We start from the raw sequence: 544,006 nt of genomic DNA on the forward strand, positions 1-544,006 counted from the left end.
ACATAGTAAGGTGTCAGAATCCAGAGCTGGCATCAGGTAACCTGTTGGCCCAAATGTCAGAATCAGAAAGGTGTAAAAGGTCAGTAAGATTGACCTCTCCTCTCATCCAGGTCAGTAAAAGCAGGAGGACACTTGAGCAGCTTTAGAAGTTTTTACACCTAGGTGATTGTTCGCTGTTGCTTTTTACCAGTTTCCTCTGCCTAATTCCTGTTCATTGACTGCACACTTCCTTAGTACTGACAGGACTGGTATTCCTCTGGGGCCCTTGAAAAATAATCTCCAAGGGAAGAGCGAGGTGCATTCCTTAATTTTGTTTTTCTCTTGATATACGCATACAGTGTCCCATGTGTGAATATTGGTAAAACCTGATTTTAAAAGGCAAGTAACTCATCTTCATCTGGAAGAGTGGTGAAAGAAAAATAAATGTGTAGGTAGACACTGGCTTTCTTAGCATTGCAAGCACTGCTATTATCCTAGTTAATTACCTATCACGCTTTTAAGCTGAATATTTTGGAGTAAATGAAAATGAAAGTCCAGAATCTCTGTTGTGCATACCCATCAGATAGGTAGCTTCTCAAAATTTATCTGCTGCCTTACAGTTTGACTGTAACCTCACTCTGAGATGTAATTACAAATTTCATGCAGATATTTCACAGGAATTTCTTAGATTATCCATATATGTTGTGAAATGTCTCTTCCCGTAATCCTTTCTAAAAAAAGAAAACCTAACTTACCTGTAATAACATTTATTCCTTCCTTATAGCTTCTACACTTGACTATTGATTACTGCATTATTGAAAGCTGCTTTATTCCTTAAGTCAGTTTCTCACAAGCTGCCTTCTGCAGATAAATAAATACAATCTGTAACATAAGGCATAACTCAGCACAACAGGACCACCTTGTGCTCTTCAGTACCAGCCAAGCTTTGATGTACTGGAGGCTCAGTATGTGACAGATGCAGGACTAACAGGTGAGAGATGGCGTTTCTCTCTTCTCTTGTGATGCAAAAACATCTTCCTTGTTAAAGAGCTGTGCGTGGGTTTGGTTAGGCTGAGGAGTGAGCTGCTTGTGGGAATGCTGCACACCAAGTTTTGTCTAGTATCTGTACTGGTTTGGGAAGGTTATTCCAATACACATTTTAACCACATTATGTGGCTGTGCTCTGAAACTGTGTCAGAATCTTCATCTTTCATTTCATGTGTCTGCATGCTTGGAATTATATCTGCCAATTTCTAGGAGTGTTTTACTGTTCATGGTAGTTACAAATAGCCAAATGCTCTTGCACCCATCTTCAGCAGAACTCTGTTTTATCTTCTCATTACAGAGACAACTACATGCAATTCTCCTTTTAATGTGAGGGACTTGTAGAGAGGCAGTGAGGGAGTTTATGGCAGGGCAAGGTTTCCTTTCCAGGCCAAAGTCCCTTCAATTAGCAAAGCAAATGCAGCTGTTTGGCGTCACTCAAACACAAACATGGAATTCCCACTGCACTTCATGCTCTTCCAGAAGCAGAAAAACACCTTAAAGGGGCAGTATTTTAAAGCAGATTGAATCTGTTTATCTTTTGTGTAAGATTAAATTAAGAGTAAGGGCAGAACCCAGCAAAATAAAGATCCAAACACGCAGTTGGAAAACTAAAAAGCAAAGTAACTTTATACAAGTCAAGCTTTTTGGAAAACTTACATTAGTTAACCATGTTTGGGGGAAAAAAAAATACTTAATGAGCTTGAAAATGTCACCTTGAAAGAAAAATTAATTATTCTGGAATTGGAGTAACTTGTTGAACATGGTCTTTTCTGAACATGATCTCTTCTATAATGATTTATAATTTTACAAAGATTCAAAGTAAACCATTGTCACACCACTTGACAATGCATCTAGTTCCATTCACCACGAAGGTTAATGCTGTCCATCTATCATAAAACTGTTCAATATCACTCTTAGCAGTTAATAGAAATGGAACAAGATTCTATTATATAAAAAACATGCTGGAAGTGCCTACTTAGATAAGTTAAAAGACCAGGTTTACACCCCATCCAGTTAAAAATAAGTAAGTAAAATCAAGCCTTCTTTCTTTACCTCTTCACCACTTTCTCATTTCATCTGCTGAAATTCAAGGGGGTTGTTTTTTATTCTTTTAACCACAAGCTGGTATGTCCAGGACAAAGAGAAGACTCATTAATGCTGCTGTAATGCAAACTACACGAATGCTACTTGAAAAATACTGTGCTACAAAATAATTAAGTGAACACTGAGGTAGTACAAACTCATAAAGTCCTGTAGGAATATTCTCAAAGCTTTTTCTTGTATGTCTTTTCTCATCTAAATTATATTCTCTGATTCTATGTTTATAGAAGCTTTCTAAATTCAAAAGTTGAAAGAAATCAGCCTTAGAAAGCATTGTAAAAAGATTTTAAGGTGCACGGTGAAGTGCTCAGCTGTTGAATAAATAGTGAAGTAGAACTCACACAGAAGATAAGTATTAAAAACTGTTTCAGTCAGATTATTATGAAAAACAAATTTCACAAACTTAGTCTCAGTGATGAATTGCATGTTCAATGAATAGTAGATTATGTTAGTATCTTTCCATAATTTCTGCTTTGTCCTTTGTTCAGTGAAAGTTTTTTTGTTGAGACAGGAAGAGCTTTGGGATTGTTGATCTTCAGGTTTATTTTTAGAGAAGAAACACTAGCTTAAATACTCTAAAGGTCAGCTGGTCTTCCATATACACACCAATAGCAGAAATTATAGTCCTCTACACCTTTATAGTGCCTACTGCTCATGGCAAAATGTCTCCTTAAGAGTATGTTAGTACATGAAAAATTGGGTTTTTTTCACTTGTACAAATTATGTTTCAAGTCCTTATGGCTGGGATAAAAGCCTGAAAATGTGATGGCTTTAAGTGACCTAGCAAATAAAACATTTAAAGAACCCTTCTGTAATTCTAATAGTCTCAGGAATTTTTAGAACTTGCATTCTGGCAATGTTCTCAGTGTTCAGAGGCAGCTGTATTTACTGTGCTGGAGAAGCAAAAGCAGTCATAAAACCAGCAAAAAAACCCCAGCACCCAACTGTAAGCAAGGGTACAAAACAAAGCCAGGTTTTGTTCACTGATTTAAACAACTAAAAGGGCTCTTGAAAATCAGTGATCCAAACTTGCCTTTCCTCTGCTGACAGAAACATACAGCAGCTCTTTGTTTCACTATCATTACTCAACATCTGCCCTGGTACAAGAATGTCTCCTCCAGCTTGCACGAGGGGAAGAAGGGAGACTTTTACTTCAAACCGCGGCACTCCAACCTCAACTTCTGTGCTTTGCTGCCTGCAAGTTGAGGTTGTCCCCTCCTGATCTGAAGGGACCTGCAGAAGGACACAAAAAGCCAGGTGTAACTCAGACCCTGCAGCCCCAGAAAAGCCACCCCCCAGCGGTGTGACACAAAAATGCCGAGGCTGCACCGAGGCTGTACCAGTGGCAGATCACACCACGGTACTGTGTGTCTGTACATGTGTGCCCCTGGAAAAGCAGCCTTGTTACTCACACAGCACACTTCTTGCCTTCCTGTATTTCTGCATTTTCTCTCTGTGTACAAGCACAGGTGATTCCTTTCATTGCTGCTAATAACAAAAATGGTGATTTACCCTCACCAGAAGTGACAGTGCATTCAACTTCTGGTGTCTCTGCAGCACTCAGTATGTTGCACACTTGTGGCAAACTTGTATCTAATAAAAGCTTCTTTTTATCTATTTTTCCCCCACTTTAAAGGTACAAATTGAGGTTCACTGTAGTTAATGTTAACTGTAGTTGAAGTTGGTAAAGAGGTCTTCTTTAATGCTGTGCAAGTACTCACGTTAAGGTACAGCCCAACAGAAATACAAATGGGAGTTACTGGAATGTTAAACTGCATGTGCTCTGTGCTTGAGTGATTTTTTTAATCCATTTTTCTTCCTCCCTTCCCAACATCTAAAAAATATCTAGAAATAAAGCAGAAAACACACTTCAGTGCTCACTTAAAACAATTTCTTTCTGTGCTTTTCACTATCTTTTTCATCACAATTTTCTACCTAATCTTTGAATAAAGGATCACATGAGATGATGACCTCTTCTTTGACCATATAATGCAGAGCTGTCCAGTCTATCAGACTGAGCCAAACATTAGCCATCCACTTTATCATTCTTAAGCGTAATACTTTCTGCTAATACAGCTGGATCTTTCTTGTTTAGTACTGTAGAGGTAGTAGGAATTTCAATAGCAGCACTGTCCTGTTGGCTTGTTTTACTGGATGCAGAAGAAGGTGGCTGAGATGGTGTCACAAGAAAAAGCGGAGTCCTTTTCAGCTTTACTACACGGTTGTTCACAGGCTTCTTACTCTGTGCAGCTTGGAATGTCATTTGGCTCATTGTCCCATTGCCAGCACTCTGCCTTCCATAGACAGCCTGGGAATTGCTGGGCACTGATGTGCATGTTGTGGATGTGGTTTCAGAAGCTTCTTTGTGGAGCATCAAACTTTGACTATGGGGTTGTTTAGGAATTGCTGCAGAATATGAAGCATTGCAAGCAGCTACCTTTAATGAAGATGAATTCTTGACTTTTATGTGGGTACTTGTTGAGGGACCTGAGAATCTAATTGGCTTGGGACCCACTTTACATGGTAAACAGCCCTCCTCTTCAGTATAGTCGATTAATCGTCTGTAAAACAAAGAACTTCAATTTTAAAAATGAACTGTATACCTAAATTATTATTTTTATAACATTATTACAAAACAGACCATCTGCAACAGCCATATACAATTAGGTTTAAATGATACTGTAACAAGCATAAATTACGGTTCCCAACACTTCATGACTACAATCAGGGTTGCCTTTTGTGAATAGAACTATCAATCTCTTCTCCCTCTCTAAGATGACACATTAAAAACCGTAGCAGCGAGGTGGCTGTCGGCTGGCTCAGGTACCGGTGCAATGGCACCTGCAAAAGGCTGCTTTTAGGCAATGTATTGAGAACGGAGGTATAATCAAAACTATTGCCATAAAACTGCAGAGAGGAAGTTCTAGAAATTCCTTCTAAAAAGAAGATATCTTATAGCAGTGAAAATCAGTTAACCTTTTAAAGTTTTCACCTAAATTTCTGGTTTAGCAGTCCATTCAACTAATACTGCTCACTAGTTTTTGAAGTTACTCCTTGGCAGGCTGCTGAGATTTCTCAGCAGCCTAAAAAAAAATGTAATTTGTTTCTAGCAAGTTCAGTTGTGCAATTAAGCTCAGACATTTTATTAAAATGTAAATTAAAAAACCAGAAAGCTCAACGTGCATAGATACTTAAAGAACCTGAAATTATAGAGGGGTAAAAAACCAGACTGCACTGTATCTGTGCTTAAATTTAAGCCATTTATGCAAATCAGCATACCTTTTATAAACTGGAGGCATATGATGCAAACTGCCTCTCAGAGGGCGTTCTTCCAGAGTCCAACATTCAATCAGCTCCTGAGGCACTCTCCAGTAGCTGACACCTACATTTCAAAGCAATATTGTACAGATAAGCTGAGACAACACAGCCATGCATGTTTACACCTGACTAAATACATGAATACATGTATTTTATTATGCAGAATTTCAGCTCTGAACCTGCTGACATGAGCACTGCTTACAGCCAGCATGCTGCTTCATTCGTGTTAACTCGTGTCTCCTCTCTGAACATCCTGTAAAACATTTTCCCCCCTAAACAGACACTACTATTGTACAATGTTATGAATGAAAGTTTATCCAGAGTTTTTATTATACTTAATTGGTAAATATTTTTCTTATTTTTATGTTAAAAAGTAGTAACACTGAAATAAAAAATTATTACCTCTCCCTTCCCAGGCATTGAAAGCATCCATCATCTTTTTCAGCTCAGCTACTGAGTAATAGCTCCAGATGTATTGGATGTTATTTCCAGCTTCTCTAGAAACATTGTTTTAAATGTAACAGTTATGTGATTAGTTAGCTAAGTCCTTAAAAATGCACCACTGGTGAAATATATCATTCTTTTTACCAAATCCTAACTATAAGGACTTAGCAGTAAATGTTTTATAATGCAGAAAGGAAAATGTTACTCTGATTTTGGTTTTATTCAAATAAGAGGTGGTAACCCTCCTGTGAATGCCTATTGCCAAAAATGGATATTCGTGAAAGAATAGATGTTCATAGAAGAATAATTACAGAATTAATTATGTAAAACCTATTTTTCTAGAATACACAGTAGGAGAACCGATACCTGATATATTATGTTTCTAAATACTCTTGGAATAAATATTAATGTTCCCAGCCTAAATTTAGGAAGATATGCATCCTAATTATAAAGATGGTGAAGTATCAAGAGCTTTATCTTAATCAAAAAATGCACAGTGAAGTTCACTTCTGACACTGCACTGTGAGAGTGACAAAGACCAACTGCTTTCAGCTGTAAGTACAGGTCTACCAATAACTTCCAATTACTGCCATGTAAATACATTAATAGTGTAGTACAGCTGTACAGGTTCTTTAAAGAATTAAAACCATTTCCTTTCATCTTTGGTTCTCAGTGTTCAGCTATCTGAGAAGACAACACAAAAGAACTGCATGAATCACAACCAACTTTGCAAATATTTCTGGGGGGTTTTCTGTAAGGGGATTTATTCACTGTATTTAGTGTAAATATTAGTAAATTTTAATTGTTGAGACATTTTAAAAATAGTAAGTCAAACAGAGTAAGAACTTACAATAACAGCATGCTAAACCACCTTGTGTATACTCTCAAATTCTGAACGTCCAGGCTTAGTTTTTCTCTTATTTGTTTAATGTGACCATTCTATTATCCAGCTGGAAAGATTCCTTCCACAGATTTATAGTACAATAATGCTGCATTATGCTACATATCATAATAATCAGGCATAATTATAATATGTATTTATTCTCACTTCACAGTGCTTTCATCTGTGACAGTCACCTTACCTTTTGTACATGCTTTTACTATGAATTTTCATTCCTAGCACCTTATTAATTGCATCAGTCCCATCAGCTCTTGTGGCATACACACCAATAATTTTACTTTCACAGCTTGCTCCGGAAGTGTTGAGATAGTGCAGGACCCAAACTGTAGGCTTGGTACAAACTAAATTGTAAGAATCACAGAAATCCAACAAAGCCTGGAAAAAACATAAAACATATAGAATACTAATAAGAATGCAGTATTTTCAGTTGAATGAGCTTTCATAATTAAGTTTTCTTAACTGTACCAGTGAGCTCTTTTACGTAAATCAAGGAGGCAGTTTTTCTAGAATAATGTCTGCAGTTATTTTTTATCTGATGTTACCAGAGAATGTTGTGAAACTAAGAGGTTCACAGAAAGGCAACAGAAATAGTTAAAGGCAAGGCAACTCCTTAACATGCAGAGAAACTGAAAGGCCTGGAATTGTTTTACACCTTTCAAAAGGAAAAGAGGAAGAGAGAGTGTGAAATACAGAGAAAAGTAACTTGCTAAGAGAACACAGATGACTGTCAGGAATAACACAGCCAGACCTGGTAAGACAAGTTAATTTCCTACTAGTTAATTAGAATTAGATTTTAAGCTACAATACTCTAAAACCTGAGGATTTTAAATAATACACTAATTTTCTTTTCTCCTTTCTCATTCTAAAAAAACCAGTCAAGTACATTTTGTCATTACAAGTTTTAGGATGAATTTGTAAAACTGAAAAAGAAACCCCAACCCAAACACCTTGAAGGGATCAAATCTAATTTCAAATAAAATTTGAAGCCAGATAGGAAACTAAATGTCCTTCCTACTACACAAGTTCTACAGCAAATTTGCATGTATAACACTCAAACTGTTGCTGTATTGCAATGATGGTAAAAACTGGTGACCTTAACTATACTGACTGCATTACCAACTCCAGGATTTGTTAACATAAAACTCTGGATTTACTCATGATTTAGTGTGGTCACTATAAACTGCTAACTTGGACATTCTATAGCTTTAGTGTTTGGTGCTAATGAATGGCATGGGTTAGAAAGTTCAGCATTAAAAATGTTAAGAAATGTCAAGACCTTTTTAAGCTCTATATTGGACCTTGAAGAATATGTCTCCATTTCATTGGCCAAATGATCAGACAGACTGTATGGATAAGGGATTCCAAAATAATCTGCTTCCTCCTGCAGTGCAGTTCGAACTTGTTCATCTCCAGGAATCTGAACTTCTCCATGAAGATAATCCAAAAGATATTTAAAGAGGTTTCCATCTCGATCAATTTGACATGCTCCTGAAAACATAAAATATTGTTTCCAGCAAGTGAAAACAAACATATCACATTCTACCAAATCATCAAACAGAGCCTTTTGTATAAAACTTCTGTACTGGTTTTACTTAGTAGGAATATACTGTCTTTACTCTTTTAATATTGTATTTTGTTTCCCTGGGATATTTGTTATTTGAAGATACAGTTCCTAGTGCAGTAAACATTTATTTGCATTTCAGTGAAATCACTAATCTACATAGGACCATAGCAACATACAACCTCAGCTGTGCTGTAATCTGCTTAAAATGCTAAAATCTAATTCTAGACGCATTTCTAATTCTAACTGCAGGTGCAGCTTTACTCACTATTGCAGGGATCTTTTCAATTTTGCTTCTAGACCATTTAAAAGTGTTAAAATTAGCATCAGTTCCAGTACACATCTAGTCAAACCTTCCCTGAATATTGCTCAATTTCTACTGTATTTGTTTCTTTTTCTCCCCTTTGCTTGAAGGGCTCAACCAACCAAACCATACTGTCTGTACAACAGGCTGTTCACTGCAACTGTGAAAGATGGTAGCAAAGTCCTGCTCTGTTATGCAAAGTCCATATGTTAAACATTTTAGGTATTTTAAACAGTCTAATGTGTGCAACAAGGCATTACTATTCTTCATCCATTGTGTCTTTTAACTGGACCTACTTTGGCAGGATTTCTAAGGCACAAACAAGTGTGAAATTTGACCCATGAATAGTTTTATTCGAACTTTTATATCAAGCCATGGTGGTGAAAAATGCAATCTTTACTGGGTAATGAAGTATTCTGAAACAAAGTATTCTGACCCAATTCTCCTTATGCAATGAACAGAGGGAATGAGATGCCTCTGGATAATATAAAGGTTCACAAACAGGATCCAAGATGAATGCCACATACTCTGCCAACTTCATTTTATCTATTTTCATATTCTCACTGAAGAAGTACATTCTAAAACCCCAGTTTGGATTGGAACAAGGCGGGGTAAGCACTGTATAAATGTGTGTGTTTGCAAGCATGAGTAGCCTTGTGGAATTCAGATGAACTACCTGTATGTATAAAGTCATGCATGCAGAATTGTTTTACATCCTGGAATTAGAAGCCAACAGATGCTCAGCAGACTGGGAAAAGAGATCTACTATAAAATGCATGAATATATATAAAAGCATGTATTTGCCAGAGAGTTCTGTGATCAGAATGTGATATTTACAGCTTCAACATATTTACCCGACTCATCCACTTTTAGAGGAAAGCGTCCACTAAACATGGAAGCCAGCATGGAATCCTTAAAGCGGCACAGAGACTCGCGCCTGGCTGTGTATAAGCAGCCTCGTACACTCAGTCGTAGGATATCCTGGACATCTTCAACCTTGCCCTCTTCCATTGCATCTGCCACTGATGATGTTCATTACGAGCTACTGGAACCTAAAACAGAAACAAACAGAAGTCAAACTACTGCCAGCTACAGACTTAACATATCACATACAAGACCTAAGCAATAGTTCAGCTCCAGCATGTCTGTAACAGGAAACTGCTTTGAAAACAGTTCTGGAGACATAATAGTGCAAATAGCCAAATATTCTGCACCTTTACTGTAAAAAACTATGGCATTTTCCTTTGCTAGGAAACACAAAGCTTACCCTTTCGAGACAAATGGGCGCAGAGTTACATGGTCAGGGTGTGCGACCAGAGCTCTGGAAGGAAACCCTGGGTAATCCTGAGTACAGTTCACAGCACTAAAAATGCAGCTATTTTTGTACGAATGACAACGTGGCTTCTTTAAAAATCGATTTTTAATTAAGGCTGCTTTAACTTCCTGGGCCGCTCGCTCGCTCGCTCCCTCCCTCGGGGCGCTGCTCCGCAAAGAGCGCTCAGCGCAGCGCGCCCTCCCTCCCTCCGGAGCAGCCGGGGCAGCGCTGAGGGCCCGCCCGGGCGGGTGCCCCGCGGCCGCCCCGCGTTACCTGCGCGCCGCTGCCTCAGCGGCCGGGCCGCCCCGCGGGCCGCGCTCCGCAAAATGGCGGCGGGGAGGGCCGGGCCGAGCGGGGACAGCAGAGGGGCAGCCCGTGTGCCCCGGCCGCGCCATCCCCACCCCGAGGTCCCTGCCCCGGGCCAGGCGAGCGCAGGGGCCCCGGGGCTCGGCTGCCGCTGCTCCCCGGCGCTGCCCGCAAGGGCTGCCTCAGGCACGGCTGTGGTGCCTGCGCCCTCCGAAGTGTGGCTGACCCGCCTGCAGTCGGCTGCTCTGTAAGGCACAAACCGCGCTGATATTTTTGTTTGTTTATTTACAAGTATGGGTTTATTCAGAGTGGGTTTGAGTCTGTTGCTGTTTCTATAGTCTCAGTAGTCAGAATCATAGAATGATTTGGGTTGGAACGGGACCTTGAAGATCATCTACTTCCGACCCCCTGCCTTGAATACTGAGGGGGCATCCACAGCTTCTTTGGGCAACTTGTTCCAGTGCCTCACCACCTCCACAGTAGAGATTTTTTTTTTTCCCCCCTCATAACTAATCTAAACCTGTTCTCTTTCAATTTGAACTCATTTCCTCTTGTCCTGGCACTACATGCTCTTGTAAATACTCTAGGACCATCTTTCCTATAAGTTCCTGTAAGGTAGTGGAAGGCTGCAATTAGGTCACCCTGGAACCTTCTCTTTTCCAGACTGAACAATCCCAATTCTCTCAGCCTTCCCTCAAAGAAGAGGTGTTCCATCCCTCGACTTGGTGGCCTCCTCTGGATGCACTCCACCAGGTCCCTGTCCTTCCTGTGCTGGGGCCCCCAGAGCTGGATGCAGTGTGCCAGGTGGGATTGCAGAGCAGACGGGCAGAATCCCCTGCTCTGCTGCCCACAGGGCTTTGGATGCAGCCCAGGACACATCTGGCTTTCTGGGCTGCAACTGCACATTGCTGGGTCATGTCCAGCCTCTCCTCCACCAGTTCCCCCCAGGTCCTCAGCAGGACTGCTCTGGATCTGAGAGCAGCTTGAGCTGACTCCTGACGTGGTGGTGCTGGTAGATGAAGTTCTCTTCCAACCTTGATGATTCTGTCATTCTGTGGTTCTGTAATGCAGGCAAGATGCCTCACCCTTAGTCATGTCAAAAAGACATACAGAAAGTGTCCTGTTAAATTCCTTATGTCTGACATAGAGTTGTGTAGTCATCAAAATGCAAGTGTAAACAACAGAAAGGTAAAGAAAATAAGTTCTCGTTATGCTGTTGTCTCAGCCTCGTTACGCAGAGTTTACGTGCATGAAAAATATTTCTAAAATGCAGCTGCATTTTCTAAAAAAAAAAAAATTACAACATTATCTCTAGTTCCCACTTAATTCTCCTTTATTTGCTTACAATGTTTGGTTTTTTGCCATAACATACAGTAAGAAACTATCCTTGTGGATACAACTGCCAAATAACTAGGAGTTGTGTGCAAAAGTTAACAGCGCCAAACTCTGGATTTCTGCAGGCTTTCTGGAAGCTCTTTTACGAGCTGGTTATATGTTTAGAATATATAATATGCAATATATTATATAAAATATGTAATATTTGATCCATCATATTTACTATATAATGAGATAACTATATCTAAAATGTCAACAGTATTTTAATTGCTACCTCAAGTCCAGTAAAAATCCACTTACTTAACTGTACGCTGCACATATAACAAATGTGCCTATATTGTATTTAAATAGTTTACTCAGTTATATCTGCAATTCCTATTGATTTTCATCTTGTATCATCCTAATTTTTTAGTCATGATTTCCTTTTGGCGGTGTTTTGTCACCAATTTAAGGTATTTAAAACTTCAGCCAGTGAAGTTCAACCACTTCACTTTCTACAGGGTCAAATCAAACAATGTCTAACTCAGAGCAGCTTGTGCTTGCTTTATTCTGGTCTGTTACTACACTTTTATTTTTGAGAATACCTAAATATTCATAGGCTACAGTGTTTTCAGTTAATATTTAGGACAATAAACTTTTAATTCAGATTTCCCTTCAGTCAAGTGAAAAACATTAAAGGCAAGAGCCATATAAATCACATAAATCATCATCTGGTCCTAGTAGGGCGATAATAAATTCTCTTTGAAATTGTGTAACTTTGAGTGATCACTTACTACTTAAAACTCACTTCTTTTTATCTTAATGCAAATTTGCATTAGAATGGCAGTTCAAGCCATTTAGTAAAGCCATAAAGTAAACGTGTTTCATTTTTCTTGGCATCTAATCATGCTCCAGTTGCAGCAAAGAGAGGGAATGGCATGCCAAGCACCATGGCTCTCCTGTGCTCCCTGGACAGTTCTCGGCCAAGAGTGTACCCAGAGGCCAGGTCTCTGATGTTTAATGTCTAATGAATTAACACAAGTTACATGTGACTGAATGCAATACAGGCTGATAATTCATGGATGTTGGATTTACTGTAAAACAAGTGAAAATAAGTATAACAGATTGTTTTCGGGGAATAATGGTATCTAGTTTAACTGTATCTTTTGTAAGGATATGTTTTCCCTTACTCACTGGGAATTGTTCATGCATAGCAATTGCAACTTAAATGTGGCCATTGTTGTCAAATGTTACAGTGTAAGTGCAAACTCCAGCCTTTCTCACTCTAAAACATTCACTTAATGAAGCTGCAGCTTTCCATGCTTCTTTTCACCTTTAAGCTTACTAATTTCAGTCAAATTTGACAGAGAGGCAAGAGGCATTAAGAAATGGATTTTTCATGAAGCTTGTGCAAGAAGGGCTGTGATTAGAGGAAGATTGGTTCTTAATACTGTAATTTCAGGAAAAGCTGTAGCATGAGCTTGGGTCCTGTTGGACATCAGAAAATCCACAGAGGGAGAAGCTGTTCTACATAATCCACGCACCAGAAGTGCTTTAGTCATAGCTCACACTTTATTAGGCCCTACAGGATTAATTCCTCAACCAAGATTCTTCTCAGACAGAATATGTAGGTATCTAGTAAGGTACAAATTCAGTTCCCACATGATTAGAGCTTTCACAAGAGTCTGTGTGTTTTTCCCTCACTACCTTTCATTTCTATTCAGTTTAAAGACCAGTCATATGATCCCAAGTGACTGAAACCCATAATTCTGCTCTTAATATACATTTAAGATATATAGGCTGTGAAAGTTGGCAGTGCTTTAAGTTCTTCCCCACTTTGAGTAGCTGGCAATTAACTGCAGATTTTTACATGTGAAGTGTTACAGTGTGGGAGTTCCTGAGTGAAGTGTGAAGGAAAGTATGACCATGGGTGGAAATGCAATACTTCTCATTTTGTTTTAAATTTATTGCCTGCAGTAGTGACATAAACACTAAATGGAAGCAAATCAGTGATTGCCTCTTCAAGACTTGAGACCATTGTGGAATTGGAGGAAATGAAAGCACGTTGTTGTATCTGGAGGAAAACACTGCTTTGTGGAAAGGAGAAGGAGGTAAGTTTTATTTGATTGGTTTTCTATTTTTAAAGTTATGTAAGGTTATTTGCTCTTTTATTTGGCCAGAGTTTATAGTGGCTACAATCACTTCCAAGTTTCCTTGTAAGGGAAAATGTACCAAAAATATATGACGTGCTGGATCAAAGCTGTATTTTAAGGGTTTTGCATAGAAGCATAGGGTTTTGCAGCTTCAGGGCCACACTGAGAACTCTGTCATACATCATTCACTATAAAAGGTAGAAGAGAGAGACTCTCCAGATGCTCTTTAGAGCAGATTGTGAAATTAGTACATTCATGAAGATCCATTGTCACATAATGCTACTGATATTTCATGTGTGATTCCTTTGACTTACTTTATAGCATATTGTAATGTTAGCACACAGCAAGGCAAGGTTTTTGTGACAATTAATACATTACAGAAACTGATGCTGTTTTTTATTTCAACCTTCTGCATCTCTGTAAATCTTCAAATAAAACATTAACTCTGCTTACTCCAAAATTACCAATTCCTGGATCAAATTTTGCAATTAATGTCCACGTGAGCTAATGGTATAACTGGGCACACATTGCCAGTGAAAGAGAATGTATGTGAAGAGAGTGTTAAAGAGCTTTTGGACTTAGAAGAGATCTTGGGGAAAAGCATTTAATTAGACTAAAACACTTCCATGCAACTCAAACTCCTAATAATACCTGAACCACATTAAAAGTGGGCTTGCTCAAATTCTGTTGTCAGAGAATTCCTGCCCTTGCAAGTCTGTAGATATGCAGGTAGCATATAATCTACTAGGCTGTAAATTTATCACTGTTGTCTTCCTAACTGCCCTGATGCCTGTCTATTTTGTTTGTTATTCCATGTATTAGTAATAGCTCAAAATCAGCCAGAAAGAAATGTAACTTGCCATTGAGAAGGAATTACATGTTTTTCTCCCTTAAACCTAAAGGAAATCTTTGAACTGAAAGCCAAACACCTTAAACTCTTCCTATAAATCTCTGACAGCTAAGTGGAGTATCTGGAGTTTTCTACTCCCTTCCTCACAGGGCACTGAGATCGATGCTAAGCGTTCATACTCTTAATATCTATTTTTCTTAAACTTACTTGTATGTCATTAATGGTTGGTATTTAAAATGGTTTTCAAAGATACATAGCTGAGAAGTTATAGACAGCCCACTCCTTTTTAAAACACGCAGAGATGTCACCAAAGAGCCGGAACCGTGAATTAGCCGTTAATGATTTACGCATATCCCACTTCTGAAACGTCCGTGACCGAATGCAAGAGCACAGGTGAACTGTTTTAACATGGGAGATTCTGCATGTATGTGGCCTCTACAGCGCCTTTCCCGCGGCTGTGGCTGTCCACAGGGGCCGGGATTGCACGGAGCCGTCCCGGCGGGGCTGTGCGCGTTCCCTGCGGAAGGCGCAGCTCCCGGGCAGCGTGAGGCGCGCTCCGCTCCCGGGCTCCCGCGCTCCCGCACGCGCCCTCGGGCCCCGGGCTGGGCTCGCGGCGCCGAGGCCGCCGGCGCGCGCGCGGCCGTTGGCTCTGAGGGCTCCGAGGGCGGGCGGGGCCTCGCCGGGGCCTCGCCGGGAGCCCGCCCTCCCTCCCGCACCGGTGCTGGCCGGCCGGTCTCTCCCTCTCTCTCTTTCGGGTTAACTTTACAGCGTTTGTAATGCGGTTTATTTAAATGTGTCGGCTTTAAATCTGTCCTGACAAAGAGCAAGCTGGTCTGGTGGTATTGTGAAGTGATAGAACTTTGGGGTTTTCCCCTTTTGTGTCTAAACTTGGATAGTTAACTGGAATAGACAGGTTAAAAAAATCTGTGATCCTTTCAGGTTTCATGGTTTACTAGTTAAGTATTTTGCCTCTCTGTGTTAATGTCTCAATGTGTTAATTCATTAATCTGTTTTAATTGACTGAACAAAGGTAAAGACCAAAGCAATGTCTTCAACTTCAGACACAGAAATCCTCATAAGACATAATAAATTCAATTTTAACAAGTGTCAAGAAGATCATTTATTTATTTGGACGTTCCCCTTGACAGTGTACAGGTTCATTTTGAGGATGGATAAAGGCACAACTGTGAAATCATCATCTACCATGTTCACCTCAAATGCTGCTAGAGGACATGTAAAGAAGAGGGATGGAACATTACAAGCTGCAAAATGGAATGCTTCTTTAGCTTCTAAAATCAAAACTAAATTAATAAGTAAGTCCTGTTAAAATTGAGGCCGTGTACTGTACTTAGAATGTACAGCTTCAAAAGGAATAGTAATTGTATTTAACATGATTTGCTGAAATTCTGCCTGTTAAAAACGTTCTGTAACATAAGTGTAGGTAGGTTTTCATTAGGACAGTGGAAGATATATGTTCATATATTTAAAGCTTTTTTCTTTATGTTGGCAAAACTCACATTTATTATCAGAATCTTTGAATGTTTTAATTTGTAGAATTTATATTTTTTTCTTAAATTTGTAAACATTTTTCTGCTTGTGAAACTATCCATTTTTAAATGTTTTCTTCTTAAAATAATCTTATTTTTAAAAATCCAGACTAGAGCAGAATCTATGCATGAAATAAGCTTGAAACAGACAGAGTAGTCATCAGAATGACAGCCACATAAACAGTTTTATATTGGAAAGGGTTAGGCTTTGCTGCTGTTGCACCAGAACCTACAGAAATGTTGTCATACAGTGATAGTTCACACAGGGAATTAAAGCTGTTGAAAATAACATTTTGTCTCCTTTAGATAACTCATCTATGTTTAAAGTATCTTTACAACAAAATAACAAAGCATTAGCTGTGGCTTTGAGTGTTGAAAAAGAAAATTCTCGCAAGCTAAAGAATGAGAAGATTTTTCTTCAGAAGGAAGTAGAAAAACTCCAGCTTCATAATATCTCACTTCGTCAAAAACTAACCTGTTTGGTATGCTGTAAATAATATCATTTAAACTTAGACCAGCTAAACTAAGCTTTTAACTTTTTTTGAAACTTAATATTACTTCTTAAAGTGGTGGTTTAAAACACGTCTCAGATTTGTGAAGTTGTAACACCTGACAGCATAGTATTTACATTTTATTTTTCTTTCATAGCTTTTTTTGAACTATTTTGTCTATCAGCGTGTGTATCTATAGCTATTTTAGTCCCAGGTTCACCTTTATATTTATAGCTATTTAGAAGCGTTTGTGCTCAATTAAATCTAAAAAAAAATTGCAGTATAGATTCACCTTTTATATCTTGTCTCTTCTTACAGCAGAAGCCACTTAAAATACATTTTTTCTATTATATGCAGAATAAAACTCTTATTGGAATCGATGCATTTTTGAATGAAAACCTCTTAACTGCAATAGAAATAAGCAGTCCTTCTGAGGTAAGATGTTTTTTGAGCTTTACCGTATTGAACTCATCTTCCTAGGTAAGATTTTCAAAGCATCAAATTGAGTGCAATGTTAAAATAATATTTGAGTTGTAAAACATTTACCCCAATTCCTTAAAACTTCAGGTTAAACCAGTATAGTAAAATAGATTGAATTTTACTGTACTGAAAATTTAGGATTTAATCTGGTTTCCAAAGTATCTAAAAGTTAAATATCAGTTAGTCCGAAAGAAGAATCATGTGGTTAAAAAGAAAAGCTTAGTACTTCAGTATGTAGTGAGCAAGCTACCTGCCTCCCTTGCTTTGTGCTACAATAAATATGTTACATCTGGAAACTTAACCAGAAAACTTAGTCCTTGTGTCATGGAAAAAATACAATTAATTTTAAAAAAAGGCAAATACTGTGTTGTCTGTTCTAAACTGTTGGTTAGTGTTGCTCTGTGCTTCTGTATGTATAATGCAGTTTGCATGAGTTATAGCTACATATAGAAAGCTTGTATATTCCTTTGGGATCCAAGTAGCTTATGGATTTTGATGAACTTAGTTACAAAATATTTTGCTTTAAAATTACTGTATGTGTTTGCATATCATGTGCCTTCCATCAGTGCATGTATTTTTTTCCCATTGTTTTTTTGTGGGTTTTCTTTTCCCTGTGGATATTTCCAATACTTAAAACATAAGAGAATATTTAATTATTTGTACTTCCCTGCTGTTCTTCTTTTGAAAGCATCTTCAGAGTTCCTTTCCTCTGTCAGCTGGCCCAAGTAGCCCTACTGGTGATGAGTTCAGGAGTGCATGTCAGTCAGCTCGGTAGGTGGTTGTAACAAATGCCAAAGGTGGTTGGTGTCTGTGGCCTTCTCTTACAGCTAATCTTTGTATATTGTCCTAGGTATTTTTGAGAACAATTTCCTGTCCAATTCAGAAATTACTTGTTTGCAACTTGGAATTTATAGAGAGAGTGGTAGACAAAACTTGCATTTGAATAACTTGCTGATTGTTTCATGTGATCTCATCAGCCCAAAGCAGGGTTCTGTATCATCAAAAACACATTTCCCCCAAGACAGAACCTGATATCATACTCGAGTTCTTGTTTTCTGCTATTATACATTATTAAGGGAACATTTTAAACAATTGAATGTCATGATAGAAAATATAATAAATACCTTCACAGTAAAATTTCCTCTTTTCAGATCTGTAGAATTGCCAGCAAAGCTTCCTTTCATTGCAACAGCTAATGCAAAACAGCAAGGCAGCCCTTCTCAGGGTGAAACATCAAGTTCTTATAAGTGTACCACTAATTTGACAGAGGAAATGCATTCAGATCAAGTCAAGTTTGCATCATCCTTGCCTTCTGGTACAAATAATCAAAATTTAATTGAAACAGAAACAATGGTTGACAAGAATAGATTTTTGAAAGGTATGGTGTATTTCTATATAAGTGATTTATTTTTCCAGCTCTCTGAGAATTAGTATTTACTAATTCATTACATTATGTGCAATAGAGAAGGTATAGTAAGATTCCTAAACTGTAATAAACTAATGAGAAATAAATGTTCACCCATAAGTATAGGTGTCCTGACAATCATTTATGGAATGTTGTTCACTGAAATTACATAGCTAAGATAACCAAATAATAGCTGAAGTAGTTATAGAAAAATAGTTTTATTTATGTCCAACTTCAAAAGCCCAACTTCAGTAAATTATGAAATTAGCTTCAGTTTACTAAATTTTTAAGGACCAACCATAGAATGTGTGTATTCAGCTAAAAAAAAAAAAAAGTGTATAATTTTCCACACTTCTTGTTCAACTTTCAGTAGTTTTATGCAGATAACTACATTCTATTCTTTTTTCCCCCAAGCTGCTGAAATTTTTCTCTTTGCAGAAACTCAACTGCATGCAGAATTAAGTTGCAATAGTGCCTTTGTGACTCATGGAAAAAATACACAATCCTTAGAACAGGCTGAGGAGGCCACAGAACAATATCCTGGTTATTCGTTGCCATCCTGTGAACATGGGACTGAAAGAAAGAAAAATGCAGTACTTTGTAAGTCAAAACCTCAACCTAATATAAAAGATTTTGATAAAAAACATAGGTCATTGAATCTGCCTCATCGTGATATCAACAGTAGCAGCAACGCCAATGATACAAATTTGCAGGAGGGTTCAAGTGACTTGTCTCGCATTATTCCTTCACCTCTTAAATTTAGCAATGAAAGTCAGACAGATTTTAACAAGCTGCTTTTTACTGACAAGATGAAGCCTGAAGAAACTGTATATGATGCTGAGATGGAATTGACTGCCAGTGATGCAAGTGAACTACTCACAGTTACAGCAAAAGGCAATTATAATTTTCACAAAAATAAAATTAGTAATGCCAATTCTGACCAAATATTAGCAAATTTCAGAAAAGTAAAATATTCTAAGAAGAATAAAGAAAAAATTAAAAGCAAGACTGAAGTCCATTCAAATTTACATGAAAAAGAAAGGTACACTAGGGCTGACAATAGTGAAACTTCAGAAACTACTGATTCACAAATTCAGCTCTTCCAAAGTCAGACAGAACAGCTACCTACAGGAAATTCTGTAGAGAAACAGAGTAAAACAAGTAAAGCTAAAGATGCTAGGAGGACATACCAGGTTAATGTAATGAGTCCAAGAAAACAAGAGACAAATAAAGGAACTTTCTCAGAAATGTTTGGAGAAGTGGAAAGCAGAATACAAAAAACAGACTCAAGCTCATCTGTTAACAAGATCCCACCAGAAGCTTATTGTGCTGAAAATTTACCATTCCAAGATAACATTTCTGATGTATTGCCTTTCCAGGAGGACTTTCTAAATACAAATGAGAAAGATAGTAAATCAACAATAAACAGGAAAACTTCTCAAAACCCTTCCAAAGCAAACACAGCAAAATCCTGTAGAGAGGAAAATGGCCGGTATGGAGAATATATTTCAAAAAAATCTCAAACAGTGATAAACCAATGTGACAGCAGCAAGATAAAACAAGACCAGAAGAATATTATAAAGAGAAAAAACAACAAAAAAAGTAGTTACAGACAAGGTAGAGAAACTGAAAATGACAGCCCTCATAAAGTTAGTCAGAAAGTAGACCAAAAGAGCAGCCATTTTTCACCAGGCAGATTAAAACGTACATTGGCAAAGGCCAGCCGGAAAGCATGCATAATACCAAAGGAAAATCTTACCTGGTTCTCAGTTTGTAAAAATGAAGAATTAAAAAATAAGGATTCATTGCCTGTAGAGGCTGGAAAGAAAGAAACTGAAACTCAGCAAATGCAAGTAGCTTTAGTTACTCAGAATGGTGCAGCTCTGAATACACCACAAGCTAAAGAACAAGTTGATGATGATGCTAACAGGTTAAAGAAGGTAGATTCCTCAGCGGTGGCAAGTAAAGACCTCCACAGTAGTAGTTCTCCTGATCAGCAGGTAAAGCAGAAGCAGAGGTTTAATTCTGATATTACTGAGACCAGACGAGAAAGGGGGGGTCAGAATATTTTGGATGACCAGGAGGTGCCTCATGAAATTACTTCCTTTGTGAGTAAGTTGAAGCCTGTGATTGATGTTGAATATTGTAAGAATATGCCATTAAAGGTTGATAATGTTTCCCAGGAAGATCTGTCTGGTGTGGAGCTCCCAGCTCTTGTTAACCACAATGCTTCCATCAACTTCTCTGTACTGAAAAGCTCTGAAATCCATGGGCAAAGTGATTATAATGAAGCACTGGATGCTGAAAAAGCAGAACAAAATATGGATCATATTTATAAACAGAGTAACAAAAATACTCTGACACCTTGTCCTGGTAAGTGTATGGGCTAGAAAAAGCAAGGCATTTTGAATTAGGTGGTGCCTGAAATAGTGGTAACGTGTCTTCTCTTAATTCTATCCTCTCATTGCTTGTTTAGAGCAGATAAAACCGGAGTGCAAAAAGGTAAGAATGAAAATCACCAAAATCTTCCATATCATGTATCAGTCACAATATCTTTTTAAACTGTGGTAACTAATATCCATGTTACTTTTCAATATATCTCAAGATGATACTTAGTCGGGCAGATGTAAGTAGTCTACATTCTTGAGAAGCAATTTTAGTTAAAACATGTATTCCTTTTTTGAAGAATGTAATGGAATTCAGAAAGTTGGGGATTGAAAGATAAAATAGCGTGAGCTTTTATACAAGGAAAACAAGAGGACTACACTGTTCCCTTCTTAAATGGAAAATATTGCTGGACCTAAAGATTTCATTTTTGTTTCTTTAGAAACACTGCAATTAACAGGAATTCTGATTTCTAAAAAAAGTATGTTGAGTAGGCTTTTCTATAAGCTGCCCATGTGCAAAGTTTGATGTAATCTCTTTTTAAGTAAGATACATTAAGAAAATAATTCAACTTTATGTAGTCCAGAAGATAGCTTTAGAGTCTTCTATAATAAATGCAATTATTATAATGCAATGTAATGGAGTTAATGGAATATATAACTAACACAGCTATACAAGAGTTTAAATATACTTTTAGAACATAGCTTTGAAATTTCATAGCATTGGGGATCTATTTTGTAAACATACTTGTTCTCAACAAGTTCCTGTTTATTTCATAGTCTCTGAGAAAGCCCCAACACCTAAACAGTATCCTAGCTCAAATTAATAGTTTGAATCCCAGACTATTAAGCTAATACTGCCTTGATTACTAGGACACAATGGCCAAAAAAAATCTCCTATTTTACATGAGCACTGAATAGGAACACTGGCAGAATGAGACCACTGTGTTAGGTATCAGTCTTTGTAATTTTCAGTTGCATCTTGTCATCTTCATTTCCTTCTTTGGAAAGTGGAAAAAGGATCCCATAATTTTAGTAGCTTTAATGGTCAATTAGTAAGGCCTTGTGATCAGCATTATCAAACACTGCTGACAAAAAGCAAGGTAATTATTTGATGTTCATCCATTTAAGCATGGTTCCAAAAGCAGTTTTCATCCTAGATCCAAATCCAGATCTTGAATTGAAAGATTGCTATGCTCATTTTTTACACATAGGCCTAAAAAGAAGGCATAAAGCTGGAAAATGCAGAACAAAAGAACTCTTGTACAGCTTGACTCTTCAGATCATACATGTGTGTTCCCCCGCTGCGTTCAAGGCTGTGAGCGGTGTGCAGTGTTACTTTTATAAATGCAGTAAGGGAGTCTTGAGCAGTCAGCTGCAAACTGCAATGCTCACGGGGCTTTCTGAAATGTCCCATGAGCCAAGGCAGAGCTCAAACAGCTCCAAGTTTGTATAGGATGAATGATGCTCTAGAGGCATTTTCTTTGATCATCTATCCCATTTTGTGTTGAGTATCTTTAGTGTTGGAGCAGTAACCAAAGTACCTGAATTAAGAAATTCATATTAAAAATAATTATTGAAGTTTACTTAATGATTCAGGAAATATTGAAAATGAGGCATATAAACTACTGCATTTACAGGGAGAAAAGCTTTCCAAGATCTGACAAATACTAGTATACAATTTCACACTTCTGTACCTAAATCCCACCAAACTTTAGAAGACTCAGCAGCACCATTGAGACGAGGCAGACCCACTGTTTGCTACAAGGAACCCAATCTACACAGGTAGATGAAAATTGGGGCTTTTGTTCTTGTCTTTTGCTTATGTAACTAACCCCAGTAAAGATTGTTTATTAAACCCCCAAATAAACAGTTGAACTGTCACAAATCTCTTTTGCAAAGATACTTTAGTGTTGATACAAAGCTTTTACAGTTAGTGTGGCAGGATTTCCAAGTGCCAAAGTAAGAAAACTAGTATTCAGATTCTAAAATATAGTTTGTACTCATAGAGAATAATAGTGAATCTTAATGATATAAACCCCTTTAGAAATGAATAAATATAAATGTTATACTTAAAGGTAAATTATACCATAATAATGTCCTTGTAATCTTGTCAAATGGAAAGGAAATTTATGTACTAATATTACATAATTCAGTACTTTTGCTTTAACTAGCGGTATGTAATATAAGAAATCATTTAAGATATATTAATTTGATAATTAGTTATATTAGATATTTTATTATTAACTTGCCTCTTAGTATTCTTAGCAAATTTAGTGGTGCAGGATTTTATAGGTTATTAAAAGACAAGACATAAATTGTGTAATAACTTAAAATTTAAAAGAGGGTTTTAAAGCCAAATTTCCATTAAGAAAATTAATATATTTGCAGTTACATGAATAGATCTAAATACAAATGGACCTTTCATTACTTCTGAAAATATTCTGTGAGTTTTTGCCAGAAAGCTGGTTGAGTTTTTTTGTTTGGTTTGGATTTTTTTTAAAGTATAATATTAATTTAAGGAACAGTTACACTGTGTTGAGTGTGTGTTAGTAGAATGTGTATTCATGAGGTAAAGACAGTAGCAAGGCTACCATGTAATAGTGTTGAGAGTGAAAGGATTATAACAACTTACTTTATGACAAAGGTATAAAAAGAGTCTTTTTTTTTCTGGCAATACTGTGGCAGGAGAAAGAGATAAATGCCCAAACCAAAAAAAAAAAAATTAGAGCACTATTCTCATACAACCTCAAAATATTTTTTTACTTCTGTACGTAAGCTAAAAATTGAAGCAGTGAGACTGAGGAAAAGTAGGAGCTAAAACTAATGTAGGAAGTGTCTTCACTTTACCACTGGCAATTCAGAAATATTTATGCCAGATAGCTTGTAAAAAAATTGGAAAGGGATTAGTCACACTTTTATTTTACTAATTGACTTATATGCTAAAATGCTCTAGTATTATATATCAACACATTGACACTCTTTTACCCCAAAATGATAAGGTTCTGTATTTCTGAGAGATGGTAACTAATATCAGAAAATGTATTGAAGTCAGTCAAGATTTTAGATGATTGTCTCCTATTTATATTTTAGTTAGAATTATACTGTCCTGAATGGGTGCTGCTAAGTGTTTTGTTTAAATAAGTTTTGAATTTCGTTTTATAGGAATATCACATCCTAATATGATAGAGGTCAAATAAAAAGACTAATATTTCTAGTATTATTTTGGAAAGCAGTAGTTATCTATGTCTTGCTTTTTCAGACATACTTATTTTCCATAGATTTAATTTCTTTAGTGTATCAAGCTTTCATTAATACTATTTACCATTTGATGTTATGGTTACATTACTATAATTGCAGAGGTGTTTGATGATATTCATATGTGATGTCTTTTATTTCTTTCCTTTATAGCAAATTAAGGCGTGGGGATCGATTTACAGATACACAATTTCTGCATTCCCCAGTCTACAAAGTAAAAAATAAAGGAAGTTTTAAAAGCAAATCAAAATTTAATTGAAGAACAGAGAGTTGCCTTTATGAACAATACTTCTAAAATGGGTACAATTGTTTATGTATATATATAAATGTTTAGCAACATAGAGTGTTTGTTGTTCTTTGATCAGTAAAGGTCTTCCACAGCAAAATTTTCTGGAGAAGAACCTGTATAAACGGGGCACAGAATACTTTACTGAGGAAGGCATGTGCAGGTTAGGCTCACTAGTGTTTTGCATTTCTGGTCAGTAATTTATAATCTGTTCAAATGGTTTGGAGCACGTCTTAAATTGTTAGAAAAGCATATGTTTTAACGAGAAATAAAAATAAACCAGCTATGGGAATTGTACTGTGAGTTTTTCATATTTATTTTGAGTGGAACTGTTTCTCAGTACTGATTGGAACAGACACACACATCCCAAATTTTTATGGATTTGTTGAAATAGATGGAGATAGTCCCTCTTTTTTTGATAGTTGACTTTTGGATTCAACAGAATCACATTGAGATTTGAATAAGGAAGTATCATTGAGGAATAATGGAGAGAAGTCTAAAGTCCATGGTATGTGCCAGAGGCAGCAAGGAGGAAAAAAGCACTGCAATAGGAATTCAGTAGTAAATAGGATCCAGACAAAGCAACACCTTGAGTTTCCAACTGAGAGTGCCAGTGTGACGAGTAATAAAATCACATCATACCAGTCAGCTTTCAAGTTTTTGTACTGCTTCCCCTCTGCGTTCCATAGTGTGATGTCAGCTGACAGTTTTCTGGCATTATCGGATTTGTAGATGCTGCCAGGTGCAGGCGGTAGCTCACTATACACAACTTCTGCACATTACACTGGGTAAGGATCAGGTTAATTTTGCAACAGAGAGCCATTTTTAATGAGATAGAAATAAATTAACTTATTTTGGTTATAGATGGTGGTTCTTCATGCATATTCAGTAGATGTTACTAGTTTACACAGGCTTAAAGACTGATCAGTCACATTAATGGAAGAAAAATCTATGAGGAATTACCAGAAACACCATTTCTGGCACAAGATGTTCTTGAATTGCAAGTTTTTGAAGGCTGGAAGATGATTCTGGTGAAGCCTTACTATGCCTTTGACCAATTTTTATACATTTTCCAAGGACATTGCCTATTGAAACTTTGAGACCAGTTCTTGGGTTAGCTTGACCTTTTGTCTGATACAGTATGTCTCTTTTTAAGAGGTACAACTGATACTCTTAAATTTATAATATATTCTTTAAAAACATATTCTTAAAATAGAGTATCTTCTTTAAAAATTATTATGTATTCCTAAAAACATTCTTAAAAATGTGCTGCTTGTACTTCATTGTAGAATTCCATTGTAAGCTGAGAAGCTGATGGAGAAAATAGTCCTTGAACACATGTTAAAGACAAGAAGGTGGTTGGGAGTAGCTGGCATTGATTTACAAACAGAAATCAGACTTTATGAACCTGATAGTCTTCTACAACTAGTTTGGTGGGTGAGGGTAGAGCAGTAGATGTTTATCTCAGTTGTAGTATGGCTTTTTACATTGTCTCTGATTCCACAGTCAAGCTGACAAAGTATGGTTTTGTTAAGTGCACAGTGAGGTGAGTTGAAAACCTGGAGGGTTGTGATTGGTGCCAAATGGTCCAGATGGAGGCAAAACATTAGAGCTCCTTAGGGTTTCGTACTGCTGCCAGGAGTGTTTAACACATTCACTAACAACCTGTATGAGACAGTGCACCCTACACTAATTTCCAGTTGATACAAAACTGGAAGGAGTGGTTGAAATACAAAATGGTTCTGTCACCATTCAGAGGGATCTGGACAGGCTGGAGAAACGTGCTGAGAGGAATCTCAAGAAGTTCAGCAAGAGGAACCTACATCCTTCTCCTGTGAGTTGCCAGAATTTCAGCTGCGTATTTTGACAGAAAAGTGAATCATACATATCAAAATACACTCCTGGATGTAGCTTTCAGGTGTGTCCATTCTAAATGTAAGTATTGAACTATAACCATAAACACTAAGAGGCATAAATGTATTATTTACAAATACTTAAGTAATACCACAACTATTTTCTGCTGTGGTTATTTTATTATGGTCTGTAGCCCTAAGGCAGCTTCCTCAAGATCCTGTAGGACATTCCATGTATGAATTTAGAGCTGAATATATCACTGGTGAGAAAGTGTACAAAGAGAACCTTTATTCCCTAAACAGAGAGTTGTCTAGCTGTGGTTACCAGTTCCAGAGATCATGTAAAGATTGTAAATATACACCAGTAAGTAGAGCAAGGTGTTTTCGTATAGAACCTTGCAGTACAAATAGAGTATTCAATCAGTATGAAAATTCTTCCAATAAAAAACCCAGGCAATGTGATCTGCATTACAAAGCAGAGCTGTTAAAATTATGTGCGAAGTTTCAGCAGACAGACATTTTTCTTTCTGAAACATGCTGTGTATGTCACCCCATTAGCAAGACAATTATGAAGAGGTGCAAAAATGGTTGGGAAGATATATTCTATCCTTATTCAGTGTTATTTTTTAAAAAGACTTACACATAGAAATTATTATGCATTTTTCCTTGGTTTTTATTACCAAGTTTGTAATTAATTAATTTTATTTTTAATTGAAATGTTCTTGCTAGCTTCCACTATTTATCAACATCACCAGCTGTGTCATTAGAAAGAAATACCCGTTAAAACTTGTGTTCCCAGTGCTGGCACTGCAGCAGCAAAACACAATGGTTTTTTAAATGGTTTCTCTCTACTGCCTGCAGTTTGAAAGCTAGAAACAGAAGTACATGCTTTATCTTCCCTGAAAATAAACAATCTCTTTGGGGATAGGCTTAATTATTTTTTCACTGAAGGTGCTGTTGTTCCACACAGCCTCAGGTGTCACCAGCTAGACTGCTAGGGTGTTCCAAATTCAAGCATGTAATTTTCAATAAAAGTAAAAGGCCTCGGGCTTTATGCCTTCATTTCTTCCATTCCTTGTAGTATAGATATATTTCAAAGTAAAAAAGGATAAAGAAAATGGCCTGAAGATGCACAGAAGTTATTTTAAGTAACTCTAAAATAATATTATTGCTACTGCCCGTCTTTCCTTGTTTTCTCCATCCTTTCTCTTGTTGCTCAAATTGATGTTCAATAATAGAATACAGAGAAAATTTACTTTGTTATTTCCTAGTGTCAGAAAAAATAACCCACAAACACCAGAGGTTTATGTCCAAAAAGGAGACAGAGGAGTCCTGTAGCTTTATTCGAATAAAGGGAGAGGTCATGGGCATTTCGCATGGGGTCTCTCAAATTGTTAGGAGGATGCAGCCTCCTTTTTATCCTAATTTCCTGGCCGCGTTTTCCTCTCTCTTTCCCCATTGGCTGAGGTACTTGAGAGGTACAGACTTCCTGAATCGCTTAATACAAACCCCCTTTCTAATGTGTACCACCCCCCATTTTTTCCTTGTGTCTCTGTTCTTTTTCTCTAAATTCAGGGATTAGCACAGTCTTGAGTGAGTAACAGTCTGTGTCAATTTAGTGGAATTCCTATGGAATTTATGGTTCCTCCCATTGCTTCTTTCACCTCTCAGTATCTGGCTTTATCTACCATCAGGCCCACAGTTTGTTTGTAAAGACACCTCCTTCTCATTCCTTTCACTAGGTTGCATTTCTTTTAATTGTTACACAAAATGATCACATAAAAGCAGCATAAACAATGTTGCATTGTCTTTGAACCTTCACTAAATGTACTTGTTTTCCCAGGTCATTTGAAATATTAGAAGCTCTTTTCAGGAAAATGAGGTAAAAGCAGCTCCTGATTTTTGACATAAAATAAATTTGTAGCCATCACCAAGAATTAGGATAATTTTGCTGAGGATAAGGTAATTTGAACTTCTTTTTATAGTTTCAAAGGTGCTTTTTCTCATGTTTACGCAATCTAATTTCTTCTCCTTTTCTTTGCTTTTAATAGTTTACACCTATAAAGATTTTTGAAATTTTGTAGGAAATTAATTCCATATATTTTGATTATACGGAAAGAGGAAAATATTTGTTTCTATAAACCCTTGCCCGCACAAGTAGCCCTTACAAATGGTTATGATACCTGGACCTTACTGCTGATTATTTTGTGAATGCAAATATAACCAAAAATCCCATTGGTCTCATGATCACTACATTACTGGATTTTATTTCAGTATAAAATTACTCTTGAAGATTTTGTTATAGGAACCTGACAACAGGAACACCTATGTCCTTTGAGAAAATGTGAGGTATGGCTTAGCTTTTGAACACTTAAAAGGCTTTTAACACTTTAAAAGGCTGCAGTAAATAAATATTTGTAGTCAGATCGAGCTATTGAGATCAATGGCCGTGTTCCCCCTTGGGTCGGGTTGTGCCGGCGGGGCGCGGGAACCCCCCCGAGCGGCCCCGCTCTCCCCGCCCGCCCCGCTGCGCCGCGGCCCCGCCCCGCATGACGAAGGCTTCCCTGCTGCTTCCGGTGCTGGGGCTGCGAACGATGCCTCTGCCAGGGGCCGCGGCGGCTGCGGAGCTCATTTTCTATGTGAATGGGAGGAAGGTAAGTATAGCCCGGAGAAAGAGGGGCTGCTGTGCCAGAAGGAACCGTGAAGGGCACAGATTTGGCTTCCTCAGACTTATTCATGGGAGTGAAACTGAATCCTCACACAAACCTCCAGAAGAACAGGCATGGTTGCTTCCCATTTTGGCTAGTTCTGCTGTGTTTGGAAGAAAAAACGAGTCAAAGTGAAACACACTTTCAGCTGGGTATCAAACTTGGCTGGTAAGCAAACCACTTTTTTCATTTGGATGCGTCTTTGATGGTGTCAGGTTTTCAGAGGCACAACTGAAAGCAGGACTCCGGTGCCCAGATTTGGACTATTGACCATAAAGATAATATTGCAAGGCCTGGTTGTTGATCCAAAGCAACTGTACAGAACTAGCTGATTCTAAGGGATGGAATAAGAAATACTGTACTCGATCAAGAATGTGTGTATTTCTGTTGCTCTCTGTTGTCATTTTTTTACAGCTCATGAAAGTTACTATAAATAAAACTAGAAAATAAATTGCTACTGCTGATAGCCTTACAGGTTCCTCCAGTGTTTATTCCAGTATGTCAGAGTGCCAGGGAGACTTTAAAATCTGCAAATCATTACTTAGTTCATTATGCTGTCTCTAAAGTTCTGCTGCATTTTTCTTTCTAATGTGGCTGAAGGTCAGTTCCCTCAGTATAACATTTCACTGAGCAGCAGTTATTTTTAGTACTTGCAAGGTACTTTTAGTACTAACACTTCTTTTCTGGAAACGTATCTGTCTGAAAAGGGATTTCCAGAAGGAGCCCAAACTCTCCTGCAGTGTTTGGCAATTAGTGTAGTTCTATGAGAGGGAGCCAGAGAAGGATTCTCCTCTGGCTTTTGTGGGAGTGTAGCCTGTGCCCTGAATTTTGAAAGGCCTTGGTTTCTTACTTAAAGCTTGTTTTTACTTTCTTACTGTAGGTAATAGAGAAAAATGCTGATCCTGAACAAATGCTCTTATCTTATCTGCGAAAGAGGCGTATCCTTTTCTTGTCTATTCCCTAAAGTCACTCGTGAAAGCCTTATTCAAGCAAAATTTCCGTAAGTTTTAATTCAAGGCTTAATTACCAGATTAAGGAAGTTGTGATTCCTTTAAGATAAATCAACCATACTAAATGATGTCTCTTTCTTAATCCAAATATTCTTCAACTGAGCTGCTGTACTTTTAGCCTAGTTTCTTAACACACAAAGTTATGCCATCAGGCACAATGAGTATGTGTCCGTGTTCCTCCCCTTCTACCTCATGGTCAGTATACAAAAAGCTTGACAGAATAGAAGTCTCCAAGTTCTGTAATAGTCTCTCTCCTGGTAAAGGGGAGATCGTGTGATGAGAACCTGAAGCTGATGGAATTTTGAGGAGCACAAAGGCATCTTCCTTTTGGTGGCTTTGGAACATTAAATTAGCTGGTTGTTGATTCACAGCTTCAGGTTGAACTCTGTTCCAGATTCACAGAAATGAGCACTTCTCTCAGAAGTGTGATCTTTCAGATGAGATGCAAGGCAAATATCCTGACTATAAATGGGCCTTCTGGGAGAAACTGGGATATTGATTTTAGTGTTCCCCTGGAATTTCAGATATACAGCTGGTTTGCCCATTACACATTTCTTCTTTTCATATTTTCGCTTGGAAAACTATTTTTCACTTCCCTTTTCTGTCCCAACTTACTCCTCTTCCAAAATAAGCCATAATCAAGTTTTCTGTTGAGAAGATGATTTTGGTCATGTCATTCCTGAGCTTCAATCTTGCTTTCACTGAAAATTTTGTTCCAATAAAAAATTCCAATAAAATATAGAAAGGAGTCTGATACATATGCTATGATACAAAACTGATTCTATGTTCCTTAGAGGTTTAGGAAAAAAGGTGGTCTCAAGCCTTTGAGCAGAATAAAGACCAGAATGGAACTGCGTAATTATTTTCCCTAATGACAGCATTTTCAGTCCATCTTACAGGAACTAAGTATGGCTGTGGAGGAGGTGGCTGTGGTGCCTGCACAGTGATGATATCAACTTATGAGCCAGCTTCCAAGAAGATACGGTATCCTTAACTGAATATTTTGAAAACCACAGAGAATTTTATGATTGTAGATACCATTTCCAGATATGAAACTTTAAAAACAGAGTTGTAGAACTTGTACGTAATAGTAAAAGAATCTAGAGGAAGGGTCAGTGTAATCCAAGAAGAGAATGCTATTAAAATTACTTTGGTTCAGCTATATTGTAAATTTGCTGAACTATCATACTCAAATGCTTGATTTACTTATATATACTGACAGCCCCTGCAAGGAGGTTTTAGGAGGCATTAATATAAGACCCTTTGGCATGACCACTGGAATGTGGCTCCTCCCTGCAGCTCTGTATGGTAGTTTAACTCCAGCTGGTAACTGAGGACCAGGTAGCTGCTTGCTCACTCCCCCTAGCTGGATGGGGAGAGAAACAGAAGAGCAAAAGAGAAAACTCATGGTTTGAGAAAAGACGTTTTAATAGATAAAGCAAAAGCTGGTTGTAGAAACAAAGCAAAGTAGGTAATTTACTCACTACTTCCCATCGTCAGGCAGGTGACCAGCCACCACCAGGACAGCAGGACACCATCATCTGTAATGGTTATTTGGGAAGGCAAACACAATCACTCCAAACCTTTCACCCTTTCTTCTTCTTCTCTTGGCTCTATATGCTGTACATGATTCCATATGGTATGGAATATGACTTTGGTCATTTTGGGTCAGCTGTCCCAGCTGTGTCCCCTCCCAGTTTCTTGTGTCACTCAGCCTCCTCCTTGGTAAGCTGTGTAAGCCCTTCTCTGCAGTAACTAAACATCCCTGTATTATCAGCAGTTTCCAGCACAAATCCAAAACACAGCCTTCCACTGGCTACTGTGAAGAAAATGAGCTCTATCCCAGCCAAAACCAGCATACTGTCATATCATTGGTGGGAAGGTAGGGTAGGCAGAAGTTTGAGACTTACCAGCCCTTTAATACTGAACTCCATCCCTTTCACCCTACCCACAAAAAGAAATATTTTGAAACTCAAAATCCAAGTTTCATTAAGCTAAAAATTGGAATAAATTGCTTTTAAGTTGAGAAAACTCCAATCAAATTGTTAAGTGGTTACATGCCATTGTGCACTGAAGCGTTTATTAGGTGGGGGGAAAAAGCGTTCCAGTCGTCCTTTTGTACAGTTGCATTACATTGGAATGCAACACAAATGAAAATGTTTAAAGGTAATGAAAGAGCTGAAATTAAAGCAGATGGACTCTTGAAAAGAAACATTTCAACTCTATTAAAAAAACCAAATAATTTTATAAAAATTATTAAATGCTTTGAAGAATTTTCGTTTTGGGGTGTTGTTCCTATTTAGTATGATATTTATTTTACATCAGAATTTGGATCAGAAGTTTGATTATAAACTTGAAGCAATAATTCTTTACTTCCTTCCTACACCAATCTTCCCTTCCCTACCTTCCTCCTCCAAAATACAGTTGACAGATTGCTTGTGGGCAAGAGAGACAAGAGGGCAATTAGAAAAGACTGAACTATTAAGGAAGATGTAAATTCTGTGGAACTGTCCTCATAGATATGTTTTTATACCGGGGACAAGAGACATAGCTAGAAAGTGATCCCTTCTCATTCCAAATGTTGATAGTGGCTGCTTTGTAAGTATGAGCTATGTCTTGGTTGACTGAAAAATAATATTCACACTTGTTTATTAAAATAATATTAATGTTCTTTTTTTTCCTTTGTGTTCCAAAGACACTATTCAGCCAATGCATGTTTGCTTCCCATTTGCTCCTTGTATGGTGCAGCAGTGACTACAGTGGAAGGTGTTGGAAGTACAAAAACCAGGATTCATCCAGTTCAGGTGAGAGTACAGTATCACCATATAAAAGGATTTCTGATTTCTTTTTTGTATGGGATGGCTTTAGTGACAGTGCTTTTAGGGCATGGGAATTTCTTAAGATGGTTGCTTTCCCTGCTAAATGACAACAGAGGACAACATTGGTTTCTGGTGGTTGATTAATCAAGGCTGATGACATATGGCTCATAATGGATCTTACTTTAATATTGACAGTCTGATCAAGTAGTTGGTATGTAAGGATTGTTGGAGTGAGTCAGGCTTTGCTCTGTTTGGGTTAATGGCATATCTTGGACAATGTCTCTGGCTCATGTTTTAGTATAAATGCAAAAAGACAGAAGTCCACTGAAGGTTAATTAGCTTCTTTAGTAAGATGTGCCTGAACATCACGCCCAAAATAATTATTCTCATTTGATATTGCTTAAAGTGTTTTATTCAAAATTCTGATTTACTATGAAGGCAAACTTTTTGTATGGCATCTCCCATTTAAGAGAGCATTTATTAGAATGGAGGTGAGTGCTGGAAGGAGTGCTGTTTGTGGTATTTCATTTCAGGAAAGACTTGCCAAGTGCCATGGCTCCCAGTGCGGTTTCTGCACGCCTGGAATGGTGATGTCCATATACACTTTGCTAAGAAACTACCCAGAACCAACTTCGGAGCAGATGATTGCAGCTCTGGCTGGTAAATATTGCCACTTGTTAGTTTGCAGGTGTGAAGCATTTCTTCAGGTGCTTTGTGTATGTGAGTGCCTGTCTGTGTGAGTACACGTGCCTGCATGCATGGATGATGTACTCTTACAAATTGTGCTTCTCAGCTTCTGCTGCTGGATGCAGACTTTGTATTCCCTGTCATTCTTTTCTCCTGGAAAATGAGACATGGAGCTGTGGATTTTTTCAGGTGTTCAAAACATCCCCATACATGTCTTTTGAAGTGCTTTAAATCAGATGAGCAAAAATGATGTCCTCTTGGAGAAGGACCTGCATCTGAGCATCTCCAAGGTCCCTTTATATCTGGAGCTGGGAATGTCATAAGCCTCACAGGGCAGCCCCTTTGCAGTAGGATTAAAACAGACAAGGCAGAGAGATGCAGACTATCTTCAGTAAGGGAAAGTGTGAACATTTATTGTACGTAAAATAGCCTTCTGTCATCTGTTGTGCTCTAGAGTCACAGTGGAGCCAAAGACATTTCCTGTTGCTGTGTGGTGAACTTAGAGGTGTAATGTTAACTTCTTTCACCTCTAGAAAAAAGTCAGGGGGAAAGAGAACAACATCTTGAGTGGGTGAAGAATATTGTACAATCTCTTATTGTCCTGCATACTGAGCTGTAGCCAGCATTCACTCTAGTGCAGATCTAAAGTATTTCATACTCCCCTTGAAACAAGCATGTTTTTTGTCAGGAGCTGCGGGGTTGTAAGTCTTGTGACACTGTTCTTTTTTTGTGTTTCTGAGAGCTAACAGTTCTCCTTGAGCTTCAAAAACACAAGACTCACATAAAGACATGACATTCTAAAGCCACGTGCTTTAGAGCAAAGCCTTTTCTGACTGATTTCCTTTCTTCAGGGAACTTGTGCCGCTGTACTGGATATAGGCCAATCCTGGATGCCTGTAAAACCTTCTGTAAGGTAAGAAGTAGTGGCAATAGGATTACTAGATTGGGCCTATCAATGTATGTGCATGTACAAGCCATCAAGATTTTCATTAAGATCATCACTTCCCTCTGTTAAGAGATGTAGTTCTGAGTAAATGGCCTAACCCATTACAAAAATTGATTAACACAAATGAACATGGTGTCTAGCCTGGATTATGAAGACTAATCTGAAGTAACTCCATGTGGTTTACTGTGGGTTAGTACTGGCATGAATAAAAGCAGAATTTCAGTCCAGGTTCTTAGTAATTTGTCATGCAATGCAATGTGTCAGAAACCTACAGAGAAGAAACGGGAGTGAACAGTTGGTAGAGGAAGCAATACAGACCATCTACATCTGCTTTCACAATGTCAGCTGAATTCCACATAGTAAGAATTATTTTGTATTAAGGATTTCAACATCTGATGTTTTAATTTTTTTTTTTTTAATATCACTTCTTTAACACTTAATCCTTCTAATTCAGCTTGTTCTTAAGCTTCATCTAGAACTTTATTGAAATACAGAGTCACTCTTATCAGATTTAACTCACTGCCATTCTGGGCAGTATTTCACTAATGGGATATTCCTATTTTAGGAATCCATTTGTTGTCAAAGGAAAGCGAATGGAAAGTGTTGCTTGGATCAGGAAGGTGATTTGTTTGACAACAAAGAAGAGAAGGTAAAGTTTTAAGTATATTACCTACCCTGCTTCAATATAAAACTTAGAGAATGAATATTGCATATATTATTTGAAAAATAAGACATTTTATTATTCCTCACAAGAAATTTGGAAATATTTTGAAAACTGGAGGATTCTATATGTATATTTTTATGAGAAGGCAGTGCCTATCAGATAGTTGGTATAAGGCAGTTTGGATCTCCAGAGCTGAGATTTGAACAGCTCTTCAGGTTCAGTAATATTAGTAGTCTCAGATCTACCCATACAGTGAGAACTACAATGTGCAAGACATTCAGGCATATGTGAAATTTGCTTAAATCGATGATCAGTGTCTAAGTACTGATCTCTTAGGAAAACTGCTGACTTGAGTCTGAAGAATTGATATGCCCTTAAAAATTAGAGCCATGATTGTGATTTTATGTGAAACATCTTGTCCATACAAGTATTTCACTTTGTTCTCAATTTTCTTTCAATAGTATCTGATCTGCTTCTTTGGGTTTTGAGTACTCTAGGTTGGCATGAAACTACTTTGTTATAGTAGAACTACAGGAAGCCTGTACTTAGTCCTTCAGTTGCTTGCTTCTCAACTGTCATTTGTGTTAGCAGTAAAATTCAAGAAAATGTTATTGAACATTTCTTTCACCTCAGCACCTCCAAATGATGCATGGTGATTTAATAACAAATCCAAAGGATAATGAAATGGCTAATTTTTTACTGACTTCACTGGGAGTCTCCTGGTTTGGTTTTGCTTTTGCTTTTGTTGTTGTTTTATGAAATTAATGATGAGAGAAAACTCTTGCCCTTTGCATGTCTTCTTTTTAAGGTCTCCACTAGCCTGTTTTCGACAGATGAATTCCAGCCCTTAGATCCCACCCAGGAGCTTATATTCCCTCCAGAACTAATGGTAATTAATGGTAACTTTTACTACTTATAGACTATTCTTAAGATCTGTTCAGAATTAATTCTTAAGTCCAGCTTAGCAGTAATTCATCAGAAAAAATGTCAAAATATTTTAATGTCCAACCATTATTATACTTCTTTTTGGTTTTTTGTCCAGTAAGCTTTTTGAATATTCACATACAAAAAAAAAATCATATTGGGAAAATGAAGGTGCAGATCTTGGTGTTAGAGAAGATGAAGAAGCAACCTAAACTGGGTTTTCAGTCCAGGAGCTGAAGATACATATACTTTACAGTAAACTGAATGGCAAACACTATTTAACATTGGAAAACAATTTTGTGGCTTAACAGTTTTGTTAGTCTTTTCTGAGATAGCCACCCAGATCAGGGAGTGTTTAGCCCCAGTGATTAAGGAATGTCAAAGATATAAATAGCTGGAATGGAAAGTGTTAGGCATCCCTAATTATTGGCAGTAGTATTTGCCCTAGAAAAACTGAAAGCTGTTTGTTTTACTTTATTGTCAGTGTAGAGATTCAAAGCCAAATTCTCTGTAGTTAGCTGACTGCTTCTGGAGAAATGTTGATAACTGTAGGATGGGAGTTCTTGACTGTGTGTTTGTACCAGCACTGGTTCACAAGCTGTCTCCAAGAGATCAGTGAACAGTGCTGGAACAGCCAGAGACACTTCAGTGCATGCATAATCTAGAAAGGGATGCTGCTGTCAGTGTCATTGGTGACCTCCAAGCAAGCTAAGTGGGCAACACCTCCCTAAGTATTTTTATCACTTTTCTAACAGTTTTAGCAATTGCTATTCCTACATCTTTTGCTTGGGGACTATTTCTTATCAATCTTGTTTATTACCCCATTGGAATTACTTGAAGACATTTCACCCACACAATCTAGAATTTCACCACTGTGCAAAGATCCAGCATAGTATTTCTGTCCCATTTTTGTCCAGTTTTGAAGGATTATGTAGAACTGCTGTTGAGAACATTTTTGACTTTCAGTCTAGTGTCTATTAGACCTCACACCTGTCTATATATCTAAATATTTAAATCTGCCATGTTTCTCCATCAGAGAATGGCAGAAAATCAACCAAAAAGAACTCTGCTTTTTCGTGGGAAGCGAGTGACATGGATTTCTCCTGTAAGCTTGGATGAGCTACTGGATCTGAAAGCTGCCCATCCTGAAGCACCTCTTGTGGTTGGGAACACCAGTGTGGGTATGTATGTGATCAGAATGGCTCCTGTTGCTGTATTTCCAGTGTGCATGAGAGGAGTGGGGCTACACTTGTTATTCTTTTTGCATCTTCATCCTTAAGCTTACATTCCACTATGTGGGAGTCATCATTATGGAAAAACCTTTTGTCTAAGTCTATTCTTATGTTGTAGGACCTGAGATGAAATTTAGAGGTGTGTTCCATCCAGTTCTTATTGCTCCCGCAAGGATCCCAGATCTGAATGTGCTGAAATACACAGATGATGGTTAGTAGACTTTACTTTATTCAGAAATAGGAGATTTCGTTGCAGTAAGGAATGCTGCACCATTCCATAGCACTGAAGGTGTGAAATGCTGTGCAACTCATTCCTAAGCATGCTTGGTTCTTTCCCAGGTCAAGGGGGCTGTTGCCAACATTCCAGTGCAGGATGGCTTTGTCTTCGCAATGCAGTGCAGAGCTGACCAGCAATATTAACTTGGGCCTTAGTGCAAGGGTGATTATTCTGGTAATACTGGTTCTGGTGCCAAGTCATGCAGTATGTGCTTTCTGATTGCTGTGCTGGGCTCTGCAGGTTAGCCGAGAGAGACCCATACAGAACCACAGTGAGAGTTAGCCTGTGGCATGCTGTTTACATTAGAAAAAGGCTGTGATTAAACTGGCATTGCTAATATGCATTGACTAATCTTGTTCTCAATCATAACAGCATTAATTATAATAGGTTAAAATTTTGTACCTCAACTTACTTGTTTATAAGCATGGAGGTTTTTTTAGTTAAAATTAGACCCAGGCTTTGGGTTTTAAATAAATTCTGGTGGATTAGAAATACAACTAGAAATAGATTTCAACTTACTATAATAGTCTAAATTAATTGAATAAAAATTACCTTGTACAAGTTTACAGCCAAAGTTTTAAGGAAAGTCATATCTGATGAAATTACTTCCTATATGCCTGAAGCCACTTTTTTAAAATGGTGAACTGTGTTTGATAGTTCTGTCATTGCATTTAGAATACGTATTTTATTTCAGATCGGTCATCCAGTTCTATTCAAAAACTAGTTTTTCCTTAGCTGAAAAGTAGCTAGAAATTGAAAAGAAGCTGGGAGAATGGTTACTGCTTTATTAAAGTGTGTAAATAAAACCTACATATGCAAAGGTGAGACTTACTAGTTCAAAAACAAGAGATATGCAGTTCAGTTTGCTAGCCAGAAATAACATTTCCTCTCCTTAATCAGATTTAAATGCAAAGCATGTTTTGATTAAATTTTGCTTTTAAATACAAAAAATTTAACATTGCTTTGCTTGATTAAAATTAATTAAATTTATATATATTTTCATTTATATTTTTTATTGAATCCCAGTATTCACTGAAAACATACATCTATTATGCAAATAATTATTTTGAATAGAAAGGAACTGTGTACCATTTAAAAGAAAATTAGAAGTATAATCTTACAAAAAAAAATCTTTAATAAATGCATACAAGTTGTCTTTCTAGTGGGAAAAACAATACTATCTTCATTGTTAGGACCGTTAGGGGTTTTGTTGCCAATGCTACCTACCCACACCTTAGAAGAATACCTAAAAGGTACATATGCAAAGCTAGATCAAATTACAGTGAAAATCGTGCTTAAAAATAGGAAGAGTCTGTTGAAAGCATTTTGAAGCTGACTCGCCTTTGTGTGAAACGTCTCCTAAACGTTTACTCAGTCAAAGCAAGATGCAAGGGAAAGAGTTGGGATTGCAAGGTGCAGCTGGAAGCAGAGAAAGGATTTCCCTTTATGCAGAAGAGGTGAGGTATTAGTTCATTCTCATCATTTCTAGAGATTTCACCCTCAGTCTCCTGAAATGAAAGGTTCCAGTTCCTTTAAAATGCAAAGGCCCCTTTCCTTTTATCTGCCTGTAGCCCACGTGAGCTGTCCTAGTCTACAGTCTGAACACACTTTAAAACCCAGGCAGTGAAGCGATGCACACATTACACTTCCATCATCTTTTGGTTACAGGATTAACTCTGGGAGCTGCCTGCAGCCTCTCTCTAGTGAAAGACACCTTGACAAATGCAATTGTGGAGTTCCCTGAAGAGAAGACAAGGGTTTTCCATGCTGTCTTGCAGCAATTAAGAACTCTAGGAGGAGAACAGATAAGAAATGTTGCTGTATGTTGTGAATGACTTGCAATTAAAATTTGAAAAAATTGTAATAAATGTGAAATTGATCCTGACTACATGCAAAACTTGCATTTTAAGTTTTGATTTTGCCATGAATTTTCTATCAATACCTCTTTTTTGAGCTTTCAATATGTATAAATGTACATATATTCTGCATGTCTTATTGTCACTTAACATAAAAATATGAAGGTTATAGAGAAAGGTAACATAAATTACTTTCTTTTTTTCCAAGTCATTTGGCGGAAACATCATAAGTAGAAAATCAACCTCAGACTTGAATCCTGTTCTGGCAGCCAGCAACTGCATGCTCAATCTGGCTTCAAGAGGTAGGATGAAATAGCCTGTCTCTGTACCATAAATGAAGTTTTAAGTGTTTAAAGGACTCATGGAGGTTTAGGTTCCTTGCAGAATTTTGTCATCTTCTCTTCTGAAAAATTTAACTTTCATAACATATATCGTAGAACAACAAGTATGGTCACTTTTAGAATAAAATATCAGAAGGAAAAAGCAATAGCATTTCTTTCTTTCTGGACTCCTGGAAATGTTCAGAATCTCAGGGGAAAAGCAAACAAAGAAAAGAAGAAATAAACCCAAAACCTAAACAACAAAAACCCCACCCCCTAATAATTTTTTACTTTTGCAGCATTTCTTTGCCACTCTGTTTGCTTCCTCATTTTTTATGTTTTAGAATGAAAGGTAGTAAAGACAGCAGCTGCAGGGATTTGGAACAGATTGACAGGAGTGAGGGTGGAAAATCATGGCAGTGTCGAAAGGGAGGATTACAGAATGGGGATTGACCTCTGGGTACTTTTTTAGGAATCTGGTATTATGATGTTATGGAAGATGGAGCAACTATTTGAATTTATAGAACATATCACTGATAAGTTTTTATGGACACTGTAGTGGTTATTTACTCAGGAAGGCAGCAGGTATTTCTTGCCAACTAAAATACTATTGATATGTGTTAATTGCACAATTGTATGGAATTTTCTGGATTTGGGATTTTTTTTTTTAGGACAAAAGCGACAGATTCCTGTGAGTGATATTTTTGCAGATGGAGTTGATAACAATACCATTACACCGGAAGAGATCTTAGTCTCTATCCATATTCCCCATTCTAGGAAGGTAAGTTGTTAGTTTGTTTAGATTTGCTTTAAGCAGAGTTAAAGACTATGAAATAAAGAGCAGAAGGGGGCATAATCCATCTGTTTAAACTAGCAGTGTTACTGCTAGCTTTCTGAATTCCTTATGTTTATTCATTTCAGTGCCATACTGTCTCTCACTTTCAGCCAAAAAACACAACTCAGCAGGTAGCTGGCGATGCTATATAAAGAGTAAAATTTAGACAACGGTTTGTCCTAAAATGGTGAGGGCAATAGCAATTGTCTAGATCCCCTACAGAAAGGGGTCTTGGACAAGCTGCCATAGTGCTTACCAAAGCAGGCTGTTCACCTGTGATATGGCTGGCATCAAGTAGGTAAAGCACTGTTGTCTCTTGAGGATTTTTCTTTAAAATGGGATAAGATTGGATGTGTGTGTGGCAGTTCCATAAATGTTGTTGAACTGAATGATAGTCTTTAACTGATACTGGGTTTGCAAGAGTGGATAGGGGATCTTCTAAGAGAATTATGGGTCCTGTTATCTGAATACTGAAGTTTGGCAATACTTTGAAGCCTCTAAACTTATGGCCTTGTTATAAATACAACTCCACTCCACAAGATCCCTGTCTTCCAGCTATTTACCATGAAAAATCTAGGTCATCTGAACTGTATAGGTGATGGAGGATTGGGTATGAGTTGCTAGAAAATCAAAGATGGTAAAGCTACTGAAAGGTCAAGAGAAGAATGTGCATGGTCTTGAATGCTCAGGAAATTGAATTTGTGCTTTTCATTTTTTGTTCTCTTGCTTCACATAGTGCAATAACAAGTTCCGCTTTCAGATACTTACATGTCTGCACTTCATCTTGCTCAGGGGGAGTATGTCTCTGCATTTCGACAAGCACCAAGACGGGAAAATGCTCTTCCAATAACCAATGCTGGGATGAGAGTCCTTTTTGAAGAAGGTACAGACATTATAAAGGATCTAAGCATTTTCTATGGAGGTGCTGTCTCGACAACAGTCTGCGCAAAACAAACCTGTTGGACACTTATTGGAAGGTAAAATTTCTCTGTCTTGTCTGTGTCTCTGAGTAAATGGACTTTGAAAGCTTTGGTTCATGTTCCTTGGGACATGAAAATGCAGAAGGATTTCATTTGCCTGACTGATGCCTTGTATGTTCAAGTGAATGATCAAGCCTTAATGATGACTTTTCAGGATTGTTACATTTTGGAGTTTGCACACGAACTCCAGTGTGAATTATGCAGAGAGATAAGACAGATGAGCTGTGAGATAGGTGGATGAGGTACACATCAGTCAGTTGTGCACCTAAATCCAAATATTGGTAAATTACGCTGTATCTTTGTACATTTGATAATCCCCTCATATCAGTGTTCGTGAGTCTTTCAGCTTGTGTCTAAAAGCTACACAGTTTGAGAAGTTCAGATGTGCCCAATAAAGTTAGAAGCACAAAGTCAAGTCTTCACTTTTTCAATACCTCTTCATCTACAAGGTCCCAGTAATCTCAAGAACTAGTCCCCGATTTTCCCTCCCAGTTTGCAGCACCTTTCCAAGCTTTGGAGGAAAAAAATTGCAAATAATTCAAGCAGCATAAAAACAGCACTAAACAAAGCCCCACTGGCCTGTTTTGCCATTTAATATGCAACTGTTTCATTAGTTGAAGTGCTCATTATTTTTTGATCCCTTACATGATTAAATTTAGTCTAACAGACTAATGTTTTGATATCTAGGGCTGTGTAACTACAGAGAATTAACAGTGTTGAGATACTTGAAGAAGACAGCCCTTTCAGGAAATGTAACAACTAATTAGATCCCTTGAAAGTATCTACATTTTGCATCTATATCTTCTTTTCTTCAAATGTAGGATACTTTCTGTAATATGGTGAGAATCTGTAAGACAGCTAAAGCAGCTTTAAAGCTGTAATAGGGTTTGTTTAATTATTAATTTGTTTATTTTAAAAATGCTGGCATAGCACTTAATTCCATTTACTTACAGGAGCTCAGTTCTGTGAGCAGCATTGATCCACATCATTTTAAAAATTGTAGACATTAATAGAATCAATATTTTGGCTTCACTGTGAGCAGGATTATGCCTGTGGTCCATGGTACACATATATTACTGCAATTTGTATTTACTTTTTTATTAGTCCTGGTCTGATTGTATCTATTATTCTTCCTAACAGACACTGGAATGAAAAAATGTTGGATGAAGCATGCAGACTAGTTCTTAAAGAAATTGCTCTTCCAGGTTCAGCTGGAGGTGAAAATATAGACTATAAGAAAACTTTGATGGTCAGTTTCTTCTACAGATTTTTCCTGGAAGTATCGCAGTCATTGAAGACAATGGTAAATTAGTTCATAGAATCATAAAATCACAGAACATACTGAGTTAGAAGAGACCCATCAGGATCATTGAGTCCCACTCCTGGCCCTGCACAGAACACCGCAGGAGTCCCACCATGTGACTGATAACATTTTCCAAAGCTTTTTGAACTCAGGCTAGGGGCTGTGACCACTTTCTGGGGAGCCTGTTCCAGTGCTCAAACACTTTCTTGGCAAAAAATCTCATCCTGATATACAATCTAAAGCTCTCCCCACTTGGCTTCGTGCCATCTTCTCGAGTCCTGTCACTGGTCAGCAGAGTGAAGAGCTTGGTACCTTCCCCTCCACTTTCTCTGGTGAGGATCTTGAAGACCTCAGTGAGGTCTCTCTTGAGTCTCCTCCGCACTGAGCAAACCAAGCATTCCCCATGTGTGTTCTTGTGCAAACAAATAAAAGGGGTGTTCTTGCTTTCTGTTAGTGCTTGCAATGTGTACAGTGTGCTAAATCGTTGTCTTTGGTGTTCAGAGCTATACAATAACTTAAGTGTTTAACTCCTGAAGAGATTGATAGAGAGATGCCCATTTAAATTTTAGATGCTCAGATATCTTTACCTTGGACATTAGGCTTTAAAAGACATTTGAGAAATACTAATACAACAACATATCAGTACCGAGCTCTCAGGCCCAAGGAAAATATACAAGAGATCTTTATCTGTCTGTAGTTCAAAACAGAAATAGATTAAATAGAAATAAAGGCTTTGGAAAACAACTGTAGATGTTAAACCAACACTCCTTTTATGAGCTGTTGACTGGGAGATGAGGACACTAAAATTTCGCTTGCCAAGACATTCTAGGTGTAAGTTACTTTTCTTTTTGTCTTAAATATATTCTTACAGAGAAAAATATCCCTTATATGTTTTTCTTCTGTGTTACCTTGAGCTCTTTCCTCTAAATTGCCATTACTAGGTAATTGACTATTACCAGGAGTGATTCTGGGCCCATTTTGATCTGACCTCAAAACAAAGCTCCTCTGCCTATCCCTACTTTACATTGCTTACTTTAAAAAGCATATTTGTTGAATCCAATATATTTTAAAATATTATTTAATGAAATCTAAAACCTCTACATTGTTTTCAAATTGTTATTTTAGAGCCTTTCCAGTTTGAGTCTGGAAAGACTTCCCTGTATAAAGACTTTGTATTTGATTTTGGTTGTTGGCTTTTTTAATTGGAACATTCAAAATGTGAGTTTTAGTAGTAATTCGCTTCCTTTTCAGGATCCTTGCCACTATCCTGGCATACCTATGGAATACAGAAGTGTCCTACAAGATTTCAAAACCAGAATGCCCCAAAGTATCCAAATGTACCAGGCAAGTGATTTCATTCTGACATTGTTTTGTGCTTCATAAGAATTGGTAAAAAGTCACGGTTCAAGCATGAGACTTGGTGTGAAGGTCAGGTACAGATTTTCCTAAAGGACTGGAAGCAAGAGGCTTTTAGTGGTTGTTTTTAATTGTATCTCAGTTGGAGAATTCTTGTTTGTAAAATAAGATTCTTGGGATACTCACTTTTTCTAGACAGTTCTTTAAAGATAAATATGCTAAGCAAACTCCATTGTCAGACTGCTTAAAATTGGTATATTTCAGTGTGCAACCCAATTAGAGAGAAATTAGATGAAAACAAAAAACACTGAAAATCCGATATATATATAAATATACTATAGTATAGCTACAATATTCTTGTCTCGAGATCTCAGAGGGCTCTTAGGTCTTACTGTAGATTTAGGAATTAAGATGGAGTGTGATGGCTGTCTGCTCAAGTTAACACGAGCAGGTTGTCCTAAATCAACAGTAGAGAGCAGCAAAGGACACATTTGGTATTTTCTGAGCTCACCGTATAAATAGATTATGGTGGAAACACCCACAAGGATTTTTGATATTTTGACGCCCTCAATACACAAGTCAAAATATCCAGCTTTTGAAAACCTAAAGAAAAATTCAAATGAAATATAGGTAAATTTTTTTTTTTTGAATTTTTGGATATTCCCTAGAATAACACTTTACCTTTAAGTACTTTAAATTTGTTCAAGTTGTTATCTTCAGTTTCCTTCAGAGTTATTATTATTCTTATTAAAAAAAAAAAAAAAAAAGACTGCAGGCAATAAGAGGGGCCAGGATCAAGGAGACTATTTCTTTGTGACTTTTCCCCAATTTATTCCCCATCTGTAATAAAGTGACTGAACAACAGGTATTGAAACAATTTGTTACTCAGATCAATTGGCGCTGAGCAATAGAAATTTAGAAACCCAGAAAATCTGAGTTTTTCTGCTTTAAATTTCTATCTAGATTTTGTAAGACTGTGTTTTTTGTCTGCACTCCTTCATTTGGACATTATTAAGCTTTTAAAATTAAGAGGAAAAAGTGAATGTGTATCCTGAAATCCAAACACCTTGTCATTCTGCTGTGGAAAAGTTGAACTGGTTTGGCTGAGACATCCATTTGAGGAACTTTAGGCAGTCGAGTGAAGAGTGTTTGTTCTTGACTTTGTGCCAATAGCAGACGGTGTACCAGAAAGTGCAGGAGGTAGGAGTGTGTAGCCAGAACACCTGTGTGCTGGAAGCTTTAGGAGTAAAAACATTTTAAGTTGTAGGCTATTAACTAATTCTAAATGTAGAAAAGGGAAAAGTTAGCATGAATACTGACCCAAAAATTGGAAAGGTGTTCTGGAAGTTGGTAACATTAGTTGATATGGCAGATTTAACTGGAAACACTGAATTAATTTTCAAAAAACTTAGCAAAGTAAGATTAATAAGACACTAAATTCATACATGGGTGCAAAGAAATAATTGGGCAGAAAATATTTAGACAACATTTTCTCACTGATTTACATTGATCAGTTGCAATCTTTCAGTGAGGAAGACAAATCCTAGAAAGGATTGCAAATAGCTCACAATACACTACCAGACGCTGATAACATTCAGAGCAGAATCTTGTGAGAATAATTTGGAAAATTATCAAAGCTTCATGACACCATTCAGTAAGGGAGGAAACTGTCCTTCTGAAAAAGTGCTGGGTTTGTCACTTTGATATAAATAGTTAAGAAAAAAAATCCAAGTAAACAAACCCGTGCGGTGCTCTCAGAAGGGTACATAAGAGAAGAAAAGCGGAAAGAAATCCCCAGGAGCAGCAGTCACATCCTGCAGCCACATCTCTTTCAATGTTGAACCACAAGATGATAGTATGAGCAGTTGTTTGGTCATCAGATTTTCTGATTGCTGTAAGAATAACAGGACTGTTCTTTTTTTAACTGTTTGAGGGTGCTGGGTGTGTGTTTTTGCCTGTACAGGACATAGAGCCGAGTCAGTCTCCCCAGGACCCTGTCGGACGGCCCATTATGCACCAGTCTGGGCTAAAGCACGCCACTGGTGAAGCAGTCTACATTGATGACCTTCCTTCTGTGGATGGGGAGCTTTTCCTGGCTGCCGTCACTAGCTCCAGAGCTCATGCTAAGATTATGTAAGTGTTCACAGTGGACCTGAAGAAAGTGTTATCATGAATTGCTGCCTCAGATTTTTAGAGAGACTAATGAGTCACGTGTACAGAACAGCATGCCTGATACCTGCAGGCAAATCCATGCTGGTAGCAGTATTGGTGCACTAGTAGAAGGGTTTGTTAGGATTTAAGTGTCTCACCCCATTTTACTGTACTAGTAAGAGTGAACTGTTTCTGGTCCATAAGCCAGCCCAGAGCTAGCCTAGCTACCTCTACAAAGCGCTTAGCTGTGCAGTGCAAGCAGACTTTGAAATTCAGTGTTACCAACACTGCTTTGAAGCCTCACCTCTATGATGAAAGAAGAAAATTGTTCAAAATGTAGGAAATAGTGTTGCAACATTGCAGCAACAAGGTGGCAAAGCTCATACCAGGCTTACAGGAGAGAAGGGGGAAGAAGAGGATTTTATTTTGCAAGAAAACTGTTTTCACATATGCTTTTATTCTGCCAAGATACACCTATTCTAGCAGTTTGTTCAACATTTAGGCACCAAGACATATTCAAGTGATCTAGTTGTGATTAATTGTCATGACAGACAGGACTGGGGCTTCTAACTACAGAGTCCTTGTCATATTTCCTGGCTTATTCTTAGGTCAGTGCTGGGTTTGGCAGCCCTCTTTTTGGTACCACCACAGAACTGGCATCACCCCCATCTCTGTGAGTCAGTAGGATCTATTCAGTCTCATTTGTCTTCTGATCTCAGTGTCCAGAGAAGATGCCTGTACATGTGCTGGGATCTGATGACCTGCTGAACTAGATGCTATCAAAATATGCCATTCCTGTAGACCTTCTGCTGTTCCTTCTGATCCTTCTACACCTAGGCATTTCCATTCCTTCTCCATTTATACTGATCTTGTCATTTCTGTTATATCTCTCTACATGAATCCTCCACCTGAAGGTGCATATTTGCATCTTTAGGTGTATGTGTAGGATGTGAGGTCTCAGAAAGTTGCAGTTGTAGTATCATGATAGTGCACTGATCTTTATTAAACCGGTGCAGTTCAGGCAATCTAATGAGCCAATGATTGTTGTATCTAAAGTATCTCCTAGAAATGAAGCAGATTAGTAGAATCTTAATTTGTCTTTTACCTGCACTTCTTCACATGCCAGAGACAGAAAGAACAGGTGTGTAAGCCTATGAGCAGATCTCAGTAGTACAAGAAATATACTTCTGTGTTGAAACCCCTTCCTCTGTGAACACTTTGTAAAACTAATGAATTACACTTCTCTCTTCTCATATCCCAATCAGATCTGTAGATACCTCAGAGGCTCTAAAAGCAGCAGGTGTGTTCGATGTCATAACAGCTCATGATGTGCCAGCTGCAAATGAGTTTTATTTTTCTGATGATCCAGAGATTATATTTGCGAGAAACAAGGTATAACTACAATCTTTTTACAACTGATTTTCTTAATTTTAACTGTTTTTTACTCCAGCCTTCCGTTCTCCCACTATCCATTTCTGAATACAGTATTTTCCTTGATTCTTTAGTTACAGTGGTATTTTTGTAATTTGTTAGCTTCATGGATGATCTAAAAATACAAAAATCCTAAGTCAAAGAAGACTTTTGAACAGGAAACATAAGTAGTGTTTATGTAAAAAGAAGAATACCAACAGCCCGTACGGGAATTGTTTGAATCCACCATACCATTATGTGATGTGTGTTTTACAGGTGATTTGTGTGGGTCAGATTGTCTGTGCTGTGGTTGCAGATTCAGATGTTCATGCCAAACAAGCAGCTGCAAAAGTGAAGATAGAGTATGAAATGCTGGAACCAGTAATTTTAACAATTGAGGTACTAATAATTTCTTCTGCCTTTTAATTTTTTTACTGATTTAATTAATGGAAGCAGCAGTTCACACTCTTTAGTTGCTTTTTAAATAGGATTTTTAAAGAAAACAATATGAATATGAATATGAGCATCCAATTAACCAGTCTGAGTATCTCCCTGTAAATAAATTTTTAACCTTTTCTCTAATTTTGACCACTTTTGATAGACAGGCAACAGTTTCAAAAGTATGCAGGTGTCACAAGTTTTACAATAATAAACATTAGAATGCAAAAAAAAAAAGAACTCTCCTAATGTTCCCAGTGAGGAAAAGGCAATGAGCATGCTGATTTCTAATTTTTTGGTAGCTACCAGCTGGTCAGTCAGCATGTGTATACTGGCTAACAGTCAGCTCCTGATTATCTCTAGCATTTTTATCTGTTGTCTAGCTTGAAAGCTAGGCTGGAGACATAGAAATTGTTGAGGGAATATGAAGGAAAGGTGTTAGGATGTACAACATTTTAGAAATGTAATGTGGGAGTCCCAGGGAATATGGATTTATCCTGGATTAAAGAGAGTAGAAGTAAGGAAAAAAGGACACACTTGGCAAGGAGCCAACATTAGTTCTGGTAGTCAATTCAGAACTTGTTTTAATAATGTGTGTGTGGTCTAATGGAACAATCTTTCTGATAGAAAAATAGAAGTAGTCTCTTCTTAAAGTCTGGCAAATTTTGTTAACATTTCATTAGAATTGAAATTTATTTCTTACTAGAAATAAAGCAAATGCTACTTTATTAATTAGATTCCACCTTTACTTAGTCCTTGTCATTTCTTCCCCTCTTAATGGCAGCGCTCTTTGGATGATGTGGTTGCATTCTTACTCTGTGGTGTCTTGGTCAGTTCTGGATGTATGACAGGGAAGAGCAGGTTGAATAAACTGCATGCATTTCCTTCAGAAACTGCAATCATCAGTTACACAAGATACATCAGGAAAGAATTGCTGGAATTAAATAAACAAACTCAACAGTGACAATAAAGTGATGAAGTACAGTTGTTCATTGACTTTGGTAGCTGGTGATTCCAATCTCTGAAGACAGTGGTGTTGGTCCTGAGACTAAAATGCTGCAACAAGCTGGGAATCTTAAAAATACTTTAAAACTCCTATTTCTCTTTTTCTCCGTTGCAGGAAGCTATAAAGCACAACTCGTTCTTTGAGCCAAAAAGAAAATTAGAACAAGGAAATGTTGATGAGGCATTTGAAACTGTTGATAATATAATTGAAGGTAAACTGCAGAATACATTTGATGAAAAATTTTTGGTTGTCAGTATTTGGCTTTGGCTGTCTGCTCTTCCAGTCCCAGTTCCACCTTTTTTCCGTATAGTCATTAGGTATGAGAAAACTCTTGGGCACTTGGAAGACAACATGACTAAATTTAGTGTATTGTTGTTCTGCTACTACATTCAAGCTTTTTGCATCATCTGTTCTTGAAAAAAGTTACAGAATAATTAGGTTGGAAGGGTGTCTTCTAGTCCAACCTCCTGCTTAAAGCAGGTCTGGTTAGAGCAGGTTATTAAGGGCCATGTCCCATCATGGTTTTAGTGTCTCCAGATATGGAGATTATGCAACATCTATAGGCACCTGTTCCAGTGTTTCACAGCTTTCATGCTGATTTTGATTTTTCTTCTATCTAGCTGGAATTTCTTGTGTTCATTGCCGCCTCTTATCCTTCCACTGTACACCTCTGAGAACAGTCTGGCTTGCTCTTGTCTACACCCTTCCATTAGGTAGTTGTAGACAACAATAAGATCTCTTCTTAAACCTTTTCTTCTTTTGGGTGAATAAATGTAGTTCTCTCAACCTCTTGTCATGCATCCTGTGGTTCAGCTCCCTGATGATCTTGGTGGCCCTCTTCTTCACCTGGTCCAGTATGTGCATGCTTTGTTTAACTTATCTATGTTTTACTTATTGTTGTCACCACTTGTGGGCAATATTGTTCTACTCTTAATCCAGTTCTGGTGATGCAACTGGAATAAGACCGATTTAATATTACAAGGATTTTAATTTGTATTTTTATTTTAGGTGTTGCTCTTTCACACAAGGAGTATAGAGGATTTGATACTGATTGCCATAATTTAAATTATGATGGGTTGTTAGTTCTTCTCTGGTTTGTTTCTTCTGTCCTTTTCCCTCAGTAACACTTACGTCTTTCTCTTTGGGTCAGGGGAGATTTGCATTGGGGGACAGAAACACTTTTACATGGAGTCTCAGAGTATGCTTGCTGTTCCAAAAGGAGAGGATAAAGAAATGGATATGTATGTGTCAACACAGCATCCAGCAATTATTCAGGTAATGCAGAGCATTCTCGGAGAAAGTGTTTGGACTTGTGACAATAGAGCTTTTAAAATTTGGTTTACAAATCTGTATGAACAGAAGCCATAGAAAGATGAAATTGCCCATCTGGATTGTCCAGTAACAGCTACTTTGTAGTACTGCTGTGTTCTGATAAACACTGAGCACTACACTGTCAAGATAAAGCTCTTCTTTCCCTTTGAACAAAGTACTTCATACTCCACTACTGTAGGCATGAAAAACTCCCTGTGGAGTGCTGAAGTTCCTCCATCTTTGTTAGCTTTCCATTGGACTGAGGATCAATCTGTTCCCTACAGAATCAGAACCCACTGAGGATCTGACCAAGTCTTAACTAGCTGTAGGTGAGAGTGCTACTCCATGCAGCAGTCTCATAATCATAATCCTAGACTGGTTTGGGTTTCAAGGGACCTTTAAAGACTATTTAATTCAACACCCTTGCCATGGTGTTATCTTTCCCTGGACCAAATTTCTCAAAGTCCCATCCAATGTGGCCATGAACACTCTCAGTGGTGGGGTGTCCACAGCTTGTCTGGGCAATCTGTTCCCTTGGCTCACCACTCTTACTGTAAAAAAAATGCTTTCTGATGTCCATTCTAAACCTGCCCTGTTTTACTTTAAAACCGTGGCCCCTTGTCCTGTCAATACAAACTTCGCTAAAAGTCTTGCTCTGTTTCTTGTAAACCCCCTTTATATTTGAAAGGCCACAGTAAAGTCTCCCTGGAGCTGTCTTCTCCTGGCTGAACAACTCCAAGTTTCTCAGTCTTTCTTCAGAGTAGAGGTGTTCTAGCCTTCTGATCATTTTCATGATGGTAAATGACAAAGCAAAGCTGCCATAGCTTGTGGCCTACATAGCAATAGCTCTAATGCATGAAACTGATGGTATTTCAGACTCAACACTGGCATTTTCAATGTTCATTGAGTATTCAAAGCCCAGTTCAGCTCCCTTTATCATTTCCATTATTATTATATTGCCAATAGCCAAGTAGCACGAACTTTGTGTTTGAGAATATGATTTGAAGCAAAAACATTCCTGACACTAGCAAGACCTTAGATTATTAAAAAAGTTTCATTTTAAATAAAAATAAAATGTATTATCTTAGTAATAAAAATAGTAGAAATTGTATACTAATCCATTTTTATTATACCTGAAGCTTCTTACTGTTTAGTTAATATAATCCAAAGGTATTATTTTTCACGTTGGCCAATGGCCCTTTCACGGTCTGCATGGTAAAGATTTTAAATGTGAGTGCTGCTGAGAGTTTGTTGTTATTCTTTCTTTGCTTTTTAACCTAGGGTAAAGGAAAAACTGTATTCATCTGATAGAAGAATAGAAACATCTATGGAACCCTCTTCTAGAAAAGTTTTCTATTTCAGAACCTAACTTTTAGGCTTAGTTTGAGTTGGCATAACATACTGACAATTGTTTTACAGGAGATAGTAGCTGCGAGTTTAGGTGTTCCAGCCAACAGGATCATGTGCCATGTTAAACGAGTTGGTGGAGCTTTTGGTGGGAAAATCCTGAAAACTGGCTTACTGGCATCAGTTGCTGCAGTGGCAGCACACAAGTAAGTGCAGTATGTGTGTGTTGGGATAGGAAAAGAGAATGAGGCAAACAAGTTTTCCATTTTGTCTAAAATGCTTTCTCCTTTCCCAAAGCTGCTAGTCAAAAAGTCATACAATCCTGACTTCACGTTTTGTGAGACTGTTTGCTGCATTTCTTTGCTTTGTTGAACTACTTATATTAAGCAGCTCTAGCCTCAACTAAATTAATGGACTGCAAGAAGTTGGTATTAGTATAAGCCAGAAACACTCAACAGGACCAGTCCCTAATTACTAAGACTTTGTATTGTACATACATTAAAGCACAGCATTAACCATCCAGATGTGAACTTCACTGACACAGCAGGATGCAGAAGGAAGGGTTCATGAGTGGAACTGCTTTTAAGAACAAGCAGTTCTAGTTCAGTCCTCAACGTCTTTCAGTCAAAATTAGCTTAAATCTGTGAGGTATTATGCTTTTTCTAATACTGCTTGAATTAGTCTAAGAACATTAATACGTAAAGCTCCATCCCCCATATTCCAGATTTGGCAGGGCAATATTGGCAATTAGCTGTCAGGGCATACTAAAGTCCTTTAAAAGTGTAACTGATTTGCTACAGAACTCACATCAGGCTATGTCCTGTCAGCCAAAATGGTCTTGTCATCTGAGGAGTTAGCTCAATATGTTTATATTGCTTCTACTGTCACTGTTATAAAAATGGTTCTTGATTTTTTTTGGCCACATTATCTGTGTTTTTTATTAACCAGTAATGCTAAAAATAATATTTCTTTTATGGTTTAAACTATCTTTTTTTATTCGTAGGACCTTATTTTACACCTTATGCCCATTTTTCTAAAGTAGTTATTTTAAATTGTATATGCATCTCTAGACTAATTTTCATATTTTATTGTTATTTGTATTTTGGTTTTATTACAAGGTTCTCTATTTCAGTATGATTCTGAATAGCTAAGAGGTAATGAACACTTAACACTGAAATAGTTTCTTCAGGAGTAGTTTGCACTGAGTTATCTTGTTGGCTTTCACAAGATGAAATGAAAATTCTTACATGATTGTAAATGTGAGAAATATGAACTCTGGTTATAGGTTTAAGCATATATTCAAGCTTATTAAAGTTAAGTTTAATCTAAATGCATGTTTGTATGCATGGCTGTATCTGGTTACATGATGAATAACCATAGCCATCTTATTCATAACATTCCTTATTTTAATTGCAATTTGACTTTTCTTTTTTGGATTTAGAACTGGCAGAGCAGTCCGTTTTATTCTGAGCCGAGAGGATGATATGGTAATCATTGGTGGCCGACATCCTTTTATTGCTAAATATAAAGTGAGTGCCACTAGAATTCAGTGAAAAAATACCCACCTATATTCTGTGAATAAGTATTTCAATGTTACTGGTTAATGTGTTCTATTAATGAAAATTAGTATAATCAATTCAATTTTAAACCAAAACTACACGCCAGGAAACCAAGAGAAAGTTGCTGTACAGCCCCTTTGTCTGCTTCATCTACCTCTGTCTCTTCAGGGTTTTATTTAATTTTTTTTCTAGTTCCTTCATGTCCTTTTCCTTTTATAGCTCTTTCTGTCTTTCTTTCTTAGAACAGGAGCTAACCTATATCAGACTTCTTCTGCAGAACTTTATTTTAAACTCTCCATATGGTTAGATTCACACAAAGAAGCAGCTAATTTTTCACAGAAACAGTGTCATGCAGAAAACTCGCCCTATGGAGGAAATGAATCTCTTCCCTGCCCATGCACTGTCATCAGTCATAATTATTCATTAGGATAATTTCTGCCTTCTTTTCCTTCTCTACTTGTCATATTAATTATGTATGCCAGCCACCATAATGGGGTTTAAATCCAATTTTCTGCTGAATCAATAAACTGAAAGATTTCTCTTTAAAAGTACCTTTTGTTAATAGCACTACAGCTCAAGCTGGATGCCTTCAAAGACAGACCCTGAACAACAGGATTCCTGGGCAATTATAGCCTTACAATCTAAGTTCCCCATCCCTGACAGTTCAGACCAAGAGTAATATTAAGGGTCTGGAGTCTTCACGTTCTTCATGGGTTTCTTTCATTGTCTGAAGCTGGGCCATTTCTTTTCTTATATCTAAGTGTGCTGCATCTGCTAGAGATTGTAGCTTCTTTATCTTTCAGCTTGAACTGGCTCTGAGGCCTTCTTTTACTTGACTAGGTTACAGTTCAACATACCTTGGTGAAAGTTCACAGCTTGCAGCCTAAGGCTGCAGCAAATTTATCTGCTAATACTAAGCAAGTTGCATGACATACTACCTAGGTAAAGTAAGAGAGGTTTTATAAGATGCTTCCCTAAAGCTAAAATGAGCTGTAGCTCATGTTGAGAATTCAGGAACTGTTAGTGATAACAGGTGAAAAGAGGGATGTGAGATAAAGATAACATTTCTTCATTAATAAACACAAATGTCATATTCCATCTGCCAGACACTATTCTTACTATTAAAGTGGGATTTGATTTTATCTACAATAAACTTTCCTAGGTGACACACTTCTCAGCCATCTCAGGCAATATAGAGGAAGCCACTGCTTCTTCCTTTCCCAGTGGGCTGATGTTGCTTATTATATGCTGTACCTATACAGATCACAGATGCCAGGTGGGAAAGCCCATATCTTAGAAACATACTTTCTTTCTCTCTTGCCTTTCTATAGTTTCAGTGAATGCTGGCCAGAAATTAATAGTGCAGTATTACCCTGAATGTATGGGTTATGTTAGTTTTCAAAATATAAAAGCACTTAAGAAACAAATGAATGCCAAATTCTAAATAACATACTGTTGTAACCTTCTAGGTTGGCTTCATGAATGATGGTAAGATCAGAGCTGTGGATGCCAAATATTATATTAATGGAGGATGTACCCCTGATGAATCTGTCCTGGTAAGGATTTTATACTGACAAATCTTATAATATGGAGGAATCATTAGCTGGAAAATTATGAAGGTCAAATTCCTTTGCCTATATATTATTAAACATATAGACTTTTGATACAGGGATTATGGGTTGTTGGAAGAATCTGCCCTGAGTAGGTTATCGTTTCCATATTCAATTTAGTGAAGCATGTTACTACTTTTTTATATTACCCTACACATTCCCTTCATGAATGTTTTCTCAGGCTTATTTTTCTGTTATGAACATCTCAACTAACAATGTATTCCTTTTAAAATATGTAGTACCTGCATTTGTCCCTGCCTAAAGCTTTATGTCCTCAGGGCTGGGAAGACATTTCTTAGCCTTCAGAAAATTCATAGTTATAGTTATCCTGTTGCTGTCCCTATACATTTCTGTACTGGGTCAGTATTTATTGTGCTGTATACCTCAGTTCCTCACTTACAGGTCTGCAAAGTATAAAATGTTTCTTGCTTTGATATCATCACTAGATATTTGTGTTTGTACACGCTATTCTAGCTGTAACTGAAATGTTTGCTGTACTACCCCTCATCTGCTTATCATTGCCCCACCTATGAGTATTTTCTGCATCCTGAAATCTGTCAGTGTAACTGCCCATGGTACTGCTGCCTAACCTGGTTCTGAAAAATAGCCTAGGTTAGAAGAAAACCCATTATTAGAAGCATGTACATTAATGCAGATCATGTAAGAACTGTCTTAAGATGAAGTTCTACAATGATACAGTGAAGCTGGTGGGCCTAGCACGAATGACGGAGGCTTAAATTTGTCATTCTGAGAAATCTACTTAACACTGAAGAGAGACAGTGACCTCTTTTGATTAGGCATCAAAACTTTTTTTTAATTATATTTTTATTTTGATACTGACTCCTAGAGCCTAATTTGAGGTCTCTAGTACAGGATTTTCCTCTTCATGTGGTTTTGTGTTTGTCATTGTAAATTTCTAAATTAAAAACTTAAGGACAAGAAGACATTGTAGACTGCAGTACATATGCTTTCTGGTGGAACTAAACTTTAAGTGTGGACTTCCATAGGATGTGATAGTTCAGAATGCTTTCATCAGTTCCTTCCATAGCTACTGTTGCTTTAAATCTAATCTGCCTATTTTTAGTTTTGTGTGGCTTTTGGTATTGAAGTAGGAGCAAAATCAGTCATAAAATGACACATTTGCTACATCCTCAACTACTGATAACATTCAAGTACAAGTAACATCAGCTGTGTTCTGTATAAAAAAAAGCCCCTGGAAATTAATATATTGCATGAGAAATGTATTAATAAAGTCTCTATGTGTGCATGAGTTCTTACAACCAGTGATTGCCAGAAAGCAAATTTTAAAGCTAATTGTCTCAAGTTAAGGTCTTTCATATAAGAGATGTGGAAGATTTAAATGTCAATTTGAAGGAAGCACTGTTCTGACATTAAACAAGATCTGTTTATCCCCTACTTCAGGTAGCAGAAGTGTCCTTATTAAAAATGGACAATGCATACAAGATTCCCAACTTGAGATGCTGGGCTTGTGTCTGCAAAACAAACTTGCCATCAAACATAGCATTCCGAGGCTTTGGCTTTCCTCAGTCAGGACTGGTGACAGAAACTTGGATAACAGACGTTGCAGATAAAACTGGTTTATCGCCAGAAAAGGTGACTAAATGCAGGCCTATTCTCTCCTGAAATGAAGTCTATGGAACTGGAAAGTTAAAAACCTTTAGATTAGTTTAATTTTTTGAACAATTCTTTTCTAAGTCAAACATAATTTGAGCTGAAATTCGTATTTTTTTAAATCAATGTCTGGTTGTTGAATGAATAGCATGGTCTTACAAATTGGTAACTGTTCAAAAAACATACAGTGATCTTCTTGTCATCTATTAGTCCTCCCAGATGGTCAGTTTGCCTTTAACAGGATTGTGTGATAACTGTAATTTCATTTTTTTCAGATTAAGGAAATAAATATGTATAAGAAGAATGAGCAAACACACTTCAAACAAAAACTTGATCCACAGAATTTAATACGGTGTTGGAATGAATGTATGGAGAAATCTGCATACTACAGTAGGAGAACAACTATCAATGAATTTAACAAAGAAAATTACTGGAAGAAAAGAGGTATTGCCATTGTACCAATGAAATTTCCATTTGGACTAGGTACACCTTACCTTTCTCAGGTGAGATTCATTAAAGAATAAGTGAGCTAAGCATTTTATCCATAGAAGATTACAGTCACTTTATCTTAGGATACAAAACAAATATGTTATCTTTCAACTCCTGGAAAATGATCATCCTCCTGATGGTTGTTCCCTGAAGAGGCTGTACTAGCTTGTAGCTCTCTTCAAGCTGAGATCAAAGTTGTTTGGTTTTCAGGACTCAGGCAGCTTGGACCCTGCCTACCTAAAGGCTAGTCCTATTTGTTGTGGTGCAGTGTTGGAATAGGTGAGTTGAACACATTTACAAAAAGTTTTTGAAGGCTGATAGAGAAATGTTCATTGTATAAGTTGTCCAGTCCAGAAATAGTTCTGACCCTCCTCTTTCTGATGATGAGGGTACTATGGAATGCTGCTCTTAAAGACTTAACCCTTTGATGCCATCAAAGGCGAAGGTTAAGGAAGGAAAAAAGCACAGTAGTATTTTTGGTCCTTGTATTTTTTTTAACATAGGTGTCTAATTCTTCTGAAACAGACAGCATTCTATCAACTGAAAATTAATTAATTGACTGACTTATGTCATATCAAACTGGCTGTCTCTGCTCAGCATTAAAGTCACAGGGTCTTTGTAGTCTACAGCTACTTCTAGCTGAGTCTAGGAAGAAAATTTCATTCAGAGATTCAACTCATGCAACTGAGAAACCTCCGGGACTCTCACATGTCAGTGAGAGAGAAAATGGAGCTTGCAGCAAATTGCGCTTACAGCCACTACTGAGGGGTGTCCTCCAGCTTCTTTTGGAACCACTGAGATACAGTTGCCAGGTGTAGGTTTATTTCAGGATCTAGTAACAGAAAAAGCAGACCACCAAGGATTTGTATCTTTTTCTTTTGAAGTTCATTATAGAGGAAGAGCAGCAAGTAGCATTTCATATTTTGCCTTATATTCCTAAGCATTAAACAGATAAACTGAAATATACTTAAACACTTTGTCTTTTTTTAATTCCATTCATCACCACATACAACACATTCCTCACTAGTCTGATCTTGACTTTGTTTTTCTTTTTTAGGCTGCTGCACTGGTTCATATTTATACTGATGGGTCTGTGCTTCTGACACATGGTGGAATTGAAATGGGGCAGGGTATTCATACAAAAATGATCCAGGTAAAAAATGATCTAAATAAATATTGCCATGTGCTTTATCTTTCCTGCAGATAAACAGTGTAAGGGTTTTCTTTTTGGTTAGTTAGTGTACCAGCAGGACAGTTTCTTTATCAACATAGCCACTACTTCTTTGCATTGATAGAATTAGAAAGCAAAGGTACCTTCATTAAGAGACATAGAGGCAGAAAGAAGGAAAAAACTGACTGGTTTTTGTTCTTCCAATAGCATGTGAAGAGGCTTATTAGAAATAAGATTTTGAGGGGCTAATCCCATAAAACCCATAGTGAAAAAGGCAGACACTATTCACACAGAATCACCAGGTTGGAAGAGACCTTCAAGATCACCGAGTCCAAGCCATGCCCTAACACCAGCTCAACTAAACCATGGCACTGAGTGCCACATCCAATCTTTTTTCAAACACATCCAGGGATGGTGACTCCACCAGCTCCCCAGGCAGATGATTCCGGAACTTTATCACTCATTCAGTAAAAAACTTTTTCCTAACATCCAACCTAAATTTCCCTTGGCGCAGCTTAAGACTGTCATGATGATAACATTATGATCATATTTGGTTAATGGATAGTTCTGAGACAGATCTGTGAAAGTATTTATCAAGTCAGTGAAAGTTTGGGACGTGGGCTTGTATAATTTGCTCTAAGTCTTTCAGGGTATAAGCAGGAAAATCAGGAATGAGTGTTGGAGTTCAGGTCTCAATCCAGTATTTGAGTACAGCTGGAACATTGTCCTTCTTTTCTGTTTCTTTGTTCTAACAACTTGGACACAATGATATCAGCTGGAGATTGGAAGAGAACTGGCTTAAACTTTTATCTTTCCTGGTATTCCTGACTTCTAGCAAATACTGGGGAGTTGTTGGAGTGTTTAGATTGTTTCTAAAACAAAGAATATGTTGTTCTTCCTGAAACAGGTTGCTAGTCGGGAATTGAACATCCCCATGTCATGTATTCACTTCTGTGAAACGAGCACAACAACTGTTCCCAATGCATGTGCCTCGGTGGGATCTGCAGGGACAGATGTCAATGGCATGGCTGTGAAGGTAAAGAGTAGTATTTAGCTGAAAAAAACCCCCGATCCCTTGAGGTATATGTTTGCCAAACTTTAGGTACTAGTGATCCCATAAAAATCAAGTTTGGGATTACCAATACTGCTGGAGGTGGCCAAGAAGAAACATGACGACAGTTTCTCAATAACGGTGCTTATGAGTTTTCAGAATATGATCTGGACTTTCCCAAAAAGGCTTACACTTTCCAAAATCTTTCTTTCATCTAACAAGCTAACTAGTCCCATACAAGTCTTGCACCCTTGTTCATGTTTGAAATCTACTGATTCATACAGATTCCAGCCCTTGTAACTTAACCATTTTGAAGTTTTATGTGTATGTGGTTAATATGACACTTCCTGCAATACCTTTTCAAACTAAGATGACAGTAAAGCATATACTAATTAAGTAGTAACTAGAACATAACTTGAATAGTAGCAAATGTATCTGTGTTAATTTTGTGGTATATTCTCCTGGCTTCTCACCAGGATGCTTGCCAAACTCTTCTGAAACGCCTGCAGCCCATCATCAAGAAGAACCCAACAGGGACCTGGAATGATTGGGTAAGACCTGTGAATCCTACGGAATGTGTTTGAGTGCTGGCAGAAACTGTGATATATGTATTGTAGTCTATAAATCTGCTCAGCCTAATAATCCTAAAGTTAAAAACTGTAGAAACAGGCTATTTCACAAACAGATGAAATGCAGAATAGTCAAGAGATGGTTCTTGGCCAGGCACAAATGATTATGTGGAAGATAACAACTAGATTTATTGCTAGTACAGTATTTAAATATTGCCAGTGCAATATCCAAGTAACAAATCTATCATCTGTTACAACGGATTATAGTAAGATCAGGTTATGGTCCCTCCTGTTGAGGAGGGAGATCCCCTGGCTTTCTAAACTTTTCAGTGGAGTCTAGGTGCAGCTAGGTCTACTTAGTCTCAGATGTGGTCCACAGCCTATGTCTAAAGGGCTATGATATGTTGTGGTGTAACCCCAGCCAGCCACCAAGCACCACACAACTGCTCACTCATTCCCCCACCAGCAGAATCAGGGAAAGAGTCAGAAGAGTGAAAGCTAGAAAACTTGTGAGTTGAATTAAATGGGTAAAGCAAAAGCCATACACACAACCAAAGCAAAGCAAATAATTCTTTCAATCTTTCCCATGGGCTGGCAGGTGTTCAGCCATCTCCAGGAGAGCAGGGCATCATCACACGTATTGGTTACTTGGGAAGACAAACACCAGCACTTCAAATGTCTCCCTGTTCCTCCCTCTTCCCCCTACTTTCTATACTGAACATGATGCCATATGGTATGGGATATCCGTTTGGTCAGCTGGGGTCAGTTGTCCCATCTGTGTCTCCTCCCAAATTCCCATGCACCTCCAGCCTCCTCACCAGTGGGGCAATCAAAAAAAGCAGAAAAGGCCTTGTCTCTGGGTAAACCCTTCTTAGGAATAAAAAAAACACACTAATCCAAAACACCTAATCTCCTCTACTAGGTACAAAATTAATTTGGATGATTCAGACACACCAAAAGTATTATCAGAAATGGCGGACCAAAGAAAGAATGTTAACATATGTAGAGAAGTAATTTTATATCTTACAAAGTCAGTAAAACCAACCAAAAACGCCACAAAAACTTTTTGACTTGTAAACGGAGTAAATCTAACATGAGAATCACTCAAAGGGAATAGATTTGGTACCTCCTACTGTCACTTTTATGACCGGCAGAACTTACAAAGAGCATTTCTCTTGAAAAATGTCATCTTTGTGCAAATAGGTCATGCAGATCTTTTATGTCAGTGTGCTGGTTTGACCTTGTCTGGACTCTAGGTGCCCAACAAGCTGCTCTATCAGTCCCCTTCCTCAGTGAGATAGAGGAAGAAAATAAGATGGAAAAGCCCTGACGAGTCAGTGGGTAAAGATAAAGGCAGTTTATCAAAGAAAAAGCCAAAGGTTGCACAGGCACATGGTCACATGACCCAATATAATCAGTGACTTATCAACCAGATCTGTTTAGCTGACAAGGAGGGACCCATTTCTATTGAACTTGATCAGAGAAATTGAGCAGGGCCCTTTCTGACTATGGCATTACCAGCAATAAAGATTCAGCGAGAACACCACTGTTGACAAGTCTATTCCTTCTAGTATTGCCAAAAGAATTCAGATTGTTCATGCAAAGGGGGTTTAGTTCTGAAGTCTTAGGCACCATGTGCAGCTAAACATGCTTAACTCAGCTTGTCTTCCTTTCTTTACAAGTTTTACAGTTTGGGGTTTTTAAGTAAATATGTGTGGGTAAGTATATATATGTAAATAAAGTAAATATACCTATGCTGTGTTCCTTCCTGACTCCTTCCTTGGCTTACCACAAGCACTGCTATATTTTACAGATTAAAGAAGCATTTAAACAGAGTGTGAGTCTTTCAGCTACTGGCTATTTTAGGTAATATATTTTTGTTCCTTAAAAATGCATAAATTAGACCAGGACTGATTTCTGAAGATAACTAATGCTGTAAATAGAAGATCCTGTCAAATAGGTCTTTCTAATAGCTCATTTTATGTTTTAAATAATTAGGTGATATATGAAGGGTTGGAAGCATAAAGTTTTGGTGTTAATTTATGTCTAGCCCTCTGTGGACTCTCTAGAAATTATTAATAGAACATTTTGCCATCTTTGCTCCATGATTTGACATTTAGCAAACCAGAAAGCATCAAGAAAGTGACTGCTGCCTATAACAGTCATGTGCAAAGTGGGATATAGGTTTTTAACTGGAGACTGTATTGCTATAAGCTATAAATATTGTTCCCACTGCTCTCAGAGTAGTCTCTTGGTCCTTTTTCTTTGAATTCTTTCACAGTGTTTATAAAGAACCAGAAATGAAAAATTTCTGTGCTATAACTCAGGTGGGATTCAAAGCAAAGCTTTTCTCTTAGCCTGCTGTGCCTTATCTTTTCTCTCCTTCTGCTGGTGGTTCTTACTTATTAATAGCAACTTTTCAGGTCTCTGGGCAGTCTGGAGTAAGTTGAAAGGGCACTTGGGAAGCCCATACTTTTTTAAAGCACCGAAAAATGTCCAAATAAAATGTCCCTTCCTGCTGTTAAGCCTGTTCAAGTATATCTTCTGCTTATGCAGCCCTTTAGGAATGTTAGTATCACCAAAGTAATGAACAACAGTGCTATCGACATTTAACGGTGTCCAAAACCGTCTGCAGATCCCTGAGCCTCAGATCCTGTATTGATCTAGTTCTTATCCAGTCATATTCTCTACTTCCAGGAATCTCAAAGGCAGCTGAGGTAAATGGATTATGAGAAGTTGAGTAGATGGATTTTGTGTATCCCTTTTTCAGTGCATGGTTCTATACTATAATTGCTTTGTGATAATTTTAAATATGCTCAACAAAGAGATTTCAGTCATACATTGTTGAAAATACAGCTTAGTCACATAGCTCCCATATTTGGAAGACACCACATTTCACTGTCCTCTCATGTCCTTGGTTTTACCCTATCAGTCCTGACTACTATGGTGTCCTCAGTTAGTCCCACTCCCTTCTAAGTAATTACACCTTTCTTTCAATATTCCAGTTGTAACCCTCTCACTCAATTCTGTACGCTGTTTCTGTAATTTTGACTTTTTCATTTATGTCTTGTAAATTATTTTTCATAGGTCCTGACAAGTTTTCCTCTATTTTTCTGAATTCCTATATGCGCTATTATCCCAGTAACCATTATCTTAAATGTTTATTCTGTATTTGGTTACTGTGCTTTTATTAGTATATTTCTAGGAGTGTGCTGGTTATAGACTCTCCTGAACTGAAATAGCTTGCTTGTCTGCTGTATTTTATATAAATACCAGATGCATCAAACCTAAACTACTAGGCTTTGTAGGCTTTCATGAAATTTTGAAGTTCTGAGCTGTTACTTAAGATTTCACTTAAGATTTTGTACTTAAGATTTTGCAAGCAGTTTCAAACTCTTTTGTGCTCATCTGCTTTGTTATAATGCAAACTGTCATCAGTTTTCTTCTTGCGGACTTTGTTTCTTCCATCAGAGGTTACAATGAATACATGGACTGGGAGAAAGGGGAAGGACAGCCATTCACATATTTTCTTTATGGAGCTGCTTGTTCAGAGGTTGAAATTAACTGTCTAACAGGAGATCACAAGGTAATAACTGAATGTCAGAGAAGTTTTGGAAATAATGTGAATGAGGCTTGCTCCAACAGTCATTCAGGTTTGCATTAATAAGTCACCTGTCTTCACATGATAATAAATATATCAACAATGTAGATACAAATTACAGGTGGAACAGAATGAAAGCTCTGGAATATTAATCAGTTTCTGACACATCTGTGTTGATGTCATATATGTTCACCTTTTGGGTTATGGCTGACATCTAACATGTTCTTTGCTTGTTCTGTCCCTGTTTGCCAGCAAACACCTTATAGTAATATTCAATTTCCAGGCTTTTGACGATCTGGACACCTAAATGCTACAGACTGGTGATCCTATGCCCTCTATCTGTACCTTTTTATGCCTCTATCTGTACTTTTATATGGGGATTTCCTTGAGCAATGGGAAAAATCTGGTAGGGCTGTCTCTGGCTAAACTTCTGTTAAAGTTTAGACAAGTCCATTTTGCTTGCGGTGAGATATTGGAAATTATTCTGAAACATGCAGAGGCCTCTATCTCAGTATTTCTTATTTCACTGAATACCAACTCTAACACATTATCTTCTAATGCTTTCAGTCCATCTCTCTGGGTGATATAAATCTGAATTTTATTAACAGAACCTCAGAACAGACATTGTTATGGACATCGGATGCAGCATAAATCCAGCTGTGGATATAGGACAGGTATGTGCCAAGAATTTTCTGCTGCCTTATTTCTATTACGCTATGGTCCTTATCCAAAATGAAGATTACCCCATTAATTCAGAAAACATTCATTTCTTACTAGATTATTAATCATATTAGAAGGTCTTTTGCCTATAGACTTGCTCCATTTGAATTAGTGTCTTATTAGAGCTTTATAGATTTCAAATAAGCTTGAATTTTGCCCATGGTGTCAACCTGTAGTACTTCCAGGATGTATGTATGCCTTCTATCTACTGGACTTCAATCCTGTTTGTGATCTACAGTCTCCAAGTTGTTTCACCTGCCTTCCCCACTTGATAGCAGGGAAACACCTTTATTCATTGCAGGCTGGTTCACAGATCTCATCACTTCATCATTCAAGTATCTGTCTTCTCAGGTATGAGAGAGAAGTGTGAAAGGTTTTCTGGTTACAGTTGCCCCAAAATGTTGAAGAATCACATTAGGCAAACAGAAGCATGTTAGGCCTCACATATATTAGACTAACAGCTAATGATACAAATGAGTTCTTGGTGAAGTTTTACTCAGTTAACCAAACATGAGTACATAAATGCTACTTCTTTTCTTATTTAAAGATTGAAGGTGCTTTTGTTCAAGGCATTGGACTGTACACAATGGAGGAGTTAAAGTATTCTTCAGAAGGAGTCCTCTATACTCGGGGTCCAGATCAGTATAAGATCCCTGCTGTTTGTGATATTCCAGAACAGTTTAGTGTTTCCCTACTGTCATCTTCTCAAAATCCTTATGCCATCTATGCATCCAAGGTAAGCAAATCATCATGGGGCCTAATTCTTAGATCTCAGGCCAAACAGAGAAATTACTCTGATATAAAACACATATAAGTTTTCAGTTCCTCTTCTTTTGCATTTCAATGAAGTGTCCAGTAAATTGTTTTATTTATGACATTAGGGAAGATAATAAGAAAGGACATAAAGCCAGCTACTGTGTCACTTTAATGGTTGGCAAGAAGTGATTTTAGAGTTTTGTTAACAGACCATACACAGAAGCTGCAAGATGAATTTAAAGCCATACTTCTAAATGTGGTGATAAACTGAAGGGTTAGACTAAAAATATTAACGTGATTGATGGAGAAATCATGATGTCAATCAGAGTGTGCAGCTTACTTGTGTGTACTGTGCAATATGAAATAGAACTGCATGTGTGTATCTATATGAGAGACTGGCTTTTTTCCATCTTTTTCAGGGGATAGGTGAGGCAGGACTTTTCTTGGGATGCTCTGTGTTCTTTGCTTTGAGAGATGCAGTAACTGGTGTGAGGAACGAAAGAGGACTGAAAAAGACCTTTGCACTGAACAGCCCTCTGACTGCTGAGCAAATACGGGCAAGCTGCGCTGATGCCTTTACTGAGATGGTAATAGAAGGTAGGGGAAGGGGCTGTTTGACTATAGCTGGGTAGGAGTGTTTACTGATTTTGGCACCCCTGAATAGTGGAGTGCCTAATGATGTCTCCAGTCAGTCATGCTTTATATACAGCTCCTTGTAATTGAAATGTCTGGTAACAGGTCTCATTTATACAAGTTATTTCGACAAATGTCGTTCAAACATTGTATTGGAATTTCCCTGGTTTCATATAATTTTTTTTCTTCGAAATTTACATAATTTTTACAACCCTCTCTTTCCCTGAACTCTCCTCCTTTCTTCTGTATGTCAAATCCCATAGAGGATTAAATAGCTCATCTTATTAACATGCAATGGATCAGCCTCTAAGCATCTTCAGTCCCCTTCCAGGTGCTTTGCCCCACTTGCTTGCTGGTACTGTCACTACATTCTGGTACTTCTTGCTATGCTCAGTACTCTTTGGGAGAAAAATAATTAACTCAGAGCTAATAAAAAGGGACAGAAGAAAAATAAACAAAGCAATACACTTTGTATAATGCTGATCCTTTATACTCTGTTTTCTGCAACTGTTCACTGTAGTCATGCTCCCACTGCTATTACAATTCTTTTTCTGGGTAAGTTTTTACTTAGTGAGGCAAGTTCCTTGCCAGCATATTAATCCATGCTGTGCTCTGAACCTCTGAGCCTCTGCTATGGAAACTTTGGAGCTCTCATTCATAGATTACTCCCATGGTATTTCTGTGATTGTGCTGAGGCACCATTGGCCCCTGAATCAATAGGTTTGTGGGCTTCCTCTCATTGCAGGAACTTGCAGGAGGTGAGGTCCACCAGTGCAGGGACCATGCTTCTCCATCCCTCTTTAGTCCTAATCCCAGTTATCACTGACTTGGAGGCACCTGATAAGGGCAGTATTGGGAGTTTGCCAGTCAAATGAAGTCACTGTTGTCATTTCTTGCTTATCTCTTAGATGGCAAGCAATGAAGCTCCTTCCTCCGCTCCTCGGGCCACATCTGTGTGAATGACAAACCATAGTGCACAAGACCGGAATGGAAAACTGATTTACTGCCCAAGACACACTAATCAACACACAGATAAATGTATTTTCTCTTTTTCCAAATAGAATCAGCTGCCGAAAATATGCACTTTACATCTTCCATCCTTATCTTCATTCTTCCTGTATACTCATTACAGTATTTTGCTTAAATGCCTGCATTTAGTTGCTAGAAATACATCTTCTGCATTTGAACCATCTGTTTTCAACAAGAAAGATCTGCTGAGCAGCATAGCTCAAATGCTCTGCACGAGATGGAAGTTAGGATGAAGTGTAAAGGTATGCTAGATAACTCTCTGCCACATATTACACTAAACAGCTTCATATGATAAATGATTTTGTAATGGCTTCAGCTAATTTTCTAATACAGTTTTGAGTCTTGCAGTGAAGTGTGAGTGCAGAGATCTTTGTCAAAGACTCAGAACCTTGTTCGTTGGATTCAGAACCTTTTTGATCAGAAGTGATGCTCTGACTTGTAGTAAAGCTGGTTTAGATTCTTCTGGCACAGGTATCTTTGTGTTGAAAGCATGGAAGAAACAAGAGTTATGATTCTCTTTTGCTATGCCAGGCAAGTTGCCATGGCTGGCCTAGATATATAGAATTTTATCTCCAAAGTTGACAGAGTTGTAATTGCCCCAGAAGCTTTCTTTATCTCATGGAGCAAGCCAGAAGCCTCTGAACGTAATGGGAAAACTGACATGGAGTTCAGTGTGCTTTGAATGGGAGAATGGATGAACCTGTCTCTGGAAAGGGTTCTTAAGCAATGCTTAATCTTGTGCTCAGCCATGCAAGTACAGTTAGGAACTTTCTCCCACTCTTGGCCACTGCTGAAATAAAGAAGATAGAAAAAAACATAATGAGATCTAAGATGATCTGTGAAGATCCATCATCTGATGCTGCTAATGTTCAATGGAATTAGACCACACCCAAGCAGCAGCAGCTGGAGAAAACAGGAAAACATAAAGCTGCACTGTATTCAATGGTAACAATAATTCTGGTGTTAATAAATTTCAAGTATGTATGTATTCGTAACCTAAGGTGAGACCAAGATATAACTTCAAAGTTATGAAAGCTTCAGTCACAATATTTAGCTTTCAGCATCAGAATCCACAATATTGAATTCACTGACAGCTTCAGCCTTTCCTCCTCATCGAGTGCAAAGACAAAATTTCAGTTCTGAATGTGCACGCACATAAATACACAAATCTCCATGGTATTTGTATTTGGGACTTTGATACGGGATACATCCTGGTGTAGAGAAAACTTCATGTTTTTGGTGAGTCTACAGAAGTTACCTAAATTAGCACCTGAAAATATGCATCAGGTTCTTTGGTAAGAAAACAGGAATGGGAAAATTGGTAGTTTATATGTTCAATGTGTGGTTTCAGTGAGTCTCTGCATCAGTTATTCCTTGCTAAGCATGGTGACTGTTCTTCCAGTTACTCATGAGTCACATTGCTCCAGCACTATGAAGACTGCCCTTTGTACTGGAAGTAAATGGCTTTAATTTGTTTGACATGTCAGCCTGCAGGCGCTATTATTCCACTGCTTCTCAGTGTTCCACAATATCCTCCTGTCGTCCTTTCATTTTATGAGCTGATACTGTATCTGTGACAGAAATCAGGTCAGTAACTTAAACAGCTTTTGCATTGGCTATTAAGAGATGAAATCTTTATTGTTTCAATTCGTCTTTCTGTGACCACTATGAGTCAGCGAAATGCAGTTGCTTAAACATAGGTGTCTAGACCATTTTAGATGTCTTAAGACAGCAGAGACATGGGACAGGAGAGCACAGGACTGGAAGATATGATATAGCAACTGGAGACCAGGCAGGTAACAGTAGTTGTAATCACTGGAAGTAGTACTGAAAGTGGGGCTTAGGTAGCTGAAGCCTTTTTGGTTTTACTTCATTTTCTTCACTTTCTTTGTATTAATTTGGCTTTTATATATTGTTAGAAGGTCAATAAATTAAATGTGAATGCTGCTGCCACAATTAGTTTTTCTGATTTGAAATATCTTCTTAGTTTCACTGTTTGGTGTTACAATCCCGTTATGAGAGATGCCCCTGCCCCACCTAAGGTGCAAACGAGACCCTATGCCAAAGTCAATAATCCCAGAGTCATTCTTCTGGAAGTACTACTTTTCTACAGTCCAAGTCTTGGGTATCCATGGGGCGTACATGCCATTCTCATAACTTGAGATAGCATGTGTATAAGCACTTGTTTCCTTTCCCATATTTTGTCACAGTGAGAATTTTTGTCCGGATGTTAACCAAACCCTTACCTCTGTTAGGTCTGGAATGAGCTCCTTCCTGCTGTGCCAACGGTGCTATCTCAGTTTCCATTATCTTAAGGGGACAATGTTTTGAGACAGGCAACTACATTCTTTAAGTCCTTACATATGGGTTTGTCAAGGACAGCTTGCAACCCCACATGTCAGTACACCCCTAAATATGTGTGAATTCTGGGATATACTGAAGCAGGGAGCCTACAGATCTACTGAACTGGGGGAAAGCTCTATCATCTCTTCTTGTCCTATGTACCTATGTACCTATGCACCAGCAAGAGTGCTGGTTCATTCCAAGCAAGTCAAATCTTGTAAAAATCTTGCCCAAACCTTGCAGGCAATGACATCTCCCCACCTGCAGCACTGAGGTGTTCACACTCCAAGGATTCATCATATTCTAGACCCGCACTTGGTTTTCTGCAGTGCAAATCTTGTCAGCTTCTCAGTCATTATTAACAAAGACTCCTCCCTGCCACTTTACAAGTGACTCTTTTGTGTAGTTGCCTCAGTAAATTCTATAAATGTAGCAAATACGGGTTGTTGGGGTTTTTTGGGTCTGAAGCATATTAAGCTGTCTGCTGGCTTTGAAGTGTTTGAAAAACTGCATGGAAGCTAGAAATATCAGCAGTTAACCATCCTGACAGATGATAATATGGCTACCTGCAATGTTATGAATGAAGTGTTCTTAGACTCTACAGGGAGGCGGATAAGCAGAAATGTTAGGCTCCAAAGGAACTGACATATTGGATGGCTATTGACACGTTCATGTGCACTGTAACTGCACAGTTACACCCAAACTGGAGATGGTTCAGAAGAACTCTATCTACTGATTTTCTTCATGAGAGAAATGTTTCTGTAGCAGTCCACCATCAGCAGGCCCATTCTGTGTGGTGAAATCTTAAATATCTAACATAAATACTAGGTTCTGGTTTGGAGGGTTAGCCTGTAAATTAGATATTGGACTGCCAAAATCAAGGATTTGGTCTGGTTCTTTCTGTTTTCAGGCCATTGAGCCTGCACTGTTGTACCTACAATGCATGAGGAATACTACAGTGGTTACTACTACTGCACTTGGCAGCACCCATTAAGGCTTTTGCCTACAGGGACCTAGTGACTGACATGACTCCAGTGCTTGTGTTGTGGTAGCTCTCAGGCATATGGTAGGGGATAACCACAAAACCAGAAGCATATCTCTGCTGAGAATCAGCTTCTTGCCTTCTAATGGGAGTGGCAGAAGATCAGGGACTGGCTACTTTGGCCTGCAAACCTTCACTCACTCTAAATGAAATACAGACAGTTTTACTCTAAAATTTAAAAATGGTAAATGAAACAAAAGACAGGTACATGCAATGGAGACTTTTGAAATATATATCCATAATTCTGCTTTAAAAAAAAATAAAGGCCAGCTGTAGTAAGGCATTTAAAGATTAATTTGTTTCCTGGACATGCATACAAAGAAATGGATGAGAATCTATAATCCCAAATCAGGATTTGGGACTTCTCTCTTTAAGAACACAGCATGTGTTGAGTGTGGTACCATGGGCATAGAACTGGCATGGCATAGAGACAACCAGAAGGAAATTTTAAATGTGTGTACAGTAGTAATGTTGATTTTGTTAAAACGTGGTCATTCTGCAGAAAGAAAAAAAATTATAGATAGTTCAGGTCAAGCTAAAATGAGAACTGGGACTCCATAGCTTTGCATTTGGCACCCTAAAGAAGGGGGTAATGTTGCATGTCCTTGGTTCTAGCTTCAGGCATGCCTGTGTATTCTAAATTCATCAGTTACTCCATAATATACAGATCTGGAAGTAAAAAGGATAAACAGACCTGGAATTTGTAGCTCAAACTCAGAAATCCCCCTTTACAGCTATCTCTTATGGTACAGGGTTAGAATTAGAGGAGCTCAATTTCTTTGCAGATTATTTCAAGTCATCAGAGAAGAGTTGAGGTAGGGAGTAGGAGGTGGTGCATTAGCATCTGAACATGCATTTATTGCTGAGAAATGGAAGACATTGCACTGGCTCATCCCCACGTGCTTATTTTTAGACTGAGCATCAAATTAAATTCTGCAGGACAAAGCAAACTCAGTCAACCTTTAGGAGCATACAGCATTTCATTAATTTCTCTTGATGCGTAAAGCTTTATTTCTCAGACTTTGATGCAAGAGCACGGCTTGCCCTCAACAATCAGATAAGTTTATCTTTTTTGTGAATGGCAGAAAGGTAAGTTATGAACAGAAAGGTAAGTTTATGAACAAAACATAGCTACACAATCCAGCACTGCATTTTCCCACAGTAGACATTGCACCCAATGTGGTTGCAACACATTTGTTATGACCAGTTTCAGGAAATACTGGAAGATCTTTCTTAAGGCTTGATGTATTTCAAGCAAATGTTTAAGAGTGATTAGTATGATATCCTCCTGTTGAGTAGTTTGTGAATAGATTTAACAGAAAAAAAGGTTAAAAAATCAATTTGGACATCTTGAATTTTTGAGTGCAACTCAACCTGTAAAGTGTCAAAACTCCTTGTCACCCTAGGAAAGAATCTCATCTGTTGAGAAAGACTTGCAGCTTAACCTGAATATGTGTATTCTTCCCCCACCCCCACTCAGTTTCTTTGCAGATCCTTTAAGGTCTTTGCAGTCCAGAACAATTCCCACCCATGGATCCAATACAGGAATTTATATCTCCTCCTGAACTAATGGTAGGCCTTACTGACATTTGTTATCTCCAGCATAACTGAGTTCCTACAGATGTTGAAAACCTGATTTTTATGTGAAACTGAAAGATCTATCCTTGGATAAATAGAAGATGCTAGTTTTAGTCAAACATAATGAGACAATTCAATGTGGATAATCGACATGTTGTCGTTATTACAAATACCCCACTTTTTCAAAAAAGAAATCATTTGCCTCTGCAAAACCAACTTTTCCCATAAGAGCTCCTTACTCAGGACCATTTCATTTTGGACCAGTTGGGTTTTTTTGTGGAATGTAGTATTTTCTTTGAAAGATCCCAGATGAACTTGTCCATCTTTTCTGTCTTATATTCTCTGTTGGATGGTTTCTTCCAGCTGGGACACAGACCCTAACAACCTGAGGATGGACTTACATACAGGTCCACAGGAAAGGCAAAGGACTTGAAGAGGAAAGAAGAGGGTTAGTTGCAGTAGTTATTGGAAATTCACAGAAGGACAGTTGAAAACTTGAACAGAGGGGGAGGAGGAGGAAAGACCCATGATCTGCAGACAGAAGCAAGAAAAGAGATCTGTGAAAATGGTAGTGCAGACCAGACTGAGTAGAATCCAAGGAGTCAGGTTCAGACTGTTTTTTTAATCCTCACTCATGTTTCAGCAGCTTCTTGCAAAATTCCTTGTTTGCATTCCTTTTGCAAATATTCGTGGGCAGTTCTTGCTGCTATTACACAACCACCTCACAAGCAAAAAAGTTCGTTTGAGTTCTGAAAATGCACGGCACAGTTCTTTGGTTTGTCATGATATCACAGAGTGCTATTTGCTGCAAGGCAGTTGGCTTTGCAAACATTTGTCAGAGAGCACAACTTTCTTATTTAATGATTGCCTCTCAGGGCAGAACATTCATAGTAAGGCATAAACTCCTTTATGAAACCATGAAAGGGGAAGTAAATCTGCCTTTCTGCTGGTTGTCCTGCCTTTGAGAGACTCATGCTTTAAGAATGCAAGTATTAAATTAATGTTTTACAAATCTTATACTTGGATTAAAGATCTCATCTAAACTGCTGCTGGCTGATAAAGCTGGTCAGGCAGACATCTGCTCTACATGTTCTACATGCTCTACAGACTGAGCTGCCAGGAGGAGTGAAGTGCTTCTCCAGCCTGCACAAGGTGTCCATACCAGCAAGATTATGACTGGTTCCACAGACACATAGGGGTTTTTTGTTTTTCAGGCATGTCTTTTACCTAGAAGGCCAGTCCATAGTTGGAAGAGTTCTCTGGCTTGTCCACTGCTCTGTTAATTGCATTGTCTGCAAAGACAGGCGTTTCTCAGGGATTGCTTTTGCATGAAACCATGATTTCACATGGCACTTGTCAAATGTGGAAAGAACATACATTATATTCTCAGAGGCAAAAAAAGGCTATATATATTGCCAAATGCAAAAGAAAGGAGGTGTCAGAAAAACACTTTAATTAAACAAAAATGTAAATACTGATCAACCATCCCAAGGAGACAAAACTTCTGGAAAGACAAATTTTTAAAACATTTTACATATTGTAGAAACGGGTCTGGGTCTAATATGGTAGATACATGACTCAGCAAATGGAGATTTAGTAATCCTCCCTAAGAGAACACACTTCTTGTATTCTGTCACATATGCAATGAGATTTTAGCATCCTGATTTCCCCCAAAGTCCAGTAACATTGCTTTACTGTTTACATTATATACAAAGGAAATCTTTCAAAACCATCAGAGTAGGAGAAAGAAACATAATATTAATCTTCTCCTACCATTTATTTAGTGTGTCTCTTACTAAGTCATTTAAATCATTCTCATTTCAGTTTCCTGAGCAGTAATATAATTATAATCTCAACACTATTCAGCACCAGAGGAACCTCAGATGAAAAGCCTCATTAACGACTCACTGTCTATCATGACAGTGTCCTACTGAGCAATATGGTGGCTCATACTGGCAGTAGTCAAATTTACCAAATCTTTGTCACTTCCATCAGAGAGAATGGCTAAAGAGCAGCAAAGAACAACTGTGATTTTCCACGGCAAGAGAACAACATGGATTTCTCCCCCTCGCCTGAAGAAGCTGAGGGAATGGCCATGCCTTTGAGGGGGAGGAAAGTAAACCTGGTTTCTGTCAACAGAGATGATATGAGAAAGGATTTCTGATGGGAACACTAGATTAAATCATATTTAAAAATACAAAGGTAGAACTTGAGTTAAGACTGAACAAAAAAAGTACCATTTCTAACAGGTCTTTTAATGGAATAAAATGGGGTTATGGTACAAATCCCTGTTACATATAAGAAGGGCAAGCTTAAAAATAACCTCATTGTTTGTTAAAGTCCTTAGGAAAACACATTGTAAGCAGAGGATCATCCTGGGACTCGAACCCAATCTCACCAGTTGGCACATCTGTCCTTTGGCATCAGAAGGTAAGCTTTGGTCCCCCTGCCAAATATCTTTGCAGATGGGCAGACCACTGCAACAGAGAATATGTCTATGGGTAGCAGTTTTCAAATTAAATACTACTGTGCATCTCCTAGATGACTTAGAATGGTACATTCAGGAGAATGGAAAACATCCTGGTCTTTGCTTGTCATTTTAACTCACAAAAAGTATTTGCCAGTAGAGAAACGCTGTCTTTCTGTTTCACAAGGCAAAAGGAAACAGCATGTAGCCATCTCGGGAAAGTGAGGTGGGTAGGAAGGCCTCCTTTCTACCCTCTGGTTATGTCACTCCATTTATCAAACAGGTTAGCTTTGTCTTGTAACTCCACCACTGTTTGCTTTTATTGCTTTTGCCTCTCACATTTTAAGAAACACTTTGGCTCATTCTCTAGGGCCATGCACCTAGAAACTTCTCATGAAGTCACTGGTACTTTTGTGGAGATGTGTGTGTGTGTATACATGTGCATCGTGTTTAAATAACGTTCCCAGGAATCAAGCCAAAGCAGGTCCCATCCTTGCAACACAGAATCTGTGAGGAGTTTGGAAAATCTTGGCAACAATTTCTGCAGTCTTTGAACTAAATATGTGCAGGGCTGATTCCCCATGTTATTGCAGTGCTTGATAGCTACTTAAAACTTACTGTGATTTCATGATTTAATGGTCTGAAGAGCTTTTGAGTAGAAATATGATAGCTGTATTTAAACCTAAATAACTGATTTTCTGACTAATAATAGCCTTTTTAGGACATATTTTTTCTAGAAAGTATAAAATACTCAGTCTTTTGTGTGTGATGAACAACTATAGCATTCATATAGGGAAATACACTACACTTAACATGTATCATAGATTAGCCTTTCCACTGGCCTTAATATATTCTTTTGCACAGATTCAACAAAATTTGAATCTGCAATGCAGAAGTGTTTCCTTCTTTCTTCGCATTCAATATCAGACTACATTTTTCTCCAACAGATGGTAAAGATTCTTTTAAATGATTGGTTCCTTGCTGGCTGTGAGCATGCAGACATAAATGCCAAGGGGGTCATTGTTTCTGGTTTCATCCCATACTCTATAAAGATAAGACTTCGATGCTTCAGAAGTTTCATTCCAGTTCCCATGTAGTTATTAGGAATATTTTCATTATTTCCAGTAGGCATTGAAATATGCAGGCTACTCCTGCTTGGAAGTAGTTAAGAAAATTCTGGCATCCCTCCATCACCTCTCCCACTTCTTCCAGCTGGACATCTACTTCTTTGGGCCTCTCACTGTTTTTCCCCCACTCTTAAATGTGCACTTGTGCCCCTTTCAGACACAGAAAATTAGGCTGCCTGAGTACTTGCAGGAAAAACGCCAAATTGTCACACAGTCTTCAGCAATAAGCTCATTTCTGACCTCTTCTAACAAACTAATTAGCGATTTACAATGAATAACCCTGAGTTGTGGTTGCAACTATTCAAAAAATAAGGTCCTAACTACTGTGACAAAAGGCGGCAGCTTGTGGCATTAGGAGGTTAGGGGCAAAGGAAACGTGTCCTCGTTCCTGTGCTCTTAGGTGTCCCTCTACTGGATATGAGGAGAGGGATGGGGCGGGTAGAGGAAGACCCAACTACAAACCAATGTGTTTGAAGTCAGTGAGGAAGTGACCACAGGAGCCTCTGCCAACCTTGACGTCAGAGGGTCAGTCCCCAGAGTAGCTGCCCACTGCAATGCAGCTCACTAAACATATGTGGCCTCATGCTGGATGAGTGCTTCTGCCCAAGAGAAGTTGGCTGGCTGTGACACGTTTCCCATGAAAAACAAAAGGATTCCCATGAGCTCAAAGCCTGCAAAAATGTGTTGTCGGCAGTAAAGGTGCTTCTGCTGCCCAGAAGTTTTGAACTGTAGTAGTGATTTGAGAAACAAACAGCCTGGGAGAGAAAATTCAGGAGAAACGTGTTAGTTCCTTCCACAAATTAGAAGAAAAAAGAAACCCCAACCTGCTTTGTCCAATGACAAGTTGTGCCACAGAGCTAAAGCTATCACAGAACGTATTTCAAAGTCTTGCCTTTCAAAGAGAGATGGTTGCACCCAAAAATAGCCAAGGTGGGGACAACAAAATGAACAAAATACAATAGTACTGCTGGCAATCAAAAGGTCACTTTGAAGAGCAGGAAGATTATCTACCAGCTGTCACATGAATAACATGTGAGTTTAAGCAGTCTCACCATGGGAAATTAACACCACTTTTTGGGGAGGCTGCTTCTGCCACTCACTTTCATGCTGAATTGCCTTTTTGATTAACTCTGCTGACAAAATGAAAAGGCACATGCATCTTTTTTTTCTTTGCAAGACTTGTCAACAGAAAGTGCAGATGAAAACCCGGCTGTCAGTTCTCCCTCTTGTCCCTGTCAGCTGCTGGCTTTTGGTTTCAGGTAGTTTGATGTGAACATTGCTTCAGTAAAGCAATGTAAATCCTGCTGAGAGGATTTTCCATCTCTGACAAGACATATTGTTCCACATGTAATCCTGATTTTTACATTTGTCACGAGTATTACATAGTAAAGATCTAACCTGCTAACCCCTACTTTAAAAGTTCTGTGGCTGTCTGAATCTGAAGTTTCTTTCTGGAGCTACAGAAAGAGCACTTCATAGCCTTTCTTCAGTAGACTCATCTGTGCCTGATTGAGAAAAATATTGCTGTTGTGTTTTCTTTAAAATATGTGGCTTTGCCTCCAGAACAAAATATTTCTGACGATAGAAAGGCCAGCTGCTTCTAGTGCCTCCCTCTGTAAATGCCATTACTGTAGCATAAAAATTTAAAGTCTCTGAGTGTGAAATTTTCCCAAAATCAGAGTCCTTATCACAGTGGAACTTCCATGTCCTGGAGAAGAAGCAGCATACTGGCCATATATATATACATACCAGAATCAGAGTGCTTTTCCAGCATTCTGAAATCATCAAGCTGCTGATAAAGGTAAAAATTTGGCATGTTTTCTTACATGTAGATAACCTCAAATCATGTCCCCTCTTAGTATAAGTTTCTAGGATTTATTTAGTCCTTCAAGAAAAAGAAAAAGTTTAACTGAAAATTTTGGCAATGGTAACACCTAAAGTACAAGAAATAACACATTTCAGTCAATTTCTGACATTGAGGGAATGTTTCCTTCTTTTTTTTCCCCATTAGGATGACTCTATTTCAGTCTTCAGACAGGCTGAATGACAGGAAAATGCTTTTTCCATGGTGAATTCTGGAATGCTAGTCCTCTTCCATCCAGGCACAGACACCATTGTAGAACTGAGTATTTTATTTTGCTCAATGACATTTATTGCAAGAAAGTCCTGTGAGACTTCCTTATAGGAAGGTACTGGATATTTTAACGTATTTAACTGAAATGTAGGAGTCATAGAGTAAAGCATGAGGTTTGCTGGACTTCACCAGTGCAGATCCCATCGTCGGCCTCTCACAATCTGTATTTGACCTGTCCTCTCTAACAATAGGTGATTTCTTGATATAACTTATGCTGATTCGCTTATTACTTCTCACATACTTCACCGTATCTTTAGCTTCCTGTTACTTAAAAAGAAGTGTGTATTCATGTTAGTCTTGGGGATTTTTACCAGGCATTGAAATCAGATGCTGAATGAAGCTTGTAGACTGATGATGGAGGAAATTTTTCTCCCTCCACCAGCTCTGGGTAGAAAAGAAGAATATAGAACTCTGCTTGTCAGCTTTCTTTTCAAATTTTATCTGTGTGAAAAACGAGGTTCACTCTCCTGTTAGAATTTAAAGAGTTTAATATAAAGACAATAAGAGACACATAAAATAAAGCAAAGGGATAACGGCCAGGTGCCTTGGCGCTCTGCCAAGAGCACCCCTGATGCCCGAGGTGAGTCCTTTTTATACCATTTTTACTGTCTGTTCTCTATTCATATTAAAACTTTTCCAGGAGCTGTTCTGCATGGCCACTGCTTGGTTCCGCCTTTTTAGAGCATGCGTAGTCTTCTGCCTTGCGGTTTTATTTCTTTTGATTCTTGGGGTTGTGCCCGCTAGGTAAGAGTCGATAGTAGAGTGGATCTCTCAATTCTCCAGACAGTCAGGGCTGATTGCAGCTTTGGGCCTCTTCGTCTCTCCAGGCAGAGCGGTGATAAGGGCTCTCGGACCCTCCTGGCCGCCCGTTCTCCGGGCGGAGCAGCCTTTGGGCCCTTTTGTTCTCTGGACAAAGTGTTGATTAGCAGCTCCTCGGGCCTCATCCTCTGCTCACTTGGAGGTTATCTTACTTGCTCACACTTGCTAACATTCTTGCTAAAACGAGAGAAAACTACATCCACACAGCAAAAAGCATTTCTAACATTATAGAATATCTACCTTAATACTTTGCGAGAAGCCAATACTATAATATATGTTTATAACATCTGGAACTGTTGTAATGAGTATTTTGCCCTTCTAACTTTTTATTCTTAAGCCTCTACTAATTGTCATGTGAAGCTGCTGAAACATTTGACACTGTGGGCAATCGTTTATATTTTTATAGGTTTCCTGGTATTTCAGGGTGCAGATGCACTCCTTGCCCTCAAGGTGTTGTGCAGATCAGGCTGTCCTGACACAGCTCGAACAGGGATGCAGCTTTCAGCAATGCAAGAGCTCAGCAGAATTTAGTTAAACTGCCCAGTGGGCCTCAGGACAAATAAATGAAATAACCTACTGCAGCATCTCTGTGACTGTTCAAGCCTGAAAGATCTATTTGCAAAGCTACAGTATGAAAAGGATAGGTGGTTGGCATGTGAAAAAGTTTGTTCAGTGGAAGACTTCAATTAAAAAATTTTCAAATTTCAGCATGAATTTTCACCCTTTTTTTTTGTTTTGTTTCAAAATTTAAAAACTTTTTAAAATCTAATTTTCTTCTTTTTTTTGCTGCTAGTTTGCCACTAAAAACTTTCAGCATCAGCCAAGAATTTGTTTTTTGTCCTGTAAGAGATTAAAAAGATGTTTTACAGCGTACTCTTTACTCAGTAAAAGCTCAAACAAAACATAAATGTTGGAAGATTTTCATGGTCCCTGATAATAGCCTGTTTCAAGTTAATGTGAACTATCAGCAGTTCAACAACAGAGAGCAGCAAAGATGTATTTTAATTAAGGAGGTATGAAATGCTTTCAGTTACAGGCTGACTTTGAAATTATAAGAGTGGATTGATGATGAAAATTTAAATAGCCAAAAAATGGATGAAACCATTTTTCAGTCTAGTCACCACTGGCCAGAATAGTTATTTACCTGTCTCTTTAGGAAGATGGGCAAGAAGGAATTAGAATGATTCCTGAATATATTCCTGACTGCAGGTGTGTTTTATCTGAAGTAAACAGTATGAAATATGATTGTTTGAAGCAGTGGTGATGCTGAAGTTTGCAAAGGTGTGGCTAGCGTCACTTTTTTGGGCTCAGCCACCTCAATTCTGTCAATCTCCTCCATATAGGTTCTGACCTCTGATGATTTTTTTCTGCTCTGCTTTTTACTGTTTCCGACTGTCCCCAATCAAATGTCATGTCACCCTTTAGTGGTTTCAGTTCTGATTCCTATTACTTCTGAACAAACGTGTTTCAGGGAACATTTCAGGAATAACCACCAGGCAAATATTGTCACACTCAAGGATGGCATAAAGTTAAGGGTAAAGCAGAGAATTTACAGAGCTAACTTTTATGCTGTGCTGACAGATTTCCCCCTCTTTAATGAAAATTGTACAAAAGCCAGTAGAAATGGGTAGAAAAAGTGTTACTGATGGAAAGAGGTTAAAAAAGGAAGAGGAACAGGAAAGTTGTATTTTCCCTCATAGAGTGATTCAGAAGAAGACATAATCCTGCTACAGCAGAAGAGATGTAACCTCCTAAAGAAGGAAAAAGCATGAGATGTTGAATTGATACTGATCGAATAATTTTCTCCTAATAAACACAGGTCTATAAATAAAGGAGGTGTAAGCCAGAGATTCAAAGAAATAAAAAATAATGAAAGGATTCTATGAAAATCTTTTTCTCTGCCTTGTATACATATATATAGTCAAATACAAATTTCCTTGCAGTTCATTTGAAACCCAGTTTATTTTTCCTATAATTATATACGTAACAGGTGAATTGCACATGGGAGGACAGAAACATTTTTACATGGAAAGAAATACGGTGCTTGTTATTCCAAGAGTGGAAGATAAAGAAATGGCCGTGTATGTGTCAACTCAGAATACACCAGATGTGCAGGTAAAACAAAGTATTAATGGTAGGTTCGATGCACATATGGGCCATTCATTAAGAATTGGACTCAATGATCCTTGTGGATCCTTCCAAATCACTTCCAAATCCAAATATTCCAAATATTCTGTCATACTTGCTTCTTACCTTTCTAAATAACCTTAAAGCTGAACTACATGACCAGGAGTTGCTTTCAGCCTTCTGTGCTTCTCTTGAAACTCCCTAATGGGGTTCCCAGTTCAGATTAATTTATCTGAATCCTTTTATGAAAATAAATGGCCTGACTGCCAATGATGAAGCTGAATGGAACAGCAGGTCTTGTGCTGTTAGTTTTATACAAGGCAGTACAGACACAAATGAGCAGTGTTACTGTGGGATGAACAAAGGGTATCTTGGATAGATAATATGACTGTAATCATCTTGTTGAGAAAACACTAATTCTGTCTTAGATACATTGGTCAAATCCTCCTAAACTTAGTGACAATCAGTACAATACTGGACAATCACTTTTTTACAGCAATGAGTGTCTTCTCCTTGAGAAAGTGTATTTCAGACAAGTTGCATTCCTTGTATGAATAGTGACATTGATGATGATGGGGTCAGAATCATGTATAAATAATGATAAATTAATATGGAAATAATAATAACATATGAATGGTATGAAGTTTTGTGGGGGGAAAAAAGTTAACAGATCCCAGTTAACTTCAAAGTTGGATTGTAGGCCTGTAGCAAACAACAGTTTCAAAGAATATATGTTAATTTCTACATGTTTAGTATTAGCTTTTGCAGTTCATTGGTGGCTTGCATTTTTTAAGCTTTTCTTTTTGTCAGCCTGACAAGTTAAACCTCTATTTACATCTTTGGAAGCACTGTCAGAGGAGGTATTTTCAAAATGCAATGTCAGTATTTTAGTTACACTGACTGTGTGCTGTAAACAATCCCTCGGTTCCATTTGGCTTGCTGTTTTAGTGCATGCTTTATCTCCAGCTGCAGATGAAACATGCAGTTCTATACAGGGATTATCATATCTGGCACCAGATAATTGAACGAGTTTACAGAGCTGTTTTTACATTTCCACCATTCTTTTAAAGACTAGACTGTGCTTTCACTGGCACCTATAGTTGTTGGAAATTTTTTTGTTTGTTTCTATAGCAACTCTGTTTTTCTGCCCTGGAGTCTTAAACCTGATACCTCTTAATATATTATTAGTCACAGACAACAGGCATTTTTTAATGTATTTTGGTAGGTAAAATTCTGGATGTTCACTTTAGCAGGAATTGGTGGCTTCAGCTTCAAACCTCCAGTCCAAAAAAAATACGTGTGGAAAAAAAAAAGTGAAACGTGTTGATGGAGCATTTGGTGGGAAGGTACTAAACCTTCACTCTTTGCTGTACTTGCAGCTGTAGCAGCCAACAAGTTAATTTAACTAAATCAAAGGAGTGATTAAACTAAAATAAATTAAAGATGACAAGACTAAATGAAAAAGGAACTTCAGTCCTGAACCCTCCTTGGGGGGTTATCCTGATGACATCATCTTTTTTATCTCTTTGGCAGTAGATCTTGGATAGAGGCTTGAAAATTCTCTGGCCTCTTGGCAAAGATATTCACTTAATGTCTGAAAGCCAGAACAAAGGCATGGAGGCAGTTTCCCTCTGGTCTGATCTGTATAATCCCAACAATTCAGGCCTCTCTGAGGCATGGTGGCATGAATTTCACTCCAGATATTCAGTGAAGATGGTTTTTATCCTAATACATATGTATGCTCACATCAGCCCTTTGTGCCACAGCTCTCCTTTACTTTGACTTCCTTGCCTTTCCCTGTCCTGTCCATTTTTCATGGAACTTGCATCTCCCCATTGAGAAGCTAAAGAGAAAACTACTGAAAAACTCATTTCCTCTAGTTTGTTACTGTTGCCAAAAAAAAAACCAAAAACACCCACCAGGAAGAACTTGCTGAATCAGCCCAAACTCAGGCATGGTAGGTTAATAAGAAACTAAAACATAAAATGGGCTGATTTATTGCCACCACTAGGAGTTTGGGCATGTACATGTAATGTCGTTTGCAATCTGCATCAATAGGCTGTAATAAAATGGGATTTTTCTAATGTTCCTTTTAGGACTGGGTGTCCACTCCATTTTGTCCTGAAAAGAAATATGGATGTGTTAATCACTGGTGGACAGCACCCTTTCTTTGGAAAATAAAGCGTGAGTGAGATGAGAGGCATTTTACCAGTTACTGGGTAATCGTTTCTTTTGAGGCAAATCAGCGTAATGTCATTGACTAACAAGACACAGCAGGAAACCAAACTCCTCCTCTTCTGAAATTCTAACCCATCACCAACTTTCTCCATTCCTAAGAGTACCCTGACAAATGCCATGAATCAAAACAAAAGCTATCATCCTACAGCCTATGCAATATCCAGAAAAAGCGGAACACTCCATCCCTTTTTTTACTTTGGAGTACTGCTAACATCCTAACTGCCCTATGTAATTCAAAATTGAGTATGAACCACTTCTCAGATACAAGTAGACAGCCCTGCAAGGTAATGCAAGATCCAACTTGTAGTAAACTGTTACTTTTGACTTTTAAAGCCTCACATTAAAAATAAGTAGGTAAACAATGCCAGCACTGAAATCAGCTTGGTAACTGGAGGTAGCAGGTGTATGAATTGAGCACCCTAAAACCCTCCAGGACAGGGTTTATGGTTCAATATGGTTTGGATAGAGAACTGAGGAGTTGGCTTTTCTGTGGACTCTTGGGCAGAGTTTGCCTGATGACTGTTCCTGGGAGAGTCTGCCTACATTTTTAATTTTGCTGAAGATATTTCTCACGAAGATACTGTTCAATTCTGGTTATGATTAGAATAGGTTTAGAACTGGTTTGGGAAAAGAAAGGAGGAAAGTTTCATTTTTGGTTAAATCTTGTATTAACCATAAGACAAGGAATGGGATTGCAATTGACATATGTCAATAAGCATATGTATTTCATATTCCTCTGGGTATCCATTGGCCTCTCTGAAAGTGCAATGCAGCACCAGCTCTGGCTGTTTTTCACATGCCGTATCTTCTCTCTCGCATACATGGAACAGGTAACCCACAACTAGTGGACTATGCCCTTTTATTGAAATTTCTTCCACAGTCACTAAAGTTATTTGGATAACCACCTCTGTGCTTTGCCTCTGCTTTCTTCAAAATGAGGATGGCAAGAAAATGCACCCTCACCCTTGCAGTTCTCTGTGTCTTTCCGGAGTAATGCCTTCAATCTGCTCTTCCTGTGTCTTGCACTTCCCTCACTACAAGGGTTGGCAGGACAGAGCAGTAGCCTGCTGGAGAGTACTTATTTTTGTAGGATGAGGCAGGAGCCAACTTCCCTCCCCACATCAGTCCCAGTCAACAATGATTACACAAGTGTTTCTTCAGAAAGCAGGGCAGGATGGGAATGATGACATTGTTTCCTGACAATAGCCACTTCACAGGTTTTCCATTACACTCAGTCCTTTGGAACTGTAAAAGTAGATACATCTGGAGTTGCTTAATACATTGTCACTTGGCCCAAATTTCTGCTTATTTATAAGTTAAAGAGGAAAAAAAAGGGACTAAAAAAATTAAAGTAGTAAAAAGCACAGGAGCAATTATGAAATTGATAAACAGCAAGGGTTTAGTTTACCAGCCATTTTCCCATCAATGCATATCCAGTCAGAATGCAAACTAAAAAAACACTTTGGGAGACTGGAAAATAGGAAACATCTAATGAAACTGTGACAAGGTCAATTAATTAAAGCTTTCAACTTAAAAGGCCCCATGGACCTGAGTTTGAACAAATCTATTGTGCTTTAGACTGAAAATTTCTCTATGAAAAGGGATACAAATTACATCAGGCAGACCTGCAGGCCCCTCTTTTCCAATAGTAGCCAGCTAGAGATCCCTGCCTGGAGGTTGGGGCTGGGAATTCTGCATCCATCCACTTCTGCTTCCTTCTGTGCAGGATATCCAGCAAAGTGTTTCTCAGTGATAGAACTTCTCATATTCATAGAAGTCATAACTAACATCAAGAACCTTCATGGGCTAAATGTTGTGTAAAAACTTGGTAACAACTTAGAATTTAAATAAAGATGAATTTGTTATCCAGTCATGAGGAGATGATGTACTATCTCCAGGAATGCACTCAGAACTGTAGGCTTTCTTTGCAAACATCATGGCCCCCATGATTCAGTGCAGTCTCATTAAACTGTATGGCATAGTGGAACTGTAATCTGAGCCTGAAAGGCTCAGAACTCACCTGTGCTATGGAGATATGAGCTTAATTACCTGTTCAATTACAAGAATGCCGCTGTTCACTACAGGCAAGTTGGTTGATTTCCCAATCTTTTATAACATGAGAGAATTGAGATATGTGTGTGCAATGACATTTGCAAGGCTGATAAGGAACATGCATTTGTGAATTACAGTAAGTTTTTTTTTCCCCTTAGCAAAGTGATTTTTAATATTTTATTTCAGGTTCCAAAAGACAAACCTGGAACCCGTAAGCCATGGGCTGTTGATATAGATTAGTACTGCTTTCCTAAGGATCAAACTAACAGATGACTCCTTCAGCCACTTGCTAACTGCAAGCATTCCTGCAAGAAAAAATGAGAACTGTAATACTTACACACACACACATATATATACCACACCATCTTTGTAGAGCACGATATAAGCACCAGTTCTCTTGTCCTGCCAAGTAAAAGACCTGTCATTTATGTGTTTCATGCTACACTGGAATAATTCTGGAGTTACCTCAAGAACTTCAAAGAATTTACATGCAATTTTGAACATATCTGCAATGAAGAGCAGATCAAAAATAGTACCATTTTGTCACTTCTACATCCAGTTTGAGAATCACAACTGTTGTTATCTATTTTTTCTGTTCTTCCAGCATATGAAAATCCCAAAGATCAGAACTAGAAACTGTACAAATTAGTGATGGGCAATGTATCAATATTTCAGTAGAACAGATTCTAAAAGTACATAATGCCAAGTATTTCTAGGCACTGATACATGAATACCACCCCAGTAACACACCAGTTTAGCTCTGCTTCCTGGCAGCCCACTTCACATCATCAGATCTCTTTGAATCACTGTCAATTCTGGCCTTTCTCACAGCTGGAATATAATCACTGCTATTCACCACCTTGTCATCACCACTCCTCCTCTGCTTTACCCACAGTTTTGCCCCTTCTTTCCAGCAAAATGGTGAAGCAGGACAAAGCTGATGCATTCATCTCTAGGTGAAGAGAGGGCACAAGGTGAGGGAGGTGTACTGGCAGTAGGAAGGGTTAAACAGCAGGACAGGTTCCCAGTACCAGCTTTGTTCCCAACAGAGGTGAGGTTGCCCGTAGCAACCATCAGCAGGTGTGCAGAGCAGATGTGCAGCAGGTGACCAAGAGGAAAAGGTGGAGGGGAGGGCCGAGAGGGGAAGCATGACAGTAGCAGTTCATCATAGGTGTGGCAGCTCCCAGTTTAACCCAGCTGTGCCAAACAACTGGCACTCTGACAGACATTGTTTTGGAAAGGAGGTTTTAAAGTGATCCAGTGGCAGCTGTATGAATTTTGATGGAGCATTTCCCCAGGAGGAGAAGAGACTGAAAAACAAGTGCAAAGGTATTTGAGAGGGAGAAAAGGAAATGGCTGAGCTGAGCCAGCATAGGTATACATACAAATCAATATTCAACTTTGATAGTTGATAGTTCAAAGCAACAAAATTAACAGTAAGAACACATTTAACATCACTCTGTACCCAAAACACTAGCATAACTAGTGTTATAAGAAATAACTAGTTATAAGAAATAACTCTGGAGATCCTCAACAGGTATTGCATTAGTTCAGATCCTGTGCTTAGTTACAAATTTATTTTCATTTATTTCAATGATGACAGTGCAGGCTTAAATTAGCATAGTAGAGAAGAGAGTGTGACCTACACAGATGCTCAAATAAGTCATATTTAATCTAAATCTGTAGATACAAAAATATCTTATTCCTTTACATCGGTAAAGTTTTCCTGTTCATTTCTCTTGTTAAAGTGTGAGAAACTACAGCTAACGGGAAAAGCTCAACTGCTAATAGGCTTTGCAGTTTTGTCATATCAAAGACTTCAGGGAGCTGACAATAGGAACTATTATTTCTTTGTGTTTCCTTTCCTTAAAATGTTATTTTATAATTTCTGATTTTTCTTCTTGGCTTTTTAATTAATTGTGATTTAGACAAATGCTCTCATTTTAGAATGAGCACCAAAGTAATCAGTGCCTTGGGTTTAGAATTAATGGGCAAGTATTTGCAAATATTAAGGTGAAAATGCTTCCTCTAAATGTGGTATTTTTGAAGTTAGTACTTTGGGGATTTCATTGCGCTGTTAACTGGAATCTGCAAAAACGTTTCTTGAATAAAACTTGTAAGGCACTGTCCTGCTCTTTTGTGACACTGGAATCTATTACCAGTAGTGTTTCAAGGAAGAAACAGTAACAAAAATGGTATGAGATGAAATCTGGCTCCTACCGACAATAACAAGGATCGCGTTTTCCACTCCTGCAGCCCAGTGATTTGCTCCATTCATACACCTGATAACTGGTCATTTCAAGACCCTTAGTCACGGGAACATTATACTTAAACCTAATGGAAATTTGCAGCTGCGTAAAGTCTAGAAGGAAGCTTGTGTTGTCTAGATTAGTTTGGTGGTTTGGCCTTTTGGTTCTGAGAGCAAAGAACTGAGCTGCAATTGCGTCTCCTGTTCTACAGCATTCTCCATGTTGTTCTCCAGTTCTGTGCTGCTGTGTGAGTTCGGCAGCCTATCTTTTTTACACAGTACTTAAAGGGCCTCCACTAACACAGTGGGTGTGTTTATGCTGTCTGCTAACAGACTACCCTACTTAGCCTGAAGGGCTGATGAGACCTGTTGTGGTGATTGCTAGCAAAAGAACCGGCGTTTTAACAGCAGTAGAGAAGGCCTGCACTTCCGGAGCTCAGGGACTTTGTTGCGTGACAGATGCATACAGCTTGTAACTGATAGTCCTGTCTGCACAGGCTGCAGTCCGTCAAGTGCTTATATGGTGATGTTACCACCAGGATCTGAAAGAAGAAATTATTACAACTGCAAGAGCAAATCTAGGGTCAAGTACCACACAGGTATGGTATTAAAGTTCGATGCACCGCAGGTCCTGGTGCTGCCCCCGGCGCTTCTTGTCTGCTGCGCTCCGTGGGCCACAGACCAGGCGAGGCGGGACGTGTCCCTGCGGTGCTGAGCGGGCTCCACCGCAGGGCCGGGGTGCGCGTGGGGCACCAGGCGCTGAGTCCCGGGCGCGATCACCCCCGGGTAGGGCTCGACGGGGCAGGCACCAGCAAGTCGGCAACACACGCGGCCCCGAGAGAGCCCGCCCCGTTTGCCGCCCCTTCCCTCCATCCTCTCGGGCGGGGCGGGGCGGAGGGCGGCCCTCCCTTCTTCCTCTGGCGTCGGTTCCGCTCGTAGAGCTCTCGCTGCTGCCGCTCCTCGCTGCCGTTCCTGCCCGTCTCCGCTCCGGGCCACTCGGGCGTTTTCTCTCTGCCTTAAAGTCGGTGAGGAGACGGGCGCGGGCGGGAGGCGGCCGGCTGCGACAGCCCGGTCCGTAAGGGCCGCACCGCGCTGCGCCGCGGTGGAGGCGGGGGAGGGCGGTGGTGTGCCCCTTCTTCCTCCCGCACACGGGCACCGGGAGCGCGGCAGCGTTGGCGGCAGCTGCGGCACCGCCAGCTCGGGCCGTGCGGCCTGGCCGAGGGGCGAGAGGGCCGGGCACGGGCACTGGCACCGTGCGGGCCCCGGCTCCGCCCTGCGGCCGCCTCCGCCCGGGGAGCCCGGTGCGTGCCGGGAGCCGGGCGGGGGCCGGCGCCGCCCGCAGCCGCCCAGCGCCGCGGGAGCGGGAGGGAGGAGCGGCGCGGCCCCTGCCCGCAGCGTCCTCACGGGTATCTCTGCTTCCTTGCAGGGTGTCTTTTATGAATAATCAAAAGCCGCAGAAGCCGACACTATCGGGCCAGCGTTTTAAAACCAGAAAAAGAGGTGAGTTACCGTGCCGTGCCCGCTGCCAAGACCGGCTGCCGGCGCTGTGCGTACGGTAAACGTCGGTTTCTGTCAGTAAACAAACCAGTGCCTTCATGCGCTCACCATAAACCTTTTACATGAAGCCCCACTAAGTGCAGAATCTTGAGGCTGACCCTGGGTGCTGCAATGTTCTCTGCACTAATAAATAATGTTTGGCAGTCAGAATTGTCATTGGACTTACTGTGATAACCTTGGCCTAAAAGATGGTCATTCTAGAACCGTCCTGAGTGTGTTTAGCCTGCAGGCAGAAGGATCTAGTACCCCAGAATTACAGGGAGCTCCAACGTTGTTGCCGGTTAATATGCACATCTAAGGAGCATCTAACAGAGTAAAAATTTCAGTCTTAGCCCCTGGATAAAAGTTACATTGTCCTCTTCTAAATTTTAAAAACTTGACAGAAAAACCCTACCAAAAAATCCTACAAACCCACCCACCCACACATCTCCTAGTCAACATCCAAAAAACCCCCAACGCATGGGATATGCAAAGGCCTGTCTCTACATGCACAGTTACTTCCATAAGAAGAGTTGGTGACTAAAGAGGTGGGATGAGTAACGTAATATTTTGGTGGAGCTTTTTTCCAGCAAAGAGGAAGTAGGGACAGCTCTTAGAGTTTCTGTTCAGTACAGTTTTACTTGTATACCAGCAGTGTTCCAGCTCTAACAGACAGCTTTAGGGATGCTGTACATGCAGAAGCACACTTTGATTTATAGAACCTGTTCGAATGTCAAAGCACCTTGAGAATCTCTTGTATGAGAGAGTTTGATGTGGGCTGTCCAGCAGGTGAAATGCCAGCAGTCATGGTTTTAGTCTCTTTTTAAGCACCTAACCGTAGTTCAGCTTTGAAGCAGCTCTTCTGAACAATATGCTGCGTGGATCTGTCCTGGAAAATAACTGATCCAGTATTTCCAGACTTGCACCAGCTGTTACTAATGTGTTGATACTTGCATTGATGCTTGGACACCAGTATGCCATACTAAGCTGCTAACAGAATTGGCTAAGCTGTTGTAGACAGCACTCAAAATAAGATCTGCAGTTGAGTTCTCTTATCTTTGGAAACTTTTCATCTCATGATTTCCATAATCTAAGGACAAATTGAGATGAGGAAAATTGAAGACCTCTTGTCTTTAAGACTTTCTGTTAGTTACATGGGTGGATTTGTTGCATGTTGACTATGCCCCCCCTGTAGTAAAAACAAGGCAATGATCAGCAGATGTGTCTCAGGTATGAAGAAGTGTGTGCTCTGCTTAACAACAGCAAAGGATGCTAAATAGATCTGCAGTTACAGTCCATTAACTTAGCTTGTATGTCTACATTTCCCCCTGGCACTTGAGGAAAAGTAATTGCCTCAAACTCACGTAACTCCAGGTTAAGAGGAAGGGATGGTCTTCATAGCCACAAAGCAAATTGCCAGGTGACTTGGATGTGATAATGGTATGCGGTTTGTCAGTCAGAATATTTCATCTGAAACAGAGAGAGGCCCAACAAGCTGAGATGAACCATGGATAATGGAGTCAGATGTACAAAATTGTAGGGACAATTGTATTAAGAATTGCCTTCCAGCATGAGCTAAATCTCTGGTTTTGGAGGGAAAGAGTGATCTAAGATGAGAATAGGGGTATAAGAATCAAACTGAGAAGTCAGGTAAGCTTTATTAGAGCCCAGTAATGATCATCACAAAGAACTCTTAATGGAAATCTTCTTTCAACACTTTTGCTTTACAGATGAAAAAGAGAGGTTTGACCCTACTCAGTTCCAGGACTGTATTATTCAAGGTTTAACTGAAACTGGCACTGACTTGGAGGCAGTAGCAAAGTTTCTTGATGCTTCTGGTGCAAAACTTGATTATCGCCGCTATGCAGAAACACTTTTTGACATCCTGGTGGCTGGTGGAATGCTGGGTGAGTCCCTTTGGTGTGTCTGCTGTCAGCTTCATTCACTTCATTCTGTGAAAGTGTTTTCTTTCAGTGTAAAAACTCTGCTAAAGAGCCCATTGAGAGTGTAGAACAGGGTTTAAGTTAATCTGTGGTAAACTACATGACCATCTTGGTGACTGAGCAGTTACTGTAGAAATACTCTGTATAACCTGCCTCAGTTTTACTTGAGTCTGTTTGCATTCCTCAAAGTGTAGATTGTAGAAACACTGCTTAGAAGAAAGTACTTTGGATTTTTGGGTGTGGAGGTTGTGGTTGGTTTTGTTTGTTTGGCTAGTCTTTGTTGGTTGGGTTTTTGGTTTTTTTTACCAGGAGTAGATCTTGACTCTGGTCAAGTTCACTTGTAATGATGAGAGATGGATGAATGCTTGTTTCAGGTGTGTGGTCTGTGTTAACAAGAACAGTAGTTACCCGGAAAGATTCTGACATGATCCTGTGCTTTTTGCATCCTGCCTTGTTATTTTGGAAAGGAAACTTTTTTACAGAAGAATCTGAAGCGCTCAGTCTTGGACGTGCTATTGCAAATGATTTGTTGTTGACAATAGTGAGGTCATGGGCTCTAGCAGACATCAGGGAGTGAGAAATGAGAGGGTGGTCAAGTCAGCAAAAACCACGGGGACTGAGGAAGTGAAATGTGATGACAGGAAGTGTTGTGAACTCATGTACACAATGAGGAACAGATGCTCACCAGCCAGGTAAGCACATACTGTAATTCTTAGCATATGTGGGTTTACATTCAAGAGTCTGAACCAGTGCATAGTGTGTTAGGAAGTGTTCCTTCTAGGAATGAGGCTGATGGGGAAGAGAAAAAGGCATTGCTGCATTAATGGTGATAGGGGGTGCTTTACTCAACTCCCTCCCTGTAACAGGTAGCTAAGAAGACCAGCTTTGATTTTCAGTCAGATGAGGCCAGAATAAAAACTGACATCCTGTTGCCTTACCAGCTTTTAATATTATTGCCATAAATATTAATCTCTGGTTTTAAAGTCATGTTTCTGACTAATACATAACAAAAGGATCTCCATTGTATGAGGATGGCATAGAAATCAATGAGGTGTTCTGGCACTGAAGCTGGTGACCTGACTGCACCTTCATTAGTGAAGCAGCCTAATTACTAAAGTTTCAAGCTCCTCTCTGGGGCACTGAATTTTGAATGTATGTCTCTACATGTTTCAGTCTACTGTTGTGACTCTGTCACAAAAAAGGCATGAAGCAGCACTATTGCAGCAGACACTAAAAAGACACTTGCTGGAATTAAGCAGCTTCAGTGGCTTCCTTTAAGGGAAGAGGAGCTCATATGGCCATGTTAACTTACTCATGTAAACAAGATGTTGCCAATCCCCTTAGCAGTAGGGTGCCAGAATATTTAAATGTTCAAATCTAAGCTCCTGATTTTAAAGTTCTGGTGCAGCAGTGGAACAGATGGAAATGCAGGGGTGTCTTCAGTGATCAGGTCATTCAGTTCATCATGAAAGGACAACATGTTGTATGCTATGGGTGTTGGAGTTCTGCTGTGGAGGCTGTTCAGTGCTTTCACTGGGAGTAACACTACTAATGCTGAAATCCTCTTCCAGCCCCAGGTGGGACCCTGGCAGACGACATGACACGCACAAACGTCTGTGTGTTTGCAGCACAGGAAGACCTAGAAACCATGCAAGCATTTGCTCAGGTTAGTTCTGAAATGAGGACAATTTAACTTAAAGCTGTTTAATGGCCAAAAAAATGTTTGTGTAGTTTTAAATATAGGTAAAAATAATGCACGGCTTTAAGAAGCAAACTGGAAGTGGTAGAGTAGAGGTGTTCCAAGCTGTGCTGTAAAGAGTTCAGACCTACTTCACTGAACTTAGTTTTTTAAAATTCTAATCAGATGATACTTCAGAGCAAAAGATAACGTACTCTATGTCTTTTTAGGTTTTTAACAAACTAATCAGGCGTTACAAGTACCTGGAGAAAGGCTTTGAAGATGAAGTCAAAAAGGTATGGAGTGGGTTTTTATCAGCAGATGAGTAAACCTTCACATTCTTCTAATTAATCACTTTGTAGAAGGGTTACATCATAAAACAGATTATTAAAATACAACCCTTGTAAGTTGTTAATAGAAGAATGGCTGGCTTGCATGACTGCTAGTGATTAGTGCTTCTGCTGGTTGAATAGCTTGATGAAACAAAATCGTTTAACGTGGAGGTACTGGCCAAAGTTTAGTGAGAGATGGTAGTTTTATGCAGCTCTTCTTACTTGTCCTGCAGTTGCTGCTGTTCCTGAAAGGGTTCTCAGAATCTGAGCGGAACAAACTGGCCATGCTGACGGGTATTCTGCTTGCCAACGGGACACTCAATGCATCAATTCTCAACAGTCTCTACAATGAGAACTTGGTTAAAGAAGGTGAGTGTCTCCCAACTCCTCCCTTAGGAAGGGGAGATAGAACCATGACAAGTAGGTGGAAATTGTGATGACAATACACCCTTGCAGCTCACAAGCTTCCTCTGGTGATAGATTGATTACAGGATTAGTAAAGGTAAATGTGATGCCCCACAACCTGGAAGATCTTGTTAAGAGTTAAGAAAATTAGTTTCTTGAGAAAGCTTGTGTGTAGGACTTCCTGCATGACACTGGGGGCTGCTGTGTTGGGGGCTCACTAGTGTTCCCAGCAAGACACTACTGTATTTTGGAGAGGGATCTTTCAGGATGCAAAAGGTGTGTCATGTCTTTAGGTTGCTTCCTAAATTGCAGCAAGAAGAGTTGAGTTTAGTACAGGGAAGAGTTGGTGCTGATGAATGGTAGGAAAAGTCCAGCATGCTGGAGGCCACAGTGTCCTTGGGCAGAGAGAGGTACTGCAGACTGTGCCGGGGTTCATTGGAAGCACAGCTGCTGCTCTGAATACACTCTGACAAACAAGGTACCCTGCACTCAGGCCTTATGATTCCCTGTGTTCTGAATTTCACTAGTAATAGACCTATTCCTATTGCACAGGTGTTTCTGCAGCTTTTGCAGTCAAGCTGTTCAAATCATGGATAAATGAGAAAGACATCAATGCAGTGGCTGTCAGTCTTCGCAAAGTAAACATGGACAACAGGCTCATGGTGAGTACCACTGGAACTACTCTGCTGCTACATAAGCCAGTTTAGTGAACAGCATTTGCCAGCAAAGTACTCAACACACATTTCTTTTACAAAAGAGTTGTAAACTTCATTTTCAGGAGCTCTTCCCAGCCAACAAACAAAGTGTTGAACACTTCTCCAAGTACTTCACTGAAGCAGGACTAAAAGAACTTTCTGAGTATGTTCGGAACCAGCAATCCATAGGAGCTCGGAAGGAGCTGCAGAAAGAACTGCAGGAGCAGATGTCACGGGGAGATCCATTCAAGGATGTAAGTGTTTGTAGACAAGGTGGAGGTGCTTTCTGTCTTTCTGTGCCTCTCTTTCATACTGAACTTAGCTCTCACCAGGAATTAAAATGAGGACTGGGAGGGTGGTTGGTATTAGCTTTGTGGTCTCTGTCGGTTTGGCCAAATTTAGAAATATATCCTCCAAGAGAAGGCAGGCTATAACCACCCCTCCCTCACCAGCTTCAGGAAAAAATACATTTTCTTCGAAGGAAATGTGAAGGAGATAAAAAGTATTTAACAAACACACGGGAAAAGGATAATAATGCTAAATAATAAAATCTCTCACTGTGGAGAAAAAACCTGGGAAGGCGTTCGAGTCCTCCCTTTGGTCTACTTGGAGCTGGGGCTTGGCCCAGGGCCAGGCCCTCTGTGCTCGGTGGAAAGTCCTCCCAATGTGTTCTGATATTGACACAGTCCAGCAGAAAAGAGAGAAAATCCAAAATTCCAGGGAAGGAAAAAAAGTTCAACTCTCAGTCTCTCTCCAGAGAAAAAGAAGCTGAACAACTGGCCAAAAGCTGACCTGGGAGCAGCAAGCCGGGTGCTTCCTCAGTCCCCTGCCACAGCTGAAAAAAGTCTCTATCTCTGTGTGACCTTGAACAAGCTGCACACTGCTTTGAAGAAGTTTTGCTTAGGGTTTCCTTCCCCCTCTCAGGCTCAGTTTAAAGGCATAGAAAGGTACAAAATTAATTCCTGGGCATAGGGCAGCGATATGGGATACACATCATTAAGTAACCCCAGGACATGGTCTTTCCTTAATGTCCTGAATCCTGCTGTATGATCAGGTTGGTTGTCATTCTGAAACCTTCTGGGTTGCCTTTAAAAGAGAAGTTTTAATTTAGCTTAGTGCCATATGTGACTGTTGTGCTGACTCTTACTCTGCCTGGCAGATCATCTTGTACGTGAAGGAGGAGATGAAGAAAAACAACATCTCAGAACAGACTGTGGTAGCCATAATCTGGTCAAGTGTAATGAGCACAGTGGAGTGGAACAAAAAGGAGGAGCTGGTAGCAGAGCAAGCCATTAAGCATTTGAAGGTATTGTAACTTCAGTATGGACTTCTGCACCCCTTGGGTAGGGCTTGGTTTTCCTTCTGTCTGCAGCTCCCTTTTAAGTGTTAAAGGCTACAACCCTGCTGGTGTAGAGACAGCATGAGATGGGGAATTCGCCCCCTTGTGAGGGGTATTGCAGGCCAAGGGCCTGAGGGAGAGGCAGTGACTGCTGCAGAGCTGCTTGGGGTGGGGCAGTGGTTGCAAATTTCTAAGCAGTGGCTGATGGAAACTGCAAAACCAGCTTTAGTCAGGTGCTAAATGTGAAGTGCTCTGTGTGTGCCAATTTGTTGTTTTTGTTACAGCAATACAGCCCTCTACTTGCTGCCTTCACCACCCAAGGTCAGTCAGAGCTGACTCTTCTGTTGAAGATTCAGGAGTATTGTTATGACAACATTCACTTCATGAAGGCCTTCCAGAAAATAGTGGTGCTCTTCTACAAAGGTAGCTTCTGTGCGGTTGTACTTTCAGGGGTTTCGAGTTTTTGGAGGGGTTGGTGTTGGTTGGTTGGTTGGGTTTTTTAAAGCTTCTGAAACAGAATGCTTCGGTTCTGATAAATTCTTCAGGGAAGATCAGTGCTACAACATTGCACTTCATGAGCTGAAGAATATTCTATCTTCTGTTTGTAAAAATGCAAAGGTGCATGTGGCTGGTCCTTGGCACATGGGGAAGTGCAAAACAAAGTTGCTGCCTGTCTACAGTAGATTGGCTTAAGAGTTGTAGAACAAAGATAAATTTATATTTTAAGTTCCATGATAGTGTATTCTTCTTAGTTCTCTTAACTTTGACTATGAGTAGCTGGAGATTGAGGCCACCAATGTGTTCTGGGCTGCTCTAGGCTCTTTTTAAATGTCTGATAAAAGGTGTCAGTGAAAACACAACTGTGCACCTGTGGAAACTTGTTAAACTGAAGATTATATTGTACTTGCAAAATTTAAAAAACACCTAAGCACTTCCTGTCGTGTACTTCAGACTTTAAAAGAATTTGCATCTGTTCTTAGCTGTTAACTGAACCTTTGCTTAGGGTGTACCATCTCAAATAACTCTGAAATACTCCAGACTGTTAGTGGGAGTGAGAGTGCAGATCCTAGATACGGCGCTGAGGAAACTCCCAGCATGAGGAACCATCCCAAATGCCTGGTTCTCAGAATTTCAAAACTGAAGGCACTCCTAGTGCAGGTCTGTCCAGCTGTAACCAGAGAAGGAGTATGTGATGCTGCTTCTAGGGGAGGAAGCAAAGGCTGCCAGTCAGGTTCTCAGCAGTTTGCTGTGTTAATATTGCTCTTGCTTATCTTTACAGCTGAGGTTCTGAGTGAAGAACCCATCCTCAAGTGGTATAAAGATGCACACCTTGCAAAAGGAAAGAGTGTTTTTCTGGAGCAGATGAAGAAGTTTGTGGAATGGCTCAAGAATGCTGAAGAAGGTAAGCAGCAGCTTAGCTCTGAAGTGGAGCTTGTTCATTCTGGGAACCCTAATGCAATAATGTTGTGTTTTGGAGTGGGGGGATGTTAACTGTCCCCCCTGAGACTGGTGTGCCCGCTCCCCTGGGTGCCGGTGAAATCCATGTGGAGCCAGTAGCAGCTGTTGTGTGGGATGCAGGGCAGCAGCTGAGCTCGGGGCTGGGGGCTGAGCCATGGGCAGGCTGCTGACGAGGTCTCTCTGTTGCAGAGTCGGAGTCTGAAGCTGAAGAGGGTGACTGACCTGTGAAACTCTGGCCTCAGTAAAGCAAACAGGAGCTGTAGATAAGTGTCATGTCTCATGTGTCTTTCTGATTCTTACATCCTACCTCCCTGTATCAAGCATGATATAAGGGCTCTCATGTCAATTTATTTTAACTGTTTTCTATAGTTATTGAAATACTGGATTTAGTTTTTAAAACCATGTTCAAGTAGTTTACAGGAGCTGTTAGATTTGACTCTTAACCTGCATTTGTCCTTTCAGTTACCTTCTACCTCCTGTATTTTCTACTGTAATAATGTAATTTAAGGCCTTCCACAGTGAAATCCACTTCATCTGTTGGGATTTCTGTCTGTATTGGAGTAGATGTGATATGGTGAATGAGACTTAGGGCAGTTCTGCTTGCAAATTAAACTGTAAAAAAGCCTCCCAAGTGAAGAGGCCATCGCTTGTGTGGCACTGCAGTCTGTACCACCAACTAGCCCCCATCATAGGTGGCTGTCCATGTCCCCAAGTACTTTGTCATCCCTTTACCAGTCTTCCAGCATAAAGCAATCCTCTATTCCAACTCCTGGGGAAGGTGGGTTTGCCCCACTGCTGGAAAGAAGCTGTTGTGGTGGCAGCAATTGGTACTGTGGTGAGACATGAAGAGTGACATCTCTGAGCCTGCTGGCTGTCACAGCTGGTGGCCCATGTTCCTGAGGGGCTGTCAGGTGGCCTTGCATCTCTGGGGGTGCCTTCCTTTCCCCTTTTCCTCATGGAAGTACAAGCAGTGCTGTTCCACATAGAGCTGCCCACCAGTTTTCTCAGGCCAGGTGCTGCTCCTGGCAGGGCTGGGGCAGGGAAGCAGCTGCTTTGTGCTGCTCTGTAAATGCACAGCTGCTGCAACCTAAGGCAGCCAAAACTCCACCCCTCCCCCTTGAAGTTTAGAGATTCTTTTATGCTGGCAGCTCACATGCTAAACCAAACAGCTTATCTGCTCCCTGAAACTTTAATTCCTAATGGAAATTCTCAGGACAGTTCAATTCAGAAAGATTGGGAAAGTCTATACTGTTGCAAGCTAACAGCATTAACTGAAATACTGGTAACCAGAGTACACCTACTAAAATAAATGAAAAAATTGGTCATCACAATGCAATCTGTTCAATACTACAGTGATCTTCCTTACTTTGTAACTTTTTTTTTTTAAAGCAAATAAAGGCCATCCTGACACTTAATGCCAAGGGCTGTCTCTGCTCCTTATCTGAAAAGAAAGTGACACTATAGGGTACAAAGCAGTGCACCGTCTTTTGCCTAACTCAACAACTGTTGAATAACATGTAATTAAAACAATTTCTTGCTGTTAGGGTGCTCTCTTCCACATTTAAAGTGCTCATGTCCCATGACTTTGAAAACCAGGTTCATCTGTATAATAAAGAAGTTTTATGTCAACATTTGGTAAATATCCAAGAAGTCATACTAAAACATAAGGCACTTACAACACAACCAAATCAGGAGTCAATGGTGTTTAAGTTCCTTTGGTCCCTGTGACTCAGCCTGCTTAGCTGCAGGAGCCTGTGCCCTCTTTCTGCCTTTCAATGGAGAGAAGAAAGGAAAGCACTATACCATAAGAGCAGTGCTTGTTTGGGACATACTCCAGCATCTTCTGAACCAGGTCAAAGAGATTCTTGTGGTCAGAATCCTGGCATGTCATGAATTCTTTCATGAAAATAAAAAAATGTTTGGTTGTTTATCTTAAATTACACTTAAAGTTTCTGTCCTCAAAGGCATTTTCCCTGTCACATCTTACCTTCAGTGGCTTATAGGGGGTTGATAAGTATCTGCCACCAGGATTTTATTCATCCCAATTGAGCTGTCCACAACAGAAAAATTTTCATTTCCTTAGCCAAACAGACTGTATGTGTTACTCAGACATTCTGTTTTGTCCCTGCAGTAGAAGTTTACCAACGTGTGTGTTCGTAGCTTGGGATCTGATCTGGGAATATTCCACAAGAGTGGCCAGCTTGTCAAAGACAGCAAAGGGATGACTGGCTCTTAAACCTAATCTGAAAATACTTAAATTACACTGTAGCAGTCCAGGTACATAAAAATATAATTACCTGCTTTTTAAAATCATGTGATATGGCAAAGACCCCCAGGGTCATTGCCATGGCTCTGAAGGGAAACCTAGAGAGACATTTTTGTTCATTGTTAGAGGAAGTTATTGAGAACTATTTTTCACCATACCCTGCAACCAATAATCGGTTTCAGATTAAGGAAAAAAGAGCTGTAGTACTCTGTTTCCTGAAGTTAGTGTGTACTAAGTTTTATCCCTTGAGGATTTTTCCCCTTGATGCTACTTTTTTTTTTTTTTTACTTTGCTGATGAATCTCAAGTTTCAGCAATACTGTCAAGATTACAAAGTTGAGGTATTTGAATTTGCTGATGGTGACAGATGAAGCTACATCTGTTACTAGCATGGCTTGTAAATTACAAATGTTAAGAGGGTGATCCTTCACACCAAGCTGCTGCCAAAATGTTGACTGAAGGCAATGTGTAGAAGTGTTGTGCTCGTACCCTTCCCTTGTGCCTACATCTCTCTTCAGTTTGGCAATGGAGAAAGGCAGCTGAAGTTCTTGCATGAATCACTCCCCTTAGTCCCTGCTTCTCCAGCATTTTCACTCACCTGAGGAGTATTACAGACACTGCATCATTGTAAGGTTCACAGCAACTTACAGGAAGTAGTGCTGCTCCAAGGCAGTATTCCATGAGAATACACTGTATGCTCCAAACATCTCATGGTTGTGACTATCCCAGTGTTGTGAAAGGATTCAGAAGGTTCTTGATACCAGACCCCAAAACAGTCCAAGAGCTCAAGGAAGAGAGCATTGCCCTGCTGCAGCGCAGCTCAACAGCGTGTGAAACCCCTCAAGTGAGAGGTCAGCCTAACAGGCTGCTACTGGCCATGGGTAACTGCAGGAGCTCTGTACTGGCCTGTGGGCTCCTGAGTGTCTAATACTCATCATCAAATACTGCACATCCAAAGCCCACAGCTTTCATCTCTGAAGGCAAAGGTGCTGAGCCCCAGGAGCTCAAAAACAATGCAAACATGTCCATGGTACTCAAACCACTCTAACATCTGGACACAGTGACTACAAAGGCAGGAACATGACATGATTTGCAACAGTTGCATTAATGCTGAGACACACACATCCCATACTACAGAAGGTGACACAGAAATCCTAAAGCCAAAACAAAGTACGGGTGGCTTTGTGTACTCACTTGCCAGGATCCAGTGCCTTTACATATTCCAGTACTAGGACTTCCTAAGCTGCTTTGGAGCAGCTGAGGTAATTTTTGATTGTATTTTCATAGCTACGTTTGCCTCTTCTGAAAAGATGGGATTGAACAGTGATTTTAGAAGAGTGATTAGACCAGCAACTACTTTTAACTAAGAATATTCACACATTGTTTATAGCAATGGCAACCTTTTTAGAAAAGGTGCTTTTTTAGTACATGCTGATAATATAATCAAGGTTCATCTATGCATAAAAAGACTAAAATTTCTAAAATATATCAATTATGAAAACATACTTTATACCTTATTATTGTTCTTAGAAATTAAAAGCCCCATCTACCTCCCCATGGTATTTATGTATGCTATTAAAAAAGCAAAGCAAACAAAAATAGAAGCTATTCCAGACTATTCTTGTTTAAACTGTAAATACCTACTTGAAGAACGGGACAACTCTCATCAAGGCACATTTACAGGGAAAAATAAACAAGAAATATATGCAAGTTCTACAGAAAGAAAATAACAATCCCCATCCCTAAACAAAAGAAAACATAGAAGTTTTCTAAAAGCCCTCTCAGATCTTAGGTTAGAAGAACTTTCTGTATTCGGTTTGTGTGGCCAGGTTTTGGTAGCTGGGGGGACTACAGGGTTGGCTTCTGAGAGATGCTGCCAGAAGTTTCCCCCATGTCCCACAGAGCCAATGCCAGCTGGCTCCAGGACAGAACCAGCTGTAGGACAGACCTGCCAGTGGCCAAGGCTGGCCAATCAGAGATGGTGTGAACACCTCTGTGATAAAATACTTAAGAAGCAAAAAAAGTTATGGCACAGATGTAATTGCACTCAGAGAAGAGTGAGAATATGAGGAAGAGAGGAACAGCTCTGCAGACACCAAGGTCAGTAGAGAAGGAGGGGCAGGTGTTCCACACACCAGAGCTGAGATTCCCCTGCAGCCCATGGGCAGCCCATGGTGAGGCAGCTGTGCCCCTGCAGCCCATGGAGGACCACAGGGATGCAGAGATCCACCTGCAGCCCATGGAGGACCACAGGGATGCAGAGATCCACCTACAGCCCATGGAAGACCACAGGGATGCAGAGATCCACCTGCAGCCCATGGAGGACCACAGGGATGCAGAGATCCACCTACAGCCCATGGAGGACCACAGGGATGCAGAGATCCACCTACAGCCCATGGAGGACCACAGGGATGCAGAGATCCACCTGCAGCCCATGGAGGACCACAGGGATGCAGAGATCCACCTACAGCCCATGGAGGACCACAGGGATGCAGAGATCCACCTACAGCCCATGGAGGACCACAGGGATGCAGAGATCCACCTACAGCCCATGGAGGACACCACACCGGAGCAGGTGGATGCCTGAAAGGCTGTGATTCCAGGGGAAGCCTGCAGGCAGGGACCTGTGGAGCTGTAAAGAGGAGCCCACACTGGAGCAGTTTCCTGGTAGACTTGTGATCCTGTGGGGAACCCATGCTGGAGCAGGCTGTGCCTGAAGGACTGCACCCCATGGAACAGGACCCGTGCTGGAGAAGTTCATGGAGAACTGTCTCCTGTGGGAGGGACCCCACGCTGGAGCCGGGAATGGACTCTTCTCCCTGAGCAGGGGCAGAAAAAACTTGTGATAAACTGAATGTACCTCCATTCCCTGTCTCCCTGCACCCCCTGGGAAGGAGGGAGGGATGGGAAGTGATGCCTTTAAGATTTTACTTTTCAGTATCCTGCTCTGATTTCAACGGGTAATAAATTCAGTTAATATCCCCAAGCTGAGTCTCTTGTGCCTGTGATGGTGTTGGCTGAGTGATCTCTCCCTGATCTCAATTCATGAACCATTTGTTACATTTTTTTCTCTCCAGTCCAACTGCAGAGGGCAGTGACAGAGTGGGTGTGGTTTGTTGGGCATCTGTCACCCAGCCAGGGTCAACCCACCACATCTATCTAAAAAATTAATGAAGTCTGAAAAATATTCCATGCATCTTGCACTCAGTACATCTCTGACAGATCAGATGACTCTCTGCATCATGCTCTGCATTCCTGCATCTTTTCCTTCAATGGATCTTCTGGAACAGCACCAAGATCCTGCAGCCAGTCAATAAACTCAAGTGAATTCAGGTCAGAAAAACAATTCATTCAGCAGGGAGATAGGCATCCTGATACACACCAGGCCACAAGCAGTCAGCAGGAGCAATTTCAGATTCAGTCCCTGGAAATTCACAGGGCACAGAGTTTATGTTACAGGAGAAAAACATGGCAAGGAACAGATTTTCAGAGGAGATACTCAAAGTAGGAAGGCAACAAAAAATTACAATTGTTTTTCTTTTAAAAGACTGGTTCACTGAATTTTACTTTATGATTTCAGGACCCCTATTTTTTTCTTAAAGCAAAAAGGTTTAATAATTATATATAGTTTTGTTTTTTTTTTTTAATAGCCTTGTGTCCAAATTAAAATATGCGTCTTAGGCAATCAAGATTAAGTAACTTGTATGAGTATTTGGCAAGAAGCTATTTTTTAAAAAATCATAAATAGCATATACATTTGCTTTACACTGTCTTGGCTTGAGATCTTAACTTACAACTCCAATCTTCAGGATTTTTAACAGTGTAACAAAAATCAGAAAACCCATCCTGCTAGTGGGACAACATCATCCATAATTCATATCTACAGATTTCTCATTGATATTTGAAAAAGTCAGTCTAGCATGACCCCCTTGCTATTTCAGTGATACTTAGTGAAAATCTAGTTTAAAAGCTTGTCTTCGGATTTCAGAGTAGGGGTTATTCAAATGCTTGTCATAATACAAATTTTGAAGGCATAAAAGTGATGCCTGTATTTCAAGTACTCCAAGAGATGGTTATTGTTCATTAATCTGCTCAAATATAGTCAGTGAACAAATAGCAGGACCATGTTCTGTGGTATCACAAGCATATGTACAAACTATACATTTTCACTAAAGGAAATGCAATCCTAGCAAAAAACTGTCAGCTACTAATAGGAGCCAAAGGAATAAACTTCTGTTATCCACAGAATTCCCCAGACCCAACACTCAATTACTACTGACAGATGAGAATCTACCTTCTTAAAATAAAAAAAAAAAAACCCCAAACCTAATTTAAATTGGTCCTATCACCTGTGGAGGTTTAGGGTGACATGTATTACAAAGTGTCTTCTATTTCCTTTTGCCACCAGCTGTCGCATTAGACCAGATCCCTGGCTACTATGATGCCCAGTGTCACATCATTCCTTGGACTTGTGACTGCAAACTTCAAAACTGTGTCTCTGACAACAGCCCCTTTCATTCACAGATTTGGTTTCTGAATCACTGCTACAAAAAACCAATCCAATAAATGTAATTAAAATCATTCCAGTGCCCCTGTGAAAGCAGGTTTTTGTTTTAAGCTGCAAGACATCTTTCTTGAAATACCTTCAACTCAAAAATTAATCCACTATCACATGACCTGATCAGAATAATTAAAATCTTAAAACATGCCTGCTGATACCAGAAGTCCAGAAGTTATTTACCTGCCAGGAGTTTCAGAAAGATGTTTGCAGCCCTTTTTTCCTGTCCACTTCAGAATGGTGTCCCATTCTTAACTTCGTTGCACCTTCTGCAAAGTGGTCTTTTATCCCTGTCAGGACCATTAGTTTGACTGGAATTCCCAAAGTGTAATAAAGGTATTTATTCTTTGAATTACATCCTACAGACAAACAATTTTCAAAGCCATTAATTATCAAATGTAAACTATAACGAAGATTGTATTTTTCCTCAATATTTCAATTTTTGGCTTTTTTCTCTGTTCTTTCTTCCATGTTATTTTTCAGTTCAAGAGCTTTTTTCAAATTAATTGCTTTTGATAGGGGAACTTAAACCTGTAACCTTCTCCTTAAAAAGACCTATCATGGCTTGGACACTGGACCCTCCTGCAAAGCTACTCAAGGCCCCCAGTGCTGCATATTCTAGGAAGAAAGGCTTCTGTGCGCTTAACAAGGGCAAATATTGCCCAGTGGGCTTTTTCAAGACTTCAGTGACGTTTTTCCATGGGAGACAATAAAACTCGGGTTATCTCCCAGTTAGTTTGCCCCAAGAGGAAAAGCGCACTCGCTGCCCACCCGTCTTTTATGCCCCTTTTCAACCCCAAGCCGACTGCAGCACCTCAGGCCGGAGGGCTGAGGGACGCCCCGGGCGGGCGGAGCGAGAGGGACGCGGGGCTGGGCCGCGAATCCCCGCCCCGGCGAAGGGCTCCGGCTCGGCCCGAGCACAGGCTCCGGGAAAGGCTCCGGGAAAGGCTCCGGGAGCGGCTCCGGGAGCGGCTCCAGCCCCGCAGAGCGGCCGGGGCCATTTTCTGCCCGCCCAAGAAGGCGCAGCAGAGAACATGGCGGCCTGAGGAGGGCAGAGGTTTGTGGCGGGGAGCGGGGGGACGGACTCCGATTGCGAAATGGTCAATTCTTACCCTGGTGACGAGGCTGTTAGGTGTCTGTGACTGCCTTGGACGTGGTTAGTGGTTCTCTGGAATCAGCTTACCTGATGTACAAGTTTGGCACTGTTCAAAGATCATGCGTCATTATTTTGTTCTTGCCCACTGCTCTCCATCTTAGACCAAGTCCAGGAAAACAGACATTTTAATACAATTTTGAAAAGGTTGTTTGTAATTTTGTCCCAATAGGATCACACTCCTTTCAATACACAGCATTAGATTAAAAAAAAAAAAAAAGAAAAAAGAAAAAAATCTAAATTTAATGTGTATCTTCCAGAGAGCAAAATACTTGGTACTGCTGTATTTGCACATATTCTATGAACAGCCTTCTTTTTGTGGAGGAAAAAAAAAAAGACCTGAAATTGTTGCAGTTCAGTGCAGTTTTAAATTACTAATTATTTACAGTTCCTTTGCACTGTAGGAAATTTCCCAGAATGTCCTTCCTCCTGCATGTCAGTAGTGTCAGTCAAGAGTGCTATTGCACACTTCAGTCTACTTGCTACTGCTGCTGGTTATAGGGAAGAGACAGAGCACAAAGCTAAAAGAATAAAATCCTTTACCTGACTGACTGAAGTATTACACTAAAATATATTGTCTGGAACAAGGGCTGGGAGCTTAAAGCAACAGCCCATGAAGAATTTAGAAACTGTCCCAGCAAGCCGGTATTGATTAGCTATGCTCATTAATGCCTCAGTAATCTGTACCTGGCATCTTTGCCTTTCTCTTGCAAATGAGTTCTCATTATTTTAAGAGGCCAAGTCCAAAATAGGATATAATGGTCTGAAGCAGACTGCAAGTCAGCTGGACCTTGGGCCTCCCAAGGATTACAAAGTGTACATAAAAGAATGGGCTTTGCTAAGGGGATGCCCACTGGGGCTGGGGGAAGAAGTCCAAAATGGCTCTCTTATCTGTTCAACATCATGTGACCACAGCCTTTTTGACAGTGCTCTTTGTTGTGTTTACCCCCTAGTCTTTGTGCAAAAAAATGAAGAAAAAGAAGTTACAATAAATCCATGTTACTTAATTTCAATCAACAGCTATGTAAGGACAGAAATACTCTTTCATACCAATAGTGCTATGCCAGAAGCAGAAGAAATTGCTCCCATCTACCTTTTGGGGAGGCTGAAGAGGTTATCATTCCAACACAGCAGTACAAGAGCAAGCACTCCTCTAAACATGTTCTTTAATCTTCTGGGAGGGAAATGTTTCATCTATTTATGAAACTGTTCTCACCTAAGGGAAAAAACTGCGTATCTTACTTTACTCTTCTGAGAAAACTGAGTAAGGAAAATTACAATTTACATGAGGAAGTTTCATAAAACTGGTAGCATGAAATTATAGCAAAGGACGTTTTTTTAACATAACATCACTCAGAAAGATAAAGCAAAAACCAAAGATTAGGGAAAAAGTTTAAGCTTTTTTTTTATTTTACAAGTATAAAAAACAGTGTTTAAAAATCAAACTCCTGGAAGATGCTCTGGAAAACCTGGCTTCTGAAGCATAAGACTTCTCTGTGACAAGTCCCAAACAACGTCACAACTCCTGAAAATTCTGCATTCAATGAGCAAAGATATGATCCAGCTGAAGTAACCCTTTTTGATGGCTCTTTAAACCCCATAATCTTGGAATTATCTGACCAGTCTGAAGAATGTGTTGAGGCATTATGTGGCTACAGAGCAAAAGGGTTGGCATGAATTGTAATGTCTTTAATGCGAACATCATTAAGAGGTCGGTAGGTTTTCTCATTCACAGGCAGCTTCTCCAGCTCATCCAGGGTCTCCAAGCCATCAATAACTCTGCAAGAAAAAGAGAAGTGCTGGAAATCGTCTTCTAATAATGATTTATATTTCACAATTAAGGTATCTCAAAACACTTTACAGTTAAGTACCACAGGGCAAGGACCTTGCAAGCAAATGATACAAAATAAGAAAATCAAAACATTTTATGTGGCAAATAATGTACTTTGAAACAAAGTATTATGCATCCATGACAGACTGTGAGAAAAAATACAAGCATCTGCACGTGCCCCAAAATACTCAGATCCCTCACACACTCTGACAGAGGCGTGCAGTTGGATCACTTACTTTCCAAACACCGTGTACTTCATGTCCAGGTGCGGCTGTTTGCCGTAAGTGATGAAGAACTGTGATCCATTGGTGTTGGGACCATTGTTTGCCATGGAAACCACCCCACGGACACTGTGCTGAACAAGAGGAAAAACCTCAGCATGAGTACACATCTGTGAAACCAGGACTAACCTGTGCAAAGCGCTCTATGACTTAGACCTCTTCATCAATACTATTATTAAGAACAAATCTAGGTTGCTAATATATTCTATCACAATCAGTAAGGAGCTCCTCAAAATGGCTCTTACAATGAAAAGTTACTTCTTTGCCTTCAGTGCATGAAAAACGCTGTCAGAAATTGTTTTTACTTCTGTTTTCAGTGATAAAAACCCTCAAACCTAACTTGCCAAGCACAGAAATGCCTGTTCCTAATTTAATAATAAGCTATTGTTCTCCAACCTGTAGAGAAAATTTAGACGAAAACATAAGTGCATATTGAGAGCACAGAAATACCTTTAGATATTCACTGAATTCATCTTCAAACTTCTTGCCCCAGATGCTGTTACCTCCTTTCCCAGTGCCTGACAAAGAAGCACCACAGTAGAGATTACTGGATTTTCAGACTGAAAAATCCAGAAATTATGTTCTGTTACAACACTTTACAACAAAGACCCTAAGCAGCCTGCAATTAGTTGAGGCAGGTTCTTGACCCTGCACAGAGAAGTAACTCTATATAAGGAACCTACTAAGTAGCAGAACAAAACATATCCTCAGATTAAGTTCTGTATGAGTACGAACAGACACAACTGAATCAGCTTTTCTCCCAAACAGCTGACACTGTCTGGGATATTTTCCCCGAATGCTTTAGAGGCAGCCTTTCAGGCAAAAACCACATAAAGCACAGTAGCAACTTCTTCTTAAACAGAACCATGTTGTGGTTTAGTGGAAACAGCTCGAAAAACTCAAGTATGTAGAATGCATGATTATTTAAAACCAGGGTAACACCTGCACTTCTGTAAACCCACCACAGAAAACTAATCTCATAATAAAAACCTCTTATCACCAATACAATAATTATTATATTTTTACTTGACTTACATTTTGGTTTTAATACCTGTAATTCCTTTTTATTTCCCTACATTTTATTTTTATGTACATTCTTTCTATAGAAAGACCCAGACAGAAGAATTTACCTAATGGATCCCCTGTCTGAACCATGAAGCCCTTTATATTTCGGTGAAATACGCATCCATTGTAGTAGTTACTAGCACAAAGAGCCAGGAAATTCTACAAAAATCAAACAAACCATATTAACAAACAACTGAAAAACAGTATTATCTTACTAAAATGACAGCATTGGCAAGACCAAGGCTTTAACCTCTGCTTTGCTTTGTGACCATGCGAATTCCACAGAGTATTGCCACAGAATAGTCATAAACAAATCATAGCTAATAAACTCCTTTGATAGTGTCACACACACAAAGAATAAAAAGCTTTCAGTGCAAGGTTGTCTGACTTGAACAAACAAGAAGCCTAAGACATGCTCTCTTCCCATTCAACAGTTTCATTTTGCACATGTAATTTTGTAATCAATAACTTAATGCCTCAGCTTTTTCATTAAAATAGATGAAATTTATTTCAATTTAAGTTTATTGAAAAAAGTCAAAACTGGGGCCCCTGACAAACTGAGAGTGAGTGAGTCTCACTCTTTTAAACTAAAATTCAGTCTGTGAGGGTATGAGTAACCCACGGAAAACACTAGGTGCTATATTTCCCCTTAAAGGCAAAGGACACTTTGGGAGATGCTGGGACTTCAAGAGAAGCATCCCTTAACTAAACCTTATCAAGTGAGAAACAGGCATCAAACTCTAGGCAGTATGACACAGTGCACAAGTTCCATGAGTGGAACAGACACTGCACCAGGTTAAAATGTTGGTATTCCATTACATGAAAAGGTGAATTGCAAAAGCCACTTCACCTCCTCCACAGTCTTCACTATTTCTACTGCTTTGTTTCATCACCAGGCACTCCTACTCCTGGTACTTGACTTACTTCACAGGTCTTTGGAGTACGCTCACAGAATAGTTCAATTTTAATATCTCCCACATCAGTATGCAGCGTGACAGCCTGAGCGAAAGACAGAAAATAACAATTAAATCAGCAATGAAATACCAACAGACTCTTCTATTTCCCAGTCCCACCCAGAAAATAAGCAAGTTTGCACTGCATATAACCATTGTTTTAGTATTTGGCCATAAGCAAGGCTACTGTCACAAACCGTCCACATTTCCAGTAAAATCACCAGAAAGCACTCAGTTTCACTTAGTTTCAGGACAAATCAAGTTTCCCATGGTAATGCAGTAGCTGTTTTACATTGTTACGCTCCAGAAATACATTATTCATTTGCAGACAGGACCTACTCAGTCATTTGAATGTAAAGGTGAAGAATCAAGGTTGTATCTATTTTGGATGATAGTGTGGTGCACACACCTCACTGCTTTACAACCAGAGGAGCAACTGATGCCTGCAGCCTTTTGAGTGGTAAGACTAGTTCTGAATGGCAGCATATATAATCTGCCTTCCCAGACAAGCAAATCTACAAATTAACTTACTTTTCTTCAGAATTGATAAATTGCCTTCATAAAATTTAAAATCAGCTACGCAGAGACCTAAGCAAATATATCTCTTCAGGCCAAATATATCACAGTGCTTCTATGGGAAGTGCTAAATGATACAAAAACAATTACTGTGGGGATAACTGTACAGAAAAACTAATAAAAATCAGCATCATGTTGATAGTGGCATACTTCTCCAAAAGTACACAAGTAAAGGAGACAGCTGCCCACAATGTCCATGAAGATGCTATAAAAGGTGTATGTACAGTTTAAGACATATATAGTCTTATCTCTATTTCTTGATTTGCTAAACTCTTAAAAGCCTGTAAGTGCAGAGGTTTACATATGCTGAAGCAGAGGTATGTTCTTGCAACTAGGCCAATGCTGCTGTGCCAAAAGAAACCAAACTAGATTAACAAATAGATGCCAAAGTAGCATTAAAATCCGGGACCTCTGAAGTGAAAGCATAATTCTATTTTAGACTGATGTAAATCAACCTCTTTTCCTTTTCACAGTATCTTTTTATGAGTTTGAAATTAAAACCCTAAACTTTTCATGACAAATTCCTCACAGCATCAGAGAAAGACGTGTAATCCTTTGAGATGCAGAGCAGCTATTTACCTTCCAAGAGATGACCATTTCAGAAAGAATATATAAAAAGTGCTTTCATTCTTACCATGTCTGCTTCTCAAAAAGCTGGGGTAGCCTCCTATACAGCAATTCCCTGCAAAGGTAATATATGAAATTTGTTGGGTTTTTTTTTCTGTGAACCCCATTTCTTTTTTATTCTAAAATATTTCTTGGTTACATGCTTTTATACCACACGGTTCTACAGTGCCATTCGAGTGACTCTATGGCTAAATTTTTGCATTAAGCAACTACACAGCATATAAAGAATGAAAAATAAATAGAAAAAGACCACTTAGAGAAAGGAGAAGAGGGCGAAAAACACCCTTTCCTAGGATGAAAATGTATACTAAGCAATCAGTTTTTCCAAATATTATGGCAGTTGGCAGAACAGTAGATGCCAGAAATTCACAGGTAAAAGCCACACCTAACAGAAGTGTGATTTGGAGCCAATACGTGACAGCTCTAAGTGGCTGCAATAGACAGGTACCTGCATCCAAGCACAGAATCCCACTTTTTTAATCTCCATAATACTTTCAAATAAAGCGTTTAGAACGACGGTAATAAAACCGCGGCTGCGTAGAAGTCAACAGATTTACGCGCTAATTTCTCCTCTATACACCCGCCCTCCCCGGTGAAGCGCCCGCCCCGTGTCCCCACTCAACCCAGCTGCCCCCCACCCACGGCAGCCGGAGCTACCGCTGCCTCCCTGCCCGCGGTACCGCCACCGGAATGCCGCGCACAGGACGGGTGCGCTCCGCCGCCCGGCTCCTCCACCGGCGAACCCTGCCCGGCGGCCCCGCCCGTCCGCGGCGCCCGGAGGATGCTTTAACCTGCCGGGGCTGATGCAGAACCGGCGCCCGCCGCCGCTGAAGCGGCTCTTCTCCCGCGGGCCTCGGCTCACTGCCGGGCTGCGGAAGGGCCGCCTCCGGCCCCGCTGAGCGCGGCGGAAGCGGTGGGGCCAAGCGCAGGTCCCGCCCCGCAGCGCCGGCCCTGCTCCGGCGGCAGGTGAGCGCGGTGGCGGCCCGGTCGTGCTCTGAGGTCGCCGGTGCCCGTCGCTGCCCGCCGCCGAGGAGCGAGCGCTTGTGCTGCCGGACTCTGCGGGTCGGATTTGCCGCGGGAAGGGGGATGAAGTTTGAGCTCGGCGCGCTTGGTGCAGGGCAGCGCGGGGCGGCGTGAACGGGGCGGGACCGCGGGAGCCCCGGGGCGGGGAAGGCGCCCGGTACCGGGTGGTGCCGGGGGTAGGCGGGCGCACTGAGCCGTCGGCGTGGCAGCATCTGCAGCCCGAGCGGCCGTGGCTGCTGTTTGGGCCGGCGGGTTCCCGAGGCTCACTGCGGCCTGTGTTTGCCCCGCACAGGTCCCCGCATGCTGCTGCCGGTCCCGCCGCTGCTCCGCCCGCCTGTCCACCGCGTCCGTGCCTTGGGCCTCCCGCCCGTTCGCGCTCTCATGAACCTCCGGGAGCTCGTGTCTGCCCTGAATGACTTCGCATCCCCCGCTCTGGCTGAAAGCTGGGATAATGTGGGGTTGCTGGTGGAACCAAGTCCTCCCCACACTGTGAAAACCCTTTTCCTCACTAACGACCTCACTGAGGAGGTGATGGAAGAGGCAGTGCAGAAGAAAGCAGACCTCGTTCTTTCTTACCACCCTCCTATATTCACACCACTCAAGCGAGTAACGTGGAAAACCTGGAAGGAACGGCTGGTGGTCCGAGCCCTGGAGAACAGAATCGGGATTTATTCTCCACATACGGCGTACGATGCCATACCTCACGGAGTTAATAACTGGCTAACAAAGGGACTCGGTGAGATTCTGTTAAGAAAAAGTTATTAAAGATGTATGCTATTTTAGGTGGGATTTTTCCTTATTTTCCTTTCTTACAGCTTTTACAGGTGTGATTTGAGGACTGTTTTTTATTTTTCCCAATATTTTTATAGTACTGTTGATGCCTTTTCCTGGTCTTAAAATCAAGAGTCATACACGGTTAGAAGGGGGAAAGGGATTTTACCTTGGTATTTATTTTAAGGATCCTTAGGTGCACACGTCCAGGTCATATGCACCAAAATGCACCCCGCAAAAATGCCCCCCCCAAAAGATCGGGTATAATATTGTAGGTGGTACTAATTAGCATATCTATCAAAGATTCCCCAATGAAAGGCTCAAGTGAGCCCCCCTCCCCAAGGAGCCTTCCCCTGGATGGTTCTATCTTGGTTTACAGAATGTGTTCTGGAGAGCACCTTGGGGTCTGGGGCACACTGATCCCTAACTATGAAGCTTCTAAAATGTTTAGTCTTTTAACTTGACAAACAAGTCCAAGAATGTAGACAAAAAGCACTAAGAATACAGAAGTTGTAAAAAAGGTATAACAGGGGTATAAAAGAAAAGGCAAAAAATCGTCATAGCATCACTGTAACCTTAAACACATTTTAGGAAATTTATCTTGGTGATGTATACCAGATACAAACACAAGAGGATATTTTCAGATGCATGACTCTACTATTGGATGTATCTGGAACTGGTGGATATTTGTCCACTGTGGTTGCAATGCTGAGACCACTGACTTTAAATCCCCACCTTTGATTTATGAAGTACAAGACCTCAATGTTCACAAAGGATTTAAGCTATGTGAAATTATTTTAGATTTTTATCCTGTACTGTGGCTCACAGATGTTGTCTTTTCCAGTCTGTCATACAAACCAGAAACCTCTTTCTGGTTTTGTACAATACTTAGGATAAAATTGATGGCATTAAGGATGGCAAATAATATATATCCATCAGCTTTGTTGGGCTTAAAATAGACTGTGTCTAATGGAGACAGGAGAACAAAAGTCCTCAGGTCTGTCAGGGAAAAAGGATTTGAGTGCAAAATTTGCATCTTTGTACCGCATCTCTTTAAGATATGTTCTAAATCAGTATTAGGATACTTTACCCTGCTTTATAACCCAGCAATCTTGCACTGTTTTCTCAGGTGCCTGTACTTCTGTCCCACTGCATCCATCGACTGCACCAAGCTCTCCAGCTGAAGGCACTCACCGGGTAGAATTCTGTGCAGATGCTGAGCATCTGGATGCAGTGCTGTTCAAAATCAAAGACATCCCAGAGATCTCTTGTCTCACTACTCTCCCAGCCAGGTATCTCTAACGTTGTATTCTTTCTGTTGTTTGAAACATTAAGTTGCTGTAATTGTATTTTACAGTTCTAATCATTTTGTTCCTCTGTGCACTGCTGCTGTATTTTTCAGCAATGAGAAACTTAAGGAATAATAGTCCCTTTCTGATCAATCTATGTCATGCTAAATGGTAATAGCGACTCAAGTCTAGCATCACATAGATGAGAGGTGTTAGAGTATAAACAGGAAATTTGATGAGGACAGTTGAGTTAAATGCCCATATTTGTTTCTTCCAAGACAGTGGACAAGTCTAGGCTATTACAGTGCTACCTTTTTTTCCTTTCTCAGTGGTAGAACAGCCACTGGGATAGAACGATAATAATTACAGTGCCGAAATTTTATCTAGTTATTTAACAAGCACCAAGCATGTCTTTCCTCAGGGTTGAAGGTGAGGAGCAAACACGAGTCAGTTTGAACTGCTCTCAGAAAGCACTGCTGGAGGTGGTGGCATTATTGTCCCAGAACAGCCTTCTTCATCACAAGACCGAGATTCTCTTGCTACAAAAGGTAACAAGATCACATACTATGTCCTGTCAATGAATTACTTGTGTGAGCTGAGTACCCTGAACAGCGAAATGCAGTAGTGAGTGGTATCCCAGCTTTCCAATCCTACCCCACTGCTCTGAAATACTGGCATATGGGGATTTGAAGCCACACATATTTTCCAAAGCAATGCAACTATCTATGTGGTCTGTACTAATTCTTAAATCAGTTCCAATAGGTGGCGTAGCTCGTATGTTACATTTGAGAACATCATACACATATTTTTTTGTAACTGTAAATTTACAAAATTTAAAAAAAAAAACTATTGTAAATTTTTTTCAGAGATGTTCCTGCATGCCCAATATATTCATCCTTCTGTGGTGTGAAAAGCAATGCAAGCATCTGGAGTCAGCTTTCTCACAGTAATTTTGATTTGTTTTCAGCCTCCTCTTCCCCATACTGGAATGGGACGCCTGTGCACCCTGAGCGAGCCAGCCTCCTTGTCAGACATAATCGAGCGTATCAAAGGCCACCTGCAGCTACCCCACGTCCGCGTAGCCGTGGGAACGGGCAGGACACTCGGTACATGGGCCTGCGAGCCAGACTGCCTGCTAGGACGGGCACTGCAGGAACACAGGGAGCATGAGTGTGTGCATTACACTGGGAAACTGTCTTCAGCAGGTTTACTTCCAAGTACTATGAAGCACTGTTAAGAAACAGCATCCTAGAATTTACAGTCATATGAAAAGAATCTCATCTGTATTTTTAATGGGATTCTCTATTATGCTGGTTGATGTGGTGAAGAAGGGACAGCACAAGTTGAATGAAAGATAGCCTTTTTTGTAATTTATATAATGACTAAGATTTTTTTTTCCTGCCCAGGATATCAGGCACAAAGGTGCACTGTTTGATTGTATGTTCCCTTTTGTGACTGAATGTTAAAATTCAGAGCACTTTAGGAGTAAGACACTTTATGGTATCCTTATGAACACATAACCATGGTTTTGATGAAAGATAAGGCAAAGAAGGGGAACTAGCTCAGACAATGGGGTCATTAGTAAGATGTGGAGTAAACATCCTCTTATCCCAACTACCTATCCTAATCTCCAAGGAGCACAGCTACTAGAATTTGTGAGAGCAAATTTGTTGAGAACTCTTTGTAACTTAGGAGGCAGAAGTCTTATCAGAAGCTGACAATTGCACTAAAAAATACCCAACTACTTCAAAGCCTCTACGGTGTGGCATTGAAGTGGTGTGACTCCACTTAAATCAACAGTAATTGCAAGGCAACATACTGTAAAACCTTAACAGGTTTTGAAAACTCCCTGTGTTGTGTGTCCCCTCTCCTTAGCGAATGTAATGTATATGAAGAATTAAAATTCATGTCACTGTCACATATATAGTAGCTTGGAATTAGCAATCATAGCAAATGGACAAATTTTTATTTGCATGGAGCAGCTTTCTGCTTGCATTAAGACTGGCCTTCTGAGAGTTGTTAAGTTAGGAACCAGTATATCTCAGAGGCAAAATGCTGCCTTAGTGGCATCATTAGTTGGGAAACGAGTGATGGTGGAACACAAGAGTCCTGGAAAGAGTAGCAGCCTATTAAAGGGTTTGGAAACCTAACTAGCACCTCACTAGGGGAAGGGTAGCCATTAGCCAGCCTCTCTGCTGGAGTTTTCTGCAAAGTTTCCTGCCCCTTGAAAAAAGTCTACCTGTCACAGAGGATTTCACTGTATTGTCAGAGATGTTACAGGCCCATGACTTTCAAACTGACAAATGTGTCTCTTCTTCCAACAAATTTACATTGACCCTAAAATCAAGGTAGTAGTTAACTGAAACAATTACTAGCAATACAGACATGAGGGCTGAACAAAGGGGAAGGAGTTTAACTGTGGCACCTTTTATCCTGCAGAATCACCAGTGAAGAAAGCTGCTCTGTGTGCTGGTTCTGGGAGCAGTGTCCTGAAGGGAACGGAAGCTGACCTCTATCTCACAGGTAGTAGATTGCTCATTATCTCATTATCTTTATAAAAATAGTCATTAGAGAAAAAAACAAACAAACAAACCTTAGCAAAAAACAAGAGGGTTGACTGGCTGTTGAAAGATTTGGCCAGAAAGAATTACCTGTTATTTATAATTGAGAATCAATCAGTTACTTATTGGAATGACAGACTAACATTGAAGTAGATATAACGTGGATCAAATGGCAGTGTGGCACAGTGAAAGATACTTGAATTAAAACATTGCTCTACAGCATTTATTTCAATACAAAATTAGTGTTGATGGCAGTGAGTTGTAACTTCCAGTGTGTTTCTCCTTTGGCAACATGTATGTTCTCCATTCCCTATAGAATTCCCTAATGGAAAACAGAATATAATATAGTCTACAGAACCTTCCAAAGAAACTCCATAGCATGTCTGACCAAAGGGACACTTAGTCCATTATTCTCTCTTCCAACAGTGGGATAGCTATTCCCTGTGGCTCAACAATGTGACGGCTGCCTTGCATTCTGTAGGAACCACTGCTCCTTCTCCCCCTTAAGTGTAGCCCTGCAGAGCTGACCCTCAGGCTTCCCTATTGCTTTCCTCCATCCTCTTCCAGACCATGATGAGCATTTTTATTTTCTGCCCAAATTGGCAGAATTTATGACTATTCAAAGATGGCAAGGAATTTCTGTCGTTTTGTCTCAGCTGTATACAGAGATACCAGCTGAAAGTCTTTAAAAGAACCCTGGAGCAGGAGTGTTCCACGTTCCTACTGAGCAGGTGGTGTTGCATTTCCGCTTACAGCCTATATTCCATTACATCGCTACAGCTTTTAGCTAAGATTCTCCATACATTGCAGAGACCTGGTTACCTGAACTGTACCATTAGTGATCTACATGACATTTCTTTCTCAAAATGGCAGGAGAGATGTCCCACCATGATGTGCTGGATGCAGTTGCCAATGGGATAAGTGTTATTCTGTGCGAGCACAGTAACACTGAGCGAGGCTTCTTGTCAGAGCTGCGTGACGCACTCGTGATCCACCTACAGAACAAAATCAACATCATTGTGTCTGAGAAAGACAGAGATCCTCTCCAGGTGGCATAGGGGGAAAAAAATTGGAGAGAGAAAATACAGTTAATTGTGGTATCTTGCACAGACATATCCACCTGCAGAGCTTAATGAAGGAGCTTAATGAAGGTCCAGTACAGAATGATTGTATTATATGGTCCCTCAAAGTTTGGGGTATATTTTGGTATGTTAGAAAAATAAATGTTTGTTTTGGAATACCAAAAGCTCATTTACTCAATTACTGGACTGCACTTGAATAAATTTACTGTTACTGCTTAATGTTATTAGATACATTTGATAACCATGATACTCAATGATTGGTTTGGGTAAAATATATAAAACCTGACTGGATTTAAACTTATGCATCAGTTCTACCCTACTGCAGCTATGTCAAATCATGTCAGTGCAAGTCACTGATATTTTACCTCATAAATTTCAGAAATAGTTAAGGAAAGGATGGAGAGCAACTGTTTGCATGAACAGTTTTACTAAGGCACCACTCAGATGCAAATAGAGAACAAAAAGCAAGTTGTTGGTGTGGATGCTAGCAAGGGCTAGCAGAGGAATGTTCCTGTGAAACTTTTCTTTCTCATAAGAAAGCAGTTAGAGAAATCCAGCTTCTCACAGCTTCTCCGTGAAAGCCTTCATTCTCATGCAAACTGGATGGACAACAGTTTGAGAGAATGTAAACCATTTCTACACCTGCAAGTTGTTGTGAGAACAGTGGAATTGTTTTCAGTCTTGTGAGAATAATATCTGGAAATGGGTGTCTTACTGCTCAACCTATCACCTTGGGAGGTGGTGAGTCAATAGGCCAGTCATGTAATTTCTCTTTTGTGAACCATGCTATAAAAGGTATGGGTGATTAAAGGAGGTCGCTTCGGCCATATCATCTGACCTGGACTTACGTCGTGATTTTGCCGTTCTCTGGGGGATAACAGCAACATCTGGTGACCAAGCGACGTGTACCGAAGACCACAAACCGGACTTTAGAAAGGTGCGTGCCACCCCCCCAACTCCGGCTGGCCTCCCTCTGGGGCCGCGCGGAACACAGACTGAGCCATGGAGCAGAAATCCTCTTGGAACTGCGCGGTATTTTCCACCTTCAAGTCTGTGATACTGACCGCAGGAGCTACCGTAGGAGGTGGCGAGCTCGCTGCGTTACTGGACTGGTTGCTTCTGCATGGATATTATGCGGAGACTGATAGTGACTTGACCTCGGAAGCTTGGAGACGGCTGGGAGACGCGGTACTCCGGGAATTCGCAGCCGGTAACGCCGAGGTGCCTGATTTATTACGCACCTGGGGGGTTTTACACGATATACTGCAGATATGGACAGAAAGACGGGATAGTGCAGCTAACTCAGGCTCTGACGAGTCTGAAGTTATGTGCTTTCCCAGCTCGGGGGAGGCGCCCCGAGTAGCGCGGGCGCCCCGAGTAGCGCGGGGTAGCATGGTAGAATCACTCCCGGTATCGCCTCGGAGGGAGACTAAGGGTTACCCCTGTCCTCGCAGATATGTTCTTTCGAGGGGTTGTTCACCGATAGCGTCCGCGGCTTCTCAGTCTGCCGCGGGGCCAGCGCTGTTGTCTCCGGCAGCGCAGCTCGCTGCACCCTTGTTACAGGGGCAGTCTGTATTCCCGACCGCGGGCGGGGTGTCTTGGCCCCCCGCGCCCACACGTTCAGGGTCTCAGGGCCCCCGTCCGGCTCCTGTGCGGCTCGGATATCCTACGGCTGTTATTTACGGCCGGGGACTCCGCAGCACAGTCGCGGCAGCGGCCGAGTTCCCCGATTCCTGTCTCTATGGGGGAACAAATCTTGGCAGCGCTGCAGGACATAAAATTGGAGCTCGCAGCACAGCCGGGGATTATAGCAGAGGCGGCTATTGCTGCGCTGGGGCGGGAGCCGGGGCAGATAGTCCCGGTGCCGATAGTCCCGGTGCCGGAACCGGGCGCGGCGCCAGCCATTCAGAGCGCACCGCCGCAGCCGGCAGCGCCTCCGAGAGCCCCGGCCGTACCGCCGGAACCGGCCGCGCCGCCAGAGCAGGGTGCGGGGCTGGCGGTCCCGGCGCCTGAGCCTGGCCGGCAGTCCGCGGCGTCCATGGCACTGGGCACCGCGTCTCCTGCGTCGGCGCGGGGGTCGGAGGCGTCCAGGGCACTGGCCATCGCCCCGCCTGCGCCTGGGCGGCAGCGGCCTCTGATTCGGCTGCAACGTTGCAGGCCCCACTGCCGCGGGCGGCGGCCCTTACTCCTCTCCCCGCCGCGCCGCCTGACGCTGCTTCAGCTTCCGCTGCTGTCCCAGCCGCGAATCCAGCCCTTGTAGTTACCCCGTCTACTGGCCCGGAGTTGCTGTGCCAGTCTCCAGAGGGTTTGGCTGATAACACCCCTGGATGACAAGATAAGCTCCGTTGCTATGGAGACGTCCGCTTCCCGGTGGGAGTCTGTGGCAGAGCGGCGCCGGCAGCGAGCGATGCAGCGAGTTCGCAGCTGTCCTTGTGCTTCTCCGGGCTGCGATGACACTCTCGGTCCCAGAAATCCGAGACGGGCTTGGGAAGAGATTAAAAGATGTGCCTTGCGAGACGGGGCTTGGGAGGTGCTGGAAAGACTTGGGATGCCTGCTGGGCAGACGGCACCTGAGCGATCTGCTGCCTTATCTGATGATAGTATGCAGGAAGATCAAAGAGATGCAACAATGAAGCCAGCTAGTGGCGACACAGGGTGCTGTCCAGGCTTTCCCAGTGCAGAAAGCTCCTCCTAACTCAGGCCAGGCTGACAAGCACGAGAGTATTGCTTGGGAGGTGGTCCAGGATTTGCAGAATAAAGTTGCTCAGTATGGATTAAGTTCCCCTCAAGTCATGCAGGTAATTAGAGTGCTGAATACTGATCTGCTTTCTCCATTTGATATTAAACATTTAGGTCAGGTTTTATTCCAGCCTATACAATATTCAGTTTTTGAAGCCAATGGGAGAAGGTTGGCTGAGAAGGCCGTAGCTGGGAATATGCAATTGCCTCAAACTGATCCCAGGCGTTTAGTTCCTGTGGATGGTTTTCTGGGGATCAATGAATTTTGGGACCCTGATGTTCAGGCTACCTGGCATCCCCAGATCCTGGAACAAATTCAGAAGGTTGGCATGGCAGCTTTGCTAGAAAGTTTGGATACAGCTGCTCCAAAGACGCGATATACGAAGGTATTTCAGGGGCCGAAAGAGAACTTTTTTCTTTTGTAGAAAGGCTTGCTGGAGCCTTAGAACAGCAAGTAGAGGATGACACCATGAGACAGATGTTGTGCAGGCAGCTGGCAAGAGATAATGTGAATGATGAATGCAGAAAGATCATGGATGCTTTGCCTGGAGAACCCATAGTAGCACAAATGGTTGATGCCTGTGCTAAGGTGGGATCTGGAGAATATAAATCTGCTCTAGCAGCAGTCCTGCGGCCTCCTCAAGTAAAGTCTGGTGGACTAAGAAAGAAACCTAAGGTTGAGGAAAAGCAGAAACAGGTTAAGAAGACAGGGAAGGAAAACAGGAGGATTGATCACTGCAAGCGATGCAGGAGGCCAGGTCATTCTTCAGACCACGTCTACCGACGTGGTTGATCCCTGGTACGCCAGGGAAAAAACTCGCTAAGGAGTGCATGGGGAAATTGCGCTCAGATACAAATGTTTCCCCAGGCTCCTCTGATGCAGGCATACTCAGCCAGCTTGCAGCCAGCACCCAGGGTTCAGCTGGGGTGGATGTACATACCGCAGCAACAGTCGTCTTAGACTCCACTCGGGTTTATAGGGTTCCCTTGGATGCACATGGAACCCTAGGGCAAGGCCTGAGTGCATTGCTCGTAGGTAGGTCTAGTACTACCGTTCAGGGGATCCATGTACACCCAGGAGTTAGAGATGCTGACTATACAGGTCAGATTTGTGCTATGGTTTCTACACCCTCCCCTCCTCTTACTATTCCTGAAAAGACCAGAATTGCTCAACTTGTGCCCTTTAAGTCATGTGTTCCTAGAGCAGAACAAAGTTGCAGAGATGGTGGCTTTGGATCCATGGGACCCATCTGCAGCCAAGCGCTGCAGATGACATGTACCCTGTGCCTGCCAAATGCCCAGCTGCCCGTGATCCAGCTCCGAGGTTTGATCGACACGGATGCTGATGTGACCATCATCTCCTTCTCTGTGTGGCCTGCCAGGTGGCCTCTGGCCCCTGTGGGGTCAGCCATCACAGGGTTGGGAGGAACCACAAAGAGCTATTTAAGTGAACACCCTGTGCTGGTGAAAAACGCAGAGGGGCAAGCAGCTCTGGTTCAGCCCTATGTCACTGCAGCTTCGCTTAACCTCTGGGGGTGGGATGTGTTGGCAGCCTGGGGGGTACGGATTGGGATGAATTTTTGATGGGGGCCGCTGTGCTGAAAGGCGCAGTGTATCTATGCTGCCTTTGCGGTGGCTAGTACACAAATCCATCTGGATTCCTCAGTGGCCCCTGAAAGAAGAGAAATTAGTTGCCCTTCGCCAGTTAGTCCAGGAACAATTAGGGGCATCTTGAGCCTTCTACTAGTCCCTGGAACACTCCTGGTTTTGTAATTAGGAAAAATCAGGGAAATGGAGGTTGTTGCAGGATCTCCGACAAGTCAATGCAGTGATGGAAAGTATGGGGTCATTGCAACCTGGCATTCCCTCACCCACCATGGTGGGAAATCCTGATCATTGATTTGAAGGATTGTTTTTTCACTATTCCTTTGCATCCTAATGACAAGCAAAAATTTGCTTTTACTGTGCCTGCAGTTAACAATGCTGAACCTGCAAAGAGGTATCAATGGAAGCTTCTACCTCAGGGCATGAAGAACAGCCCGACTATCTGCCAATGGTATGTCGCTCAGGCTTTGTCCGGAGTCCGTGAGCAGTTTCCTGAGGCATGCTGCTACCATTACATGGATGATATACTGGTGGCAGCAAATTCAAACAATCCTGTTATTTTGAATCATTTTCTCTCATTGCAGTCTGCAGGCGAGATGCACCTGCCTCGAGCGAAAGTCTGGGTACGGGACCTCCTCACTAAGAAGTGGGAAGGCCCACACGAGCTCATTGCTTGGGGTCGTGGGTATGCTTGCGTTTCCACAGATACTGGGGTACGATGGCTGCCTGCGAGCTGCGTTCTCCCTGACCTGTGGCACCAGAAGCAGAACAGGCAACCTCCAAGGCAACCCTCAAATGATGACCAGAATGCAGATCAACCACTGAATGATTCTTCAGATGATGACCAGGATGTTGACCCTCAGCCTGGTCCTTCTACAAGCAGAGACTGAATTTTAAGAGAGACTGAATTTTAAGTTTCTTGTGTTATGGAGTCAGAATGTTACGCAGAATACAGAGCCCTTAAGGCTATTCAGAATTAATGACTGGACGTATAGCTGGGTTCACTAGATGTATTTCTCATGGCATTGCTGAAGAATCCCTCTGCCTGCCTTAAATTAGTATCTGGTTTGGATTATGTTTGGTAACTGGCCATTACTAAACAGACCCCTTACGCTGTGTTTGTTCTCCTTGCTGCACGGGATCCCACAGAGGATTACAAACGTGACCTTTCGGTCCTTTTAAAACAAAAAAGGGGAATTGTGGATGCTAGCAAGGGCTAGCAGAGGAATGTTCCTGTGAAACTTTTCCTTCTCATAAGAAAGCAGTTAGAGAAATCCAGCTTCTCACAGCTTCTCCGTGAAAGCTTTCATTCTCATGCAAACTGGATGGACAACAGTTTAAGAGAATGTAAATCATTTCTACACCTGCAAGTTGTTTTGAGAACTGTGAAAATTATTTTCCTTCTCTAAGAATAATATCTGGAAATGGGTGTCTTACTGCTCAACCTATCACCTTGGGAGGTGGTGAGTCAATAGGCCAATCATGTAATTTCTCTTTTGTGAACCATGCTATAAAAGGTATGGGTGATTAAACAAGGTCACTTCGGCCATATCATCTGACCTGGACTTACGTCGTGATTTCGCCGGTCTCTTGGGGGTAACAGCGACAGTTGGTTCTAGTAATTCAACTGCATGATCTACCGCTAATGCACCTTTAAGGCTTTTCAATAGAGGGACTCTCAATTAAAAAAAGCTTTGGAAGGTTAAAACTCAATTCCTTAACAAAGCTGTAAATTCATGTGCCTTTGTTATTTTCTTTTAAAAACAGTTTCTGTAACTGTGTTTTTTAATTACAGGATTACTAAAACTGAACAAGTAGTATTTTCACCACTGAGTTTTATTTTCCAAGTTAGTTTTTTCTGTTGTGACTTTTTTTTAAGAAAAAAAAAATCTCACAGTATCATACCCTACCATCTCTGGATGACAAATATTTTATTAGAAATTTGGAAAGATCTTAGCACTATCCTTTTAAGTTAATAAAAGTTGCTCATCAAGCAATGTCTCTATCTAATAATTGCATGTCTTGTTCCACTTAAATGTAAGTGGAAAGAGATGACTGGTGGTATTATCTGAAGCTACCTAGGCTATATAAAGGTCATCATTCTTACCAATACCATGAATTCACCTCAGTATGCTGCGAATTGAGAAGTAATTTCTTCTTTCCCAAGTAAAGGACCTATATGAAGAATCAAGCTGCTGGTGGGGTAAGTAGATGCTCTGGGTTTCTAATACAAAAATCAGGCCATACATCCCTCTTGCTTCTGTCAGTGAGGAGCAGATGAGGTAACTATCACTCCATGGGAAGTTTTGGTTCTCTTCAAAAGCTATATACTGATATTAAAAGGCAGGCAAACAATTCTTGATTTTGGTATAAGAAACTATGTAAAATATTTCTACTAACTAGTTTGAAATCTTCTGTGCAGATATTTGACATAACAATGAAAATGAAGATTTTGCATAATTGCCACAAGGATCTCTATCTTCCTATAACATAAAAAGATTGTGGAAGACAAGACAAGCTAATGAAAATTAATAAAGTACTTTATTTGATTGATTTGAACTATTAAAACACTGAGCTGTAACACAGCTACCAAATATTAGACATACAGAGTCCCTTGAAGTCTGGCTGGCAGACTATGGATGATGGAACTATACAGCTTCCTCCCACATAACTGAGAAAAAAAAGAATTGAAGAAAATATGTCAAACTTCGGCAGTCTCCCAACCTCTAAGGGCTTAAAAAAAGGGAGAGCTTTTAAGTGGCATTTAAGGCCTCCTCCAGGATCAGTGGACACTCCTGATGTAAACAATACAAATATACAATCAAGCTTTAAAAAAATAAACAAAAGAGCTTCATAGCCCCTTCATATTCCTGGACTGCACCTTGAAAAGTAGCAGGCAATGACTTGAGTCCATCATAACTTTCATTATCTAAATCTTATAAAAGGATGTGGGTTTGGGGTAAGTCCTTCAATTTCATTGCCAGAACTTACTAAGTTACCCACAGCATCCCAAACCCACCAATATGCTCCTTTCCTCATGCAGTCAAGGCAGGTCTCATAGCATTATAAATCTTGTCTTCATACACTGGAAGCTAGTTTTGTCTAAATGGTAAAGGAGTACTGGATAGCACTCAGTTGAGAAAAGTTGCACCACTAGTACAAATTAAAGCTCTTGACCACCTTGTGATTTGCCCTTCCCAAGTAAATTGCTCCAATAAAACCCTCATGTCTGCTGAGGTAGAGGGCAGAAGGCACAGTCTCACTGAGTTTGTTTTTCTGGCTGTAAGGTTGGCTGCACAGACAGGAAGGAGGCGTTGTCTGAGCTAAGAGACAAAGCAGACAAATCCAACTAGAGTGCAAGAGAGGCCTTGCTTACAGAAGTCATCATTCCAAACTACCTGAAGTAGTTGAACAACGAGCAAGATTCATCAGAATTATTACTTATCAGTGCAGCAGCTGTGAGGCTGGAGACAGAGACCTGAGCATAGGCCCCTCTCCAGCAACCATTGAGAGCAATTGCTGTAGACACTGAGGACACAGAGATGTTACACATCTTCATCCTCTTTCTCTAGGAAGTCAGTCAAGGTACTGTCATCGACAGGAATTAGTAAGTATTCCACACCATCAGCTCCCTGAGAACAGACATGCAAAGACATTGTTAACACCAGTGTACAGTGCCAGGCAAGCCACTAGACAGCACTGCAATGCTAGCATTTATATGCAGTCTGGATGACATCTGGACAGCATTTGGAATTACTGAAAACCTCGAATATTTCACTGGAGCAACACTGGCAATGCACAAATACTGAGAAAAGTCATTGAGTGAGAAATCTTCTGCTGGGTTATGCTTGTCTGACACTACAAAGCTCCTCAACACAGTGTTCCCATATCTTGTACTGCTATACTGCTCCATTATCATGACAAGTCTGCATTCTTTCCTTACGGAAATACAGGTAATACTATTGGAAGCAGACTGGCAGGCTCCACAGTCTGCTACTTCTCACAGTCTTCAAGAAGAAGATATGTAGGCTGCTGAATAACCAAAGCACACTGTGTTTCTACAGCCCTCTATCCATGTAAAGGGTGTTGACAAATTGGAGGCATGGAAAGAGCTGCAATTACAGAATTTCAGCCCCTTGCTAGTTCCTAGGTGCTTAAAACAATACAGCCTCACTTAGTAGCAAGTAAGCATCTTTTTTACTTGAAGTGGCTGAACATCCAGAATTCTTCCCTGGACTCACCCGCTTGGTCCGGATGAGCTTGTGGTCCCTGAATTCTGTCAGCTGCGCCCTGAGTGTCAAGTCACTGTTCACAAGGAAAGCCTCCCGACACTGCTGGTAAAAGTCCTGGAAAGACAGCCCTGGAGACAGAAAAAGGGAGGAACAAGAAACTGAAGTAGTAAGATTGTCAGGTTTTTCCAGGTATAACACCACATATCATCCAACTGAAAGTCTTGCTTTGGCTTAGACCACAGTGGCTACAGTAACATCAGCTCGTGCAAGTATACAGCCAAAGTAATGCTTCAGTAATTAATGAAAAACAGCTGGAATTAACATTCCAGTCACCCTGCTGCCTAATGGAATTTTAACAGCACTTTAAATGCACTTCCTAAAATGGTTAATCTCTCTTAATTTCCAACTCCTCTATCTTGCTTTCTTTACCATTAAAATGTTATTTGTAACCACTGCAACACCTATACAGACAGTGACAGAATATTCCACATGTATCCTAGAAAGCAGGGGTACATCAGAAGTCATTTAGATAGCACCTTTAAGTGCAAGTTATGCAAATTCATAGTCTTCATTTTAATTTTTTTTTACTCCACAGCTCCCCAGGAATGGTCTCAGTCATGTCTAAGCATGTAAGAGGCAGTCCTTCAGGACCAGCCAGTCCATTGATTTCCTGTCTGAGTCAGACACAGTGCCACTAGAATGACACTGAGCCTCACTGAGCCAACTGTCCCAGCACTTCTGTTGCTGGAGATGTAACCTGTATACCAAAACTCAGGGATGCTGTGAACAGCAACACCCCAAACAGATGAGAAAAGGTGGGTACTTACCTGGATAAGACGGATTGTCCTTTTTCTCCAGCTGGTGCTGAGCAAGCAGTCTGAATATCCCCCTAAGAGAAAGGAGGAAAGGGGAAAATCAAAATAATAGTAATTAAAAAAACAACCCAAAATTCCCACCATTAGAAAATATTAACTAATTTTGCCTTATGCACAAAGACCTGGTTGTGAACCTCATCACTGGACAAGGTTTGCTACCCAAATGCCATTAAATTAAAGTAACCAATCAATTGGAACCCAGGTCCTACCATCTTCATCTCGAACACTCTTATCAGAAAACACAGATTGTAAGGACTGGGTCCTTGGCAAGTGCTACTGTAAAGTGTAAGAGTGTCTTACCTAGCATTGAGAGTGAGGCTATGCAGGACATGCATTAGGGAGCTCAAAGCCAAAGATCCAGACTGTTGTACTAAAAGTGAGTTCTCATAAGATGTTTCTTCCACATAAGGACTAAATGTGGTTGTTTCATACCAAAGCCAGTTATAAAGACTCAGCTTTGCCTGATCCCACACTAGACAGAGAAAAAAGAAAGAGCAGACAAAATTGGGAGATTTATGTTTTCTAAGGTGTTAAATAAGCAATATTAAAATGCACGTAGTTCTGCTGTAGGATTGAGGAAACAATGTATGCTTGTGAAAATCACATTACACAGACCCTGATAACTGCAGTTCCACTAAGATAAATTCTCTGCAACAAAACATTTGCAGGCATCCCTTTTCCACAGCAGCTTCATAGATACATTATAATTCCTTCCAGAGTTAGGAGTATGCAAACAATTTCTGGCAGTAGCTGGATGCTCTGCCTAGAGAGGGGGTAAAATAGCTCAAACAAGATTCTTCTCAGAGGGTGTGCAGATTCCTCCCTTGAGTGGGGACGCCCCTCAAGGTTACTCCTAAAGGCTGAGCAAAAGATATCTGCCCATGGTTGTTGGTATGGGTGAGTAATATCAATCTCTACTTGTATTGTTTTTACTAGCTTTAATATAACTGCTTCAACAGTGCTTCAAAAAGAGTGAACTACACTAACAGTTACTGCTACCTGTACTGTGTAGTAAATAATTCTGATTAGGATCTCTTAGTCTAATCATAATCAATATAAGTAAGTAATTTATTTAAGTGTATTTGCTTTGCCATCCTTAATTCTGTGAGACAAAGGTTCAATTACACCTATAGAATCCTTTAACATAAACCAGCAACTAAGTCTGGGGCTAAGACTGGTTCCAGCCACACCCAAATCCTTTCTGAGAAGGAGTTTAGAAAGGAAGGGGGTCCTTTCTGCACCTCCTGGCTCAACAGAAGGCTTCTCTAATAAACTGTTTAAAGCTCCCATTTTGCCCACAACACTGACTGATAAAAGAAAATTGTTTAGATGCAATGACAGACATAACATCCAATCTCCAGTTCACTAAGTTCCTAAAATCAAAGGGTGCCAAAAGCCTGGAGTCTATTTGTATATTACGATTAGTGGTACTTCTCAGTATCTTTATACAGTTTTGGTTCAGCACAGCCACACTCCCAATCAGGACTATACATACATCAACAGATCTGTTCTACACATCAACAGTAATACATACTAAGTAACGGCAACACACAGTAAGCAATACATGAACTTATGAAACATGCTTAGCAGCCCCAAAGCAGAACACAGATCCTTCTCTTTTCTAGATCAGGCCCAAGGGAACTCACTGAGAGGAGCGTTGATGTGATCGATAGAGGCAATGAGGTAAATGCTAGGCAGGGAGGATAACTGTGCAAGGATCTGCTGACTTCTTTCTCCTCTCAACATCTGGCTGTCCAGGTTATGAATGAGGACATAGAGCTCTAAAGATGAATCTGCAAGGTCAGAAAAAACAGCAGTGAACCAATCAAAGAAACTGCACACAGGCTGGTTTCCCATTCCCAGTGCAGCACAGTACAAATCTATTCCATCACTCCAGTATCATCTTCCTTGTACAGCTTAGTTTGAACCTATACTGGGTGTTTCTGAGCACCTAAAAGGGTTTTTCTCAATTCACTGTCATCACATTTTATTCAATTTAAGATTTTCTGTTATAATCCACTTTCCACTTGCTCACAGCTTTACCAGGAATTCTCCTTTTAGCTGTGATTTTTTTTGCAATTGAAGGTCACTGAAATATATTTTAGAATGGAAGTCTAAGCACAGTTTTTTCAGCTGCTTTTGATTTACACAACTGGGATCTTTAAGCTCCTCCTCACAGTAAAAATGCATTTTCTATTCAAGGTTGGATCCAAAGCATAGTAACTTCATTGAAAATTTTAACGAGTTCTGGAAAAAAGTTACAGAGACCTAGCTCAGATAATGCAAATGACAGATGGTAAAATTTCCAGCTAGCTTCTTGCTGCTGTACTTATCCCAGGGAACAACTGTTTCCTAAGTCCAGAAAAAGTCCTAGAACTGTAACTAGTTTTTGTGCAAATCAATACATACTTGCCTGCCAATGGAAATCAGTCAGATCAGCTATAATGTACTGCAAGACTGACTTACACTCATACATACATACATTCAGGTGGGAACTACTGTTACCTTAGTCACACCAGAAATACTCACAAGGTAATGATGAAAAACAGAATGTAAACACTGAAACACTAATGCCATGCACAATTAAGATTCTATGGCAATTTGTGTATGAATATGCAGGCAGTGAAGCAGACATTCAGAAATAATTCAGCAAGTGTTCTGTGAGGCAATGCCTTTTTGCTTTTGAAATCAATTCTAACCTGCTGTCCTGCTGTAAAACACTGTCTTGTGGTAACAGATTACCTGGGGTTGTTACACATGTATGTACACATACATTCCTGGTGCATGCATGTTTTCATATATGTTTCATAAATTACAAGCAAGAAAGTACACTAGCTACAATACACTAAGAAACTGTAACTTGCATGTATAAAAATTATAAGGAAAGAAAATGTCCAGGCTCTCTTAACAGTAAGTAGACTCTAACATTTTTATGCATAAAGTTAATCATTTTACCTTCTTTAAACCTTTTAATAATGAATTCAAGTTGGTCAAGGGGGCTGCGGAAGGTCCCTGTATGGTCCAAAACCTCCTCTGTGATGGAGTTGAGAATCTGAAAAACAGAATGGGAGCTCCTTATGAAGGGCTCTGACACTGAAGTGCAGAAAATCTGCCTTTGAATGCCTTGTGAGAGACAATCTGATTTTTACCATAAAAGCCCTAAAACAGCGACATAATCAAAAAAATTATACCCCTTTTCAAAACAGTGACATAAAACAAGGCTTTAGAGTGGTGAATATCTATTAATGACAGAAAGTATTGGAATCCTTGGAAAATGCATGGGATAATTTCATCAAATATTAAAAGACAGAGGAACTGTTCTTCATTCAGAGTCTGTTGCTACCGGATGGAGCAGGTTTCCGTAACATTTTACACTGAAAGACTCTAGAGGTATCTGTAACACAGGATGAGTACATAAACCCACAAGCTTTTCCCACACTTACAGATCTCACAGTGATGCTGGGGAAGTATCCATTAACCACCAGGTGAACAGAATCCTGGAGCAGAGAGGTACGAAACTTCTCCAACAGATCACGCTTTGAGCCCAGTCCATAAAGCACAACATTGAAACCCAAGCTGCAGAAAAGTGAGCAAATACACTGAATCAAAAAAGCGCAAGTCTGGTTTTAGGTCCATACATTCATTAAGCAAAATGATCCATTGCAATCTTGGTTTTAAAAATTTCACGTTTTGTCAACTCCAGGCTTACCTTAAGCTTACAGCTGATAAATAAGATTAGCTACAAGGAATCTGAAACCTGGCAAATGCATCCTAGAAAAAGAATCATTTTAGCAGTCTAGAGGTTCACAAATTTAGCAAAATATCTATGGAAGAAAATGCTATTGACTACGAACAGAATACTAGATCTACAACTTCAGGTACAAAATGGTAATCAACATTCACATGGATCCCCTCACCAGTGATTATATTACATGTTTACTAAAGGTCACAGTAATTACAAGAAAAAAAAGCAAGTCTTCATACTGGTTTTCCACTCTGATCCTCAGGCACAATTTCAAAGCAAAATTACTCTATACTCATGGATATTTCTTATCCTAATTGTTCCACAGAAAAAGAGGCAGGAAAGCATAGAGAGCATGGTATGGAATTGTAGAGACCCAGAAAAGCTGACTTCAGTTGCATCTCTCACCCTCTCTCAGGCCTCTATCATCCCTATGATACGGGAAATGCTCATTAGGCCTCAGCCTTGATGAACTGCATCTAGACTAAACACCTCTCCAGCTTATCAGAAACACTGTCTGTTCCCAGGAACTGTCTATTGAGCACCCGTTTTTTAATGAGCAGCCATAAAACTTACTTTTCTTACCTGAATAACAATCCAACTGGAATAATATTTTGGTTGCTGAACCTTCAAAGAAAGTTACTGACTCAAACTGTGGCCAGGATGAAAAAATTACTCTGTCTAAAGCCCACTGTCTTGTGTCCCTATAAAAGTGGTCTAAAGTGAGACCCTTTGAGCTCTCCATTATGGGGGGCTGATGCATACTAAAGCCCACTCTCTAACACTACAAGCAGTGGTCCAGAGTGAGATCTTTTTGAGCTCTCAATTCCCAGAAGGTAATTGGCTGACAGTATGTCTCAAACACCAATAGCCAGGTGCCTGTGAAGCCAACCAAGTAGTAACAGATAAGAATTGCTGGTAATAACCAAGGACTACCGGTACTAACACTGTGAGGAAAAATTTGGCTGGAGAAGGGGGCCCAGGTGGAGATAAGGCAGCACTTTTCCATGAGAAGAAGAACAACAAAGTACAGTGCAAGCACAGGAATGACTGACAGCAAGAGGACGTGGACTATAAGGTGGGACTGGGACTACCAAAGACCTCCAAAGCCCTCTGGCCCATTTCCAGAAAGGTCTAAAAGAACAGACTGTACATAAATAATTAGCATAGAAAAGGAGAAACCTGTCTTTGGGGCAGAGAAACCTTGTCCATAAAAAGGCAACCTCCCTGCACAAGTCCAGGCGGTGCCCCTCAGACCCTGGACATCTCATCAGCTGAACAAATACAGCTGGATCAATCACCTGGATCAATGCTGAATCCAGGATCAGCATCCCCTCAGCTGGCTCAGCGGTGGAGCAAGGGCTGGTGAGCTTTTTTTCGCTTTTTAATTAATCTCTCCTCTTTTAAATTAACTTCTTCAGTTTCTCTTTTCCCTTCACCCTGCCCCTTTATCCCCCAGTGCCGTGTGCCTATATAGTAGGTCAGGGACTAACATACCAATTTCCATGCCAAGTGTATGATTTACTAATAAAACTCTCTGATTGTTTGTGGACCCTCGGGCTTCTGTCATTCCTTTCGACCAATGAGCATTTTTGAATCTTAAGCATGTCTTTACTCTCAGGGGTGGGTTATCAGAGGAATCACAAAGCTTTGTTTAGGTTTGAGAAGCAGGAAAAGCATTATCTTGATCAGAAAGAAGAGTATCAGGTTACTCAAATAGCACTGGGCAAAGGCAAAGTGTTCAACAGCTGTCACTGCCTTCACTGTCATCTAGGGATTTGTTCCTTCTGTCCTGCCACATACATCTCTAATCATTTGCCCAGATCACCAAGCCACAGAGAACTCCCCCTCTTGCAACTCTCCAACTTTCAAAGCTGATGTCTTTTTCATACTCTCTGTCCCTCCTCAGGGACCACAAATTTCCTTAAACTCCACTCCCTTGCAAACACTTCCCAAGGGGCTTTCTCCTCACCAATACTGGCTCCAGCCTCAGCACTTAACTTCAGAGCTGGTGGTCTGCCTTCTTTAAGGTGCTTCAGAATCTCACAAGGTCTCTATAGTTCCATTTGCTTTCCTGAATGTTCACCTTTCTCCTTCCCATGAAGATACACACAAAGCCAAATAAAATTTATATTGCCAGTGTTTCTAAAAGCATTAAGGTTCTTCATGCCCAGATCATTAGGTACCACAAGCATTTAAAGTTAACTGCTACACCACTGGAGACAGCCACAGACTGAAGATGGTGGTGGTGGGGTACTCACTACTAACTTGCTGCTGTAAACAAAAATGATTCCTCACAAAGGACACTTTTCTCACAATTCATTTTCCCTGTTCTTTCATTATTCATATTCCCTGTTTGTGAGTGCCCTCTAGCTTGGTTTAGAGAGGCACAGGCAAACTAGCCAGGTAGAAGGCAACTTCACTGCACTTCAGACATTCAGTTCAAGGAGTTAATAAGATCTGATTTGGTCTACAGGAAGCACTGAACTAAGCTAATGTCACCTACTTTTAAAATTAAGCAAAGAAAAAAAGACGCTCCTTAATTCATCTACAGGATGTTACCGACATGAGGGCAAGTTTATTGGCAGTGCCTTTTTACTAAGCTTCTTCAGTGATTCTCCTTGGATACTTACTGTAATTGCAGCATCCACTTGGAAAACAAGGATTCATGTTGCTGGTTAAGGTCTCTAATTTCAGCAGCATAGGCAAGGGGAGCTTTTTTCAAAAGATCATGCAGTGTTTGCTGTGTTGAGAAAGATGACAGTCATTCAAAGCTGAGAAGAAACAAGAGATATACCTGGAGTTCTTAAAACACCCTCTAGCAAGCTCCCTTATCTAGACAGAATAGTTTTCATTGTCAGTGCACTCAGCTTATGGTTAGTTTTTTTTTCCTTCCCTTGAAGACCCCCCCTAAGCAGAGTTTTGCTACTAGACACACAAAGCAGAGATTAAGTATGGGAAACGGCACCTAGACTAGGACTAGAACAGACCCCACAGCATGCATTTTTCTCTTCCTGCCAAGTATGGGAAAACCACTACAGGAAAAATGGACAGACACAGCACCAAGCACTGTACCAAGAAGATACAACATCACATCCCTGCTAATGGGAACAAAGGCTCCAATCAACATGCTTAGCAATGGTTCAGGTGTTTGTCACTACAAGAGAAAGCTCAAAATCCCCACCATCTAAAAAAAAAATTCAGCCGAAAGGAAATAATTTGCAGTTGATGGCCTCTCCTCTTCAATTTTAACAGCTTTGCTTCCCACTCCCTTGCAGTAGAAGACAGTTTACACTGGAAGGCAACTGCAATGTATCAGACAAAGTACTGAGAGACAGAACTGCTAAGCCTTCAACTACTTTGAAGCCAGGAGTAGCTTTAACACTGTAAGCCTTGATTTCCTTCCAGAGCTGTTACAAAAGAACTTGTTAAGAATCCAGATGTTTCTCTGGGCAGCAACTCCAGACAACAACAGGCATCAGGCAGTCTGCATATATGCCATCTTTTAAAACACAAATGGGTATAAAAAGCAGTCACAGACACAAGAGCTCCAGGTATTCTACACAATTCCCCAACACCTGTCCTTGTAGGGTACAACTGCTTGCTTTGAACTGTCTTGTGGAAGTGACATATGGAGAAAAGTAAAGTAATACAGTCAGCACAATTAGACCATTCCTGTCTCCTAGAAACTGCGAAGGGACAAAGTACATCTAACAAACCAGGCGACAACATTTAGAGCTGTCCCAGTTCTGCAAGTGGCTTGACCCAGTAATGTTCAGATGAAATCAGCTCTCTTGATTTCCTCTACACATAAATAGCCATGACAGTTTGTAATTCCCCCTACCATTTCATTGACAAAAATGATGTTTTAAAGCAAATCTCTACAATTCTGCTTCTCCCTCTTTTCCTCCCCCAAAAGCAAACTTAAACCTTTTCTGGTAACTGCAGCTTTCAGCAGTGAGCTCACCTGATAGTGCCTTCTCCCTGCATTATCCCTACTGTCCCAGGTTCAAACAACTGGGCACTGTCCCTGCTCAGAGAAGCGGTAGAAAACATACTGCTTAAATTGCTACCTAAATCAGTGTTACCACTGACCCTGTAATCAGCAGAAATAAAGTGAAAATAGCAACATCAGGAAATTTTGATGAGGAAAATCTTCATCAAAGAAATCAAGAACTGTGAGAGTTGTGTGATTCACTAGGAACTGTACCTGATTCAATCGTCTTTTCCGCAACTTCTGCAGTGTTCGGTCTGAAGTGAGCACTTTGGAACTACTGTGAGCTTCAAAGTATTCCTCCACCAGGTTGCCCTACAAAAGGACAGCAAGATCAGCAACACTCCTCCTGCTATCAAGCTACCCTCTCCCTAAGATGGCCAATATGAGACATAAAGCAAGGATGAATAGAAAGACAGAAGGTATTTGCAAAAATAGCTTCTATAGCAGCATTCTGCCAAAGCTAACCTAGTCAGATGATTCTTTCCTCAAGAGAGAGGCAGAAAAGAGATTTTGAGAGAAATAACGTAACAGTAATTCTTAGGTGGTGTGGGGATCCCTGGTGCTGGAAGGAAGTAAGACAATTAAGCTGAACACCAAGCCAGAACAGTAATGTGTGCTCCTTTTGGTGCTACAGGAATCAATTTCTTCATCCTGTCTCAATACAAGGTCTCCTGCTCCATGGACGTCTTAGACTTCTCCTTCTGAAGCTGCTAATGCTACAAACTGGATTAGCACACAGGTTCACATGATGCCTGTCCAACAGGGATTACGCTAAAGTACAGCAAAGGCCAGCCCAGCTGGTCTGATCTGAAATGAGTTTAGCAGTTCTTCCCCACAGTCAGGTGTGGTCACTAACAGCTTATTGTCACTATAGATCCCTTCATGTTTGCTAGCTCAGGGGTTTATTTTCGCACACTCACCATCTTTTGATCCTTAATTTTTTTGGCTAGGCTGTTTCTGGGAGGAGGTGTAGATGCAGCCTTAGTTTTTCCCGGAGTTTTTTGACTTGATAAAACAATGTTGACTTCTTTCTGATCTTCCTCATCCTCCTCCTCTGAGCAAGAAGCTGAATACTCACTCTCACTTTCTAAATAGGGATCTGGAGCTAGAGCATAATTTTACAGTTAAAAGCTAGGAATGACTTCTTACACAGAACTCCTTTTGCACCATCTCACACACATTCTCTAGATGTTTTTCAAGCACATGAATCCTAAATATATTCACAGAAAGGTAAAACCAATGCTTAGTAGAACTGCAAACACAGATGGCAATTTCTTTTGCAGTTCTAGAATCACGAAGTATTGTTAAGTAAAGCTTGATACCTTGATACCAGCTAAGAAACATAATCATACCATAGAAAGAGACTAAAAATGGACAATGGAATTCCCTATTTCTCTTAGCATCTCTATGTCAGTTTTCCCAAATGCCAATTATGCAGGCTGAGTATCCTCTATGTCACACTCTGCAAAACAAAGTTGTAGAAAGATACCTCTGTTAGCACTGCTGAATTGAAGAGCACCGACAAAATCTGGCTCAGTCTTGGTCTCTCAACACAAAAGAAATAGAAGATGGAACACCATGTACTAAACTCTCCACTGCATTCATTCTGAGCACGTTTAGCCAATCGTTACTGGAAATACTTTGACATGGATGTCCCAGCCATCATCAAAAAGTTTTATGCCTGGTTCAAGCAATTAGGCCACATTAAATGTCAACATAAGTTCGATTACTCAAAGTTTTGTCTCTTTTGATCATGTTACTGAAGTTCAGTAACTTGGTGCTTCTAACCCTTCCAACTCCTCACCTTAGCAGCAATCAGTTGTAGGGAGAAGGTCTACCTACATTTCCTTAAGGACATTTCTACACTCTCTGCAGCGTGAATCAGGTTGTTTTAGTCACACTGCTACCACAGACAGAAGCTCAACAGGAAAACTCTCTCCCTTGAACACAGTGCTTCACTGACTGTGAGAGCTGACTGCAAAGGCTGATCTTTACCTGCTAGTCTCTTTCTGAGTCTGCAAGGTGTGGTGGACACAAATTCTTTCTTTTTACTCTGGAACAGCAAAGAAAAAACATGCATTAGAAGAAGAAACATCTCTCTCCTTTAAACAGCCCTCTGCCAAGCAAAGACAGGTTACATTTCCAAACTATTTCAGCCCACATGAAATTGGGAAAGCAAAGTTAAGTATGGAGAGTTCTTATTTTGACATTCAGAGGGAGACAGGATCAAGCTCGAAAAGGGGCTTAATTATTTAACCTCAAGATGGAGGGTAGAAAACTGTGAAACCTCCAACCACAGCGCCAATCTTGGCTCCTCAGGAAGAGTCCAACCAAAGCAATGAAAAACTGGAAATGCTTCAGTCCCCACAGCAGTCACTTTCCACATCATGCTGTCGACTCAAAGTCATCTGGAAGTCCTCTAAGAAAACAACTACTAGAATGACAGAAGACCACTCAGGATACTAAGCCCAGAAGAAGTACAGCAAAGGAACCAGAGCTGCCTTGGCTCATCAAGTCGTAGTGGCACATCTTCCTTACCCATGTGTAAAGCACATGTTTGACTCAGACACTGGATCAAGTCTGCAATACTTAGGAAACACTTTTGTTGATCCTGACAAAGTGGATGTGAAATCATCAAGGAGTGAATATGGCATCCCCAAACAGCATGTCTTTTTCAGGTGTATCTCATCCTGGAACCTTATACCAGAAAAGCTGTGCATACATTTCTGCTATGATGCTGTACCATTTTAGAAAGCCAACTCTTTCACTCTATAGCCACAACTGGCAGTTCTGGACTGTATCTCTCTGTAGTGTCACAAAGCACAACATCAACTTACATCTGCCCATTATCCCAATTTATTTTTTATAAACAAATGGTAAGTAAGAAACTGAACAGCATTGCAGTTCTTGAACTCCTGTTTTAACAGCATTTCTTACAATTAGGGCTATTTCTTCCTTTAGTGAGAAACTGGAAAGCTATGAGTTTAACTGTGTATTAGGGGGTTGTCTAGCATCCTCACTTGTGTGATTCAAGGAAATAGCTTCCACTCATGCTAATTAAGCTGTCAAACCTACTATTTGCCCACTGACTCCCAACCCCATAGTCCTGATTAATGGTTCTCACTTGAGTTACTCCTGTCTGGTTGGAATAGAAGAGACATCTCTACTGTGGATTATGCTTTTCAAGGTCCTTTCTTTCCAAAACTGTAGGAATTGGCCAGTTCAAGTTTCTCAAGTGGGGAAAAAAACCCAGACACAAAATCCAAACAATGTAAAGTCATCACTCACCCTCTGCTGCACTTTGTTTGAACTTGAACGTTCTGAAAAGAAAGAAAACAGCATTGTACAGAGTACTGCATATTTTCAACATGGCGGCACAAGGGGGTCCATTAGATAAACAGGCATTCACTATTCCAAGGTACACTGCACCAGAATATCAGCTCCCTGGATGGTTAATCCTATGAGGGAAGCCTCTAGTTCCTCACAGGTAGGCAAGGAGAGAACAAAGAGAGTTGCTGAGAGGAATGGGTTAGAAGTAGAAGACTGGCAAGGAGAGCTGTAAATACGCTCAAGTGACCACGCAGCTGGGGATAGCAAAGACCCAACTAGCAATGTAGAAAAAAAGATACACCATGTCTATTGCTGTTTACCCTGTGTATGCTTTGAGAAGTAAAACATCTGTGTATAGATAACGTGGGTGCTTGGTAGGCCTGGAGGCACCCTAGCAGACAGGCTTGAGCGCCCTGCCCTGGTACAGAGAAGATCAGAACACAGTGAAGATCACAGCATGGGGGAAAACCACACATGTACAAAACCACTGATAAACCAGTGTGAACAGCAGGCTGGTGATTCTCTAGCACTGGACCAATCTTAAGGGTGCCTGCATCTCCACTAAGTGCCTACATCTCCACTCATGTGCCTCTGCCCAGGTGCTGCTTCGGGAACATAATAAAAATAAATTTATTCTTTGCATTCTGGCTCTGAGTTTGTGGTGGCTCCAGCAGCCTGCCTGTATCAGCTCACAAAAGTCAACATTACTACCACAGAAGGCAGCTTTTAATTTGTGGTCACAGCTTTGGGAGGCCAGGAAAGAGGAAGAGACTCCAGCAGGAGGAAAGAGGCTGAAAAATGAGCTAATGTTCTCTCCCTGAGCACATCAGACTCCATTTCTGAGCACAAATGCACATGCTCTTGCCAGTGCTGCCCTGCATTGACTTCTCCCATCTGTATTTCTCCCTGCAGCACCAGGTATTAAATATTATATAATAAAGTGTGAATTTACACATGAACACCCACACAGTCCTACCCAATTGGTGTTTAACACACCAGCCCAGCTCATAACTCTCTCAAGTGCAAGTATTTCTGTTGAACAGAGAGGAAGTTGTTAAACGTCACAGCAATAGATGAGAAAGAAGTTCATGTTTCCTCTACAGCAGCAGGACAGAAGAAGAGACCTGACAGCCGGGTGAAGCACAGGCCATGCACATTAAACAGTTCAGCCTACGGCTTTAACCTGACTAAAACACTCAAGCATGACAGAAGCTGGAACTCAAGCACCCACTCTACCACCCAAATAGAAACATAATCCCCATTCACTCAGTTCCAGTTCTCCAAACCATCACAGGACTTACTGCTGCTTTGAGGGGTTTTGGCCATCTTCTCAGAGCACTTGGCGTGATCGGGTGCCACCTTCTGTTCTGGTGTCTGGGCTAATTCAGAGGCTGTAGGAAATAGGGGGAGGGGAAGGAAGGACATGTCAGGTACAAAACTTCCAGCTCTGGCTAGTCAGAAATGGAGCCATAGAGCTGAAATGCTCTCTACATAATAATTCCCTAGCTATTTCAGGAAGTGAACCAGATATTTCTATTTTTTTCTAATGGTGGCTGTAATCCTCAGCAAAGATTTTCAAAGGCTGAGCTCATCAGTTAATTAATTTTACAAATATGGCCAATGCACTGGCAGAGCACCTTTTGCTCCCTGGGAGACCACATGTCTTTGAATTAGAGCAAGGTTTGATCAGGCTCACTTAGTCCTTTAAGACTGCTCAGCTGGACATAATGGATCATCAGATATAGCAAACACATCAGTTCCCCAGGAGGAACTATTTACCTGTGTCTTCTCCTTATCAGTACAAGCTGAAGCTAAGTGACTGATCTAAATATGAAAGGTCACCATATCCTGCTAACAGTCCCTAGCACTGTATGACCAACAGCCTATTCCATGGAACAACACTGAGACTAACAGGCTGTCATTGTATGACTTCCCTCAGTTTCCAAATTGAGTCAGGGCTCCACGAGGGAGCACCAGTGAAACTTACCCTGCTGCAGAAGGAGGTATAAGATAGGAAACACACAACTTCCCAAGATACAGCAGAAACTAAGGTACCAGAACCAGTTTCTGTATAGTGATACAGTAGAACGATCCCTCTCCCTCTGATCATCCTTTGTAGGATGCATCATTAGCTGTGACAAATAAACACTAAGGAAGTTCGTATGGTGCTGGACACACAAAGACTCTTCAAGTGAGAAAAAACAGTGACAACACGGCTCAAACATCTTATTTAAACCAAAACAGTCCACCCTCTCTGGAACTGCCATTTTCTTCTTGCTTCTCTTAAGCCCGCAGAGAAAATAAGAGCGAAACATACCCAGCTCTGCCATTTTACTGGAGCGTTTGGGAGTCTGGAATGAGTAAACTTCACCACCACTTATATTTGAGCCATTTCCCACTGGATCTGTGAAAAGAAATGTTACTCACAGCTATTTTAAAAACCGATAATATTCCCAACCTGAGAAAGATGGAATGCAACATTTCACTATTTGGCTTTATATTGCAGGTGTTACAAAACAAGTATCATAATAAAATCCTAGAATCATAATCTTCTCTTCTACCTTTTTCCACAAGCACAACCAGAGCAGACTGAGCCCTCAAAAGCAATTTCACCAACACTGTACAACCCTAACACTGCAAGTATCTCCTGAAGTCAGAGCTGTGTTAGGTTTTCCCCTGCTAATACCTTGGGCACACAATCCAAGAGCAGCAACATAGCTCTTCTCTTCCAGGATCTCCTGAGCTTCGTTATCGGAAATACTCTCAAGCTTCTTCACAAATCTCTTCATACTGACACTCAGCTGAGCCTTGTCCTTCCGTACTTTAGTACCTAGAATTGCAACAAAAGCTTTAACCTCGTGCTGTTTCATTATTTCTACTGCAGTAGTATGCAACCACCCGACTTAAGAGACCAGGTTCTTATTATGCAAATCACTAAACAAATTCAACGGTGAGATGTCCTGCTAAAACAACAGCTGGTCAGTAGCTGACCCCACAGGCATTCATCCCTCCTTCACCACAAATGCTGGCTCCTGCAATCCATGAGGGCAAGACCCCCATTTCAGCGATCACCATCTCCACAGTTTGGGAAAAATGACAGTGACTCACGCGTTACAGTATCAAATTGCATGCAAAGGGGATGGTACTTGCCAACCCTTGTCTTTCCTAGAGAAAGGGAGCAATTAGAAAATACCTTGCCTGTAGGCTGTCAGTACACTCATGGGAGAATTTAGGCTGAGACCCCTCTGGAGACCGTCTGCATGACCTTCTGCTCAAAGCAGGACCAGCAATGAAGTCTGATCCGGATGCTCCGTGCCTTGTACTGGCAAGTTTTAAGCATCTCCACAGAGGTTCCCCACCTTAAAAGTTGTCAGAACTGCTGCAAAACACTCCTATAGCAAGCACCTGGAGCCTCGTTCCGCTTTGACTGTGCGAGTGTTTAACCGCGTCAGGCCCGAAGAGTTCCCCAGCTCCCTGTGCCGCTTCCCTGGCACCCGGTACACGCTGCTGCGGGAGGAGCTCGTATCGAGAGCTCGTACCCGCCCCGCCTGCAGCCTGTCCAGTGCCGGGCTGGGACACAGACACTGCACGGAGGGGTCAAGCGGGGCAGAATAACTCCGGAGGCCTCGTCCTGCTGCGAGGCTCTGCAGCACCCACTGCGGGTGCTGCAGAGCCCCTTTCCCGACGGCCGCCGCGGCTGCTCGGACCCCTCTTCCAGCGTCCTGGGAGCAGCGGGCGGCGCTGGGCTGGGCTGTGCCGTGCTCCGGGCCGGCTGTACCTGCGTCATCGGCGATGTGTTTGAGGACGTCCTCGTCGGGGACGAACTTCACCTGCAGGGAGCGGCGGCTGCTGCGCGTCCCCTCGGGCCCACTCATGGCGGCGCCCGTCACGTGGGCGCGGCCCCGCCGCCGGGGGGCGCCGCCGCCGGGGGGCGCGGGCCGGCCCCGCCTCACACCTCACCCCACCCCTCACGGCGCCGCTCCTGCGGGACTGGGGTCCCACCCGCTCCCCGCGCCCCCGGCAGAGGCGGCGGCGGCAGCAGCAGGAGGCGGAACCGGACTCACGTGCCCGCCAGCGGACGGCCCCGCAGCCCGCCCCGAGGCAGCGCCGCGCCTTGAGTGATCTGTGCCACGGCCAACCCACGCCCTCCTCCCAGCCCGCCTCAGCGGCAGGGCGGGACTTCCGCCGCCGGGCGCGCGCGGGCCCCTGGGCTCGTGCCCGGGGTCGCTGTGGCGACGCGAAGCCGCCGCATTCCCCGTACGGAAACAGCCCCGCCCCCACCAGATCCCCCTCACAGTTCCCTGGGGAGAACTCCCCTCACGGCCCGTCCAACCTTCACCAGCGTGAATCACACTTTTAAATCCAGCAATTCACAAAGTATTAATTTCTGTTCAGAAACAGCACAATATTTATTTAACATCTTTATATATTTATATATATATATAATTTTTTTCTGCATTGCAGATTGTGTCGCGTTTTATACATCTCTATTTACAATGATTTAAAATAATTATATTTCTTCTCTGGCAGGTATTTACAAAGTCAATAGTAACTACATTTCACATTTCAACAAGTCAACAGCATGAACCAGCTCAGTAAGACAGTTTAAGATAATGGCTTACATGCACCAATAACATGATCTTCAATATGTGCCTTCTTCAGGACTAAGAATGAAGACTTTCCCTGGTCCCCAGGTTAAAGGACATCATACAGCAGAGGTCATAAAAAACCTGTTTGATTTAGTCCTTCACCAGTACCGAATCTTGAACATTTGGGGTTCATACCAGCAAGCAACGCTATGCTGGTGAAGAGGGGCTCCCACCACCAATCCATGTCCTTTTGCCTAGCCTGTGTGTCCACAAGAAGTGGGCTACGTGCATATGCTCCTTCTATGAGATTACATAATGCTAAAGTAGTAAAAATCCTCAGAAACCTTAGTTCAGAGAAACAAACCTGGTATGACGAAAAAAGTAAGAAAATAATCTTTTAACCCTTGCAGAATGTTTCTTTTTGCTAGTAAAACAGAGAGCAAATCCTGTATTCTTACAAGGACGAAAACAGATCAAAAAACTCATTGTCAAGTACAGGAATTACAAATTTAAAAAATGCAGCATGGGGTATATATCAATTTAGTTGTTGGGGTCTTTTAATAGCAAATAAAAGCTACCATAGTAAATCTAAAATGTATTAAGAGTAGCTGATTATTAAAAATCTTTATTAGCTTTTTCCTGGAATCTTCAATATGAAAAAAAGTGTTAAATGACTCAGTTTTATTTAATCATATGGTATTTGTCCATAAATAACCAGCTAGTAATATCCACCCCTAAAGTATGCACTATGTGCAAGAAAACAGAAGTCTTGTTTCAAAGTAATCATTGAACACTGACACACACACACACACACACCACACACCCCAGTACTAAGAATCTATTAATACTTTGACATGTTGATTTATCCTGAGTGATTGTTAACTCACATCTACTGTATACTTGAAGCCACAAAGTTTTTACTACTTGCATTTTTCATAAACTAATAACATGAAATTCTAGCACAACAACAACTGTCTGAACAGAAAGAACAGTGTCAATAGCCAGTATTTCTGTTACTTCCAAGTACTTGTTTTAGAACTAAAGGTAAAAGGTTGCTCTACTTTTTCTGTTTTGTGATCAGTTCTGGGGAGGATGAGGACTCAAACACATAGGATTCACTACTGATTTGTAAGGAAGTTTCCATGACAAAGCACCATAGAGACATTTTACCAGCAGATACTTCTAAACAAAAATCTCCCCTGACCATTTTACCTTCTATAATCAAAACCTGTGAGAATTCTAAGCCACATTTTAGAGCAATTTAAATTTGGGCTCCTGAGAAGATTATTAATCACTCATTAAAAAACTGTATCAGAATGCAAAGACAGTCTTCTCTAAAATTGTTTACATCTTACACACTGTGAAACACTGGGAGCTCACCACCAAGTAGCTGGTCAATAAAACTTGATCTCATCACTCTGCTCATTATGCACAAGCTAAAATATAGGGCAACATTTTAGTGTACAAAGTTTTAATATACATCTGTTCCCATCAACAGCTCCTCACAGGAATACCTTAGTAATCCTTTATGATAGAAAGGATAATATATGGACCCATTTTAAATTCAGCTGGTCCCTCAGATACTACCTTTGGTAAAATCCGATGAACACAGTTGAAAAGAAAAATCAGGGAGAGGTATAGCCTAGAGAAAAATAAGTAAAAGCATGGAAGCAAAAATTGTATTTTTTAAAAATTAAATCTCAAAAAGAGATTATTAACATGGGACAGATTTTTACTAAATCCTTTTCTTGAAGCTGTAAGGTACCCTTAAGACTTGCACAGCTTACTTCTGAACGTTTAATGTCACAGGCCTTGACACTTGACAAACTCACTAGGCAAGTTTATCTAAAATGGTTGGCTGTTGTTTTAAAATCTTGTTCCAAGATTTAAGTAAGATTTCATAATGACTATGTAGAAAACCTCGTATCAGTCTTGCAAAATCCACTTACTGTTTTCAGGAACAAACCAAGCTGCTCACAGCTCACCATCATCTTCCACAATTGTAGAAGAAGCAGGCAAGTATTTTGTCTCTTCAGCTAGTCATGACATAAAAATTTTGACAGACTGATACATGTATTTGCTAGCACAACAGCCATGTCATGATTTACTACCCTGAATCACCTACAGAAGAGCTTTCAACAACAAAGTTTATCCAAGTGCCAGTGAGGAAAAAACAAAAATAGTGAACAGAGATTAAGGCCCATATGCTAGAAACAAATAGCATTTCAAATACTGAAGAAAATACAAAATATTGAAAAATTATATAAATCAAGAATGCAATACAAGTACAAAGGAGCTGGCTTGTTTGCTTAGCATGCTTGAAAAGGAGTGATATTCTGCAACTTTTGTCCTGCTATCATCCTAAACAAGAAACTGAAATAAAAGGGGCATGTTTACTGCTCTGATGAAAACTATTCTTGTAATATAATGGTTGTTACAAACGACACCTAGCTAATGGCTTTAATGGTTATATTAAACATGCCAAGGTAGCAATATCTTTGGCAATGAGAGAATTTAAGGATGAGGTTATTAGATCTACTAACATCAAAGTACTTTTGTTTTGTGTGCAGCACATACATTTCATTCAAACATAATCCATTATATTTTCCACACCTCGTCTAGGATTATGAGCACAGTTCCTATACTGTACAGCTTGATTTTTATGATTTTATTCAAAAAGTTATTCTTGGTTCTCTCTTAGTCTTCAAATTAATTTAAATTTGTAAGCCGAGATAAACAAAAATGTCTGATTTGTGACCAAAGTTAAAATGCTGAACACTTAAAGGAGATAGCCATTGGTTCATGATAAAATAGGACAAGTTCAAACTCTTAGGTTAAAATACAGCCATAGCATAGAATTATCTATTCCAAAATTAATTTTTCAAAATATAATTCTCTGAACATGTTATACATTAAATATTGAGGAAAATTTCCCTGGAGCTAAAATTTTCCAAGAACACTAATAAACTTCATTAAAGAAGTAAAACAAACTACACAGTATCTGAAGACAAAAAGCAGTTAGAGTTGGGGTCACCTTACTGCAGAGTAGCTTTACCACCACTAAGATGCAGGTTTCCCCCTTAATCTTGAAAAATACGTTCCTATTTACATACAGTATACACACAGTTGAGGCAATTGATTGTCAACACGTGACAAATGTATGTACCTACTCACACACAAGTAAACCTCACATGGTGAGAAAAAACCCTGTCCCAGTAAACTCCAGTATTCATAAGTAGTGCAAATAAATACTTTGTCAGAAAACACTTCTTTTTTCTCACTATTTTGATGACTTTAATTATGTTAAAGCTAGCAGGAGTATGTTGGAAATGCATTTAAGACCAACACACTTGCAAACTACAAATACTAGATCTAATGCTTACTGGCTGCAACATGATGTTCAGCATTACAGAATGAAGTATGCTGTTAAAAAACTTCAAATTTGTATCAGAAAGGGTGTTCAAAGAAATCTGCACTATAAATGGACAGTGATATGGAAGTATCCATTTTAAGAATTTTTCCAAATGAAAACTAAAGGGATAATACAGCAATTTAAACTGTCATCTTGCAACATTAATTTTAATAAGTATTTTTACTTCATCACTTTGCTCTCTGCAGGATGAAAATATGGTTCACCTTCAAACACCTTTCAACCAAAAAGTTGCTCACAATAAATCCCTGAAAAGGATAATCAAGCTAGAGCTCACAATCCAAACATTTTGTATTTCCTTAAAATTACAAAGCCCAACAAAAATGAGTTCCAAAATGGCAGCATATTGTGATGCGTATCAAGGACTATTCCATTTTTCCCTGCTGAAGTATATGTATACATCAGAATATAGTATCCACCCTTCCTCACCTAAGAATTGCATGTATGTGCATGCATGCACACACAGAGGGAAAAATCATAGTGTTCTGCTTCTTGTCCTTTCATAATGCTCCAGTTGCACTGAAACAGTGCAAAAATCTAAATCTAGTGCCTCAAGTACCAAATGTTCTAAAAGAAGAGACAACAGAGTGAATTTAGGATAAGGAGGTTTGATTTAAGTCTAAACATTTGTCACAGGTGTCAGAAAATTTAAGTATGTTTTGTACTTTGTTTAGTATTTAGCATATATAATCAGAAAACCAGCAGATTATTCCCTCCACCCATATCCCAGACACTTCTAATTTTATTTCTGCCACAGTACTTTGAAATGTACTGAACATAGTGTATAAAGATTTGCTACGATCTTGACACACCTTAGCATAGTTTGAGGCACATCTAGAAGCAGTAATGATAAACATGATACACAGCACAGCAGAGCCTGTTACTACAGCTGGTGCAGATACTAGTGATGACTTGATTTGTAAGGTAAATGTTAAACAGTAGTTGGCTAAAAAACAAAACAAGCTCCCACAGCTGAAACACTGCACTAAAAGGGTAATTTTGAGAAGTCCCATATGTACCACATCAGCACATAGAAAACATGGGGGTTTTTTACAGGGATAAATTTGAACTCTTTTTAAAAAGACTGATATGGAATAGGTATATATACACAAGAACAAACCAAAATACAATAAATGAAACCATAACAAAAGGCACATGATCAAAATGAGAACTGTAAGAATATCTTAAAAGGTAGTTTGACTGAGGTTTTTGCCAATTTGAATTAACACATGTACATTTGACTTCCCTATCTGAAGCCAGTAAAGCTGTCTCACTTTCCTGAAATATTTTTAATAGTGTGGGACCCCACACAAAAAACCAGCTTTTAAAAAAAGGTTGTAAAATTTGACCTGATGCCAATTTAACTGTCCTAAAACTTCTGGAGGAATGCATATAATGGCAAACATAGAATGTAGAGAACATTGCTAATGAACAACTTTACTTTCTAAAATACTGAAATAAAGTCATTCTTAGAAAGTTAGCTGACACTCCTGACCTTTTCTTTCCCAAATATTTAAGCAAATTTCCTTTTTGATAGTCTCTGCAAAGTATAAACTTTGTACTTCCAGTCATGACTTACCTACTGTCTCCACTAGAAAAACTTTATTTTATAAAGAAGAGTTTAACCATATATAGCTTTTGACCTTTTAACAGAAATGTAAGCCTTGTAGCTTCATCTCAGCTTTGCTTTAGCTCCATCTGTGTATGACTGGTGGTCCTTAAAAATTAATTTCCATTTAGAAACTGTCAAGTTTTTTTTCTGATGAGTCTATTTACTCTTTAACTGAATTTTTACATCAGATGCCACTAAATTCACTTTATGAATGAATGATATGAGGACTAGGCTACCAAAGTGACTCATCAAACCACAAAAACCCCTTCAAATATTTAACTGAATTTTAATGTAAATTTGAAAAAAAAAGTTCTATTTGAAATAAAGCTTACAAAACCCCCCAAAAAATCCCCACCAAAACCAACTATCAGCAATACCACACCATGTCATTCATTGTTCTGAGCGTCTTAAAGACTATCATTCAAAGAGAGCCTGCTATTTGTAACTGCTTACATTTATCCTTCACAGTGACAGCGAAACCAAAGTTCCCATATAAAAATTGTAACTCTTTCCTGCAGATTTAGGGGTTGTAAACTTCAAGGATATCATACAGGACTTAAGCAGAGAGGATGAACTTTTCCCCCTTTTCTATCAATCCAAAAAGAGATACAGAGAGACAGAGAGAGAATGCCAAACATTCTCCTGTGTAACTAGAAATGTGCTTCTAAGCAGTGTCCTCTAATGTAAGTACCAGCCAGTGCCCATACACCAGTCATATACATTCAAGGCTTGGCTCAATGGCACGAGTTCTGAATATTCTAGAGTAGGGCCAATTCACAAAAATAAGAGTTAAAAAAATTCAAAAGATTATATATACCAAGGCCATGAAGTGTGATCCTTCCGGGCAAAAAAAAAAGGACTGTCAGTACCCCTTTGCACAAATGGCATTGCTAGAAAAGCATTTCACATTGAAGCTTCAGTACTTCTTGCAAACTATTGTCTCTATCCCTGAGACAGCACCTTGAGAGTATGGTCTGTCTGGACTGCAGGATTCCTGAAATGACTCCATGATTGAATTCAGGGACATTGAGAAAGCAGCTGAAAGGGGTGGGGGTGTCCCAACAGCCATGATACTAAAGAAAGCAGCCTGAGAAATACTCTTTACCCGAATACACCTTTCAATTCGGTGATCAGCACCTCACAACAACAACAGCAACAACAAATATGAAAGCAGAGCTAGCCATTATTTCCTGGGGAAGAAGTGTTTCCTTCCCACTTACAAACCAAATTGCTTTAACAGTATGGTGGTGTCTAACGTTTAGTCTAAATGCAGAATGACCCTGTGTCCTGGAGGGGAAGACATGTAACATTACAAATGGCTACAACGCCATTAGAAGTGCATTGTAACCTACATTATCAACCTAGAATCCTCTCTCTGAGGGAAAACAGCTTCTTAATATGCATGTCTCAGTTGCTGAACATCAAAAGCTTCTGGGATGAGAGACTGGGGGCAGTCAAGAAAAAACTACCCTCGTTTTAATGAAAAAAGTGCTGTAGGCAGCCAGGAGCAGCAATGACAATCCCCTCCTCAGAATTGATTGCACAGACTCAGAGAGGTCCAAAGTCACACTAGAATCTCTGAGGCACTCCTGGTTCTGAGAAAGACAAGTCAGGATCCAGTAGTCTTTGCAGTACTGTAGACCAAGAAAACAAACCCGTTTCTATTTCTTAACAAAGCCAAAGCATCATCTCATAGGGATCACATTCACCATTTCCGCCGGTGTCTCCAGTCTCACAGTGTTGAAATGGGACTGATCAGCCTACGATGGATTGCACATCACCCAAGGAGAAAGAAAGGCATGGAGAAAGGCATACAGTACATTATATACTGCTTCACAACCATGTTTACAAGAGGGAAAAAGGATGAAGGTGAGGGAAGAATTATTGCTGTTTCAGTAATACAGTATGATAGCTAAACCAAATCAAACAAGATCACAACAGTCAGTATTTTCACACTGTGGGATGATGGTTCATGTTTTGCCTAAGGACGAACTTGCCAGGGATTAAGGGGGAAGAGGGAATACTAAGGAAGGGAGTCAAAGTTACACCTGGGATATCAGCTGCATATTGAAACTTGGAGATCGAGACTGCTTGGTTAGGGGAGCTCCTGGGGAAAGGAGATCTTTACCTTCCCCAGCTTGGCCTAGTCGGTCCTCCTGTAGGCTGATAGTTGAAAACCGATTGGTGTTGCCAGCTGCTAGATTGGTAAAACCCTCTGTACCAGCTCCAACACTGGAGCCTGCCTGACTGCCATTCACATAGTCAAATGATTTACTGGAGGAAGCACTGGCGGTCCTGATCAGGCCCAGACTGTTGGCTTTTGGCACCACCTGCCCAGCAGGCAGGCTGAGGTGTTTCTTAGTAGGTGTCATCTCAATTATATCTCCATCCAGGTCAGTGGATTGGTGCGTGTACTGCTTTCGAGCTACTGAATCTCGAGGGCTCTCATTGGATTTTGCTGCAGAAGAGGTTTCTTTCTCCTTAGCAGAACGCCCACTTGCTGTTTTCCTTAAGCTGCCCTTCTGGGATACAGAGGATAGAGGTTTGGTCCCTGCTGGCTGGCTGCTGAGGGAAGCTCCCGATGAAAATCCTTCATCGGGATCATTAAGGTTCACAGACTCCTCTCTTCCGTTTACACCTTCTGCATCTATTAAGAAAAAAAAAAAGCAACCAAAAAACCCCCAAACGAATCAGAACACACAGAATGCATTCAAGTTACATGAAGACAAAGATGTGCACAGAATATCAAAACAAACCTCATTTGCTAATCCACTTGGATTTGCTAATCCACTTGCTTAAATATTTTTGGATTCTCAGCCAATAATTTTCCTGCCATATTTAGCAGAATAAGAGTCTAACAGTTAGTGCTCCCTGAGCTTGATTGGCCTTTCATCTATAATACTTTTATCAGTCAAAATATTGGTCCCAAACTTTGTCTGTAAACAAGAATTGGAACCCATTTGGTTAACTGGTTTTAGCTCCATTTGCAGATACTTGCTACCCATTCTCCTACTACATGCTGTTAAAAAAGACAAACCAAAATGAACCCACCACCTTTTCAGGCTATTTTTATACTGTTTTGAGGCAAGATCTAAGGATCTCTTCCAGTCAGAGTAAGTTCTGGTGAGTGCTCAGCAAGCTTCGGAACTAGGCTACTTCCTAGGCTAGCAATCACAATGTTCCAGTAGAAGGCTTCTGTTGTGTGTAGCTGGCACTTAGAACAATGTAACTATACTTTCTATTGGAGATTAACCTAATTCCTAGTTCTCTCTCCTCCAAAATTCAATCCTCCCTGCATTCACAGAAATCCCATCCAGGTGCTTCTACCATATTTGCTTTTATCTCAATGTCTGCATTTCTCAGAGGGAAAAAAAAAAGGCAACTCTTGTATTAAGAGAAATTTAATCTCTGAAACACTTCATGTTATAGACAAGGCACTGTGCTTTTGACTGGAACCTCAAAGAGAAAATAAAAGCCTTACAATATCATTTCTTAAATCCTTACTTTCAGGCCTATATGATTAGGGCCGCACACAAGTACTTTTTTCTTTTAATCATATTCCAGTCTTTTTCTAAGCTCCAAGTACTCAAAAGAAGTTACTGTTTTAGTAGAAAACTGAGCAGCAATCAAATTTCAAAACTGAAAATTGAGCTAGAGTTTTTGCTCCATGTATCTCATTTCAATGAAAAAAAGGCATACATTTCAACCATGTTGGCAGAAAAGGAGTCTTTCAGGCTATAAGAATTTTGCTTTTCTTTGTAAAAGCTGTAGAGCCTGATTATTTGCAAGAAATAAAGCCACTGTGGTGCTCTACTGTTAAGACTGTTCGACCCAGCTTACCTCCAAGCAAACCTGTTTAAATCCTTTTTGTGGAATGGGAAAAACATGGCGGCGACTATATGAGAGAGTCTAATATTTGAGTGGAAGCTCGTCCTGTCATGCTGTTAGCTAAGGAACGTTTTACATCATGGCAAACAGAACAAAGTTTTCAGTGGTGTTGTCACCTCTGTGTAGCCTGATTCAGCTTCATGTTTCTGATATGTAATGCAAAACCAAACTTTACAGGGAGGTTTCATTACTCTGCTATACATTTACTACTTTTTTTCAGGAAACTTTGCCTTGGAATATCCATTACTGTGTATCAGCTTACAAAAGATACTTAGACATCTCCAAATCCGACCACTCTCAGCCTCTCTCAAAACAATGCAATGAGAGATGATTCTGTAGTTTTCTATAGCTCTGTTTGACTCAATAGCCTCCCAGAAGGGGAAAGGTAATATAGCTCATGCTACTGCAGTCTTCCTTCCTTGGTTAAGCCTTTAGCCTTAGAAAAAGAAGCTACTTAGGTTCCCAGGACAATTAATAAAATGAAGGGTGCGTTTATTTGCTTTAACTTCCTGTAACCATATTTAAAATGCATATACTTTCCCTACTTCCTGTCCACCCTGTTTGGTCAAACTAGGCCTTCATCTTCTCCTTGAGACATACCTGTCTTTTCTTACACTAAACAGTGATATATTTTATCCATAATCCACATTGACATTCCCCCCTCCAACCTTCCCACACACAATCAAAGGTACTGATAAAAATCAGACATTACTGGAACATACCAAAAGCAAGACCACTTTTTCAATTAACCAACATTTATGTTTCTTTATATAATCATGCAAAGCTGGATGAAAGCATGTTTGGTTACAAGCAGCAAGAGAAGCAGCTGAAGCCCCCTCTCAAGCCCTTCTTATTCAATAAAAAAATGTGGAACTTGTAAGAAGGTATCTCCAGAAAACACTGCTAAGGTTTTTATTATTACAAGAACATTAGTAGTTTTCAAAGTTTATGTTAAAACATTACTGAGTAACAGGATGCTAAAGCACACGTTCCTATTCAGGGAGAGTGAAGCAGAATAGTTACACTGGAAAACTGGCATTTTATCCACAGGATTTAAAGACAAGACTGAGAGGGGTTGTTGCAAGCTTTTGGATGCTGCAACTATACAGAAGCCCAAGCTGCTCAGCAGTGCTCGAAAATGAAGAAGATAGAGAAGACAACATGCAAGAGAATTTCTGTCTAGTCAGACCCACATACCTACAGAAGTTCTCAATGGGATTAAAGTAAATCAGCAAACACATTCTTTTCCTAATGTATCTTATTTTTCCTCTAAAAGCTGCCCTCAGAAATAATAAAAAAAGTTTGAGTCCTTATATACTCTGGGAAGAAAAACAGGATGATGTAACAACAAAGTTCTCTCTTTTTTTTTTTTTTTTTTTGTTTGTTTTTGTTCCAATAGACCAATAAGATAATTTTAACAGGAAACAAAAACTAAGAATCTACTCCTTTCCAAGTACTCTTTATTTTCAGGCCGAAAGAGAAAGAGACTGTGCAACCCAACAGAAATTGTATCCACTGCACTACAGTGTGTATTCAGGACATCTGTCCCCAAATAATTTGCTATTTGTGAATATACCCAAGTAGTCCTGCAGATACAGACTCAGTGTTCTCCACTGACCCAAAATAGTGCACATAACCACAGCTGCAACCACTCAGCAGCAGAATACCTTGTACAGCATTACTGAGTCATTCTTGAAGTCATGTCTTTTTCTAATCAAGGGGTCAAAACACCAATCTGAAGAAGGGATTTTATACATCTTTTTAAAATTACTTTTAGCATGTTTATCCTTCCTATATCTGAAGATTGAAAAGTCACTAGAAGTGATCAGTCTCTCCTTGTGCTGTTTGACATCAAACTGGTATTTATGAGAGGGAATTTTCTGGCTGAAACTTTCTGTGAAATCAGTGTCAGAAAACAGACCCCTGGATAAACACACACAATTCTATGTTGATAATCAAGCCAAACTACCTTCCTTGGCTGTCTCCCAGATGCTATCAGCTGGAGAATTCAGTTTGATCAAGAATGTAATTATACATTGCTAATGTTGCAGAAGTAAATGGTATTCAATCCATTTGTATTGAAGCAGAGAATGTGGAATGATGCCTTATCCAGTAATATGCCCCATTATATCAATGGCTTCAGACAAGACTAAAATGCATCATCTTTGTCAACTTCCCTTCCCACTTCCTGTCTGTCCCAGAAGGTTCTCTGCAGCTCAGGACTTCTCTATATCCTTCAGGTCATGCACATGCAAAGAGTTATAAAACGGGGTAAGATCAAGTGAAAAGTGAATTTAAGAGAAGACAGGATCATTTACTGAGCATGCTCAAATTCATAATGCACCAAGTAGATTAGAAACCTGCACTAAATATTTTTATGCCACTTTTTCTACAGAAGCATGAAATCTTAATTAGTGCTTGATAGCAACTTTAAGTGTAATGATTCTGTGATAACATTACATTTAAGTCTCCGAATTATCCAGATTATTGTTTCCTGAAGAGCAAATCTGAAACCTATGTAGCTCATATCTGAATGTGCAAATAAATCTCACTTATGATCAACTAATGTCCTTATAGAGGCTGGAATGGAGAAGACGACTTAAGACAGGAAAGTACTTGAAAATATGTTTAGCCTAATCTATAAGAATTAATTCTCAGCTCTGAGGAGAAATCATGATTCAATTTCAATATTTGAAACTACGTCTTTCATCAAGGAAATCATCTTGAAAATAGATGAACTTAAGCAAAAAAAAGTTCTACCACCTACTCTATCTGCTATTCTTGGCTGCAAAGCAGACCTATGAAGCCCTACAGCATTTGTGTGGACATCCCAACTGAGAAAGCAAGCAGTAATTGTTTCTGAAGTTTTTAAAAATATGACAACCTTATTTCTTCCTGAAAACACAAGCACTTTTTTGGTGCTTGTAGAGCAGCCAGCTCTAAATGAGTTGTACATATATGAATTTTCAATTACAGGATGACTGACAAATAAAACATCAGCAACTGCATACCTGTTTTAGATAGGCTTGACTTTTAATGGGAACAGGAAACTTCATTCTTGAAAATTTAAAAACTGCAGACTAACAAGACACTAACTAAAATGTAGCCAAATCCATTTATAGTTGGTACTGTTGACTTTTCAGGACTAGATTCACATTAATCTGGTGCATATTTTTTCTTCTTAAAATCAGATTAAACATGCTCAGTAACAGAAAGCTTCCAAGCAATCTCAAAGCTCTTGGATATTACCCGTCTTTTTTTTTGTGTGTGTGCCATGCCAAGCAGTCTTTCACCACACAGATGCAAGCCCCAGGCCAGCCCACACAATAACAAAAGGTAGTTCCTGACCTGATGGTAGGTATATAGGGGATGTGTGTATTGCAAAGAAAGCTAATACACCCTGGGATAGCGGAAACACACACTAGAATGGAAAGAAGTTCTGCTTGGGGATAGGGAGCCAGGATCCTCCTCCAGCAACTGCCTCACTGACTTCTGCCTCCTCATCTCTGTCCTACCCTCTGTTGTGGCTGCTGCCAAGGTGGGCTCCGGGAAGCCATGCTCAGGGGTCCTGCGCATCAGCACCTCCCCCTCTTGCTCACGTTTGATCCCTAGGTCTGTGGAGCCGTGTTGGATCGGTGAGCCAGGAATGCTTGAGTCAGCCTCGATTGAGAAGTCAAAGCCATCTGGGATTCAACATATAACATTTTAGTGCTTGTCTATTCCTTTCTTGGCATCCCAACCCAGGCAGGGAAAATAGAAAGTTTATGCGGACATGGAACAGACACGAAACACTACCCATGCTTAGTTAAAAGTGGTGAGAACATCCACAGAAAGAGACAGGTGGGCTGTACTGTAGACCAGAGACCAGCAAATGAATATAACAGCAACTACAGTGAAGACAAACATGACGCAGAGTGCTGAAAACAGGAGACAGCTACTTGTTGTCCTGGACATCCTGATTCAGCTGAAGACCAGAGGTCATCAAATCCTTTTGCACGTGACCAAGAAGAATATTAAAAAATAAAAGGGGAAAGAAATGTACTACAGGAAAATATGTAATTCCTGTTTTCAGACTTTTTACTCTCAGTTGATTCTTACATTATTCTCCTTTTTACCTTCATTGATTTATGCAGCTGTTTTAAACTAATGTTTTATACATGAAGTAACAAAGCTTTAAAAGTAGACAAAGTGATTTCAAAGCAAGCTTTTTGCTACACCTACACTGAAGATGTCATCACATCAAGGTAAAGATCATTACTTTTTTTTTCTTCATGCAGTCAAGCACACTTCCGTATGATGTAAGTACTCACTGAGGAAAAAGAAAGACTAATTCTAAACTATCCAAACCTATTTTAAAGACCCCCAATAAACTGGGTCATGTGATGGTAGGAGTGTGATGTTCAGTTTTTCCCTCTCCCACTGCCATCAGTAGCTTTAGGCAGCTGGAATCCTATTAAGGTCTAGATGTTAGCATTCATTCCCTGAGCTATTTACGACGGGAGGCAGTTGAGTTTTAGTACAGATTAAACAAAGAACTCAAATTCTAAGCCACACTTTACCCCTACAATTTCATACTGTGTTACATGGAGAAAAAAGAAGTCTTATTAAACATTTTCCAGCTTCTCCTTTTTCTCACCTACCTCACAGTTTATCACAAAATCAAAACCAAAACAAACACCCCAAATATTCATGTTCATGCAGTGCTCTGAAGATGTAAAATATTATATATTATTATGGAGTATCACTTTTCAAAAACAAACAAACAAAAAGCCCCCCCAATGTTCTGTAAACATTCAAACTCAGAAGCCAGATTACAGTGATGATGATGATTACAGTACATTATAGTATGTGCTCCTGGCAGAGAAAGCTCACCTTCTCTCCTCCAGCGATGACGACGGATAGAAGCTGTTGTAATAGCACTCCGAGAAATTCTTGGAACTGTTGGAGTAACTTCTACTTTCAGTACCTTCTGGCCTTCTTGCGATGCATCAGGAGCATCAAAAGGCAGCGAATTCTTCATGGCATTTGCAACCTAAGGTAAAAGTAAGATGCTGTACTGCTACTATCCTTGATTACACTAATGGCAATATTGAATCTCTTGCTTGGATACAGAAAGGAGAACAAGCAAGAACTGATAATTATGCCAGATTCTCCTCAAGATGGATGATCCCATTCCCTGGATTCAAAGTTGATTACATGGAAAAGTTCATCACAAACCTATTCTCAAAACCAGAGTTAATTTTCTCCATTTTTTTGAGGTAATTTCTTTTGTTCTATCTTTGCCATCTGTAGTGACAGACGTTAACAACACATACAGGAAGGTCTCCATGCAAAAGAGACTGCAATATGTCAAGGCAAATACCATTTACGTTTTATGACAAGAGTGTCAATAAAACTAAGTCACAGCCCAAGCCAATGCAAACAGCCTATGGCCTCGTGCACAGGGGCACAGGACTGATTTCCACCATACCTTTCCCCATACCACTCCCCACCCCTCCCTAAAAACAACACCAACAGAACCTAACCAAGGGGATTAGACTGCACGTACTTGCAAGATTTATTTAGGGAAAAAAAAAAATATTTGCAACCTAAGCAATGAACATCAAGTTATTAAAATACACTCATCTTTATTAAACCTATTTTTAAAATTGTAATAGCCTATTATAAAGTCAGAAGTTATGTTTTGCAGCTTTGAGGAGAACAAATTACTTTTTTTGGCTTTGATGTTTTAATTACTTCTTTAGGTTTCCCATAAAATGCCTTTGTGGGATTAGAGGTTTACTTTAAAAAAGACATAAGCAACTTTCAGTAATATATCTCAGTCTACAAGTAAATTGTTCATCAAAAGTGAACTTGTATACCAGCTCCAGAAAAGCAAACTGGTTGTCTATGGCATGTGCAATATTCAACAATAACAAAGCTGAAGCTTAAAGCTTCAAAATCCCCCCAAAACCACAATACATAAAACGAACACACCTTGATCTTCCAAAATAGTCTACTCACTGGAGTTTCTATCTCTTTTGAATAGATACCCTTGCTGGTATACAAAAAAATCTAAAAAATCATAGCAAAAGGCTCTGCAACATGACCAGAATCGTGACAGAGCACTTCTGCTTGTTGAACCTTTTAACAGCTGGCCCTTTCTAACAGCACAAATTTTACTTCTGGGGACGGAGGAAAACCATATGGAGATAAAAATCAATGCAACAGTAAATCCTTGAAATAATCTAAATAACCAGTCTGAATGAGTCACAGTCCCTGTCTGACAAAAACACCCTCAAAACCACGATCTTTCAGGATGCAAAAACACTTGCTCATGATGTCTAATCCAGCACTGAAAGGCAGGAAAACAAACACACAGCACAATTCAGACTTGGCAAGACAAGTCTGGAACTATCAATGACAAAGGAGGGTTGGTTTCAGGCCAGACATCCACTCTTGCCTACCAGAAAGGAGCTCCAAGGAAAGAACATTCACTAAGAGCAATAAGTGCATCAATAAAATACATTGGATAAAGGTGCTGTCACAACAGGGACTTGCTGACATGGTTCCTGTGCACTGGACTAAGAAAGCCTGTGTGTCTCTGCTCTGAAGAATGGGATTCCTGTCTGAAAAACGTGCAGAACTCTTTGTTCAGAGGAAAAGACTGACTGGAACCGCCTACTCCCCAGGTCCAAGGTGGTACTAATTCTGACACTTGGTGATTAGTTTGTCCCTGTAGAAACTCTCAGGTTTCCTGAACAACACCCAGCATTTGTTAACAGAAATACTTCTCTTTTACCAGAAAAGGCCTTTCTCTTGTGTTGCTTCCTGCCCTTTCCACTGCAGTCTCTGGGCAGGAGTGACAGAAGACCAGATTACATTACAGATTACAGGTACTTCATAGCTTTCTGATGCTGGTTTTCAACTTGGGGTTTTTTTTAGCTTAGTTTTCTTTCTACAAGCAATAAAAACCTATGTAAATAAGAGCATGGATCTACTAAATTGTCAAAAATGTTTCTTCAAGAAACAAGCACAAGGACCATGATGTTTCTCATTGTAATGATGACTGATATTATTCCTGTAATCACACAAATACTTTGAATACAGGTATCTAAAAATAATCCTAATGTGGGGGTTTGGCTGAATATTAAATAGACTTCAAAGAATTTGCTGCTCTTAGGAAATCCTAGGCAGAAGCTGAATTTAGAAACTTACCTGTGAAGCATCCCAGATGATAATTATTTGGTGCTAGTAGTTTTAGGTTTAAAATATAGAATTTTATAATGCTGCTAAATTATATACATCTCCTGAAGAATCCAATGAGAGGAAAGGGCTCCAATCTTTGAAAAAGTCAAATTGCTTGAAAATATAGCATTAGAGCAAAGATGTGCAGGTAATTTTTTTTATAAAACTGACAATTTCTTAAAGCTACTTTCAAAAATGTTAGTAAAACTAGACAATGATCAGAGTATTGAAAAGAAAAACTCCACTGATAGGCCTGCATGCATATGCAGGAAAAACCTGACAACCAGGAAAGGGTAAAAATTGGTAATGTCATGATGTCACCAGACAATGGGATGGAGTATCAATAGGAGCGTTGGAAAAAAAAACCCCGATGTTCTAGAAGATTCTTATAACTAGAAGTAATCTCTAAGGACAAACTGATTAAAAATGAACAATGAAAACTAAAAATTGTCATATCATCAAGTTCCAGATCCTCCTACACACTTTTAAAACGTAGTAGTGTGATAGGATGGCCCAATTCAGCAGGTTCAATATTTAATTTAAAACTTTCAATCTGATGGAGTGATGAGTCATTTCCAAAAGGAATCAACTATTATAATAATTCAATGGATAGCAGGCATTTTAAATGCAGCAGTGTCAGAAAGCCTGTAGATAAATTTTACAGCCAATATTAATACATCTAGAGAATAATTTTATGCAATTTAGTTCAGAAAAGAGTGATCTCAGATTGCCACATAAAAAGACTTTTGCCAATTGCTCCTTCGTCAGTTATGTAAAAAGCAATGACATTTTACTGCTGTTAGTTCAGAGGAGGACTAAAGGCTTCTAGCCACAATTCCAATGCAGAAACTGAAACAGCAATCTAATTTACTTTATTCTCCTTAATTTTCCCTCTTCTTTTGATTCTCATTCCTACATCTGACAAAAACTTCTCCTTTCTCTGTTTCAACCTTCTCATCCTTCCCAATCACATCTACCTGCATCCAGCCCAGTTTCACCACTTTCCCCATTTCTCTTCTCTCTTTTCACAATTGGAACGGCAAATATAGTGAAAACTGGAAAAATCCCCACCCCTAACAATCAGAACTATTCCATTTTATTGCTGCTCCTCCAAACAAGGTAAAGATTAAGATCTGTGTGACTTTTATCAAACAAAATCTGGCGTTGACTCTGGGATTGGAGCTCCTTTTCACTTCCAGCTCTATGCTGCTGTTGCTTTCTCTCCTTTGTTATCAGTTAAAACCCACAGCTTATTCTCAGCCCTGATGAAGGTCTAGAAGCAAACACCTTTTTTTGCAACCAATGCCCTACAACATACAACTGTTCAGTTAAGCTTCTTTGAACCACTGATCAGTAGCCTATGTCAAAACAACGTAAACATTTTGAGACAACTGTAATATATTAGCAAAATCCTAGCTTTCAGCCTCAGTGAGTCCCAGGAGAACCCAACACCCTGGCTTAATACTCAGCAGAAAAAGTATGGTATAAATAGCTATGTTGAAAACACCAGCTGTTAACAAATCACTTGCATTTGATAGTGCAGTGAATGGACACAAAAGCTTCCATTACCAGTCCACTTCAGAAACACATCCATACTGTTAACCAAGCCCATAAATTACAATGGATTGTTTCTTACCAGGAGGGGCTGTGAGTAGAGTTCAAGCTGTGCTCTGTAAATTATGTCCTCCAATACCTCCTGGCCAAGTTCCCACTGACCATTATATCTAAAAAGTAAAGACAGATATTTATCTTCCACATCTTATGAAAACAAACTTGTATTTTTTTCTGCCCAAATCCAGCTTTTCACTTCTCACCTTATGTAGAAAATTCATCAACTGTACGTACACTCCAGTGTACATTAACTTCTTTTAACAGTACGAAGTATTTTATTACCTTGTTTGTGTAACAAGAAAGCTGTTCCATGTTCCCCCCAAGCAAGACAAAATTAATCGCATAATCAGGACAAACTTAAAAAAAATAGGGTCAATATGCAAATGTTAATGCTACTTAGCAGAACTGAATTTGTACCAGAAATGTATTTTTGCTATTTCAGATGCCACTGACATTCAAGAGGTCTGCATTTCATCAGTTTATCTTGGCATCCAAGCTCATTATGCTTGTGAACAGAAGGTATTTGTGGTAGTGGCAAGGTGGAAGAAGCTGAAATCAGAATTCTAATTTTCTTCACGACCTACTGCCAGCCTTATCACCTAATTCACTGCCGACAAAAATATTTTCAAATTATCTGTTGGCTGAATGAGCAAGTAATGGGAAATACACGAATCGAATATAAACTTGTCTTATGAGTCTAACTATTTTTTTCAATTATAAAACAAGTGGCATTTATATTTTAATACATGTAAAAGCAGACCTTTCTCTTTAGGTAAGAAAACCTGGTCTACTTACATGGCGTAATAGACACCTGTGAGCAGCTGCACCATGAAGTCAGGGTCTAACACCACTCTACCACAGGGCTCTTTCCAGCGTTTCTCGTGCTGCCGTGGAAATCCACTCACACACAGCCTAAAAAAACCGCCATTACAAGAAAGTATTGACTCCATGAAGACTACAAATGTCTTTGTATCACAGATATTTTACGTAACTTTCGAATTTACTTTTTAAAATATAAATACACAACATAGAACATTCTTATGTTGCATTCCTAATGATTAGAGCAGTTTTGAAGCAGTGCCTTGATATGTGGCTTGCTGATAGTCCAGTGTTACTCCCATATAGCCAATAACTCCACCTGTTTTCCTCAAATCATAAACAGCTTCTAAAGAACAAGGGTGGCAAGATGTTCTCTACTACCAGCCAGGAGACTCTCCCTAAAATTCAGCAACTGAAACCAATTTTCTTTAAAGGAGACATTTCAGTGGTACAGAAGAGAAGTATGTCACCTCCCATCTAATGTATGATGACAGCATGCAGTTGCCTTATACCTAAAGTTAGATAACACACATACTGTAGTCTTGAGAACTGCTCTCAGCTGCCTTGTAAGAAATATTTCTGACCCTTGAAAAAGGGGCCTGGCTTCCAATACACTGCCTACATAAAAAACAGGGTAATTTATTATATCCTTATTGTATCAGTTTACTATCTGAATCTTCATCGCGGAAGCAACAGATGGCCACTGATACATAGCAACTGCTGTACTGTTTCCAAAACAGCAGAAATCCCTTGCATATAAAATGTCGTCTTGCTTCTATACTCAAAGAACAGATCTAATTTTCAGATGCAGGAAAATGAAACCTATTTGGCAAATTTAACATAGCCACAACTCAAGTGAAAATGATGGAAACATACCAAGAATTAATCCATCCCCCTCAGAAAGCACTTTTCTTTACTTGATGAATATTCAAAAGTCTAGATGACCCTGAAGACTACTTCAAAGGCAAGTGTCTCACCTGGAACCCATTGTACAAAGCGACTGGTAAGAAGAAGCAGGCATGTAGACAATAGCTGAATTGTAGCACAGCATAAGAAAGCTCAGCACCTCAAACCTGAAAAGAGCAAAATCTTGCATTGTTTTTATTCTTAATATTTCACTGAAATTTAACACAAGAAATCTGCAATTCAGTCTCAAAAAGCACCCCACAGGAAGAAGTGTCAGAAGTAAACACACAAATTCTTTAATCCTCTTTCATTATAATTCACTAACTTGAAACAGGCTATCAAAAGTTCACTATAAACACTTAAATTTATTATTCCTGAAAGCCATTAGCATATGCAGGAACTATGAAGAAAATGGGGTATGGTATAATATTTGGACAGTTATAGAAGTGGAAATGTCTGTAATGCATTCAAAATAATTTTATCAGTTTTCCCAGTGCTGTCTTTAGACACAGGTAAAGCTGGCAGTCACTAAACAGCAGGGCAATTTCTCTCACTCCTGGTTCTGTCTATCCACTTCACTCCATTCCCTTTTTCCTGTAGAAAAAGGAGTCACAGCCCCTGATCCAAAGCTGAATTTTGTTACACTTCCAGGAAAAACTGAATAGACAGCCATAAAACCAAAAATATTCTTTGCAGACACAGCAATGACAGAGAAGTCATTCTTCAAAATTAACTAATAGAAGAACATACAAAGATGGAACAAAGAAAAAGAAAATTACACCTCAAGCTTACCAAGGCTGTTCTCTAGATTTATTTCCAAGCACTTAATGCTGAGAAAGGACTGACACAAAATATATTTGGTCTTGTTTAAGGACTTGTCTCCCTAGTGAAGCACCTTTAACGTTAAGAATGCATCCACCTACCGGTTCTGTGCTGTGAAGGTTTCTCTTTGAGGATGAAGATCACTGTAAACTACTCTGATAAGATCATGCTGACTTAACGCTCCTTCAGTTAAAGCCATGGATCCGATGGTAGAGGGCTAGAAGTAGGTGGTGGAAGAAGGAAGGAAGGAGGGGGGAGAAGCCAAATCGTAAGTAAAAATTCCCCAAAAGCATTAGAACTCCTAACTACCCAAGGCAAAAGGCACACTTATCTTGTGATCTGTAAAAATGAAGATTACTCCAGAATACAGTAAATCTAAAAACATTACCTAGTTTTGGTATTGTAAAGTGTACACACTTACAAGTAATACAGCAGGTGAGAGCCATTTTCAACTTTGAGTCTTACATATCCATATACAGTAAGTTTGTCCTAATCACATAGACCCTTTGTCCAGAAACAATAGAGAAAGGAAAACACAATTTCAAGTTCTAACTGAACTAAGGAAGAGTTAGAAGGAAGACTACTTTTATACTAACATGTAAGAGGCAAAAAATCACAGCTGCAGCTATACCATAACTAACCTCTATTAAAAATGGGCAGTCAGCAAAGATTTTTCAACATTTACACTCCTGTTCTTCTACAAATTCTATTGCATTCTATTACACTAACTGCAAGCTACAGACATTGAACTTACTGCAACAAGATGCATCTAAAATGGCCTGTGGCATCAAATGGATCCAGTTTTCATCCCTCTAATAGATCCAATTTTAATTTACCACAGCAGCTCTCTTACCTCATGATATATTGAGGGTTTAGATAACGAAGGGATGGTGAAAGACAGAACTTTGTTGTTTCCATCTTTGTCAGCAATTTCCTGCATTAAAAACAAAACCAGAACTCAAACAGAAGTAAGGAGATAGGAGCTGGAATAACTTTCAACTCTTAGAAGGAATTTAACAAAGTAAGTTAGATGTCCTGATCTGATGAGACTATTAACACCCCAAGGACTTTGTGCGTTCGCAGAATATCGACAATATCAACATCCATATTTAGAAGTGGGAAAAGACCTCTATCACAAACTCCTCTGCAGAATCAGTGTGCAATACTTAAAAAAACCCCAGCACTGGCTCCTCGATCAGTGAGACTAAAGATACTGACACAGAAGGGCTGATGAGTCACTAGCTGACAATGGCTAGTATTTCATAATAAATGCACCACAAAGAAAAGGTGAAATCAAGGGGACTGGCAAAGTTTCCTCAGGAGGAAACACACAATATTTTCTCCAATTCAAACTGGTCAGATTTTGTAGTTGCTAGGCTACTACATAAGCAAACCCTGCAGTTTTTAAAGAAAATATACTAAGGGCAATTACATAAGACTATAGCAAAAAGGAGTCTAAAATCCTGCCTTTGCACTTTGTACAGCAAATTTTCAGACAATGAGCTCCAGTCATTCCAGTTTATGTCAAAGTTCAGCACACAGTAGCTCAGTACTTGTAGCAGGCTTCAAGGATTACAACAGGAGAACGGCTGACAGAATTTGTCAGAATGCAGATTTATTTATCCCTTTCACTTTCTAAGTATACAGAAAATAACTTCACTCTCAGTATATCTGCAGAAAAATATCAACTTTATTAAAGATGAAAAATAGTGGGAACCACTGTCCATTTTGAGGTCTCTTTCTTTCTGAATATGGAGAGAATGCAGAAATTACTGTCCTTAAAAAATTTGAATCACCAATGTGACTTTCAAATGAACTGAAGAACATTCATGAAAAAACAGGAGAAAAGATAAACATGCTACTTCAATCCAATAAACACTACCAAAAATCAGCAAGCAGTTTCCAATGGTTTCTTTCTATCAGAATAAATCTAAAATAACTAGATCTTCCAGTTGTTAGAGTGGACCTAACATAACACATAACTAGAACACATTTTAAGAATTACAGTTTGGCTGTTCTGTGTCTTATGTGTAGAAATATAACCACAATTTAAAGGAGGGGTTTACAATGACAGTAGAGGGAAGGGTGATAGAATTAGAGTATGTTTTAAGGTCCTATACCACAGAAATTCTCACTAGAGAATGCCTCTTGTGGCAGTATTGCTAAATTTATCAAACAACCTCATAACATTACAAAAGTAAACATTTCCAGGCTAGGGTAAGGATGCAAAAAACTGCTTTTACATCCAACAGCCAAATTTAATAATTTACAGTTGCTTTTACTTATTCTTAAAACTACAGTTCCCCTCAAAACAATTATCTGACTCAAACGTACACATGCATGTATCAGTGCTCGCATGCAAAGTGGTTTCATTTTCAAGTTACCCTTAAAAAGGCACGTTTAGAGTACGTGGGAGGGCAGGGGAAGTGACACATCAAGACTGACTAATCACAAAATTAGCCTGACAATCACAAAAAGTTCTATTTTGCAACATTAAGGGGGACTACCTAGTTTCCTTACAAACAGAAGCATATTGAAGTTTGAGAAAGCCCATGAGATTATCCTTTTTTGTGAAAATATTTTTTACAAGAAAGGTAACTACAAACTAAAAAAAAAATTTTTGCAAACCCATCTTTTCTAAACCTTCATTATGCTTTTCTCCATATTAAATACACCTTCCTTTAAGTGTATTTTAATTTTAAATATGTTGTTCCAATAATTTACTTTATTCCTAGTGGTCAGTGATGCAAAACTTCAGATCAAAACTTTCCTCAGCCATTCCAACCCATCTCACTTACCAGGTTGTAAATGCCAAGCAGCAATGCTTCAATGCAACCATTACTCTGCCTATCCCTGCTGGCAGTGAGACGCAGATAAACCCAGATCAACTCTGGCAAAAACTGCAGCGTGAATCTCTTGAGCCGAACTTCAGAACTACGATAAAGTTCAAAGAGCTGGTGGCAAACAGGTTCCAGGAGCTGTGGAAAGGCAAAAAAGCTGATCACTTACTGGCAGGATTCTCTAATAAGGGAGAGTGAAACAACAAATATAGGGGCTATATCATATAGCCACTGCAGTCAGTAAAAATTGCATTCCTTGATGGCAAGTAAGTGAATGAATCACAATGGTATCTACGCTCGTTTAAGGAGATCCATAAAGACAGACCTGAGGGGCACTGGTATGAAGTATTTGGACATGTGGCCTTACTACAGACACTACCTTGTGTGCTTTGAGAAGATTCTTCTCTAGGGCTGTCACTACGAGGTTTATTTTCTATGCAGGTACGGATTTAAGGCGTGACAGACACGTGGCTTGAACTATGTGCACCATAAAACTTTAGTGCAGTTGTAAGGTCTACAAAAGTACAAAGGTTAAAGATTAGCTGCTAATGACAAGTCTATTGACAGAAATATGAATTAATTTCTTATCTACACCTTTTGAGTCTCAAAACCAATTAAGTGTGAATGCTCATTACAATGCAAACCGATCTTTTCATTTTGAGCTGCACTTCAGGTTTCAGTACAAGAATCAAAAAAAAGGCCCCTATCAAGTCAGTAAGGTAAACCTGCCATTTTAAGAGCCTACAGTGCTAAACCAATACCTAAGATGCACCCATGGAACTGTTAACAAACATGAAAAAAAGCAGAAAGAACCACACCAAACAGTCTCATTTTTTCCCATGACTAATCAGTTTTTATTACCAAAATCAAAACTTGGGGGAAAAAAAAAACAACTTGGAAAAAATATTAAAATTTTCAAGACAAATTTTCATAAGGTTTGTGACCACTATCTAATATTGTGTTCTACGAAAAGGGATGATCTGACATAAGGAAAATATTTATGGGATTCACTGTCCAGAAAGACAGAGGCATACATGTAACCTAAGGCATCTGTATTTGTACAGAAGAGGTACAGAGTCTGAAAACAGAGGCCAGAATCTCAAGTATTCTTTCTAACAGTACATACCTCATGCAGCTTTCTTATACATACAGACATACACAGCAGATTAGATAAGGCATATATGACCCCTCTTTCGCTCCCAGGCATATGCACCTTAGGACTTTCAGAGCACTAGCAGCATATTTCATGGACTTTGATGCATTCTTTTTTCATTAATTTGTCTATTCATCGCAATCACAGTACCACAAATTTCCTGTGGAACTGACAGTCATACTTTTGCTATGCTGCACAAAGATGTACTTCTGTGGTTTGTTGTGAACCATCCACCCTCTTAAAAAACTTAGGAGTCCCTTGCTAACAGCAGAGGGACCAACATTTCTGCAAGGGAATAGTCTGAATGTCTGATAAATGTGCAATGCCGTAAAGCTCTATGTACAATTTCACATACCTATATTTACACTTAGGTATTTTCCACTAGTATATCACAAACATAAAACATAAATTTGACAGAATTATCTATTAAGAGAGCATCACCCAGGAAACAGTTTCATTTCCAACACACAACATTCTGGTCAGTGTAACGCACCATATTTAACCACCGATTACGTAAGCCATAACATGGCATTTACGGAAAATAAAACTTAGCTGTCAGGGAAATCTCTTCTTAAACAAGGCTCTGGTGTAAGTACCTTGTGTAACAAGGCTTCTGACTGACAGACCTGTTACTCTAAGCTAGAAGCCAGCATTTACAACACAAGCAAAGAGAGACTCTACAAGAAGAGGGAAGAAAGCTGACACTGACCATGTTGATACAGAACAAGAAAAGTCCATTCATTTAGAACAAATGGATTTCTGCAAATCTATCTATACACACACACACACACACACACACACATAGATGTATAGAAAGATAGTCAGATATAAAATAACTGACCACTTTTTGGTTTGGGATCTAAATGCAATTAGAAGTCTGTAAAGCTTCTATTACAATCATTTTAACGAAAAATGGTACAGCTTTCTGGTAGTATATTTATTCCAGTATTTCATACATATGTAGCACTTTAGGTTCATAAGAGGCATAAGTATATTCTTTCTTAATCAATATTTACTTAGTAGAAACTCCTGTCTAAAAGTGACAATAATTATTAAAACCAACTGTTACAGTATATGTTCAAATCCTCATAAATAGAACTGTATCCTTGTTTTATGAAAGGCCTAAATTTAAAAGTGGTTACTAAGTAATTCAGACATCACTAAATAAAGTCGTAGATTTTTCTTTAAAAGAAAGTATGATCAAGAAGAGATCAGAAAGAAGAAAAATAAATCTCTGAAAACAAAACATATAAGCATATCTGCAGGCAGATGACAAGTGCAAGAAAAGCTAAAAATATTATCTGAAACCAGATATATACAATGGCAGTGCTATAAATAGTACTTCTATTAGATTAGAGATGACAGCAGCCCAAAGCTGTTTCCTATTTGAAATTAGCCAGTCTAATCCAAGTCCCATTAAAAACAGTGGAAAAGAAAAATTTATTTTAGCTCAGTCAGATGAAACTCAACCAGAGTAGTTACTAAGTTTATTCAAGTTTTCAAATGAAAATTTTATAAAATTAGTCTTTTAAGTAAAGACTAGGGAGACATGCTCCCTAGCAAGATACAAACAATATCCAGTCAGTGATGCTGCAAGCATTCAAATTCTCCTTACTTTTAGTAGTTGACATACTTCTTGTGGAAAATGTTTAACAACTGCAATTACTTTAGGTAAAAACCTGCAACTACTATCGTACTTTTGGTGTCTATACTTACAGTCCAGAGCTGTAAGTACACAAGAAAAAGCTGCCATCACAAAGATGCTAAAACATCAATATTTTCAAAAGCACAAACACCCAGGATTTTCCTATCAAAGTACAGTATGATAGTCTGTTTCCACCTGGAAACACAAAACTTGACACTCTGAGAAAGAACAAATGTTTTCCTTGCATCCTAGTTATCTGGCTTTCCGAAGAGCCAGCCTCTTCCAAGTAATTCTCTGAATATACATACTGAGAAGACACTGGATAAACAGAGGAAATGGAGCTTTTGTCGTCAGTAGCGGGTGTATGAATTGGCACACATTTTCTAATTCCAAAGATCTTTCAGTCCAAAGTCAAAGAAAACTGAGTAGCACAGAAAGTCAGCAAAAAAATCCAAAGTAAAATATCTCTTATAATCCTCTCTCTTTCCTAACAAACAAAATAATTTCAATTATAAGAGCTTTCCTATTAGCATAAGCAGCAATAAGCATAAAAAAAACAAATGACATTTTTACCGGCTTAAATATGCAGCAAGTGTCAATGATCTAATTTTCACTTTTCATTTTACACTTCACCAAGATGCAAACCAGTCATGTTTTAAGAAAGATGATGAATAGCTTTCCTTTGGCTTTATTTTACAAGTTTTCCAAATCTTAAGAGTCATATCTTGATGTTAAATATAATGCTTTAGAAAATGCATGACAAATATTGGAAATACTTGCCTTTTTGAAGCATTCAACTGCAGAAAATAAAATGTGCTCATTTTAGACTTAACTATAACCTAATGGGTGAAACCATTTATTATTTGAAGAGTATTGGGTCTGTGACTGCTTGGCATTGCAAAGGTCATCTCATTCTGTTTCATAGCTGCCCTTTCTGAGCTAAACCTAATTACCCCATTACCCCACATGAACATTCAATATTTAAATTTCAGTAGTGCATTAACTTAACATCCACAGAGTATTGTCTACAGCCATAAACCAACCCTATAAATTATAAAAGTACCTGAAAAACAGTACTTCAAAAGCACTTGACTTCTGAATTCAAATGCTACACAAAAATCAATACATTATTCAGTTAAATCAGCTGTTTATAAGCAAGATCACTCTCTACTTTTTATGCAAATTTCTGTTCCAGTCATCTTTATATTTTAAAAAGTCAGGGCACTTCCTCAAAGGCAAATAGTAATAATTGTATTTAACTTGTCAGTATGTTTGCCTTCACTTGATAGCTCTCAAACTGGTAGACCCCTGTCAAAAGAGAGAAACACCTTGGTTGTTTGCTTCCTAAGCACGCTGATTCCATGTTAAATTAAAAACTATAAAAATTAAGATTTTATAAACTAAATTATATCTTATCAAGATATAATTGTGTGATTCTAGAAAGATTCATGTTTGCCCTAAACAGTTTTCCACTTCTCAGAAGTTTTAAAAATAGGTCAAATTTATGATTAAGTTGTACTAAAGAATTACTTGCCCATCAAGTAGAAGAATCCAGAAAGTGTATTTTTATAATAGTCTACCAGATATGCTTAATCTTCATAAGCCATAAATTACCCTTCTAACAAATAATGCATAAAAATGCCTTATAAAGCATATTTTCAAAACCCTCTCAGTTAGAGACATATATTATTAAAAATTATGTAAAGTACTGAATTTACTATGGTTATATTCCTCACACGCAAATAAGTTTGGAAGAAGTGCAACAAGGAAATACATCCTGCCTTAACAAGTAGAACCTGAAGTTAGACATCTTTGTGTCTGGGATTGCTTATCTCATACCTGGTATCAGAATCAGGCCCAAACAGCAACAGCTGTTTCAAAGAATAATATTTGACAAGCATCAGTGAGCAATAACGTAAGATCACCCTAAAAAGATACCCTTTTTTCAAATCTGGTTCTTTGCTCATTTAAAAAAAATAAATCAAATGTTTACTCTTAAAGCAAAGGAAAGCTTTTACATTTTCAGGAGTCTACACAAACACAAATACATAGACAGCAGCAATGGTGGCTTTAGGTTGAAGAGGGAATAACAGTAGCTTTTCAGTACAAAGAAAAAGGTCACTATGCAGGTTATTTATAATACTGAAATGAAGCTGACAGCTATGAAGCCTTTTTTTTTTTTTTTTTTAAATTGCATGAGCATTATGCAATCTCCTTGAAGCTCAATCAAGCATTCAGCCTCCTAAAGCGGCTGAACTGTACTTCGGAAAATAAAGAACTTCCTTGCTGTGTACACTACCCATTTAATTTATAAATACATGAGAGATCACAGATGATACATCAAGTATTTGTAAGCATTTTATCTAGTTTACACATCAGAGAATGGTATGCTTGCATGATTTATTCAGAAGTTGTATTTCACACACTCGCCCAGAAATGCTCCTAGCAGAAGCCAAAGGGTTGGAAAGCTCAGTTTAACGTCACATGCAAAATGAATTATATACAAGGGTAAGCTAAGTTTTCATTGTGTCTATTTATATTTTGGGGCCCTGGTTCTGCTCTTGTTTACAACAGTGTAAACCAAATTACACAAAAGTGATACTAGTATAAGCACAAGAAGATCTTTTTATCTTAACGGCATTTAAAAAATTGACTCCATCTTCCACTGTCATAAGCCACCACATGAGAAGCACATTGGTCTTTCTGAGTTTCATTGTAAGGCCTATTTTGTCTCAGTTATGACTGAAAGGTGGTTTCTGGGAACTAAAAAAAACAAATGAAAAAAAACCCCAAACTCTACTCCCCACCCAAAAAACCCCAACAAATAAAACCCCAAACCAAAACACCAAAACCAACTCCTGCCGAATAAAACATAATAGTCAGCTGTGGCAAGGAAAATCTAGCAGACAGCATAAACAGTATTTTTGGAAGCAGATGAGATTGTGTCTTACTAGAAAAGCATTAAAGTAACTGTCAAAAAACAAGAGAGTAAAAAGAGGGATGATACCCATGTTAGACTACATTAGAAAAAAGAATCAAACTATTTTCCTCTCCATTACTTTAGCTTTAGTTGTAGAGGTGAAAGATTCAGAAATGGGAATAAAAATAGGTTTTTTAAATCTCCTACCTCATTATTTGGATCTTGAATGACCTTATAAAGAGCTGGTACCAGTGGTTTTTTTCGGTGCAATGTAGCTGCATAGCTGGAAATTTGTGATTCAGGTAATGCCTAAAGAAAAAAAAAGGTTACCCTGACAAATAAATGCTTCCAAGTATTCAACATCTCCACAAAAGAATTAAGTCTCATCCCAACATCAAAGAAAAGTCCTGAAGTTCAGTAAATTTTCAGACTTGTAACCTAGCTGTTGAGTACAAATCCTTCTCCATACAAATAGCATTCAGGAGCACATAACCACTTTTAGGGTTAAATCCAAAAGCAGTTTAGATTCATCTTTCATAAATCATTTGCTCTAGTTTGATACAAGGACTCTATATTCTGTATTTAACAGGCTCTTTCTGAAGATTTTATCAAATCAACTAAACTTATTTAAGAGGTGTGGGGAGTACAGAACGAGCATGGACAGCCTCAAGTGTTCCCCAAGCAACCATATCTGTGGATTTTGCATCCTTGAATCTTAAACAAATTTCCAATGACAGCTGATAACGACTTACTCTCATCAATGATGGGAGGAATTACTAATTCTTAATTTAAAAAACAGACTAATTTCTTATCAGTCATGAAATCCTGTTTTCTTGTTTATGCATTATCCTGTATTTCACTCACCATAATTATCAATATGCAAAATAGCTTAAAAGTACTTCAGATTCATCATGACAAAACAATTGATTTTATGCAGACCATAGGGGGGAAAAAGTAAAATATTTTTCTTTGATTTTTTTTTTAAAGTCCAAATAAATATATACTAATTATTTTTAAATAAAAAAGTTCCTCAATTGGAAATTTGGGCAGCATTATCCAGCTGCTAGTTAAATTCCATCAGCTTGACCTACACAAAATACATGTTTTAAAAGACCACATTGCTACTGCAGTGTTCTGCTCTACAATAATACACAATAAAAATAAAATACTATTAGAATTATGCATTATGTATTATGTACCAGCTGACTCAATTACACAGACCTTTGCATGCTTTATGCATTATAAGAAATGGAAAGATCAAGTAATAGATATTTAAAATGTTTAGTATTTTCTATTAAAAAAAACCCACTACTATGTTTGGCGGCATTAAGCCAACGGTTTAGATATCATTCATCTTCTCAGTTCACCTTGAATTCTGACAGCCATTCTTCTACAACACCTCGTTCTGATCCCAGCATTTTCTTACTTCTTTTGCTTCTCTCTTACCTTCAGAAGAAAAAAAAAAAAGAAGTTAAATACTAGGTATGGCAGGAAAATTTAGTTTTTTACAATCCTACCCAATGAAAAGCTGTAAATATCTTTCCAACTGAATTATGTAATACAAAGCAATAGTAAAAGTTGCATTTTGGGCAACCAGTCCCATTATTTAAAAATTATTTCACTGTTTCTTTGCTTAGTCTAAAGTGCTGTGCATAAATGGGGAAGGAGGAAAAAGAAGGATTCAGTGCTTCAGGCCAACTGTCTTTCAGTTGTGTTTTGAAAATTACTTCAGTTCAACCAAAAATTACATGTTTGACATACAAGTTACGTCATGGAACTCCTACAAAAAAATGACCTTTTATTAGCCAGACTCCATGGCTGCAATCACCTATTCTCTTCTCAGAACATACTTGCTTTGATTTCTGAAAGACTTGTATTTAAGAACAATCAGTATTTGTTAAACGAAAAGTGAAGTGAAATAAGATGTAAGGCTTCCCAACGCAATTCTTAAGTTAATGTATCATTTTTTCAATGGCCCTTGGCAGGAAGTCATTAAGAGAATACAAACTTTCTTGTGGGTAAGGAACTGCTTCAGATTTCTAAAGCATGTTTAAATATCCTAAAATACAACAAATTCAGAAATAACATTAATTTAAATTCAAGTAACACTTGAGTGACTCATTTCAGCAGAAACACTGAAAAATAATTCTATCAAGGAACAGAACAACTAACCAGATCTCTGCAAACAAAAGTTTACAAAGACATCTTTTTTGATATAGGGAAACAGATACCATGTCAGAGTGAGACATGGACAGAAGAACTTAATTTAAAACATCATAGGGCATGCTACAGAAAAAGCTGAGTTTTAGTTCACTCTGCCTGGGAAAAAAAGTGTGACATTCAACTTTACCTCTTTAAAGAAGTCAGTTTTCTAAAGGAGGAAGAGGAGAAGGAATGCAGAAATTTTTCAACCTGGGATGCATTTGTCAAGCCTTCAAGTACTGCCCCGTTTTCTAAAAGATAAAAGAAACCCGATGATGATCACAAAATAGGGAAAAAATATAGTAAAGTAAAGCAAACATTAATGTAAATATTTTTCAGCCTTACAAACTGAAGTTTATCAAAGCCTCTAAAGTCCATGTGAATCCTTCTGCAACAAAGCAATTTGCCAAAAAAAAAAAAAGCTCAGTGTTTTAGCGGGAGGAAGGGAGGAATTGCCTTCAACCAAAAAAAGGCTTTTGTCACTTAAGTGGAAAATCCTTCCATATTTAGTGGTGCACAGTACCACAGGCACAGTTCTTACCAAGAACAGTGTAAGAAAAATGTAAGATGAAAGAAAAGAGTAATAATTTGATAAAATGTGAACTGAATTCATACCCTGACTTTGGAGAACACATAGTTCTTAAATGGAATACAGTAAGGACTCTCTCCCTTACTACAACGTCCTTCGTACATATTTCTTACAGAACCAAAACTTCAGTGTCATTGTGAAAATCACATATTACAATAAAGCTCACCTTTTGCTGCAGAATCCCTTCACAGTGAGCATGAGGCAAACAACACACATAGGAGCCAACTCTAGGTATATTAGTGATTTTACCATGCATTGAGCTTCAAGCTTTCCTATTTAGGAACTTCTTTCAGAGTAAGCTTCAGAACCACAGCTGCTGTATCAATACAGAAATAGTCCACATCTATTCTGGCTACAGTCCCTGCTAGTTCAATTTTAGGACAAATCATCTCTTCCTTTCAAATTATCTGCCTGGATATTAAACACATTTTTAAGGACTTGTACAAAGAGGCAAGATAGCTAGCTGCTGAATTCACAGGACACAAGCTCCGCTGACTCTATACAGGAACACTTAGAAGCAGCAGGGTGAGCCCCTCAGCTCGGTGCCCCATCCCGCTCTGCACCGGCCAGGCTGCCCCAGGCACACTTGGACGCTGTTCCAGAGGCACACGAGCACAACAGCTGTGGGACCGTCTCAGCCTCACACACAGATGGCTGTCTGGGATTTTCACAAGGCCATTTGTAAAGCACACCCCATGCTTCCATTCACTCCCTGGTTTGCTGTACCTTTGGGGGGAAAAATATAAATATATGAAACACTGCATGGGTGTGTCTCTAAAGTAAACTGGTTCAATACATTAAGCCCTGTGCATATTTATTCAAGGTTGAAGTAGCCCGAACCAAGAGTATTGAATTTCATTTCCAGAGTGTTCACATCTCTCCCAAAGCAAACAAAATACAGGGAATATGTAAGAGATTTCTCATGTTTATTTAAAAGACATTAGTTTTTTTTTCTACTGTGGTTCAAAGGTTCTTATATAGGAACCATAATAACTAATCAGAAATTTAGTTATTAGTAACAGTAATAATTAAATATACTAAAATATTTTTACATATGGCCTGATGAAGATTTCTTAAATACTGAACAAGCAAGCAAGTTTGAATTCATACTAAAGCATGGACCAGGAAAGTTATAGTAAAGAATGCAGTCACTCAATGTTAAAATCAAATACCAAAAATCAATTACCAAAAAGCTTCCCCACAAAAACACCTGAAATAATAGTTTAAATGTTTTCTCCTAAACTTACTCATTTGGCATAAATGAGCAGAATATGATAAGGCTGTTAAATTAGACCTGGAATCTTTATGCTTAATACTAAAGCTACAATACTCTGTTCTGAAGGAAGTCACAGTCTTGCATTGTGCAGCTGTCAATTACAGTTGAGATGTAAACAGAATTTTATCAAGTCAGAGCACTCTCCTAGATCATGCTGAGCACACAAATCATAGAATCATCTTGACTGAGAAAGACCCTTAAGACCATCGAGTCCAACCATTAATACAGCACTGCCAACTCCACCAATATACCACGTCCTTGAGTGCCACATCTACAAAGGTTTTTAAATCCCTCCAGGGATGGTGAATTCACCATTCTCAATATTTTTAACTTTGAAAATATAAAAGTCTGAAATAAAGTTTTTTCCAACAATATACTATCAGAATAATGAAACTTAAAACCCAGATAACTCCCCAAGAATTTTTGACTACAGTAAAAGAAATAAAAAAGGGTTTAATCAACTATGCTCATCAGAAAGCTTGTTTTTCACTTACATTTAGAAGAAAGACATACAGACCGAGTACACTACTATTTACCAGTCTGCATTTAAACCGCTAACCAAGACCAAATGATTACCCAAATAATCTGAGCCAGTACCACTTGCTACACAATCAACTATTACAGTGGGTTTAGAAAGAAAAAAAAAAAGTGCCACAAATTAGATGGTCATAATTTATGATATTTATGAAAATATGATTATTCAAGTATGCAGAGGGTTTTCTTGTTGGTGGTTTCTATTTTATTCAGGCTTTTTGTTTGTACGTTTGTTTTAAAGAGGCCAGGATTTTATACTGGTTTAAACATACATGGGACAGATTACATTAATAGGACATGAGCTTCAAAATGAGTCCAGTTTTTGGCCATTATATACTGGATGGCATGATGTATAAAATGTAATTTTAGTCCTAGTTGCACAATGAATGAAAATATGATGTATTTTTACCTTAAAGGCCATGAGAAGAATAATTTGCAATTAAAACCTGAACTGTGTCACCAACAAGAATAATGCTTCATGCTACATGATCTCTTCACAGTGCCACTTGTGCAAGAGAACATTACGGAGTGACAGGTCTAAAAGAATAGAAAACTCCATTATCAATATAGCTTGTTCTTCCAAGCTACATAAACACTCCTCTCATAGCTATAATTCCTGAGCACGGAAAGAAACGTATTTGAAGAAAGATTTTTCCATGCTGCCTCTGTAACAAAAGTAGCATGGAAAGCACAAAGAACGCATCCTTACTCTGAACTAAACATACATTCCATTTCTTTGATCCAGAAAGTTCACAGCTCTGTAAGAAGAGCACCTGTGTTAAATATGATCAACCCTCTGGGAAGCAGAATACACAGAAGACAACATAAGATCAGGTGGTCTGAAGTATGTAGGAAACGTTTCCCCAACCACACACCCATGCTAACAAGACTGGGAAACTCTGCAAGAAGAAAAGGTCTGATTCTTATGCTAATCTAATCCCAAGAGAAAATAAAACCAGCCTTGGAAATGTTCAATTTTGGTAGACGACTTCTTGTACTTATTTAAAAGTACATGTATTGTAATATACATCTCTTATGATAACATATCACGAATACCACTGGGATTTCCCTGTATCCATATTTAGTAGACACTTTTATAAGCTGTCATTTTGGTAAGAACATAAAAAAATAAACTAAAACATTATTGTCCTCAACAAACCAGAGGTACAACTGCAACTTGCCATTAGAAACAGGTTCAAACATTCTGCCAGAACTCTCCTGGCCATACAGCTCCGCAGCACAGAGAAACAAGGTAAAAACTGACAAAGGCAGAAAGAAACAAAACCTCCTCTGAACAGTTATTAATTTAAATTGCCAGCTCGAGCCTTCTCTTCAATAGAAAGAGCACTCTTCCAACTCTAGTTTTTAGGTAATTTAATTGCAAGCTTCAGCAGACAGGCATGCATTCCAACTTTAAAATATAAATGCTGATGTATTCTGTATGTGGGATTTAGGTTGCCAGCCTTATTAGACAAGCCTTAGTCATGCAAAACAACTTGGATAAGACATTTCTTCCCTGCCCACTCTGACTCACTAGTAAAAACCAGGCTAAAAAGATTTCTTTTTCAGTATCAGCAACAAAGAAAGTTATGTGAAAACAATGGGAGAAAGCCTTGCCACAGAGAAGTCAAAGATGATTGATAATAGTCTTGTAAACTTTCACGGTACCATACTCACACAGTAAGATCCATTTCTTATCGAAAAGGTCGTATCAATTTCAGCTGCTGCCAAAAAAGGGGTAAAGAAAAGGTACAGCCCATCTGGTCCAAAAAGCCTCCTCTAAGTCATTTTAAGTTCTAAATTATCTTCTGTGCCATTTCAAGCCCCACAAAGCTCAGCTGCCAACCTTCTATCTTTCTACTATTACTACAGTGAAACTGCGCTTTACAGATACAAAGTTGCTGAAAACAAACAATTAGGGCAGTGGGAATGAAAATATGACACTGAAAATAGACACCATATATTATTTTATAAACTAATTTAAAGCTGCTGTTTTCATAGTTTTCATAGTATTGTACAGAGTAGTTGTAGAGAGCTACAGAAGTCAGGTGACTACAGAGAAAAATTTAAGTCCCATTCGCCCCACAGAGGCAAATAAGTAGAACCCGAATAACACGCAACTGTATACTTATAACTAAATCCTTCTCTTAGGAGTTCATGCAACAAATAAAGCAGAAAAGAGTTGAGATGCTTGAGAATGTGGAACAAGAAACTTATCTTCTGTATAGGAAAAAAATACTCCTTTACATTACTTAAAGGATTTTGGAAACAGTAATAATAAAGACATTATCCTGCAGCCTTAAATACCACAAAACACACATTAATTATTCTATTATAAGGACCTGACGCACTTAAAAATATATATACACACACACACACGTAGGTTAGCCACAGAAATGTTACCTTATTCTCTCAGCACCAGTTTCCTTAGAAACAACTTCACGTAGCCATCCTACACTAAACTTAAAACATTCTCTTGTCAGGATCCTGGTGATAACCCATCCTACGCTAGACAATACAGGTTTGTCCTCCCTTTGCATCAGTTCATATGCAATAACTCTTCCTATGCTAGTTTGCCTGCATTAACTTCTTTCCTTACAAAAACATTTCCATGCAAATTACTTTCCATGTAACCCTACCTCTCCTGAACACCTTCTTGTTTGTGGTTTTGGTTCAAGAAGTAAATGAAATCTAGAAAAGTAAAGGTACAAAATGCATAGTAAAAGAAAGCCTAAAAAAAAAAAAGCCTAACAGCAAACTAACACTTCAAAATCACAGTTAAGGTGGTTTTTTTAAGGAGTTCAGTGCTAAGCACTAAAAATGAACAGACACAGGCTAAGAGAAATCTTTAAACAGAATTTCTGTGGGAACAAAACCAAAACAAAATTCAAAACCAAACCAAAACAAATCAACAAAAAGACACACCACCAAAACCCCCTCAATATGCACTTTGGAATAAGACTGCAAACATTATGCTAAGATCACTATTTGGTCTGTAAAGGAAAGAAATTCAAGCAGAAACATTCTAGAAATACAAGCTGAAGATTCTAAGCAGCTTCCCATTTTTGAGCTGTAAAATCGTCACTTGAGAGAAATAAATGCCTGTTATATTATAAAAATATCCACTAAAATGTTGAAGTCAATTCCAATACCAGTAAACATTCCTCACTGCAGTATTCCCTACCAACTGTAATTCACACAAAATGGAATTTAGGTTACATATTCATTAATTAATTTACCTAACCTCCTTTCTTCTACCCGATTCTCAAAGAGATCTAACCCAGAGGATCCTCTGCTGAAAGTAATGAAATCCCTTATTCTAATCTTTCCAACTTCCAGATGGTAAAGCCTCCACCTCCAGGAAGAGGAGTGTAAATAGATTAAGCTGAGGTGACAAATTTCCCCCCATCCATACACTCACTTACACATTCACAAATTCCTAAATGAGTGGAATCTCCAAATTTATCTGAATTTACCTCAATTATAGCTAAAATTATGTCATCTTGCTGACTTTTAAAAAATGATGAAATACAAAGTTCCAAAATAACCTTTCAAAATGGCAGAGTTAAAATAAAGATCCATAAGAATTAAGACATTGTTTTATTGCACGATGCCAGAAATTTCATATATGACTCAGATGCATCATTCACATTTAAGACGCATGATTTTCAAGGATAAATTTTGATTGATATGCTCGTCTTACTTTTCCAATACAAGTTCCCAGACTTTAAAAAGCAAACTGAGCAACAAATATAGTTAATGAAACATCACTGATCACACCACTACTCATCAAGATGACACAATTTCAGAACAGCACAGATCTCTCCTGCTTGACCTAACGGAATATATGAGCAAGTTGAACCCATCATACATACAAGAAGGACTTACAGCACATACAGAGGCTGTTCATTATTCAGAGGTAAAGCAGAATAGCATCAAGAATTCTGAAATCTAAGATCTGCATCAACTTTCACAGTTAAAACTGTAGCTGCCTTTATTACTTCCAACTGTCACTGCAGAGGAAACAACTTGTCTTCTTACACGTCATGCTTCAGCTTTATTTCAGTGTAAGTAATTTTCAGTCTCACACTAGTTTTCTGAAAGTTAGAAAGGGGTTTTAAGAACTGCAAAGAACAACTCACAAAACAGAGAGAAAACCACTGTTAATTTTATATTGAGATCAGGCTGATTCTAAGAGTCAGAATTTTCACACACAAGAAATAAAACATGTTCCTGACCATGTTAGTTCTATATGACACACCCATTAAGAGCAATGTGAACATCAACAGTCAACATATTTGACACAACTGATTAAGGTGATTGTCCTACAAAAATTGATGTTTATGACCATACATACTAGTAACGTCACTAGAACTCCTCCAGAGCAAGAAATATGGCCTTTGCTGGACTCTCTCCTTCACAGAAAACAGGCAAAGAAATAGTGTCTATAAAGAAAGTAACTCTTTTTCATCACCTTATTAGAAGCTCTCATGAAACTGTGAAACTCATCTCACTATAATTGGCACTCTGTGGCCTATTACTTGGAAGTATATGCTGCTTTTCAGTGAAATAACTGCATGAGAATTAAAACAGTAGTAAATGTAAATTAGTGCAACAACTACACCAGGTACCCCTTTTGTCTTGGTATGAGTTTAATAATTAATTTTCACTGCTGAATAGTTAAACACAATGCATATTGTTTACAGTCATTATTCTTCTACTGTTAAACCAACATTAGAACAGAATACAAACCGACCAGTCATAAGAAAGGACTAATGAATATTTTAGTGTGAAATGATTCATTTTTCATGTATTTTTTAAATAGTGAGGACACTAAGTTACTAACATATGTGGGAGTGTTACTTGGGGAGGGTGTTTGGATGGTTTTTGTGGGCTTTTATCTGAAATCTAATCTATTTTTTTTCTACATATATATAATATCTTTAGGAACACAATATCAACACAGCAGAAACAACTTAGATCAACCCAATTTTTCATGCAGCATGTTAGGCAAGACTTTCCACAATGTTTTTCACTTATCTAAGCTGTAGATCAGTGATGCCTTTTCTTGGTCTTAAAATCAAGAGTCAAACACGGTTAGAAGGGGAAAAGGGATTTTACCTTGGTATTTATTTTAAGGATCCTTAGGTGCACACGTCCAGGTCATATGCACCGAAATGCGCACGACAATGCACACCCCCAAAAGATAACGTTATAGGTTTTACTAATTAGCATATCTATCAAAAATTCCCCAATCAGAGGCTCGAGTGAGCCCCCCTCCCCAAGGAGCCTTCCCCTGGATAGGTCTATCTTAGTTTACAGAATGTGTTCTGGAGAGGATCTTGGGGTTTGGGGCACACTGATCCCTAACTACAAAGCTTCTAAAATGTTTAGTCTCTCAGCTTGACAAACAAGTCCAAGAATGTAGGCAAAAAGCACTAAAAATACAGAAGTTGTAAAAAAGGTATACCAGGGGTATAAAAGAAAAGGCAAAAAATCTTCATGGCATCATCAGTATATAAAAAAAAGTAGTGTAATGTGGTGTTGTATTTCCCATTGATTCATTTATTAAATGTCTTTCACATTGTTCCACCCCCCCCTTCCCCCTGCCCCTAGCCCTGGCCACTCCCTCGAGTTCCTCCCTATTGGTTCCTGTACCCCAACTCCGCCCAGGTACCGCCCCTGCGATCTGACAAAACCCCCCTGCGCCCGCATCACGAGGTCTCCCTGCCTCTGGGGGTCGCTGGGACAGGATGTAATCATTGAAGGTCCTCTGAAACCCTCATGGGGAGACCCTTCTCGCCTCCTTCGCCGTCACTGTGCTGTAAAGCTGATAGTTACCGGAGCAAGAGTGCGGAGCCGTCCGAAATGGACTACGGGAGGGGGAAATGGTCGCAGTGCCCTAAGCAGCTCCGCTGAGCTCTCAGGGAAAGCTGCAGCCTGCTAAACTAAACCTAGCATTACAACAGTGTAAAACCACAACAAACAACAAAAACAACAAAAGAAAACAGAGACAAAAACAGCCTTCCACAGGTGCTTGATGACTCCAGTTGGAATACACAGCCTTTTTTCCTCCTCCCCCCAACACTACTGAAACAAGCAAGATATTAAATGCACACTATTTTCATACATATTTTCTATTCATAGCCTGAACAAAATTAAAAGTTTTTTGTCAAATACTGCCCCAATATATATTCAGAAAATGTGAGTCTTTCAAGATTATGAGAAATTACAGATTTAACAAGCAGCACTGAAAATCCACACAGCAAGCTTCATGGGTATGCCTCCTCAAGCTTTTTTGCGTGGACAGGGGAATGGAATTTATGTCTAGATGGTTAATTTTACAATGTTCCAGGTTTTCAAACACATTTTCTAGCACTCGAAAAAAACTCACTGAGTACTCAATGTTCTAATCTTCAGCCGGTTTTACATAACCTCATCCATACACAGATACTCTGGGGTTTTGTTTGTAATACTGAACAGTTTTCCTGCTAAAAAAAAAAAATTCAAAAGCAGTTGGTAAAGCAGTGCTTTTCCTCTCCTCAAGGTCCCAGAATAAATTAACCTTGGAAAAACAGCAGAGATGGCCTTATATGCAAACCTGTTAGGAGTCATACTACTGCTTTTTGCAACATTATTCTTCTTTGAGAAATTCCATATATTACATCTACTTCAAATAGAAATCCACCCACATGAACATAAGTAGTTTACTAAATATAAATAGTTTCTCTAATCTTTTACAGGTACTGTCCATCTAGGTAACATTTATGATCTTTTACTTTTTTATTAGTTATACTGGCATAGAGCAAATTCAGTTCACTCTCTTCAAACACATCATCAAAAATTTTTAATCAAAGCCTGAGTTTAATTAAAAGCCTGTTCTGTTTCCCTATGCAATTGTGCTGATAGGGATCAGCAGCATTTACTAAAGTTCAAGCACCAGGCACCTGAAAGTGCTAGATTATACATTTTTGGTGTAAGTAATATACTCATCTAATACCCTTCATACAGCTTGCTCCACAAAACACACAGTCTTTCAAGGGCAACTTAGACAGAAGGTTTAGAAATATTGAGGTCATTGGAATGTACAATGGACCTGCAGAGAGAACGTGGAGTAACTTCTCCAAAAGCAGGGCTGATCAGGAATAAAGCAAAAAAAAAAAAAAACCAAAGGAAAAAACCGCACCACCAGGACAACAAAAAACCACCAAGAACAAGCCAAAACCAATGCACACAGTCCACACGTGACTCCTTCATCACATGAAGAAACTGTTCTGAACAAAATACAAACCCAGTCCTAACACTCCGGTATTTGCAATTATGTGCAGATTTGCAAGTTAAGATGATTACACCATAATTCTTTCTTATCAGTGAGCAGCAAGGGTTTCATACTTGGGGGAAAAATTCTTGTGCTTTTTCCCTTATCTGCCAGCTATCCAACTGGCACTTTGAAAAGATTTTCATAACGTATTTTAACGATTTTGTTCCCTAATCACTTCTATCTGTTTCACTTCAACTATTAAAACCAAGAAGATGGCAACTTCAAAAATTCCCCTGCTATAAAAAAGGAAATGCTAATAAAAACCTTTTCCATTTTCCATAGATGCGACGCATATGCATAAACATGCAGAATTTACTCATAGCAACCTTACGTATTTCACAAAGCTCTAAAGTCTGCATTCACAGAGACAAAGAGAGAATCATTGCAATCTATTCAAAGTCAGCACACATTACTAAAGCAGAATGCCCCAGCAGTTCATAGAAATAGCAATAAAATAACTACTACTACAATTCTGCATAAAGCCAAGGAAAGCCTGCATCCTTTCCCTGTAGGAGAGGTATTTTGTCTTTCAAAAGCTACCCATTGGAATATTAATTTGAAATACATCAAAACTTTATAGAGCTGAAAATGGACAACATGGTGATTAAGGTTTCCTAACTAGCATGATAATGTCCATTTAAGATTTGCTCCCTGCTCTCTCTCACAAGACCAAAAACTTATTATCAAAATAAGCCATCAAATACAGTAGGTTGCAATCATGGGAGTATCATCAGCAGAGGAGGGCAATGGACCATCACACCCACACACATCTCCACCAGCCAAGTGTGATAAGGTTCCTGCAAAATGTTTCAGTAAAATGACAAGAAACTATGCTGAAGCAGCTCTTTCCCAGCACTTGACAAAGAAAAAAAAAAAAAAAAAAAGGAGAAAAAAAATAAAGAAAAAGGCATAGCACTCCCACTCCTCCACTGACCAAGAGATCTTTAAGCTTTCTGCATTTATTAGACAAAATTAATATATACAGGCACTGTACTTCAATTTTCTTGAACTTCCTTCTACTTTTTGTGTGTTGAACCTACCTAGTTTTCTGTCTTTAGCATAGACCACAACCTGCAAGTCTGAGAAAAAGGGCACAGAAAAAATAACAAAACTAACCTTTGAACATTTAGTAAATTGGAAATTGCCAAATAAGGGGGGGGGGGGGGGGGGTGGCACAAAACACACTGTGAAAATCAGCACAATACTCAATTACACAATTTCAGCAGCATCAATGCCAATTAGTACTGGCCCCTGACCCCTAATTTGGTCTGGAATCCATCCATGATCTTAACCTGATTAGGACTTAGTGCACAACCAACATAAAATCCCACTGTTGCACATTTATTCTTCTGCCTTAGCATCCTAAGTTTTACTCAACTTCAACACTGAAGTAGCTAGGGGGAAAAAAAAATTCAAAGTTAATGTAAACTGTACACATTAACTGTGAAAAAACGCAGTAGACCTGCAGCTAACTGAAGGGATTTAACCTACAGAGAGGAAAAAACAAAGCATGTATTCTCTCAAAGAGTTTAATGCCGTGATTCCTGGAACACAAGGTATGTGTGGAACACAGCTACCATTTCAAAGACTTAAACACCCAGATGCCTCAAAAACATTTTTCTATGGCTGAGGAGACAAATCCAACAAAGTTTCAAATTGCAACTATCCCAACAAGGTTTCACTTCTGCATGTACAAGGAATGAGTGCATGAGTATGTTCACCACTGATGCAGAAAATTGCATATTCTGAAGGTAGCAATTGTTCTTACATGACCATGCATAGTCCAAGCCTACTCAATACCTGCACAAGCAAGAGAGCATCTCAGTCATTTCTGCAACTGGTCCTTCAGAGACACACGCACAACAAGCCATGCCTAAACGGTTTTAACATTTTTATTTGCTGTCTCAACCTCTAACCCAAATTGTAGTGAGGAGAAAGAAAATCTTGTTGTCTCCTTCTCCCCTAAATGAAACGCAAGCTAGGAAGTTTTCTTATTCAACAGATACACAGAAGCTTCTCAAACTCATGTGGTGTTTACACTGACATGGGTGAAGGCAAAGCCAGAGAGTCAGAACACATGAAACATGTCTTGGCAGATGCACCGATCTAAGCAAACAGAAAAGGCAGTAGCCTGCTCCTAGCCTCCCTGTTCACTGGAAAATCATGCAATGCATGTGACACCTGTGATTTTAAGGAAAGGTTGCTGTCACAGGATGTCTATGAAAATAAACAGTGCAGATATACAGTTTATGAATGCTTAGCTTAAATTCATCTAGTATTTTAGGTTTTTCTATTTCCATTCAACTTACGCTCCAGTCCAAGACTGCTATCTCTATTTGTATGTCCACAGGTAACACATAACTGTTTTAGAGATATTCATGTAGCTCTTGCCACTCTGACATGGCAAGATTTGGACTGCAATTTGCTGCAGTCCATTAACATGAAGAAAGCTATCAGAACAGCTCATGTAAGGTCTAACAAAATTAGCATCTCTCTTCCCAAGAAATTGCCACAGATGTAGTTTAGTAACTTCTAGAAGCTTAAGGATGCTACTGTTTGAAATTATTGTACAGATGCAACATTGGAGACCATCGGGTATGGTGGTTCGCCTATTACATAACTATCACACAGAATGAATACATAATTAACAATCTAGAAGCAGCTTTGGAAGCTCAGCAATTTCATCTAAGGCCTGTTCTATGCTAAGAACAAGAAAGCAGCATCTTTAAAAAAACTAAACCCACAGGCATAAGGATCTAGTAATTTTTCCATTCCACATCTAAACCCCCTTGCTCTCCCCTCTGTGTCCATATTTAGCTTACATCTCTATGCTGTTTCGGCTCAACAAAACATCTTAAAAAAAAAAGCAGTGGAAAGTTCTCCACTGTTACACAAAGAAATATGAGCTTTTGCTGGGATAAATCCTTTGTCAGCATGCCTTACACTTCTATGTAAAAGGGCACATTACTATCATTTAAACTCCTCAGTCACTTCTTGTGTAAGTTCACTACAGTAAATGGACTTTAACCAATCATCTGTCTCTCCCACTGCTGTCATTAAAATATGAAGAGTTTGAAAATACATTAACACTCCCTTTTACTCTTATACTATCACTGTTGTACAAAGAAAGACTTGTACTACAGAGGCTGGATTCTAGCTACAAACACAAGTGCTAGTTTTGTCTACTGAAGTTCAGTTTTACATATTCTAACAAAGCAACATGGTTACAACAGAAGTTTGGAAATTCAAACTCTAACCTTAATTTTGCAGAAGTATATATGAATCTTAGCACTTACTTCAGCTGTTCCAGAGGAATGAATAATTTTCATCCGCAAAACTCTGACAGCATTCTGTATCCACATTTATCAAGTGATCTGACATCATCTGTTGTTACATGCAGATACTAAAGACCAGTACAACAACCATTCTACGTAGGGAGCTTTCCTTAATTACCTTTTTTAACTAGATGTGGGCTTCCAAACCTAAAGCATGAGGAACCACAGTGACATGCTGAAGCATCAAGTATTCTTTTCAAAAAAGTATACCTCTAACCCAGAGTAATACAGAGATACCAAACTCAAAGTTGAGCCTTTCGATTTTTGTTCTTTGCCCTACTCTGATGGCATGTACCAGGGTGCTTGATAAATTGCTCACTCCACCCGCTCTATAACTAAGTTTACATAAAAGCCTCCTACCTTCTGAAACACATCTTGTCTAAAAGGTTATTGACCCTCATGTTCAGCCATCACAACGCTGCTACCACACCGTCTGAAGGGGATGGTGGAAACACCACTGTAGCTTACACATGGGTCACACTGGTCATAAGATACCACAGCTTCACAAAGTTCAAGTTAAAAAAAAAAAAATTAAAATTCTAGCTAATTTTTTACATGCAGGAAATATAATATTCAAATTTACAGATACAAGCTAACTTGAGCTATTTCTACAACAAAATCTGCTACACTTACGCCCATGTGTCTCCAAGATCTGGTGCTTAGGATATTTAGGAAAATAACTACAGTAACTACTATGGACTTCTTAATAACCTTTTCTAAATCAAGTTTTCTACCTTGTGGCCCTATTCCAAATCAGAACAGAGGCAGGCATCCAGAGGGGCTGCTCTCCAGCCTCTCCTCAAGCTCAAGATATCCTCAAACCTAAAGGAGACAGAAAAGACAAAGTAGAAAATATGAAGAGGAGACGTAAAGAAACAGACACCAGAACTCTCGGAAATAGCCAAACTATTTGAATAAAAAGAAAATAAATTAAGACAGGAAGGAAAAAACGCAAGCAAATTTTACACATATTTCAGCTCATCATCTTTCAATCCAGTATCTTCTCAGCTGAATGGCCATGAAAAATAAGATTATTCTTTTAAATTTTCTCACTGTCTTTCCAGATAGATGCCAAATCATTTCCCCAGGTCACATGTGGGTCAAGCCAAGGCAGAAGAGGGGAGGAAGACCCTAAATAAAACTACAATTTAAAATTTATAAACTACTAAAAATGCAAACAGAAAAATATTCCAGACATATCGATTTTGCCCTGTATGAATCAGCAAACTGCAGTCATGCAGTCTGCACAAATGTCCATGTCACACATTTCAGTTAAGCAGAATTCAGAGGAACAGCAACGTGTAACTATTTAAAGAACTCATGAACCATACACAGTGCAGACACCACTACAGGACATCTAACCGGTTCAGTTTTCTCAAGAATCACAGTAATTAAAACAAAAACATAGTAAGATTAGCTAAATTATGGAGATTACACACAAAAATACTCACTTTGCATTTCTGGAATGTTAGCCAAATGCTTGCGTAGCAATACAATATAAAATGAGATGTCATTAACTACTTTGTCCTGTAGAAAAAAACCCCCACAGAATACACAGAAAGATAAATTCCTCAACGAGTGTTTTAAAACTGCACTAACCATCTCCATCAGGTCCTGTGCTGAACAGTGTTACACAGCCAGAGAATTTGGCATTTTTCAATGCCAAATGATAGCAATGATAACCACTACTAAGAGATAGAGAAATAAATAAATAGTTTACCACTTTACAGTAGTTATACACCTAACATTTTATTTCTCTACCCTAGTGGCATTTCTTTCCAAATGTCTCTGGCTCTCTATTTTCAGGCAAAGTTAGTAAATTTGAACATAAAATCTGTATTTCTCTACAGACTCACACCAAAAGGCCAAGGCAGCAGATCTGACATAGGCAGTGGGCAGCAGAGGCAAGGTGGACTGCATGTGGAACAGGATACAATGAAGGAAGACCAAAAAAGTGACTTGTCAATTGTATTTCTGTCTTTCACAAATCATCTGAATTGATTAATAATAAAACATCTGTTGAACCCTATGCCCAAATCCACTATATTTGATAGAAAAATGTAACGCTAACAGAAGAAAGAAAAATTGCTGTGTGGCCATTTGTCATACAATAAAAAGCTTTTACTATTATGGATAATCTGCAGCATGTATTGAAACAGTCTGCAAACTGTATACTATTGTTCCCAGTCCCTGATCTTGGTTTTTATGTTCTCTTCTTTGTAGCACTGCTGGCAATACAGAATTTCGTTTTACAGTAGGATTTTCCTAAACAACTATATTTTATTTCATCAGAAGTGCCCCTCCTACCTCTTGAGCTTTTATTTGAAGTTTAGAAACTGAAGTCAGAATTCTATACAAAATAAGGAGATCCACTGAGTCACTCCATAAAGCTGTCCTATGACTAAAGTTAAAAAAAAGGCACTTGAATTATTTGTCTTGTTATTAGAAGCAGTAATTATTCAAGAAAGGTGCACAGAGAAAAATTCAACCAGCTTGCCATTTTACCTACAGCTAGCTCTTCCAGCATAAACCCAAACTACTTCCTTACTCAAAAAACCCCTGTAGAAAATAGCATTAAATAAGTCAAGAATTACTTCTCACAATTATGTTTGGAAATGAAAGTAACTGACCGAAGTAGCAAGTCAAACTGTACTACTTGTGACTGTCTCTGCTCAGATAAATTTTCCCTGAAAGGGACTTCTTTAATGGTTATTACAATGGCACAGATGCCCTTCATGAAGACTCAGCTGGGGAAGCCTCCACCTTCACTTCCTGATATTTGTTCATATCTTAATATAGGGAAACAAGCATCAAGAAAAGTCATGGCTTTTCCAGCCCAGACAAGTCTTTGAGTGAACATATTAACCAATCTTTCAAGATTCTCAACTCATATTAAACTGCTTGGTAAAGAGCCAAACTGGTCTGCCTCTCCTCATACAGAAAATAAGGAATATCACATGAAGTTCTCAGATAACAGATTCAAAACAGAACCGAGGAATGACTTACTGACACCACACAAAGTGCAGCTCTTACTGACAGAAAACATGGTAGCTGCAAAAACCATACATGGGCTCAAAAGTTTTTCTAAGTATATCCATGAAACAAAAATCCATACAACGCATCATCCCCACTGAGACTGGGAGAGCTGACCTAAGGAGTAACCCTATATTGTAGAAAAGGGTGCAAGAGGAAAGCACCTGCTGTCAAATGAGCACCTGCTCAGCTGTGGCAGACAAGCAGAACTTGAAACAATGGTCCTGTCACATTCCAGGGTCTCAGAGCTTTAGACTTCAAGAGAGAATAACAGATCAGACCAGTATGGCTATTCCTGCAAAGAATGGTCTTTGGGCTGCCCAAAAACAAAAACCCCAAACAAAAAACCAACCCACCAGCAAACAAACACCATAAACAGAAAGAAACTAAGACTACTGCTCCAGCCCATCACTTCTCTAAAAGAGAGGTGAAACAGTGACTGTGATACTATCCATAAAATATTTAGCTCTCTAATGATGCCTGAGAAGATAATTTCCTTCCCCACCATTCATAGTCTTTTTTTTTAAAGCATTCAAAGAAACCAAGGTGGACTAAAGAAAGATCCTTTCCATCCTTATTGTAATTAAAGCAGCATTAACATTTTATTCAAATGACAAGAGGCTTCCAATGACATAACTGAACTACTGATACAACACCACGGGAAGTACCATGCAATTTCAGAGGGAAAAAAGATGCAATATATAAGTAGTTCAAATATGTATTCTGATATTGAGGGGGAAAAAAACCCACAACCCTTTCTTGTCATCTCAAAACTGAAAATACTTCAAGTCACCGTCCGTCACACAGCTCTCTACTCCAGAAAACAATTATGAAGAGGATACCACTAGACACTGTTGGATGCACAGGCAGAGAAGAGTGGTACCTGTAATGTACTCCACAATCTGTTAATTCAGAATGCACAGCAACACAAACTGCTGGAAACATGGACTTTTGAAAGCTGTCCAAGAAACCCTGCAGCCTTCCTCTCGCCTAACACCACAAGCAGGAATCCCAGCAAATCATAACTAGCATAGCTGTATAGATGCTAACATAACTTTATCCTAGAACACTTAATCTTTGCAGTAATTATCACCACCATGAATACCAAAAAAACCAAAACAAAACCAAAAATCAACTCAATAAATCACAAAAAGTACTGATTATTTGTACATGGAGTTTCAATGACCTTTCCTTCCTAGAGGACATTTACTTGTTTGTTGAGGTTTTTTTATACAAAATGAAAATTTCTCTAATGTTATTTCCTTGTGCATACTATTGATTTCTTCAGACTGACACTCTAATTATGGCAAAACTTCCATCTCAAAACATGTTGTAGCAACACTTGTAGGCCTCTTGAAATTATGCAGACTCACTTACTTGAAGATACAGCATCAAAGAGCTTACTATTTTCCCAAAATATCACATCCCTCATATTTGCGGTCTTATTTTTAAAAGAGTATGGTCCATACTGAAAGAAAAAGAAGTAGAGGAAGCAAAACATGGTAGAGCAGATGAACTGACTGCACATAGTTTTTCTTATCAAGAGTTGTTATGTACTTGAGGGGTGAGGGGGAAGGCAAAAACAGCTACTCAAAACCTTGTTAAACCTTGAAAGCGATGGTGTACCTGAAGACAAATCCTGCCAAGTGCACTCCTCTGCTACAGTTCTGTTCATGCACAACAGATCACACAAAGCCAATACTCTGCGATCAGAACTGAATGTCCCTGGTGACAGATTCAGCAATACCAGCATAGTTTTGTGCATAGTACTCAAGGCATGCTTCCAAGCACCATGAAGAAACAAAACAAAATTAAAAAAACAACCCCCCAAAACAAATAATAAGGGAAAAAAAGCACCAAACATAAATAAAACTAGGACTTTGTATCTTTCCCTCAAAGAATAAAACCAAGGTTATCTGGTATCTGACATGTCTATGGGTCACCGAAAAAAACATTCTGAGAAAAACATCAACATTCCTCAGCACCACTGGACTTTGGACACATAAACATTAACTTTCAGCCACAATGAGAAACAAGAAATACTTTGCGAGTCGGTGACGGAACTGCATCCTCTGTAAGACAGGGATTTAAGCACCTCACAAATAAAGAGCCCTCCTACAATTCCACCCCCCCATACATTATAGAAAAACAAATGGGTCTTCTCACCCTGAAAAAGACTGCTCTGAATCTTCCAGACTTTATCTCACAGTGAAAAACATTCAATGCTGAAACCAGACTGAGGCAGTCTGGATTAAACAGATGGCACTCTATTTAGAACGGTTTCACTGTTAATAACATGATAATGGCATTCCTCCTGGAAATCTTCTCATGCGCTTCCAATATCCCTATTAAAAACCCCTGAAACCCAGAAGTAGATTTCCATCAAAATATAATAGAAAAAATGCACTACAGTCTATCCCAAAATTCTGCCAGCATTACACTACGATGTTTATTCTCATTTTAATAAGAGTATCAAAAATAAATACAACAGTATGTATTCTGTTGAAAAGAAACATTATTGCATTATATAGAATTGAGGAATCATTTAAGTCTTTATAAGTCACTGACTATGTGGTTAACTTTTACCAGTCTCTTTTCAGATGAAGTAGACTACGTGCTCAAGTTTGATGAACATAAAACTAATTTTAATTAACCAGATACTAAGGCAACTGACACTTCACAGTCACACAGCCACAGCATGCAAACCGCCGAGCTCCCGACACAAGCACTCAGTGAAACCAAGTCGCCACCTCACTCAAGAAACAGCTATCAAGAGAACTCTTCACTTTCACTTACCTTTCAATGCACTTCCAGGATTTCGGGATGTCTCCCCACTTCTCCTAAGGAAACAAACACCAATGTTCTTTTAAGACATACCCACTGAAAACCAAAACTTGACTCCTGGCGCCAGCCGGGCTCCTGAGCAGCTCCGATTTCTCCCCCAGCTTCTTCCCCAGCCGAGGCGCGCCCCGAAGGCGGGCAGCGAGCGGGCACTGCCCGGGCCCCGACACCGCTCCCCGCGGGCAGGGCGGGGGGCCGGGGCTTACATAACCGCGGGGAGGGGGCCACCGTCCGAACGGAGAGGGAGCGGAAGGGGAGAGAGGAGAGGGAACAGAGCAGCAGGGACAGGAGAGAGAGAGAGAGAGAGAGCGAGTGGCGCTGGCGGCGGGAGTGTTGAGAACGGTTCGCGCCCCCGCACGCACAGACCCTGCGGGGCTTCCGTCCCTGCCCGCACCACCGGCAGCGACAGACGGCGACGGGCTGCCCGCAAAGAGCGGGAGATGCTCGCTCCCAGCGCCGGCCCAAGCCCCTCCACCGCCGGCCCCTCACCCCGCTCTCCTCTTCCTCCTCCTCCTCCGCCGCCACCTCCAGCCACCGCCAGCCCCGCACCTCAGCAACGCGCCCGCCCATTGGGCCACACCCCCCGCAACAAGCCGCGCACTGATTGGCCGTTTTCCGCTCCGCTTCTCCTTCCCCCCAACCCCTCGGCCAGAGCCGGCGCCGCTGTTCCTTGTGCGGGGTCCGCCCCCTGGGCCGGAGCGCTGCGGGCGGCAGCGGCCCGGGAAGGGGTCTGGCAGCGGCCCGGGAAGGGGTCTGGCAGCGGCTCCACGGCCTCCGTGTCCGCAGCAGGCCAGCGGGAAGAGCCGGAACGGAAGCTTCCCGGAACCTGCGTGTCTGGCCCGCGCTTCCCGTAGCGGCTGCTCCTCGTGTGGGTTCCGGTTCCAGGTGGCGGCCGCGTCCTGAGCAGGGTCGCGGAGCGGGCAAGTACCGCGGGCGGGGCTGGCACCGGCACCGGGCCGTGCTGCTGCCGCCGGGGTATCCGTGTGCGGGCAGGGCAGGCGGCGGCGGGGGTGGAAGTGGGGGTGGTTGTCACTCCGGGTTGTGCCCTCCCGGCCCCGCTCGGTCCGATCTCTGGGCACAGCTTGTGCTGGTTCTTCTGGCAGAGAGCGCCCGGCTGGTGCTGCAGCGCGGCCCGCTGGCCGCGCCTTGTGCGTGACAGGGCATAACCTCCTCTTATAAAAAGTGAATATTGGTAGGAGAGAGGCCTTGGGTTTCTATGACAAGGTTGGAGACTGGGGTCTAATTTGGGGGGAGCTTTTCGGGTAATGACGGCGCTAATGCTGCTCTCCAAGTTTCCTCATGCAACGAAATCTTTGCTTGTTTCCACGGCCTGCAGTCATCTTCAAAAGTTACAGGCTTTGAAGCTGTGTTCTGCATTCCAGTCAATTTTCTAAACTATAAGGACAGTAAATCTGTTCTTTGCTACCTGATCTGTGTTAAAATGGGAAACCTTGGCTCAAAGAAGACTCAGATGCTTTGTGAAAATGGAGCCTTAAAAGCTGTCATTTTCTTCCAGTCCTTCATGATCTTGCTGAAAATGCTCACCTTCACATGTTTTTAAGGAGAAACTTAATATTTTTATAGTTCTCCAGTGTGTATGTAAATAAGGCATATATTTTTCAGCCTCATCAAGCGACTGGTAAGGTGCATCTCCTTGTCCACCCATCTACCCTGGAACAGGTATATCTGTCTGAACTGGAGGCAGCTGAAAAGGAGCTGAAGAGCCAAGTCTTTGTTTTTCTCAGGTTTTTCTTCAGACCTTAGCAAGTGTATAGAAATAAGATGATGCTCTCTGCAAAGTAACAAACTGACGTTTTCCTGTAGGCATGGGACATGGAAGTGAACACGGCCATGGCCATGGCCATGACAAAGTGGAACTCCCTGACTACAGGCAGTGGAAGGTGGAGGGAACTCCACTGGAGGAGGTGCAGAGAAGGCTGGCTAAACGGGGTCTGAGGGATCCGTGGGCTCGGTAAGTGCAAGAGCCTCAAAAGTCATCTTGATGTGTCATCTTGTAGCATCAACCAGACCTTGTCATTGTAGATAATTCTTTCTTCAGCGAAAACTAGTCAGAATTTCAGTTAAGTCTTGGTTTGCTTTTTGCATGAAGGTCACACCTTGCATCACCTTGACCAGTCTCCACATCTTGCGAGGCAGCCTTGCGTTTTGTGATGTTTCATGCTGACACAGATCAGGCACAATGACCAATACCTCATTTACCAAAACAACTAAGTAGTATTAGGTCTGCACATATGAATAAGCCTGTCCTCCTCTGCAAAGAGATTCTGTGCCTCAGGTCTTGATGAAGATGGTGGAACTTGCACTGACATTCTGAGTGGGAATAGGATTCCTCATATACAACAGGAGGCCTTTATCTGAAAAGAAGAAATGTACATGTATACAGGATAGAATTGCATTCAACTGTGAATGACGTAATGGAGAATCAGCTTTTTACTTCTCATGTTACCACTCGACAATTAATATCTCCTCCTTTTTAGATATTTAGGCAGCTGTTAAAACAGGGCTTAATGTGTTTCTCCCACATCATGAATTATGGAATATTTTGTTCAACCACCCTTTCATCTTGGGGAATAAAAATACCAAATGTTTTGTGCTGAGTAGTCTGGTCTTTCTGTAAGGGAAAAGTTGCATGCGCAAACTGTTCCAGGAGTCTTCATAGAAAAGGCTTCACTCAAATCATTACAAGAAAAATGGAAGAGCAAATAGGTAATCCGTTAAAAAGTTGTTTCATGCTATAACCTTTAGAGGGGTTTGAGGTTGACAGCACTTTTTTCTTTTCTTTGGAATAGTTTAAAGATGTAAGCCTAAAGTAAAACATACTTTTAATGATGATAGGAATCATTCAAAATATCAGCCCTTAATGAACTTTCCAGGCCTGTGTCACATTTATCTTGCCTCCATTTTTGTGGAGTGCAAGCAGCATAAGATTTTTTCCCTTTGGTTCACACAAAATTGTTTTCAGCAAGCAATAGGCTTATTCCCATTTAAGAAAGGAAAAAAGAAGATACAGTTTAATATTGTAAGTTTAGTGTAAATTAACCTGACCATTAGTGCCTATACTTCCAATTTCAGGAAGTGCTGCAAAACAACACACTGGAAAAGAGAGTGTAATATTTATTGCCCCTCCAAGATAAACTAAAACTCCTGTTTCTCTGGTAAAAGAAGGGGATTGAACCAATCACAGGTTCAAATAAGGAACAAAGTCAAACCCAAAGCATGAGATGATTCCTTCTGAACTTTTAAAATTTTATGTAAAGTAGTATTTCAATTCCATAGGACAGTACAAGTATCATGCCAATCTTCCTTAACAAATGAGAAATTAAAGTATCATGTTACTTGCTTCAGTAGTCTGGAAGAAGATTGTATTATTAATGTCTTGCACCACAAGTCTTGAAAAAGTAGCCCTCTTCAGAGCTCCCTCCCCTTTGGTATGCTGAGTTCATTTTAACAGGAAATCTGCTTTCAGCCTGTATGTCAAATGCACATTAATGTACATATGACATCTTTCACAAAGCTTATTTTGTATTTAATATTTGGAAACTTTGTCTGTATCAATTAGACCTTTTACTGGCACCTAGAAGATACTCTTCCATGCCAATATGCTTTCATCCTGAGTCACAAAATCCATCTGCACAAGATTATCTGTGAATAAGTATCTGTCCCCCTTGTTTTAAACCCCCATATCTTCTACCACAATGACAGATCTTATTTTATTGCGTGCTTCTTTTTCCTTTTCTTAAGGTCTGTTGAGTCCTTACAACAGACAAACTACACCCATCTCCATAGATTACACTGGTTGTGCTACAAATAAGTATTTGTAGTCAGTTAGAGCAGTGACTAATGTTTCAATAATGATGTAGGTTGAAAACAGTAAGGCAAAACAGTGTGAGGTTTGTACATACCCTGTACAAGCTAAACACCATCTTTTCGGTTTTTTTTTAAATCATCTGATTCTTGTATAGTTAAGTGTTATATTGTGAAACAGAAAGTGCCTGAACACTAAGATGAGTTATCTATGTCTGCAAAAACTTTCTTTGTAAGATTTGACTGTGCTACATACTGTCTAGCACAGTGACTAGCCTTTGTAGTTAGTCCAATCCATGCAAGTGCTAGTGGGCACTGATTTGTTGCAGAGTAAAAACAGAAGACTACAATTACATGATTTTGGGGAGGTGATTCTGTTCCTATAATTGTGTTGTTTGCTGGCAATCCTTGTATCTCAAGTTACATGTGTAAGGGTTAGAGTTCATATCATGAACTTTACTTGTAACTCCTGATACTTAAATGACAGAACATGCCTCAATGTCTATCTAATTGAAATACCTTCATCATTCTTTTATATATATATTCCTGTTAATGTATGTCACAGTGGCTCCACTGATCTTTTTTCCTTTGGTTTCATTTTCCTTCTAGTAATGAAGTCTGGAGATATATGGGTGGCTTTGCAAGACCTATCACCGTAACAGAAGTCTTTACTAGGGGACTCAAGTGGGGAGTTGCAGCTTTTGTCATAGCTCTGGGCATTGAATATGCACTGTTTCCTCCAAAGAAGAACGGAGGCCATCACTGAAGATCAAATGTGACAACTTAATACTTACTAATCATAAGCTGAAGCATACATAAGCCTGCTGCTCACTCTGTACTTATAATATGCATATTAAAGTCTGTCACAGGCAAACTCATGTTTCTTTGATGTTATTATACGTTTGTGGAAGGATCAAGAAACAGCCAGAGCACTTTAACTGGCTTCAATCTGGGGAAAAAACCCAGCCCAAGATGACTCTTGGGTTTGCTGTATCATCCTTTAAAGAGCAAGATAAACAAACTATCAGACCAGCTCTTTTCAAGCCCTGCCAACATTGTGTTAAATGAAGCTGAGAAGTGTGTTGCTTTTAAGAGAAAATTTGTAGCATAATTATTAAAGGTTTAATAACTATTATTTCCCAGTAAGTGGTAATGAATGACTTTGTCACTTTTTAGAAGTGTTTGTTACTGTTTGCTCTGATGTCTCTAAATAAGAATAAATATTACCTTAAAGCTTTAAAAACTGCCCCAGACTACCTTAAAGTACGTGAAAATACCAAAGCTTACACTTCACCCTATTGAACAGTTAATTAGCTTGGCAGACACTATGCACCAGAATAATCTGTGTAACATCCAGATATCAAAAATTACATTGCTGCCACCTTTGCTTAGTAAAGTAGAATAAAATGTTTAACTCAGCAATAACTGTACCTTATCCTAAAATTACTTCCAACATACTTGACTGTAACGTGAAAAAAGAGAGAACAGTTTTTTCCTTTGCTCTGGTGTATTTACAGATTTATTTATTTTTACATCTGGTCTTTTCTAGTAATTTGTTTTAAATGCCCTGGTATCCCTTAAATTATCTTAGCAGCTTCTGGAGTGCTATAAGAATGCCTGGATTGAAGATTATAGCAGAAAAGGACCCGTGGACAGTATATGTACTCTGCAGCACTAGGGATTACAATTAACTGAATATCCTACTGTAAATTTTGTTATGCCATTAGTAACAAAGTAAGGAGGATATATTACATAGTTTTTTAATCCAAACAACAGGATATCTGTGTCACTAAAAAGAAAAGAAAAATTAGACAAGCAAGTAAGAAACTATAAATGCCACTAAACAATTACATAGTGTACTTCCATGGTGAAGAAATTGAAATTTTTAAATAATCCTGTCACAAATTGCAGGTTTAAAAAGAAATTGAAGGTCCTACCAAAACATGGCTTTTTTTTGAAACATATATACTCACACACAATTTTTCTGAGTGAGATTATAATAGAGCTTTATTTTTAGAGCCAATAAACAACATTTGTTACTGTGTGAGTGCAGATGTACTGTTCAGTGGAGTTTGTCATCTTTGTATGACATTGCTCAAGGCACTGTTCATAGTGCAAATATTCATTTTACTAAACTTCTCTTGCCTAATCCTTTTCTCAAACATTCCTATCCAGCTGCATCATTCTCTGAAAAACAAATCAAGGTCTGTTGCACAAAATATTTCTATTGTCCCTTAGGCAGTCTTACCCAGAATACACACTTTCAAAGGCTGGTGGTACTCACTGCTTGTTTTCTATCTGGTTCCAAGACTAAGAGTACAGAATTTCAGATGGTGATGCCTTAGGTTTTAACTTTCATATTTTCCAAATCCTGTACTGCCCGGTGTGTAACTCTGAAGTTTCATGCGGCCTGTTAACTTCTGCTCTCTCATGCTAGGCAGGCATAACAAAGCCTCTCCATGCCTGCTCTCCAAGGACACTTAGATTGTCCCAGGCCAAAAAGTATAAACCAAAAGCCTCTCAAGAGAGGGGCAAACTTGGGGAAATTACATCATTAACTGAAGCTTTAACCCTGATATGCAAATGAACCAAACCTATAAAAGGGTGAAGAACTCGTGACCTGGGGTCCATCTTGGCAGTAGCCTCTGGCTCCCCAGGGGGTACCTTTGAAGGCTTTTCAAATAAATACCTACTTTTATTCCCTTACTCATGTCTAGTCTCTGTTTCTAGGAGGCCTCTTAAGGCATCAATGGTTGTTCAGGAAAACAATTAAGAGTTAATTGTTACTATGTTAAGAATTGTTACTATGTTACTAATGTTAATTACATTCTGTACAATCAGTCTATTTAAATGTTATAAGCCTGCCGCTTCACTGATACAGCAAATATATCAAGCATATTCAGTTAGACTAGACTAGTTTTGGTAAAATGTATGCAGTTGTGAATTAAGGTGGTATCATTTGGTGGTTTAATAGCCAGATGGCAGCCACTACCCGAATTATGATGAACATATTTTGCCAATATTGTAGAATATGTCTCATCATTGTTACACATACAGTACTCATAAAGATTTTTCTTTCACAGGTATAATAATACCAATCCTGCCTGAGGATGGAGTTATTTCCTGTGTATTAAAATAATAGTACCAAATGTGTCTTCACTGTAACCATAGCAATGTCTGTCTTTATATTAAAACAGCCTTTCTACCAGCATAGATATTTTACAGTGCAAAAACCAGGGTCACAAACAGCAGTGGCACCTGCAGGTGAGGAACATACATGACTGTAATACCACAGTCAGGAAACTCTTTTTGTATCATAAGGTCTGAAAAATAAAAGTGATGATGCTCCATTTTCCGAAATGCAGGTGGAAATCTCATCTCCATCAGTAGTAAATGAGCTATTTTTGCTCCCTTGGAAAGATAACTTGTGATTTATCTATTGTTTTTGATTATTCTACCTATGATATTTACATCACTAGCATAATCTTCCAAATTTGTGTGTTACACAAGAAGAAGAGTAGTTTAAGCAGCTAAATAAGAGAAGTTTAAGCAGCTAAATAATTCCAATATAATAGTGACTACATTGTAGTATTAACTGGCTAACTCTGAAGTTCCTATTTCTGAGCACAATAGAATAACTGTTCTCATTACATGAGGCACCTGTAGTTTAAATAGTAGACTATAACCTTGATTGTGTTATTAACCTGCCTTGAAATCTCTCCTGAAAACCTTCATAAAATTTTTTTTAAACTACAAGCTTCTATCCTGCAATTAGATCTTTGCCAGATCAGCTTTTATTAGCTAGACCTTCTACATCAGTGCAAAAATATTTTCTACATGTGGCCAATTGAAGTCAGGAATATTTGCTTCAAGGGGTTTTACAAGGAATGTACTCAGGACCCATCCTTGTCTTCTAATTAATTTACTGATATCATCATGGGTATCAAAACATTTGAAGATTCATCCAAACTGTTTTACATGTATGACAGGGAACTGATTTTACAGATGTTCTATACATTCTCTGTTTTCAGCTGTAGGCCAAGTAAAAATCTGAAAATCTGCAAGTCAGATAATCCTTTCACAGTTATTCCAATGGAAAAGGAAACCCCTGGAAAGTAAGTCACTTCCCTTAGTGACCAAGCCTTTTAATAATGAAAGCAACACCAATATGTCACAAATGACACCATTTATATATAGAAATTGAGTTCACTCATCCTGATCTAATTTTGAAATTAAAGCATAAAAGACAAGTATCAAGTTCATAGTATTTTAGAAGGCATAAATTCTTAAAGTTTTTTACTTATATAACTAATCTACAAAATTAAATAGCTCAAACCTGTTATTAAAGCATATCAAACGAAGTATGTCCAAGCCAGAGATTTGTATCTAAAGCCCTTTGCATCAAAACGTATAGGACCGTCTCAATCACATCTAATCTTACTGGTATGCTCCATGTTGTACATTTATGCTAATTTACAACTCTAGTCTGCATGAGTACCTATCTATGAAGACGATGTAGTATTTTAAATTAGAAATGGGGAAGAATGAAGAAACTTGCATACAGTTTATAAATGCTGCCTATAAATAGATGGAAACTGCTTAATAAGCATATAAAAATTAGGTAAATTAAGAAAAAAGTGGAACAAATAAACAGTATATTGGTAGCTTAAGCAATGGCTGTCTTAAATTTGTAAATCACTCATTCAACCATTTTTGAAAAAATAATGCTTCATAAGCCCACAGCCATACCATCTCCTTAAACCTCTTGTACCAACCTGTACAAGTCTCTATGTGCTTGTATGGAACCGATCTAAGGAGAAGTTGTGCATACTAATTCACAGTAGGTAGCTGGTTTCCTTCTGAATCAGCTACATCTTCTTAGCGGGGATATTGCAATATCCTTGAATGATTGATATTACACTGAGAGCCTGACCATACAATTTCAGTAAGAATACAAGTATTTTTTCAGAACATAAAGCTGTCACTTGGTACAAATGCTAGGGTGGGCGATTGTTTTCTCTTTTTTCTCTGCAGCTCCAAAGACAGCGCAACTCTTCGTGTGTGTTACTCCCACAGTACTGCGCTTCCACTGCTCTGTTTTTAGCAGCACCAAAAAAATTACTCCATTTCGCAAATGCTTTGAACTCCATTGAGCTGGGAGTTGTCTGATTGCACCATATATGGAGGTGGCTTTTGTCTAGTTCAGCAAATAAAATAAAATTTCAGATTTTAGGCCTTTTGGAGAGCAGCTCCAGATGCCAACGCATCCCGCAGTAAATAGCTTCATGAAAGTTACTGGTTTATGTGAAGGGAATTGCAACGCCCAGTTTTCAGGAACAAGGCGTTACGTAATATTTACTTAAGATTATACAACGGGAAGCATACAACTTTCACACAACTGTACATTATCCTCACTATGAACGAACAAATTCAGAGTGAGTCATGAACCATTCAAGGCGTTACGTCTAAACTCCTGCCAAAACATGTGCTCACGCTGACAGCAGGTCACCGAAAAACCTGCTATTACTTCAAAGATCGCAGGGCCAATACAGAGCCGTTCTGTCAGTCCCCAGACCAGCAGCAGGACAAAAACACAGCCTACAAACGCCTGTGCCCACGCTGAACACGGCACCGCGCCGCCGCCATCTCCTCACAACGCTGCCCCGTCTCTTGTGTCCGTGCCCGGGGGAGGTGCCGGACGCCGCAGGCCCTGTCCCGCCTCCATCCGGTGGGAGCTGGGCGGTCGTGTTTGTGCAGCCCCGAGTTCCGTCTCCAGAGGTATAGTCGGAAACAAAACTAAACCTATCATCCTTCCTCCCCCCCGGGCCCGGGGCTCGGCAGCCCCTGTGCCGATACTGCCCCGGCTCCGCCCTGCTCCAAATGCCGGACCTGGCTGCTGTAGAGACTTCCCCGACGCGTCTGGGTGCGTGATACCTTCCCCCGCTCCTTTCCCCCCTCCTTTCCCTCACACTTCCCACCCTGCTCTTTCAGCATAGGCGGCCCAACACCCCGTGCTCCGAGATCGGGTCCCCGTCCCTGTTCACGGGGGAGAGGCGTCCTGCAGAGCCGGAGCGTCCAGCGCAAGCGAGGCTGGAGCTCGGCCTCGGCCCGCGGCGACAACCGAAACCGAGTGTAATTTAAAATGACGTACTTAAAAAGTTGACAGGAAATCTGCGTAAACCACGTTTAGTTGTTGGGGATTTTTTGTTTGGTTTTGGGGTTTTTTTTGATTTAATTAGGAGGACTAGGGTGTTAAAACAAATTAGCGTGGTCATACTAGTTTACACCGAGAGAAAACTATTGAAGCATAAGGAATGCGATGGCTCCCTCAGAAATTCCCTGCTTTTCCGGAGTACGTTGGACAAGTCCTGTTAGAGGGCGTAGGCCAGTGAGGAAACTGGGAAATGTGAAAGCTGAGGAGCATGCTCTTCAACTTTGAAAAATGCGAGATGGCCCTGGCTCCAAGTGCAGTCGTTCACCACCGCCACCTTTTCAAACAATGCAGAGTAGAGGAAGCACAAAGCACAGTCAGTGCCGCCCGTAGCCAGGTCATCTTTTACTCTCTCCTTCCAACACAAGGTCTTCCACATGAGTTCGTCTTGTGAAAGAAAGGTAATTTTCCAAATCACAACGACACCCACTGGTGTCATATCCTGGTTTTATTGCTGCAAAGATGACTCTGAAACGTTCAAGATACAAAATGCCAGCAAGGAGTTAACTGGAGCCTTGTGCACCTTTGTGTGAAGTTATAGTATGTTGTTATTTCCTGCTCCTTGCAAGGATGGGGGGAAAAAAAGCCTAATTATGCATGCATGTGAACACAAAAATTATTGGGGCAGCTTTATCTCTGATGAGTATGAAGTGTTTTATTTGGTCTTAGAAGATAAACTGATTTTTCTCTCCTCCTTGTAGAGAATTTACATTCAGTAAGTCATCTTGTTGCAGGGTCCAGATAATTGAAAGCTAGGCTGCTGGGTTTATGTTGTGTTTGCTTTTCTCTTTTTCTTTAACTTTTGCAGCTATAATAACTGTATTTGTGATGTTTTAAAAAGTGGTCATCAGATGGAAGAGTGGAGCATGATGCTCTTCATCTCTTACGGTGGCGTGGATCTGGCTAAGATGTACACACACGGCATGTATCAGGCTTGCCCCAGTCCTGTGACATTCCTGCTATCAAAATATGGGCACATGGCTTTCGGATGCAAAGTTATAAACTGTTTTAGTTTATACTAAGAAGTCACTTCCTGTTGCTCTTACTCATTCCCCACTCAGTACCCAAAGAATATTGTTGGCAAATCACTGTATATGCACAGTTGGTTTTCCTTTTATTTAGAACATCATTCCTGGTTCACTGCAGTCATAAATAAGAATGACCCTTGGTCATTTTCTTTGGTTTCTCCTCCCCCATAAAATTAGGAAGTAGGCCCCCCACAGTAATTTGTCGTCTTGATATTTGTCCAACAGAGAATGAGTTGATGTAATCACTGGAAAATCCTATATGGAAACCAATGTGTACTGGATCTAGATCAGTGATTTGGCAATGGTCAAATGCCAGTTTTCCAGTGTTTTTGTGAACAGATTTGCATACAGGTAAGCGAATTTCAGCACTGAGAGTATAATCAGCATTTTTTTATAATGTGCATGTGATGTATCATATAGAAAGGAAATTCACAAAAGAAGATAATTCATATATGTGTTTTAAAGGCAGATTATTTTTAAGTTAACATATAAATAGTAATTTTGCATGTCTGAAATTTCAACTCAGTAGGAAATTCCTCCCTACCACCCCTCCACCCCTTTTTTTTTTAACTAGTTTTAAAAGATTGGGTAAAAATCAACTGGAGTAGTTCAAAAGTTTTTCTGATATTTCCGAAAATGGCCAAAAGTTGTTAAATTCCTCTTTCACTTTAGACTATGACTTCATGTTCTTTTGAAAGTCCCTGCTGAATGTGCCTGGGAGGTACTTTCATATGAAGGTGCTTTGTCCCTCTTCCTTCTTGACTGCATTATGTCATGAAAACAGTCTGTGTCATTCTACAGAATTCTCACAAGTGTTTGATGCTAGATTGAAAATAAGTTATCAATAAATATGCTTTTCTTCTGATAGAAAACTTTCCAAAACACATTACAGTACATGAGGGGTTCCTCTGCTTATCCTCTGATACATTCTTTTAGTGGGCAGTCCAGGGGTTTAACCAAATCTGTTTCTTCCTTGCTGAGGAGATAATTCTAGTTACTTTTCATTTAAACAGCACTAGGAAAAAAAAAATATAAGCTTTTAGATGAGTTTATCTCACCTGCTTAATTTATGGACACAACATATGACATTGTTGATTGTAACTTCCAGAATGTGTAACAAAAGGCTGAAAATGCTTTAAAAAAATCTTATCCAGGTGCTAGAATCTTTTGGTGTATTAGGCTTTGAAGTTGAATTGGCTTTTGTTTTCCAGTACAGTTTAAACAAAACTCTGCAGTATAGTGATCAAACTCTGTGAAAGGACTAAGATTTGTCTTCAGGTTTGCTCATTTCCCCTTTTTCCATCTATGTCATGGAGGTCAGAGGAGGTTAGATAGAATTTCCATGGTTGGTGGCAGTGGAAATTGAGCATAGCACCCTACTGATTTTGTTAATCACAAGGCTGGGGGTTTTTCTAGGTTTGAATTTTTGTTTCAGTTTTCAGGATGGTGATACGTGCATGCGTCATGAAGAAAAACGTGGTCTGTGTCTTATCTATACCTTCAGAATTAACTAATTTGCATACTTAAGATTGAAATATTTTCTCTGAGTGGATTTTCAGTCTTTCTGGGCATGGAGGGTGTGTGTGGAGAATCCTTATAACCCCAGTAACTCATTCAGGTTGGAATCACCTTAAATGATGTTAATAATAAGAAAACCCACTCCTGAATTAACACAGATAATTAGTGTTTTAAAAACTATGTATTATCTTGCTAGTATTTCCTCTATTTTTGCTTCATTTAAGACAAATTGCATACCTGATAGCAGTAGTTTTATATGGTTGGGAGGTTTTTTCTTCATTCTTTTGTCTGTGTGTGGTTGCACTACCTTTGAGCTCTAAAAATTCTGCCTGAAAAATGCCTTGAGACTTTTAGGGGGGAAAAGGTGGTGACGGTGAGAGGAGTGGAGGGTTGCTCAGAAAAGGGCAGAGCTTTCAGAAATGCTTAATCTACCATTCATCAGCAAGCTGATGATTTTTGTTTCACTTCCTATGGAATATACAGACTCGGGTTAAGGTAATTTACTCTAAAAGAACTTGTTTGTCTTTCTGATTAATTTGACCTTCCAAATACTTTTAGTTTTGTAATGAACAACTGGGAGAGTCCCTTGGATAAAGGATGTCTGTGTAGTATATGTTGGAGTGTTAGTTGAAAGTGAAATACTTCAGATAGCAGAGCTAACTGTGGACTTGTGCAGCAGAACACTTATTTATTACCTTTTAATTCTCTCCCACAGAACTGCCCTTGTAAAAATGCATCTAGTTAAGAATGAACACAAGAGAAGTGCTGTGGTAGACACGGGCTTCATATCATGTTGGTTTCCTGTTTAAAAACCAGTAGGCTGGCAATTTTAAAAGAACAGCAACAAAGTGATGACCAGGTGCCAAGTGCCAGCTTTCCTTATTCATCAGATTCAAGAAGAATTGGATAAAGAAGAAGAAGAGATGATGGTTTTCCTGTGCCGAGACCTTGCTCCTGATTTGGCCAATGCTGATCTTAAAGAGATCTTGGTGGCTTTGAATGAGAGGGAGAAACTGACTCCTGTTGGCTTGTCTGAGCTGTTGTACAGAGTTAAGAGGTTTGACTTGCTGAGGAGGATCCTGAACACTGAGAAAGTAACAGTAGAAGCTCACCTTGCCAGGAGTCTCAGACTTATCCCTGATTACAGGTAATATATCTATTTCAGATTTCAAAACTGTACTATCTTGTTCAAAATAAGTGGGGTTTTTTCTTCCTTTGTTTGGGGGGGGGGAGGGTGGTGTATGGGTGAATTGGTTTTTGTTTATTTTCTTAAATACTTCACAGATTCAGAGAATATTTATTGAAGGTAGAAGAAAAGCAGAAAAAGACATTATACCTAGACTTACAGTCAAGTTTAGTCCCTTAATTAAACTTTTGTAGTTTCTTACCAGTCATGGCATTAGAAGCATCTATATTTAAGGAGTTTGTGTGTTTGTGAATAAAACCAGTGATGTTTGTAGAATTCTGAATTAGCAGATAAAAATGACACTTTAAAGGAATATCTTTAGTTAGAGATACTTTCTCTTCTAGATGGATTTGGGCACATAGCCATGTGGTATAGCTTTTCTCAAAGGACCTCTCTCTTACTTCTTTTACTGTATTTGTTTTGCGAGGCTTAAATTAAGAAATTCCAGTTATTTTATTTGGAGACTTCAGAAAGAAAAACATGTACTCATAAGGAAGATTTTCCTGTATTAAATTCTCATTAAAATAAAAACCCTGTAACTAATAGGTAAAAAAATGAAGGATGTGTTCTGTTGTGTGATTCTCGCACTTCATCTCTATTAAACGTTAAGGAAACTTCTGTTTTCCTAACAGTGGCTATTACACTGTCAGTCTGAAAAACACGGGTGCTGATTAGCAAGAGTAGGTATTTTGTAATTGGATCTTGAAGCAGGGTAGGTTTTTTACCTGTTTATTAGTTAGAAATGGTAGATTAAGACTGGAACATGGGGAGAAGTTAAGTAGTTGGGAACAAGAGGAATCTTGCTGCAAGCTAATCCTTTAGAAATATCTCAACTTTATTTCAGGGTACTAATGGTAGAGATAAATGAAAATCTGGAAAAAGACGAAGTGGGTTCTCTTGGTTTTCTACTCAGAGATTATGCACCTCGTATGAAAATGGCAAAAGATAAGGTATGTTTTCCTGCTGGTATTCTCCTCTGGAGCAAGGAGAGATTAAAATAAGAAAAGAAGTAGCTAGACAGCAAAGGAGAGGAGACAGTATTGCAAGGAGTATTGAGGCAGGAGTACAAAAACATCAGGAAGCAGACAAGAAGTAGTGGCTTCTACTTCATTTTGTTGACTTTTAATTCAAGGAAAGAAGCGTGGAAAACTAGTAAAAAGTAAGAGGGAACAGTGCTTGTTATACTGTACAGTGGTAGAATGAACTTCATAGGCAGAAGGCATTTTACAGAAGTCTTTCTTCAGTATTACTAACCTGAAAGTCCAAATAAGAATGATCTCAAACCAGTAATCATTTGAACTGTATCTTGAATTACAAGGTCACTTTTTGTTTGTGCTCTGCTTCACTTACAGAAGAACAGATACATTGTAATTACGTCTTTATACCTTTGCATTCTGAATATTTTATTAAATCCTCTGAGAAAGCAGAAATTCAGTAGAGAGGATTCAGAAACCTTGACCACTGTGCATAGAAGACTGAAGATTTCTGTCTTCTTCCTTTAAGGTTTTTTCCTTTTCTATCTTCAGTCAAAGAAGGAGAGCAACTTTGAAAATTACCCAAAGCTTTTCTTGCTGCTTGCTTTGTGGCATGCTAGGGGACATTCCCAGTGGCTGGCTTTGTAGCAAAAATGAAATACAAAACTGTTTCCTCAAAAATTTAGGATTGGTTTTTAAGAATATCACTTCGTAGTTTCTATTACTCCTGTGATAATACCAAGGATTCTTATGTCTTCCAGAGAATATTCTTAGAAGGTGTAACATCTCTTATTGTTTATACAGCCGTTATGACCTCCCCATGGTATTTTCTGGATTGCTTTGTTACTTCTGATAGAGAACAAATTACTGACGTGTTTGGGTTTATGTTGCTATTCTAGAGTTTTCTAGCTCTTATAATTGACCTGGAGAAGCTAAATTTGGTGGCTCCTAATCAACTGGATTTGATAGAAAACTGTTTTCGAAGTATTCACAGGATAGACTTGATTAAGAAGATCCAGAAGTACAAACACGAAGGTAAGATGCTCTTTTTGCACTGGTTACTCTTGGTGGCAAGAATCAGATGTGCTTTTACTGAAGATAAAACTACGAGTTACAAATAAGGGTATTTGCATTCTTCATAGATTTAGGTTTTTAAAACAGTTGAAATATGATGGTGTATTTGTGTTTCTGTTAAATTTGCAGCTTCAATGTCCTCCGTTCATTCTCAGCCAGTATATGTAAATGCTCATCAGGCATCTCTCCCTAATCTCAATCTTATTGATCCTCCTTATAATTCAGGGGTAAGTATACAGAAGTGAAATGCATCCTTTATTTCTAAATATTGCCAGACTTTAAAAGGAGATCCATCTTTCAGAGCCTGAGGAATGAGAGATGGCTAGTGACTAAAATACTGCTTGGTTTGTTTCTGTTATTCCTGTTACACTCTGAGTTTAGGGTCTGATTTAAATCTTCTGTCTGAGAAAGATGCCCTTTAAAGGATAGCTGTGAATTTTTTCCTATTAGTTGAACATACAAAATCTGTATCTTGGAAGTTTTTTTGTACTACACTGTGGAGTAAAAAGTTTTGCTTTGACTATTCTTCTTCTTTTTTGTACCTCTGGACATTTCAGGGAAAGTAGCTTTTAATTTTTAAAGCTGAAAATTATAGCTTTTTTAAGAAGAGTTTTTTGGAGGGGGGGCAGGGGTTTGTGGTTTGTTTTAAACTCATTTTAAGAAGATACCTCAGTATCTGAAAAGTCAACAAATTGCATTGCATGCAGTATTCTTTATATTTGGGTTAGCTCTGATATTGTATTAGTAGGACCTTTCTTAAAGTCTTAAACCTTGCTAAATTTGATGAGATTATTTCTGTCGTGTTCAGTAAATACGCAGCTCCCTGCTGCTCTATAGGAAACAAAGTTCCTATCTTCAGAGGGTTTTCCTTGCTGTTCATGACAAGCTGGTAATTGTTTTCTGAGGTGGAACAGTTGGGTGTTTATTTGTCTGTGCTCTTGTTAGGTTTTTTTAATGTTATGTTGTAATTCTGTTTAGTTGATAGAAATGAATCTAAAATATCCTTTTATTGAGGAAAAAATGCTGCTGTTTTATTTTGGAACATGTCTATTAATTCTTGAGGAGCAGGAAAATGATGCCTTTTTTCCTCATTTCAGATTCAGAATGAGAACACAGAAAAATTACAAAATGGATCGAGTCTTACTTTGGGTAAGAGCATTTTATCTAAGTTTTGATAATCTGAAAGAGCCAAATTATGAATTTCATTATATCAAAAGGACTCTTGTTTGATAGTTGTGTTCATGGCTAATCCTGTTAATAACACCAGGAGCAGAGAGTATTTGATACCTCTCAGAAGTGAGCCTGGCCTTATTGTATGGTCTTGTATTTGCTTTACTTGTGATGCCACATCTTAAAACATTCTTAAAAACTGTGAACTTCCACTGTCAAAACTTCTTAACAGAATAAATACTTTTATTAGTAAAACCATGGATAAGATTGACAAGCCAGCTCTGGAGGCCTGTGTAGTGCAGCTCTGCTCGTTAACTCTGGAGTAGGAAGTTTTTGTGTCATTTCAGCAGTGAACTCCCCACCAGGCCAGCCAGGAAATTGTGCTTTGAATACCAGGTTCTTTCCATGTGTATTGTGTTTTCTCTGGAAACCCCAAATACCTCTCAAATATGGTGATTTTTAACATTAGTTGGCTGAATTCTTTCAGTGTAAGAGATTCTTTGTTTCTTCTAGCCCCAAGCAATGTAGAATGAAATCCAGATAACATTTTAGAGGTGAATAATTTAGGGATTTTTAAACTTCAGTAGCATACATAGAAACTAAGAGGTCCCAGTGGGTGAGAACTTTGCTGAACTAGATACATTCTTCTTTGTAACTGATCTGGTATCAAAGAAATATCACTGGTACTTGCATACTGAGATTACTTCTGTTTGTTTTAATTGCAGCAGAACCAGTTCACCTGTCCATTCAGGAATCGGGATCAGTGCCACATAAGGTATGTGCTTGTGTATATGTATGCATGTAAATAAATATAACCTCTTTGGATATTTACCTTAGTTTTCTTAGTGTTTCATTTTGAGATTTCCTTTAGTTGTGTGCAGACAGAACAATGTGTATGTCCTCAGCCATAAACAGGTTCTGTGAATTGTTTTTGCAGAATACATTTTTAATATAAAATATTTGTGCTACTCTGGAAGCAGCAGTGTGCAAAATGCACGTATATATACTATGCACACAGAACTTGTACATTTATTAGTGGAGGCCAAGTTAAAGGCTGTTGGAGTTCCGACCTCTTGCCATCTGCATTAGAAATCACAGGGCTTCTTTGCATGTGGTCTTGATTCCCTTCTCCCTCTTTGCTCTCCAGGCAGAAGACAGACATGCTTTGGGTATTGACGATAGTAATGGCCTACTGCTATTTTCACTAGTTCTCCTGTAGGTCAGGAGCCAGGGAGTTACCTGTAGCAAATTGATTTGTTTCAATCAATTCTCTTCAGAGGGGAGAGGAGTTGTGATAGAGTCATTACAGATTATTTAGCAACAAGGAGGTTGTTCCACTAAATTAGAAGATGTTCTGATGAGCAGTGCTTGCTTGCACACCTAAAAAACACAAAAATTCTCTACATTTATTGTATTGGCAGTATGAAGCTTGTACAGTTTTAGTCTCTTTTAAAGAATCTTTATGGTAGTGAGATTGCATAACACAAGACACAAAAACTAAGCCTGTACTAGAAATAGAGGGAAAAGAATCATTAGTCCCTTTCTCCTGATTTTTTGTTGTGTAGGTAAGACACATTACAACCCAGTAGACAGATTTCTGCTAGCTACTTGATGGAAAACAACAGAATATAATTTAATAGGTCTGACGTAAAATTTGAGAAAGTAGTGAAGTCTAAAAGTTGAGACAGTGATGTATTGACTTTGTAATTGTGCTTTCACATTTCTCAGACGTGTGATGATCCTTACAGAATGCAAAGTCAGCCTTTAGGAATATGTCTGATAATAGACTGCATTGGCAATGACACTGGTAAGTCTGGAATTTGAAGTTCCTTAACTTGTTAATCTCAGATAATTAGAACAATTTAGTATAAAGAATATGATGTACATTTACCAGCCAGATTAGGGTAATGTTGTCCTAGTCAGATAATCTGCCAATTCTAATAAGTCTTCTAAAGCAGGGAGTTGGAAGGGCTGACCTCAGGTTAAAGCCAACTGTCCTAATTATTGGAAAGAACGTTTGGTTTTTTTGGTGCAAAATCTCTGAATGAAAGAACTTGTAAGAGGATAGACTGAATTTTGGGAGGGAAGAAAAGAATGTTCAGCAACCAACGGAATAATTAGGCTTAAAGCAGTCATACAGTCATACAGCAGGTTATTGGCAGAGATAGTAAAGAGAGTGTTTCCCACCAGTTAACAAAACCAAAACCAAAGCTGTTGTGGATTTGAAGTGCAATTATATTGGACACCAGAGATTTTGAATAGCCATGAGATCCTTTATTAATAATGCACCTGGGCTTCTGTCACATCTTGCACAGTTTAACTGAAATTGTCACTACAGCTGTCAGTGTGGTCACTGCCATGGGTGAAATGTGGGGGTTTCCTGACTGCCTTTCTAGAATCCAAGAATTAGATTTTTGCCTAGTCAAAAACATCCCTCATTCTCTAATCACTGTAACACGTGAGGCTAAAAATAAAAATGAAGAGAGCATTTGCAGTCAGTTCTGTAATAAGCTGGGAGATGTAGGGGAAGAAGAGGCTTTCCAGGCATCTTTTGGTTTTCTCAAATGTATTGGTCCAGCAGATGGACTGTCTTAGAATTGTTGATGTAGTTGAAGAGCAGTGGTTGTGGAGCTCAGATACAGAAAGTCTGTGTCTCAGATGTTTGAAGTTACCAGTGCACTGTCAGCATTTAACGATAGAAAGCAAGACTTTCACTGAAGTACATTATGGTGCTAGTGAGATTCAGAAGGCACAGGGCATATGGCATTGCTTAAAGGTGTTTGCTAGAAAGGCACTCACCACTTAGGGAGTTGTTGTCCCACGCTATTTTGAAGTCTGAGTATGCTAAAGAAAAAGAAGAGGGCAGGGAAAACATTAGGAATTGTATCCATTAGAATCTGTAAGTGACCCAAGATTTAATCTCCGGAAGGTGAACCAGTATTAGATACTGTAGGATCAAGAATTACACTTTATAATGCCCAGTGTAAACAGCATGAATTTATCAAATGCTGATAAAATTCAAACTGAAATGCATTTTGCTGTTTTGTAAATAGCTGCTTTTGACTTTTCCATTTGGAAATCAATTTTAACCCTTACATTGTAAACAATCGGGAGAAAAGGCTAGTGTTTTATGTAGGGTGGAGATGCTGAAAAGTCAGTGGAGCTTTGTTGGGAGATAGCTAGTGTTGAAGAAACACATAGTTTCTGATCTCAGGCTGCAGCATGTAATGCTGTGGTGTGTCTTGCCTTAAAGTATCCAAGGCTTATCATGTATAATTTCTGATTAATTGTTAAACTAAGGTATCAGCTCTAAGTTTCTGAATTGTTTTTTTAAACTGTGACAGTTAGCGTGTGTGGGGACTGAGGTGACACCAGGTTTTGTGTTTGTGTGTATATGGGCATGTGCCAGTGAGATCAGTACATTACAGGAAAAGCACTCTCACTGCAGTAATTCTCATTTTACACACATACTGCTGCCCCTGACTGATGGGCAGCTTCACTGAGTGTGTACCTGCTAGACCGTAGAGATACTGAATAGTCAGAATTTTGAGAGCGTGTTTTATTGCATTAAATAGGGGGGATTTATCTTTCTGTTCTCAAATTTAAAATGTCTGGACAGTTTCTGAATTATTTTACAAAATTTAATCAAAACAGCAGAACTGGAATGAAACTTTAGTTCTTGTTTATCACTATATATCACTATAGTGTAGAGTTTGTATCTACCCTTTATTTTGCTGAGGAAAGTTACAAGTTCTGTTTCGTGTGTTCACCATAGGCTTTTTGGGGAGAACAGTGTGGTAGTACAGCTGCTTTGCTGCTATTACCTCTGAAATAGCCTCTGCTAATTAGGCATTGTTAAACTTGTGAAGTCAAAGAACAGCTATGTGTAAGCTTCCTATGTGTGTAAGGAATTTTACATAAACATGGCACTTGGTAATTCTTTTCCTACCAGAAGCTGTTCATGGGCAATGTATATGTGCTTTATACTAAAGATATGGTGCTACAGGTGTAAGTCATAGTAGTAGCTTGTGGTTCTCTGAACACTTAATACCTATGGTTTTAACCACTATGTGTCTGGTTTCACTCCCATACTAAGAAACATCGAAGTAGTTATTCAGAGTTTAGCACATTTTCCTGCAGCACAGGTTGACACAAATACAGTAAGAGTTAAGTCTTGGGATTTGGCTATCTGTCACAGTTGAGACTCCAGTGTCCATTCTTCACCTGGAGCTCATCACTTAAAATTTTATATAATAGGAAGCAAAAATGCCTGCAGCAAGTTCATTTTTGACTGAGGAAAGGGAACCTCTCTGTTTATTATGCAGTTCTGTATATCTTTAATAACCATTCAGAGTCATTTTGACAAGTTAAAAAGTGAAGCAGACTTCCCATGCTATCCAGATCACTCTTCATCATTTCAAGTGTGTTTTTTCTTGCCTTATATTTTAAGTCTTAGGAAGTTGGAATACTGGCTCTGAATGAAAGCATGTAAGTGTCTGTGGAATTTGGAACAGATCACATGCCAAATAACAGTGTCTCTGCTGTCATGAAACATGTAACTCGCAGTAAAGACAACATGCATATAGTACTCTAAGTATGTAATGTACTGTGATCAACACCAAGTAATCCTGATTTTTTAATTATTGTGATAAACTACTTCGTTTCAATAGCAAAACACTGTGAATACTGTAATTCATTATAGTTGAGATTGAGCCTTGGTGTGCTTTGATTTAATTAATTACATCTTGCTTCTTTCAGATGTGTTGGAAGAGACCTTCAGAGGCTTAGGCTATGATGTTCATTGTCACAGATATTTAAATATGAGCTCCATGAATCAAACATTGCTTGAAGTTGCAAGGTGGCAGAAGCACAGAAATTGTGACAGCTTCATTTGCATATTGGTCAGCCGTGGAAATTCTCAGAGCATCTTCTGTACAGACCATACCTTTTCTGGATTCCCTTTGGAACAAATAAAGAAGCACTTCACAGCAGACTCATGTCCTGGACTTCTAGGAAAACCGAAGCTTTTTTTTATTCAGAGCTATATTGTGCCAGAAAATGAGCAGGAATGTACCAGTATGTTGGAAGTCGATGGGAATGGTGAGAATATCAGTGCTAAAGTCACTATCCCCCAAGCAGCAGACATCTTTTGGAGTCATTGCAAGGTGGATGTGTCTACACTAGAACAATCCCCAGCTTCATCCTCATACTATCTGCGTTGTCTGGCTGAACTACTCCGTAATCCTTACAAAAGGTAAATTAAAATAAGAGGAAAGAAATAACCCTTTTCCTATGATAGCTTGTTGTCACAGAGAACGAGAAACCTTAAGTTTCATCCTGTCTGGTCCTGAAATGTGTTTTCTTGCAGTGTCGTAGGCTAAAAGACAGGTACACCTGATCCTCACACAATTGCATAGAAAGGTAGCCTAAACTAGGAGTGGTAGTAGGAGAAGTTTCTTTATGGCACTGGGCTTTGCAGAGTGAGAAAGGAAGAACCTGTCCTGGATAATGTATGTCAGTGCTTTAGACAAGATTGGGAATCTTCCTTCTCCAAGATAAAAAGGCACATTCAAGGCTTCTGTTAAATTGAGCATTGCCATGTACCAATAAGAGCTCTGCTTGCGAATATAAAAAGTCAGTGCTTAAGTTCAGGAAAAAGGCAGTAGAGAGGGAAGGATTTTTTACTTTCTCTAAATTTAATTAACCCTTTGCTCGCAGAGCCAACAGATTGCCAATATGTAATCTTGAATTTAAACTGTCAGAAAACTTTTGTCTATTTAAAGAGATCAAAAGGAATCTGAGAAAAAGGCAGATACATTTGGATATATAACTTACCAACAAAGGTTTTATTTATACAACTGATCTAACAAGGAACTGTTACTCAAGGTAATTGCAATGCTCACATTTAGTACCTTTTTACAAACCCTAAAGCCTTGTCATGAAATCGCAGATTGTCATGTCAGCATAATTAACATTACAACAATGATTTGGGTCATAAGAGTTTGTCTCAAAACGCATGTACAGCCTTGCATTTTAGAGGTCTTGCCTCTGCAGTAAAGACTGAAATTGCAAACTTTCTCCTTGCTGAATCTAAGGTTTTCTTGTCTCTTTTGAATTCTTAAATGTTGTCTTGCATCATTCTCTAATGGAACACTTTTTCTTTTGTTGCTGCAGGAAACTCTGCCTATTAGCTATTCATATGGAACTGAACAAAAAAGTTTACGATTGGAATATGACCGCTGACCCAAGCCAACAATACTCACTTCTGCTCCAGCACACACTGAGGAAGAAACTTTTTTTCCCCACTTAACTGCTGTTACAAAGTACATATCTGAAATGGTTAACAAGAAGCGTTTGCTATGATGCAAACAGTTTCATGCATATATTTACTTTATGCATTGTTACTTCATGTATATCTAAAGTGCCTGTTGCTTCCAAACACAGGAATTTACAAGCATTTTAGTGTGCTAAGACACTAGATTTTGTATTTTAGTATAGTAGTCTCTGAAAGCTTGGATGAGAATGGTAGCTATTGTATAGCACTGCAACAGATCTTGCTACTGAATATAACAGAGTGGAAAGAGGTCTACACCATATAGCTGTTGTGTTTTCCAAGAAAAAACAAGTGTTTTTATTGTTTCATTGGTGGTTCTTAACATACCTATTAGCAGTTAATCCTTAAACAAATACAAGCCAGCCCAAACCATTGAAATGCATGGATTACTTTCCCTGGCACCTAATAGTGGCAAATGTCTCAGGAAAGCATTCCTACCCAGTAATGCCAGATCTCTGCTAACAAGTGCTGCCTTGCATGCCTCTATAGACTGGCAAAACAGAAAGGAAAGAGAGATGGTCTTTTCAATAATCTGGATTCTGCCTTCTTGCTGCACATTAAAGATTGCATTGTCAGAACTGTCCACAGCACACATTCTGTGTTAATAAATGAGACAGTCTGCCATGCTTTGGGCCAAGTATGTTTTCTGCTGATGCAAAAATGAGTCTGCATGTGACCGGACATAACAGTAATCTGCCACACAGTTAAAAAAATGTGGGATTTTGTCAGATATTTTGTGGAAGCTGAAACGTGATTCACATTCACTGCACCAGGCATAGTGGTAAAAAGATACTTTAAAATATTTGAGCTTAAATGTGTGTAGCAGCCATGGGCCCTTAAGACTGGATTATGTTAAACACCCCGTCCTCACTGCTATTCCTTATGAAAAAGAATATGCCTCTATTAATTTATTTTTTTTTCAAGTGCTTTTGTTCTTGTGAAAAAAAGTGAAAATTGTTTTAAATACAAAAATTTTTCTCCAATGTAGCAATTACCTAACATGAAAAGTTCAGTTAACCTGCTTGTTGTATAACAGTATAACTTGTATGGGGTGTATTAAAGTTTATTGTCCCTGAACTTAGTGACAATAAAGTAGACCACTTTTAAGTATTTAATTTTTCCTCATAATATAGTCTCCTATCCAGGAAAAAAAATGAAGGCCTTGGTGTGCCTTGCTTGGTTTCTGGTTATGTTTTTTAATGGAAAAAGAGAAGGATACAAAAATGACAGATATGGAATCTTAGAAGTTACTTCCTGTGGTGCCTGATAAATGAAGCAGATAGTGGAACATTTCCTGTGGTTGTAGAAATAAGATGCCGTTTCAAGTTGGATATCTAAGTGATGTTAATAAATGTGATCTTCACAAATTAACTTCACTTTCCCATTTCCCTTACTAGCTTTTGCATTCGATGAGCACTTCTGCTACCCTATAGACAACCAAAAGCAGGGAGAATGGAACCAAGAGGAGGTAGATGAGGAAAAGAAATGTGGAAATTTTAAGCAGGAACAAGAAGGGGAATGGTAGAGAGCATCAAGAGAAGAACAAGTAGGGGAAAGACGATTTGGAGGAGAAATACAGTATCAATATTGGAAGGAGAAGAAAACAGGAAAAAGGAAGTGAGAATAATAGTGTCTATCCTTACAGACTCTAATGATGTGGTGAGTTGGTTGATGTTTTGTGGATTGGTTGGTTGGGGGGTTTTGAGTAATGCTAAATAAACTATTTACTTAAAATATTAACAGTAGGATATATTCTGCTTTTACATGTGACAATGTAAGTTTGGTTTGAAGGTTAAGAAGTATATATGTTTTTTGCCTTACTGCAAGACACAGTAAGTGAAGTCCATTTCATTAAGAAATTATGCAGAAATGCTGTTTTGAAAACTAGAGGCTCATGTAATTAACCCTTTCAGTGGAAAAGGGAGGGAGTCTCTTTGTATATGGCTGCTTGGTTGGAAGTGATTACAACCCTCTAGAGAGTTGTGGGGACAAACATGTATTGTGCAGCATTCGTGGCTGTCAGATACCGATTTTTTTATGTTGATGTTTTAATCCTCAGTAGATTCTTAAACCATAGCAGTGCTCAAACTATAATCATTCACCTAAGCAGTATTTATTGCCTTGACACCTCTTTCAAGAGTGGTATTTGGGTAGGCTGATTCCCTGTACCTGCTGCTTAGTGAGAAGTAGTGAGTTTTTATGCAGGAATTTTGTGATGGCAGTTGTCTGTCACTTCTCCCATAGCTTATAGAATCATAGACTCATAGAATATGCTGAGTTAGAAGTGACCCATCAGGATCACTGAGTTGAACTCCTGGCCCTGCACAGGACACACCAAGAATCCCACCATGTACCTGACAGTGTTGTCCAAAAGTTGTTTGAGCTCTGTCAGGGTTGGCACTGTGACTATTCCCTGGGGAGCATGTTCCAGTGCCCAACCACCCTCTGGGTGAAGAACCTCTTTCTAAAATCTAACCTAGCTCTCCCCTGACACAGTTTCATTTCTCGAGGCCTGTCACTGGTCACCAGAGACAAGCAGTCAATACCTCTGCCCCTCTGCTTCTCCTCATGAGGGTGTTGAAGACTGCAGTGAGGTCTCCCCTCAGTCTCCTCCAGGCTGAACAAACCAACTGACCTCAGCCTCTCCTCATAGGGCCTCCCCTCCAAAACACTTAGCAGGTTTCTGTGTCCCTCCATACACATGATAGGGACTGTCTCTTCTTGCTGTACTGCACACATAAAATTTAAGTCTAGAAATGGATGAAGGGTGTGGACTGCATCAAGTTCTCCACGTATTGCAGATAATGAAATTATTTCAGGTTAAATGATCCTTTAGCCAAAAGAAAAGGGGGAAGAGAATTTTGGATTCATCATGATTTTAGGGTGTTAACACAAGAACATAAAGAGTGACATGCTGGTGAAATTTCATGGTCTTGGACTGCCAAAATGTCTAGTTTTCAGAGTCTACTATTGAAGGAGATAAAACAAGTTACTCTGCTCCTGTGTTGTCAGAGCTTGGAATAAGGCTGTCAAAGTCACTGCTCCATGGCACTTAATTTCAGGTTTGGTTTCTGATAATTGGAATAGAAATTTCTGTAGTTCTGTATGTGCTGTATATATGGAAGAGGGGAAAGAGAATTGGCAGAATATACGTGATGCCTTTAAGTGGCTCGGAAGGTGTATTTATGAGGCAGGAGATTCAGTGGTTTGTCCCATATTTAAGTTGCATGGTTTTTCTCAGCCACCTACACTGACGTGGCTGAGCCATAAATTAAGTTTACTTTGCACTGTTACATATTTGTGTATTACAGTGGTTGTCAACTCATCATCCAAAAAAGAAGTTATGTTCAAGAGGAAGTTACAGTGCTAGCACTTGTAGATGGAACATGTTGTATGGCTGATCTCCCCTTTCAACTCTGCGTAAGAAGTGACTCCTATTACAGATACCTGAGTCAGAGAAGCTTTTTATGGGAGTTTCTGAGAATTCTTTTCTGGTCTCCAGAGTTTTTAAGTTTCTGACATGCAAGATGGTATGGCTGAAAGGAGGCTGCTGTCTGTGTGGATGATCTATGTTCCATTTAAACTAAATCCCCCATACTGAATTATTTGACAGCTTTTCTGTGGCTAGTTTGAAGAATGTCTATTTTTCAGCTTCTGTATTAGAAACAATAAGACACTATAATTCAATTCAAATGCTGGGTTTCAAGCTGATATTCTGAATAAAATTTCTGTATGCAGTCAGACTGATAGTCCCTGTCTCCCTCTAGACCATAGAATAACTCTGAAATTCTTGGTCTGTTTATCCTGTAGACCTCTATAACTTGTTACATTTGTCTGTGAATTTCTCCAGCTCTATAAAAATGAGCTGACTTAATAAAGGACAGCAAGCCTTATAGTTTCAACAGGTAACTCAGCTGCTCTTGGTGTGTTGGGCAACAACTTTTGGCATGAGCAAGGAGACACTTCCCATCCTCTCTCCGAGCATGTGCGGGGTACGGATGACCCCGGAGATGCTGAAGGCCCCGAGGAGCCTGCGCTGAGCAGAGTCTGCTCACTTTCCTCCTCCTCCCGTTACTGCAGCGGACACACAGACCCGCATACAAATGGTATGGCGGCCCTCTCCCACAAGCACTGCTCTTCAAGCGTCCTTCCAGTGGGAAAACAAAAAAAATAATGTGCCTAAAATGTTTGAGGCCCTTTTGCGATGTAGCCTGCTTTAAAATGGCTTGGCAGCAAAAGCGAGACGAATTACTAGTCACGACTTGCACTTCGCACCGTTGGCGCTGCCGGAAGCTTTTCCCCGGGTCCCTTGCAGCGTTCCCCGGCGGGGCAGGGCGGCGCCGCCGCGCTTCCTGCGAGCCCCGCGGCCGCTGGCAGCCCTGCCCGCTCCCGGCACGTGCCCCGGCTCCTTCCCTCACATCCACCTAGTCCCGCTTTCCGCCCTGCGGCTGGCACCGCCTCCTGCCTCGGGCGGGCACTGGGCACGCCCCGCCGGCCCGCGGCAGGGTGACCGCGAAAGGAGCCGCGAAGCGCTGCCCGGGATAGCTGCGGGGAGAGGGCTCGGGATTGGAATTCGTGTGAGAGGTACCAAAAAGGGGGGCTGAAATTGAGAGGGAACGAAGGAAGGCTCCATCTCCCGAGCCCAGAGCCTAACTCCCGCTCTCGTTTTGTGTGGCTGCTCCCGGCTGCCCGCGCGGCCTCCGGGATGCTCTTCTCCCACGTGGGCCTGCGGGCTGAGCTCCCGGCATCCCGGGCGCTCCGGGCCTTTGCATTATATTTAAATCTTTGGGGCAGTGCTCCAGTCAGTAAAACTTTATAAAGAAAAAGAGAAAGGTAATTTTACAATCCTTATCCTGTTTATTTTATACGATTTTCCTTTTCTGAGGCTGTATCTCAAAGCATACGTAAGAGACGCGGATTCGTTACTTTTCTGTGTCGATGCCCTGCCAGCCCAGCTGTGAATGTGCGAGTGAGCCGCGCCAAGCCTGGGCAGAGAGCACATCCTGCGCCCCCGTGTGTTGGTGCTGGGTGTTCAGCATCACCCAGTTTTACCGGATTCTTTGCTCGCTTTCCTTTGCTTTAGGACTCTTGGTTTTTACCATGATGTTTTTCAGTGACCTGTAAAATGCATGAAGCGATAGAGGATTCTAAAAACCCCATAGCAGTACGCTGAGCAGCGGGTGAGCTGGCGGTATCATTGTAGTGCTGGGAGAGGTGGCCAGGCCAGCCCAGCCTGCCCTCCGTCCAGAGGCAGGGAGGAAAGCTTATGGACACCTAGCAAGTGAGGAGAAGTCTTGAAGGTATTCCAAACTCAAGCAGGAAATGTCTGAAATGAAAAAACTTTTCCAAGAATGGTAGCAACACGGACTTGGAAACTATTTTAAAGGTAGATGAAGGAATTTGAGCGGGATCAAGGTGCTGCACCTGGGTCAGTGCAATCCCAGATATGAATACAGACTGGGATAAGAAGCCACTGAGAGCAGCTTTGCAAAGAAGGACTTGGGGGGTTATTGTGGATGAAAAGCTGGACATGAGCCAACAGTGTGCACTCACAGCCCAAAAGACTGTCCCCATCAAAAACAGCATCGGCAGCAGGTCGAGGAAGGTGATTCTGCCCCTCTATTCTGCCCTTGTGAGACCCCCCCTGGAGTGCATCCAGCTCTGGGGTCCTCAGCATTGGAAAGATGGGGACCTGATGGAGTGGGTCCAGAGGAGGGCCATGAAGATGATTGGGGGATGGAGCACCTCTGTTTGTGAAGACAGGCTGAGAACTGGAGTTATTGAGCACAGGGAAAAGAAGGCTCCTCTGTGCCCCCACAGGTTATGATATCCTCTTTGGTTTTTCTCCTCCCAGGTGTTTCAAAGGTTTTGGATTCATAGGTGCTGTCCCTTCTTTGCTTTCCTGATACTTTTCTTGTGCTTCCTCATGTAGAAACCTTTGCTTCCAGCTGTTCTAAACATAAGATTGAAGACCTACCAGCCAGAAGGCACTGAAGCACCTTTTTACCTATTTAACCTTCCATGGGCAGAATAGAACTGCCTAGGTTACAGGGAAGAAGTTGGTGTAGTGGAAGGTTGATCAGTCTCTATTAAACCTCAGTAAGACTGAGTTGCTTGTGCAGAGCCTATTTAGACTGAGCATTGAGTGCTATTACATTTTAACTGAAATTTACTTGTAAGGGAGGCTTATAAGGGTTTTTCTATGCCAAATGTCATATACAACCTGGAAGCAAGATACAACTGGGAGTGAATGGATATTCCACAGCTTCAGCTTGGGTGTCAGCCTTGTAACAGAGGAACACCTCCGTGCTACAGCCAGAAAAGAAGCCCTTGGACTATGGATCAAAGAATATGCATGAACCACTGTGCTGTCTCCATCAATAGTTGTAATAAGTTACTGCAGGGACTCCTCCCAGTTGCAATGGAGAGAAGCGAAGATCTAAATGTGGAAGATGTTTAAAAGAACAGGAAACTCAGACCTTGAGGTCATCCAGCACAGTTTTTTGCTCAGACAAGAGCTAACTTCAATTATAGACTGGGTTGTTTGGAGCTTCTGCCAAATCTGGTCTTTTTTGTAGTCTTGTATTTAGAGAAGGAAGTAAATTTCAAATTTATTTAAAACCTTTATTTATTAAAAGGTAATTCAGGGCTTCCAAGCAGTCATTGGGTAAAATTTCAGTAGAAGGATTGCTATATTGAAGATGCAAGTGTTACTAGTGTTTGCTTTTTGCTTTCAGGCAGAGAGACTGTTGTTCCAGCAACATGGAGGATGATGTCAGCTTGAAGTTCCATCAGCAGCTTTTGCTTATTAGCGAAAATCTGGTGACTGAAGATGTAGAAGCTTTAAAATTTCTCTGTACTGACTTGCTCCACCTCAGAAAACTAGAAGGTGTGAAGTCAGCACTAGACATCTTTAAGCTTCTTATGGCTCAGGAATATCTGAATGCAGAAGACACTTTCCTACTAGCTGAACTCTTATACAGAATTAAATGTCACTCCTTGCTCGAGAAACTTGGTTACACCAAGGAGAAAGTACAAGAACGTCTGCATGAGAAGGGAAGAGTATCTCCATACAGGTAAGCTTGCAGTGGAAATCTATTCCCTCCATTACTGCTATCTATGCCATACTGTTTTCCTTTCCATTTTTGAGTTCTTAGATTGCCTTTGGTTTTTACACCATCTTCTGTTCCACTTTTATCTCACTGGATCTCTGTTACAGGCAGATGCTGTATGAACTGTCAGAGAATATCACCAATGAGATGTTGAAGGAAATCATATTCCTCCTGCAAAATCATCTTCCAAAGCGATGGATAACTCTTGTATGTGAGGAGTGAGCCAAATGTGTTTATGGTGGGAAGGGAAGGAAGGTGGGAAATAGGAGCAGAAGTGTGAAAAGTGTTTGGCAGAATAGAGCTATAATATGCAGCTAGGCTGGTTGTGTTCATAGGGATAGCAAGAAGGAAGATGTTGACAGGTTAAGAGTAGAATTTGGTCCCTTGTGCCAAGGTCAGTCACTGACAGTTCACTGTCTAGCATCAGATTATAAAAAAGTGACAAATCAAATCTTTGTCCTGCTTGAGCCATATGCAAGGGAGATTCATGTCCATGTGTCATTGGTACTGTTTCACAGCAGTGAAGCCTTCTTGAAGCCAAGAGTCATTAATACAGTTTGGGTGAATCTGTTTAAAAAAGACCATACCAAATAATAACACAACCAGTGGCTTTCCATGAAGCAACATTTCTGCTTCAACAGTGATGTAAAATTGACTGTTTGGTCCTTGTTGGTAGGGAGAAAAGCAGATAATAATGTGATTGTTTGAGACAGACAGGGCTGAGAGGCATGTTTTGATTTCTAAGGAACAATAATTATATTTTACTCTCTCCTTTTGGCTGTCAGTCTGCTTTGGATTTGCTGATTTTATTGGAAAAACAGGGTCTTTTAACTAAAGACAATGTACAGATACTGGAGGATGTCTGCGTGACCGTTTCACCTGATCTCCTGGAGACAATAAAGTGCTACAAAAAGGCAAAAGGTGAGAAATTCATAGTCTAGGAGTAGGTTTGCTAAAATGCAGAAAGTACTAGTTGGGTCTGGGCAACTGAACTTAAGGTCATATGTGTGTATTGCTGAAACAGGAGCTAGAGTGGCATAAATCTGGTGTAGCAATTCCTGGCTTGCATTATTTCCTAGCTGAATCCATGAAAAACAGGGATGTGCTGGAATATCTGAGGCCACACAGAGCAGCCCAGCACATACAGAACAGGCTGGGAAACTGAAAATCCCTTTATAGTTATGTCACACTTCTCCATTTCCCCATTAATAGTATTGAGATGATGACGACTGTCCTGTAAAAGGCACTGTGTGATCTATGAATGTGCACTACATAAAGGCAGTTGCCTACTAATAGGTTGGCAAGACAAACTGTGTGTGTGCATATGTGTCTGGTACATGGGCTATGAGCATACAGGTGATTTCTGTTCTTGTATTAAGAAAATATGAGATTTATAAGTGATTCAGGGGTCTTCATAAATACAGTTAATTTCTAAGCTGATTTCCAGATGAAAAATTAATTTGAATGTCTTGGGTAGAATCTATCCTTGTACCATGGATATCTTTGTTCTGCAGTATCAATACAAATAGAAGCTTTGCCTTTGTCACAAAAATATATGTAATAAAAATAACTGGAAAACGTTCAGAATAGATCCATTGACTATGACCATGCTGTCTTGTATGGAGGAATCATTCCTTTCAATGAAACAGTATTTCAAATACAAAAAGGGATGTATTGTAGCTAAACTCCTTTTTGCTACGTCCACAAATATTGGATTTATCTTCATAAATATCTATGCTGGGGTTTTTTCTAGATAACAAGGCAGCTAATTTTACGCAAGCCTTCCCTGAACTAAACCTGGAGCTGCGTGGAGAATTCAGCAATGTAGAAAATGAATCCAAGGTTTGAGACAATCTCTTAAATCCTTTTTGAATACCTAGAGATGTGAGGTCTTCATCCTCTCTCAAATGACATCATGCAAGGACATGTGAGATATCTGTACGTCTCGTAAAGTTTCTTGACTTGACTGACAAATTGGCATGTTTCAAAGAATATTTTAACCTTGGAGGCTAGAAATTTAGCAATATTGAAAGGTGTGTTGTAGGCAAAATGGGCATAATACCTTTGAAGTTATTCACACACCAGTGCATGTGCTTATTGTCCTGATAAAGGCAAAAACAGTTTGCATTTGTCTAAGTTGTGCATTTTGGAGATGGCAGTAGAATGTGCAAGACAGAGACAAATGGAGCTTCACAGTTCTCACTTTTTTAATTTGGCTTAGAAAAGGCCTCAGGGCATCTTGAAATTAGAAGTGATAAGGGGTAGCATGCAAAGCCCTTGTTAGAAAGATTAAAAGGAGGCAAGAGATTTTAGTAAGCTATTGCAGAGGTCTTGGTACATGAGAAGAGATCTCTTTTGTGAGATCCCTCTTTAGAAGCCTTATGTGCACTCTTTACCACAGCAGTGGAACCACTGAAATCTCCCTCTGGCCTTTACTTTGTGATGACCATGGATACTGAAGGAACAAGTTGCTCCATTTGTTTATAGCAATTTAATTCTTTGAAGTGCAGTGCTATGACATCCTTTCCTCACCTGATGTTTGGACTGCTGTAGCAAAGCTGTTGAAGGAACTTGGAGCGCTGCCTTCATTTTGTTCTACTAAAATGCACAAAAGGAGGGGTGTATTGCTCTCTAGTGAGCAGGAAGGGACTGCAGTGGATGGAGTTTTTAAGCTTTAAAAATGTTCTTTTTTAACAGTGGGAGGTAATTTTAAGTCTTAGCAGAAAAACTGCTAGTGTGGTAGGTTTATGCACTTCTGAGATTTCTGTTCTGCTTGCATCCTTTTCCAGTGGATCAGTATGAATCGCCTGCTCCAGGTATTCATTACTGTTCTCAAAAATAACTAACTCAGATGTCTAACATCCTACAGTTCCACTGTGAATCCTCTGCCACAAAGCTAAAATACTGTTTTGACATTGGAAACAGTTGGGGAGTGCTGTCCCCATCACCAACTCAGATTGCAGAGTTTGGCTGCTGAATCCTGCCTTTTGCATACAGATGAGAACCCAAATGCTAAACCCTCCTTCTACAGTTTGATAGGATGGTGACAGTGTGCTTGGAGTTCCACTGATGTTTTTTCACACAAGGAGGCACCATTGAGTTCCAGATGTTCAAAAATAGCCCACAGTCTTAGGTGCCTCTAACTCCTGGATGCCAATTTTGAGACATGTTAAGGAAATATGAGTAAGTTGAATAAATTTGTTGAAACTGTAAGCTTTTTTTCATCTCCTTTCCACAGAATATGACAAGCTACAAAATGGATGGACCACACAGAGGATTTTGTCTCATTATTAATAATGTTAACTTCAATAGTTCTCAGAGGAAGGGTTCTTGCAAAGATGCTGGTAAGTTACTGAAGTGAGATTTTTGGAGGATTAGTCTCTGTTTCCCCAGGTGAGTTGATTATGTAGTATTGTTCTGTATTTTATTGTGTATGGTAATTAATATTCTAAAAGAGTAAAATATTTGATAAGTGTTAAATTGTCATTTATGTATCCTAGGGGAGGAAAGGTTAAAGGACAAGTAACCACTGGGTTTTTCAGTTCGATCATTCTTGAATAACTTTAAGAATCTCTTTTTACTTATCCTTTATCTACAGCTATAGTAAAGAACTAAAACTAAACTAAATTAAACCATCATTCTCCCTAATATAATGCAAAATTCCATAATCAAGCAACTCATACTTATTACTTTGTTCTGTTTTCTCTATTTATCTCTTATGTATGGAACTCTTAATAGTCAAAACTGCACCTGGAAAATAATGATGTGAGGAAGTTTTCAAAAGATCTTATCTGAAACTGGGCAAGGGCAGATTCTTCATGTTTTCAAGTGTCATTTGTGTGCTCACTTACAATGACAATGTATGCACTATTTTCTGAAACTTTTCTAGAAAAACCCAGGAACTCTGTGTTTGAGCTGATGCTGTCTTTTTTTATTCCAGTTAACCTTTAGTTGGTACTAGTGTGAGGATGAATCTGCAGAAGGGTGAGGGTGTAAGGTCTTTCCCCCTCCAAGATTAGCTTGCATGGTGCCTTCATAAAATGTTTCTCTCTTGCCTTAAATTTTCCTTTTATCTTTCATTTATTTACAGAGCAACTGGAGAGAGTATTCACATGGCTTGGTCTGGATGTGAGAACATACACAGATCTGACGTCTGGGGATATTAGAAGTCTCATGCAAACTTGGCAGGATTTACAAGATCACGAAGACAGGAACTGTTTTGTATGTTGTATTCTATCTCATGGAGAGTCAGGAGCAATCTACGGGACAGATGAGAAACTTGTATTAATACGCACCCTTATGTCCCACTTCACTGCCAGTCGATGTCCCCAGCTGGCTGCAAAACCCAAACTCTTCTTTATCCAAGCATGCCAGGGTAACAAAATACAGCGTCCTGTCTATGTTGATACTGGTGCACAAACTTCTGACCTGTCTTCCATGCAAGACAGCTTTCCTCTTTTTGAAAGTATTCCTGAAGAGGCTGATTTCCTCCTAAGCATGGCCACAGTTGACGGTTACGTCTCTTTCCGGCACATTGAAGAGGGTACTTGGTATATTCAGGCCCTCTGCAGCAAGCTACAGTTGTTGGTACCAAGGTAAATAATTGGCTTAGTGCTCTGATTAAATTTTTCTTCTCCAAAGGCAGTTCATCTAGGAACACCCACCCATGTTCTAAGGTGGACGGCATTAGTTAAACTGATGATTTTACACTGATAAATTTACATTAACACTGCTAGTACCATACATGTAATCTGAAGAATGTGAAGTTCATTGTGAAAAAACACTCAAGACCTCACATCTATAATCTTCAGGCGGCGCAGTTTCTTGAGTGGATATAGGTAAAAATATTTTATTCCACTATTTTTCTTTATTGGTTGAATTAAGCAAGACAGAGCAAGAAAAGGTCTTAGGTTTTTAATATGACTCAAATGAGGACAAGAGAAATTTGGAGAAAAGGATGTGTTTTCTTTTCTGTGTTTTAAATGTTCATACTGTATCTTCTAGCTGGTCAGGGAGATGTTAAGTGGATTGCCATCTGCTCACTAATAAGTAATTTTTTTTTTTTTTCTCTCCTTTTGGCTGTAGGGGTGAAGATATTTTGTCAATTCTTACACAAGTTAACGAAGATGTGGCCAGACGTGTTAGCCCTTCAGGGACAAAGAAGCAAATGCCCCAGCCAGCATATACCTTCAGAAAAAAATTTATATTTCCAATACCTACAGCCCCTCCACCTTCAGAGCAACATCAAGGCTTTTAAAACAAATCATTTTATCATCTCATTTAAATGCAGTTCATCACACTACCTGTTTTAAGACAGTTAGCCAAAACCCCGAGGATTTGTTAGCTTTGATGCAAGGTCTCATAAATTTTTTGTCAAACAAACTGTGAAACTGGAGGAGATACAATTAAAACAATCCATGTGCCAGCTATTTACATCATCTATATATTCAGAGTTATCAGTGTTGGAAGAACCACACTTCTGTCATATTAAACATTTTTGTATCTGCACAGGCTGCAAATACAAAAGGTTTATTCTGGCAGCATTGGGGTTGCATGTAAGCTTTCATATGGTCTGGTTTAGTCTCATCATGTTTTATTTTGCAGGCTAACAATTTTAAATCCTGTTTCTAAATCCACTAGCTATGTTCATAGAGAGAAAAAAGTGGGAATGAAGAGACAAAACCTTCAGTAGTAAGTGGAAAAGAATTTCTTTCCTCTCTAATGAAACTTAATAAAGAACCAGTTACCAACTGAAATCAGCAATTTGTTCTACAGTGCACACTGATACCCTCAAATAGCTAATATAAACTTCATGTACAATGAAGTTTTCCAGAACTGAGTAAAGCCAAAGTGCTGCCTGTTATTCCCTCTGTTAGACCTTGTGAACGTTTATTTTCCCATCACTTCTGAGAAAATTTAGGATAGAAGATTTGCATGCCATGAAATACAGCAGTCAGATTAACTTTGTTAAGCATTACATTTTTTAATTATCATTTATTGGTTTAGGATCTAAAATGCAGCCATTTGAGAAACAAGGCTTCTATTGACTAAGCTGCTAACAGAATTTTGTGAGTTAACTGAAATAATGCTATGTTGTTTTGTTACGAGCATTTATTATGTATGCCTGTGTCTTTCCTGTTTGTTACTGCATTAAATTCATACATTTTAAGAGCTTGATGAGATAAAAATTATTTATTGGGGTAAGGCTTATCCTTGTTTCGGACTGATTCCTGCACTTCGTTTGACTGCATGAATCAGTGAGGTTTTAACTGCTTCAGGGTTTAAGCTGAAGTGAAACTTTATCAAAACACTCATTGTTATATATGATTAGCAATACCTTAAGGTGGAGATTTGAGAGAGTACTGTCTAGTGCTATGGGGTACAATTTCTAGCTTGCACTGTTTTTAGGAAGGGGAGTTTTGCATCATACAGAGCATTGAAATGCAGCCAGTTTTCCAAAACATGATGGTCCCTTTATGATAATGAAGTGATACTTGTGTGGCCCATTGCATTTTAAGTCTTCTGTGTTAGCATGGCTGCCACACTTGAAGTTACATTTATGTCACAGATAAGAAAAATGTTTTGTCCTGTAGTGGAATATATAGCATTGGGATGGAATTGTGATGTTTCTGGCTTGCAGTTACTGTTCAAACTTGATGCACTCATTTTGCATGTTTAGGAAACGAATTTTTTATCAGTATGGAGTAATCATTGACCTTGTTTTGCAGGCTCTTGTTTTCATTTTTAGTTTGGTAGACAGGGAATGTCATTGTGCTATCTCACTTTCTCTGTAGAAACTTCTGCCTGGGTAATCTCCAGTTAAATCATAGGTAGGTAAAGGCAGTCAGAAAGAGTCTGAGCTGACTTCTGCCTTGAGTTCCCGAGCGGGGAAGGATCCACACTTGTGAAGTGTGAGAGGCTGCTAAAGTCTCCCTTGCTCATAACAAGTTTGTTTAAACAAAGTTTCCGCTACCCTAATTTAGCCTATTTAGTGTGAATATTTTACTTGTGTGTGTTGAGTGCTGTGTTTATGTGGCTGCACACTGTAATACCTGGCTGCATGCAGTGGGACTTGTCAGCACAAGCCCAAAGGCAGGGCAGGCTTAGCACTGGAACTGCAGCTGCTATCCAGCCAGTATTGTGAGGTGGAAGTTTGAAACTCTTGGTGAGAGTAGGTCAGTGTTGTACAACTTAAATATTCATCACTCCTTGCTGTCCACATGGTACACCTTCCCTGGAACTCCGGTGACACAGAGCTGTGCCAGAAAGAAACCAGCATCAAACAAACAAACACACAAATGGGGTTGGTTGCTGTTGAGGCTTACTGATAGCATACAGACACATGCACATGTGTGCGCTCTTCACCTACAGAATTAAGGAAGGGCTGTGTCTTGTGCAGCCCCTATATAGACAGATTTAAGTGGAACTAGTGTAAAAAGAGCCTTCTGGGGTTGGTATCTTGGTAAGGTCATGATCTTAAAGTGGAAATCAAGTTTCTAGTATCCTGTCCCTCCTGTCATTTTTTGTGCAGGAGCTGTGTTTCCCACCTTATGCCAGTGCAGGCCACAGTCACTACAGTTGCTGCTGAGCAGGCAGGAGCCTCAGCAGTTTTTCTTCCTCAAGATCACCCTTTCTACAGAGATTAATTTTTGGCAGGCTGTACAAGGAAAAGATTGGGTCACTGAGACAGTTCTGGGGAAACCAGAGTGCAGGGGAGCCGAGGGAAATTAGGGAGACTAATTTAACAAAAGGAGAGGAACATTTCCAGGACGGGCGAGAGAGGAAGAAATCAAAAGTGAAACTAATAGTGCCAAAAGGGGTGGTCCTTCAAACTGCTGTATGAGAGGAGAAGCCATTATCTATTTGTCACAGCGCATATCACGGCATGCTGGGTCTTTCAGACTGCAACTGAAGTCTTGGTTCAGGTAAAACACAGAAGAAATGATGGAGGGAAATAGATGCTGAGACTTGAAATGACATGGAGACAAACATTTTGGACCTGAAGATGAAAGAGTACTTGGGGTGTTCCTCTGTGCTGCTCCCAGCCTTTGGATGATGGCACAATTCCTGCCACTGAAACAAGGTTTTCTGATCTGTTACGAGAGCGTGTCTTTTGGAAGGAATTTGTACGCCTCATTCTGTCAAAGGGTATGTTATAATTTTGAGTTTGTAAAGATAGATAGATTGAAATCAATGAATGGCTGTTTTCACTGCAAAATTTTAACAATTTTGGCTCTCCTAATTCTCTCTTCATAATGCTGCCTTGAGAGTCTTTCGAGAGTCTGGTAGCCATACTGAGCGCTGTTCTGTTTCCTGCTGCGTGGAAGATACCAGCAACTTGCATGCTGGGAACCTCTTCATCGAAGGCTGAGTTCTTTACTTCAAAGAGAGTGAAGATGTAAAAAGTTAATTATTGTTCAAATTCTCCTCTAAAAGGGGTAGTATATTACATAAATAATTTCTGAAAAATGCTTAGTTGTTGAGTTCCCTGTATTTACTGAGTGCTACTGCTGAATTTGGTGCTAATAGTTAACTTGTTTTAATTTAAGAAATACCTTCCTGATAAAAATAAGCTAGGGTGAGTTGGGGAGGGACTTTGGAGAAAGGGGGTAAGATCTGGTGACACAGCAGGACAGTGGGACTGAGATATTCTAAATGAAAAGACATAATTGATTCAGCCATCTTGCACCGTCCTTGTATGTATGAGAGCAAAAGAGCTGAGCTGTGCTCTTTGCTAGAAAGCACTAGGTATGCTGCTTAGTGTGTTGCCTTAAAAACAAAACCTGATTACTTTCATGGCTTGTTTACCATTTTTTTTCTCACAAGTTCTGTAATAATCAGTTCTCTGAAAATCAAAGTGTGAAATCTTCTGCTTTATTAACATTTTATTCCATTGTAACATACTTCCTGTAAGTCATGTGACAATACTGTATCATATAAAAGGCAGTACCTTTCCTGGAACTTTAGAGACTGGCTGTCTCACTTTTTTCAGGATTGTTCTGGCACTCCTCCAGCCTGTCCTCCCATGTAAGTGATGTAAAACTATTATTATTATTACTATTATTATTATTATTAATTTTACTTGTTGTATCAGTTGTGTCTTTTAAGTTAGTAAACTGGGAGAAAAACGGCAGTTAAATATTGTTTTAATTGTGCTCCCTGTAATTACAGACAGGCTTAAATGTAGCATATAGGTGGCACATCTCTTCTAACTGCAATAATTTGATGGATTTGAAACTTACAGCCTTTGAGAAATAAAATGAAAATTCCCTTTACAAGAAAGATTTGCTTTTATTAGCAATATCCCTTGTATCTTAAATGAAAGACATTATTTATGTGAGACATAACTTCATAACTAGCTACCAAGAAAATATTATTCTTTCCTGTGGGGTTATAGAAATATAAAGTCAGGTAATCACTGAATTGTGAGGTTAAGCATGCTACTGGTTTATATGGGCTGAATTATATGGATTGTTGCCTGTTTAAAAGTTTGGTTTTAATGGATTTAAAGAAAACAGTATTTTGCGGCAGAACATGAATTGTATGTGCTGTGTCACAACACAATTTGCTGTTTTATCAGTTTGTTTGAAATGCAAAGGTTTGAGATTCAGTTGTACATTAACTCTTGCTAATCAACAGAATGCTGACCAAGAAGGGCATGCCACAAAAAGCTCCTTTGCTGTAGAGTGGTCCTTGGAGGAGAGCAGAATACAAATGTCTGCTAATTATTGTTACCAGTTAGTCAGCTGGGCTACCTTGGCATATTGGTATTGAAACATTTGCAGTAGCAGTAAGTAAAATGGATTACAGTATTCCAGTAGAACTTCCAGTAGGAAGTTTTCTTTTGTCTGTTGACTTTTTGGTCTCAAACATTCTGAGTATTGCTACAGGAAAGGCGTGATCAGAGGAGAAGGTCCTGTGGCAGTGGCCAGCACTGTGCTGAGCCAATTCCCTGCTCCGCCCTGAGACTCGTACTCCGTTCCCCCAGCCCAGCTCACTTCCTGTGAGCTGTTGCACACATGAACAAAATGCACAAGTCTAATTTAGATAATGGGCATGCACTAGGTTAACTATAGCAGGGCATGGATAGGGCACACACCCCCTCCCCCCTATTTTCCCTGTCTTTTCTCTGTCTGTCTTTCTCCATCTCCAGACTATCCATGAGGCAGCATCAACACAGGATCTAAGGACTGGTGATATGCTTTCCTTTCTTCCTTTTCTTGGCTTGCACAGCTATAATGTTTTACCCCATATTCCATTTTGAAGTTTGTTGTGGGAGGGGGGAGCTTGTGGAGATTTTTGTGGCTTGTGAGACAGCACCTTTTGTTGAATGTTGTGGCTTGTGAGCCAGCACCTTTTGAGGCATTTGTTGTGGGAGTTGTGAAGTGTACTGTGCAAAATTAAGGGCTTGTTAGCCTCCACTCTTGTGGAAGTGTATTGTATAAATACAGCCTGACAAGAATTTATAACAAACACCAAAGTTTCCATGGGTCATCACATCAGCAGAAGCAGGTCCTTTAAGTGTCATTTGGAAGGCTTGCACTTGGTATTTTCTAACTTTCTCTTGTGCTCAAAAGTTGAATCCATAAGCCAAGTTTAATATTTCTAAAGCTGATGGAGAAAGTGGAGGAGAAGGGAAGTGCTATTTCATGCTCAGCAAAACAAAGATAGTTTGATAGGAATTCTGACCTTTTTAAAAGGGTTGACATGATCTGTATTTGCTTTTAATACTACAAATTAATTGAGAGCTGGGAACTGAGTTTTACTTGATGCAGATAAACCAAAACAGGAAGAGGTGCTTTGGGTATGCTGACCAGAAGCAGTAAAAAAAAAAAAGGAGAAGCCGGATAGCTTAGAATAGCTATACTCATGTGGACTCTTAACGTGTTACGATGTAAAACCTTTGTTGTGGTGTAAAATTTGGCAGTCTCATTTATTACATAGTCTATACTTCAGATGGGCAAGTGGCTGTTTCTCCCAAATGGTATCAAACTTCAAAAAAACCCAAACCCAAACAAAACCAGCAGCAGCCTGCCAAGATTGTACATCCTGTACATTGGTACTTCCCACTGTCTAGACACACCATAGGAGGCAAGAATGATCTTTCTGAGAAATTACCATTTCTCTGGTAATGTCACTTAGTACAGAGGTTTTAATATTCTTTGTCAAGTCCAGAGAACTGAAAGAGTTAAGCATCAAAGCTATGGTAGCAAGACAGCCTGTCTCTATTGAAGTACTTCTGATAGCATGTGTTTATTTTGGGCTATTCTACATGATGTGATACCTCTTACATAAATCATGTTGATGCACTAGTCTTACTGACACATGAAATCAACTGCTGTTTGTGTTTAGATCCAAATCCTGATGTGAAATGAGTAGAGACTTCCGCAAACTGCTTTTTGAAGTTTCTGAGGCTTTGGTCACAGATGAACTGTCAGCTCTTAAGTTCCTCAGCCTGGAACATGTTCCCAGGAGGAAGCTGGAAGCCATCCAGGAGCCCAAGGCCTTCTTCGAAGTGCTGCAGGAGAAAGACATGATCGGAGTGGGGAACCTGTCCCTCCTGAAGGAGCTGCTCTACCGCATCGGTCGGATCGACCTCCTGACTGCCCACCTGGGCTCCAGCCGGGAGGAGATGGAGAGAGAGCTGCAGCTCCCGGGCAGGGCACAGGTGTCAGCTTACAGGTAAACAGAAGCATGCAGAATGCATGTGTAACTCCATTTATTACACACAAATTCCTGCCATTGTGTTTTACATTTTGCAGTTCAAGTGTTTAATTGTGGTGTTTACTTCTTATAGCTTTCTTGAAGGTCTCTCTTGTAGATGCTAAAAGGGCTGGCAGAGAGATTTTCCTATTTTTTACAGCCACCTGTGGAAAGTCTCCTTTCTCACGCTAACTGGCTGGGAAAATGGTTTAAGGTTTTGTAAACTATACTGCAGGTGCAGGCTGTTTGTGTCTTTGTTTTCCACACTGGGAAAAATATTTTGGAAATGGGTGTTACGCCATTCAGCCAATCGCTCTGGGAGGCAGATGGTCAAGCACCCAATGGTGTTACGCCACTCTTGTGAACAAAGCTATATAAGCTGATTTATATAATTAAATACAGCCACTTCTGGCCTTTGAGCCCGAGCCTGGACTGTGTCGTTCTTGGTACAACAGTGACACTCTCTGTTCTTTATTGTCAGGCAACTGCTATATGGAATTGCAGAGGACTTGACTCCAGAAGATGTCAGAAGTGTGAAGTTCCTGCTCCAAAAACAATTACCAAAGAACAAGCTCCAGGAAAATGCTGTATGAAAAGTGATCTTGAGAAGTTTTTTGCAAGGCTAGTTCAGAGTCCTCTAGTTCTTGTAAGAAGGGAGGAAAGAGCTTTCTCTGCAGTCTGCAGTCACGAAAATCTGATTTGAGAGAATTGTGATGTTAGCTGCTGTGTGAAAGAATGGACCCTTATTTTTTTCATTGTCTCTCTGTCTTTTTTGCTCTTCTGATTCTATTTTCTCTCCACCACCTGTTCCCTTAATCTTGTCTTCTTGCAAAATCCATCACACTCTTCCTTTAATCTTTGCTTGGCATTTATAAGACAAATGTTTTTATAAGACGTGCTATACCTAAGAAGAGCGACGTTTGCTAAAGAAAAAACAATGTTTTGGAGATAGAAAATTGAGTTCTAATGTAGTTCAACCACATATTTTTGTGTGTCAATGGGTAAATTTTCTTCTTTATTGTAATGAACATATTGTTAACTTTCCCCCAAAAGTATTAAGAAGTTGGGTGAGTGAGTTTAATATTTGTAAGTAATGAGCAGTGTTATAAAAATGCTTGGTATTATTAAGGACTTTCCTTAAAAGTCCTATTTGTATTGTGGCACCTACAGGAAAATTAGCAGATTTACCTCCAACTTGGTGGACAATTGAGCTTTAATAAACAAAATTAGTGCTGAACAGCCTTTCTGTAATAGAAAATGCGAAATGGCATAGCTAAAGGACTTAACATCACTTCATCAGAACACAAAGCACAACAGGATGTCATGTTATCCTCATCAGTGCTTTCTACTGCTGAAACAGAGCAGGATAGCCTAGTTATAGGCAGTTTCTAATTGTCCTGCTTTAACCTTAGTGATGATGTGTTTATTCAGTTGCATTGCATCTTGACCCTTGCTTTAATGAGGTTTGGAGGAAGAAGTAATTGGTCTTTAGCTGGTCACTCTCTGGGAATGAGGATGTTGTCTTCTGCCCTGTTGCAGAGGTGCCTGATACTGCAGTTATCAAAGGTCACTGGATGAGTTTGGGTTATGTGTTTTTGTTTTACCAGTCAATGTTGCAGGTCTTTCTGGAAATGGAAATAAATGGGATAATTAAAGAAGATAACCTGACAATGCTGAAAGATATATTACAGGGATTTAGAGCTGACTTAAAGAAAAAAATTGATGCCTATGAAGAAAAAAGAAAAGGTAAATTTATTTCATTTGCTGTTTAAGAACAGAGCTGGGGTCTTTTGTGGTCTTTATGGCTCCATCCTTGGCAGCTTAGAAGTCCAGCAATAAGAGAGAGACTTGATGGTGATGCCTTGATTTGGCATCTGTGGTATCCTAGGATAGGCAGAACGGCTCTGGAGAACTGTGGTTTCTGAAGTTTTCTGCTACTTCATATCCCATCATGGATTCTTGTATCTATCCTTGAAATATGTTCTGTGCCTTGTAAATGGTCTTCTTCTCCCTTCTTTTTGGCTTAAATGCAATTTATCTGTTCAGGAAAAAGTGCAGTGCTGGTTTTGGATCAGCACAACCTCCAAGTCACTGTAAGAGACTGGAAGTGACAGCTGACTTGGGGAAACTTGTGTTGGGAGGTTGTCAGCATTATCTTCTGTTAGCCAGCCCCTTTGCTCTCAGTCAAAGGAAAGTCCCTGAAAACCAGGCACTTGGCTAAAAGTGTAGCTTTCTGTAACCAGATGGGAAATTTCAAGGACTTCAGTATATCTGTGCTATTGGAGCTGAGGTGGTGCCTTCTGGCACCACAGCTGGGTGTTTCTTTGGGAAACAGGATTTCTCAGTCAGCAACAACTTTTTTCTGAATGACTCAGGACGTGTGTTCCTCAGATACATTTATACAGCCCATGCAGTACCCTGCAGAGCTACCAGCTAGTTTCCCCTCTGTATCTTTGTGCTGCTGACCTCTGCTGGTGTCTCTAAAAGAGCAGAAGATAATTGCCAAGGCAGGCTAGTGTAACCACGTCCTGTGATAAGGGAGTGGCTTTCCAGTAGTACTGTTATTATTTTGTCCTCTTGATAAGTAGGAAAAAAGCATGTTGTGTAGATCTTGTTGCCCTGACAATTAAATTTCATTTAAACACATTTTTGTAACTTGTAAAATGGGTATTGTGATTTTGTTTCCTTGGTTAGGGTCATGGATTTGACGATTTCTTCACTTTTTTTTCAGAAAGCTGTATGCAAATAAGTGCTTTGAGGAGATCTTTCATTATGCTGGTATTTTGCATCCTTGGTGCATCCACCACACAGTAAAGTTCTCTGGAGAAGAGACAGTATCCTTAGAGTAAATGGACCAGCATTTTGTACTATTGTACAAAAATGGGTCTCTTCTTTCACTTATATATCCCAGAGTGGAGATGCTGGTGAATGGCTTGCCTGGGATGACTACTCACATTCAACCTTTTATTATCTGTATCTTACTACCAGTAAAAGAGCAGAGAAGCAATGGAGCACAGCCCTGCACGGCTTCTATAATTAACCAGTAGTCTGTGAAACTGGAGCCATGTTTGGCCCAGCTCTACAAAATGCTGGTGAATCACTGGGGTGAAAACCCCCTCCACCTCACTCCTTGTTTTGGGTTTTTGAGTGGTGAAATATGCACAGTGGAAGATTTATCCTTTCAGTTCTAAAATGTTTTATCTTCTTCTTAGAAAATTATTCTAGAGAAGAAGTCCGCTATCCTGTGTCTGTGTCTGCGCATCCAGAGGAGCAAAGAGCAGAGGGGGAGGCACCACACCCGGTGAGAAATACCTCAAGATTACCCTTAAAGTATTTATCCAACTCCTGGGAGAGGGAGCATAAATTCATAACACTAAGCAGGTGAAACAGCCAAGAGGGAGGGGTTCTGGCTCTGTATATAGGCCTTGGAACAATTCCTGTTTTCCAAACAAGACCAAGCCTTCTTTGTGGTTGTCAGCAACCTTTTAAGCAAGAACTGAATGAACAGCTGAGTGAAGAAAACCAATCCTAACAGTAATGGACACTGGGCCATTAAAGTCCTGGCCAGGATACTCCCGGACAGATGGGAAGGGAACAGCAGAACCCGCTACCTCACCGGAATCGCACAAGGACCCTCAGAGGGAATGGTGGGGTGCAGGAACTTTTCCTATGCACATAAAAATTTGTGTTTCTGGATCCTTTGTCCCATGTCAAAATCATATCCTGACCGAAGAGAGAGAGAGGAACAGAGGTTCAGGGAGACAATGCAGATTCCTCTCCTCTGTAGCTAGATTGTATCCTTAGGCTTTTCCTTTCTTGTTTCTTGGCCTGTGTGATTTTTTTTGGTGCTTGGATTATGATGGACCAGCAATCTGTATATAGTGTATTTCTCTTTTGAATGTTTGGCTCTGCTTTCCTACCTGCTTTTTTTTTGTTTCTGCAGTATGGGAAAATATATAAGATGAAAAATAACCCCCATGGTTACTGTTTGATTCTTAACAACCACATTTTTAAAAATCCACGTTACAATAGAGAGGGAACATTGCAAGATGGAGGTAAGTACTTTTTAAATCCAATTACTGGTATGGGTTTTTTCTCTGATAATTCTCCAAAACAATTATCTAATCTTTGCTGTGAAGAAGAATCATGTCCATGGTACTCGTTGGCCTCCAGGGACTGGAGTGACAGTCACTGTAGCAATTGGAAATATGCCACTTCCAACATTTAGCTGATGGCTTAAAGAAGGATCTACTTTTTGTTCTAGGAAAAAAACATGGTCTTAAAAACATGGTTATATGTACAAGTAGTGAAAAAGTGATTATTATTCCACATTTCACGTTTTCGACTGCTTTTAATTCTTAGCTATTATAGAAAAGTATTTTTAAGTCCTCAAATTCTCTTTAATGCTCAAATAAATGCTCTGCAATTTTCCTTAAAGCCTGTCTTCCTGCAAGTTACTTTTAAGATAAACAAGAGCAGAAAAGTAAAATCAGATTAATGAAAGGACATGTCACAGATACTTTAACTCCATCCAGCCCATTTATAGGCTGCTTTCTTCCCAGGTACTTTCTCTCTGCCCTTACAATAATTAGCCCACCATTTGCTGAGAAGTCTTCATGGCATTTGTGAGCAGATTATTCTGACTTCCTTCTTGCTGCATTGATCATTCTCACAGAATTAGGGACCTCCTTCATTTAAAAGTGATAGAATTTGTCATTCTAAAGAGGTGCTACTTCTTTAACTTGCCAAGTGTTGTTCTTAGGCATCTGAGACCACTATGCAATGCATAGTTAAAGCTTGCTTTAACACAGTAAACTTCACTAATTTGTACTGATACAACATATAATCTAAAACCTGTTTTTGTTTTAGATAGCATGATACTTAACCCAGTTGTGTTTAAAAAAAATAAAACCAGGCAAATTAGGCATTTGGGTTTTTCTAACAGGATTTGGCAGGCTAAGAGCCAGTCAGGTGAGTTTATTGGTGGAATCTGAACACTTTGCTAATATCTGATCTACCACACAGACACTGATGTTTCAGCATCTTCCTTGTCACTGTGTATGTTTAACAAATTCCTTCTGATTTTTTTCCCCAGAGGCTGTGAAGGAGGTCTTTAAGTGGCTTCAGTTTGAGACAGTTGAGTACATGGATCTAGAAGGAAAAAAACTAAAAGACACAGTTAAAGAATACAGCAAAAAAGATCATAGAAATATGGACTGTTTTGTTTGCTTCATTTTGTCCCATGGTGAAAAAGACAAAATCAAAGGCGTTGATGATGTGTGTGTAAATATTGAAGATTTAGTCTCCTGCTTCACTGGAACTAATTGTCCTTCTCTTGCTGGCAAACCCAAGGTGTTTATCATCCAGGCTTGCCAAGGCTCTCTAGGTCATCCATCTGTTACAGTAGAACCAGACTCTTCTGGACATCTTGAGGTGGATGCTACTCCTTCGACTTCCATTCCTGATAAGGCTGATATTCTGATTGGCATGGCTACAGTGGAGGACTATTTGTCCTTCCGCAGTCGTAGGACTGGCAGTGTTTACATTCAATCCCTCTGTGAGAAGATGAAGTTGCTTTGCCCACTGTAAGTATTATTTTTAATTCTTGTACATTTGGGGTATTGCAGATGTGCATACTTAAGCATGCTGTGCTGAAACACAGTGTTTTGCAATTGTGCAGTTAAGGCTTTTCACCTGCAGGACAGTGGAGAACAGTATTTCTTTTGAAATTGGGCATTGTTAGTCTTCTACAGATGAGCCAAAGTATAACTAAAGTATATATTATAAAGCATAATTAAAGTATATAATATAAAGTATATATTCCCCTGGTTTTCCTGTGACAACCAGGGTTGTAATGCTGCAGCATTACACGTAAACAAGTGTGTATATTTGTGGTTTTGAACATTTTTTGACTGATAAATGACACCTGATGAGAGATGAATTTGTTGAGAGATTACACAGACAAAAAACCCCAGTGTTCCATAGTCATAACTTTCATTATTGCCTCCAACCCATCCCCTCATAAACTTCATTTACAAAACAGAATTTCCCTTCAGATACCACTTTCTCATGGTGTCCAGAAGAAGACATGGAGAATGTATAGGTTTGTCTCTGTTTCATCTTAGTGACCTCTTCTGGCTGTAACCAAAGCAATGCTACATGGAGGTTGCTTTTACTTCCCCAAAACACACTGAATTCTGTGGTTATTCAATGGAATGTGCAATTTCAGTGGCAATAGGGTGAGGGAAGGTACCAGCCTTCCCTGGGATACTGCTTTATTGGAGCAAACGCAGCTCACCTTCTTGGCTGAGCTGCAGTACCATGTGTTTCAATGTAAATTCTCTTCATTTTTGTTCAAGCGGCGTGGATTTCACAGCCATCCTGACAGAAGTGAACAACGAAGTGGCAGGAAAAGAATTAGAAGGATGTAAGCAGATGCCAAAGATAACATCAACACTACTGAAGCAACTGATCTTTGAAATTCCACAACGAAAAGTAGACAACTAAGAATACAGTTGGTTAGGAATGACATCTGGAATGGGCTTCGACAGGGAAGAGAATTTACATGAGAAATTATCTGGATCTACGTAGTAGCCCCAGTCCTTTAAGGAGGCATGGGACCTAAATTTTCCAACTTCCATATTGAATCAGTCTTCCCACATCTGGATCTGTAGCTGTCGGGTAAGGCTGTGGAAAACTACAGATCATCTGACTTTTTGTCCTGCAGAAGCAGTGGAGTATGTTCAGTCTAGGCTTCAAGTGAGAAAGCACTTTCAAGTACTATTGTAAGAGTTACTGAAAATGTCAGTGAAGTCCCACTTGTGTCTGAGATGTTTTAAGTCCCTGAAATCTGAAAAAAAAAGAACAGATTCAGAATGTTGGATCCATTCCCAGGCAGCATGTGTAAGGTGGTAACTGCCTTACCCAGAGGTGAATAATTGTCTGTCTTTGGAAGCTATAACTGTTCATGGAAAATAACATCCTGCTCCAGAAGGACCAAAGCCCCATGATTATGTTAGTTTGGTTGTTTTCTTCTAAATATTTGGTTTGGTTTATGTCAGTCACTTACTTGAATAAGCAGCCCAGCTGTATACGTTTTTCAATAGTAAAGGTTCTTAGTTTGTTATTTCTCAGAGCTCTCAGGGCACAGTGTCATGAATGACTGTGGAATACTGGAAGGAAGCTCTGTAATCTTGTTTCTGTAACAATAAATTCTCTTTGTTTTTATATCACCTCAGTTTGCAGTGTGTTCCTTTCTTGGGAGGGACAATCAGTATGACAAACACTTTTACCTCAGCAGAGCATTTTGCTCTTGTTGGAGTGTTTGTTGGCAGCCACCCTGAGGGGTAGCAGATTGATATCCCTTCAACAGCAGCTGAGAGATGGTAGGAAAGAATAAGTTCAGAACATGATAATGGCAGCTGATGCCAGTAAGGCCATTCAGTAACTGCTTCCTCTAGGAGAAACTTGCTGGAAGGTGGCAGCTGCTCCAGAAGTGAAGTTGTGAATCTATAGCATGTCTGTTTCTCGTATTTCTCTGTCAGAGTTCAATACACTCAAACCAAGTTCTTTCAGGTATTCTATATGAGGAGGAATTGGATATCAAATTTACTTACTTGGTATATTTGGTGTTACATGGGATTTTGATTTAGTAGGGTGAGACGACTACATAGGTGTGCTCACCATCATGACACTGGACATCCCCAGTCACGGTGGAACGTGGGTAGAAGCTAGCTCAAGCTCATTGCTCTTTTCAAAGATTAAATATTTTATCAGTTGTCCAGGTTTTATACTTTTATGTTGGATGGGGGTGAGCCATGCATCCACACCCTCCATGCTGGTCTGGCTTGCTCAGGAAGACATTATTCCTTGTTAATTGTTTTGGGGTACTTGGTGACTCACAGGTGCAAATGTCTTCTCTAAAACTAAGGTCACCCTCCAATCTCCCTGGTGTTGAGGTAAATTGGACTTTCTTTATGATCTCTTCTTCTCTGAGATGGTATGTTTTTTGTCCTTCTCCTCTGGGATATCCTCCACTGGGGGGGGGGGGGGGAACGTGGGGGGGAAGAGGGGGTCTATAGGGGATGCTAATCCGTCACATACTGTGATTAAATTGAGTTGGTATTTTGTTCTTCCTATTAAAATCCAGCCACCTTCATTAGTTAGCATTATCACTTGCTGATAAAGGCCTACTAGGAGGAAGAGACAACCCCATCAAATAAAGAACTGCAGAAAACAGCCATACTGTGAATTTATATGTAGGTCAGGCAGCAGTCAGGGAAGGAAAAAACACACTTTGAGTTTTGCAGTTCCGAGAAAAGTGTGGCTGGTAGGTTTTTGCACGGATTTGTCTCTCCCCCCACAGAGCTGACTGGTAAGAAGGAAGTTGGTTCTGCAATTTCCTGACTCTTTTTTCTCTGTAGTACAACCTAGAGAATGGTGAGGGGCAAGCACTTTTTCTCTCAGAAGGCCCTCAGCTTTGTTTTTTACTTTGCCTTTTCTTTCCTCCCAGCTCATGGCTGGGAGGCCAAATCCAGTTACAACAAACCTGGCACTTAATTCTGTTTTGTTTTCAGACAGCAGGAGCACTGCCACCACAAAATGGAGGCTGAAGTCTGGTAGGAAGGAAAAGTTGGTGAGTTCAAGTCCTGCAGACTTAAACTGAAAGCAGGCAAGATCAGAGTGATGCTATATGAAAAGGAAAACACTTAAAAGAGTTGGGGAGGACTGTTAGCTGAAGAAGAAGAAATAATATTGTCCAGTGGCATGAATCCTTGCCCAGTCACTCACATTTTGCTACTTATTCTTTCACTTTAACAGCAGTTTCACCAAGAACTCTTTATGCCCACCTCCTGTGAGAAGTCTGTCATTCTCTCCACCCAAATGGTTTTAGGATGATTTGTAAATGTGCTGCTCTTGGGATGGGCTGGCAGCATGTGTGAGGAGCCTGCCTGTGTTCAGCTGGCTGCCACCTTCTCCCGTTGGGCGAGTATTCCCACCACCTGAGTATTCCCACCACCTATGTGAGGGTTTGCTCAGTTCTCAAAGCAGTGCAAATTCAGGTGCTGATGAGTTTAGATTCTGTTGGCTGGCTGTTTCTGTAATCTCTTAAGATCTCCTGCAGGTAATTTGAAGACCAGGGAGAGGTGGAAACAAAATACATGCCATTAAGGGTATTATGCTGTACAGCAGGGTGTCTAGTGCTACATTTTTCTCCAGAGGTGTTGAGTGTTCAGCCCTTGCTGGTCAGCTTTTTTATTCTGACCCCTAAATAACATGGGCACATTCTCTCAGAAATTATTCAAATCTGCCTCTTTTCAACTAGAGATATTTCAAGTTATGAACAGAGAATGGCATGTTTGATCTGCAATGACTCCTTTGCAATGTGCTAAAAAATATAAGTGAAAACTTTGGGAATTCCCAGATATTAATTTCTGTGTGTGCTTTCTGTAAGTGTGCCTTTGCTTGTCATTCTGTTCTGTTATTGACAGCCACTGGAACTCCCCAGGCCCCAAATGTGGCTGACTCTTGCGGATGCCAACCATACATTCCTAGCTAGGCGGAATGTTATCCTGGACATGTCTTCTGAGCTTGGCCTAAGTCTTCTATGTTAGTTTTGTATGTGTAGCCACTTTGCATTTAGGCCTGATTGGTCCAGGTATGTGAGTGCAAAGATGGATCCAAACCTCCTTCAGTCTCTTTGCTAGGAAGATCTAACATGTCTTGGGGACATGTCAGCTTATAGCCTGTTGAAAAGTGCCTTGGTCTTTGGATTCCTTCCACCTTTGACCCAACTTGCCATGCATGTAGTAACCAAGTATCTTGCACTGGGTTTTGAACATTGATAAGGCATTTCTGTGATAAAAATGTACAGATTTCTATTTAGTATTTTGTTAAACTGGTTTTTACTGGATTTTTCAGGAAGGAAGAGATGCTGGTTTCAAATCAGTGCTTAGCAAGAACACTGGTTCTTTATTGGAGAGTATGGATACGCTGAGGGTCACTCTCTGGTTCAAAGTGAGCATTAAGGTGTTAAGGTTCGTTTCCAGAAGGATGAAGTTCCAGTTGGTAAAATCTCTCCCCTGCTATTGTGAAATACCATCTATCCATAGTGCTGCACCAGAAGGTGTCGTGGAGGTGGTGCAGCATCCCAGGGCCCTATGCCATGGCGCAGTGCCTGCTCCCGTTGGTAGAACTGTCTTCAGCAGCTGTGGGACGGGTGGGAAGGGAGCTGTATTCCATGGCTGGTGGCTGTTAGGGGCCGAACGCCGGCAGGGAGTGTGCTGCCTTTTCTGACAGCAGCCCAGAAGGCTCGCAAGGAGGAAGGCGAATTAGTGGTATTATAAAAGCTTCCTTCTCCTTGAATTAAAGTAGCAGTGGTTTGTGAGTACCTGGGAAGCAGCGAGAGGCGACTGCAGGAAAAGCCTGGGCAGACGGAGACCTTTGCATCCGCACTAGCAGATTCGGTTTGCTCAAGAACGGGCTCAAAAGCAGTCGGAAAGGGGAGCAGACAGGCCCCGACACGGACGACGCCCCCCCGGCCTCCGGAAGTTCAATCCAGAGGGAAGCGCCGCCCCGCGTCGGGCCCCGCCTCCGGTGGCGGCGGGGAGCGCCCTCCGTGCTGCGCGGCTGCGGCGCGGCCATGGAGCTGCCCCTGCTGCTGGCGGTCAGCTACGAGCTGAGCGAGGCCGAGCTGGCGGCGCTCAAGTTCCTCAGCCGGGAGCACGTCCCCAGGAGGAGGCTGGAAGCCGCTCGGAGCCCGCACGACTTGTTCGAAGCGCTGCAGGAGAAGGGCGTGCTGGAGGCGGGGAACCTGGCCTTCCTCAGGGAGCTGCTCTACCGCATCGGGCGGATCGACCTCCTGGTTGCCCACCTGGGCTCCAGCCGGGAGCAGGTGGAGAGGGAGCTGCGGGTGCCGGGCAGGGCGCGGGTGCCGCCCCTCAGGTGAGTGAGGGCGCCGGGCTGGCCCGGCCCGGGCGGCGCTGCGGGACCGGCTGCCCGCCTCATTCCGTCACCTCCCCTGAACAAGGCTGAGCGCTGGAAGCGCACAAGCGGCTTCCAAGAGAAAGTGGGAACAGGCCCTACGGAGAGGCGCGATTGCAGCCCGACAGGAGGGGGGACACGGGGCTGTGCTCGCAGCTCCCCAGAGCTTCGGCGTGGCTTTCTGCAGGAGAACTGAGATCTGTTTAATTGCTGCTGAAAAGGGTTTGACTTCAGGCTGTCCTGGGACTTGTGTCCTCTATCTAAAACGGAAAAAAAGGGGCAATATGAGCTGGGGGGACAGTAGACGAAAGGGGCAGTGCAGTAGTACGGAGTTAAATTGTGCTCGGAAACACGATGAAACAGCCCCCTACACTTCTTTCTCTAGATACTTGCTCTTTCAGCTGTCTGAAGATATCACCGAAGATGAGCTGATGTCTTTCAAGTTACTTTTGGTCAAAGATTTACCAAAAAGCAAGCTAACCCGTGAGACTGTAAGCATCTCTTTAATACTTTTTAAAAATTATTACTATAATCCACAGAGGCTGTTGGGTTACTCATGGGGGAATGAGTGTCACTCTTCTTTATGGTATCACTCTTACGGTGAAAACACAAGAAAAAGGGTGCCCCTGCGTGCATATGGGACTTGTTGGGGCTGGTGTTGGGCACAGCTTTTGCAGCTGTGTCATAGCCAGCTGTGCCAGGGACTGAGGCCATCACATCCAAGCACCCCACGGGGGTCAGGCTACTCAGTGGCTTTAATCAACAAAAAACTGATGAGCACCTTCACTTATCTTGCCCAACAGACTATTTTTTTTCTTCTTTCTAAGTCATTATCAAATACAGAAAGTCACCCACTGTGGGTATTATTTTATGATTTTCTTTTTATTTTTAATGCAGAAAATACAGACCTAAGCAGCAGATCCTTCTCAAGGTTAAGGCAAATGAGCTTGGAATTTACAAGTAGCCTTGCAGGAGATCCAGTGCTTTTATGCTGTCCCAGCCTGCAGTTCTGACTCCTGGGTACTTTGTTCTGTCTAATAAAAGTTTTGAGGATTTTCCTTCTTTTCTTAGAGTGGAGACTGTGATAGCTGTTCTAGTAAATTCTTGGGGTGACCACTGTGCTCTGCTACTCACTCTTTGATGAGTTTCTGTCCCTCGGGTCCCCTTTTGCTTCAGAGTGATCTCCACACCACCATGAGGTTATACCCTTTTTGCCAGTGCTTAATATGGTCACTGCAGTGATTCTTGTGTTTCAGTTAAGTGCACAAGATAGCCACTGAAAGTTGAATGAAAGCAATCATTAAAAATGTCGTAATATATTCCTGTATGACCACTGTTAGATGTCCTGGGTTAGATTGTAATTAGATATTGGCACCTCTGAGCTACAGAAAGGAAATGAGTATGTTTTGAGATGTTGGTACTTAACAGTACTTGTAGGTTTTGCTGAACTAGGATTAACTGGCTCAGCTGGGGTCTCAACTGAGCTCCCAGTCAGCTGGATTGACTCTGTGGGTCGCATATGCTGTCAGTACATTAAAGCTTAGGTGCATGTGCTGCAACTTCACTCTCAATGGCAGCATGGAGGTGCACTAAGAGCAAACTGCCTTTCTGATTACCCAGACAATGCTCGACATTCTCACTGAGATGGAAAAGAAGGGCCTTCTGAGAAAAGACAACCTAAGTATGCTGAAGAGTCTCTGTGAAAAAATTAACATCAGCCTGTGGAGCAGAATTGAAGATGGATTAAACCTATTTGGTAACAGAACAAAACAGCCTCTTCCCCATAGTTATTGTCGAGGTGTTGTGTAGTTATTGTACAGGAGTAATCATGAATGCTTTGCAGGCCAAGAAGAGATGTTCGTCACACAGGAAGAGAGGGGCAGTACAGGAAGCTCTGGGGGGCATCTGGTGTCATCTGTAGCACCCTATCTTCCTGGCAATTTTAATGATTCTTCCCAGGTAAGTTAGTTTATTTCTTAGAAACATCATCATTTTGTCTTAGAAGAGCTCACCTGTCCATGAAGTGAACAGTTGTTCTAAGACCAGCTGTTAAAAGCACTGTCTAGAAAAAGAAAAATGCACAACTCTGCATCCTTTATTCTGAAGCTTTGTCACCAGCACAGCTGCTGCAGTGTTGTACTTCAGAAACATCTACAAGGCGGGGGGTAGCAAGGTAGGCTGAGTTTATGGTACCAGGAATTAGGCAGCTGGCTTGGCATGGAGATGAGAGTGAACAGAGCACCCTGTGTGGGCTGAGCCTGACTTTGGTTGTCCAGCAGGGTGCTGTCCTGCATAGGCTGCCAAAGGCAGTGGGGCAGGGCACTGCCAGGCCCTGGGAGCAAAACTGTTCAGGGAGAGCTGCCTGGACAGGAGGCCATCTGGCTGTGTACCCTGCTGTGCCACTCCCAACAGCTGAGGAGCCCCAGGAGGACAGCACAGGAGTTTCACCAGGAGTCTTTCTTTTCAGCTGCTTGAAGCTTACAAAATGACCAGCCGACCCTGTGGAGTGTGCCTGATCCTGAATAATCACAATTTTGCAAAAGCTAGGGAAGGAGTGCTGGAACACAAACACATGAAGGATCGGAATGGTACAGATGTGGATGCAGGTACAGTGAATGTTAAGGATGAGTTTGTGAGTCTTTTAAAATAGAAACCTTGCTTCTCTTCCTAAAGGTCTAAATTTCAATCTTCCCTTTCTAGGATACTTTTGTCGTAGTGGCTCAGTCAGCCATTTACCGTGCTGACACACCCTAATCATCTCATCAAGTTTTTAGTGCCCAACACTGAACAATTCACTAGCATTTTGCAGCTCTAATGAGGTTACTGCAACCTTAACCAGCACCCTGAGCCTGGACTTCACAAACTAGGCTAGCTTTGCATCAGCCTTGTGCATGCTAATTCTAAAATATGCAGAATTGGAAGCGTCTGCTGCTGAACCAGACATGGGCATTGTTTAACATCCAACTTAAAAAAAGGGACAATGTTGGCACTCAGGGGCCCTGATTTTAGCAGGCTGTTGTACAGCAGCAGAGCTCACGGTGGGTCCTAGGGTCTCTCAGATCAGTGTATTTGCAGTGTCTGTGCCAAGAGATAAAATCCAACAATGGGTCTTCCCTCACTGAACTGAACTACACCTTTAGTTCAAGTCAGAGCACAAGGTTTCTCCTCCTGTGACATGGGTACCACCCAAATCAGTTGTGCTCTCCTCTTGGGTAAAGCAACTGCACTGTCCAACACCTTTTGAGAGATGAAGGGACTAGCTGTAAAGTGAGTGGGGAAAAGAGGTACAGCTTTCTTAATAGTTGTGCATGCTTTCCAGACAGAGGCACAATGGCAAGAAAGCCTTTTAATGACAGTTAAGGGAACTCAGTAGACACATGATCAGTGATTAGACTACTATAGTATTTTCGGACTAGGAATATAACTGCATGGATGTAGTCGTGTAGCAGATGACCAATTATGTCTAGAAATGCAATCTGCAATTGCAGAGTCTGACTTTCATATCATGAAATGTCTCCTATTTCCCTTCTGTTTGCTTTCCAGAGGCTCTGAGGAATGTCTTTAGCAAGCTTCATTTTAGAGTAGAAGAATATAGAGACCTCACTGCAGAAGAAATCCGAAAGACTGTGAACAACTTCCGGAATGAAGACCATGAAGACAAGGACTGTTTTGTTTGCTGTATCCTGTCTCATGGGAAAAAAGGCATTATATATGGTGTTGATGGGCAGGAAGTACCTATCCGGGAACTGACCACTTCTTTCACTGTACAGAATTGCAACTCACTTGCTGGAAAACCGAAAGTTTTTTTTATTCAGGCCTGCCAAGGTGATGCTTTCCATAAAGGTGTGACCATCGAAACAGATTCTGGAGAGCAAGATTCTTCTGTAGAGCAAGATGCGAGGTTTCAGCTCGAATGCATCCCCGCAGAGGCAGACTTCCTCCTGGGCATGGCGACCCTGCAGGATTACGTCTCCTACAGAAGTCCCAGGGAGGGAACCTGGTACATACAGGCACTGTGCCAGCACCTGGAATACAGCTGTCCTCGGTACTTATGTTTCCATAAGCTTATTTTTGGCAACACCTCAATTTTCCTTCTGGTTGACAGGGACTTGATGTAGATGCAGAGGTAGATGATAGGGAGTGGGAATGCTCACTCAGAGTGCATACAGTAATGTAGGACAGAGCAACACCATGTGGACTGTTCAAAGCAACTCGGGGAAGTGCTGAAGCTTATTAAAAACTGGAGCTGTTAGCACTGGTATATATTAAGATAGTGAGAATGTTGTTATTTTGCTGATGTTAACTGCCTGTAATACAAACTGAACTCATGTCTTCGCAGAGGGGAAGATGTTCTCACTATCCTGACAGCGGTAAATCAAGAAGTGAGCAGAAAATCTTGTGAGCGGGATGCAAAGAAGCAGATGCCACAGCCCAGTTTCACACTGAGGAAGAGGCTCATCTTCCCTGTCAACTGAATGGGAGCGCTGCAGCAGCCTGGAATTGGCTGGTTTCACTCAGAATTTGATCAAACACAACAGACTTTCAAGTGTCTACTCTTACCAAAAGAGCAGATATTTTTAATTGAAAATACAACTGAGGAGAAAAAGCCCTAAGAAATTTGTGTTAATATGTGTAACACTTCATACTTCAGAGCATCTCTGAGCTGGTCTCTGATTTATCTCTGATTTATTTAGCTGATCTCTCTCAGATCTGTGGTTTGCTGGCTAAAGTACACTCAGTGGCCTTATCAGCTGTGTCACATTGCTATTGCTTTCATCAGGTATCTTTACAAGGCAACTTTCAGAAGACAACCATTATAAAGCCTATTTTGCAAAATAAACGGGAGAGTGCTGTAAATTTTATAGGATATAATCAGCCCACATCAGTGTGTTTTGTTACTTGTCCTCATCACTTAAAGTCATTCATTTGTAGTGGCTTGGTACGCCTCAAGATAAAGTCAAGCACTTGTTATCCAGCATCCTCAGCAGGATGTATCTGTGACCTGGATATCAGATATCCTCTACATCGAGTAGTCTCAACAGTGAAAATCAGTTGCTCTGGTACAGCTTCATGTTTCAAGATGTCCAGTTGCCCTGTGTTCACTTACCTTGCTCATCTTTGAGTCTTAGTTCTAAGCACCAGAGAAGTCACTAGGTGAGTAGCCAGCTCCTTAAAACATTTTGTATTGCCTCCCGTGGTGAGCACGCACAGAGAACTCTCAGTGTCTACCCCCGTTTTGTCACAGATCTATAGGGCTCACCTAACATCAGCTACCGAGATGGTACAAAACACAACCGTGGTGGTGGTAGACCACACTGCAGTGCTAACACTGTAATGCTACAGGAACACACAAGCTGCTCTAAAAGAGAGGAGGAAAAAACCCCAAAGCACCACCCACGCACAAAAACCCCCAAGTACCAGAAAATATGAACAGATGCATTTAAAGTGATGCTCAACACTGAAATGCTAAATAAATGTAGTGGCTTCTAAAGCCACTTCTGCAGATACCAACTCACTAAGCTGGTGTACAGTATAATAATCACCATAAATTTTAGCCACACAAAGGCCTGATTTTAGGTTTGTTATAGAACAAACTATAGTAGAGAAGATGACATCTGGAACAAACCACAGCAGATCAGCAATATACTGAAAAATTCCATGTTATACATGTTTTATTATCAAATTTACATTCCACTATGAAACAACAGTAAGTGCAAAAAGCAGATGGAAAAAATACCATGAAAATCCCAGACTGTTCAAGCATTGTGTGTAGTCCCCTCATGTAACAGCCAAATGAAGCTAAAACCCAATTATTCTCCTTTCCTCTCTGTTGCTAATTTGACAGCAGTAGATGTTTAACTTTGACCACAGGTACTTTGAGCATGCAGGTATCACTGAGTTTATCAAAAACAGTGAAACTGGAAAGCTTTAAGTTTGTGCTTTGTTTAAGACAATCGGAATAAGGTAAATACAAGAATTTCCTTCTGTCTTGTGTAACTTGCACAATCACTGGTAAGTCCTTCCTAGCATCTGTGTTTGACTCAAACCTGCAAGACAACAGAACCTTGCCAAAATGTAATACTCCATTCCTTCTAGATCTACCTCTACTCAAAAGATCTGGTGCAGGATCTCAGCCATGCCAGTTGGTCACCTCTCACCTGTCTTATGGGAGATAATGAAAGCCAAATCATTTCTAGAATCATGGTAACTTCTAAAATATTCTCAGAAATATATTTTAAAAAGGTTTATCTTCTAGGTTTTGGCACAAAGCGGTAACTTGGAAGAAGCATCAGCTTTCCCTGTTACTGCACACCAGACATGTATAGCCAAACTGTGCATGACCATCCAACGGCATAAATGCATGACAGAATTTGAACAACACTGCACCACAGCATCAACCAACTGGATAAACACACACAAACACCATGGTATAGAGCTTTTTCCATTTTCTTTTTGCCTTATGTAAAGTATCTGATGATACATCTCACCTGCAGAACAAACTGACCTCTTGACATCCACAGCATTGTTTGAACTGAACCGGTTTATATTCTTGGGCTATGGAATATGGAAGTGTCCCCAAGAGAAACATGCATTTAATTTATATGCTTGTAGATTAATTTTACCTGAACCATGGTCTGCCAAAGGAATTCTGCCTTATGGTTTGCTACTCTGCTGATCCAATGGCTGGAGTTATCTAATGAAGCCAGTTAGAAACAGTGTAATACCTTCAAAAATTTATCTGTAACTGACAGGTATTCCTACAATAAACACATAAAATGGACATACTTTTGACATGCTACACACTCCTCTTGATACCAAACTGTCTAAGCTTTTGCTAACTCATTTCCCTGGAAGTTACAGATACACAGCAGACATACCCGTCTCAGTCCACTGGAGACCAACATTGCACTCCCTCCTTTCACTCTTACCTTATGTAGCAAGGCAAGACACCATGCACAGCTAAGTACATACAAACAAAAATACTTACATGAAAAAATTAAATATTTTTCATTTTAAAAACAAAATTAACCCGTATATAGTCTTTTAAATAAAATTCACCTTTTGTAAGTGTAAGATTTTGCTTAGAGAGCAAAAGGCAACTCCAGGAGTTCCTGAATATTTCTGTGCGCTGCTGACAGACAAGCTTCTGCTAAGAATCCCTGTGCAAATTTGAAGTGGTTACTCCTTTTCCTTTTACCAAAAAAAAAAAACCAAAAACCAAATCAATCATCACAAGATCTATAGAACTGTAAAAGCAGAAAGGCCATGTTACAAATTTCCTATAAACAAGGTTAAGAAGCTTTCTTTTCCTGCCCTACTCCACTCACCCTTGCAGCAGCGAGGGTGTTGATTATGGATGTGCCTTATGGCACATGCAAATCAGTGAAATTGCACTGATGCGCCACACCACACCCCCAGACAGCTGCCAGCTATGCCCCCCTACCTACACAGTAACAGGCAAGGTAAACGTTAACTGTTTAATCTAATTGTATGGAAACAAATCATTTTATAATGTTGATAGGTATTGTGAAAATTTACATAAAGATTAAGAACCTGTTTCTATTCAGGTCACTAGCAAAGACAACTTTTTCTTGTTACACAAAACATCTGTTGTAGATTGTTCAGTTATGATTAGAACCCTAGACAGGAAGGAATCAAAAAAGCAGCATGGGCAGTAAGATTTTGATGATTAACACTCAGAAACCAGATTTCTAAAATGTAGATCTCTTTTGAGTTGGAAAGTCTGCCTCAGCTATGTTCAGAACTACACTCACTCACTGATCACCGAATTTCAATATTCATTAAAATGCTACAAAGAACACCAGCTTTTTTCTTCCTGTTTCTACATACAGACTGGCAAATTTTGCTCTTAATGAAATCTTTTAAACAAAATCCTATCTAAAATGAGAAATAAGTGAATGAAAGGCATAAAGTTTACTGGAGATCTCTCAAATACACAAAACGTCTACTTGGCAAGACAAGAGGCAGTTTTCTGAACTTCCAACACTTTCCTTGAAGTAAATGCTCTCCACTTAGGTCTTTAAAAAGGAACCCTGAATCAAGCACCTAGGGTTTATTTCCCTTTGCAATGGTGAAATGTGCCCGAGATATTTGTGTGTGTATGTGTGTGTGCACAAAAAAAACCTCATTTAAATAGAAGCACACTGCAATTTGGAAAGATTTCTTAACTTCAAGTTTTCACCCCAATACACACTTTCCTGCTTCTTAATTCTTATTCATTGCACATTTCTCTGTGTAGTTCATTCAGAAGCTCTGGAAAGAAATTTACTTCTCTTAATACCTCACTAACACAACTACATTCTTTCAAAATATAAATCCTGTGTTTGTAAACTGAAGTATTACTTTCTTACACAGAGCTAAAGGTTCTCTCTCCCGCTTCTCAAAGTGAGGAGGAGTGCAAAAGAGCACAGTTTCTGAAATGGAAAATTAAAGAATAAAAAAAAATCCAAGTCTTCATATTTGTTTGCTACAGAATGGAACTTGGGCTGCTAATGCTGGTCAGACTGACTGTTATTTTAATATTATATTTAAATGACATAGCCTGACTGCAAACAACTAGTAAATACTATGGGTGTATGGTGGAAAAAACCAGAATACCTACACATACAGGTTAAAGGGTTAAAACACTGAAAATGTCTACAATAGTCTTCACTTCTGATTAAGTTAAGACAGATGCTGAAGGGGGTCTTGAAATTAAGCTTTGGTTTTACCTTTCTATCTCCCACAAAAACCTTCTTCCTCAAACCCAAGCAATGTTCCTTTGCTCCTTGGTCCCAACACTTGTCTCTCCCACATTTTAACATGCACATGCCTTCTCCAACTCTTCTGTAACACATCTAACAATGCCTGTACTGGATGTTCATCCCTCAAATTATTTACTGTGCTCCAAGTCAAAACACCTTTCAGGCCACTTAGTCTTCCTTTAGTATATCCATTTTTGATGACTGTGTGCAAACTGGAGCTCCCAGTGCTCCAATCATGGCTGGAAGACTCTGGTTTCTTCTCAGTCCTGCCATTAAGCTGCTACCTGCATTTAAAAACCCAGCTGAGTCCTGCCTCTGCAAGCTAACCTCTGGCCCCTGATTCTTCCCATGGTCCTGTGTTTCAGGGGGCTTGATCACCCTGGCAATGCCCAGCCTCTTCAGTCTGTCCACGAGGTTCATCTTCAGCTGGCCTACGTCCGGGACATTACGGGAGGGCTTTAGGCCATACATTTCTTGCAAGAACGTTTCTGCTGGTCGAGAAGCCAGGAAATTTTCTGAGTGATGCACTCGAGGCTCAAACAGTGGAGGGGAAGGACAAGGTGAATGTGAAGGAGAATTTGGTGGAGTAGAAGGAATGGGAAGAGTTCGAGGGGGCTGTAGCAAAGGCAGTTTTTCTAATATGGGACTGTCGTAAACCTTGGCAGAGATGCCTCGTTCTTGCAAAAGTTTAGCCAGGCTGCTTGTGCTGCTGAAAGTAGTAGTTGAGTCTCTTCTGTTAGTGAGAAATTCTCCAATACTTAGTCTGTAAGGAATGGCTGGAGTGCTCATTACTGGCTTTCCAGTACTGCTGCCAGTATTTCCCAATAAAAATGGAGCACCCACAGAGCTGAAATAAAATAAAAATGAAATAGAGAATATGCACACATTAGACATTTTTATACCTGCTCTGCATTTGCCTTTTAGTATACAGAAGACTCAAGAAAAACTAAACTATTGCTATAAGCTATGACAGTTTCAGCTTCAGTAGACTCAGAATTACTGTTCTGCAAAGTACCAATGAATTTACCTTCTGTGATCACCTATACTCAATTAGATAGCATACTGATGTCCAGTTAGTTTTAAAAAAATCTTAAAATAGAATCAAGAAAATAATCACAAAATCTTTTTTCCCACAATAGATATATGATACAAGGCATCTGCTATTTAAGAGTTAAAATTTGCTTCAAGTTACCTTAACCTGTTTTAACTCTCACTCCAGAGAATTCCAAGCTTCCCTTTGTAATTACAACTATTTTTATTAATAACATTCTACATGTTGCCTAACTGCCTTAGTATTTTTTAAAACTGGTCCATATATCAAAAGCCAGAAAGAAGGTTTAATCCTATGCAGCAACATTTAGGATGGCAGCAGTCCTCATACCTGGGAGTAACTTGAGTGACATCAGATGGGTGAAGGATCCTACAGGTAGTGAAGGTGAACGTGGAATTTGTTGAAGATAGACACTTCCCTGGATTTGAGGCTGAAATGTGAAGAATTTACATCCATTGAGGGTAAAAATAAAGACATACAAAAACGAAAGATAAATAAATACAAAAAAAAATAAAGACAAACAAAAACTTTTGAATCAAAGTTTAAGACTGTTATTATCACTGATAATTATTTTGAGTCCATTTTTTTGAAGTAAAGAACAAAGACAGCAAAACCAGCATTATCACACTATTAAAAAATAAAAAATGCCCTAAGGTATATCACCGTGTCCCGCAGCCATAGGGAGGAGGAGAGAGGATCCAGCAGGCAGGAATTGCGCAGCAAGATTGATTTATTTAATTATTTTACAAACTATTTTATAGACTTTTTTCTTCATAGTTTAATTGGACAAAGGATCAGCCACCCCTTGGGTGGCTAAAATCCTAAAACATCCATTGTCAAAATATTTTTCTACTGTACCATAAACAAGACTTTTCAAGGCTGCGGGTGTTTGGTTGTTTACATAACTGCTACCTCTTCTGTGAGAGAGAAAAGTCTCTCACGGACTTAGAAAATAGCAAGAAAATCCTTGCTAGCAGCATTTTTGTATCCACATCACAAAGTCAAATACTTTCCATAGAGGAAAGGACACTGCTAAATAGAATCACACTAACCATGCATCTTACCGGTGAGTGGTACTGATGCTGAAGTAATAGGGGGCAGGAAAATGCCTGCCACTGGCTTTGCCAATGTACATTTCTCCTCTGGGAAGGATTGTTGTGCTTGAAATGTTATACCTCCTTCACCCTCTTCCTCATCATCTTCCTCCAGGTCAGAGATGTGGTGCACAGTGTCATCAGACAGAGGGGTAAAGCCTTTAGTAACAACACCTGGTCTTGGGTCAAGAATGGTGCCTAGGTTGGGTCGAGCAAGCTGCTGCCAATGAAAAAGGGTCTGAGATCCTGGTGTGACGAAAGAGAAGAGATTCAGAGAGCCATTACCTACTACTGTATCAAGTTACAAGAATTCATGAGCAAAGCAACTGCAGCTGGCTGGTACCCACACTGTGATCCACACATCCACTGGATGGCAATGCCAAGAAGCAGCCTAACTCTTAGCACCCTCTAAGAAAGCCAATTAGAAAGTGATGCTGACAAGCTCGCTGGCATGGAACCTACCAAATACTACCGCCTCCTGTTACTACACATCGTACCTAGCTATACACACAATGATTTAGCTGGCAAATCTAAAAGCCTTTTTTGCTAATGAGAGAAGGAAGATCATCCTCTTACCTTCAATGGGTTTGACAATTTGCAACTTCTCTGGTAGGAGGACACGGAGATTACTAGAGCTGGAAGAGAGATCCGTGAATTCTGAGTTTGTACTTGGCGAAAAAGAGCTTTCTGTTGGTGTACTGAAGCCACTAGCCTCTTCTTTCTGCTCAGCCAGTAAATGCATTTTTCGGTCCCACTCCTCCTCGAAGAACTGCTTCTCACTCAGGTAGTTCTGACGACGGAGGGAGAGCCTGTGCAGAGCTGTGACCAGGTCATTGTCTCCAGGGGTTCCCGGCTGGCCAGGACTGTGAGCATCTCTGTGAAAAATAACAAATAATAACAGATACTAAGACCATTTAATTAACTATATCTCTCTTACACAGCAGAAGTCCAGTCTGGATTTCGTTTTGAATCAGTTCTTCTCAGAAGAAGGTAACAGGCTGTGCTCCTACTTCAAATTCTTCTCAGAGCTGCTCCCCAGAGTCATCTGTGTGTGGCTTTCCAAGTGGTGCAGTCCAGACTGGAAGGGCTTTGCTGTCATAACAGCACTTGAGCAATTAGATCCAGGGATTGGCAACGGGGCAGGAAAGGAAGGGGAGCGGCCACGAATGATATTGGCAACCTTGACAGTGTCAAACACTCGTTTCTGTTGACCCCTGCGGAAAAGACAAACAAACAAATGTGGTTTTCAGAAGCAAAAAAGATAAAGTCAAGAAAAATCTCTGAAAAACAAACTTTGAAAAGTCTGCGGAGACCTTACTAAATAGATGTTCAGAAAAATGTGATTGCCTAAGACACTCATGTCTTCAGGAGAACTACTCTATTAAGTATCAGAATTACCACTTCTTTACCTGAAAGACCTGAATCTCTACTGATAACTGCTTTAGACTATTCAGAAGTGTATATTTTATTTATTTAATTTGTATATGCTTAAAGAAACATATATTTAGTTTATTACTTCTTGCTCAGAATTATGAGATCCAGGAACAGGTCTTCGGGGTTTTGAAAATTGTTATGAGTCTTTCAGCTATAAGGTCATTTGTCCAGCAATTTTTCTATAAGCATTAAAGGGGATAAAACTAGTCCTGTGCATCAGAGAATTTGGATCAAAAAATCTCACAAATTAAAGAACAAAATAACATCCTTCAAAAAATTCCCACCTTCTTCACAGAATCAAATAAGCATAGCAGGTTTCAAAATTGAAAAGATTACCAAATACTACAAACCTTTTTTTATTTACAGTGAAAACATTACAGAGGGAATATATGCATTTATAGAGTTCCAGAAATCAGTTTCACCTCAATATATTTTCACCTCAATAATACAAGTCTATGGATAAATATCAAAACAGCACATAGAGATCTGAAAACATACTTTTGCTTGGAGAGAACAGATTCATCACCCTGACTCAATTCCTTCCGCATTGTCCCCTCAATTTCTGCTGCAAGGGAATCCTACAGAAAAATGGAAACCATAAGAGTTGACAAGTTAGATTCAAGTCTTCCTTCTACCAATTTTAGCAGAAAATATCTGTAAAAGTAACTTAACATCCTGCATTTGTTTGCCCAGTATCAGTATGCTTTGGACAAACCCTTTGGCCTCCATAGGAAGGGTACATGGGACAGTTTTCCACCATAACTACAGCCATGTGCAACCAGCGTGGGTTCATTTTTCATTAGCAACATCTGCTTTAAATTTGTATTTCTTTATGTACTCTGTATGTTGGTTGCTTCAGTTAAGCTACAATTTTAAGAGCACTTCTTACAAGGCCAAGCACATACACAAGTGATTCTGTACACACAGAGCAACCAACCAAAACCTGATGAATTCCCAGATATTTTGAGTATGTGAGATGCTATGTTTCTTAAAGAAACACTGTCGAGTCACAAAATTCACACCAACATCACACAATACACTAGCACAACTGAGCATAAGCTGTAGAACATGCCAATTCCCTGATTAAAACAGAAAAGGCATATAAAAAGGAAAATAATTGCAGTGTCACAACATGTCAAGTGAACAGTTAGTTTCCTAACTAATTTCCTAAGTTTCTCACAAGTGTACACATTGAAGAATTGAAAAACCAACAGATCAGCTCCTTTGCCTACTACAAAGTAGTTCTGGCTGCAGCTCCTGCAAAGGCCATTGTGCTCCTAGAGCTGCACACTGCCACAGCTGCATGTGCCAGCTGGTGTGTGCCACTCTAGAGGTGTTTGTTACCACAGGAAATGCTCCACGCGACTGCGGGTGGCAGAGACAAGCGACAGAGCTGGCTCTGCTGCGCAGCAACTTCACTTCTTCCTGGGACTCGTGCAACATCCCCAGACACTCTGCATTCCGATCTTGCAACTCATGGAGCTGAAAGGGAAGAGAGGCCATCACATGATCTTTTCAGAGAGAAGACAGAGTGAAACTGAATGAACTCCTACAGTAACGTGTAATGGCTGATTCAACAGTGTAAGATTCCTTCAACTGCAGGGCACATGCCCACAGCTGGAATGGGCAACAGTCTGCACAGCACCTGTAGCGGTTTTAGTGACAAAGCGTGACGATTTGAAAGAGGAAAAAGTATGACAAAATTCAAAGGAAAATACATTGAAAACCTGCAAATACACTGACTACTGATGCAAAAGAAGCAAAAAAAGAGAACTGTCTTAAAATCTAATGAGCCACAGTACTGTTGATATAATCAGTAATATTCACACTAAAGCAGGCTTTTTCTCCTAACTACTAAGAATAGTAAGACCTCCCTATTTGAAACATGCTCCTTGCCTTTCATACTCCTGTGAACTACAAAAATATTTGTGCAGGTTAAAGTAATTATTCTTTTCCTCCAATCATATGACTTCAAACACAATGAAAGATTAAAAATCCTACAGAATTAAAAAGCAGTAGTTCCCATTCTTTCTTTGTTTTCTTTCTCCTGTATTCTATCCCAAACATTTATCTAAATGTATATACATAGAAGCCATAAGTACCTCTGCTGTCAGTTGTCTCTGAGCATCTTTGGAGGCTTGTAAGTGAAGTTTCAGCTCCTCCTTCTCAATCACATTCTGAAAGCACAAAAAGGTGCTCATCATTTTCTCAGCTGACTTCCCCAAGAGATTGATCCCCTGCCAGACTTTCCTGGAACAGCCACGCTCTTGCAGTGCAACCCCCTGGCTTGTACAGACACCTGCACAGACATGGGCACTTTATCAGCATTCCCTTACTTCTTTGACTTTATGTTGAAGATCAACAATCTGGGACAAAAGGGATGAGATCTCTTCCTGGTAGCGAATCACCTCCTCACTCTTCTCTGACAACTCCTCTGTTATCCTGGAAATCTCAGCATTTGTTTGCCCTACAAAACACAAAAGGAACTTAGTTGAGACCTTCTCCCATTACACAAAAAATAACCCCAAACCAAACACAAACCGCAGAAAGGATGAGTGAAAGTCAACAACAATCTGCAAAATGACCAATACTCTTAGGAAATAAATTCATAATACATAAAAGTAGGTGCCTTAGAACATCCATAAGGAAAAGATTAACAGTGGGGAGGAGGAGGAGGAAGAGTTAACTTCAAATGCACGTGCAACATATTAAGAACTAAGCTTGCAGAATCTGAAATACGTATCACCAGTATGTGAAATGACTACAATAAAACTATTTCAAATGACATAATGGCTCGTGACCAAGGTCAGACTTGGAATATGCTAGAAAAGTCTGGTTCTGAATTAATCTTGTTATTAACTACTATTGTAAGGAAAGGCATTTTGTCAAACCTTGTCAAGTGTAACATACGCTCTTGATCCTGGTCATTATCTATCCCCCAAAGATTCACTGAATACAATTTCCTGTTTCTTTTTTTTTCTTTTAGCAAGCACTTCACGAAGTGAGAGGACAAAACAACTCAAAGAGCTGAAATATTTTTATGCAGTTACCCTTGTTTGTACACTTGCCATGAAAGCATTGCAAAGTCGTAAGAAATTCTGATCAACCTTGCATAAAGGTCACACTACAACTTTAGTGCTTGTTGTACCTCACACATTTACTGCAGAACAAGGCCCTGTTTATGGGCCTGTGAGCATTTAAGCTCAGTCAGATACCTTTTCCTGAAAATGCAAATTTTAAAGCTGTAGGCAACACAGCTCTAGGAGAAGATTCTTTCTGGGAGTCTAAATTACCTAGCATGCCTACACGTGCTGTAGAATTGAATAAAAAAGTGAACTCACAGACATTCTCACTGAAGGAAAATAGGAGAGCATATTTGAACTAACTCCTATTTGCAAAACATGCATATTTTCTCAACGGGATCAGAGTAAATTAACCAACTAAGTATCAATTCATAGTACTTTATGGTCATCTGTAACAAGAAAAATAAAGCAGCAATCCAGTCTTCTTTATGGTGGTTGTATAGAAAAAAATAATCTTAAATACAATTTAAGGTTATTATGCACAAAGGAAGTAGTACACATCAAATGACTACAGATAAAAAAGTATTGTTCTTTATTGTTTCAGAATACTTAGCATGCATTTATGTAAGAGTAGCTGCAATTCTTTGCAAATAAGCAGTCCCCAAAGCAAATACAAACAACTCCTCTAGACAAATTAAGCTGCTTGCTAATTTAAATGCTTTGCTTCATAACATCTATTTTAAAACTAACGTGTTCATAGTTAAAAGTCTATACACCAATACATTTCAGTGTCAAGTGTGCTGAATACACAAGAAGAATACTTTGTTGATTTTCTAGTGTCTGCAGGCTTCAGTTTAGGAAGTTCATGGACATCATCTTTTGTGTTCGTTTTCCCCTTCTAAGCATGACACACAGAGCTGAATTTGAATGCCAGAGTGAAACTTGATGAAATACAGAAACAACCTTACACTTGGGCAAAGGGCAAGACTTCAATGATTGGCATACATTATTGAAGCTCGTTTTTGGATTCAGGGTTAACTAAGAAGGTGCAGGGACTAGGTATTTCACCTACCATTCTGCTATTGCAAAATACAGCCTGGATACTCACGGAGTTCTTTGACACAGTCATTGACCAGCTGCTGTTCCTTCTCTTCATATGTAATGGTTTCTGACTTCAGGTGGCAAGCCTTCAAGAAAATTATTTGTTTATCAATAACAATTTCAGCTTATCTATAATGCTATGAATTTTTATTTCTAAAATTCTTGCAACTGAAGAATCTCCCCTCTCTCTTTAAAAACTCTATGCAACTGTGTTTTCCACCATAACCCGTTTCCCAGAATTTTACAGGTGCCTCGAGTGAAAGATACACAGACACATGAACAAAGCCTGATCTCTTGGCTCTAATCAAAAATTGTTGCAAAAAGATGTAACTTGGTAGGGAAAGTGAACCAAGACAGAAATCAGAAATAAGCAATTAAATTTGCTTCAAAAAACTTTAAATAAAAAAAATCTTGAAAACTGACTGCTGTTAGCCAGCTCTCTTATGGCACTGAAAAGCTCTTGGTAGAACAGCTTTTCTCCGTACTTCCAACTAGCCTATTTAGAATAAATTTTCTGGGTCAGAGACTGAGTATCACAACATACCTAAAAAATACGAAGCACTCTAGATTCCTACTTCCCTTTTGATTGTGAGGATGATAACATTAAATTTAGCACAGACAAGTCTTCTATACTCAGGACTGTTTGCCAGTAAGAGACTCACACTGTAAAACTCAGCAAGTGGTTTTAAAGATTATCCCAGCAAACAGTGGTACATTTACACAAGTGCAGGCAAATACACTTCTTTACACAGTGCTGCCAAATGAAAATAAATAAAAAAGTAAATAGAGGCTCATTGTAATTGAGGCTATATCAAGTCACTGAAGGTTATGTTATATCACAGAATGATTAACCTCTGGCTGGTCTGTAAACCTGTGCAATCATATACAGGCTTAGGAGCAAAATAAAGGCAATCTGATCTTCTCTTTCTTATCCTACAGCACTACTAACGTATCCATTTGGTCTTGGTTTTGGAGACAAAACAAGGGCAGAAGTGTATTTTGTTGACATTAAAGGAATCTAGTCTGGTACTGGTGTAACAAACATATTGGGAAAGGCTCACATAGAAAAAATCAAACCACCACACACACACAAAATAAAACCCCCTCATGTTTCTAACAAACAACACCCCTTTTTCTTAAAGGCAACAGAAGAACTCAGTTTTAAACAATGTCCTATTTTACGAGTTTCACTCTTCACTACCAAAGAAAAGACACTGCATCTGTAGACTCCAATTCTTGGAACTTTTGCTGTTGGTTCCATTTTATAGCCACTTTTTGTTTGGCCATTTAGTATCTATCCTCTATTGGCACAGTGCCTGTATTCAAGTTTTACACACACAAGAGATCAGTCAAAATAGAGAAACTAATCACATAGTCAAAACTGTGTCTTTAAAATAATTTAAATGGAAGCGTATTAACCCTTAAATATCTTCTGAAAAAACAATGGCAACAGAATGGAATTCCCAAAATACTCCTGCAGTCAGATTTATATCAAAACAAACTGTATAAGCTTGAGGGCCTGATGTGTCCAAGTACTTTTGCTGAGTGCTTACATATGTTCCCATGTTTTTTCATATATCACAATTGCACTGAGAACGAACTACTAGCGAACTCTGGAGACAACGAGGAATGAAGGAAACAGAAGGATGTGGGCACAGAGGGAAAGTGCTTGGGAATGATTTGTACACACTGACACAAAATAGCCATGTGCTTCAAGAGAAACTCTGATGCTGGATTTTGAGCACCCTGGTTCATTCCATACCCAGCACACACAGCACAGCCCATCGGTCTGTACCTTGGATCGCAGAGCCAGGTTTTCCTCCTCCAGCTCTCGGAGTTTATCCTGCAGGACATCCAGCTGCAATGGATCATGGGAGACATTGAAAGACTCGTTGAAACGCAGTGGTGTGGAACAGCTGGAATCTGTCTCACTCTCCTCAGAAGCGATGGAAACAATACGAAGCAGGTCATCCTTCTTTGACAGTTCATGCTGCAGCTGGTTAACCTAGGACAAGTGAAGATCACCACCACGTGAAAAACACTTTAGATACACAATATCATAGTGTATTATTTATGCAGTCTCTAGAACATCATTGCTCCAGTCTAAAATGAGATTTAAGAAGAGTTCACACCTCTATTTTACAGGAAGTTTGTAAGATCATAATTTTACCAGTGCAAGTGAGACTGAAAATTCAAGACACCACAAAAATGAACAACAGAACCTACTTTTTAAATAGTTTACTGCAAAATCATTTTCCAGCTGCCTTGATACATGATTTCATTTTAACATGCTAGCTGTAATTTTGATTATGACCATTACTCTGAACTGCTGAGTTCTGGGAGAAAAGGACTGAGAGACAGCTATTTACATGTATAGAGTGGTACCCTCCAGTGTGCACATTACATGTATCGTAGGACAACTAAAAACAAAAGAAGAGACAGATCTCATTTAGATAAATTCTATTTTGCCTATCTACAATTTTATATGAATACCTAAGTTTATGCTGCCCTACAGCTGATTATGAGTACATCTTTGTTACCAGCATACTGTTTTATACAACAGCTGAATCCATTTCACTGTAGCTTACACTACATCTGTTGACCACAGTGTTATTTGTCAACTATTTAATTCCTTTTTTAAGAAAGAAAAACAAAGAAAAGGTTAGATCAAGAATTTGTGCTTACAGGAAGAGACGAAGTGAAGATCTTGATCAGAATTCACTTTTCATTACATTTTATTTATAAATTTGTTTACTCTTAGTGTAAGTACCCCATTAACCAGCTCATTTTCTGTTTCCTCACCTGTGAAGTTGTTATGTAGCAGCTCATGTCAGATACCAATCTCTTATTTTGACTCATACTAGTCTATTCTTAATTTAACAGTGGGAAATCAGACTGATGGTCTGATATACCTAATGATGTCTAACATTCTCATAATTTCTCGTAATTACAGTATGTAGTCTTCATGTTCAATTCCTGGACTGCAAGAAGTGACTGGACGATGATTAGGAGAATGACATCTAAGCAAACTTCTGCAGTCTGAAAGCACCAATCACCCCTTTCACAATGAAATAACATATTTCTATTAATCCTCTTACCACCATCATAAATGGAAAAAAAAAAAAGAGAGAAAAAAATGGGAAAAAAACCCCTTAAATAAACTAAAAAAAGAAAGAAAAGCAACCACTTACTCTGTCTAGAGTTTGTCCTAACTGTTCTTCCAGTGATTCATTCTGTTCCATCAACAGATGGTTTCGCTTAAGGAGGGCTTGTCCAATTCGCGCTGCCAGCTCCAGGTCCCGATCTTTCTGCTCCCAAAACGAGAAAAAATGCTTCCTTTTGATCACAGAACGTTTAAATTCAGAGCTTTAGATTCTCCTAGATAATGCTCAATGCATCATCACTCTGAGATCCCCCTTCATTCTCAAGTGGATCAACATCGTTAGAAAATTATTAATGCCTCATCACTTGGATCCAGAACACATCCATAACTGTGTTTTTTGATATTGCATACTCTCTTCCACAGCCATTTGCAATAACAGGAGGAGAGGAAAGCACCAAACCTGGGGACAGTTTTGGGTTTTGTGCTGAGTACAAAGGGTTCTGTTGAATCACACACACACAAAAAACCCCACATTTACTTAGGCCTGTGGTCTTTCCAGTGACACTTTCTCCAGAACAGACTGCTCAGCTTGAACAGTGGTGAAGGCATAGAAGCAGAGGAGCAACAGGAAATCAGAAGAAAGCCGTGTCTTTCTTATACTCACTGGCTTCATGGGTGCCCACAGTTTAGTTAAATTTTGTTTCTGAGGTGGTGCAAGCTAATGGGCAGCTTCTCATTACCCATTTGTTTGATAAGCAGCTCTTGAAGATAACTGAATCAAAATGTTCAGCAGCTGAATAAAACCCTCCCTCAAATGCACTTCCTCAACTGTATTAACACAGCATGACAGAGACAAGCATACCTCAGCTAACAGACGTTTCACCATGTCAGCTTCACTGTAGTCTTTCTGTTCTGCATTATCTGTGCCAAGAACTGAAGAGAGACAAACATGCTTATTGAAGGAAAGACAAGAAGATGGTGGGAAGGGGAGAGCTAAACTCAGAGGGTGCTGCTTATATACAAATACAGTACTTGGTTGATGAAGCTAGCAGAGGCTATGCAAATGCATCTTCAACTTCAGAAATGTGAAACAATACTCATTTGGGAGACTGATAAATGAGGTATTTAACATTTACACCTTTCAGCAACATTAACTAAGACTTGAGGTGCTCACACATCCTTCAAATTTAGAAAAAGGAGAAAAATCTCCTAAGAGCAACTTTCTGAATACAGCTAAGCAGTTGAAACATCCAGGCTGCTGAGGAGAGGAGGAAGAGTATATTGGAGCACATCCAAATATAGTTGAATACGTACTTTAACCCTGAAGCAAAATTCCCACTAGGCTGTGTGACAGCTATACACAGGAAGAATAGAGACCCCAGAGACTAGTCATGGAAATGCATTTATTAAGGGCTTGACCATCTTGGAAACAATTAAGAAGAAATGAGATAATGTATGTTTGCATTTTTGATGTAGCAGTAAATGCTACCTTACTGATTAAGTAACTCCAGTGTTTGAAGAGTCTGTAAAACTATTAAAAAAACTGAGAAACAGTAGGATTTGAAAAACAGGACTGAGTGAGGAATTAAGCAAAGCATGAAGAATTTGTGACAAGTCTGAACAAAACGCAGTGCTAAAACTGCAAAGCACTGGTCTGCTCTAGTTCATGTCCTGAGAAAGAGGAGATGGTACTAACAAAGGCATCTTAATTACCTTGTGCAAATTTGTGAGATCCATCCAAGGAGGAGGAAGGAAGTTCAATAAGAGCTAGAGTGACAGATAATGAAAGATATGGGGGAAAAAGAGAACAAAGAGGAGAAAGAATTAAAATGTAAGGAAATAGGTGACTTTGCCATGCATCTACCACAACCAAAAAATAAATGCATGTGCAAACATACTTTTTTCACTATTAAAACTTTCTTAGGCCTTTTAGAAAACCATTTAAATATTTCCTTCAGGAGCAGAATTACACATTTCTCTGTCAGGTGATGAATGTTTGTACTTGTCCAAGCTCAACAGCAATTTGCTATTCTTGCTTTATGAAGTCAGGATCATTAAAGTGAAGAAGGCAGCAATATAAATTTAAAAATTACAGAAGTATCTGCTTCAGCTGAAGGTTTATGTTAACCTGTTTTGAAACTAATTCCATCATCACTGAACTGCAAAATGAGATTACTGTGGATTTGATCTCAAGATCTCCTTCACTCGTTTACCTTGTTTAAATCTGATTCTTACTCTGAATACACAGTGGTATTGATTATCAGTTCTTTTCTTTGTTTGTTTCGCTGAGGACTGCACACATAGCTATGAGATAGCATGCACTTCAGCTTTGCACTTCACTGACTTTATTTACATATGTTATATAAGCTGTCTATATCCTTTACATACATAATGTCTACAATTAACCTTTTAAAGCGTAACACTGCAGCTATGCTAAAATCAAAACCAAATCACATTTTAGTAACAAAAGAAAGTTTTGTACAATCTTGAAAGACAGGAGAACAGGAAGAACAACACAGAAGGAAAACTTTTACTGTTTCTCTAAAAGCTTAAAAGAAAAATATATTAAAGTAACAAACCAAATGCTTTTCATCAAAAAGATCAGTAGGCATAAAAACCCAGCACATGCTGTTTAAGCATACAGGAGCTTTGAACTTACAGCACTGTCATTTACTAATTGTATTTCTAAGCAGGGAAAAAATAGAAACTCTCCACTAAATTTAAAATACATATCTATCAGTAACATAACATGCATTTGGAGGACAATTTTACTGTACTGCTTGGTTACTGATACGGGTTGCTGAGAGGGGACTCCAAACTCATCTAGCTTATCAGTATTTGGAAAATTCACTGCACATACATAACTAAGTTACAGCCATTACAGGCAGAATATTATAGCCAGCTCTCCTGTGATAACTGATCCTAGCAGGTGATTTCAAGTTTCAAGTTTCTATCCAGCACCTTTAATAAAAATTTACACTAATTCCATACAAGGTTACTCAGGCAGGTAAGTTCCTAACATCAAGAGCAATTATCTTTACTCTGATAAATAAAATCACAGAACCAACAGCTTCAAAACTTAGCTCTATATAAATTTAGTTATTTTCTTCCAGTACAGGATCAAAACTATACACCGTTTGTTATAATTCTCTCCTGAGAACATATGCATGTGCAATACTCACCTTGCCAAGTGAAAGTTGCAAGCAACTCTTCATTTTGGTTAAAATTCTTATTGTGTTGTGCCATGACCCTTAATTCACATATATAAAGTAGTTCCAAAGAGTGATCTTTTGTAATTCAGGGCTTCTTAGGCTAGCACAGTTGAAGCAGAAAATATTCTTCCACCTCACTGGAAACACTGCCAGTGTGAACCCAACTGGTCATGGGACAGACCTTCTTATAGGTAGCAGCAGCAGCCATAAAAACAGGAGGAGCTCAAGTGCAATAACTGTTGCATTGTTTTGGGCTTTTTCTCAACTATAAATTCACTCAAACCATATATTAAGCACTCTCTCTTGGAAAAAGTTATAAAAATGTTTCCATACATATATAGGGGGAGGAAGATACACAGCTAAAACCCCATCTTACACTTCATGTCACATTTATTCCCAATTCCAGGCAACAGAAAGATTAAAATTTCACCTACCAAGCTATTCAACAATAATTGTAACTAGAAATTGATTTATATCTGTATTTGTCTGGGACCTTCCCAGTATGTCCCCATGGGTTACTAGTCTCAGAAACGCTACTACGATGACAAGTGTAACCGATGTCTGAACAATTTCTAGGAGAAACATAAACCATATTTATCTTGAGTTTATATGACTGGGCAGTTACAAAAGTGTTCTTAAATGATAGAAGAATTCATTTTATATGTTATGCCTAACAGCTATATTTTAATTCAATTTCAGTCATTGTTACAAGAAAACATTTATAGCTTAAAAAACTGCTTTAAAAACTCCTACAAGCAGTTTACTGTTTTCACAAGACACCTTCCATATTTGAAAAGAACCTCCCTCTGGGAGAAATAAGAAGACAGCACTTTCTGCAGTACCTTGACAGCCAAATAATACACAACAGGCTTCATGAAAACTTAGTTGATAAAACCCCTCCCTCTCCCTGCAGGTTGAAAATGCAAGCTCATGCTGACTGAAGGTCCTTCGGAGCCCTGTGCTTTGTCACACAGGTGAGGTGCCGAGCAGAGATCTCCAGCAGAGCCACGTTTCATGTCAAGCTCCATCTATCTCGGATAGACTCTGACCCCACCTCTTTATAATGAACACTTAGAGGCAAGTACACACCCCACCAACTACACAACCGCTTCCAGTGAACTACAAAAGCATTCACTCGACTATAAAATCATTTATGCTTGCAATTTTATTATCAGAAACAGACTGAGCAATAAACATTAAGCGGCTTTCCAATTACTTTCCACAGTTAAAAACAGTTCAAAGCCTGCAAGTTCAGTTTATAACAAGATCACTCTAAATTGTTGAGTACTGCATTCTTGGGAAGCAATGTTTCAGTCTTTCTTACTCCTTTGCTATGCACCCTCAGAAAGCTTAAACTACAAACAATGATACAAAAAACCCTTTTAGAGGTGGCGTGTACAAGGAAGAGGTAATCATTACAGACTGTATATAAATAACAAGTTTCCTCTTCTATGTGGTTTGTTCCAATAGTTCCAATAAATGGAGGAAACAGGACTTCTCCATTTCTCTGAAGTGATTCCAATGCATTCACATGAAAACACTTAGAAACTACAGGCAAGTAGGTGTTCAGTTCTATTGGCAACTTTCTATACGTTTGCTTTTCAACATATTAAAGGTTTCTTCATGTGACTGAAGCTGTCCATTTTCTTCTTTATCATTTGATAGGTTTAAGAGTAAGTTACTTAGTATTTTCAGAACTGGAAGGCAGTGATCAACACTGATCTAGTACCTGCCTATCTGCTATTCATTCCTTTGCTATCTCCAGAAGAAACCACTGACAGCACCTCACAAACAACACTGACACAAAACATCAGGGTAACATCACCAAATCCACCACAGCATTAACATTCCTGAAAACAAGAGTTGCTGCACACTCATACCTTTCATATTACATCTCTTCTAGCACAATTGTAGGTTCCTGCCTCTTTTTCACTATCACATGTTCCTACTCTTACTTCAGTGTGTAATCTGATGATCAGGCAGTCATGAGACATCCTAAATCAGCCATTAGAATTGCAGTCCTGAACTACAAGCACTTTTCCTGAGTATCAGCCTTTTCTTCCACCTGTCCAAAGTTTCCCAGATTTGACCATTTCCTAATATTAATATTAACTTTGTACCTACATTTTTATCTTCAATATTTGGGAAAAAAAATACCAACTCACTCATGTAACGGAAGGACTCCTCCTCACGAGCTGGAGAAGCCATCTCCGGCAGACGGCCATGGCAAGCCTTGGGCTGAATCCAGCCTGGATTTTCATACAGGTACAGAGAGTCTGCTCGTAACTTGTAATCTGGCAACTGTTCTTCCAGCATGCTCACCAACTCCACCTCAGGAATGTCCTCACTGGAGCAGCCATCTGAAAGAGAATAAATGCCAGTAATAGTACATTATTAAATATATGTAAAATTTGATAGTGTTGCTACAGTACTATACATTTTATGTACTATAAAATACTTAATAAATCTTTGGCAGATTTGAAAATAATTATTCTGTATCAGACAAAATACCAGAATTCTTACTGAATCAACACTTGATTTACACTGCAATACTTGTAAGTTCCTCATCCCCAGCTGACCCCACAACTTCCTGAAAAGCTGGTATGCTCTGTGTCCCTCCAACTTCTTGAATATAATGTAAGTAATGAGTTTCAATTTCCATCTTTTCCTCTTCATTGAGCTAAACACAAACCTACATTTTACTAGCTTTTGATTTCCTACAGTTTCTTTGACTTTATCATAGTTGTTACACTTCCCCTTTTCTGAAGGAAACTCACATTTTTCTTGTTCTTCTGTTTTATGCATTGGTTTGATAATGAACATAGATGTAAACAATCTTAAAGTAAGTAAAACCAACTGAATACTGCTTTGAAATAAGGGAACAAATATAAAACTCCATTATCATCCTTACAGAATCACACTTTGAGAAACATGACATTAAAACCCCTGCAATCGAAGTTTACCTCTTTCTGTGTTGTGGGGTGTGTGTGTCCCTTAATCTCTTCACAATTATTGCAAAAAAAAGAGAAACATTAATACTAAATTGCTCAAATATTAAAGGTATGCAGTGATTATCTTTGCAACATTTCCACTCAATATGAAGACTACCTGCAATATCTTTCAATGGAATAAACACCGATGTTGACTATTGACAATGAGAATTTTATGAACAGTATTTTACAGTGCACGCTGTCTTTACAAGTGAGTTACATGGACTCACTGTTTTTGTTCCTCTACAATATCACATAAGCAATACAAAGAATGTGAGATGTAAGGTTGTCTTCAGGTTGGTGCTTAGTATCATGTTAGACACATTCAGGACTTGTAATAGTAATTCTTCAACTTACCACAGATGCTCTCCAGGCCCCTGGGATCCAAACTCATGAGTCCTTCCTTCACAGTTCACTTCCTTGGAAAGAGCATTCTGTAATCAAGCTGGGCACCATTCCTCCATTGCTTTGGGAAAAAGATGGCTTTGGTTTAGAGACAGAGTAAGTGAGAGCCATCAAGCCACAGAGACTCACAAATGTGGCATCAACTCACTTCTGTAGGCTGGTTCATATTCCAGATCTACTGCCATCTTAGGACATGCCTATTTCATCTGGGCTACTACTGATCAGTAGAAGTATTTCACTTAAGCTTCACCAGCTTCTCAGCTCACCCATCACCTAAAGATAAAACAAAGAGAATACCAAAGTTTAACAGATTTCACTCTTTCAAGGGAGACAGGTAAATTGGTGTGACTTTGTCTCTTTCAGTCTGAATTTCCCCTCTGCACTATAATTAACTTTAAAGAAAAAAAGAGGCAAACACTTTATTTCCAGTTTACACAGTACATATGAAAGGTAGCATTTAAATATGTTTTCTCCCTGCAGACATAACATCTCACCTTAAGCATAGACTTTGTCAAATATCTCTTTGTCTGTACTATTCCGCTTCTTTCATATAATATTTAGGGTATTCAGGTCATTCACTGAAATGAGGCACTTCCTTTTTATGCTAATGGACAGCAGCTCCAACTAACAGAGATTTTCTTCAGGCCACTACATTTATTTAAAGTCATGGATTCTAAAGGCAGGATTTCAAAAACATCACCCTTAACATTTCTATTGTTAAAAATTTAAGTTTTATACAACTGTTTGCTTTAGTCTCTTTTCCTTTTGGAGGCTCTTAATTAAAAACTGGACCTATCAGAAATTTCCTTTGTGGATCATTATAAAATCTGTGTTTTCTCTTCAGCGGGGACTCATTGTGGTAAACCAGAAACTACAATGACTAATTCAGATAAGCTATCAGAACAGTTTAATAAAGTAAAAATACTGCTTTTCCTTTGCCAAGACTGATTAATCACCTTCCATATAAAACAGTAGTTCTAGATGACAGAAAGATATAAAACTAAAAAGAAAACAAGTCTCCGTGTCCCTCCTCTGGCATTCAGTTAACATAAAATTCTCTTAAAATCTTGCATTAATTTAAAATTTGCTCTTAACAGTTTTCCCAAGATCTCCAATCATCAAGTACAACAATCAGAGGTTTGTTTTGCTGTCTGTAGCAACCTCTCATTTGACAAGATCAAAATGGACAGCGCAGGAGCTTTTTAAAGCAAGCCTGGAGCCTGCCAGTTCATCTACTTGTACACTTTGGCAGGAGATCAAAAAAAAACTTTCTTCAATTAAGGTCTGCTCATACTTGTAAGTAGTATCTTCTTGTTTTGTCATTTATTTCTTTATGTATGTACTCTGCTTATCAGTTGTAATTCCTATCCATATTAAACACTTAATAAAAAAGAAAAGAGATTTGAGAAACACTTTCTATCTGAATGTATAGATGCTTCTAGCACTTCTTAAATTTTTTTTCTAGACACTGTTTTTTAAATGGATTGCTGAAAAGCATGAACTATACATACCCCCTTCTCTAAAAAAAAGAAATACAGCAGAATAAAAGACATTTAAGAAGATTGCTGTAGATCCACACATGCAAATGACTTCATTTTGTAATAAAAAGAGTCACTATACAGCTAGATGAAGTTCAGCAGCATAGGACAGTTTCTTCACAACTCTAACTCAATCTTTTTCCTTTGAGTTTTAAAAATGTAAAACTGAATGCTGCTGCTTCTCAAGATTGGTTTTAATCTCTCTTCTAAGTGCAGAGCAGAAACACTATTTGTTGCAGGTCAATCTCAGTTCAGCCAAAGAGGGGGAAAAAAAAAAGGACCAAAGTGATTTGGCTAAATGTTTTCTAGAGCACCAGGCCAACACCAAGCTATTGAATTGAAAGGGCAAACTCTTTGCAAAACCTTTGAGAAGTTTACTAGAGAAGCAAACACCATAAAAGTTAATGCTTGCACTTCCAATGCTCCTCACAGCTTCAGTCTCCTGTATCGTGGTGCACCTTCTGTAGAAATTCAAGCACTGGGCAGTACCACCCTGAAAGTGACTCCATGACCCTTCTACACTGCAGCTATAAACTATTTCCTAACTGCAGATTCCTTCTGCAAGTCACAACTATAATTAAACACATTTAATTAAAACCCATAAAATTTACAACAACCCTTTAAATATATGACCATGCTATAAAAAGATGGACTAGAAATTAAGATTGTTAAGTCGTGCAGAAAGACATGTCCAAAAGAGAAGCCAGAAAACTTTCCCAGGTATTGATTTTAATCTTTATTTATAAAGAATATTTCCACTGTCAGTTTACTATATTATACATTCTACTCTGATCTACATCTTATTAGTTTTGTCCCCCTACTCCCTCATAGGCCCATTTCCCATTGATGTTTGTGTCTTTTATAGGTTAACTGAACATGGAAAAAAACAACGGAAATTCAAATATTGGAGAACAACCCATATGCAGGGGTGGTGCTCTCAGGAGGCTTTCTTCAAGGAAGGTTCAAGAGAGATGGAAATATCAGACAACATTTTATATACATACAAACATACCTACCCTACCTATCTCAGTCTTAGTATTTCTTTACTTTCTAGGTTAAATTTTACTCCCCAGTGAGTGTCTAACATTTCAGCTATCATTTGGCTCCAAACAGTAAGCTAAAACCTGAGGTACACACATAGAGCACACTTCTTATAGAACTGGGAACTATTCCTACATCTTGTCTATCTGCCCTAGAGAATCCAAGCTGCTCTAAAGAGATTTCATAACTTTTTCCTTTAGTGAGTCAGAAGACCCTAGTAAAGATTAACTTGAAAAAGCAATACTGACTAGAGTCTTAGAGAAAGATAAAAAAGTTATAAAGTATAAAAAATTGTTCTTGTCTTTGTAACTACCACTTGGGTGCTGAAAGAGTTGGGGCACCTCAAGATAGACTGTAACTGTGAAGACATTCTACCACTAGAGAACTCTAATTCAAATCTGAATTATGAGAAAGGTAAGGGAATTGCTTTACAACTGGAAACCACAGAAAAATGTACGTGTTATTTCTTTGTGCTCAAAAAGTTAAAAATGTATGCAAAATACTGGCATCTGTATTGACAATATCCAAACTTAAATATAAATATGCTGTTATTCCTGCTGTTTTCCATTTGTTGAGAGCAGCTGACTCCTCACAAGCACTTGGAAAGACTAAACTAGGTCTCCTCCTCTGTACAATTCCCGGATGCAAGACACCAGGCCACAAGTAACACAAACAAAATTTTGACAACAAAGAAGATCCTAACTTGATTGAGAGACAAGACAACATCCATTTTCCAAAAGCAAGCCAAGTAAATGAGTGCATTATTCTGGGATACCAAATTTTACTGCTATGTAAGTATGCAATTTAAAAAATTATATCAAGTCATTAACACAATACTTTTTCCATTACTAAAATTGGAATGCTGTCAAGCCAGCTAATAACAATCAACATATTCTGCATTTCAAGGTTAATGAAACAGTTCTATTCTTATAGCAAACATGACCACACTGAATTGCTGCCAAAACATTCCTGGGACTAGTGCTCAGAAGCGGAGGCCAAATCCTTCAACACCATCCAGTAGGAGATGAAGGACAAAGGATTATCTACTGAAAAACAAATCTATGCGAACACAAACTTTGCCTATCACAATTAACATTTGCTGTGTGCCTAACACCTGTTATTTCAGGCAATACTATCCCTACAGAAACCTACTTAGTGCTTGCACTTATCTCATGTAAGGAAAAAAATATTTTAAAAGAGTATGCCAATACAATGCTAAAAACAACTGTAATAATCATAAAGAAACCTGCAACAGACCTTCAATCATAAATAGAATGGTATAAGAAAGAAACTCTAAGAAAACAAAAATAACCCCCCACATCTTTTGGATTGTTTTTATTTTGGGAGGGGGGTAAGGCTTCAGAGGGGACGCTGAAGAACACTTCTTGGAGAATGATGAATCACCAGCGGATCATGAAGCTGGCCACAACATTCCCTCATCCTACAGTTACACCAAGCCAGGCTCACACTCATATTCTCCTAAGTGGCAACACTACCTGTTAAGTACATGCATATGTGCTTTATGTACATGTATACATGCATACTGTTGAATACCACAGCTTGATAGTTAAAATTTATTTAAATCCTACATATTTAGAGGTTGTTGATATCACCCTTAGTACACAATCTAAAAACAGCAAATGCCTAATTGAAGTCTAACTTAATCTGAAACGAGTGCTACCTACATTAAAGATACACACAGTTTTATTAATTCCTAAACCTTTTCTGTAAATGTATAGTCAAAACATTAGTATCTGTATACATCTTTTCTCACAAGTTTTCTTTTTTCAGAAGAAATTACGTACATACGTAGTAATGTTATGATCTCAGAGGAATCAAGAACTATTGTGAATTGCCTATTTGTTAGTTAAAATAAAAAATACTGTAAGTGCTCTTGAGGTGTTCTGCTAATGCCTCATTCTGCTGAGATCTCTGCAAATATTTCATTATAAAGGTTGTAATCGGCTTCTTTTAAAACTCAAGCTTGTTTTCTGTAAAGTATACTTGAAGGGAACTTCAATAACATTTAACTGAAATCACTAACACTTTCAGTTGATGCATGGCTGAATTCACCCAAAAAAGTAGTTTCAGTTCCTTGATCTATACCCCAGCCAGTGCTCAGCATTTTAAGTTATAATTCTGTATTTATTAGAATTAATCAAACTGATCAATATGACTCAGTCACCAGAGTATCACTAGCAATCGAACCAGATAAAAGGATGTCTTCTTTTTTGTAGCCATCTCTGTGAAAATGCTCTGCTTGTGTCTTCTTGGAAAACTAATCAACAAATCATGATTATCATTCCTGAAAGACAGCACTCCTACTGGACAATATAATTCTGGAAGCCCACTATTAGAGGCAAATCACCACCAGGAAAGTCTGTGGTTTTCCAACGCTCTTTAAAGTACATTTTCAGATACTCGTAACAGAAATTCGATAAACTGATACAGCTCTAAAAATCACACTACCACTACAGAGTTGAAAAATTTCAGGTATTGGAAAATATTTTTTTTTAAATTTAGCTTCAGTGTCAGAAGTGTAATTAAAAAGAAGTCTGCCTATTTTTACTAAGAACTACATCTTTTGAAAGAAAACAAGTACCTGAAAACAAACCTAAAATTGACTGTGGCCTTGTAATGTTGCTTTAAGTTATTTATTAGAATATAAAATATCGGCATCAAACTGTCACAATCAGCCAACAGTAACTGCGAAACGTAACCAAGAAATAGGCACCTATGCAACAGCTGAAGATTGCATTAAAAAATAAAAATACGAGCATTCCACATCACATACATTTCTCCACTAGCATGGTCGACAGAGTAAATGACATTTACTGACAGATATTCGTACTCTAGTTTAACCAGCTGATAAAAATGTAACAATGTGATTAAGAAGTTGATAAAAGCCAAGATTTCCTTATCCTCCATACGCAAGCAGGACAACAACTAAGATGCCACCGAGGGCTGCATCCTGCTGGCGGTGACATGACCCTCCAGAGAGCCCGCTCGGTGACGGGCACCCCGAGCCGCTGAAGGTCACCCTAGCCACCGCCTGCGGGCACTGCCGCCCCCGCTAACACTGAATGGACGGAGCTCAGCACTACGTTACATGACAGCATCACCACCGCCAAAAGACTCCTGTCAGCTGCCAACCCAGACAGGCGCCGGAACTCCTTCTCCGCTCGGGACCGCGGGGCCAGCCCCGGACGCCGCCTCACGCTCAGGCCCCGCGCTCCCACCCCAACCAGCCGCAGGGAAGCCGCCGCACGCCCGGCGCGGCCCGCCGTACCTTCCAGCCCGGGTGGTGCCGCGGCTCGGCGGGGAACGGCCCCGGGGGCGAGAGGAGGGAGGGTTAACCCCTGAAGGGGTGGGAGGGACAGATCGCGCCGCTCGTCCGTGAGGCGACAGAGCAGCGCCGGGCCGGCGCCGAGTGCTCGCTTACCCGCCCCACGCTGCGCTCCCTCCGGCGCCGTTCCTTCCCGCCGCAGCCCCGCATGCAACACAGCAGCGACTGAGGAAGGGCGCCGATGGCTTCCGCTCGGCTCCCGCCCAGAACTACAGCCCCCGGCGGGCCGCCGCCAGTGACGAGCCCCACAATGCGCCGGGCCGCGTGGTGCGGGCAGCCCGCGCCGCTGGGCTCGGCGGGGCCGGGAGCGGGGCGGGGTTCTGGCGGGCGGCGCGGCGGTGGCGCCGGCCCCCGGCCCTGACTCCGGCGGCGGCGGGCAGGAGTGGGCGCTGCCGCCCTGAAAGGCTTCCCCGCTGGGCCGGGGCTCCGCGCCGGCCGCGCCCTCTGCCCCGCTGCGGGGGAAGCCGGGCGGGCCGGGGAGAGGGAGCTGCGCACACCGAGCTCGGGAGGCGGCTGCGGGGAGCGGAGCCCTGTCCCGGCCGCTGCGGGAGGCCGGAGGGAGGCGGGGGCCCAGCGAGGAAGGCGAGGTACGAACTTAACGGAGCGAGTGAGGAACTGCGGGGCGTCCTTCCGCACGTTCCGGTGCTTTGTCACGGACGGATCATTGCACTCGAGATACACGACCGAGAGCTGCCTCAGTCACTGCGAACGCTGAAGTAGGAGCTGCAGCTCAGCGTCAGCAGAACCCAGTAATGCGCGTTCCCGGTACCAGGGCTTCGGCTCCGGAGCCTCCACACTCCCCCAGCTCACAGGCACAGGTTTCTGTGTCTTTTTACTGCCCTGCACTGTTCGCTAGCTGAAGCTTCGGCCAAGATGCGATGAATGCATCATTTTACCTGTACAACACTTGTCACTATCTACAGTACAAAAAAAAAAAAAAAGCCTGCCTTGCAGGAGGAAAAATGTGGGGACAGCGAAAAGGTTTGTGTGGGGACATGAACCAAATCCGTATAGAAAAATGGAAACAATGTCAAACTACATAAGGAAAAAAAAATAATCTTAAAATTGTAATGTTATTTGAATAAATGTGCATCACGAATGTTTCTGTTGGCTGGCTATACACCTTTGAACTAAGTCTACAATAATTTGACTTTGGTATATCATAGTTATTAAGATTTTATTCTTCAGCTTAGCTTTTGTGGTTTTATATTGCAAGCAGCAGAATAAATTGTCTTGTGTAGGAGAATGAGGCAACTTCTTTCCAAGTAGGAGAAGGATGCTGTAGCCATTACAGTGCTGGGCGGTATCTTGAAGTACTTGCATTCTTTTTTTTTTCTACTCTGCTACAGACTTCCTGAGGGAAGTTGTTTAAGTCAAGCGCTGATCCTCTGAAGGTGCCTACTACCTGCTAGGGATCGACTTTTGTTTCCATTTGGTATCTATAATAAGGAATTACAGTATTTCTTTACTCCAAGTATATCTTCAGGGTAAAAATGTAACAGATTAGGAATGGCTTGGATATTTGGCAGTTAATGGGGTGGTGGGGGCTTGTTAGCTTTTCAGGAGTGTTCTCTCGATTAACTAGCATACATAATTTAAATGCAGGATATATAAGCTTAGCTCCTTAATAAACAAAATTATCAGTTTCTGGTATAGTACTTCAGCTTTTATAAGTTAACTTTCATACAAAAATTACATATTAACATGGAACTATCTCCCTTAGCTGACTTTTTATCAGCCACCAAGTAGGATTCCTCATCGTGGCTGGAAAGCTGCCTATCAGAAAAGGACCTGGGGTTGCTGTTTGACAGCTGGCTGAACATGAGCCAGCAGTGTGCCCAGGTGGTCAAGGCCAGTGGCATCCTGGTTTGTATCAGCAATAGTGTGGCGAGTAGGACCAGGGAAGTAATTGTCCCTCTGTACTCGCTGGTGAGGCCAGTTTGCATCTCAAGTACTGTGTTCAGTTTTGAGCCCCTCTCAAGAAGAAAGACATTGAGGCACTGGAGGGTGTTCAGAGAAGGGCAACAGAGCTGGTTAAAGGTCTGGAGCACAAGTATTACAAGGAGTGGTTGAAGGAGTTTAGCCTGGAGAAGAGGAGGCTCAGGGGGGACCTTCTTACTCTACAATTACCTGAAAGGAGGTTACAGTGAGGTGGGAGTTGGCCTCTTCTCCCACGTAACAAGTGATAGGATGACAGTAACTGGCCTCAAGTTGCACCAAGGGAGGTTTAGATTGGATCTTAGGGAAATCTTCTTCCCTGAAAGGGTTGTCAAGCATTGGAACAGGCTGCCCAGAGAAGTGGTGGAGTCACTGTCCCTGGTAGTGTTCAAAAAACATGTAGATGTGATGCTTACGGACATGGTTTAATGGTGGGTCTGGCAGTGTTAGGTTGGACTCTGTGATCTTTGAGGTCTTTTCCAACCTCAGTGATTCTACTGTTGAAGATGTGTTTATAGCTGAAGTAGAACAGTTAGTCCCATTCTATATTTACAGAAGCTTTGATACACTAAATAGACATCTCTCTCACTGCCTAAGCTTTCAAAGCATTAGACATAAAGTAAGTCTGCTAGAGGACTTTCAGAGAGGCTACTCTGATGAGGGAGTTTGCTGATTCTGTAGCCTAAGTAAAGTGAAAATTATTGGAGTTGCTTTTTTTTTTTTTTAACTGAAATCCCTTACTTACAGTAGTACTTCCTCTCTCACTTGTGAAATGTAAAGTGCAATTCCTTCTGCCTTGCTTTTTTTTGTGAGCTAGTTCAGCTGCACACAGCCAAGCCAAGATGTGACTAGCACAGCTGTGCTCCTTTAAAACAACAGACAATTATTTCTTTTCCTACAAACTGCCAAGGATTCATGAGTCCGTTCTTTTTTACTTTTTGCACTTGTGCAGTTAACTTGCAATTAAATTGTTTGTTCAGAAGTGGCAGTAAAATTTCTAAACCCATAAATTAAAAAGGAACACTTGAGTGGACATGTAGTCCTCAGTGTGGAGTTTGAAATTGATATGCTACTTAAATAGAAGCAGACTTTCCGTGAGCTGGAGTTCTGGGGTTTTGTGTGTGTTAGCTGACAGGAATGCCTTACAGTTGTGATTAAGGAGATTTAAGTTTATCACAGGTTTATGTATCATCTTACTTTGCTACTTTATTTTTTTCTAGGATAAATGGGTGTGCGTGACTTTTCCCCCGATCTAAAGTGGTTCCATGTCTTGTTTGGTAAGTTTGTCTTTAAAAATTTTGGCCCTTGTTACCCAGCTATACCTTAATATGAAAAGCCCTGGTGAAATGTCTTGCTTGAGGGGATTTCCACAGTGCTGAGATGTTTGAACTTTGTTGTGTTAGCTTTTGGTGAAGGAGACTTTAGTGTCTCTGCTCTCTAGGTCTGCCATGTATGTGCTTTATGCTGTTTCTTAACCCCTTGATTGATTGACTTGTAGCAGAAGATTTTCTGAGCTGCTGCTTATAAGGCCTACTTTTTTACATTTTTGCACTGCCATATTTAATAAATTGCAGCAATTCCACCAATATTCACTTGTTTCTGTTCTCAAGGACTGCTCCTGTATTCTGCGTACACCAGTTGAATCAATCAGACCAGAAGAGCTATCTCAGAGCAGCATCCATGAATGCCTGGTAAGAAGAAAACAGAAAGTTTAACTCCCAAATAATACCCAAATACAAAGCTGATACATATTAAAAATAACCTCATTAGGGAGTACTTTTTAAAATGTTGACAACAAAAATAGAATACTTTGGGGCTTCCACTTTGGAAGAAGACTATAGGTATCTAAGTGTCACTCTTGTGCCAGTTTGAAAACAAACACACACAAAACCTGTAACTCATAAAACTAAGTCTTAGTAATGGTGAAAGTACCAGCTTGAATGTTCTTATTTGAGTACTGGACTTTAGCATTAATAATATTTTTGCATTAATTTAAAAAATATAAATGATTAAAAATTACATAGTTGTTTTGAGAACTGTTTCTTCTCTCTGTTAGGCTGATTCTGATCTAGCCTGGATTCCCCCGTCTACAGGAAAAAATGAAATGGTATTTTGCTCTTCTAATGTCTCTCATTATGAACTCCAGCTGGAAATAGGTAACATAAATGGAACTCAAAATATTTCTTCTTCCTGCTATCAATAGTTTATTGCTAACTGCAATAAATATTAGGTTTGTAAAATGAAGGACTATTCTTGTGTCTCCTTAGTTGAGAAAAGTGCAGAGCATTGCTCATATTTTAGTAATCTCTTATTTCAAGATCTAAGACAAATCAACAATTACCTGAAGTTGTCTCTTGACGTTTGTGCATGTACATGTCAATTTTCAAAATCTGTGGTATGTGACAGTAAATACAGCCTTAAGTAACATCATGTCTTGTAACTTGGCTACCCCAGCTGATTGTTCTAAGGATGGCTGCCTCAGATCCTACTATGCATGCATATGTTCATGTGAATATGCATACTAAGTGTTGTTCATTTAGATGTATAATTGATACTGACGTATGTTTAAATACTTTTACTTGTTCTTAAAATAGCACACCCATGCTTCAACTAATTTGCTGCATATCTTTTGCTGCAACTACTTAAGTTCTTGACATTCTGAAAGAAAAGGACACGCTGCTATCAATTGCAACTTTAAAACTGGAAAATGATCTCTATGTATGAAGGAAACCATGTGGTGGATTATTATGCTTTCCAATGTTAAGGTAGCCATTTCTGGTTTCAGGAAGGAGGTTCAACAACTTAACTTCAGTTTACCTTGCACGGCATACACCTACAGACATGCAAGTTGCTGTAAGGATCACAGACCTAGAAAACTGCTCTGAAGAGCACTTGAAAGCCTTACAGGTAAAGGAACAGCGTTTCTGCACAAAGCCTGATGAAGATAGTGAGGAATACATATGGGATTACTGACCAGAGGTAGCTTTTGTTTGCAATGGGTCATTTCAGTCAAGTTTTTCCCTCCAAAGAAGTAGAATATAATAAACATGATGCATATGTAAATTTGAGAGTTGCTTTCCGAAGACAGCAGCTGACAACTGCTTTAGAAATACTTCTGTAATTGTACAACTTATTTGAAGCATGTTTTGTACTCTTATTTAACACCAAAAGTTTGGACTATGAACAAACTAGATTTACTTCAGACAAGTGCAATTATGGGCAAGCTATTTACATTTCTGTTGCAGGCTATGCACATCACCTGCAGTCTTGTATAAATGCAAGGAAACAGTTCTATTTACTGATTACTGATGTAGTTAATGCTCTTAGTAAGACTGCTGTCTTGTGATTAACACATCCACTTTCATTTAATTCCATAGAATGAGGTGGTTTTATCACACTTTTTCCAGCATCCCAACATAATGACATTTTGGACAGTGTTTACAGCTGGAAGCTGGCTTTGGGTCATCTCCCCATTCATGGCCTATGGTAAGAACTGTTAACTGCAATTTTGGAATAGGAAAAAGGGCTGATACAAGTTGGACCACATGGTCCATGAGAGGTTTCTCTTCAATCATCTCCTGTCTCGTAGTAAAAACAAACTCTCCTGAACCATCTGTTTAGAGAAGACTTCCTCCCCAGTGAAAACTGGTATTTGAACTGCATTAAATTCCACTTAGTCCTAGCATCCACCATGGTGCTAGGAATGGTAACTGGGAGATGTATATCTACATTGAATACAGGTTGGGCATAGACTTCCAGTTAACAGAAGCATGACATGGGGCATCAGTTACATCCATGTAATAACTGTCCTTGATGCACCAGAGTCAATATAACGATGAGACTGCTGCTCTTGATGAGTGTATACCATGAAGGAAGCATAGACAAGAATTTAACAAGACTTGTTAGGCCTAGCTAGGTTTTTTTCACTTCCAGGTTCAGCTAGACACCTGCTGAAGACTTACTTTCCTGAAGGAATGAGTGAAGCTTTGATAGGGAACATTCTGTTTGGTGCAATCAGAGGATTAAATTACATGCACCAGAATGGATATATTCACAGGTAGGAGAATGTCAGTAGGTAAGAACCAAATGATAGCATCTTACCTTAAGTATTGTCTCCCTCCTTTTCCTATATACCTTTTTATGTCAGATGGTACACAAGTAACAATTTTTTCAATACAGCAGAACCAAGTTTGTAAAATCTCAGCAGGAAATGTATTTATACATTTCTTCAAACCAGTTGTTACAGGGATTATCCACCTGCCTGGCTTTGTCCCTTTGAAGCAGAAGAACACCAGAGTTATAGAAAGGGCTTCCTTAGTTTACACCCCTTGCAGGGAACAAGGCCCTTTCTCCAATTTCTGGCACTTTTTTCCTAATCATCTCTCTCAATAGAGAGATGAACTCCACGCTAGCCTCTCACTATAAGTCAATGAAATATGAAAGCCTTTCTGTTCTAATAGTGCTTTGAGTAATTCTTGTAACTAAAATTTACCACTTTATGTTACAGGAATATTAAAGCTAGCCACATTCTGATTTCAGAGGATGGGCTGGTTTCTCTCTCTGGCCTAAACAACCTTTACAGTTTAGTTAACAATGGACAGAAGTCAAAGGTGGTATATGATTTCCCCCAGTTTAGTACATCGGTGCTTCCTTGGCTGAGTCCTGAACTGCTGAGACAGGTTAGTATAAATTACACATAATTTTTCCTATTCAAAGTTAGTGACAGTACTCAATTTCCAACTTAAGTCTGCTTGTAGAAGTACAATGAAAGATGTTGAACTGCAACTTTTAAAGGTACATGTATGTACTGAATTTTTAATTGTTCTAGAGGGAACCAGTTCTAAAGTTGTTGGTAAGGTGATGCTGTACTAAGTCTTTTTACCCAAACCTCCTGGAAACTATTGCAGATCCTGAAACTTGTGTTCAGTAAAGCCATCAGATTTCTGAAAAAAGCCTGAGGTTTCACAATTTAATTGCTTCAATACTGTGTAGGTTATGGGATATTAGAGTCTCGTGTTGAAGGAGGCACTTGTACTCTTGTTGGCATCGCTCAATGGCATCAGTGATCAGTTGTGTTTTCTTTCTCTCACAGGATTTGTCTGGCTATAACATGAAGTCTGACATTTACAGTGTGGGAATTACAGCATGTGAATTAGCCAATGGACACGTTCCATTTCAAGATATGCCTCGTACTCAGGTACAATGCTAAACTTTATCTCTAGTTAAAAACATGCTGAGCTTTTTTTTTGTTTGTTTTACTCAGAGAAACCAGTGCTATTACTGCTGAAATAGTGGCTGCTTTTTGTTGCTTCAAATATGCATGCTTCTTTCTAGAACAAATAATCCTTCTATCCCTGGAGTTTCACATCTTACCCTGAATAGGTCTGAATAGCTGTTGAACTCTCATACTGCTATTCCTTTCCACTAGATGCTGCTACAAAAGCTGAAAGGTCCCACCTACTATCCTTGGGATTTAAGTACCTTTCCCCGGGAGGAGTCCCGGATGAAGAATTCCCGATCAGGTGTTGATTCCGGAATTGGTGAGAGCATGACACGCACAATGACCAGTGAAAGGCTACAAATGCCCTTTTCCAAAACATTTTCACCTGCTTTCCACAACTTGGTAGAACTTTGCTTGCAACAGGACCCTGAGAAAAGGTAACATTCTGGTGAAAACTAATTTCTTTGTCACTTCAATCTAAGATCAAGTATAGCCCACAGTTTAGGATACAGTAATCAGTTGAATGCTGTTGAAGTCAGAATTTCAGACCAGATGTACTATGCAAAACAATACACTTACATTTGTAATTTAAGAATTATCTTGTCTGATAAAGGAATCAAACTTTTAAAGTCATTTGACCCCTGAATTTCTTGCAATATGAATGTGCTTTGTAACAAGTAAAGTTAACTTTCAAACATGTATTTTGTCCAAGAAAAAAAAACAAACCAGAAATCTGAAATATATGTTTTCAGTTCTATGTCTCTTTTGAATGAGGCATTAAATTCCTTGTTAAAGCCTTTAAAAATAGATTTCTTCATTAGTGCTTTCACTATAAATTGAGGCATAGAGTGTAGGAATTGTGTGCTGCTTTTCTCATTCTTCATATTTGTCCTGTGGAGGGAAAACCACAGGGCTTAAATTTATTTGTCAGTCTGACCTATTATCCAAATGCAGTATTTTACTTTCCAAAATGTAATTATATTGTTCATTTTATGATTCAGGCCGTCAGCAAGCAGTTTGCTTTCGCATACGTTCTTCAAACAGGTGAGTTTACCATATTTTGTTAAATGACACAGCTGTAACCTAAATAAGCCACAAAAAGAACTGGATTACAAAATAGTGAAGTTACCTGGAGCCAAAGAGCATCCTGTAAGAGCATACCTGCTTCAGACTTTTTTAACAAAATGGTATTGATAGAGTATAGGAAGCATAAGATTAATCCATTTCCCCATTGATGAAGTTGATTTAACTTAGCCTAACTAATTTTAAAAATGGTTAATATTCTTAATTTAAAGCAGAACTGCACAGCTGATTTAATTAGTCTTGAAAGACTAATAGAGTGGGGAAAGCAAAACCTCTCATCCTGTTACTTTCAGTATTGTAACATGCAAGAACATGGCTCTGATTTCACATGCTTTTAATGAAGTCAGTTGCAAAGTTATGGAGACTTTTATGTGCAGCTTTATTTTAACTTTTTTTCTTTCTAGATAAAGGAACAAACACAGAATTCACTACTGTCCCTATTACCACCTCCTATTCAAAATAACAGATCAGAGTTCTTGGCGCTACCCTCAACAGCAGTTGGGACTGAACTTGGACGTATTGCTACAAATCAAGATGATACAGACTGGGAATTCTAAATAAATACCAATGATACCTCTCTAGTGTTTCAGAGAAGGAAAATGTGATTTGTATTTGCTGCTTTTGTATCGTTAAAATACAATTAGACCAAGTATACTTGAAATGCCATGAAGTGGCTATAATTCATTAACTTCCTCTTAGCATCACAAAATGCAGCGTGCCTCACTCTGATTGTAAGGAAAACTGTGTATAAAGAATGGCTGAGTGCTTACCTCTCTCTTTCAAAGTCTTTCTTAAAAAGGAGGTCCCTTCTGTAATCTTACTCTGTACTGTATTATCAGCTCATATTGCTGCAGTCCACTTGTCTTTCTGAATTCAGGCCTGCCGTCTGTCTGTGATCTTATTTAAACATCTATTTGTCTTTTCATATGATGCAAATCATTTTAGTAAGGAGAAATCCTCCACTTCCAAGTTGAAATGTGAAACTGCACAAATTAGTTGCTTATGTAAATAAATGTTTCTCTCTCAAAAGACATTTTTCTCACTTGACATGCTGTCATATTTGCCAGAAGTTAGCTATGCATCATTTTTTATGCAGTTTTAATACTGCATGTGTCCCAAAGAAGTTAAGCTGCTTAGAAGTGTGACTCATGTTCTTGCATCTGTCCACAGTCTTAGTACAAATCTGGGCTTTTGCATCTCTCTCTGTTTATTGTTGTGTCATTTTAGCAGTTAACCTGAGGATGTCTCACTATGCAAAGTAAGTCTCAAGTTCTAGCAGCTACGGGTTAATTTTGAAGAGTCATATTAAATAATCTAAAGTTACTGTGTATCTTTTTATTTATACTGTATTCCTGTTCTCCACCAGAATTTACCAGAACTTAATACTGTTTTCTTAGAAGAAAAGGCAATATGCATTAAGCTTCACTGGCACTGCTGCTGGCAAACGAGCCTCTTTTGCAGGGCACAGTTAAACTCCCATGGATAGATTCAGCCATAGTAAGAACCTAATAACCCCCTAGGATCCTAGTGAATTTATCTGTTGTAAGTCAGATGAAAAGCTGTCTTCTCCCTACAATTCAGTAAGTTCTCATCTGTACCAGGCAACTCAAACTGAACAAAAGCAGCTTTTTTCTTTCAAAAACCTGGATATTCTCATCATGTTGTAGCAAAAGTTGTGTCCCAAAGCCACTAGTACTTTACTGATGGCAGCATGATGGTAAAAAAGCATAAATAGATATTGAATGGATATATTTTAAATTTTCAACATAAACAACATTCCACGTAAGTCTTCAAGTCTTCCACAGCTGAGCAGGCCTGTAGCCAACTTTGAGAATACCACTGTATTGCCAGCAGCTTTGCTACAAGGCCATGAAGACCAAATGACTGAAATACAAGCCTGAGAGACACATAAAATTATAAATGACCACATAAAAGTATTAACAAAAAAGTTGATTCTATTCATTATGCTGTGAAGAGAGCTCTATATTTCTAAACCTAACATGTGAAACTTAAAATTAAAAACCTGTCAATAAACTTACCCTATCTGCCTCCATTTATATCTGTAATTCTTGGACTTCTGTTTTCTCCATACCCCAGCCATACTAACAGCTTCTTGTTACTGCAGGAAAAAAATTCATATATATGTCAATCATTAGGTAAGAAAATAGTTGTCTAAGCTAGAAAATTACTCTGATTAAAAATATTAATAAATTGTGTACTCTTGGAGAAGTTACTATTTTTATGAGAACTGCATGTTCTTAATTCTTAACCATTACAGATTTGGACTGTTTACAAGTCAAATACATGAGATAGCATCTACAAGTAACTTTTGACTAACAGTACATGTAAAAACCAAGTCAAATAATTGAGAACACAGATGAAGTTCTATATATTTTAATTACAGACCTCTGAATAAACATTACTACTATTAAAACCTGTAGAAAAATTCGGGCAGCTTAACTGTTAGTATTTTCAAGCTTCTCTTGCAACAAGTGCTGTGGACTCTATAAAAATGAACTTGGATACTAATAAGAATGTCAGCACAAAGTTATTCAAACCACCATGTGTTCCAGTGGAGTTACTTTGCTGCCCTCTCTTTCTGTGAAAAAAAAAAAATCAAAAACTTGTTTCTAAACACTGTTCCTATTTCTGTACTGACATTAAGAAAAAAATGAAATACAATTTTTTTAAGTTAAAAAGCTCACAAGTCTTTACTCTTAGAATTACTGCTTGTCAACACCTGTGTCTCTTCAAACAAAAGCAATTAAGAGGCACTGTGACTTCTTAAAATAACCAGAAATACTTGAAAATACTCCCTGGATTGTATTTGCTGAAAGGTTTGATATCATTTGCTCATTAACTGTGATGCTTTCTATTAAGGAATAATGCAAAATAAATATTAGTTAGGAAAGAAGATGCATAATCATATTATTAAGGTTTCAACTACCTGTCACTGAAAAGATGATCTTGGAAACAATTGTTCTGAAAATCTGAAGGTTTTACATACAGTTTTCAAAATCTGAGATTCATGATTTGCATTATTAAGATTCAAGTTGCAGGGACTTTCTATTCCAAGCTGACAGTTTTAACCACTATAGTTTTTTGTTGGGTTGTGTTTTTTTCAGAGCACTTGTTTATTCCTGCTCATACCAATGATGTGTGTTATCAGCATGTAAACTAGAACTAAACTTGGGCTTCAAATTTCCAAGTATCTTACATTTAGGCTCCCTGTGATGTATTTTCAAAGGGGCTTATAAAATTTAACACATTTGCAAAAGCCCATGGTTACTGGTTAATCTGTAGCCTGGTTACTTTTGAAATACTTGTGAAAACAACACAAGTGGGTTTTTTGCAGCCACCTTTCTTTATGCTAGCATTTACCACTATGTAAAATAAAGACCTGTATAATAGAAAAGTTAATTAACATTATCCTGAATATATGCTCAATGCTGTTGAGTGTCTCACTGTCTTGGCCTGATACCACAGCAGTTTGTGAATGACTGAATGGATGAACACAGAAAAAAATGTGATCTACTTAGAATCAACTTGATCTGATACATGAATTCATCACTTTAAAGAGTCCCAATGCAACAAATATCCATTGAAGAGGGAACAGTTTCTTCCACCTGATGAACAGAAATAAATATTTTTTTTTTAATTACAGAGCTTTACCTTACCTCTCTCTTTTCCCTACCTCTCTCCTTCTCTTCCAGTGCTATCAAAATAGTTTTTAACCTAGAGGATGGGTAAAAATATGGGAAAGCATTTGAAAACCATTATTCTGAACCTCTCTTGACAAGAGGCAGGTACCAGAGTAGGTGGCTTACATACCCTGCCTTTAATACTATTAAGTAGCTTTACTAAAGTATTTTAGCTTGTCTAATAAACCTCTGAAACAACTAAGCTAGCACTAATAACCTGTCCTGATGATGTCCATCCCTTTCCTGTATGAATTAGGAAAAAACTACTAAAATTCAGAAATAGTACACATTACAGAAAAGACCTCAAAGGACTATGAGTAAGAACCATACTATGAAATTAAACAATCCAATGTAACAGACAAGCAAAGACTTGAGGTTATAAGAAAAGAAAGCACTGAAAATTGAGCTGGTCTACTAATAACCTGGTAGCAGAATAACATTTGGTATTTAACGTAATTAAATCTATCCAGAAACTTGAGATAGGATGAAGGAAAGAATATTAGGTTTAAACAGGTGCCTGTGGAAACCTCCATAATTCCCAGATGAAAACAACTAGTTCTGCTCTATAAATTAGTTACATATATATTTGTTTCTTATCCAAAAGTCCCAGAAACATCTGTAAAAATGCCCCAAAAGCCCATATGAACTTAGCTGCAATCAAGTGGTGGTTTTATTTTTAGATATGATTATAGAATACACCATTATTACTGGATTTACCTACATACCCAGATTCATGGGATTAACTTGTCCTCTCATAAAATCCATCTGCAATGGAGGAGAATGGATTGCTGGCAGGATGCAGAGATTCTCCTATGTTTTGTCAAAATTTACATGACATATGGGTCAAGAGTACCAATGCTGAGTTATTTATTACATTTTATTTTCACAGTTTGTTTATTCTACATTCTGATATCAATTATCTTACTAATTCTCACATTTCATGTAGTCAAAAGAAAAATATTCTTACATGCAGATTTCCTTTTGCTCATGTGAAATCTGGCAAGTCAGTTAAAGATGAGGTTAATGCTTTCCTGGTTTGAGGTACCTGTTGTTCTACAGTAGCTGATGGAGCCATCACAGACCTGTGGAGCGATATATTTGGCTGGCTGTCATGCTCTTTTACATGCTCCACTTTCTGCTTCAGGTTTTCCTTATCATGGGAGAACACATGATTTTGAATCCTTGGAGCCTGCAGCATGTGATGTTGAAAAAGGTGGTTCAGCATACTTTTCATGATTTTTCTTTACAACATTACTGTATTTCCTCAAGCTAGTTTTGAGGACAAAGTAGTTTGGTTTTCCTTCTTAAATAGCATATTTATTAATATTTGACCCAGATGTTGGTGGCATGGCATGGCACATTTCTCTACATTGCTTCTCTTTTGACTTCCAGTCAGGATTTTTTGGAAACTTTTCTTTTTCCTTATGCTGGACTTGTAAAATGACACATTTTGGGCAATTTGCTGTAAAGGTGAGCCATGGCCTACAAAGATGCCCTGCTTGAATATCAGCATCACAAGCATTTAAAATGGAAGAATTTTACTGTTTCAGACTTTGTGCTTATTCTTTTACTGTGAGACTTTTTAACAAATTCAAATTTACTGTTATTTCTTTTTTCCCCCCTTTTTTTTCAAAAGTGGTTGTTGGTTGGTTTGGTTTGGGTTTTTTTGCGGGGGGGTTGTTTTGAGATTTGGTTTGAGTTTTATGTGTTTGCTGGGGTGAGAAGGGGTGGAGACGGCTTCCCACCTCCTCCCCCCCTCCCCTCCCAGTACATTAATCTGTTTATTTTCACTATGGGGGTTAACTATTACATCTGGCAGTGGGTGTGGATGTTTATCCACAAGAAGATCTTGCTTTTTGTTTCTGTGTCACTGTTTGAGACCTGCCTGTATCCATCTGAAAAGCCGTGTGCTCTTCCATTTTACTGAATACAGTACAGGGGAACTGTACAGGGAATTCTCAGCCAGGGAGGGCTCTACAGCTTTTACAGTTTGAAGAAAAGGTTACATAAATTTAAAATACAGGATTATTAAAGCAAGCAGCTTGGTTCGTGGGAATTTTTTCTTTTTGACTGCGTTTCCCTTTGGATCACATTGCCGCAATCACCGACGGCAGCGCGGCCGCTTCGCTCGGGCCGAGTCCGACATGGCGGCCCCGCCACCGCCCCCCGGCGGCCGTTACCGCCGCCCGCGCGGCGCGAGGGCAGGGCGGGAAAGCCGCTGAGGGCTGAGGGGCAGCGGCGTGACCGGGGCGGGCAAGCTGCTCGGTAAATAAAGGCACCGGGGACGGGAGGGCGACACGGCAGGAAAAAACATCCCCTAAAGCACCTGTCTTCAGAAGCAGCAACCGGCGGGTTTCAGGCGAGAGGCTGGGAGCCCTTCCTGCCCTCCGTGAAGAAAGCGAGCAGCCCCGGGGGCAGAGTACAAAAATAACACCCAGGGAAAACAGTCTTTCTGCAAGTATCTGTGGACTTACACAGCAGTTTCAAGCATAGCCGCACTGAGGAATGCAAGAGCACCTTCCACACCGCTTTGAGGAAAAAGGAAGAGACAGGTAAGGCTTAGGCTTAACTATAGGTATGTACCTGATGGTTTTCTCTCATCTCCCAAAGCCTTCAGTTATTTTAAATTAATTCTGCTGGAAATATACAAGCGAGTAATTCTCACCTAATCGTAACTGTCCTAAAGGTTACCGCAGCAATACCAAGACTACTTTAAAAAGACGTTCTGCAAATTATTGTCACCAGGCTTCATGTTGAGAAAGCTGCCTTGAGAGAGTTAACATTTAAAACAAGTCGAAATTAACCAAATTTTAAATAACGACAACAATTTAAGTAATTAAAGCAATTTCGCTTTGGAGGGCCTCCAGAGGCCCACTGGGTCCAGCCCCTGATCAGGCCGGACTTTGTCCACCCAAGTCTGGAGCAGCCCCAGACAGCCCCAGTCACCCATGCCAAATCCTCAGACAAACTGATTTATTTTAAACAGACTAAACAACTGGAAACAAGACAAAGTAATACCATCATTTCTATCTAGTTTACAGCAATTGTTTAATTGTTTCATATATGTAAAAACAAGAACTTGGCACCAACATATCTGTAATTTTTTTCATTAACACAAATGCAGTAAAAACGATGATATGGAAATGCACAAAGGCATTTCAGTTAAGGCTTCTACAAATATTGCATGTTCTATAATTAAACATCAATTTTGTAAACTTGTTCTAAAACTTTCCAAGAAACAAAAAAAAAAAAAGCTCAGTTAAACTCATATTCCCCTGTGAGGCTTAATTGAATGAAAAGTATTTTGTAAAATAGATAATTAGCCGTAAAACTGTTTATTGTTTTTATATGGCAACCTCAAAACTCATTAATTTAAATATGGATATACTCGGACCCTCCTAAAAAGATACACTGGAAAGGCAAGCCTGGCTTAAAATACTGATCACAGTAAGTTCATTAATTCAATCCCTGCTCAACCATCTAAAAACTACTATATTTCACAATAAGAATTAATCTGGCTCTTGGCTGGCATCACTTTGTCCAAGGGATAGCTGGAAGGCCAATTCCTAGTATTAATGTCAGAAATCAAGCAAAGATGTTATCCAAGTTTTTCCTGTACTAATGTGATGCCTTAGGACACTTTTGCTGAGCTCCATATTTTATGGGCAAAATTATACTTCTGACCATACCAAGATGAAAGAAGTCACGTAGCCGTGCCATTAATAATCTCATCTTCAGAGGTCAGTGATTCTGCAAGCAAACACACAACATCAGGAGAAAGCGTGGTGGCAAACTACATGGGAACACTTCCTGTCTCATCCTTCATCTCCTACAGCCAAATCATGGCAAGAACATCCAGTGCACAACTGAAGGAGCCCAGTACCCTGAATTTCTCCATTTTAATGCAGTGCCAGCTATAATTTAGTTCTAGTTTTACAAAAATACAGACACAAGAGCCATAACCATTTACAAAAGAGGTTAAGGGCTCCTTCCCACAACAAACTGAATGCCTCAGAATCCAGCCAACAGTTGTAGAACATCTTTTAGTTCTTGTAGATCTCTTTTCTCTCCCTGTCAAGATTACCACAGCATTTAAAAGATGTCATGAACACTGAATTTTTGAGTAACTTAAATTTGCTGAATGGACACAAGAGAACACAGGTCCTCAATAGGGCCCTAGTTATTCACATTCCCATGTTTGTTTTGAAGCAACTCAGGTAACAGCACAGAAAGTTAGCACACAAAGCTTTGAAAGCTCTTTGACATTTCCTTTCAAGTCTTATTTGGCTACTCTTAACTTCACTACTAAAAAGTTCAGTAATTCTTCACTGAACTTTTGACAAGTGTGCCCCTTTTACAACCACCCACAGACACACATATTACATCAAACAAGGCAAAATCAACATGTTAAGTAACATATTCAAACAGGTTTGGGGCTTTAGGTGATGTTTTCTTGATAATTGGTTTTCAAACTAGACCTTGTCTGTGTCTACTAAGGAGATCATTTCGTCCTGCAATATATCTGTATTTATTCGTATCTGCAATGCTTTCATTTGCCACTATAAAGGAAAAGGGATGTTAGTTCTCATCAGCAAAACCCACCACCTGCCACAGTTACTAACAGGTCACTGCATAGAAGGTGGATTGCTGCAGAGTTTTTGGGTTGCTTTAATAAGCATTTTCTTGTAATTTTAGGAAGAAGTTTCCCATTCTATCCTATCACAAACCAACAATTTGGCAGAAAACAATCTCCATCAAAACAGGTAGAAGTAGGAACATTTTAAACATCTATGAAGTCCAAGTTTGTTTAGAAATAGCAGTGAATAAAACGACTGCTCTTGCCGTACTAGGGAAGGAGAAATCAGAACACTATTCTTGTGAGTGGCTTTGTAATAGTTACACTTCCTGACTGCTGAGAAATTACAGGACATGGATACATCCTGTTAGCAACACAAAAACACCCTGTTGGATTAGCAGATGTATTTAACTGACCAAACTCTTGCAATATTAAAACTTCTTCGTCTTGTATCTACATCAACCTGTAAGAACTTGTTATCATCAAGATCTTTGTCAAGAGAACTAAATAAAGATTAAAAAAGTGTCCTCTTTTATGGATTGTTAAACAAAATCCCTGTCAATTTAATCCTTTATTCTAGAAAATATTTTTTTATGAGAAATAAATGTAGATCATTTTAAGCTTACTAACTTGGTGGGGTTTATGCTTCCTAACTCTTGTTTTGTTATAAATTTTCCTTAGACTACTTTTGTCATAAGATTTTTTTTTTAACCTCTAGAAAATATTTAATCAAATCAGATAAGCTAATTGCTGTCAGCATTACTAACAAAAGTAGGTTGTTGAAGACTGTATAGCAGTCAAAAAAGCACTGAACCTGATCTTCTGCATCCCTCTAGTGTCTTTGGCTATGTAGGTAGCAATATTTACAAAATTACCTTGACTTTATGCACTAGGGATAATCTGCTTTGTAAAATAAAAAGCAAAGTATAAAAGTTTTCAATCATATTTGGAAACAGTAGCATACATATAAAAAGATCAACATTAAATATATACAATATAAAAATACATTTTTTTCTTTATGAAAATTATAATACATAGCTATAATACACAACATATTGAGCCATCAGTCAGAGCTACAATATTTGCAGATTCTTGTCCCACTTATGGCTGGACTCTGGGTATGACATCTCCCTGAGGAAATTCCTCAATTTCGGAATGAAACATCAATTCTAAAAGAGAAAGGGAAGAATTATGTTTTCTTTGAAACTTTCACCTGAATACAATTCCATTATTCCTGAAAAGCACCCTAGCATTCTCCCAAGCCTCCTGCTTTTCATTCCAATATATAATCAACAACTCTGCAATGGCAAGGGCCACCAATGTTTTTAGAAAACTATTGCTCCCCAAAATTAACAGAATTGGTGACAATGTTAGCAGCTGATCATGTGTAGCACCATCATGCATTCAACATGGAGACTGAAACACAACTCTGAAGTAGACTGAGGGATTGTTAAAGTTCTGAGAGTGTCAGACTCAGGAAGGAAGACTTCTGTTTAGAGGCTTGTTTATTTTTAGATGTCTCTGCTCTGTTTTTCACAGTGTTAAGTTAGCAGCACTAGAACCTGGCTTAGGAAGAATCATGCATGAATGGTACTTGCTCACAGCTGTCACCACGGCACCTCAGGCCTGGGAAACAGCCCGAGGTCAGCAGCGAAGAACTCCTTGTGAAGAAATTGGCTATGCACACCAAGCATCTCATGAAGTAGCCCTTCTGCAGCTCTGTGCACTGAGGGTAGAGTTTTCTCCTGTCTGGGTTCTACCTATACTGCACCTCAGCACAGGAGTGCTTTTTGTCTTGCTGCCTGCACATCCAGCATATCGCCCAGTGTTTGTCAACAGCTTGGCAGCATGGTAGTTACAGTACATGCAGTAATGTGGTTTATCCTCTCAAGTTTGAGAGCCACATGATTGGCTACCCCATCCTTAGCAGACTAAGCTTTCTCTGCTATTTGGACTAAGTCCTAATGAATTTCTCTCTAGAAATTTCTGAAGTGGTGTTCCAATCTTAGTAGGCACATGTAAATACCAAAAAAATTAATCAAAACCTGAGTAAAATTCTGCCACTGGATTCCTCAAGCAAGTCTTTATTATTTAAAACATGGGGTTTAAATATGATTTAAGCATCTATTGTAAATTTTAACATTGAGGACCGTAAAGGCTGCCACTTAGTTGTTTGGGGTTTTTTAACTCATTAAATGAGTTATTAGAAATAAACATAGTAACTGGAGCCAGCTGAAATACAGACACCTGTACATTAAAATTCGAAAGTAATTTGAAGGGGCATGTTGAATCCTCAGTCTCCCAAACACAAATCTGTGCTTCAGTTCATGGTTTTCCTAGGATATCTGTTGACTTTTAAGTTGAAACTTAGGATTTTTATGTACAGCATACCTTCAAGTGACAGGCTGCATGCACTTGACAGGAATGCTGAGTTATGACACACCTTTGGATCCCAGGTGGAACACAAAATGAAGAAGGCCTACTTTCTAGCCAAGTTTCTTCTATGAGAAGAACCTGCTTGCCCTCTCCTCCAGCCTGAGCAAGCACAAGCAGTCCTCATTTGAAGTCCTGTTCTGCAAGCAAAAATCTGACTTTTCAAAGCTTGGGAGTCAAAGCCTACCGCAATGTTCTACTGAAAACAATACTGAACTTGTAACACATTAAGCACTTGCAGAAGGAACATTAATAACATTAGGGACTTTTCTAAGGCATGAGTGGAATAAATACATTTCAAATATTTAAAATACTATTAAAGTATTTTACATTATTTTTCTCTTCATTGAAAAGAGACACTGTGTAATGTTTCAAAATTCATGTTGCTTCAGACAGGATAATAAAGCGTTTCTTTTTGAGTTAATGTTTATAAAACTAAACACAGACACTAACATTCTAAGAAGCATTTGCTGTGGAAGGTTGCTAGGAGATACTTGTTCTTCCTCAGTTACGAAATTTCTCAGAACTAGCTTGAACACCAAATGCAGAGCACAGCACATTAAAAAAACCAACTTGAATTAACAACATTTTGCCTATTAATGTTTCCTACCTTCACTGTGGTCTAGCTCTGGTCGGGAAGACAAGAAGATCCAACTTGTCCCAACTAGAACAGACACTACGAGATTCACCACAACCCATGAATGAACAATTTCTTCCTCTGTACCTGCAGTCCTGGGAAGGACACATCAAACCATCAGCCGTCACTGGTACTTAGAAGTTACAATAATAATTTCAACAGAATATCATCAAAACAAGTTTGCTAAGCCAGATGTGAAAAGAGAGCTACTTGTACCATCATGATGGTCTTGCATTGCAAAGGCCTGGTAAAGAGAACAATTACCAAAGACAGTGACTCAGCTAAGAAACCCCATAATCTCATTGAGAAAGTCCATTTGCATATTTCAACAAAAAATTCCTTTCCTTGGTCAAGAGAAAGAAAACAAAAATCAAAATGCATGGTCAAATTTTACAAAATGCCATCAGTCAACCTTATTTTTAAGCACTTGCTCACGAGTCAGCAAGGCACATGAACAGCGAGTCAGTAAATCTGTGTGGAAGCCAATGCAAGGACTTGTGCACAGATGCTGCAGGGTGGATGAGATAGGATTTTAAGAAGGAATGATTTACACTAGCTGAAACTTTTCTTACTGTTGTACCAGTAACAGGTTATGGTAGCCTAGAGAATCTAGGCTTTTTAATAAACAACTCAACAAACATTTATATAGAAACCCTAAACCCCTGTCCCCCCCAAAACTAACTGCCCAAACCAGCAAACTTTCACGTAAGTGCCTTTGTTCTACTTCTCCTGGTTTACTTTAAAAACTCATGCTACCAGAATTTAAGTCTATTAATAAGTACTCCAGAAAGTAACAGTTTTGGATGGGATCACCTAACATGAAACAATGATTTATATTTAAATGCTAGCTGTGTCCGCTATGCCCATGCATCTGTGGCAGACTCCTTCAAAAACAGTATTGACTGTCTATAGAATGTCCTGCCCTTGAACCCAAAATGGTTACCTCAGTAGGGTCCCACTTCTCAAGCAAAAGAGGTTCTTAAGGTTCCTGCCAGATAACATTTCCAGCATCATTCCAACTCTTGTTTGAGGTACAATGGATTTGCAACCAATGTGACCAAACTCATCCTTGAGTTTTTATTTTTCAGTGAAAATATCAAATACTCAGGACAAGCTCAAACAAAGGCAGGTTCAGAAATAAAATCCTTCACCAATAATTTCTTACATATCTTCAACTGCTTCAGTCTGCCAGTTTGACAAGGGTCCCTAAGTGAGCTATGTTATAATTTACAGAAGTGATTTCTTGTTTCCTACCAGATACTGCCATTTTCCAAAGGTGGTGTGTAGAGGTTGATTCTGTCACATGTCATCTGCTGGCTTAAGGATAAGATAAGAGCCGCAAAGTACACTGGAAGAAATGGAATTAGTAGTGTCAGATACAAACTCACAAAATGCTGTCTCATCATGACATGGTACTAATCACTACATTTTCTTTCCTTTCACTCCACTGCCTCCAGTGACAGTCTCCTCTAATTCATTCCCTCTTCTTTAACATTCCCCTGACACATCAAAGTGGTTTCTGCACTTTTGCAATCCATGAGCTACATCAAAGGTTGCATCTTGTGATTCTGGTTTTTTGTTAGGTTTGTGTTCTGTATTGAGAAATGGAAAAGAACTATCTCACTAACGGCCTTACTAATGCTACTATTGCAAATGCTTTAAAAAATATGGAACAAACTGTTTATGGTCTTTGCTACTATCAACTACCAAGCAAGTAATTTATTCTAAAGCAGAAAATAACCTGGGAGGAAGATTTCACTAAAAAGAGTGTGGAGGAGTTTTCCATTTACCATGTTTTCTGGACAGCTTCCTGTCCACTTCAAGATACTTACAGAAAGCAGCTAGTGCTGCTGCGTCTAGGGTAAGAAAGCCCCTCAGTGCAACCGATGCTTTTGCCAAATCAATCCTGGTAACAAAATCCAAAGTCATTAACATAGCCTAGTAAGACAATCATATTGTTCCTCTAATAAGTATTCTGTCGTTCTTTTTGCAAGGTATTTTTTCTGCTTCTGTAACAGTGTCTTAATATACAACTACATCCCACATATGGCAATGGTCCCCATTATACCAATTCCAAGAAAGACTGAAACAAAGGAGGATGTTCCATGAGGTCTGTAGCTTTCACACTGCAGACTTCCTGAAACAGGGAGAACATGGTGACATCTGTCCCCTCTAATCCTTGCCATTCAGTTCAGTGTCCATGCTAATGTAACTGCTTTCACTGCTTACAGGAGCAAATATGAATAACTTGGGACTCCTCCCTGCCATCCTTCTAGGAAAAAAAGTCACCGTTTTTTCCACAGCACCAACTCCTCTCCTGGCTTATTTTACCTGTAACTAAAAGAAACATTTGTAACATCCATGAATCTAGTCTAGTTTATTATCTTTTTTGAGCTTCTTTCTTTTCATTCCCACTCTTAATCTGTAATGCAGAAACCCCAACTAAGCCAGGAAAACTGTTCACACAGCTATGTTTCAAACTTGACTAGGGAATGGATTCATATGAAAAGCAGCCTGATAGAAACATTTGTTGTTCTCTACCCCTCTTCACAGTCCCACCTCCAAAAAGCAAGTCAGCTCTTATATTTGTTTCACCTCCTGATCACACAAACAGCAGCAGCACATTGAAGCACGGTGCAAGCACTGGACAGAAATGAGTACCAAAGGTCTGGATGCACAAGTACACCCTTTCTTTGTACAGTCAGCCATAAGAAAAATCATTCTTTAAGCATATCAATTAAATCATCAACAGCAAATCAAAACGTGCCATAGAAAGGAGAAAGGAATATCTTATACACAAATTATATACACCTTTCAAATACAAATATATTTTACCTGTCAAAGGCTGAGACTGTACTGATAGACAGCAACAAATAGAACAAACTTTGAGCTGGGTATGCTATTGTCTTATACTGTTCAAGCAGGTTAGAAACCATGGAAAGCTCTTTTCCTGCCAAAATGTAAATAACCACGATGTTCCATACAGCATAACCAGCAAGGAAGCCATGGGTGAAGAGGCCAAACACCCTGAATGGAAGAAAGCACATTAGACCAGTTTCAACATCTTGAATTAGCTACAGATAGAAAAGGCCTATTAATCCATCTGTTCCACTCCGCTTTTCAAAGCCTTTCAGAGATTGTTTCTGAGTGCTTTTTTGATCTAGTTTTAAAAATTATAAGCAAGAGTTCTGCTTCCTCCCTTCACAGAGTGCACCAGAACCTGAGAGCTTAAAGAAAACAAAGATGTTTTGCCTTCCCTTCATTACAGCTACAGGAATCAAATACTTTCACTTGTAGCTGCCTGTAGTTTCCCAAGACCACTGCCCCTTACACTTACACAATGTTCTAACTTGTCCCCAAGGCAATCTTTTCATTATCTTCATTGCTAAGGAAAAGCTTGAGAAGGAAGCACAGGCTTCCAGATAAAAAACCAAAGAAGAAAATGGCTGGTATCTTCCCATTCTCTATCACAATACAACCACCTATTAAAAAAATACACAATGTTTTTGCTGTTACGTGCAAGCTTATCCCCCCAGTCCAATTTCACTCCTCCCTATTTTTCACCAACCAGGATTTATCTTTGAGAACTATCTGAATTCAGGTATTTTTATTCTAGTGATACACGTGATGGGTCAGTCTTATTTTCTAATGCATTTCTGTAGGTGACTAAGATTTTGGTTATCAGCTCAATCTCTTGCTATTCAGATTTTGTCTGAATCTTTGCAATACAGCTTTCTTAGTTACTCTTTTTATAAGCTGTATTTCACAGGTAATGTCTAAACTAGAAATACATTCTCTTGACAACAAATACCAGTAAGAGGACGGATAAACTTTATACCTGTTGCATCCTGAACACCGTTTATTAGGAATATCCAAAAGAAATAAAAATACGTCACAACTATAGAGGAAAGACACTAATTTTCAGGGAGGAAAAAAACCCAAACCAAAACCAAACTCCTGATTTATGTTTATTTACATCGGAATATTTATCTTTCACCTGAAACTTCGGTGCACGGAGAGAGCAACATCTCTAGTAGTCCATGAAGCCTTCACATCCAGAAGTACATTGATGTTTTCAGTGGTTTTAATAAATTCTGCACGGTCAGCTGCCTGAAAACGCCCTGAAAGGATAAAGAAATAAGTTTTAGAGAGCTCTGTTTCCTTTCTTCATAATTTCTCATTAATGCTTATTAGTGTTAAAAAGCTGTAAGCATCAGAATTCCCATTAGAAAAAAATTTTTCCCCACTTCCTGCCCTTTGTCAGCTTACACTGATACAGGATTCCTCTGGTCAGAGTGATGCATCCTGGTGGGCCAGGCTATGGATTTAACAATGTGCAAAGCACTTCGGGAAATTACTCATTGTTCCCTGGGACAAAAAAACCCCAAACAGAACAACAGAAAAACCCCAATACCTTGCAAAAAGACTTCCACTTGAAAGATTTTTTGCAAGTAATCATTTCTTCTCAAGGTACTGTGACAATATTAAGTCAAAAGAGCTCAGCTGGGTACTTTGAAACCTTTTTCACCCCCACCATGGAATTAAAAAATTCAACCAAATATACCAGCACAGCAACACTAGCATTCACTGTTGAAAAACTATCATGTATATTTATTTCCAAATTTTTGTTTTGGAAAACTTTAAAAAAAATTCTTCCTAATACTACAGTATTTGGATTTTAGATACAAGAATTCTTCCTTTAATTGCAAGAATATTCTTAAATTACTTAAATCACTAGAAGAACTTACGATTTTTTTCAACAAACACTTTGCTAACAGGCTGACTAATTCCAGTGGGAGCAGCAAACACAGGCTGCTGATCTGGGCTCTTTCTGTGCTCATCTTCAATGATGTCTTCCTCCTCCACTTCCAGCTCATTGGAACTGTGCATTTCAGCTGGCCGAGGTTTCCTGTTGGCACAGAACACACAATGGGACAGAGAAAGAATAGGAAGTAATGTGTAAAATCCAAAGGCTCCTACGAACATTTAATATGTCTAACCTGACTGGTAAGAACTGATCAGGCTATGACCTGTATAATATTACCCTGTTTATAATTTTAAGGACTAAGGTTCTCATGGAGTTAGTTGACTAAAACTGTAAGATTAATTCCATAAGAGAGTAACAATTAGAACATATTAGAGCAATTGGGGAAAAAATACTAACTCTCATAAAATTAAGATAGTAAGAAGGAGAGAAAGTAGTTCCATATTCTAATTTTTTTCGTGTCTGTGACTGAACTATTAGGCTCATGAAAATGTATTCAGAGCTGTAATGCATCCAGGTATGCATAGAACAAAGAAGTGAAAAAAGTTAGATCTTGACCCTGGAAAGAACTGCACACAGGCTGAATGGTATTGTGGGCTTCAAGATTTTTCATTTTTGTAAAATGACAATGTAAAATGCTCCTCAGCCACATTCACTGTCACAGTTATTCCAAATTTTGAGCTATACTAGTTTTGTCTCACTTTGTTCTTTTTCTCTGTTTGCGGATCACTGTTTCTTCAGCTTCAGGGACATCCATGCCATTTCCATTCTGAAATAGGGATGCCACATTTTGCTGGGTAAAAGAGGTCTCAGAATCTGAAGATTAAAAAAAAATAACCCAACATGAAAGTTTCAGAGCTTTCATAAAAATGGAAACACATTCACCTAAATACGTAAATAGTTATTATATAAAAAGAGTGGCAAGAAAAGCAATGATCTTCTGAGCTTTGAATGATATAAAGTATTATATAATTTCCAAAACACTATTGCCATGATTTTCATGGAGGTTTGTACCCTATGCAATCTGAAACCAGAAAGTGAAACTCTAAGCTACCACTCACCCAGAGATTACTTTCAGCTGTTTTAAGTAAAGAAGCACATGAAATGTTTTAAACCACAATACACATTGTCCAGTCATATTACTGTGTTACAAGTTTTATTTACTGCTCTTTCCCATCTACAGCTATTTCACATACCAGTAGGTACTTTCTTCTTCTTGCGTTTCCTCTGAGGAGGGGCATCAGGAGGTTCAGGAGTCAGGGGCTCGCTGCTTTCAGACTGCCGACGAACCGCTGCTTGCACAATGCCATCTAAAAACCATATGAAAAGATTCAGCAGCCTGAATTCAGAGCCACTGAGAAACAGGCAAGAGAAAGCTGCCCTTTCCTACATTGTTGCCCAGCTGAGAAACAACTGAGATGAAAAATGCATTGGCTAGGAAATATAGGAGCTGGGAATCAGTGACGAGAAGCAGAAATAGACAAAGGTATTTCACTGTAACAGTTTCATGCTCAGGAGGGAATTTAAGTACCCAAGAAGTAGCACAATTCTCATTTGGGCATACAGCAGAGGACTGCCTGAAAAAAATCCACCACAGGGAAGAACTACACCTCTATATTTCTCTTTTCTATGTGCAAAGATTATAATGCAAGGAAAAATTAACAGTTTATTACAAGGTGATCCACACAGATATATGCTAAGGCAAAATGGCATCACATCAAAGGAAAATTTAAATGCTAAAAATACAGCACAAGAATAAAGAAGGTGCAGAACAAAACCACAGAAGGATATTTACTCCAGTCTAAGACATGAATTATTATACTTTGGAGGAATTATATTTCTGTGAGAGGTTAACATAAATTCATATTATAGTGCAGTAGCATCAATTTGCATGATCAGATGCAGAAAGACAAAATTACTTCTCCATTTTACATCACACATATTTTTTAATAGCTCTTTCAAGGACTGCAGTTTTTATGGTAACAACTGAATCTGTTTCCACTTCAAGCTCAGGCTTACCCACCTTTTATAAACCTTTATTGTGCTAAAATGCAAAATTAACTTGCAATAAATTGCAAAGTAATGGCAAAAGTCAAGGTGTACTTTGCACCATCTTTCAGCTCACTGACAAAAACAGTAAACAAAACTTAATCCATAGGATATCCTGCTAGCAACAGCTCTACTTGTTGTATTTAAAGTTCTGTCAGTGAGGCCTCACTTTTAAGCAAATAAAGGAGGTTTACTCATCAAACTTTTACATGGACCCATGTCAACTGTTTACAGAAATCCACTAGATCCTATCAAAATAGATCAGACTTACAATCTTGCTTAAAACAATATGTTTGTTCTGCCGATCTGTTTCTTGTAAAAATACAAAGCTCTGATGCTAGTCATCTTTGAGAATCAGCTCTTCAGTGATAATGGAGTGATTAACTTGTGACTTTATTTGGCCAAGAATTGAAATTGAGTCAAATTGCTAAACGAGTTTCATTTCAGTTCATTCAAAAATTCAAGTGCTTAATACACTCAGCATAAGCAGCTTACAGCTGGAAATGACTATTTAATGAATTACGCAAAGAAGCTAGAAAGGAAAAAATAGCAGGAATAAAAGAACAGTTTTCAGTCTTGGAAGGACCTTACCTAATGGAGTCTTTCCTTTGGGTTTCCTTTTTTTGGGACGACTCAGTGGAATTTCATCTACAGAACATAAAACAGAAGTATGGGTGCACAGGAAGGAGAAACCTCCATTTCCTTTTTTTAACAGCCGTCCTATTGCAAGTTAAGAAATAGATTCTTTTTTACAAATTATGACGTTCTTTGTCTTTTACAGGTAAAACGACAATTCACCAGTTCACACAAGGAGGAGGAGTACAGAAGATGGTAGGAAAACAGGGTAAGAAATCAGGGTAAGAAGTCTTATGTGCAGCAAAGGCTCAATACACACACGCATGTGCGTTAAGTGATAAACTGAAATACTCTGAATAATGCTCTGAAAAATAAACTTACTGTTTAAAGCACAGTAACAGTTCAGTTACCTTAATGGAAACAGCAAACATTAAAGAGAGCAAAGAAAAACGACAGTTCTAACAATGGCAGCACAGTTTAAATAATCAGCCTGCATGTAGGAAAAGGCTCTATCTTTAAAGAGAGAATGAGTCGCACCAAAAGGAACTACTAATGTTTGTAGTTCTCTTTAATAACTCACCTTGGTTTCCACTTCGTATTGAAGAAGAAAAGTTGTTGACGAGCAGTGTAAAAAGATGAAAAGAAAGTTAATTTTGAATCAATTACAATTCACAACCGTGAAATTTCACACTGCTGCTTTTATGGTTCATTTTCTTATCCCCGCTCCTCTTTATGAGCAGTTGTGTACAACGGGTTAAGGGTACAAAGCAATCAGCAACATTCAACACTTGTTAGTGACTATGCACAGTTTCTTGATTGCCTAGCTGGGGATCATATTAAAAGCTTTAATCACCTGGCTAATTAAAACTTGTCTTACTGCCTGATATATAACAAACCAGCAAATGTTATGAAACATTTGAGCCCATACATCACTAAAAAGACACTATCTGTCGACAATCATAAACATCGCATTTATTTTCAGGTACTTTGAAGGAATTCTGAAGTACCATGTCATAAAAAACTATATAATTGCTTTTCCTTCCACACTGAAAAAAAAAGCCCAATTTTTTCTCTATGCTACATCAAACTAATAGATACCTATAACCCTGTTAAAGAATATCTAGTCTAATTGCAGAAATTCCTGTTTTAAAGGATTTGTGATTCAAATAAACTAAAGAACCCAAAATAAAAGAAAGAGAGAGGAAGAAGAGTAAAAAGGACAACAATTAAACTATACTAGACATTAAAACCGGAATATTTATCTAAAACATTTTAAAGGATTTAGCTCTCATAAGTATTAAAACTGAGGCAATATGGTAAAATTTCTTGGCTTCTGTAAAACTTTTAAATTCCTTGCATTCCTTGTAAAGCATTTTGGGACAATAAATTAGCAAGAGAAGCAATTTTACTACTCAGATGTTTATTAAACTTATTTCTCTTAATGTTATTACTTTCAAAATCTGCAGTACAGCATCATGATCAGTTCCACAGAATGCAATGATTTTACCTTGGCACTGGAGGAAGGGCACGAGGCGGGCACTGAAAGACAAGAGTGACAAAAGTCAACTTCTGTCAGTATGAAACCACCTCTCAGAAAACAGCTTCAGATCAGAACATCCAAGGTATGTTTTGCTCTGTATGCCTCCTAAATGGCTAAACATTCCTGATGGAGATGTTACATAAAAGCAGGCTCTTTTAAGATGCTGGAATAATATGCCTTTATCAGAGTTCTGACAGGCACTGCAGTAGGAAACTACAGCTAACCTCGGCTTGTGAGGCACAGCTTGCATTTCAGCTTCAATAATTTTCACTTTTCATGTAAGGTACCGCTTTCATTAGAAAGCTTTTTAGTCCTTCTATTTAAATATCAAAATATTGCAATAATTTAAGTATTGAGTATAATTGTAGAGTACACAACATGAGCTAAGTATTTTCTATTAATGAAGATGTAAATTCAGAACAGTAATAAAAACAATAAAAGGACGTAAGCTCACTTATGAAAATACTTTTAAATATTATAAAATAGGAATTTTCTGTATAATTTTGAACATATTTGCCAGCAGGTCAAGCAATTAAAATCTAAAAGTATCTCCTGATAATAATCTGAAACTGAGCTCGTACCTTTCTCTCATCTAGAAAAAGGAGTTAACTTTCAGATTTTGTACTACACAATTATATTGAAAGAATATACACATAGAAGTATTTCCCATGCTCAGAAAATTCAGTTAATACCAGAAATAAAAAGGGCTGTAAGACTGGTAAGACTCAAGGATCCACAAACTTACCACTTGTTTCTTTCCCATATCATTTGAAGTCGTTCCCTGAAAGAGGCACTGTGAACTGGTCTATGCTCCCCCACGCTGCTCACATTGAACCTCAGCTAATTCTGAACTAAAAATAAACTTCAGGCAGCCAGGATTAGCTGGATGTGAACCTTCCTGCCCCTGGGTCAGGACCCAGAACTACACCCATTTGAAACAATGGCAGGTTGTTCCACAACAGCAAATGTTACTTGCACTAAAAAAACCCGTAACTGCATGCTGGTACAGGTTCCTATATGCAAATTTTACATTGGTTTGTTTACCCAAAGCAAATGAGATGCCTCATGCAAGGAAGGGTTTGTAGGATTAGACCTCAAATCTCTCCACTTGGATTTTGGCCATGCTGAAGACTGACAGCAAGTGCCATTTACACAGGTAGAGAACTGCACACCCTAAGTGGCACCCAGCAAACTGGTGGGGACTGGTCTGTTGCTGCCTGTTCTGGCTGGTAAAAAGCTGTAAGTATCTCCACACTGGTCACACTATACTGGTGCACTGTAAGGGAAAAACATCTTGGTAAAGGTCAGATCTCATTGCTTTTATTGTTTCCAACATTCTTGTGGCAGTAAATATTAAATGTTTAAAATACTTGTTATTTAAAAAACCTAAAAGCTAAAAACCCCATAAAAACAAACAAAACCTACAAACCTTTTATACAGCATTCACTGCCTGTGCCATAGTATGTCTGTATTGTATAATACCTCTCCATTTTATTACCGTCTACAAAACAACTGGGAAGTGCATTGACTTCTGTATCATTTATTCCTTGCAACAAAGGAAACCACATGCTAGTAGCCAGCGGTGAATACTCATCTGTCCATCCGTGTGACAGTCCCTAGCTCTGCCACAGAGCTATCAACTTTGGTCTATTTCACAGAGTCTGAAGTAACTCACTCCAAACTTCCTAGAAAGGGTGAGTTTGGGGACAGGTTCCCATGGACATTTTGTTATTGACAGAAGAGCCGCTGAGTGCTCTAATGTAGCCAACGGTGCTCCCGAAACCGAGACTCCCACAAACCAGGCAGCCACTGCCTCAGTCAAACTCTGTGTTTGCACACCTGAGCCAGGCCACAGGTGGGACGCACCTGGAAACTCGGGGAAAAACGAACTACCCAGCCCCCCGGCTGTCCATTCCAGGATGCAGAGCAGAAAAGGTTTAAATGTCCTCGATGCTTTAAAAACACTGAAGCAGCCTTTACAGATCTGTTAAAGCTTTGCAGATTTTCTTTTGAGAGATTTATATGAAAAAACACGAGGAAATGCTCGCTTGCCTCCGCAGCAAAGATGGGCAGAAACGTGTGACCCTGCGGCCGGTTACATCCCCCCTCCCGCGGGATGCAGCAGGGAGGGCACCGCCGCCTCCGCAGCGGAGCGGGGATGTAGGAGCCGCGCTATCAGGGTGCTCCGCTACCAGGGATCTCCGCTCCCGGAGATCTCCCCCCCCCCGCGTCGCCCTTCAGCTCCGCCTCCCCGGAGCAGCGGCTGCCGGGGAGCGCCCCGCCACATCCCTTCAGCAACAGCGCTCAGGCGGGCCAGGCTGCCACCGACCTCCAAGCCCACAGCCGGGCCCCCCGCGCTGCAGCCCCACGGAACCGTTCGCGCCCCTCGCCCGCTCCGGCCCCCCCGCCCCCTCACCGCGCTGGGGCCCGCCCGCCGCGCCGCCATGGGCCGCGCCCGCCCAGCTCCGGCTCTGCGGGGAGGAGCCGCTGCTGCTTCCGCCCCGCGCCTGCGCCCCCCCCGCGCCGGGAGCTCCGGCCTCCCGTTTCCTTCTGGCTGCGCCTTGTCGCCCGTGGCTCGCTCAGCTGAGCCAGCCCAGCCCCCTCGGCACCGAACGGGAGGTGTCGTCTCTCGGGCTGCAGACAAGCAAAAGCAAGGGAGAAAGGGTTCTAAACTAGTTCAGCTTGTAGCCATGGTCACAAACTGCTAAATGAAGTTCTATACAGTAATAGGAAAAAAACGAAACCAGAACAAAATACCAAAAAACCCACCAAAAAAGAAGTAAATAACACATGGAAGAAAGGCAAAGAGAAAGAGTCGACAAATGCTGGACTAGGCAGAAGTGGGGAAGCTGGTCGTGGACCAGCAGCGCAGAGCTGGCTACTGTTTCACCCTCCGCCAGTACTTAACCCTCGTCAATGGTATGTTGGGGCTTCGGTCTCTCCCATTTTAACTCTAAAGAGGGAATACAAGCCCTGGCTCTAGAACAAGCAGGCATCCTGAGGGCTGTAATATTTGACTTTAAATAATCTCTTTCTAGAGTGCTTAACTTGGTTTTGTTGATTTTCCTCCAAGATTAGGTAGGCTAACAAAATAACCATCTGTGTACCCAGGGAGCAAAACAACTACAAATCTGAGGGAAAGAGAGTGAGGAACTTAACTTGCCACAAGCATTTTACCCTTTGATGAGGAGAGAATGCTACCACAGACCAAAGCAACAAGAGAAAGGGTTTCTGACGATTTTCCTCTTTGGTAAGTCCACGTTCTGCCAGTTTGTACTCACTTGAGTTGATGAAACAGAAAAGATACATTACATGTATAATGAAGATAACTGGGTTTTGGAGTAATTCATGTTATGCCAACACCGCTCCGATCTTAAAAGGTAAAAATTATTAGCAGCCAATCTAATCTATTGATTAGAAACCAGTACCTTCATAAATAACACTCTGCTCACAGACAGCATGCAAAAAAACCACATTCTGACTTAATTTCATTTGTAAGGATGATACCATTTCAGAATGTAGAGGCATCACAGTACCAGAATGAGCATAATACAAAGAAAGGAGCTTTCTGAACTTATGTGTAAGTAAATAATGCAGATACATGCAACAAAATAGATTTTTCTTTATTCTTGTAATTGAGTGCTCACAATATTTCCTTTATTTTGGTACAAAAGTGGATGCAACACAGAACATAGTATGATTATATCTCCCGTAGCAGCTTCTTTCCTAATCCTCTTCCAAATCCCTCACTTACAAAGATAAATTCTTGCGATCCTGACATTAGGATTATTCTTGAAGTAAAACATAAGCTGTAATCTTTCTGAAGCTGCCTGCTGCTCAGAATTAGGGCTGAGTGTCTGAGCATATCCATACCGCAGGGACCCACTGCGGCTCGACCTGTGCACGATGTACTGCAGACAGCAGCTGCGCAGATGCCTCTTGTAAATTGTCATTCACAATCACTTGATCAAAGAACTGACCAAACTGAGCTTCCATTTTCTTAGCCGAATCTTCCATCTCCTGTAAATCTTCTTCCTGTGAGACAGAGTAAGTCCAGAAAACTTCAGTGTTGTGTAGAGAAACATACCTGCACAGCATCTGCAAAACAGCTTGGGCCACATAAACAAGAGGTCAATAGATAATGTCAGTCTACTTTATTTCATTTACAGTTTGCTGTAATAAAGTGCACCTTCTACAGTCAGTTTCAGATCTGAAAAACAGAGCTGCCTGCCATATGCTTCCCAAGGAAGTGCCTTGTGTCTCAGTATGCTCCATTTACCTAAAAAAGTTATTCTAATGATGAGTGATGGCAGAGAATGTTAAGGACTGGAAGGCAAATCTACTAATGCTTGTGGTTTTATTCCAAATTTTAGTTTATTTGGCCAGTGTCCATGTTACTTTCTGTCACAGCAATCATGACTCATTTCCACATAGTTATAGACTGAGGTCTCCAAAACGTTAAGATGCTAAATTTGATTATGATTTGTGTGGAAACAATTGTGACAAAGTGCTGTATATATTCTAAATACAAGGTATGCATTTCCTGCAAGCAGGATCTGTGTTTTATCTACAGAACTTAGCATAGGATTGATACTATCATTAAGCATACATGAAATAATAATACATTCTTATAACTGTGAAAAAATAATTTATTAAATTACTGAAGGAAGCACATTCCAAGTATTTCAATGCAAACAATAAATATACATGTTGATTCAAATACTGGCACAAGGCAGCTAATTAAAACAAAAATATGCAATATACCTTCTCCTTTAAAGACATTTTGAAGCAAAATGCCTCAGCCCCCTAGATACAAATTACAACTCCTATGCTTCAAAGCCAATCGGGGGAGGGGGGGGGGGGAAGAAATCCCAACAAAATCTACAGAAAAAGGTTTAGATTTGATCCTAAAGACATAGTAGTATTTTTTTAAGAGTTAACATTATAGCATAATAGAATACATTATGTTCTAATAACAGAATCTCAGATTAATAAACTCAATCTCTTTTATTCCCAAATCTCACCTTGAACTTCATGTTCACATAATAATCTGTAATGATCCTGGCATTTTTACGAGTCTGCCTCATGCAACCTATGCTGGGTGGCTTGATGAATATAATGTAGGGCTTTAGCTCATGAGTCCGGGCTATTTGTATACCCTGCAAATGAAGAGTAAAATGAAGTATTTCAAGTGTATTCATCCCAGTTTTACTCCCATAAAAAGCCATTTGTTTACAACATGCTTTTATCTCCAGACCTAGGAGACACCTTTTTCAGGAACACTTACTTGAAGAAGATCTCACTAATAATCCCTGGACCAGACATTGTTAAGCAACTGTAGCATACAATCACTTAATTCTGCTTGGTAACCTTATTAGGAGGTGCTTTCAATACCAGTGAATGATGGAACAGTGTCATTAACAGATCTCTACAATCAACCACATTAAAGATGCATTTGAAACCTGTTCTTTTTTAACTGCTAGGGAGCTACTTTTGGAAAAAGTACCTCTTTATTGTTCCACACTGGAAGAAAATATCCTGCTTTCAGAACTCCCTGTACTGTGTAACATTTCCTAATGCTAGTAAGTATTGTTAAATTACTGCAGGGAGTGGAGGGAATGGGAAAAAAAGAAAAGCAAAAGAAAATCATAGCATGTAAAATTGGTCAAGCCACCAGATTTAAAATAAAGTATGTAACTCAGCACTACTTCTGCTACCTCACTGCTCTTACTTCAAGTGGCAAAATTACATATCCCAAGTCCCAACACCCCACGTTTTCCCCTTTGCTTAAAAATGTAACAGAAGAAACCCAAGGACAGTTTTAGATGTGAAGACTAAGGTGTGACCTAATCTGCCTCTTACAGCAGTTTCAGTTTTTGAGTAATACCCCACAAATCTTGTAACTTAATTTCTGTTTTAAGCAGCACAAAACCCTGCCAGCCTAAGGCTCAGACACATTGGCTCTGCATAATTAGAGGGAAATATCCAAGAATTACTGAGTTACGGTGTCGCTCTTTACATTCAGTTAGAGGAGATGTTGAAACAAAGCCCAAACACCTCCTAAGTACTAAATATGCAAGTAATTCAGAGAAGGTTAGCAGGATTTTGCTAGACACAGCTCTAAGTATCTTAGATATTTACAAGCGCAGGCTTTTATTAGCCTTATCTTTATCAGCAAATTCAATGCAAAAATAGAAGGAAAAGTGAATAGCATCTAAGTGAAAAAGCAGGTTACTAACAGCTGTAACTTCTGGAGAGGAATAAAGGCACAAAGACACACTAAAATTTTCAGCTTTTGCTTGATTACTTTTAACTGTTGCTGCTTTTAGCAAAGGGTGTTCTGAGACTGCTAACAGAAGGACAGAATTCTCAACTAATAGGGCTTGGAGGAGGAAGAAATCCCATGCTACAGCTCTCCATGTGAAAGACTAATCCTTATTTTAAGTAAGTATGAAAACTCATTTCCATACCATCCAAACTGATAATGCAGCTGCTGGCTTGGTAAAAAATGAACTGTCAACATACTTGTCACTGTAGTACCACCACCACCCCCTAAGACACATGAAAAGAATAATCTATTATTAATAAGCACCATACGGTAAAGTGAAAAGACAAAGCAACTAACATGTTCCAATGGCTCAAGAATGTAGAGAAAATTATTTTTCCTTCCAGAAGATTCCCTGCCCCTTTACCACTCACCTGTGGCTCTAAATCTATTACACAGATCTTTCCTGCATCAAGGACTGTTCGCACTGCATCAATACTGGTACCATAGAGGTACCCTTTGTATTCCCCATATTCCAGCATTCTGCAACAGTGGTGAGGAAGAAGGAAAGTGAAAGAATATTTGAGTTTCAAAAAGGTTCAATTTAAAGGTGAAATCTTCAATTATAATCCAGTGATCAGGACTGAATGATCATAAAATGCAGTGAACACTGATGAACCTTCACACCTTTGCTCTTCCCTGCTACACTGGGCATAAAATCAAAACCATTACAGTTCAGTGTCTCCAAAACATGCATTTTTTACTCATCATGGTTTTATGAATTTTATGATGAGAGGTTGTGATTTTACTTGTCAATGCTTGTCAATTACATACTACAAATAACTTCTTAAATCTGAAGATCTCAAAGCACTTGGCACAGCTCAATGAGTGTAGCTTCTGTGGTGCTGAGCTGGTCTGCCTTAGATTATTGATGCATAGAAAGGAGCAGACACTTTTGAATATTTAGCCCTTACAGTTCAACTACTCATGTGTCATCACAGCAGAGATCCTGCAATGGAGTCATAGGTCAGGAACAGGTGGGATTCGCTACTAAATTTTCAAAAGCAGTCTGGTTTCCAGGAGAGTTAGACTTATAAATTACAAGCACATCTAATGAGCTCAGAACTAGAGAGCCCATGTTCTTTTAGAAGGATTCTGAGATTAATTGTGGAGGAGCTATTTGCAACTATATGAACACAGTCTTGGAAGAAATGGTCTCAAGTAGTTTGACCCAGATTTACACCAAACATACACAATAAGAGTGGCGGAGCCCAGACTTGGGACCTAATTACAAAACTGTATTTTCTTGGATCATGCTGCATTTTAAGTAATAAAAATGTAATTCATCTCTCCTACTCACCTGTGGCTATACACCATGTTTTCAAAAGTTTCCTTTGATACGTAGTGATATTCACGACCATTCATTTCATAACTTTTCTGAACACGAGTGGTGTCTGAAAGAAGATATAACAACACACGCAAAAAAAGCAGTTGCAACTAAATTATTGTAACTTTATAAGTGAAAATGAACTTCATGAAGAACTATCAATCAGTATTTTAATAAATAATAATATGAGTTATTTCCATACGTTAATCCAGAGCAAAAGCCCCATATACTGTAATGGTTTGCCAGTGACAAGTCATTGAAAGTTATCAAAACACAACTGTATTTCTTGGAATGGAAGGGTAGTTTAATCCAAATAGTTGTGATTCAAAGCAATCAGGAACTGCCTTGGAACTGGTTGCACAACTATTTTTACTCCTCAGAGGCAAAAATTTTTAAAGTTCATTCAGAAGAACCCCACAAGCTTCCCACACTTGCACCTTCCCCATATCTGGGATCTTAAGCACAAAGTCCTGAATTTTCAGCTAGCTTCAGTTCCCTAATTTCCAGTTTGGTTATCTAAATTACAAGAACCAAATAAGCAGAGGTAGAAATAATTTCAGTTGTTACGTCAGAAGTTAAGCTGCATAAGTCTCATCTGAGACTAGAAGGCTAATAAGGAAAGCTGCAAAGCCTATTAAGCACCAACTTCTGTTGTCTTCATTCTCATATCTGAGCACTTAAACCTTAAGAGCTTAAAATATCTCCAAGAAACGTTCTTTTTTTTAAATCTAGGAAAAGCAAACATCAAAATTAAACCAAATCATGCACATAACTTTCACCTTCATAAAGCTTTTAATGGTTTCAGAGGCTGGAACTTGAAAATACCTTTGGCTGATTTGCTAAAATGAGATAGATAGTATTTTAAACTAACCCTTATGAAAGCAAACAATACTGGCTTTCAGTGGAGCTGAAGAAACAGCCATAGAGCAAAGAGTTTATGAATGCACAAAGTCAAGAGGAAGGTACTTGGCATTTCCTATTCATGTTTGGATTGGGGTAGTGGAGGAAAGAGGAAAAGCATTACATACGAGGTGTGGCACTTTGAAACTCTCGTGGGTTACTTGTGATAAGCCTTCGCCGTAGCTCATTCACACCAACTCCTGCAGGACCTGGAAAGTTGGAAGAGCAACTAATATTACTGACAGGGTACAAATCACTCCCCAGCAATATAGCCATACCCAGGAGGCAACTCAGCAGTACTATTTTAAAAGAAAACACTTACCAAATACATCTAGACTTAGGATAGTGGATTTGCCTTTACTCAGTTTGCTTTATCAGGACAATAGAACAGTGCAGAACAGCAGCTTCCCTTCAGTCACTACAATTAAAGTCTCCTTGAGAGCCTGCAGCCCACTTAATACAGTATGTCCTATAACAAGCATTATTAAAGGCATCTTTCTATACTGTCCATGATTGAGATTGTTCTAGTCTGGAGTTAAATACTCTTATTACTGTCCTATTTATGCATTTAACACTGGTTGTAGAAATGCCTCCATGTAAATATGTTTTCTATTAAGTTACAAATGTTTTCTCATCATTTTCAGTCCCAGCTGAATATAAAACTGAACCACTTCCCTAATAAAATCCATTATCAAACAGCATTTGTAACTGTATGGCTTCTTCTAAGGACTCTATCTCAAGCAAAGAAGATGATACCTACATTAAACTTTAACCTCAGTAATGGGGCCAAATTACAATAATTCTTGAAGTGTTGCTTTGAGAGCTGCCTACACAGTCAGCAACCACTGCAATCAGCAGCAGGAAATCCCCGTGGGTCAGACTGTGCGTAACTGTTTCCTCTCCTCTGGCAGAAGAGGGTGCCATTTGCCTGTGAAGGTTGTTAACCTCTTACCCACAAGGATAATCAGTCTGTGCCGGTCTGTTGGGTGCCGCTGGTACCTGACCACCTCTTCATAGGGAGCTGCCAGGGTGCTGTAGCAGCTGCTGGGGCACCGGGAGTAGCAGGACTGCTGGTTGAGCCGGGCCTTCCTGCGACACAGCCGCATGCTTCTGCGGAATCCAGCTGCAAAGGGGCAGAGGCATCAGTACCAGAAAATACACCAGAGATGTAGGCAACTACTCCTTTAGCCAAGAGGGCCTCTTTCTAAGCCACAGAACATACTACCTTTTTTGAGCTTTTTGCCAGGCGAAGGTTAGTGAATTTCATTGCTGCCCTTGATACGACAGCTTGGTAGAATCTCTGAGCATTAAAGGACAGCTAGAGAGTAGGTAAAATCCCACTGAAAGTCATCTGAAAACTAGCCCAGAATGAAAGACTTCCAAAAGATCCCCAAACAGGCTGAAGGAGAAGTTTCTGACTACTTGAGGCATCTCTAGGGAACAGGTGAACTTTTTTTGATAGTGTAGGTGGTTTGCTCTCATGAGGCAAGTCTGGAACATTTACTCCAGCCTCCAGAATGTGTATTTTAAAGGTCACTATGGTTTAATAACCACAGGGGTAGCTTTGTTGCTCCACTTGACCATCCAACTCTGAAAACCTCACCTATAGGTGTACTTTTCTAATGAAAGCCCTCATGATTATTCTCAGTGGATGACAGATATTACTTTTGAGAAAAATGAATAATGAAGTCAAGTTTAAATAGCAGTGGCCAAGTCTCTGTAGAAACCTAACAGGATGAAAAACTTAAATGGAGAGATTGAGCATTATTAGGAGGAAGGAGATTTCCTGAAGTTTGGAAAACAGAGTAAGATTGTATTCCATTTAGTAAGTCTTTAGGTGATATAAAGAACAAAGTATTTTATTTAACTTAAGACAAGCATTTAATCTAGATCAAGCTGCAAAGATTTTACTTATCTTTAGTCTTGCATACCAATAAAGACTCGTTGACCAAATTCACCAAATTCTTCCTCTTCTAGAATACAAAGAACAAATACTCATGAAATAAAAAAGAACAGGGAAAGCTTAAAAGCTAGATGGCTAACAATTATTGCTGATCCCAGGGAAAAAAGGGGTTTCAGTAAATATGTGGCAATATGATGCCTAATATAATTTTAAAAGCATGATACTCCATAATATGAAATACCAAAATATTTCACATGACCAATGATCAATTCAAAAGGGTCATTGTGAGAAAAAATAAAAATAGAAAGTCTTGGTATTTTCTAAATTAAATTTGAATTTTAACATTCTATTTGTTTCATTCCTAAAATATCTAGATACCAGACAATGTTTTGAAATTGAAATTAATGCAAAAAAACCTCCACATAATTTAAGCTTTTCAGGTGAAATCTTTCTTACAAGCACTCCTTAGTTAAAACAATAACTAACAAGTCAGCAGCTCAAAATCAGAAACAAAAAATTTGTAACTCAGTTTCTGCCCCATACCATGTTTGGAAAATGCAACTTGTGTGTGCTCAGATGTTTCAGGCAAAATGAAAACCTGATTTTATTATTTATTTTTTCTTCATTGGATCAGTGATATTTGTGCTCCAACATGTGAGCCTAACCAGTTTCCTCCAATTCTTTTTGTCCTCATTCTCATGCTGTTCCTCATAAAGACTTCACTATTCAGGTGAGACTTCTAAAACTCTGTATGTATTTTTTTTTATTAAATTTCTCATATAAGGCTCAAACATACCAATTTTCCAATAAATCAATGTTCAGAAAGTTTAGAAACTATTTGAGAAAGGTGGTTTGAAAACAACCAAGGAAAAAATGGTGCCAGTGTTTAGTTTTCTTTTCAAAAAGAACTCCTTATTTTCCCCTAATCACGCATGTAGTTATCCAAGCTGTGTGCTCCCTTTACTTAGGCCTTGTTAAAGCAGGAGTGAGATACAGAAGACACAGGCATGTCTTTAAAAGCTGTATTCGTTCCAAGGAAAAACATTATGTTCATAGCTTTGAAATGCTTTTAGCTCTAGACTCTTTGATTTACAGTTATCTTATAAGCATGGAAGTATTAAAACAAAATTAGATGCATGTTAATTGCTCTTTCACATCTATACACTCTTCATTACTTGTACCTTTACAATACAGTTTTATTCCTGCATTTCTATATGTACTAACAACTAGTTTATGACTATGGAAAAAGCTGCTTGGCACAAAACTGCTCATTCAGGGCAATGTTCAGAGTACTGTTCAGCTGACACATGCCCATATAATTTCTATCTTCAGGTCTCTTGAGTCATCATTCAAATATGTTTAAATATTTCTGCTTTATCTACACTCTCCTCTATGGTATGGAGTGCAGTGTAGAATCCTACAGGGAACAAGCAATTCAGCTACTGGGTATTGCAAGAAGAGTGATAGTTCCTGGTAAAGCAATAAACAGATAAATTCTATTAGCTTACTGCTTACAGGAGACAGGGAGAAAACAGTTAGTGTTACCTTCTTTAAGCTCCTCTGCACATTCAGATAGAGACAGACATAAAACAATTAGTTTTGAGAAGACAGTCTATACTATGATTAAAAAAAAAAATCCAACCAGCATTGTCCAACATATTTAGGGAAGGTAGAAAACAGGTACTGCAAACATTAGAATATGCTTCTTTAAGCATGAATTCTCAGTTCCCAAAGAATGCAAGACTCAACTGCAGCATCTATGTCAGTACTGTACTGCAAAATATATCTGCAACTAGTGGTTAAAGTAGAATGTAGGATAGCAAATATTTGCACCTTTATTCCTCTGACTCTGTGGCTACAGCAGAGAGCTGACTCAGCACTGAGCAGTGATCAGGACTTGCAACAGTAATCCCCAAGTGCAGCTATCAGAAACATCCTAGCCTGAAAACAAAAGACTGCCCTGCAGACCTGCTGGTTCTGCCTTAAAAGCCTTGGGCATTGCTTGAGAGGTGGAAGAGAACAAACCACCTGTGATAAGAGAAGAAGGTGCAGAAAGAAGAACTGGCAGAAGAACTCGGGACCTTGTGGAGAAGAGCAAGTGTAAGGTAGAATGACACTCTTCTCCACAAGGTTAACAAATACCTCAAATGAGAGGTTTAGCAGTAGTTTTATTTTAGGGGAGAAATTATCTATTTTAGAAGACTGAAGTTTTGCAGAACTCTCAAGATGCTGTAAATAAGCAGCTGCTTCCTAAATGAAAAAAAATAAATCCCCATATCAGCTTGGTTAAAAAAAAAAGTACCGATTGATTCTATTTTCAATACATAAATAATGAATTTTATAAGCATTTTTCTTTCCTGTATGCCAGCCATGCCCACAATCAGGAATCCAGAAGCAGCTTTCCTCTGTACCACATCAACTCCTACAGGCATTGGGGATTCAGGCCTCCACATTACCGAAGGTAATCCAATTATCTGCTGACATCAGTGCAGCCCCTGCTGTCACAGCTTGCACAGGTATAACTGATAAGGATTGGATAAATAGATCTGCTACTGATGCACGAGAAGAAACATTCACACTTGTGGGATAAGAGGACAGAAACCTTACTATTAAGGTAATCAGAGAACAAGAGGAAGACTTAAAGCAACAAGATTTTACATAATGGCTCTTCAAGCCAGAATGGCTTCTGAAGCTAAAGTGGCATTTTGGTTTTTGCCACCTGCTTGTTTGCAAGACACTCGCTTGTCTCTGGACACCCTTCTCGCAGCAGAACAATAGCAAGGAATTTAGAATTAGGTCAGAGGAACTTACCTGACTCAAATGTTTCTTCATCTTGTTTAGTAATCCAGACAGCAAAGATATTAAAATAAATTCAAAATTTAATTCTTTTCCTTCTAATGGATTTCAGAATCAGAAATCAGTTTTCCAGCTTCTGTCGGTCTCATATATACTCACATATACTTCCCCCAGCTCCCTCTACCCTGAGGTGGCAAAATACAGCTCACCGTACTTGAATTAACTGCTTCATCTCTTTTAACACAGCCCTACAAGATCCCATCCCTCCATGAGAGCTTCTGAATTACCTTGAAGAAGGAAGAATGAACTGCACTGCTTTAGGGAGCAACTCAAGCTACCAATCTTCACACTTAGTGTTCACAAGTAAAAACCTATTCTTGCTCCTTGTTGTCCCAAGATCAGTATCTTGACAATGAATTGTGTGGGCTCTCCATGACCACAAAAATATGTGGCATTAAACATACAGTAGGCAAAAAACTATGGTAACATTACAGCCACTATCCGACACCTGAATCAAAGAGGTTGGATCTCATTCAAGCAGATATTTTTGTGCTGGTCAAAACACTTGACTATAAGCACTGTACGCCAGAACTGCAAACAGCTCATTTTAATACACTAATACTAGATGAGGTTTCCAGGGTATGAAAAACAGAATTTTCTACCATTAAGTTCACTAGGAGGATGGGTGGTTTTATCTAGCAAATGAGGCTTTTAACTAGCTACTGCCTTGAGGCAAATAAAATAATCACAAGTGAATTCAGTTACCTGTTTCCACACACTTTTCGTCAATCTGCATGTCGTCCTCTACAGATTAACACAAGGGAAAAAAATTCATCTGAATCAGAAAAACACTGAGGAGGAAAAACAGCCTTACAGATCTTACAAGACTGAACTCAGACATCAGAAATAAGATATGTGAAACTCAGATTGCCTTTAGACATCTTAAAGGATTTTAACTGTTAACTCCAATTTACTGATGTTCCTTGTCTACAGTGAGCAAAAATCTCTTCTTAAGTGAGTGCTCTGAAGGGCTTGTGGCAGAGAGGCAAATGCATCTAACGAATTCTCCTCTTGAAATAATGAAAGGTTTAACATGGCTGTCAATCTGTTTATCCAGTAGATATCTATTTATTAAGTATTACCATGAGGGAATAGAATTTTCTGTCCTATAGCTTTTAAATATCTTTCCAACATGCTATACTCAAGGAAAGTGTTTTGCTTGGTTGATTGTATTATTATTTTTACAAGGAAGAAAAGGAAAAGATCAATTCAGCTCTCTCTCAATCCTGAGACCACATCAATTTTTGTCCCTGAAATGCGATCACATGAGCTTGGGCAATCTCATAGACTCACAATACTGCACTGTTTGTGTTTTGTTCTTGCACGCCCTTCCAGAGAGGCCCAATAGCAGCTATTTTCCAGTTACAGGGCAATTTTCAGAGTATCTGTCAATCACATTCTGCCCATATGTATCCTTTAAAGAAATACTCTCTTGGAGCTGCTCCAGGAGAGAAAGAGGGAGAAGAAAAGAGAAAGAGGAAACGTTGTCTTTCTTTCCTCAAAGAACCCATCCAAACGGTCACTTCCCTGACAGATAATGCGCAGCTAAAGTTTTTGCTTTAAGACAATGCATGCATCTACTACTTTACTACTTCAGGTGAAAAAAGGCTGGATTTCAATTATGTTAAGCACACAAAATGCCAAGAACTTGGGCTTCTTCTGCATGTATTTATCAAAATGCCTCATTTCCGAAAACTTTTTAAAAAGTCTGTAAAACCATGTGTTAATATATTGGTTCCGGGTACAGAAATGCAATGCTGTCCAGATGTGATTTCCTACCTTCGTCCACAGTGCTTACTGCTCACAGCATATCCATTGAAGCAGTTAAAATGCAATAAAATTATGGTGAAAGAGAGCCTCAGCTCTAGCAAACAAAGCAATCAGTGCGAGAAGAATCCTAGGGAATGAAACACATTCCCTCTGGGATTTATCATAAGAGAAAAATTTTATACTTGCATAAAGAACCATAGAAGAAAACAGGGAGAGAGGAAACAGGAAGAACATTCTTTTTCTGGGAATAATTGCATATTTAGAAAGTTATAGTTGGCAGAGGATAACATTTCTGGATTGTTACCATGAATAAATTAAAGGACAGCATAGCTTATCTTAGGCCTCAAGAAAAGAAGTTCTATCTTTCTCTCAATAGCTTTGGTGGCAAAGAAACATTCTAAACACTGTATGGCACTTTTTCAGTGCAGAGCTGGTATCTGTGTCCCTGGAAAGCCAGGCCAGTACAATTGTCACTTCAAGACTTAGAGCCAATTCTCCTGGAGAGAACTGGCTGACCTAGTGAGCTCCTAGATTGTAGAGACTTTAGAAGAGGTTGAATTCACAGCTTCTCTTATGGTCAGATCCCAAGTATGCTGGAGACAACCGTCTCCACCATCAGTACTCCAGGTACAATTATCATCAAGTATTTGTTTTTCTAGGGATAGTTAACACACTTCTAAGGCTACAATATGGCTCCAGACACAATGTCTTTGAATTAAGCTGAATTGTATAAGCTTCTATTTCAGTATGCCTGAAACAGAGACAAGATCTTTCTTTCCTACTGTATTACTCAAGTAATTTTTCACTCACACATTGATGATTTGAGACAGAGATGGGGCTGGAAGGGCTGAGACCACCAGAATTCTCGCTGCTTCCTACATAGAAATAAATTTATCACAGTTAAAGAAACAAAACAGTCCACAAGCACATTATGCTCCAGTCAGATTCACTGTTTACATGTAAGATCAATCAGTACTGAACTGAGAGAAGACAGCAAGAACTGAAACATTACCAATGTTTTAGCCCACTGCAAAGTCCTGAAAGAAAACCAACATGCTATCAGAACTATTTTGAATTTCCAAATCATCAGCCCAGAAGTATTAAGAGTTTATGTAAAAGTACAGGAAGATAAGCCATAGCATGGTACAGACTCCCGGAAGTAGAAGAGTGTGCTACTGCTAGGGGTAGTAGTACTACTGCCTCCATTACTACACAGAGCCTCTTGCTTGCAGCCTGAGTCACAATCCAGTTTGATTTCAACCTGCATTATACAGACCACAGGTAGGTTTATACATATATTGCAAAGTGAAGTTTATCATCTGCTATTGCATGGCCTTTTGTTATCCTGAGGGTACCACAGGACATGTGGTTAAAGGATCAAATTGAAAAGTTTGCTGCTACAGCAGTGTAAGAACTCTGATTCTGAAAGCATGTAATGTAAAAATAATGGTCTATTAATGCAGAAAATAATAAGCAAGAGATCCTTGTTCTTCCTTGAGTGTTTGGGGTTTTTTCTCCTTTCTTTTAATCTGGCCTACTCAGCTTTGACCAAAGCTGAAGAGGTCACTCATGCATCACAAGACAGCTTTAAAAAAATACTATGCTTTTAGTATCCTGCTCCTCCCCTTGCTTTTTTTGTTTTCATCATACATGATGGTCCTTTAATAGTCAGGGCCCTCAATTTCCACACATCTTTCAGCTGCTACACTCCCCTAGATGTCTTAGCAACCAGCATGGAGACTGGACAAGTGCTGCAAATTTCCTAAATGGCAATTTGAGATTATACAGGGGCTTTCAAAAGCTTGTTCTCACACAGGCGCTCTTAAGGGAAAAAGAGCAAGTCAGAGATCAGAAAGAAAGAGGAAGGATGATTGTCAGATCTGAATCATACTGCTACAAAACTTGTGAAAAATTTAAAGAACAAAGTGTGAATAACTGGCTAATTTTTGAACCAGAAATCAGGAAAATGATGATTTCTTTACCTTTTAAGAAGATGATTTGAGGGTATGAGTCCAGCACAGGCACTGAGATCTGAAACCTTCCTGGCCTGCCACCAGAGAGCATCATTCTGGTCCACAATCTGGAGTATTTCACCCCTCTTAAAAGGCAAACCTGCATCAGCACATGGTATGGCAGGATCTTGCAAGGGCCAGTAATCTGCCATTGCTCGCACATAAAGCTGGTAAAGAAAATACACAAGAGTAAGCAGAAGCCAAGTTTAGAACAGATACAACACGAGCTTTACAATCACAGGGCCAGATAGTGCTGCATCTTCAGTCAACTAATGATGAAGTCAAGTTTTAAAAACCAGATCAAGCCCTAAACCCCCTCTGTCTATTAAATAAAGAAAAAGCCCCATTTGTCTCATACATTATGAAAAGAACTGACCTTCAACTTGTAGATCACTCTGAAAGTGCCTTCATTACACAATAACATTTTCACTTACTGTCTTTACTGCTTCAGCAACAACATATTGATGTCAGCTGAGAGGTGGCCATAAAGGCAAGGTAACACTTTGGGGATTGCAATAAACTTCCAGGCAACACCATGTCTTTGTATCACACAATTAGGCACTACTGTTATCAATCTGGAAAAAGAAAAAGAATGTTTCTTACTGTTGTTTGGTTGCTGACAGGCCGATCGGAAACTGGAATTAATTTGAACATAATTGTCCCCTGAGACAGGGCCTAAATGATTAGAAAAGAATTAAAATATGGTTGGTATTCAACGCAAGTAATCAAACATAGGCAAGACAAGCTTGACACAGCATGGTTTTGAGGCTACTGTAATGTCTGTGTTACAGATAGAATTCAGGTAGACAGAGTCGATGTGACAATACTGTATTTTTTCCAAAAGGAAACTCAAGAATGAAACATCAAAGTTTTGCTAACTATTTTTAATTTAATGTAACCTATGTTTCACTGTAAGTATATGTAATTTCAACATTAATTCATACCAAATTTTTCTACTGAAATCTTACTTAAATTAGCAGCAGGGTCTGATAGATGGATGATATAAAGGGGGAGGAACATCACTTAATAATTAAGCATTCCAATAGAGTTTGTATTTCTTATACCTAGTAACGGTACAGCCAGGGCAATAGCACATAGACTTGATACGATTACACATAGAAATACCTCACTGGCTGGCACTTAACACTTAGCAGTCAAGAACCCTGGAAAATTGTGGGCAAAATGACAAACAATAGGGACATCTCAACAGATTTCTTCATGAGAATTTTGACAACAGTAATTACAGTGCCCTTTTTTTGCAAGGTGAGATGTGTAGTTTACAAGCTCATTCACTCTGCTTTAGTGCATTTTGTAACACAGACTCTTATTACAATAGCAGCTTTCCTCTACTTTCTTGTGGAATATTAACTGAGTGGCACTTGGGGAAAAATTATGAATCAGTGAAGTCTACTTCACTGATAAATACTAAAAAATTAGTATTTTTCCCAGAAGCTGCAGGTGGAATGGTCACAAAATTTCTGTCCAGAACAGAAGTTAGATTTAATTCTGGTTTCACGTATTCTGATATCATGAGCAGTTGTGAACTTCATTCACAGTAAGGAAACAGCCTGAAATTTTTAACAGAAAATTCAGATTTTCTCCTGTACAAGAGTGTGTAAAAGAGTGAGCATACAAATAATCTTAAGGTACAAAGTAGAAATTTTAAAAATATTAAATACCAGAATATTAATGACTTGCTCAGGCTCAAGTCCCTCAACAGGAACTCCATTTACTTCCACCAGTTTGTCTCCAGCGTACAGCAACCCTACCATGAAAACAAATATGAAAACAGCAGCAGGAGTTTTATCGCAGGACGATTTATCTTGGATAGGCAAGGCAGGGTCACAGAGAAATACCACAGGTTTGAAAGTCAGCATTAAAATTTTCCATACACCAGGTATGCAGGAAAGCATTTTGGATTCGGGCTGCATTGCCCCTGGATGGGACTGCAGACTGCTGTGGGTCACAAGAAGCTTGCATGCTTCAGTTTTCTTATTTCTTCCCACTCCCTCATACAACATCTTTACAATCTACTGACAATTTGCCTTAAAATTAGCACAGACATTTTAATACTGCTCCATTTCCCAAAGTAACTTATGAACCTGTTCTATATTAATAGACCATGAGACATGGAATCAGACCCTTAAAAACTTCAGGTGCAGTGGGAGATCCTGGAACTCCTCTCTGTCCTTTACAGTAAAGTCTTCACAATATTGTTTTCTTTCCCATGTTCCTTTAACTCAATTACAACATTAGTCAAACTAGGAACTTAATTGGCTATTTTCTGCAAGTTGGGTTTTCTTCTATATACAAAGGCCAGAAAATACTAAAAGGAGCTATTTTATAATGATTACAGTTGAATTTTATTTCTGATGTTTTACATTTTAGTTATATTACATTTCCTAAGGGACATGGAACACATTCAATTCTAGGATGACAAAGTAGTAACATTTCCAAGGAAACTCTTCACAAGATTGCTTAGCTACTAGTGCTAAGCAAAGTGTTTAGTAGACTAGTGCCAAAAAATATTATTCCTCAAAGCCAATTATCTTCTAGAATCACAAACTATTGATGTTTACCGTTTCTCCTCATTCTAGGGAATGAGCTGCAGTTCATACTACACTGCAATTTGGGCACCAGGTATTGGTGCCAGGAATACATAATAAAAACGGGATTTGTACCTCAACTCAGTCTAAAACAGCAAATTCATCTGAAAATTTATGAAGCCCAAATCAAAGTCACTGCAATGTATCACTGTTAACAGTGCTTTCCCATATATACATCATCTTGCTTTATAATGGAAGATTAATTGCAGAAGCTATTATCTTACTTCAAATGTCTTATTTCAAATTCAGTTTTATGTATCACTTTGTTTCAAATTCCACTTACCACTTCTGTCTGCCAGCCCACCATGGATCACACGGGCAACCGTTATGTCACCTGTTATCTCATGGCGTTTAATGGTGGCACCCTGGCAGATAAGAACAAAGAAAAAACACATTGATCACTGAAGGACCCCAGTAAGTTTCCTTTCATACCACAACAAGTCTGATCTTCACACTGACAAAAAGGCATTGAGGGATACAGCCTTTTTACCACAACATGGATATAGCAATAACCACAGAATCACAGAATACGCTGATTTGGAAGGGACCACAAGGATCACGGAGTCCAACTGCTGGCCCTGCACAGCACCATCCCCAGGAGTCACACCATGTGTCTGGGAGCATTGTCCAAACACTTCTTGAGCTCTGTCAGGCTTGGTGCTGTGACCACGTCCCTGGGGAGCCTGTTCCAGTGCCCAGCCACCCTCTGGGTGCAGAACCTTTTTCTGGTATCCAACCTAAACCTCCCCTGACACAACTTCAGGCCACTCCCTCGAGTCCTGTCACTGGTCATCGCACAGAAGAGATGAGTGTCTGCCTCTCCTCTTCCCCTCACAGGGAAGTTGTGACTGCAGTGAGATCTCCCCTCAGTGTCCTCTTCTCCAGGCTGAACAGACCAAATGACCTCAGTCACTCCTCATACAGCTTCCCTTCAAGGCCCTTCACCAACTTCATGGCCCTTCTTTGGACACTTTCTAACAGCTTCGTTTCCTTCTTATATTGTGACACCCCAAACTGCCCTCAGCACTCGAGGTGAGGCCGCCCCAGTGCAGAGCAGAGCGGGACAATCCCCTCGCCTGCCTGGCTGGTGATGCTGTGCCTGATGCCCCCCAGGATATGCTTGGCTCTCCTGGTTGCCAGGGCACTGCCAACTCACATCCAACTTGCTACTGACCTGGACCCCAGGTCCCTTTCCATGGCACTGCTCTCCAGCACCTCATTCTCCTGTCTGTCCATACATCCAGGGTTGCCCCATCCCAGGTGCAGAATCCAGCACTTTCCCTTGTTGAACTTTACATGGTTGGGGACTTCCCAGCCTTCTCCTTTGTCACCGCCTCTCTGCAGGGCCTCCCTGCCCTCAAGGGAGTCAACAGCTCCTCCCAGTTTTATATCATCTGTGAACTTGCTCAGTATTCTTTCCAGTCCTGTGTCCAAGTCATTCATGAAGATGTTAATGAGCACAGGGCCGAGGATGGAGCCCCTACAGAACCCCACTAGTGACAGGTCCCCAGTCTGATGTCACCCCAGTCACTATTACCCTTTTTGCCCTACCCATGAGCCAGTTGCTCACCCACTGCACGATGTGTTTATCCAGCTGTGTGCTGGATATTTTGTCCAGAAGGGTACTCTGAGAGACAGTATCGAAAGCTTTACTGAATTCCAAAAGGATTACATCAACTGGCTTCCCCTGATCAGCTAGGTGGGTTACCTTGTCATAGGAAATCAGGTTTGATAAGCAGGACTTTTCCCCCTCATGAAACCATGCTGGCTGTGACCAATGACTGTGTTGAATCTCAGGTGTTTTTCAATACCTCCCAGAATAATCTCCTCCATAACTTTACCAGGCACTGAAGTGAGACTGACAGGCCTGTAGTTTCCAGGGTCATAATGTATTAGTACTAAATCCTCAATGTCTTCAACTTCCATCACACTAAAATAACCTCATGGATTGACAGTAAAAAATCTTTTCTATCTCCAATATTACAGCTATCTTTTCCTAAAACAGATTAGCTAAACTATACAATTGTTGCTGCTAATAAGTACAAATGATTTCTAAAGAACTTTCAAAGTCTCTCCTCCCTTCCTTTCTGTTTGGGCCATGGGAATAACTCTCAATCCAGTTTGGTTTTATCTCATATAATGAGAATGTATCTGCCAAATGTTCAAACCCTGAGCAGACAAGGCATCAAACAACCTGCTCTAGTTATACCCACACTGTGCAGGGCCAGATGGTCTCCTCAGGTCCTTTCCAATCTCAACAATTCTTGTGATTCTGTAAAATCTGGACAAGAATGCACACAATTCCCATGACATTCCTGGGAAGAAACCAATATGCATCTGATGCATTATCAATTCTTGTCTAAGTTAAAATAACTTGACAGACACAAGGAAGCTCCCTTACCAGAGGCTGGTTGTTTTTCACTAAGCAGACAATCCTCATAGCTTCTTCATTTTCAGGTATGTTGTCTGGCAGTGGTGGAAGGATTGGTTCAAAATCTTTCTGGGCCACAGTATCATGAGCAGATAGCAAGGCCTGTTACAAATGAAAACATGCAAACCAACCAACCCATAAGCAAAGATCATACAGTAGCAGAACTTTAAACAGTGACTGGCCAGAAAATAGAAATCAGTGAATGTATTCCTGTGTGAATATAGATCCCTTGCACACATTGACATTTTCTTCTTTCCACCAGGAAAATCAAACCATGGAAATTTTAAGAACAGTTCCTCTATTTCTTGTGGAAAACTTAGAAAAGATGAAATATTTCTATTTGGAGCTCTTGGGTTAAGAATGCAGGTTTTGCAATTTCAAGGAAAGTTTGGTTTTATATGTCTGTATTAACTGCCCATAATTTAAAACTTTGTAAGAAACATCTTTCAAGCACAGCCTTAAGTAAAATGCAGCCCACTGCAGGTACTTCTGATACACAGTTCACATTTGATCTCATGATCAGATTAGTTCATCATCAGTTAACTATCTCTCTTCTGGCTCCTTTACCAGTTCTTGTGAACAGCTGCCCATCCATTTCCATTCCCACTGCAGAGAGCTCCATGAGCAAACTTTTTCTTTCCTTACGCAGGACTTGCCTTTAAGTGTGGAGAACGCAGTAGCCGTCTTAGCTCTTTGATCTCTCCTGACTGAGGGGCTTCACGCAGCAATTCTACCACCTGATAATTGTGAGAGAGAAAGCACAGAGAAGGATTCTAGAGGACAATTAGTTTAGAAAGCTCTACATTGAATGTAAAGGAATATGATATGGAGACAGTATTAAGCTCCCCCACATTATATGACTCAGAGGATGTCCATATGGTTTGCTCTAGAACTGGACAATATGACCACAGCTGCACTACACTCAGCCAGGCTTAATTTAGTTCAGGCACAGTGCCATGTGCTCTAAATCAGTTTTTGCTCCCATCCCTCAACCAATTTCATCACTAGTTGCAGTTTCTCTACTTTGTCATTAACTCTCCCACTAATTAAAAGATTAAGAATTCAGCTATTATGATTAGAAAAATCTAAAAAGCTTTTCAATATCCTCATGTCAGGCTGCTTGATTGTAGCCATAACACTGAACCACACAGTTACATGGGAAGAAAAATACACAGTCAGTGATTAAACAATTAATGTTTCTGTTCATTACACTGGCCAGGATTTGTGTAGTCCAGCAACCACAGCTGTGCCCATTTCTCATGCCCCCCCTCTTACCACAGTAAGGGCTGTTGAGCAGTTTTACAGATGTGCAAGGAGAGTTTCAAGTTTATATACTGTATTTAGACCTGAGACACAGAATAAATACCAGAACACTTATCTGCAGTGTTCATTTGGTATGAGTAAGTAAAGCAATAAACTGTGTATACACAGTCTCACCTCTCGACTCAATGCACGTGCCTGCAGCGTGACAGGAGCTGGTCTTTTTCCAAGATAATGTTGGAGGCATTCATAAATCTGTTTCATGCCATGACAGACAAAACAAGGCAATGATAACATTGACCAGTTCACATGATCATATAGATACATACATGACAAGCAATGGACAACACTCTATTTGTGGAAACTTCTCAGTCCAACTATAGCCCCAGAGTCTGCAATCTAAATTCTAAACATCTAATGCATCTGGAATTTAGTCTTGAACTCAATGCCTCTCTGTATTACCAGCTAGCTAGCCAGTTACCTTGTAGTTTTGAATTTTCCTAGAAGAAAAGCTGTCTACACAGGTCAACAGCCTGATAGAGCCAATTCCCTGATTTGTAATCTGTTTTCTTCCTCTAGTTGAAGGCATAATTAGCAAAGTAAATTTAACTTAAAACAAATTGCTGTATTTAAAATGCCCATGTGGGCGTTCTTATCCAGTAAAAGCTCTTCTTTAAAATGTAAAGATTTTTAAAACCTTTTTTAGAAAAGCAGAATTTGTACAGAATTTGTCTCAGAGATAAAATTCTTCCCAAGATAGAAACACCAGTCAAAACTCTGTTCTCTAACTATGTAAGATTTTCAGTTACACATCAGATGAGTGGGATGCAAAATAAAAAAATACAATGTCCCAGGCCCAGAAGTGGGATGCATGGCTATACAGAAATTTAAGAATGGAAAAGACAGCTGAGCAATGCTGTGTTTAGTCTGTGTCCCCTGGCCTTAACACGGACATGTAAAGTAGAAGAGCTTTAATGGCTAGGACATTTTGGAAGAGAATACTTCATTCTCCTTTAAAGCAAAAGTCATTTTGTCTACTGTGACTGCTGATGTTAGGACTGACATCAGAACTACCAGCACTTCATGTAAATAAGCATTTATTGTCCTGATATGGCAAAATCAAGTAGCTATTCCCTAGAGATTGTTCTCTAGGTAACCTTTGTTTTCATAGCTGTGTGTTAACTTACCTTTAGCAGTGCTTGCAGCCAGCGAGATCTGAGCAGGTCATATAACATGCCAACGCCATTGACATCTCTCTTACAGAGCAAACTGAGTTCTTGCAGCGCTAGAGTCAGAACATGAGATACACCTGAGCCCAAGAAACAGAAAAGCGCAAGACACTTCAGTACACAAAGAAGACCAACCAAAGCCAAACAGTGACCCAGGCCTTTGAAACGCACCTTTCCTCAATTTGTACTTCTAAGAAATGCACAGACATTTCCTGTCTGCTTTGGTTTTTTTCCGGCAACCAACTCTGTTGCATGAGTTATTTTACCATTTATTAGCCAGCAGGGTTAGGTTGTTGGGGTCCCTCCCCTGCCGTGTAGCCCTGGGAGAGGGGCCCTGAGGGCACAGACACGGGGTTTCCATGTCCCTGCTCAGCCTCGTTCCCATTGGTTGGTTTGTGTTCCCTGCGCGGGCTGAAGGACCCCTGGTCCCGTGACTGAAACAGTTCCTCGGCAGAGCCCCGGCCGTGCGGCTGGAGAAATAAACATCTCTGAAACAGCTATCAAGAATCTGTCTGTCTATATATATTTCCTTTCCACGGGACTCCTGGTTTGATATATGCGTGTTGCAGGATCCCCACTGCAACAAATGGTGGAGATTTGTGAGCAGAACGATCCCCGATCCCTAAGCGACTGATTTGTGTGAGTAAACCCTGGAAACTTTGGATTCCTCTTCTTGGTTTTGCTTTGCTATTCCATATCTAAACTATGGAGGAACCGTGGGAAGACTCTTGGCTCTCAGAGCCGCATATGGACATTTATCTTAAACTTAAAATGATTCTTGAACAACGATTTGTAAATTTTAGCTTGATTCAAGCTCAAAAAGAACTGAAACACTTCCTGGCATGGTTGTTTAAGAACTTTTTCTATGTTTCTTGGGATTTAATTATTACCAAGGGCTTTTGGAAAACCGTTTGGACACAGTTAATACTGGAGTCAAGATATATGCCGATGGAAGAATATTTTCGTGAATATTATTTAGTTACCGAGACTGTTGAGCAGTGTCAGCTGTGTCCTGGTGAAGGGAAGCGTGGCGCAGGGACCGTGCGGCCCAGGCCACGTGCACCGAGCGCTCTGAGAGCAGCAGCGAGGCAGTTCCCGCGCGCGGGCGGAGCCACGCGAGCCGCAGTGTCGGTGGCGGAGCGGGGAGCGGCGGGACCCGGCAGGACCCGCACGGCCGCGTGCAGCGCGTGGTGGAGCGAGCCCCGTGAACGCCCGACTGAGAGGGGCGGCGCGCGGGCGGCGGCTGGCGGCGATGGCGGTGGAACGGAGCCGCGCCCGGCCGAGACGCGCGCTGGAGCGGGGCGCGGGGGAGTCATCGCTCGGGGGCCCGGCCGAGACGTGGGTGCAGCGCCCGGCAGCGGCAGCGAAGCTGCGACCAGAGGAGGCGACGCACGGAGAACTGAGCGGCGTGGCCCGGCCCGGCCCGCGCAGCCCCGAACGCGACCCCGGGAAGAGCGCGCAGGCACCAGCAGCCCCGAGAATTCCAACACGGGAGCGACCGAAGGAGAGAGCAAAGACGCAGCGAGACAGAAAACAGCAGCCATTCGAAAAAAGGAAAAGATCATAGCAACTAAGACCTTAGGGATAGTAAAATGGTATAATGTTAAGCAAAATTATGGTTTTATAACAAGGTATGACAACCAGCAAGACATATTCGTGCATAGAACTGCTATTAAAAAGAATAACCCTGAAAAATGCATCCCAAGCTTGGGAGATGGAGAAGTGGTGGAATTTAATATTGTACTAGGGAGAAAAGGGTTACAAGCATCGCAGGTCACTGGGCCTGATGGTGTTCCTGTAAAAGGCAGTATATATGCAAAAAATCGTAGTCATGTTAGACAGTATCTCCATTGTAAGCCCCCCCTACAGTTTCCCTTTCCTAATCCCACCTTTCCCTTTTACCCTATGTCCTATTACCCCCAGTGTATTCCCAATCCGTTTTTTCATCCATGGTTTCCCTCACAAAACCATGCTTTTGCCAATTGTTTCCCCAAAAATCCCTTTCCAATGCCGAGTGGGGGATGAAAAGGGGGAGGGAAGAAGTTAAACCCTCTCCTGCCTCAGTTTCCCCACAAAGCATGCTCAGAGAATTCTGTCTCCCTTCTGTCAGCCCTAAGATGTTCCAGAGAATCTGTTTGGACATTTAAAGACTCAGGAGGGTGGCTTGTTTTGTTTTGAAACTGTTCTTGTTATGTTTATCCAGTTGTTTTCATTCTCCTTTTATTAAAATAAAACGGGTGAGGTGTTGGGGTCCCTCCCCTGCCGTGTAGCCCTGGGAGAGGGGCCCTGAGGGCACAGACACGGGGCTTCCCTGCCCCTGCTCAGCCTCGTTCCCATTGGTTGGTTTGTGTTCCCTGCGCGGGCAGAAGGACCCTTGGTCCCGTGACTGGAACAGTTCCTCGGCAGAGCTCCGGCCATGCGGCTGGAGAAATAAACATCTCTCTGAAACAGCTATCAAGAATCTGTCTGTCCTATATATTTCCTTTCCACGGGACTCCTGGTTTGATATATGCGTGTTGCAGGATCCCCACTGCAACATTAGGTCAATATTAGCAATTTGCAACTGACCTGTGAGAAAACCATACAGGCAATCTCACATGTATCAGTCTGGGTTCAAGCTCATACCTCCTACTGAGAAGAGGTGAAACAACAAAAAACTCCTTGGCTTTATAAGCCAGAAACAAATGCCAGGTATTCTCCTCTGATGCTCTCTTAAGTTAACTGCATACCGCCACTGAACATCAAGAATCATTCCAATTAATAAGTAGTAATACTTCAGACACATTAATCTCTCTCATGACTCAATGGAAGAAGAGTCACAGAGATCAAGGAATAAAACTTTTTTCAAAAGAAAGTAAACTGAAAAAGAGGTGCAAAAGTTACCATTATCTTTACTGCTGACTGTTGGCACCTCCATCTTCTCCTTTATTCAAGGATATTCCACCCACTTTGAATAGTGCATTCACACCACGTTGGTTTCACAAAGATAGATGCTGAACTAGGGAAAAGAGTACCCTCATATCAGAATACTGTCAGGTATCTTACATTGATAAGAAAGCAGAATTTAAAACAAAGTGGGGGGGCAATAATTTGTATTTAAAGTGCACAACAGGTGTCAAAAATAAATTAAATACATGAGTCCCACTTGTAAATTCAGCTACCCAGTAGCATCCAAAATACAGACAGACAAGCCTCAACTGGAATATGACATTTTAATATCTTTATGGAATTATCATTTGCTTGCTTCATTAAGTCATCTAAAACAAAAAGCTGTTTGGTCCATCTTCTGGCTCTCCAGCTTAAGTGTACTACCATGGAAAGTCTTAATTTTTTCTAAAGACTTAAATCTTGTTTCATATCAATATAGCTTAGAAAATAATCATTTTGAAGGACACATTACATTTAATTCCTCCTGATATTGACACAATATTAAAAGTGAAAGACTGGAGTTGCTACTGAATTTTAATTGACCAAAGACATGATTTAGAAAAAGGGGATCCCTGTCTCTATCATTATTTGAGTTTAAGGTCTTTGAAGGATTTGTTCCACAGAGATTTCATTATTTTTCTCTATTTCCTCACAGTGAATTAAAACACAAAAAACCCAAGCCCAGATAAAAATTCTTGGTTCAAATTACTTTGCTGGTATCATCATCTCTCTCAAGCAATAGGTTGCCACTTTTAGAGATGGAATCAAAGAAGTTATTTGCTAATCTAAAGATGTGTTGCTGATTTCTTTAATTATAAAAAGCGCATATACTACCTTATTTTTTTTCTTTAAATTTTAAAATCAGCATTTTTAACCAATGCAGGAACACACCACTTACTAATTAATATGTATCCATGTTGCATGACCTTTCCACATATAAAATATAAGCCTTCTAAAATTTTCTTTCAAATTCCTTCTCTCCCTTAAAATTCTGTGATAACCTATCACTAACCTATAACGTTCTCTTAAATTAAAACTGGAAGAAGTTCTTCAATCTGCTGTTCATGGCAAACAATGCAGTACTGGATCGCTTCAGGGAATTCTCTGAACTCTTCTTCTCAAAGTATTATGAAAATTCCCCAGGGAACACCACACAATGCATTTATACCCTAAAGCATCAAGAATCTGTGTATGAAAGCTCTTAAGTAATTCAAAATCTTCATTACATCCTATCTGATTTAACTTCAAATCACACTTGATACAAGTTTAAAGATACTGTCATGGTTATCAGTGTTGTAGATTACTCCTAAAGAATTAAATATTTCAGCTGGCCACTCAAGAGATGAGTTGGACTACAAATTAAAAAAACTAACATCAAACGTCTGAGCACCTCAGCCAATAGCGACCCCCAGTGTGACTCACTGAATGCTTTACCAAATTCTGCTAAATACACAGTAGTTTATCCCCTGGATTAATAAAGTAAAAAGGCAGCCATTTTCCTCTAGATTGCTCTGTAGATAGAAAACAGCAAAGGTACAAGCAGGAAAAGTATTATCTTGATCTGCTTACAAAAGCAGAAGGCATTACTGTCACTTTTACTGCACTTAATACTTATTTTTAGAACACGCTTCCTCTCTCTCCTGTTAAATCATAAAACTGCTTTCAAAAGGCAGTGGAAATTAAGGGAGAAAAAAAATCAGAAGTCATGAGATTATGACTCAAACATTTTATTACTGAGTCTGGACAATTAATTTCAAGTTACTTCTATGGAATACTCAATGACGCATCTTACTGAAATTCTAATCTGAAGACTGCTTTTAAAATTATGAATTATTCTTTTAAAGACTCACAGAAATATAGTTTGATCCTCACCCAATACAACTGGGGTTTGAGCTGCAATTATTTAATATTTTTCAATGGTCTCGGTTCTTTTCCTTTAAGAATTTGCCTTCCCCGTTTTTAAGCTTAGTTGATCTGCCTAATGATGGATTTAACAAAGCAGGACATATAAATCTGTCATGAAAACCTGTTCCTGTCTTCATCGAGACAAAGCAAGTGGAAACAAAGAACAACATTTCTGGAGATGCTAAAATATTTCAGATTCTGCTGAAGCACAAGCAATATCGTTAGCCCTTTAAAATACTGACAGATTAATTTTTTCCCCATCGAGCATTGCAGCATCTGGTATCAGTACAGCTTCCACAGAGAACAGATGTGAGAGCAACTTGAGTGTGTTTAGAAATTTTGGACACAGTTTATCTTGAAGGTTAACCTCAGATTTCCCAAAAAACTGGGAAAGCTACTGAAGGGTGATTGCTTGCCTTGTTGGGTGAAACCCTCAGCTACAGCTCTCAGAGTTCTAGGAATAATAATAAACATGCAGTAACCCTTCCATCCATTGCTGTCATCTTAAACTACAGAGTTTATGCTTGCACTAACAGAAGCAGCATTTTAACATTAAAATCTGTCAAGTTCTTAACACCACAGCTCACCTCAGCCATAAATTAGTAGCTGTTTCATATTTACACACAACAAAAGGAAAGCAGCTTCCAACTGCGAAGCCTGGTTTCAGAAGCTGTCAGTAGCAACAGATGCTGAAAAAGTCATCAGAAGAGAGGAGGAGTATCTTACTTCTTTAGAAAGAGACCTTCTGGATTGCTTGCTTAAGGGCAAAGGTCAGAGTTCAAACAAACTTAGAATTACTACTGTGCCTTTATTTCCAAAGACATATCTACGCAGACTATAAGGCCGGAGCTCAGCATCTCCTCATCCAAGGATCTAAATAAATTAGATGGAAATTCTTGCTAAACGGCTTACCTGACTAATCTCCCAGGCAGTGTAAGGGCCTTCCCATTCACGTGTATTGCAGGCAATTACAGATGCTCATTAATAGAAGACATCTCTCTTTGTCTGTTGTTAGAGACAGAACTGGATATCCACACTGACTGTGCGAGAATTTGAGTCAAAATCAGTCAGTCACCTCACATCTACAAGCATCTGTTATCCCAAATTTGGGCTACAGGGCTTCCTTCAGCAGCAGAGTATGAAATTCCTTGAACCTATTTGTCAGACAGACCAGAAGGTCTTATTGATACAAGGCTAGAGCTGCAAGGGAACCTAAGCCCTGTTTTTAATGAAGTTTCAGAATTGACTTTAAGTGGACAATTTTGCATCTTGTCAAGCCTCTAAAGGGGACAACACCAGAGAACCTGACATCCAGAACATCACCCCCCTGCTCTTATACACTCTGGTTAATAATTCAATTATTAATTGAATAATTTCCTTTTTACAAGGAAAACTACTCCTATCTTTAAATTTGCCAAAATTAATGATTTGGCATATTGAAGACTGCAAATTAGCTTGAGAGTAGGAAATACTCTGAGAAAGCTTTCACTGCAAATAAGCCACAGGAGAGATATTCAGCAACTCAAACCACATGCCCTGTTCAAGACTTTTTTGTTCTGCATTAAATAAGCTTAATTGGGCCAGTGTCATCACTGAAGTCTGTCAGCTTCCTTTTCTAGTCAGTGTAAAGAACCACCTTGCTTTTTGTATACTTTTTGAGACTTTAAAGTGTTTTAGCTAAAACAGCAACCCGACATATTAGTGGAATAAATTGACTATTTTAAGCCTTTGAAACCATTTATCCTTATCTCAACCCAAGCACCACTTAATGCAAGTCAGAGGCAGTAGAGTTTTACAAGAAAAAGACAGAAAAAATGTTATGTTCACACCAAGCATTCTGTGAGATGTCACAGAATCCTACCTGCATACATGAGGTAATTTATGCTACTACTCTTTGTACTCAGATCTTCCTGATGGTGGTTTATTCTGCCTCCCTCTAAAGCACAGCCTTAGAGCTGCAGTGGTGGTGTGAGTACCTTGTTTACACAGGGTAAACCGCTAAAACATCGCTTCCCAAAACAGCAGCACGCAGAGAACACTTGATGCAGCACACTGCAGTCATGAGGGGCAGCCAGCTTTACTTCCAGCTGTTTATTGCCAACAGCTTGGGCTTACTGAGAAGAAAGCAACCAACCAAAACCCCTTAAAAAAAACAACCAACCACCGTATTTCTACTAAATCTTAGTACTCAGAAGTACGTGGCTAGGTAGTTCAAAGAAAGGATTTGTTTTAGAGTCCCGTATCAGTGACATATTTTTCTACATTATCTCTCAACATACAAGAACAGGTAGTTTCATAACCTACTTCTAAAAAACAAGTACAGTTTTTGAAGATTAGGAGAGAGGAAAAAAATCTCTTTCAAGCTCCTACTCCCTATTCATACACCCCTCTAATATTTGGCTAATGGGAACTAAACAGATATTAGAAGTTTAAATAGGTTTGCTGTATCTATGAGAGGAAACAAATTTCCGAGTTACGTGGGGGAAATGCATCCTTGCAGTACAATGGCTTCAGTACAGTGCAAATTTTCTTACCTGCAAACCCCACAGAATATGCCATGTTCAGCTCATGCAGAATTTCCAGAGGGAAAGAGTATTTGTTGGATGTTAGTACAGCAAGTAACCTCACTGCCCCAGCTAATCTATGGACATCCTCTCCTTTCTAATCCGCAGAAACCTAACCTTAGAACTACTCATTACCAGGGAGAAGAGAACAAATCCCCTTAACCCTTTTCTTGCATAAAAAAAACTACATTGTCTCTTGCTTAAATAGTTTCTTGTTCTCATCAACTTTCCCAGTCAATAGGGTGCTCATCACTTGGGGTCTGGCTGTGGCTACCATGCCTGTGATTAAAGTGAGAATCTGTAACACCAGAGCATTGATCTTCTGTTGCTGGTTACAGGATTTCTGCTGCAGCACAGGAAATACATGGCTTTCCATTTAAAGAAAAGAAAAAGAAGAGAGAAAAAAAGTAATTACCCTGAAGCAATCCAGCTGGAAAGGTCCTGCAGGTTAACTCATTTCTTTTTAGTTACAGCAATACACAAATCAGAGCTGGTCTGTACTGATTTCCTAACGCATCGCAGCCCAGATCGGCTGTAAAGTGGAATCTGTGTCAGAAGCACATTAAATCCTGGGATTCTCTTCAGCTAATAACTGAGCTATGTATCAGAAGGACCAAAAATAATCCAGCCCAGACTGTCTGCTTCCCTTAATCAGCCAAGCTAAATTCATGTGATACCACGACTTTTTCTAAGAGGTTGAGTGTATATATACATACCTCCCTCTCTATGCTTATATATGTAAAGGCAGATGTATTCCTTGGGTTTTGTAGTTCCCAGCTGCACCATTCACAGAAAATGAAGTTACACCTTTAAAGTTACTACATATTTGTAGATACACCTTGTTCTTGAAAGGCAGGAAGATTACACAAAAACTTCCTATCTCCAGTTACATTTTTGGTTTAAGTTGAAGGCACAGAATCGATGTAAGAGGTCATATGAAAAGTGTAACATTAAAATCCTTTCTTCTGAAATATCCAAATACAAGAAATGCTAATTCAAAACAGTTACGGGGGGAAAAAAGTCTGTTTTTCATGGTTACACTCCCACAAAAGGCAAAATAAATCCTGAATTCAGATCTTCTGTGGATGAAAATTATTGGCATTGATTTACTCAGCTGTTCGGCATAGCCCCTTTTCGAAGGGCAGTTCTGTTCCTACAGGCTTCAGTTAATAGTTTCTTTTACATTGAGTTCCAAGAGGTGATTGCATGGAAATGCTGCATATAGTGCCAGGTGAATTCTGCCTTATCCTTCATCATGCTCTTCACTCCTGGTTGTGTGTCCTCTCCCCTTTTCAAGCTAGCTTTTTATAGCTTCCCTTTTATTCATATTATTGCTTATCTCTCCTTGAATTATTCAGTATAATTTTAAAAATTAAGCCAATTAATTAAGCCAACACTAAATTATTTGCAAACATTAAGTCCACTCTCTGTATTCTCTTATCACTAGTCTGTTGCAAGTTTAACAATAGTTTTAAACATCATTGCTCCAGAACTACTCTTTCCCCTTCTCTGAAAAAACGAAAAATAATTTTGAAGAGACCAATCACTTTTACTTTACTATGGAAACTGCTACATTACAGCTGTTGTTCAACACAACAGTATTTTGGCATATGGTTTCTTTCCATTTAGATGCCAATATAGGAGCCATGATCCCTACTCCAAAATATGATTAGCGTTATCTATGGCACTCTAACATAAATTAAGCCATTATAACACTCTGTAGTCTGTTTTTCCCTTCGTTTTTTTTTTTTTTTTTTTTTTTTTTTTTTTTTTTTTTTTTTTTGAGTCAGTCCTGGCACCTACAATACTCTAGTTACCCACTAGTGTTATTGGTACAAATGAAGTTAGCCATAAACCACAGAACACACACTCACAGATTCCCCAGGGAAATTACTTGTTCTCTGCAGCCTCCGAGGTGAGCTGCTCATGATCAGGATCACGCTAAGGGACCGCAGGGAGCTTTCCCAAAGTGGGAACACCTTGTTAATTAGTGCCAAGAGAGACAGCCCAGTGTGTCCTGCTCCGAGTGGGAAGCATGGAAGTACCAAAGCTCTGCCTCAGAGGCAGCTCTGGGTCGGCACAGGCAGAACCAGGAGTGACAGCAGCAGTTCCAAACCTGCTGGAGCAGCCACCCCAATGCAGCCTGCGGGGTGAACTGCTCGGGAGTTTCCCTGCAGCGGGAAGAGCTCGGTATTGGTGCCAGGAGTCCACCTCTGGGGCAACTGCTCTGCATGCTGAGCCCTGCTTCCTGGGAAAGGGCTGGACAGCACGTGCTGCTGAGGAGGGGAGTGAGAGAGGAGCTTGGTGGGCACCTTGTGTTAACCAAGGTCAACCCCCTACATCTGTTCAAGAGCACCCTTCACCCTTCTTCCCTCCTACCACAAAGGCTGCCAGAGACAGCATTTGTCCTCAGGGTGAACAAACTGAACACTGCACAGCGTTTCATTCAGTGCCAAAATCTGAAGTGGTCAGTGCCTTTTATTTATTTCATAAACATAAAGAATGGTAAATGCCTGTATATTTACAATTCTAGTAAACAGGGAAGTCCATAACAGTGTAGTCCATAACAGTGTGATTATTTCCACAACAGCACATGAATACTGCATTCAGCAATGCTGTCCAACACAGATGCCTCAAAACCTTTAAAGTCAAACACACTATAGGTAACCATTATAAATACTAACATATTTCTATTTCCTTAAATAAACATACAGCTTAATTCAGGAAGACCAAATGGTTCTGTGGTGCAATTAATTCCCTTTAAACGTTTCTGCTGACAAACCAGGAATAATAAAAACAAACCCACTGCTTTGGAAGCCATGCAGTCCAGACTCTCACAGGTGTTCTATGTAGATGCCATGCCTTTGTGCAGCATGGCTAATTTAAAAGGAGTAAATAATCTGTTACAATAGGAAAGTATTTCTTCTTGCTAGGTACTTGACAAATCAAGTCTTTAGCTTCATCACCACTTCACAGAAATCTTCTGGCTGCAGTTTTGGAATCTTAGAACTGAGAGTTCAGAAGAAACAACTTAGCATTTTCATCTGTAGCAGCAGAACTATAACCAATTATTTTCTAAGGGCCATTTCAGGGAAGAAGTGGTTGTTAGTGAAGTTCCACTGAGTAGATTATCCCACAGAGGCAGGTTGTGAATGATGGTCTAGGTAAGCTTTTCATGCTGAATCTGGTAGTAACACGCCTGAATTAAAACAAAGTTCAGATTAGCACAAGTGCCAGTTCACAGCAAAGCATCATACACAAAAAGGTTGATTTTTTTTCTATGCAAGAAAACAGGACAAGGCTCTCTACAAGCAGTGATGCAACAGTGGCACTCAACAAATGAGAACCTTCTGATATGTAAGCAAACAAAAGGAGCAACAGGAGACTAAGTTAAAAATTACATCCAACTCCTAATCAAGCAAGATAGCATGATTTGGGACTCTAAATACTTTCACAGATCCCAGCTGTGCCAAGATTAAAGTATATTTTTGCTTACAAGTCTCTCTTTGCCCTTTGACAGAAGGACTCAAAAAAAGAAAGTATTTTTTTACAGGACAAGGATGCAGGGATGAAGCATTCAGACTGAAAAGCAAAGGTTTCCATCACCCTGACCTGCTGCTGAGAGTTACTCACTTCTTAATGCTGGTTCAAATATGCACTGAGTCAGGTCAGCCAGGATCAGAAACTTAATATAAATGTCTCAGACAACACTTGCACCCATAGCAAATTAGATTCTACTTCTGCTTCCATCATGTAGGTTCTTCAGTAAATTTGAACCAATGCAAACCTTCCCTTTTTGCAACACTATAAAACTAACAGGTCTTAAAAAAAAACCTCTGGACCCAACTATTTTGAGTTTGCACAGACAGAAAATACAGTCATGTTCACCTAACAGTTCAGTTTAAGATTTTAATTTAAATTTCAGATTAACGGCCTCCCTCCAAAACAACATCACAAAAAGGCTCCACACAGCTGAACTGTCCAATGATCCACTTGATGAACAGTTTTGAGATAACAAAACACCAGATTTCCATTATGAATGTCTTAGCGTACAACAGGATGTTCTTCCAAACACACTCTCTTCCTTTTCCCATACTTAAAAAGGTAAGAATACTTGATAAAACGTGGAGAGTGACAGAGTAATATTTTTTACCCTAAAACTGCATTATTGGAAACTCTTGATGTAATGTTAAACTTTAATGGAATGGCTAATCTCCAAAGAAGCACTTCATTTCAATTTTTATAGGGAGACTAAGGCTTGTTAGGTTGCAGGGGAATGACAAGCTCCAGGTGAGCATTTAGAACAGTTCAACAGCAACCAATATTACATTTCAATAATGTACATTTGCACACTGCACCATTTTTCTCAGCAAAACCTGCAATTATGAGGTTATCCAAAGCTCTACATTAAATTTCCTTGCCTATCCTAGTAAAAAAATTCAATTTAAAAAGTCAAAGAAATTATAGCCTAATGTTCATATAATTGTCCTAAGCTGGTCCTTATTGCTAAAAGCTGACTATTTCCAAAGAAAGCCTTTAACAGCTGAATAATTTTCATACCTTCAAGGTAGTGAACATGATGCCTTGCTCTCCATGCTGGAGATAGGGATCCATCAGGTCTTCGATTAAGTGCACCTCAGACCCCAAGTTCCTTATCCTGTCACATGTGAGAGTGGGAAAGTGAACATGTGAACAAAAGTTGTCAGTATGATGTTTTTTAATTCTGAATTCAGGGCCTTTTCAAAATAAACTGTTCAAGATTTTTTCAGGCCAAAGCAAACAGTCAAACTGGAAAATTTATAGTTACAAAAAGCCAGTAACTAATGCTGTAACAAGCAGCAGGAGTGTTTAAGACAGAAGTACTTGTACTGCCTATGCTCAGCTTATGACTGATGCCACCCTTAGTGCCTACCTGGCTCGTAGCACCACATAGAGAAAAACAGGAAATAAGTCATCCATGGACCACAGAAAATCTTCCTGAAGGGTCTCAAGTACACTCTGGGAGATCTCTTCAAAAGTCTGCTGGATCACCTTCAACTTGTCAGCTGGGGTAAATGTGGTACTATTTGGAGAGCAAAAGCAAACCAGGACAACAGCACGCAGTTAGAGATCTGCATCTAAATTAGGAAGGCAGCTTGCTGGCCAGCATGGCCCTCCCCGTGGCCAAGGAGGTCAGTCAGACATTCACACTGCAGCAGCCAGCGCTGCCAAGGCTGCACAGTACCCACGTTAGAATCACCACATCAAGGCACACTGCAAGTGTACTGCAAGTGAGACTCTCTTCACAGTTTTATAGTGTTTTAATATAATGGTGAAAGGGAAAAATTCCTTTCTAAAATATTTTTAATTCCTTAATTTCTTAAATTCTTGCATAACAGACACAGAAGAGCCTCCCATGCACACGTCACTTTACCACAGCTTTTTGGAAATTCACATGTGTGTTTGATAGACATCCTTACGCCTTTGATTCTAAATGGTGTCCCACAGGCACCTTTCAGTCGTGTTTATGAGGCAACACTTCATTCCCCAGCAGGAGAAATTGCATTTTTACTCAGAAATGGAAAATGTCTTAGTGACTTTTCTTATAAAGGTGAACAAAAAAGGTGACATGTAAAGGATCCCAGTCAAGTATACTAGCTACTACTATACCAGGAACAGTAAAACACTGAAAGACAGATTGCAGAGAATTACCTGATTTGCTGTAAACATTCAACAGCAGAGGCAAAGCAGGCGTCTTTTGTGTTTGATGATACCTGTGTAATCATGGTAAGATTTATCAGACAGGTTCAGCACTCCCACTGTTCAGTGTTGAGACTCTTTCAACAAGATAATGATTAAGAATGTAAACTATACGTTTTTCCTAATCACAAAGTATTATAATGATATAACCCTCTTAATTAAGCAGCTTGAAAATTTCCTTGCTAGACTTTTATTCTCACACTTTCCTAACTGGAGACCAAGCAAAGGTCTCTTGAATTCACTACCAAGTCAGACAGAGAGTGACGAAGCTGGACTGATGGCCACTGTAAGAAATCACGGAATGGTTGGGGTTGGAAGGGATCCCTGGAGATCACCGACTCCAATGCCCCTGCTAAGTCATTAATGCAGCATTTAAGTAGTAGGCAAACTTTAAGGCAATATAATAACATAGCATATCTTAAGCAAAAAGCCTGGTCAAAAATTCTTTCATCACTTCTTCATGATTTCAGCTTCTTGAAAGAAGCACTGGGCAAAACATGTAAACAAGACCCAATGAACATACCTTTCTACTCTCTCCAAGGATGGATACAGCTCCTGGCCAAAATTTCCTGCAAGAAACCCAACACAGTCCACTGAGAGAACATAGTCATAAAGTATTTTTTGCATTATAGAAATGAAGTCATGTTCTCAGACACAACAGCCCTTCCTACAGAATCAACTACACCTCCCACAAGAAGCCAGAAAACTCTAATTTGAAATGCCTCACTCTGATTTTGTAGCAACATCAATCTTTACCTCCTTCCCATCCCTTCCACCTCCCCATTTTTGGAAGAGGGAAGGTTTGATTCACTCTCTCAACCCTTCTAATTAGCTTGAAGACATGTTTAGATGCATTTTAATCAGAGAAAATACTTTAGAAAATTGGGGGCTTGTTTTAATTGCTGTATCTAATTACATGCCATAACCTTTGCCAGTTTCTGTTTTACTGCTGCAGCATACTCACGCTTGCACTCCAAGAAAACTAAGAAGAGCCATATCAGTTTGTTTGTTTAGACGTAAAACACATTCCCAGTAAACGTCCTCCTCACGCTCGTTGTCCAAGGCATACAACATAAACAGAGGAGGATAGAGGCGTGGCAGTAATACAGGGAGCAGCAAGCCAAAACTGGTTACCACATAGCTGCAACAAAAAAATAGAGGGGATGGCTTGCGGTGGAAGGCATTAAAAACCTAATTATCTATAAAAATTGAATGAAAATCCTTGGAACAAATCTTTCCTGTAGCACAAGCCTATTCTACAAGGGATAAGAGTAAAAATGTAAGTACAAATCCATCAAATAGCAACTCTGATAGGAAAAGATTATAAATTACTTCCAGTGCTCTTATCCCAAATACTTTTCTGAAGCCCAGGCCCAAGCCTTAACTTGCTTACCCATAACAGACAAAAGCAAATTTTAAGTAAAGAACCATTGCATGGAACAAGCATGAAATGCTTATTCCAACCATAACATGGAAGTTTGCTTATCAGAATCTGTCATCAGAACCAAAGGGAAAAAAACCCACTGCTTATATCCATCAGTTGAATGTGTGTTTAGCTTTCTTCCCCCACCCAAGGAAAAAAAAATTCAACAAATAAAATAAAGGCTTTGTTAGTTTTAATTTGTTTTTCCTTTATGTACCCTGGCTCAGGAGATTCTGATCTGGAATCAGATTTCCCACTGCAAAATGATCGCCGTCCTTTTGTCTCCGTTGCCAGAAATGGAATTGTGCTGCCCTCTTCCGGGAGATCAGGAAACAAGAACCTAAACAGCAACACACGTAACAGTATTTGAGGTCACTTTGACAAGTTCCCACAAATCTCAGCACTAAGGCAAGACTGGAGAGAAAAACGTCAGCAGAAATAATATATGGTGGGCTAAGACAGCACAGCTAACACACATACAGTACCAGCTCCCTGCAAGAAAACTTAGGAAGGCCAACCCCTCCAATGCCAAGGACACCTTTCCTCCATTAACATCACTTCCCTCCAGACAAGGCTTCTAACTGTTAGTAATTTGGAGTATTTCTGCTTTCAGATTGGCAGGACACAATTAAAGCTGTAATTATTCTCAAGAATCTAAGCCAGCTCTTCATAGGAAGATTGTTCATCCACTTTGGTAAGAACTTTAATGCCATATGGGTAAAAACATTATTGAATACCCTGGGATTCCCCATCCTCACTAGTGTTCTACACCCTTTGAACACTGTCTTTGCACACTGCCAATATTCAGAGACACTAAATCGTAAATCTGTATTCCAGATGTGCTGCTTACAGCCACATTTTGAAGTACGATGTAGGATGTAACACACTAGGTGTGAAGAGTTTCATTTTTCCATTTTTGACAAAATATTCAAGACTCCTTAAAAAGATTAGGAAAATACAAGCAACCCCCAAAACCAAGTCACAATGCCAGCACCTTTGAACTGTACAACACGAGACAGCTTCAATAGGTGAGCCAGCTTTAATGAATTCAGCAGTAGTTTGACGTGAAAATGAGTCTCGGTACCTGACCAGCTGGAAGATGCGTTTGAGGTAGGACTTGATCTCTCTGACAGCCTCCTGCAGTAATCGTCGATTTGCTCCTACTCCAACATAGGTCATTCTATAGACAGCTACCAGTGTTTCCACCAGCTTGCCCAAGGGATGGAGAGGAGTATCACATGCCTGAGACAAAGGATATTAATTGGCCAGTCAAATAGGCCAATGGCAGACAAATTTAAAAAACAGAATTCAAGAGATATGGGTCAGAGATCCAACAACAGGCTTTCAACAAATACTACAAATATCTCAAAAATGAGCTATATTTAATAAATTTCCACTTGGATTATAAAATTTATGTGTCAGCTAAATACAGGAGTCAAGACAGTACAAGAATTTGTGCTACTACTTGGACTAGTCATCTGTCCAGTAGTCTTAAAATTAACATGCAAAAATTAGCAAGTATTTCAATATGCTTTACTGGGATCCAATGTAGAAGAATGAAAACAGTAACTGAACAGAAACTGACTTTAAGAGAGCATTTATTAGGTAGTCAATGATTTTAGTCTTAGTTGTGGACTCCAATGTATTAAGAAGTGATGAGCAAGCATGAACTATGGATTACAAGAGTGCAATTATGGAAATAGTTAGGAAAGCTATTACAAAGTGAACTTGATGTCATGCCTTGCCATGCCTTACTATGTGAACATTTCAGTCACAATACCTTTATCAAGTATTTTTTTATATTTTCGTATTTTTCCAGGGTGAAGGCACCAATGTGTTGTGGAATGAACTCCAAACTTTCCAGTGTCTGAGTATGTGAGCGGCTCAGTAATTCCAGGCTGCAGTTTAAAAAGACAAAGACGTTGTACAGGTTGAGACATACAATAGGGAACAAACCCCCGACATTAACAACTGAACTAGTTCTAAACATCAGTATGTCTCTGAAAGGGTTTGTAGTGCAGAGTTGTAACGTTATGATTTCGCTTGGAGTTTGCTGTTGTTTTAACTAAACCTTTACAGCAGAGTTTCTAGTTTAGAGCAGAGTGCAACCCTGCTTTGCTTGCTGATACATTCTCAGGAGCCAACCTGTCTTTGTGCTGCCGTCGGTTGGTGGTCAGAGCCACCGCAATGTTGTCCCAAGCCTTCCATCTGTCCCCCTGGCCAGGGCTCTCACAACCAAGCTGGTTCCAGCATTCTTCAAATACTGCCCTCCATTTCTCATCAGGAGACACTGCCAGGATCCCAAGTTTCCGCCTAATAAAATGACGAGTGGGTCTGTTAAAATCAAATAGCAATGAAGCAACACATTCAGCTTGAAAACCACCCATGGCTAATGTCAGTTTTATCTCTCACACTGTTTTACCAAAAGCTGATATACTTAACAGTCTCTACTGTGAACCAAGTTTCATCACTAAGAATAAAGCTAGAGCCTACTATTAATACCTACATGAGAGAACAGCTATGAACCTTATTAGTTTTACTCTTTCTTGCAGCCTTCCAGGAAATGGTACAACAAAGGACTGGTGCTTATCTTCACCACTGGTATTCATTGAGAAGTCTCAGGACACGTTCATGTAGCAAGGACACAGTGTAAGTAAGTCCCAAGTATCTCACTATCCTGGAAAGCACAACTAGCATAGCTACCCACATAAATATCAAGGATGGATACACAGCTTCTGACCCTGAAGCAGCATCTACAGATAACATTGCATGACATGTTAGGGATGTTCTGGTAGAGAGCAAAACCAGCTCAGGCATCCTTTCACTGCCAGACAATGCTCAGGGATTATCTATAGCCAGAAGAAAACCATGAGCTCTTCTTCCCATAAATATATATAGATAAAGATATCTCAGACATATATTGAAACTTAGGGCTTTGAAAAGCTTTCTCAAAACAAATAATTGCTGTCAGGGTTAACAGTTCTATCTTGATTTAAATCAAGTGTCAGATAATGTCAGACCTTTCATTAATATTTCTTCCAGCACATTTGAGATGAGAACTAACAACACAGGTATTTCCCCATGCTGCCAGTTTCACAAAGCAGGAAAAGTAGGCCCTAAGTCTCTTCAGAAATTATACCAGAAGATTTTCAACTTGAAGACAGGTGGAAAAGGGTAGCTGAAACCCTTATTTCACAAGCAATCCTCAAAAATATGTACATACATTTATTCATGGACTCCCTACTGGGGTAAAAAGCAGACAGCTGTGAAGGCTGCAAGTGTTCAGTTCAGCAGGGAGGCCCTGCTTAACTTGAATGCTGTTGTAGGTGTCAGCACTGTCAAAAGAAATTACCAGTGAAAGCTTCAGGAAGCCTACTGAGAAGTAATCGACGTAAAAATATTAGAGCCGTGTTTCCCATTTTAATCTGAAATATGAGAGCACGCTTCCAAGATATTGAATCCCATACAGCAATTGCTAAAGCAGTACGTGGTGCTACCAAATACCGACATCTCACCATCACCTCTTTAAATTTACTTAGGCTTCTTCTACTCAAAGATGTATCAGTTAAACATGTTTTGGTTTTTTCCCCCAGAAATAATTAGGCAAATTGCCCTAATGCATTTGCTATACAGAGGGGTTTATGGATGCTTTTCAAAGAGATCTTTGCCAAGTTATTAAAATGCTCTTTTGCAATTCAGCAACTTCATATTTTCTTACACACCGCTTGGAAGAGGTGTAGGATCTAATCAATTCTGTCCAAATATATCCCCACTGGCATTAATAAATGACACAATTCATTAAGTTGCTAACAAAGTAACTGGCAGAAGGCAGAGAGGTCTGTGATTAACTTAACCATCCTAATACAATTTAGTCTTTCTCAGGAGCTCAGAAGCCAGCAGCAGCTGTGAACTCAGGTTCTAACAGTCAGCTCCAATATAAACAAAAAAAATTTCAGACTGCTACAGCACAGTAGCAGCACATCAGCTGCCCTGTAATTTCATGCCACTATTTGCATATTCAAGTAGCAATTAAAGCAAGAATAACTATAAAAATATGTTTATCTTATTTCATTTCCTGAGCAACAATAAAGAGGAATGTTTTCAAATCCTCACTGTTTCTTTGGAAGAAATACTTTTAACTGGCCTTTGAAAAAAGACAACAGTTCTGTTCCTAAGTATTACTGAACCATATGAGAAATTACTTCTTATTCAACACTCACAGTGCTTTAGGCTTGTCCTTCTCATTCTCATACAAACTAGGTTTGAAGTAGGTTCCTGTGATTTTTATTCCAGATCCCCACTCTCCACTGAAGAGACCTTCAATATAATCTCCATTTGGTAAGGTCAGTGTTCCCTTGAGAAAAGATAATTAAAAAATTAACTGAAAGCCGTCTGGAAACAAATTACAGCCTTTAAATTATTTTAGATGGTAACAGTTTACAAGTGACAACTGTAATACTGACCTTTCCACTCAGAGTCCAGTTATCTGAAAATTCCCCCTCATAGACTGTATCATCCTCAGAAAGCAAAATTCCAGTCCCCTACAAAAAGAATCATAAAGAACACAAAGCAGTAATTATAACAGAAGGCCAGACCACAGACCTAAAGATGTGCTTTAGAAAAACCCGTTACTAATTCTTAGCAAGTAGCAATTTTAAGCTGTTTCTGAAGTAGTCCTAGGTAAAACGGAGCAGGGATTATAAAGGCAGTTCTAAAAGCATGGACAACAGAAGATTAGAAGAACAGAAGCTTTACACAGCCTAACACACACTCATCTGCCTCAGAAAGCTGCCACACTTAAAGGTAAAGTCCCTACAGCCCAGGGTCCAGTGTCCAACTCACCATCATTTTGTTGGTGCTGAAGGCTCCTTCATAATACAGTCCAAACTGAGTAACCACAACACCATTGCCTTGGCAAACATCATCTTGCCACATTCCCATGTACTTTTCTCCTCTGAAGAAAAATGAAGTAGGACAGAGTCTAAATAGTACATTTATAGTCCTTCTTTGGCTTTACAGCCCCATTTAACCATTACAGAAACCATCAGAAGAGAGTCACAGAGCACTTGCTTTGGGTCTGGCAGTTTAGTTTCACCAGCTCCATGGAAACAGAGACTCTTTTTGATACAAATAAATTATAGTGAACTTTCACAATTCATATTTCAAATTGGCCATATCCAAGCAAGCTGATGAGCTGAAATGGTGCTGAAGCCCTGTTAAGCCCAGTGCACGCCCCAAGGAACCTGAGCAGTAGGCTTTTGTTTTGCCAAAGTTTTTTATTTCTTTTACCTAAAGTCAGATGACTCAAACTGAAAGAATAATAAATAAAAAGAAACCAAGCTGTTCTTCTTGGGGAATAGGAGGGAGACTTAGAAATTCATACATGACATTTTTGAAATATTAGAGCGCAAAAATTGTAAGGAAACACATCATATTGTAGAAAGTTCTGTATAACAGCCTAACAAAGGTCATGATATAAAAAAATTTTAATTAAAAAATTGCTCACAAACCTCAGATTCTTTCAGACTATTTAAAATACTTTTTTTTTCTGTATGTAAGCACACAGAAGTCAGGCTAGAGTTGTTTGAAACTTAGTGCAAGTCCCAAATATTTTGAAACAGCCTATTTTTACAGTTGTTCTGAAAGAGAATGCAATGTTTTCACCATGCAATTAATAAACTACTAACTTGTCAAGGCCTTTTTTTCTGCTTTTAGAGGGAAACTAGTGATTGATTTGATACAATTCTGCTTGTTACCAAGCATTTTCCTTGAAATGTACCCAGGAGAAATTATGTTTATAATAAACAGAGTAAGCCGAACCATTAAACTAAGCTCAGGGGTCTCTCCCAGCTGACTGGCCCCATAAGGTGTCAGGAAGCTGGTCTGGTTCATCCTGCCAACTACAGGGGCCTCTGCTGGCTGAAGGCCCCTTGGAGAGAGATTCCACACGCTCAGTTACCAGGATGGAAACTCAAAGTCCCACTTGTTCAAATAATTGTTTTGCAACAATGACAGCAGGCAATAGTGTCTGCAGCTACTCCTTATTTGTCTGGGCTGCAGAATAAGTGCAGAAAAAAATCCTGAGGACACAAAGATACACACACAACCTCCCCAAGACTAGAAACAAAACTACATCAGGGTAGCATTTTCATGTGTGAGTAGCTCTGGAGTAAAAAGCAAATGCCACACTCTTCCCTCACCATGAACTGCTGCTGCATTTACAAATTCTGGAGGTGAGAGGATTTGCAAGAAAAGCTGATATCTCTTTAGTTTGTCCTAGGTAAATAAATGACTTAGCAAAATATGCAAAGACATCATGGCACTACAGTGTAAGAACAACCACCACCACTGAGCAAGACTAGATGCAAAACTGACACCCAGAAATACTAGAGATGTTACAACAGCTCATGTTTCAGAAAAACATCCTCCCTTCACCCACCAGACTTTTGCCTGCTTGGCTTTTGAAGTGGACAATCAGTTAAACAACAACAGTTCCTTGGGCTTTCACCAAAAGCTCTTTCCAGAAAAACAATCAATAAATTGGTGACTGAAAGACAGACTATATTGATCTGTGCTCAGGGTTCATTTAGTGCAAGTCTGTTTCTGAGACCATCTTTTCAGTAATCTGCCCTGAGAGCATTTTCCCTCCACTACATTGGCAGAGTAAGCCAATGGAAAACCTGAGCATCAGTTGAAATTAATGAGCACCATTATCTGCCACTGAACAACCCAGTCCTACAGCCTGAGATAAAAGAATACTCACATGACATTCATAACACTTTCAGCACATGCACAACACAACACCTCAACAAGACACCATATTCAGAGCTAGTTTTCAGGCAGGAGTAGGACAGAAAAGCAAGACAGAAAAAAACAGTACAATCCCTCCACCATTCACTCCAGAAGCAGCACCGAACAGCAGTTCTCAGACCAAATTCTTTATATCATCAATTGAGAAAGCCCAGCAATAAAGAAGAAAAAAAGAGACATGCACTATTACTGGTACTAGCAAATCAAATCCTTTCCTACTCTTTTTGCAATTGCATGTCATATCTGAGTTTTAAGGATTTGTGGAAGCATTACCTTGTGATATCATCAAAAACTCCATAACCACTCTTCTTGTCCATTATCCACTGTCCAATGAACATACTAGGAGAAGAAGAGGTCAGCTTCCCACTGCGCAGCAGCCCGTGCCCGTGCCGCATGTTATCCTGGAAACACCCTTCATACACCTCACCAGTAGCATAGCTGGAACAGCAACAACAACAACAAAAGAACAAGTAAGAGTCCTGTCATCGACTGCTCTGTTGCGGGGCTGGTTTTGGAGTTTTTGATTGGTTTTGTTTTGTTGGGTGCTTCCCCCAAACAGATCAACCCTCTCTTTTTCCTTCTTGGAATTGCATTACAACCACACCAAGCAGCAACTACAGCTGAAGTCTGTTTGGGATAAAAGCGATCCTTTAATACAAGTCTTTGGATGCTTTGTTGTTTTAAAGCCATCCTCTGCCCAACAAGCAAGGCCATTAGAGGTGATATTTATCTCTCAGAATAAAGAATCCTCTCTTAATGCAAGGTGGCAGCAACATTAGAACAGACATTAATAACAGACCACTGTACAAGTTGCATTGTGAGCACAGCAGAAAATAAGCCACGCTAACCACAAGTCTGCAATGTAACAAAGCTACACGCAGAGCCTTGGTCAGAGCATCAGCCCTGCTCTCCCTTCTGCAATGACAGTAGCACATGTGCCACATGTTACCTGTACACTCCATGCCCACACATTTTGCCTTCCTTCCAGTATCCCACGTAATGGTCCTCTTTATTCAGTGCTTTGTTAGGTACTCTGTATTCACCATACCTGCCAGTGCAGAGATGGAACACAAGCAGCTGTAACACCGATACGTTTCATTAACGGAGCAGATACACATCACAGAGCCATTCTAAAATCAGAATGCTCTCTCTCCTTTTCAGTGCATCTCTAACTACAGCAGTCACAGATGATATTTTTTATAAGAGAAAGCAAGTATTCCAGCATCACTAGGTCAATTTAGTCCATACTGCTCTCTCCTGTTTGATTGTGACATGATGTAAGCACTCCTCTCGCCACCACATTGCAGCATTTTTCTCAGGCCATAAGCCTTCTCAAATCTTAAGACTGCTTCTACCTTTATTATTTTCTTCACCTCTTGATAACTCAAGTACACTCTCTTCCAGGGAAAGATGAGGACATGTATTGCTACAGAAAAGATTTTTTTAAAAGATGCTAGCTTCCAATTATGCTTAGTGTAAAGGAATTATTCACAATTTCAGCATGCCTGAAAAGGATGAGATACACAGCTGTATTTATTGACTTTAATCTCCTGAGGAGATTAAAATCCAGTTCTGAAGGTTCTCTGGAGGGCATGTCCAACCAACAAGACACTACTGTTAAGTGCTGAGACTATAACACGCATGCTGAAATACAAGTACACGCATTTGATAATGTCAGCAATTACAGCTAAATACTAATGCATTTACTTCTGGTTGGGCTTTGTTTGCAACATTTCCATCTCCAACAACCCTAAAATCTCCAGGATTAGTTACAAATGACCAAAGCTCTAATCTGGTTTTATAGTTTGACATTATACCAATAGCCAAGAGGAATTTTAAAAGCTGTCTGCCATCAGACCACATTTCAATTTCCCCTCCAACCCATTATTTTAAAAATACATCTGGAAGCCAATAGGACTCCCCACATATTTTTATCCTGCCCAGCACAGACATGTCTGCTCACAAGATGCATATAAAAATGCCTTTGGAAATAAGTTCATCTCTCAGCCTCAACAGTGCTCTAAGTAGATTCTTAGCAATGAAATCCACAGATTAGTTCAAAGCTGCATAATACATTGAGTTATTTTCAAGTGGTTGTATTTGTTTCACCAGATAACATGATAATGTCTGCAACTTCCGTTCAGCCTACTTTCAGTCTCCTCTGTAAGAGTTACCTTCATCAAGATCACATACTCTCACTAAGTTTTCACCCAAACCCTGAAGTCTCAATTCACGATTTTGTTTCCTTGCTAGATTACTGAACCTTTGCTCTACCAGAAATATAGCAAAGAAAAGACTAGAGAAGGTGCATCACTATGTTGTAAGAAAGGTCAGTAAGATTGACTGCAAAACCATTAATTAAAAAGGTTTTGTTGTTTTCTCCTACAACAAAAAGTATTTCTTACCCGGCTCCACAAGTAGTGAGAATATCTTACCCATCCTCCAGCCCAGTCCGGAAAGTCCCAGAGTACATTCGTCCATCTGCCCATTTTAGGATCCCTCTGGAAAAAAATACAAACCCATGCCAATATGTAAGTTAATCAGTTCAGTTTGCACTTTCCAAATACCTTCTGTGAGTGAGCCTACTTATTGTTACCGCAACTACTTCATTTTGGTTTCGACCACTCCATTCCAATGCTTTTACCTTCCATGGGGTTTTCCTGAAAGCCACCTCCCATCATAAACAGCATCCTTGAATCGAGGGTCCTTGTAGAAGGTGTATTTGGCACTGCGAGAAATAGGAGGTTCCTGTCTTGGCACATTCCCACCAGCTCCATATAGAATCATGTCAGAAGTCCCTTTAAGGGCCTGATCCACTGCTTGGCTTATTGCCCTCAGCCACTTGGTCTGAAACAGAAAGTGGTTCATCACAGAATTCAGCCAACACCTGTCTTTGTACTGACTCTCACCTTCACAGCAAGCACAGTCCTGTCCCTGACACTGCTCAGCACAGTGCTGTGCACTGCAGCACTGCTACCCTCAGGCACCATATACAGCCAGCCTGCACACCCAGCTGCAGAAACACTTCATTCTTGGGAAATACTCAGCAATCCTTCTCCCAGTTTGGATTCACAGGTAGGGGAAAAAGCCTCATTGGCATCACTGAAGTAGTGTCAAATTCGTAGATATGCCCACCTTCTCCTGTGGTGTTGAAGAAACAAGAACAAACTGTTCTTCTGGTGTTGTAATCTTCAACCCGTTCCTACATGGGGGGAAAAGTATTTTAATCCGTGAAATTCCATCCTCAAAACCCAAGGTTTCTTAAAGCATCAGTATTGTATCTTCTCTTCCCTACCCCAGCTAGCATTCCCTTTAAGTCAGCAATAAAAAGAAGCAGCAGCAAAGAAGACTTGCTTCCCCCTCGACCACCTTATTCTTTCCAATGTTTACACCGTTTTTTTTAAGACCTAGAAATACAGCATTTTCTGAAACAAGAAAAAAGGGTAGACAGTGCTGCAATCATCGTATTCCACTCCAAATTCACAATAATTGGTTACAAAAAGCTCATCTTCTCTCCCAAAATATTAGACTATTTCAGCATCACAAGAATACTCACACGTTACCAGCTTCTTCTGAAAGAGCTTCTACCCACAGTGTGGACAAGGGAAAAATATGGTGTGTTGAGAACTGTAGGAAAGGAGAAGGGAAACATCAGCGGTTACTGATCCATTAATCCTGCCCCGTTTTTTTTCTAAATGGTTTCTTTTTTCCCTTTCTTTGAGGACAAGGAAAAACTGAGCATTAGGGACTCTTTCTACCACCCTGATCCAAGAAACAGCCAACAGAAACCACGCCGGCCACAGGGCAATGTAATCAAATGTTAAAAAGGCACATAATTTCAGATTTATTTTTACACTGCAAAAACTTCACTGTATGAAAAATAAGTAATGTTGTTTGAAGCAGAAAAAAGGTTTTGTTCCTGGCTCCAAGCTGGCTTACCTGAGCGTGCACCAGAGCATCGTTGAAGAGGATGAACCAGTTCACAGAGAACCTTCCTGCATGCTGCAGAGACAACCCCCGATTGCTGCTCTCACAGATCAAACGCCGCTCCGGCTTCCGCAAGGAATCCTACAGGAGGGGTCAAAAGCAAAATGACACAGTCTCACTTCTCACTGATTGTGATGTAAGGTCGGTGCTTTAGTCTTTCACAGTAAAGGCCCAACCTTTCTAAAGTAAAGAGTACTACAGCAACACCAAGTGGAAAAAACAGCAAGTGCAACTGGGACAGCAGCATTAGTAATAGACACAGGCACTAAGAGCAATAGATTCAAGCTGCTAATGGACTGGCAGTCGTCACTATACCGTCATTTTCCCAGGAAAGGTCTTCCAGAAGCCAAGGGTGTATTCTGCTTCTTTAATTTTTCTGCTAAGATGGACAGCAAGGCTCTCGTAACATGAACTAGAATCCTGCAGCTTCTGGTATTCTGGAGATGCCTGTAGGGCACAAGGTAAGACAGAGCTGAGGGCGTTTCTGAATGCCTGTACCAACACCACCAACCAAGCTGCAATACAACTGCTCGCTTCATTAAATCAGCACTAAGTGCATGACAGTTGGTCTGGGTACTAAACAAAGCAGACAGAGTTATTTTCTTGGTGACATGTTCTGTTCATGTGCTGAGAGTTTTAAAAAATCACGAGAAGGTCTCTGAATGTTACAAGGAGAATGATTAATACACAATTACATGATCTACCTTCTTGCAGCTTAACAAGCTGTACTAGAAGTAGTGCTCCTAATTGCCGGAACAATATTCTAAATTACTATATTGGGCTAAATGTACAAGCAGTTACCATTCCTGTTTAGTCATCTTTTATCTCAAAACAAAGCAATTATATACATCTAAATGGGTGGTAAAAGTCTACCTAATATATATGTAGTGTTTTTAGTAGAGTATTACAGCAAGGGTTAGCTACAGCAACGATGCCAGATGAAACTGAAAAGCAACAGGCAAACATCAAAACAATATATCTGCAATTAAGCACTGAGGCACACAAACAAGCTCTGGCAGGGTAACAAGTTTCTATGTGTCATGTGCTCTGTGCAGGTGGTGTAAGATTGTGCATATAAATCTACAAGATCTTTTTATCTTCCCTGCAGCAAATACAAGTTTGAGGTAGCTCCTCTGAGGAATAAGCTGTTTCTAATTACCTGGCATTTGCTTCACACAGTTACTTCCAAGATTTAAGTTTCATGTGTGTATTTATTGAACTATAGATAAAAAAGCCATCCTACCACTTCAAAACATGTGGCAAGCTTTAACAAAGTTCTGGCATAATTATGAAGTCGTCCAAATGGCATGAAAAACAGAGCATTCAAAACTTCCACTAGCTGGAGGTTTTCCTCATTCTTCTCAGACAGTTTCTGTAACAGCTCCTGGTTTTTACTCAAGAAGTCTCTAAATGATGGGACCATGGGGAAACAGAGGGACAAGAGAAGAAAAAACACAGACATCAGTGATGTTTTATGTAAATGAGCCCAGATAATTTTTTGGATTATCATAAACCAATACAAATTATAAGGGCAAATGCATGCTGCTTATTCATCTATTCACAATGCAGTTTGAGAAAGTACAGCAGTAAAGACATGTAGCTAAAACTGCAACACAAGAGTTGTTTTTTACTTCTAATTTCATATGCTCAGTCATCAAACTGGCTGAAGAAAATTGACTATGTTGCTCACTTGGAGTGTAACCAATCGCCTTTTTCCTCTTTACCACTTGATTAGTAAAGAAGAAACAGGTAGAAAGACTTCCCCACTGCTTTTGAAGTAATAAGTTTCTAACACTGTTGATTTATACAAGAAGGCCTGAAAGAATCTTAGCTTTGCTCTAATGCACTTCCCTAAATATACTGAAATAATTTCTTCCCCCTCCTGTTGTTCAAGGCAACAGACCAGTTCTTCCCCTAACTACAAAAATTACATCCTACCTCAGAGAAAGGCAGGAAATCTGTTCAATCCTCAGTCTGATTTCCAAGAGGGAGAACTAATCTAGTTCAGAGAAGAAGAGGGAAATGATTCTGAAGACAGTACATTAGCACACAAATCCAGGATTTCTTCATTAAAAGGAAAGCACACCTATTTTTCCCTCTCCTTCGTCATATGTGTGTGCTCACTGGTGCTGGCACATATGACACATGCATTGAAACACATCCAGCTGGGAAGCATTTAAACCACAAGCTGCAAGAATCAGGTGAAGCTGAGAGAGCAGGCCCCAGGGACAGCAAAACAGATCAGAGGTCACAGAAGGCTCCCTAAGAACACTACATGGTTACTGAGATGTTATCTCACACAAAATACTGTACCTTGTCCTGCTCTGCTAATGATATTTAAGAAGTCTGTTATTGAACAAGCCTTAGGAATAAAGAAGAGAGAAGACTGTTTTTCCCAATTTTAAATTTATGGCCCTGGACAGCTTGCTATTTTTAATTTTGAGATCCTCATATGGAAGTTTCTCAGTTGAAAAGCACCAAACAATAACAAACAACACTCAGTACAACCTGTCTACTCTTTTAGAGGACATGCTCAAAAACCTGCCAACTATGGAGACTTCCATTGAAGCTAGCACTTTTTTAAAGTCAGGACTATACCTAATGCATTCATGCTGCTGAACATCCATAAAAGATGGACTGACACCATTAACCATTTACTAAAGACAGTATCCCTCAGGGAAGGAGTGGGGGGAAGTTCATTATTAGCAGTAGATATTCTTAACTTCCCTTTGCAAGGAACAGGACAAAACTTGCACATCATCTCTTCCCTGAAGTGTTATTCACCTAGTGAGACCCCAGTTGCAGTAGGAGAAGCTGTGACACCCAACAGTGACAACTGATGTGATGAATTCAGCATGGGCAATTTCAGAATGAATTATAAACAAGCTTATACTTGAACCAAGATTTCCTTTAAGTCACCCTAAAAATCCTGACCAATGAAAAAAGATTCTCAGTGCCTCTCTGCAGGGAGATTCTGTATTTAGACTTTGGCACTGGTCCTCGAGTGCAGAATATTCTTCGTCCTAGGTACGTGCATTTCCAAGAACTTCCAGTATCATCGTTTACACTGCATTCAAAGTGGTCCATAAATGCTAACGGAATTACTCCCAGATTACAGAATTTGTAATTTTGGAAGGAAAGGCAGCAATTCCACAGACAAATTAAAAATTACCCTCAGTGCAACAACTTCTTCAAAGCACTAGGGTGAGAGATCCAGCGTCATTACTTTATTTCCTAGACAAAAATACTACTGAAATGAGAAAAAAGCTTTATGATCTAGAAACCTCAAGTGTGCTGTCTCAGGCCTTAAGATACAATTCCTTCCTCCCATTTACAGCATCTATGCATGAAATAGAGCAAAGAAACCTTGACAGGCAGAGAAGATGCACTTGCAGAAATGTTATTTTTGCATCATTTTAAAGCACTTCCATAAACTTAAAGAATTCAAATGAAAGTGAATTCACATTATCTACTGTAGCTAATTCTCTTCTGTATTTTCTTGACAGCAACATTTGAAAGAATAAATACTAACACTGAATAATGATAAATATTTAACCTCATTTAACTAAAGTTTTCAAAAAAATGATTATCTGAACTCTCTATTTCTTTGAAGGAATTTCCAGTAACAAGCTTTTTTCCTCCTTTCTCCACCTTCAAGATGAAGTAACTGAACTCAGCAGCATTTTAACCTTAATTTTTATCACAGTTAAGGTAACTTTCTCTTCATCTGAAGGAAAAGGAATTAGTGTACTCAAGTATGCTGAGACCAAGTCTCTGCATGGTCATTACTACACACATACAAACTCCATTATTTACAGTTCTTTGTTAATTGATAAAAATGTCCAAAAAATGGTAAAGGTTTGCTTACATTGCTGGCTTTGCAAGGAGCATAAATCCTCCCATTACGAGGAAGTTTGTTACTGAAGTACAATACCTAATATAGGGAAGAAAGAGATCTTCAGTTACAAAATGAAAACATCCCTGAAAGTAGCAACTGTTGTAATGTCCAACAGTTTATAATGACATCTGTAATATCTTTTACTATACAAGTTTTATAGTACTTGACCAACAGTGTTACTGAACACCTGGCATTCACCTTCCACATGGAACACTGAACCTGCATCACTAGTCCACATTTCTGCTGCCATTAGCACAATGCAGAGGGCTTACATTAATGTTATTTTTGTTTCTCTCTGATTTGGGCATGTACAGAATAAACCACCTGTTCCAACCACTTAGTACTGCTAGCTTCTAATTATAGTTAAGATGGAAATTTCAAGATAGGAATTTTCTCTTTTCCTGCTATTCAACATTCTACCTCTGACTTCTCCCTATCACCATTAAAAAAAAAAGAAAAAGAAAAATGAAAAAAAACCCAACACCTTTCTCTAAGGGAAGAGGTCTCTGCTTAGCCCATTTAACAGATTATACTTATGTTGCCTGACTGATCCTTGAGAGATGCTCATGGCATTACACAAAAACATGCAGGCATTAGGGAGCAAAAGAGCAGAGCAGCAGACAAGCAGTAATGAGAATAGAGATTAGATATTTCAGTCTTTGAGGCAGAAGAAATTAAAACTTTCTATTCTGAGTAATGAGAACCAATTCTGAAAATTCAGGTTACAAGAAAAATTGGAGTTGAAGACTATGTAAGAAAATGAGAAAATACATATTTAGAATTATGAACAATCTGTATGATAAACAGAGATGAAAGCATCTTTTAGGGTGATACAGCATAAGTTCATCACTGACCCAGCAAAAATGTTATTTGTTGTGCTTGTGTTCAAAGAAACTGCAACTAGTTGTCCATTCAAAATGCTCCTGCATAACAGAAGTGATAACTACTGAAGTTGATAATCTTGAAATTTTGTTTCCTTAGATATTTTCAGATATCTGGTAACCAAGGCTACATTCAGATATGACATTTTTAGACTCTCTGTTAAGCCATTTTTCACAAAAACCTGTAGGTATTAAGTATGATGAGACTTCTGTCATATTTAAATAAAATTGTCCAGAAACTACAAGTTACTGAGGGGAAAGACAGAAAACAGGTTGACTGCATAGACCTTCTCTCCCAAAAGCATTAAGCCAATAAAAACAATAACCAGGAAAATTGAGACTTAATTCTGAGTACTAAAGCAGCTCCAGCTTTTGGGTGACAGGTGCAATGACAGCTGTTTAGCAGATACGAGGACAGAAGAATTTCCTTCTGGAAGACAACCTTTAGTTAATGACTATTGAAAAAGCATTTTGTAACCACAATAAACCCCCAAAGGTAGCTTTAATTAGCAGCCTAGGTAATTCTATCACATTATACTACAAGATTCTTAATAAGTAATAAATATTTAGGCTTATAGGCAGCAACCAAAGAAGAGTCTGTACCCAGAGTTTTACACAAGGGAAGCTGATGCTGTCCATGTGCTCCACTGGTGAAGACCTGGAGATACGTCTCACTACAAAATGTATTTGTTTGTGTAAAACTCTCCATATATTTCTAAATCACAACAATACAACAGTTACATAGCTTTCCTTATGACCTACTTTCCCTTAACTCAGGGCCTGTTGCAGTCAGTAGATTAAGCCTGCAGAGACTCAAGATGAGAGGGAATTGGATACTTGCTCAGTGTAACTATCCAAAAAGAGACTGGAATGCTTCAGGATGGCCAAGCTCCTGGCTTCTTTTACTCCATGAAGAAAGCTACTTAAAGAAGCTCCATGTTGACCAATGAGATAGCACAGCTTGCTGAACCTGCTTGCCATTTCCTGCAACAACTGGATTGTATTTGCATTGCCCAAATTATCTGTAACAGACCAGAAAGCAATTTAGCTTACCTTATGAAAGAGCAGCACCCATTAACAGAGAGAATCACAACATGGTGCTGTTTAGATGTTTTATCAGCACTTTCACCTCATGGCTACATTATTCAGAATCAGAAATTCAACAGTTTTAGACTAAACACAGTGCACATAACGAAGGTATTTCGGGTGAAACCATCAGGAAAGTGCAAATAGTAACAGAATGTACACTGTCTAAATGCAACTGTCCTTCACCTCCTCATCCAAACAGAGGAGAAAGCAAGACTTCCGATTTATCTTGACAAAATATTACTTATAAATTCTGCATAACAGAAATTTCTTGTGGAACTTCGGGGAAACAGTATCAAGGAAAACATTAAAAGAAGGTCTTACCTAAACCTAAAAGAGGTCTAAGGACCTGAGATTTGATCTCGCTCAGTTTGAAATAAAACCTTCTCTCAGTAGCAGCCAACTCATGCAAACTGGCAATATATCCCATTACGTTTTTGTCTACTAAGGCCAGACAGTTGTCACCACCAGCTATCACATTGCTTATGTACCCTACCTGAAAGATGAAAAAGAGAAAAGAAAAAACAGCAGCTTTAATATTTTTCTTTTTACACTCCAATTTAAAAATAGAGTAATGCAAATAACGCGTATTTTTAAGAGCACTAAGTGATAGTATTAATTACCTTCAGTTACAAACAACCCATTCAATACTGGCTTAATGCAAGAATGACAAAAGTTGAAGATACATTTATAGCCACTGCTGTTCATTTTCCTGATTCTGACAGAGCCTAAAGACAATGAGCAGACCACCTTTTAAGGTGGCTCATGCAACCATTCCATGTTTAAGAGATAGTGACCTTAGGGCACATATTGCCTCACGTTGGTGCACCACTTGTTGTAACCGCTGGACTCTGCCTAGCAGGCTGCTGTGGCCTGAAAGCTCAGCGAGGGTTTCCTAGGGCCATGTGATCAACCACATCCCGGAGTCCATTTCGGACAGCCCCACAATGTGGCTCTGGCAGCCAGCAGCATTACAACACAGTGGTGGTAAAGGAGGTAGAGAAGGGTCTCTCGTGAGGGATTGAGATGGCTTTAATCACATCTTGCCCCCACGATGTTCAGAGGTAGAGAGACAGCGTGGTCTGAGTGCAGGGTGGTTTTGCCAGGGGCCCAGGGGCGGTCCCTGGGTGGGGTTGGGGTACAGAAGCAAATAGGGAGTAACCGAGGGAGTGGCCAAGGCTAAGGAGGGAACAAGGCGAACATACAGAATCACGGGCTTAACAGCCCACCGCATTCAGTCACTTCTAGAACTGCAATATGCTTATATCAACAATGTTATTAAATAGCATCATTACATCAGCTACTTCTCCTATTAAATACGAAGAGAGAAGAACAAGCCTTTATTACAATTATGACTGATCTGAACAGGTCCTTTCTGGACCAGGAATATGTCTATTTATTGGTAAGAGTCCAGCTTATTGATACTGCAATATTACTAACAGTAGGTATTTGCTTCCCACAGTACTTCAAAGCAAAATTCTTCCCTAAGGTGTGCACAAGTGCCACTGATGCACTGTGGTTCCTCATTAATTTTGGTTCACATGCAATGCCATAGAGTAATTCAGAGTTTGAGCTCTACTTTTATTTCCTTGGTTGCTAAATAAAGGGTTCCCTTGAAACACTGAGCCAAAGTTGTTCAACAAGCAACCCACAGGCCAATTCTCATATGCAAGAGCCTACCAGTCACCTTTAAAGAGAAGGGAACGGCTAGCAACAATCTTACAGAAGGAATACAGGTGTGTGTGTGTCTGCATGCACAGACACAGACCCAGGGTCTAAATCTCTGTCTCTCCTCAAAACACCTCCCAAACTATTGTGCTCAATGCAGTGATACCCAGAGGAGCTAAGGCAGACACACTCTCTTCTACCCTCACCATTTCCATTTTGTTACCTTAAACTCATGTTGGTCTGAAACCATACACAAACAACTTGGAAGAGGACATGCAGTCACAGTACACACTCCTACCTCATGCCAACCTCAAGGCACATGTAAGATTCAACTTCATGAAAAAAATTGTGCAGGGGCACCTCCTGTCTCCCATTAACATCAAATGCATGTTTTTGCTCAGATCCCCCTTTACACTCATGTGAAAGGGAGGGGTAGGGAAGCAGATGGTGCAGAACTCACAGGGATCTTCTGCCCAGTCACAAACAGGAGGCCTAATATTGCAATGGAGTCACAGAACAGAGCAGCCAGTGGCCTCAGTTGAGAGACAACAAGAAACTGAAGAGTGATAGCAGTGAAGACTGAACACAAAGACTATGGTCAAACAGAGCACAATAAAAGAGCACATTTCTGCAGCATGCACACATGGAAGGAAATGGATTAAACACACTCGAAATACCTCCCTGTCCCTCAAACAGAAGGGAAGGCCAAGAAACAGGCAGGAGAGAGAACAATACTAATTGGGCCTCCTCTCTGCCCTCCACCCACTGTACTCCTCATGTGACTACTAGGAACCAATAATGTGGCTTGACAACCTTAAAGCTCATCAAGCCATCAGCACTGTGCTATTTCCGAAGAGCACCAGTATGATCTGTATTGACTTAAAGGAAGTAACACTCACCTTACTACAGGCTAGTAACAAAGCTGGACTCTTAGCACAGCTATTTTCATTCATATTGTTTTCTCTTGATGTCTCCTGGCCACTGTAATATAATCCAGGTTGGAAGTCTTTCTCATCTGCTAAGAAGAGGGAATAATCTAGTCCTGCTGCTGTAGTCCAAACACCATCACCGCACACCTAAAATTTGGGAGGAAGGAAGACATTAAAAATCATCACCCAAAGCTGGAAAGAGAGAAAAGTACTTAACTCTTCCAGTCACACATGTACATAATACACCTGCCTAGATGATCTATTGCAATAACTGGTCAAATTTTCAACTTCAGTGTCTCGTAACAAATAAACTCCTTGCACATATATTGAAAAGTCTTTCAGTTTTCTTTCTAATGGCTGATTTTTTTGCCTTTCAGTTACAAATCAGTTTTACTTTTAAATGGGCATCAAGTGAGCTTGATTAAAGTTGGAACACTATTCTCCCCTCTACATTTAACCACAAAATGTATATAAACTTGGGAGACAGTTAATCTGCTGTACATTAATTTGCATAAGGCCTAAGCAGAAAAACTGTGCAGCTAGTTTTCTATTAAGACGAGCACAAGAAAACATGGGAAAGGCTGTGGTCTAACCCAAAAATTGTTATTTTCCTATTCACTCAATGTGATGAAAAGTTCAAAACAAAGAGAAAACCCACTGCCAAGACTCTGCAAAGCTCTGGAAATACGGAAACAACAAATGTGGTCGTGGTCCGGCCAAACTAAAAATGCTAGAAACAACTGTTTAGAATAAAAACAGAGTTACGAAGTATTTGGAAGTTTCAGCACTGCAACATCAATATCGGAGAAACCAAATATAAGGCAAAGTGAAATCTGATAAGAAGATACAACCAGTCACATTTCTCACTTCTAGAACATCACTGTGGTCAAAAACCAGCAGAAGTCTGTGTGAAGGACTTCTTGGGTAGATTTTCACAAGCTCATCTAAAGATCATTTCACAGCACAAGCCAAAGAAAATCAAGGGCTCTATTACTAAATAGCACACAGATCCATGAACAGGTCATTCTCAGAAATTACTCTGCACTCACTTGTACAAGAAGAGACCTTAAACTGAAAGAAGAAAAACACAGAAAACAAAGTACCTTTGAGAGGCGAGGGACTGTTGTTGGGGAGCTCAAGTGACCAAGCTGGCCGGAGATATTACTGCCCCAGGAATACACCTGTAAGAAGCAGTGCTAAACATCAGAATATATATTTACATACATGGAAGCATAGTGAACTGTGGTAGCACAACACATCAAGTGTGCAAACAGACACAAGTCAAGGAGATAGGATTTGTGTGTCAAGAAGCATTTCCTCAATTTTCACTGTCTTCCTACATTCCCAGATTGTCTTCTCACATTCAGAAATGGAATGCACCAAATCAAGTCACAGCAATCTTTAAACATCTTGATGGTACATGCAGAACTTGGGCAGAAATAGGACTTGGATTCCACACTACTTCCATGATGCCTCCCACAAATAGGAACAAAAGTTCAGAAGCAAGAGAAACAAAAAACTAGAAAAGACCAAACATGGTAATTATGTCAGAGATAAACAATAAATGTTAACAAACACTTGTACCTGGGATTTGGCAGTGAGTGCTAATGAATGATGGCCACCAGCGGAGAGGTGAATCACTTCCTTACCATCAAGGCTTTTCACACACAGCGGCTGAAGCCTGTCAATCCCCAGAACCCATAAGGCAAGGGAAGAGGCGTAGAAGGCAGGAAAAAGAAAAAATATTATCAGAGGTACTCTTAATGCAAAAACACTCAAAGTTTTATTTTCTTCCCTAAAACAAATTAGAAAAAACAAAGATACATAGAGTCTTCTTGCAATAAACTAGCTTAGTCAAAATGGTCAGGAAAGGCAAAAATTGATGATAGACCTCACCCTAATTTGGACAAAGTCAAAATATCATCAAAACTGTTACTGATTACAAAGGGAAATGTCATAATTGATTGATGCTTGGTAATAATACAGCATAAAACATGTTGTTTGAAAAAACATATGTCACAATGCTTAAAAGAACAAGAACATAATGCATGGCAGATGTTGAAATTTGAGAATTTGAGACAGTTCAATACTCAAAATTTTCTAGCAATCCAGTGAATAAAAAAAAAAACATTTGCCAAAGAAATCTCACCTTGGCAGAACATCACCATGCCCTAGCTGTCCTTCCTTCCCTTTCCCCCAGCTCCACACCTCTGTTCTTAGAGAGGGCAGAAGAGCATCAGCTTCACCACTGTAGGTTGGAGTCAGAGCCACAGTCCTCATTTTTGCCCGTCCTACCTTCCGTAAGAGCCTTGGGGAAACTGAACAGAGGCCAAGAATTAGAAAAATTGCTAAGCATTTTGGTAAATGTATCACTCAGATTGTGTGTTACACAGTAACAGCACTACTTAATAGTAAGTGATCAAAACTTCTTAAAGCAGTTTTAATTCAAGCCTGGGAACAAAGGTTGACAGGTAAGACAATAGGTTACGAATACGAAAAAGTAACATAGGTGCTAAAAATAGACAGATGTCAAGTAGTTTTTACCAGCTGCTAAAGGATAGCAGACATACGAGAACTATGCAGTTATAATGAAGCAAATGAACCAAAACAAACTATAAAGAAAGTGTTTTATAAGACAATATAACCTTGAAGATTCCAATAATTCCTAAAATTCCTCTCAAATGCAAGATCAATACAGAACTAAACCACATACATGTTCAGAGCAATTAACAACATTAAAATCTGTGAGGGAAGAAGGTCATTAACTTTGAAGTTAAGCAGTGGGAATTGGAATACTTACAGGTCCCTGGCTCAAAAGCAGCTCAGTGCAGTGTGAATTACAGACCACACAGATTTTTATCTTCTACACAACCAACATGAAAGATACCTTAGCATCATTTGGCAATAGGACTCCTCCAATGTGCTCACTTTACCTTAATTTAACAAGAAAGACCATTTGTAAACCCACCCTGCCTTTGGTTTTCTTAGCATGCAGTATCTGCTAGCCTGAACTCTCTCCACTGCTTTCAAGTCCTAAGATATCGTTTAGAATTCATAAAGACCTTTGATACAGCATTAGATTTGTGTTTATTAAATGTTTGGGGTATTGTGGACTTACAAACCTCCACATTATTATAAGTTTTCCAGTGTTTTTTCCCCAACATGCTTTTTTACCTTGTGACAACAAGCCAGGCAGGGAAAGCCTTCGACTCCCTCCTTCAGATTCCTCTTCTCTAATATCTACTAAACTGGAACTCTTCTTCCCCTGCATGGATTCCAGTCTGACCTGCTCTTCTCGACTGTCTTTCAGAGCTTCAGGCCCTGGGGACCTGCTGCCCGACTGAGATCCTGGCTCACTCGAAGATGTGCCATAGAAGTTCATGACTTTCTTCAGGGACAGGGCTCCAGCCTCGTACGTGGCAGCAACTCTCACCCCAACTGCTGAGGCACAGGAGGCCACCAGGCTGTTCAAGGCGGATGTGCTGCTACCTGGAGGGCCAGGGATACAAGCACCGAGTTGTTCCTCTTGAGATGGCTAAAACCAAAGGAAAATTGGAAACTATCAGAGCAAACAGCACAGAACAGCAGGATGATGAATACACATTCACTATTCAAACCATGGGCTGGACTGAACACCATATAATGTTTATTATAAATGTTTATTGTAAATTATATATGTATTTTAACTGTATATAATTCATATATGTTTTTTATGCCTCAGTGTACATCTATTGCTCTGAATCATTTTTTTTAAAGTAGGACCAAGCACCATTTCTAAATGGACTGGGCTTTGTGGCATCTCTTGTAGCTCACCCGTAAAAGACTGCAGGTCTGGGGTTTCTAAATACCAAAAAAAAAAGGATCTTTGCAAACAAATATAAAAAGAGATATAATTTTAAGCTTATTACCAACTTCCTTGACACCAATGAAAGTGCATCAGTGAGCATGCTCTACTTTCAGAGAGACAAGTTCTCTCTTCAATATGGTAAAAAGAAAACAGCAATTCATGGATTAATTTTGCAAGCCCTATCTTAAAACCAGTCTGGGTTGTGTTCTCTCACACCATTGTTGTATCCATATAAGGCTTAGTTAATAATCAAGTCACAGTAGGGACAAACTGACTGAAGGCAATTATTAGTCCTAGCACACCACTATCCGTAATAGCAATCAGCTGACCCACCAAATATGACAAATAGTTTGAACATTAAAACAAAGACAGCGAAGTCCCATTTCCCCATCTAATACAAAGTGGGAAATGGTATTAATACAGGAATTACAGCTCATTTTATTCTGTCAAAATAAAAACAATCTTTGACTTCTTTAAGCTTCTTTAAAGCTTAGGTTAAAGAATTGGGATTGGTTCTATTTACTTCATCCTATGTCTAAAAGGCATGCCTAGCAATACACTAAAGAAAACTTCATTTGTGTAGGAAAGCAGTGAAAAATGAAGGATTTTACTAATGCTGAAACACTTCATTAGACCTCATCTCTGCTCTTCACATGGATAGTCAGCTGCGGAAGATTCAGTGAATCAATTCCAGTCTTCATTCCTGACACTGCACAAGGAAAACAGTGCTCTGGAAATATTCCAGGAACAAGGAGTTGAGAAAGGGAGCATGAAGCTATGTTTCAGTCATTTCCCTATGCTGGAGTTCTTGCAAGAGGTCTGAGGAGCCCACAACTGCTAGAACGCATTTGTATTAGCAAAAAGCAAAAGAAAGAGCAAATGTATTTACACAACATTTATTTCTCTAAGTTTTCCTCAGAGTAAGAAAGCATAACTTGCTGAACTACCAAGTTACTGGACAGATTTTAAAACTATGGCGGTTTTGTTGCCATCAGAGGCAATAACAAAAATCAACTATTTATTAGGTACTGTGAAATTTATTTCCCTGAACCACTGTGGAGAATGTCTTACTGCAACTACTAAAAAAATAAATAAATTTATGTCTGCATAACACTGTAAAGGACAAAAGAAGTTTTCAGAATTCCACTGTCAATTTTGCAAATTAGGTCACAGAGCAGCAGGCTTCCTCACAGGACAGTAGTTAGATAAGGACCACCAGACTGCACTGCAAGATTCTGGATTAGTTTTTTGTCTAGTAATTTTTGGGTTCTATCTTCTTCCCTTTGCCCATAATTACATTTCCCTTTTTTTTCTCTCTAAAAACCAGAAAATGGTATTTCATCAGGGAGTCACAAACAGCTCTTGTACCTTCATGTCAAGCATTTTCTGATGCTTACTAAGAGATGAGTACGGGACTGTTCTGCTATAGCATCAAAACAGTGTTGTTCAATCATTCTCCACACCACACAGAGTAGTACTTATACATCTCCCATCCCTTTTTATGAGTTTATGCCATGCCTACTTTATTAACACTAGAAACCTTTTGGTCAAACCTTTTAGCAATTTGCAATCCAGAATTTTTAACTGATTGAGAACTTAGACGGATTTGTGAGGGATTTGTTCCAGGTACAGAAATTAAACCTTTACCTTAAAGGTAAATCAGGAGTAAGATTCATGGAATCTTACTGCCCCCCACAAATGGAAACCCATGCATAAGGAAAGAGCACGGAAATTGGCTTACGTGGTTCTGGTACTGCAGACCATGAAGAGGAGAGACTAAAGTACTGTCAAGGGTGCCCACAATGAAGGCTCACAGTTGAACAATGATGGAGGACAAAAAAAAAAATCTTCTACTTAAAAGTTGAGAACCACCACAGTGAAAAAAACCCACTTGGAAACGATAAAAACACCATAGCTACATTAAAGTAGGTTTTTCATTTGTAAAAAGAGTAATGTTGTCACACATGCAACAGAAGTTATAGCAAATTATGAGCTAGTGATTAGGTACCAACCTGCTCAGGTTCTGTACAGATGTTTTTATTCAGGCTCTCATTTAATGAATGATCTGACAAACCAATTAAGTACTCTTTCACTTCTTTTTTGTCAGAGAACAGAGTATTTCCTGAACTAGAAATTCCACTATCTTCCTGTCCATCGCTGCTGGTAAGGCCACTTGGTCCATCGGATTCTAAACCAATAAGCCTATGTTGTTCCACGAGTGGTTTCTGACAGTCTTCACTTTGGCCAGCTGTTACACTTTTGCCTTCAGGGGTGTCCGACGACGGACAAAAAACATGGGTTTCTGGTTGGTTAGCAGACAGTGCTACGCCCAGTGGGCAGCAGTGACTATCTGAAATGATTACATGATCTTCCTTGTCCGTCATGGTAATGAGAGGCTGACTGCAGTGATTGCATCTCTCTGGGATAGGCTTCATTTCCTGCACAGGGAGACATTGTACCAGAGCCAGGCTGTGGTAGGCTCCGCAAGCAATCTGGAGCACAACACGTCCTGCCAGGTGCTCTACCTTCTGTGGCTTTGTCACTGGGAAAGTTGTTGTTATGAGACCCAGCTGGCAGCCACTCCCCCAGGCCCATATCTCTCTGCTCAGCGATAGTGCCAGCGTGTGTTCCTCTCCACATGCCAATTGCAAAATCCTTACTGATAACAGAGGGCTGGTTTCAGAATCACAGATACTGACAAGTTGAGGCTCTGGCACACACGGCTGATTAGCAACTGCACACTGGCCAGCAGAATTGTCCCCCCACATGTACACCACACCGCTCTCTGTCACGGCTCCATTATGGAAGCTTCCGGCTGCCACTGTAATAATACGATGTCCAAGCAAAGTGTTTTCTAAGATAGGAGTGTTAACACATGACTCCTCAGGTCCTGATCTCCAGGGCAGTTTTCCAAAACTGTAGACCGCTCCACCTGGGAAGGGGATAAAAAGAAAAACAAATCCTAGTCTGAGTGTAAAACTAGTTGTTAAACCAACACAAAAATTTGAAGAATGCTTCAGACACATAGATATGAATTCCTAGCTTACTCCAGGCTCAGCAAAACCATGGCTATTGATATAAGAAGGCTGCTAGTTGCTCTCTGCAATTGTTGCTGTCAAGTTCTACACCTCATGTTAATGTTACCCTGTGCATGCATGCACTATTAAAATAAGCAATGCTTTTCTGCTAAAAATTCTACTATACTCAAGTCAAGTGAGATAAGTGTATTGGTTGGTCCTTGCTAATTCAAGAACATATTAAGGACATACAAATGTGTATGAGGAACACAAAGTACAGAGCTCATCTTTCCAAACACAGATCTAGCATCACTTCTAAAAGAAGAAAACTTGACAATATCTGAAGATTGTTATTGCCCCAGATCATTACAATTAAGGTGTTTATTACCTTCTGTTAGAAGTAACCCATGATGGATTCCAAGGGCTGCCTGTAACACTGTCTTTCCACTGAGGCCTGGAAGCCTTTCTGGAGTAACAGAGCAGGAACCAGCCTTCCAAACATAGACCAGGCCTCTCTCTTTGGCTCCTTCTGCCTCTTCTGAGCTACAAAGATTGGAGGAAATTGGAACACCGTGAGGATGAAGTTTTCTGTGGCTCAGTAACGCCTATGTAGGAAAGGCTTAGTAGTTCAGACATTAGTTTTACTTTCAAGCCAACATATTTAAATTAATATTATCAAACTGTAAATTAAATGCTATTTAAATGAAAAAGCAAGTGTCTTCTATTTGAAACCATTAGCTTTTTTCTCATTTGTACTTTACCATGTACGGATTGCTCCCATTAATAGTGTGTTTAAAACATTAATACACCTGTAAGAGCTCATCCTTTATATTCTTTTATTTCTACCTCTAGAGATAAAAATGAGGTTTTGATTGTTTAGGGTTTTTTCCTTCTGCTAATTCTTAATGAGTTTCTCAGATTCAAATGAGCCAGTCATTCAAATCAACTGAACCACGAAGCAAAAATATCCTGAAATAGTATGCAAGTATCAGGGCTTGCTGGAGTGACTGGAACTATCCAAAACTAGTTTAACACTCCAACACACTGTGGTTTGAATGCTCGGTCAGCAACTTCTACAACTCAACACAAAGAAATTCCTCAGAATTTTTACAAGCCCCCAGTTTTAAGAATTTGTCATTAAATCAAGAATCCCTTGATTTAAATACAAAAAGCTATTTTAAGTATCAATATAGAGTGGCAGCATTTAAAGCTAAATTAATAGTCATGCTTAAATTTCCTTAAAACTGTATATAGACTACACTGTTACCTACCCAGAAAGAAAAAAGTGGGTTTAGCTCCTTACTTGACAACAGCCAAGTCACTGACTCCCTGCATAAATCAGTTCTTGCAGCTTGGCATGAACTTGTGAAATTAAATATATTAAAACAGCAAGAAAAGCTTTGATGGAATGATAGTCTATGTCTAGAAGAAAAGGCACAAGAAATAAAACGTACTCCAAACCTGTACCAAACCCAGAAAAAGCTATTCTGATACACCACACTGCAGGCAAACCTATGCAAGTAGCCTTATTCCTGAAGACTGTGAATTTGCTAAACAACACATTTTGTTACCTGAGGTGCACAGGATGAACAACATCTTTATGCAACCTGCCTCTGAAACATTCAAGTTAAGACTAGCTAAGAAATTAAATTATCTCTTAGCTCCTGTGCCTATCCCAAATACCTTTATTTTTCTACAAAACAGAAAGAAAAAAAAAGAAAAAAGAAATTCTAAAAGGTGACAGTCTAGAACTCTTCTAAAATTCAGGTAAATAGTTTATTCCAAAAAGCAAATACAGAATTAAAATGCAGAGTCCATCTCACATTTCAAATACATAGGATATATACATATACATAGTAATATATACACAAAGAAAGAAAAAAAAAGGCTTAAAAATTCAGTATCAGTATAAGGACATTTCACCTAAGATAAAAATACAGATTTTACACAGACAGGCAAAACACTCCAAAGAACACAAAATGATAACACTGAGAGTTTTCATCAACATACTCTGCATGAAAACTAGGTCAAAGCCTGATATTTGCACTTTTATCCATTTAACGGGACTTCGGGAAACAGCGTAAAACAAATTCGGACATTCACATAACAGGATTTGTTACAAAAACGTTTGACCTCTATCAAGTATCTCAGTGCAAGAAAGCAGTGGAAGAACAGACTAGTGCAGGCTACTGATCCACAACCAAAATTCACAGGTGCAGGTACCAGACAGGATTTACTGTTCACTTGAGAATGTTACTTTCAAGTTTGTAGCCTATGGCTATGGCTCCACAAGTTACAACAATCAGCTTAAAAAAGAAGTTGCTGTTGTAGCAACTTTTCTGTTCCAGACACAACTGAAGCTAAATTAATAATCTTCCCTTTAGTGTAAGTTTCAGTACAAGTTACATAAAGACTATGCTGATATCACTTAATTTTCCAGGATGATCATGAGCTGGCCTATTTCAGATAGCGTCTGTGGTTTCACCTAGCTGCTCATTCTCACCTTCTTTCCTGCGAGTCCATCTGTCAGTGGCAGCACTCCATCACCACCAAATTGTTCCTCTTTCAAAAGGAACAATACAATTTTCACAAACTGAAAAACATAAAAACCAGCTATTTAATCACAAGTAACATAAAACAGTAACAACAAACCCCAACCCCCCCCCCCCCCCCCTAAGGTTTAGCTCCTGCATTAAATAAATAAACACTTCCACACTGCTAGGATGGTTCAAGTATTTATATTTAGTTCACTCACACTGAGTTGGCAGACACAAGCTAAACAGCCAGACTTGTCCTACGTACTCATCTCACAATGGGTCTATTGTAAGGATAGAATGAACAAAACCTTGTTCAAGGGCAGAAATTTACATCAATCTCTCTATACAATTCTCATTATACCACTCAAGAAACATCAAATTGATTCATTTTCAGTCATAAGACAGAATTCAATACTTGACTAAATTTAAGATGAACAGATTTGCATGAGCAGAAAATGATCAGGAGCTGAATTTGTAACTGCATTCCTGAACCAAAGCACACAACACCATCAGAAGGTGCAATTCTGCCTGGGCAGAAATGCAGAAAGCCGAGTACAAAACATTTCTTCATGCAAACTGGTGGCAGAGTGCCTATGGGGATAAAAGACAACCATGGAAGGCAAGGAAAAAAAAAAGTGGCTGCTCTAGCTAAAATTTCATCCTTTCAGATTTTGAATTTTGCAAGTTCACCCTCACACCTTTCCATCCTCATGAGGATACCTTTGTATCACTTCTCTTGGAATAAAACAAAGCTACAGTTAATCTTTGTTTCTTATGATCTGATGGGCTGTTTTCCGTAATATTAAAAGAATTGTGATTTCTCTCGATCTACTGCATTACCAGATGAAGTATTACAAATTTTAGTAACATTAATGCATGTGTATAATCATATTTATTAGAACAAAGTTTCATATATAAATGCTTTAGACCTGTTGCTTTATGATAGTTGCTGTCTGATATCCACTGTAACAAAATCAGAAAATAAATTAGTTAGTATAAGTCTTAACACCCAGAATAAGTAGTCTGAAGCTTTTGCATACAGAAACAAATATGGCCAGTCTTAAATACAAGAGACAATATACACAGACCTGTAACTCTCATACAGAAGTTCCAATGCACACTTGGAAACAGTAATCATCAAGTTGATAAATAATTAAAATAACTAACAAAACCTCCAACACTTTCACTGAAGTGCTCTGAATAATGAATTACCAAGGAGACCTTCACAAATAGAAACAACACAGCATACCAAACAATTCCAGTCTCTCAGATACAGGACACTAAAAAGAGTGATTTGGGCTTCAGAGCTGGCAAAGAACAGACCTCAAAAAGGTAAAGATTTGATAACGTAGTATTGTGGTAAGTCACGTACACCCTGCTCTAAAAAAAACACCCCAAAAACCAGAGCATACTTTCTAGGAACACGAAGGCGCACTTGTCACCAAGACAGTCTCTCCTTCCTCAACTACAAAAGGAAAAAACCACTTACAGTTGTAAAAGTTAACTTTTAAAATATTAACAAAGGAAGTCTCACAAATATAAGGGAACTGTCATGAAATGCTTCAGTAGCAGAGGTATTGATGAAACATCAAAGGAAAATGGAAGTGCATTTTTGGAACATTAACTTCCTGAGGTGTTCTTGCTCAGAGTAAGTCCATTTAGGGTTTTCTTTAGCCTACTCAAAACCACCTAACCCTACAATTCAGTCTTCCTTTGTGAAGGACTCTAGCTTCAAATAAAAAGATCCAGTGGATCAGTGAATCAAAGAGATGAAAGCTTTCATAGAGTAACTGAAGTATCTACAAATATACCACTTACATTGCATATAGTTATTTGAGGTTAAGGAACTGAGGATTAGAATTCCTGACTTCTAGAATTTATGGACTTTTTTAAGGACTCAAAGAATTTCTTTTTATTTTCATGAGCCTCGACTGCAAAAAAATTTATTGTAATTGTCATAAAACCTTCTGATTGTAACAAAACAAAGTTAAAGCCAGGCATCTGATTAGCTGTTATGCAAGATCTCCCTTCAAAGCCAAATTGAAAAACTATTTACATAATTATTAAGTAACAAAGCCACAACAGCAGCAAACTAGAAACGTGATATAAGAGCACAATATGATGGCAGTGATAGATTTTCTTTTCTTTACAGAAGCTCACACTTAGGGTTGCATTACCAAGCATTTATGCATATAAGGGAAAACAAGAGTCAAACTGTTTTCTTTCCATAGATGAAACATCTTTAAGACATTTTGAAATAACTTTCAAATTCAGTTCAAGTTTTCATTCACTCCTGGGACAGCACAACATTATTCCCATTTCATAGTTAATGCAAAATACAAGTTGCTTTGCTACAGCTACAAACTAAGTAAAATAATTGTAATATAAAGTTTCTTCCTCCCAACAGAAATATGTAATTTTCCTTGCTTATTCTCACATTACATATACATTATTTCCTTTCCACTACCACTACCTGAACTGTTGTTAGATTTAGCATTCATGGAGATGAACGGTCAAGCACAAAACAACACTCCTGCATGGAAGCTCAGTGTGATACCAGCATCTTCACTGCTATGCCCATACTTTTACCGTCTACATTTTTGTTTCGATGCTCAAGAGGAAAGCAGCAAGGAGTGCCAAATATGAAGTGGATTTGTGCTACAGACAGATGGTCACTGGCATGACACTGATGTCACACTCTCCACTTACAGAGTTAAAGGCTAATTCTCCAGATATCGAACACCACCACACTGTAACAACTGCCATGACTGGGAATGAAGTGGAGCAAACATTACTCTCATTATCATGGACTGTGCTCTTTGCTGACCGTTTTTAAGTGAGCACCACAGGTATGAAGGCAACCTTACATTCAACGCTGAACAGCAACAGCTGGTATGCCCCTGACTTTCAGAAACACTCGAACTCCCATGAGCCTCATGTGCTTATTTACCTGCTGTGTCAATAAACACTGCAAATAATTCGACAGCTTTCATACGTGTTTACTTACGTATTTCCAAACACATTTTTAATACATTTGTTGCATCATATTTAGCAATAACTTGCAGGACCAAGACTGCATGTTTGTTACACAGAATCACCTATTCAGGTTCTGAAGAGGTAATCTCCAAGCTTCCTCATTCAAAACAGAGTTGTCAACACCAGTCCGGTCTACACACATCATTTACTGGCGCTAACTGTGGCTTACATTCAATGCGCGACCAGCTCAAGAAGCGCTTGTGTTTTGGTCAGCACTAACCACTGCTTTTAACACTGTGTGATTAAGACCTGCTCAGAACAAAGCAAAACAACTGGCTACTGAAAGACAGTAGCGATCCCTTCAGATGAGGACTCAAAGCTGTCAATGCCAGTTCCAGTGAATGCAGGATGGTAGCAAAATACAGCAGTAAAAAAGTCGGGGAAAAAAATCCAACACAGAATTATCTGCTACAGAATGCAATTAATAGTTAAAATTTACCAGACTCATATGAGACTCAAAAAATTCTGAATGTCCTTCTGCCTCTTTTTCTTTTGAAATTACACCTTAATTTAGCACATTCTCAGGTGCTTCCTGTTCTGAACACAGAAACTGAAGATGGTAAGTACAGCTAGTTTACATAAGCTGCTGCTCTACAACAGCTGTGATTAACTACAGATCATCTACGACCACTCCGGTTGCTCCCCGGTGCCTCACCAAAATATTTTCGTTCTGGAAGAGGAGGTCTGTGACAGTCACAGCACGGTATGTCACCTGTACAGGATACTGCAGCCACAGTAGGACCATCACTCAATACACTCCAAAAGCTGAAACTGCATTTACCCCTAAGCAAGCAAGTCAGGCAAAGGGACAGGACTTTTAAACGCAAATGGAAGGACATGAAGGGCATGTCAGTTACAGCGCGGGGGTCTCTTTCCACCAAGAGGGAGGAGACCTTTCACACCCTACAGAAATACACCTCGATATCTCTGCCGTACCAGCCCATCACAGCGCGGTTAGAGACGGACACCCAGGGTCTGTCACAGCTGCTCTTCAGCCTCTCCCCGAGTCCCCAGGCGCAGCCGGGGGCGGAGCAGGGCCTGTCCCGCGTCGCCGGTGCCGCCCGGCGCTCCCGTGCCGCCCGGCGCAGGAGGCGCGGAGAGCGCGGCTCCCCTCAGGCGCGGCGGCCCCGTCCCGCGCAGCCCCGCGCGCCCCGCACCTGTTGCCGCCGCACCGCCCTCAGCCGCGCGCTGCCCGCCGGCCCCTCGCGCCGCCCGGCTGACTCACGCGGGGCCGCAGGGGGCGGGGCCAGCGCCGCGCGAGCGCCGACGGGTCCCTGCCCGGGACAAAACAGGCTGAGACGGGAGCGACACGTGGCCGTGATAAGGAAATAGGCGAGGCTCGAATAAAGAGCCGGGCCACGGCCCACGCGGGATCGGTGAGAGCGGCAGCGGCCGCCCGGCCCTTCCTGCTCCGCAAACCCTCCCGTCAGCTACTGCTCTAACCGGGAGCGGGCCTGCGCCACAGCTTCCTCAGGGGCGAATGTAGAGCTTCCCCTCAGGACCAGCCTGGTCTAAAGAGATGTGATGCCACGGGTGGATGTGCGTGCAGGTGTGTGCACGTGTTTGTACGAGTCATGCACACACGTCTATGTGTGTTTTTCTACATGCACAGATTTCACAGAATACATTTAAAATACGTAGACATAAATACACCAATATGTGTATATACACACAATATGTACGTACACCTATATGTACATGTATACAAAATATCTATCTATATATGCACACACCTATAGGAATACACCTCTATGGACATATACATGCAGTATATATACACACCTATATATGCACACTATATATATATACATACACAGATGTGTATATACACACTATATGTGTGTGTGAGCGCGTGTGTGTGTATATACACATCCCAGTATGGGTATGTACATGTGTTTCTATTTAAACAAGTTTTGTAAAATGTACTTTTAACGTCACCTCTTAGCTGACTATTTCTTACATTGCCTGAAGCTTTCATTTAAAAACCATGGTTCCAAAGACAGGTATAGGCTCTCCTTTATAAATTCTTGCATTTTCTAAGGATAGCTTATAAACATTTATATTAGAGTGTTTCCTCCACTAACTAGAATGATTACTCCATATTTTTTTGAATAACAACAACCACCAGCTGAAACCATGCTTTCTTCATTTATCAGCTCTGGCTACCTGGGAGAAGTTGGATTACTTCTCTTTTTAACAGAGTATTTCCCCTCTACTCCCTGACACAAAAAGTACACAAGATTAAAATTTACAATCTTCATATGAATTTACATGTATATTTTATATTGTCTACTTTTTGTGCATTTATCTTTCCATTCTTTTAAAATGCAAGTATTATTTGGTCATAACACTAAAAACTGTTTTCCAGAATAAAAGACTACCTAACCAGTTTGTTACTGAGTGCGTTGCATCCAGACGACCTTTCTCATGCCTGGATAGCACACTAAGTTGCTGCTGTTTTCTGATGGCTCAAAGAATATTTGGAAAATAATGAGAAGACAAAAGTCCATGATGATAGCTATTTAGCAAATTATGGCTAATGGGAGTGCAAAAGAAAGTCATGTGAAGGAAATCAAGCCTTCCAGGTATGTTAGCTCCTTCTTGCCATGCAAAGGCTGGGTGGTTTGGTTGCAACAAGGCACAGAAATAGTCCCTGCCTTCCCAGGACATTTTTGCTTTAAAGAAATCCTTTTGCTCAAGGAAAGAGTGTTATTCTTAGACTTCAAAACAGTGAAGCAAAGGGAAGATTTCACATGGTGCATTCAAATGAAAACTGAAGGACCTAATGGGTCAGCATAAAAATACCACAGGATGATGTCTGCTCCTTCAGCCCTTGTCAGCATTTTCTCTGTGTGGGTTGAGTGTTAGTCCTAGGAAGCCGCACAGTGAGTTCTGCTCATGCAGGACTGAAAGAAGGGGACTTTTGTCTGTGCACTTCCAGGGTAAATCCACTGTGTGTTCCCTGCTCGGTACATAATTGATGAAATCTATGGTGGACAGGATTAATCAGTTTGCTCTGGTTGTTCTGGCATATGGACAAGACTCTTTTCTATCAGCTACAACTCATCGCATCCCTTAGATATATAATCCAACAAGGACAGACAGGTCCCTATGCTGATGTAAATGCCAAAGCAAGCACAGCCAATATGCAGCTCCTGCAGAAAGCACAGCTCAGCCACACTGCTTAGAAAGCTCAGCTGAGAGCCTAGGGGCTAAAATCTGAAGCCTAGAACTGCTATAGGCAGGGAGGGAAGTCAAGGCCTGTTCCTGTGTGAAAACTATCCCTTTATTATCCAACTTACTACACAGAGAGTTGCTTAACTGAAAAAAATGTGTATAAGCAGAAAGTTTGGATTTATTAATTCTCCATTTTCAAGTATGAAAAATGTTGGCTGTTTTTGGAGGGCATGTGCCAAAAGAACTGGAATCAGTGGAGCTACTCCAGGGGTACATTTAGACTTTCAAAGAAAAACTGCAGAAATCACAAGACTGCTTGAGGCAGAGACCTCATGCAAGTCATATGAGCTGTTACAGACACAGAGGGACGAGGAGGAGCAAAGGAGAAAAAAAGAGATACAGTTTAATTTAAATGGGACAACATGGGAGACGTGCTGTGTGTAAGTGCTGTCAGACCAGGATGCTGCAGCTGCTGTTCCGAGAGAAGAGGCTCCCAACAAATCCAAGGCCTTCAGCACATGGAAGCAGTGACTACAGCAGAGGTATTTAATATCACAATGTGACACTTTTGCATTGAGATAGGCTAAGCCTGGGTGTTTCCACTTGTGGGAGTGCAAAGCTATCACATTTGCTTCTAACCAGACAGCATCAAACTTTGAAGCTTCAGGCCTGTGAAGCTACTAAAAGAGGAATCTGTACCTTAGATGACAATAAATGCCTTTGATGTGATGAGCAGGGAGAGAAGATTGCACTCCAGCAAGTTCTATACCAATGAGGGATTGTAAAACAGGGAGGCAGCCCACAACCTGCAGTTCTGGAGGAGGCAGCATGCCACAGATGGCAAACACTGTGTTGTCAAATTATCATCCATTCAATATAGCTGCTCAGGAGGAGCTTGCAGCCTGCTTGCCATTCATTGATACCTTTTTTATAGTTGTGTAGTGTATAGCACTGTTATGTGGTATGGGCCAAATTAACTGGCTATGTAAGTTATACAGAGGTGAGGAAGGAGGTGAGGGGTGAGGGATAAAGGGGGAGAAGAATACATAAATGTAAACTTCCTGAAATTTCACTTCTGCATTTGGTTTTTGGCCCCTGCCCTAACAGGTTATTTAGAGACAAATAAATTAAGGGTAAGGGGGAATAACATGCATTTAGAATGATACTTGCAGAAGTATCCTCTGCAGTTAAGGCAGCTTTATCTTTGTGTGTTCTGAGTGAGCACTACCATTTACTAACACAGGAACACACAGAAGGTTGGTCCCCTTACAGACAGTACTGGAGATCTGTGACTGGTAGAGAGAGAGATGAAAATGATGTGCATTGCTCAAAGCCACTGCAGTCAAAGAGAAAGAAAAGAAACTCGTAAGTAGAATGGTAGTTTGCCAGTGACACAGTTTGTCCCCTTTTCCTATGGCAGCTGTCAGATGTAACCAGAGCATCCCTTTCTCTACGCTCTCTGCAGCCCCTGCAGCTCTGCACCCTCCAGAGCTGGAGGTACAGGACACAGAGACCTTGGATTTACACTGATTCTTTCCAGGAGCAGGATGTTGTGAAGAGGTTCAAATGGGTGAGGTGTAGCATCCACAGAGCCAGACAGGAGATACTTTATCCTATAGTTATTACAGCCATGAATCAGTACTTAATTACTGAATGACCTGCTAGTAGCTTCTTGTTCTACCCAGCAATCTAAAGCACATACCAATTTCTTGATGAAGCAGAGACAAGCCATCCCGTTTGGAGCTGCCACATCCTATGTACACCTAGAGAAGCTGTGTGAAGGATCCTGTGCAACTGTGTACAAGGGGATCAGCAGGTGAGCATTATTGCCTTCCCAGTGCTTGCTGAGAACACCTCTTATGGGAGATAAAGGCCAATCAAAAGTCCAGTTTTGCCTTTAACCAGGATATTTGCAAAGCTCCATCCCAACTTTTCAGGGAACTACTCCACTACAGCCATGGAGGCTCCACAAAGACACTTTGGTCCACAGCATTGTGCCAGGAGATTGTCTGGCTGAACCAGGGAGGGAGCAAAAGTTTTCCTTGAAGTGAGAGATCTCCACATGATTGAAAAATTGGGGGTGAGGTCATGCTGCCATCACACAAGGGCAGGAAAGCTGTGAGAGGTGGAGTGGGACCACTGCTCAAAGCTGTGCTTTAGCAATACCTGGACAGCAGCACAGTGTTTCTCTAGCCAGGTGGGCTGGCTCCCAGCTCACTGCTGATGAACACAAGATGGAGGAGGTTTGTAATTCCCTTCTGAGCTTGGCCTGAGTGGGTCAGCAAGCCCTAGAAATTTTGCTTGGGTGTTTGCTTGGGACACTGTAATGTTATCATGCCAAGCACTGAGATGCTTCATGTGACCTTCTACTGTGACCTGACAGGATCAACAGCCAGTTGGTGGCACTGAAAGTGATCAAGCTGGAGGCAGAGGAGGGAGTGCCCTTTACAGCCATTCGGGAAGGTAAGACACAGAGGAACATCACTCTTGAAGAGCATTTGTTTTAACCTGGAAAAGCTCCATGATGTCTCCCTCAGTCCTTTCTTGCTTACTCAATGTGCTGGCTGTCCTTCTCCCAAAACTCTCAGTTTCCTTATCCTCTCATGGAGGAGGTCTTCACGCTGGGCTGGATAGGCATGCAATGGACAGAGGAGGAACTTCTGGTGTATGCACTTGTGACAGATGCATCCATGCCTGTGATGAGGAAAGTGCCAGCTGCAGCCAGACATGTTCTTTCTAGCAGTGTCAGGGCCCTCTTGCACCTCCTGCTTGCTGCCTCCTTCATAGTTGCTTTCTCACTCCCTCTAGAAACTACACAGCTTTTGTCACTGCTGCATTGGGCAGTTGTGGATTTGTTACTACAACCATGACGCTTTCCTGGCTGATACCTGGAGCATCACAGATCTCAGCCTGAAGAGAGATACTTTCAATAAAACTGGTGTTTAATACCATCTGTCATTTCAGTCCAGTGAGAAATTCTTCTTATCAGTTGACTTTGTAGAGCACTGGGCAAAATGTCTGCAGCTTTCTCAATTTCTTGGAGAAAGAAACGCTGTTTCACAAGTGCTTGATTTTGGCTGAATGTATTTACATTTCCCTACAGACTAAGTTCACAAGCCTGGTTGATTGAGGCTTCTATTTTCATATGCTGTACAATCCCAAGAAGACCATAATCTGTTTTCTCCCATACACAGAAATATGCAACCATTGTGCCAGTCTGTTTTATGGTATTAGTGAACGCTATCAATGTAAGACGTCACACATATGGGTTTTTTTAACTTCTTACTGCACTTGTGAAAGTAGGGTTAATCTTGTCACGGGGATGGAAAGTCAGGGACCAGATGTGCCAGCTTTCACTGAGCAACACTAGCACACAAGGACTCTCATAGCAGTCAACTCAGAATAACGAGAGAGGTCACCGAATCCACTCCAGGTTTATAACAGTAATTAAGACAAGAAAGTTTACGAAGTCCTTAGTCCAATTCTGTGTGAAAGCAGAGAGATAACTAAATATGCCTATTTAAAGAATGGCTTGTGTTACAGTTTCCTATACACTCATTTGCTGTGGTGCTTTTGCTCTGCATTTACACTTGTAGCCCACCAGTAAAAAAAGCCTTAAAAGCTTTACCTACATGGAACTAATGATGCGCTAAAGATCAGCACCCCTTTAACATGCTCTACTGGACAGGCTGAGAGTCTTAACTTCATTCATTATGTGAGAAAACAAGGGTGATCCTATGAAGGGTCTGCTTTAAATAGGTCTTTTGTGTACTGCTGAGCTTTGCAGCATCTGACACCTCAAATTTACAATGTAAGTCAGTAGCAAAAACAAAGCACAAGATTTATTAACGCAGCGCATTCTCTGCTATCCTGGAGGAATGCGCTCCCCTGACAAAGAGACGCTTCACCCCAGGAAGTCCCGCAGAGACAAAATGCGTTTAAAGCTCGGTTCTGGCAGTAGCACCTGACATCCCAGCAGGGGGTTGTAGAAGCAACAAAGTGAGGAGCAGTTCCCAGAAGCCTGATTAAGGCACAGGCAGTGAATCCTCCATTTTACTATGGACCCTCTGTGCTGCTCATCTGGAGCAATAGCTCCAGTCATATGGAATTTTTGTGGTGTCACAGAGTCAGGTTATCATGTTCTGTAGCAGATGGGCTCTAGCCAGAGTATCTTTACTAGGTTCATAGAATTTTAGGTGCAGTGTGGAGCATGTTTAAGGTCCATACTGCTGTGCACTGGGAACACAGTGGTGGTAGCTAAATGGACTAGCATCAGCAGTAGAGGCAGTTTAGCTGCAGCAGCACCAAGCTCTGTGCAAGAACTGCTTTGCAATCTGCTTTTCCAGCAGTTGTTCTGAATCAGGCCATCCTTACTGCTCAGTAGTCTGAGTACTGACATAGGCTTGGGCTACAGCTGTGTCATACAGAGTAACTCTGGCAGTAGGGCTTTTGAAATCAGGTGAAATTGTTATGATTGCAAAAGGCAAAGTGCTAATCCGGTATAAATTTGCTTTGCCAGCATGAAACTCTTCAAACATCTTTTTCAGATTGTTTGAAAACCAAAAAAGCAGCTTTTAATTGTGACCAAAACTCTACCTCCCACAGCTGGCCCATGCTCTGTATTGTGTGCTAATTCAGCTGAAACAAGATCCTACGCCCATGCCTTATTTGAATGAAATTTGTAGGACTGCATGGTCTGACAGCAAACTAATTTGGTTTTAATCAGCGGGAGAAAAGTGGATCTGGAACAGCTCTGAGGATATTCTGCAATGTCAAAAGCTGAACTAAAATCTGGGGTCAGGGACATCTGGTTTTTTGGGCTTTGGGGCTACTGTCTGTGAACAGCTGGCTCAGATTCTGCAGTTGTGCCAGTGACCTACAGGCAAAGTAATCCCAGCTTCACCTCTTCCCCACATTCCTCCTCTGTACAGAGTTACTGCAATATTGTCACACACCTAAGGTAGCAAATGATGAAGCTGTGCACCCTCTTCTCCCGTGGAGAGTGTCTGCTGAGAAGCTCCTTTCAGGAGTGTGCTGGCTGGAACCTGCTGTAACATAACAAACCCAACGCACAGCCAAAAGGATCAGAAGGCTGCAGCTTTTGTCTTAGCATAAGTCAGTGCTCTGTGGTCTATATGGGGCCAGAGATGCTTCCATGTGCTGCCCCCTCCATCACCACAGCCCATGTGCTGAGGCTTGGCAAAGGCGTGTCAGGACCTAAGGACCAGGGCCACAGAGTTGCGATGGTGCTTTTGCATAGTTAGGCTGAAAGAAAAGCTTGCCAAAGTTTTATAAATACAAACAACTTAGTATTCACTCAGTAACTTCCTCCTCTCTGTTCTTAAGAGTTTTTAACCAGAGACAGTAACCAATATGCACAGAACTAAATTCAGAATTTAGCTTATATCTACAGTGATTTCTTTTTGTAGATTTTTGCTCTGTGGTTGTGAAGCCAGAAACTGGTAGAACTCAGCTTTTCCCAGAAGTCTCTCGTAAGGGCCATGCTGAGGGCACACACCAGGACGTGGATGGGAGAAGTATGAGAAGCTCAGTGACAGGCTGGAAGCTGCTTCATTCTGGCTCTGGGAGCTCCCAGGTCCTTCCTCTCAGCATTTACCTTGAAGAAATTACTTCTCAACTTATAAACTGACACCTGGGAACTATGAACTGCTATTTCTGACAGAGGCAAGATCCCACCTCTGAGAGAAGGATGGGTTCCTGCCAAGCCTGGAGCACTGATGCTTGCTTCTCTATGGAGCTGTTCCATCCTCCTTCAGACTCAGTAGCTGCCACTTCTTACAGAACTTCCAAGTCTGGACTATTACTCCCCAGTTTTTTATTTTCACTGCCTTGTTTTGTGCACAATCTCCTTCCACTTCCAGCAGCAGTAAAGTTGATCTGCCTTTTGTGTTTTCCCAGCTTCTCTTCTCAAGTGTTTGAAACATGCCAACATCGTACTGCTTCATGACATTATCCAGACCAAGGAGACACTAACATTTGTCTTTGAGTATGTGGTGAGTTGATGTTTTTCTAGCTTCCTGTGGAGCCAGTACTGGGAAGTACTGGGAAGTGGCTGCAGAATGAATTTACTGCACTATGAGAAATCTACAAAGAAACGAGTTGTAACGCTTTAGTGCAATGATTGATTTTCCTTCTTGATCTCCTGCTTTCCAGCCACACAGCCTTACTCTTTTCTTTCTGTATGTGCGACAGCTGTATGCAAAAATGATTCCATGTCTTGTGTCTACTGGGGTGGCAGACATTATTTACCTCCATTTCTGCCTTGCCAACACAATAAAAGTACTGTTTTTTAGCCACAGCGAGGATAGGAAATAATGATATGAGCTCACATCCCAGCTGGGGTTAGATTTGGCACTGACCCCAGTGGCTCACCATGACCAAGCTGTGGATTGCTCTCATGGGGAGACCAGGATACATATAAAATTCTCCATACGAGTCTTGCTACTTCTCTTGCTTTTGCTGATAGTCAAGCAAATTATAAAGAAAATACAGAAGCTACGTCTTCTTATTGCAGCTTTATGATTAGTTCTGGCACAAGTATGAATTCTGTTAACCAGCAGCTTCAGGTTATAAATGCTGGGGTGTGATAACAGGTCAGCCAGGTCCCTGATGTGACCCAGAACTTAAGCACATCTTGTGTGCTGCATCAGACCAGCTGTCCACCAAGGTGAGATAGGCACCTTTGTAGCAGTTGCATATTTTCCCATTTACAGAAGAGGCATTGTTGGTAGAGGCATTTTACAGCAGTAGCTTTGCCTCAAGTTCTTCTCTTCTATTTAGCACACAGATCTAGCACAGTACATGGGCCAGCATCCTGGAGGACTCCATTATTGCAATGTTATGGTGAGTTCCTTAAGAGACTCGTATCCCTTAAGGCACGAGGAAGTGTTATTTTCTATTATGTATGGTCACTGTAAATTACTTACTAATATTTATTTGTTACATATATGACAAAAACTTTGGAGAAAATCTGCCTTTGGTGATGTAACAAGCTCCCTCAGTCTCCAAGCCTTTTTTCAGTTAATCCCTCTTCCTATTTTCTGCAAGCAGACATTCAGCTTTTGTGAACAATGACATCTTGTGGCAAGGAAACCTATCTCTACACAAATTTGTATTCTCTTATTGCTACACCACATTATTCATCTCTCTAATTAAAAACACTCAAATCTCACTCTCTCTTCATTTGGAACTATCTTCATATTTGCAGTCGTATAAGTCCCTTGTGTTTCTACCATAGCTTTTGAGATTGGTTGACTGGATCTGAGCACAGATGAACATGTACCCTTACTTTATAGATTGATGTTATAATAGTCTCCTGCTCTCCTTTTTATGCATCTTCACATTTAATTAACTTTCAGGACTGCTGCTGCACACTGGTTTAAGATTTCAGTGCAGATGTCCTCAGTGAATGCCTGCATCCTTTTCCTGAGCAACTTCAGTTAATTTATCTTACAGCTGTCAACAATAACTTTGTGTGTTATCAAACTGACTATTCATCTGGCTTTATCAGATCTCTCTGAAGTTCCTCACTGTCACTTCTTATCACAACTAATCTAAATACTTCTGTCATCTTCAAATGTTGCCACCTTGTTCACATCTTTTTCCAGATAGTTGTTAAGCAACACCAATTCTAATGAAGTTTCTTGGGACCTCAGATTTTAAACATCCTTAAAGCTCAGATACATCTGAGATGCAGTGTAGCAGTTTTGGCACAGATCTCAAGGGCTCTGCTACCAGACGTGCTCATAAAGCACATGGAGCACATGGCTGTAATATGTACTCACTGGCATTTCTGTGAGTAAACACTAGCCAGCTGCTCTGCTTTCCTGCCCAGAATCCTCACTGTCAGCAGGAACTGAACTACAAAATTATTTACTGCTCCTTTAGGAGGGTCATCTAGCTTGCTTCATTTTTGCTGGCAAATGCTGTTTGATTTTCCTGAGTGATTCTTATGAAATATGATATAAGTATGCAGAATGTTACAGGGACACTTTTCTGGTACAAAAATGACCTATGGGTGTCACTGTTTTTCCTCCTCTTCAGATTAAATTTCTGGTGAAAAATATCTTTTCTCTGGTGAAGTCTTATTACTTTTGCTGTGTTTTGTTTCTATCCACTGTCCAACTTCATACCTTGTTTCAGCTCAGCTTATATTACCCCAGACTTGTTTAGACTACCATGATGGTCGGAGTTAGGTATTTATTTCTTGGCTTCCTTTCTTGCTTATTTTTTTGCTTGCTTGCTTACTTCGTTCATCATATTGTATTTGCTGTATTTTTAATATCAGGTCCTCATGTTTTCTCCCAGTTTGAAGCCAACAGTTCCCATTGCTGGGTCAGTCAGTTCCCTGCTCCACTGGTGGCATGTGCAGTGGCCATGGAATGCAGTCAGCTGGTGCCATGTGGCTCAAGGGGGCAAACCTTCAGCTCCTTAGGCTTTCATTTTGTTTGGCTGTGTGTCTTTGTCTTGAGCACTGCAATCAACACAGCTGCTGTTCTGAAATCTGGGTCTGTGTTTTGGCAAGCTGACCTTGCTCCTGCAATCAACAGTCCATTTCTAAAGAAAAGTTAAATTTCCAGAACATGCATTTACAGACCGCAGTTAAACTGCCCTCCTGGCCAAATGTTCCACCCTGAAAACCTCAGAAAGCTGCAGGGCAGTCATAACCCATCACAGTTTTCTCCTCCTCAGCCAGCTCTACTCATTTTTGGGATTTTTACTGGTTTCTTACTTGCTTTGTCTCTGCTTTGTTCCAGGGTTCTCCTGAAGTTTAGAATTAATGTATCAATGCAAAGTCACACAAAATCATTTCAGTTTTTTTGTTGGCTTTTTCCAGCTCTTCATGTTCCAGCTTTTGCGTGGCCTGGCTTACATCCACCAACAACACATTCTTCACCGTGATCTGAAACCCCAGAACTTGCTCATCAGTTGCCGTGGTGAGCTCAAATTAGCTGACTTTGGTGAGTCACAGTTTGGATACTGCTGTGTATCTGTTCAGACCAAAGCTGTAGCATGCATATAGATCTGTATCCACAGCCAATTAAGGCAGAGAAGCATAACCTTTCCTTGAACTTCAGGAAACGATTTCTGTGGTCAGTCCAGCTTTTCTTGCATTTATACTGATAGGTGCAGGGATTAACCTCATTTAAGTCAGAGCAGTTACTGCCATGTAAAACTAGTTCAAGAGAACAAAGAATCAACCCCTCTCTGTTCAGAAAATAATGTAATGTGTAGAGTCCACAGCAATGTGTGACCTGAAAAGCTTTCTTGGCATTGGTTTGGGATAGCTGCTTCAGTCTCAAATGGTAAAGCCCTGCAAAACACCTAGGCAAAAAAGCCTATTGCTTGATCTGATCCACCCCAGAGGTATACTCCAGAAACACTTTGTCAATTGCTTGTAAGCTGCATTGAGATTACTTGTGTTTAAAGAGAAAATAATGTCCTGTTGCCAATTATTATCATCTATGCACTGTACAGGTAGAAGGACTGTCCTAACACAGCAGTTTTGTTGGTTTGTTGGGGCTTTTTTTGCAGGCCTTGCTCGTGCCCAGTCCATCCCCAGACAGACATACTCCTCTGAAGTTGTGACACTCTGGTACCGTCCTCCTGATGTGCTGCTTGGAGCTACAGCTTATTCTTCTGATATAGATATCTGGTACTGACCAATATCAAAGCATCTGGGGTTCCCTGGGAAAAATAATTTTTATCTGAATTAAATTACATCAGCCAAAGTTACAGTAGATATGGTTATAAGTAGAGGAATTAACACCTGTGAGCAGAAAATGTGTGAGCAGTGTGGAGTTTTGTAGAAGTTTCATAGAGGGTTCATAGAAGTTTTTGGGAATGGTGTCAATACAGCTCAGCTACAGATCTTCTGCTGATACCCGTCCCACCAGGACTTACTTGTAACTACTGCAGAGTCAAAGGCCAGGAAAGGGTAGGAGTGCAGCAGGCTGAAGAATGTGCAAGAGGGCTGGCTGAGTTTACAAACCGCAAAGCTCCAGGTTTTCACAGGCTGTATCTCCCTCCAGAGGTCTGCAGCTTATCAGACACTCCAGTGACCTAAGTCTGGAGGGTAGGTCAGGGAAACGGAAGTTTTTAGATTGTTTACTTCCCTAGGACTGCTGCTAATTTAATTATTTAAAGACTTCTCTAAGGAGGAAAACCTTGCTAAAATTCTAATGGCTTCCAGCTGCTAAGCCAGTCTAAATAGTCCTGTCTACTACCCCCACTACCTGTCATCTTTCCCTCCAGACAGTCTTTCAGAAATGTCTGCTGAGTTTGAAGAAGATGCCTGCCTAGCAGATTAGAGGGCTTGTATCAGGCATAAGCCTGTTGGTTTTTTTCCCTGGAAGCTGACCCCTGTCCAAAGCCAGCTATGCACAGAAAGTGTGTCGTTTCTGCCTATGCAAAACCAACATCCCCACTGCATAACTCTGCTCTGGTGTAATGAATAGCAACATAGGAGTGGTGTAGAAAGATCCCAGCTCTAACAGCACAGTGCTCTCCATCCCACTGAACTACATCCACACTGTAGGCACCTTTGTTATAACGCCACCTTATAATAACAACATTCAAAGTGTTTGCCCTAAAGAAAGATGTCACGCTGAGAGAATAGAGAGTACTTCAGTGAGCTCTATTCAGTAACTTCCTCTAACAAGAGTCATTTATTATCTTGATGTACACTGCATTTAAGTTGAATTTTTGTCTATTAGGAAATAATGTGAATTCACACAGATGTTACTTGTCTATTGGGAAGAAAGGAAAAAAAACCCTATGTCTTTTGGATGCTGCAATTTACATGAAGGCAGGTCAGAATGCCCTTGGTAATGGCATGAGACAGTGGGTGTCAAAGCCTTGGTTTAAAGAAACCAATTATAACAAAATAAAACATTATGGCAATTCATGCATAGTGTGCTTGAGCAGCAATACTGTCAGTGGGAGGCACATGGGAAGTGAATGAGGCCTTGAATAGATGAAGAAAGAGATATAGAGGGAGACTCAGTCACTCTTGGACTAACTAGAAAAGCTGCTTTAATCTCTCTGTATCTCTTTTCTCTCTCTTTCTCCCCTCACTATCTCTTCAGGACTTTAGAAGATTCAATTAAGGGATTTCAGGGAGATTACATTGCATATCAGAAGGACTTTTTTTTCCTTTTTTTGAAAAACACCAAGTGCTTTATGCACAGCCACATTAGTGGCTGCAAACATCATGAGTGCCTTCAGATATCTTCTTTTCAGTCAGGCTTTCCTTGTATAATCTGCCATTTAAAAAAAAGAGAGGAAAAAACCCCACAGTGATCTTCCCTGGTAGATTAATGTAGAATAAGAGTTCACATGCTGTCATTTAACATGGACCTGCCAGGCTCACTACGGCCTTCTCCTCAGCCTGGTTCACATGGCCTGCTATGCCAAACTGGGAGATACTGGCTAAGGGCTCCACTGTATAGACCAGGCTTGGTGATGAACAACAGGAAGGATATATGTCTGGTTAAATATAAAATTACCATCTCCTAGTGCCAAAAGCAACCCCCAAACATGGAGAGGGAACTCTGGGATGCCACAGAGATATCTTAGATCTTAATCCTGATGAAAACCTTTCCACTGTGTGATGCAGCACTGCAGACTGAGGACAAAGTGCAGTGTTCAAACCTTCCCCAGAGACTGCAGATAGATACAACTGTTCTGTCTGAATCAGCTCTGCTTATGCTCCCTGAATATCCCTATAATTTCTCCTACTACTTTAGCTGTCACTGTTTTGATTTGTGTGCATATCTGGCACTTGCTAAAGTATCATGTCTAGGCCTCTTCCCAAAAGACCCCTCCCTCTGCCCTATCTCTTCCCAAGGCAGTTTTATAGGACTGAGACCCTCTAATAAAATTACAGACTGGAAAGGGGTAAGAAGACTTGAAAAATTAATATTAGAGAGGAAAGAAGGAAAAAGGGGAAAAGCAAAACAACCCCAGGTCTAAATATTTAGAAATATTTAAAAGTAAATGCTTTTGAGTCATCCTCATTATCAGAAGGATCCTCATAATGTTGTCAGAGCAGTAACTGTAACTCTCAAAAGGAAAGCTGAGGCTTCTACTGCAAGGCTAATACAACTACCATTAGTTTCCAAACTTCATGCTCTTGCCAGTCTAATGGCCCTTCCTAGCTAGGATATCAGAATGCAAACTGTGGTAGAACATCATCATCACTTGTTTCAAAAACACAGAGAGCTGTTTCTCTTCCCCTACAAATCAAAAGTACCTAAACTGCTTTGACCATAAACAGTTGAACTTGTGCAATGCAACCAGCAGATTACAGCAGCCCCCGTGGTTGCAAAATAGGGTGAGCCATTTGGGCATGTACATCAGCTGTGAAAACAGTGTTGGTATGACACTGGTCTCAGTAGAATCTCTCTGTGGGCTCCGAAGTAGTCTGATGATGTGGTAGTGTAGTAAAAACACCAAAAACCTCTATGTCGCAAAAGCTGTGGATTAAGTTTCATGATGCCTGGACTCTGGAAGAGGAAATTAGACAAGCAAAGAAGCTCATCTCACAAGACCTGCCAAGGTTAGGGTACAGGAAGCTAAGGGAAAGTGCAGCAGAGATGTTTATGAAAACAGTGTTACATATGGATCTGCAAACAGGCTTGGCACCACCTGGTGTGCAAGGATGACCAAAATAAATACCGCAGATGAGTCGCACGCCAGGGTTTCAACTGACCACAGCCAGGTGGGAAAAGCAACTACAGTATTGCAAAAACAAGGTGCAAGGGGTAACACAGGAGTACAGATGACCAGAAGAGATTACCAGTTATTGCTCAGCAAGTGAAAATACTTTCAGAGCCTGTTAGACAAAGCTGGGTTTTCAAGAGTTGAGCTTAAAGGACTGAAGTATGATATAACCAAAGAAGAATGAGACTGAAACCTGGAAAGTTGCAATGGGACTTAGTGAAAAGACAGAAAACCTAGGAAAAAAATTGAAGAAAATGATTAAAAAGTAAATGAGTGGAGTTTTACACCATACAGTAAGAGATGGGAATAGTTGCAAATAGGCAAGTCTACCTTGATCACAGCTATTTCATCATTATTGCCATGAGGACTAATCCACCTTAGTAAAATGAAGCAATTTTGAGGGTGTTGGGGTTTTTTTTAAGCTGGCTGGTTTGTTTTGGTGCAAGTGCAGAGCAGGGGATGACATCAAAATAAGAATATTTTAACTTGCTGTTATGACTAGGTTCTTTATGCTACGAAATCTTGCCTTCAGCTTTCCAAGGAAGAGCTAATTGCTTCTGAAGGAAAATGGCTATAGTAGTGCCTCTGGGTTCTTTCTGCGTCTAATATATCCTTCAAGCCAATGAAGTGTGTAGTAGTTCCCTGTTTATCTTTCCTTTTCTTAGTGCTCCAATTTTGCACCCTTTTCTCATGGAGAGTAACCTCATACTCCACAGGCTTCTGCCATGACCCTTTTTTCAGGTAGTTTGTAACAGGATTAATGGACAGAGACCTGAAACAAGTTGTTTGGTACTGGAAAAAAAAGACAGTTCTTAGTGGGTTTATTTTCCAAGGATATCACCTGTCTTGTCTTGCTGGTGAAAAGTGAATTTTTTTTTTTAGTGGGTGGTGCTGATGAGAAAGAGGAGATGGGAACAGACTTGTATGGAACCTTGACTGCTTCGGGTTTTTTCTGAAATCCTGGAGGCATGTGAATGTAACTTATCTTTGCTCTGCTCCCATCCTAATTGACTTGTGAGCTTTTCAATTCAAGTGATTCAGTCTGCAGGACTAGGATGAGATTAATGATACTACATAAAACTTGCAACATGGGCCAGTTGCAGTGCTTAGAACATGCTGCAAGATCAGGGCTGTACAAGATGATCCTTCCCAAAGGAAACCTTCCTGACTTTCTACAATCAGTAGGGGTTTTTATAATGCAAGATCCTTCCTACCATCATAATATAAAGGTATTACCAGTCTTCACTGAAGCCTCTATTTATTTACATATATACAGACACCCCACATCCTGCCTTGCTTCACACACATTCTCACTAGATGACCTGAGGTGGGTGTACAATACTGACACATCAGACTGGTACTTTTGAGACTTGACATGCAAGATACATATATATATATATGTATATATATATATACATATACATATATATAGGATTTACAGCTTATATCAGTATTTCTGCATTTACAAATCAGAATTTCTAAATTTCCATTACAACAATTACCTCTTCCTCTCTCCCTGCCCATCCTAACAATCATATTATATATGTCATTTATGTGAATGAGTTAATACCTTGGGTTTCTTGCAGGAGTGCAGGCTGTATATTTGTGGAAATGATCCAGGGTCAGCCAATATTTGCAGCAACTTCTGGTACTCATGAACAGCTGGAGAAGATCTGGGCGGTGAGTAAAATACACCCTGAAATGGAAGAGAAAAAGAATCCATTAAAAAAATTAAGTAGCTGGCTGGAGCCAGCCTACTTAATTTTGAAGTCCTAAGCACAGGTCCTGTGAATAGCAAAAATAATTTGGTCTAATTTGCCAAGTTCATAGCAGACTTTGTAACCCATTTTATATTTGGCAACTTTCTTACAGACACAGGAGTAAATCAAATGACTTCCCTTTGATGTTTGTCATCTCATCAAAAATTTAAAGCCAATTAAAGTGACATCAAATTGAAGAAGGCATAAAAGGTGTGCAGGTACTGCAAATTCTGTTGCTTCTTTTAAAATACTTACTGTGAGATACGGCACACCACATTCTCACAAAGGAGTCTAACACTGCACCTGAACTACCTTGAAAATGGCAAGACCCTGAGGTTTGTCAGAGATCCTTCTTCATTTTAACTTGGAACATTTTGTATCATCCAGTTTATGGCTTTAGAGACTGATTTGGCATAATGGAAAGTGTGAAATTACTTTATAAAGGTAGCAGTGAGTGAGAGCAACATATTCAGTAGCTTCTTACATTGTTTTTTCTGCTGGGGAAACAGCAACACAGAGCCACATCCCTAGCACAGCTTGGTAGAAATGAGGCAGTCAGCAGCACTAACTGTGTTCCTGACCATTCTTGCTGTCCCTGGTACTGACTCAACAGCAAGGTCAACCTATGGATTCATATTAGGTCTTGTAGGTATCACTTGGTCTGTTCAGGCATATGGTGGGATTCTTGAGGCATCCTGAGCAGGGCCGGGAGTTGGACTCAATGATCCTTTTGGGTCCCTTCCAACTCAGCATATTCTGTGATTCTGTGATTCTTTGTCTGCCCTTTCACATCTCCTCCCAAGGATTTGCTCTTCTGCCTAGAGTTTTCCCAGACATGGGCTTTCAAAGGAGAAAGTACAGAGAAAATGAAATTCAGAAAATCATGAGAAATTACTTTATAGCCTTTAGACTGGGTAAGTCAGATTTTTCCTGCTTAACCCCTTTGTCCAGAAACACTCCTGCTTGGTAGGGTTTTCCTCTCTGCTTGTAACTAGGAATGTGATAAAAAGTCAGACAAGTGCATCCAGTTCTTAGACTTGAGTTCAGTCAATTTAAGTAAATGCTGAATTTCTCTTTCATAGAGAGTAGGGGAAAAAAAGAATTATTGGGGGGAAAAAAAATCCATACTTGGCTAATTAACAAGGTTCAAAGCCAGGGTATGGTCCAGTTTCTCAGAGTGTGAATGAAGGCTATCCTTACACTTATGTCTCTGAAATCTCTGGATACGTTTCCTGTGGTTTTGCATTAGAGGCTTATAGCACTACCATAATTTCTCTGGTATTACAACTAATTCCATGATTAATAGGATTTGTGCTATAGAAGGCAAAAACCCCCTTATTTAAAAATAATGATGAAGTTTAAAGAGCTATGAAGTAATTAGTGCTTTTCACAGGAGGTTTTATGATATTATACAGCCTGGAATGAGACTCTGTGTTAGACCAAGATTTCAAACCTCCTTAGAGGCTTTTGATGTCTAACTTGAGATATTTTGCCAAGTCTGAGGTTCAGAACGGGGATTCCTACTGTTTTCTAATAGTCAGTTCCTTTCATATACCAGTAGTAGAGGCACCCTGCACTGGTACAGAGACCATCAGCATTTGTGTGCATGAGTCTGTATCACCCAGCATGCTTATCTCCATGTAGGACTGTTGATTCAGACACCAAATAGATATAAGGCTGGAAAATCCCCATTCTGTGAAATGGATTTGTCATGTTGAATCAGCAGGACTGACTGGCTGTCATTTTACCAACAATTCTTCTAGAGGCAAGTGCCACCTAAAGCAGTCTCCATCCCCCATCTCTATCCCTGGCTGCTCACTGGTGCTCCCGTGTCATCTCTCACATGTGAGGCTACATGAACTGGGCACCCTGCAACTTTATTTTCTCCCTGGCTTACTCTAAATGAGAACAGCTCCTTTACCTGGCTCATCTTCTGGTTGCACAGACAGTAGCACTAATGACCACTGGTACTCATGAAGGCATGGCACGGGAGCAGGGCCAAATGGAAAGGGAAGGCTGGCAGTGTTGGATATGGAAATATGGCATGAGTGAATGTGAACTGCAGCGTCTCCAGTTTGCTCATGGCATGGAGAGCAAGCAAACCTGACAAACTTAAGATCTATCATTCAAATTTTAAGAGGCCAGACATAGGATTTGCATGCAAAAGCTCCATCTTATTGCTTAACATGCTGAGAAGGACATCATGTGGGCTGGATTAGTCTACAGAATGCCACCAGGGTGCTTCTGTTCCTGAGATGAACATGTGACAAGTGCCAAATGAATGACTACGAGGCTCCTCAATGTAAAATAAAACTTCCCAACAAAATTAAGCAAAATCAGCTAGGTTGATTCCTTCAGCTAAGCCATCACAGGAGAAGCAAGCAGTTAGAGGGCAGAGAAAAAGGACAATGATTTACACCAACTTAAAGCACTTGCTGAAATATAGACACTAAAAATGTTTTTGGCTGAAATTGTGTCTTCCCAAGTGGACTGAACTGACCTGCACCAAGACCTTTCACTATAGAGTGAAGTATGGAGAAGCTGCTTTGTTTTGTCTGATGGCATGGACCAGAGAGTTAACATTTAGATTTAGGGTGGATATTCAACAGGTAAAACAGTTGTCAGAGTAGAATTAATTTCAAATAAATACTTGTAACACATTGTCTGATTTGGCAAGGAATCTCTCTAAAGGTGAGAAAAAAGGTGGGGAAAAAAGACAATGGTGGGGAGGGGAGGGGTGGGGAGGGGAGGGGAGGGGAGAGGAGAGGAGAGGAGAGGAGAGGAGAGGAGAGGAGAGGAATCACTTGCCCTGTTACAGTGGAAAACAAAAAGAGATGCAAGTTTACAGATTGGAAAAGCATCTTTTGTAAAGAAAAGGCTCAGAAAATACAAATATAAATTCATATGGCATTCAGTGATTGGTGCTCTGAACACTTTTCATTCCTCAATGCAGTAAAATGTAATATTTGCTGAAATCCTTACGCAGAAAAGTATAAGCACACACAAATAACTATTTTCTTAAATTCTTCGCCAAAAGAAGCAGAATGCTGAGCTGACCCTGGTGAGTATGATTTTATTATGCACTGAAGGTTCCCAGTTTCCTCTGATGCCTGTAGAACTGATGTTTGACAGCTCACAAGAAACCTTGAAGAATGAGGGCCCACTGAGCAGGGCTTCCTGGAAAGCTAACAGGATAGCAGAAAGAGAGAAAATTCTGGATTCAAGTTCAAATTCCAACTCTCTCTTTCCTGTGCATACAGAGTTTTCTTTGGGCAGACCTGCCCTACTCACGTGATAAACACACACCAGTCAAGAAGGCATCCTCACCCAGGGCTGTCAAATTGCCGTTGGTGCGAGCCAACTTCCAACGTCCTCAGCTGGCTGAACATTGCAAGACACCTTCTCTTTAGGGAGCTTTCAAGCTTTCCAAAGATGATTTTACAGGTGATCAGAGACAAGGATCCTACCCTTTAGTCTTTGCTGTGGCAGGCTGAGTCCATAAGCAGTTTGGAAACATGGGCCACAGCAACCCGCTTTGCTCCAGAGGCCATTGTGCTAATGTGTGCCAGCAGTGAGATGCAGGCCCTGCTTGTGGCTGTCTTCTCCAGGTAGCTGCAATTGTCACAGCTGTTTCCCAGCAGTGAATGAGAAAAACAACCAACTAGCAGATGCTTTACAACTACAAACAGCTGGCTTTATATTTCTTCCTTTGTTAGTGTATTTTTTCACTGATGCCTGTTTTCTTGCAATCTTACTACAAATTTTTGTGAGACCAAGTTCCCCATATCATGTATCTCAGCTTACATTTTAAGGAACAGGAATTGTTTATTAAATGCAAAAGGTAACTAATGTGAGACAAATCTAGTGTTGGAGAACAGAAAGTGAATAAAAACCCTGAAACTTTTCATGTTAAAATTTCACTGTTTTTTAAGGAAACCTGATAATTCTGGGCATTGTCTGGATGAAAGCTTTGAATGCTTGGAGCTGGCAGTACTGATTTATAGTACCATTTCACATGCTGTGAACTCTTCTTAAATATGTGGCTTTACCTCTTTAGCACAAATCATCCATATCAATAGTCACAGGCCACTTTGCATGTGTTAAGTAATAATAACAACACTAAACATCCACAACTGCAGAAATCCATATATGCTTGATCTCACACATTTCAGCAACTAAAACGAAGTTGGAGGAGGCTTTACTGGCCCAGACTTTGCTCAGTGAGCAGCTACTGCTGAAGCCCACAATCCCCAATAAAGGCCAAAGATTCTGCTGAAGCTCTGTATCCTTCAGAATGAGGCTCTGCACTGCTTTCTAGCTCCTGCTACTAGACCTCTCTGCCAGCTTTACTTTCTCACCTCAGAAGGCAAGGGTTTCTCTCAGAGCTCACAGCCTGTGCTGCTGCTGAGCATACCAGCTGCTGCCAGTGCAAGCGGGCACAGTAAGTCCCCAGTGCAGCTCTGGTGTGGCAGAACGCCTTCAGCACTGGAAGGGGCTCAACTGTGTGACCCCTGGGCTGGCAAGCACAGGCAGCAGTGGCAGCGGGCAGTGAAGCTGCATATGCCTTCGCTGATGTTCCCAGCAGCAACAGCATTCAATCTCAGCAAGACCCTTTCTGCTACGTAATCAAGTGCTAAAATGTCAGTGTCCTTCATGCACGGTGATAGATCCAGCACCAGCCAGGGCAGTGTAATTCTGCACAGGGAAGGCCAGTCACTCTCAATTGAGACTGACTCCTCCAACTCCTCACCAAGGCAAAGAATAGGCAGAAAGAGGTTATTGTTCTTCTCACTCTCTTTCTTCTTTTGCAGGTGTTGGGGGTCCCAACTGAAGACACCTGGCCAGGACTTTCCAAGCTCCCCAACTATAACCCAGGTAGGATTTAACTCATGAGAAGGCCAGCTTCTTCTCTGAGCCACTAGCCACTCAATTGTTGGATCAGTAATTCTTATTATGAAAAATCATGTGCTTCAGTGTTACTAAATCCCTTGAGCTACGTAATGGCAGTGGTGTTGTAGTACCTCCAACAACAATGGGATTGGCTTAGTGTACAAACAAAGGTACATGTGTTGCAGAGTTGCCTCACAGAGTGCTGGTGTATGTAAGTCTGATGGAAGATTTCATTGCTGCAAGTTTCACAATGTATATTTAGTCTCCACTCCTCAGTGGAGTGGAGCAACGGACCAGTGTCTCCTGGTTTAGACTGGAAAAGCTGACAGGCACCTGGAGACGAAGTTTATCTGAACTCTCCTTATTTTCATGGAGATTGGTTTGGGGACCTTTAAACCTCAGTTTTAAAGGTCACTGTCCCTGATTTTGATGTGGGCAAGGTGAGAAATCTGTGTGATTTACAAAGATGGATTCTTTTATTTCCACATGGGCTGGTAGAGAAGTCTGTGTCCTGGACTTCAAAGGGCCAGTTGTCTCGTATTTTGATGTGGGCAGGTTGAGAAGTATGCTTTGAAAAGCTAGCTCAGTCACTCTCCCTCTCCCTCTCTCTCTCTCCCTTTCTCTCTTTCTCTTTTTGTTTAATGTTTTCTCCTGGGAAAATATATTCAAGTGTCAGTGAGGGGGAAATGATGAGCACTCATTCTCAGCCTCTCAGCAGGATCATTCTGTAAGAGAAATATAAAAGTGAAATATTAAAAACCCTAGAATGTGAAATTCACCCATTTACAATCTATCCATTCTCTCTCGCTTGTGCCATAGGAGCGTGGTGGGGGGAGCCTGTCTATCTGGAAGGGGAAAAAAAGAATGGGGGAGAGGAGGAGGGAGAAGACGTGCTTTGAGCAAGAGGTTTACGGGTTTAGTAGAGCATAGTAACATCTTTTCAAAGAAGTGGGTGTTGCTCTGTGACCCAGTCCAAGATGCCCCTCCTTTGATTCTGGTGCATGAACACTAAACAGCCCCCATTTTCACATGGTAGCCGAAATTGGCTGAACAATAACCTGGTCTCACAGTCGAAAGGACTGGAATCTTTCACACAATTAGCTGAGACACATTAATCAAACCAGCGTGAAATGGGAATGTGTCGCTGTCCACAGCAAGTTTAATTTGGGTAGCAAGCAAGCACAGAGCAGACAGCTGGAGGAAGCATTTTCTTCTCTAAGTTGTAGAAGGCTTGGCTGGGTAGTCTACAAGTTGAGTAGTCTGGGAGATAAAGAAATGCTCATGTGTGAGAGGAACTAATCACAAAGAATTTTTTATGCCAGTCATCTGCTAATACAAGGCCTCAAACATACAAACTCTGAGTGATGATGATTAGGTATCCTGATGCTGTGTAGAGGGACAATCTAAAAGAGCAATCATAAAGGCTATGCCAGCAAAGATACTTGCACAGATGACAGAGAATGTGAGTGCCTAGAACTGCTCTGAGTAGTAATTCCCTCAGCTCTGTTTTGTCTGAGTAGCAGTGCTGTCCTCTGCTGCTGTGGAGGTTGCCAGTGGCAGGGCTGGGAACAAGAGGACAGGCACCTGGGCAGCATGGCAATAGCTCCAGTGAAGTTGAGTCATCATAAGCAGTTTTCAAGTCTGACTTGCTTTCAGACTTGATAGAAAGTTTCCCATATAGACTCCAGAGGGGCAGAACTGACATGTGCTCTGCTGTGATCCTGGGATACTGGTGCCTTTTGTGGCTGGACAAGGCAGAAATGCAGGACTCAGAGGACACCGTTCTGTTGGAGCATCCCATTAAGCTGGCAAGCACATGGAAGAGCGGTGCTATGTCAGTGTTTGGGGCAATAGCTGTGTTAGCTGGAGAGGCAATATCCCTTTCCCTTCCTGAGATCCTGACTAAGGGGCTGAGAGCTGTTCCAGCCACATACTGGAACCAAGCGCTTGGCTCACATCTGGATTGAACAAACCAGTCTGGACAGAAGACGACTAGTCTAAAGTTGGACTATTTGCCCTACTCATGAACTAAATCAATTCACTTTTTGATGGGACTGCTGGTAAGAAGACAAGTTAGTCTCTTTGTTTAAAGCTATTTGCCATTTATATGCTTCTGGGCACTTCCCCTCTCTTCCCTGAAGCACAAATGCTGTTTCCCCCCAGGACATGCTCAGCCTGAGTACAATCTGTGAAGTCTGCTTGAGAAAACCTTCTCTCCTGAGGTTATTCCCAGACCATTTGTGCAAATCTGGGTGCCTGGGTTGGTTCAGATAAGCAAACAAGCTTTGGAGCTCTTCCCCAAATCTGATGGTTTGAATTCTTTTAGCTAGTCCTATTGATGTTCACACTGAGCACAGGCAGCAAACAAACAAACAGGTTCCTGCCAGAGGCAAGGAACGAACACCGGCAAAACAAAGCACTGAGGTGTGATCCTATTCTCATTGAAGTTGATGGCAAAACTCCCACTGGATTCAGCAGCTTAGGCTCAGCCCCAGACTGGGATTGTTACTGGAAGGGTTCCTGGGCCAGGTGGGTTAGTAGGAATCTTTGAAATGAAATCTGGAAACCTTTAGATGTATTCCTGTCACTACTGTGGGCTTGAGCACATCCTGCTGCAGTCTGAAGAAGATACAGCATGGGCTGTGGGGTCTGTGAGTCAGGCACACACAGGGCAGCTGGAGGAAAAGCAGCTCTCCTGCCTCCTCTATGGGCAACTGGCAAGGGATGAAACGTGCAAAGGAGTTTTCAACTACCTTATGCCCCGGTGTCTTCTTGCACAAAGAAGTTCAGGAACAGCCTTGTGCCCATTCCCTACAGTTTGCCAAAGTCTCAACCTGGCTCCAGGTGAATGGGAAGGATGGGTGAGTAACTCATTCGTGGCTTGTGATCTCACCTTCTCTCTGCAGGAGAGACACTTTGGGTAGGAAATAACGTGCAGTCATAGGGCCTGCAAGCAGGTTTGAGAGCCATTCCATGGAGAGTGTGAAGGATTGGGAAAGCTCCTGCCCCACATCTCAGCACACTCACTGGCTGTCTCCCTGGCTCCCCGGGCTTACCAGCCCTACCCATAGTGACAAGGCTTTGCCCTGTGTTTGTTCATTTGTTCTGTTCCCCTCATTTTGCTTCCCCTGAAAGAGGCAGTTGTAGCTCTGTTAACACTATTTTTGAAAGCTCTCATGCTGTGTGAGCTCAAATCCTTGCATTAATCTACTGCTGTGTTCATTTCACTGCACTGAAAAGCAGTGAGTTTAAATCCCCTCTAAACACCATTGGTGACACCAGAAGGCCAGTGTTTTGATCCAGCCCCATTAATGGTTACAAGTTTGAATCTAGACAGCAGGGGTCAAGGGCAGGAAAGGATTAGGAATCACAGCCCATGACATTAAGCTAGTGCTTTTGCCAAACTGGGAATACTGGAGCGCCCTGTGTACCAAGTTAGTTTTTGGTTGCTTTTTCTGACATTTGGATTCCAAAGAGTGGGGAACAGTGCATATCTATGTATGACATGATGAACTCACTGGAGTGAGCTTTACTCCTTGGTTTATTGCACAGGCTGACTGATGAACTTGCCTATGCCAGGTAGTATCACCTCACGGAGTAGATACAGGTTTCACACAAGGCCTTTTCAGATGCAGCAATGACTTTCAAATGAAGCCTAGTTTTTCACGTATCTGCAGGCTTTGGTATGCTGTATGAGATTTAGAAGCTTTCCAGAATCAACCTGTGCTCCCAGGTATGGCTTTTCAGCGTCCGTTGCTTTTCCAAAATGTCACCAGCAGATGGAGGCAACAAGCAGCAGGCCCTGACACGCAAACTTCCATGACATTTGTGAAAATGCAGATGAAGTCTGCATTCAGAGTGCTTTTCTTTTCTTTTTTTTTTTTTTTAATCTCAGTTTTCATGCTGATGTTTCATTTAACAAATTGGATGGTTGAAAACTGAATTCTAAAACGATAAAATTTTTATTGTCATAATAAACTGCATGTGGCTTTGATCTCGAAGGGAAGAGCAGCACTGTAACTAATGTGCAATGTATGCTGGCCAGGGTGTAGGGAAACTTCCCATCTGTGTGGCAATGGGCACAGCCTACAGTTTCCAGCCTGCCACACAGACAGAGCTCTGCTCCTGTCCTGCAGCCACAGAGATTTCACTAATGAGAGAAATTTTCTCTGTGAGCCTGCAACCCCACTGCCTTCATCCAGCAGCACTTGGCATCCTCTTTCTCTCTCTTCATCAATTAGGAAAGTTTAACTTTTGTCCTCTGGCTTGCTTGCCTCATTATCAGTTCATTAGCCACTTCCACCTGGGTTTTCAAATAGGAAGGTATTTCCTCATTAGCACACTCTGCCTTGCGTAAGGATAGAAAATAACAAACCTAAGTGCTACCTTTCAGATCTACTCATATTGTTAAAAAAGCCAATCAGCCCTACACAATTCCATCATTTTATGTCTAGATCATCATTGTGAGATGATTAAATCGTATCTTATCCACTTTTTGGAATGATCTAAATATTCTTTATCTCTTACCTTTATGGAGTAGCTGTTTACAGTGTTTTACAATTTTAGATTGGTCTTAATCTTACAGTAGGGATAATACTTACTGCTCTGTTTTTACCCTGCTCAGCACAATGGGGCCTCGGCATTCTCTAAGGATTTGTCTATATGGGGTCAGGAGATTAATCTGAACTGATTTAAAGTGCATTAGTTAACTGCATTAAATCCTTGAGCAGAGACACACTGTTTTCTTACTCACATCTTCCGTTCATAATCAAAGCTCTGTATACTCAAAGTGGGAAATTTGGCAGACCTCACTCAGGCTGAATTCTTCACTGAGAGATGTGTTTGGACAGGGACAGGAGTCGTTGGCTCACTGGCTCTTACACTATTCCTTGCAGATAATTATTAATCTCCAGGTTACATAAAAGACAAATTTAAGTCAAGAGGCTTGTTCAAGACAGCAAACACTATAATTCAGGTATTCCTCCCAGTTCCCAGTAAGCAAGCTGATATTTCTATTTCTAATGTAAGGAAAATCCTATTTCCTCTTTGGAATGTTAATCCTGAAAATGCACTCCACAAAAACAAAGTGGCATTTCACTTAGGTATCATTGAAACATCTTGCCCTGCTGTTGCCAACTGAACATGCATATTTAAAATTGTGTGTTAAACTCATTAAAAAATATTAATGTTAAAAGATTTCAGTAGAGTTAAAGTACAATTACAATAAAGTAATCTTGGCATTTTTACTAAATATTTAATGAAATTTATGTATTGTCATAGAATGTTTTCATCTCACAAATCCAATTTTTCTGACAGGAAGTTACAACATCTGAAAGTTTTTGGCCAGCTCTGTGAAGAGGCAAAAATTTCTACCTCATACAGAAAAATTTTTTGCCTTTCCAAACCATTTGTAAAATTGTTTTTCTTCTATTCTATCTTGAATCTTTACATCTCTGCTCAATATGGATAATTTATTTCTATACTTTTAGTGCAGCCAAAGGGGCAAAAAGAAGGAAAAATGATCCAGTGAAAATGTTACTAGTGATCCAAGAGGAATGTTCTGCCAATCTTGATGACTTATTTGGGAAGGGAGTATTCAAAATGCTAATATTTAATTTCTATATATTGGTGATATTCCAGTGCTCTGGCACATAAATAGTCATGAATCCCATCTCAAGTTATATTCCCATTTACTGCTCTAGAAATTACCTTAGTATTTGGGTGCAGGAGAACAATTCAATTCTGAACTGTTACTTACCCTGTGATAGACAGGTTTAACAACCTGCTTGCCTGGTTTAGTGGTGCAAGATTGCTGCTGGAAAGGTCAAGGGCTGGAAGTTCAGTCATTTGCACTTTTTCAGGTTGTCTGTGTATCAAGTTGGTCAGATGCTGGGTCTGGCACTCTGGAAATGGCTGCACAGGCAAAGGCTGAGGGGACTCCCACTTTGACTGCAGCAGGCAGCTCCTGTCCCTGAATAAAATGCCTGGTGCTTTTCCAGGCAGGAAGGGAGGGCAGATGCTCTTGGAGGGTGCAGCATAAAGCCCAACCAAGCTCTGAGTCTGCTGGCAACAGACCAGTGGTGCTTGCCTCCTGGTGGTCTCACTGCTGTGGGGAATGCTTGTCCAGGCTGAGCTGGAAGAGAGGTCGACACCACCCTTCCTGCTCTCCTTTCCATGACTAGAGTGCCACTGTTCATCCTCTGCTGTCAGAAACAGCGCTCAGGAAAATGTAGGTGGGTAGAAATTACAGCCTTTCTGATGCAAGAATATTCTCTGCTGATCAGCTCTAAGGGGAAATTTTCCAGGCTTAAGCCATTCATTCATATCTAAACCTGAGAAAATTCATGCTTTACAATAAAACATTAGAGGAATGTATTCCTCTATATTTACCACAATGTTTAGAAATATATCCTTGAAAAATATCAATGAGAACACAGACTTCACAAAACTGCAAACTCCGCTAAGTTCCAGTCTGATAGAGATCACAATAATCAGTGAGTACAAAGCCTCCATGAGCATGGTTAACTGGACAAACAACAAATTTAGTGAGAGCTGTGGGCAAGAAGAGAGTGGGATCAAAGTGCCTTGCCTCCATCCCCAGTCATACTGCTGCATCCATGTAGAAAAGCCCTATGTACCCACAGAGCAATATGTGAAGCTCAGCAGCCCCTTGGAAAGCCAAGACAATTGCTGGGGATTCAGGCCTGCAAACTTCTTTTTGCTTCCTTTGTGTGAAGGCTTTAGGGACTGATACTGCTTTTATTGATGTCAAAGCTAAGACTCATGCTGTAACAGGAGGAGGTCCAAGGCCTATACTCACAGATATATGAAAGGAAAGGGTTACAGAACTGGAACAGCCTTATTAAGATCAATGCAGGTACTCAAGTCCTATAGAATAATGTCTATTTATAAATAATAAGATGATAGATTCTATATGGCCCTTTGAAATTCTGAGCACATTTTTTGGTAGGGGCTCAAAGAATGGGTTTTGGCTTGATTTTCATTTAATCTTATGATTGCATATTACACTTTCTAGAACTGGTTGCTTCCAGAAGACCTCAGAGACTCCAAGTTATCTGTGACAGGTAAACTACCTATAACAGCAATGTCAAAATCGCCTCTGGGTTTATTTGTTTCTTTATGCAATCATTTAACTTGAAATGAGCTCTTTTGGCAAGCTCAGTAAGAGCAGGGTGTCTCTGTAGTAACAAGCAGATCTAACATCAGTTAAGCAACTGATTTTGAGAGATTGCAGTAAAGGTAGACACACAGTGGGTTTAGTATTCTCAGAGGAGTAGTGATTATTCTGAGATAAGCAGTGATTCAATGACTTCGTGTGCAGCTTTTTATGGGGCACAGTTCAATTGAGAAGGTTGTACTTTCCCAGGCCCTCTTGCCCAGACTGAGGACAGACTTCGCACTGTCCCAGTTTTCATTTTTGAAAACAGACTGTAGGAATGTTGCTCAACAGCGCTAAGGAAGACATGCTAGGAAAGCATTTTCATGAGACAATGAAATAATCTTGTGATTAGTTAGGAGGGGAAAAATCACATTCTTAGTGGCCAAAAGCTATGACATGAAGTCCATGGTTACACACTCAGCTTGACCAGACACAGCAGCACTGCTAAATCACTCCCTAGTGTGCTAAGGGGAGGGAGTATTTTTTCAAGCACATATACACACACACACATATATACAGAATGTATGTATGTATCAGTGAAAGAAATTTATAATCAAAGTGCCCTAACCTAGCTCAGGGAGTCATTCAAATCAAATCCCCCTAAACTGATTTTGAGGCACACAACAGGTTTTATAGTTATGTAGGAAAAGACAAGACAGGATTTGTCCTCAAGATTGTGTACAGGCAGACGTCAATAATCAAATATCCTTTGGGGACATAACCACATTTTTCATTGCTGCTGCTTATTATCTGTTCAGCTGATTGCTTGGGATCCAGCCCTGCTAGAAGGGAAGTGTCTTGCCCTTCAGAGCAGGATTTCCCAGATGCTGTTCTAAATGGCTGAACAAACATGCTAAAGTTTTCAGCAAAGAAATTTCCAGGTTACTGAAATGCCAGCCATTGTCATGCACAACTTGAGAACACAGAAAGCTCAATATGTCCCAGACCCTGATAATGCAGATCCTGTAACAGAACAAATCCCCTCTCAGCCTGAACAGAGCAATAAGCATATTCCTTGCAACTGTGCTATATTGCACTTCTGCTTTTAGGCCATAATCTTTTGACACACCCCATTACAGGTCATACCAAGGGGCTGGCCTAGCACCTCTGTGGCAGAGCTCTGGGCTGCATGTGGGCCAGCTCCTGCTCTGCCTTAGAGTCCTGGTGCTGCCATGGCCAAATGACTGCCTTGGAATGCTCAGCTCGGGAGAAGGAAAGAGCTGCTTCATACAGACCGCTCAGCCATGACCCTCCATGGACAATTAAGAAATCAAAGGGGAGCTCCCCACAGAGCTTGGCCGCCACCAGGAAGCCTGAGCCATGGTGGGAAGCACTGAACTGTGTTGCTGCCCAGAGTGTGAGCCTGCAGCAGCAGGGACTGAGGGGGCAGAAGCTCTCCAGTAAGACCCTGTCATGCAGCTCTAGCAAGAAGCCTCAGACTGGATGCTTTGGTTCCCTGTCCCATCCCTGCTCCCCAAGGAAGCAGGGGCTTGAACTGTTTTGCTGGAGGTGAAAATCCAGCAATTATCTACCACAAATTTGTTTCTCAGGGTCTCTTTCTCTCCTTCTATCTTGGTGGTTTTTTCCTCATCTTTTATATTTTACATTTTATCTCCTCAAAACAAAAATGTCAGCATGTCGAATGTCCTGTACAGGGAGGGGGAATGCAGGGGCAGGGGGATCCCAGCCCCTGATGTCACTTGGAGGGGAAGCACCGCTGGGGGCCAAGGGAAGAAGCACAACAGGCCATGCTCTGAAGCTGAAATGTGATCAGAACAAACAAACAAAGTAAAAGCTGTAAAACTAAATGACTATTTTTATTTGTTTCCTTGTTGGTTTGTTTTCACTCTTCCACTTCCTTGTCCCCAGCTGTGTGCTCCTCTAGAGAGGAGCCACTTGGGATTGGTATTTGCTGGGCATGGAGCATATGTGTATTACATCTATTTTAAGCATTCACCCTGAGAAACAGATTCTTCTCTGGGAATCCCCAACACATTTTACAACCAGCTGCACTACTGGTACTGGGGTAGGAGAAGAGGAAATGGTATTTTCTTTAGGTTTATTAGGTTTGACCTCTAGTCTTCTCAGTGGGCCAGTCACATTATTTTCTACATTTGGATTGTCACTGTAAACCAGTACCACCAAACTCTGATATTACAGTTACAACATGTAAAATATAGTCTCCTCAGCATCATTTCCCCTTTCACTTACAACCTTCTTTTTACAAAACAGAAATTTGTTTTCAAAATTTGTCTGTAAACATGAGTTTGAGCTGAAATCCTGGATGCATATACTCCAACATAGTCAAACTCAGATGGTACAGCAAATGTCCTGAAAAGCTATATAGCTGTGGTGGGTTTATCCAGCTTCCCTGTGTCCCTCTACTATCTTCGCCTCAAGCAGAGAAGGGCTGGGTCATGTTCTGGTTCCAGCTTTCTGGCTCGTCCTCATCTCCTGTGCTATTTTTTCTTCTGTTTTTCTAGGATGAGCAGGGTGCCAGCAGCAGAGAATTTGGCCTCCAGGATGCTCACAGCCTTCCCTCCAGGCCGAATCTCTGCACAAGATGCGCTTCTTCATGGCTTCTTCAGCCCTCTGCCTCCTCAGCTCTATCAGGTTCCTGCTGGTAAGTTAACTCTCAGTTTCATCTCACCAAGAAAGAGCTGCTGCACATGCTATTTATTATGAGTTTCCTCTCTATTTTGAAAGTCTCTGCCATTCACCCAGATGTCTCTCTTTTCTGCTTGCACTCCCTCCCTACTCCTGTATGCTGCAAAGTTTACATCCCATTGCAAATTTGAGAACTTGCTTTTCTGTTTTCTTCCACTTGACCACTGTGTTAATACTAGAAGGGGACCTTGTTGGGCTGCCACCATGGTCCATCTGCAAAGCAGAGGTGTATATGCTTTGACAGGTCATTTCTCCCCCATTCTGTAACTCCAAGGGCCTGGAGATTTCCCCCAGCTCACACTGTGTGTTCAGTGTAACTCACCCGCTGGTCCCTCCTGATGTCCTGAATTCCCATCTGCTCAGCATGGTGTGCTATCCCCAATTCCCTTGGACTGCTCCTCCTGCTCCCTTTTGATGTTGAGACAGCTGTTCCTTGTACCCTGTCACACCAGTTCTCCCTCAGTTTTACCTGCTTTATTTTCCTCTTCCCTTGCTCCCTTCTCTTAAGCACATAGCTGCACACACAGGTCTGTCTCTGCTGTCCTGAGCTGACAATAAATACAGGGTTCTCAAGCTACAGTTCTGCTCCTCACTAGGAAAAGCTCTCTCCTATCGGGCAGCAGGCCAAAGGGACCTTGCATTCCCTGTTGCCTCCTGGGCACCCTCTACACTTGTTAGTTTGGTGGTGTGTTTTAAGATAGGGGCAATTAAGAAAAAGCCTTCATGGACTGTGTTGTCAAGCTATTGGAAAACCAAATTTCTGGCTCCTGCAACACATCCCAAGTGAAGGAACAGCCAGCTAGCATCTCTCCCAATCCCCCAAACCGCTGCCCTTCAGAAGGTGCTCTGTGTGTGTATGTGCTTGAGTGAGAGACATCTGCATTCCTTTTCTGTTCACCCAGCCACAGAGCACAAATCTACTTTGACACTTTTAGAAAAATGAAAAGATGGAATCTCGCAGGAGCCTGCCTGTGCTGGGGGGGGAGGAGGAGAGCACGCACAGCAGGAGGGAAGTTGACTTTTCTTTATACATATAGGGTTTTTTCCATGCAGAGTTTAAATTATGCCTGATAAAAGGAGTTTCGTGGATGTTTCAGTTCTTTCAAACCCTCCTGGCTTCCTCCCAATTAAATGAGGTTTGTCAAAGCCACAGGGCTCTGCTGCTGCCAGAGAGGCGGACAAGCACTTCCCGCAGTGACATCTCCAATCCCCAAGGGAGAAGATGAAAGTGTCAGTGCTGAGAGAGAGAGAGAGAGAGAGAGAGAGGAAAAAAACAGGTACAGAGACAGACAGTGTGAGAGAAAGGAAGAGAGTGAGGAGAAATAGGAGGAATGAGAAAACGGATTGGCATAATGTGTCAATCTCTCCGATATGCTGCCAGCAAGGGGACAGATTCATTTCACCTGGGTTTAGGCACCATCCCATATTTATTATCCCCCATATTGCAGCAAGAAGTACCTCGTGGACAGGAAACTGCATGGCGTTATCATAGCAACCAATGTGTTGAGAACAGAATCAAAGTGCACAGGGCTGAAACAAGTACAGTACGATCATGCAAGACCATATTCATGAGTGACTCATTAAGCCTGTAAAATTTAGGCAATTCTGAATAATTCCCCATGTAGCCATTCCTATTGCCATAATTGTTTAAGACATTTTCTCTCTTGTGTCACTTTGGCATAATACTATTTTGGAATTTAACTGTATCATTTTAAAACTCTTGTTGCTATGATAACAGTGGAGATTTTAAATATATTCTGTTCGACTTTGTTCTGGAGGATGCTGGCTATTAGCTGCCATCCTCTGAAGGGGAAAGTTAAAGCAGTAGGGCAAGGAATGATCTGGAGATGAAAGGTGAAAGAAGATGGGGTTGATCCCAAGATGTGTGAGAGAGTAAGAGAGAGACATTAGAAAAAATAAAAGGTTTTCTTAAGAAATTATTCTCTGTTTTTATTAAATAATTGTATCCATAACTGTCCTTTTTATAAGTTGTTATGACAAGCTGGAAGCTAAAAGATGTTTTTCAAAGGTCAGTTCCTGGGAGAAAATAATTGGAGAAATCACTGTTTTGAAGTCAAGTACCCCTCCAAACAGCATGTTTCTGATTACTAGGGGGAATGTTAATGGTTAGAGGCTGGCTGCTGCCCGTGGGAAGGGGGAAAGGGAGCACAGGGCTCTATACTTCCTGGAGGTCAGCTCCTACAGAGTAGAACAAGTTGCTGTTGCTATGCTCATCTGAGTGCAAAGTGCTAGAAAAAAAGAGTAGCCTGTGCTCTAAGGGAGGAAGAAGATCCTCTGTCCTCTGAGTGGGCTGGCCCACAGATGGGCCTCTCCCACAGCTGCTCACTCCTGTGGCTCTGAGGCTGAGGCTCGGGTTCAAATCTTGCTCATCATCTTGGTGGCCTTAATTCTACATGTGCCACCAGCACCTCTGGATCTAAAACCAGAGAGAGGTGCAGGGGTTTCTTCAGCTTCCCTTCAGTGTGGCTAGTAGCCTAAGGGGCGGTAGTGATGACCTTTTGTAAAACCGGAGCATTTGCTGTCCTTTTTCTGGCCAAAGCCAATCCTGAGACAATTATCTTTGTGCAGTGCAGCCCTGCACTGCAGCAGCTCTGATAAAACTTCAGTCTAACCCTTTGCCACCTGCTAAAGCAGAATGTTTTCTGTCCAATTAATCCCTCCTGGAAGAAAGATGAGATCCTTGAATCAAGAAAGCATGAGCTGTGCTCTCAACTCAGTGTCAGTCCTGAAGTGCAAAGGGCCTTCTGAGGAGGTATCTCACTCTGTTGTCAGACAGGTCAGACACAGTAACAGTTGCAGCTTATTATTCTTGTTATAGATTTGGTTTATTTTCCCTCTCTTTTGCCCTCTGATGCTTTAGAGCAGGCTTGCAAGCAGGGAAGGTAAGCAGTGGGATTTGGGGTTATCAACAGTGCACTCCCAAGAAAAGACACTGCAAGAAGGGCTCTGGCCAAACCATCCGGGCACAGGGCCCAGGGCAGCCTGAGCTGGCAGCTCAGATCCTTTCCCCACCAGACCAATATCCAGTCTCAGTAGAGACCTTTCTCACAGCGTAGGAGATGTTCAACCCCGGCCATATCCTCAGCACAGCAGTTAGTAAATTCCGGTATGTGCTCCATGAGGAGGATTGTGTGTTGCATGGATGTGATCCTGGCTTTGACTAGGAGGTACTTGCTCTTTTTGGGTACAACTGGTCTGTAATTGTTACCTCCCCCAGCAACACAAAATCAGTGCAGCAGGTGATGAAGACACTGTACCATTTCTCCTGAAATAGCCCACTATTCAGCCTTTCAGAGACAAGGAGGAGGAGGGAGGCTTGATGTTGACAGTCATTTTAATGTCTGTTGCATCTAAACTAAGACAAAGCAAGTAAGCAAGTGTGGGCAATGAGGACGTTAAGGCCGCAAGCCACTGCCTACCAAAAATCCCATTACTGTGGGGATTAACCAGCAAATGGTAAATGTTATCACAGGGGACATACAAGAAGAGCTGGCTTTCATGACCCCTTGTTTGGGTTGGATGGTTTCCTTAGGATCTCCTAAATAGCTAGAAGGTTCATACAGTCACTTGGTTTTTTACCACTCTGCTTTGAGACCTCTGTACACAGCAAATGGATATCCTTCACTGCAAGTCAGATACAGACACCTACAAAGTTCCTACCAGGTATATGAATCTGGCTTATAATGTGTCTTAAAACAGGAATAAATCAAAACTAGCATTGAGCAGGAAATTCAGCTGCCCCTCCTAAGCCAGAAGCATTCTTATCTGTGAGGTGATAAAACAAATCTTCACTTAACTCAGGAAAACCACCCCTCACTTCACCTGGTGTGATCCCCACGCTGGTGGAAGATCTGCTTGCCTTCATACTGACAGGGCATTAAAGTTTTGTTTTCTGTCATTAAGCCACCACCCTAGGAAAGAGCTGTTGCAACATCACAGCAGATGCTTGCCAAGTGCACAGGACTCTGGACATGTTGCCCTGTTTAAGCTCTTCCCTGCATGCTGTCCTGGGGCAGGTATTGTGCTGGGCACTCTTTAGGAGCATGGGGCAAAGGGAAAGATGGGAAAAAAAGGAAAATTTCCTTTGCTCACTCCCCAGCTCCTGCTCTTGCAAAAGCTACTGGCGCAAAGTTTGGCCCATGTGACTTGTGGAAACAAAGTCCTACAGACATGGATCAAATGCTCTGACTCCCATTGATCTCAGGCCAGAGAATCTCTATAAGGGTCTTATTGTTCAGGGAGACAAACCACTCTTGGGGCGAGTGCTGCTAATACCGTTCACGGAGGCAGACACTATTGCATCAGAGGTTAGCAGATGTTTTTCTGTATTTTTTTCTAATTGCAAGTTATTTCTGAGGTTTCTTTAACTTCCATTTTCCCTTTAACACTCCAAAATGCAAATCTGAAAAGATTTAGTTGTCTTGTTGGCTGTGAAAGACATCCAGGCTGGAAGTCTCACGTAGTCATTTCCCATCCTCAGGTGCACTTCTGACTTCACCCAGTTATCAGCAGAAAAGAGTAAATGGGGATGTAGTGATCAGATTTCTAAGGCACAAAAGTTAAAGCTAAGTTTGAGATTGTGACAGCAAGCAACTATAAGCATAGGAACTCAATTAGCCTGAAAGACAACTATCTCATTATCTTTCCTAAAATGATATAAATACATAAGAATATAAAAATTTAAAATAAACTCTCTATTGACTGTCTAGATGACTGAATTTCACTGCTCAATTTCTTTAAACACCCACTTTAGTATTTATTTATTCTAAGCGTGAAGCGGCTACGATAATTAGACTGTCAGATTTGGTAAGTTAATGAGGAGTCACTGGAGTGGAAGGTTTTGCATTTGTGAGATTGCTGAAGGAGAGAAGCTCTGTGCCTTTGCTCTATCTCTTTTTTCTTTTTCTTTTTTTCCCCTCTGCTGGGTGGGAAGGAGAGAGCTTGGCAGTGCACAGATCCATTTGAATCCTTTTGATTAGCGGGCTGCATTCCTACCACTGTTCTACCAAATACTATTTTGCTGGTTGCTCCAAGAAAAAGAAAAAGAAAAGAGAAAAGAAACTGCAGATGAGATTTCTAGAGAAGGGTGTCTAGATTAAAGAAATAATTTTCCAAGAACAATCAGAAGGAATGCAGCTGTGAGAAATAGGATCCTGAATTAGTTTATACTGTGGCTAATGTCACAGGAGAGCATTAAGAAAGTAGCTCAATGAAGGAAAAGGACCGTTTTGCAGCTTTATCTTTAACCTGATTTTTCTGCAGGACAATCAGTGCTCACGGTTCCAGGAGTGAGACTGCAACCTGAAATCTGTGACCTGTTTGCTTCTTACTGGAAAAGCCGTGTCTCAGGAGGTTCAAGCAAGTTTTGGTAGAAATCATGGATGGTTGAATAATTCTTTGGTAAGCATGTAGTTGCCATTGTCAAAGCTGCTGCCGTCACCCTTAGCATGAATTTCTTCGTGTATTGAAGGTAGGAAAAGAGATCTGATACTCAGGGCTGGATGACCACATTCCAGGGTGAGAGCAAAGTGGGAAATCTCACATTCAGAGAGAAGACATCAGCAAGCCAATGGCCCCCAATGGACAATGTTCAGTGGTATCACAGGAGGTTTGGATTTGTTTTGTCCTATTGCCAAGTCTCAGACCAGTGCCCTTTCCTCTGACGCTTCCCCAGTCAAATTATTGCTTCATTTCCCCATTGCTTAAAATGGCCAAATTGCCTTGTTCTCCTTTGTCCTTGCCTACTGAGTTCACATTTCATAGCTTACTTGTTTTGATTTCACACACATTGGAACCTGGGCAGAGCTAAGCAAAATCTCCTTAGCTTGTAATATCCTTGATTTTAATTAATCACTATTTTAGTGCCACACCTCAAAATGATGCTTCAGCATCAATATTTTTCATCTTCTTTTTGTTACAGAAGACCAAAAGCTCACTTAAAATCACTGTTATTGAAAGAAATTACCAGAAAATATCCTTTTATTATATCCTGTCTCTTTGTTTACTTTGTGCATTTGTTAGCAGCATGTGTCCTGTTTGTGTCACCACTGCATCTGTGCTTGCAGGGCAGACCTGGAAACTGGTCTTGAGGCCAAATTACTTTGACTGTCTTATCGTCTGCCAAGCTAAGAGTCAACCTTAGGATAGCAGGACACACCTCAGCTACCCATCTGTGCTTTCAAATGCACGTAGATGGCATGTACCTGCCATAGGATCAGGTCCCAGCACTCAGTGCCTGGTCTCACAGCCTCTCTCTACCCCTTCTGCCCTCATCATGTAGACAACAGCAGGCAGAGAGAGGCCAGCCTTGAATCCGTTTAAGAAAGACCTGACATTGCCAGAGCTGTGACCAGATTGGGTTTTGGAAGCAGCCTGAATGCCTTCCCTACTCACCTGCTCAGCTGAGTGCAGACAGGACGGCTATTCTCTCTCTGTGATCAGAGAGGACCTAATCCTGCCAGAAAAGCTGGCTGTCAGTTCCATTAAGGCTTCTGGGACAACTCACTTGAGGAGGGCACTCATGCATCAGTGTTCAGTGAACTTGGATTTGGCCCATTTTAACTGATTCAGAGAGCATTTCACAAATATATCATTTAAAATAGTGAAACTTGGAACTAGTAGGAGACACTCTTAAGCATTTTTTTTATATTAACCTGGCCTCAAAATGATTGTGTCCCTTTTTTTTTAGATGCTTACAAAGCATACTAAACAAGCTTAAATGTCAACTCAAGTTTTCTTCTGCAGTTCATTACAGGAAAACATTTTATATGTGATGGTGCTCATATTATTAATTCTCTTTTTAAAAAAGGCATCTGGATTCAGACATGCAAGCCAGGTTATAAATGAAACAGTAATTTTTTTGTCATTTTAATAGGCTACCAATGGAAAGCAGGGGGTTCTGTATGCTTTTTCAAATGTAATGAGAGGTAGATAGGCATCTAAAGCACAACAGCCTCATGCTGGCACATGAGAGAATGGAATTTCCTGGGAACATAATGAAACTGGCCAGCCTTCCTTCATTTGCCAACCTGAGTTAAATTACAAAAATAGACAAAACCAAAAAACTAAACATACCAGGCTCCATCTTGAATCCATGGGCCCTGAGCAACACAGCAAGGGACAAAACATCATCACAGACTCTTCCTTGTTCTCCTTCTGGTGTCAGGAAAAGATGAGATACTGTCAGTCGTCTATCCCAGGGTGATATATACTCCATGCCAACACTCCACCCATTTTCTACCCAATTCCACCCACCACTTTCCCTCTACCTGCTGAGGAGGAACATATGGATCATTGGAGTCTGCTACTGTTCTCATTCTGTCTCTCAAAATAAATACTCAGATAACTAATGGTGTGCCTCCTACATGTATGTGATACTGTACCAGCTACGTGTAGTTGAATCTACAGGAAGAGAAGAGCCTGTTTTAAACCAGCTTTTAACAAGCAGAGTGACTGAAGGCACTAGCCCTGCAGAATATTTGTAATTGGGATTTATTTTTCTTTTTGATTTAGGACTTAGGCCATGGATTTTTACCCTAATAGAATTCCTCTGCAATAGGGGCAGATTGTACACGAAGGACCTTTGAAATAACTCCTTATATTTACAAACTGAGGAAAAATCTTTGAGATTGTAAAACAAAGACGCAGTTTGAGGGGTGGGGTGTGTGTTTTTAAAAAATCACCTTTCAGTAGAAGAGAATGAAATTGTGCAGATGTCCTGCCTTTTGTTTTTCAGAAAGCAATGTCAGAAGGATTGATTTGGCAACGAAGATGTAACAGCACAGTCTGGACACTGGACTTGCAGAATATATTCAGCCATGTGTCACTTAATAGAGAGCTCCCTGGACCAGAAGATCGATGTACAAACAGGACAGATGGGGACTGACAATTGAAAGAATGTAGAGGCTTATCCAAGGCTTACAGAGACCTGTCATTCCTGGGGTATGCCTACAATCTCCTTCAACAAAAGAGCTCCTGAGGGAAGGAGGGGATTAGTCAAAAGTTGAGTGAAGTCTCCAGGGAAGATGGTTTCTTGGATAGAGTTGTCAACAAAAGGAATTGTTTAAGACTATTTGTTATAATTTCCTAGAGGGAGCTTCTGCCATTACTAACAGGATTACCAGCATACTGGTTCCACACCAGCAGAGCATTAGACATGTGCATTGCAGACTGGTTGCTTAGAGCTGAATTCAGGGGTCTTATACAGCATCCCAAATGTGTGCAGGTGTTGATGAGCAGAGGGGAGATGGCAGAGAATTAAGATGCAGCCAAATGCAGTCCATTTTTGGTCCAGCTGTTGCAGAGAGTCCTGGCTCATTAATGAGTTTCCACAGTGTTTTAATCTCCTTGATCTCAAGGCTGCTGACAGACTATGAGAAGACAAGCTAATCTGAGGTGAGTGCTGATGGGGATACATGGGGAAATCAGAGACCTCTTTCCCAACTGCAGTTACTGTGAAATTTCTCACAGAATTCTTCCTGGAAGAATTGGGAAAGCAAGTAATTTACTATGTTCAAGTACTAATCTGCTTGGTTTCAGTTATCTCAGATACTTTTCTTAGCTCTGGGACATAGAAACCAGTAGCCTTGGTGTAACCTCACAGCACATCTGGGAAAAAAGGAAGACAAAGAGAAATCATTGAAGTGCAGACATACAAACCTTCTTGAATATTTTTATTCATCTGAGTAGTGTCACTGGCATGACTGGGAGAACTTCTCTGAGCAAGAATTATGCAGACCATTGAGGCACTGGAACAAAACCAGTCAAGGAGCTATGGGTGGCAGCCATAGAAACAGCTGAAAGGTGGGCTTTTAGTGTAAGAGAGCTGCATCTCCGGCCCCACTCCAGTCCATCGTTTACCAAACACGTTCTGCTTCCTGCCCAGTGAGCAGATCTGGGCAGGAAGCAGAACAACTGTTTATGGTCCCCTTTGCCCTTGCTACAGACATAATTTCAGGAATGTATGGATTAGCTGCATTGAAGGGGACATAGACTATCTGCAGGCACTGCTCAGTTAAGAGGACAAGATAATCCTTATGTTATGTTCCTTAAAATTCTCTGCCTTGATGAAAAGACAAGCTATGTCCCAAGTCTTTCTACCTCTGGATTGCATGGACCCAGAACTCCCAAACATCAGCCACTCTCAGTGACCTGACCTCCCTTTGCAATACTGAACAGAGCAGCTGTAAATGATGCCCAAGTTGGGATAGGGGTGTTCTGCATTCCTTTTGCATTCTCGGAGATGTCTGGACTAAGAGAAGTGAAGAAGCAGGATCTCCCTTGCCTGCAGTGGGATGGTTGTGGCTGAATGTCTGCTCGTAATTGAGAGCAACTAAATGCTCAAGATATGTTAAATGAAAGGATTTGTTATGCGTGGTCAGTGAGGGATCAAATGATGAGAACTGAGTCACTTTTCCTCATGGTCTATCCAGAGCATCAATTGTAAATTTCTTCTGCCCTGGAGCAGTGGGACAGAATGGCTTTGCTGTTTTACATAGTTGCTACCCCATAATGGCCATGCCATTGCTAAATTTAGCCATATGCTAAATTGCCAAAGAGTCAAATGATACCTTTTAATTCTGTATCTAGAGGGGCAGAAAGCCAGGAAGACCCTGGATATGCTGCAACCCAGCAGTCTTCTGTTCATGAGCTCAACATTGTAGGCCCAATGCCTAAAACATGCCAGATCAGAGAGAAACAGATTCCGAACCACTCCTCTCCTCAACTAATGGGAACACTATTTACATCAGGAGTACTGATCTCAGTAGATTTTCCATACCCTGGCCTGCACAATCTCAGGGGCAACAGCTCTCAGGGAAAATGGTTGTAGTGTTGTAATGAGTCAGAAAGAATAGGTAACAAGAAACACATCTGAATTCATGTACCAAGTTAGTGCCACCCAAAAAGGCAGTTCTGCTTCCCCCATTCCCCTCCCTGCTTCAAGCTTTACAGTCTTTCTCTTTTTCTCCTGGCACCTTTGTAAGCCCTTGAAGAACTGATTTAGTTCACTAAACAGATGGAAAACGATGAACTCTTTTTGCTGAGTTAGTTTTTCTTTGTTTTGTGAGCTGAATCAGATTATGCAAGGAGAAAAGTACCTGACTTCATTCATGGATTAGTGTGGAGTAGGAAAGGAGGAGGTGGAAAAATCCATAAAGCTCATATTCTCTTATCTCCAACCGGCTCACATCTAGTTCCTGTGGGGTGATCATCCCCTGTCACATTTGAATGTCTAATGTTTTGAGATAATAATTGAATGGGTTCTGGCAAGTAAGTGCTCAATACTGCTGTCATTTATGTGGGCCCATCTCAAATCCATGTGTTTGCTGTTGAACACCTCACAAAAAATCCCAGACATTGGCAGAGAGGTGTAGGACCGACCTTTCCTTTTTTTCCCCCAGAAAATACTTTCTTTTGGCAGGAGTAGGATGCTTTGGTAAAGCAAGTGAGAGTTTATAAAGTGCATGTAAATAGAGATCATTGTGCTTAAGGGTCATCAAACTGTTTCTTCTCACCACCTAGTAAAAAACCAAAACCAAATCTGAGGTTTTTGAGAAATCCTTTAACATCCTCCTTTATGTAAAGAGAATTTAACATCAGACTTAAATATTTGCTTTAAAAACATCTTGAAGTAAATGAAATAACTTCTTTCCCAGGCCAGGATTCTGTTTTGTTTCAGCCTGGAGCAAGTTTGTTGGCCGAATTATATATGCCCAAGGAAAGATCCAAGGGCTTTAAAACTTGCAAACCCCTGTCTGTAATGGTGCAAGTGGGCAATGCTCTTTAAAGTGTGTGTGTGGGAGGAAAGTGCCAGGAAAATCCCCCTCACAAGCCAGAACTGCATTTGGGGAGCCCAGATGAAAGCTCTGATGCAGGTCATGTGACAGGTGTCACTTCAGTAATGATATTGGGGCAGAGATAAAAGTCTTTGCCGGCTGGTCATGTGACATCGCTTCATTACTGGCACAGCAGGTGGTCGGAGAGACTCAATGCCTTTTTTTTATTATTTTTTAATTTTTTTTATTCTGTGATAATGAGAAAATGTTTAAACTTCCATCCCTGTGTTTAAACACTTCTTCATGCTGACAGCAGCAGGAGATCCCTTGATCAGCTGTCAGATGGGAAAGTGCAATTTTTCTGGAAAGTAAACAGTGTGTTTGCCAGTTGGAAATCATTTTCTGTTTGTTGGGACTGCTAGTCGTGGTGTGATGGAGCCATGTCACAGCATCTGACAACTCGGGAGTGGGGAATAGAAAACAGGCTGAGAAATGGGGGTTAGACTCTGCCTCGGATAACAGGAGCTTGAGATTTTTGACACTTCGTTGTTGTTATTGTGTGGAAAAAACCCACAACTTACGGGTTGCCATGAAACTTTTAAAGCAGCAGCTCAGTGTCAGCGTAGATGTGTGGGATCTCCTAAAAGAAGCTCCTGCATTTTAATAGAAACTTTCCTGGGAGAAAAGCAAAAAGGACACAAAGGAACTGAGTAGGTGTGGAGATGCGTGGGGTTGAAGGTGGTCAGATCTCATTCCTGGCTTGCAAGAAGAAACAAAAAAAAGCCTTCTTGTTAGAAACTTTACATGGTTCTGATGTTACATAGGCTTGGGTAACCCACTGGGAGTTTCAGGTAAGAAAAGGAAGGCAAATGTGGTCACAGGGTCATGCCAGAGAGCTCAACCCCACCCTGAGCCTAGCTGAAATCAGAGGTGTTACAGTCTCCTTTGGAAGTACCCTGGAACCCAACGAAGTTAAGTTTAAATGCTAACTACATTTTAAAAAAATTTTCCTGTTAGGCATATACCTTCTCAAAGTCAATTCCTGTCGAGAAAAAGGAGATACAGATATTATACACATAATTCTAATTAAAATTAGGGTTTGAATGTGCATATGCAGAGCCATACACAACATTTTTCCTAGGCAGACACAGACAACACCTTATACGCAGAATCAACAAATCAACCTGGTTTCAACACTGGGAAAGTTAATTACTCAGAGCACGGCTCGAATCACATCAAAAATATGCTCAGCAGTTATGTTACATGAAATCCTTGGTAGCCTCCCAACAAATGCTTTCCTCTGCTGGCTGCACTGCAGCATTCTGCCTCTTCCTAAAGATCCCCAATAAAAGCTTCCTGCCTGTTACATTTCATGAAGTCCTGGCTCCTTAAATGTGAAACTTCGAGGCCGGTAGCTCACCCGCACCCCAAAAGCCCTGGAGCCGGTGAGTTGGCTTCAGTGCCCGGCTGCAGCTCTGCTGAGGCCGGTGGGGCTGGGGGCGGCTGCCTGGCTGCAATCAGGGGCTGGGCCCGACCAGCAGCAAAAACCATCCCAAGCGAAAAGATCAGATCAGAATCTGGCCCGTTGTTAGCAGTCATTAAAAAACATTGCACTTTTAATAGGAGCTTATTCAATTAGCAGACTAACAGGCTCCATCAGATAAGCTGGGGATTTCCCTGGGAATCTGAGTCACATACGCTGAAGCTGCTCTGTGCTGTATGGTTAACCCTCTCCATGCAGAAACAGCATGAAGAGGCCAAATCCCAGGAATGGGCTTATTTTTGGGTTTTTAAGGGAGAAGAAGAAGCCCTCCGCTGTGCCTTGAAGCCCCCGGAGGTGCCAGTGCCGAGTGAGTCACACATGCTGGAAGGACCCAGGAGGATCATGGCACCGAACTCACTGCTGCAGACAGGAGACTCGCCTGATCTCCGATAAACACGCTGACATTTGGCAGCCTGACAGCTTCACAGTCCCAAAAGAGGCTTCCTAATTAGAGCCTGGGTGAGAAATAATCCACAACTTGAAGTTTGTCTCTAGCTTCCTTGCTGTACTTTTTTTCTCCTCCCTTTTTGTGCCTTTTTTCCCTTTTCAGTGTTTTCTCTCACACATTCTCAATACACCCCCTCCCCGCAGGCGGAAGCTGTTTGAAACACCAAGCAGGATAAAGGGTCACTTTTGCCTGTCCTCTTAGCTCAGAACAGCTCCCAGCAAAAGCACCCCTCTTACATTCCAGCGTTGCCCTTGAAGGAGATGGGGAGATAAGGCAGGGGAAAGGACAGTACATGGTGAAGTTTATAATGAGGCAAAGTGAAACCGGTCTGGAAGAAAACCAAGCCAGTCACATTCATTCCTAGTCAAACAAGTAGGGCAAAACCAGTGCTCCTGGCAGCAGGAAAACAGGGACTCTGGGGCTTTGGGTCTGGATCCAACCCTGAACTTTGCTTTCCTCTTCAGCCCCAAACAGCAAGTCACGGCATCCTGAGCCTTTCAGCTGGAGCCAGGATCTGAATTTAGCATTGCCTTCAAAATGTACAGTACCACGATGCTGCTGTATCATAGTAAGACATTCAACCAGCTGGTCATATGATGAAATAAATACTTTTAGAGATACGTACTGCTGCACAGCCTGACCTTTTAAAGGTAAATCATATGCTACTCATTTACCCCATCACATGTATGTTCTCTGAATAGTTCCAGAACAGTTCTTCAAATACAATAACATATGAAATTGAGATTATATCAATATTGGCTAAGACAAGTATGACTCTTTTACCATATTTATCTCCTAGAGGATTATTTGCTGATAGTGGGATTGACGGTTCTCTTTTTAATATTCCAGTCTTTTCCAGGGTAGTGAGACAAGGTAGCAAGGCTCTTAAAATACAAGTAATTGTATACACTGCAACAGCTTGGATACAGATACAAACATCAGAATTCACTTTTTATAAGAGGGTTACTCTCCCACACTGTCCTACTCAGTGAATACCATTTTCCCTGGATAGCCACCAGAAACAGGCAGAAACTTGGGATTCTCCATTCTTGGCCATACATTACATCAGACAGCTCTGTATGTTACCAGTCAGCAGGATTCAAGATGATGACATGGGAAAAATACCTACAGATAGTTGACCATTAGCTCTCTCCAAAGCAAAGAGATTTCATTCAAATATGCAGTTGAAGCTGTTTCCAGGACAAACATATTCAATGCTGAGATACACTGCAAGATCTCCATCTAACATCACTAGAGTTCAAAATGAGTCCTACCCAGAGAACTGTGGGTCCTTGGGGAGTACCTTTCCTTGAAGTTTGACTTTGGGGGCTTGATTATGATTGCTGATGTCCAAGTGCTTCATGTGTTGCAGATGTCTATGTATGGTGCAGCTGTGAGAAAAGAACTGTGGTCCTACACCTCTGTACTAGGGAGAACCACCCTGCACTAGGACCAAAAAAGGACCATATCATCATCCTCACCTGTAACGTCTGTACTGCTGCAATACTGAGGCTGAGAAAATTGCTTATCAAAATGGTATTTCCAATAAACAGATGTTTGTGAAGTAAGCAGAAATACCTCCTGAGGATCTAATATTACTAAATTGTGTGAATAGATTGTAGCTGTGTGTTTTCTACCATGCCTCACTATAAACTGAAGGATGGATTAGTACACACTATTTATAGATCCCAGCCCACCCACTTGCTTGGAACACGCCTGGAGCTATGGGAGATGTAGCTGCATTCACAGCCAAACATCATCTCCAGGGTCCATATAGCATCATGGCAAAGTTCTGCCTTTCAGCGTAGTAGAAACCATGGAAAACATTAGATGTTGTACTAGACCTAAAATATCTGGCTCCGTTCCTGCCCTGATATTTTTTGCATGACAATTGAGTATAGACATGAAGAAGGAAGAGAGCATAGAAAAGGGGAAAGTTCTCTGTGAGGGCTGAGTGGGGAGATGAGGCAGAGCTGTCCCTGAGTGACTTTTTCCTTGGGTACCTGTATTTCCTTGTGGCTGCAAAGCAGGCACAGAGGCCAAAAGAGCAGCACTGTACACACACATGCCTGTTTGATATGAACCATTTTAAAATTCAGGAGAATCAGGTGCCAAGAGCAGGTGTAGTAGCACAGGAGAAAAGAAAAACCGTGATTCTTTCCAATTAAATTTCGTATTTCCTGGGTTTAGAATTCCAGTCATTTAAATCTATTTTAGACTAAGTCTTAGAAATAGAAGTTGGCAGCCTGGAGGAATTTTTTTTTATTATTATTTTATTTTAAGAGATTAACTCAAGTTGATAGATTTAGAGCATTTTTAAAGTTTGTTGGTTTCAGATGTTTAAAAAGAAATTTAAAATAAACAAACAAATTCCAGTAGAAAATTTGGCAAGGGCTGAATCCTTTGGGCAAAATTTTCCCAGGAGAAACATAGATCTCTGATAAGCAACAGAGGAGATGCTGTATTTCACAGCTGCAATGCAGATCTGAGGCCTCTCCAGAGACTCCCACACGCTAAACAGGGATTTCTTTAGTTTAAATGCCAGATCCACTTTGGTCCCAGTGAAACTACAGAGGGGCACTATCTAGAAAAATGGGGCATATTTAATCCACTTTATCATTAATGCAAAGAATAGTCTCAATATTTGTGAAAATCAAAACCATGTGTTATGAAAGGTCCTTCATATCTTGAGTGGATTAAGCTCTACTTGCCAGCCTTGGCTGGACACCTGGCCCATAGTTTGTCTGTTTGCAATGTCTCTATGACAGGCCTCTGTAATGGAGCAAGCGGGACCTAGACTGCTGGCCTGACTGGGCACTTCCCTGAAGGATGTGCTGGAAAATTTACTTTGGTGACTAAGGCTGGAAGTGCCACAGGTGCCAGAGGAAAATAACAGCTCTTATTAAGTGCAGTCTCACTTTGGCTTCACCCTTCTCATCAGTAATGGTAGTTGCATTTTCTTTGCAGAATTTTCTCTGCTAATTAAATCTGGGCCGTTTGACATTTTGACTGGATTTAAAACAAAATGGCTGAAAAAATTTATGTCTCTGAACAGGGCTCTTGGGTTTGTCACCATGTGACAGTACTGCCAAGGTCAACTATCCCATGACGATGTCTGAGAGCAATTCTTGTGAGCTAAACATGATGCTGTTGAACAGGTCACTATGCTGATGCTGGTGAGCTGAGGGCTGAGTTGCAGGACCTTCGTCCTGCAGTTGGTGAAAAGCCCCAGGATAAACCATGCCATGCTTCAATGGGTAAATGCTGAACGCTTCTCACCTGATTAGATGTCTGTTTTATACAAAACCCTCTCAGAAGCCATTCAGTTGGACACAGACCTGGAAGATTCAATGACGTTGAAAGAAGACAGTCTGCGAGAGACCTGGGAGCAGGGATGCTGACCATCCATTGCAGATCCTGTGCAAAAAGAGATGAAAGACAATTGGAGATAGCTGTGAGCCCCAAGCTTGGGACCATGTTTGAGGCTCCTGCAAGCAGAATGATGAGGCTGTCTTGGGGGCTCAGTGAGGAGGCAGGCTTAGAATGTCTTTGAAGGTGGCAGAGAGAGACCCAGGAAAGCAGCTGCCCCGCTGGCAGAGGAGGAACCTTTATCCTTCGGACATGGCCAGCGAAGGCAGACAGGTTGCTAGCCATCACCATGTCTTCAGGGAGCTGCCTGTATGTGCCCAGGCTGCATCACAGCCTCTGCCAGGGTAGGTTTGCTCAACTTAATACACATGAGGAAAAAATGGCAGGCCTGGAGGGAAGCAGTGTGTGAGCAGTGAGGGTTGGACACTTCACATCAGACAGGGCCTGAGGCAACTGCATAGAGATGACCCTGAAGGGGCTGCCCCTGGGGCAGTGGCCTGGGGAGAAACAGCCCCTGAAGCTGACCCCATCTTTTTCTGCCCTTTCATAGCAGGCACTGCTATGCCAAGTGCCCGTCGGTGTGCACAAGTGAGGGAGGAAGAACATAGCCTCATCTTACCGATTTCCACCCACCTCCCCTGTGGCTCCAGATAAAGTTTTGGAGGGAAGTGGAGCAGAGAAACCTCCCCAGTCACGAGTGTCTCTGGGCAATGCTCACTTTTGCAAGGGATGCAGAACTTCTGCAAAGATGCACATCTTTCAGAAGGAAAAGCCATATCATCCCGTTCAGTTGAACATTCTGCTTCCTTCAGACAGATCATCCAGCTGACACTGAAAGGCAGCCTAGGGCAGCTTTTTGAACCCACCCAGCAGGATCACCACATTTACCAAGCCTCCAAAGCGCTTTCAAGGGTCTGAAGATATCTTCCATTGCTAGTATCATTACTCTAATGAGATTAGGAGCAAGCTGTTTCTTCTAAACAATGGTGCTATCTTATTCTAACCCATTTAGATTATAATCTACTCTTCCAGATATTAATATTTTCATATTAATGTAGATCCTTTTATCCCTGTAGCTTAGCACTGGGTTCTGATTTATTAAGTAGCTGGGTCCCTCTGGACTAGAGGAGCAGGATGCTGCATTGTGATGAGCTTAATAACTCACTGCTCCCTATTAGTAAATCACAGACTAGCGCTTCAAATTTGCGAAGAGAATTGGGTTGACTTTCCCTCAGTCCTGGAAGCATCTTAGTCCTGTGGTGCAAAACTACCTACTAACAATCTTTCTTAAATGAGCCAAGTGCTCCATATGGGTTCAGCCCACTCGACTGAACTTTTAACAGCAAATTGGGGAGCGAGGGCAAGAGCAGAGTTCACAGATTTCACTGACTTTTCCCATCAAATGGTGCCAGGGCACTCTTCTGGAGGCACCAGCAATATAACATTCAGCAGAATTAGTGTATTTATTATTTTAGAAGAGCTCATGTTTTTTTAATATCCCCAGGTTTGAAGCAAAGGTTGAAAGTAAGGGCAGCCTATTTGCATTGTGAATAAAGTTATCTGCCTCCTCCACCCCTACCCCTGCATCCCCGACTGGAATATGCAGAAATAAATGACTTCTAATGATCCCTGGGGGGCTGAAGCTTTGATATGGATCTTGCCCGGGGTACAGTGGTTGGGAGAAGTTCTGCCAGACAGAAACCCACATGGCGTGGGGGAGTAGGCAGCCTTCCTCTGAGTTTGAGAGAAGGGAAATTGGATTATCTTGCTAGCAGTTGGTGTTTTTCTGTCTGCAAGAACTTACAGATGAGAGGCCCCAGCTGGGATGTTAAATTCAGCCCTCTGCAGACAGCAATGTGTGTTTTCCTCATCTAAATAAAAGAGATGATCCCGTCTAAGTTCTGGAAACTTTTTTTCTTGCTTTTGTCTGTTTGCAGGGCAGGTGGGTAGAGAAGCAAAATTGCAAGATTTGATTTCAGTTTGGTGGCTGCTGAAAATGTTGAGTATGTGTGGCCATGTGTTTGTAAACACAGATTACTCTTTGGATGTGACATCTGGCTTTCAAGGAGCTCCCACAGTAGGCAGAATCACAGGAGTACACACTTCAGTTCCCTCAGACAAATCTATTGTAGGACACTATTTTGCAGTTTACAGCACACTGAATAAGCTCAAAAAAACCCAAATGCAGCTGAAGCCCCTTAATAGAGAAAACCTGTTTAAATGGGCTGCTTTCTGGGAACAAATTGTTGAATAAAAAGAACACCCTGGCAATGGGAAAGTTTTCTGCGTTGCCAAGAGGTTCCATAAAAAGACTATTTTATAGCATTAACCCATTCCCCACAGAAGCCAGAGCATACCACAGAAGATCACATGCTGCCTGGGAAGCAGCAGCACAGAGAGATGAAATACAGCAGCCAGAAAGGGCTCACAGCCCTGTGCTTCCTCCCTGGGCAGCGGCTGGGGTGGGGTGGTGCCATGGGGATTCCACCTACAAGGCCAGACCAAGCAGCTCTTCCCCTGGGGTGTAGACACAACACCTTCCTAACAGAAAGCAATACCAGGAATGTTGAGCAAGCTCCCAGGTACACAGGATGTGCCAAGGAAGGAGCAAAGGGAAATACCAGATTTTTTTTCCTCCCAGAGAAGGACAGAGAAGAAAGGATTTTGCAAGAGAGTTATTATAGACAGAAAGGAACCAAGACGTAAAGTGCTGTTGTTTTTCAGTATCAGGATGCCACACCAGTAAGTTTCATAAGGTTCCAGCACCCTTACACATCAACTGCACAGTCCCAGTGGCAGCATTTTGGGATGATTTGCACTGATTACTCAAGAATTTCTGAAGGGTTTTTGAGAGAGGCATTTTTTTACCCTTGCTCCTTCTGTGCAAACTGCAGGTCAGCCCTGGCACCCAGGAGAGCACTCTGGGCAGGCTGTGGCTGTGTTTCTGGAATCAGAGCTTCTTACATCAGTTTAAGCGATCCTGCTCCTCTTCCACTCCCCGTTGCTTTCTTGCCCATACTCTGCACCACCAGCTATGCCAGCATGCTGTCTGTGTAGCACGTGGTGAATGAGACCAGAGAACTCATCCAGATAAAAAACAACTCTAGGAAAAAAAATGTTTATTTTTCAGCTGGATTGGTTCCTGCCCTGGGTCACTGCACAGCAGGGAGACTCAGGCATGAGAGCAAGTGCTGAGGACGGGATCTGTAAGCTGTCAGTCAGTAAAGGTCCCCACCATCACCCTTGCTTTCTACCCCTCTATGTGGTGAATTAGACTTCATTTTCAGTAGGGCCTTTACTTTCATCCCAAGTTTAGTTTTTTAACAGTTTTAGAGATGTGATTCAACCTACAATAAGAGCTTGAGAGCCTTCTTATCTCACATAATAATCTTGGAGTGTCAGGCTACATCTCACTGCATGGCTCGCTGCAAGCATTCCCAGGATCCCAAAAACTTTAAAAAAATTGGGGGAGATGTGGACTGTATGGGTTTTAAAGGTCCCTTCCAACCCAAACTACTCTACGGTCCTACCTCCTGCAAATAGACTTGTCCATTTATGTGCAAACATCCAGCAGCACTGTGTGTAAATCCAGTCGCAGCAACAATAGAGTTGTCTTATTAGCATGCTGTACAATCCATACATAGCTCTTTCCTTTTCAGCTTATTTTCTGGTCACAGGGATGCAGCAACTCTGCTCCCAGCTCTGGGATTAATGACTTCTGGGCAGTGAGCATGAGGATCTGCCTCATTCTCCACTGCAGGTGGAAAAACACCCGTCAAACCTGATGAGGCACTCTCTCACCAGGCTGCACAAGGCTTGTCTGTCTTGTATTGCAAGTGGGTACTTCCAGCACCAACTGCTTCAGTACCAAAAGGTGTCATGGAATTTTAATGGCCACAGATGGCCACAGCTTCTGTTTTATGTCTTATCTGAGCCCCCCCTCCCCCCACCCTCAAAGCACCACCACAGGAGCACCATGCTCCCTTTGGGACAGGCTGGGGAGAGAGTGGACTCAGGTGGGTGAGAGCTGCCAGTTCAACACCTCTGCTGCCTGTGGCTCAGCCTGGATTTTACTTTCCTAATACTGAACATGTTGGCTGTATGCAAATATGATGGAATCGGGCAACAGAAAACTGTAGGTGAATGTCAAATAAAATAGTTTTGATCCATCTCCTCAAAAACATTCCAAATCCATGTCCTCGGGGTCTTTGAGGCACATATTAGCTGGAACACCTTCTTTTTGTACTGGATGATTAGATTCCCACATTTTTCCACAGGCAAAGGAAGCATGCCCAGATATAGTTCATAGCAACTGTGCAAATTCATTTTAAGTCATGGCCAGATGTTGGCAAGAAGAGACTGAAGAAAAGCTCTTGCTATTTTCTCATTTAAGTATATAGGAAAATGGATCCTCCTATCCAGCTGTGAGCTTTTCCAGAATGCACCCCAGAGTGCAGCTGATGGATGTGCCTCCCACAGCCCATAGGGTTTGATGCTGTTCCAGGCATGCTTCATGGGGAGTATTCCATTCAAAATAATTATCAACTTGAATAGAGTAAGTACCAATCTATGCAAAACCCACTTTGTCTGCTGCCTGGGAAGAGATTACAAAGCACATTTGGCTATTGTGTGCGTGCTTGTAAATTTTAAAGTCCTGGGTGAGATCTCTGTATCTGGGGAGCATCAGAGGATCTTGAGAGCACTAAGGAAATGGGGAACCCAAATCTTTCTATTTCTTCCTCCCAAAGGAGTCCCAGACTGTATTCAGTAAAAGTCACCACAGCTTTAGTAACTCCTAATAAATCTTACACTAGCTTTAGATTTGGAGAACCCACACAGGAAAAACCTGCTCCCAAGCTCTCATTTCCCATCTTGGTTACATTCATTTCTCCTTGCTGTCCTTCCCTGACATCCATAATGCTCCACCTCCAGCCCAGACAGATCAGTGTAGTGCAGATCTGACTCACACAGCATTGCCACCACATTGCTCCCAGTCCCTCCACTGTGGCACCCTTTTCATCACACCATGTAGCAGGGCCTTCAGGCTCCTCCCTAACCCTGCTCTCTTTTGTTCTCCCAAGAGATCTTCTGCTCCACTGCCAGTGGGATGCAGCTATCCACTTTGCTCCTCTAGTGCTAGTTGCTTATTTTTCTCATTGGCCTTGGACTTCCAGCCACTGTCCTCTTGTTTCCAACTGCAACACCTTCCCTCAGCACAGGCCTGCCTTGGAAGATCTGCACAACACCACCTCAGTTACACCCTTCCTGGATACCAGTATCCTTTGCAGTGACCGCAACAATCTGCCTAAATTAGTCCCAGGCTTCTGTACCTCACTTTTCCAGAGGTTTCCTTATAAGAACTGTGACACTGGCTTTTGAGGTGCATCTCCGTTTTAAAGACCCTGAAGGCAGATGAGACAACAACCTACGTGTAGTTTAAGCCCACAATAGATTCCCTGAAGACACAGTAGGTTGGAAAAGTCCCCACTGTGCTCTGAACATGCTGCCAGCTGAGGTGCAAGTACAGATTCCCCACATGTGGTTGAGGTCTGCAGTCTGGGCCACAAAGTTTCTAGGCTTAGGCTGCGGTTTGATTATAAAATAAATCTGACTCTGTGGTTCCCAGTATTGATCAAAAATGCCACAGCCATATGACATGAAACATGAATCTAGCACTCCACCAAGTTAAACACGTTTAGAAAACTTAGACAAGTCAGTTTTTTCATGGCAAGGTGTTGGAGTAGACCAGCTCCTATGCCACCCTACTGTCCTGCCAAATCAGCTATAAACTGTCTACCCCAAGTAGCCCAAAGCTGACATAAAAGCATAAAGTTGCATAAGCTCTGTGTTGTGTGCTTAGACTAGTTTGACAGAAATGCACTTGTGTGTATGAGATTGACCCAGGTTAAATGGGGACTGCTGGGTCATCTGTCAGTGCTCAGATCCACAGTGCTGGTAAAACTTTACCCTTCAGAGCATTATGGGGTTATTTCTTGCAGAACAAGGCATGATTTTCAGTATTTGCAGCTGCATAGTTAATCCTGCGGCAAAAGCTGTTGCGGAGAGATTTGTGTGGGCTGTAGGCAACTTTGAGATTTCAATAAGGATACTGGAGATGGCAGCTGTTAACACTGAGAAACCTCTTTCTGAGATGAAAACTCTGCAGGCAGACTGGCTGCTCTAAAGCACATCACATACTGTCAGTGAAACAGTGCTGTCTGCCTCAAGAATATTGGTAACCAGTCACAAACACAGGCAAAGGTGAGAGTAAATAAGTCCTGTGCCAGGAAATGAGCAGAGGCAGCAGGAGGGGATGCATTTTAAGTATGGGAAGGTGAGTGGGATGGGGTGCCTGAAGCAAGGGACGCTGGGGTGGGATGGGGTAGCCAGAGGAAATGGGACAGCCAGGTGGAATGGGCACTCAACTAGGATGGGATACCCAGGAATATGGGGCTCCAGGGTAGGATTGAGCACTCAGGAGGTATGGGACTACCCAGAGGAGATGGGGTACCCCTTCTCCATTCCCCTGCAGCCTGGGAGAGGGCAGCAGAGCTGCAGACAGCACTTATGTCTGCAGGGAAAGGAAGGGGTTAACTGGATTCGGATACCCCCTCTCTGTTGAACTCATTGATTCATTTTCTCTGTTCCTATTTCTTTCTCTCACTTTCTTCTTCTCTCTCTTGCAGACTGATTAAAAACTCTTTGAGTTTGAAGGTTTTTGTGTCAAAACAGCTCAGATGCCAGCTGGGTGCCAAGCAGTGAATATTCATGGTATTTAAATGTGACAGTGCGGTGGGGGCTAAAGGACGGGCTAGTTAGCTCTTTTTAGATGGAGATTAGCTGCCTCTTTGCTCCTAATCACCACTGTTGTTGAAATATTACAGCTTCTGTTACAACTATTAATGTCCTAAATGAAGAACAGGCTCCCCTGAATAACATCAAACACGAAATGGTCACTTCCAATTTTAGCCTGTTTCTGTCCTCTTTGCTAATGTGTGTTTTCATTTCTGTCTGGGGACCTGTCTTGGTACCATATGGTTCAGCTTCAAACCCTGCAGGAGAGGATCTAGCCTGGCCCGAGGGAGCTGCTAAAACCCAAAGGAGCATTCAACTCTCAAGAGAGGTCAGTAGCTGGCCAGAGGCTGTTATTTAGCTCATGAGGATGGTGGCTGCTTGGAGTCGGGAACGGGTACCCAACTGCAGGTCAGTCCTACATGGACAAGCACTCAGAATCTGTTGCTCTAGGTGAAGCCCCTGTTCCTTGCACAGGATGGAGGAAAGTAAGTTATTTTCCTGCACCAGAGTCCCGGGAAATGTGAGCAGAGGCCCACCACTGGCATGGTGTGCAGGAGGGCACAGTGCTGTTTTGCTCTCGGGGCTGGTGTTTGCCAGGGTCAAAATAAAAACCACAGCCCCAGGTTCCACCAGGAACATTGTAAATGGTGAGGTAAGCCAACAGGCTCCTATTTGAGATTTACTCAGATGAAACTCCCACTAAAGTCAGAGGCTGGATAAAATCCGTGACAGGGTGGTTGGTGTGAGTTGGTCCTTTCATGGCAGTATCTGGAGGGAAGCCTGATGGAAAATACTTTGCAGCAAAACCTGCCCAGATGTCCAGTGCGTGTTTGGCCATTTGGAACCTCTCCGCATTCATCCCCAAGAACTGCCTGCCGTTATCCGAGAGCATGCCTGGCAGTGTGACGAAGAGGAGGGAAAACCCATGTGTGGTCCTTAGGCTCTGGCAAGAAATAGCAGAGCAGAACACCAGGCTATTGATTTCATGTTTGCTTTAAAAACAACCTAAGTGCATTCCTGGAGCAAGGCTGGTCTGGAAGCCTAAATAAAATAATATTCTTCAGCCTTGAAAACTGACACTAGACTTCAATGGGTGCTTTAAAGTCCTGCCCCCAGACTAAGACCTGCACATTTCCTAAGCTCTTGTCTACACACAAAAATGGTGCTACTTTTAACTAGATCAGTGTAGCTAAAGCAACACATATCTCCTCTCTTCCATCCCTTTTTCTTCCATGCGTGAAAACTGTTAAAAAGCATCCTTATTTGACAAAACCTTCCTTATTAGAGGGAAATACCTTTTTACTAATACAAGACTTATTAGTGTCAGCACATATAAGTAGGACTAGAGATAGCATTAGTGTTTTGGTAGCAAAAAATCACATCCATAAACAGCATGCTTAGTCTGTCTCAAAAGGGATGCACAGAGCAAACCTATGGAAAAAGGCAAGCAGAATAGGTCTAATGCATCTTCCTGATGACAAGACTTACGTCCTGCTCTCCATAAAGTGCAAATGATCCCATCTGAGATAGCCAGGGACTTCTTGGATTCTCACGAGGCTGTCCAGTATCTGGTTAAAATGTGTGCACAGTATTTGTAATGTACAGGCAACACCACAGAACTCAGACCTTCCACAGCATAAGCAGATCAACAGAAACTGCATGTTAGCTAAGCTCGCTGGAAAACAAACAAGAAATCCCTAACAACCAAACAAAGGCCACAATGCATTCACAGACACAGAAAAAAAGATTTGCACACTGGTCTGTCAGAAATGCTAATTTCCCTAGAAGGTATTAGAAATATGTGGACCTGACCCTTCGAAATTCTTTCCTCATAGGAAAATTGCATTGGCTAACTGGGCTCCTGAAGAAAAATAAAAAACCCCATATAGGATATAGTATATTCCCTTCTAGCAGAACATCAGGACTACAGATTTCAACAAATTGCATTTGATATTCGAGATACTTTCGAGCAGTGCAGTTGCACAGGAAAACCAGTACCATTTCTCATTGGTACCTTTGTAAAGGCAGACTGGTAATAATAAGAAAAATCATCATCAAACTTCTAGCTTCTGTCTTGATGCTCTCAGGATTTTCCTGTATCAACCCTACTCCCCCTCTGGCTGAAAATCTTCCATGTTTCCAAATGCTGTACTTAAAGCTTCACCAGTTCTGATATCCTCAGTAATAATATCAAAGCTTCAGGTGTCTTATCCATTGAAGTTAGGATGACCTGAACAGCATTAGATTTTCCCTTCAACAGCAGTTGTTTCATACTTTATAAATAAATCAGATGGTACTTAGTGCATACTCCTGGAGGAAGAAAAAACTAAAGACAGATGGATGTGGCTCCCAACAGGCACCAGTTTGAAAACATGGCACCAAATACATCAATAGTCCCAGTCTGTTCTTTGACATATTGGAGTGCCTCTTGTCTTCCTCAGATAATTTTCTTCAGAAGTGTTCAGTCCTGACAAATTCTGAGCTCCAGAGTGTTGGAAATGGAAATATCCACAATGCAGCCGTAACTGAGGCTGTGAAGTGTCATAGTAGTACAGTCAGAAATGCAAAAATCCCCCTAATGCACTAATGCTGGTGAAAATAAATGTGCAGGCACTGTTTGTCAGCAAAAATGAAGGTACTGGCTACCTGGCAAAGTTCTTCTCGAACAGCTCCTCCTTGCTGCAGGGTTGGAAGCCCCATGCTAAGAGGTTGGGCAGCATCACAGAGCTGTGGGTGTCCAAAGCTCGCTGTTCCCAAGAGGAGCAGGCATGCTGAGAGCTGGTTAGCTAAACTGCAGCAGGAGAGGAAAATGGGGGAGCAGTTCTCTAAGTCAAAAGCAGACTTGTCAAACATCCATCACGTTCCAGTATTCCCACTTGTTAGTCAGGAACTTGAAACAAAATGAGAACCTACACTGTCAGACTGGTCACTGTCAAATTCCTATCACCTTTCCTTTCTGACACCAGTGATCATGGAGAAAAGACATCTAACTCTGATCAACTGTCTCACCCCTAGCAGCCCCACAGGAAAAAAGGACACAGAGAAGTAGGCACTACTTCTCTTGGTTCCAAGTGTCTGAAGGCATCCTCTTTCCTTCATAATTCTGTTGTTCTCTTAATCAAGGGTCACTTATGCTGTTAATGAGTATTGATTTCTCAGCTACTGATTGTGAGAAAAATGAACTGAACACGCGTGTCCACATCTTTTTTTCAGTACAGCCATGTAATCTCATCTATCCCCACTTTCTAGTTCACCCAAACAACACAGTTGCCTTCTTTGCTTTTTTACAAGTCTCATCTTCCCTCTCTCCCCTCCATCTGTCCTTCAAGACTTCAACTGCTGACCCCATGCCCTGTTCAGTGCTTTCCCCTTCCTGCTCCTTAGCTCCCTTTGTGTCCTTTCAGAAATTCTGTCTTTATCATGCTGATCTCCCCTCTTCAGCACAGTGCTACAAAGCCTTCCCCAGCTCCTCCAGGGGCACCACTCTTAAAAGCAATCCCTTCTCATCTCACTTTATCACATGCCTCTTTTGTGTTTGTTTCACCTGCCTGAATTGATAGGTGCAGACCAATGTCCAAATTTGATTTATGCAAAGACTAATAATGAGGATTTTTGTGCATGGCTGTACATTACAACAGACCTTCACAATGATGAAGTTATCTCCACAGGTCCCCACTGTCTCCTGGTGGTCCGGATAGTCCAGCTAACAGAGCCTTTCCTGTCCTGTTTGGCTAGGAGGTAGATGTCTTCTCTTTCTACTCTGAAGATGGCTTCAGACTGGGTACTTGCCCTGCACACTCCAAGTCCACCAGGCTGTTGGCTGAAGCAAAACCAGTTCAGCTGGGAGAACTCACACAGAGGTCCCTGAGCTCATGGTGCTCCTGCACTGAGCAAGCTGCAAATGGACTCTGAGGAATAGCTCAAGATTCATCTCATCAGGTGCTATCTCTGAGACCATCTCCTTTCTTTTCCAACTTCCAGAAGTAAAAAAATCCACTTGGGTGATCGTTAACAGCTGCTGGACTACTTTAACATTGGACTGATGCAAGTTAAAGCCAGGACTGAGGGCACATGATACAGGAAAGTTTCCCATGAACAAGCTGGAGGTAATCAATCTCCTCCTAAATGAAAGCTGAGAACAGGTGGTAAAAATACAAGCATCTATGTCCTTTATCCACAGCTCAAAGCATCCAACTGCCTGCATTCCTGTTAATCCTGGCATTATGCCTTCTCCACGTGCATCTCCAATGTCCCTGCTTCCAAGAATGTTGTTCCAAAGTGACCTACTGTTCATGCACTCATTTTTAGAAGCATTTTCATGAGAAATCAGAGAATAGAGGCTCCACAAATGAATGTTTAGAATCATTCACCCTCCACCATATTTTAATTTTCTTTCCTTAAATCACTCCTGTTGGCTGTCTGGCACACATCTTGGCACAACACAGACTGGGGAAGGCCGAGGTGTATCCTCTCTCACTTACAGCTTACCTGAGAGGCTGAAAGGACTTTTCTGCATCAGAGCACATAAGATCAGCACTTCTGTCTAGTGCATTCACCAGTACAAACAAGGGTATGCCTCACACCCAAAAGCCCACTTGTGTGCCTGTGGCAGAAGACACAACAGTGACAGAGGTGACAGACCTCCCTGATAGCTGCTTGTTTGCTGACTCTGCTAGTGTCTGTCTGCTCTTCCCTGTGCATGGATGCTCAGGCCTGGCCCTTCCCACACTTCAATGTCCAGCTCCATCTTCATTTTCCAGTCTCTATTTTCATTTTCCTCTTGCTCTTACATTCTTTCTGTCAATCAGGATAGTGGTTATTTTATAAACTTATTATTTCAATTTTTTAGCAGACCTTATATTCTGTTATGGAATTGTTTAATAAAATGACCTGCATTTGCAGGAGGGTCAGTTAACTTCTCAAGGCATTGCCTAACTTTGGATCTGTCAAGCAACATCAAGCAAAAGCAGGAAACTGAGTACAGGGTCTGGACTCTTTACACAAAACCAAGGGCTGGCTTTTCTCCAGGGAATGTAATGACTCTGCATGTCCCTTCTGCCACTTGGACCTACAGTCAGGCTCTGCAAGGAGGAGCTCTGAGTGAAGCAGCCCTGCTAGCAGAGGGCTAGTAATGGCACAGTCCCTTAAAGCAGACCCAGCTTCATGATCTAAACCCTGGACAGGATTAATTACCCAGGAAGCAGCTTGTTAGAAGCTGTGTTGGCACACAGATAAGGGGAACTGTAATGGAATCAGCCAATTAACCAGCCGATGGTGCTGAACTAAATGTGACCCCATCGTTAATTGTGGTTGTTTCTCAGCAGTTTTCTCATCACATTGGGTGCTCAGGAGAGGGGAGAGAAAGAGGGCTTATCCAGGTGCTTAATTTATTTCTGCTCACAAACAGGAATCATGGGATATAAACTTCATGACAATTACATGGCAGAGCTTTAAATCTTATTACATCTACTCTTCCTGAAAGAGAGGGGAGATGAAAGTCTTGGAAAAGCAGAAAAGGACTCCTCACACTTTTCAGCAGGGTAAACAGCTGTCCAATATAATGAAGCTTCTTAAAGTAGTTTACCTGAAGGTAAATTTTCTGTGCTAGTGGTGTTTGAGAGGAATTTCTCTCACTCTATCTTCCACATGGCCTGTGGTCCATCTGCACCGTGCGTAACAGAGCTGGTGCTCTCAAAGAAAGCTCACATGAAAAGCTCAGGATGGCCTCGAGCTACAGCTGTGGATCTGGCTCCAGACTTCCCCTCAGTTCAGAGGTGTTTGAATCTCAGCCCCTTGCAGAGCTTTTGAGCCAGATGGAAGATCCAGGAATGAGTTTCCTTAAAGTTCAAGAGGGTTCAAGAGGTTTTGCTTTAAATCCATCTCTAGGGATGACCTAAAGCAGTCAGTGACGCAGAACAAAGGTCTATCTTCTAGTGGCTGCTTCCCTAAAGGAAATGCTTGGACAATTCTTTGTTAGGAATTAATCTCACATGCTCCTGAACAGCTAACTCTTCCCTGGAGTAGGACTGTATTGAAAGAGTGTCAGTCACAAGAACTAGTACATTAATTGCTAAGTGTGGCTTTGCTTCCTGGAGGACGTGGAGTTGGCACTGATCTAGCCACAGCTAGACCCCTAACACAGCCTCTGCCATATCTGCCTTGGACTTAAAGTCTATCTTCTTCTGCATCCTGTCTGGCCAATGTGGCATCTTAGGGCAAAACACAGGAGAGGTACAGGATAGAAATCCCCCCAATTTCTTGCAATCTAGAGCAAAGAAACTCCTTGAGCTGGAGGTTGCATCTGCATCCCAGTTTAGCATCCCTACTTAAACTACTTTCATAACTTTTCCAAGCCCTTTGAACTCATTTATAAGCATGTCACTGACTTCTGTCCTGTGGTAACCAGTTCCAGGTTTGGCCATGCATTGGTAAAGAAAGCTGTTCTTCTCTCTTTCCCTTAAACTTTTTCACCATAACTTTGTTCCTTGTTCCCCTAGCTCCCATGCTGTGATAAATAGTGAATGAGCATTCCTTTTTCACATCTCCGTGCACATCATGACTTGACCAATCTCCAGTATAGCCCCCTCAGCTGTCACTTTTTCAAGGTGAAGAGCTTGGTTACTGTCCCTTCATAAGGGAGTCATTTCATACCTGTTGCCTCAATGTTTGTCGCTCCTGACCAACAGCTCTTCAAAATTTCACCCTGTGGCTGCTCCCAGCTCTGTCCCTGCCTCTCACTCCCAGCCAAAGCCCCCTGTCACCCTGCAGGACTCCTGCCAGCACTGCCACACTTTTTCTCATTTTACTACCTCCTCTCTGGGGAGCCAACTGCAGGCAGCATTCAAGACACATATGTACCATGGATTTATACAGCAGTATAATGATGTTTTCTGTTTTGCTGCCAGTTCCTTTCCCGGCTGTTCCCTCCCCCCACCTCCAGTTTGACTGATGCTGCACAGTTTTCCTCCCCAGGATGGCTCCAGATCTCCCTTCTGGGTGGTAATAGCTAATATGTACTCATCCACTTATTGTTTTTCTTCTTCTACATACATCAACATGGAATTTCATCTGCCATCCTATCACCCACTCACTCTGTATCCTGCAACTCTTTGTTCATTACAGCTTATTACAGCAATCTCATGGAAAAACAAGCTCATTACGGTCTAGAAACTCACGCCTTATTCCACTGACCGAGGGGCTGCCTGAGTTGGAGGTGGTGCTGACTGCTTGAATTTCTTCCCAGCTATTAACAGAGGGCCCAGTGTGCACTCCCATCCCCTACCCAGAGGGGCAGGACTGATTGAGGCTCCTTCATCAGCCAAAAGGGCAAAGGATCACATGCACAATACGCCATTATTTCCATACTGCTGGCAACTTTCTCCCTACAGACTGCTAATGGCAGTCACCTACCCACATTCCCCTCCATGCTAAATGCTACCCTTTCCCAGCACCACAGCTTCTCAATAGAGGGAGAGAGATCAGCTGAAGCAAGACCCTTCCCAGCACAGCCCAAACCTGCACGTTAAGGATCCATATGGAGCAAGGAGAAGGGAAGTGCTCTGGGCAAGGCTGTCAATATTTATCATAACAGAGAGGTAAAAAATGGCAGGAAAACCCAAACCCTTACTGCAGCAGCTACTTGGACCCATTAAAATGGAAGAGATCAGGGCGAAGGATATTTTCTCCAGCTGGGTATGCCATGCAAAAGCACTTCCTTCACCTTTTTCCCAGAGAATTATCTGTGGGGTAACCTGGGAAGGAGTGACCTCATGTTACTGTCAGTTATGTTTTATAATTTTATGCCACTATTTCTGGTCATAGCCTGTTATAACCACCTAAACTATTCCCTTACCTTGTGGAACTCACACCTGGCAAGGACATGGACATATGTAATCTCATTTTTTCAGGCTCCTTGTTATCTATGTTGCCTTTTTTTGTCATTTTCCTCACCAGTCAGCCTCTCCAGTCCTACAGTAGTACATCTCAGTGCCTCTCCCTGTATCCTCATGGATTTATCTATACCTTTCTATTGTGATACATCCTAGGACTAAAAGCAGTATATTTTGTTTGGGATATCATCAGGCATTGAGAGGAAACAGTGCCTCCCTCAGCTGTGGTTTGATGCCTTTCCATACATAGATAAGAATCTCATTAGCTACTTTTTTTTCCTACCATAACACACTGTAGACTCACATGATTCAATTTGCTGTCTACTATCACACTCACATCTCTTTTAGCAAAACAGCTTTTCAAGTCCCTCTTCCACTAAATCACTCTGGGCCAGCTGACCTAAATGGTGATTTGCACCAGTTAATGATTTGGCCTTTTGTTTGGCATAAGTCTTTTTGAGACTAATCAACCTTCTTTATTCCAGGTCAAATCTCACTCCAATTCATGCTCCAACTGATAATCTTTCCATTTCTGGGGCATTTTTCTCCAAGAGAAGAGTTGTAACTCTCTACTGTGATACCGCTTGTCCATTTCCACCCACAGAGCCTACAAGATGACTGAGTATCAAGCACCTCTAGAAACTTTCTCCCCTAGAATATTGTGTTTCGGTTCCATTGTTTATAGCTGTCTGTACGTGGTATACTGCCACTCAACAGTCCAGGTATGAGAATTGCTTTCCAGAATGACTGGAAATGTGTAGTTCAAACAAAGCCACACCTGACTTTCCACTTCTCTACTTCTGGTTTCACTGGTGGCCACGCCAGTGTGGAGCCACACCAGTGTGGAGGCAGATCCCATGAGTGTCACAGCAAGGTCTGTAAGAGCTGCTCCACAGCCCATGTCCACCTTCGTCACAGGCTTTCCAGGTTTCAGGTTTCATCCAGTCCTATACAACAGGACTAGTCCTACAAAGCCCTTCCAGAACTAGCTCTGCAGTGCACATGCCTTTTTGCCAGATGCCCAAAATATTGCACAAGAGTTGCCAGGATTCAGACCCAGATAACAAGATGATCTCAACCTACATTTCCTTACCAGCAGTGGGAGGCTTCAGAGAAGTGGGAGACTTGTCTCATTGTGTTGCTGACTGGCTCTTTGTTCCTATGAAACCCTGAGAATAGCTCAGTCGATTAGAGCAGACTGCTAATAACATCATGGTCGGTGTTTGATCCCCGCATGGGTCATTCACTTAAGAGCTGGACTTGATGATCCTTGTGGGTCCCTTCCAGGTCAGAATATTCTGTGATTCTGTAAAAGGATGGGATGTTATGAGGCTCTTTTACTTGCTCTTTGGAGGACTGGCATTCACAGACAAAGGGAAAAGTTTGGTAGAGCCTCCTAGCCACACATTACAATAATCGTATGGAGAGTTGGCTGCAGTATGAAAGAATAATGGGGGATGAAAGAGGGGGCAAGTATCTAATCACCTTCTTACCATGCTTGCCCTGAGAAACAAAGATAATCCTTCCCAGCCCATGCAGTAGCCAAAGATATGTTATCCCCTCTATATCAAAGAAACACCCCATCCTGTTCACACAAGCTGCAAAATTTTGTGTTCATATTGCAAAACAACTGCTGCAGATTTTATAAAGCATATTGGTTCTGGGACAGGCAGAGAAGTCAGAAGAATCAGCAACCTGTGGTGATGGCAGGGCAGGGCTGAGAGACCTGACAGGGTGTCTGTAGGCTCCTCCTCCTGAAAATGAAGGTTCGACATAGCCATGATCATGGCTTGTGTGACTCCTGGGGAGAATGTCACCTGGCTTTTCAATAAGAGACCTAAGGCATGCAAAATTTATTTCTCCTGATCTACTCTTTGTATTTTCAGAGTGGCTATGTTTAAAAGCAAGTAAAGAAATTGATATGCATGGGTTTGAAATGCTAAGCCTGACTCTGTGAACAACTTAATCCAAAATAAGGCCGCACAAGTGGGGAAAAAGGTGCCTTTACACAGTCATACATTTCCTGATCTCTTCTTGAGCTGCCAGGAGCTTTCTTGGTCTTTGCTGAGAGTTAGGGCCAGCAGGAATTGATCACATTCATTCTTGGCCTGCCAAAGTCCCCATGAACTCTTGTAAACTAAGCAGCACCTTAGCTGTACTTGCTGGTAACTTCCAGAGCAAGTCAGCCGTATGGGCTTACCAAAGAATTCCAGAGATTCCTGTTTATATTCCTATTTATCATTTAAATCACCTTGACAGCAATTAGCACAGATTAGAGGTAGTATGGGACAATAGATTTCCTCCATAGATTTCCTTTATCTTTTGCAAAAGGTCTGCTAGACCTTCACACCTCAGTCTACCTCTTTAGTCTGTTCTCAATATCCATACAAAGACAGCGCACAGTGTTACTGCTGTTTACAGCAGCTGGGGGAAGGCCCTACAGTCTGTGCCATGAAGTTGTTTCAGGATCCCGACTCCCATTTGAACTATGGCTCTGCAGGAAAGCTGACCCAGCTGGAGGGAGCCCAGTGCCAGTTCAGTGTGAAGTACTATATGCCTGAAACATCTGGGATGTCACTTGCCAGCTCCAATTTGCTCCAAAAAAAAAGATGAAGAGGGAATTTTGTCCCTGTAGAGTTGATGCTGGATCAGATACTACACTGTTTCCCAAACCTCCTCCTCCTTCCCTGCAGCTAACAGAAGCCAGTACCATGTGCTATGCAATTTAACTCCCTAGGCAGAAAATCATTTGGGCTCCCTCCTGATGCAGACGAAAGTCATGCAGCCTCGGGAGGCATTACCGAAGGTACAGCCGTGCTTTTACACTAAGAACCTGCGTGCTGTGCAGCTGCACTGGGCGGCTTCTTCCCCATGCTCCCTAATGTCCCCAACATGTGTGATTGCTTGGTAGCAATGAAGGGCTTCATCCCCTTCACGATCTGGCTCCTGCCCCCAGGGGCTTAGCAGAACATATTTTAAAAACCCTCCTGGGAGCTCACTCAAGCTCTCTGTTTACACAGCAGATTGGTGGCTTCTCGTTTGAAGTCAGGATTTAAGCTGTTCTTTCTAATTACAGAGAGACTCTGAAACCTGAGAGATCTCTGCTGGCGAAGACTAAGCACAGAGGAAAAAAAACCCAGTTGCATAGGCAGAACAATACTACATCCAAACCCTAGAGTTTGCTATAAACAGAAGGCCCCTGCAGCAAAATAGGACATATGCTGTTATTCATCCCCTATAGTCTCTTTTCATCATGCTGTTTTCTGCTCATCACCTCTGTTCCTTGCAAGTATCACCAGCACTCAAGGACATTTGTTCCACTTTGTCTACTACAGAGGATGAGGGATAGTAAAAATATCTGAATCCCAGTGAACTTCCCTAGACAGATGAATGAAAGCCAGGGTGTTTCCATCCTCTCCAAACTGACAGCTGCCATGGGATATAACTACATTAACAGATTATACATTGAGATTCATTTGAACTGATCAGTCACTAATGTTTCCATTAGGAGAATATAAGGGCATATATTACCACCCCATATCAAAAAGGCAGTTAGTTTTTAAATGATTCTTTAGTAATTCTTGCATTTCTAAGAGGCAGAAAGTGATGTCCCAATGCCCCTGTTCCTGTGTGGGTGTTCCTTCACTCATCCTTAAAAGGAGGACAGGATAGAAGACAAGATTTGGGGCAAGGTGGGACAGCGATGTTTGCTCCATCCCTCAAGAGTCTCTTGTCTCTGAACAGTGCAAGGCTTCAGCCCTTCATCTGACGGCATCCTGAACCTGCCTGGAGCTTCCAGACACTGCTATCAGCTGTGTTGAGATGGGACATTACCTCAATTCCTTTGCTGTCACTAGCAAGTGTGATGTTTTGGCAGCTGACAGGAGGCAGGAGATGGAAGCAAGGTGAGAAAAGACTTTGGGAACTTTCCCAGCATGTCAGAAGTAGTCCTCCAGCAGCACAAACCCACAGCTGATTGGTTCCCAGTTCACCTTGGGAGTGTGAGCCAAGTGGGGAATATATTAAATAGAAGGTAGCAAGTAACATGAAACAAGCTGAAACACACGGGTCTAATCACATTCTGAAAGCAAGTCCAGTCCTTTCCTCATCTGACTCTCCTTAGCAGAAGAGAACTGCTCTCTGTTGCCTGAGGGCAGTGCTTGTCCCCTTGGCTCATTCTACACTGAAAAGCCAGCATTTCAGCAATCAGATTAAGAGCCTCAAACAACAGCTGTGTTTGTTCTCTGACTTAAAGGCAAAATAATTATAAATTATTGTTTTCCTGTAAATTAAAAGACTGTTTCCTCTCCTCCTGGTTTCCAATTTGTTCCCTGAATAAATACATCACAGCATTAACTGCTTGGATCATACTGATTCGTGCAGGCTTCATAACACTTACAATCTCTTATCTGAAATGATTTAAGGGAAGGGGGCCATAAATCCCATTGAAAGTGAATTCCTTCCAGTGTTATCCACTATTCAAATGGATATAGGCTGAATAATTGGACCTGATTAATTAAAAGCTGCAGGGCACTAGTGGGAGAGACTAATGTAGGTCTTCACTGAACACCCTACCCCCAGATTTCTGCATTATTTCAAAAGACACAGCCCCCACTGCTCTGGCTTCATTTGCTCCAGACCTAGTGACACCAGAGTGGATAGCTGTGTCCTGTGCATGACATGTTCCTTTTGCCCTGCAGAACAAACACAGCAATCCCCACACCACCATGCCAGCACAACATTGTAGCATGGGCTCCTCTATTCAACCTAAGGGACTCCTTGCACGTATAGCAATGTGATACATCTTAAATACTTCTTCTCGGAGCATCTAACCAAAAATCATTACATTAGCAGACAAAAAATCATGACTGGAACTTACGTTCAATGCCCCATCCAGATTACATGGTGGACACAGCTGCAATACCATCTTCCTGCCCACTGGTTCAGCCTGGGACACATCCCTGCTGCAGAGAAAACACCACATAAGTGTAATGGTATTTATGTGGTTGAACCAAGGTATGATGGTGAGAATTTGATGCAAATTTTCTGCCTCATGTTCCCAGTTTTAATGCCATTTGGGTAACAAAAGTATCAGTGAAACAGGAGTGTGCCAGAGACAACCTCTACAGGTAAGATAAATATGATTTTATGGGAAGCAAATAAGGAGAAATAAAATATGAGACCCAGTTCTCAGATTCAGGGTCTTACTTACTTCTATAATCACTCTCCCCTCTTTCCCTTTCATGCACTGGACCAAATCTCAGCCACATCTCCCATAGGTGTTTGATGATTTGGCAACAACTGAGCTGAAGCCGAGCCCTTCAGGAGTTGATATTAGGAGCAGAAATCACCACTGTGAAATCTGAGACAGTTTTCAGACTTAGAGTGGGAACAGAAGAGCAGAAGCAGAGAGGAGCTTTACCAGACCTGCAGCGTAAGTCATTCTTCTTCTAAGTTAAGATCACCAGCTTTCCAGCCTGAATATTAACCAAGGAGCAGCAGAACAGCAGCGAGACAGCTGTGGTGATGAATTTTTATTTCTTTGTTAACGGGGGATACAGACTCTGAAGGGAAAATAGTGAATAAGAGAGATAGGGAAGAGAGAGAGGGGAGAAAATGCAGGCAGATGTTTCTGGTGCTGGGAAAACTGTTCATACTGAAGTTAATAGTGTGAATTTTATTTCAGAGGAGAAAAAGCAAAATTACACCCACCCTAATGCATACACACTTCACCACAGCTACTGTCTCTCTTGCACTGAATCTGCCACGTGGAGGGAGACCCAGGGACTACGCCCAAGGTGGGGGACCGTGCTGTGGAGAGCAATAGCACTGTCAGTGCTGATGCTGGGCAGCTTCTCCATGGGCTCCTGTGTCTCACACCATAGTGCAGTAAGTTCTACTGGGGTAAAAGGCTTATTTCTTTGCTACAGGCTTCTCTGCTCCCTTGTATATATATATGCTCCTCAATTTCCAGAGACTTTTACTCTAAAATGCCCGGCAGAAGCAAGAGCCAGTTATTCTGATGCACTTAAGCAGACAACAGCACTCACAATGACCCTTAGCTCTTTGGGTTTCATTGAGGTTTTTAGCTTTTTAACTATCTGTCACAGGAAATTATCCCATTTATTAAAGTTAAAGCAAGGCCAGTTGTCAACACTTCCGTTAGAGTAGCACTTCTGTCCCATACCTGGCTAGCTTGACTTTAGCTCACTAATTGCTCCTGAGGGCAAGACCTGTGTTTTCTTCATCTGCAGGGATTTCTGATGTTCAACAGAATAAATCTTCTGCAGTGACATTATAGTGAAATCCCCCAAGCTAATCATCTTCATGTTCCTGGGAACTGATGATTGAAATCTACAGTTTAGTAATGCCCTCTGCAACTCTTTCTTGTTTAAAAGCACATAAAACCATTTTCTGTTTCTTTCTGCTGTCACACAGAATGATCAGAGACATGTAAAGAGGTCATCAAAATAGAGAATTTAGGTTCTTAATCCATTTGATATACTGGCTTGCACATTAGGTGGATTAAGAATTTCCTGGTTCTCTACCTCTTGCTGTTTCTTCCCAGGCGACGATGCAGCTCCCTGCCTCCACAGTTGTGACAGAATAAAATAGTTCATAGGCCATGATGCAAATCGAGCACAGAATGATCTAGGCAAAAAATAACCTTTTTTTATCCCCTTGAGTTATTTTTTCACAATGAAGTGTGTACTAGAAGATGAAAGTGTCTTTCTCCTTTGGGATAATAGTTTCCCTTAGCTTGCCACAGTACCAAACTATAAAAAATGCCACAGATTTATTTGAAACTGTTCTTATGTCTAGAGAGTAGGAGGGACATGTGGGCCATCAGAAAATGCCAGCTACACAGTCAGTGAGAGCCTTCTTTGGGTAAGGACTCCAGAGCTAGATTCTCAGGGGCTGACTCCAACATCTGGTTCCACCCAAACCTGCTGCAAATTGAACAGTATTCCCTTAAAATGATATAAAAAATGCAGTCCTTGGGATCCCAATGATGATGGTTGTCATTGTACAAACTTAAGCCAGAGAATGACTTGTCTGACTCCAGTGCCAGGAGTCCTGAAATTTTGTACCAGGTGAGTTCCTATAATCAGGTGTGGTCTCACACAGATGGACGTTTCGCTAGCAGCCCCTGTGCTGTGACCAGGGTCAGTTTCCCCTTCCCAGGCACTTCAGAATGGAGCCATGGGCTGCATGGGCAGACAGAGCTGCTCTTCCCTAAACAGTCGTAGAGCACGTGTGAGGAAGAGCATGGATTTGAGGTGTCGTGAATAAAACCCAATTCGCCAGAGTATGAACAGGGAGGGAGGTGGCTCTATATAAACTCTAAAACAAGGTCTCCTGCAGTTTAGGAAAAGGTGAAGCCACATCAGAGCTGAAGCTGAAGGACAGAGAACTGTTGGTCAGATGTGAACCAAACACAAGCAGAGAAAGAGGGTTCCAGTTCCCCTTGAGAAAGCCTAAGGGAAGAGAGTCTGTTGTTGAGGACTGGGCTGGTTTCTAGAAGCATGCAGAACAGCATTAAAACAAGCTCTCTTTGCCTAACAGTGTTCAGGACACAAAAAATACAGTAAAATGTATTCATTGTATCTGCACCGTTAAAGTTCATGGACTGTACAGAGTGGGCAATCTGTTTTGACCATCCCTTAAATCCTACATGTCCTAGGAAATACAACTCTTCAGCAGAAAAGTCTGAGGCCACTGACAGGAAAATAAAGAGGAATGCTGTTTTCTGAAAGTGATAATAAAAATTCAAGAGTTTTACAGGCACTGAATTTTGTCACAGTAAAAGCCAAGAAGCCCTGTAAAATGAAAATGAGTTGCGTAGCTGTGCGTTGTGTGGCACTTGCTGAAATAAGGACTCCAGTTATTTGTGTGGGGGAAGGGAAGCCACAGTTACTCTATTTCCCTGCTGTGTTTGCTTAAAAAGTCCAGAGCACATGATGAGTCGATCCTTTCCTATTTAATGACTCTGAATTTCCTTCTCCTCTGACACTGTAACCAGCCTTCTTGCAGGCGCAGTCCTTTTCCAGCTCAGGTATTTGCCAGTTTGTTCTCCCAAGGTGAGCAGTGAAGGGCCCCTGGTCTGCTGGAGGAATACAGAGCTGTACAGACGTTTTTGCAACCATTACAGGGACAACAGAGCCTTGACACTCGGCTTTCTGGCTTGTCAGCTTCAACTCGTTCTGTCAGTCTCTGCTGCCCAAAGACAGAGCACTGGGAGAGGAACGCATGGAGGCTATACTGAGCCTTTCTTGTGAAGCAAGAGAGCATATGGAACACTAATGCAAGGAAGTGGAAGGGGATGAGTAATGCTGATATGGAGAGAAGTAGAGGGAGATGGCAAAGCAGTGTACAAAGTGTTAAAAACCTCAGCAAGAAGTTCTGAAGCAGGTACCAACCCATTTTAGTCCAGAGCGACCCAAAGACAAGCCAGGTTGACACCAGGATACAAACATCTGTGTGTGGATCCCAGGAAGGGCAGGTGAGCCCTTTCTAGCAGGTGTGTGATGCAGACAGTGAGGATGATATACTGCCACAAAGACAGAAAGGTGTCAGAGGCATCAGGGCATGTGGTGCTTTCATCCCCAAGTACCCCTTTCCAATTTTGTTGCAGATCTATACAAACACTTTAAGTGTAGCCAGGAAAGCTGTTCCCATTTAGAAAGATCTCTGATTGTCTTCTCTGAGGAATACACTCAACTGAGGACTCAGGAACCTGGCTTTAGTTTGGAACCATTAGGTTCACCTCCTCACAAATGCTAGAGGGGCTTTTCAGTGCAAGAAACCTGAACTCTTAAATTACCAAATGGAAAAACATTAGGAGCCTTGTAATGAGTTCCCATACAACAGCAGAAATACATCATACTCTTGTGAATCATCTGCAGAAATCTGCGATCCTTTTGCCGTGACCCTGCATAGGTACAAACAAGCTGTGCAGGAAGCAAGAAGTGCCCAAGTAAAGAAGCTGTGCCACAACAAAGCCCCTGACTCCAGAACTGACCCTCCAGGGCCCCCTGTGACTAGGGCCAGGCAGAGAGCTGCTGGGGTACAGGGACAGCACAGTGATCAGGCAAGGCTGGAGGACCCCAGAGTACAGAGAGGCTTTCAGAGCACACAGGAGAGAGAGGCTGAGGGAGGCAAGGCAAATCATGAATTAAGGTAATACATCTTGAAGGCACTCTCCCAAAGCAGTTATCGATACGGCTACTGAGGATAAATGAGATTTGAGTGTAATCTGCAGCACTGAGGCAAGGCTAACCTAGCATCCTAGTTCTGCACAGCAGGGGCATGTGGAGACTGATGGGATCAGCTCATGCAGAAACAACGGCTCACTATCTCTTCTCTTTTTAGGAGTGAGTTTTTCTGCCTCTCTGAAACTGTAGATAAATTCTCATCAGCAACAACAGTACCAGAAATTAACACTGCAACATATTCAAGTCCCTGGATCTTATTGTGCTGAACATGACTCTGCCTCTTTAGCATGTTGGTGGCTCAGCAGACTTGGCATAAACAATTGGCATTGGTGGGGTGTCACAGTAGGGCATCTTGTTACTGCTCATCAAATATCAGCAGCTTCCACTGTGTGCCACAGAAATGGGCAGAAAAGTGTCTCATCTCCTCTAGTTCTTGTGTGTGATTGTATCAGCATTTTTCTGAGATGCAGTTAGTTGGGTTCTAGTAAAAAACTGTCACTCCACCTTTGAATAGATGATAGTAACATTCCACCTACCCTCAAAGAAAGAGACACTTGCTAGAGATTAAATCATAAACCCTGTCACCCTCTACCAGTTTTAAAGTGCATGAAGTAATAAACCCTGCATCTCTCTGGCAGTAAACAGCATGGCAATTAGCACAGAAAACTCTCCCTGAAATACTTCTTGTAAATTAAATGCCTGGGACCTTGCCTCAGTCTAAAAAGCACGACAGAAATAGACAAGAAGGACCAAAGGCTTTCCAGTGAGTCTTTCCTAACCTCTCCACACAGCCCTTTTCCCTCTCCACACAGCCCTTTTCCTACAGACATGGGAGCTAGAAGAAGAGCACTGAGTCCCTGCCATAGAAACCTTTTGCAGTGCTCTGTGCCCCAAGCAGAGGAGAAGCAGCCTCCTGCAAGCTACCAAGGGACCAAGACTGCTTTGATTTTGCTGAGGCAAAGATGTACTACCTCAGCAGCTCCCACACATGCTACAAGGGCTGCACTGATTTTCCATGAATCAGATAAATCAACACCACCAAGAGGCTTAGCCCATTGCTTCCCTCTGCCCCTAGTTCTGACAGCTCAGCACAGGCACAGCTCATTTTCTTTCCCCTCACAGTGCATATGGGATGCTGGATGGTATCTAGTTCCTATTTCCTCTGGTTTTCTTCCTTTCAGTGAGTGATCTTTTCTTTTTCTGGCTTTTATTTTTTCTTTTATTTAAATCAGGCTGAACCCATGATAGGCTTCTTGCTTTACACTGAATGACCACCGGGTGTTTTTCCATGTTGCCTTGACATGAGCTACAGCATTTTGGTGGATGATTTCTTCTACCCTTATTATTTCCAAATCTCAGTACCTTTGTCAGCTGCTGAACATACTTCACATGCTTAATGGCTTCAGAGTGAGACAGAAGAGAAGTTTCTAAATATGGGTTTAGAAGCCACCAGGAAAAAATGAGTAGCTATTTTACAAACCAGTCGGAGTGTCTGTAAGTCCATAGACTTCCTTCACACTAAAAATATGCAAAGAAATAAAAAGAATTAGCAGTTGTGACTGCACTTGTGAAGCAAATTCCAGAAGCTGGAAACAGGCTTGCTGTGCTGAAGTAGGGCATGCACCCTTTGAGGACACTATAAGTGATTTACAACATTTGACTTTAACACTGCAACAAATTTCAGCTCCTAAAATGTGTAGTACTTGAGAACCCCAAGTCTAGCAGCAAACAGCTGGACAGAAAAGTCTTCCTACAGTGTATGTCATGCAAATGAAGCAATTGAGAACTTTGCAAACCAGAAGAATACACCAGCAACATGGGGTGTCCTGCCAATGCCACTGTCACATGGCATCTTTAAACCCTTTGCCTTCAGATACAGTACCTGTGACCCAGCCCTGGGGTGCTGAGGGGGCTGAGAAAATAATCAGCAAGGCAAGGCTGGCTTCCAAACTTACCTCTGAGCAACTTTCAAGAAGGTAAGAATAAATTAGATGGATGGTGGGTGCTGTAGAGGTCTGCTGCAGACAGCAAAAGAGAAGGCTACAAGATGTAGTCTCAGCAGTAAAGTGCTCATCAGTTAGAATGGTTTTCCCTCTCTTCTCATCTGCTACTCCCTACTTTTATTCCTGCTCCTGTTGCCCAGCTCACCCTTTCACAACTAGCCATAGCTAGCCCTTAGGCTACCTGCCAGCAGGCTATTCTCATTCACAAGGAGCTAAAGAGAAGGCACAAAGCCAGCCAGTCAGAGGCATATTAACCAAGCCTCACAGGCAGCAAGTCCCTTTCTGCCCCCCCTGAGCCCATTCAGGACATGGATTCTTGCTATGCAGAGAAAGACCTTGGGTATTTCAAAGCAGAAAAGGCATCTCTGCTTTCTTTTGTCTGGGGATTTAAGCACCAGTTACATGTTTGTCCCAAAAAATTTAGCCAACAAGAGCTTTAGTGAACAAAGAAACACAAGCTAACCTGGACTGGAATGAGGCTGGAAGGACGGCAGATTGGGTTTCCAAGGCAGTTATGTAGGAAACCATCATTAGATGTTGCAAAATGCTCTTGGACTTTCATGTTGGAGCTGAACTCAATATAATCAATGCCAGCTGTTCATCAGTTTCAGTAAGATGCTTGTCAGGCCCTTTGAAAGCAAACCATAAATTGGCACCAGCTCTCCCTTCCTGAAAGCAGCTGATGCTCTTTTTCCCTTCTAACAACACAGGTTCTCATTTTCTGATGGATGTTGGGCTGATAGCAGTGTCCTGATGGTGACTGGTCTGTAGGAAAAACTAACGAGAGGCAGGAAAAAAAAACCCAGGAAAACCTCGCTTTCCACACTGATTACTCACAAGTGACTTGGTGAGACTCAGGGTTTCCAGCAGCTTACCTGGTGCTCAGCTTTTAAGAAGATACAGTGGGTGCAATTCCCTCTGTCACACTACAGCACTTAAAGTAGCATCAACAGTATTGAAGATGAGAGGGGTGGTATCAGCAAAGTAACCAACCAAAACTGGTTGGTTTCAAGCATCCATTCCAGGACACTTAGACTATCCTGTCTTTGTTACATGTCATGGAGCAGTCCTGGTTCTTGCTAAGTAAGGTGGACTGCCTGGATGGTGCAGAGCTTCCAAGCCCTACACTCTGTTTAGTTTCTCTTCCAAGAGACATGCCTGGTAGCAGAATCTGGGTTCAAAGTGATGCGTATGCAATGTGAGGGGCTGAGAGGCTGGAGCAGAAAAGTATGGGTGCACCAAGCCACCCAGGACACAGAGAGGAAAAAGCAACATTTTTTGCTTGAACTGCAGAAGCACAGGAACAGATGCTCAGCCATGTGCCGGTTCCCTTGCAGCACACAGAGTTGGAAATGTAGCCAAATCTCCACTCCTGAAGGAGAAATCTTTAAGATGGTGCACAGCAGCAGTGGCTCTAATACAGTGTTTGATGCTGGCAAGAGATGCTGTGGGGCTGAGGAGAAAGGATACCTGTGGTAGAAGAAATCACCTGAATCACCTCTGTAAAATCTAACCACTCTGGACTTTGCAGAGCAGGTTTTTGGACCTGGCTGTGATAAGGATTGGTTTATACAGTCATCCTGAGACTGTTAAATGACAGTAGGATTTAGCAAAATGCTACAAACAGAAGTCCCACCTGTGAAATCTCTGTTTCCAATTAGGACAATGTTGAAGTCCTTCCCCCAGGCATTCTCCCTGTGATTCTCATAACATCTTTTGTGACTGCCTTTTCACAAAGGCTCGGGGATTTAGGCACCTGCTGTATTACAGATGCCTTAATTCCTATGACTTTGGAAAATCTCGACCACCACTGCAGTTCATACAGCACTGAAAAGCACAAATTATACAGACAACTTAGTTACAGATACAAATGATATTTGATGTTTTAGCCAGGAGGACTGGGCAGTCTCGGTTAGAAAGGCCCCTGAAGAAGACCCTCACAACTATTTACATCCATTCTGAACAGGTAAAAAGGCCTTTGAATTTCATGAAGGAGCTATTTCCTCTCAGAAGGCTCTGAGTCTCACAGTTCATAATGGTTGTTCACCCAGCACTGCCCACTGATTTGGTCAGAAGGGTGCACAAAGTAGATCAGCCTTCAAGCCAAGGCATTTAATAAGGTCAGAGTAGTCAACAGGGATTTAATAATATAATTTAAAGCTAGTTTGCTTTTCAAAGCAGTTTTACCACTACTACTCCTAATTTAGATACCACCAACTCTTGTTTCTTAATCTCTTAACATAACCAGGCCTTAAAATCCTTTGCCTGAAAAGCTTTGTGCTGGTCCTGGGCTCTTTGCTTCCACAGGGTATATGTCTGCTGCTGAACCTTGTGCCAGGGAAGGAGAACTAAGAAGAGCAGACTTAGCAGAGTGCCAAGTGTCACAGCCAGAGAAGAAGCTGGTCACTGATAGGCACGAAGCAAGTCAGATGTGAGCTGGCACGACCCAGCTGCTGTGCCAGCCGCTGAACAAACCCTCTTCACTTCCCTTTGCTGGGCTGCCTCCCACACACTGTGCTGACAAGGGCTGCATTGCCACATCCAACACTTCATTTTGTGCTTTGAAAGTCCAGAGTAATTGAGTGACAAAATCATTCTGCTTTGCATCTCAGCAAAGGGTTTTACTCTGAAGACCCTTTCATCTTCTGACCTTCTCCTCTCTGCCCTTCCTGAAGCCTGGCTACCCCGGGGCCCAAAAGGGCACATGAAGGGGCAACTGAAGCTTTCCAAAAGTACCTCCTGTGCTCTCCCAGCCTGAGCTCTGCCAGTGCAGTTGGTACTTGGGGGAAGCATATGGCTGGGAACCACCAGCATATCCAGGCTTCCTGAGAAGAACCCACCCCCTCTACAAATACAATGTCAGGCAAGAGCCATCCTGTTCACAGCACTCCCCATCAAAGCACAAACTCTTCTCATGCTCCATGAGAAGGTCTGGATTACAACCACTTCAATCAATGCTGTTGCCAAAGGCTAAAAACTTAGGATCTTCTGAAAACACTGCAAACACATGACCTGGCAAGGTCCCTACCCTTCCGTGCTTCCTGGCTGGACAAAAACATTAGACAAGCATAGAGCAAAAAGTGGAAATGGGAAGGATAATTGTTCCAGGAAACATAACTCAGGCTGCCCATACTGACGAGCATTACATGGGTCACTTGTTCAACTTCTTAGTTCTGATGAGGCAGTTTCTTAGAAGCATTAAGAGTAATAAAAGTTAAAAAATAATTAAAAATATAGAACCATCACGAAAAATTAGGGGGATCTAGTATGCTCCTTAGGTATACAACTCCCTGAATTTAGTATTAATGCCAATCTTGCTAGAACAGTAGACCAATCTCTCTTATACTTTGCTTTGCTTTCACAAACTTTATCATTCACATCACCTCCATAGAACTCTCCCTGCAGTCTTGCCATCTCTTTTGACATATGCTCACATGAAAGGCAGACAAAAACTAGGAGAATTTTGCAACCATCATGATTCCCAGTGATGGCTGCCCAAGTGTTTTTTCCTTAGAAGACATATGTTTTCCTTCCTAATCTGCCAAGTATCCTCTCCTTTCTCTCATGATCCTCTGTTCTCAGCAGTTCAGAAGAGAACAGTCCTGTGGTTGAACACACCAAAAACAGAAGCAAGCAGTTTCTGAGATATCTCCCAGTTGGGCTGCTACTGATTCACTTTGTGGTGTTTTCCATCCACAACACACAGATAACCTCAGGAAGTGGTTTTTTGTTTGTTTGAGGTTTTATTTAGAGAACTAAAAATGCCCTGTTAAAATTCTCTTGCCAGTGCGTGAGATTCCTCTCTGCCTCCCTGAAACTCCCCATGTCTCTTAAACTGATGCTTTCTTTCTCCACCTTTACTCCAACCAGCCCAATCCACCCTGTCTTCCAAGATAGATCATCTGTCTTCCAAGGTAGTTCCATCTGTTCTGCTACCTTTCTAGAGGAGGAGGGTGGACCTGATGCCTGGGCAGAGCAGAGAAACACCGCAGGGGTAAAGGACAAGTCTTCCCTGTGCCTGTGAACAGCTCAGTGCTCACAGCTGTTTTACAAGGGAGGAAGAAGCGGCTGGGGCCATGTTTCTTCCTATGCTCAATACAGAAAGCAAGTGCTCTTTTACTATTACAACCTGGGTCCCAAAAGGGAAGGCTGGACTAGCCCAGCCTCAGCTATTAGACATGATTATGACACCATCATAGACTCCAGAAGTGGCTTTGTTTCATGGAAGACATTATAGATTTTACCTTTGCAAATCTCTATGAAGAAAAGCATGGGATAAATATAACTATAAATTGAAATATACCTTTATGTTTATGTCTTATGCAGCACTATATTAATTGCCTAATAGGTATGTATGCATAATACATATTTAATATTATACAACCATAAATATTAGAGGTAGAGCCAACTAATGCATAGAAATTACTTTTCTTTTGCAATGAAGTTAATTATTATCAGGTGAAATGCAAGGGCTCTTTTTACTAGCTTATACCCTTCTGGAATGTGGATCTTAGTCTAAGAAGTGATGGCAGGATCTGTTCTGAGGGTATAAGGCTACTTTGCTCCTCATACTTTATTCTGTGTAAGCATCCAAAAGGAAACCATCTGGTCTGAAAGATGGCTATGCTATCAATTATCTGTGAGGACGTACTTTCAAGGGAAATTATATCCTTTCAAGGTTTGGCTAGTTTGTTTAGACAACTTTACCAGTGGAGAATTTGCTTTTAGGTGCCTTAAGTGTGTAAAATTTCAGGTCTGAATATTTGTGAAATAACGAAGTTTAAAAGGTCAAACAGGAAATTGAAAGGCAAGCTGGCTGTAGTCTGTACTATTGTGTACATTGTTCTGCCAGAAATCACTAACTGGGAGGTATTCAAAGCCCTAGATAAGTAGAGAGAGAATGCCACAGAGAAAGAAGTGTCCTCTGTTAAGTTCCTAAAGTGCAGAAGCCCACAGAGCAGATGGGGAGACTAACAAAGGAAAAGTAGAAATAAGGATCCTGCTCCCAAATGCACTGCTGGGAACTGCTCAAGGAGTTCAAGTACTAGTACAGCCTCTGGGTGCAGTAGCCCAGAGACAGTCCTCCCCAAAACATGGCCAACCGTGGCTCTAGCATCTACAGTCGCATTTGAATGATGACAGGGAAAAGAGCATTGCATCTTCAGTATTGACTGCTGATGTCTCATCTCTCCTATCCTCTTTTGAAGGACTGAGAGATTGAGTGCCTCAGCACAAGCACAGCTGGCTCAGCTGGGCCAGGTAACAGAAAAACTGAAAGTTTGAGATCAAGAGCCAACTTTGCATGTTCTCCAGGGTGCCATACCTGCCTGTTGGAAATTCCCCAATTAATCTCAGTATACCACAGGTGAATATAGTGGTGACTGTCTGCATCTCTTAGTAGAATAAATAAGGCCTCTTGGCCTGAAGGTAGAAGGATTCCTGAGAAGTGTTCAGTGAAATGAAATAACCAGTTCTTGAGATGTGCTTTTGATCTCTCACAACTTCTGCCAGGATCAAGTCCATTTCTCAGTTTGCACTTGGATCTCCCATATAATGTTTAACGGCTTGATTTTATATCTCTGTAAAACAATGTTGTGAAGGTAGTTGCCTGAACAGACAGTTGGGGTATTCTTTTCAAATACACAGAATAAATTTTTTCAAACTTGTAATTCTGATCTCTTTATTAATTGTTTGGTTTGTGGGGTTTTTTTGTCATCATGCAGCACAGTCTTCAAAACACTGACAGCCAAATGCTTCTATTGAAATAAACAACCTGATTTTTAGCAAATACCTGCATTCTCACACTCCACACATCTATGGCACCCCATGAAAATTAACTGACACTACTGCCATCTTATTCACCGCCAACTGGGATTAGTCAGCTGTAGCTCTATTCCTCCAAAGAAGGGTGAAAACAAAGAGTAAATATCAGTTTCAAGCACTTAATGGAGCCAGGAAATTATTAACTACCTCTAATTAGTGATATGTGTTTATACCTGCAGCTACTAGCTACAGCTGCTTCTCATTCTTGTGTCCTGGAAGAACTATACTCCATCACCTTGGAGCAGTCCTGAGCAGGAGAACTGCAGCATGATAAACCCTCTTAAACTGCCTGTTATCTACCAGGAGTTTTGGCTGAGACCTTTCTGCAGCAAATACACGTCTCTGTGTACTAACATCAACCATTCACTCCACCCAGATCTTGCAAGTACAGAGTTCGGGTTCTGCCTGAAAATCTCTTCCTCTGAACATAGTTGCTTACCTGTCTCAGAATTATTTCCAGAATATGGAAGTACATGTGGTTTTAGGGCTCTGGACCAAAACCCCTCCAGCCACCTAACTTAAGATGCTGATCTAACATGAATTTATTCTTGTGGAGGTTTATCTTTGTGTGAGCAAGCTTTATGCTTGGTCAGGTGCTTTTGGTTCATGCCACTCTGCCTTTACACGAATAAGACATTATATCTCCAGAATAAATCAGGGAAAAATATATCACCAATTCAGTTGGGTGGCATGGCTTATTGGGATCATGTGTACTCTAAACTATGAAGTGACCAAACCACCAGCAGCAAAACCCACCATACTCCCACCCTCTGCCCTAGCAATGTTCTAAGATATTGTTTCCAAAGACTGAGACGTGGTTATTTTCCATGCTCACCCAGAGCCTGTCCTGTGCACTTTACTGCCATTCCACCATGCGTTTTGTGCCACTAGGTATTGCCACCAGCACTGATCAAACACAGGTCTGTTTGGGCTGATCAGCTTGAATGTGTCCCATCTCCTGCCTCAATTCTGCATTCATTAATGGTATGTAGCATCTCTCACTCAAAGTCTTCAACCAGTACATCAGATCTGGAGTGTACAGCACCCAGCACTGACCTTCACAGTATGATGAGATGTGGCATCCACAGTAGGCAGGAACTACAGTACTTTACTCCTGGTCTGACACCAGTTCAGAAGATCACCTTGGGAAAGCCATATCACCCCTCCTCGCCTGAGTTTACCCAGCTGTTAGATATGGATAATAATGTTCTTTGAAGTCTGTCCAAATGCTTTGGTAAAGGACAAAGATTTTAAAATATTATTCTTGACTGCACACTCTTCAGGACATGAATTGCATCCTTGGCATGGGAAATCCTCTAACACACCACAAGTGCTAACACTACCCCAAAGAGAAGACAACAAACTCTGCACTGGCTTATCACTACAGGCACTGGAAAAATACACGTTGGTTGCTGATACACTCTTGGATTTTGGCAAGTCTATGTGTTATTTCTGAACACAATTGCAAATTGCTTTGAGTTCAAAGAATTGTTCAGCACTGCTCAGGGTTATCTAGGAGGCAAGTCAACCTCCGGCTGTATCACTCTGTGTCCTTGGGAATATTCCTCTGGTTTGATCTGAAGCTGAGTGGATTGTGAAGAGACACAGCTGGGTTTCTGGGCATCCTCTAGTATTATACATGCTCCAGTCAACGTAGTTTACTTGCCAAGAGAGATTTAATTTTCTTATTTAGAAGAATGAATTGTGGTAATGGGTATCTACATTGGCTCTGTGCAGTCTTTTTGTTTGTTTGTTTTCTTCCCTTTGCTTAAAGGTCATATAATATTTGCACTAAGCAGCAATGACCAAAGGGGCACACACGGCTCCAACTCAGAACAGGGAGGGTCTTTCTTATGTCACTGCTGTCAACTTAGGACAAAAACTGCGATGAATAGGAAAAAATAAATAAATCTTTTGTTTTCAAAGCTAAATAGCCAAAAATGCAGCTAGAAAAGTTCCATAAAGATTTAGCTTTCAGCAACACATAGCGGAAACAAAGCTCATTCCTCCTCTTGCTGTGCCCCCTGACCTCAGAGTTTTATATGTCACTGCCTAGAAGGCCTCTAGTCACAGCAGCCTCTGTGCATGGCTTTCCCAGGACTTTCAGGGTTTTCCTTGGGGGATGCTCGAGTGGGGGAAAAAAGGGTTTTAGCACCAGCCTTCGATTTAAAATAGCAGGGGGAGTTTACTGATTAATATTCATGAGAAGGGAACAGTCTGCTTTTTGTTACCGAAGTCGTTTCCCATGCAAGGTGGGTTGAGAGGGAGGAATACATTAAGGAACATATCCTACTGTCACAAGTACCACCACGTTTAGAGATACAGAAAATCAGGAGTCTGAGCAGAGCTCAGATGGTAAATATTTAACAGGGAAAGGACTTGCCTCCTCTTTCTGCCTGTATATATTAAACTCATTCTTTCATTTTAACAAGGGAACTGTGTTTTCCTGCTCTCTCATCCCCCACCCCTGCCCTCACTTAAATTCTGGGACTAAGTGGATAGTTCACAACATGCTATAAATCCCCTCTACCAGTAACCCAACTGAATGCATTTCTGTTTGGTTGTTTTCTAAAGTCATTGCTAGTCCTCCTCTTGTGGGAGATGTTTATTCTATTCACTGAGGCACAAGGAAGAGCAGGACTGGCTCCCTTGCACTTATACCAGAAAATTTCTGGAATAACCCAGCTGAAATCCATGATTCTCACACCCATCTAAAACTGGCATATGAAAAAAGCACAAATGAAGCAAAGTTCTTCAAATGCAGCTGCTGATTTGTGGTGCCTCTGAATTGTGGGCATTCAGCTCAAAACACTGCCTTTCATGTGCCAAAGCACAGAGCATGGTCCTCACCTTGACTTCCTCAGTTCTTCTGCTGTCAACCCCATCAGCATCTGGGTTCAGGGATCCCAGAACCAAGAATGATTTCTGAAAAGTACAGTGAAGGGTTCAAAGCAAGGATAAGCAAGGACTTCTTAATTTCTGTGCAATAATGAGGAAAATACATCAGCTCATTTGGCAAAGTCAGCTATTATTTAACAACTCCTTAGAGATAGGAGACTGTGGTACACCTCCAGTTCTAACATCCAAGGTGGATTTGTGCCGGAGCTGACAGACCTCTTTGACAACAAATTTGTATCTGTGGTCATGACGCTATAACAGCAAGGTAGTAGCGAAGTAGCTGATCATTACCATTTGCACTGAGTGAAACAAACTGTCCTGGCACAGCCACACTTCAGGTGATGAAACCAGCACCAGACTGAGCACCAGAGCAGTGCACATGGGAACTCTCAGGACCTTGCAGACAAGAATGAGCCCTGTGAGCTCATACACTTGAAAATGTTGATACTGAGCTGATCATGAACAGATTACAGCAGTGCACAACTAAAACCATGTCTGGATAACAAGACAGCATCATCATCCTGACTGTAACCTTCTCTTCTTACCTCCACAGAACAAAAGAGCATTAGTGGATCAAAACGGCAATGCACATGGCCTGTGTAGGGGCCCATCCCTCACAGAAGGCAACAAGGGCCATGCTCTGAAAGCCAGGTTAGCTCTGCCACCAGCTGCTGGCAGGGCCTGGGGTCAGGCTGGGGTTGGATGAACTGTGATCCCAGATCAACCTCACTGTTTTGACAGATGTCCTTAGACTAAGTGCAGTTAAATGGATCAGTACAGCCAATTTCACCTGGGGGAGGGATGGGGTAATGAAGAAGAGAAGAGAGAAATGACCAATTTCACAACAGCTGTCCTTGTCCCAAAGGTCCTGTCCCAGTGCAATATCCCTCTATTTCTTCAGCATCCAGCTAGAAGCTTTTGCCAGTGGAAACATGTTGGCTTTGCACTTTTGTGAAGATAAAACCATGAGATAGCTGTACCAATGGAAGTAGTTTTGCTTGTATAGCATCTGTTCCCTGGGAACTGAAACATTTCACACTGGCAAAGGACATCTACTGTCAGGAGAAGCTTCATTTCCACTGCTTGGGTAGCAAAACTTTAGTAACACAGATAAAGCAGATAATGAGGCCCAGAGTTTCTCACTAAAGCCAGAGAAGTGAAGTTAGGATTTGGTTTAAGGATGGCATGACGCATGAGAAGACATTGCATGGAGATGGGAATTTGATAACAGCCGAGAGGAGCTATTATCACCATGCCAGCCAAGCCTAAGAAGAAAGGAACTTTATGAACGTGGCTGGGGAAAGGAAGGTCTCCCTGACCTTGGCTGCAGTGCACTTGCAGCCCAAGCAGTGCACGCCTCGCTGGAGCTCTTGCTTTGAAGAGCTGCACCTGACTTCAAGGTGATTGTGAATGCACAGCATGACCCATTTTAAACAGATAGGCCAAGAAAACCTCCATCTCTCTGCCTTTAGGGACCTGTTTCAGAATACAGAGGACTTACCTTGAAAATGTTTTCCATACTGTTTGATGTTGTGGAACAGTCAGTGGGAATACTGACAGCATTAGATGCCTGGGTGGCTTATTGATTTGTTCTAGTTTTATTATATTGGCTAAAGTTCATTCAGAAGTCTCCATTCCCCACACACAAATACTTACTCTGAATGCTGCCTTGAGACGAGTAAATGGGGGGGAAAAAAGAAGAGAACTTGAAAGTTGAAAAATTTATCTAAAGAAATCTGTGATGTGAAAATGGACTTCATAAAAAGTATATATTATTTATATCACTAGCATAGTCTTCTGGGTTCAAAACCTCTAGCTACTTAAATTCTGCAAAAAGTTGAGTTGGTGTGTGCATGATATTGCTAATGACACACGCACACAAATGTGTGTGTCTGTGTTCAGAGGGAGAGACTCCTGAAGAGAATAAGAATGATTCTACCACAGAAAGAAATTTTTCTTTTTTGTCAGCCAAGTAACTAAAGGCAAGCTTAGACCACTGCCCTATTTTTGTAAGAAAATTGAGAATTGCGTTCTTGGTAACTTATAACCATGAAGTAATGACAGACAAATTAAATGGCTGAGGTCACGCAAGACCAGTCCAGACCTTTCCCCTTCCCCCAACAGTAAGATTAGAGCCCCAGGCAATTTCCAAGAAACTTTACAAATTGAAGTAGGAGCTCTGAAAATGGCCAGTGCTCAGCAGAGGAGAGAAGGACCCCAGGATTTCACATGGGCAGGGTGTGAATGGCTCAGGTCTGGCTGAAGGAGCATGGAGGAAGAAGAGGCACAGTGCTGGTGTTTTCAGATCCCGAGTTCTCCTCCAATACAGGTGAGACAAAGGTGTCCTAAATATCTCATTGGAACTAATTCCAGATTTATCCATTCTGATGTGATCCAGAGAAAACTGTCAAAGGAACGACATCTGTCAGAACAGGTGGAAGACCTGAATTTGATCCATCTCTTTGCTTCTGTGCTGAAACAGAAATTAATTTGCATGTTACTAACCCAAATGAGACATAACTGTTGTTATGGTCTCACTAAGAGATCAGGAGAGATTTGGAGACTTTTTTTTCCTCAAAAAACCCCTTCTACACCACCTCTGGTTTTTAAGAAAAACATCACAGATTTAATCTGTTAGAACGTCACTATCCTTCTCTTAAAAGTAGTGATGTTAAAACAGCTTATTTCCCTTCAGCAGGTAATTTAAAGATACAAATAGGTTAAAATTGATAATTCTTCCTGCTGTCTAATTCTGGATATATTTTAAGATGCATTTGTGTTTGAACGAGATCTTTTAAAAAGATCATTAATTGAAGTTGTCTGGCTCTGTCATCCTGCCCTCCCATTCTCCACCCAATGAATCAGTAAATTGTAACAAGAGAATCTGGCTAAACAAGTTCCTAATTCAAACGCCATCTTATGGACAAAGAAGTCTTTGAAAATAGTATCCGTCATCTGGCTCCTTGCGATGGAGCGGAAAGTTGTTTTTTTAATGTTCACGGAATTCATCTCTCCCTTCAGTGCTGTCAAATGTCGAGTGTGGTGCAGTATGAGAGAGGGCAGTTGAGGGAGAGGAGAGGGAAGGGGGACTCCTCTGACAGAGGAGCCCAGGGCAAGCAATTTCCTGCCAATTAACACACGGCTAGCGATAATATTTCTCCCAAGAATAGAGTTTCAGATAAGGAGAAATTTTATACTGGTTGATTCCAGATTACAGATAGAGCTTCCTTTTCTAAGGTCCAGTTGTCTTCTCGATGGAGTGATCGGCTTCAGTGTGAGCAGTTCGGGGTCTCGGAGTGTGCACAAGCCAGGCTGGCTTTGATCACAGAAATGAGATGATTGGCAGAAGAGTCCCACTTCCCCAAAGGAGGAGATCTCAACAGCAGCCTCTGAAGTTGAGCACACAACTTGTCATGGCTGTTTTTGTGCGGGTGTCACTAAGCTGTAGCTCTCCCTGTGAGCCCCAATTGCATTCATAGGCAGAGTTGCAAAGTTGACTGTGCAGCACTACAAAACTAAATTAATTAATCTGTGTAAAATGATTCAGAGCCAAGCACTGTACTATACATGATAACAAACTAACCAAACAAAATACTCCTGACTAGTAATCTATAAAACTGATTTCAAATGTGTTCATTAAAGTCCTTATAAAGCAACCGACTCTTGGCAAGGTGGCAATTTTACGGTTTTTTTCTTTTCCTTTTAGGCTGTTGGAGTACCTGAGAGAAACAGAGCACAAGGAAATCAGAATAAAAGACATTTGTTCTAAGTATAAATGCACAGGGCATTTTGTGTGAGGAGACCAGACCCTTTTCCTTTACTCTCCTGCATCTTGTAACTTCTTTGAGGAGGCTGGTGGGAAGAGGTTAAAGGTTACCTAGAGCTGCCAGTGAGAGTGAAAAATGGTGGATAGTGCCCCTGTTCTTGACTGCGAGTTCCTTTATTTCCTTTTGTCATGGCAATACCTTCCCAGGGAAGGCCTGAATGTTGCAAATTAGTGTTCCAACTTATCTTTCTAATTACCTCTTCAGGTGCAATACTGAGCCAGCTGCTTGCACGAACAAAAGAAACTGCTCAGTAGGATCTGTGTATTGGTATGTGCCACAAACTTTTTTTAGGCTTATCAAGTATCTGGCTCATTATTAAACAAAAACAGTAACAGAATTTTTCCCCTTTTTCTGGGGAAGTAAAGATCTTTCCCTGAAAACTTCAGCCTGATACAAATTATTCTAGGAAGAAATCTCAATTTGTACCAATATTTCTGAAAATGACACAATTAGGAGAACATCTGATAAAATCAAATATGTGAGCTGAGTTTGAAGAAGCAAGAATTGGGTGCTGCTAGAAATGAGAGGCACATAGCTGAGGAGGGTGAATTCTACCAGAGTTGTGCGAACAAGAGCTGCAGCTTTTATTTCCCACCACATGCTTCTTGGGCACAAAGGAAAATGCCCTCTGATGGGAAAGGATGATGATTTTGGTGACCATGCATGAAAGAGGTCTCAGGAGAAATGTCCAATTCTTGTGCTTGTTCAGAACAGAAACCTTGGAAACTTGAAACAAATTCTCAGGAATGCTGTTGTCTGTTGCGCTCAGGCTGCCTCCAAGTACCCAAGTCTTCCTGGGAAGGAGGGTGCTGCCATGGAAGACTCCTTCCAGGTGAAAAAAGCTGTGGTGTTCTGCAAGAATTGTCACCAACAAAGAATTGCAGAAATTCGAGACAAGACAAAGAGATAATAGACCGTTGTTTAGGACTCTATATGTAATCATAGACAACACAACTTGAGCAGGATACTGGACCCATCCTGACAGATGGTGGTCCAGCCTCTAGCCAGAAAAGGGAGATTAGGTTAACCCAAACAAGGCTGGCCTAAACAAGCTGGTAAATCAGGCGGGCACATGAATCAAGGCATGAGATCTGACTCAAATCCTATTGTGGTGGAAAAATCTCTTACTGACCATCATCAAAGCAGACTGAACTCTTACTAACAATATAAATACACTCAGACAAAAAAATATAAGTTTACATGGGACTTGTGGCCAGACAAGATCCTTATCAAGCTATACTCAAATATGTAGTGTGAGTGGCAGTGAGGTGAAAGAGCTCAGTGCAACGGACCAAAGGGGCTGTCTTGGGTGTATGACTAAGTAGAATCTGAATGGCTGGGTATCTGGATCTAGCTAGAGATGCTGACTTCTTAAAAACTAGCCCTCAAGCTTTTTTTGTGAATCTGGCCAGTGTAGAAATTTTCATTTTCAACACTGATCGCCACTTAGGAACTATTCTCAGAAAAAAAACCCCCTTGCAACAGTATGTCAAAAAACACCAACCAACTGACCAACCAACCAACCAACAAGACAAAACAGCTTCTGGGCAACAGAAAAATGGAAAAATCTTTTTCTGTATTTTATTTCTATTCCAGCATCTATGTTAGTATGGTGGTCCACAGCAGCAAATGCAAATCTCCTGATCACCCCTGTTAGTAGGAACTGTTTTACTTCGCAGAGTAGTTTTGGTGTGCACCAGCCCAATTGCTCGTGGAGAATGCTAAGCCAGAGCTGGTTTGGATGCACAACCTAATGAGCTCCAGTCCACAATGGGGACCTGGGAGTCTGAGTTAGTGCATGGCTCTTTGGAGAGCTTCAAAATACATCCTTGGTGGGAACACTTGGTTCAAGCAACCAGACCACCTGGTCCAAGGAAAAGCTCCCAAACTGCCAACAGGTCAGATGTAGGGGTTTTGGCACCAAGTAGCTTCAGTGTACTGATCCACCCATGGTGTAGTAAATAACTTCAGACACAGCCTGACTGACTCAAAAGATGCCAAGTGTTTGCTGTCCCCTAATGAATAGTTCCACAGCTGTGATTCCAGCTCACAGCAAATTATTACAGCCAAAGTACAATAAATAAATCAGTGTTTATACGAAGTCATAAGGAAAAGTGCGGCAGATTAGATACTCATTAGAGATTAATTTCCAAACTATAGGCAGAACAAAGAACTGATGTGATACAAAAGTTTTCACTTAAACAAACTCACAAGGTTCTGGTCATATTATGAAAATAGCTAATGCATTCTTATTGGCTTTTCATGTTTAGCCAATCCTGAATAAATTTATTAAAATTACAATTTTGCCACGTATTTTCTGTTTGATTGATAGTGGAACATTATCATTTTGCCACAGAATAAGAAGGAAAAGGTGAAATTCAAAGTGTTTTTAAAAGCTGATTTCAAAATCAGCTCGGAGAAGTCTTTGATGGGTTCTGGTGCTATGGCACCTGAGGTAATTCAGACAGCTGATCAGCTCATTCAAGTACACACTCAAACAAAATGGTTCGTTTCTGTCCCTCTCATAACTTAGAAAAAAGTCACTTGTCAATGTCAGGCTTTACATGTAAAAAGTAAAACACTCTGCACCAGAGACAGAACAGTTCTTCTGGAAGGCAGAGAATTTTCTTCCAACTATTATTACATAAATGGGATAATAAAGACATCCTGGAAAATTCAGTTAGATTCAGTTATCAATTTAATACAAAATACTGCAAATATTTCCTCAGCTATTATGTAGCTCTTCATCATAGCCTCACTATTTTGTGTGTTTATATAGTTCAAGCATGTGTTCACATCACGTGAACAGATCTGATGCCCACACTGGGAATTTTCTTTCCTTTTTTGCATATAGGATTGTTCCAGTTGCTAAAAGCTACAATCTACTGAAGCTGACCTATATTTACTGCATTATTATACTGTATCTTCCCTAGTACATTGCTCTTAGAAGGCTGGGACATTGCATACTACAGCAGAGGTATGTACAGATTTATATCATAGATTTCAGCAGCTTAATTTCAGTGACAGAAGGCAATAGAATGGCAGCCAGGTAAGAGACCTGTTAAAACCATGGTGAAGGGTAAAACAATAATACTCCTTTTTCTTTCAGTCTCAGGGAGCTAGGGACATCATCCTATTAAGCTACATACAGTTACTTCATTTACATGAGACTGTATGTCTTGATACTGAAAAGCCTCCCTCTCTTCGGGGCAGAAAAGCTCTATGGCCAGCTGATTTCAACAAGCACAACAAGGGCTTTGCATGTCATGGACTCAGCCAGTGACCAGCAATGTAAAAATGTACTCTGGAGAACGTAATGCAACTTTTATATAGCTGTCCCCACAAAATGTAGTTAAGGCAGGTAAATTCTTAATACCAATTTTACACAAAGATGAGAGAGAAATTCAGATTTTGCTTTGTCCTAATTCCACATGCTTCTGTAAGAGGCTGGGCTCTAGCTAAGCACTTTGATTTTCTGATTCGAAGGTGATCTCCAGTGAACTGCTTGCTCCTCCATCTTCTCCTGCCCACAGATACCTCTGCCCTTCTTACAGAGAGGAAAAGCTGAGAAACAAAAGGCCCTATTTCCATTGTCCTAAAGCAGCACATTCATGGTCTGAGAGTAGCCATCTGCAGGGATGAAAGGGAGGGTGAGTGAAAGAATCAGGTACAGAACGAAGCCAGCCAATACTCCACCAGAAGGTAATGTTTACATCTGAACAGAGCTACACAGAGAGAGGAAGGAACCCAACGAAGGCAGAATCCCTTTCCAGCCTGATCACTAATTAATCTATATTTTGGAATACAATTTTTCTCTGTCTCAGAGAGACCTAAGGTGGTATATTCCTCAGAGCCATTGGAGAGGTCCAGGTCAGAGGCCTTTTTGGCAGCACTCTGGCAGGAAGGATGAGCTAGGGCACCCCAGCTCTCCCCACTCCAGCTCTGGGCAGCAGCCACAAAGCCAGGCCCTCCCCTTCTGGATGACCCATAGCTGTTCATTCGAGTTGTGTTTTCCGAAAGCCCCCGCTGCAATCTGAATGTCAAATGTAGAGGAGCAGCGACTTCTAGAGCCATTTAAACCACGAAATTCTTCTTTGACATATTTCCAGGCAGTTTTTTTTAATTTGGGTGGGTGGTATGTCACCACTTATCTGAGGGGACATGAACTAAGAGCAGGGCATTCCAGCCCTGGGAAGGTATTCACCCCTCCCAGTTAGAAGCTAGGACTTTGGGGAGCCTGTAGGAATGCCCTGTCTCCAGGCAGCTGAGTTGCTGTGTGGGGCTGTAGGCTGACTGCAGAACAAGAACAGGCTGGAAATGTTGATTTTTTTGTTACTGTTGTTCGATTTGCAATTCCAGCAGCCACTCCATAGCCCAATGAGATTCCTTCAGTGCCTTCTGACTGAGCAGCCAAACGTCCTACCCTCCAGCTCTGCCCTCCCAGGACAGGTGACAGCTTTTTTTTTACCTCCTTCTCATTCAGGGAAGTTTCAATGCCGGGATGCTGGGTGGTTGGCCTGATCCAATCTCCTGGCTACTTGGAACTGATCATATTCAGTAAGAGAATTCAGAGTCCCAGATATCGTGAAGCCAGAAACAATGCAAATAAAACTTTCACATACAAATTTGCCACTAAGCAAACACAGTGACTTAAGAGGAGACTATAAACTGGGGAAAAAGAGAATATGGAGTGGAAAAAGTATTTCAAATGTTGATCCTGTGGAGACCTTTACACTAATTACTTTTGACAAACACTGAGAATGAAAGGCTGCATCAATATGCTAACATTACTCACAGCAAAGTGTGGTTTTAGAATGCCACACCATTCATCTTCTGCCTGATCTCTCTGCATCTTGCAAACATCCAGCAAACAGATTAGAGCAAGGCTAACATGTCTGGGTTTAATTGGACATGCCCTCTTCTGCCCATAGATTTTGTCTGGAAGAAAGAGAGACTCGAAGGACCTTCTTCACATTTATGTGGGATTTCTGCAAGTCCAGTGGCCCAGCTGGAACTACTATGTGGTAGCAACCCCAGGTTACTCAGTGTCCAAAAACCCCAAACATTTCCACAGCATCTGCACAGATCAGCTGTGGAGACCCTGCAAGTGAGTCCAACACTTCCTGGAAGTGTCAGAGGGGCTTGTGGTGCAAGTTGGAATCAGCTGTGAAGCCAGGGCAGAGTAAATTCAATGTTTCCCAAAGCAGTGGGCTTGTGGTGCACGTGCAGACCATCTGTGCAATCACAGATGATCTTCTGGCAGTACATTGTTATGTTTTTTCTCGACAGTATCTTTGCCAGCATTCTGCAGAAAGACATACAGCAGTTCTGGACTAGAAAAAGAGCCCAAGGAAAAAGATCTGGTATGAACCCTGGCCACTATTTGTGCTATAATTAGGAATACATTTCTAAACTTGGGTCCTAACACTAATATATGTGGACCCAGAAGTGCCAGAAGCTTCAGTCTAGAGATCCCATGCTGGGAGCATGAAAGCTAGCTTGGTATGAAGGCTGCAAAAAATATCCTTCTGGGAATCTGTTTGGGAGGGATGGGAGATGTTCAGCTGCTGGATATGAGCAGAAAGAAAAGGTTACCAAGTTTTACTTTTGTTAGAAAGTAAAATGTGGCAGAATCTGATTTTTGGTGGACATCAGGGTGAAAAGGAAGACGCAGCTAAACCTTTCTAGCCCCTTCTTGCTTCTGAAATAACTCAAAAAACTATTTAGAGTGAGAAGAAACTGCAGTACTTTTAATCATCACCAGCAGGTCTTTAACCTCACAGGAAACAGAAGAGGAAGGACACATTGTAAAATACGCAGACAGACTAAAGGTCATTCTTCTTTCCCTCGGGATGAAACATTGCATCTTGCCTTAAGGACAAATATGCATCTACTATATACACGCTGTCACACAGAACATCCACATCTCTTCACTGGCACTTGATAGTGGCATAGCAAGTTTACATTTGAAAATAGAGATAGGCACAGCAGCAGTGAGCAAGCAAGCAAGCAAGCAAGCAACAGAATAGAAAAAAAACCAAGACACATCCCCACAGTGACAGAAGGATTGACCCAAGCCAGAAGTATTTAGTGGCTGTATTAAAATCATGTATATTACATTAAAATATTATTCCTGTGGAGTCTAAGTTGGGAGGTAGGAAATTAGTCTGATGAAGCAGCCCAGAGCAGAATATGCTTTCTATACCTCACCAACATTTTCACAAATTTTGGGCAGTTCACAAAACCTGCAGGACACACAACAGCAGCACAGAGTAACCAGGCTGGCTGGGATAGTTACAGGAGGGTGAGGGGCAACCAAACACGTTGCCACCCCTGCCACACCTTTCACTGAGGGAAAACACCTTGGCTGAAGGATGGCTGGGCAGCATCCTGCCCAAACACATTCCTTCACCCACAATTTCTTTAGGTTCTTGAAATGAGTAGCTTCATTTTTCAGCATCTAGTCTAAGACCTACCAGGGCCGCTGGCTGACAGTATGGCTGCAGATAATTCACACATTAGGATGGGACCTTTTCTTTCTTTTTCTCTTGAAAGCTTGAGGGCCAGCAAGGGGTGGTGGTGCTCAGAGCCAAGTGTTTGTTCCCTCAGGGCTCTGGTGCAGGAGGGACCGCTTCACTGACCACTATACACAGGGCCGTTGGGATCTGCTTGCTCTTTTGAGGCCACTGTGTCTTTCAGGGAACCAGAAGGGCTCCCACTTTCCACAGCTAGGAGCACAGAAGAGGGAGCTTTTCATCTCCAGCTCTTTGTGCCTTCAGAAGGAGGGTGGAGATGGGCCTTCCTGCAGCACACTACTGCTGCTAATGAGAAGGCAGAGGGGGAACTGTGGGCAGAAAGGAGGAGGTTGAACACGTGGATGGTTCTTGCTGCAGCGCTTCAGGACCTGTTGCTTATTCTTACATGCCGGTAATATCCTTAAGCAGTAGGAAAAAATAATGCTCTGTAAAGCTTCTCTTAAATGAGATATTATCAGCAAACTTACTCTTTGACTAATAACATTAGTTTCACCAGAGGGTTTAGGTTGGATATCAGGAAAAATTTCTTTGCTGACAGGGTTATCAAGCATTGGAACAGGCTACCCAGGGGAAGTGATGGAGTCACTATCCCTGGAGGTATTTAAAAGGCATGTAGATGTGGTACTTCAAGACATGGTTCAGCAGTGGACTTGGTAGTGCTAGGGTAATGGTTGAACTCAAGGATCTTAAAAGTCTTTCCCAACCTAAAGGATTCTATGATTCTATCTATAGACAAATAATAAGAAACGGTGATTCAGAATCACTAAGTTAAATTGTCAAAACCAGTAAAGGGTCCTGTCCTACCAGCTGCGGGGCTAACTCTCACACCCTCCATGCCACATCCTGCATAGGGGTGTGAGGGTAAGTGGGCAGAAGCAGGTCACGACACCCTTAACACATGGAGAAATGACAAAACACTGGCTTCCCAATCATGCCTAAAAAAGACTTGAAATCCTTGAGCTTTGCCTTAGCTTAACCACCCAACACATGAACATTTCAAATTACAAATTGTCAGTATTGCCCTTATTCTACTCTGAGGCTGGAATCTATATGGTCTTCATTGCTGCCTTGAACAAAGGTGACCAGGACTCAGCTGCACACTCCAAGGGAAGGAAACAATCTAGGAGAGTTGCTGACAAAGGCTATCGTGAGCAGATGAGCTCAGGGACAGATGCCTTGTCAGGGTGTGAATAGCCCATAGAGAGATGCTGCTCTCTCTACCAGTGCAACCCCACTGTGCAGCTGCTGTCTTTTCCACAAAAGGCATGCACCATCCAGGCAGCTGTGTCAGGGAGATTGGAGACAGCTGTTCAGGTGAGCCCTAACATCTGGGGAGAATGGCAAAACCCATTCAAAACCTTTCTGTCACAGGGAGGAGACGCAGCTCGCTCCTCCTGTATGTTCCTCTCCTGCAGGGTTTACAGCCTAGGTAGGTTCCTCTTCTACTGGCTGGGAGAACTGAACCACTCACTGAGGGCTTTCAGAGAGGCAGAGCCTGTGTATGGCCTGGAGCGGTGGGACAAGGCCAGGGAGGGAGGGAGCGCGGCTTGCTGTTCTAGTAGGATTGAGAGGATGGGGTTGCTCAGCACTCCCTGCCCCGTTGCACCTTCCTTGGGAGCCACAGGCTTGGGGGCTATGGAGACAGTAGCGCCACCAGCAGCCGGTGCCTGTCGCCTTTGAGGGCTGGTGCCATTGTCCCAGTGACTGGCACCGAAGCTGTTAATTCTCCCTTAGGGGAAGGCAAGCTGGGGATTTCACATCTTGAGGAGGCTGGGCTTTCAGCAGCCACACCGCAGAGGGTGGGGGACACAAATCCCTTTAGAGAGAGCCTGAATTGCAGCACTGCTGAACAGCTTGAGCTGCAGAGGGGCCAGAGGAATCTCTCACTACTCCACACCCTGTAAATCCTTTGCTAATTGCTTTATTGCCATTATTTGTGAAGATAAAGGAAAAGGATTAATTAACTAAGAAAGAAGAGCACACATCTCCCTAGATTGGCTCCATTAATTGATATGGGAGGGAGAAAAATCAATCAACAAATTCTTTTACCTTCCTGATCAGTCTGGAAACGGAGCTGTGGTGCTTTTTGGGAGGGCAGCATTGTGAACGGTAAAAAACCAGCCGGCTCCCCCAGCCAGCTACAGTTCGTTCATCTGGAAGTTTGCAGTTTACACCACTTAATCTGGTGGTGTAAAGGCTGTGCTTTGCAGATATATTGTAGTTCTATGACAACAGGCAGAAACATAACAGTGTCAGAGAGATTAAGTTTATGGGCACCAAGTCTTTAATTTTTCTGCCTCACTCTTAGCAGAGGGTTACTTGATTGTATCACAAAACATATATCTCTAAAAATAGTTATAACATGGACATTGGCATCCCCTGGCATTGTAAGTTATATCATGATTTTCTGTAATGTATGAGAAGGAGCAAAAGACACAGAAGACAAGAGTACCTCATTTTGCTTGTCTTCTTGAACCTTTGTACAAACTCAGAGCTAGACTGAGATGCAGGAATCTACCCAAGATTCCTTTCGTATGGCATATTAGTTGAAGGAAATGAATGGTCCCCCAGGATAAGGCCTCAGAGGAAAGGAAGCATTTGATGAATGAGGTTAGAAAGGTCTGTGTGTAGCTGTGTCATGCCTCAGTAAGGGCTTCTCCAGACAAGAATGATAGTGGTTTCCACTGCCTACACAAACAAGGGAGGATATTCAGCATCTGTGTTGCAGTGTATAAAAAACAAACAAATAACAACAACCATCAGAAACCCAATTTACCCTATTTCTACAGTTTCATCTAAAGCAATTGGAGTAAACCAGATGTAATGTATTCAATTGTTTAAGCACCATAAATCATTACTTTGTGTTAGAAAACAAAGATGGGGGGAGAGTTGTAGTTATCAACTGGGAATTACACAATTTGAATCTGATGTCTTGGGCAGTGATTCTTAAGTTTTGCTGTCACTGTCTCCCAGGGACAAAATTAATGAATAAAGGAGAAAAAGACGGCACAAGCACTGAAACAGAGAGAAAAAAACTGCAAGAGAGGGACAGAGCAAGCTAATAAATAAAACAAGAGCCTGAAGGGAAGAGCTGCTTTGTCAGAATATAAATATTTCCCTTCCCTTTTATCTTTAATGTGGTGCGAGGAGCTTATTAAGGGGAAGTGCAGCTCTGTCCCTGGAGTCCATCCACATAACCATGTAGGGAGCTCAGTCCAACACAACCGATACAGCCATGCACACATAAACTCTTCTCTGCTGGAAACAAATGTAACGTACCAAGTAATAAAAGGGAAAGCAGGAACCCATGGTGGTCATTACAACTCTTATCTTGCTGGCCCTGGTGCTGCTTTACATTAAGGAGCACCAGTGCCGCCAGGGACCCTGGTCAGGGAGCTCTGCTCTCCTTCGGTCTCAGTTGCAGACTGGCAAGAACAAACCCTATCTGCCTGGTACTGCAATACAGGGAGAACCAATGTGGCAGCTTATAACAAAGCCAAATCTGGGCTTGGGTAAATAAAAAGGGGGAGGGTGTGAAGGAGTGTGTGCAAAGAGGGAAATGCTGCACTGTGAAGAGACCACACTGTGCACTAAGCACTGAGGAAGAAGCTTTTCCTTCTCACCATGGCTTGGCACAGCTGTGCCTGGCAGCCAGGCAAGGCCTTGCCTTCCTGCAGTGCCACGCTGGGTCCCATGCACAGAGAGAACAGTCAAGCATGAAGCAAAATTTTGTATTAATGGCTCCTCTCTCTGAGATCTGGTTTCCAATAATGACTTGGTTCCCCTTCCCAGCGCTGGCACCAGCATCTCTTTGCCAGCCCTTCAAGATGTTCGACCATATGGCTGCACAAAGCTGCACCATCAGTCAAAGCCTCCAAGTCAGGAAGGGGACAGTTTCAAATTGCTGCCAGCAGATCCTTTCCCACTATTCTCCTTGCCTGAGCTGTCATAGATACAGGTGTCAACCTGGCTTCTTTACTGCTTCATTCTTTTCATCTACCCTTAAAAAAAAGAAGGGTTGGGGGGGAGGGGTGGGGGGTGGAAGGAGAGAGCAAAAAAGAAGAGCTTTGCATTTCCTCTACTCAGGCCTTAAAATGGAAAAATGAAGGGAATTCATTGTTGGTCCTTGCTGATCCCTCAACCCCTACTGTTGCACCACTTCGGCCCTTTGAGCATGACAAAATGAGCTCCCCAGGCTTGATTATGCAAGCCACTAATTCCTCCTCTAGGCAAGGGGGTGCTTGGGCTCCGTGGCTATACAATTTGTGTTTACCCGGCTTTTGGTTTTGTTTCTATTTGTAGAGGCAAACACTTGGTCATTTTTACATTAAAAATGGACCTGATTTTTCTTTTAGCTGTATGCTAGTGAACAGGAAGACACTGTCACATACAGACTCTTTTCAACTATTTTTCAGAAACATTTTGGGTTTTCTCCCATGATGCTTCCACATGAGTTCCTATCCCAGTTGTAATTTTTTCATCAGGTTTGAAAACCAGATGACTTCAAATAGTATCAGTAAACTGAATTTTCTTGAAAAGGCTTTCAACAAGCAATTCTTTTCAAGAGTGATTTTGATAAAAATGTATTGAAAAATATGTACTTTTTAAATTAATACTTTTAAAGATGGACAAAAGCAATAATGAATTTTTATACAACCTCCATGCCAGTTCTTGGATTTTTTTAGCTGGCCCTGTTAGGAAACAAGCCCTCAAACCCTGGGGAATCATTTAGCAAAATACCATTTGTGCTGGCTCTCTCAGCTGCCTGGCTTCAGTTGCAGCTTCCCTGGAGCAGGTAAGTGACTCTGAAGAAACTCGGAAGTGGCCTGGGTCTCCTTGCCACCCACAGCCCTGGTGGTGGGCACCCGAAATCTGAGAGCATCTTAAAGAAAGAGTTGGTCTAGCTAGAAAAAAAACAACCAACCACAAAAACTGACCAGTTTTAAGATATGCTTTTGAAGCAAATCTAATTCTTAGGTCTTTGATGTTTTAAGCACAACTACCCTAGACATTCTTGGAAAACAGAGCACTTCTCTGGAAAACTGTTTAGCAAATTTGGAGTCTGGTGAGTAGCTATTATTCAGCTGCTCAGGTTGCTTCGGAGAGCCCAAACTCACCATATCCATGTAATATCTAGGGAGCAACGCCTATAGACTTTACTCACAAAGAGCTGACCCTTGTGGTCAGGGAGAATCTTGAGTCACAGAAACAGATGAAAATCAGACGGCTGCAGCAGCTCCCACCGCCTTGCCCTGCCCTGCTGCTCTCCTGCAAGTGGCTGCCCCTCATGCAAGGATCTCTGGGCCAAAAGTAATGTTTCAGGAATCACCTCAGTTTGCAGCTCAAAGAAGGGAAGTAACTCAGTGCCAAATCTGAACTGCTCCAATACAGTGAGTCCTACAATGGCTCTGAGTTGAGCACAGATGTCCTTGCCCTGGAGGAAGTGATCTCTGGCACAGGGCAGGGGATGTCTGGGGACAGTCACCACTCCATCTTTCCACAGGCTGGTTCATGAGTCATCATCCTTCTCTACTACAACGTGCATGAATAAGATCTCACTGGGCAGAAAATGTCTTTACTTTTGTGCCTAGGAAAGCAACAAGGACTACACTGCACTTGGATAATAACAATGGCAACAATGGTGCATTTTAAAAGCCTACTGTCTCCCAAATCAGAAGCCACTGGTGTGATGCTGCCTCACTCAAATTCAGGTAAAAGCAATTTATAGCACCTTGCAAATTCCCACAGGTCAGCAACCTTAAAAAAATACTGTCAACGTCCATACAGAGCTTCCAGGATTAGCACTCCTTCACCATCACCCAACACACTATGTGGGGAAGCTGCTAGGATGCTACAGGAGGACTTGTTTGCTTTGCCCAGAAAGTAATTATTTTAATATTAGACCTCATTTCCCTACATTATCCATCCGTCCATGCCCCCCCCCCCCCGGCCCCCCCCCCCCATCAGCAACACCCTTTATGAAAATAAACGAGTAGGAGTTTGGCAAAGACACCAGCATTAACATTTCTGTTTCAGCAGTTGCACTTTAATAGCTATCAGCAGCTGGAATTTCAGTTTTCACACCCCAGGCAAAATCCTGCACCTACAGCAGCACGGAGCTGGGAGGCAGGGTCAGACAGAGGGATGCCACCTATTGCTGTTCCCAGCACCACTTCCTACAGCACAGGTCTGGCCGCGACGCTCGCTCCTCGCCCCACGGGCGGGACCAGCCCCTGCCCGACGCGCCCAGCTCCCCCAAGTGCGGTCGGGAACAACACTGCGGGACAGGCTCCTGGCAGCAGCACTGCGGGACAGGCTCTCGGGATCAGCCCTGCGGGACAGGCTCCTGGCAGCAGCACTGCGGGACAGGCTCTCGGGATCAGCCCTGCGGGACAGGCTCTCGGGATCAGCGCTGCGGGACAGGCTCCTGGGAGCAGCCCTGCGGGACAGGCTCCTGGCAGCAGCACTGCGGGACAGGCTCTCGGGATCAGCACTGCGGGACAGGCTCCTGGGAGCAGCCCTGCGGGACAGGCTCCTGGGATCAGCACTGCGGGACAGGCTCTCGGGATCAGCGCTGCGGGACAGGCTCTCGGGGTCAGCGCTGCGGGACAGGCTCCTGGGAGCAGCACCGACAGCAGTGCGGGACAGGCTGTCGCCGCGGCCTCACCGGGACCAGCGCACATCTGCCCACTCACATCAGAAAGGAAACAGCAACCTGCCAACCTTTATGATTTCCTTCAAAATCCGATTTTTTTCCTCTAGAAGTAACTTCTGCTCCTGGCAAAATCCTCAAGCCTGTTTGTAAACACTCTCGAGCAGCACAAGTTTAGAACACCTTGGAGTGCTACAATATTAAAGTTTTCAGAGATAGTGAATGTATGTATATCTTTGCAATTTTAAAACTGTTGCTTTCTAAAACGCTCGTGAAGACTCCCTTACTTTGCAGAATGCATCCCTGCCTATTGAAAATTTCAACATAATTATGAACAAGTCCACCATTAAAATCATGGCTTTACTGGACACGTGTAGCAGCTGACCAAAAGATGACTTTATGGCTTTCTATCAGGTCAATAAGTTATAATCATTGAAAGAAAATCAGCTCACCCCAACAACGTGGTTCAACAAAAGCCCCTCAGCAAACTGCCAGCTGCACTCATGTAAGGAAAGCAAATGAGAAACAGAGTTAAAATTTGAGCTTGAGATCTGTACAGCTGTCTTTGAGATGCTGTGAGTTTCCAGTTATCTCTAAACTTAAGGGGATGTTCTGTGGGAGCAATGAGAGCAGGACATGTTATTTTTAGAAGTCAGGAGCGAAACAATCCACTACATCAAGCACATAAGAATTTGGCAGCAAATTAGGATTTGAGAGCTCTGAGTACCTTCCCCAGACTGAGTCTGTGGATTACTAAATACTGTAATGTGTTTTAAGTCACAAACATTTTCCTAGAATTTAAAATCATTTAAAAACAAACAAAACAAAACAAAAACCCCAAACAACAAAACAACCACCAAAATCCACCAAAGATTGAGAAAAAAAACCCAAACAAATATACACACATTCACAAAAAGTAACAGAATGCCCATTGTTCCAAGGTCTAGCAAAGAAAAGAAATTGTAACTGTGGTACAGGCAAATGTAGAGGCTGCAAATGGCATGCAGATTGAGACTGAATTCAGAGCAGAATTGCAGATGTTACTTTGAATTTCCCAGCTCTGGTAGGTGCAAAGCAGACATATGATGTTATTTCTTTTTAGCCCATATGAGAAAATATTACATGCAGCGGAAATCTATTTCAGACAGCAGCGTTTCTTTAGCAGAATGGGATTTCTGTGATGCTTTGCTTTGCTCCATCTGCTTCTAATTATTGCTCAATTCAAACAGCTATTTCTGCATTGACTTGCAGGAATCTCAGAAGGCACCTTCTACGTAGGCAAGAAGCATAGCCCATAAATAATTTCAAAAAGTATTAAAGAGGGGAAGCTTCATAGCTTTTCATTCCAATCTGACTATGTGGTATTTAAATAAACCTCTGTGGCTTTCCAGTAACATAGTAGGAACTCCCAGGTGGCAGGGCTGGGGGAAGAGAGGGAGGAGAGCACTAAACATACTAATGAACATGTAATTAAGAAAATGGGCCCTCATTCCCTGCAGAGATTCCATGAGGAGGGAACTTATTTGAAGTGCTGCTTTCTGGTTCCCCTTCCTCCATGGAAGGAAATCAGCTGAATATCTCCAGTGCCAGTCACAGTACCAGTGGTCCCAGCTCCAAGAGAGTGCAGTCAATGCAGGCTGACACCAAGGTAGAAATCATAGTTTGAAAGCAAGTGATTAAAAAAAGGTAAGGGAGAGATGTGATGCTGGTCCACAAACCTCAGGATGCCAGTTTCTCAGGAGAGCTGTCTGTAAGCATTTGTGTTAGACCTCTGTCCCTTTCCCTTAAACAGAATTGCTACATTGAAATGCTGTTTGGTCACTGCAGCCTGGGAGCCCTTGTGGAAAGGGAAATTCTCCACATGGCAGCATCATCCACCTCCAGGGTTTGCAGGGATGCAGCAGGCAGTAGCCCTACACAGAAAACCTTCAAGTGTCCTCAAAGCAGAGAACCACCATGGCAAGTGGGTCTCCAAGGCATGACCGGGACCAAAGGAAGAAATAATTCTTTGTAACAGTTTAAATGTAATTGTGGAGAACGCGGGTTAATTTGTGCAAGCCCGTTAAGAAGAGGGAAAAGTAATTAAAATGTTTGTTTCTCTTTCCAATCCAATTTTTAAAGTGGAGTTGGTTAAGGAAATCTCACCCTAAACATAGGATGGTAGCAGTGATTGGTAATTTAAGCGTTCATGGGAGGAGACAGGATTTTGTAAACAGAGGCTTAGGAATTCCTTAGCCTCTTTAGACATCTGGCAGATTCTGTATTGAATAACAGCTCTTCTTCCCTTGTTTTCTAAGCTTTGGAAACAACATGTTTCTGGAGGCTGCACTCATCTTTAGTGAGTCTTAACCAAGCAAAGACAAACCATTTGTCTGAACATCAGGCAGTGGCTTCCTGCCTGTATGATTGTTAGATGGTAGAACCACGTCCCCAGAGAGATGGCAAGAGTCCCATTATTCTAGGCATTTAAAATTAGACTAATTATACCACTACCATATGTAATAGCAGGACCTAAAAGATATAATGGGTCTTTCCCATCTCTTCTTTTGGGCTAAATCCAGGTCTTCTTCCTACATAAACAGAGATTGTGGCTTTGATGAGTATCCTGCTGTTTCCATTGAAACAAGTGAAAACTCAGGACAAGTGCAAGCCTTCAGTCTGTGCGTTAAAGAAGATTTAAAATGTAACCTCAAAAAGATGGATCTATAGAAAGACAAAACTAAACCAAGGTTGGGCATAAATGACAAAGGGCATATCACAATGCATCTGACCATTGCAGCACCCCTCACAACCAAAGAGTATCAACAGGAGAGTGATCAGAGCAACTAGTCACTATGTCCACACCAGCCCTGGGGCTAGAAGCAAAACATAATTAAGTTTTCAAAAATATTGTGGCACCATCTGCAGTGAGCTGGGAAATTTATGCACAAACTTGAGAAACTTGGCTGGTTTTCATTAAAGTTTTACGTACCTCAGTTGTAACAGCCTTACATTGCTACAGCTGCATGCAGAAATGCTCCCTGGTAAGAGACTGGTTGCCTTAATGGCAGCTGACAAATGGGACAGCTTTATGGAATTGGCTGGCCCAAGGAAGGAGAACCAGTATATTTTTAGCTCTTCTGCAGACTTTTCTGCAGGGTTTTGTAATTGCGCAGCTCCTTCAGGAAGGACCTAGAGATCAGGTGTTAGGATTTCTTTTACCTCAGAAACTGAAAGGGAGTTTACAGAAGGGGGAATCACACAGAAGGAATAATATCACTGGGTTTTGGAGGAAAAGGGGTGTCTGATAGAGAGTCCAGACTAGGTCATGGACCTATGGTATGGACCAGAGGTCTAAGGGAATACAGTTCTGGGAAGGGGAGCTTCAACCACAAAGACACTAGTCAGCTTCCTAAAAAACATTGCATGGTTATGAGAGCAAGCAAGACTATATTTATTTTTGTTTGGATCTCTAATAGTTTTAGAATTATAGAACAAGGAGTGACTCTGCTAGAGACCTTTGCATATCTGTGAGTCATTTTCACAGACACTGGGAGAAGCTCAGGATAAGCTGGAGCATCCATGAGACTGCCACTCCTGCAGAAACCAAGAGAAAGCGGCCAGCCCAAGGAGCCTGGGGCAGGTCCATCCCAAGCAGTTCTTCTCCTGGTGCTGCCCAAGCTTATATATCACATATCTCGGTGTATATAGAATCTGCCAAAATCAGGTACAGCAGTCTAGAAAGTGTCTAGACACCATACTAAGTCAGAAGCACCTCTTAAGATTTAAAGGATCAGAAAGTAAGTTTGCATATGCTTATGCTACATCCAGATTCTCAGAATAGGATCTTCCTCACTGATGGAAAGAGGAGAGAGACATTTGACACAAATGTCATCTTTTCCAACTGTTTCTGGAATTTCCCTTCTTCATACTGCGGTATACTGCACTCAGACATAATGGTGACAGGGCCTGGCTGATAACACTGCTGCCAGTAGAGAATTTGTCTTGTTAAAAAGGCACTTAGCCTAAGAAACTGACATAGGGAGGGATTTCCTGGGTTCTATACCAAAAGGCCCTCTGCAGCCCTAAAACTCTGAGAAAGCCATTAAATCATTTTAAAGAAACAGGGGATTTCAAAATATCATGCAAGGGTTAAAATGTAACTGATGTCCTCAATGAACTGCTGAGTGGGGGATGAGGAGATCAACTTCAGGTTTTGTTTTCTTATTCATGGACCGCAGAGATAAAGGCAATCATCAGCCTGATAGCTCATCCTTGTGAATGCTTTCTAAAGTTTCCCCCAGTTTGACCATAAATGTGGAGGACAGTGCTACTTCCCGGTATCCTTTGGGATACTACTTCATAAACTAATAATTATTTTATAAATCCATGATGCAAAGAGTTTTTACCTTTCTTGCTGTGGGAAGCCACATCCCCTCCAGCAGTATCCCCTTCCTTTTGTCACCTGTGCCCTCTCCATATGCTCTTTTCAATCAGTTTCTTATGTCTTCTGTCTAATTTCAAATTAAGGGTCCGTGGTGGGGGGCAGGGACTTGCTTTTCCCACTCCCTGCCCATGAAATATGAGGCTCTCCCGCTTCACTACGGAAAGACTGGATTTCTTTGATGAGCTCCAAGAAGATGTAATTTAGACTAATCTATCAGACTGATAGAAATGCAAGCAGATATAATACTGTAAACTTATTTTATTTCTAATTATGCAAATAATTATGTAAAATAGGCAAATGAATAATTTTCCCCCAGGCTCCTGGCATTTCTCCACTAAGCTTTAGGGAGTGCAAATTTTGATGTTCTTAGCTCAATAGCCTGTCTGATCATGTAAGGCTGTATGCAAGCACGCTTCAAAATGTCGAGGTTAAAAGTGCCATAAAAGTTATGTACTAAAAGTAACTGGGACAAATCTCACAGCTCAGAAGGCGGCACCGGGACTTTGGCAGTGCTGGTTAGCAGGATGTCAAGGGAGGTGAGGTCCAGCAAGTTTCTGTGGGTGGAAAGGAGAAGGGGGAAGGAATGGCCTTTGTTCTTCTGAGGGCAAGGAGGACTGAAAGCCTTGCAACAGGTAATCTGAAAATGTTCTCCCTCAGGCACTCAAAATAAGTGGTGGGGCAGGGAGGGGGTGTTTTGTTTTGATTTCCCTCCCCCCCCATGGGAAGAGTTTTCTATCAGATGGGATAGGAAACAAGGAAAATTATATTGGCACCATCTAAGGAGGCTTTTAAACAGCAGGAAAAGACATCATATAGGGATGCCACTCCCCACTTTGACTTAGCTTGGAAGTTGAACTGGATTTATTTTAAAATGAGTAAAAAGAGAGATAATTGTTTATTCCTAACAATTCCTCCCTATGCACAGTAATCTAGTCAGACAGCTACAGAGCTGGTATCAACACCTGAGACTGTAAATTTATTCTGGAATCTAGGACTTGCCAGGACTTTGCTTGAGAAGGTTTACTGCTGGCAGACCATGCAGTGTACTTAGAACATTAGTAGTTAGGAGATGTTGAGAGAAAACCTTTTGAACTGCTCTGTGGTTGCAAGAGACAGCTCGTGGGATGCTGCAAAGTCTTGTGCAGTGCGTTTGTTCTGGGTGACTGATAACCTGCCTAACGGTGGCTGCTGTGCTTACTGTGCTGATGAGGATCCCTCCCCTCGTGTTGTAAGGAAATTTAAGTAATTTTGCAGGCTGCCGTTTGAACTGTAGCTGATGGTACTTACAGAGGTTCTGGATGCTTTGGAGTAACCTGTGTCCCAGAATCATGAATTTTGCTGCTTTTCTCTTTTCTTTTTTCTTTTCCTTCTCTTTATTGTCCCCTGAAAGCTGTCAGGATGTCTTAGACTGACTTGGGAGTCTGGGATTTTCTTACACCACAGTGTGCCATTTTAAGACTGCCATTGCCTCTCTCAGTGATTGTTTCCCATCTCCCTGTGGGTCTAAATAGAAAAAAGATCTTGGAATTTGGTAACATGCCCAAGAGATTTTCTTCATCTATCTTAGTAAATCCTGTTGCACATTCCTCCCATCTGGGATGACCTAGCAGCATCGCTCCATGTGATAAATTTACTCTTCTCTCTCCATAAGAAATAATCTAGGACATAATCCTTCTTCCTTTCTGCCAACCTTTTCACTACTTTTTCCCCTTTTGCTACACTTTGATTCTACGTTATGTTCATAAGTGTAAAGGATGCTTTTATAGGATGTATCAGAGATCCAAGTCATCTTTTTGTTCATACCATAGTTTGGATGAATGACTCTAGCAAATGGGACCAGTAGAAAACTGGGGGAGCCACTGATGCCATCTGCCCTGTCTTGGAAATACATGTCCAATTAAAGCCTTGCCAATTGATTTGACATACCTTACTCTGAATAGTTTCTGTCACTGTGTCCCCATTGCTGAAAGGTAGTTTCTTGCAATACAATTTTACTAGCTCTGAACTTGTTTCTTGAAATCAGAATGAGCAATGCATGGAGCAGAAAGTTTGAAGTTGCTTTACTTTCTCTGCATTGTCATTGCCTGCCAGCGAAACATCTCATATCATCCAATGTTTTTCATAGTGAATATCACAAAGTGCTTTGCAGATGAAGACAGTCATATAAGCCTACGTGAAAAAGAGAGGCTCTAAGGTAATTATTACAGATTGGGGGGGGGGCAGAGGGGGGAAGGAGGAAACCAAATCCCCCCAAAACAAACCAAATCAAGCCAAACAAAACAACAACAACAACACCACCAGGAAAAATTTAAAAATAAATAATAAAAAAAAACTCAACAGAAAAACAACCCCCCCAAAAAAACCCAAGCAAAACTGTGGAAAGAATAATTTTATTGAAAGCTACTAGTGGCCAAAAACTAAACAATAGAGTAGACAAATTAATGTAAATTTGTCCCTTGGGACAAATTTAGGTGTTATTTAGGTGAAGAGTATCACAAAAACCAGGTGTAGAAAAGCAAGGAATTTAGATAACAGGGCTTAAAAAATTGAAAAACTGAAGTATCTCTAAGACACTCTCAAACAACCATAACTTAGAAAGTATAAAAGACATTTCTTTTGCAGAAAGAACTGTTGCAGCCACGACTAGCTAGTCCTTCCCATATGTATTTCTTTATATGCACAGTATTATTTTTAAAAACATCTCCATTAAGAGTAAATTTATTTTAGCAAGCCTGTTTATAACTGTCAACTTCTCCTAAGAAATGTAACAAAAGCTGCAGCACCATGGTCTTATTGGCATGAGGACACATTGTTCATGAGCAGTAGAGGATATGGAAAACATTTGTCCAACAATTGCTCTTGGAGCTCCCTGAGCCAAACCCTGCTCTCTTTAACTGCCCTGGAGGACGGTACGGATTGGTGTATTTGCTTAGCTGCTAATAGAAGCACAATCCCGAGCAAAGGAGTAAAAGTAAGAATTTAAGTACTACAGTTCAAGGGGACCTCTGTCCTCAAAGGGAAGGATGGGGTAAGTTGAATAATAGTTGGCTCAAGCCTGTCTTTGAGCACAAACTCTCATGGGCCAGTGAAGCAGAAGCAGGCCTTGTTGCAGGGCTTTTGTCAAGCACACCCCTTCCGCGCTGCCGAAGACATGCTCTGCCTGCACCTTGGCCAGATGGTCCCAGCTCCCCATGTTTTGGCAGTGCACCTCAAAACACAGCTATGCTGCAAACCCCACATTCCTGTCCTTAGCAAATATGTGTTGGTGTCTAGCGCTAGATCTGCTCGGCCTAGCATGCCAGTAACAGCCCTCTTCCCTCCTATGCCATTTTTTGTCCTGCAGGCAGGGTGCTTTCACAGAGGAACTCCTGGTTTTTCACCGTTTAATCGAGTCTCTTAAGGAATCTCAGCAGCGCAAATGGGGATTTAAAATTTCTCCTCTTTGCTTAGGTAACACTGGACGTTTGAAAAAAAGCTGCCTTCCCCCAGCTAGGGCTTAGATCTGCATGAATAAAGCGTTTATTCTGCCAGCAAAAAGCAACGGTCATGCTGCGATAACAAATCAAACCCCCCACGCTGGGGAGGAGCTGGCGCACAGACACGAACATCCCAACTACGCAATAGGATCATTCTGCAAATGTACCCGGGTGCTGGGTTTGGTCGTTTTTTTTCCTTACACTAGTTTTTTTTCTTCCTTTTTAATAACTCCGGGCACAGGCAGCTGTTCGCATTTTCAAAGCCTGCTCAGAAAGCAGCCAGTTAATTTTAGTTTGCTCGGGCCACCCTGAGCGAGCTGCCTGGGCCCCCCCGCCTTCCTGGCTGTGCCGGGCAGCGTGGGGGGTGGGGGCCGCGGGCGGCTCCTCCCGGCCCGGCCCGGTGGGGATGGGAAAAAGTTGTTCCCAACTTTTTTTCCCCTGGCGCGAGCTCCTCCCCCTCCCCTCCCCCAGCGCGGCCCCGCCCCCTGCGCGCGGATTGGCGAGCGGGCGCTGCGAGGCCCCGCCCCCGGCGCGGTTTGTGAATGGGGCCGGCGGCGGGGGCGGGGCCCGCGCGGAGCTGCGCCTTTTTTGTGTGCCGGCGCGGCCGCGGGCCGGGAGCCGCGGAGCGGGCGGTGGTGGCGGGGCCGCGGGCTGAGAGGAACGGAACGGAACGGAACGGAACGGACGAAACGACACGAAACGAGCCGAGACGAGGCGGGAGGCGCACGGCTGCCCCGGACGCACAGCCCGCAGCGGTGTCCGTCGGGAGCGGAGCCCAGCCGAGCCGCGGGGAGGATCGCACAGTAATTGGATTTTGAAAGTTATTTAAGCCCCGGAGTAAAATACACGGCTCAGCCGGGCGCGGTAATAATCCGTTTAGCCGTAACCTAAATCCCCGGGGCCGTGCAGTCGTGCAGGGAGCAGCGCCTCCGCCTCGCCGCCGCCGCGGGACCCTGCGCGGAGCTGGCCAGAGCCGTCGCCGGGCTACGCGCGCGTCTCCTCTTTCGCTGCCGCCTTCTCCGGGGAGAGCAGCTCCGGAAACTTTCGCCGAGAGAAGCGCCGCCACCGCGCTGTGAGCGCCGCCGCGTCGGAGCCGAGGAAGAAAGTCGTGGAGGTCCGGTGCGGAGCCGCGTTCCTCCCGTCGCCGCGCTCCTGCCCCACCGAAGGGGCCCCGCCGCCGCCCTCTGGTCGCTGATGCCCCTGGGGCGTCCCGCCGGCCGGCTCTGAAAGACCCCCCGAGGCTCCCCGGGCCCCCGGCCGCCCCGGCGATGCGGGCTGGAGGAGAATGCGGCAGAGCGGCCGCCGCCGGCTGCCCCTTGCTGGGGTTGGCCGCGCTGCTGGCCGCCCTGCTGGGGACCCCCGCGGGTGCGACGGCACAGCAGTACCACGGCGAGAAGGGCATCTCCGTGCCTGACCACGGTTTCTGCCAGCCCATCTCCATCCCGCTCTGCACGGATATCGCCTACAACCAGACCATCCTGCCCAACCTGCTGGGCCACACCAACCAGGAGGACGCCGGGTTGGAGGTGCACCAGTTCTACCCGCTGGTCAAGGTGCAGTGCTCGCCCGAGCTGAAGTTCTTCCTCTGCTCCATGTACGCGCCGGTGTGCACCGTATTGGAGCAGGCCATCCCACCGTGCCGCTCCCTCTGCGAGCGGGCCCGTCAGGGCTGCGAGGCCCTCATGAACAAGTTCGGCTTCCAGTGGCCAGAGCGGCTCCGCTGCGAGAACTTCCCTGTTCACGGTGCGGGTGAGATCTGCGTGGGGCAGAACACGTCGGATGCCCCACCAGGACCCGGTGGTGCGGCGGGTCGGGGGGTCACTGCCCACCCCACAGCTGGCTACCTCCCCGACTTTCTCACCCCACCACAGCCACCCTCTGGCTTCTCCTTCTCTTGCCCTCGGCAGCTCAAAGTGCCCTCTTACTTGGGCTACCGGTTCCTGGGGGAGCGGGACTGTGGAGCCCCCTGTGAGCCAGCTCGGCCCAATGGGCTCATGTACTTCAAGGAGGCAGAGGTGCGATTTGCCCGGCTGTGGGTGGGCGTGTGGTCCGTGCTTTGCTGTGCCTCCACCCTCTTCACCGTGCTCACCTACCTGGTAGACATGCGTCGTTTCAGCTACCCGGAAAGGCCCATCATCTTTCTGTCGGGCTGCTACTTCATGGTGGCAGTGGCCTATGCAGCAGGCTTCTTGCTGGAGGAGCGGGTGGTGTGTCTAGAGCGCTTCTCTGAGGATGGCTACCGCACTGTGGCCCAAGGCACCAAGAAAGAAGGCTGCACCATCCTGTTCATGATCCTCTACTTCTTTGGCATGGCCAGCTCCATCTGGTGGGTCATTCTGTCCCTCACCTGGTTCCTGGCTGCTGGCATGAAGTGGGGCCATGAGGCCATTGAGGCCAACTCCCAGTATTTTCATCTGGCTGCCTGGGCTGTGCCCGCTGTCAAAACCATCACCATCTTGGCCATGGGGCAGGTGGATGGGGATGTACTCAGTGGGGTGTGTTATGTAGGTATCTATAGTGTGGACTCACTGAGGGGCTTTGTGCTGGCGCCTTTGTTTGTGTATCTCTTCATTGGCACTTCCTTCTTGCTGGCTGGCTTCGTGTCCTTGTTTCGCATCCGCACCATCATGAAGCACGACGGCACCAAGACGGAGAAACTGGAGAAGCTGATGGTGCGCATTGGTGTCTTCAGTGTCCTCTACACGGTGCCTGCCACCATTGTCCTGGCGTGTTACTTCTACGAGCAGGCCTTCCGTGGCACCTGGGAGAAGACGTGGCTCCTCCAGACCTGCAAAACATATGCTGTGCCCTGTCCCAGCCACTTTGCCCCTATGAGCCCAGACTTCACTGTCTTCATGATCAAGTACCTCATGACCATGATTGTTGGGATCACGACTGGCTTCTGGATTTGGTCTGGCAAAACCCTTCAGTCCTGGCGACGCTTCTACCACAGACTCAGCACCAGCAGCAAAGGCGAGACAGCAGTATGAGACCCACCATGTCCCCTCTGGCACACACATACACATGCACACGAGCAGAGGAGGCAGAGGAGATGGATATGCAGCATAGGAGTAGGGCAATGGTTCCCTGAAGAGGGAAGAAGGGAGGCTTTTCCAAACTTTTTCTTCCTCACAGAAGGTTTGAAAAAAAAAAAAAAAAATGCATAAAGGATCAGTAAAACTATGTCCAGTGGTGCTTATGCCCAGCTAAGTGGAAGAGGACAGAAAAACAGGCCACGGCTGGGACAGGAGTGTCCTTCACCCAGAAGTCTCCTTACTTCTCTCTCCTGCTACTCCTGTCCAGGAAAAGACACTCCAATCCAACTAAAATCATCTGGCCTTGCTTTGGACAAGAGGGAGGGGAAGTCAGACCTGTTGAGCCACCCCTACCGAGAAGTAGCCAAATGCTCTCTGAATTGCCGGGGCCAAACTGCAGCGTGGGCAGGGTAACTCCCGAACCTGAGCTCGCTGCCTGCTCTTTCCAGCTCGGCGGAGCCATCACGTGAGTAATGCACAGCCGGCTACAGCCCGATCGTGTGCTGGGGAGATGCCTCTGTTCTGTCAGCTCACAAGTTCCTTCTTACCTCAGTGATACCTGTTGTAATTGTTTTAAAGTAAAAATTTGGCCCTCAGTCTGTTGTTCTTGCTGCTGTGGGGAAGGAGGGGGTTGCTATTCCACACCCTGAAAAGAAATGACTTGTTGCTTTTCAGCAGAAGGCTTTTCCCCCTTGCCTTTGTTCTAGGAGACAAAGGGGGAAACAAAAGTGTTTTCTATGTAGAAAGGCATAAGCATGGGATCGGTTTTTATGGGCAAACTAACAAAAAGAAGTCGTTGAGGTTCACCCTTGGATGTGAGGAGCTCGCAGAAATAAACATTCCTTTTATGAAAAAAGGAGGAGGCAGGATGTTTTCCTACCGTTCAATATGGGTCACTTTTCTAAGCTGAAGGAAATGCAAGATTTAGAGGGCAAGAAGAGCTTACCCTAGAGCACCTGCCAAAACAAGAGCCATTAAAATCTGTAACGTAAAGACAGGATTTTTTTCCTTCCTTCCCATAAACCTGCTTTCTCTCCTGCTTTGCAGTGAGCTCACTGCAGACAAAGTCAATACACAGCCAGATTCTGGGGACGGGAGGAATCGTTTTGGCTCACGATGAACCCTTTGCCTGCTCCTCAGGTTCCCTGAGCTGTATGGCAGTGACTTTTGGTGCGGGTGGGGGGGCTGGGGCTGGGTTTTACAATCAAGCAGTTACTGCAAGTGAGCAGCCTTCTCATTTTGGCTAAAATACTGCTGGTTAAGTTTCCAGTGATCATGTCTTGGAAGGAAAAGCATTCAAAATTTTATCATCAAATGCATCGTTTTCTTTTTTGAAATGTGACAGATTTTTCTATTCTGAAAGTTTTTATGTTGACTTCTTCATATTTTATTTTTTGTTACTACTTTACCTTTATATTCACTGAAGGGTTGTTTTTAATATGTGTGTGTGTATATTCTCGCCTAAGGACAAAATAGGACATTCTGGATTTTTAGCAAGTCTCCACCCTATAGCTGCTCTTCATGTTTTTTGGGGGGAAAGTGTCTAGAATGAAACTTTAAAAAAGAAAAAACCTGTTCAGGGTGAGGGGGCAGACTGCTCCTGTCTGAGGGCATACCAGTGGTCTGAGCATAAGGAATGGGCCCATCAGCCAAATCCTTCAGTAGATCTGATGTCAGACTTGCAGGGCTCGGGTTTTTGTCTTTTATAATGTGCACGTGGAAGAAAAAAAACAAGCGTGTCAGACAAGTGCAGTATGTATATTTTGTAAATCTCATTTTTGTAAGAAAATATGTATTTATGTTTTTACTTGATTTTTTTTTTTTTTTTTGGAAGGTCTGTATGAGGCCCTGCTTCACCCCATGTACAGATCACTAAATAAATAATTTTTAATACAAGGGCTCTAATGATGTTCTTTCCATCTTTGAATACTTGGCAGGTTTTAGAATGGGGGGAAGCTCTGAAAGTGGTGTCTTCTCCCCCAGTTTGTTATGGCAGATGCAAGAGACTTTTAGGTGAATGCAGACTGGAAACTCAGCTGTGGCTTGAAACTGTTTGTTCTGATTACCAGCCCCTCACAACAGGAGAGCACATTTTGAGACAGCCGGTTTCAAATGTCTGCCCTCACTTGAGCTACTTGCATCCTAGCCAAGTTTTCTTCCAGTCTCTGCCTCTTGCTGAGGGCAAGCTGATAAACCAGTTCCCTTATCTAGAAAATAAGGATAATGCTCTCTTCCCATTCCAAAGAGACTTTGAGATTGAGAACTGGAGGGTGCTACAAGTGCTGTAAATTAAGTCTTCACTTTGACGGGCAGAGTGTTACAGGGAAACACTATGGACTAGGTCCTTTCTAATGGCTTTCAGCGGGCAGTATCATGAATTGGTGCTTTTTCCCCCATAGCACCTTTGCTCTCTGCAGTTTTGTTCAAGTGAATTTTAACTTTAATAGCTAGCCTGAAGCCTACATTCTTTCTTATCACAGTCATCTGAAAGCTTCAGTGGAATGGTCTATTTTATTTAATATTTTAAACTGAAATGAATGTTTAGATCTCAAGCTGTATTGCTACAGTCATGGAAGGTGCCCAACAGATAGAATGGGACACCTGTGAACTGATGATACTTTACAGCATTTCTTTCACAAGAATTTCAGACTACTGTCTGGGTTCATCACCCTTCCTGTACCTATGCCAATACTAAAGTTTAAGTTACAGAACAGAGATAGATCTAAGATGCCTTAGCTAGATGCCATCATAGTAGCTGTGGCTGCACTGCAACATTGTTTCATTTACTAAGCATAGTGTGTAATAGTTCCACTTTGAAGGCACTATATTATTTGGACACTGCTCTCAAACTTAACCTTTTACATTGTATGAACTACTGATTTAAAAGTTCTTTTAAGAGCTAGCCCCATTCATACTGCCTCTCTAGAAAAGCCACATCTTTTATTTGAAAACACCTCTTGCTGCTCCCCAGAATTGCTCAATTGTCAAGTTTCCTTTTTGAAAAGACCTTTGCATTCCTGCCAGTCAGGCTGCTTCAGACTGCTCCATGACATGAGCTTGCTGATCGTTGCTGAGGGGGGTTTCATTCCACTCACTCAGGAAACCTGAACCTTTCTATAAACATTTCCTCCCATTAATCCATCAGTGCCAGCCGGAGCGATGGAACGACTGGAACAGCTTGCGCTGTGAAGGACTGGCAGCAGTGGTGTGACAGACACCCCTGTGCTGTGCAGCCCCAGCTGCGTTGCTAAACATGCAATCAATCCTTAATGCATCATGGACCGCTACGCCTGCGATCCGTGCAGGGGGCCTGTCCCACTGCTCTCCACTCACCACCCATCCCCGCTTGCTGGATGAGAAACCATTTACATGTGATCACTATTTTTGCTCCATGCATGAAAAAACTCTATATGTAGATTATTTTTAGTTCATGAGACATTCATATCTGAAAAGAAATGTCTCTATTTCCACCATAAACCACTAAAGTTGAATGCTTTTATTTCAGTATTTCCTATTAGGTACTTCTGGATTTAAAGTCACTTATGAAAAACTATCCAAATCATGGGATTTAAGATGATTTTTAAAATTTGAAATTGTAGGTGAAATTTGATGCTGGTGTAAAGTAGAAGCAACTGCTATTCACTTTTATGCAGATGTGACTCACATCAAGACTGAATTTGCTCACAGTGGAAACAATTTGGAGAATTTCAAGTAGCGATAGTGTCTGTCCTTCTGGAATAAAAATGTCTACCACCTCTTTGATAACAAAGTAGCAGTTACTTTCATAATGGAGTACAATTCAAAAAATCTCTTTGTGAAGCTCTCTGGAAAAAAGGAGGAAAAAGAAGCCTTTACTAGCCTTTGATAATCACTACAAAACATTTTTCTCTGACTAATGTTTAAGTCCACTTTAATTTTTTTAAGTTTAAGAAAAGTTTCCTCCCCTTTACCCTTGGCTCTGGTCTATGCAGCATGTTTTGGTTCACAAGAACTTAGCAAGTAATAGTTCCATTGATCCATATCCCTGTAAGTTTACACCATATACTATATTTTCATGAAAACGACATAAGCACTGCTTCTTCAGTTTCAAAGACATTTGTGTAACTCTCTAAAATGAAGTATTATTGTTTCAGGCAAGTTAAAGAGGAGGCTTCAACAGTTCCAGAGTTCATGAATTGCAGCAGCAGCTGAATGTTTGTCTCTACAGAATAAAGTGCTTTTATAATACGTCAGTGTTTGTTTGGGTTTATTTTTGGTGGAATACCCACACCAGTGATTGAATGTTTTTGTCTAAGTACTTCACCCGCAACCAATAACTTTGCATGCGAGTAAAAACCACACATCTCTGTATTCACCAGCTGGCAACAGTAAACATTACTTATAATTTCACGTGGGTTTAGAAACCAAATTACTAGCTTGCGTTTCAAATAGCCTCTTTTTTTTTCTTCGTCTCACTCTCATTTCCTTCCAGACTTTACAGGTACTTCATATATACCCCGCACTTCATACATGCCTTCTACTCCTTTTAATTTTAAAACTATGAATCCAGCTGAAAGAAATTTAGTCTGTTGCTTGGAGAGGAAAAGATGACACTGAATCTTCAGCACTCTGATCATTGAGAAAGACTATTGCCAAGCCGGCCCCATATAAACCACAATAATTGTTTCATGCCAACATGTGTGTGGTTTTGGCAGCTACAACACTGCGTGAATAATATAGGACTGGGGGAATAAATACAATCATGGCAAATTCCCAAATGCCCCACTTAGAATCAACACATTTTGACTAAAATGATGCCCAAACTGTAAAACTAAAATAAGTACATCAGAGTTTAACACTGCTAAGATGACCAGTTTGTGCTGCAGTCAGAGGAGGGAGGTACAGGGAGGGTTTTGATGCTGTTTAAACCCAAGGTCCAAGGCTGCCTGGTTCAGATGGCTGGGCAGGTCAGTGGAAGTAAGGCACAAGACAGCACTTTCTCCTAATTCAGGTAAACTCCAGGCTTGAGCACATTGTTACCACAGCTGCAGCCAAATGGGATTCCACTGAATGATGCCAGGACAGGCCCAAACAGGGTCAGGAGCACACACTCCTCTGCATCACTTCCTCCTCTGTGTACAGCCAGCCTACCCACACCAGGAAACTCTGGGACTGGGATAAATGAGAATATGGATAAAAAGCAGGAATAAGTAGGGCCTAGAGCACATTTTTAAATAACAACTGTAAATTGGAGGAGATCACTAATCCATATTAGTCAAGAAATCCTGATTGCAACAACTTGTTCATATTGGCTGCCCCAGCTGTATCACAACTTGGCTTGGTAATAGGCAACCCTTCACTTAAGCATATTACTCTTACAAATACATATGGAAAATCCAAGTCTGCTGCCTAGAGGAGTAGCCTATATGAGTACACTTTGGCTGTACAGATCTTGGAAATTAGTCTCATCATGTGGCTACCAGGGTAGCCATAACCTTGCTATTAACAATTCAATCCCAAAGGCCAAGGTGACAACTGGAAAGAAGAAAAAATAGAGGCCCAGTTGTCCCCTACTTCAACCTTTACTGAAGGTACTGCAATTCTAGCATTGTTCTCAAACCAACATGCAGGAAGGCAAAGTCATTCTCAGGGCAGGCAAGGAGATAGATAATTCCCACTATGCTGTCCTTTTCCTCAGGCTAACATTCTGAGGGACTTGAAAAGGCTTGTGGTGAATAGGGAATTCTGCCAGAAGCTGTAGTAGAAGAAAAATATGTTATCTGGCCCAGATGGACGTAAAAAGCTGTTCTAGAAAGTAGGCACTAATCTAGGATTTGAAAGAGAAGTGCTTGATTACCTGCACAATCACAGATGGTGGCCAGATCACATACAGCCAGTCTTCCAGTAGTATTCAGGCAGCTAAAAATGGAGGCAGGTTACATGGAAAACACTTTTCATAAGCATTTAAATTCCCAGGTGCACATCTAGAAAATATTATCTCTGTGTTTAATTCCTTGTCTATAAAAGTGGAACAGTGACACTTCTGTATATTATAGGGATGTCATGAGAATGAATACTCTCAAAATCAGAAGAAATTGAAGACAATTTTAACAGGGCTTGTATAAATACCTCTGTCAGGTCTTTGTCCCACAGTCTGATATTTTTCAAGGAGATTCTGTTTGAGAGAATGCCAAATTAAGACCACCAGCTAGAATAAATTATTTGTATGTTTTCCAATATCTTATCTAAAACTGGTCAGGCTGAGGACATGCTTTCACAGGAGTGTCACTCTAGCCAGGCTCAAATATAAGGTGTGAGAGGGTATAAAGAGGCAAGCTAGGTAAATAAAAAGTTACACTAAACTGGGCATGCATGTCAAACAAAATGGACTCATGTTATAGTGGTGCTTAGGCATAGCAGAGATAAGGATTTGGGCCTATCTGTGCTGGTACTACAGAGTTCTTAACTCTTCCAGTACTCCCCAAGCTCTCCTGTTCTATATGTTACAAACACCGTTATCATCAACAGGCTCAATGACAACTCTGCTGTTCCTCTTTAAATAAGTATGGTTCACTTCAGCTTGCTGCAAGTGGAATCTAAGTCACAGTAGCAGGCCTAAAGCAGAGTTGAGCAAGGTTTCATCCAAGCACATAGCAGTGAGAACTCACCTTCCTTGCCATGTTTTCATTTCATCTCTTAGTTCCTCAACAGTTTTCGTCCTTCTACCATGACCTCAAACATCAATTTTCTCTTTATTAAAGATAACCAAGTAGAAGGATTAGTTTGATGCTTGGACATTTTCCTGCCTTAACAACAGGGAACAGCATGAGACTACTACACTTCTTTCACCAATGAAATACAGAAGTGTCTAAGCTAACTGGGGTAAATGTTTGTGTGTTGCCCTGATGCCAGCCTTTCCCAGGGCAGATTTCTGCACCCATCAGCCTTCATCACACATCAGGTTTTTGTTGCTAAATAAAATAAACTAACAAATCAAAAAGGATTCCTAAATGCACCAAGGCATATTCTAATTTATAGCTTACTCTCCCTAACAAACAAAAATGTAACTTAGAGAGAGTTTTTATGGAAGACAGTCAAAGGGAGCTACTTCCAAAAATATTTACCTAAAGCACAAATCAGATCACTTGCCTGACATGGCTTCCTTCCACAAATTTTCATTGTGGGGGGTGTGTATGTGTGTGCGGGCACATCTAGCACGAGTGCATGCTAGTGTAACAACTAGAAGTTACAACTGTAGGTAAATCACCAAAAGCCCAGTGAAGAGGGAAAATCAAAAGGCCCTTGCCCAATGCAGCTGTGTGCTAATTAAACACCGGTGTTAATTGCAATAGTGTGGCTGGTCCTCATTCCCTGTGTTTGTTGTGGTACCTGTGTGAGCTCTGGATTGCTCAGAACTTTCACATTCTCACAGAAAATGAAACTGTCTATAAAAGGAATGAAAGGCTGTGAGATGTATATATACCTATAGGGCTATTTTTAAAGAAAAAAAAGGATTTTTTCTGTGTGCTAGTTCAAAGCCAGCTTTGATTGTCTAAAGCAAGTCAGTGTTTAGAAAGCATAAAAAGCTAAAATGTAAAGATGGAATCTTTTTTATCTAATCCATGATGAAAAGAGCATTTCTTATTTGCCATGCTCTTGCCTCTCAAATTTTTAATTCTAATTTTTTAATTAAGGCAAAATATATAAGTCTAAGGCAGCATTTCCTGCCCTTACTTTACGAGATGTGCAAAGAAGCATTCCACTAGGGCCAACAGCCAGTAAAAGGGATGTCATTTGACACCCTTCCATAGCTATGCATACCAGGCTGGAACCAAGCAGGATTATGTGAGTGGATAGAAAGCCCTTCTAGAGAGACGATTTGCTCATACTGTTTTTCTTTACACATTCTGCTCTCTGAAGATAATAAATCAGCTATTGGATTTGCAGAAACAACTCTCATGATGGCTAAAAAATTCTGGCACACTGTAGATGAAGGCAGAGATCTGGCCTCTCTAAAGCAACTCATAGCGACCAAGGGAAGCAAGAAACCGAACCACAGCCGTGTGCGAAGGGACTAAACAGCACCGTGCCTGAACCATATTGCTCTTCTAACAGGGGCAGGACGTGGGCTGGGTTTCCAGAGCGCAGACCAAACCTCACGGCAACTTTCTGCTTTGACGGTAGGCTAAACCCAGGCCCCTCATTTGAGTGTTATAAGATTTAAAAGTCTGTTCTTTACAGTTACTTTGAGCCACAAACTGTCTTTTCTGGTAAGAAATCCCTGATCTGCAAAGACTAATTAATCGGTGGATGGTTTTGCAGTTATGAAGGCACAGAACTTTGTATCATTGCCCACAGACAGGGATCTAGTTTTCTGTCTTTGAGAGTTCTTAAGGCTTCTGCCACTTCAACTAATAAAGTCAACATAAACAAAGTTAATGCTTTAATTTCCACGTCCTTCATTTTCCTCAAGCAAAGATCTTCCTGCACTGAATTCTGAATCAAACCTTTATCAAAACCTCTCAAAATGAGAACTGAAAACAAATGTTTCTCAGAAAACAATTCCAAGAAACTCAGCAATTTCACTTAAATGACTTCCATTTTGCTATCAATTTTCATTAAAGCTTTGTTAACGAAGTGTCCTTTGGTCAGCATGTCACTACAGCACTCAGACTTAATAAATTACTTGAAAACAGACATTGAAAATGTAATAACAAGTTAGATACATAAAAATAAGCTGACGGAAAACTGTGTCATGAGAACTGTTATTTTCACAATGTCCGCCTCTCAGCATCATTCCTGGCTGCATCTTATTTAGTTGGTAAACTTCTTTGTATCAATACCAGCCTATTTTATTTATCCTTAAATGTAATTCTGCACATACAATGACACCTTTATTAATAAATGAGAAGCAGTGTGTGCCAGCAGACAGGGCACCAGACTAGAAGCCAGGAGACAGTCATATTTTTCCCAAATTTGCCTATGGTCTACAAATTCTTCCAATCATCCCTCCCTCCATTTCTTTTTCTGCCCTTCTCTAAATAGGATCACACTCTTTGGGACCAAAAAAAAAAAAAGTCTCTATTGTCCCCACATATGTGTTGGTACTGTTCCCATCTTGTTGGAGCCCTGATCTTGACGGGGACCTCTTAAGATTCGGCACAATGCAAGAGGTTCCAATTAAAAATAATTGATCATTAAGAGACAGAGAATAGGAAAGAGTGAGCTGGCACTTTACTTTCTATGGGGAAATACTCAAACACTAGTGGCAAAGTAAAGACATATGTGATGACACCAAATCTTCCCAAAGAAATGAAAGTGGGAAGTGTCACTCATCACCTTTTGGGCTTTTGTGTAACATGCATAAGGAACGTTCCCTTCTCTGAAGAGTCTCTGGGGACTCTTCAGATGATGGGATTTACTGTCACATGTCCTCTTCTCCCTGTCTTTTTTTGGTTGTTGTACAAAGTGCTGCCATGTGGGGTCTGTGTGATAGCACATACTGCAAAACATCTCCAGCTGAGCAGAATCAGTGCTGGCCAGTAAGATTGTTAGTTGGCTGACTAATCCCTAAAAATGAAAACCAGACACTGAAGAAACTATCTTGTTCATAGAAGGAAAATATTTATCTGCAATGAAATAAAAAACTAAACCCACACCAAAATAACTACCTGGGTATTTCATGAAAATATCACTAGTGAAGTGATTCAATAATTCAGCAGCAGAGCAAGGAGGAAGTTCACTACTTCCCCATGCACCCCAAAAATATGGATTTGAATTAAGCAAAATAATTTTCTACTTTACTCTGAACTGCTTCAATTGAGGAAGAAAACAAAGGGGAAAGTGTCTGAATGTTTTGTTGAAATGCTTTTTATATGAAGCAATTCCAAATATGAAACGCACCCATAAATACTGAAAAACATTATGCAACCTTATAAGGTTCATCTGGAATTAAGAGGAGAGACTAAGAGATGGACCAAGGCTAAGATGACAGGTAAAGGCAGATAGCTTGGCTTTGGATCCACAGGGAGTTTAAGAGAGACACAGAAGTCAGTTTTACCTACAGCTTGCCCCATATCACTGAAAAAGTCTAACCCACTTCACTTGCACGATGTAGACCTGGTAATAAGGGACACAAGGCAGCAAACTCAACATTTTTCTTAATGAGATTAAGAATGGCATATAGGGAAAAGTGTTTGTGGAGAGCAGAGAAAGAGCAACAGAAACATTTGAGACTGAGATGCAAGAGGCACATGGACACAGCTACAGCTACATGTACATTTGCTTTTCTTGTGTTTCAGGCTGACCAGAAAGAAAACTCTGGTGTGAAGCCACACTTCTGTGCCTGCCAGCCCCATGCTCATGCTAACTGGCCCCGCCTGCTAGCTAATGCAAGGGTCTGGCTTGTGGACTGGGCTGGCTCATAGATACCCATCTCGGAGTCCATGCAAGGCAAAGGTGTAACTGCCTGCCCCAGTCCAGGCAGGTGTTGCTCTGGAATTCCTCACACTGCCTTTTTAACAGAATATTCATAGCAAAGTACTGCCTCTGTCACCCGTTAAGTGTGGTGAAGTGCCCAGGCTGTGAAGGAGCACTTAGTCATACATTGCTCCAGTAGCATCTTCAGGGCCGAGGAAGGAATTTCTGACTTGTAAATTGCTGTCATCGACGTGATTGTTCAACAAGTTATATTCCTCCCATAAATTTTCAAAAGCATGAAGTTTGCTGACAAAGAAATTCATGAAGGTTGCCAGGAGCATGTAGTGCCTTTCTAGAATGTCAGTCCTAGCTATTCCCTTGGAAACCAGTAAATAAAGAGTTAAGGTATGAGCAAACACAACTTTAACTGTGCTGTTGGAGTGATGCCCCAATATGGCCATAGCATACAGAGCCTGTGTTATCTCAAAGGCAGAGTGCAAACATTTGGCGAATAGGGCACATGACCACAGGACAGAGTCTGAAGCCTTCTTTTTTGCAAGGCAAAACTGGTCCGTATGGAAGCCGCAGGGACTGAGGATAGGGGAAGTGCCAACAGCAACATTTCCCAGGAGACAGTTGGTCTCCTCCTCAGGACTTGCACCTACTCAATTCACAACCCCTGTCCTTACAGACCACCATGGGAATATTCTCTCCACCCCTCAGCACTGAGCCCACAGACCATCCTGCAGCACCTTTGTGCACTTCCCGTGTAATTGTGTAATTCCCGTGGGGAGGAAGAGCTCTAGGCACTGGTATTACAAAGTCAAAACCAAAAGGGGACACAGTAGTGAACCACATACATGAACAGAGGGGGCAGGGAGAGAGGCAAGCCACCTCCCAGAGAGACAAGGCCTTTCTCATGTCAAAGCTCAGCAGTTCCCTTGTGTCACAGCCACAAAGCAGGCAAGTGCTCCAGCACTGCCAGCTGGAGCAAGGCAGCTCTCACAGCTGACCGGCATGATCCCCGGCAGTACAGCCAACCCCAGGGAGGGCATGGGGAAGGTTTCTCAGGCCCTGCTTTTCAAAAGGCCTATGGCTGACCACATTTGCTAAGATGGAAAGGCATAAGAGCCTAGCAGACAGCTTTGCTTCTGTCTCAGTTAAGGGGTTTTTTTGGCAGGGATAGGATGGCAGAGAGTGTCAGCTGTGCAACAGCACAAACACTGCTCTGAAATGTAGGGCCATAGAGAACCCTGCTCAAACACTCCTTATCATGGCAGGGGTATACTCAGAAGTGTTGCACTGTCCCTCTTCTCTATTTATTTCTCATTCTCTGCTCCCTAGGAAACTGAGAATTACATTAGCGTCTCCCTCTTTTTTGTCCTACTTTGAATGCCGAGCAGCTAGCACCCATTATACTGTGACAATGTCCCATCTTACTGGCATATCTTAAATATGTACATTTTTATACTGCTTTAATAGTGCTATTTTAAACTTTAAAGCATGTCACTCGTCCTCATGAAAGTCAGATGGAAAATAATACTATTCTCATATTTTTCTGGTCCTAACATCCAAAGCAGCAGTCCCTAGAGCAAGCCTCTGTCCCCCTGTTGGTAAGAATTTCTGTAGCCAGTTTGCACAGTGCTGTCCTGCAACTACAACTGAAGGGCAAATCCTAGTACTACAATTCCTGCACATCTGCAGCATGTGAGGACTTGTTCTGTGATCACTTACAACCCCTGAATTTGAAAATTTGTCTGAGCAATAAATGCATTATCAACTGAGAAATAAATACAGAAATTGAAGACTACAAAGATAAACACTGGGCTGCTCTTACCCTTGTGTGGACACAGGCATGTATTACTAGCAGTAGAGTAGTGTGAGATCAAGAAGTGCATCACAGAACTGTCTTGAATCCAAACCTCTAGTCTCAGAGACCTAGACTCCAGTGTCTGAATACAGGCACATTCCTGCAGTTTGTTTTTTTCCAAAATATCTCATAAGGAAGAGCCTTTTCCATTATCATCTACCAAAAGCCAAAACACATAAGCTGTCCTACAGCAGACAAAAGCATGCTCATGTCCCTCAGAAATACTCTCCTGACTCAGGGATGAGTTTGCAGGGCTGTGGACCCTGTGCTTAGACCCGAATGTTCTCAAGCCTTGATCCCAAGCCCCAGGTGCAAAAATACGCTACCTGGTTCAGGAAATCAGGCTAAAGCTTGTTCTGCTTGACAAAGAAATGCCCTGTGGTCGAGCTGACTAGCGATGACCAACATAACCTGTCCACTTTTCATGTACTGGGAGAAAAAGGCTACTGAAGACTGCACAGTGTTGATAAAGCTGCCTCGTCCTCTTCCTAGTGATAACCACTGCATTCTCATCAGAGCATTTGTCACCAGCAATTTAAGAGTTAACCAAGACGGTGGACTAAAGAGCATGTATCCTTTTGTAGCCAAAAAAACCCCCTTAGATGCAGGCGTAAATATCCCTTTTCCTGACCTACAAGGTATTTGCCATACTGTCTGTCTCTAGGGTTAACAAACTCCCTGGCAGTAAGCGCTTCTGTAAACACTCCCACTTTATCTGCAGAAAGGGAGAATCCCAGCAGTACTGGAAACAGATATAAATGGAAACTGTTAAAAAAATTAATTAAAAAAAATATCATTCAGCATGTGTTAAAAGTAGCAGCGATTTCTGGCAAGAATTAATTAAACCAGATGAAACACTTCTGATATGATTTGTGTGATCAGATCATTTAATTAGTTCTGGCTTTTAGTTCGTTGTAACAAGCTTCTGTGAGGGTGAAAAAGGAATAATTGTTTATTCAAATGGTAATAATTTGGGTTTCTTTAATTGATTCCTAGTGTGAAAGCATTGATTCCTGCTGTTTTCTAAAGTGCTGAATGGCAAAGTTCCAGCATGATGTCCAGTTCTAGAGGCCACCAAGTCCGTCCCCCAGGGCAGCCCCCCATTTGTGATCTAGTCTGCTACAGCCCTATTGCTTCTCCTGGCTTGTCTATACACTGCTGAGCAGCGAGCAGGGCTTAGCCTTTCTGAAGTGCTTGTGGGTTTATTAAGTATTCCTGTGCGAAGCTGATGATGTGCTCGTAAATAATGTTGCTGGGACTGAAATATGTTTTCTTTACAACAGGCTGGATATTCTGGAAAGGAAATTTTAAAAAAAAAAAAAAAACAACAAACCAACAAAAGCAGACAGCCAGAGACTGTCTAAAAGTAAAGAGATTTTAGATAATACAAAATCTTCCTTTAAAAAAAAAAAAGGTGGCCTTTTTTTCTGTGCCTAAAGTTAATTCACTAGTCTTTGCCCAAGGACCGAGGAGGAAATTGACTTTGTTTCACTACTAGGATACAGTGTAGTGACGTCCTGGAGCTTACAAAGACACATACAGGCAGTTTTAAAAGTAGGACTGGTAATCCTGTTTCTGCTCATTACTAATTTTGTGGGTGCCAGTCAGTAAAAAGGCCATAGAATCTCTGCTGGGAGAAGGGTGGTACAGGATGAAGGTATGCAAAAAAACAACCACCAAAAAAAAAAGGTATTTCTGCAGTTTGAAACTCCATGGAAGCATATTGCAGATTTATGCCTAAACCAGTGCTGAATTATGGGTCACTGCTGTAAAACCAGAATTCCTTAGATTATTTAACCTAATGAGATCTGTGAGAGAAGAAAAAGGCCCCAGTCTGTAAGATTTAAGGGGTTGAGACCTTATCTGCACACTTTCCTGTAAAGCTCCAGGTGCACTGTAAGATCTATATCATCAGTTCCATGCTAAAAACTATGTTGTTTAAAACTAAACAATCAAAGGCTGAAAAGCAAAGCTATCAAGTATCATGAAACAGCAAAGCAAAGGTTGCCTAATGTAACCTTCTTCTGCCTCAGGGTTGTATGGTATAATATACTGTTTCAGTCTCTGACCAGGTACTGCCCCCACATTAATTTTTTTGGCAAGAGCCCTGCTTCACTCCAGGCACAGGACTGACAATGCTCCGCATACAAAGCAGCTCTTCAATATTCTTTTTAATCTCAGCTTTTCAGCGTGGGGCTCTGGCTCCATCTCCTACAAAATATTGCAACACTGCATGAACAATGATACTTTTCCATTTTATGGTGTTTCTTCTCTGCTGTTCAGGCCCAGACCCCTGAATGCTTTGCACTAGTTAACACATTTATTCCCAAAATGTCCCTGTGAGGTGAGGAAATATTACCCCTAGTTTAAAGAGTAAGATTGAGTTACCTTCTAAAGAAAAGCAGAAAAGAGGCAGGAAAAGCAACCAGATCTCTAGAGTCCCAATCAACCACTTAAATCATCATTTTTACAACAGGCCTCTGGCCTTTATTCACACCACACAACTTCTGCTAGAGGTTAGGCAGCAGTGCCAGAGACACAGCCCTATCCACTGGCATAATATAAATCTACTACTGTGACTCCAGACCAATATATTATATGACCCTGTTCTAGGTTTACTTAGGGTGAAATTCAGTCCTGTGCAGAGGGCCAGCATTTACATCCTTTCTCAGAGGTTTGCAGTTGTGTGCACCTCATGCTTACCCCTATGATCTTTTCTTGGAAAAAAAAAAAAGTTGTGCTGTTTGTCCACTAGACGCTGTGATAACCTAACTAAGCACACGTGCACAGACTGTGATTAGAAGGAAAGGCTTCTTGAGAACACTCTGATAATCTAAAAAGTAGGAAATAAGATAACACAAACTCTACATTGAAATAATTTTACCCAGGGAATTAGGGAACAAAACCATCTCCTTTCAATCATCATCTTTATAGCAAGAGTGTATTCTGTATACTCAAACACCTTCTATGTGCAAATCAAGAACCTTTTATCTTATTTAAATGCATATCTTGCTGTGTGAAAGGCAAGGCCTCAGATTTCTTCACAGAAGTACCTGCTCAGTTTATGTGAAGGGGAGGACTGAGACAACACACTGGTCTTGTTCCTTCTGCACTTTGCCAAGTTTACATATTTTCAGCTATCCATCTGTGTGCCAACGGAAACTTGTGAAAACCCCTAAGCAATGGAAGTTCCCTGTCCCTTTATATATGAAGGTGATTCCCAAAACTCCTTTTTTCCAGAGTTCATGGTAAACCAGTACAAATAAATAATGTTTTCTGAAATCATATGTAAATCAAAGCAAATCTGCATTTCACCAGAGCAGTGAAATCTACCAATTACCCCTCTGAAATCACATTTTCACTGCCGGCCTTGAGACCCATAAATTAGTCAAAAGGTCAAGATTGTCAGTGCAGCAGAAAAAGTGTAGCTCCTCACACACATACATGCACTTCCCTGGTCTTTGGAAACACTCCGAGAAGCAACAACACTCCAGGGCCACACTCGGTCTCTAAAGCAAATTTACCAAATCAGACACTTAATGTTCAAAACAGGTTGTTTTACAGTTCTAATACCTGCCATGGTCTCCTTTTTTACTGAACAGCTGTTTATAAGTTTAAATAAATTTAATTAATGGTTACAAATGACTGAAGAAAACAGGCTTACCGTGTTCAGAATGTTATTCTTTGCTGCTTTCAGCTTTTGAATTTCTTCCTTTAAAATAAATTTGACATTTAAAAACATGCATGGGTTTTTCAGGGAAGCTTTTAGCCATGTAGCTAAGTATCTCTCATATACTAGCATTTTTCTTTTTAAGAGCATGCTGAATGAAGCAAGAATTATTCCCACTTTGCAAATTGTGCAGCTGTTGTACCCTGTTGGTCCCACAGCTGGGCCTGTGTGATGTTATTCCACTCCAGTCCCCTGCCCATATTACTGTGGTATCTGGGGGAATCGGGATACTTGGGCCTGACCAGTGTTGACACGGGAAGCAAAGGTACGCCAAGCAAAGACTCTGGACTTGGACTGAGGGTGAATTGGACACATAGAAGTCAAGACAGAGCAAGCTCTGGGCTTCTCCTCTGTGTGAGTTTTGCTGTCCCATTATAAGGGACTAGTGCCAGCCTAGAGCTGGGCTTACAAAATACCTAGACACAATCTCAGAAAATCTATTCATACAAAGACCCAGTGCTGGCTCAGAAACTAATTGTTTGAGTTGCAGAGTGAATTTTGGAGAACACTCATCCTAGCCTTGCTGTTATTACTCTTCTCTGGCATCTGTAATTAATAGATTGACTAGAGACTTACATGTCCCCCCACTCTGACTCAAATCACGGTAGCTTGGCTCTCACAGTTGCACCACCAGAGCATTTCAGCCACAGGGAAAGGCTCAGGCAAAGATGGGAGTGAGAGCTGGGGACTGAGCCTTGCTCAGTTGCACTTGCTGCTCCAGCTGCCTTTGAAAAGATGAAAGGGCTATGGCAGCCAGGCGTTACTCTGCTTCCCTCTGGCAACAGCAGCTACCAAGGCAGTTCCCCTGGGCTCTGCCACAGCCAGAGGAGTCACCACAGCTTCACTTCTGGTTTTCCTTGGCAAATGTCTATTTTGCCTATGCCCAGACTTTCCCAAGACCACACAGAGGTGGAGGCTACACCCAAATTCCAAGTCTCAATATAGTAGCTCAACCACAAGTCTGTCCTCCCTATCTCCTTTCTCAGGTGCATATTGCCTCAGTCTCTCTTTGCCAAATATAGCACAGTGTCTCACAAGACAAGGCTTCCTTCTCTCCTCTTCCAAGCTTCAAATGTTCACTTACTGTTTTTAAACGAGGGATGATTTAAAACAGCGAAGAGCTCTATCAGGAGACTGCAGTTTGCCTTAAAACCTAACCAAAGCAGGCACAAAATCAGTGTAATGTTCTCTGGCACGGCATTTCATGATTAAAGCCACGCTGCTGAAGATGTCTGCTCTCCAGCCCACATTCTTAAATCCCTGTTCACTCTCTTGCCCAACAGCACAGAGATAAGCAAAGGAGGGGGTTGTCTAGCCTGTGTGCTTTGTCTGGTAAACAAGTAACCACTGTAGCACACGGATTACAATGCACACACCGTCTCTCCTTGTGCTTACCCTCACCTACCTCTCTGCTCCAGCTGCATCATTCCTGTGGAGTGCAATGGCCTCTGATGGTTACAGAGCATCCTTCAACATAATCTCCAAGACTAGGAAAATAAGGAAAGAACTTCTATCACCTGCCAAGTCAATCAGGACTTCATTTCTAACAGCCATTTCATCATGAGAGCAACATTTCTAACAGTGGAAGCTTGATTCCTGAGCACGAGAATGCTTGAGCTTGTTGATCACTCTGTACCCCAAGTTCTGCGAGACACAGGTGAGATTTTCTCCAATTTTATGCAAACTCTGAATTCTCAGAAACCCCAACATATGTAACCCTGGAGGAAGCTTAACATGAATTCTTTGCTGATATTGTCCTCCAGTTCACGTTGGGAGACTTCTTCCTGCTTCCTCCTTGTCAAGGAAGACAGCTTCAACAATATGGATTTTATTGTACACCCCCTACATCCCACTTCTTCCCCTTGTCAATAGCACAGAGGCCCAAACGCCATCTCAGCTGCAAAGAGGAAATGACTATTCACAAGACACAAAGGTTTATGGATTTCTGCCTAACAAAAGATTATTTCTAAGAGGACTCTTGGTGCATTGGTGCCTCGTCTCCACCAGTGGGAAAGCAGACACCTCAAGTACGCCCAACAGCAAGGAGTAAGAGCACTCTCTAGGGCAGGTGTACTATGCAAGGTAGCCTCTTAATCTTCTCACATGCACGAGCATTATTTTTCATACCAGCTGCATCTTAAACACTCAGTTAAGATGGTGATTAGTGGTGGTGGTAGGGTGTCACAGTGGGAGCTTTCTTAAGAAGAAAAGGCTTTGATTGAGCCAATGAAAGCTGTTGCCAGGGAACCAGATGCCATGAACACACCACTCCAGCAGAGCAAGAATACAAACCATGTGAGTGCTGGACTGAGCTTTAAATGCATTTGCTGGTTGAGGCCTGAACACACCATTAACTCTTTCAGTACCTGAAATAGTTCACAAAATGAACTGGGAAGATGGGAATCTGTTACAAATGCAAAGGAGCAAAACGTCTCCTGTTATTTCTCTCCTACACCCTGTTGATTCAAAAGAAAAACAAACGGGGGAAACTTTTGACCTTTAGTTTTTGACTGGCAAAGGACATTTGTTTGTTTTGTAAAGTATGTAAGGAAACTTCTCTTCAAAGCAACACTTAGTTTTACACTAATGTGAAAAGGAATCAGATAAGTGCTCAGATAACTCTATAAAAGTATTAATTTTGTTTTTGTAGGGGGTGTTACAATGAAGTTTGGTGTGCACACAGTGTGTTCACTGGTCAGTTCCTCTGTAAGAGGAAAAGAATAGCTTAGATTCCATTTTTCCCAGATCTGAGCTGGTTTCCAACACAAATGTTACCGATTTGAATTTTATCTGATCAGTTGCCAATTTGTTTCAAAGTTAACTTTCCACTCTGATTACTAAACAGCCTTGTACTCTACCGACAGAGCATTTTTTTCCTAGTGTAAATTCCACAGTGCTCTGCAACCCTACCAGTAAAACGCAGCTAAAGCTCTAATTAAAAATCATGCCTGCCATATGTCAATTCATAAGAACTAAAATTAAACTAACAAGGGGCTGTAACCAAAACTTTTTTTGAACACAAGAGCCTGCCTGCTCTCTTTTGAAGCAAAACATGTGGAAGCCTGGGTAGTTCTTGCAGGACAAGGCCTGGCCCCAAACATTTTCATCTTCAGGCTTCCAGTTTGAATCCAGCACAGGTTCCTAAGCATGAAAAGCCATTCCCCACTCCATAACCTGAGTGAAAGCCCCTCCATTCCTGTGTAGCCTGTACTGGTTGTGCAACTGCTTTGATCCCACAGAGTTGGTAACTGTGTTGAGCAAGTACCATGTTGCTGGCAGTATTATACTGAACTCCCCTCAGTCTCCATTCCAGCCTATTTATATCCTGCGGCAATACCAGCCATCTACTGAACTCTGAGTTGGGGTCCAGTGTACCACTGCCTTTTTATGCCTCTCCCACAGTGCAGAAGGCCTGGAGCGAAAGGACACAGCAATACCATTATAATGCTTAAGTGGCCATAAAGTCCCAGTGTGAGTCCTAACAATCTGAACATAAGGGACAATAAACCTTGGGCCCCTCAGATTTATTCTAGGGAATTGGCAAGAGGGGGTAAAGTGCAAAGCTGATTTAATATCTTCACACAGATCCCATGCCAATTCCAACCCAGCTTGGTGATGCTGGAAAGTTGGGCTCCCATGTGTCCATTGGCCATCTGAACAGGCAGATCATCACACTATCATGACACCATTCACATCTTGGCATCCTATAGCTATTGCATGGCTATAGTGCACAGCTGAAGGGCTGGGAGAACACACACACATACATCAAACTACAATGATGAAAAATATATCCCACATTCATACCGAGCATTTTTCTCTCCTTGGATTCTGCAGTGATTTACTTGAGGGTCCATTCTGCTGTCGGCTTGGCCCTGAGACTCCTCGTTAGTTACTATGTTGCTGTGAAGAGGAGCTGCCTGGCTGCTTACAAATTAACTTCTGGGTTTAATCTGCAGATAGAACACATGCCAGGCTTACTGCAGACATTCCCACTGCAGAGCCCCTGTCTCAAGCAGGACATAACTGCTTCTTTACAAAAGTTCTTGTGTAACACATAAAACAAGGAAAAACAATACTGCAGCTCGGCTTAGGTTAGCACTGAATAAGTGATAAGAACTGGAAGAGATTTCTAAGCAGAGCAGAGTTATCGAAACAACTTTGGCAACATATGAGGGCTAACAGTCCAGTTTTCTAACTAGTTCCATACAAAATTTCTAGTGATCAAAACCAGTCAGCATCTGCACTTTGCATTTTGAGCCTAAAACTTATATACACAGCTAAACACTGCATGGTGGCAAAGGAAGCCATTGTGGTGTGCTGGCTTAGTGGGGCACCGATATGAAAGCATTGCTTACTGAACAAACACGGTTCCACGGTAGGTCAGTGACCTCTGCAGAGCCCCTGTCAAAGATCCTATGCAGATGTGATCCTGCTCAGTTTGCAAGAGCAAACAGAACTGCAGTGCAAGATGGCACTGTTACAGAGGCTAATAATCCAATCTCTGCACCACAAAGAGGTGCAGATATACTGAAATTACCATGCTGAAGAGCGATATTTAACATTGGCTATTGCTGTCCCTCTCCTCACCAAAGACAATCACCCTAAAACATATGAATTCCTTACACTTACGTTCACATGCACATACTCATGCTGCCATGTTAGAGGAACTTCACTGAATTTACGAACTGGAGACTTCAAGATATGAAGTGCAAGATGTAATTACAGCATTTTCAAAATGTATTTTCCTCCTTCCCATATGCATCAAGACATTATGTCTCAGCTGACATAACTGCATGTTCTCTCCACATTGAGGATCCAAGCCTCAGTGCAAAGATTACACCTGCTCCAGGACAAAAGTGACAGTGGCTATAGGACTCTGATACATCCTTTTTTTGCCATACATGGAACATGTACAGTTCATTTCCCAACACAATGGGAAGAAAGTTTCATGGACTGAGGGAACCAAATGCTGCTCTGAACAACTGTACTCTGACCCCAAACATAGCACAAGAATCCCTGTGTTCTACTCAGACTCTGTAGCTAGTCCAGAGCCACCAGCCCTCTGACCAACCTCTGCAACAAGTCCATCCTCACTCACCCATACTGCTCACTCATCCCTCAGTCCTTCTTTTTCTCCATGCGCAGCATCCCCAGAGCTCCCAATGCCCTCGTCCTCTCCTTGGCACTGGCAATATTTTCCATTTCCTTCCTCAGACCCTCCCTCTGATTGCCTTGTTCAAATTTTTTCCTCCTTTGCTCTAAGCCCACTTTCATTCAGATGAGCATCAGGTCCTACTTTGAGTAAACTCATTATTTTTTCCCAAACAAACCGCTCATTACAATCAGTCTCAATGAGATATACTCTGATACTCACTGAATGCATGTTTTTCATAGCTACAAGAATGGACAGTTTATTTCAAGAATACATTGTTCTGAATTTACACACATTTCTTTTAATGGCATTTAAAATAAACCAGATGTAGCACTCAGAAGTGCTGAATTTTTAGATGTAAAATATATCTCCTTTTATGACATAAGCTAACAGTACTCACAAATACAACTGACAAACATAAAAAGCAATTACCAATGCAGCCCCTTCCCACAACATTAACAAAATGTAATTAAGCACTGCTTAAAAACTATGTGATGGGGTGCTGGAGAAAAGTTGCTAAAGAAATGCAAAGCAGAGAATCAACAACATGCTTTGGGAGTAAATTTAGATTGATATACCCACCTAAATCTCTATTTTCTTAATTTATGTTTGGTTCAACTCATTATACAGCCATGAAGAACAATCACACTTAGAATTAAGTTATCTTAAGCTAAGGAGTATTTAGAATACCTCTGCCAGTACAGGCTCATTTCTATTCCTATTCTGTTGTGGGAAAGTGTCATTTTTGCCATCTGAAGAAAGCAGCTCCTCTGAAGACATATTTGTTTTGTACATTTTCTATTGCTGTTTGTATATTGTAAAGCGCTTTGAGCACATGTAGAATGAAAGACACTGTACGAAATACAGTTAAAAGTTGCAGTGTTGTAATCTGCTGTAAGTGCTTGTACATGGCAGCAGGGGGCACTTCCACAAGACGATGCTGAAGAGCAGTTGACAGACTTTCCTGGTTTCAAGGCCAGGCAGAAGTGCTGCTCAGTGTGTTCACATCCCATTTCTAAAAACAGAGCATGATCGCGCTGAGCAACAGCACCCAACCCTCTTGTTCCTACTAAAAATTCTTAAAGCAAGTTGAGTAGCTTAGTGAGAAAATTAAAGAAAGAGAAACATGACCCTTTGAATGAAGTGTGAAAAGGGCAAAAAATTGCACACCTGAGCACCGAGGAAGTAAATATCTGAACAGGTTATGCCATCCCAGTGCTGGTGTGGGGGATAAAGAACAGGAAGTCCGTCACAAGGGTCAAGAACATAACAGGGATGCTGGGACTCTTACATTTGCAATTACCTAGGAACTTTCAAATGTTCCTGAGCTAAATCTCTGCAAGAAAACATTTAACAATCAGAGAGAAAGTCATTCAGTCATTAAAGACCTACACAAACCCAAAGAGGATAAGTCTTCTACAAAACAATCCTCAAAACTGGTCTCTTCCAGCTGTTTTTCTCCATTCTCAGCTAATAACGAAATTTGGAGGGTGTCATAAAGAAAACACAATAAAGCAGCTTGGGAAGAATGATGTTATTTGGTCACATTGGGGGATTCACTGCAGGGCATTCCCTAACTCCCATCTTTGGAATATTTCTGTGCTTGCTTGTATTCTCCCTAGCTGATATGAGGATCCCAAATTTTGTTTAATACCATAGCAACAGAAAAACAACGTCTGATCACAATGAGGAAGGTGATGGTAGTAGCTCACAGATCCTAAGATGTTAAAACCAGAACAGAGAGAACAAGAAGTGCACAAGACAGGAGGGGGAAAAGTAACCAACAGCATCACACTTCTCAAAAACCCAGGATGCTAGTCTGGCTTTTCTGCTATTTGGAGTTGTGTGCTAGCAAGACACAGAATTATGAATTAGTGTATTTCTGAACAAAGAGTCTGTCTGAGCACTCAGGCTCAATGCCTAATCTCTCCCTTTAAGATGTGGCAATGCGAAGGTGGTGAAAAAGAGACCGGGGGAACTGAAAGTGCCTTAGGAACCAGAGGCGAGCTGCTGTTATAAAATTCTCCATAGTAGCTCTCAGAGATTAAATATTTTTAATTTCAGAGTGTTAACTTGTGTTGAAATAATAGAATGACAAATTATTTTACAGTATCTTTTCTGTAGTGAAAATCAAAATGTGGTAACCAATGGCATAATATAATGAGAGAGATTTATGTCTGCAGTAGCTAAAACTGGAATATCTTAAAATTATTGTTTGGGAAGGCAAAATACACACACAAAAAAAATTTTAAGGGAAAATCATTGTCTCTGTTGTTAGCTGTCAGATGAATGAGTAAACCTGCTAGTTCTAGGATCTGTGTATTTTTTTGAATCTACATAGTTATAGCTATTTAAAATAATACTTTCTTTGAATAGGGCATTCCATCAATTTCAGAGTGGCTAAAAAAGACTTATATATGAGATGCACTTCAGTGTTGCCATAAAAACTGAATACATTAGAGCCACAGACAGAGAATTTTCCTGTCAGTTCACACTGAAAGCACACTGCAGCACCCCAACCTGACTCACTGTGTCTTCAGAATTATTTCTGAAATAATCATATTTTTATCCAGGTACACAGAAAAACTGAAAGTCCAATAGGATGCAGATCAAAATTTATGCCAAAATTCCCTCCCACCTTCAGTACTGCAGTTCGACTAGAGCCAGAGGGACTAGGAAGAACGCATCAGCTTTGTGTATTTTTCATCCTGCCTTGAGGCAGATTGTGAATCTCTACCTCTCACAATAATCATGACTGTTCACCCTGTTAAGCATTCCTATCAGAACAGCTCTTCTAAAATATAACTTTTGGTCATTGGGAGCCAGAATATGACACTCTATTTACATCAAAGAAAGTATGTGAGCACTCAAGTTATGAGAATAATTTGGAATTCCCTGCCTTATTCATTGCATTCAAGGTACCAGAGAGTTGCCCTAGAGAAATGTTGTATGCTTGTTATTACAGTTTTCTCCCAGTGGCCTGGGACAACTGATCTACCAGAGCCCTTCTCGGGCCACCTCACTGAAGGCAATACCAATGCACGACAGCCTCAAAGCCTCTATTTTATCTCTACCCTCCCTAGAGCAGCCACCCCTCCAATCTCTGAGTGCATGGGGATGCATCTCAGGCTGGAATGGACTCTCACAGCTAAGATAGCACAATCTGTTGGAGATGTGGTCTGTTGCTGCCTTTCCTACAACAAAGCATGTTTCTGAGGGAACCCCCTAGTTTTTTTTATAGTCCCCATATTAAGACCATTTTACTGCAACTCCCTCTTCATCATGTATTAATCTCTCTGCTGCTGATGGCTAAAGGCTCATGTAAGGAAGAGAGAAATTTCTTGAACTAGGAGGGGCCAGATTTTTGTATTCGCAGAGGATACAGCATAAAAGACCTGTGGACTAATTCAAATCCTACAATAACACAGTCCCTATCTCTCTAGTGTAGTGACTACCTGTTGTCAGGGTCCCTTCTCCCCCGCCGTGTAGCCCTGGGAGAGGGGCCCTGGGGGGAGGCACGGGGTTTCCCTGGCCCTGCTCAGCCTCGTTCCCCATGGGTTGTTTCATGTTCCCCTGCGTGGGCAAGGACCCTCGGGTCCCGTGATTGCCGCAGTTCCTCGGCAGAGCCCCGGCCATGTGGCTGGAGAAATAAACATCTCTGAAACATCTACCAAGAATCTGTCCATATGTATTTCTTTTCCACGGGACTCCTTGTTTGATACATCGTGTTACAGTATCCCCATTGCAACAACCTGTCCCACCTGAGGTTGGAGTCATGTTTCTGTTCATGGTACACCCCCTTTTCTAAAGAGAGAGCAATTATGCTAAGAGAAAAGGTGAAGGGGAAAACACTTTAAACTGAGAGAAATAGCAAGCTACAACTGTTTTTCATTCCTAAGACATTTAATCCCTATACTGTTACATGTCAAATTCATTAAGTTCTCAATCATGAAAAAAGAAAGTTTCACAGTAATAGTGGTCGTAGATGAGATGCAACGAACCAACAGCAGTACCCCAGACTTTGACCCACAGTGTTGAAGAACCAGTGTGACACAAACCACACTGAACACAGGTGCAAAGATGGCTCTAGCATGCATGCTTATTAACAGACATCTTTGTCATGTTTCTTAGCAATATACTACACGTACTGCTTGCATGTAGAACACTTTCAAGTGTGTTATATGTTCAGTACTGCTCTTGCAGTTCTTACCATAGTTAGGACACTTCTCAGATCCAGTCAGCGGTATTTTAAAAGCACATTTGTTTCAATTTGTGTGTTCCATAGTCAATCAGATACACTGGACCACAAGTAAAAACTATGAAGTATCCCTGAAACACTTCAAATTAGTCATCCTTTGTACATCTGTAAATCCAGAACACTGGGCTCAGAATTTTTCCACCTGCTCCTCAGCACTGCAGGCAAAACAGATTGCTGCCAGTGCTGAAGGGCTGCTGTGGCTGCAGGAAAAGGAGATGCATTGGGAAGAGAAGGAAGAGAGAGCTCTGCAGATGTACTCTTGCTGCTCCTGTTGTCACTAGGATAAAAGGAGGAAAAAAACCCACAACTGCCAGTGTCAAATGAGACTCCATCCTCGTGGGGACAGCAGCAGCAGACTGGCCTTACACAGGTCTGGTTTTAGCAAAGTACACGCTTCATGCTTACAGTCACCGCTCACAGTCACTGCCCAATGCATCTGCTGCCCTGGGCAAACGCTTATCACATCTTTGCCTAGGGCAAGACTTGTCTGGACCTAAGCAATGAAACCCTCTTGCAGTTGAGAAGAAGCCAATGAAGTAATGTATTGTGCTGCCAGATTAAAAGTGGGCAAAATCTTGATGACTAACTCACAGCCTGAACTCTCACATTCAGTACTTCCTGCAGTAGCTGGTCTGTTGGAGAACACCACATCTCAGGTCCTAGCTGTGCTGCACAGAAATTCTTAGGCACAGACAAAAGTTTCATTTGATAGATTTGCTGATGACAGCACATAAAGCCACAATGGAGAAAACATGTAAGGAAAGAATAATTTCCCATGTAGTTAATAAGCCACAAATTGACAAACTCCAAATTGATTAAAAGTTTTGTTTTGCTTTTCTTCTCCAATGTCTATGCTACTTCATCCCTTCTCTGTTTCAGGATTATTTCAACTGGAAATCTCATGAAAGTTACTCCCATTTTAGCAAGACTTCAAATGCAAAGCACATCATGAAGGACTGTTTGGGTTTGTCCCTTCCAGAAATGGACATTACAAAAATGGGGACATTGATTCTGTACTCTGAGCCTTCATGGAAAAAAGGGAGGTAGGCAAATGGACCTGCAGGACTACATGGATATAGGAAAACTACAGCTGGAGCTACACACCCTCCAGGACTTGACAAGAACCACCTTGGCATACAGAGGAGAGCAGGTGAGAAGCCACAGATTACAAGAGGCTCCTGGCTCTTGTTCCTCTAGATGTTAACTACCCATTCACTCCATGAAACCTCACAATGACTAGTGCTATTCACTGATGGTGCCTGTTAGCAAGCTCCTAATAAAATTAACCTGATATTCAAACATATTCTTTAGAACCATCTTCCCCTCTTTCCTTTGAAAGATACCAGCTATAGTCAATTTGTCATGATTAAACCTGTACCTGTGCTGAGGTTTTAAATGGTGCCAACCTGGTCCCTGTGCCTTCGCAAAGGCTGTCTTATTTCTCAAACACCTTGACGTATGGACAGTTGCTTTCTTTGAAGTCCATGTAGAGCTGGATTTTGGTTCTTTACTGGAATTTTGCCATCAGCATCATCAGAGCCAGTTCATGGCTACAAACCCTGACAAGGAAAAAAGCTTCTCTACTTTTATGCAAGTGGAAGAAGTTTTCATGCTAACTAGGTGAGGAGTTTGGACGGTTTTTTCCTTAGATTGGAAAGTATCAGCCATCCTATATGATATTCATCATTGCACTGGCTCCCATATTTCTCAAGTCATGGTATAATAACCAAAGTGATAAAGTGATTACATAATAACATTTTGTATTCTGCATAACTCATTGTTATTAAAACTAATAAGCTACGCCCTTGCCACTGACATAATTTTTTTTCTGCAATGCAGCAACTCTGCTTTAAAAAAAAAAGGTAAAAAGCACAGTGAGGCTTTTTAAGAGGAGGAAAATTATCCATTAATCTCTGATGGTATGAGATATTGTAGAGCTGCTACTGACATTTGTCTGGGAAGATTTTGCTTAACTCATTCTTGGCTCCACCATTAGTGATATAATGAGTTCATCCCAAAATGAGGCAAGATTTTTTTTTTTCCAACATCCTACATCTTGATCTGTGCTATATGTATACACCCGCTGATACATTCACAGGTGTCTATGACAGTAAATTCTGTAATTAAGCAAGTCATTGGTGTGTGACGTTCCTGATGGCACAGGATATTAATAAATTAAGATGCACATCAAGTGCTGGATCCACATCCAGCATCATATACTTTCATACTCCTACAAATGCTTAAATACTATTTGTTTTACATTGAGAGACAAGTCAGAGCTGACCAAACAGTTTAAAAGCCAACCATGGGTTGGTTTTCCTTCCAGTCATTTCCTAGTAGTTGTTAATTTTGTTTTCCTATGACTCTGTCTCCACATTAAAAGTCAAAGATCTGACATCAGTCTGTACCAAGTCTCTACAGGAGATAACAAAGACAAAATATTTTCTCTTCATCTATACTCTACTTCATGAACTGGGTATCCACCAGCATGAGGGCACTGACACGGGTTGATAAGAGACTATATAGCCTATAAGTACTACAGCAGGCCTGATGGCGAGCTGTGTCCAGTTTCTCATGTCACGGGAAGGATCATGCACAAATATGACTTAATGCTACCTTTGTAACTCCTTAATCCCGGAATTAAGTGGTTTAACCATCCCCAGCACAACTTACTTTTCTGCTGCTTAGCAGTCTAGCTCTAGTGAGCTGGGGCAGCTGAGGATTTTGGCAATGCCTTAATATCCTGACTAAATCCTTTATTCTTTGGGGAGGAGACTAGCAAGATTCTATCTTGACATTATAACACTTCACTCAGGTGTTTCCAAACTGTGAAGGTATTATCCCTTAGAAATCAACCAACCTTGGAGATCAGGTAAAGAGATGAATTTAACTAGACTTGTGATTTCTTATTCCTGCATTGAGGTAAAGCAGCAGAGTAGAGCTAAGGATGTTTCACAGTGATTTAAGATGGTGAACATTTTGTTGTTGTTAGAGCCTCTCTGCAGTTGCTTTCTGGAGATAATACAGCAGTAGGTTGGTCTTAAGATTTAAATGAGGCATAGGCTGCCATTTTGGAAGTGCACCCTGAGGGTCTGGAAGGGCATGGAGGAAAAAGCAAAGATACTGCCTTGCAGAGATTGCCACTAACAGAAGCTCTGCAGGATCCAGCTGACACATCTACCACCAGGCTGAGACTGCCAGACCTGATGTCCAGAAACACACTCAAGCCCAGCTAGTCATCAACAGCTCTAAGTGTTCTGAAAAAAACTCTGGCTGCACAGAGGAGCTGTCTCCTGAAAAACAGCACTGGAAGGAGGACTTCAACTTTTAATTGGGAAAGAAATGACAAGACAACTATTTCCCTTCAGGTCTGTGGTCACAGCCTTCAAGGCTTTCCCTTCCTTGGTCAGCTATCTATCCATGCTATTATTTATTCTGTTTCATTGAAGAAGAGTAACCACAATCTCAAAATTCTGAAAGAGGAAAATGGCACATAGCATTTGCAAACTGTGTGTCAGCCTCCATATCCGTATGTGGTATCTGTGTATAGGACTGTATGGGTGGAGAAATGAGAGATTTTCTTCCTCTTTTATACATTTGCTTAAGTTACTTGATTTATTGAAAGTCACACAGGGCATAAAAAATACTGGGCTGGGATTCAGAAAACTTGGGTTTAACTAAATTGCCGTCATCACCGAAATACAAAGAACAGAGAGTCTTTGGCAAACTGCACCACTTATGCAAGTAATCTGGGAACAAGCAGCAAATCTGTGATAAATCTGGCAAAGCCAATTAGAAGTCAGTCAGCAGACAACTCTGTAGTAGAAAGATCTGGCTTTGTCTTAATACTATGATATGCTGTTACTGTAACACCTCACTAGAAGAAGCCCTGCTGCCGTCTTTGTCAGTCCTTGTAGCTCTGTATCAAAAAGTATCAGCCCAAAAAGTTTTCCAGAATTCATCAAATCCATGAACCCAAAGAGCAACTTCAGTTACTTCTGCAAGAGGCACTCATGAAAAAGCAAAATCAAGACTTCTAGCCCATCAGCTATAAAACAAGGTACACCCTATACAGTATTTGCAATGGAACAGCTAGATTTTTTTTTTTTTTATTGTTGAACAAGATTAAGATTGACTTTGGCACATAGAGGATCAACACTCCCCGAAGGTCCACAAGCTAACTTCAGAAGCAGGATATTAATGCTTATCACCCTTCAGAGCATGGCCTCCCTGCTAAAGATTGCCTGTAATTAAACAAACTATCTGTTCAGTGGTAACTGGACCAATATGACCACTTAATATTATATTCTCTTTCACATACTAACATGCATACTCAAGTCATCAAGCAGCAGCAGCATGGTTGAGTTATTATTAATCTGACCAGAATGGAAACAACAATCAAATCTCTTATACGAGAATACTGACTTCCATACAGTTTCTTAAAGCTCTTTATTTTTTGGCTTATTTCTCATTAGCCTACAAAGTGTTTGCAAAATGATTCATGCACAAGGCAGCAAACTACAAAATTCTGAAGAATAACAGTTGAAAGCCCCAGTTTTTTAAGAACTTCATCTTGAAAAAATCACTTAGAAGCTTTTTCATTTGCCTTCTGGATGTTTTTATTTCTTGATAATACCAGCTTATTATCTAAGTTACAGAAATATACAAATACATCACCCATATTGTGGTAAGCACCACACAAACACATAATGAATCAACAATCCTTTTTTCTAAGAGCTTATATACAAACATGAACACCATGAGAAATTTAAAGGCATATGCCAAAACTTAATACTATTTGTAGGTAAAACATTAGGAAGAGCCTAGGATATTTCAGCAGTATTGCCATTGTGTAGTTTAGACTGAACAGCAAGAGCAACGTTTAAATCACAGGAAGCAATTTGGCTAGTCATAATGATCTCAGATACCAAGTATTCTGAACAAAATACTTCGTATCCCAGCAACTCCCAAATTGCTGTTAAAATCTTAATCCTACTGCTTTACATATGATATGAAAACTTGACCTTTTATACTAATAACACCAGATGAATAGGCTGAAAGGTGCAACAAAATTCAACGCTATCCACATTTAGAAATTAACATTTTTTATGTTACTAATTAAGGACATTTTTTAAAAAATGCATGTGCATTTATATGGGCATGAATAACTACACACATCCACAAATATTTTTCAGCTCCAGCATTTGTGTGAGCCTTCAGCTACCTTTATCCTGTCATATAGTAATGATATCTGCAGAGATAAAGAGTGAACCTTTACAAAGGGAATGCTTTTAATCAGTCTTCTAATCAGAGTTTGAACTAACGAGGAAAGTCTCACTGCAATCGAGTTAGCTCTTGCTTAACCGCATCTGACATTTTGGAATAGATTAGGTTCTAATGGTCTACGGCAAAGCTTTCTCTTTAGAAACCTTGGGATGTCATTAATAAATATTGGCCATCATATAGGGACTCCACACCTCTGTAGTTGAGACAAAACATCTTATAGGAAATCACTGCCTACTGTGTCGTGAACCACATCAGTGAAGCCAGGCGCAACATCCATCAAAGATTAAAAGAGCAGAAAACGAACACTGCTGTGACCAAACACTTGAAATCATGTGCCGACTGCCACAAACAATTAGAATTCAGCAGGGGTATTCTCAGGCATTCACAAATCATGACTGCAGGAGACCTCAGGAAATGGGGCCACGATTAACCCATCCTGCTGTCCCCAGCCATAAGAACGGGCTGTTTCAGGGAAGAAGCAGCAAGCTTTCTTGTCATGAAAAAAGACTCATTTTACTAAAATCTCACCTTCTGATCAGGATGTGAAGCCTAGTCTTTTATATACAGAAACTTAAAGTTACAGAGAGCAAGAAATCAGAGTGCAATTCTGGTTTTTGAACAAGGAAGATGATCTGTGTTAGGGTTCTCATTTGGCAGCAAGAGGAATACCTTAAAGGCTGCAGGCTTTGGTTCTCCAAGGAAGGCAGCTGCTCTTGTCCTCCACTGTCTAGTGACAATCCCAACACATCTTTGAGGAGCACCAATAGGCTCCATCTGTTAGGACCCATCTTGTCCTTATGGCCAAATCTGTTTACTACAGGAAGATAGGTTAGAGGTGACATTTGCTGGTTTATTCTACAAACTGTAGAATAAAATTCCCAGGTTTGAATAACATTGGGCTCACAAAAAAAAAAAAAAAAACAAAAAAAAACCCAACCAAAAACATGAGGCCAAACTATTTGGAATACTATGTCCATAGACACACAAAATTTGGGTAAAAGCTCTTCTTTATTTTATTCTTTTTCTTCTTTTATTTTAAAATGGGTCAGTTAAATTTAGCCCTTTATTCTCAAAACTGTTGCAAGACTCCTTGAGACAACTTGAGAATTGAAATAGGAACTTTCTTACCTGACATTTGGAAAGGACATAGAATTGGATTTTCGACAAAACAATAACCCAAAAGGGCTGGCTAGCACAGACCCACTGCCTATCCAGTACTTGCCTTACCCCATCCAGCCATCCTCCCACATCCTCTTTACAATCTGGCTCATTGTAGGCTCCTCCTGCAATGCCTCAGTAACTGTAGCTGGCTGCCGACCTGTGCAAGACAGGAGCTTGCAGAGGAAATAGCTTTGTTCCTTCTCGAGAAGTTTTATCTTTTTTAATGTACATTTAAATCTTCCCAATATTCTCACATGAAGGCATATTTGTTGGGAAAGGCCTGACATGCTCCTGAATCCAGCTAGAGCTGAGAGCACCCAGTACCTTAAAGTCAAGTCTTACATTTTTTAAGAGGGCTCTCAGGGCTGGGCAGGCTGAAAAGCAATGAATGCCACTGATGTCAGTGCAAGTTTTCCACTGCATGGTATCAACCTATTGTTTACAAAGGCACTCACTAGAAAAAAATGATCAAATGGTGAGGAGAGATGTAGGCAAAGAATAATTAAATGCAGTAATTGGCTGTAGTGCAAAGGAACATGGACAGGCTTCAACATGTCTCCTATATTGTGAAATACTCGGGCAAGTACAGGGTGGCTTGTTTTGAGAACTGCCAATAACTACATTCCACAGATCCACACAAACTAGATGACTAACTGGCAGACAGGATTAGAGTTTTATGGAATTTGCAGTTTATGGAAATGAGTACTGTTTACAGCACTTATTCCTACAGTTAATTTATCTTCTAGGAGAGCATTTGATTTTCCACTTCTGTCCTTTCTAGTTTTCATGCACCTGTTCACTAGGATGTAGGGAAACCATATCTTTCCAGACCATGAAGATTAACAGGTCTTTCCAGGTTAGTTCTTCATGAGCCACAGGAGTGACAGGACATAGATTCACCCTACTCAGGGAACAAGTATACAGAATTGAGATAAGACACCAAGATCTCATGAACTCATTATCAGCTCCTACATTGCACAGTACCATGAGTTGTTCAGATCATTGGCTACACACTGCACAGAGACAGAGCCTGGGATGAGGGCCAAAACCAAAGAGCTAGCTAAAATGAGAATAGACTAAAAAGGTAACTGACCTCATCATTCTCAAACTCTTCCTGCCTGAGCTGCTTACCTGGAGGCATCTTCATAAGCACCTTCTGAATTATTGATTAAAGCCTGTTAACTCAGCAGCAGGGACATGGGACAGATGCTGACTCTAAAGTCCTCCCACATGTATTACTGCTGCAGAAGGATCACGAAGGAACACCATGGCACCCACTTCCATTTCACAAACAAACCTGATAGCCAGATAGACCAACAGATTTGCCCAGGCTATTCCTCCAAGAGGTACTTACCTCTTTGGACCCCCTTGAACCTGGGATCCTGACATTATAGGCAGGCAGGCTTTACTGTACAGGTCAGGCATTTAAAGTTAAATTAAAAGTCAATTACACTGGCCTTCCTTAAGTCAATATTTTTGTGCTTAAGAATCACGCAGATGTTTCTGAAGTTATTGGTGGTGGAAGAGAGGGGGTGTTGAAAATTTTATTGCATTACATAAACGGAGTTAGAAGAGGAAACTGAATATTCATGCATGCATTCCTTCCTGGTTGAGTAAAAGGAGAACAGAGTAAACATTCTTATCAGATAGCAGGATTCACAGGTTTTGGAGTCCAAACCAACTTCCATTCAAATCAATGAATAGATACCAGCACACAGGAGTGTAATCAGATTATTAACCTCAGATTATTCTTAATATACAAAATTATAGTATTGCATAATTGAGCCTGGTAAATTAATAATTTTAGTACATGTGACACAGGAAAGGGACACAAATTTGTGACTTTCCAGTTCATAGGTTCTCACTTCCACATTAAGACAGAACAGTTTGTATTCTGAATAAATGTGTGTTCCCAAGATTTGACATACAAATTTTGTCTCTTAAGCAATAGCCATGGATGTAAACAACCAAGTGATAAACTTCCAGACTACTCAAACAGTATTTTATTTGGAGATAGTGTAATGCAAGGTTCCAGTTGGGGGCTGTATTGCCCAGTTCAGTGTCTAAACCAGTTTTTGTTAAATTTGTCAACTTGTACAGATTAATGTAATTTCTACCCAATGACACAGCTGAGCACAAGCAATTCTGCAACAGATACTTACATTTCTGCCATTACTGGGAGTGACCAGAAGAGTTTTAACAAAAAGTTTTGAATGAAAACAAGTCTACTAAAGAAAGAGCTGTTTGAAATGTTTTCACTTTCTTATGCTGAAAATCCGAATTTTCAGTCTCTTGGTATATTATTTTTTACAACAATAAAATGAAAGTAAGTGAGGGAATTACAGTTTATTCCCTTTCAATGTCTGAGGCACTGGAATGGACTGGGCCCTTTAAAGCTCCATTGATTCCCAAACAATCTATAAACACATACACTTATACCTTAACACCCTGGTTTTCTCTCCCATACAATCATTTCTCATCAATTATTTCCAACATGATTAACATTTTCTACTTTCCTGCCCCAAACCATGTCTCTTTACCTGCAATTGATCCATTCCAGAGTGTATCAGGAATCCACTACTGCCTCAGAAATATTCCAGAATTTGTGAGAAGACACTAGAGGACCTGTCTGCTCTTTCTGAAAAATATCACTTTTTTCTTGTACCACCATCTTTCTGCAATGCACTAAGCCAACAAATCCACTTGCATATTGCACAAAAATCTTTAAGTAGAAAAAATTATCTAAGTCATAATCTATATTTTAAGATCAAATCATAAAAAGCATGAAGGCATATAGGCAGTTTATTTGACATTTCTCTAAAACATTGAAATGGTGGGGCTTTATACTTAATCAGTGGGAAGATGGGAGAGGTTTCTTAACACTGTGCAGGTTAGCTGTGGAACTCATAGCCACAAGATATGGATCCTTGAAATGCAAAATTAAAAAAAAAAAAAGGCAAATCTATGGCGAAAAAAAAATCAAGGGCTATTAAACCTACTGAGCCAGTCAGCTGCTCCTTGCCAAGCACTGGAATAGTATAGGAGGAAAGCAGTCAATATATTTCTCTTTTTCTCCTAAGCATCCATTACTGACCATAGAGAAACAAAGTGCTGGGCTGAAGGGACCTGCAGTGTGCCCAAGCAAGGCTGTTCCCAAACAGGCAGATGCCCCAGTCCTAGCTGAGGCTGGCTTTAATGTCTTGTAACAGGGAAGCCAGCCCACAGCAACAGCACAAAATGCTGAAATTCAGAGACTGTCTTCCAAGCCAAAGATTTCTTACATGCTGCAGTTGAAGTAATGGAAAGGCCGTATAAGCTAGAGAGCATGAGGAAAATTCCTGTACAATGTGCCTCTCCCTACATCTGCCTCAGGCTTTTAAAACTCATTTCCATAGTAATTTCCTTCTCAACTTGACATTGCTTTGCTACTAGTTCAATGAATACTTCCCCTGTTTGGTGAAATTCCTGCTAGGATACAGGATGTGAGCACTTAATACAGTTTGCATTCAAATTATGTTTCTATGCCTTCTTCAGGATACATAGTTTTAAATTCCACAGTACTGGTCAACATCTTAAGGAAAAACAGAATTGGTGAAGCAAATCATCACTTCCTGGAATACAGTATGAATTCTCAATTAGCTTACAACTTAACATGTGCCCATGCACATTAAGAACTAAACAAGGAGCTTGCCATGCACTGTACAAGAATCAAATCTCAACTGCTGTCCTTGAGTGTAGGCTGCTAAAGCCCAGCCATATCAACCTCTTCCTGATTTCATAAACCAGTACGATTCAGGTGTCACTGGGTGTATCAGGAGGGATAGAGATTCTTGCAGCCAAACCCACAACCTATGATCTTACGCGGTAGCATAGTTCCCACTGTTGGCAGGGGAACTTACAGGCACGTAAATCCATAACATTTCAGCCTGAAAAACGAGACTTGCTCTGAATCTTCCACAGATGCTGCACTTCTGCCTCGGACCTCCCAAACTTCTTTCTTGTAGGACAGTGTTATTTGTTTCTAAGGGAGCCTGAGACAGAGAAAAAGCTTATAAAAAACTATGGAAGCCAAGAAACATCTGGCAGGAGTAGAGCTCAACTACCTCTTTGAGCATTATCAAGAGGATGGAAACTGGGGGCTGCAAAGGACACTACCTGAACCCAAACTTCTCCTACTTAGTAGTCTCACAGATACTCAGTGTTGCTGGCTGCTCCACTTTGCTGCCTCTCAGCCAGTTCCCAACCAAAAGCTCTGAGTCCCCTCAGACACCACATCTATCACACTGAAGTCAGTGAAAGTCCTGTCAAAGCCCTCTTGAGACTAACACAAATCATTTGCTAAATTGTATATAAAATGGAAAGAAAAACTGTCAAAAAAAAAAAAAAGGAAACTAAAAGGTTATCTATTTAAGCACCCCAGCTAGAAACAAAGAATAGAAAAACTTACAACTTATTCCCTCTCTTTCCTTCTCCAGCCATACACTCTTACTCCCTTTGTGTCGGCTATGGTATTCATTTCATTTGCGGAAGAGCTGATCCAGCTCACTAAACCAGCTAAAAAATATCCTAGCCAAGAAACAAACATGTAAATAGAACTCAGACATTTAAAAAAAAAAAAAAATTCCTTCTGCAAGAGATCACTTTGAAAGCAACTGGATTTTGGACTAAGCACAACTTCTTGAGGGTGCCAGTTTTCTGCAGAACAGTTCAGGTTTGTCAAAAATGAAGACTGTCTTGAAGTCAAATGACAGAAATTCAAAGAAAACATGGAAATCAGCCCCAGAAGGCATGGAATAGCACACTGTTCTGATCAGTGCTTCCACGAAAGGTTTCCTTCTCTTGTTTCCTAGAGCACACAGCTGAAAGGTCTCCAGGTCGCTAAGGCTGCTATGACAGAGCACAGGCACAGGAATGAGCAGAACTATATAGAAAATCCAGGGCACTTGAAACTCTAAACAAACCCAGTGTTTGTTAAAAACTGGTGTTAAGAACATTGCTATCAACATGTCTCATCTTCGGAGTGAGAAATCCCATTCCACTTTCTATGGAAGCTATTTCCCTGAAAGAAAGAAAGAAGCCCTAAAATGATAAGAAATATGTATATTTTTTGCATGCCACAGAGCAGGCATTGTTCTGAACTTCACAGATTCCTGAAGAATGACAAGGCTTACAAACATGGTACATTCAAGGAAGCATTGATTTGACAGTCACTGCTGTCACTGCTAGCTGTGACTACAGGGCACAGGGAATGTTTCAAGTATACACAACCCAATGTTTGTGGCTGTGTGGGGCAAAGCTCTGTAGGAAGGAGGCACAATTGCAATGCAACTCATTTAAAAGCGTTATGAGGAAACATGCCTCCCCCACAGGGGCATCTGGAGTGCACAGACTTTTTTCCATGATAAGTCTCCCAGCAGGAGGCACTGACCTGTTTTTATCTGCCATTCATCTTTGGGCCCTCTCCCATTCTTTCAGAGCTAAGCAAGGATATGCGAAGAGCCAGGATGTTGAAGTAAAAGGACTTAATGCAAATAGCTTTTTTTCCTCCTATCCCATCTGCCACAGACTCGGAACAAGATGTGGTAATAGAGGAACACAGAAAGGTCAGAGGATTTTGTTGGGGGGGGGGGGCGGGGGGGTGTTAATGCTCCTGTAGTTGGAATGGCTTGTGAAATGGTCTCAGGAGTCATAACTTAAGCATGACACATAAAAGGTGTACAACTGAGACAAACCAGTGATCCATCTGGTCCAGGATCCTGTCTCTGACCGTGGATAGTATTGGACACTTCCCAGGAAGGGGCAAAAGTGAACAAATTATGAAATTATGAGTGTTTAGCTAGTGGACTGCCTGTTTTTAAGGAAATAGTTCTTTTTGAAAACCACTAGTTAAGAGATTGGTCTCAAGCTCAGGGTCCCATAATTAAAACATATAACAAATACCTATGTGCACTTTTTTTCAGGAATCAAGTTTTTAACTCTGTGAGTACTTAATGATTTGAAAATAAGAGGAGACTTCAAAGTGCACTATTACTTCTTTAGAGTTGCAGACAGCAGCAAAGTGCTGGAAAAGCTGTGTAGGGGCATTTGAAAGTTCATTCCTGGGGCGGATCTAGGCACCTGGGATAATGACATTTGAAATGCAACGATAGCAAGTGGTGTGACTAGAAATACGCCAAGGAAAAGCACGTAAAGCCCCACCCCATGCTGCAAGATGAGCAGGGTTGTTCTGTCACATCATTACCATGCTGTAACTGGGCTGTATGTCTAAGGCTATATTCTTGTTAGAACATGATCAAGGTCTCAGCCACACTGCATATTTTAATTGTGCTGTAATTGCACCAGGGGACAACTGTAGGAAAACCAGGTCCTGCAATAAAGACATATTTGAGGTGGAGTCAGACAGAGCAAGAGGATATCCAGGAGTAGAAAAGACAGCACAGTTGAAGTGCCTTAGGGAAACAGACTCATGTCTACCAGAAAGTCAGAATAAAATGGGGCTTGGATAGAAATCCTATGATAGATTTGTCAGTGCAGCAGTTCGATACATTTACTTACAGGTATAAATTAATTAAAACTTGCTGTGGTTAAAAATCAATCAAGCAGTATGCCTTTTTGTGGAAGGAAGAGAAGTATGCCCTATAATAACAGCAGTGAGCTGGTGAGACTTCTCCAAGTCAGAATCAGAGACTTTGACTTTCCTTACTACAGTGTTCCTCTGGAAAAACACAGGTTTCAATAGCTGGCTATTCCCTTAAAAGCACTGGATCAATCTTTATCATCTTACCTTTACCCAATAGGCTGTTCCTAGTATACCATGGTGCCACTCCTCTCCAGGAAGCTGTTTCTACAAAAAAATGTGCTGCAGAAGGGAGTCAGATCAAATAACCTAACTGTGCTTATAAAGGAAAAAGGGGGAGAAAAAAGAGGGGAAAAAAAGAAAAAGGATACAGAGATAAGAATTCATATCATACAGGCTAAGAAGGCACTTCCTTGAAATCAATGGAAATTAAATTCTTCAGATGTTGGATCAGGCCAAACGTGCTTTAGTTTTATGGTGCTAAGAATTTGACAGGTACCTTTATCCACTGTCATCTCTGTTGACCAGGTACTTATTCACCTACTGTTCTTTTTTATGTATGTATTTATCCTCACTCTACTAGCCAAAGGTTCCATTATTTATCAAGTTGAGGTAAAAGTCAGATCTCAGGGTTCAATAAAAATTATAAATAGAGCTAATACTGACCAAACTGCAGCCTTGAGAATTATCTCCAAGTTCCAAAATATACAAACCATCAAGCAGGACGAAGTTAACAGTATCTGATTTGTCTTCGTGCAGCTTTTCAGCTACTCATACTACCCAGCTACACAAAGAACTAAATCTAAGTAGTAATGCTATTGTTTTTATGTTAAATGTGCAGAAGTGCAAATAAAGGATGCAGGGTGACAGACTGTGTTGGCAGGAACTTCTGCGTTACCATGATCCAGAAGCAAATGCTAACTTTGGAAGTTCAAGATCCTAAGCAAGAAAACACTCCAATGCAAGGCACTTTTCTCACACAGAATATCATTTTTGCCCTTTCCCTACAAATCCATTATTGACCATGGTCTAAGATGGAATTCTGGGACAAACAGGCCTCTTGATCAACCCGATACTGCCACTCTTGTGGTGATATTCACATGGATTTTAAAAGAATATGAAAAGCGCTTCACTCAGCTAAACTTTCTTTGAACAAAACTACAAAGCAAGAAATAAAGATGATAAATAGTGCAGGGCACTTGACACCTTGGCTTTGTATTTTACAACAGATACCAGAAACTGAAGTTACCTACAAATTTCGGAAGAGTCACCCACGGTTTGCACACTCCCTAGGAAACATCTGAGATACAGTGAAACCCCAAAAGAACTTCTCATTATGCCTTCACTTGTGCAGATGCAGACCCAGCTGAAGAATAGAACTCAGAAAGGTATTGCTACAGAAAAGTAAGCTAAATCCAAACATCTTGTGAAGTATCTAGCCTAAGACTGGGAGAAAGGGATTACTCCAATCCTGAACTGCATCCAAGCAGAGTCAGCTTTTGAACTCTTAATCTGAATGCGGTTCAGAAGAGGTGTCTAAATTGCACCCAAAGGTGTGCCAAAGCTCCTTCCTCAGCTGTCCGTGTCAAAGTGAGGTAGAGTCTCTTCCCATATTGGACAAACTTTTAAAAAATTGTATCAGATAAACCACCCCACATTTCAGACTGTTTATCCAAAGCTTGCCTGAATGAGCCAGATCTCTTTGGCAAGTAAAAATGGGCCTGAATGTCTTGCAACAACACCCGTACTCGAAGCAATCAGCCACTTCCAAAAGTTTTGTCCACTCCTGAACAGCATATGAGGGCAGCCATCACAGAGGACGTAAAGGAAGCACCTGGGAGGACCTAGAAACCGAAAGCATATTCAACATGATGGGCAATCATGCTATATACCAGAATCCTGCTGCAATGCTGTGCAAGATTTAAAAAGTTCCTAAAACTGAAGGGCAGAGGAAAAGAAAAAGAAGAAAAAAATCAGCTTCTGGCCAAAGCTGCACCTACTTTATGTTGGCTGGAGCAGTCTGCAGCCACCCTTATCGCAAATGCTGAGGTGTGGCTCATGCAGCCAGCATGCTCTGACATGCAGCACACAGCAAATCTGAGCACTTGCTTATCAGATCAAAATGAAGCACTGCTTGCTGGGACCTGTAGTCTCTGAAGACCGTACCTCTTTAAAAAAGACAGCCAGCCACAGGGCACATCACAAAACTGAGGATTCCATGTGGCCCTCCCACGGTTATTTTCCAACATCACACAATGCCACAAAAAAAGAGATCAGATTTGGAATCTGGGCTGTCAAGGCTACAAAGACTAAAAATGTTATGAATACATGTTTCTCAGATTAAGCAAAACTGAGAAAGAAAACACCTGAGATAAGCAGGTTCTTCAGCAGCTACATTGCACATTTATCCATTTTTCCACATACATGTTAACAAAGCAATAGCCAAGTCTTTCATTGCAACCAACATTGACATAGTATGAAAAAAAAAAGAAGGGTAAGAAAATACCTTGCTTCCTCATAAAATGAAACAAGTTTTAATAGCCAATCTGGTCGTCATCTCCTTTCACAACAAAAGAGCTTAATATCACCAGTCCATAATATTGGACATATGTCTGCCGGTCCCTCTGGGTCACAAGCAATAGGACAAAAGGAAGTGATCTTGAGTTGCACCAGGGGCCGTTTAGATTGGATATTACGAAAAACTTCTTCACAGGAAGGGTTGTTAAGCATTGAAAGAGGCTTCCCAGGGAAGTGGTGGAGTCACCATCCCTGGAGGTATTTAAAAGTGTACATGTGGCACCTTAGGGACATGGTCTAGTGGTGAACTTGTCAATGGTGGGTTAATGGTTGCACTCCATGATCTCAAAAGTCCAACCTAAGTCTTCTAATCTAAACAATTCTTTGATTCTATATCTGCTTCTCAACTCCTTCTCCAGGTAAATAAGCCCATCACTTGAGTTCAACATCTGGTAGTATCATATTTGGAGTTTGCCAGGGGTGTTTTGTTTCATTTTTTAAAGTCCCTTTAGATTTAAACTAGTTTTATATAGATAGCTTGACAGCTTTTGGGATATATTACTTAAGATGCATGGGGCTTTTTACTTATTTTGTGAATAAGAAAATAGAAATACCTAGGGAAAGCTTGGTTTGAAGCTTTTCCTCAAGTAATCACTATTTAATGCTTAAATGTTTTCCCTTTAAAATGCAAAATTTGGCAACTATTCCTCTTGTTACTTACTTGAAAAGGCAATGACTTTTCCCAGTAAACCTGCTTTTAATGTAACAATTGAACAACAGATACCACTTTAAAAAAAAAGCTATCAGGAGTTTGCCAACTGGAAACAGAGCAAGACGGTTTTTCCATGTGTAGTACAGTCCTAGTTTTCCCTTTAGTTCATCTCCTGGCATACTCAGTTTCCCCAATCCTCCTGCTCTCACAGAGTTTGGGAACTACAGGGGACCATCAGGAGCCAGTTGCTCAGCCTGCAGCTGTAATATAGGTCAGAGTACTTAAGTCTTTGCTTGTGCTTTTCCTTCCCTGGGTAATGACTGCTGTCCTCATCTGCCTGTATGCTCAAGCACACCTCTTATTTGAGAGGAATAATTATCAGTAGCCTAATGACATCTACTCCCAGAAAAAGCACACCAGAACAACAAAAAGGACATTCACAGCTGCTTTCTTAAATATTTTGACATATTAGAAGAAAGGGAAAGTCCAGAAAACACAATAAAAATTCTGTAGTATGACACAGGTTATCATAATCATCAGCATAGTCAATGAGTTTACAATGTCACTTAAGAAATCCAGCCGAAGACCCTCATTAAATAGGCGTTCATCTTCTCACAACAACGGCAAGTGTCAGATACATATCTAGAAACAAAAATTAGAGGCTTTACCCTTGTTACTTTAGGGCTGGATTCCACACACATGCAATTCCTGAACAACTTTATATGAATTGCATTCATTTATTGGTATGAAAGAAACTCCAGTTCCTTTAACAGACATTTCTTATTTGAATAAAATGCCTATTACTATTTATTAATCAAAGATAGTTGAGGAAGAAGATGAAAATCCTGTGTGGAGAAGCCCATCATGAAACGAAATAGGAATGGTTACATCTATGTCATACAGGCAACATGCACAATTTCCTCCCCAATTTCTAAGAATAGAAATGCTAAAAAAAACATTAGCAAGTGCTTCTAATTTGATTCCAGCCTGGTGAGCTATTCTAATTGGCAATTGCCAGTTCAGCATTGCACAAGGGTGAAGAACTATATTGTATTTGTCAGGTTCCTAATATCAACAAAGATTTAAAGATGCCACTCAGACTATTGTGCCTTTTGATGTTTCTGAGTATAGTCTTCTCAAAACAATACAAAAGGACACGATGAACACAGACATTTGAAAACTATTTTTCCAAGAAACTGGTTAAGGGAGTGAATCACAAAGACACTGACTTGTTCTCCATTTCATTTACTTCAGGAGTTTCTTTGTTACACCTACAAGCCAGAGACCAGCAGCTGCAAGAAAGTGTTGATCTCACTTCTGGGCCAGAAGGTCCAGCTAAGCAGCACCAGATGGCCACTGGAGGCTGTCCAGGCATACACCAAGGTAGCTTCACCTGGTCCCCAACAGGCAATCAAGGGTTTGCTCTGGAGGAGAGGAAGGCAGGAGAAAGGATGAATGCAAGCATGAAGAGCCATAACAAGAAAGGCCAATCAGCCTACATCAAAAAAACAGCCTTTGCCTAACGTTAGTCACACAGATTTATTTTCGGTTATAAATCTAACAAATTTCTAGCTACTCACCACTAAATCTCATCCCTCAGCAAATGGCACCTGACTGCAAGCACATCAGAGTGTCCAAAATAACTACCAACTGATGTTCAGATGACAGCAAAATCTAATTGCCATCTCTGCTGCAGCATTAGTTGATACCAGCCCTTTAGGAGACTCAAGACACTAAACACACTTAAAAAAACAAGAGTTTATGTACATATAATGGTTTCAAATATTTGTTAAACTGTAGCCATTTCTGTAAGATGTGAAAGTCATTGTATATGCTTTTAATGCTGTACTGTACTAGAGACTTCAGGGGAAGTTTCAGTGGAGAAAATGCACAAACTAACCAGGAACTAAGCCAGAAGGGCAAGTGCTCCCTTTCCTAGTGCTGTCTGCGTGCCCTATTTAATAGCACAGCATCCCTCAGCAGCACAATTACATGCATTTTATAGCTTTTAGGAAAGATAAATCACAAGCAAAACTATTTACACCATTCAAATTAACTCATTTAAGGCTATCTCAAGTGTGTTTGTGCTTCTATGCAGCTATTTATGTGACTGAAATGCACACAGATTTTCTATAAAAATTAAGGGGAAAACCCTATCAATTAATACTGCATCATTAAAACTTTTATAATAGCAAATAAGTTGTTTCTGGAAATGAATCCTTGACTCAGAATATCCATATAAGAACAGAAAGTGTGGTTGTGCACCTAACACTTCACCAGTATTAAGGTCAGTAAAGCAGAAATTATTTTCTTAAGTTAGTGATCGACTTTAAAAATTCAGTATTCAACACTGCACACATTACCCAGAGGAATATAAGACAGAGCAGTTATTTATAAGAGCAAAGGAAAAACATGGTGTCTATCATTTCTCTAAAGGATACTTTAAAATATACCTTTCTACATGCCCCTATAAATCTAGTAGCAGATCCGTGACTTAAATTCTGCAGTAATGCCACAATTGCTACTTTTGTTTAACAAACACTATTTGAATTTCTAGTAAGTTACTATGATTGCTCCTCTTTTCAGATCATTAATTGTTAAAGAAAAAGCACCACCTGGAAATGCCTGCAAAAGTAAAGATTGATGAGATAGCCATAGACAGAGATTACCTGTGTAGAAATCCCTAGTTACCTTACATATTTATTAATTTCTAAAGGCTTTCTTTGGATTATTAGTTATTTGTTTTTCCTGTTTAGAAATGTATCCATTTTATGCAGAATTTCATTATTTTCTCTGCTATGCCCTTTCCGCTGAAGATGATGAGCAATATACCCAAAAACAACCATTCCAGCATTAGGTCTCCTGCCACCTAGAGCTATAAAGACCTGGCATGCCAGGAGAGCAGGGCCAGTGTTAAAGCTCCCAGCAGCAGTGATGTCCTTCCAGACAGTACCCCCAAAGCTGTCCCCGAAGAGATTGTACATGGTATCCTCCTGGAAGAGCAAGAAGTTAAGTCACTGCTGTATGTTTGTCCTATGAAAATAGTGTATAACTACTCCTTTTCTTAAAGCTATGGAGACTAGTGTGATACTTCTAGTAGAAGTCCTAGTAACTTTAGGAACTGGGTTTTTTTTACTTGTATGCAGAGGGGAAACAGGGTGGGGATTTACTTCTGTAAGTTCACATGGGCCAGATGCTAATGAAAAAGCAGGAAAACCAAGAGGATTAGAACTCCTTTATATAACCCATATATACACATATTTTTATATTCCAATATTCCCATAAGCACAGTAGTAGGGCATCCAGCCATGAGTTTGGGTTTTCCCTCTTTTCAGTGCACAAAGCAGAGTACCCCAGCCCCCAGCTCAGTGCTGGACCCCCTCCCGATCAGAACCCAAATGCACAGAACTGCCTGAGGGACAGATCACAGCATCTTGCACACAGCAAGCCCATAAACAGCTCCATTGCTACAGGCTGTCACATGCCAGGTAAATACCTGGCGCATTTGGTGTGGAAGCGAGGGTATTGCGTGAGAAGCAGGAAGCCAGCAGGGCTTTCATCCACATAATGGATGAAAGCAGGGCTGGTAAAAGCTGCCACATTCACTGCAAACTGTGTAAAACTCTGGCACGGAGTCGATTGCACATCTAATGCTCCATGTGCAGGGCTTGGCAAATCCTGGCAAGAAAGCGAATAACTCACTGAGGAAAACAACATTCTCCCTCCTTCTTTTTTTCCCTGATATTTTGCATTATCCTGCCACTGCACTGACACATACTCTCTGTTGCCTCTTTTTATTGGTAAAAGGGTTTGCTCTGATTTTTAACAGGACAAGCCAGGGCAGTTCATACAACAAAGCCACCTGCCAGCAAAAATTACATTTCTCTAACTGTGTTTTTCAAACTTTATCAGGTACTTGGTCTGGGACCTGAACATCAGCTGTGACTTTCACTTTTCTTGTATCCCTTGCAGTGGTGAAGGTCTCAAAGGTCAAGTTATGCCTGCAGTTACACACACAGTTCATGTTCCACCCACAAATGATACGGGGAAAAACTCAGTGGGGATAGGGGAAATGGTGCAATGTAACAAGCTGTTCTTTGTTACTTGCCTGGGCAATGTGCAAAGCTGGCAGCCAGAAGGTCTATTTTAGCTAAGTTTCTTACAAGACCATTTACTCATTTGCTATGATTCAAACAAAGTTCTACAGTTGGTGATAGTCAACATTTTCACAACTCATGTATGATTTCTGTACGTTCTTCTGTGTTACCTGGGTATACGTGCATATGAAAGATCAACTTTGCTTAATTTTTCTTATTCCATACAGAAAGGAAACACTTTTGCCCCTGCAGCATGAACTGGAGCTTTCTGCCTCTCAGTCAGTCTTGCTCTAGAGGCCTGACCCCACACACAGAGAACATCTGGAGTCAAAGTAAATGAATATCACTTTCCTTGGGTTCTGCCAAAGACAACCTTTATCTGCAAACAGCTACATTCTCACAAATAATTATTCTCTTATGGTCTCTTGTAGTGGGTTTCAGAAGCAAAGAATAACTGCACATGTTCTGTATTTGATATGAGAGCCTTGTACGAGCTACAGATCAGTTAATCACAGGACACTTTTCTGAATACAATGAAGTGTCCTTTAAAGACTTTAAATTCTTTTAAAGGAATTCAGAGTGAGAGCATATATGCTCTTCTCACTCTAAGCATGAGAAAGCATCTCAGTTAATTTCTGTTGCATAAACAAAGTCAGGCTCATGACAAGGAAATGCACCGACTGCCTCTTTACCCAAATCTCTCAGCACACAATCAGCCATCCTCTAGGCTGCACAGGATGTGAACATATGTTCTAACTGTATTTGGGGGAAAGAACTCATTCAGATCACAATATATACATTTTTGTTGCTAGATGTTATATTCCAAGATAAAACTGTGTCACCAAAAAGACCAAGACTTATTAATGTAGCTTCAAAACAGAAAAAAAACCAAAAGCCTAGAAACCTCCCAGCAATATTTGTTTAGCAGAACACCTGTGAAAAACATTTATTTTAGGAAGAGACTATGTAAGGTTTCAGACAACTCTCAAGTGAACAGGAAAAAAAATTCTAGCACACTGTTAAAAGTGTCCCCTTCGGTAAGAAATGTAACATGCATGGCACCTTAAAACCATATGAATGCAAACAGCATTAGTTATTTCTTCTAAAAATAAGGCTTGAAGGATAGCTATTTGCCAAAGTAATACCTCTGCCACCATTTAAACTATTTTGAACCATTATTACAGCTGAAGATATCTGACATTTTGTAAAATTATTAAGCATGAATGTTATTTTGCAGACAGCATTAGTGCTGCAGAATGTCAATTGAGATTATCAAAAAAAGAGACAGATCTTTATCAGATGTCTGGTCGTAGAAGTCAAGATGCTACAACCATCTAAATATTTTTAAACTACAGCAATAAACCATAATAGCATGCACATTCTTAAGATATTGGGATGTAATCCCAAGTAGAAAACTACTCTGGACTACAGTGGCAATAGGGTTAGACCCTTGATGCTCTGAAATGCAAAAATAAAAAGCATCATTATCTTATAATTTGCTAAGAAACATCTTTTAAAATTGCATTAAACTGTAACTTACGAATTTTCAAGTCTTAAGTGCATGTGGATAGTAACAGTGGGGCTAGGTAAAACACCCTTCCAGGAGAAGCAATCCTGGGCCAAACAAAGACAAAAGAGATAGGAAAGCAATTAATGGATTTTCTTCAACTCACATTTACAAACATCACTGTACTATGTAAGCAGAAATTTCTCCAAGGCTTATAACTTGACTAAATCGGAGGGTTTTTTTACAGGTACAGCATGAGGTACACCAATAAAAAAATTGCCCCTTATTCATCAAAAGACATCAGGTGTCTACTCCACAACATGAACACATTTCAGCTTTGTGAGAAAGTGTTCTAAATTTTTTCCTGTGTTTACTGTTGGAGACAACAGAACAGGTTTTAGGTGTTGAAAAAATTACAAGCCACAAATCCCAATGTTTCACTAATTTTGAGTTACAAGCATTATTCCTGTAAGTTCTGTAACAGCCAAAAAAACCCTCCAGGTATATCAAGCTTTCAAGGACCCAAAATTTAAATAAGAAAACAATTTACATCATTTTGGAATGCTTTTTATTTGTTAACTTATATTTGAAAATGTTAAGTTACATTTCAGATCTTTCCCCAAACTACAGTAGGTATATCAATAAATAACAAATACGGAAATCAGCATTCCCATAATAAATTAAGATCAAGAACTTCAAGATTAATATTTAATGAGGTAAAATGTGATAATATACAAACAAGTGACTGGAATACTTTAAAAGTTGTGTATAGTGCACGTATCTTCTTCATTATCAGATTTTTCTAGAAAGGAGAAATTTCTTTGTTCTGAGAGAGAAAATTAATGTTTATTATATTATTTGTCAATTAAATAATATCTTAAAATCCAGTAATTATTGAAAAATGCACAGTCTACAGTGCATGTACCCTGGAACTCTGCAATTAACATTGATCATATTTTTTGTTTCCAGAGATGTTTGTTACCAGGTTCCAAACTTAACATGCTGGTCAAACTATCTCACTCATTCCATCCTTTTGAGCACAAATATAAAAACCCCACAAACATTTTCACCAAAACCGGAGAAGTTAAACATTGCAAGCTTGGGGATAGCTAAAGTACACAAGGCAGCATTTAAATGCTTATTTTCTCATCAGAAGATTTATTCTTTAAACCTAAGAAATGATGATTATTTTGGGGGAGCAAGTGAAGACTGGAAATGGTCTTCCTTCCAGCTGAAGGAAAATAATTGAACACGTCTTTCATTTCAAGTTACCATAGGTACTGCAACTAAAGACCATAGAAAAAGCCCCAAGCTCTGCTCTGAGATTGTTCACCAGAACACAGATTTCTCTAATCTCAACTCCCAGGGCAAAATCCTGGCCTTGTGAACTCAATGGTAAAACTGCCACTAGTGCAGGAAGGTGAGGAGTTTTCTCAAATTTTCCTTGGGACACCTTTTGAAGCCTCTGCACCTCATCCTCTTTGAAATGCACTTATCTTAAGCAACATCTGAAGTCCACTCATCTCTTTATGGGACTGAAATTGTTTAGCTGTTTTGTTCAGTTAGTCCTCTTAACTATACATTTGTTAACAACCATTTGCATTATTCCCTTCAGACTACACTGATGGCCATATTAGAGTCTAGCACCAAAACGCTGCAGGATGACACCGCGCATTTGTGACACACATTTGTCATTCAGAGTTCTTTGTTCATCAAAGCAGATTTTCCCTGCAAAAAACTCTTATATGGTCTCTTCTCTTTCACTCTGTGATTCAGAGGAAAGCCTATCTGATGCAGGTTCTCTCACGATTCAAATATCATCATATTTTTACCAGTCTCCTGAGGTGAGACATTGCTATCATCACAGTTTACCTTCCTTTATGTTTGTCCATGGACCTCAGCCATATCACACCAGAGACAGTTGTTCAGTACTTTCCATATTCTACTCTGCAGCGAGAAGCCACTCAGTTGCTGCAGGATTCAAAGGCACCTGAAACAGCAAAAACATCTCCATTAGTGAAAAGCTCCTTAAAAATTAAAGCCTTCCTGCAATGGTCCCAGCGCTGAAGGATCTTGAATGGACCTTAGAAGCTAAGAAGACTGCATAGATAGTGCTTCTTGCCTTCAGATACTACAGCTGTCAGCTCTACAGAAGGATATCCATTCCTGAGATAATGATTTTATGTTTGCAGTGATGTGCTTATGGTTTAGTAATTCTATATATGTGAAAAAGGAATCTGAATTTTATGTCAAACTGCATCAAAATTTCATTTGAGGGGGAAAAATCCTAACAGATTTGTCATGGAATAACAGAGTAAGCTAGAGTCAACATCTTGAAACAACTGGCTTGCAGGTTAGTCACGGTCTGAACACAGCTTTTCTTCCAATTTTATTTACAGCTTTTAAGTATTCAGAAACAGTCTCTACTAAAGAACAGTAGAGGGGTTTTTTTCCATTCTAACCAAGAGATTCACAAGGGATTTTTGAAGGCTTTTTTAAAAAACAAGTAAGAGTCAACAGGTCACAGATACCAAGTTGCCCCCTTACTGCAAAAATGTTAATGCTGCTGGTCTACCAGAATATCAAGAATTTCCTCATTGTACCACATATAAGGCAAAGGCTTTGTATTTACTGTTACAGGATAATCAGCTACAGGGCCCTCCAGTATTTTAGAGCAAAAACACATGAAATTTTTAGCAGCCATTCTCTGGAGGGAAATTTCAAGGTGACTAGAACAGTGCTTTATATGAATAAAAATATGCTTATAATTAGAAGAGACTTCTTATATGATCATTTTGCATTTCTTATTCATGTTAGCAGATTGCAGAAAAGGTATAGATACTTGAAAAGGCACAAAATTATAATTGATGTTATTTTAATTCTGTATTATAAAGAAACAACACACATCATTCCGTTTAGAACTAAAAAGCTACATGACTACCTCCTTAAAAGTCTGGGCAGCTTTGGCAAGCTATTCACTAGTAAGTAGACAAAAGCATGCACAGAGCTTTCAAGTTATTCCTGACTTTCACAGCAGCACTTGAAGATTATCACACAAGATGCACCAAGTGAGTTTATGCAAGAATTTGACAAGTGAAGAACACTCAGACAAAAGAGGAAGGGCAAGCTCTCCTTCATAGACTGTCACATTAAAATTGGCCAGCTAAGTTTTGAGTCGTTCCTGTAAGGAACTGTGACTGTGACCCTGCTCTGAGTGCAGCCAGTGTTTTAGCTATGGAGCCCACCTGTGTAAGCACACTCAGACAGCTGGAGACAGCTGCTTTCCCTCAGCTGATAACCAAATCTCTCTGTTCAGTCTGCCCCAAAAGAAACACAGAAAATGCAACCCACCCCTGGCACTGCCTGCACACACAGGAGAGAGGGGGCAGACCCTCCACAGAGTTCCAAGCCATGATTTTTATTTCACCAGAGTGAGCTTAACTGGACCCTGCCCAGTCTCATCCTTGAGCCTACCACCACACAACTGGCTCTGCCACTGCTTCATCAAAGCAGTCTGAGATCCACATGGACCCTATCCTGTCTTCAGGTGCTATTTGCATATTAGGAGGTTTGTGTACCTGGGACCTGGCACTGCTTAAGCTGTCCCCCAACTAGGCAGGAGAAAACCAATTAATTTCTGTTTCTGGAGCTGTCAACCTAGCCAGTCTAGCTTGCTTGCTTGTTCCATTTGTGATTTTGTTTTTTAAACAATAATGCTATTAAAATTCACTATATGAGCAGTATAAAGAAAACTATATAGGCCCTGATCAAGATGCTTTCAATTTCACTGTAGAAGGCTTTGAATTACCTTTTTAAACTGGATCCAATCTTCACAGATATTCACATGAAATCTCTTTGACAGAAGAAATGAATAAGGTACAAGCCACATCTCCTTATAAAATTTGGTATGAAGTAACACATCAAGCATTTATCAGAAAACATAAACAAAAATTGCATTAAGCGGGTAGGTAATCAGCAGACCTGGAAAAGGGCTTGCAAGTCCAAAAGCTTATCTATTCTCTTTCCTCCCAGTTATATTGGTCAGTCTAATAAGCCAATCTGCTTTTCCCTACAGATTTTTCCTTGCACAAACTTGGACTTATTTTTTCCAACAATATGCTGGTCATTCCCCCCCCGTATAACCCTTTGTAGTTTGTGCAGATCATCCAGATTAAACTCTACCCCATCACATTGAGGAGAAAATGAAATTTTCAGTGAACTTGCAAGAAGGGCCAGTCCTGAAGACTTGGGATACAACAACCACTGACTCCGAACTGAGGAAGCAGGTTTTACCTAATAAGGTCTGTGGATCAGAGCTAGCTAGATTAAACAGAGACAGGTATGAAGGAGAGCGGGCAGGGAAACAGACCTTAAGATAGAGGTTTAAACAGGAATGCTTACACTGGAAGTTGTGCATGATCCTACACAAAGGTTAGAAGATGGAAACTTGTCTAATTCACTGCAGAGGATAAAAAAGGGGACAGAAGATCAATATTGTCTGTTTAGGCTACTTCTCTTTCTTGACTTGGGCTCGCTTTACATACTCGCAATTTTAAAAGAAGTGTATATAGTGAAGCCTTTGAAACCAAGCATATGAAATGCCTCACTTTTGCTGCAAACTTTCTGATGCATCAGGCATCATCATCGTAAGTGTAGGCCTGTGAAGAGAATATTTTTGCTCTCACTGTTTTGCTTTGTCCATCCCTGGAGCTTCACTTGGTCTCTCAAAATACTAAATTAAAGTCTACTTAGTAACAGTGGGAAGATTATTTCTACCAGTCGCAGTTCAGTCCAGGTCTTCAGTATGGTGTTACTGGCAAGGCTGCAAAACCTGAGAATACAAGCTGAGGTATCAGGATCTGTTGCCTCAACACAGTTCTTATATAAAGAGTTGGCAATAAAACTCAGCAAACTTAGGAGCAATGCTTGAAAAGAAAAAAGTCTTAAGAATATTATCTCATAAAAATAGTTATTTCTCTCCCCACACAATTTCACCCACTTCAATCATCATTACTCTGAACTGCAGAACTTTGCAACAAAGCAAATACTTGAGTGACAGCAGAAGGGTGGGGAGCTAATTTATTTATGGGTTTGGTTTTTTGTTTTTTGCTCTTTTTTTTACAGGAAGTTCCTGGAATGAAGACTAGTCATTTCAATCTAACAAATAACTTGTGAGTTAATAGCTACTGGAAGATTTTTCAGGATTTATGGAAGCAACAATTCTCTACAAGAGTTAGATTAGAAGGAAGAGGAGACCATCCACAGTGCAGTAGCAGGAAAACATGACTGGGGTCCCTGTCACTCTAGCCTAATATGTAAGTCTGCTACTTTGCAATCAAAAATCAATGACCGCAGTTATAAGTGCTGTGCTGGACCTGCATATTGCGTAAAGTTGCCCATAAAATTACTCATGTGCATAAATAGTTCCACATGGTTCAGTGGGTCTCATTACCTAAATGTTAGCAGGGGACTTAGGTCAAGATGCTGCATTCCTTAAATCAAAGAGATTCCCGCTGAAGTGATTAGGAGCATCTCATTTGCCAAATAGAAAGAATTCTACAGGTATTTGTTTGAAGCATGACGCGAATTTACCTTAGCCATAATTCCACCTTTCTCTAATGTTTGCAGGAAAAAGTTGAGTGCAGAGGTATTACTGACCAAAGCAAATTTCAGATCTGTATTTGCACCAGAAGTTACATTTGTCATCTGACCAAATCATAAGAAAACAACTACTCAAATTTCTGCCTCTCAGACACACATTTACTGGTTCCCAAGAGCATGTGAGATTTTGGTTACTTTTATACATGCAAAGAAATTGTTGCCCTTTTGGAACTGAAAGGTGGACTACATTCAGTGCCAGGTAAATCATATTGTTTGATCAGTGAGCAAGTGCTGCAACAGTGAAATGTGGTAAATTAAGCCAACATCCTGCTAAATCAGGGACTGAACCCTTAGTGTTATTCACTACGAATGGATCTATTGGATTATGGGTCATTAGTTCAATCACTTTTAGCAAGTACAACCAAATTGGAATGTTATTAAACGTTTATCTTCAGAGGCAGATTTACTGGTGAAGATAAGGAGATTGTAGAGACTCCATTAGCACTGCCTATTTCAGCATGCATTCCAGTCATAAGCACCTTTCATTCATAAAAATATCTCTGGAACCCGAAGCATCCTACAGATGTCTGCCTTTACATGCTGGTGACTGCACCGCAGCACCCTCCAGACGCTGACCGGTTATTTCCAATACACATTTTTTGATAACCTCTTGCTGCTTTCCTACTCTGTGCTGTCAAGACAGCAGGGGCAAACCTTTTTTAAAAAACGCAAATCAAAAGCTGGATTTCCCAATATTCAGTCTGTCCTAAGGACACAGACACTGAGCTTGCTTCTAGCAGCAGGCCCCTCAGTATATTTTGAAAACCTGAGCAATTATTATACGTCTAAATTTCTTGCGCCCAAAGGTTTATTTTAACTCTTACCCCGGGTCTCCATGTCTGACCGCTGTCTCCTTCTGACCCCCACAGCGACTGGAGGAGGAAGGCGCAAGGCAAAGATCAGGGCCTGCCTGTGAGCCCCTTGGATGACTTAGAAAAAACCAAGACAAAGAAATTCTCCCAGATCTTTTGCAGGTCTTAATCGCAGGTCTTGAAAAGGCACTCCAAACAATCTGTAACACAATGGCACCAACAAAAGTAGCAGAAAGAAATCTCCCTTTACAAGAATGGTTTGTCAGGACAAGGACAGAGAAAGAACATTGGAAGAGAAAGTGGAACAATTTACCACATTGGCTGTAGAGAGAAATGGTTCTTACTAACGCAGACGAAGTCATCACCTACTTGCTAGGAAAGAAGGGCAGATACACAAAAGCAGTCTCCTTTCCCTCTGAGGTCAATTTGGGATCTTTAAAACTTTACCTGGGCCCCTCATGTGCCCTTCAAAAGTAAGGAAGTAACTACGCAGAGAGTTTTAACTAAGGAGAATTTTCACCCCCCTGGTCTATTGTTTCAGCTCCTGAAGACAATAACATTTGTCACTGCTACAGTTTACACTCCTCCATATTTGTGGTTTCCACACAAGAAGTCCAAATTATTTAAATTTTCATTTAAAGGTCAAATTCCAGAAGAAAATAATCACATGAGAAAGCATGCGTTGGGACACTTTTTGTTGCGGGTTCTGAACAAGAATGCAACCACAGGCAGAGTGTAGTTAGCTACCTTTGCCTTACCCTGATTCTGATCGTTTCCTCATTGCCTTGAAAGAGGGCCTTATCCTGATTTTAAAAGCTGGGTTTGACACTATGAAAGAAGTAAGAAGCTTACTATAATCTCAAATTCTTTGCATTGATGGGTAAGAACTAGAAATCTGGGCAGTAAATAGAAATTGAGCCTATTTTAATTATGATTAAAACAACAAATCTCATTCTACCATAACTGATACATGACTTACAACATCAATAATTGCTTTTGTTACAAAATAATTGTGACAACCAGGTTAAATCAACACTCGAGAGTATGTGTCAAGTATCTACAGAGGAAAACTTGGCCCTGATTCTTGAAGAAGGACCAAGAGCCTGAAGAAGCCTTTTTTCCCTAAGAGTGGACCTCAGGCCCTTTCATATCCCTTTAAGTGGATCAAGACTCAGGCAAACTAGATTATTATTCCATTTCAAAATCTCAGACCAGTTTTTAAATAGTTACAGAAATACAAAAACTGCACCTTAGCCAACCTTGTGATATGAGGGACAGCTAGCAGAGAAAGAGAACAAACCAAAGCACATTTCCCCAGAATCAACTCTTGAAATTCCCCAAAAGGTAGCAGATTTCACTGCTGAAAAGTGCATTTTTATGGAAGGGTGTTGGCTCCGTTATCAACTGCCATGCCCTTACTAGCTCTTAAAAGTAGAACAAATGTTAGGAAAGGTTTTATGACTGAATGGGGAAAGGCAGGAGACAGACTATTAAAAAAATCATGGGAAGGAGTTAGCACAGAGCCAAAACAATCTTGCAGCTGCATTACATTATCCCAGTGGGAAGTTGCCAGGCTGGCAGCAAAGTTAAACTCTGCATTCATGAAAGGGAAGCACTGATACCACCAGCTACAACTTGCATTAAACGAGCTTCCCACACCTCAGTGCCAATCGAGCTCAGTCCTGCTCTGCAACAATTTTGCAGTTCCAGCCTTGGGCCTGTTTTACACATAGGCTACTAGTCAATCCGAACAAGCTATACATCCAAACAAGCTATACATCCACGTAATGATTTATAATAAGGCTTCTTTCAGACCATCACAATAAATAGTGAGGATTGTTCTATGTAAGCAACAGCTAGCAGATAGTACTTCTCTGCAATCTTCTTCCCACCCCAAGACAGTCTGAATGCAAGACTTAAAGTCTATATCCCAGACAAACTCCCATGCTATTCACTCTAGTTATTTTACAGTACCACAAACGTACACAGTACTTTTAAAATTACAAAACAGAAACATTTTCTTTTCAAGCTGAGAGAGTTTACCATATCTCAGGGTAACAGCTTTAGTAAGGGAATTTATAGAAGTAACTGGGGTGAGAAGAAACATCTTGGAAAAGTTTCATAAGGTAAAGCAGATGAAGAAGCAGTACCATGGATAAATATCAAAAGGATAGGCTATGCTTAGGGTAAAACATGGCAGAAAACCTGAAACTTTTTCATGTCCTTGTCAGCATAAGAGGGACTCAGGGTGCTGGCTGAATATTTTCTTTCATCTGCAACTGTACCACCACGGTCATCCCCCAGACTTTTCAACACTGTCCAAAACCTACTGTTTCCAGAGACTGACAGAATTTGTTGAGACCTTCCCTGCTGATGGAACAGCGAAGACATGATGCAAACAGCAGTGTGGAACCACAGAATACAACCAACGTACTTCTAGTTCTTTATTCTTTCACAGGGACACAGGCTATGGAGTTGGTTTACAGTTGCACAGCTCCTCCAGGTTACACAAGCTCTCAGGGAGGAACAGATGTTAGAATAATATAAATTTCTGTGCCATTTAATTCAAAGCACTTTAAAAACATTAACAAAAACAAACCTTGGGATATAAAAGCAGATTGTAGATGGGATCACCTCACTAGTGAAATGCAGGTGCATTTGCCGTACAAAATTGCAGCTAATGATTCACGGTGACATTACACCACTATCCAAACCCCAGAAAAGAACGGCTCTCTGAGACCACATTCAGGAGCTTTTATGACTTGCAGTTATGAGAACTATTTCTAATAATTCAGATATTAAATACAATTCATAGTACATCATGGCTCTGAAATTCTTTCGGTCACCTTCACAGAAAGCTCTACAGTTTTTGGAGAGAGCTGACCAGAAGAAAAGAGTGGGCACCATTCATGTGAGTGAGATGAATGAGAAAGACTCAAGACCTCTTCCTCCACAGTGTATCTTCCCACAATCACATAACACTATCATGCAGCTGCAGAGTTGTATCGGTCACCAGAACAATAATATTTACCACTATCGGAATGTAAAGAACAACACAAAATCCAGTTTATGTAGTCTAAACACATGGTTAATATTCCT

General features: G+C 40.7%; 19 protein-coding genes and 1 long non-coding RNA gene across 73 annotated transcripts; 13 read left to right on the forward strand and 7 right to left on the reverse strand.

Moving 5' to 3' along the window:
* Nucleotides 1-4,004: 4,004 nt before the first annotated feature.
* KCTD18 (potassium channel tetramerization domain containing 18) lies at nt 4,005-10,345 on the reverse strand. 2 transcript variants are annotated; one of them, XM_048309587.1, is made up of 7 exons: nt 10,244-10,345; nt 9,510-9,707; nt 8,067-8,278; nt 6,972-7,165; nt 5,848-5,942; nt 5,407-5,509; nt 4,005-4,688 (listed from the first exon to the last, which is right to left on the reverse strand). In XM_048309587.1, the coding sequence occupies exons 2-7, from the start codon at nt 9,664-9,666 to the stop codon at nt 4,154-4,156; spliced, it is 1,296 nt and encodes a 431-aa protein (XP_048165544.1). In that variant the 5' UTR covers nt 9,667-9,707; nt 10,244-10,345; the 3' UTR covers nt 4,005-4,153. The 2 variants fall into 2 exon arrangements, with proteins under 2 accessions (XP_048165544.1, XP_048165545.1); XM_048309588.1 differs by lacking the exon at nt 10,244-10,345 and adding an exon at nt 9,923-10,100.
* A 29-nt stretch (nt 10,346-10,374) lies between these two features.
* Nucleotides 10,375-24,741, forward strand: SGO2 (shugoshin 2). 2 transcript variants are annotated; one of them, XM_048309580.1, is made up of 10 exons: nt 10,375-10,523; nt 13,568-13,701; nt 15,742-15,906; nt 16,447-16,622; nt 16,989-17,066; nt 17,800-17,882; nt 18,263-18,489; nt 18,955-20,889; nt 22,541-22,685; nt 24,312-24,741. In XM_048309580.1, exons 3-10 carry the CDS (start codon nt 15,762-15,764, stop codon nt 24,415-24,417), a joined length of 2,895 nt encoding a protein of 964 aa, XP_048165537.1. In that variant the 5' UTR covers nt 10,375-10,523; nt 13,568-13,701; nt 15,742-15,761; the 3' UTR covers nt 24,418-24,741. The 2 variants fall into 2 exon arrangements, with proteins under 2 accessions (XP_048165537.1, XP_048165538.1); XM_048309581.1 differs by lacking the exons at nt 10,375-10,523; nt 13,568-13,701; nt 24,312-24,741 and adding exons at nt 14,586-14,986; nt 20,993-21,018 and having other exon boundaries at nt 22,541-22,662.
* A 4,090-nt stretch (nt 24,742-28,831) lies between these two features.
* AOX1 (aldehyde oxidase 1) lies at nt 28,832-68,649 on the forward strand. 4 transcript variants are annotated; one of them, XM_048309577.1, is made up of 35 exons: nt 28,832-28,951; nt 29,886-29,943; nt 30,903-30,999; nt 32,711-32,819; nt 33,368-33,494; nt 34,373-34,434; nt 35,033-35,116; nt 35,940-36,020; nt 37,092-37,236; nt 37,406-37,498; nt 39,233-39,384; nt 39,629-39,722; nt 40,412-40,521; nt 41,368-41,552; nt 42,696-42,858; nt 44,110-44,202; nt 46,178-46,347; nt 47,631-47,757; nt 48,052-48,174; nt 49,334-49,430; nt 50,370-50,494; nt 51,950-52,083; nt 53,319-53,406; nt 54,906-54,992; nt 56,469-56,660; nt 56,954-57,181; nt 58,225-58,320; nt 59,246-59,374; nt 59,866-59,940; nt 61,772-61,824; nt 63,430-63,544; nt 64,168-64,233; nt 64,827-65,015; nt 65,455-65,622; nt 66,577-68,649. In XM_048309577.1, the coding sequence occupies exons 1-35, from the start codon at nt 28,847-28,849 to the stop codon at nt 66,625-66,627; spliced, it is 4,071 nt and encodes a 1,356-aa protein (XP_048165534.1). In that variant the 5' UTR covers nt 28,832-28,846; the 3' UTR covers nt 66,628-68,649. The 4 variants fall into 4 exon arrangements, with proteins under 4 accessions (XP_048165534.1, XP_048165531.1, XP_048165533.1 ...); XM_048309574.1 differs by having other exon boundaries at nt 28,837-28,951; nt 65,455-65,632; XM_048309575.1 differs by lacking the exon at nt 28,832-28,951 and adding an exon at nt 28,970-29,173.
* Nucleotides 68,650-87,787: 19,138 nt separating this feature from the next.
* On the forward strand, nt 87,788-97,673 carry BZW1 (basic leucine zipper and W2 domains 1). 2 transcript variants are annotated; one of them, XM_048309590.1, is made up of 12 exons: nt 87,788-87,897; nt 88,299-88,372; nt 90,139-90,315; nt 91,923-92,017; nt 92,260-92,325; nt 92,595-92,730; nt 93,319-93,428; nt 93,545-93,715; nt 94,621-94,767; nt 95,085-95,223; nt 96,080-96,202; nt 96,448-97,673. In XM_048309590.1, exons 2-12 carry the CDS (start codon nt 88,309-88,311, stop codon nt 96,477-96,479), a joined length of 1,260 nt encoding a protein of 419 aa, XP_048165547.1. In that variant the 5' UTR covers nt 87,788-87,897; nt 88,299-88,308; the 3' UTR covers nt 96,480-97,673. The 2 variants fall into 2 exon arrangements, with proteins under 2 accessions (XP_048165547.1, XP_048165548.1); XM_048309591.1 differs by lacking the exons at nt 87,788-87,897; nt 88,299-88,372 and having other exon boundaries at nt 90,238-90,315; nt 91,923-91,928.
* A 7,941-nt stretch (nt 97,674-105,614) lies between these two features.
* PPIL3 (peptidylprolyl isomerase like 3) lies at nt 105,615-110,446 on the reverse strand. 4 transcript variants are annotated; one of them, XM_048309226.1, is made up of 7 exons: nt 110,359-110,446; nt 109,575-109,622; nt 108,336-108,410; nt 107,477-107,570; nt 106,797-106,864; nt 106,302-106,420; nt 105,615-106,013 (listed from the first exon to the last, which is right to left on the reverse strand). In XM_048309226.1, exons 2-7 carry the CDS (start codon nt 109,575-109,577, stop codon nt 105,887-105,889), a joined length of 486 nt encoding a protein of 161 aa, XP_048165183.1. In that variant the 5' UTR covers nt 109,578-109,622; nt 110,359-110,446; the 3' UTR covers nt 105,615-105,886. The 4 variants fall into 4 exon arrangements, with proteins under 4 accessions (XP_048165183.1, XP_048165185.1, XP_048165184.1 ...); XM_048309228.1 differs by having other exon boundaries at nt 110,269-110,436; XM_048309227.1 differs by lacking the exon at nt 110,359-110,446 and adding an exon at nt 110,248-110,338.
* On the forward strand, nt 110,447-122,634 carry NIF3L1 (NGG1 interacting factor 3 like 1). 5 transcript variants are annotated; one of them, XR_007204735.1, is made up of 9 exons: nt 110,540-110,629; nt 110,883-111,326; nt 112,491-112,653; nt 113,072-113,198; nt 113,618-113,855; nt 115,090-115,173; nt 117,089-117,514; nt 121,007-121,088; nt 121,222-122,634. XR_007204735.1 is itself a non-coding variant. In XM_048309224.1 (7 exons), the coding sequence occupies exons 2-7, from the start codon at nt 110,891-110,893 to the stop codon at nt 116,267-116,269; spliced, it is 1,233 nt and encodes a 410-aa protein (XP_048165181.1). In that variant the 5' UTR covers nt 110,447-110,533; nt 110,883-110,890; the 3' UTR covers nt 116,270-116,512. The 5 variants fall into 5 exon arrangements, 3 of the variants coding, with proteins under 3 accessions (XP_048165181.1, XP_048165180.1, XP_048165182.1); XR_007204734.1 differs by having other exon boundaries at nt 121,007-122,634; XM_048309224.1 differs by lacking the exons at nt 110,540-110,629; nt 117,089-117,514; nt 121,007-121,088; nt 121,222-122,634 and adding exons at nt 110,447-110,533; nt 116,085-116,512.
* A 525-nt stretch (nt 122,635-123,159) lies between these two features.
* FAM126B (family with sequence similarity 126 member B) lies at nt 123,160-192,026 on the reverse strand. 7 transcript variants are annotated; one of them, XM_048309217.1, is made up of 27 exons: nt 192,008-192,026; nt 191,362-191,405; nt 172,626-172,728; nt 171,643-171,721; nt 170,483-170,584; nt 164,516-164,695; nt 162,571-162,651; nt 161,819-161,934; nt 160,967-161,062; nt 159,966-160,082; nt 159,196-159,283; nt 155,205-155,364; nt 139,500-139,643; nt 139,131-139,217; nt 138,115-138,204; nt 136,772-136,803; nt 135,479-135,536; nt 134,404-134,588; nt 133,697-133,795; nt 132,120-132,229; nt 129,188-129,320; nt 128,700-128,796; nt 127,391-127,537; nt 126,045-126,216; nt 125,697-125,758; nt 124,879-124,997; nt 123,160-124,269 (listed from the first exon to the last, which is right to left on the reverse strand). In XM_048309217.1, exons 4-27 carry the CDS (start codon nt 171,691-171,693, stop codon nt 124,183-124,185), a joined length of 2,613 nt encoding a protein of 870 aa, XP_048165174.1. In that variant the 5' UTR covers nt 171,694-171,721; nt 172,626-172,728; nt 191,362-191,405; nt 192,008-192,026; the 3' UTR covers nt 123,160-124,182. The 7 variants fall into 7 exon arrangements, with proteins under 7 accessions (XP_048165174.1, XP_048165173.1, XP_048165175.1 ...); XM_048309216.1 differs by lacking the exon at nt 192,008-192,026 and adding an exon at nt 191,896-191,949; XM_048309218.1 differs by lacking the exon at nt 192,008-192,026 and adding an exon at nt 190,732-190,923 and having other exon boundaries at nt 191,362-191,400.
* A 214-nt stretch (nt 192,027-192,240) lies between these two features.
* Nucleotides 192,241-196,105, forward strand: NDUFB3 (NADH:ubiquinone oxidoreductase subunit B3). Of its 2 annotated transcripts, none has more exons than XM_048309230.1 (3): nt 192,241-192,330; nt 193,231-193,378; nt 195,841-196,105. In XM_048309230.1, the coding sequence occupies exons 2-3, from the start codon at nt 193,233-193,235 to the stop codon at nt 195,995-195,997; spliced, it is 303 nt and encodes a 100-aa protein (XP_048165187.1). In that variant the 5' UTR covers nt 192,241-192,330; nt 193,231-193,232; the 3' UTR covers nt 195,998-196,105. The 2 variants fall into 2 exon arrangements, with proteins under 2 accessions (XP_048165187.1, XP_048165188.1); XM_048309231.1 differs by having other exon boundaries at nt 192,317-192,381.
* Nucleotides 196,106-200,855: 4,750 nt separating this feature from the next.
* On the forward strand, nt 200,856-218,469 carry CFLAR (CASP8 and FADD like apoptosis regulator). Of its 7 annotated transcripts, none has more exons than XM_048309125.1 (12): nt 200,856-201,154; nt 202,696-202,821; nt 204,704-205,135; nt 206,019-206,124; nt 207,048-207,183; nt 207,352-207,449; nt 208,320-208,371; nt 209,118-209,167; nt 210,121-210,199; nt 213,151-213,646; nt 214,567-214,715; nt 216,124-218,469. In XM_048309125.1, exons 3-11 carry the CDS (start codon nt 204,840-204,842, stop codon nt 214,700-214,702), a joined length of 1,449 nt encoding a protein of 482 aa, XP_048165082.1. In that variant the 5' UTR covers nt 200,856-201,154; nt 202,696-202,821; nt 204,704-204,839; the 3' UTR covers nt 214,703-214,715; nt 216,124-218,469. The 7 variants fall into 7 exon arrangements, 6 of the variants coding, with proteins under 6 accessions (XP_048165082.1, XP_048165079.1, XP_048165080.1 ...); XR_007204719.1 differs by having other exon boundaries at nt 200,859-201,154; nt 214,567-216,385; nt 218,038-218,469; XM_048309122.1 differs by having other exon boundaries at nt 200,859-201,154; nt 214,567-218,469.
* On the forward strand, nt 216,301-228,013 carry CASP10 (caspase 10). 3 transcript variants are annotated; one of them, XM_048309119.1, is made up of 8 exons: nt 216,301-216,385; nt 221,464-221,802; nt 221,946-222,045; nt 222,624-222,759; nt 223,592-223,680; nt 225,077-225,182; nt 225,929-226,433; nt 226,924-228,013. In XM_048309119.1, the coding sequence occupies exons 1-8, from the start codon at nt 216,378-216,380 to the stop codon at nt 227,093-227,095; spliced, it is 1,455 nt and encodes a 484-aa protein (XP_048165076.1). In that variant the 5' UTR covers nt 216,301-216,377; the 3' UTR covers nt 227,096-228,013. The 3 variants fall into 3 exon arrangements, with proteins under 3 accessions (XP_048165076.1, XP_048165078.1, XP_048165077.1); XM_048309121.1 differs by lacking the exon at nt 216,301-216,385 and adding an exon at nt 219,103-219,559; XM_048309120.1 differs by lacking the exon at nt 216,301-216,385 and adding an exon at nt 219,104-219,310.
* A 1,570-nt stretch (nt 228,014-229,583) lies between these two features.
* On the forward strand, nt 229,584-240,773 carry LOC125328449 (caspase-8-like). Of its 3 annotated transcripts, XM_048309130.1 has the most exons (9): nt 229,584-229,986; nt 230,831-230,865; nt 233,191-233,520; nt 234,023-234,128; nt 235,149-235,287; nt 236,754-236,842; nt 237,485-237,596; nt 238,637-239,126; nt 239,901-240,773. In XM_048309130.1, the coding sequence occupies exons 3-9, from the start codon at nt 233,210-233,212 to the stop codon at nt 240,046-240,048; spliced, it is 1,395 nt and encodes a 464-aa protein (XP_048165087.1). In that variant the 5' UTR covers nt 229,584-229,986; nt 230,831-230,865; nt 233,191-233,209; the 3' UTR covers nt 240,049-240,773. The 3 variants fall into 3 exon arrangements, with proteins under 3 accessions (XP_048165087.1, XP_048165088.1, XP_048165086.1); XM_048309131.1 differs by lacking the exon at nt 230,831-230,865 and having other exon boundaries at nt 229,584-229,763; XM_048309129.1 differs by lacking the exon at nt 230,831-230,865 and having other exon boundaries at nt 229,585-229,986.
* A 3,357-nt stretch (nt 240,774-244,130) lies between these two features.
* Nucleotides 244,131-249,396, forward strand: LOC125328448 (caspase-8-like). Its single transcript, XM_048309128.1, has 7 exons — nt 244,131-244,485; nt 244,910-245,015; nt 246,145-246,280; nt 246,368-246,483; nt 246,992-247,130; nt 248,068-248,569; nt 248,864-249,396. The coding sequence occupies exons 1-7, from the start codon at nt 244,184-244,186 to the stop codon at nt 248,997-248,999; spliced, it is 1,437 nt and encodes a 478-aa protein (XP_048165085.1). The 5' UTR covers nt 244,131-244,183; the 3' UTR covers nt 249,000-249,396.
* Nucleotides 249,397-253,266: 3,870 nt separating this feature from the next.
* On the reverse strand, nt 253,267-276,929 carry TRAK2 (trafficking kinesin protein 2). Of its 2 annotated transcripts, XM_048309117.1 has the most exons (18): nt 276,571-276,929; nt 270,851-270,975; nt 270,655-270,763; nt 269,473-269,667; nt 265,809-265,862; nt 264,958-265,028; nt 264,184-264,300; nt 262,788-262,997; nt 261,000-261,078; nt 259,205-259,335; nt 258,971-259,045; nt 258,213-258,350; nt 257,367-257,446; nt 256,445-256,648; nt 256,011-256,309; nt 255,405-255,680; nt 254,671-254,770; nt 253,267-254,136 (listed from the first exon to the last, which is right to left on the reverse strand). In XM_048309117.1, the coding sequence occupies exons 3-18, from the start codon at nt 270,689-270,691 to the stop codon at nt 253,458-253,460; spliced, it is 2,745 nt and encodes a 914-aa protein (XP_048165074.1). In that variant the 5' UTR covers nt 270,692-270,763; nt 270,851-270,975; nt 276,571-276,929; the 3' UTR covers nt 253,267-253,457. The 2 variants fall into 2 exon arrangements, with proteins under 2 accessions (XP_048165074.1, XP_048165075.1); XM_048309118.1 differs by lacking the exon at nt 265,809-265,862.
* Nucleotides 276,930-276,966: 37 nt separating this feature from the next.
* Nucleotides 276,967-286,926, forward strand: STRADB (STE20 related adaptor beta). 3 transcript variants are annotated; one of them, XM_048309132.1, is made up of 12 exons: nt 276,967-277,214; nt 279,786-279,842; nt 280,176-280,256; nt 280,622-280,721; nt 281,351-281,472; nt 281,943-282,051; nt 282,499-282,622; nt 283,073-283,244; nt 283,658-283,762; nt 283,994-284,223; nt 284,788-284,830; nt 285,274-286,926. In XM_048309132.1, the coding sequence occupies exons 2-12, from the start codon at nt 279,831-279,833 to the stop codon at nt 285,424-285,426; spliced, it is 1,251 nt and encodes a 416-aa protein (XP_048165089.1). In that variant the 5' UTR covers nt 276,967-277,214; nt 279,786-279,830; the 3' UTR covers nt 285,427-286,926. The 3 variants fall into 3 exon arrangements, with proteins under 3 accessions (XP_048165089.1, XP_048165091.1, XP_048165090.1); XM_048309134.1 differs by having other exon boundaries at nt 281,973-282,051; XM_048309133.1 differs by lacking the exon at nt 276,967-277,214 and adding an exon at nt 277,903-278,062.
* A 3,765-nt stretch (nt 286,927-290,691) lies between these two features.
* LOC125328353 lies at nt 290,692-321,717 on the forward strand. Of its 3 annotated transcripts, XR_007204677.1 has the most exons (7): nt 290,692-291,122; nt 303,812-303,874; nt 305,073-305,228; nt 308,258-308,396; nt 311,481-311,590; nt 317,970-318,062; nt 318,644-321,717. It is a non-coding gene; the product is annotated as an uncharacterized LOC125328353 (long non-coding RNA). The 3 variants fall into 3 exon arrangements; XR_007204676.1 differs by having other exon boundaries at nt 290,694-291,122; nt 317,970-321,717; XR_007204678.1 differs by lacking the exon at nt 311,481-311,590 and having other exon boundaries at nt 290,696-291,122; nt 317,970-321,717.
* On the reverse strand, nt 291,602-307,607 carry TMEM237 (transmembrane protein 237). Of its 2 annotated transcripts, none has more exons than XM_048308868.1 (13): nt 307,563-307,607; nt 305,114-305,145; nt 304,187-304,197; nt 303,622-303,678; nt 302,178-302,291; nt 301,683-301,797; nt 300,965-301,125; nt 300,214-300,337; nt 299,052-299,243; nt 298,049-298,122; nt 297,471-297,564; nt 296,190-296,311; nt 291,602-294,315 (listed from the first exon to the last, which is right to left on the reverse strand). In XM_048308868.1, the coding sequence occupies exons 1-13, from the start codon at nt 307,590-307,592 to the stop codon at nt 294,248-294,250; spliced, it is 1,194 nt and encodes a 397-aa protein (XP_048164825.1). In that variant the 5' UTR covers nt 307,593-307,607; the 3' UTR covers nt 291,602-294,247. The 2 variants fall into 2 exon arrangements, with proteins under 2 accessions (XP_048164825.1, XP_048164826.1); XM_048308869.1 differs by lacking the exon at nt 307,563-307,607 and adding an exon at nt 305,892-307,097.
* MPP4 (MAGUK p55 scaffold protein 4) lies at nt 308,749-337,694 on the reverse strand. 13 transcript variants are annotated; one of them, XM_048308857.1, is made up of 23 exons: nt 337,133-337,219; nt 335,511-335,603; nt 332,649-332,763; nt 329,724-329,845; nt 328,714-328,791; nt 327,933-328,013; nt 327,247-327,378; nt 325,129-325,210; nt 323,919-324,004; nt 322,843-322,914; nt 322,210-322,406; nt 321,038-321,102; nt 320,237-320,254; nt 319,163-319,201; nt 318,413-318,433; nt 317,147-317,161; nt 315,630-315,671; nt 314,651-314,821; nt 313,827-313,907; nt 312,772-312,865; nt 311,846-311,954; nt 310,171-310,305; nt 308,749-309,181 (listed from the first exon to the last, which is right to left on the reverse strand). In XM_048308857.1, exons 3-23 carry the CDS (start codon nt 332,680-332,682, stop codon nt 308,990-308,992), a joined length of 1,866 nt encoding a protein of 621 aa, XP_048164814.1. In that variant the 5' UTR covers nt 332,683-332,763; nt 335,511-335,603; nt 337,133-337,219; the 3' UTR covers nt 308,749-308,989. The 13 variants fall into 13 exon arrangements, 12 of the variants coding, with proteins under 12 accessions (XP_048164814.1, XP_048164815.1, XP_048164819.1 ...); XM_048308858.1 differs by lacking the exons at nt 335,511-335,603; nt 337,133-337,219 and adding an exon at nt 337,578-337,694; XM_048308862.1 differs by lacking the exon at nt 335,511-335,603 and having other exon boundaries at nt 329,724-329,821; nt 337,133-337,240.
* A 1,913-nt stretch (nt 337,695-339,607) lies between these two features.
* ALS2 (alsin Rho guanine nucleotide exchange factor ALS2) lies at nt 339,608-377,264 on the reverse strand. Of its 3 annotated transcripts, none has more exons than XM_048309200.1 (34): nt 377,178-377,264; nt 372,951-373,040; nt 370,836-370,990; nt 369,443-370,362; nt 366,758-367,118; nt 365,733-365,901; nt 365,168-365,264; nt 364,687-364,764; nt 363,554-363,730; nt 361,311-361,482; nt 360,742-360,922; nt 358,990-359,055; nt 356,365-356,527; nt 355,437-355,568; nt 355,074-355,202; nt 354,691-354,761; nt 354,270-354,336; nt 353,779-353,981; nt 353,570-353,635; nt 352,084-352,182; nt 351,408-351,572; nt 349,167-349,278; nt 348,788-348,865; nt 348,545-348,678; nt 346,470-346,658; nt 346,105-346,222; nt 345,409-345,566; nt 344,542-344,664; nt 343,866-344,042; nt 343,425-343,470; nt 342,854-342,915; nt 342,075-342,224; nt 341,723-341,819; nt 339,608-340,361 (listed from the first exon to the last, which is right to left on the reverse strand). In XM_048309200.1, exons 2-34 carry the CDS (start codon nt 372,968-372,970, stop codon nt 340,323-340,325), a joined length of 4,974 nt encoding a protein of 1,657 aa, XP_048165157.1. In that variant the 5' UTR covers nt 372,971-373,040; nt 377,178-377,264; the 3' UTR covers nt 339,608-340,322. The 3 variants fall into 3 exon arrangements, with proteins under 3 accessions (XP_048165157.1, XP_048165156.1, XP_048165158.1); XM_048309199.1 differs by lacking the exon at nt 377,178-377,264 and adding an exon at nt 376,957-377,090; XM_048309201.1 differs by lacking the exon at nt 377,178-377,264 and adding an exon at nt 376,957-377,089 and having other exon boundaries at nt 346,470-346,637.
* Nucleotides 377,265-379,626: 2,362 nt separating this feature from the next.
* CDK15 (cyclin dependent kinase 15) lies at nt 379,627-422,793 on the forward strand. Of its 4 annotated transcripts, none has more exons than XR_007204731.1 (14): nt 379,627-379,739; nt 380,916-381,013; nt 381,581-381,660; nt 385,117-385,211; nt 385,999-386,061; nt 388,055-388,178; nt 388,753-388,873; nt 393,528-393,621; nt 398,513-398,576; nt 405,628-405,676; nt 408,255-408,394; nt 413,722-413,859; nt 416,195-421,236; nt 422,598-422,793. XR_007204731.1 is itself a non-coding variant. In XM_048309202.1 (13 exons), the coding sequence occupies exons 1-12, from the start codon at nt 379,716-379,718 to the stop codon at nt 413,829-413,831; spliced, it is 1,062 nt and encodes a 353-aa protein (XP_048165159.1). In that variant the 5' UTR covers nt 379,627-379,715; the 3' UTR covers nt 413,832-413,859; nt 416,195-422,793. The 4 variants fall into 4 exon arrangements, 2 of the variants coding, with proteins under 2 accessions (XP_048165159.1, XP_048165160.1); XR_007204732.1 differs by having other exon boundaries at nt 416,195-416,853; nt 421,030-422,793; XM_048309202.1 differs by having other exon boundaries at nt 416,195-422,793.
* A 61,928-nt stretch (nt 422,794-484,721) lies between these two features.
* Nucleotides 484,722-489,065, forward strand: FZD7 (frizzled class receptor 7). The gene has a single exon (XM_048309883.1). The coding sequence runs from the start codon at nt 485,403-485,405 to the stop codon at nt 487,122-487,124; it is 1,722 nt and encodes a 573-aa protein (XP_048165840.1). The 5' UTR covers nt 484,722-485,402; the 3' UTR covers nt 487,125-489,065.
* The last annotated feature ends 54,941 nt before the right edge of the window (nt 489,066-544,006 follow it).

The sequence above is a fragment of the Corvus hawaiiensis genome, chromosome 7, assembly GCF_020740725.1.
Source record: "Corvus hawaiiensis isolate bCorHaw1 chromosome 7, bCorHaw1.pri.cur, whole genome shotgun sequence".
Taxonomy (NCBI): Eukaryota; Metazoa; Chordata; class Aves; order Passeriformes; family Corvidae; genus Corvus; species Corvus hawaiiensis.

What these genes read in the sequence shown, in the direction of transcription:
- KCTD18 (XM_048309587.1), bottom strand. Translation starts at nt 9,666, where the DNA reads ATGGAAGAGGGCAAGGTTGAAGATGTCCAGGATATCCTACGACTGAGT. An exon ending in AGTAAAAGCATGTACAAAAG is followed by an intron (nt 5,943 to 6,971) that starts GTAAGGTGACTG and finishes CAATGTTTCTAG; the next exon opens with AGAAGCTGGAAATAACATCC. An exon ending in ATGCCTCCAGTTTATAAAAG is followed by an intron (nt 4,689 to 5,406) that starts GTATGCTGATTT and finishes TTTGTTTTACAG; the next exon opens with ACGATTAATCGACTATACTG.
- SGO2 (XM_048309580.1), top strand. Translation starts at nt 15,762, where the DNA reads ATGGATAAAGGCACAACTGTGAAATCATCATCTACCATGTTCACCTCA. An exon ending in GTCAAAAACTAACCTGTTTG is followed by an intron (nt 16,623 to 16,988) that starts GTATGCTGTAAA and finishes TATTATATGCAG; the next exon opens with AATAAAACTCTTATTGGAAT. An exon ending in AAGGAACCCAATCTACACAG is followed by an intron (nt 22,686 to 24,311) that starts GTAGATGAAAAT and finishes TTTCCTTTATAG; the next exon opens with CAAATTAAGGCGTGGGGATC.
- AOX1 (XM_048309577.1), top strand. Translation starts at nt 28,847, where the DNA reads ATGACGAAGGCTTCCCTGCTGCTTCCGGTGCTGGGGCTGCGAACGATG. An exon ending in TGTTGATAATATAATTGAAG is followed by an intron (nt 49,431 to 50,369) that starts GTAAACTGCAGA and finishes TCTTTGGGTCAG; the next exon opens with GGGAGATTTGCATTGGGGGA. An exon ending in CTGATGCCTTTACTGAGATG is followed by an intron (nt 65,623 to 66,576) that starts GTAATAGAAGGT and finishes CTTATCTCTTAG; the next exon opens with ATGGCAAGCAATGAAGCTCC.
- BZW1 (XM_048309590.1), top strand. Translation starts at nt 88,309, where the DNA reads ATGAATAATCAAAAGCCGCAGAAGCCGACACTATCGGGCCAGCGTTTT. An exon ending in CCATGCAAGCATTTGCTCAG is followed by an intron (nt 92,018 to 92,259) that starts GTTAGTTCTGAA and finishes ATGTCTTTTTAG; the next exon opens with GTTTTTAACAAACTAATCAG. An exon ending in GCTCAAGAATGCTGAAGAAG is followed by an intron (nt 96,203 to 96,447) that starts GTAAGCAGCAGC and finishes TCTCTGTTGCAG; the next exon opens with AGTCGGAGTCTGAAGCTGAA.
- PPIL3 (XM_048309226.1), bottom strand. An exon ending in GTACTCCAAAGACCTGTGAA is followed by an intron (nt 107,571 to 108,335) that starts GTAAGTCAAGTA and finishes TGATTTTTGTAG; the next exon opens with AATTTCCTGGCTCTTTGTGC. An exon ending in TCAGACAGGGGATCCATTAG is followed by an intron (nt 106,865 to 107,476) that starts GTAAATTCTTCT and finishes CTTCTTTGTCAG; the next exon opens with GCACTGGGAAAGGAGGTAAC.
- NIF3L1 (XM_048309224.1), top strand. Translation starts at nt 110,891, where the DNA reads ATGCTGCTGCCGGTCCCGCCGCTGCTCCGCCCGCCTGTCCACCGCGTC. An exon ending in CTGGCTAACAAAGGGACTCG is followed by an intron (nt 111,327 to 112,490) that starts GTGAGATTCTGT and finishes CTGTTTTCTCAG; the next exon opens with GTGCCTGTACTTCTGTCCCA. An exon ending in AGCTGACCTCTATCTCACAG is followed by an intron (nt 115,174 to 116,084) that starts GTAGTAGATTGC and finishes TCAAAATGGCAG; the next exon opens with GAGAGATGTCCCACCATGAT.
- FAM126B (XM_048309217.1), bottom strand. Translation starts at nt 171,693, where the DNA reads ATGCTGGGATCAGAACGAGGTGTTGTAGAAGAATGGCTGTCAGAATTC. An exon ending in CAGTAAAATGGCAGAGCTGG is followed by an intron (nt 138,205 to 139,130) that starts GTATGTTTCGCT and finishes TATTTCCTACAG; the next exon opens with CCTCTGAATTAGCCCAGACA. An exon ending in GGACAATCCGTCTTATCCAG is followed by an intron (nt 124,998 to 125,696) that starts GTAAGTACCCAC and finishes TTCTGTCTCCAG; the next exon opens with GGCTGTCTTTCCAGGACTTT.
- NDUFB3 (XM_048309230.1), top strand. Translation starts at nt 193,233, where the DNA reads ATGGGACATGGAAGTGAACACGGCCATGGCCATGGCCATGACAAAGTG. An exon ending in CTGAGGGATCCGTGGGCTCG is followed by an intron (nt 193,379 to 195,840) that starts GTAAGTGCAAGA and finishes TTTTCCTTCTAG; the next exon opens with TAATGAAGTCTGGAGATATA.
- CFLAR (XM_048309125.1), top strand. Translation starts at nt 204,840, where the DNA reads ATGACCAGGTGCCAAGTGCCAGCTTTCCTTATTCATCAGATTCAAGAA. An exon ending in AGACTTATCCCTGATTACAG is followed by an intron (nt 205,136 to 206,018) that starts GTAATATATCTA and finishes ACTTTATTTCAG; the next exon opens with GGTACTAATGGTAGAGATAA. An exon ending in CTGCATTGGCAATGACACTG is followed by an intron (nt 210,200 to 213,150) that starts GTAAGTCTGGAA and finishes TGCTTCTTTCAG; the next exon opens with ATGTGTTGGAAGAGACCTTC.
- CASP10 (XM_048309119.1), top strand. An exon ending in GGAAGAGTATCTCCATACAG is followed by an intron (nt 221,803 to 221,945) that starts GTAAGCTTGCAG and finishes TCTCTGTTACAG; the next exon opens with GCAGATGCTGTATGAACTGT. An exon ending in ATGTAGAAAATGAATCCAAG is followed by an intron (nt 223,681 to 225,076) that starts GTTTGAGACAAT and finishes TCCTTTCCACAG; the next exon opens with AATATGACAAGCTACAAAAT.
- LOC125328449 (XM_048309130.1), top strand. Translation starts at nt 233,210, where the DNA reads ATGAGTAGAGACTTCCGCAAACTGCTTTTTGAAGTTTCTGAGGCTTTG. An exon ending in AGGGGGAGGCACCACACCCG is followed by an intron (nt 236,843 to 237,484) that starts GTGAGAAATACC and finishes TTGTTTCTGCAG; the next exon opens with TATGGGAAAATATATAAGAT. An exon ending in GGGAACATTGCAAGATGGAG is followed by an intron (nt 237,597 to 238,636) that starts GTAAGTACTTTT and finishes TTTTTTCCCCAG; the next exon opens with AGGCTGTGAAGGAGGTCTTT.
- LOC125328448 (XM_048309128.1), top strand. Translation starts at nt 244,184, where the DNA reads ATGGAGCTGCCCCTGCTGCTGGCGGTCAGCTACGAGCTGAGCGAGGCC. An exon ending in TGGTACAGATGTGGATGCAG is followed by an intron (nt 247,131 to 248,067) that starts GTACAGTGAATG and finishes TTTGCTTTCCAG; the next exon opens with AGGCTCTGAGGAATGTCTTT. An exon ending in CTGGAATACAGCTGTCCTCG is followed by an intron (nt 248,570 to 248,863) that starts GTACTTATGTTT and finishes ATGTCTTCGCAG; the next exon opens with AGGGGAAGATGTTCTCACTA.
- TRAK2 (XM_048309117.1), bottom strand. Translation starts at nt 270,691, where the DNA reads ATGAGTTTGGATCCCAGGGGCCTGGAGAGCATCTGTG. An exon ending in AGAGACAACTGACAGCAGAG is followed by an intron (nt 258,351 to 258,970) that starts GTACTTATGGCT and finishes CTTCCCTTTCAG; the next exon opens with CTCCATGAGTTGCAAGATCG. An exon ending in TCTGTTCTCTCCAAGCAAAA is followed by an intron (nt 256,649 to 257,366) that starts GTATGTTTTCAG and finishes TCTTTTCCGCAG; the next exon opens with GGGTCAACAGAAACGAGTGT.
- STRADB (XM_048309132.1), top strand. An exon ending in TGAACTCCAGCTGGAAATAG is followed by an intron (nt 280,722 to 281,350) that starts GTAACATAAATG and finishes TTCTGGTTTCAG; the next exon opens with GAAGGAGGTTCAACAACTTA. An exon ending in CGCATACGTTCTTCAAACAG is followed by an intron (nt 284,831 to 285,273) that starts GTGAGTTTACCA and finishes TTTTCTTTCTAG; the next exon opens with ATAAAGGAACAAACACAGAA.
- TMEM237 (XM_048308868.1), bottom strand. Translation starts at nt 307,592, where the DNA reads ATGGCGGCGCGGCGGGCGGGCCCCAGCGCG. An exon ending in GGCGGGCGGGCCCCAGCGCG is followed by an intron (nt 305,146 to 307,562) that starts GTGAGGGGGCGG and finishes CTTGTCTTTCAG; the next exon opens with TGCCCGCCTCGTGCCCTTCC. An exon ending in AGCAGCACTAGCTGCTTTCT is followed by an intron (nt 297,565 to 298,048) that starts GTAAGTATCTTG and finishes CATTTCTTCCAG; the next exon opens with TGTACTTTGCGGCTCTTATC.
- MPP4 (XM_048308858.1), bottom strand. Translation starts at nt 332,682, where the DNA reads ATGGAGGTGCCAACAGTCAGCAGTAAAGATAATG. An exon ending in GGCTGCAAGCACTGCTAAAG is followed by an intron (nt 328,792 to 329,723) that starts GTAAGTTAACAC and finishes GGCATGAAACAG; the next exon opens with ATTTATGAATGCCTCCAACA. An exon ending in TAATAGATTTAGAGCCACAG is followed by an intron (nt 310,306 to 311,845) that starts GTGAGTGGTAAA and finishes CTTCATTTGCAG; the next exon opens with GGTATACAAATAGCCCGGAC.
- ALS2 (XM_048309200.1), bottom strand. Translation starts at nt 372,970, where the DNA reads ATGGACTCGCAGGAAAGAAG. An exon ending in TAGACCTCTTTTAGGTTTAG is followed by an intron (nt 360,923 to 361,310) that starts GTAAGACCTTCT and finishes GGTCTGTTACAG; the next exon opens with ATAATTTGGGCAATGCAAAT. An exon ending in CCTTTCCTGGGAAAATGACG is followed by an intron (nt 355,203 to 355,436) that starts GTATAGTGACGA and finishes CCCCTCCTGTAG; the next exon opens with GATTCCTTGCGGAAGCCGGA.
- CDK15 (XM_048309202.1), top strand. Translation starts at nt 379,716, where the DNA reads ATGGAAGCAGTGACTACAGCAGAG. An exon ending in AAGCAGTGACTACAGCAGAG is followed by an intron (nt 379,740 to 380,915) that starts GTATTTAATATC and finishes TTCTTGATGAAG; the next exon opens with CAGAGACAAGCCATCCCGTT. An exon ending in TCTTCTGATATAGATATCTG is followed by an intron (nt 388,874 to 393,527) that starts GTACTGACCAAT and finishes GGTTTCTTGCAG; the next exon opens with GAGTGCAGGCTGTATATTTG.
- FZD7 (XM_048309883.1), top strand. Translation starts at nt 485,403, where the DNA reads ATGCGGGCTGGAGGAGAATGCGGCAGAGCGGCCGCCGCCGGCTGCCCC.